This window comes from Tursiops truncatus, chromosome 5 (assembly GCF_011762595.2).
Source record: "Tursiops truncatus isolate mTurTru1 chromosome 5, mTurTru1.mat.Y, whole genome shotgun sequence".
NCBI lineage: Eukaryota > Metazoa > Chordata > Mammalia > Artiodactyla > Delphinidae > Tursiops > Tursiops truncatus.
In genome coordinates this window covers 46,862,449-47,327,716 of record NC_047038.1, presented here as the reverse complement: position 1 = coordinate 47,327,716, position 465,268 = coordinate 46,862,449, and the positions used below count along the sequence as shown (strand labels likewise).

Sequence of the window (465,268 nt, the reverse complement as noted above, 5' to 3'; positions counted from 1 at the left end):
TTTTTGAACGTGGGTTGCTCCTTTCTGTTTCTGTTCCTAACTCCAGGAATCTCACCTGGAGCTTACTGACAGCACCATGGTACCTGTCAAGGTAATTGTGGTGGAGGGTGACCTCATTCAGGTGTGTCTGGCCTCATTCAGGTGTGAATGAATCAGTGGCTTCACTGATTCATTCAACTATCCCGAATAAAGGCTTTTTCTTGGTCTCGACAACATAAAGTCAAATAAGAGAAATTCGGGATCTCAAGGTATTTACAGTGTAGGACGCAGAGTTAAGTTAGTAATTATAGAGAAGAGTGTAAATTTTGAGAAGAAGGCATGCACTAGGCGTTCAAGTACCAAAAAAGGGATTGATCTAAATTATTTTGGAGACATGGGGTTATGGAACACTTCTCAAAGGATGTGAACTCCTTATCCAGAACCTTCCATACTATGATCAGAACTTCCCTATATAAGAACCAATATTCTGGGGTGGAGGACCTTCAACATGGCGGAGGAGTAAGATGTGGAGATCACCTTCCTCCCCATAAATACATCTACACGTGGAACAACTCCTACAGAACACCTACTGAACTCTGGCAGAAGACCTCCAACTTCCCAAAGGCAAGAAACTCCCCATGCACCTGGGTAGGGCAAAAGAAAAAGGAAAAAACAGAGACAAAAGAATAGGGACGGGACCTGCACCAGTGGGAGGAGCTGTGGAGGAGGAAATGTTTCCACACACTAGAAATCCCCTTCTCTGGTGGAGACGGGGGGGTGGGCAGGGGGAAAGCTTCAGGGACACGGAGGAGAGCGCAGCAATAGGGGTGCAGAGGGCAAAGCGGAGAGATTCCCACACAGAGGATCGGTGCCAACCAGCACTCACCAGCCTGAGAGGCTTGTCTGCTCACCCACCAGGGTGGGTGGGGGCTGGGAGCTGAGGCTTGGGCTTCTGAGGTCAGATCCCAGGGAGAGGACTGGGGTTGGCTGCATGAACACAGCCTGAAGGGGGCTAGTGTGCCACAGCTAGCCGGAGAGAGTCCGGAAGAAAGTCTGGAACTGCCTAAGAGGCAAGAGACCATTGTTTCAGGATGCACAAGGAGAGGGGATTCAGAGCACCACCTAAATGAGCTCCAGAGATGGGTGCAAGCCGTGGCTATCAGTGCGGGCACGAGAGATGGTCATGAAACGCTAAGGCTGCTGCTGCAGCCACCAAGAAGCCTGTGTGCAAGCATAGGTCACTATCCACACCTCCCCTCCCGGGAGCCTTGCAGCCAGCCATTGCCAGGGTCCCGTGATCTAGGGACAACTTCCCTGGGAGAACACACGGTGCACCTCAGGCTGTTGCAATGTCACAACAGCCTCTGCCACCACAGGCTCACCCCGCGCATTCCATACCTTTACCTCTCCTCTGGCCTGAGTGAGCCAGAGCCCCCTAATCAGTCACTCCTTTAACCCCCTCCTGTCTGGGTGATGAAAAGACACCAGAGGGCAACCTACAAGCAGAGGTGGGGCCACATCCAAAGCTGAACCCCAGGAGCTGTGCGAACACAGAGGAGAAAGGGAAATTTCTCCCAGAAGCCTCAGGAGCAGCAGATTAAATTCCACAATCAACTCGATGTACACTGAATCTGTGGAATAACTGAATAGACAACAAAGCATCCCAAAATTGAGGTGGTGGGCTTTGGGAGCAACTGTAGACTTAGGGTTTGCTTTCTGCATCTTATTTATTTCTGGTGTTATGTTTATCTCAGTTTAGTATTTAGAGCTTATTATCATTGGTAGATTTGTTTATTGATTTGGTTGCTCTCTTCCTTTTATATATATATTTTTTTTTCCTTTTTCTCTTTTTGTGAGTGAATATGTGTATGTTTCTTTGTGTGATTTTTGTCTGTATAGGTTTGCTTTTACCATTTACTCAAGGGTTCTGTCTGTCTGTTTTTTGTTTTGTTTTGTTTTTTAGCACAGTTTTTAGTTCTGGTTATCATTGGTGGATTTGTTTTTTGGTTTGCTTTCTCTCTTCTTTCTTTTTCTTTATTACTTTTTAATTTTTTTTATTTTAATAATTTTTTATTTCAATAACATACTTTTCTTTTCTTTCTTTCTTTCTTTTTTAAAAAATTTCTCCCTTCTATTCTGAGCCACGTGGCTGACAGGACCTTGGTGCTCTGGCCAGGTGTCAGGCCTGAGCCTCTGAGGTGGGAGAGACAAATTCAGGACATTGGTCCACCAGAGACCTCCTGGCCCCACGTAACATCAATAGGCAAGAGTTCTCCCAGAGATCTCCATCTCAATGCTAAAACCCAGCTCCACTCAATGACCAGCAAGCTCCAGTGCTGGAACCCCATGCCAAACAACTAGCAAGACAGGAACACATGCCACCCATTAGCAGAGAGGTTGCCTAAAATCATAATGAGTTCACAGACACCCCGAAACATACCAATGGACATGGTCCTGCCAGGCAGAAAGACAAGATCCGGCCTTGTCCACCAGAACACAGGCATCAGTCCCCTCTACCAGGAAGCTTACACAACCCATTGAACCAACATTACCCACTGGGGGCAGACACCAAAAACAATGGGAATTATGAGCCTGCAGCCTGTGAAAAGGAGAACCCAAAAACAGCAAGTTAAGCAAAATGAGAAGACAGAGAAATACACAACAGATGAAGGAGCAAGGTAAAAACCCAAGAGATCAAACAAATGAAGAGGAAATAGGCAGTCTACCTGAAAAAGAATTCAGAGTAATGATAGTAAAGATGATTCAAAATCTTGGAAATAGAATGGAGAAAATACAAGAAACATTTAACAAGGAACTAGAAGAACTAAAGAGAAAACAAACAATGAGGAACAACACAATAAATAAAATTAAAAATTCTCTAGAAGGAATCAATAGCAGGATAACTGTGGCACAAGAACGGACAAGTGACCTGGAAGATAAAATAATGGAAATAACTATTGCAGAGCAGAATAAAGAAAATAGAATGAAAAGAATTGAGGACAGCATCAGAGACCTCTGGGACAACATTAAATGCACCAACATTGGAATTATAGGGGTCACAGGAAAATAAGAGGAAAAGAAAGGGACTGAGAAAATATTTGAAGAGATTATAGTTGAAAATTTCCCTAATATGGGAAAGGAAATAGTGAATCAAGTCCAGGAAACACAGAGAGTCCCATACAGGATAAATCCAAGAGAAACACACCAAGACATATATTAATCAAACTATCAAAAATTAAATACAAAGAAAAAATATTAAAAGCAGCAAGGGAAAAGCAACACATAGGATACAAGGGAATCCCCATAAGGTTAACAGCTGACCTTTCAGCAGAAACTCTGCAAGCCAGAAGGCTATGGCAGGACATATTTAGAGTGATGAAAAGGAAAAACCTACAACCATGATTACTCTACCCAGCAAGGATCTCATTCAGATTCGACACAGAAATTAAAACCTTTACAGACAAACAAAAGCTAAGAGAATTCAGCACCACAAAACCAGCTTTACAACAAATGCTAAAGGAACTTCTCTAGGCAGGAAACACAAGAGAAGGAAAAGCTGGTACAATAAAAAACCCCGAACAATTAAGAAAATGGTAATAGGAACATACATATCAATAACTACCTTAAATGTAAATGGATTAAATGCTCCAACCAAAAGACATAGACTGGCTGAATGGATACAAAAACAAGACCTGTATATATGCTATCTACAAGAGACCCACTTGAGACCTAGGGACACATACAGTCTGAAAGTGAGGGGATAGGAAAAGATATTCCATGCAAATGGAAATCAAAAGAAAGCTAGAGTAGCACCCCTCATATCAGACAAAATAGACTTTAAAAGAAAAACTATTACAAGAGACAATGAAGGACACTACATAACGATCAAGGGATCAATCCAGGAAGAAGATATAACAATTGTAAATATTTATGCACCCAACAGAGGAGCACATCAATACATAAGGCAAATACTAACAGCCATAAACGGGGAAATCGACAGTAACACATTCATAGTAGGGGACTTTAACACACCACTTTCACCAATGGACAGATCATCTAAAATGAAAATAAATAAGGAAACACAAACTTTAAATATTACAATAAACAAGATGGACTTAATTGATATTTATAAGACATTCCATCCACAAAGAACAGAATACACATTCTTCTCAAGTGCTCATGGAACATTCTCCAGGATAGATCATATCTTGGGTCACAAATCAAGCCTTGGTAAGTTTAAGAAAATTGAAATCATATCAAGTATCTTTTCTAACCACAACACTATGAGATTAGATATCAATTACAGAAAAAAATCTGTAAAAAATACAAACACATAGAGGCTAAACAATACACTACTAAATAACCAAGAGATCACTGAAGAAATCAAAGAGGAAATCAAAAAATACCTAGAAACAAATGACAATTAAAACAGGACGATGCAAAAACTTTGGGATGTAGCAAAAGTGGTTCTAAGAGGGAAGTTTACAGCAATAGACTCCTACCTCAAGAAACAAGAAAAATCTCAAATAAATAACCAAACCTTAAACCTAAAGCTATTAGAGAAAGAAGAACAAAAAACCCCCAAACTTAGCAGAAGGAAAGAAATCATAAAGATCAGATCAGAAATAAATGAAAAAGAAATGAAGGAGGGGCTTCCTTGGTGGCGCAGTGGTTGGGAGTCCGCCTGCCGATGCAGGGGACACAGGTTCGTGCCCCAGTCCGGGAGGATCCCATGTGCTGCGGAGCAGCTGGGCCCGTGAGTCATGGCTGCTGAGCCTGTGCGTCCGGAGCCTGCGCTCCGCAGTGGGAGAGGCCGCAGTGGTGAGAGGCCCATGTACCACAAAAAGAAAAAAAAAAAGAGAGAAACTGAGCTGGAGGAATCAGGGTCCCTGACTTCAGACTTTACTACAAAGCTACAGTAATCAAGACAGTATGGTACTGGCACAAAAACAGAAATATAAATCAATGGAACAGGATAGAAATACCAGAGATAAACCCACACATATATGGTCACCTTATCCTTGGTAAAGGAGGCAAGAATATACAATGGAGAAAAGACAGCCTCCTCAATAAGTGGTGCTGGGAAAACGGGACAGCTACATGTAAAAGAATGAAATTAGAACACTCCCTAACACCATACACAAAAAGAAACTCAAAATGGATTAAACACCCAAATATAAGTCCAGACACTGTAAAATTCTTAGAGGAAAACATAGGCAGAACACTCTATGACATAAATCAGAGCAAGGTCCTTATTGACCCGTCTCCTAGAGAAATGGAAATAAAAACAAAAATAAACAAATGGGACCTAATGAAACTTCAAAGCTTTTGCACAGCAAAGGAAACATAAACAAGACGAAAAGACAACCTTCAGAATGGGAGAAAATATTTGCAAACAAAGCAACTGACAAAGGATTAATCTCCAAAATATACAAGCAGCTCATGCAGCTCAATATCAAAAAAACAAACAACTCAATCCAAATCAACATTTCTCCAAAGAAGATATAAAGATTTCCAACAAACACATGAAAGGATGTTCAACATCAGTAATCATTAGAGAAATGAAAATGAAAACTACAATGAAGTATGACCTCACATCAGTCAGAATAGCTATCATCAAAAATTCTACAAACAGGGCTTCCCTGGTGGCGCAGTGGTTGAGAGTCCGCCTGCCGATGCAGGGGATGCGGGTTTGTGCCCCAGTCCGGGAGGATCCCACGTGCCGCGGAGCGGCTGGGCCCGTGAGCCATGGCCGCTGGGCCTGCGCGTCTGGAGCCTGTGCTCCGCAACGGGAGAGGCCACAACAGTGAGAGGCCCACGTACCGCAAAAAAATATATAAAAAAATTCTACAAACAATAAATACTGGAGAGGGTGTGGAGAAAAGGGTATCCTCTTACACTGTTGGTGGGAATCTAAATTGATACAGCCACTATGGAGAACAGTATGGACGTTCCTTAAAAAATTAAAAATAGAACTACCATATGATCCAGCAATCTCTCTACTGGGCATATACTCTGAGAAAAACATAATTCAAAAAAGTCATGTACCACAATGTTCACTGCAGCTCTATTTACAATAGCCAGGACATGGAAGCAACCTAAATGTCCATCGACAGATGAATGGATAAAGAAGATATGGCGCATATATACAATGGAGTATTACTCAGCCATGAAAGAAATGAAATTGAGTTATTTGTAGTGAGGTGGATGGACCTAGTGTTTGTCATAGAGTGAAGTAAGTCAGAAAGAGAAAAACAAATACTGTATGCTAACACATATATATGGAATGCAAAAAAAAAAAGTGGTTCTGAAGAACCTAGGGCAGGACAGGAATAAAGACGCAGACGTAGAGAATGGACTTGAGGACACGGGGGGAGGAAGGGTAGGCTGGGACGAAGTGAGAGGGTGGCATGGACATATATACACTACCAAACATAAGGTAGATAGCTAGTGGGAAGCAGCCACATAGCACATGGAGATCAGCTCGGTGCTCTGTGACCACCTAGAGGGGTGGGAGGGAGACGCCAAAGGGAGAGATATGAGGATATGTACATGTATTGCGGATTCACTTTGTTATACAGCAGAAACTAACACACCATTGTAAATCAATTATACTCCCATAAAGAGTTAAAAAAAAAGAACCAGTATTCTTTCAGCAGAAATTATACTCAAGTACCTTAAAAAGCAACTTTTTGATAAGTTCATTGTATGTGTCTCACACAGAGTAAGTTAGAGGGATGTGTCTCTAGCACCTGCGTCCCTGGGTTGTTCCTTTGGGAAATCAGACAAACTCTAGGAATATCTATTAATTTTCCAGACTGCCATAACAAAGTATCTCAGACTGGGTGGCTTAACCAACAGCAATGTATTTTTTCACAGTTCTACAGGAGGCTGAAAATCCAAGATCAAGGGGTCAACAGGGTCGGTTTCTTCTGAGGCCTCTCTCCTTGGCTTGAAGATGGCCATCTTCTCCTGGTGTCTTCACATGGTCTTCCCTCTGTAACAGTCTGTGTCCAAATTTCCCCTTTATATAAGGAAACCAGCCATATTCATTTAGTTCCCACCCAAATGAATTCATGTTAACTTATTGACCCCTTTAAAGGCCCTATCTCTTAGGACAGTCACATTCTGAGGCTAGGACTTCACCATGTGACTATCACGTGGTGGACACAATTCACCCCAACACAGGGTGATTGAGGAGGTGTGGACTTCAGAGCCAGATCAACATGGGTTCAAATCTCAGCTCAAACTGTGTGATCTCAGGGAGTCACCTCCACACTCTGGCCTCCACAATGTCCATTAGGAAGGAGGATGAAAGACTTTGCAAGGGGTGAGTTGCACTTTGAGCTGGTGCCTGGCAAAGAGCAGCTCCTTGATAAATGGTAGCTATTCCATTGTCAAGGCTCCATGTCACCCAAGATAGTTGATGATGCTTCTCTGGACAGCAGATCCTTCTTCCTCCCCTGCTAAGTTTCCTGTAACTGGAGGACCTTGAGAAAAATGTCTGCCCAGCAGATTCCCGCCCCTCCTACAAGGACAGTTGGGACAATGGGAAATTTTCTGGTTTCTCTTTTGTCTTAGGTCCAGAGACTGACCCTGGACTTTGTGAACCTCTCCTTGACTCTCACTGGAAATAAGAAAAAAAGCGAGAGAAGACTGTGGTCTTTTCCTTCCCGTAATATAATGGAGTCTGTTTCCTTGGGGTTTGGCAGAAAGAAGTGCTGGTGGCAACATGACAGGGTCATGCCCTCTTGCCTATGGTTGCTGTTCCAATGAAAGCCCCCCTTAAACACAGACTGGGGCCGTGGGGAGCCCACAATACAACCTGTCACCAGGCAGCCCTGGGAAACACAAATCACGTTTTAGAATAAAACAAACAAACACCAGCCTTTGAATACTTTCACGCCCAAGGTCATCTGTGTCACCCACATGGCCTGCGGGACCTCAGAGAAATATAAAACCAGACATCAGCCCTTTGATCTTGCACCTTCTATGGAACGTTTTAATCATTTAACCATGAAGTCCCTCCACTTCACTTATGCAGGCCTATATATAAAATGACTTTGGTCTGGCTGACACTTTACTGCATCCGAGATCAAAGATTGAAGCAAATACCAAATTCAGCCAGGATAATTCTTAGGCTTTTCCCCAGCACATTCCTCCTCCACCTCTTAGAAGCACTTTTCTCTCAAGGACAGAAAGGGGAGAATTGGGATGCTGGTGGACACAAAAAAAGGCTTCATGAGGCTTTAAGGAGCCCACTAGGATGAGAGGCAAAGTGGTGGCCAATGGAGGATGCCGGGATCGACATCTAGAACAGAATCCAATTTAAAAGTTAAAAATGTGGGTGGGAGGAAAAAAGAAAGAAATACGTTTTCAAAGGAATTTTGAGAGAGGCCTCCTGTTTAAGAAATCAGCACATAGCTGTGAGATTAATTAGATCTATGGGAGCCAGCACTGAATCTCCTAGACTCAGGCTTGCTGTCTAACCTAATCACCTGCTACTCGTATGACATACGAGGCTGTCATTCTCAGGAATAAATGCACACATTCCCAAGCATGTGTGCATTGGTGAGTGGATACGGGGATAAAACGGTGGTTCCCAGTGTTTTACCATAAAGGAAGAGTTGAAAATGATCATTTGTGGGGAGTCTACTGTGTCTCGGGCCAGTGCTAGGCATTTTACATATTATCTCAGTTTTCATCATCACTAACCCTGGGGAAGGCACAGTATATTATGAGCATTCTCAGAGGATGAACCCAAACCTCAGAGCCATTCAAAAGCTTGCTTATGGTCAGACAGAGACTCCAAAACCCCAGCTCTTTAATAGCACCCACTTGTCATGGCTCACTTGTGTAATTTTTCACCCTTGGGCTTCATTGCGTGAGAGGTTTGCTCCACTCTACACCCACAAATAATTTATTTTCCTGATTTCAAATACAGACGTTTATAACTGCTGATCATAGCTTTTGGTCAGCATGAGCTAACCAGTGTCAGGACACTGAGCTCATAAATTCCCAATCAAAAGGGAAGAAAGTGCAGACTCATTGCCAGAAAATAAATTGTACTGTCCTGAAAGATTGAAAATAATCATAACTCTTTATTAAGTACTTTTTATATGCCAGTCGTGGTGCTGGGCACCTTATTTATCTTATCATTAATTTTTTCCAGGTCCTGTGACATAGACATTTGTATCTCCATTCTGCAGATTCAGAACCAAAGACTCAAAAAGGGGAAAAAAAAACTTCCTCAGTCTTCCTCAGCTGGTAACCTGGATTTGAATCTCAAATCCCTTTCACACAGTTTCTGGATCTTTATTAATTATCTTGTTAGGATATTGGTGTTTGAGAATCCAGACTGGGAAGAGTTTGATGTAGGAAATACTATTAGAGCATTAAAGAAAAAGTCATATTTTTAAAAGGTTTTCCAAAACTTGCCAGATAAAGAGACCTCTCTGAATACTGTGGTCTTGACCTGAATGTGTACACCCAGTGGATTTCCGACTTGGGAGGCTCTAATGAAGCCAGCAGCAACACACTTAATGGGCTGTTAGGTTTAATTCTTATTTCATCTTGAGAGTATTTCCTAATGCTGGTCCCGATAGAAAAAGACAATGGGTTACTTAGAAGCTTTTAAAAATAACTGGCTCTAAATACTGTCAAACTAAGTGAAAGAAAAATTACAAAAGAGCAAAGTAAAATAGGCTTTCAATCCAATTCTGAGATGAGTCGAGAAACTGAAGATACACGTAGAGTCCAAATGGGCAGGGCTGAGCCACCATCATCATGTGAAGCAAAGTGGAAAGTTTGAGGTGAGGTCTGGAAAGGAAGAGACCGTGTCTGTGTGGCTTGGGGATTGTGGTCCAAAGAGCTGGAGAGAGGAAGAACACCCCCTGCACCATGTCATCCTTGATAGCACATGTGGCTGGCACTAGGATTAAAAGTACTGAATGGACTAAAAGATGATGTCTATGCGGTCAGTGGGACAACTTATTTGACCAGGAATTCTGAAAAATAGGATGATGGTTTAGGGTTATGATTCAGGAGGAAACCAGTGAGCAGAGGTGGTTCCAATACAGTAACCAAAGCATTAGGTGAGGATGCTCTCACATGTTCCGATTGGGTTTGGAATCTCCCTTCTGAGTAGCTATCTCCAAAAATATATCCGCTTTCAGCATAAACACCCTACAAGGGGAATGAGAGAGAATCACTGATAATAATAGTTAATATTTATTGAATGTTTAATAAGTGCTTACTTTAAGTACTCCATACAGTGTAAGTCATTTTACCCTTGAAACAATGCTTATAGGTGGGTGCTATTCACAAGTGAGGCACTAGGGGTTGATTTCACTTGCCCAAGGTCGCACAGTGGATGTACGCTGGGGTTCAAGGAGCTGGGGTTTTGAAAACCAGACACTGGACATCAGAGGTTACCCACCAACTGCCATATTACAATGGCTCCCACTGCATATTAAAGCAGTGATGTATTCAGATTGCTTCTGTTCAATTGCATTCCCTCCAACAGATGGGGGAATTTCACTCCAGGGTGAGGAAGGGAATTAAATATTCCCTTATCATAACGTTTAATTTTTCCCTGGTGTGGAGTCTCTTTTCTAAAACAAAAACTTCAGAGATATTAGCATAGTCCCGATATCATGACTATGTGATTGCCTTAAAGGAATAATGTTAGCTAAATTTGAGCAAACATTTGATCTCTCTGGCGAGAAGCTGCCCCAGGGATAAATAAACTGGAGGCCCAGCAGCCGGGACAAAGCAGTTGAGCCTTTAAGGAGAACCCTTAAGGAGAAGCAAGTAAACTTCTGAGAGCACCTACTGTGCATCAAGCACTCAGATTGGGCTACTACCCACATTAATAGAGATGCCATCTACTCCATCCATCCACCCCCTGAGGAAAACAGAACTGGGACGGCATCATCGTTCCCTATAACTCAGCTGTATTTGACCTTGGTGGTATTTGAACATGAACACTGTAATTTACTCAATTATTGGCATCCTTTCCACTTATCATAGTGCCTCCCAAAGGCAAGGGAAACTTGGAAAATGAAAACCTTACAGGCTCTGGTCAGAGTATATAACCTTGGTAGCCTGCCCTGCAATTCTCATCAAAAGATGAACTGTGACAAAAAATAAATTCAGTATTCATGGATGATCAACTAAAACAGAGGATTTTTTATCATTTAAGTTAAAAAACATTTTGAGCCTATTTGACCAATATAGGTATATTCATTTATTAATAGATGATATGCATGTAGTACTAGGAAAATATATACTTTGTGAAACAAATAAAAACAGAATAGGATGGGTAAAAATAAATGTAGATGAAAGTTGCAATATTTTCTTCCCTTGCCCCTTGGATTGTTTTTGCACACATCCTGGGGTGTTTGTACCCCCTTTGGGTGAACAAAGACATTAAGGATGTGTTCACTCATCCTGTGGATCTTTGAATGTTGTTCCCGGGTCAAGTTAAATAATTAGAATACTGCTTACTTGGATTTTATTTTGTTGATCCTGATGGAATTGGGTATTTTGGCTTTTTTCCCCCCAAATTTGGTTTTGGTAGTATGCCCCTGAGGGAAATTATGTCAATAAGAGATGGTTCTAGAATATTTGTTATTCATTTGAGGTCTTTGGTTGAGAATGTGACCCACTTCCTAAACCATTGTCCTCTCCCTAAAATATCTCTCAATCTTCAGTGTCAGGAAATTCTGGGTTTCTCCAGACAGCTGATTCATGTTCTGCACAGGGGCTGTTATTATGTTTCCCACTATTTTGGCCACTAATTTTCTCAGAATTTAATGTGCCAGCCTCTGATTACCATTTTTCAAAGCTTTAAGGCAGTCACGTATTAAATACTTTGACTTTCTCTTGTTAGCCAAACCTCATCTCACCGTACTCTCCTTTATTTTTCTTATTAGGAAAATCACATCAGACGAGCTACTATTCATTGAGCTCGTACTATTTACCAGGCATATTTGGGGCGGGGGAGGGGGCTTTATGTGCATTATGTATCTGTAATAATTACACAGTAAAGCAAATACTATTCTACACAGTTTACAGATAAGGAAAACCAGATTTATTTGCTCCAAAACTAGTATTCTCTTCCCACTTTTGTCCTAGGTATAATTAGGTAAACTTCCTCGAGTCCATTTTTGAAACAGGCTTATAAACCAACAAATCAATGAGGATAAGCTGAACAGCTCCCAAATGCTAAACGTATGTGTATAAACAGTCGTGTGGGATCTAGATAAACAAAAAAAATCTCGTTTCAAATCCCTCTTCTGATATTCTTAGATCAATTGCAATGACAGTTGCCTGATGTTGGAGAGACTGGCAACCTGTTTCACAAACTCATTTCTTCTTTTTTTCAGGAAACAGCGAGTCCTTTTCCCAGACCCATTGAAGTCAGGTGTGGCCACGATCTGTGTTCTGGTCAATGGGAGGCCATCAGAAGTGACAGGCAGTGCTTCCAAAGCAGGCACTTAAAACTCTCCCTGACAACGTTCGCTTCCCTCCTCCCAGGGAGATACAGATTATCACCACAGTCTCGTTGACCATGGCAGAGTCACAGGGTGGAAGGGATCTGGGTCCTTGACTGTCACTTGGAGGAGACCTCCATGCCCACGAAGAACACCCTTTTTCATTTTTTTTGAGTGAGAAATTAACTTCTATTTTTGAAAGCTTTTGAGATTTGGGGTTATTTGTTATAGTTGCCAATTTCCTTTTCTATAAATTGGGGTATCAATAATATTTATTCCGCAAGGTTATTGTGGGGACTAAATGAGACAATGCATGTAAACATGATACCTGGGATATAGCAGGTGTTCCATTAGTTACTGTAATTATTGGGATGATTATCATGTAACCCAAGTGATGTCAAGTTATGGAGGCTTCTGAATAGCCCTCCACTTTTCAAGAAGTCTAGCCTCCTCTCAAGATTGCTAAGTGTCCCTAGGAGAAATACAGTTTCCTGATAATTGTCTGTCCTAGATTTCTTCCTGATTACTTCCGGCCACACCCTTACTTCACTCTCTGGTGCCTTAGCCTCCTTAGTTTGCCTTGTTCCACTTTTAGTCAGAAGTCAGTGCTAACACGGAGCTGATGGGTACTGCTGGAAACGTGAGGATAGAGTAAGTAAAGGGATCACAACACAAGAAAGCAAATTTAAGTTGGCTGCTGGACTTCATTTATCTGAAAGTTTCTCAGCCAGGTTCCATCTCACAGGTTTCCTTTGAGCCATTTATATCTCTAGAACCCTGTGAGCAGCCCACTCAAATCAGAGTCACCTCTCCTTCCAGTTCCTTCCCAGACCTCCACAGCAAAGTCTAGAAGTATCTTAATAATAATCACAAATCTCTCAGAACAGGAAAGTCCACAACAACCAGAACCACGACTTCCCTGGTCCACCCTCCCAGCCTTTCAGATGATTCAATAATTAACACTGTCATTTGTAGTATTTGCATAACAGTTTATCATCAAAGTGCAGGGTTACGATTAAGTGAGACACTAGACCCCTGATGTACATGAGCATGACAGAAGGATTTGCCAAACTGACCCCTTCTAGGAAAAGAGGAAAGAAAAACTTGGCTTCTACTCTTAGAGTTATAAGCAAATTCCATGTACCTTCAGAATCTTCCTTTTGTCCTTCTGTCCAGCCTTCCTTGCATTCCTCCAGCTCTTCTGTTCTGCTTGACTCAGAGCTTTGGCACAAACTATCAGCCTAAACAGTTCATCAGATTTTAACAGAACTCTTTGTCTTTCAAACCAAAGGCTGCTTCCTCCCTTAAGAAACCCAAAACAGCTTTCTCAATCTGTCCAGGTTCTGGGAATCCTCTATAGTTACCAGCCTGTTATTCACAGAATTTACCATTACCTAGACCAGTGCTCTCCTATAGGATTTTCCATAATGGTGGGGATGTTCTTCATCTGCACTGTCCAATATGGTAGCCACAAGTCACATGTGGCTGTGAAGCACTTGAAACATGCAGTTTTTAATATCCTATATATTCCCTCATTAACTAATATGTTAAGTAAAATCTTTGTCACATGTTCATTTTATATTTATATGAAAGATTTGCATTTACCTTTTTGAAAATTATACTGTAGCTGTAATGAACGGTCTACAGTGAATTCATCAAAAATGCTCCTCCTTGGAAACTCATGTCACCCTTAAATCTGGACCATTGTAACAAATGCTTATAACATTCTGAAGTCAACACAGACAGCAATGGAGACTTGAAGTGAATCCCAGGTATCACATTTTCTAATTGAGCCAGCACTTGAATAGACATGGAGTGATAATTATCATTCTTTCTTTTTTCTTTTTAAGCAAAAGACTTCTATATGTATATGAAGCCCCAATAAAGGGATATAGAAGGAAACGAAAGTGAGACTTCCCTCACTAAAGTTTCAAGGGTGGGGTGGTGTGTTGGAGGCCTACTTTTTCAGCCTCTTTCACATTCCACCTCCACCCCCTTTGCCACCTTAAAGATTCTAACAGCCAATTCCATCGTGTGGGTATGGGCAGGGGCTGGGACAAAGAAGGGGGATGGTGGCGGGGAGAAGGATACCACACCACCAAGCAATTCTGCAACCTCAGCTGGGTGTCCAACAATTCAACTCAATTCTGACACTATCTTCGTAGAAATAGCATCAGACCCCACGGGCTAAGGGCTCAGTCTCACAAGACTGCCCCCACCCACCCACCCTGCTTCAGATGCCAGTTGCAAGTCCAGATTGTCACCGGTGCCAATGATCAAATGGCTGTGAATCAGAGGTTCCCATGAGCCCCTCCTTGAGTTTGATTAACTTGCTAGAATGGCTCACAGAACTCAGGAAACCTATTTATTCACCAGATTACTGGTTTATTACAAAGGATATTAAAGGATGCAATCAACAGTCAGATGAAGAGAAGCAAAGGAGAAGGAATGGGGAAAGGGCACGTGTCTTCTACTCCCTCTCCCAGTTTGCCATTCTCTCCAGTCTCCACATATTCACCAACCCAGAAACTCTCCAAATGCCACCCCTGTGGGTTTTATGGAGGCTGCATTACATAAGCATGATTGATTCAATCATTGGCCTTGGCAATTGATTCAACCTCCAGCCCCTCTCCCCTCCCTGGATATCAGGGGGTGGGATTGAAAGTTGGACTTTCAGATCACACGGTTGGTTTTCCTGGGAACCAGCCTCCATCCTTAGGTGGGGTTCTAAAATGACATCATTAACATAACAAAAGACACCTTTATGGCTCTCACCACTTAGGAAATTCCAAGGGTTTTAGGAGCTCTGTGCTAGGACCAAATATGTATACATATTCACAATCACAGGCTCACACACCGCCAGAGCCACAGTTTAAAAACTACTGACCTGTATCAACCTGTGGGTCCCTACTCAGTATCTCCTACCCACACTCCTAAACTTCTTTTACTTTTCCTTGTGTTCTCAAATCAGCCCAGATATTGTTATTGCCACTTCCCTCATTTATCACACACCTTTGAAAGTCTACCATACGTAAAGCACTGAGCTAAATATTTTTGGCAATATAAATAGAAATCAGATGTAAAACCTGGCTTTACTACATTGATCCTCTAGAATGGGGGATGACGTTGTACATTAATAAGAGCACAGGAAAGAAGAAAGTGGTTGAAGCTGCTGGGAAATGACACATTATCCTTGTATTTCTCTTCTATATTTTTGGTTTCAGTGGAAGCTTTCTAGGCTAGGAACAGAAGAGTGATGGCAAGGGCATGTTGGAGGCTCTGTGTCTCTGATCTGGGAAAGTACAAGCATCTTAAATATAATCATAAAATAAAAGCCAACACTTGAAGAAAACTTGCTTGGGTGCCAGGAACTGTTCTAAGCACTTCAGGTGTTTTAATCAATAATCTCACAATGACCCGCCGGGATGGCAGCTGATCTTTTTCTTCAGTTTACAAATGAGAAAACTGAAGTGCAGAGAGCTTGACAGGTGCCCAAGGTCACAATTTCAGCATGGGAAGGCCTGGGATTTGAACCCTGGCTGGGTAGCTTTTGACCTGCTTCACAGTTCCATTTCTTACTATGGAAATGATCCTCTGATTAAATTTCTATTTTTTATCAAATATGTTGATTATCACAATTGACATATTTTTATCACTTACCCCATGCCAGACATTGAGCATATCACAGAGGAAAAAAATACCCTTGGCTCTCACAGAACTGGTCTGAAAAGGAGAAAGACAAACTTTCAGCTCTAATTAACTAATGCAGTATTACAAGTACTACAGTAAGAGTACATGAGAATTATGAGAAATAGCTAATTTTTATATCCATAGTGATTAAGTAGTTTACAAAGTTCTTTCACATGCTAGATCCCTTTCAATATTTATATGGAAGAAAACAGCAATGAGGTAGGAAGGGCATGGATTAATATTCCTATATAATGAGATAAAGAATCATTTATTCAACAGAATTCATCTTTTGAAGGACATTGGATTTTGGGAAGGAAAGAGGCTGATTTAGAAGATGAGTCAAAGAAAGGGCCTGGATATGGGGGGAAACAGTTTTGCTTCAAAGAAGCATTTGCATTCTCTTCTGGGGATGGAGCAAGAGAGGGAGAGGGAGGTAGGGAGGAAGAGAAAATGGGTGGGAAATGCTGGGGCGAGTGGGGAGGGAGATCACTAAAGGCCAGTTCTGTAATGTAACCTTCTCTTTCGAGCCCTGGTATCCATGGCAAAGTGTCCTTCAAACAGAGTTTCCAACTACAGACTCCAGTTCATATACTATTAACCCTTATTTTGAATTATAAAACTATAAACAGTCAGTGAACAAAATATGGAAAATGCATGCTGGTATAAAATAGGCCCATTAGCCAAATGATCACTTTTTACATTTTACTGTTTTTTCTTCCTATGTTTATCTTCTCATGTTATAGTTCAAAATTAGGGTAATACTGCTTATGTTATTCTGTTGCCTGATTTTTTCACTTAAGATGTTGTGAACTTTTCCCTAAATGTCTCAATATCATCTGAATATTTGTTTTCCTCCATAGTAAATCTTCCCTTTGTATACCTTGGCCTTTCACAAAGCATCCTCACTTCGTTTCCTCACTGAGCTTCAGGACAACCTCTTTGATTTGGGAGGGGCAGCTATTCTCCCCTAGCCTAAATGATGAAGAAATCTAGACTGTGGCTGAGAGGTTAGCTCAGTACTCCACGGTATTGCTGTCTGGCCAAGCCAGCTTCGGGGGGCGTTAAGCTGACACTAGCCACCCCATGCAAGTGCACGCCCTAGATAGCAGCCCACAGGGTCACAAGCAAATCAAAGTTCCTGATGTGACTTCTCCAACAGCCCTTGTGAGCAACAGTCTTCCCCTTGTCCATCCCTTAGATGGAACCCCCCCCCCCCCCGTGGAGTTTAACAAAATTTGCTCTTTTTGGTTTGAATCAACCAATCTGGCCTTAGCCCTGGAACCCCAGTGCACTTTACACATGGACCCTAATAAAGGTATGTGCCCCAGGTCCTGCCCCTCTCTGCCTGCACCCTGCTTTGGCCATGTACCTTGTGGACACTTGTAGCATGCTGTATTCTTCCTCCTGGACCTGTGAGTAATAAATTTCTCTCTTTCAGTTTCTCTTGTGATCTGTTGTTGAATGCAGAAAACATCTGCCACCCTGTGCCCCACTTAGCAAATGTTAATTTAACAAAGTCATTACATCTGTTCAGGTTGAACACTTGCCTAAGGGTAATAGAAGGTCAATAAGAGAAAACAAGCAAGCTGGGGTATCTCCTCAAGTTGTTTGAAAACTTGTGTATGAGTGTGTCCATCTAGGATACATATCTAGATAGTTTATACAAAAGCCACAGCTCAGTATGGTGGCACACAGCACACAGAAATTTCCAGCCCTACTTGCTGGAAAAGGCTGTAAAAGAAAAGTTTTGCCTGGACATTTGTCAAAAATGGCAAGGAAGACTTTATTCAAGACTATTGCAATAGGGGAGAGAGATAGAATGCAACTCCATATATAACAGGAGCAAGTGGGGATTTATAGCCAATGGACAGAGTGAGGAATTGAATGGAAAATTACCAAGAGGAAATTTGTTAGTATTAGTGGAGGTGATGGTGGTGGTAAGAGGGACCTAATTAGAGATCAAGGATTTGGGAGGAGGAGCTTAACTGACTATTAAGGGTGGGGGATTCTTTTTTTTAGGATTTACGTTGGAATTTATTTATTAATATGTTAATATTTTATTTTTTATAATTTCTATTGGAGTGTAGTTGATTTACAATGCTGTGTTAGTTTCAGCAAAGTGAATCAGTTATACGTATACATATATCAACTCTTTTTAAGATTCTTTTTGCATATAGGCCATTACAGAGTACTGAGTAGAGTTCCCTTTGCTATACAGTAAGTCCTTATTCATTATCTATTTTATATATAGTAGTGTGTATATGTCAATCCCAATCTCCCAATTTATCCCTCCTCCATCCCTTTCCCACCTGGTGACCATAAGTTTGTTTTCTACATCTGTGATTCTATTTCTGTTTTGTGAATAAGTTCATTTGTACCATTTTTTAGATTCCACATATAAGTGATAGCATATGATATTTGTCTTTCTCTGTCTGACTTACTTCACTGAGTATGACAATCTCTAGGCCCATCCGTGTTGCTGCAAATGGCATTATTTCGTTCTTTTTTGTGGCTGAGTAATATCCCATTGTATATACGTGCCACATCTTCTTTATCCATTCATCTGTCGATGGACATTTAGGTTGCTTCCATGTGTTGGCTATTGTAAATAGTGCTTCAATGAACATTGGGGTGCATGTATTTTTTCAAATTATGTTTTTTTTCCAGATATTTGCCCAGGAGTGGGATTGCTGGTAGCTCTATTTTTAGATTTTTAAAGAACCTCCACAGTGTTCTCCATAGTGGCTGTACCAATTTACATTCCCACCAACAGTGTAGGAGGGTTCCCTTTTCTCCACACCCTCTCCATCATTTATTGTTTGTAGATTTTTTGATAATGGCCATTCTGACCAAGGGGGAGGTGGGGGTGGGACTCTTGATAAACTGGCTTTGCAGGATTCTTTGCTAAAACTGAGATCAGCTCAAAAAGGAAGGGACCTAGCTAAGGAGAAGACTCAGAGGAACCTGACTGAAGGTTGGCCAAAGAAGGAGTCTTTGTTATGGCCATTGCCATGAGGTCCTAATGGCTCCTGGACTCTCCTTGCTTTTCTCCACCTGAGATTGTGGCTTTTCTCCTTTTTCACATGCCTTTCTCTTGGAAACAGAGAAGTCTGCAACCTGGAATGATCACTTCCTTGCTAGCTGTTCCATTTGTCCTGGGCTGGTTGAAGGCCAGAGAAAAGAGGATTAGCAGAAGGAGAGTGGGGCAGCAGATGGTTGATGGTGGTCAGGGAGAGGGGAAGATTAACTGGAAATTTACTCATACGGTATAAATTTTTTCTGAGAAAATACTTCCTGAGTTCTAAATATCAGGGAATTTACTCCACAGAGTTCAGAGCTGCCTTCCTGCTCCCAGGATATCTCCTTAGTGAAAATGCAGAGTCTGTGCAGTGATTCTATGAACCTTTTTCCATGCAAAGTCCTATTATGTTTGCATGAATATTTATACAAAGTCATAGCCCAGGAGAGAAAACTGTTAATGTCCTGTAGGTCTAGACACTTTGTGTAGGTAATGGTAAGAATTAGTATTCTGGTCTCATTTGGGGACCATTATCATGACGTTAAAATTCAAGATATATCAATTTCCCAGAAGCCTGAGTGTAGACACAAAGTCTTTGGGTGATTAATGATTAGGATCCCTTAAGAGTGAGCTGTGAAGGCGCCAGACAAAATAGAATTAAAATGTTGCATTTTACCTAACCTTCCCTCAGGTGGCTCAGAAACTCCCTGAACACTTGTCATTTGTTGAATCCTCTTAAAAGTCCGTTGCATTTTCAAATATCTGAAGGCTTAGTGAGAATCTTGATTGAGGTAGAGTTTGTTTTATTTCTTTTTCCCAAATGATGATTGCCTTTTAGATGATGCTCCATTATTTCCATGGGTTTTTGTTTCCCAACAGGAAAATATGGGTACAAATACTTATACCATAAGAATGCTGTAAGAATGAATAAAATTATATGAACCTCCTAGTAAGGAGCCTAGCATATAGTAGACCCTCCATAATGGTAGACGTTGTAATCATTATTATGTGTGAGGGACATTTATTTTGGTCTATCCAGAATCTAGTTCCTATAATTGGATCCAGTTCCTGTAGTTCTTACAACATCTCTAATTTTCTTTGGGGTTCCATTCCTCCCCAACTCTGAGTTTAAGTGGTTCAGATCATGCCGAGAAGATCATACCTTAGCAAACAGAAATGATAATGACTATTCATTATTCACAAGAACTCTACTAGGTGCCAGTCACTGTTCTAAGCACTGTCATGGATTGTCTCATTTACTATCTGCAACCACCGCACGAAGGAATGCATGATGAAGACAAGGTGCTATTACCTAGGACCCCAGAATACTGTGGCTCAAAAGACACAGAAGCTGATTTTTCTCTCTCCTGTAATAGTTCTGATTAATGGGTCCAGGCTGGCTGGGTCAGCTCTGCTCTATGTGGCCATTCAGAGACCCAGTTCCTTCCATCTGTATTTCTCAGTCATTCTCAGTGCACTCTTCTCATCTGCGTGGTTAAAGCTGGATCTCTGCCATGTTTGTACTTCAGCTGTCTAGATGGGAATAAAGAGCATGGAGAGGATATGCCCAATACCTTAATTCCCAGGTCTGAAAGAGGCTCACATCCTCTCACTACATTCCGTTAGTCAGAACTTCTTCACATGGACACAGTTAAAACCAAGGGAAGCTGGGAAATGCAGTCTAGCTGGGAGCAAGTCTCTTCTATGAGTGAATAAAAGAGTTGACTTCCACAGGCACTAGGTACTATAAGCATTAGAGGAAATATAGATAATACAGGTAAATGGTTATTCACTCAGTTTTATGGGGTGGGACAGGCTAAGAGAGATTAAATCACCACAGGGCATTCTGTCTGTATATCCACAGACATAAATCTACTCGACAGTTCCTGTACCACTTTCCTGGAATCTCTGAGAGAGATTTCCAGCCATGGGAATAGAGTTGGATAGCTCGTAGAGTCAAAGGTCCCAGAGTGAGCATCAATCAATTAGGGGCAAGGGTTAGTGGTTACCCAATACTCTCTATCCCTCCATGGCACTGTTCTGAGATGTGGTCCACAGAGTCAGAGGGACTCCAGTGCAACTTTCAATTGTCCACAGCAGTAACCTGTGATGAACACATCGTTTATTATCTTTCTGGCATTCTTTCTCTCACTCCTCTCTTTTCTCATATGCTTCATGGGATTACCTCCTAAATAAACTGCTTGCATCTAAGTCTCTTCTCAACTTCTATGTTTGGGCACTGAAACTAAGAAATTCACACAGTTAATAAATGGGGAACCAGATGCGAACTTGGCTGGCTCTATCCAGACCTGCCCTCTTAACGACCTCTCAAAACTTTCCCAAAATCCTGAGCAGGAGACCTGTGTCTCACTCATCGTTTTATCTCCTGACAGTGGGTACAATGCCTGATATATACAGGGGCAGGGAAAGGAAGACAGATGGTTCAGCCCGGAATGTGAGCTTTCTGTGTGACAGGCATGGTGCTAGTTACTTTACCCACCTTATTTCATTTAATCTTTTTTTTATTATTATTATTTCATTTCATCTTGCTTTGTATCCACAGGTACATCTTTGGATCTCCAGAACTCAGCATAGTGCTTGGCCCAAAGTATATGCTCAGCAAATGAGCAGTGAAGGACTACATTGAATGGATTAATTAATTACTCCTAATGAAAAAAGTGCTATTATTACCTCAATTTTTTCAGATAAAGAAACTTACATTTAAAAAAATTAATAGCATTTCAAGATGACACCTAGAAAGGAGCACGTGGAGGAACAAATTGTGATGCTTTTTGTGTATTTGTTGTAAACTTGACTCTATGTTAAGAGTTTCACTTACACTAACCTAGTTAATCCTCACACTGATTCTATGATGGAGGATGTAAGTGTATTTTCCAGATGAGGAATTGCGGGTCAGAGAGCCTAAACAACAAACACAAGATCACTCAGCTAATAAGAGATAAAGCTTCAATTTGAAGCCAGATCTGTTCATCTCCAACTTCTCTGTCTTTTCCACTATAATAATCATAAGTAATAACTGCAAACATTTAATTACTTACTAATTAAATAATTATTTCACTGTGCTAAGTGTCTTCTTTTTTTTTCCCATACTCCTCCTAGTGGTCATGTGTTAAACCTCTAATGATTGTTAACTTTTTTTTTTTTTAACATCTTTATTGGAGTATAATTGCTTTGCAATGGTGTGTTAGTTTCTGCTTTGTAAAAAAGTGAATCAGTTATACATACACATATGTTCCCATATCTCTTCCCTCTTGCGTCTCCCTCCCTCCCACCCTCCCTATCCCACCCTTCTAGGTGGTCACAAAGCACCGAGCTGATCTCCCTGTGCTATGCGGCTGCTTCCCACTAGCTATCTATTTTACGTTTGGTAGTGTATATATGTCCATGCCTCTCACTTTGTCCCAGCTTGCCCTTCCTCCTCCCCATATCCTCAAGTCCATTCTCTAGTAGGTCTGTGTCTTTATTCCTGTCTTACCCCTAGGTTTTCATGACTTTTTTTTTTTCTTAGATTCCATATATATGTGTTAGCATACGGTATTTGTTTTTCTCTTTCTGACTTACTTCACTCTGTATGACAGACTCTAGGTCCATCCACCTCACTACAAATAACTCAATTTCGTTTCTTTTTATGGCTGAGTAATATTCCATTGTATATATGTGCCACATCTTCTTTATCCATTCATCTGTTGATGGACACTTAGGTTGCTTCCATGTCCTGGCTATTGTAAATAGAGCTGCAATGAACATTTTGGTACATGACTCTTTTTGAATTATGGTTTTCTCAGGGTATATGCCCAGTAGTGATATCATTGGGATGATATCTCATTGTAGTTTTGATTTGCATTTCTCTAGTGATTAATGATGTTGAGCATTCTTTCATGTGTTTGTTGGCAATCTGTATATCTTCTTTGGAGAAATGTCTATTTAGGTCTTCTGCCCATTTTTGGATTGGGTTGTTTGTTTTTTTGTTATTGAGCTGCATGAGCTGCTTGTAAATTTTGGAGATGAATCCTTTGTCAGTTGCTTCATTTGCAAATATTTTCTCCCATTCTGAGGGTTGTCTTTTCGTCTTGTTTATGTTTTCCTTTGCTGTGCAAAAGCTTTTAAGTTTCATTAAGTCCCATTTGTTTATTTTTGTTTTTATTTCCATTTCTCTAGCAGGTGGGTCAGAAAGGATCTTGCTGTGATTTATGTCATAGAGTGTTCTGCCTATGTTTTCCTCTAAGAGTTTGATAGTGTCTGGCCTTACATTTAGGTCTTTAATCCATTTTTAGTTTATTTTTGTGTATGGTGTTAGGGAGTATTCTAATTTCATACTTGTACAGGTACCTGTCCAGTTTTCCCAGCACCAGCTAAGTGCCCTTTTCATGCCTAACTCATTCAGTCCTTGTAACAATCCTACGAGGTAGGTACTATAATTACCCCCAATTTTCCATTGAGCCAACACACTACCTCTAGTTTACTAACATTGAACTGAACAATCTCACCCCTTGGAGGATTCATTACCACTGTCTTCTAACTTCCACTGCTGTCAATGAGAAGTATGCTCTCAATAAAACTGTGAATAATTAAGTACCTTGTAGATAATCTGTTTTCCTCTGGCCCACTGCTTTTAGGATCTTATTATCTTTGGTGTTCTGCAGTTTGGTTGTAATAATTAAGTTAATTTCTGTTTATTTATCTTGCCTCAGCTTTGCTGCATTTCCTGAATCAAAGGAATCATATTTTTGATCCATTCTGGAAAATCCTTAAACATTATCTCTTTTAATATTTGCTCTCATCAATTCATTCTATTTTATTTTTCCTGAAAACTTGAGTAGATATGTTAAACTTTCTCATACTATCATCATTTTATCATTACTTCCCCCCCCTTCCCCATATTTCCATCTCTTTGTCCCTTTATATTGCATTATAGGAATTTTCTTCAAATCTACTTTCTGGTTCATCGATTCTCTTTTCAATTGTATCTGTTATGTTGTTTAACTCATATTGGTGCTTAATTTCACCAGCTATATTTTTCATACTTCTTTGGTTCTTTCTAAAACCTACCTTGTCTTATTCCTGGCACATATTTTAATTTCTGATTATTTCTTTAAATATTTTAGATATGCTTTTCCTATATTTTATATATGATAATTCAAATATATGAATGCTAAGTGGATTTAATTCTCCTGATTCTTGTTCCTGTTAACCCTATCTATGGTGGCTTACTTTCTCTAGTGTTTTGTATTCTATCACTTTGGGTTTTCAGCTAATGTTTAAGTTGCTGGTATTCAACTTACAAAGATTAATTGTGTTTGTTTCTGTCAGGTCCCCTGAGAACTAGGAACTTTGTTATACAACAGTTGATAACTAAAACACCATTCCTTCTTGTGACTCTCTGGTTGGCCAGAGTGATAGGCATACAGTATCTTCTTCATTTCTTGCTCTACTTGTGGCCAACAAAAGCGATTGTAGGCTGCACCAGGCCAGAGAGAACTTGACTGACACCTAGATCTTGGACTTTGCAGCCTCCAGAAATAAATTTCTGTTCCTTAAGCCATCCAGTCTTTGGTATTTTGTTATAACAACCTGAGCTGACTAGGACACCAGATAATTCCGTTTTTGCTCCTGGAAGAGTGAAACATCCTGAGTTATAGGAGGCTTTTGCGTTGCCAAGGTCAAGACCTTTGAGGAGGTGAAGCTCTATTCTCCAATGAGGAGGTGGAAATCATTTTTTTTTATGTTTGAGAGGCTGAATGAGGAGACTGCATGATCTTGAAGGAAGGCCATGAAAGGGGAAGTATTGGGGTTCTGAGCCTGTAAGACAGCAACCTGGACCCTTTGTTGATGATTAAGTGTGAAACCTGTGGCAAAGGTACAGAACAGGTGAGAAGGAACTTTCTGCCAGTTTCTAGGGCACTAACCATGTGGGGGCTCAGACAGTAATGACTGGCTCACTCAAGGAGGCTGCCACTCTGCCATCGAATCTCATTTTAGAAATGTCACATGTTACCTCCCTGATTTCCCCGAGGTGGCAGTTTGCCACTTTCTGTACCTCAATGCTCATCTCGCTGCTGCACTGCATCTTCCTGTTCACCATCTGACTTGGAGACAGGTGTAGTCCAGGTTGCGTTCCCCAGGAAGCTGGCAGTGCACACATAAGGCTTATGAGGGAGTGTTTGTAGAATCACCACCCATTGAAAGGAAGGGAAGGAAGCAGGCTTGGGCAGAGGGAGAAGTGGTCTTGTGATGCAGTCTTAAAGGTTTTGGCTAATCCCATGGGGAGTTCTGAAGCTGGAGTGGCCCTTCATCAACATCTCACATTGAAGACAGGGTATTAGGCATTTATATGCTCTCATCCTCTAGTCACTGCATGTAGAAATGCACACACTCTGGAAAGAGTGTGGGACCCTGGAAAAGAGCTTTCTCTTAAGCTAAACAAGTCCAAAGTGGTCTGATAGCTAAAGGCTGTCCAATAGCAGTGAGTCCAGCAGCTGGCAGGGTAAGTGCTTTGGTCCTGAAGTATTTCTGGCAGATATGTCATGGTGTCCACATGAGATGGACAAAGGCATGCTGGTATATCCCGACAACAAGGGTTGGATACACACTTCCATTAACCTGGAATGTGAAAGGAGGAAGATCCAAGCTGAGGTGAGGAAAAGGAACTTGCAAAAGTAACCCCTTGATATTCTTAGGGCAAGGATGTCTTTCCAGATGTGCTTTTCTTACTATGAGCTCACCGGTCTGTTTCATATTGTACCATGACAGCCACAACTGAAATTGCTTCTTTGTGTATGGAGATTCTGCTCTTAAAAAGAATAGGATTCAGGTAAAGAAAATGTGAGTATGCAAAGCTGCAACTATTATTCTTTTAGATCTGGATCTCAGGCAATTCTGTGAGTAACTTAATTTTTTCCCATGTGAGGGAATATTAGATTTCTAGAATCCTGTTTATCTCTCTCAGCCGATGAGCTCACATGGTCTCTGAGTTGGGCGCTCCAAAATTTCTGTAAATGTAGGTCCTTTAGCTGGGGCTAAAAGCTCAGGTGACCAGATATCATGGGGTTTTCCTTAATTTATTCTGACTTTGGAATTAGTGAGTTTATAGGTGAAATTTTGTTCTAGGAAACCACATGGTGTGTGTGCGTGTGCGTGTGTGTGTGTGTGTGTGTGTGTGAGCATGTGTACCCACATATCAGGGCCAAGAAGGAGCCACTCTAGGTCTGAACAAATTGAACTGCCAGGACCTCTTCCCTCTTTGTACGCTTGGCCTTTCAGTGTGCAGCGTTGTGACCACAGCTGTGATGAGAATCACTACACTCCCACTCTTCATTCTCAGACTGTCCTTCCTAATGGTAAAGTCCTGTGTTAATGTTCTAAAATATGAAACCATTTAGAAGAAAGAGGGAAAAAGGAAAATCAGATTATATGAGACAGAATAGGGACTTCCACTTCATTCTCTGAGCTGTGAGACCACCATGCTTTTTTTGCCAAATGATAAGAGATTTATTTCCTAATCAAACGGAGTATTGTGCATGTCATTCAGAAATGTGTTCCTGTTCATTTCACAGCTCCAAAAAGGAGTGGACAGGCATCAGAAGGGAAGAATTGTAGCTAACATAGGAATAATAGGAATGAAAAAATCAATGTAGAGATGTAATTGAAAGTAAGAACTGGTGGTCGAGGCAATTGAATGGTGATATTGTGAGCAGAAACCAAACAGGATCAAGTAACTGCAAGATCAGGCAATTCAAAGATGTGCATCTTTCTCCTTTCTGGGATAATGCAGGTCTTTGAAATTGTGAACAGGGATGTTATCAGACATGCCTATTCAAAGAGAAGTTTCTCTCTAGTTCTTCTTCATGTCTTTTTTTTTCTTTTCTTACAGAGAATGCCTGAGGCCTGGAATGTGTCCAAGCCTGCAACTTTGTGGCTGATATAACTGGACTAGGGCATGTCCCATTCTGTCCTTGAGACTACCTTAGCAACAGAATTCAATTGCTCCCGGCTGGCTCCCTCAATCAAGGCACACCTGAGTGGAAGGATGACCAGGAATCCTTCAGTAGCCACATAAAACTCATTCCATCTCTCTGGGCTCAGTTTCTGAAAGAAAATTCCTGTAAAAAAGCAGTACTTATTTTTCTTTACCAAATGAGAGATATAAAGAAGATTTTAATGTGTTTTTATTGGGCAAGCGAGTGCTATTCCTGGACATTTTTTAACAAAAAAAAACCAAGATAATTCCCCTTGAGAAATACTCATTTCTCTGGTATTACCTTATGAGGACATTCACAGACTTTGCCCATCAATTCCAATAAAATCAATATCGCATTATGGTTGGAGTCAGGAAATCTGGACTGTGTGACCTTGGGCAAGTTACTTAATCTCTCTGCCACAATCTTATGAACAAACTGAAGATAATTCTAGCCATTTCAAGGAGGGAGAGTAAGATTAATGACAGCAAGTATTTTGGATGATTGTCTCTGTGGCTCTTTCTCCCACTCTCTCATTTTGTGTGTGTGCTTTTTTTACATTTGATTTTCTTTGGAATCCAAATTCAGCCACCTACATACTGACACAAAGGCAAAGGTAGTTTCAAATGCAAGATGGCAACGCCTCCACTGGGCTGAATTTTGTGTCTCTGGACACAGTTAGCACTTGCAATGTCCTCTATTTCCCTTCTGTGGGAGGAAGAGGCAACTGAGAAGTCCATTTGGAAAAGAACTGTTGCATATATATATATATATATATATGCAATATATATATATATTACTCTCTCGACTCTGTTTCAATAATTTTGTGGCTTCTTGCTTTCAGGAATCCTGTTTCTTCAGCCCCAGTAAAACCTTCCAATGTTCAACTCGCTCATGTAAGAGATGAGCTGGTGTGGCCTTGCTCCTTCAGCTTAGACCTCTGTATTCCCTCCAGTATCTACCTCAAGTGTTTGCCCCACACCTTCACAAGCTGTCACTGCAGGGGATAAACCAGTCCTTACTGACCCACTGAATGAGTGCCGCGTGACCTCACCAACTCTTCCAGTTGTCATCCTGACTCACCTCTTCTTTTGCTATCAGACTTATTGAGAGGGAAGTCTATTACTCATAACTTCTGTTCCTCTCCATGGCTATCCAGCTACTACTCCATCATTCTATTAAAACTGCTCTTTCTTCATCTCCATTCTGGGACCACTTCATTCTAGAAATGTGAGCATTATCTAAAGTTGGGTCCTATTCTTCTGGTCAAGTTCATTCTATTGAGTATCTAAATTAGCTCATCCATTTTCTTGGCTTCAGCGACCACTTCTATGTGGATGAATCTTATATCTATGGTTTTAGACATCTCAGCTCATAATCTGTTTTAAAATATCCTTTCCTACAATTTGGCAATCTAAGAGCATAAGTTACAGGCTTGGGGAGGTCACTTTGTGACGAACCTGGAATACCACACTAGAGTTTGGATGTTATCCTACAAAGGAGTTCAGTAAAGACATTTAATTAAAGGTAGTAAAGACATGATATAGAAAAATGCATTATGTTCATTCAGTGGAGTGGAAGACGGGTTGAGAGCATAAGGGTGGGGCTTCCCAGGTCAGCAACTCTGATCCTCAAGTTCTTTCCAGCCCTATGCAGTCACTATGCTGCAGCGAAACCCACATTTCAATTCTTGTGCTTTAAGGAAAAGCAGAAACAAACAGACAAGCTCAAAAGAAGTCACACCTGATTTCCCCTTCTTCCCTGCCAAACACCCAATTCATCATGAATTAGTAATTCTCCCACTGTAACAATACACTTTATAGAGTCTCTTCTAATTCATTTGCCATTTCCCCCCCTTTTTAATTCCTGGCTCTTACCTTTTTATATACTTAAGAAATAGCTACCTGATCAATTGATTTTACATTCTGCTACCCATCTAAAATTCCCATATTTCAGGTCTTGACAAATCATTCTCTTACTCAGACAATCTCAGTAAACTTCTATTGCCAACAAGAATTCTGAATATCTTAGCTCTCACCCCCATATATGGCCTGTAATTTCCACCACCATGCTTTTGCTCAAACCATATTACTTTGCTTAATAGTGAGCCATATAATGCAATTGTTCTGTGAACTGATGAAGTACTTCTCTCTCCCATCATTCTAAGCATGCATTGCTACCATGGCTCTTCTAGGCTCAATCCATATCTACAATGGTTTATTATAGAGACATCTCTCAAGATTCAGTGTAACACTGTATAGTAGTTTTTGTACTCTTTTGGTTTCTTTAATGAGAATTGGAGCATCCTAGCAGATGAAGAACAATTTTACCTCACTGGTTGGAGGAACAGCCCTTGGCATCCTCACAAAACGGTGCCCTTAATGCACAGGTATTTTTGTTTTTTCAGTTGACCCCTTTCCTGAGTCTCTGCCTTAGTGTCCAGAGCAAAGAATGCTCATGAGTTTCAAAGCATGGGTTGGCCAGCAGTTGTTTCTTTTAATCCAGCCTCATCAGCTTCTGAGTTCATGAAAATGCCTTTGAGATTCCAGAAATACTATTCTTAATCTTCAGTGCTATTGTAAGTGTTGATATTTTCTGTGTCTTCAGAGGTATTTCATTTGGAACTGCGTTAAACACTACTAACTAGTTGCTATTTTACAATGAAAATCCATTTTTGTTGGCACTTTAAAAGCTTACCGTAAACAGACGCTCAAAAAAATAGATGAAGCGAGTTAATAAAGCCAGAAAATAGTCATTGTTGTATTACACACATGAAATAAATATATGCCTCACTCTGACCACACTGACTTCTTTTGTTCCCTTGACTACGCAAGAGTCTTTCCCTCCTCAGGCCTATAAACAGGCTGTTCCCTCTGCATGGACTCCACCCCACTTGACCCTCACATACATTTCCATCTGTTTCCATTGCACATCCTACTTTATCCTTCACAACTTAGCTTCAGCGTCACTTCCTCACAGAGGCATTCCCTAACTCCCAATATGTATTTGATTGGATCCCTCTGCTCTACGTTTTTCTAGTACCTCATAATTTCTTTCAGGGAGATTATCACAATCTGAAATTATATATTAGTTCAGTCATTTGTATATTATCTATCACCCATTTTAACCTCAACTCCAAAGGCATGGAGTGTGTGCTCTAAAACGGCAGAAGCAATATCTGTTTCGTTTGAAACTATATATCAGAAGTTTGGCATAGCTCCTTGCACATAACAGGAGATAGGAAATAAAAATTTAAGTCACTTTTGAGTACCCAAGAGAGGATTAAGAATGAAAAATAGCTTATGTATTTCATATAGCTTTATATACTTTATATAAAGCTTCATATACTTTTATAGCTTAAATACTTTTACAGCTTATATACTTTTACAGCTTATATACCTTTACAAACATGACTTTTGAAATAATGGTCACTCTATGAGGCAGATGACACCATGACACTCAGGATCTTTAAGTCCTGAATCGATTTCCACAGTCTTTCAATCATTTCTCCAGAAAGAATTGCTGCTGACAAAGCAAGCCATCCAAAAAGAAAATGCTCAGAGCAATTCTAAACCCAGGGTTAGTCTATTAGTGCTTAGAAATAATTTCAGGAAATCTGTGGTGAACACAAATTCTGAAGAGGGAGAGAGTTATTATTCAATGAACACATCTTAAATTGAACACATGTCAAACCTCCATGGCATGTCCTTGACGGTACCGCCTCACTCATGTGAGACTTTAAACACATTAGGGATGTTTAATTACTTTATCTTTTCAGATTAAAACTATACATTACTGGGCTTCCCTGGTGGCACAGTGGTTGAGAGTCCGCCTGCCGATGCAGGGGACACGGGTTCATGCCCCGGTCCGGGAGGATCCCACATGCCATGGAGCGTCTGGGCCTGTGAGCCATGGCCACTGAGCCTGTGCGTCCGGAGCCTGTGCTCCGCAATGGGAGAGGCCACAACAGTGAGAGGCCCGCATACTGCAAAAAAAACCCCCAAAAAACTGTGCATTACTCTGTGAAGCAGCCTTGACTCTGAGATATGCAAAATGCTTTTTGTTTTAATATATTGAATCTGTTGGAAATACTCCAAAATAGTTTCCTATTAAAGAAATCCTATGGTCTAGGCTTTGTAAGTAGGCAGCCTTTTGTAACATGAATAATGTCCTTATCTCATTTACTAGTAATTATTTGACTATTGAATTTTCTCAAAGAAGGACTCTTGCAGAATGTAGCCCCATTACGAAGCAAATAATCCCCTAGGAAACTTGCTAAATCAGCCCAAATTCCAGGCAAACATAATTCTATTTTGTGTCTTTATAAGCAGGAAGGAGAAAGAATAACATTCTGTAAACTACTATATTTCACTTTTTTTCCCTTAAAAAACAAAAACAAAATAAAGTCTCTAATGAAGATTACTTAAATTGACATGATCAATAGAGAATAATTGTGCTGTGGAAATGAGTGCCAAGGCTTAAAAGTCCCTTAGTAGAGGGTAGTAATTACTGAGCTTCGGCCTTTACCTCTTGAACATAGACCACGTGATCTGAAGGGCCTGAGCTGGAATTCAGCTCCTCTGTTTTCGAGCTGTTTATGCCTGTGGAAAACAAGCAGCATAAAAATCCCACAGGTTTGTAGAGGGAGATGAATATTTCATATAAAGCCCATGGCATAGCACCTGCCATATAATAAGCCCTCGAAAAGCAATGACTATTAAGATAATGCAAACCCTTGAAGAAAAGAAGCAACCAGTGGGAATAAACAAATGGCTTACAATGACTGCATAATATTTATATTATTAAAATGTAGACATTTTAAACAAGAGTGAATAAATGATTGGACATTTGTGTCTGTGAAACAGCAGTATGTGTGTGCGCGTGCGCTTGCGCGGGTGTGCATGTGCACACGCGTGTCCACGTGAGTTCACGCACACATGATTTTCTTACAGGGAAATAAATGAAAAACTTTTAGCTGGTGGGTGAGGATTAATATCCCACCCAGTCAGTGTTATTTTCCTGTTCTGGATAGTATATCTAGATATTACCAACCCTTGCCTGACAGTACCTTTGGAGAAAAGTTCTCTTTTTCTTGTGTTATTTTCCATCTGGATCTAATTGAGGGGAAAAGAACAGCATAAAGGAAAATACCATTTTGGTTGAGTTAGATTTCATCTTATAATATTTTTTGGGGAAAAATTAATTGAATATGCACTGTTTTTCTTCGCCAAGAATATGTTCTTTTCTCCATCTCTTTCATGTGGCCATCCCAAAGTACCCAGATGTCACAGTATGCTGATCTCAAACCAATTTCTGGCAACAAAAAGGTATAGGTTTCCCTCCCTGTTCTTTTGGTATCACCTTGATTAAGAAATTCTTAAGGAGGAGACTCTAAATACTGTGCAGTTTCTAAGAAAACCAACAAGCTGTTAATGAAGTAAATATCTGTTTAATTTACAAACATCAGTAGTGTAACTGATATTAGTCTGGAGAAAGACAAAGCACACTGAATTATACATGTACGTCTAGTTTTCTTTGTAAAAATGTTTTTGGAAAGAAACATCTGCATCTTTACAGGGTACCCTGGGATTTTAATGAGGGAAGAGCACAGTCCACTATAAATCCTTATCAATTCTACATTGTAATTTAGCAGCAAACATGTTAACATGGGAACATTAAGGTAATAAAGGAGCTTTATTGTTTGGGGGAAAAAAAAATCACAGTTCTTGACATTACAGCCTTTTCTCTCCCTGCCCCACCCTCGGTAAAAGGGCAAAAAAAGTCGAGGAAATAATTAACTTGTAAAAGATCTACTTTTCTAGTGTCGATTGCTACACACCATTTCTGTTCTGTGAGGACACGCTGCAGAGGGGCGCTTCTTTCTGTACAATGACCGTCTCACGCATAGACTTTACATACCCTCTGCAGGTGTCCTGAATGAGGCCAGTAGGTCAGTGACACCAGTGGTCAGATGTCAAGGTAAACAAACAGATCAACACATATTTATCCCAAGATAACACCCTATGTTAGTACTATTGCCAAAAAAACCACAAAAGAATCCTGATTTTTAAGTTTGAAAATGTACAAAAATATCAGGACAATTATAAATTAATATATATTAAAGCATTGAGAAACAGCAAAAGGATGGCCTAGAATGTTAAGTACAATGTACTTTGATACAATAAATATTTCTCATTGAAACCGAATACTGTATAGGGCTGTTTAGAACTCATAGAAACAAAAATTCATATTATTACTAATTTATTTATCAATAATCTATTGGTTCTTTATCATCTCCTTTGTCATTTATATTACAAAAAATTAATACTGGAAAACGGTAGATAAACACTTTTGTGTGCTTCTCCTGCTAACATGCTGACGTTTAAAAAGAAGATAAAATTTATTTTAGCACTCTCGTCTCCTCTGATGAATGGAACCCAGGTCTTCAGGATACTTTATGTTCTGCACAAAATATTTCTCATCCGTTCATTCTGGCTGTGAATGCTGGAGTTCCATTCATCTGCCTTGCACCCTCACTCACACACATGTGCTTGGTCTGTCCTCATGAACTGCGTAGATGCAAACCAGGGCACAGGAGATTATGCTCTGGGCAACTTCACATCAGCAGAGAGAACCTCGTCTCTCCCCTGGGTATGTGCTTCTGCTGGTCTCCAGCAAGTTACGAAGATGAATCCAAGTTACCATGGTTTCCATCATTGCTCTAATGCCTTCAGGTGTATCATTCTTTATACTTCTCCAGTGTTGGGGAAGCTTTAGTTCAAGCATTTCTTTTTTTTTTTTCTAAATGCAGAAAAAAAGTCTTCATTCTCATAATAAAAATAAGTCTGTTCTGTATTTTACAATATATTTCAATTATTTCCACTATGAAGCATTCGTGAGTCCAACAGGGTCAAGAAGTATACAACATTTTCCAAAGACCAAAGCTGCCAGGGACGTGGTTTAGGAGGCGCAGTGGGTACAGCCACACTTCACCACCTTCTCAACCTCGTCCACAAACGATGACCCATCAGTGCATTCGAAAGTGTATTTCCGTCGCTTGCTCCTCAGAGGTCCGCAGCACTGCCCGCCTGCACACCCCCCTCTGCATTCCAACCGGGAGACCTTCTTAGTTGTTTGGCAAGCGGCATAGCCCTGCTGCTTTTGGTAATAATCTCTTATCCGTTCCCCTCGACAAGAGATTTCTAGAAAAGAACAAAAAGCACAAGCAGTATAAGGGCAGTCGCTGTCAGTCGTGCGAAGTGGCTGTGAATCTACCACTCAGTTCAGGAGACACTGCTTTCGCTTCCTGTTTGTAACGGCTATTTTCAGTGTTATGCTATTCCACATTACGGCCCGGTGGCACAGCCTTCAGTTCTTTGAAAAACACTTCTTTTCGGCCTTTATTTTGAGCAAAGTGAATACTTTATATGTGGACTGTAAATACTATGCTTTCGGGCTGACAAGAAAATTGGATTCCTAAATCTTTTCTTTTATAGCAAAAATATACATCTTCTGTTTTTACACTACTAACAGCTGGTTTTGTTTACCGAGGGCGCCGTTTCAGAGAGTACGCAATTTAATTTATTAGACCTGGAGTTTAATATCGTTCAATCTGTTACTTAATACAAGTAACATTCCACTAACTTCATAAATTACCCAAGTATGAACTAGTTCAAAAAGAGACATCTGCTAAAAGCCTCCATGGGCACGTTCCTCTCGTCTCATCCCTCCGATACACACAACAAAATCCCTGCCAGCTGGAGGCAAAGCACATTCTGATCACGCAGACACAGGAGAAGGAAATAGGTGGGCTGAGATGTCAGCCTGTTTCCATCCCTCTCACCTGCATAATTTACTGTGATAAATCAGTTGACTCTAAGGTCAAAGGCGATTTTGTCCTAAAACTAGAGCAGAATTATTAGTACCGTCTTCTCTGTGCCAGAAGATGAATCAGTAATCTGTACAGATGAGAACAGCAGGTAAAGGTAAGAAAGAAGGAAAGTAAATGTGCTCCCGCCTAAGGGAAAAGTAGTATTTCATAGCAAATCAAGTGTGAGAAAACTTGTGAAGGGTGTATAATATCTTGCAACGGAGGTTTAGGACATTTCACATCTGTGCCTTCCTGTAACACTGTTAAGTAAATCAACAGCAGCAACTACAAATACTGCAAAGACCTGGCGTTCCTCATATCACTCCCCTCTGTGTGTCTTCCTTTCTCTCTCTCTCTGTTCAAAGATGGGGGCCCCTCTTGCTTTGCCAAGATAGAGGTCGGTGCCCACCTGGGTTGGCTTACCTCGATCACAGCTGTCCCCAGTGTATCCACTGCTGCATTCACAGTAGGGCTGTCCCAGTCCTGAGAGCCTGCATTTCCCATGCTTACACTTGATCGCCTGGCAGGGGTTAAACAGATCCTCCTCTTCATCACAGAGGACGCCCCCATGGCCCTCCAGGCACTTGCAGCTGTAGGAGAAGGCGTTGATGGGCAGACAGGTGCCATGGACGCACCTACAGTGGAGGACCGCAGAGATGGAAATGGGTCAGGCAGAGAGGATAAGAATGGAGGAGGGAGGATGATGGATGGAATATAAGGGAGGCAATGCTAATGAACTGACTTCTTTCTCTCCCTTCCCCCTCCCGCTTTCCTTCTTTCCTCTCTGGGGTTTTGCTTTGAAGGTTGGAGTGTGTGGGTTTAACTACCAAGCAGCCCAGACTCACTTATTTCCAAGACAGGGGTCATTGGTCCTCTGGTCACAGAGGGGCCCCGTCCATCCTTCCTGGCACTCGCAGGTGAAGCCGGACTGGGTGCTAGGCTGGCACGTGCCGTGGGCACACACCTTCTTGTGGCACGGCTCACAGCCGGGCAGGATGCCGGTCTGCATGGGCACCTTCCGGAAGTCCTGCAGCTCGCTGTTGATGTAAAGGTTCCGGATGCAGCCGTGGAAGCTTGTGCCGTTCTGCCCGGGGGCCTGGCGCAGAGCTGCGGCCACGTTGTTCTTCCCTGGCATGCCTGCGGGGGAGCACCAAGTCAGAGGTCACGCCCTTCCGCGGCTCCCCAGCCAGTGGCCACCCGGACCCTCTTAGCTCTTCCAGCGGGGCAGGAGTCTGCGTGACTCTTCTTCAGGAGAACCAGGCAGCACAAGCATCCCGTCCTGCGCTTCTCAACGGGGCTGCACATCAGAATCACATTGGATCTTTGAAGCAATACTGATGCTTGGGACCTCAGCCCAGACGGATTGATCAGATTAACTGGGTGGAGTGGGGGAGGGAGAAGGGATGTGTGTTTCTTTGTTTTTGTTTTTTGGAAGATGCTCCAGGCAATTCTAATGCACAACTAGAATAAAGAACCTAGTTTATTGGCGGTCAATCTTTAGTTTCTAACATCTGTTTTGTTTTTTGTTTTTGTTTTTTTAAATAAAAAAACCCTTATATGGAGGCATGAATCTATAAAACCTAAAATCAGGGCCACTGTATTTAAAAGCAAGGTTGGGAATGGGGGAGGGATTCGTACTCCCTTCTACCTCCACACCCACCCCCTAACCTGGACACACAGCCCAGAAGCCTAGAGCCAGACTGATTCCTTGACCAATCCTGCCCTTTAAAGATGAAGGGGGCCCAGGGCCCAGGGCCCAGAGAGCTCGGCGACATGCTCGGTGTCACCAGTAAGACTGGGTTAGAATTAAGCCGATGACACAAACTTCCCCAATCTCAGGTCATGGTTCAGTCCCCTGATTTTCAGAGAGTGAGAGCAGAGCTGGGGTTCACAGGGACCATTCACCCCAGTCCTGCCAAATTCTAAGCTGGCAGCTACTCCAGCTCACCACTGGCAATGTCCCAAACTCAGCCGTGGATGTCAGTGTCTGAAAAACTCACCCTGCTTCCAATCAGGACAGCACTTCATTCACATCCTTTTTTTCCCCTTGCTAATTGAGAGTGAAACCTTCATATTCCAAGAAATCAGGACTATAAAAGAAATTCCTCCAAAATCAGAATTCGCAATCTTTGTGTGTGTGTATATATATATATATATATATATATATATATATATATATATATACATACACACACACACACACACATATATATATATATATTCCACCAGTGACGGTCATCTGGTAACCCTTATCTGGCAAAACTGAGGAATCTTTCCATGGCCTAAGCCAGACCCTGAAATAGCTCCTGGATGGGATCCTACACGAGGCAACCATCCAGGTTGCTGCGGGGGAGGGGAGGGAGCCAAGGCCTTTAGAGCAGCTGACCTTCCCCCCAGTGCTCACACCATCCCTACACCTGGACTCTGAGCTACTGGTTGGAGGGTCGAGGCTGGAAAAGACCAGGGCTGTCACTCTCTAGAGGGTTTGTTGGTTATAAAGACCACGAGCCACAGTACTCTCTGGGCGCTGCCTTGTGGCAGCATCTCCTTTCCCATTCGAAGGACCTCCATTCGAGGTCTAGCAGGCACCAAAGTCAGATAGCCGCTTATACAAAACCACTAGGCTAGAGGTCAAAGTCTGTATTTTTGGCCTGTGTGCACTTGGGCCAGTCATTTCCCCTCTCTGGTGCTTAGTTTTCTCATCTGTAACATGAGTGGATGGACCAGACCAGTTGTTTCCAAGCCCGTCATACATAAGAGCCACCAGAGGGGCGCTGTTGAGAAGGCAGCTTCCCAGGCCCCCATCTCTCCTCACCTGAGATTCTAACCCAGAATGACGGTGTGGGCATAGAAATCGCAATGTTAACATGCAAGCTCAGGTGACTCTGGTGCAGGTGGTCCTGGTCACATTTTGACAGGTACTGAATTAGTGTCTAGGATTTGAAGGTCATGAGTTCAAGTTTTTAGTCTGTGTGTGTCTGGCCTTGGGAACTGGGTTGCTTTGTAGAGTGGGGTCAAAAGGATGGAATGTTCCATTTCCAGGAGAGGACTAGTGACTGGGAATTCCTTGTTTGGGGGTAAGTTCTACATAGTCATATCCATCCATCCAAAACATGTGGACTTTTTTTTTGTGGCCTCTCCCGTTGCAGAGCACAGGCTCCGGATGCGCAAGCTCAGCGGCCATGGCTCACGGGCCCAGCCACTCCACGGCATGTGGGATCTTCTCAGACTGGGGCACGAACCCGTGTCCCCTGCATCGGCAGGCAGACTCTCAACCACTGCACTACCAAGGAAGCCCAAACATGTGGACTTTAATGTCCACACATTTATGGTCCTTTCTTCAGAGGTTAAAAAAGAACTTCTTCCAAGACTATTTTCAATTAGTCACGCAACACACATATGTGCACATGTCAAGACTAACTACAGACCCATGAAGTTCCACAGCAGGGAGAAGCAATTAGTAAATGTGTTCCTTCTATTCCCAAACTAACAATGATAAAGGTCTAGCTTTGATTGTAGTAATTTTTAAATGAAAATGTTGATACATCACACATATAGTTACTTTCAGTAGGATATCATGAAGTCAAGAACTATCTTAACTCAACCTTTTCAGGTGCTTGGTAGACTTCTGACCAGGGAACTAAGTCTTAACTGAAAAACAGAAGTAGATCCATGTTTGTTTTCCTTTAGCCTTTCCTCTATGCCATGGACCATAGCTGGAATTCAATCTATCAAACAATAGGTAACTTAGTGGACGGTTTTTAGCCTTAACAAGCTCTACATATTTCAAAATGACAATAAACAGACCAAGTGTCAACACTGATGTCTTCTGTACAATGGGGGCATTAGGAGAAGATTTGTGATGCACGGAGGGGTCTCTATGTGCAGGTCTTTACTTTTTTTAAAAAAAAACCCTTTAAGTAATGTATGTTCTGGTTGGACAATTATACCGAAAAACATAAAGATTACAGTGCTTTGCATCAAGTAAAGCCTATATCATGGGTAGTTGAAAACCCAAAGGTAGGGAAACCTGCCTCCCTGTTTTGCTAGAAAATACTCCTGCAAGGGCCTAAGGCATGGAATGCATCACCTTTGGGCCATCTTCCTTGGGGAGTGTTCCTGTTTGCAGACTTTGAGAAAAAAGAGAGCTTGTTTACCTTGCTCTCCTTTGCTAATTCAGGTTCTCCTGCTTTTACCATAAAGAATTCAGGGCTGCAGTCTTAGGACTGCATTGTATTTTTAAAATCCGAATTACCCTGAGTGGGAAGGAAATGAGCCCAGTGTGTTCTCTGGCAGTGAGGCTGGTTGGAAGTGGAAAGAGGCACCATCTGGATTCTTCCAGGCCCTCTACCCTTAGAAGGATTAGCACTTCTCAGTACTAATTTAAAACATTTTTTCCCCCTTTTTGTAAAAATGTTCTGGCCCAAGCACTCCCATTCTCTACTTATTATTTTCTCCACATTCTAAAGGGGTCTTAAAAGATTTAATGAAATGATTTCTAATGAAAACATAATAAAATCAAGTGAAGGACAAGTCCAGAAATAAATGAAAAGCCACAGAACTTAGACTGCTTCCTTTTCTGCTCCATGTTAAGAAGGTGAGTGGCAACGCAGGTGGCTTTGGGGTTAGACAGACCTGAACTCAAACGAGGTCTCTATCAACTTGGACATATTCCATGAAGTCCCTTAGGGATTATAAAACAAAAAATCATACCTACTTCCTAAAGTCTCTGAGGGTTAAGACTGTAAAAGCAGCATTGCATTGAGCACACAGCATGTGCTTAGTAAATATAATTTCTTTTCTCTCCAACCACAGGTAACATCTGTGACTTCACCCATGCCAAAGCAACTGCCGTTCATGGTAATGCAGGCAAGAATGGACGGCCTTTGCCTGTTAATGAGTCCCACAGTGTGATTCCCAGGAAGCAAACAGATCAGTCAACTTGCTGCACGGACTTAATATGAGATACTTTTATTACAAATGTATTATGGTTTCATGAAGATGTGACTGCCTTCCCCACTCCCCTGACACAGAAGGGATATTTCTTTTTCAGTTTTGTATTCTTCATGCACCTATTAATTTAATTCTCAGCTTATGGGAGGTGCTCAATAAATATTTACAGAAATGAACCAAAGACTTTTAACTGCTTTAAAAAAAATCAAAAGTCTATCAGTGTTCAGATTTTCTACTGCTGAAATTATTAAAAACAGAAGTGCTCTGGAATTTCAGGAAATTTCCCAAAATGCTTTCAGGGAAGGCTTTGAGGGGTTAAGAAACTTATGCAGCATCCCAAGGTCATTACTGTGAAAATAATGATGTGAAGTTCATGAAATACCTGTTATGGTGAAGAAATTGGTTACATTGACCTGTTCAGAAACTTTAGCTTATTTATCTGTAAAATGAGTTAATTTATTTAGTCAATTCAATGTAATTTAATTCAGTGCAACTCAATTCAAAATCATATGCTTTCTTGCCTGAAAGTTGAAATTCTGTCTCCAGTATATATTTACTCCTCCAGATAGAGGTAAAAGTACAAGCTCTCTCCATCACAGGTCTTCTCCTCGGAGCTCCTTCAGAAGTTTGCTCAGACTCTATCCCTCATCTATTTACTCATCTGCCTTCATGCAGCTTAAAAATAAAGTCGAGTCTTCACTCTGTCATTCCAGGCCCTAATCCACCTTTCTGACCGTCTCCCTTGTCCATTCACCATAAGGTCTTAGCTAAAGAGAAGTACTTCCTGCTGCCCCAATACAAGTTGTACGTTTAATTTGTTCATTCATTCATTTGATTTCATTAATAATTATCCTATCCTGTACATGAGTTCGCAGCTGACAGTAGAGGCATTCCAGCATAGTGACATTTAACTGAAGCTGGTAGTGTTCGCCTCCTTAACAGTGCTGGGGTGGGTCATGCGCTCCTCAGTTTGCATCACACTTGACTCCCCATCTTCTTCATTGTCTGTATTTGACCTCTAACCAGCTTTCTTTTTCCTATACACCAGAACAGTAAGATTAGATTTTATGATGTTTAAATCACCTAGTATGTGACAGACACAAAAGAAACATTCATGTCCTTCTCCACTCCAACCACACATTTTGTTAGACCCAGAGCCAGGGTTACAACATGGTCTCTTATCACGCATTTAGGGCTCTTTCTTTTCTATCCTTGTTGTCCATCTTTCAATGACTGATCAATGGCCATGGCACCAGGCATCAACAACTTCAGGATCAGTCTGTGATGAGCATCAAAGGGTTTGGGAATCCACGGAATTTGGAAAAGCGCTTACCTCCGACATAGAGTGGGGAGTCAAAATTCAAAGTGGACTGCTTTGACAAGTTGGTGATGATTTTGGGGCTCCCTCCATCCACAGAGAGGGAGAGACTTTGATCCAGGGCGAGTAGTTCCACAATGTGAAAATTTCCATCATTGATCGTCTCCACGCTATTAAAAAAAAAAGATAACTTAACTGATCCTCCAATTTTATATTTATTAAAGAAAAGGAGTTACAATTCAAACTCCAATAAGCTCTTTTTGGGAAAAGATACTCCTATTTAACATTAATAAAGATAAAGGCCAGTAGTTGATTTTAAAATAAAAGATATTTTCAAGGAGATATAATCATTTTTTATTTCTTGGGTAATACAAAATAAGTTTGTTCTCCCATTGGGAGAAGTGGAAATGAATACATTTTATCATTATCCAATCACATTCTCCCAGTATGTAGAAATTCCAAAGCATAATTTATGCATTTGATTTTAAATGTCACTAAAGTTTCATTTGTTCAGATACTGTTACTCCAAATTGCATTCAAAAGACAACTAACTGATACCTGTGCCAAATATACTTTTTAGACATTGATCTTAGGGGATCATTGGTCTCTGCACTCTTAAGCACTACACAGTAATACTTATTAGAATCAAACATACATATAAATGCAGGAAGAACCAACTTGGCAGGATCACTGCACTTTTTGAAATTTGTTAATTGATAATATACTCTCATTTTCTTTGCATTTTTCAGAAGGATGCCCATCAAATGATATTACTGTGAAGATGATTACGCTCAGTGGAGAGGTGGGAATAATGGATTAAATAGAATGCTTAACATAGTCATGTCTAGGGAGTCTAGTGATGACAATGGTTCTTCAATTTCTCTTCTATAACTTTCAAGGGACAGGTCCAACAATCATTACATCCGCCTTCTTAACAATTTGAGAGGGCTTATGGAAATTCATAAAATGGACAAAAACAAAGAGATTAAGAAACAGGTAAACGGAAAACGACAATTGAAAATGAAGTTGGGTGCAATTAGCAGGTAGGTGCTATAAGGTTTTAAAGGGTGTCTGTCAACCTAACACAAGTGTTACATCAGGCAAAGATGCAAACAGGACAAATTGAAACAGGAGCAACAAAGAAAACAGGATCAATAGTGAATATTAAAGAACTAATATACTGAGATGTTGACTCGAAAGATTGGAAAAAGGGCTCAAAAAGGGAAATATGGGAACATACTATAAGGAAGATAGTGAATACCTAATAGTCCCTATGCAAGAAGATTGCTTAAATTTCCAGGCACTGATATTTAAATTTGCAAATACGTCAAGCCTGGAAAATAACAGAAAAATGTATAGATATTTCTTCATGGTTCTCACCACAGGAGTCTAATCTTATTCCATTGTTTGCCGACATGGAATAAAATGTTTTTGTGATTTGACAACAATATAAACCATTCTGCAGAGCTGTGAAAACACCTGAAGTTCTCTGGTGTTAAGTAGTTAAAAGTGTCCACGTGTGCAGGAATTTTTAATAACCTGTTTCAGATATCATCTTTAAAAAAATAAATGTTAGATGTGCCAATCAATATTTTTGCGTTTTACACATTTAATTATCCCAACACTTGATACCACTAAAATCAACAGAGGAAACAATATACAAGGAAAATACTTTCTAAATAAAGTTGCCTACCAGATGTTAGTGGTCTTAAATAATACCAACTACTGGTTAAACATACATATTTTAGAATCAGATAAGCCTGGATTTGAATGCTGGTCTTGCATTTATTAAATGTTTGACCTTAGATAAGTAACTTAATTGCTAATAAACTTCAATCTTCTCTTCAGTAAATGCTAACAAATATTCCCCCCTCCTATGGTTAATTTGAGGTCTATCCCTATGAAATGATTTTTTTAAATGCAGAACAAAACATCTAGCCTATAGAAAGTGCAAAGTTAAACGCTAGATATTAGTATCATCACCGTCGTCATCATTACCACCACCACCACTGTCATCATATAAATAATCCAATACTACTTCAGAATCTTCTTCAAGAAGAAATTAGTCAGGCTTTATTTTTAATATTCATTGTAAGATAATGCTAAAGACTGGCAGAAATATAATAACTTCTTTGGGGACATATCCAAATTATTAGAAGTTTTAAGTAAAATATTAATATAAAGATATACATAGAGAAGGTGGTAGTCAATTGCTTTTTCCTTTGTCATCGTATACAACTCTTTAAGTGGTTTTATATGAATACTCTGTGAACAATGACCTTATTTAATTTATAACTATTAATAATGGGCCCCCCTTTTCCCTTTACAGTTGCAAAGAAAAAGACTCATTTGTACTAGGGAACTGGTTCTTGGTCACACATCAGTCTTAGGCAATTGATCTAAGTATGTCATTGTTGATGATGATGTTTGGTGCAGTGTAGCTGAAAGGTTTAATACCTTTAAAGTTCTGCACACTCTAAAGAAGTGTTTCAGCTGGGAAGCTGGAGGTAGGTAGCTTCATTATTAACTCATTTTACTTCCTACTCCTTTATTCCTTTCTTTACTTTTTTCTTTCTTTCTTTCTTCCTTTTTTTTTTTTTTTTGTTTCCTGAGTACATGTCTTTAACTCCCACTAATTGTAAGCTCCTTTAATTCAGGGGCCCTGTATTATTTATTTCTTCCTTAATGTATCCAGTAGTGTCTGATAAATAGTAGATGCTCAATAAATGTATGTTAAGTAAATTAAAGATAGGGGAGTTGTATTAAGAATAACATATAGGGCTTCCCTGGTGGCGCAGTGGTTGAGAGTCCGCCTGCCAATGCAGCGAACACGAGTTCGTGCCCCAGTCCGGGAAGATCCCACATGCCACAGAGCGGCTGGGCCCGTGAGCCATGGCCGCTGAGCCTGCGTATCCGGAGCCTGTGCTCCGCAACGGGCAACGGGAGAGGCCACAACAGTGAGAGGCCCGCGTACCGCAAAAAAAAAAAAAAAAAAAAAAAAAAAAAAAAAACATATAGAGTTTATTTAGTAATACTAGTTGGATTACAGTTATAGATAGTAAAGATCCTCCAGGCATACTTAGGACAGGACATCCAAAAGATGCATTTTATTAAAAAATTTGGAATTTTCAGTGGTGATATCCTGAAAGATAATGTTGGGAGGTAAGTCTTGCTCAGCTTATCCTAGCTCCTGTTAGATGTGTGACACTGAGTTACTGTGACTTCAGGTAATTTTTCTCTGCTTTCTTTTCCTCACTAGGGAAATGCAAGTAATAAGATCAAAGAATTGCACAGCACCTACTATGGGGCAACTTCACATGCATTAACTCATTTAAGACTCACAACTCTAAATTTGGGCACTTAGGGTACCCAAGATGGCACAGCCAGTGGCTAAACAGATTTGAAGCCAGGTTGTCTGGTTCTAGAGTACGTGCTTTTAACTATTACCATCACTTTTTTCTTTTTTTCTTTTTTTGCGGTACGCGGGCCTCTCACTGTTGTGGCCTCTCCTGTTACGGAGCACAGGCTCCGGACGCGCAGGCTCAGCGGCCATGGCTCACGGGCCCAGCTGCTCCGTGGCATGTGGGATCCTCCCGGACCGGGGCACAAACCCGTGTCTCCTGCATCGGCAGGCGGACTGTCAACCACTGCGCCACCAGGGAAGCCCTATCCATCACTTTTAAAATAAAAAACCTGAAGAGTATCTAGTACTGTACAAATGGCATGTGTTTGTTCTCACCAGTAGCCAGCCTTTAATAGATGATTTCTCTCCCAAACAGCCCAGGAATAAAGTTCTATGGAAAAAAATCTCATATGATGGTTGCACAACTTGGTACATTTACTAAAAATCATTGAACGCATATGAGATACACAGATTTGAAACTTGTTTTTGGCTTCTCTTTTCCCAATTATAAGTGAAGTTCAGACTGACTACACTTTTCTCCTCCCAAAAGCTTTCAATGTCTAATCTGATGATTCCAGAACTTGGTAAGAGTTACCACTGAGCTTAATTCGGTTTATATTTCTCAGAATTAAGTGAGGCTTTGCCCAGGCTTTTAACAGATAAGTATTGTGAAATTAATATTTTTAGAGTCTTTGGTTTTAAGATGGTATTGTGTGTATGGGGCCTGAAGAGAATATGGCAGAGCTAAGAGTATTCTAAATTGGTGTTTCATGCTGTCTCCTAAAGCCAGAGATCTGGGGGATGCCCAGGAGTCCTTTGTTTATATACCCTTTCAAAATAAAAGCAGTGATTGACGCACCAGTTGTTGCAGAATAAAACTAAGACATCATCGATTTTACAGTCTATCACGGTCATCTCCTACCTATCCACCTGCAATGTGTAACATCCTTCTGGGTCCTGACAAGTACTGACAAACACTCACTGCTCCCTAGGGAACTATATACTCCATGACTCACAAAAGTTGCAAGTGAACCACTTAACAGTGAGCCTTTCCACTAGGAAGATAAATTGCATTTACTACCTTTATTATGTAATTCAGTTTTACTACACTCATCTATTACCTGAGATTTTGTTTTCTTGGATTTCTAAATGGATGTGTGAAAACAAAGCCGTTACTCAATTGTCTCTTGGTTTGCTATAGAAAAAGAGTTTAAAAACTTGGGGCTTAAAAGAAGAGTGGCTCTAGATTGTATTTGATTGTCTTTATGTCTTCAGGACTCATTAACAATGATATTGTTACATTTCTATCTCAATTGTAAATCTTAAGGTATTTCAGTGGAGTAAAGATAAATAGTTCACTTTGCTTATGTGAACTCCTGCTTTTTTGCCAAGTATTTGTTGGCATATTCTGTGCAATAGAATAGGAATAAAAAACTAGACAAATTCAACTGGCCACCTCATTTTGATATGTCTGGTCTAAAGATGCTTCATTTGTGAAGTGTGGATGCTAATAAAAAATTTCCCTGCCCACTTCTTTGAGTGGAAGGAATGGGAAGCCTAGTGGGATTAAAGGTATTTATGTATTAGCATAAGAGTTTTCAGAAGAACGTTTTATAAAATAATTTATCAAGTAAAGTTGTATTTTGAAGCAAATTACAGATCTTCCTGAACTTACGATGGGCTTAAGTTCCAATTAACCCATTGTAAATTGAAAATACGGTAAGTCAAAAATGCACTTAAAAGAAATGCACTTAATACACTTAATCTACTGAACATAATAGCTTTGCCTAGCCTGCCTTAAGCATGCTCAGAACACTTACACTGGCTTACAGTTTGCCAAAATCATCTAACACAAAGCCTATTCTATAACAAAGTGTTGACTATCTCATGTAATTTATTGAATACTGGATGGAAAGTGAAAAGCAGAATGGTTGTCTGGGTGCAAAACGGTTGTAAGTGTATGGGGTGCTTACCCTTGTGATCGTGTGGCTGACTGGGACCTGAGGCTACTACTGTCCAGCATCATGAGAGAGCGTCCTACTGCATATAGCTAGCCCGGGAAAAAAATCAAAATTCAAAATTCTAAGTATAGTTTCTACTGAACGCATATTGTTTTTGTACCATCATAACGTTGAAAAATCGTAAGTGGAAACATCGTAAGCTGGGGACCTTATGTATGTAATTTAAATAAAAATGCACTAAAATAGAAAGAGACTTCACATTTGAACATATGGTAAGAGTCACATGTAGGGCAACAGTATTTGGAGTTGGGTATTTATTCTTCAGTATCTGGGTATCCAAGCATGAAGAGTCTCCTTAAACCCCAGCATTACCAATTATTATACTCTGTGCCTAGTACTCGACTAGGCACTTTACATTAGCTGCTTCCAAGTCTCCCCGTGAAATGGAAGCATAAAGGGTGAGGTAAATTGCTCAAAGTCGTGAAGCTGATAAAAAGTGGTGCCTTCTCATACAGCATAGTCAAGAATGGCTGAGTGTTTATCATGGAAACGGTCTGTCTTTCCAATGAGACTAATTATTATTTTTTTTTTTCCCTAACATAAGCTTGTAAGTTGCATAACCCAGAGACTGTGTAGCCAACCAACCTAACAGTCTGCGGGGGAAAGTCCCCTGAAGTTGTGCAGGTTCCCTGAATACTGAAACTGAGGAAGGCATGGTACAGTACTGTACCTTTGTAACGTGTGCACCTGATTTCTTAATTTTTAAATAGTAGTCGACTATGTTTCCAAAGAAACTATCTGGTTTGGAAAATGACATTAATTTGAACCTAAAGAAAGAAGCATACAATTGTCATTAACGATTTTTAAAAAAGTTTCTGCCCATCTAGATGAAAAGAAAGTCATTTTGAAGGGCAATCAATGAACAGCTTAATTGAGAAAATAATGTGTTACTCTATGCCTGTCTGAGGGACTACCGCTGATGTTGGCTTCAAGTTTGGGCTGTCATTCATTCATTCATGGCACTACCACCACGTCCCTCTTTATGCTATTCTCCAAGCACTGTAACAAGTAGGCATGTGTGCCGTATTCTACATTCATTCACTTGTTGGGCTGCTAACGTTGTCTTTGTCTGCTGATTAGATCTCTTAGCAGGGTTCAGGCAAATGTTTAACAACTGGCTCTCTGTAAAAAGAATGAGTCTGGATTTGTAGCATTTGCTGATTACTATGGCAGAAATTACTCTCAACAAGGCTGCATCAAACAGAGGTCTTAGAACTTGGATGTGAGAAGTGATGCACACCATTAGCTCTCAGAGCACAGCCCAAATATATTCCTTTTCCATAAATGGTTCTCATATTGTGGTCCCTGGATCAGAGCATCACCTGGAAACTTGTAGAAATGAACATTTGGGGCTTATCTGAGATCTGAATCACAAACTAGAGGTGCAGCCCGGTACTCTGTATTTTAACACACCTTTCAGGTGAATCTGGTGCTAGCTCTACACCACTGCCTGTACGCCTGGCCTTGTTAGCAGTATACATGGCTACAGGAAAGCACGATCTTCTCTCAAATGTAAGAAGTAAAATGAGACAATGTGCACGCCGCTTTAGTTCTACTGGAAAATAAACATTTACCACATTTGGGTTTTCTTAAACGCACATCTTTGTTAACTACTACCTCTAAACATAATTCCATGAAATAATAGTTCTCATATCAATTCGTTTGAGACAATAATTGACATCTAAGGTCAAACATTTTATTTTTTAATTTTTTTTTCCTTTTCTTTTTGGTTTTGAGGCTCTGAAATTTAGATGTGGTACAGTGGGAAAGAACATCCTTGTTCCCAGGGTCTAGGGGCTCAGCCAGGACCACTCAAATGGCTGGGACCTGGAACAGCTGGGAGCTGGTAGGGCATAAGATCAAACATTTTAAACCCCAAAATATACTACAATAGAAACAATAATAATGGATGACAGTTTCCCCTAATTTAACAGATTTCATTTTGCTAAAATAAACAAAATCCTGGACATATATACACTACCAAACGTAAGGTAGATAGCTAGTGGGAAGCAGCCGCATAGCACAGGGAGATCAGCTCGGTGCTTTGTGACCACCTGGAGGGGTGGGATAGGGAGGGTGGGAGGGAGGGAGATGCAAGAGGGAAGAGATATGGGAACATATGTATATGTATAACTGATTCACTTTGTTATAAAGCAGAAACTAACACACCATTGTAAAGCAATTATACTCCAATAAAGATGTAAAAAAAAAAAAAACCAAAAAACCCCACAAAATCCATTTCCATCAGTGTTGAAAATTAACCAGGCAATTGAAACGAGGCACCTGATATATGACATTACTCCCATATGTGATGCTCCAATAGCACATTAGATACTGCATAATTTGGGAAACAAAGTTTTACCAAGGTAAATCTTATATAACATAAAATCATGCAATTAACTGAACTCAAATTCTCTGATGTAAGGATATGTAAAAATATCCCCTTTTAAAAACATCAGTGTGATTTTTTTTGGCCACATCATGTGGCTTGTGGGATCTTAGTTCCCTGACCAGGGATTGAACCCAGGCCCTCGGCAGTGAAAGCACTGAGTCCTAACCACTGGACAACCAGGGAATTCCCTAGTGTGATGCGTTTTTAATAAAGTTATATAAAGTGGAAACACAACAAGATTTGAAAATTTAATTCAACCAAACAAAATATTTATTAAGCTACTTATGGGAAATCTGATGGCAACAATATTATTGATGGATTTTGTTGTAATGATGGAGAAGTAGTACTTTTCATTAGAGTACATATTCTAATAAGGCCTGAGCAAGGATAGAGGCATTTAGATGAATGCCAGAAAATTAGTAAGAGCAGAATTAAGACTTGGACAAACTTCAAATTGAAGGTGAAAGAAAAAGGTTAAGAGTAACTTCATTTCACCTAAGATGACCAAGAAGATGGTGATACCTCTCAATGAAATTAGGAATGCACCAGGGTGAAGCAAAGGAAATGAACTTAGTTTTGGACATTCTGAATTTATGATCCCAACAGCTAGTAGTACTGCTTACTATTTGGTATGCTTTATTCTAAATACTCCACATGCATCAAATCATAACATTCTTACCACGATCCTGCAAAGATGGAACTATGATTTATTATTTCCATTTACCAGGTGAGGACCAGAGAGCTTATGCAATCTGCCCAAGACACACAGTTAATAGATGGCAGAGCTGGGACTTGAATCAAGGCAGACTGTCTTTAGAGCACCTGCTCTTTTCTATTGCTTCAATTTTAGTACTGAGTTGTAATGACATTCAAATGGTTCAAAAATCAGAATGATATAAAATGGTATTTATACACAAGTTGTGCCTCAGCCCCACTCTTTCCTCTCTATCCCAAGTTTTTTCCTTATGCAAGTACATGGAAATAAAAACACATATACTTATTTACCCACCTTTGACACTGTTCTGCCTTACTTTTTTTTTTATATATACTGAGCAATAGACCTTGGAAATCTTTCAATATCATAGATAGAGAACTTTCTTGTTCCCTCTTTCCCTCTCTCACTCCCTCTTTCTTTTTAACAGCACATTCCATTGTGTGGCTGCCCCGGAGTTATTTAGTTAGAAACTTGGGTTGTTTCCTAACTTTTGTTTTTACAACCTCTGCCACAGTGAATTACCTTGTGCATATGTCATTTCTATGTCACAGGTATAACTTTAGGGTAAATTCCCAGTAGTGGGAAAGATGTTTCCAAATTGCTCTCCATAGAAATTGTAAACAACATGTACTTCCAGTGTCAATGTATGAGAAGAGAGGATTTACTTTCAACTCTTGCTACACTCCAGAAAGAGACACCAAAAAGATTTTCCTCTATTGCTAGAAGGGAGACGGGAATGAAGACAAAGTGAGTGAGGAGTGAGGACAGAGCTGAGTGTAGAATTAAATCCTTGTAATGAATTGATGGGGCAGGTGTTACATTATTATTTACAGATATGGATTCTGAAACACATAAAAATTAAAGACCTTGCTAAAGTTTATATATAGTAATTGCTAAGCCTAGATTTGCACATACATCTCAGCCACTATGATTATTACTTGTTAAAAACTAGATTCTCCTGGTGTGTTGAAATAATTTAATGTTCTCAGTAGCCTCTATTTCACAAAAGCATTTAAAAATGTCAATTGGGATACTACTATATTCATACATTATATATATACATATATATATATAGTATCCATATATTATATCCACATCAATCAATTAATCAATTATCTCTCTATCTGAATTCTCAGTGATTGTTGCTTCTTTTCTTTAACTTAAAAATAATGCACTGGGACTTCCCTGGTGGCACAGTGATTAAGAATCTGCCTGCCAATGCAGGGGACACGGGTTTGATCCCTGCTCTGGGAAGATCCCACATGCTGTGGAGCAACTAAGCCTGTGAGCCACAACTACTGAGCCTGCGAACCACAACTACTGAGCCCACATGCCACGACTACTGAAGCCCACGTGCCTAGAGCCCGTGCTCCGCAACAAGAGAAGCCACTACAATGAGAAGCCCGCGCACCGCAACGAAGAGTAGCCCCCACTCACCGCAACTAGAGAAAGCCCACGTGCAGTAACGACACAAAGCAGCCAAAAATAAATAAATTTCTTTAAAAAAATAAAAATAATACACTAACTTTTGTTGATTGTTGGCCATAAACTAAAAAGCAATAAATAAATAAAAGTTATGTTTGCTCTGGACCTTATAACAGATGTCTCCATTAGATGGTCTGCAAGCAGAAACATCTATATCTGGTTCATAACAAAAACTGTGTGATGTGATATTATCCTTTTTTATAGATGTTACAGGGTATACTCTATTAGTTAGGCAAAAATGGTGATGAACATAAACTCAAAATAAGCTCTTTAGAGTAAATCCTCATTTGGATATAATCACTTGGGTTTTTACAACTTATCTAGAAATATTTTAAGTACATTTTATGTGAACACTAGCTTTAGTAAGTCAACTCCAAGAACTTTCACTATGGTTCCTGACAGTTCTATGCTGTTTCATTGCATAAAACAAAACAAACACACAAAATACCAAAAATGAACCATAAGATCAATATTCTGAAATCTTTTCATGAGCTGAAACAAATTGAGGCTATAACATTTAAGGCCTAGCAACATTTAAAATATTGGCACTAATTCATCACCATTTAGAGATGAAGTAACTATTGTATTCTGCTTGGAAACCAATAATTATGTGTTTGTTTCCATGCTCTAAATATTCCCAAGTGGGTTAGCTTACCACCAAAAGGACTTACTGAATTCCATTCATGGCTACAATGGGCATCCAATTTCCCAGAACCGTTATGAAAGATTAAATAACATGTGAAGCACACTGAAAATATATAAGTATAATATCAAGATCATAAAGGCCAGTATTTCCATTTTATGTCTCCATCAATGGCCACAAACTTTTACCCAGCATGTTTGGGCTACAAATGTGTTTTGTTTGCCACGTATGGTATTTAAAAAAAATGTGAATCCATACTGAAGGGAAAACTTTATATTTAAAAAAGCCAGATTTCTGTCTTTTCTTGAAAAATCACAAGTTCTGGCAAAACCTGGGCCCACATTTTCACATGGCAGCATTCAGGGAGACCTGAGCAGATGTAGTCTAGTCCTGTTTTGACAAAGATTTGCTTTTAGTTCACTCCGGTCATAACCACTCCTATTATATTGCCAACACCAAGGCTATGTGTAACAGGGGAGTGCTTCTCTAAAAGCTTAAAATCTTTTCAAGAATAAAAGGATGAGAGAATATTCTTTTCCTGCAATTAGCCAGTTCAGTTCATTTAAGATATCTGCCTGGAAAAACGGACTGCCTATGACTTTGCGACCTTTCTCTAAATGGTAGCAGTTATTCGTACATGTGAAGAAATCAACTAGGTAACGTCTGCAGGGCGACTGGTGTTGAGATGCAACAGAGGGGCTCTGAAGGTTAGTCTTATGCAAAAAGCACACTTTCAGGAAAATCCCACCCCGTGAATCCCACCCCATTCATGTCTTCAATATATCATCAATACCATAATATTATTATAAAACTTCCAACAGAATGATCAGATAATACACATCTTGTAGCTGCCCATTGGCTTATTACTTGTAAGCTTCCTAAGGGCAGAAGCTCTGTTGCTGAAAGCTTAGAACAGTGCCTGGCGCATAGTAGGTGCTCGATAAATATGTGTTGCATGAATAGTAACTTTAAATTTGTCCCTGTGCTGGGTATCCTGCAGCTGTTTCTCTAGGGCTACTCTCCACCTGTCTTCAGCCTGTTCTGAGCCCTGGGAGGCTCATGTGTGAGCTATATTACTGAGATCAGTGGGTTCCTTGTTTTCTGGCATCTGATTTGGCCAGAGGGAAGCAGGGGTACAGGAGATTTTTGGGATCATGCATTTAAAACCCTGGTTCCTTCCCTGAGCTCCTGTCATGCAGTCCTCTCCACAATTCCTTTTCTGAGCATCGATTTCCATAACTGCTGCCTCCCCTCTCTCTTTCAAGCCCATGGACACTAGCAGTATACCTAGTTACTAGCTCCAGATTACTATACTGTCCCAACCAATCTTTGTACAGTCCTCTTATAAATCTCTCCTTAATTATCCAACTTGAGTATGCTGTCTGCTACTGCCAGGCCTCTAACACACCTATCATAAAGTCTGCTGTAGCCAAATTATTCCCTCCCTTCCCCATGACACAATAAGAGAGGAGAGGCAGTTCTGCATTAAGCAATTATTTTCACCTTTACCAGTAAGTGACAGATCTTCACCTGTAAATGGCAGAAGCTGGGTGGGAGCCGGTGTCATAGCTGGCACGAACACGTCCCCGGTAGAGCTCTACGGCGATATGGTCTTTGTCACCCTTATACAAGAGGATTCCACTATCTTCATCTGTGGCAATCTAGTGGGAAGTAACCTTGACATTAGTAGGACAAACAGTCATCCAGACATATTTCATTAAGAAGGAACAAGACTTCTTAGTAATGAGTTTTTTACTATGGTTTATTTCTTCTTTATGGCTCTGATAAAATACTAACGCACATTGAAATGATTACTTGAAAGATGACCTGTTCCTGGATTACTCTGTTGCAAATAAATTCATAAAGAACTTCAAAAAGCTCTTTTTACATTCATGAACTTATATATTTATTCTCTTTCTGCATATTGGCAATGATAAAGCTTAAAGATTCATGTCCTATGAAATATGCAAAAACAAGGACATCACATAATTTATACTTCAGCAAATTAAAATTGAAAGATATTTTCCATATCATTAGAGTCCACAGTGTTTAAAGTAAATCAAGCTTTCCCCCTTAGATATCAAACTATATTGTCTAAGCAGAGAACGATAAAATCTAATCAGGAACAAAATGGTCACATTTCCGTTCTGTTAAAAAGAACAATAAGAAGTACTTAAGTTAACATCACTGAACGTGCTTAGAATTTCCTTTGCTGGAGATTTTCACTTACCTGCTTTTTGCTCCTGTTATGGGCTTTATTTATGGCATATGTGAAATGTGACTGCATCGAGCAAGATGGATTTTCATATTACACGTTAAATTATGGTGTGACCAGGGAAAAATCTCTGTTTTTATCCTTCTTTCTGACTTTTCCGGGCTTTTGAAGGACCAGCTCAGTAAAAATCAGGACTTAAGCCTGAACACCACTGGGTACTTCTCATAACAAGACGGATGGCAAACGTTGGAAGTTAGGGGGCCAGGCTTTTCTAAAGAAGGCTGGTCTGCCTTCCAGGGTCCCATTCCTCACGACTTCTCAAGAAGCCCCTGCCCCTCACTGAAGTGCCAGGGTAAACCAAATATGGAACGGGTTTTATAGGAAATTGGTCACATTTCTTTGAATTCAAAACAGAACAAATATGCAGCCCCAATTTGCCCCAGGTACCCTAAATTTATCACCCTAACCTAGCGTAATCTTGTCTATAGGGGTTTGAATAACTTGCTCAAAGGTACACGGTGACTTGGTGGGAAGACTTATGATAATACTTGAGTTTGTTAATTTCACGTCGAAGTTAAAAGACACCTGCTGACACTTCTGCCAAGGTATGTTCTGTCTCACCTGTGCTGTTCTCAGCTGCAGGTTTCCTAACGAAAGCTCCCCCAGCGCCCGCCCCCCGCTACCGTGCAGAACCTGAACTGCAGAGCCATAAAAATAAATGAATAAAATGCCATTACCTGAGCGCAAAACAAAGAGAGAGATTTTGTTGCTTTGTCTCTGTGTGTGTGTTTTATATGATCAAGTAGTGAATAAAAATACCTAGTGCCCATTTAGTTTTGAAAGACACAAATGTTAGAGAGAAGAATAGAAGCTTTTCATACAAGTAGCATTTTCTATCATTGTGCTATGCAGTATGTAACTGTCTATTTAAGAAATAACATCACTCACAAACCACCACGTATGTTTATATTTGGCAGCTGAATTGTTTTAAAATGAGATTAGCTCTTGGTAGTGGGGGAATCTTACCTGAAGAGTGATGTTTGTTTGAGGCCGAACCTTGGCAGAAGGGATCTGAAGATAAGACTCTTTGTTTACAAAGTTCACACTGACCAATTTTTCACACTTCTCTCCCTGGTAGCCAGGCAAACACTGGCATATTGGCTCATTTATCCTGATGATGCACTGAGCTCCATTCTGACAATCAAAATTATCACAGGGGCTGGTACGAGGGAGAACCATGGGTGGAGAAAACTCACAAAACAAGCCACTGAAGAATAAACAGAGAAAATACTCAATTAGACGTTACTTAATTGCCAATATGAATTAAGCCCTGTTAGCACCTAGCTCTAAATACAAATGTGTACTTGCACTTTTACCTGTAACCTTCGGGGCAGATGCATGTATAACTGTTCACTGCATCAGTGCAGTGGGCTCCGTTTTTACACTTGTTATCTTGGCAGTCATCAAAGTCAATGTCACAGTGTTCGCCTATGTATCCCGGCGTGCAGTCACATCTGTTTGAACAAGCAGGTACATAGTTTCAAACCCAACTGAGCCAAAATAAGTAAAAGAGTTGCATTTCATCTAGGAAACAACTGGTGCTGTCTTTGCAAAAACATATTTAGAACAGGCTCATAAAGTTTAAAAATTAACAGATGCCTAGAAAATAGTACTGATCTGCAAAGTATGCCATGGTTTCTCACCGTGATCTCTCAGAGGAACAGCAATTTTCCCTCTCTGATGACAGTGAGCATCCACAATCCAAATAAGAATAGACTAATCACACCAGGGTGTGTCCCTCCCTTCTTCCCCCACTTTACCTGCCCGTGGTGTCCTCTATTTTCAGCTGTCTAATTCATTTGAGCTGCTGACACGGTAAAAGTGCTGTGTTGTAAAATTTATTAAGAATATTAAGCATATCTTAAGAACAATTAACACTTTAAATTTTCCAACAGAGACTGGGTGCATTACAGTAAAGGATAATTTTATGAAAAGCAAATATGTTAGCATTGGATACCCTAATTCACCATGAATCCAGATTATCGTTATGGCAGAATGGGGGCTGACCTAACTGGGTGGGGCAGGGGAACGGATACAAAATTCCTGGGGCCCATCCCCGGACAGCTTTTCAGCCTGTTCACTCTGGTGGTATGGGACAGAAGGGGTCTCGGCTGCACTGATGGTGAAGAACCAGGGATAATAATACAGCTGATGTTCTTTGAGCACTTTGTTTCAGGCCCTGTTCTAATCATTTTGCATCATGGACTCATTGAATTCTCTCCACAGCCCTGTGACATCCGTGATACCATGACTCCACTCTACAGGTGAGGAAACAAGGCACAGATTGGTTAAATGTCTTGCCCAAGGACATCTAGCTTGTACACAGCCAGGAACTGAACCCAAGCAATCTGACAAGAAAGCCTGAATATCTAACCACTGCTCTGTACCGTTAGATAATTGATTACTCAGGGTTCCCTTTAAAATCTCTTTCACCAGTGCTGACCATTGGAATGTCTAGCTCTGACACCAAGGATGCGGGATTTTAAGGGTGCCCAAGGAAAAGCAATATGGCACATGCAGTGGTTATTAAACTATGCTTTGTGGGGCAATAGGGGACCATGGAACCCCCAAAGATAATGGCCATAGCCGGGGAGGGGGCCTCTGTCAGCTTCCCTCTGCACTGCCCCCCCCAAACAATACTCTCCTGCTGTGATTCATTAGTTTTACACATTGGGCTTCCATAAGTGTTTCTGTTTGAGGTTTAAGAAAGGGTTCACTGACTTTAAAAAAAACAAATAAACCAGGAAATTATGTTTTAGCCTTATAGAATTTGCACTTTGCAATTAGGCAGAAGAACTGTGTTCATATTCTGGTTTCATCCTTAAGTGTATGTAATCTTGACTACATTACTTCATCTCTCTAAGTGTTCCTTTCCTCATCTATAATATGTATATAATAATTTCCATCTCACAGGTTTGTTAAAAGATTAAATAAAAACACTATCTGTAAAATAATTACTATAGTAGTTAATACATAATGCATGATCAATAAATGGTAGGTTTAAAAAATAATTCTATATAAGTTTTTATAATTCTAAAAAAGTATTTATGGTTTAGACTGTACTAATTATTCAGTTTTCTATTTCAAAGCCATTAGGATTTAAGTGAATGAGGATAATTAAAAACACCCTAGTGAATGTGGATATTATTGAATGCCAAGGGTTTTGCCTAAAAATGCAAAATCAGGATTTAAGAGTTACTGGACAAATGATGAATTAATAAGATAAATGGGAGTATATACCCTCTAAGGGTAACACAGACTTTTAGCTCTGTGTGTATGACTTAAGGAATAAAATGAGCTCACTGCATCAGCATGCTTGCTCTAGAGCCAGTGGTTTTCACGCTAAATCGTAACTAAGCAAACAAGTCTGAAGTTAAATGGATTCTAAGTGGCCATAGACATTCTCAAAAAGATGGACGGGGCCTGAGAAAAGGGCTTCCATCAATGTTAATTTGACCAGAGCTGCTCAAGTACAGAGCATTAAAAGAAAGAAGAAATGCTTTGAAACACTCTGAATTATTTACCTGAGAAAAGAAATCAAAGTAAAAGATAAGAGAACCACGTATTCACCATAGTGGCTGTTTAAGAGCTATTTTATATATTTTTTTCTCTACAGATACTGTTTTACGAGCCCATTAGGACTTGGAGTCACATTATGAGACCAACATTTTTGTCTTTCTTTGGCTCCTTAGACCGAGTTTCAAAACAGGAAGAAAATATTTAATTAAGAATTCCTTAAAGCTTGTATTATCAGTAAAAGGTATCATATTCCCCGAACTCTGGCAAGGAGTGAGGAAGAAAGCAAAGAATGTAAAATATACTGTTTAGAAGCCCCAAAGCTGACTAAGTAAGATGCATGCTTGAAAATACTGTTTATGGCATATCATGGTCTAAAAATATCTCAAAACAATTTAGGAGATTGATGAGGTATATAATAAAGCAAGAAAAGTAAAACCAGCTCTGTTAGCTTAGTAGTAAGAAAATGTAGCTGAAGTTAACAGTACATCTTGTCCAAACAATATTTGTCAGCAGAAATTTTCTTTAGCAGCTTCATATAGTCTTGGTTTTTAAGTCCATTTATTTTTTGCAACTCCCTTTGTCACAGTGTGTGATTATTTATAATATGGGAGTAATAGCAAATGCTATGACTTAACCTGTTTTCTGCTAAACTACGTAAAACTCACAAATTACTGCTGAAAACAATGGGTTTCCAAATCAGCTAATCCTTAATCCAGTAAGATGCGCTATAAAAAGTGTGCAATTTAGCTGATAGTAATAGAAAATACTGAATTAATCGTTAGTCTTTTTGAAGATGAACTACTCAGTTTTTAATGGTTTCCGGTAAGTGTTACTAATACTTTATCTTGTCATTACAATGCACAGAGCTTATCCAGCAGATAGGCAGTTCTGGAAAACCATCTGCTTTACTGGCCAATTTCTCTAAGAAATGATAACAGTTGTTACCTAAATGACTGACGTTCAATTTGCCAAATTCATTGTGTGCAGATCAAAGACAATATGAATTAAAATAATTTACATACAGTATTTGGATGAACAAAATGCAATACAGGATTTTGTATAAAATAAAGATTTCAATAAGACTTTTGTTTTTTCCACAGAGGAAACTATAAAATATAAAAAACTATAAAAAACTATAAAATATAATGAAAAATAGAATCAAATATATTCTTTTCTTTCCCAAAAAGGCATCAAATGGAATCAGCAGGTGCTGCAACTGAATCTGTATATTCTAAAATAATGAATTTTAAATCAAATTGAATCAAAAACTGTTCTCTAAATAAAACTTGAGAATAAATATTTTATTCTGATTGGTCTTTGAAATCCAGGTGTGGTCCGGTGATACTGACCCCACCTCCCATTCAAGTAAGAATGTCTGATAATCTGTTGACAAGTATTAATATGTTAGAGTCCCATGGGAAAAGAATTTGAAAAAGAATAGATACATCTATATGTATAACTGAATCACTTTGCTGTATACCTGAAACTAACAAAACATTGTTCATCAACTACACTCCAATATAAAATAAAATTTAAAAAAATGTTAGAGTCCCAGCTCTAATCCCATCTACTCTTAGAAAACTGTTCCTGACTGGAGTAATTTTTAATTCTCTGAATCCTATGGCAACTAAGCCTGAGTCATTTCACTGAGAAGATAAAGAATGGGAGAGTGAGTAGCTATAAAGTGCCACAAAAACGTAAGATGGTAACATTACTCATGCCCTGACCCATGGCAGGTGCTCAATAAATATTGGGTAAAGAAACCAGTAAAGCTATTTGCTAGTTGTCTCTTGTAGGCACAACTCAACCTGAACACTACAGTGTCATTTCTGAGAACCCAGCTCACCTTCTGTAACAAACCAACAGTAATGGTCATAAAGTATAAAGCTTCTTAGAGATAACCTGCACTAGAACAATCACCCAACTGGGAAGTATAAAACCCAGCTCCAGCTCTGCCAGTGAATAACACTGAGACCTCTGGACAGCCACCGACCTCTCTTGGTTGTGGTTTCCTCATGTTTAAAGTGAAGAATTTGGACCAGATGATTTCTAATCTACGGCCTAAGAAGAGAAGTTGCTGTTGATAGACCCTTAAAATATTTCAGAATTGTGGCAAAGGAATAATTTCATTTGATACCAAACGTACTTCAGGAAGATTGCTACCTGGTGTGACTGTGTGTTTTATCATCCCACACAACACACATGTGTGTGAAGGAGACACTATTAATAGCTACAGTGAGACAAGAGGCATAAACGGATATTGTACTGAGGCAACCTGGGACATATGGTCACTCTGTCTTCCTCCTCTTGGGTAAAGTATTGTTGCATAAGAAAACATTTTCAGTTACATTAAATGAAACTCCCTATTTTACCACAGACTTCCATTCAGATAATAAAGTTCCTAGTAGATATTATGAATTTATTTGGCCTCCAAATAAATTTAATTAAAAATAGCCAAAGGCTATTTTATTTCATACATGACTTCCCAGGAAAAGTCACAAAACAAAAGGAAACATTTTCTTTTCTTTGGTGTACTAAAAAAGGCCCATGCTGTAGATAAACATTTATAAAAATTCCATTGACACTGGAGAGTATGTCCTCTAAGTCCTGAGCAAAGGTGTGAAGCTAGGTCCTGAAAGAAGAGGGTTCCTTAAAGAAAGGCCCTCCTCCCCCATTTGTGAGCCCCAAAGCAGCCTCGGACTTACTTGAATCCCTTTGGCGTCAGGATGCACTTGGAGTCGTGTTGGCAGGGGTTCAGGTCCTGTGCACAGAAGTCCAGCTTCTCCTCACACAACTCACCTGTTAACATGGCAAACGGTGTTAGGTCATAGACAAAGGTTAACAGGTTTCCTGCCAGCAGGCTGTGTCATGGGTCTGAGAGGTAAGCATAGCTTGTGATTGGAAAAAATAAAAAATCACAAGACATGGAAGCAGAAGATCTGAAATGCTGGTTCTGCTGCTAAATAGTCTTATGACTTGGGACAACACAGCTATTGTTATCTGTAACTAATAGGAGTCCCTTTAGAATGTACTATTGGAGAAAGAAATCTGAATGCTTTACGTTTTTATTCTTTTATTATTATTATTTTAAAATTTTGGACTTTTTACTGAGGTATAACATATATCCATAAGATAAATGAATAGGTAATAAATAGTCACAAACTGAACTCACTCATGTAACCAGCATCCATATCCAAAAACACACCATTGACCATCACTCCAGAGGCCCAACCCCAAGGGTAAGTAACCACTACCCTGACAGGACCACAGATTATTTGCCCCTGTTTTTGAACTTGACATAAATAGAATCATTTGGTATGTACACCTTTATGTCTGGCTTATTCTGTTGTTTTATATTTGAAAAGATAATCCTCAAATCTTCACAGTCTCCAAGGTTCTACAAGTCTAGAGGAAAAAGACTTTGTTTCCCTTTTATGACTTATTGCAACAGCTCAACAGTATACTCCTCAGCTACATCCGTCACGACAGAAAAAAGCAAAAGGAGAATCAATCTAGATAAAGAGCGTACACTTCTTTCTATCAGCTAGCTTATGAAGAATAATTGTCATCCATAAATGAGAGCTACAAGCATAACCATGAAGATTTGAGACACACTTTGTTGAATTGCATGTCCAATTAACTGTTACGAAATTTCTTCATTTATAAATAACATGGTTATATTTTATTTTCAGGTACATTAGGCCAAATATGATTTTCGGTGAGAACACTTTCCCAATCATTGTGTGAGATTTTAAGGTGACTGGAAAGATGTAAAATTAAAAAGTTCTCTCCTTTTCTACCTTACCTTTAAATTAGTTTTTAATTATTTTATATGTAATAAATGAATGAATAAAGTGATACATCTATATGCAGCTGTTGTTAATTTCCAAGAAACTATTAGAACTTTGTTCAAAGTGTGTGGATTTAAAGCAACAGAGGTTAAAACATCAGGAGTCTGCAGCAAATCTCTTTGTTATAAGACTGTCCTTTTAAGGTAATACTTTGCTAACTGGTAGAAATAGTTGCTTAACAACTAAATGTGGCAAATCATTTACACTTCAAGGATCTTTTTCAGTGACTTACATATATAAATGTACTAAGCTAGGTATTACATCAATATAGTGTATGATAAGTTAGGGTTTTTTCTGTCTCTTAAAGAGAACTAATCGTACTAAAAGTCTCATATATTTCTTTTATAAGAAGCATTTCTGTGTCTGTAAATCTGTGATATAAAAAAGTTTTTATCAAGATATACCTATACCTAATGAGCTATTTTTAAACAGGGTTTACTTAAAGCATCTTACATTCAATTATTATTACTTTAAGTAATACATCTTGATAGAATGTATTCATTATAATTTCTCAGCCTATCATGATGAAATCACTTTCAGTTTTCTAATCAAATCTACCTGGTTGGATAAAGGCTGTTTATAGTAGTCTATATGCAAGGCAGTTTAAATATCATTCGATGTATTCTTCACTTTATACCCAACTAAGAAATCATTTTAAAAATGATATGAAAGGGGGGGGGATGCTTTACTTCTTATTCATTTTGATCTAATCCAATCCAATCCAATCCAATTAAGACAATCTAAACCATAGTTCATAAGGATTTACTATATGATGAGAGCAGTATGCTTAGAATATTTGTCTTTATATCTCTGTAGAGTATGGTATGGTGACATACTAAAATAATAGTCACTGAAAGAAAAATTTATGCTTTTTAAGGCAAGAACTCCATCTTGTTGACCTATATTCAACTTGTTTCATATTCGCCTCCTGAAATGATAAAGCGTATGATGTGACAGGATGGACGGAAATGTTCTTTATTCTATTACACATAGCGCTGTACTCTATTACCTTATAAGCAGGTATTTATATTTTTCATATGGCATCAGGAAAGGTAAGTCAGCCCATTGGAGTGGTTAAGGGCAATGTGGTTGAACACAGGTTAAACTTCAGCGCCCATGAGCCCCTCAAGAGATGGGAGTCTAGACAAACATTGGCTTCATAATTTGGCTCCAACCCACTCCACAAAATCACAGGAAATCCTACTCATTTGCTTTCAGCCTGGACCCTTAAAAGTCCCCAATGATAAAGCAATAGATTGGAACACAATGTTTGCCTGGCATTTGAGATTTCACTTTTGATCAGACAAGCAAATTAATTTTCCTTGTGCTTCTAGTTTTCAGCTTTTTTTGTTGATGAGAAGTTAAAGGTAGGGGTGTGTGTGTGTGTGTGTGTGTGTGTGTGTGTGTGTGTGTGTGTGTGTGTGTAGAGGGGTCAGCCAGGGAGCATACTGTTACCTCTTTAGGATAACAAGTTAGTGAATGATCGACTACAACTTGTGAAGAAAAAACACATGTCCTAAACAGAGGCATCTTTTTTTTTTTTTTTTTGTAAGGAAGTGATGTTTAGTTTTTAGATCACCTCTTCCTGATTGTGTCTGTCAGGTAAGTATGGCATAGAGTGGGATGGAAATGGACAAGTTCTACAGTTACACTAGTAAGAGCTGTGAGGGAGTAAGGCAGGAGTGATGCTCTCTTCCCTAAAAGGGCATGATTCCTCGGAGTCCAGAAGATGTAATTCATTGCTTACTGAACATCTGTAAATGTGGTCTTTCTGAAGAATCTGACGTAGTGGTAATATGACCATACATCCTGGCTGGCTCAGGTTTATACTTGCCATCCCAGGGTAATTTTCAATAGTGTCCCCACACACAGATGCCCTGATTTGGATGACAAATGCTAAGGTCACCTTGTGGGTGGGGCAGTAAAAGCTGGATCAACAGAGTTCATGCTCTCTTTGGAGTGAACCAGCATAAAGAGATCCTAGGGAGAAACTACTAATTGGGTGAAATGACATTTGGGTTGCTGAGTTATTGCTTGGGATGGCTTTCCGCAACTTATTCAATATAAAACAGTGGACTGGTTGCAGAAAAATGAACTATTTTATTGTTCTGGTTCCCAATTCTTCATGAGTAAAATGAGGTTCTGGAATTGAAGTTGTGCAAGGTCAACTGTGGCTATAAAAACCTTCTTTTTTTTTTAAAAAAAAGGCAAAATGCTTCTGAAGAGATGAATAATGCAGATAAGCAAGTTAGTAGAGAGAGCATTATGCTTTAACTGGACAGAACATCATTATTGTATTCAGTAAAACAGTGTCAGCATGTGCCCCAATCCCACTGAGGTACCAATACTGTGAATATTATTGCAATGGGGCAGAAATCTCAGTGCACTTGATGGTTCTTATGGGAAACAGTACCTGGAGTTGGCCTTGCTTCCTGCTTCATTTTAGATCCGTGCACCTAACTTTAATGTTCTTTCCTTATTATATTATATTATAAGGAAGGGGGCCTTCCTTAATCTTCATTTGTACTTCTGGTATCTAAAATTGTCTTTTTGTTTGCATTCCTTATTACTGCACTTACTGAAATCGTTTTAGAACTATTCCACAAGCTTCTTCCCTGATACCCATGGCGTGATCTGCCTATGGATGTTTTCAAATAATTCTGGTAGCAAACCACCAGATTTTTAACATTGCCATATATTTTGAGTGCAAACTGTGTAAAAGGACTTATGTTAACGCTAGGAGTATAATGGTGAATAACAAAAAACGATATCCCTGTTCTCATGGAGCTTATACATGAGGGGAGGAGGAGAAAGATATTGACCCATTAATTTCACAAGTAACTGTAAAATTGCCTGAGTGATGAATGCTAAAAAATGTCCTGATGCTCTAGAAGGAGCACTGATGGTGAGGGAATTTTTTTCTGAAGAAGTAGGACTTGGATTGCAGGTGAAGGGGGGCGATAAAGAGCATTGGCAGTGGCTCTGTGCAGGAGGTGACAGGGCAAATATGAGCTCTGAGAGACTGGGAGTGAGCCCAGGAGAGCGTGGTGACAGAGAAGGCCACAGAGGTTGGCAGGGGCCACATGGTGAATGTAGGCAGCAGCAGGTACCATTGAAGGGTTTTAGGATAGAGGATGGCCAGATGACATGCACACTTTGAAAAGAGCATTTGGGCTCTAGAGGAGGATGGATATCACCGAGACAAATACAAAGGGATATGAGCCATGACTTAGCTTGTACTCAGCTGGTGGTAGAGGAGATATGGATGGCCTGATGTTTAGAAGCAAAATAAATGGGAATTTGTCATGGATTGGGTTAGGGGAGGGGAGAGAGGAAGCTGTCTGGGACTTCTAGGTTTCTGGTATGAATATTTGGAAGTACCTTTCAGTGACATAAAGAACACTGAAAAGACCAGGTTTTCTGGGGCAAAAATCAAGAGTTTGTAAAATAAGGATGTGGTGTCATGGGTTGAACTGTGTCTCCCCACGCACCCCGCCCCCTTCAAAAAATATGTTGTAGCCCTCCAGTACCTCAGAATGTGACCTTATTTGGAGATAGGGTTTTTATAGAATTAATCAAGTTAAAAGTCCTTAGGGTGGGCCCTAATCTGGTATGGCTAATGTTCTCACAGGACGAGGAAATCTGGCATAGAGGGCAGCCCACGTGAAGAGACAGAGAGGGCAGATGGCCACCAACAGGCCAGCTAGAGAAGTCTGCAACAGGTCCTTCTCTCACAGTCCTCAAAAGGAGCTAACACCACTGACACCTTGATTTTGGACTTCTAACCTCCAGAACTGTGAGACGATACATTTCTGTTATTTAAGCCACCCTGTTTGTGGTACTGGGTTATAATAACACTAGCGAACCCATACAGGTGGTAAATTCTAAATTATTGGAGGTTTATAGTGGGGAATAAAACTTTCAAATTATGCTACTATTTCTTTTCTTCTCTTTTCTCTCTCTCTCTTTTTCTCCTTCCTTCTTTCCCTCCTTCCTTCCCTCTCTTCCTTCGGTCTCTTTCCTTTCCTACTTCATTCCACGCAGCTGTCCTCACCCATGCCTGAAATTTTCTTTAAGCTTCTCCAACAGAGTCTTTAATAAGCGATGCACGAGGAGAGGAAGTGGCCCCTAACCATGACCTTTGCACTTCAAAAGAGTCAAGGCTTGAACAGAGCGTATCAGCATAGTTTAGCCCTACATTTGCTGCCAGGGCTGGATGCCTCTCTGCAAAGCACTGTGAGTCTTGGTTGACTTGGACCAATCAGCCCTTGGCCCTCTCTCCAAGAGGCATTGGTGTTAACAGGTAAGGTTTGCAGGACAGGCTGCCCAAACAGTAACGAAGACCCTCCTCCTCTTATGGCATTGAAGGTGACAAAGGCAAGAGAATCACAAACTACTGTGTCTTGTAGAGGGGGAGAAAAGTGAGTCCAATGTCTGTTTCATCTACTTTACAATAAATCTGGAGACTGACTTGAACTTTGAATGATAGCTGCAAGTAAAAATAACTACCAACATCTCTATTATCACTAATTATAAAGTAATAATCTTGAAAGTGATTAATTTAAATTATGCCAAAGACATTCAAGCTCATGGTAAGTGGATGACACCTAAGTTGTCTTGTCACTAAAAATGATTTACATTTTCTACACAGACACTGAAATTTTTTAAACATGCTTTTCCTTAAAATATACTGGTTTAACTTATGGCGTTGTTGAAAATTCTTAGCTATAGTGATTCTTTGACAAATCAATGAATATATTATATAATCCACGAGCTAATATTAAATGTTTCCTGAAACTAATAAGAATAGTGTAAGAGGAAATTAACCACATATAGTAGGATTAATTTACATGTACTCTGGAGTGAGACTTTTTAATTTGACCAAAATTCAAACCTGCTTTAGTTTCATAATTTTCATTAAAAAATGTTGGGGGGAAGATATTTTGAGCTAGACGCAGCAAATGATAAAAGGATGTTCATGATGAAATCCTTACTCTGGAGAAGTTAAAATGTGGAAAAATTAGAGACATAAGATAGATGCTTAATTTTCCAGTATCCCTTAAGTTTCATTTAGTGACTGGAATATGGACAGCATCGTGGCCTACAAACTGGCTGAATGATATTTACCGTTATTTTATTTATTATTGAAAACTAGACTACACAGATGCAAAGTTCATTATTACCCTTAAAGAGACTTCTTCTCTTGGCAAGGTAAACTGTGCTATTTAGAGAGAAGACATTTTTGAAGAGTTATTGGATGGACAACTAGTTGTTTTCTATCTACCAAGAAATTTGGGCAACAGCATATCTTGCTGAGGCTTATTCAGTTCTCAAAGCCTGCTCAGCAGAGAAAAGGTTGGTCATCTTGTCCCTAGATCAGGATTTCAGGAATTTTCCAACTCAAACTACTCTGTTTAAAATATTCACTTTTTTCACTACTAGAGCAATAAGAAAGGGTGGGTTGGAATTAATAAGTATCTCATTTATATTTTCCCCAAAGTTAGCTCTGTAAATTCAGGTTGGCCATATTTACAAACACAAACAATTTTAGATATAGGTTCATGGCATTGTTGGAACACTTAACTCTCACTAGATTTTGCTAATGTAACCAGATTAGTTTCTTTTTTCTCTGAAACAGAAATAATCTCAGAGTCCATTCTGGGGACCACGGATGTATGAAGGAGGTGGGGAGGATTCCAGGGCTGACACTGCAGCCTGTTCTTGTTCCTATTCATAAACTGTTTGTTCCTGTTCATAAACTAGTTTCTTTTTTAATATGAAAGGATCATTACTATTGATAATAATGGAAAGGGAACTCATGACAGCAATCTGAATAACTGAACCAGCATTCTAGTGTTGTATTTAATCTGTTATGACATTTTCAAATATACTTATAACAAGGGAGGAAGTCTGGTTGAATTCCTGACAGCATCCCCAGGACACAGAGTTTTGGAGGGTCAAATGCATCATTCTTCAAATATTTGCATTTTGAGCTCTTGCTTCGCTCAAGAAAAACCTAGAAAAATGGTACTAATTTTACTCTATTTGAATTGGCACAGAGAGGGAAGGTACCAAAAAAAGCAACCTATTGGAAATAAATTGAGATTTAATTTCTTAAAAGTACACTACTTGAGGGCAAGGGATATATACCTTTATTTATAGTTTTGTATCTCTTCATTGCCCTTGCATTTGCTAGCAAATTATCTGGCACAAATTAGATACTGGATGGCTTTTGAAAAATGTGAAAACACTTATTTGATTGCTTTTCAAAGGAAAATACTTTACAAATTGTTAATGAAGGAGACCCAGATGGCATAAGGGGTAATTTAAGGGGGAAGAGAGAATAAGGAATACTGGTAGCAGATTTGTGTTTTGAGATCCCACCCTCACGTATGGCCTTGTAGGCTGAACTTGAGGGGTAGCCTATTGACTCAGATACCTTGACAATCTTGTCTGCCAAATGATGACTATCCCCATCAGAAACAGAGAGGATGAACTCGGGAATCAGGAGGAAGTGTGAGTGTAAATGGCTTGTCTGAGAAAGATTAAGATAAATGGACCTGAATGTTTCTCATTACATAATTTGAAAAATTCCATACATACAATTCCTAAAAAAAATTGTACATTTCCCATTTGTTCTTTATTCATGTAAAGAATAGCATCCTCTCTCCTCTCACAGACCTTGCAATGTAGCAGGGAGATGCATGAACTGTATTAGAGGGTGGACACAGCTGATGGGATTATGGGAGTCATTCCAGAACAGGTTAACTGAATTGGACCTGAAGGAAAAATATTTCTGTTTTCTCCTCTTTTGCTGAACCAGGCTAGCCCTATCTGTTGCCTACTCTGCTCAACATTATCATCCCAGGCACCAGAGCACATCAACGTGAGCAGAAGCCTATTCTCCAATCTGAATATTTAGTATCCTTATCAGTAGTGATAGTAATAGTTGAATTTATTTCATCAGTAAGTAAAGGATTACTTATGAACAGTGTGTTTCTGCTTCTTATTTTTATAAAAGAGCTAACTCTTCCTAAAGGCTCCTTTTAATAATAATCTGATGTTTTCTTATTTGTGTTTATTATCCTGAAACTTCTATCAATTAGCAATAGTTAATTGTTTCATAATATGATCAATAAACTATCCAGATAATACCCACTTCTCTAAGCTTAATTAAATCCAATTGTTAGTAGAGAAGTATTGGGACTTGATCTTGAGGAGCCATGAACTTTTGAAGATATATTAGCCACTGATAAATGTCCTCTGGTGCAAAGGGTGTGCAAAATGGGACACAAGCATAAGCGGACAAAGCCAAAGTATAACCTCATGAGATAAAGTTTAGCATAATTCAAAACAGGAAGGCTCAAGGAAATATGCTATAAATGTGGATATTGATGTTTCAGAAAAGAAAATCATTTTATAATCTCACTTTTGTTCTACATGACATGAAATGGGTTGCTCCATAATGCTTGTCTGCCTGAAAGTTTGATTAGTCTTTGTGTTCAGAAACAATTCTTTCTCTTTATTTAAAAACTAGTCAAGTAGCTATACTTTGCTGTTAACTTTCTTGGAATATGAGAAGTGATGGCTTTGTACTGGTGAAATAACTGACCTAATCTGAACTTGCAATGAAGAATCAAACCAAAGAGTCTGCCTGGTAGACAAGGGTAATGTTTTATGTATTTTCATATCACTTTCAATTCTGAGCATAGTATTCTGAATAAGGTATTTTCTCAATAAATATCTTTTGAATTTTTAAAATGGAAAAACTTACCTCTCCAAATAAATAAACAAAAAAGGAAGTGTTTTTCAGTACTTCCTCATAGGAACATTATGGCTAAATAATGTAGCCAATTCCAACAGCTACTGAAACTATAAAAATATTCAACTTCGTTTCAAAATAAATAAATCCAAATTAGATTGAATAAGCCTTGGTTAAGCTAAATGGTTGTTCTGAACTCAATGGGCCCTGCCTATTAACTAAAGAGCAAATAGGATCTTTAAAATGTTTTCTGAGATTCAAATGTATTTAAGAAGGCTTTGAGAGGTTGGAACATGAATGCAAACCACAAAATATAATTAGGCTGCCAAAGTCCTCTCTCTAGTTAAAAACGACTGCAAGTATGAGTGCAGCTATATTGACTTTGACAAAAAAGACCTTACACAGCTTGAGGCACAATTAATGAGAGAAGGAGTCACTGTTATTAAGAGATCATGACAATCCAAAAATATACAAAAAACCTAAAAAAATACAGCCAAATTCAAGAGTTCTTCAGTATTCAGTATTTCCTTACACTTCAATGTAGAATAAGAGGGTAAAGAGAACCAAAGACTTATTCTCAAATAAAGCCTTTCCATTGGAAGTGAGCATGGCAAATAAAATGACAAAATAATAATTTTTAAAAAGACAGTAAAACTCTCTTTTTACTGAAAAAAGACTGAAGACCATGAGGGGGAGGAATTTCCTTCACACATATAACTTACTTTAGGTAGAATTTTCTTTATCAAAATTCCGTAAGAATTCTTCCGTCATTAGGAATGACATAAAACCATCTATACCATGTCACTGTAGTGATGATGGTTGGAACTAAATGATCCAAAACTTAAATTTGTCCTCTCTGACAGCCCTTGATACTTCTGGAGTATAGACATCTACATTTTCAAGTGTTTTCTTATACATTCTTCCATGTTATTCTCAAACATCTAAAGGAGGTGGGACAGATGTCATTAGACTGTGACAGGCCCCACAGTTGATAAATTTTAGTGCCAAGAGAGAAATTTTAGCTTTTCCCGTTAGCTTCATAAATTCATCAGTATCCCACCTGCCCTATGTGATGGAAGGTAGGCTAGTCATCAGGGGAATTAGTTAATTAATTGTACAGACACCGATTAGGCACTTTCTTTTTTTCACGTGTAGATAAAGTAGACTGCCTGTCTGCACCTGAATTTTGTTTTCTTCACAAATACACCTAAGGGTCAATTACTTACAGCCAGCTGAAGAGACAGCAGAAGAAAAGCTTATTTGGCACAAAGGATTAGTCAGAGCCACTGTGGATGTGAAAAGATGCCAAGTCTGGAAGATGGCAGCAAATAAGAAGGGACTGGTTCCAGGGGAAGGTCTCCAAATTACAGTGCAGGCCTTGGGGTCAGTTAGACACTGGTTTGCATCTAGATCCCTACTTACAAGGTATGTATCCTTGGGTAAGTACTTTGTCACTGTTTTACACAAGGTATTGCTCAAGTCCTTATTGCTCATATCTACAGAGTTCTTTTTAAATTAACAATATGTCAGCTAATAACAGAGTTTCTTTTTATTTAAGAAAATTACGCTGGGTGCTGTAAAGAAGTTGAAATTTCATTTCTAGTTATGTTTTGGATTCAAATAATAGAAAATGGTTTGACTGCTTTTTAAAGCAAATTCAGTCAGCAGCAGATTATTGAAAATAAGAGACATCTTTTATAAAGATAAGCATGAGGTTTAGTCAACACATGAAACCATGTGGTGATGTAGAACAATATCATACTGCCAAGCTTGCTCCCGAGAGTATATATAACTATTTAAGGACACTTTCCCGTGACAGAATAATTGCCATCGTGTTTTCTGAGATAGAATCGGACTTTAGACATCTCTGCCCCAGACCACCAACTGTTTTAGTACTTGTAAAAGAGAAAAGATGACATTTTACCAAGGATGGTATTGGATGCATTAATCCACAGAGAATGCACAGGCTATATTTTTTACATTCCCAAATAGGAAACAACTTTTTTTTCATGTTTTTTAACTTAACTCTGCACATAGTAAGTGTGAGTGACTAAACACAGTAAATCATCTGAACAATGCAACAGAAAAAAAAAAAATGAAGTCCTTAGCAAGAGGAGACAGAGCTGCTATACAATATAGTCCATGTTAGCCCTATAATCATACTGCTAATGCCTTACATACAACTGCAACTGTCAAGACAAGCACCCTTTTAGGATGCTGTGCCTGTACTTGGCACTTAAAGACTCTTGGTAAGCTGAGTGAAAATACAATGTTATTAGGTATAATTCTGAATCTTTAAGATGAAAATTTAACAAAGATTTCATGATGATTCTCCAGACCTGCTGATCACCCTGAGCACTACAGGACTTCCTTTCCTGGGCCTTGACGTATTTGGAAAGCCAAGCAGACCGTAAAGTGTCAATGGTTAGATATGGCTCTTTTTATGCTTTAAAAACACTGCCTAGTACTCGTGACATTCTATGAGTTTGACAATGTCATTTTATAAATCAACCTCTTGGGCTTTGTAATTTTTATTTTATAAAATGTTTTAATAAATGTATATATCTTTTAACACTTTTCATGTTTCAAATTACTAAAGATATTAATTTAAAGTTATGGGAAAATTCTCACTATTTAAAATTTTTTCTAGCTACAGCCTATGTACTGTACTAGATGACATGTTTTTCATGATAAAAATAATACATGTTTGGGATACCTTTAAAAAAGGAAAAGCATACAGACAAGTAGAAACTAGAAAGCATTAGTCTTGATTTTTAGCCACTTCTTCTGACCACTCAGAGAATTTCTTTCACAGTCTTCCAGAAATTGGTAAAGTGCATTTCAGATACCCTCTTTATACTGTTTGGCATAGCTATCTACATATCAAGGATCTGAATGACTGATTTGACATATTGATCTCAGATTTCATTTTTGTCAACATTCCTTTTACCATGTCCACACCATGAAATCTATGTAGCTCTGAAAGAAAGAGGGAAACTAAAATAAAATAATAGACTTAAAAGGCAACTAACCTTTTTCCACCTCATTCAGATTAGCAGCTGGCAGCAACAAAGACAGAAGAGACAAAAGACGTTTTACATTGCAGTACACAGCGGAGCACAGGAAGCCAAAGCACAGCATTAACAACAGAGAAGCCCAGGGTGAGAGAGCAAACTGAAGCAAGGCTTAGATTTCTTACCTACAGCCGGGCCAAACGCACAAACAAGGAGAAAATGAGGTAAAAGGCAGATGCCATCACAGGCAGCAAGAGATCTGTGGCTAAACCGGTGATTTAACAACAGGCAACTTTACTTTGTAAGATGTGTACATAATGGTTTGTGTGTGGGCATTGGAGATTTGGAAAACAGAGAGATAATGGTACAAAATGGAAAAATTAAAATGTTCTGAAATTTTTTTCCACAAAATACATTCTAAGCCTTTACACACCCAACTTGTATGGAAACTTTCATTTACTGAATGTACGCCATCCCATTAAGCAATACCCCATGGTTGAAATGTTATCAATTTTGTATCATCTTTGAATGTGGTCCTGTGAGAAGAGGGTTAATTAAGAAACATAGTCTTGACACAGCAGATCCAGGGTTCTGGCTCTTAGGAAACATTCAAAACCACATTTTTCGATGCAATACCTGAATTCATACCAGAGCTTAAGAAAAGGTGTCAAGTTTTTCAACATCGCAGCGGGGCCACACTTACAACGTTCACTTTTGTAAGTTCTGGGCTAGTGCAATTTGAGGAAGTTTTTAAAACTTTACTTTCAAGAAATGCCTTATTTTTAGAAAGGATATAATATTGATTTTAAAAGAATGACCAACCGTCACCAAAAACACAATCTCTCAAGTTACTATTAAAACCCTGGAGTGAATTTTTAAATTATTTGTTTAGCAATTTCAGTGTCTTATTAATCCTTAGCACAGTGATTTTAATTTAGAATCATAGTGAGTTAAACTTCTCAAAAATTAATCTTGTCTGAAGAATACTAGCAATCAACAGTCATATGTTATACATAGGACAGACGATGGATTGAATTAGGTAGAAAATAACAGTTTGGATGCTTTCGGTGGGGAGGGGATAGTAACGGCTACATAACAGAAAAACAATACTGACCCTTAAAATTTATGTTGTCAATCCCTGCAGCAGGAAAGGACAGAGTTTTGTCCTATAATAAATCAATAACTATTTACTGTGAAGTTCTGGTTACATGGGCTTAAATAAATTTAATAAATTTCTCAACAGTGGTTCATTTTATTTTGAACACATGTAGCCATGCTTTACAGCCTGCCCGTCATATCATGACCTCTCTGTCAGACTGATTTCAGATCTTTGAATTTTCTCTATTAACATATCATATCCATTCTGATTCTTAACGTGGGTGCCAAATGTAAAAACTTTCACCATATTAATTTACAAGTTTTTCCTATGAAGTCTTATTTATTCCTACTAGAGAGTTCATTTTCTCACTGAATGCCTCAGAGATACAGAGTAAAAAAAAAATCTCCAAACAGAAAAGCAACTTATAACTTGAATGATTTTTAAGCAGTGACAACATTATTATATTCTCTGAGCACAGTAGGGGTTCTGTTCCAAGATCTCATGCTCATTAATCAGATTCCAAGCTTAAATCAAAAACAATACAGCCACGATATAAGAAAATGTCTCCCTGACTGCAGACTTGGATGAAGCAGGATATAAAGCTCTGGAGTACAATTTATAACCTCCTATAATTAAAGGCCATTTATGTGCCACTGATTTCAAAATCTGCAGATGGTTGTTTGATATTTTGTAAATGAGTTCATTTCACATATGGACAAAAATGCTACAGCTAATAGATGATTTACAAATATGTCTGATTTAGGTATCTGCTCTAATGTCAATTTGCAAAACTCTTCACTTCCCACAAAACCCAACCCAAAGTTATAGTGATAGTATCTTCCTGTTTTGTATGCTATGAACTTTCTATAGAGTGCAATGTTTATCCTTAGCCTGAATTAAGGCAAACTGATACCTGCAATAGATATGACTGAAAAAACCAGAGGAGTCTCCATTCTTGTTGAGCACCAAACGGCCCTTGACAAATAGTCATGGCAGGTTCCCACATGATAGCTTTTATAGATGTCACGTTTTGGCTCTAAAGTGGTTGTGCTAATAAGCTTTGGAGTTTTTTGGATGTGTTTCAAAGAAAGAGATCTGACACAGGGAAATGAAGCTTCGTAATACTTTTCAGAGGAAGTTGCACTGAACTGAATCATTTTAGGATGCAGAAAACGTGTTTAAGAAGATCAGGTGTAGGAAGGGATCTTGGAAAACAAAGGGAGAGAAGGTAAAACAAAGACTCAAAGAGATGGATAAGGAATGACGTAGAGCACATCTAAAGCCAAAGGCGGACCCAACCAAACCAACGCAGAAGAGACTGCCACTTTATGTAAATTATCATGGAAAAGGTATGAAGCATCTGAATACAGCAGTGCTGTCAGGTCTAGGTTTTCATTGGTAAGGGGATATAGAAAAATTCCTGGTTTCTGTGCTCAGGAACACATTGGCTAACCAAACTGTGCTGGAAATACTCGGATCCAATTTGTCCTGGTCAGAGTAGGTTAGTTTAAAGAGGTCTCTGACATTAAGTGAATTAAGTTCTTCCTATAATGATCAGAACAATGACAGGATAGAGAACTGTCTCTAAGAAGGTACTAGCTACAGATTTTGGTGCAAGCATTGGGCTGCTTGTGTAAGTCTAAATTAGCCCATCCAGAAAAACTCAGATTCTCGGGGTAGCTCCAAGGGCTCGAAAATCAGTGCACTCAGGCTAATGGCATGTATGTGAGGTGTGACACAAGTAAAACTCGTGTGAATGTCAAAGCTACGTAACACCTAAACTCTTCCTAGTTGTTAGAATGGGTGCATATTAGACATACTTGCTATCCTTAATTAATGCAAAATAACAAAGAATTCAAATTCTGGCCACTAAGGAGTCCAAGTGCTATATATATATATATATATATATATATATAAATATATATATATATAAATATAAATATATATATAAATATATATATATATATATATATATATATAAAATAGAGTAACTGGTGATACATGCTAAAATTTCTACTGGAAACTCAGTATATTACTTCGTATGGCATCAGGTACTTCACTGGTGTGAAAAAAAAAATCATACCATAGAAAAGGCAGCTGCAGAATCTCTCAAACAGACGCGGGATATCAGAACAAAAACTCATTATTCTATTTAGCATCTTCCCATCAAGAAAGTACCTCTTAAAATGCAAAGTTTGAGTATTCCATAAAAGCTTAAATTTCAGTGCTTTTCTAACAAATCCCTGGGAAAATTAATCATACAGATGTGCTTCCATTTTTCATGTCTAGAGATGTTAACCTCAGTCATCCAAGTAGCTATTTTACCCTCTGATATTCTTAACTATGTATATGGAAATAAATACAATTAATGAAAAATACCCAGCCAAATGAAAATGGTAACTTTGAATAGAGTGACAGACTGTACTTCTCCATTTTTTCTTACAAATAAAATATGTAACATTCTCCTTTTCTCTACCAATTTTAAAACTAAATGGTTTATTAAGAATGTAACTATGAAGTTTCTTATTCATAGCCACAAAAATTGATCAAAATAGATATTCTGACATAATAAGTAAGTTGTAAACTTGATGTTGACTTTATAGCAAATTGGTTTATCCAGGGCAGAAGTTTAGCAGTTTGGATAGTCTCATGAGAGTTACCACCTTTATTCCTGACATTTTGTATCAAGATAGAAAAAAAAAAAGGTGGGGTGGGGGGAGAATGTCTGATAAGATTACCCAAAGCGATCAGTATCTTCCTAATGCGATCTATTTTGAAGGACATGAGTTGCTACATGCAAACACTCACTGATGAATAAACAAGTATGGACACGAAGAATCTCAAATGCTTGGTTATTTTTTGCCTATGTAAAGAAATGCTCCCTTTTCACATATGTATCGGTGGGTTGGTCTGCATAGGAAAAGTGCTTTGCATGAAAATGTCATTCAGTTGTGGGACTAAAAGCTTCAGTATGATAACTTCCTTTGTGCTGGAAAGTATTACTTTATGATGGATGCTTATGTTCTAACTGAGCTCCCCAGGACTTTTATTTGGTTGGCTGAAACCATCTTTAACTCCGTCTATTATTACATTACAGCTAATTTCCAAAACACCTATCAGTTATTGAATAATACAATGGTCTACTAAACACATGCAGCATAGTGCCAGTGGTGCTTTCAAACAGATACACAGATTGATGGAATAGCATTTCCTAGTCTTCCTACCTGTGTACTCAGGTGGGCAAAGGCATGTGTAGTTATTAATTCCATCGACGCATGTAGAGTTATTTTCACAGTCATTATCTTCACAGTCATCAACATTGATTTCACAATTTTCTCCTTCAAATCCATCAGCACAAATACACCTGAACGCCAGGGGAAGAAAAGACAAAAGACACCTTCCTATATTTCCAAACCATATGGTCTAAATATTGAAAAAAACTAAATACACTCATCAATTACAGAGCTTTTAATGACAAGAAATTGATTTTTTAAATGCTTTTAAATGACACATTGTAAACATCAATTTAAGTTAATATCCCCCAAATCAGAAACAATTTGAGAAAGAAAATTTATGCTGGCTGCAAGATGGCAAATGGCCCCATGGTCCTATAAGTCAATAAATCCAATACATTTGCAGGTTTAAAAAAATGAGAAAAGTTTACTCTACAGCCCTAGATATCTTAATCTCTAGTTGTGTTCTAATAAAATAATTCATGCTTATTTGCTCATCAATGAGGAGGAATGATTCTGATTTTTTAAAAATTACACTTACTAACTTATGTGTAATGTTCTTGATGTGTCAAAGCAAAATAGAAATCTAAAAATAAAACTTTGTCTTCCTTGCAATTATAAAATATGAATATTCTCTTTAACTCTCAACAAATACAATTTTTCACTGGCATAATACATTGTACCTTTCATCTTGCTAGGCATCAGAATAATCTTTGAGTAAAGGCTTGATGAAAGAGACAACTTCATAACAGAAGGCAGAAATGAAGTATATGTATTATAAAAAGTGGTATTTCTAACAAGCTTTAGTAGTAGATTAGCATTCTTATGCGAAGTTATTAGTTTTCATTGTAAGAACTCTGTTTCATGATTCATGAAGTAGATCTGAAGTAACTGTACTGTATGATTAAATAACTCCTGATTAAAAATGTTCACAGCATGTTTGTCTACACATATTGTGGCTTGGAAATGAGTCATTACTTTTCTGTTTCAATGGGATCCACATCTTATCATTACACACAGTCTGTTAAAGCAACACACAAAACAACAGATGGATATATGCCTTGCAGTAGGGGACTATTTGACTATTAATTAGCTTAACAGAGCCACTAATTTGTCTTGACCTAATCTGACTTGATTAGTTCCAATGTACGCATGTGCGTGTTTTTAAATTGCTTGGCTTTGTAGCATCCTGAGCTGAGAATACTGTAATGTCTCAATTTGTTTTTATATCGAAGTATCTCTGCAAGGGACTAATACATACTTTCCTTATGAACAGAATTTCTGGTACTCTTTTCAAAACAAAGCCCTTGGATTTAAAAAGGAAAAATGAATCTTTGCTTATTCTTGCTCCAATACGTCAGACACAGAAAATCACAGACCAATGACCTACCAGAAGCCATCTTTTTCTCCTTCTTTTAAGTGGCAAGTTCCTCCATGTTTACATGGGTTACTGATGCATGCATGAATTGGAACATCACAGTCCTGCCCCTGGACAAGGAATGGTCAAGTTGAGTGTAAATAAAGTAGTTCTCAGCACATAGAGAAAGCACAACAGAATAATAAAGACCCACCAAGGAAAGCTACGTTTTCAGATCTTGGTTCCCACAACAGCTTCTACTTACCTTGAAACCATATGGACAGGTGCAGCGATAAAAGTCAACTGGATCATTGTTACAGGTGCCATCATTTTTACATGGATTTGATAAGCAGGGATTACATTTAGCTAGAATATTGACATCTACAGGACCTAAAAATTGATTGAAAAATATGAGAAGTGGATGCTTTCTGTTTTCAGTTCACTTAAAATTATTTCAATGCCTTAATGTAACAGTACATTTTGTATAAAATTATTATTGGTCACATATCCATATGTGTTTCTCTTCCATGACAAAACCAGAAATCAGCATCATCATAATTATCTTTAAGAACGCAACAGGAGGCCATCTCATTGGGAGTTAATAGTGAAACTCTCTCATGTCAGAGTAGGGCTCTGAGTTGTGAGCTTAGGTAGTTAAGATCTGACATTAGGGATGCCAGCATCAAAGGGTCAGTCCCCTCATTAGCTGACTAGCTAATGCGGATGCTTTCCATGGCCAGTGCCTGCAACTTAACTCAGGCGGCTGGTATGGAAAGCCATGGATCCCAAAGAGGACTGTGGGTGTGTGTGCTAGGGGATGGGTGGGCAAGGTTTTGAATAAGTACAAACTCAGGAGACCTTCAAGATGGTGGAGGAGTAAGACGTGGAGCTCACCTTCCTCCCCACAAATACATCAGAAATACATCTACATGTGGAACAACTCCTACAAAACCTACTGAATGCTGGCAGAAGACCTCAGACTTCCCAAAAGATATATATATATATTTTCTTCCTTTTTACTTTTTGTGAGTGTGTATGTGTATGCTTCTTTGTGTGATTAAGTTTGTATAGCTTTGCTTTTACCATTTGTCCTAGTGTTCTGTCTGTCCATTTTTTTTTTTTAGTATAGCTTATAGTGCTTGTTACCATTGGTGGATTTGTTATTTGGTTTGGTTGCTCTCTTCTTTCTTTCTTTCTTTTATTACTTTTAATTTTTTTAATTTTTAATAATTTTTCATTCTTTATTTTAATAACTATTTCCTTCCTTCCTTCCTTCCTTCCTTCCTTCCTTCCATCCATCCATCCATCCATCCATCCATCCATCCCTCTTTTTTTCTCCCTTATCTTCTGAGCCATGTGGCTGACAGGGTCTTGGTGCTCCAGGCAGGTGTCAGCCTTGTGCCTCTGAGGTGGGAGAGCCAAGTTCAGGACACTGGTCCACCAGAGACCTCCTGGCTCCATGTAATATCAAATGGTGAAAGCTCTCCCAGAGATGTCCATCTCAGTGGAAAGACCCAGTTCCACTCAATGACCAGCAAGCTACAGTGCTGGACACCCCATGCCAAACAACTAGCAAGACAGGGACACAGCCCCACCCATTACCAGAGAGGCTGCCTAAAATAATAATAAGGTCACAGACACCACAAAACACACCACTGGATGCAGTCCTGCCCACCAGAAAGACAAGATCCAGCCTCCTCCACCAGAACACAGGCACGAGTCCCCTCCACCAGGAAGCCTACACAACCCACTGAACCAACCTTAGCCACTGGGGGGCACACACCAAAAATAATGAGACTATGAATCTGCACCCTGCAAAAAGGAGACCCCAAACACAGTAAGTTAAGCAAAATAAGAAGATAGAGAAACACACAGCAGATGAAAGAGCAAGGTTAAAACCTACTAGTCCAAACAAATGAAGGGGAAATAGGCAGTCTATCTGAAAAAGAATTCAGAGTAATGATACTAAAGATAATCCAAAATCTTGGAAATAGAAGGAAAAAATACAAGAAACATTTAACAAGGACAGAGAAGAACTAGAGGGCAAAAAACAATGATGAACAACACAATAAATGAAATTAAAAATTCTCTAGAAGGAATCAATGGCAGAATAACTGAGGCAGAAGAACAGAAAACTGACCTGGAAGATAAAATAGGGGATATAACTACCACAGAGCAGAATAAAGAAAAAAGAATGAAAAGAATTGAGGACAGTCTCAGAGATATCTGGGGCAAAATTAAAAACACCAACATTCGAATTATAGGGGTCCCAGAAGAAGAAGAGAAAAAGAAAGGGACTGAGAAAATATTTGAAGAGATTATACTTAAAAACTTTCCTAATATGGGAAAGGAAATACTCAATCAAGTCCAGGAAGGGCAGAGAGTCTCACAGGATAAATCCAAGGAGAAACACACAAAGACACATATTAATCAAACAATTAAAAATTAAATACAAAGAAAAAATATTAAAAGCAGCAAGGGAAAAGCAACAAATAACATACAAGGGAATCCACATAAGGTTAACAGCTGAACTTTCAGCAGAAACTCCGCAAGCCAGAAGGGTATGGCAGGACATATTTAAAGCGATGAAAGGGAAAAACCCACAACCAAGATTACTCTATACCAGCAAGGCTGTCATTCAGATTCAATGGAGAAATTAAAACCTTTACAGACAAGCAAAAGGTAAGAGAATTCAGCACCACAAAACCAGCTTTACAACAAATGGAACTTCTCTAGACAGGAAAGAGAAGGGAAGGAAAAGACCTACAATAACAAACCCAAAACAATTAAGAAAATGATAATAGGAACATACATATCGATAACTACCTTAAATGTAAATGGATTAAATGCTCCACCCAAAAGACATAGACTGGCTCAATGGATACAAAAACAAGACCCATATACAGGCTGTCTACAAGACACCCACTTGAGACCTAGGAACACATACAGACTGAAAGTGAGGGGATAGAAAAAGATATTTCATGCAAATGGAAATCAAAAGAAGCTGGAGTAGCAATTCTCATATCAGACAAAGTAGACTTTAAAATAAAGACTATTACAAGAGACAATGAAGGACACTACATAGCGATCAAGGGATCAATCCAAGAAGAAAATATAACAATTGTAAATATACATGCACCCAACATAGGAACACCTCAATACTTAAGGCAAATGCTAACAGCTATAAAACAGGAAATCGACAGTAACACAATAATAGTGGGGGACTTTAACACCTCACTTACACCAAGGCACAGATCATCCAAAATGAAAATAAATAAGGAAACACAAGCTTTAAATAACACAATAGACCAGATAGATTTAATTGACATTTATAGGACATTCCATCCCAAAAAACAGAATACACTTTCTTCTCAAGTGCTCATGGAACATTCTCCAGGATAGATCATATCTTGGGTCACAAATCAAGCCTTGGTAAATTTAAGAAAATTGAAATTGTATCAAGTATCTGTTCTGACCACAACCCTATGAGACTAGATATCAATTACAGGAAAAAAAATCTGTAAAAAATACAAACACATGGAGGCTAAACAATACACTACTAAATAATCAAGAGATCATTGAAGAAATCAAAGAGGAAATCCAAAAATACCTAGAAACAAATGACAATGAAAACACGACGACCCAAAACCTGTGGGATGCAACAAAAGCAGTTCTATGAGGGAAGTTTATAGCAATGCAATCCTACCTCAAGAAACAAGAAACATCTCAAATAAACAACCTAACCTTACCCCTAAAGCAATTAGAGAAAGAAGAACAAAAAAACTCCAGAGTTAGCAGAAGGAAAGAAATCATAAAGATCAGATCAGAAATAAATGAAAAAGAAATGAAGGAAATGATAGTAAAGATCAATAGAACTAAAAGCTGGTTCTTTGAGAAGATAAACAAAATTGATAAACCATTAGCCACTTTCATCAAGAAAAAAAGGGAGAAAACTGAAATTAATAGAGTTACAAATGAAAAAGGAGAAGTAACAACTGACATTTCAGAAATACAAAGGATCATGAGAGAGTATTTCAAGCAACTATATGCCAATAAAATGGACAACCTAGAAGAAATGGACAAATTCTTAGAAAAACACAACCTTGTGAGACTGAACCAGGAAGAAATAGAAAATATAAACAGACCAATCACAAGCACTGAAATTGAGACTGGGATTAAAAATCTTTCAACAAACAAAAGCCCAGGACCAGATGGCTTCACAGGAGAATTCTATCAAACATTTAGAGAAGAGCTAACAGCTACCCTTCTCAAACTCTTCCAAAATATAGCAGAGGGAGGAAAACTCCAAAACTCATTCTACAAGGCCACCATCACCCTGATACCAAAACCAGACAAGGATGTCACAAAGAAAGAAAACTACAGGCCAATATCACTGATTAACAGTGATGCAAAAATCCTCAACAAAATACTAGCAAACAGAATTCAACAGCACATTAAAAGGCTCATACACCATGATCAAGTGGGGTTTATCACAGGAATGCAAGGATTCTTCAGTCTACGCAAATCAATCAACGTGATACACCATGTTAACAAATTGAAGGAGAAAAACCATATGATCATCTCAATAGATGCAGAAAAAGCTTTCGACATATTCAACACCCATTTATGATAAAAACCCTCCAGAAAGTAGGCATAGAGGGAACTTATCTCAACATAATAAAGGCCATATATGACAAACCCACAGCCAACATCATTCTCAAGGGTGAAAAACTGAAACCATTTCCTGTAAGATCAGGAACTCTTGTTCCACTCTCACCACTATTATTGGTTGTCCATGCTCACCACTATTATTCAACATAGTTTTGGAAGTTTTAGCCACAGCAATCAGAGAAGAAAAAGAAATAAAAGGAATCCAAATTGGAAAAGAAGAAGTAAAACTGTCACTTTGTAGATGACATGATACTATACATAGAGAATCCTAAAGATGCTACCAGAAAACTACTAGAGCTAATCAATGAATTTGATAAAGTAGCAGGATACAACATTAATGTACAGAAATCTCTTGCTTTCCTACACACTAATGATGAAAAATCTGAAAGAGAAATTAGGGGAACACTCCCAGTTACCATTGCCACGAAAAGAATAAGTTACCTAGGAATAAACATACCTAAGGAGACAAAAGACCTGTATGCAGAAAACTATAAGACACTGATAAAAGAAATTAAAGATGATAAAAACAGATGGAGAGATATACCATGCTCTTGGATTGGAAGAATCAACATTGTGAAAATGACTCTACTATCCAAAGCAATTTACATATTCAGTGCAATCCCTATCAAACTACCAATGGCATTTTTCACAGACCTAGAACAAAAAATTTCACAATGTACATGGAAACACAAAGACCCTAATAGCCAATGCAATCTTGAGAAAGAAAAATGGAGCTAGAGGAATAAGGCTCCCTGACTTCAGGCTATATTACAAAGCTACAGTAATCAAGACAGTATGGTATTGACACAAAAACAGAACTATAGATCAATGGAACAGGATAGAAAGCCCAGAGATAAACCCACACACCTATGGTCACCTTATCTTTGATAAAGGAGGTAAGAATATACAATGGAGAAAAGAATGCCTCTTCAGTAAGTGGTGCTGGGAAAACAGGACAGCTACATGTAAAAGAATGAAATTAGAACACTCCTAACACTATACACAAAAATAAACTCAAATGGATGAAATATCTAAATGTAAGGCCAGACACTATTAAACTCTTAGAGGAAAACATAGGCAGAACACTCTACGACATAAATCAGAGCAAGATCTTTTTTGATCCGTCTCCTAGAGAAATGGAAATAAAAACAAAAATAATCAAATGGGACCTAATGAAACTTAAAAGCTTTTGCACAGCAAAAGAAAAAATAAACAAGAGAAAAAGACAACCTTCAGAATGGGAGAAAATATTTGCAAATGAAGCAACTGACAAAGGATTAATCTCCAAAATTTACAAGCGGCACATGTAGCTCAATATCAAAAAAACAAACAACCCAATCCAAAAACAGGCAGAAGACCTAAACAGACATTTCTCTAAAGAAGATATACAGATTGCCAACAAACACATGAAAGAATGCTCAACATCACTAATCATTAGACAAATGCAAATCAAAACTACAATGAGGTATCACCTCATACCAGTCAGAATGGCCATCATCAAAAAATCTACAAACAATAAATGCTGGAGAGGGTATGGAGAAAAGGGAACCCTCTTGCATGGTTGGTTGGAATGTAAATTGATACAGGCACTATGGAGAACAGTATGGAGGTTCCTTAAAAAACTAAAAATAGAACTACCATATGATCCAGCAATCTCACTACTGGGCTTATACTCTGAGAAAACCATAATTCAAAAAGAGTCATGTACCACAATGTTCATTGCAGTTCTATTTACAGTAGCCAGGATATGGAAGCAACCTAAGTGTCCATCGACAGATGAATGGATAAAGAAGATGTGACACATATACACAATGGAATATCACTCAGCCATAAAAAGAAACGAAATTGATTTATTTGTAGTGAGGTGGATGGACATAGAGACTGTCATACAGAGTGAAGCAAGTTAGAAAGAGAAAAACAAATACCGTATGCTAACACATAGATGTGGAATCTTAAAAAAAAAAAAAAAAAAAAGGTTCTGAAGAACCTAGTGGCAGGACAGGAATAAAGACGCAGACGTAGAGAATGGACTTGAGGACACGGGAAGGGTAAGGGTAAGCCGGGACAAAGTGAGACAGTGGCATGGACATATATACACTACCAAATGTAAAACAGATAGCCAGTGGGAAGCAGCCACATAGCATAGGGAGATCAGCTCAGTGCTTTTTGACCACTTAGAGGGGTGGGATAGGGAGGGTGGGAGGGAGGGAGATGCAAGAGGGAGGAGATATGGGAATATATGTATATATATAGCTGATTCACTTTGATATAAAGCAGAAACTAACTCACCATTGTAAAGCAATTATACTCCAATAAAGATGTTAAAAAAATATAAAACAAATAAATAAAAAAAAGAAAAAAAATTTATCAGTGCAAATAAAAATGCAATAATGTGCACCTGCCCTGATAATATTAGTCCAGTACTGTTATTTTCATACATGAGATACAAAACACTGCCACTTTTATGCTTAGGACAAGAAACCGAAAATGAAATCTTCATTATATCCTCCCTCATGTCCCTTCAGTTCAATTTGTTAGCACATTAGCACAGGCACAAGATGAGTGAGATTTCTGTGTCTTCCTCGTCGAGAAGAAAATACTGCTGAAGCGGTCTCTACTTGCAATCTCACCTTTTGGGATACACATTAAAAAAATGTCATAATCCATGAAAGGTCTAGATTAAATGCAGATTCAGTTGAAGATACATTCCTTTGGCCACACATATCTGTTCCACAAGTGGCTGGAAATGTAGATATTGTACCATCCTCAATAAAATTATGTTTCATTGATGCTACTTTTTGCACTGTTTGTGAGAGTGCACTAGACTGCCTTTTGGCAACTGTTTGATGAGTACACTCTGTCAGAGTGACACTTTTATATTTAAAATACAAGTATTTTATAACATAAACATTAATTATATTTTTGCTTTCACCATCAATCTCTCTGTAGTTCTTTATCCTCACTGGAATTAGCAGTGATAATTCTAAGTGTATGTCTCACCACACATAATTTCTAGCAAGGTTATCTGAGGCAGCTGTATAGCATCCCTCCCCTGCCCCTACTCTTCTACCACTGCTCTAAGCTTCAAGGTACCTCCACCCAAAAAGCTGTATGACTTCTGCTAATATAAACTTTCTTTAATCAAAATTTTCTACAGATTAGAGACCAACAGTAAGCTGTTGGTCTACTTACAGAAACTCATATATGAAAGAAAATGTGAAGTAACATGGTGGCCATTAAAACTCTTCATACCTAAACATTCCCTTACCCTAGGAAATACATATTCATATAATGGTTTTGGAGTACAATCCAAAAAAGGACAGCGTTCTATACTGTTCAGTTTTCCTATTAACAAAAACCCTGAAATATGTTTACATAGAGATTCCTGTTTCTTTTTCAACTATTTGGAAATAAATGACAGTTCTGGGGATCACTATTAATGGGAAGGGTTGGTGTTTGCTCCCAGTGACACCTCAATCACTAGGGGAGGCCTTGCCTGTATCTCCTCTGCTTTTTCTTGGTACCAGAAAAACGAAGGCAGTTGTTGTATCAAATTACAGTTGGGAAATTGCTGGGATTAATACTGAAGTGAGCCATGTAGAAATTTAATTTCTCACCCTCCTCCAATGTATTTATCAAATAAATTTAGCTATTCAGTACATTGGGGAAGTAAATGTAGCAGTTAATTAGAGCAGTATGTTAAATTAATGTCATACCCCACAATAAATGGCTTTGTGTTTGCTAAAATGATCACACTTAGAATCAGCACTAGGAAAGGAAATATCTAAATGGTAATGGATTCCTGAGCTAGGCTAGAAGAAAGAAGACTCTTAGAACAAAGGCATAGGGTGAAGCAGCTAAGAATGTACGCCAGCAAAACAGCACGTCAGCAAATGCAAGGACTGTAAACATTCATCTGGCTACTTCCCAAGACCTTGAGGAAAATTGTCTTTTAGTCTAATTCTGTGCTTTCAACCTCCAAAGACTGTAGTTTGAATGGAGGGGTTCAGGGTTGGCAGTTTCTAAATTTATTCCGTGGAATGTGACATTTTTCAAAAATTATGTTTGATTATTTAGATGAGAAGCTCAAGATTGTTTTAGAAAAAAAACTGGGTATGTTTTGAAGAATTATTTTAATAGAGTATGCAGATAATGAAATTGCCAGGCTGAAGCAGCCTCTGTCCAGTTTTTAGCACAGTCGAGATTTATTGAATAAATATCCACTGAACCATATTTGATTAATAAGCACTATCTAATTTCTCCACTTTTTTTTCCAGGACCAAGTTTCATTTTTAATATAGCACGTCTGCTCAACTATTTTCAGTATCTGCAATTTCTTATGGGTATATGAAGGGAGATTGTTGCTCTCCCATACATATTCAGTTTAGCTACAAGAATCAAAATAACAAGATTTCTCATGTGCACAGGCTTCTGATAATTTCCTAAACCCACAAACTGTTCTGGCGGCATCAGGTTGAGGAATATATAAAATATTGAATTCTAATTTCTTCGGCTTGGTAAAGTTGACTACTAATAGCTACCATTCTATTTGCTTCTCCTTTTTTCAAATCCCTCTTTTAAAATCAATTTTTTCAAAGATAATTTATTATTTCTAGCACTTGAGTTTGAGTGAAAGGTAATTCAAAAGATGTTTCTGAATTATAGAAATTCCAAATAGCAGCGTCCTCCGATATGTCCAAATGTCTTAAAATGGTATGATTCCTTTTCCTATTTAGATTATAATTCCACCTAACTAAATGTTCTTCTTATAATGTGATTTTTACATCCACTTGGTTTATCTAAATCCATTTATTTTTACATTCTAACCCCTTGGAACTATATCCTTTGTATCTGGTTCTCTTCTCTCATTCATCTTCCCATCCATATTTTGCTTCTCTTCTAAGTCTACCTTCTATCTTGTCTTTGCCTTCAATCTGTGGTTCATTTTCCATCCGGGACAACTTCTCTGAGACCCTTTCTTGCAAAGTTCTTATTCAAGGGTAATCACATCTTTAATCTGTTTCTATAACAAGGAGATAATATCAGAGCCAAAGGGATATGCTAAAGTCAAAATAAAATGGTAGAAGGGTTAGCATAGTTCTCTAAGAGCAAACCAACACGTAGAATCTTGCACACTTGGTTGGTCCCAGATGAAAAGAAGATGTCCAGGAACAAGAAATAGACAAGCTCTTATCATAATGCGTAGTAATCTTAGGAAGAGAATCAGAAGTCAACCAGGCCAAGTTAGTGATCTAGATGTGTTACTTAACTGTATGGAATTAGGAGAGTAATGGCAGTCATCTCAATGGGTTGCTTTAAGCTTTAAATGAGATGCTAATGAATTCTGAGCACAGAATATAGTGAGAACAAGCACAGAAGCCACAGAAAGTTCTGACACTCTTTAAAGCCTAGACATCCAAAGAAGGCAGGGGCTGGGAGGGACATAAGTGGTTTACTTAAAAGGAGAAAAGAGAGTAAGTCTTCCTCTGTATGTTTGTTCAAATTTTAGCACAAAGGCAAATGAGAGCTTGCTGTTTATTCATTCATTGCAAGTTCACTGAGTACCTTCGGTCTATGCCAGGAGCTTTTGAAATCTGGAAAAACTGTAGGGGCTATTATTAACTAAAACAAGGGAGAGTGGAAATGGGCACCGAGAGATAATTTCCCATTGGGTAACGACACCTAGAGTTAATGATTTTATGTTTTTAAGGACTGCAACTGTGATTTGTAAATCTGGCGTGGACAACCACGAGGAATAACAGCACACAATTCAGAAGGAGAGGTTCTTTTTGTTCTTGCAGTGATGCTTGGCAAGGAACTAGAACTTGCTTGCTGATACAACTTCACCGATCTTCAAACTTTCTTTCTTCCAAAAGCCGGTTCCAAGAAGTGAAGTTATTGCCAAGACATTAGCCCTCAGAAGATGTGTGCCACAGAGGAGAAAGATGTCGCAGAGGAGAAAACAAGTCTAGCTTCCTGAATACAAATATTTACTAGTGTCACCGAAATGAAGGCCAGTCTAGGATATCTAGATTGATTTAAGATTAGGTCTTGACTTAAGAGAGTTCTCTAGCATCAGCTATATGGAGTGGAGTTGTGTTTAGCTTAATAATTCAAAGGGAAAACGAGCAGAAAGTTTGGTTAACAATTTGTCTTTGTCAGTTACTTTACCTTTGATGGAAGAACTGCTGGACTGCAAATCCATTAAAGCTTGTAGGCTGACTTGCTTACTTGACTCAAGTCACTAGCTAGGCACCTGACACTAATATTGCCACCCACTGAGAATTGTATCTCACTTTGACTTATGACTAAAAGCTCCAAACACAAATTTCTAACTATATCCCAGAGTCTGCCTTCATTCTGGTGTCCCTTGGACACATGAGTCAAATAGTAGAACCCTCTAGTACTGCCCTTGTATAAAGTCAGATGTACATCAAAGACAACTCAGAAAAAACAAAGGGGGATATTTGATATTGGGCATAACTAACTAATAGTTCAGTAATAGAGACATCTATGGATCAACTACAGGACAGTTGCAGGAGAATGTGGAAAATGGGAAAGCATATTTTGGAATATGTGTTTTAAGTTTATGCAAGCCAGCAAGGGGAGGAATTCACTAGGTGAATGGAAATATGAATCTGAAGTTCATAAGAAAAGTCATGGCTAGATACTTGAAGCCACAGGACCAAAATCAATTAAATTAACAGGGCTAAGGAGAGAACCCCACATATGTCAATATTAAAGAGTGGGTAAGAAAGAGATGTCAGCAAATGAATGAAGAGGCAATGGGAATGTACAAGAGGGAGCAGTGGCCACTACTGTCTAAGATGAAAAGAGGGCAAATAAAGAAGCTAAAAAGAAGCTATTGAAATGGGCAAGAGGGAAGTCACTGTATCCCTATAGTTTCAGTGGAGGGGTAGAGATGGTCCCTAGGTGATAGGGGGGTTAAAATCCTACAAATTTGCATTTTATAAATGGTTAAACAAAAACACGAAGATGGGTATTACACCTCTGGGATTCCCTGGCTTGGCCATTTGCTACACACACATATGATCTTAAGCCAGTAAATAAACTTCTTGAAGCACACTTAAAAGAAAAAAAGCAATAGTTACTTCATGGAATTATTGTACCAGAGATGATATAGATGTATGATATTTAAGAATGGAATACAAATCATTAATTCTCATCACCTATTAAAATAAATGTTAAAAATTGCCCAGTGTTTTAAGTTTTTTAAAAAGTATAATGAAGGGCTTCCGTGATGGCGCAGTGGTTAAGAATCCACCTGCCAATGCAGGAGACACGGGTTCGAGCCCTGGTCTGGGAAGATCCCACATGCCGCGGAGCAACGAAGCCCGTGCGCCACAACTACTGAGCCTGTGCTTTAGAGCCCACGAGCCACAACTACTGAGCCTGCGTGCCTAGAGCGTGTGCTCCACAACAAAAGAAGCCACTGCAATGAGAAGCCTGCGTACCACAACGAAGAGTAGCCCCAGTAGCCCCCACTCGCCACAACTAGAGAAAGCCAGCACGCAGCAAGGAAGACCTGACACAGCCAATACATACATACATACATATGTACATAAATAAATACAATTTATTTAAAAAAAAGTATAATGAAAAACAGCCCTTGTTTGTTTTTCAAAGATGGTGCTTTTGGCAAATAACTATGTAGAAACCTGGATATTTTCTTTAGTCAGCGAGCAAATCTTAATCCCCCAAAGCTAAGGTTATTTCAAATTTATAACTATGTTCTAGTGATAATAAATCTGAAAATGTAAAAAGGATTTGACCAAGTTTTAAATACTATTTCAAAACAGATCTAACTAGTAAATTTTTCATTTTTTTAGATTAAATTATTTAATCACCTTCATACTTTAATTAAATGATTAAGGAAAATATTAACTAATAATTTTGAGGAAAAAAAAAAACAAAAGACCTTGAACTTGTCAAGAACACGCTCCAAAAGGAAATGATCTCACTGGGAAAAAAAACTGACAATATTACAATGTTATTATTGAGAGATGTGGAATTTTTCCCAGAAATTCCAGAATTTAGAGGATTCTTCACCTATAAAAATAGCAGAAGAGATCAACCATGTGGTGGTGGAATGTTGATCATTCTGGGATATGAAAAGGTCCCAGGTTTCCCAACCCCTTAGCTGATCTTTACAGATAACTAATGAGGTATGTTGAGCACCATACCCCTGCCTCTTCACTGGGTTCCTGGCTACCAGACACCTGACCACTGGGGCTGCTTTCCCTGATTTGTGCTCCATTCTCAGTTCCACTTGACTCACTATAAGAGTCTCCTGATGCCCTGATGGACCTGGTGGTATTGGTTACAATTCCACAATTGTTTGGTTTGGATATACATTATTAATATTGTATATATATTTCTATCACCAAACTTCCATATCGTTTTGCAATTATCCATTTCAATGTTATCTATCAGTAGAATACAAGCTCCATAAAGGCAGGGGTTTTTCTGTCCTATTTATTATTGTATTCTTAATACCTTGGATCTGTGCCTGGTGCATAACAGGAACTCACATAATATTTGTTGAATGAAACAGGCAATATACCACTTGTTTCCTTTAGACTGTTCACTCCTTAGCACATTTAAGTGTTTAATAAATGTCTGTAAAATTAAAAGTGAACAATTTAGTAGCCTGCATAGCTAAAGCTTCCTGAACCAAGAGCAATAAAGGGAATATTAGAAATTAACAATATTCTACATTCCATGCTGACGTTTTCAATGAAAACCTGGAGAGGGAAAAACCCTTCATTTTCTACTTGAGCATTCTAATATCATCTGATATTTAAAAGATGAAGACAGGGCATTTGGGTTATAAGAACAAGTCATGACCATCTGCTTCCCATTCAAGAATGCCCTAATCTGGGTATTAATTAAATATGCTCTGATAATCTATTTCATTCAGTTCATTTATTTCTGTTGTGCGCTGAAACTATGAGATTATACTACAAAGAAAATACTCTGAAAAATGTAAGATAAAAATTGTATTGAAAGAATTAATTACTCAAAATAATATTGTCTTTTCTAGCAGAGAAAATATTTAAGTTATATTTAAATATAGGTACATAAACATGTTTTCAAATAAAGAATATTCATCTTCCTGCTGTAATTTGAAATTACATATTTACAAACTTTAATATTAGGAGTATGTACTTACATGATTTTCATGAATAAATAAAACACATTAAAACTGGTACAAAAGTTAAAATATAAAAACCTCAAATTATAAAATATTTAAAGAAGTGTAATTTTACTGCTTTCAAGCTCATAAAGTGTGTAAACTCACAAACACAGTACTCGGTAGATTTCCCAGAGTTAATTATTTTAATGAATGGATTAGAATACTTTGTCTTTACCAATCCATTTTTTATGAGTAAATATTTCTAGCAAAGAATATGAGAGTGGTTTACAATATTCTGACAAATATCGAGAAATGCTGGCAAAGAACATTATGAGTTTCAATGTTTGCTATCTCTCTAAAATTAGGTTAAGTTATAGAGGAACTGAGTAAATCTTAAAGTTTGCTAAGTGCACTTACACTAAATTTGTTGAGTTCTGAATGTCTACACTTCTTGTCAACTGGCCTACACCTATGCTGTCTGCTATGTAGTTTAGGATGTACCTTGAAATATGTGTGATTTGTTAATTCGATGAGTCAGTGAATATTAAATAAACTGTCACAGTTCCAGCATTTTCCTATATCACAGCTGGGCTCCTGCAGTTCCACCCGCCTGTAGCTCAAGTCCTCACACTTGCCTGCTTATCCAAACAACTGGCTTAGACACTCTTGTAAGAAACCTTTCACAGCCGCTCTCTGACAGGATTTCTTCATCTGAGTCCTGTAGCAACAGCACTATGCAATATGGTAGCCACTAGCTACATATGACTATTTAAGTTTAAATTTAAATACAATTTAAAAAATCATTTCCGCAGTTGCCTTAGCTACATTTCAACAACCACATGTGGCTAGTGGCTACCATATTGGATAGCACAGGTATGGAACATTTCTATCACTGTAGAAAGGTCTGTCAGGCTACACTGATCCAGACCAAAGCATATTTCCATTCATGCTATACTAAGAACAAAAGATACTATTAATGAAGAAAAGGTCAAATCAATTAGACAAATCTTGAGTTAAACAGACATTTATGCGTGTATGTATGTTTGTATTCACTGGCCTTCTGGGAACATTTAACAAATTAATGTGGGGACTTCCCTGGTAGCACAGTGGTTAAGAATCCACCTGCCAATTCAGGGGACATGGGTTCAAGCCCTGGTCCAGGGAGATCCCACATGCCGCAGAGCAACTAAGCTTGTGCGCCACAACTACTGAGCCTGTGCTCTAGAGCCCGCGAGCCACAACTACTGAGCCCACGTGCCACAACTACTGAAGCCTGTGCACCTAGAGTCCGTGCTCCACAACAAGAGAAGCCACCGCAGTGAGAAGCCCACGCACTGCACCTAAGAGTAGCCCCCGCTCGCCGCAACTAGAGAAAAGCCCGTTCTCAGCAACGAAGACCCAACACAGCCCAAAATAAATAAATAAATAAATAAATTTTAAAAAATTAAAAAAAAAAAGAAATATCTTCATGGAACTCTAAGATTTAAGAATTGAAGATAAACACCAGCATTTTTCAAAGTGGAGTGTGAGTATCCCTGGGTACAGAGAGTGTAACAGAATCAGTCTGCAGTTGCTCAACTTGTCTGTATACTCTTTCTAGAATCAATCTGCCCAATAATACGCCTACAAGTAAGTTTTTATGCCAGTTTCTCCTCCCCTATCTCCCCTTTGACAATCATCTCCACCTTACAAAAAAATGATATACTTCTCAGCCCACCAGAAATTTACCATGGGGCACTGCCCCAAGGAAGCATCTGTGTTACAAAAGAATAATTTAAAACACTGGTTATTTGCAAAGTCTCTTGCAATCAATGCACATAATCCCAGAGAGGCATTTCCAATAAAATTTTAATTTCAATTTTGAATATAAATATTAGCATATTGATAAATAATTATGCTGTTGCAATCAGTGTTGCATTAAGCATTATTGACAATTAATTCTAATAAAAATTTAAAAACTCATAGATCTTTAGTGGTAGGAAATTTTAAATATTCAAATTATATACATATTTTTGGCAGTGAAGAATGATACAATTCTCTGAGGTACTGGAAACAGAAATTCAAGGAGAAAAATCGAAGTTCGAGGAAAAAGAGCAACATAAAATATTGAGGATCTTGTTTTTGTTTCTTTTAAAAGTGGCTGTGATATTTAGATTCCACAAAATACATTTAAAAGAATAACAGAAGAGTGTTGTTTTAAGATATCAATATTTACAATGCACTGTGAATTACATCTCCTGTTACCATTTATAACTATGAAATAACATCAGATGACCACTTAAAAATGTTTGGAGGAGGGAATACAGTTTTTGAAAATTCCTTCTTTCACCAACAGAACATAGCATGCCATCCCGCATCATATTTTTGCTGGTGTTTTGAAATGTTATAATAATAAAAATGGCAGCTAACCTATACTGAGAGCTATTGTGCGTAAGGCAGTAAGCATGTTTTATATATATTAAATAAGTGAATCCTTTTCCCCTAACTTTATTGAAAAATATTTTACAAATATAATTGTATGTACTTAAAATGTATAACCTGATGATTTGATATACATATACACTGTGTAGTGATTAACAAGAGCAAGATAATATACATCCATCACCTCACATAGTTAACTTTTGTGTGTGTGTGGGGAGAATGCTTAAGATTTACTCTCAGAAACTTTTAAGCATCCAATACCATATTATTAACTATTGCCACCATGCTGTACATTAGATCCTCAGAACTTATTGTCCTTATAACTGAAAGTTTGTACCCTTTCACCAACATCTCCCCATTTTCCCTCTCCCCCGGCCCCTGGAAACTACCCTGCTATTCTCTGTTTCTGTGAAAACGACATTTTCTTTTCTTTTTTTTTTTTCTTTAAGATTCCACTTATAATATCTCATCTAATCTTAAAAAACCCTTTCTGGTATGTATTATCATCACCTCTGCCTACAGATGAGGAATCTGAGCCACAGGCTGGTTAAGCTAGTAAACTAAAGTTACATAGCTATTGAAAATTGAAGCTGGGATTTAGTCCAGGTGAAACCAGGCTGGTCTTCATTCTGTGATTCACTGCACACTATTACCTACTTAGATATGTTTTCCCACCTACATGATCAAGTGTTGAAAGCTTATCTTTTCAGGTAGGTCTGCAACTTTCTCTATGCTCCACAATACCCAAGGTTTAGTTTTACCAATAAAACAAGTTTAATAAGCATTTGCTGCTTACACATTTAGAATTTTTAAGAATTTCTCTCCTCCATCTAATAATTAAAAGTGGCCCTCTTGAAACATCGAAAATTAAGGATTATAGTGACCTTCTACCCTATTTTTGGTAAGAAATTTAAATCCATATATTTGACTAGAAAAAGTGGAAAGATATACAAAACAAGTTTAATAGTGATTATCTTTTGGTATTGTCATTAACTGTTAGATTTAGATCTTTAGTTTCTTATCGTTTACATTTTCCTATTCTTTAGATTTTCTATGTTGGGCATAGATTACTTTTGTAATAAGAGAAGAAAATATTTGTTACTAAGCCACTGTATAGAATTCACAAGTACATAAAACAAAGGGAAAAGAAAAGGATTCAAACAAGCAAGAAACAGCACCATCAACATAGGAAGAGTGAAGCACAGGAGGTGAGTCGGAAGGTCTGGCCTGAACACTGGGGAGGGCTCATTTCTCCTTACCTGGAATCAGGAAGCCACAGGGCCCTGGCAGCCCTAGGAGCAGGGTACACATTCAGACAAAGCAAAAGCAAAATATTTCACTTGTTAGAGGCTATGAGAGGAATTTCCAGAAATTGTGTACTCTTCATTTCTCCATACATTTTAAAGAAAACTTAGTCATTTCCAATGGGTTATTTCTGTGATTTATTTCAAAATAAATTCTTTCCTTGGGCTCCTCATATAACTGCTCTGTCTTCAACAAGTATGGGAAGAAACAGTAATTATTTATTGGAGTTTTTCAGCTATACCCATGAAATCTAGCAGCCCATGGTTTTCTTTTTTCTTTTAAATTAATACGATGAAGTTTTATTTACAGAAGTACAACTGGTTAAGAACTATACCTTGACATGTAAATTTTTTGGAGGGAGTTGTGAGTAATAGTTTATCTGCCATTTCTCCAGGACCAGCACAGCGAGCAATTCCTGGTTCTTTGTATTCCGACTTTACCCAGTCGGATAACCACTGCATGTTACAATCACAGTAAAGAGGGTTGGCCCCAATTGCTCTGTAAAACAACACAACAAAAGCACACACAAGTATGGAAGCACCGTTATTATTTCCTAAGGGACCATAATTTATGGTGATGCTCAGTAGAAAATCCCTATAGATTTATTGATAAAAATTTAGAAGAAAAATGGAGGCATTGGGGATTCCCCATTTTCCTGAATTATGTGCAACTGCGATTTAGTGAGTTGTCACCAGTGTTAACACTTACCTGGCTTTACAAAGTCTCCTTGTATTTGCAGACAGGTTTATACTGTGTGCAAGCACATGCCAAATGCACATTAACACTTCCTTCATTCACCAATGATTTACTTAGAACCCAATCATTATGCCAGGTTCTGGGGACCCAAATATGAATAATATATTATTTTTAACCCCAAAAAACTCCTTCTGCAAAGGAGATTAACATAGACTCATACATACAAGTAATTTTCATTAGAAGTGGTATAGCAGAAGAATTTACAAGATAACTATGAACAGAGGGTGACTCTTCTGGGAGACTGGTGGTTTAAGAAGCCTGAGCTTTTAGATATTTAGTTTCAAGTATGTGGAAAAGGTTGGAAAGGATGTTTCAGGGTAAAGGACCAGTAAAACGCAAGAAGATAAGGAAGGGCATAAAATAATAAAGATGCATAAAGCTAGTTCCCCAGAGCTTGGAATTCCATTGGACGTTTGTCCCTTTAAAGTTTTTCATTTTAGAACTTTGGTTCCTACTCACATAAGCAGTTGTAGTGATAGGAAGAGTAATCAAGATAATGCTTGATTATAAATGCTAGCTATTTATTGTATCATTATGATACACAGGAATTGTGCTAAGCCATTTATATGAATTACCTCATTTTATCCTAAATAGAAACTCCATGAGATCAACATTATTAACAACCCATTTTACAGATTAAAAAACTGAGGCCAGAGACGTTAACCAATGGATTCACAAATTTGCCAAGCTTGGGCACGAGTAGTGTGTACATAAAGTAGCATTTAAAAACTGATTAATGCTGATTTATAATTAACTTCAGATTAGTAATGTTTCTAGGTATATAGTCTAAGCAAAATTATTCTTCTATGAAGAGACTTTCAAAATATACTTACAAAACCGTAATACTTTATATTGCAGCTGTTTTAATGCCAAACTCTAGCCAAGAATTGAAGTAAATGTTATGCTCATATGTATGTCAGATTCAAACCTTTCTTTTAAATTGAAAATGAGGAAAATGATGTTTTTGAGTCATTTGATCTCATCTCTACTGACATTTGTTAAGTCCTTACTATGCCAGGAGAAACAGTAAAAACTGTGAATGGAGCATAGCTCTCTCTGGTCTGGGGTGTAAAAGACAATTGCATAAAATGAAATACATGCCAAATAGGATGCATGACAAAGAAGATTCAAATTGCTCTCCCTGTTGGGGAGGAGGGTCACATAGAGGACAATCCTACTTAGCTCAAGCAGCACCTTTCCCATAGCCTTTTCTGATTCATCACCCTAACACTAGCTGAACAGCCACTTCCTTCTCTAGGCGGCATTCCCTGCCGCAGTGCCGCAGTCCTGCACCCCTGAGCCAGGGGTCTCATTTACATGGGATCTCAGGCAAGTGACTTCCATGGAGTTTGCAGAGAAGTGGCCCTGATGTCAACTTTGAGGTCGGAGCAGGGGCTCACACATGAAAAAATGGAGGTCTTGCCTCCAGGGACCTAGTAGTTTAATGTAATGGAAGGGATATTGACAGCAGCAGTCCCATTGACAAAAACCTACACTGATAACACAGCCCCTATAAGGGAAATTCAGATGTAGCATGATTGACTAATGGTTCCTATTCTCTGCCCATCCCCTTCTCTCAATTTTCTAAACTTCTTATCTTCTTGGGGTTTGGTAGACTTTGAAGAGGAGGGCAAATCCAAGAAAAAATATGGCAAGTAACCTCTTCTGGAGAACCAAGGGCCAACTGATATTGATATTTAAGCTGAAGCAGATAACTGTCACCAGGTGATGCCAAACTCAGCCTGACCTAAGAAGGCTTTGGATTCTAGGGCTGTTCTCTGAACTTCCTTCCAATTTGCCAAGGCCTTAACACTACAGCTAAAAATAATGGAACAATGGAATTTAACCCAGTTGTGTGCTTTGGACCTCATTATTAAATTGTTTTATTGTACTTCCAAGAAATATGGAGGTACAAACAGCCTGCTATGAGAGAGAATGCAAAAGAAACATATTTCAGCCAATATGAGGATTTGGCTGTTTCCCTCTCCCACACCACAATGTCTTAAATTTTGTCTAATTTATTTCTGCATGGTGCCACAGTCAGTGCTGAGTAATATTTGCTAAATAAATGAATCCAGTTTGAGCAAATCAGGATAGGCTTCCTTGAGGAGGTGATATTTGGGATATGAGTTGGAAAAGCAGGGTTTGGGCAGACTGAATTGAAGGGGAGCTGATATTTAGAATCAGAGAACATTAAAGAAAAGGCATAGGCTAGGAAGTTGGGGAGCCATGTTTGTAAGAAGAGACATTTTTGAAAGCAAAGAGAGCTCAACTAATGGGGAGTTAGGGCCAAAAGGATAAATTAAGGGTATTTTGTAGAAGGCACCATATCTAGGTTGAAAATCTTTACATCTTCTTTAAAGATGGAATCAATCACATTATATGATGTGACAATAAAAATGGACCATTTGTTCCAAACTCACTTGCCAGGGAGAGTTTGACCCTAAACCCACATTCATGAACTAGATACTCACAGGTGTGATAATGCAGAAAGATCGTTGAAAGCACCTTCAGGCACAACTGAAATGTCATTTCCATGTAAAGAACTAAAAGCAAGAAAAAGCAAAATTAAATTTCCTATTATTTCAGGGAGTTCAGAAAAATCCCCATGCATATATGAGACTTTAGTTTATAACAAGCTTTTAAAATTAGTGTAGAAAAGATGGTATATTCAATAAATAGTCTTTACACAACTGGGTATCTATTTGGGGATGCAGAATGTTAGTTCCTTCTTCACATCATATGCATAAAGTAAATTCTAGATCGAAGAGTTAAATGTAAAAATAAAACTGAAAGTGTATTAAAATATAGACGAGCTCCTTTTTATAAACATGGGATATGGAAGGCTTTTTAAAGCCCTATATTCTAAAACTCAGAAATCATAATGGAAAAGAGTGATAAATTTTTGACAATGTAAAATATATCCATAATATAAAAGATTACAAAACAATAAGATCCTACTGCATAGCACAGGGAACTATATTCAATAGCTTGTAATAAACTATAAGGGAAAAGAGTATGAAAAAATATATACATCTATATGTGTGTGTGTACATATATATATACACACATACACACATATATAACCAAATCACTTTGCTGCAACCAGAAACTAACACAACATTGTAAATCAACTATATTTCAATTTAAAAAAAAGATTACATATAAAAAACAGAATGGGAAATATCTGCAACATATGTAAGCTATAAGGATTAATTCCTTTGTAAAAAGACCTGCAAACTTAAAGTCAAGTGCATAAAGGCAGGTATGTTAATAAGGAAAAGACAAAGTAACCACAGAAAATGGGAACTGATACAATCAGGCTCATAGAATAAGAAATACAAATGCTCAATAAACAAAATATACTCAAATGTTCTAGTAATTGGAATTGCAAATTAAAAGAGGAATGGAAAATAATGTTCCATCTGTCATATGACAAAAATGAAAGGATTAATAATACTCAATATTTACAAGAGTGCTTTGAAATAGGTACTCTGTTAAAATAGCATTGGTGGAAAATAAATTTGTAAATTGTTTGGGGGAAAACAAGGTGACTACTTTTGGTATTCTCCTAATATGCTTGACAGTAAGATGGATGTATAGGATGTTCATTCCAGCACTGTATAGAATAACAAAAATTTGGAATCAAACCAAATGATAGTAAAGATGAGGATGCTTAAATAATTTACGGTCCCTTCATTCTATGGAACCCTCTTTACCAGTTAAACAGTTGAGGAATATTACATATGATGGAATGGAAAGTCTAAAGTCTAAAGCATATTGTTAAATAAAAATAGTCAATGACAGGCTAAGAAAAACCCTATTTATGGTTTTTAAGTTATACAGCTGTAGGCATACATATATAAATACATAAAAACAAACATAAAAAAGGACCAGAAGAGAGCACTGAACTGTTTACGTGTCAATTCTGGGGAGAGGATTGGGATTGAGGACCACATTTTATTTCATGTACTTTAAGAGAAATTTTGTATAGTAAAAATATGTTGTATTGCATTATATAACTTTTAATGAAATTAAAATTTCCTATATTTCTTGCAAAATTAGTTAGATCTATATAAAACTACATCTTAATATCATATTTATCAAATAAGTCACCCCAGCAACAACATGTTACAAAAGAGAAAATTATGTTGTCCAAGTAAAAGCTGTTGAGAATTGATACCATAAGATAGAATTTTCCCATTTCCAAATTTTTAGTAAATCCAAATTTATATAACCCCAAATACCCCAAAATAAACAAAGCAGTTAAATCATTAAAAAGACAACCCAAAATCCAGATGCCTGAGAAAAGAAGCATTTTGTTAAACATAAGATGCTTACAGTAATCGAAGAGACTTCAATCCATCGAAGGTTCGAGGAGGAATGCATCTCAAACGGTTGTAACTAAGAATTCTGAAAGCACACGTAAGCCAATTTGTTTTACTCAAGTATCCCCAAATGGCCAAATGTCATTTTTAAAAATAAAGCAATTAAGAAAAGGGTTACTTTAGCATCTTATAAATTGAGAATATTGACGCATATCCTTTCAATCTTTGTGCTGTTTCGCCAATACAACATATTTATTTCTAAAATACAGTCTAGAATGCTTCCTACCACTGCTGTTGCTGTTGCCTCAACCATGTCCTTCCTAAGGTGACTTCCTCTGAAAGTCTGTCTTAAGTATCTCTCCCAAACCTGCCACAAATGCAAATTATTCTTTGTTTCTTTTATAGAACCCAACACTTTTTTTTTTTTTTTTGCGGTACGCGGGCCTCTCACTGTTGTGGCCTCTCCGGTGGCGGAGCACAGGCTCCGGACGCGCAGGTTCAGCGGCCATGGCTCACGGGCCCAGCCGCTCCGCGGCATGTGGGACCTTCCTGGACCGGGGCACGAACCTGCACCCCCTACATCGGCAGGCGGACTCTCAACCACTGCGCCACCAGGGAAGCCCCCCAACACTTTTTATACTATCTGTATTTGTTTACTGAGGTTTTTATTTGTCTGTTTCTCCCAACAGTATTAACATTCCTTGAGGGCAGAAACTGTCTTGTTTACCAGGAATGTCCAGTGAATTAAGGAATTAACTTAGTACCACACTTCCTACTCACAAGGTGAGGAGCTGGGTCATGTTGCTGAAGCTCTGATTAGAAAGGGTGCTTATTCGGTTGTTACTTAAGTCTCTAAAAGAGAAAAAGAAAGAAATGGAGTCTACTGTTACCATAGAAATTGACATATTAGTGATTCTTAGAAAGAAAAAGTTCTTCTTGCTCACAGTTATAGCAGCATTGTTAGGACTCAGCTTTTATCTGAAAGTAACAAAACATCGGGTAATCCTCTGGGGTAGACTGTAATGTTATTCATAATTATTCATGCCCAAGCCTGCTGAAATTAGAAGTGACTATGTGCCTTGCTTTGGCCAGTGAAGTGTGGGCACCAGCGCTGGTTTCACTTCAGAGCAGAAGCTTTAGAGCTGAGACTCTTCTCATATCCCTTTGCTCCCACCTCTGCAAGGCTCCTATGTTCCACAGAGAGGCTGTACCCATTGCCTGGTCCCAGGGCAAAGACACGTGGAGGCCATTCACAACAGACACATTTGATAGGTGAGAAATAAACCTTTGTTCTTGAAAGTTCCATCAGTTACACATACTTTATCTTCACTGTCACATACAAATATTCAAACTGGATAACTGGAAGAATCCCTCATTTAGTTACATTACAATGCCATCATTAAAAACAACACCATAATTAAAACTTTGCCTGGCAAAGTCACTGGCCCCTAGATGGTCCTTAGTAAATGTCTGTTTAATAAATGATAAGTAAATGAGAGAGATGTGGAGTTTTTATCAATGCTAAATGGGTATTTATAAGTGTAATTTGTACTGCAGGTTGTAATTTATATTCAGTGAACTTGATCTTATTTTTATTATATATAATATATACATGATATATATAATATAATGACATATAATACATATTATAAATATAATATTGTAATGTATAATGTATTTTAATATATAATAACATCTATATAATGACATATTATATATGTTTAGCATTTTGCTTTAGAAAAAATTAGTAAATATATACATACATTCACTCACATATATACGACAATGGGATACACATATTAGTGAATATTCACTAATTTTTATCTAAAGCAAAATGCCAAATATATGACTAAAGGAAGATTCATGAATAAATGGAAGATTATGGGTCATAATTTATGTTCATCTATGTCTCTGTGTGTATTTATGTTCACTATATTTTTCTGAAGCAAAATATGTGAAGAAATGCAAGGTTCAGAAAAGCTGCTGAAGATTATCCACATTCCCTTATTAAAATACCAAAGTATCAGTAAAATGGACCAATGAAATTGTGAAAATGGCAGGAATGTTATAGGAGCTTTATAATCCATCTTCTTAGTTGCTGAAGTACTATGGCTAAATTTAAAAAAATAAATAAATACATCGATACTAGCAGAAGTTACTTGCCTAGAGTTGTATAATGAGTCACTGGTAAAACCATTTCTGGATCTATAAATTCTCATTTTTCATTTCCAAACTGGTTTTAAATAATCGCATGCTGTCTCACAAATGACCCAATTCTGCTGAAGTGACCCTTTGGAAGTTGCAGCAATTTAATGGTTTATTTAACAGAACAAATGTATGTAATCAGTTCTTGCTGCTATTAAATAAATAACTAGAGGCAGAACAAGATATCTTAGAGGATGTTCTTTTTGCTTAATTTAATCATTTGTCATTTAAGCAGTTCTATACACTTCCTACGAAGTGTTTGGTTTTTACATACATTTAAGGAAAGCTGAAAAGGATCAACAGCCTCCACGTGCTTAGGGTAAACTTCACAATGAGAAACATGACATTTTCTGCTACCTAGGTTTCTAGAATTCACTAATTAGGAACAAACCCCGTTTTTTCTAGGAACACTGGAAATATAAGACAGCATATTTACTCTAAAATCAGATAGATGTAAAAAAGTATTTCCCTTTATATCCATTATTGTTGCTGATTTTTTTGTTTTGTGACAAGTTTTATCAATTACCAACAAGGCTACTCTAAGTGTGACATTATATATAGTAAGATTATATCTTTTTAAAAATATAGTGTGCATAACTAGATTGAAATGAAATGTTTGTATGTTTACATATAATCTTGTATTTACAACTTAAAGATTGTAAAAAATTGTTTACATAATGAAAGAGAGATGCTACTTTAGGAGGACATCAAACCAAACTGGTAAAAACAATTCAATGTTTGGACATTTATACTCAGAATGTCAGTATCTTTGTCAAGTTTACTTAAATACTATATGAGTAAATATGGATTTTATAAAATAAATTTTAATACTGGAAGCCCATATGTTAATTCATAGTGTATTAAATAAGAAAATCAAGCCTAATAAACTATATTTATAATATATTCTCAGTAAAGCTATTACTATCTACTCTGTTTTATTTAAAGTCGAGAATAAAAACATTGTTTTCCATTTTTCTCTCCTTGGATTGTCATAAAATAGCTCATATTCATCTTCAATAGAAGTATGCAACTTACTGCCTTTCTGTAATTCTCTGATACTTAGACTTCATTGTATTTGTACTTTGAATAGAGGAGGACCTTTTTCTAGGACGTACCATTGCCTGATTGATATTCAATGAAAGTGTGGCTAGTGATCCAGAACCACAGTGAGCAAGAAGGGAAGCATCTAACTGAAGATGATTTATATAATCTGAAAGGTTCACTAAATCTTCTGCCCCTTGCTATCCCCATTTTCATGAAATAAAATAAGAAGTCAAAGACAGCAAAATACATTACTCACATAAGTGTTAAATGCTTGTAGTTAGAGAGTTCCTTAGGAACCAGTGTAAACTGGTTTCCATCCAGATACCTGAAAACAAAGAAACAATATTATTTTTTTAAGAAGTAACAATAGTGAATCCTCAAATAGTTGAACAATATTTCACTCTCAGTTGAAGCAAGGAAACACTTGGAAATTTCAGCTTTAAGATGTCATGTTCCCAGCTAGGACTGCTATTTAAGAGAAGTAAAAAACCACAGTTGTCCAATCCAGCAGAATTCTTTTGTGGATTACTTAGGCTAAATTATAAAACCAAGGAGAGACTGGTGAGTCCGATTCCTTGTGGTTTATCTAAGAAGGAAAGGCATGTATCCAACCATTTGTGTGTCAGCACGAAGGGTCATTCAATCGCCTATATTTTAAGTCAGTCTTCAGTTCACTTGTGTTTATGTGGAAACAACACCATGAAATGCATTCACTACTGGCAGAAAGTTGCTACCACCAGCAAGACCAATCTTTGCTGCCTTACTTTGTATTAACACACTTAGGAAATAACAACGGATGATTCAAAGGATATATTTGGGAATTTGAATGTAATTAGATTTCAGTTAAAAAAAATCTTAGAAACAGTTCTACCCTTGTACATCTGCTTGGTGATATTAATTTTAGAAGGTTTCATAGAATATCACAACATTTATCAAGTGCACAAGTACAGCACAGTAACGATACAGTAATAAGAAAATAACCACATGTAAGTCAAATTTCCCTTTCTGATTAGAGTCAGAAGAATGATCAGAAAATAAACAGTCTTTGGGCTAACAGTCAAGACACAGAAGTAAATGAGTGCTTAAAGGTATATCCATGATGTCACAAAAAGAAAAATAATTTCATCTCCTCCCAAGGCTGTTCTTTCCCAGAATGTAGACAGTGATGGGTAAAAATGTCTTTCAGCAACTTGGGCCATCTGGTTATAGATGTGCCCACAAACTATTCTGCCACATTGGGCATGTTGCCCACCCTGCCCCAGGGCTGTGGCCTATCTCCAGATCCAAGGTTGAGGTTCGTATTTTTGCTGGATATAGAAGTAGCTGAGAAACTGCCTAAGATAGCTATCTATTTCAAATACTTAAAAATGAAAAAAGTTATATAAAAGGCACAAGTTATCAAAATATGTAATGAACATGTGATTAAGAGTCAGGCTTTTTATGACTTCTTATGCCTATTCAAATTTTCTGACTTCATGTTTCAACTTCTCTCCCCTTTCTTTTCTCTAGCTAAGCGTTTCTTGGTACCACTAGAGGGAAGCATAATCCCATGTACTTCAGCACTTTTCCTTTACTCTAAAAAGCATCCTAACACAAAGCTAAAAAGGTTCAGAATGTGCACTATGAATGCTTACAAGTAAAACAATCTAAGAGGGAAACTATATGGAACTGATTAAAAATAATGGATACCATTTGTTCAAAACTGTCCACCACTACATACTTATATTTGCCAAATTCTTTAATAATTTAATATAATATGCACATGGAAATTTTCTAATACATGCATATATGTTACTGGAGAGAGGGATCCTGCTGACTTGGTATGCTTCTAAGAATAAGCTCTTGGGGAGGTAAAGCTAGAATTCACAGGAGATGAGTTAATGTCTTCCTCATCTCTAAAACGTATTTTCTTTAAAAAAAGAATTACTTTTTAATAATTTGTAGAGGAATAGATTGAAGACTCAACTGTCTGACAGAAGAAACACATAGATGGCATAGACAAATGAATCAAGCAGGTTCTCAGAAGTAATTTAACAAGGAAATTAAAAGACATTTAAAATTATTTGATGGGAATCAGGTAAAAGGACAAAGGCATGGGTCAGTTAAAATGGTAGAAGGAGGGATTTAGCATCAAAGGTGATCTAAATGTTATGCTGGGTATTATGTCCTTGGCTGGGGTGTTGTTATAATCAGTATTTTGCATATAGAATACTCTATAGGCATGTATCTTCCCAACACTGGATGGAGGGTAATCTTCTGAAATAAATACATATCAAAATAAGAATTAAATCACACACACATAAAGCAGTGCTTACAGTTAACTAACAACTGTGACTGGTAACAAAAGAGAGAAACTGAGCCCTTTACAACAGTTCAGCTTCAAGAGGGAAGGTCACACACTTTTTCTCAAAGTATCAATTCAGGACCAAATCAGAATTCATAGAACTGCACATGATTTGAATATAAGTTCCTTGATAACTGAAGTGGCATCTTCTTGAACCTCATTGCCTATGTTCCAGGTTGCCCAAAGTTTATCAAATCTGCTCCTTTGCAATACTTGTACATTTGTGCATGAATTACAGGTAAACATCTGCCTGAATTACATTTTTGATACATGGTTTCACACAGAAAAAAATAAACTGAGGCAAAATGACTCAATCGCATATCAAGCATTTGTCCACGGTTCTTCGTGTACAGATAAAGGAATGAAATGGAGCCTGCATGCACCATTGTTAAGCAGCTAATGCTTAGGTTTATTCCATTCCACATACAAAGCATAAGGCAGCTAAGGAAGTGTGCACGGTGCTTAGCATCTTTACACGTCTATATTGGCTATGTAATTTGTAAATATCAGTTCTGAAAATATTAGGGATAATTGGCCCCATGCCCTTTATGATCTAAGGGACTCTGATTCAAGTCCAAAGGGCAGTATCTCCTTTTAAGGGTAAAGATTATGTCAACTCCTTCCACACCCCACGTATTTATGTATCCCTTGTGTGAGATATTCTCCAAGGGGACACACGGTAAAGAATAATCAATCATATGAAACATCCCAGCCACCATAGATAAACTAAATACATAGCATTTCTTAAGGTGCATTTGATGGAACATGAGCATTGCAAGATACTCCATGAGAAAAGGGCTATGGAGACAACAAGTATGGGAACTACCTTAGAGCTTACATCCTCTCTCGGAGCTCAGACTGCACACTAGCATAATAAAGGCTCTGAGAAATCCTACAGCGAGAAACAAAGAGAAACACACAACCAGCCTTTCCCAAGGGGACCTGAACTAGCTTTTATATTATTTGCTTAGGGTTTTCCATGATACTAATGAATGGCCCACAAAATGAATGTTATTTGCAAACAAGACTCAAAAGATTTTTGTTTGGTCTCCATTTCCCTTGGTGTGTGAAATATTAATCCTTCAGGAAAGGGAAAGACAAGCTCTACTTACAATTCAGTGACATCTCTTGGAATACCTTTGGGCAAGACCTTCAAGGCTTTGTTGCTACATCGGACCACCGTGTCCAAGCAGGTACACTCCGTAGGACAGCGAGAGAGTGGGGAACAACTATTGTCATCATTTCCTAAATTGCCAAAAGAAATACAGGAAAACCCAGATTTGTGGCTTTGAAGATGCTAGAAGGGATTTTATGCCTTTAGCTTAACAAACACAAGAGTCTTCAGCCATATGATGACTTATGTATAGGATATTAAGTATTTACAAATCGATACCATACATTCTGTGCAGGTCTCTTTTCAGACTGCCTAGGGCAGAATTCCAGAAAACAATTCACAGTTTGTATTATCAATACGATTATAATGTGTTCTTTGTTCAGTTGTTTATACAAATTATACTTTTAATCAGAATATGTAAACTGAATTATGGAGAGATTGAAAAGAGACAGACATGAAGAGACATAAAGGGACAGATTAGTTTTACATGGTTAGCAAAAAGTATATGGGCCTCTCATTTGAAACTATACGGCTCAAATGAGCTCTTCATTTATTGCCAACAATTATAGAACCTATGTTCTACCTACATTACAGGGCTATTATGAGAATTAAATGTGATGATATACAGAGAGTACTAAAAAGTGAAAACTATTATTCTTGTTAGGTTTACTAGAATTTCTATTTTATGAGTCAATTGCTTTTATCATTGGTAGTTAAATGGCTATTACTAAAAGAGATGCTTAGAATAGTAAAGAAAAACAAAAATGAAGCTATTTAAATAGTATCAACCACAAGCTGGAAATTAGAAAATCTTCTAAAACATTCAGAAACACAAACCAAGTAGAGCTAGATGTGAGAGTACAGTCTGAGCAAGTAAGTGCCCTGTTGCTAAAACAAAACAGCAAAAACAAAGCAAAAACTGCATAATAACTATTCATTGCCTGAACTATGATGTACTGTCTAATTATGCCCCACAGCATCAGAACAATCACCAGAGAGTGTCTGGTGGTCACAGACCTGGCCAGGTTTTCTTACCATCATCACAAGTGAAATCTTGAATGGCAACATCCTGGATGGGGATTTCTTTGAGGAAGTAGGGTTTCTGACATCGAGGATTTCCCGTTACAATTCTTTTCTTCCTGAGCCATTCTCCCAACCAAGCCAGGTAGCAGTTACAATTAAAAGGATTGGCCAAGAGGTTTCTAAGCGCCACAAGCAAACAATGCAGAGCTCAGTTTAGAGGTTCGCTTTCTGACTTCTCAAAACCCCATGCTACCATTTTCCCGTACTGTATCTGTTGGAATGATTCCTTCTTAGTCTTTGTATTCACCCCACCCCCAATTCATGCTCAATCACACACAACATATGGGATGCGTTCTTTGACTGAAATATCTATGTTTGGAACTTAAAAAATAAGAACAATATTTTCATATAAGAATTCTTCAAATCATTTCATATGAAAAATAAAGTGAAGGTGGCAATTCAGGGTTTAGGCAGTGAATCCTGATAGCTATCTCATTTAGAGACAATTTAGACTTGTCAGAGATCTGACTTACTGTCAAACTTCCCTACACTGATAATGCAGTAATTTAATATAAAGATGAAGGCTGATTACCTTATATTATTGAGTTTAACCTGACAACAGCTATTTCATTAATTTGTCATTTCAAGATTTCCATCTCTTATTTGCTCCAGAGAATAGGTTTCCCATCTGAACTGACAGCTGAGTTGATTAAATGCCAGTTATAAAAATGAACTTACTTCTACAAATCTCAATACTTTTGGCATCTCACCACTTCAGCACAAACCTATTGACAATCCCATTATTTATAAACATGCCATCTTTAATATGCACAAATTAGTCACTTGATGGAAAATGTCACATTTTATGTGGAAAGAGGATTAAGTACCTTACTGATGGATGGATGCTTCCCTCAAATTATTTCTTCAGGGACTTGAGCTACGTTGAACATGATTTTTTTCCTTCTAACTACCTTTTCAGTTAAATTAGTATTTTTAGATGCCACCATTACCAGGAAGCCATATCAGTTATAAGGTTTATCATTTCAAACACTGCTTTTTAAATACTGACATACAAGGGGCCTGAAACACTTGGAAAGTTTGTTTGTTTTCTGACACTTTCTGAGTTCTATCTGTAGACCTACAAATATTCTTTATTCTCCAACCGTCCACATAAAATGTGCTCTTGGATAGGCTCAGCCTATTTCTTTAATACCTTCTTAATATCACAGTAAATGCCCTCTGGTGAGCTTTTATTGTTGGTCTGGTCATCCTAATATAACTCCTGTCATTGTGAATGATCCTTTTGAGTACAGTTTGTTGGCAGTAACCCTATCAACTCTGTTTTTATAATACTTATATTGTGAAGACTCCAATGTGAGAGCACTGGGAAAAACAAATCTACATTTCTTTTATTTGTAAAAGAATAAAATAATTCTCAATCAAATTATAAGATTATCATTTATAAATTAAGCCACATCACATTGTTATAAAAACAAATGACTGAAAAATACCATGATTTTTGTTAAATTTTAATATAGGATACTAGGCAATGTTTTTAGAAAAATTAAAATAAGTTTAACATGAACAAATTTGTCCTTTTTAAGAAAAGTCTAAGTCTTTGATCTCATTTTTATGAAATGCTTAGTAATACATTAAAATCTTATCAATAAAAGTAACAAATATAATACACTGGCTCAATTAATACATAAATGAAGACTATTTTTCATACTTACAGAGTAGATAAAGAATGGAGAGTATCAAAAGCCCCTGGTGCGATTGTAGTAATTTGATTATCATATAAAGAAAGCAAACGCACAGAACTGAGTCCTGTGAAACTGTCGTTCCCTACGCAGCTTATACGATTACTTCTCAACATCCTGAGGGAAAAAAATACAACATCATTAAGGAGATAAACTATCAGGCAATCGATTTTGCCTATCTTAAGACCGAAACAACCCCTCTTTGCAAATGTGTAGCATTCATCCCTGCTTTCTGAATGTTCTCCTGTCACTAGGAATTGCTGTAGATATGTACAAGTCATCCACTGGTATCCCTGGGAGATTCATTTCAGGACCTCCCGCGGATACCAAAATCTGTGGCCCTCCATATCCACGGGTTCTGCATTAACCGCGGATGCTTGAATCTGCAGATGCAGAACACGTGGATATGGAGGGCCGACTGTACGAAGAACCTTGTGCTAGAATAAAGTGCTTAGAGTTGTCAGTGACAACATTCAGTTACAAAAACTCATGAGCCTCAGCCCCAGCTTACGACCCCATCTAGGGAGGGCAGAATGTTTTCCTTTAATGATACAATTATGTTTGCACTATTACCTAATGTCCTAATTCACCTACAGCTCTCTAAGCCCTTGAAGCCCCATGATTTATATATTCTAAGAAGCATTACATTTGCTGCTGAAGAGAAAGGAGGCAAAAAAGAAAAGAATCAATAGCCACAGAAAATGAAGAATTGAGGGCATCTCAGGGACTCACAGCCAAGTCAATGTCAACACGGGCTGGAGGAGGCAAACCTGACAGAGCTTCCACAAAGCCTGAACAAATTATTTGTTTTGAGTTTAGACTTAAAAGGAGGCAATACTTAAGAGATCCCAGTTGTTCACAATAAAATTCCTCTTGAAAAAAATTCTGACCATTTTTTCTTTAGTCATTGCCATTAACAGGATTAACACTTTTGTCATTTCTTCATCACTGCTAAAATTTTAGCTGTTTCTCGATTCTTTTCCCAAAATGTTTATTTGTGGGGCTTAGAAAAGGAATGAAAAGCTTCTTAAACTCCCATGTAAAGATGAACAGTTGCCATAAATTTTATTCAGAATTTCTGAAAAGTTAATATTTTCCTTAATGCTTCTAGACATGGGTTGATCACCCTGATAGAAGACTGCAAAAAGAACACCAAAGCATTCCTTTAAAATTCTAGATTGTCCTATAATAAATAAGAAATATCAGCTGTTGCATTCTGCTAAGTCGCAGACAACAAGAAAGGATAATGCCCTCCTTATCAAGGCATCGTTTTATGTTAGGAAACAAATGCACAACAGAAAAGTAGTCCTATCAGTACTATCCTTTGTCATAAATAGTAAAGAACATTTGGTCTTAATCTTGTTGGAGTCACGGACTCCTGGGAAAAGTCGAAAAAAGCTTTGCTTTCCGTCACTGGAAAAATCCACAAGCACACATATGTACCACATTTTGCCTGCAACGTCGGGGGTTCAAAGACCCACTGAAATATGTACATGTACGAACTAAGAGGTTTACTAGTCCTAAAGGGTTGAGAAGTCTACAGGCTGTGAGGAGGGTCTTGTCAAAATCTTTATAGCTCCAAGCTGAAAGAGACCACTTAAAGCAATAGCTATGTCCCAATAAACCCACAGAAGAACTGTTAATACTCCTAGCTTGGTCTAAATGATCTGTTTTGCTGCTTGAGGTACAGTGGGATTAAGTAGAGAGTCAGTGGGTGTCTGTCTCAGGTGCCAAAACACAAGAGGCACAAAAACATTGCTAGAAATATAACAAAGGAGAAGGCTGAATTTAGAGAATTGTCTCACAGAGAGTCCTGTGACTGGACGTAGCCAGAAAAGAATACTTTGATAAACTCTTTGGAGTGGTGCTATGGACAGAACTGTGTCCCCCTAAAATTCGTATCCTTAAGCCCTAACCCCCAGTATGACTGTATTTGGAGACAGGGCCTTTAGGGAGGTAGTTAAGGTGAAATGAGGCCCTAAGGGTGGGGCCCTAATCTGATAGGACTGGTGTCCTTAGAGGAAGGGGCACCAGAGCTCTCTTTTCCCACACAGAGAGGAAAGGCCACGCAAGGACACAGAGAGAAGGTAGCCATCTACAAGCCAAGAAAAGAGTCCTCACCAGAAACCAACCCTCTCAGCACCTTGATCTTGGACTTCCAGCCTCCAGAACAATGACAAAACAAATTCCTGTTGCTTAAGTCACTTATCTTGTTACAGCAGCCCAAGGCTATCTAATGTAGGTAGTTACAGGCTCACCCCTCATCCTCCCCTCCCCATCCCGACTCACACGGCCCCCTTAAGGAGAAGGTTCTAGTTACAACAGTCACTTGGCTACTATTTAAGAAGGGAGACTTTTGCCTGCTGCAGGATTTATGTTTTGCTGAGTTACCTGAGGCAGCTTGGGGGAGGGGAATAGGGGCAGGAGTAGATATAACCCCTACTTATAGTATATAAGTATATCTTCTCTGTCCGCGTTCTACACTCCCAGGATCTCCTCCATAAAAAGACCAAAGGGATATTTGCATTACATTTTGCATTTCGAAGGGACTCCTAGTTAGCCCATGGGAGCGGTCAGCAGGTGGCAGGTTGGCTGTGTTGGATGGTTCGGCTCCAGGCTACCCCAGGAAGCTCTCCTTTCATGGGCAGGGGCTTTTTTGAGTAGGATATGAATTGGGGATGCTGCTGGCTGGGGAAATGCCTTCTCCCTCTACATCTGATAAAGGGCAGGCAATGAACTTCCTTGGCTCTCAGTTACCCTGGGCACGAGGGCTCTTGGTGGCTGCATGGGGCAGGGTGAGGGTTTGGGGGAGACAGTAGAGCTTGCAATTCCCAAGGGCGTGTCTTGGTTACAAATAATTTCCTTCGTGTCTTCCAAAGGCTTCAGAGTTTCGTTGGTGTCTCTTCCAATGTTTAGGCCACCACTTTTGTCAAACATAATTTTATGCTTTATAGATTATGAAAAATACGCATACACACAGAAGAAAATTCAAGTAACTCAAAGTGTTGTCCTTACTCGTCAAGTCAAGCCCCATCTTCCTTGGCCAACAACCTTCTGGAAACACATAGGATTTCTTTTTCCCAACCTCCCTACCACTGAGTAAGTAGGCATACACTTAGCATATTTTCTTTGAAATAGACAGTAAAAGATATACCACCAGCCAGTTTCTCTCTTTTTCACTAAGACCTTGCAGGGGCAGATGAAGGCAGTCTCCAGCTAGGCTTATTCTGCTGCAGGTGTTGGAGTGGGTTCTGAAGCTAGCGACCTTGGGCCAAGAGAGAGTATTAGGTGGAGGTATTTGAGGAAAAGGAAAGAGAATGATTGTTCTAAGGAAGAACAGAGGAGCCAGATCTGTACAAGCACTGGAGCAAAGATAATCTTTTTTGTTGAAGATTCAACAGCCAGGAGAGGTTCTTTTGATCATTTGCAAGCGGCATACTGAAGTCAGAGGTATCAGAGTCAAGGACTGTTTTTTTTTTTAAATAAATTAATTTATTTTATTTATTTATTTTTGGCTGCGTTGGGTCTTTGTAGCTGCGTGGGCTTTCTCTGGCTGCAGTAAGCAGGGCCTACTCTTGGTTGCAGTGTGCAGTTTTCTCATTGCGGTGGCTTCCCTTGTTGCAGAGCTTGTGCTCTAGGCGTGTGGGCTTCTGCAGTTGTGGCACGCAGGCTCAGTAGTTGTGGCGCACGGGCTTAGTTGCTCCGTGCACGGCCTGTGCGATCTTCCCAGACCGGGGCTCGAACCCATGTCCCCTGCATTGGTAGGCGGATTCTTAACCACTGTGCCACAAGGGAAGCCCCAGGGACGTTTGCCTCTACAAAATGTGCATGTGCGTGTGTGTGTGTGTGTGTGTGTGTGTGTGTGATAGAGAGAAAGAGAGAGAGAGAGAGATACAGACAGAGAGAGAGACAGATACAGAGACAGATCTAGAGAGACAGAGACAGAGCAGACATCGGGGGGGATGAGGAAAAGCAGGAGCTATTCCCCCTCCCAGGAATATAATGACCTGGGAATTACAATCCTGTCGTAGAAGAATCACAATGCAAATAAGAATACTTACAAAGTTTTGAGGCTTTCCAATCCCTTGAACATCTTATGCTGAACATTTTCCAAACGATTACTCGTGAGAAGTATTTCGTTTACGCCAGCTGCGCCTTCAAATGCTCCCTCTTCAATGTCTGTGATCTTATTGTTGCTAAAATTTCTAAATAAAAATGGTTGAAACAAATATTTGAAACAATTTCTTTCTAACAACGAGGGCACTCGTTGATGTCTGATCATTTTCTTCTACTGAATGAACGTCTTCCACAAAAACTCTAAGCTCTTCACTGCCTGGCATTCCCAAGGCTCTGAAAAGTCACCACTTCCTGATTCCATCAAGCCAAAGTGATAATAATACAAAGGAGAAATATCTATGCTGAAAAGTACCAGCCTGATCAATGATCTGCCAGGGCCCCCAGGGATATAAAACTCTTGAGGTCAGGTACTAAGTTGTGTAAACTTTTATGTTTGCCGCCACACTTACTAAGAAACTTTTCAAAGAAGTGCCTGATTAAAACTGTTGAATGAATTAATGACTCAAAGAAGACAACTGGATAGAGAAAAGAAGGAAAGACTATGTTTGCATTTAGATAGCATCAGAAATGTATCTGAATCTGAGATTGTTCCCAGTTAAACTTCTCATGTAATAATATGTCAAAACAACCAACTTAACTGCCAGTATTTTGTATCATACAAAATACTAAGGCTTGCCCAGAGGGCAAGAACATCCAGTTGAGGTAACATCTTCCTATAGGTTCTCTCTCTTTCTCAAGGCTCACTCCAAGACCAGGGATGCCCACAGAACAAGGATCATTTTTAGGTACCATTTTATTCCTTTCAGAACACTGCACATAGCAGCTGCTGAATAAATATGTATTGAATTGAAAAGCATCTTAGAGCTAAAAAGAAAAAGCAGTTAACGTCAGTGAAAAAGGAGGACAGTTAAGAACTTAGAAACTCTTTGGGAGGCAGTGTAATATGTGGGTCAAGTGCACAGGAAGTGCTTTCAGTCTGCTCTGCCACTTATAGCCTATGTGACTGTGGACCAGTTACATATATGAAAGCACAAATATCACAGAACTATGCTTCTTTCCTTCTCCTGATGTTTCCTGTTGTGTGGAGGGTGCTCCATGGACCCTCATTCTTGGCCTCTGTCCTGTCCCTCTTTCCATCCACCTTGGGTGGGGGAGGGTTACTGTCAGAGTGTTGCTGAAACTGCTGAGCTTATAAACTTATTTTAAAATATGAGTTGCGGACATGTAGTAACACAAATGAGCTATCAAGTCAGTTTACCAATCATTAATTTTGACTTTCTTCTAATGTAAGTTTAATGAAGCAAAAAGTCAAACAGTTGACATGAATGTGCTGAAAGAGAAATAACAGCATGGTTTGGGGAACAGTAAAGGAAGTTACAAAACATTACTGAACTCATCTCTAATGCACTTAGTTTGCTGGATTCCTGCTGTGGCCACATAACAAACTAGCTGTCTGAGTTAAGGTAAGATGCTAGGGTTCTGCTACAGAAAACATGGTTGCCATCACTGGAATACATAGGAAAGAGCCAATTACTTAGGTTCCTCTCAGAGTTTACCCTAAATTCATGTCACAGGTAGTCACTGTATAGACATGTCTCTGAATCTTTTGTATTTTCCAATTTCCTACGAAATCTAAATAAAACTGCAAAGGTATAAGAAAACACAGCACTACAGATATTTAAAAAGATGGTTAATATATGGCTTACATTTTACGTAATTGAGGAAGTTTCTTGAAGATGCCTGTAGCTTCCAACACTGTAAATTCATTATTATTGAGGCGTCTAGGGAAAACAGAAACAGAAAAGTTTCATTCCCAACAGTCAAGAAGAGATTAAATTTTATTTCTCGTACAGAATTATAACATTATTTAATGAATATCCTAAAGCAAAATATAGGACACATATCACAGAAAATTTATGGGAAGTACAGATCTTTTCCAATTTATCCCATATTTTAATGACCAAAATAAAACATATTAAGAAGCACGTAGTGAAGAAAACCAATCATCGAAATTCAAAACCAACTCTCATTCAGTAATCTGTAGAACAAAGTTTCTCAAACTTTTTTTCCCACTATTACCCCTGCCTCCAAAAGCACTTTAGGATATTTTATTTCTAGTCACTTCTCCATAAATATGTATCAACAGCTTTACTGACATACAGTTTACACACCACACAACGTACCCTTTTAAAGTGTACAATTCGGTGGTTTTTAAAATATTCACCAGCTTGTGCAACCGTCTTTGCTTCCTAATTCCAGAACATACTCATCATCCAAAAAAGAAACCCCATATCCATTAGCAGTCATTCTCAGTCTGCTGCCCCCCACTGCCTCAATCCCTGGCAACCACTAATTTACCTGCTGTCTCTGTGGATTTGCCTATTCTGAATATTTCTTATAAATGGGATCACACAAAATGTGGCCTTTTGTGTCTGTTTTTCTCACGTGGCATAATATTTACAAGGTTCTTCCATGTTTAGCATAGGTTAGTACTTCATTCTGTTTTATGGCCAAATTACATTCCATTGTGTGGACATACCACATGTGTTTATCCATTCAACAGCTGATGGATATTTGAGTTGCTTTCACTTCTTAATCATTATAAATAATGCTGCTAGGACACCGGCATACAAGATTTTGTATGGCTGTATGTTTTCAATTCTCTTGGTTATGTCCATTGATGTGAAATTGCTGTGTCACGTGGTAAATCTATGTTTAACTCCTTGAGGAAGAGCCCAACTCAAAAGTTTCTCAAAAGTGCTGCATTGTTTTACCTTCCCACAAGCAATGTATGAGGGGCCCAATTTCTCTCACCTATTACTGTCTTTTTAAAAAGCCATTCCACTGGATGTGAAGTGCTTTCTCGTTATGTTTTTTTGTTTTTCCTCATTACGGTTTTGATTTGCGTTATCTTCATGCCTAATGATACTGAGTACTTTTTTTTTTTTTGTGGTACGCGGGCCTCTCACTGTTGTGGCCCCTCCCGCTGCGGAGCACAGGCTCTGGACGCACAGGCTCAGCGGCCATGGCTCACGGGACCAGCGTCTCCGCGGCGCAGCATGTGGGATCTTCCCGGACCGGGGCACGAACCCACATCCCCTGCATCGGCAGGCGGACTCTCAACCACTGTGCCGCCAGGGAAGCCCGATACTGGGTATTTTTTCATGTGCTTATTGCTCATTTGTATATCTCTTTGGAGAAATGTCCATACAAATAATTTGACCACTTTTTAACTGGGTAAGGTACATTTTAATTGTTGGGTTGTAAGAGCTCCTTATGTATTCTGGATATGAGTCCCTGAGCAGATATTTAGATATTTAGATATATTTAGATATCTATATATTTAGCCAATATTTAGATATATGTTTTACAAATATTTTCTTCCCAGTACTGAGTTTTAAAGGTATAATTAAAAAAAAAACTTAATTTCTTAAAACACACACAACTTTTGCTGAAAGATGAATTAGATATGAATTTCTAAATTCTTGAGTGACAAGTAAACTTATTTAAAGTGTTATCATGCTGGAAGATAAAATTTGAATTATTGTTTGTGGTATTATTGGAAATAAATGTAACTCCCTACATGATAGTAAATAGAGAGTTCATGGCTTTTACTGCATGGTCTCCATGCATTTCTAAAGTCCTGGACCTATGAAATAGCTTCATGAACTAACAGAAATTTTAAAAAGCATCATTATAACCACTAGGTAGTGAGTTTCTGCCATCTTTTTGAAAGCATTATATTATTTTTAATTATTCAAATTGCTTAAAATTCATTAAGTAACAGGCATGAGTATAGGCACTGTGGGAGATAAACTATAAAACACAATCTCTGTCATCAGGGGCTATAATCTAGTTGAAGACAAGAGAATTATACATGCACAAAAAGACAACCAACTTTGCAAAGCAGTTAATGAAAAATACCAGATGGTGCTAGACATAAACATTGCTAAGATGCTCTAAAAATGATGAGGTTTCACTAGGTTTTTTTTGGAGTTTTAGAAACACTAACATTAAATGTCATACTTTTATAAATAAAGTCAGTGAAGGCCAACATACATGGGCACAGAATCTATAAATGATTCAAACATATTTTAGACCCTCGTATGTGTTAGGCCCTATGTTAGTGTTATAAATACAGATCTGATTACACTCTGTCTTTTTAGCTTTTCCTGCTATGATATCCATTGTTCAGAAAAAAACCATCCTTTGTGCTTCATACTTGGTAAACATTGAATCCTTCCACTTGTGAGTCAGTGAAGTAGCACAGCTGATAAAAAATGACTCTGATTGAATTCATAATTAACACAGATTCAAAATGGTGACTCCAAACTATTTTATTTGGTTGCTGAAAAGACTACATTAAAAATCTATTAAGTGCTTAGAAATGGGTTTGGACATAAGTAATATCCAAGAAATAAATATCAAATGAATGTATTATTATTAGCACTACTAAGTGCTAACTGAATTTTTGAGAGGTGAGTTAATTTCTGTAGTTGTATCTTGGGCCAGAAAGATGAAGTAAGAAAACCTCTAATACATATACTTGTACAAAGAAGAGTTATGCCAATGTGTGTCAATTAAAATTAATGTAATTATTGAGAATGAAAGGGCAAGACAAAAATCCCAATGCTTTGATGCTTTCATTCCTTCCCTCCCAAATAGGATTTTGTTGGGAGATGAACTTACAGCTCTGCAGTGTACTGGGGAATGTGGTCTGGGATTTTGGCGAGTTTTTGATTGGAGCAATCTACTGTGGTCCCTTCACAGCGGCACTTTTCAGGGCAAGCCAGATCGGCAAAGCAGTCCCCACTTAATTTTGATCGATAATCTTCTGTACCTATTGAGGATTCAAGCCAGAAAAGAAGATACTGAGTCTGAAGGTTAGAATATTTGTTTATTTGTAGGAAGAAAAAAGTAAGATAACTATAGATTATGCAGCAGGGAGACAACTTGGGGAATTTTGGTCAATGGATGTCAGGAGAGGGTTAAAACAAGGGCTTGGAATTTGCTGGAAAAAAGAGTAACCAGATTCACAGGACAGGAAAACATTAACAGAGTTGAGCTTTTCACAGCTGTACTTTCTGCTGATCCAGTTATGAGCCATTCTAGACTATTTGACAGCTAATCACACAATGGCTACTAGTCGTGAAAAAGTTTATTTTTTCTCTGAGTCAAGAATTTAAAATGTATCCAGTAATAAACATATGCCTAGATATCATTTTCAATTAGGGCTTTCAAGGCAAATAGATGGACTCAGGTTTTAAAATTTTCTATGGTCTTTTATTATTCTCTCCCTCTCACATAATCTTCAGAAATGCTTAAAAAGCCCTCTTTTGTTCATTTTGATTTTATAAAAAGAAACAAGTAAATCCTGATTTAAGCCTCAGCAGCTTGTCATGCTGTAGAAAGCTGCGTGACGTTCCATGGTGCTTGACGGAACCATGTTTTACTCATACCTGGCAACCACATGGTTAGATCAAGCACAACAGAAAATCTCGCTACATAACCACTACACCATCCACTAGGCCAAAGGTAAGACCAAGAGGAAAGATGAAGGGAAGCAGGAGAAAAGCTACAGACGTTCTGGAAACGTAATACTGTTTACATGACATGCATTCTCCCCGCAGAATGTTTATGACCATAGTAAGAGTATTACTACCGAAGATTCCCTGGAAACACAAAGAAGGGGCTATACTGAAAGGTGCCTCCAACGTTCCTCAGAACTGCAGAATGGAAACAACAGCTTTCGGGAAAAAACATCCAGGAAGAAGTTGAAGGTGCGCTACAAGGACAACAGAGAGGCTCAAAAGATCTGTGGTTTCTTCTTGGAAAAAAAAAAAAGGTGCAAAAGAGTGAGACTAAAAGAAGATACATCAGGATTGAAAAGGGAGGATATCATGTTTCAGATCAGACACTTTTACTTACAGCCAAAATGGTGAATTCCTGCAAAAGTAAAGATCACCGAGAAGGAAAGAAAGACAGTAAACCCAGTTAAGATTCACATACACGTATATAAACTCACTCAGGTCTCTTCCTTCCTCCCTTACTGTGGCAATTATCGGGGAATGGCCTGGTGTGACAAGAATCGTCATGCTTTGTAAACTTTCATAATCATTTTTTGAAGCACAGCAGTACAGGAAAAGCAATGGCATACAAGATGCACAGCACAAATTAAGTTCTTGTCAATTCCTCTAAAAAAATGAAGTCTCCACAAGATAAATTTTCTTTGAGTGCTCACTGTAATCTCTAGATGCTATCCAGAATGGTGGTAGGCAAGTAGACATGTAAAATGAAGTGAAAAACTAATCGTGAGATCTTCAAGGACTATCACCGGAACACTTGGATTAAACCTTAGGTTGTAGCTTACATGCTTCATAATGATCTTTCCAACTTATAAATAATGTCACTTAATTGAAATGGAATCAGGATCTCGGAAGAAGTTTGCAAAGCTGAATATAACAGTTTCATTACATTTGCCAATTAATGTTGTGGCATTTATTGAGGATCTGTTGTATTGTAGTTTAAGCTTTCATTTAAAAAGTGAAATAAGGAAATACAGGGAACAAAGTCTAAGTGACAGATACACGAGGTATTTTACATTGAAAATAATCTGCATTCAATGCAATGGTAATGCTTATTTTATGGTTGCTCTTTAGGCAAGCTCATATTTTAATTAAAATCTGGAAAAAAAAAGGGAGAAGAGGCCCAAAGAATTCTTCTGAGTCCTGACTTCTATAATTATTTGTTTAAATCATGTAAATTGAATGACCAGAAATTGACAATTAAGCCATGATATCTGACATAAAAGTTTTGGGTTTTTTTTTTTTTCCCCAAACCTATTTTGGCTGCTGTTAATAAGAGGACAAAAATATATCAGAATTTATGAAAACAACCTGACTTTTGTTCCTTATTTGGTGAATTTGAAATATTAATTTCTAAATTATTGATAAAGCATATTTAAATGTGACAGATTGAATAATTTGATAATTATATTCACTTCTCTAATTTGGGGATTTAAGTAATATCGATGTTTTATCCTATAGGGGTTCTGTTTTTCAAAATGGCTTTTTCTGGGTAATAGCTATCAGATGACTTTCTACTTAATAATTGGGTAAAAACACTGAATTTTAAAGATTGCCAATGAAGGCCAATCAACTGTTCTTTTCAACATGTTACTTCTTATGCAGCCAGTGTAATATATATATTACTGATCATTCAAGTCAAAATGTGTAATGAAACAAAATCTGTTAGATGCATACAATTATTCATATTATAATTCAACAATGGCAAGCAACGCATATCTCCTTAAAATAGAGACCAAACCCAGAGTTCTTCTTCAGAAAATAAGTACGTTTTTTCATACTAACACCTTATAAATATTTTTTTAATTTATAACTATTAAGATATATTAGAGTCTAGAATATACCCAGGATATTGTAAATGTAGCCAATGAACTACTAACATGTATTTTTATATAATGGTTTAAAACAAACAAGTCAAGAGGCATTTTACACAATTGGCAGGCAAGGAAAAAATAAGTAAAGAAACATATTTCAAAGAGCTAGTTCTAGAATCATCAGCCTTGATAGTGTTAAGGTTGCAGTGGTAAAACATTTCAATTATTTTTCTAAGAAACATTCCATTCATCTGCCTAAGTTATCCAAGGCACTTGGTGCCCATGAACTTCTGATGCTTTCAGGATGGATGTCAATATTGTTTTCGTGGAGTTATACTGTGACTCCAGGGATGTAAGAATTTTAAATCACAAGCAAAGTCCAACTGCACATAAATCAGCAGGAAGTTGCTGCTTTGGTATAAAAAGTGAAGCAACAGCAAGCAAAGTAAAGCAAAAAGTAAGGGATACTTTTTTAGTATAAAAAATCTCTATAAAAAAGTAAATTTCATGATGGAAAACACAGTTGTGTGTTTGAGACTGATTTCATGTAGAACTAGTTCTTTGACAACAGAAAGGTCTCTGTCTTTAAAACCAGCTTAAGATGCTATATTTTAAAAACAGGTTGAAAGGGCAGATATACAACATAAGGAGAGAAAATTATTTAAGTAGAAAGCCATAGATTGAAACATTTTAGCTACTGTGAGAAATTTCAGATAATGTGCCAAAGTGAGAGAGAGAGAAAAAGGTGGGAGTTTAATAGTAATATGTTTAACATCAGAAGCTGCATGCAAAGGTCAGGTTTTCAGGAAACAGCTACAAGTGATCTATGCAGAAGGAAATATAGCTACAGAGTACCCACTGGATTTTCCAAAGCATGCATATCAAAGTTTTAGAAGCTACATTTTATAAGGTGAGGAAAAGGTGTCTGCAGTTAGTCCTACTACCGAGCAAAACCTACCTGGAATGAAATACTGTTCTTTAGCTAAATAAAAAAAGAGAAAAAAAATAGAAGATGCACCTGAATGTCAGCAAGCAGAGATATGAGTTATATTAGATTAAGAATGGACTAAAGTTACTATAGATAATTAAGTGAAAATGTATATTCACAGCAGTGGCTGAAGTATAATCATGTACAGTGAGTAGGAAATGCATCTGGAACCATGGACAATAAAGGGCTTTGTTTTGATATTAGCTTCTTAGTATAAATTAACTGCCGAATGTGAAATAACTCCTGGAATAGTTAGGTAGCATACTACCCAAAACATATAGAATGCACTTTATTATGAGAAAATAGAAAAGATTATACCTAAGCAAACAGTAAATTTCAACGAAGTAAGTTTTCCCTTTAATATTAATAAAATGCATCTATATTTCACTTTTTATAAGTAAATGTAATATTCCCAAAGTGTTAAAAGATGGCCTTTTGGAAAAAGAATGTATCCTCACAGTCCTATTCAAAATGTGAGAATGCAAAACAAGAAAACAGCATTCAGTGTGAGAAGCAAGGAATCCAGAGCTTTTTTTCCCCCTACTTCTGAGCCTGAGCAAATCAAGTAACCAAATCTCAGTTCACTTTCTTAAAGAAATGGAAACATGATTAATTACTTTACTCTTGCTCAGTGAAAAACAATACAACAAACTTGAGACTTACAGCCTTTTAAAGGCACTGAGTTAGATAAAAGGCCCCTGTTAAATTCAAACCCTGGGATTATAGTATGAAGTACCCAGGCGTCTTTTTTTCTTTATTTCTTCTGCTGGATATTGTGTTAAAAAGGTTACATGTAGGAGTGCTACATGAATTGTGACTACAGTTCTTTTCCTTCATGGGCAGAAGAAAAAGAAATACGATTCTGCAATGTTTGGTAATTCAGCTCAAGGCCAGCTGTCTGTACATCTCACTACTGTTTTGGGTAACGCTGCGGAAATGTTACACAGAGTAAGAACTTACCTGAACAACGGAATTTCTTGCTTTTGATCTGTCCGATTCTTTTATTTGCCAGACGCCGGGGGCTGGTGCAGCGGGCACCACTGGTCTCGATTGGGTTGGTATGAAGATAATCCGCCAGCCACTTGAGATGGCAGTCACAAATAAAGGGGTTCTGGGCCAAATGCCTTTCAGAAACACATACAGAACACTTTTACACATGACTTGCAATGAACTCAACTCTCCAATTCAGAGTGAATACAATGGTCATCAGGTTTGACCCAAATCCTATATACATACATGGTTTGAATGGCACGGAGAGGTGAAAAGGTCCCCTTGGCGATGGTCTGAAGCTTGTTGTCATATAAGGAGAGGAGGTTCAGGTTGTGCAGATCCTGAAAAGCATCTACCCGAAGGCAGTTTATCTTGTTGGCATTCAATAATCTGTTTGATTAAATAGTCGTAGGATTAAAGTGTAGTATCTCATTAACCCATCTTCAAGACTCTGTTGTTCTTGAGAAAACCCAATCAAGAAATCCATTTCTTTTACCCTTAACATTAAGTAATCATTGAGGTATCACAGGCTGAAGATTTGGGGTCATGGCAGATAAAGCATGGGTCATGTCTAATGATTGGATTGACTAAATCTAGTGGTACTTATACATTTATTCAACAAAGATTATTAAATATATTCTCTGGAATGTGTAGAAGTACAGCAATAGACAAAGGTGGGTGAGAGCCAGTTTCTCCTGTCAAGGGCACCATAAAGTTCTTATAAAACATTAGTCCCTGGAGCTGCTCTGTGAAAAAGAAGTTCAGTCCATTCTCAAAACGGTAGCCAGAGTGACTTCTAAACATAGACCAGAATACATCACTCCTCTCTCAAAACCATGCAACAACTCCCAGTTTGCTCTGAATAAAACCTAAGACTTGACAATAGCCCATAATGCCCAATGGGATCTTTGGTTCCTTTTTTGAACTTTACAACCTCCAAGTTTTCTATTCCTGGCTGTTTCAGCTCCAGCCACACAGGTCTCCTTGCCAGACTCTCTTCTCTGCTTGGAAGGCTCTTCTCCCAGATGTCTGCCTGGTTAACTATGTTGCTTCTTCGAGTCGGCTGCAATGTCACCTTTTCCATTCAGCCTCCCCCCGCCACTCCCTCCAATACCATCAGCCTGTCTTTGCCCCTCCCCTATCCTTAGCATCTCAATTCCTTTACTTTAATCTACTTTTTCTATTTTCTTAAATACACATTTCTTTCTGTTACGTGTGATTTGCTTATTTATTATGTTCTTGCTGACTGCCATCTGCATGAACCCTCTCCCAAGGGTATAAGGTCCAGACAACAGGGATATTAGTCTATTTTGTCCTCTGTTGTTTCCCACATGCCTGGCATGTGCTAAGTGCTCAATAAATATTTGTTGTTGAACGACTACTTTATAAGCCTCTTGGAGAGTGGCATTATCACACGAAGACCCTCATTCTGCATTATACATATCCATTTCACTTGGTTTAACATAATATCCCACAAACTTGTTTTTTCTCATGCATACCAGTGGTATTCTGCATCAATATTCTGTGGAACTGTGGTTTACAGATCACACTTGGGCAAACATCATTCTTGTAGGTTATATGTCCCTGTGTCTGCCCGACTCTCCACCTGCCTCAACCTTCTGGCCTATCAAGGTCTCACAGAAGGTCCACCTTCTCCAGAACAAGACTTTTCCAGAATACAACTGCCACCCAACTAATGTATTCCTTCCTCTAGGAAGTCAGTCAGTGCTACCTAGGCTTGTCAACTATTTTATAGAGGCCCTCATGTTTGCCCAAAGACAGTTTAGCCCTCCAGGGGCAGAGAATTTTCTTTGATACTTCTTTTTCTCTGTCACCATTCAGTTCAGAGCTTTGATACTTCGGACTTTAACAAATATTTAGTAGCTCAAAAAATATGTGCTATGTGGTTTGGGTATGATGCTTTCTTATCTAACACACTGAAAACTGTTTTCCCATTTGCCCACCAGAATCTCTGTAATTCAGGGTATTCCAGTTTTACTTGCTTTTTTAAGACCTCAATTCCCTGCACATGCAAAGCTAGGACTTTCTAGTGGTGGTTCTCCCTGCTGTACTCTTTTTTTATCTTCCTTCAGAAACTGCAGTTTTGGTTTTCTCTGTGATCTATATAATACTTTCTTAAGAGCTTAGAGGCATGGTTTGAGGTGTGGACTGATTAATCCTATACCTCCCCACTTGGGGCCACAACACACAGCCCACTGGCCATGTTCCCTAACTAGTGAGCTAAGAAAGGAGCTGGAAAGCACAATGCTAAGGACAAGGAAAAGATGCGGAGCCTGGAAGACACAACTAACCAAAGTGCCGTTCTGAGCACTTTGGACTTAGTTTACATTCAGGTGGTCCAGAAATTAGGGGGACAGTACTGAACACTACTTTCTTTTGTTCCTTCCATTTACCTACTTCTTCTCCTCAATATCTCATCTGTTCAAGCAGATCTAAGATGTTTAACCTAACCAAATTCTCAACTAACCATAAAGAGTCTATTGTGCCACATTAGCTCTGGCAGGCTTGGTCTAGAGATAGAACTTAGGGCAGAGGGAGAAAGCTGGCTTTTTTAGTAAGGTTTATCTACATACAGATTCCCAGTGTTTATCAACCCACTTGTTACAACAACTACCAATAAGTGTGTGTGGAAAGAAAAAGGTGCCATTTTTAGTGTTGGTACCAGGCAGGACAGTGGTAGCAAGAGAATGTAAGTGAATGGTGAGGAGAATAATGCTAAGAAGATGTGAAAGAATGACACAGAAGTAAATAACAAATAGGCAACACTTGGCTATAGTACCTAGCTATACCTATAATGTGTATAGAGTCATCCTATTCAAGATCAGAAACAATATTTGCTAACTTCACTGCAAATGAAAGGTTAAAAAATAATTTGATGCCCAAATAAAGTCACTAGGTGACAAAGGTCAGTATTTATCATGACGGATTGGTCTGTTGTAAAATCAATTTATTGAGTTATGTAGCATTAAGAAGAGAGAGAGAATGGAACAGAATTGACAGTACTATACATAGTGAGGTTAAACAGTTTTGTTAATGATTTGCTTCATTTGTGTGTCTGTATGAACAGACACATGTGTGTATATGTGTACACATGTATATGTGTACATATGTGTATATGTATATGACACACATATGTGTATATGTATGAACTGTGTTGTGATATAAAATATGTTTCTGCATAATAATGAAAGGTTTAAAATGTGGATAATAGGATGTAATTATAAACATACATTTATCAAGTAAGGAAAAAAATCAACCTTTGGGCTGTTTGTGAGACCAGGAATAAATTTTTACCAAGTAAGTGGTTCAAACCCCAACTCCAACAAATACACACATCCAAAAGAGAAAATAGCATTCTAAACTTAAGAATTTTAAAGTAGACTGACTGTGGGCTAGTTGAGAGAAAAAATTATATCATACTCATCTTTCTATCCACAGTAGCTAGGTCAGTGTGTACCCCAAATGAGATACCCTATAAGTGTTTGGTGATTTGAATAGACTTTGATGGTCCAAAACTAGCAATCTTAGTATTATCGTATTTTTTCAATCTCATTTTCATATGAGCATTAATTAAGACACCTGGGGTCAAGTCTTATTCTTATAAATATGTATCATAAATACTTCTTTCGAGACAAATAAGTTGTAGCTATTCTCTAAGCAGAGTGGTCTTTAAAGACAAAATCCAGGAAATTGACAGATAATTCTCTCACTAAAGATTAGTTTGAGTGTTACCACTCTGTCGTAGGCTACTAAACACCATCTTTGTGTTGGGGGATGTTATTCTAGTATTGTCACTGTTGCAGATTCTTTGGACAAAGGTGGATAAACATATTACCAGGTCTTTCTCCTTTCCAATTATTGGTAAATCAAACCAGAGAAATTTCATAAAGGGCAAGGATTCCACAAACTATAAATGACAGAACAGCCAGGATGCCCACATTTATGACAATGTGGAAAGAAAGGTTTGGGAACAATTTCAAAGTGTTGTGTCTTCAAATAAATAACCACCATCAATGTTAGCTTCACTAGACTAATCTTTTCCATTTCATTAAGCTATGTCATTTTGGGTCAAATTTTTCTGAAGCCTCCATGAAATACGAGATGGTACACTGGCTAAAATATATATTTGGGTTCAACAGATCAGAAACAATCAAATACTTACAGTAGCTGTAAGGAAAACAGTCCTTCAAATAAACTTTTTGGGAGTTCTGTGATTTTATTTCCATAGAGGACACTGGAAAAACATGATTTGAACAAACAAGAAAATTAGACATCAACCAGCAAAACAAATTCAGCCAAACATATGTATTCAGGCATATAGGAGGTTAGTAAGCTCCATACGTCATAAAAGCCATAGTTGAGTAAACAAACTTCAATTTGCAAATGTTTTTTCCCTGATTATAGATTAGACATAGCTTATGGTAGAAAGTTTGGAAAACATAGAAAAACAAAAAAATTAACATAATTTATAATTTTATTTCCCTTTCATAGAAATGTCCACTGTTAAATTGTCATGTGTTTCTACACACACACACACACGCACACACAGTTCATATGTAATGAGAGCACACAGTATATAACAAAGGAGAACAGCAAATGTGGAACCTACTGTTCTTTAAAGGGATGAGGTTTAGGATTATCATAATGGAAAACAGTGAAAGGAATCCACATAAGTGTAAAATTTTCGTTTTAAACATATAATGTATATGCATAAGAAATGTAAGATTTGTGAAGACAGTGATCATTAATATTGATACAGGAGAATTTTTAAAATGTATGTTCCCCAAAGAAATATGAATAGGAATGTATTATCATGTCCCTACCTCTGATTAGCCACTAAGTGTAGCCACAAAGTGCAGGGACCATGACTTAATTACTTCAGCATACCTGGTGCCTAGGTTTTGACACACAGTGATGTTCTAACATTGGATTGATGAGTGAATATTGTTTGAAGAGTAAAATGAGTAATAAATTAGCACAGGAACAAATTAAGGAATAAATTAATGTATTCACAGAAAGGGTGAAATGAGGGGATTTCAACAGCAAATAAATGAAAATGATTGACTCATCATGTTGGCTATTGACCACAGATCTGCAATGATGCCCCTCTATTCTCAGGCCTCAAAAGCGGAGGACCACAATTATGTGTAGGAAAGGACAGAAATTATATTTTTAGAGGAACAATTTGACAACATGTATCAAGAGTCATAAAGATGTTTATATAAATTTTAACTTAGTAGTTTCTCTCAAGAGTTTAAGAAAAAAATCGGAGACAAACACAATATTTTATCTGTCAAATGTTGTTCATGGAATAATTTATAACAGTGAAAAGTTAAATACAAATAAAGTGTATCCAAGTTCCAAAGAAGGGGATTGGCTAAATATATATTTCACATTGATAAAAATCATGTTCTGAAGAATATTTAGTGAAATGAAAGTATTCATGATACAACACTAAGTTTAAAAGAGCATAATACAAAAGAATATACTATAGTATAATTTTAACTTTGTTTAGAAGAATATATACATATATACATAGAAAAAAAAGTGGAAAATCTCTAGATGGTAAGTGACTTACTGTCCAGAGGTCATTTGAATTTGAATCTATATATACTGTCTTTATTTTTAAAATATTCTCTAGGATGGGCATAAATTACCTTAAAAAGTCAGAAGTATTCTTTTGGAAAAGAAATAAATGATGTCATAAAATGTGGAGGAGGGTGGGAGGGAGGGAGACGCAAGAGGGAAGAGATATGGGAACATATGTATATGTATAACTGATTCACTTTGTTATAAAGCAGAAACTAACACACCATTGTAAAGCAATTATACTCCAATAAAGATGTAAAAAAAAAATGTGGAGGAAAAAGCCAAAATGAGAATCAAAATAATTAATATGTTTGGCAGCTGTACATGATTTCTGTTTGAAAAGGAGGAAAATAATGCAAGAGAGATGAATCAGAGTGAGGAAAAAGCTATTGCCTTTTAAGATGTCAGTGAGATGTGGGATATATTACAAAATATGAAGAAAATTCTTAAGGGAACAAATAAAGCTGCGTGCTATGCTGTACAATGTGACATTTCATTTGTATAGATTCCAGTGGTATAGTTATACAGTATAACATAAAAATTCATTTGTGTAGAATATAGATCTTTTTAAAAACTTAACACAATTAGAGAAGAAACAATTTTAAAAATACAAGAACAAAAGAGAGAATTCTACATTGTCAGGCTCAAGGAGGTAAGGGCGTTAAGAAAGGGTAGAGCAATAATAATATATATCTTAAGGTCAAGAATAAGAAAAGAGAGGGCTTTAGGGAACAAATGATCAGATCAAGGTGGCACCAATTCGGGATATTCAACGGAATATCATTCAAGTAATGCACTCAGCAATAGGTATCGTACACTCATTATGTGCCAGGAACTTTGCCAGGTTCTAGGCTTCGTGCCCAATTAAACTGAATCCAGCTGTTACTTGTTCAATGTTCACCATTGGCCTGTGTGCCAGCCGCTGATACAACTGAGATGAATAAAAGGTATGGCTTCGAAGAGACACCCAAAAGGGCTATTTTGAATATTGAAGGAGTTTCACATTTTGAACCCATCGAGATCTAAAAAGGAAACAGGATGTGTAAGAACTGTGGGGAACCCACATTAGAATCAAAGGGTGAGTAATTTAGTAGGTTGTTCACTTGGGTCTTTTGTTTCAAAGGTTGGTTCAAATAGCACAAAAGGAGGATTAGCTAGACAGTGTGACATACTTACAGTGTGAACATTTTCTTTTCCAACAAATCATTCTGTTTTCTTTAAGATCATGATAAGAAAATAGATGTTTACTATTAATGAGACAATTTGGGTACAGGGGAGAAAAAGAAGAAAATCACAAAAGGATGTAGGAAATCTGTAAGTGTAGGTATAATTGGGTATATGGACTATCATAAAAATATTATAATAAATACTTGATATGATGGGGATGAGATTTCTCTACAAAACGGTATAGCAATACTAGGGCTGAATAGTTTTTTTACACACAGTGAGATCGAAATGGTAGGAAGGAAAAAGGGATTTAAAAATATCAAAAGTCCAAAGACCAGGACAGAACAATTGGATGGCAGCCAAGAAAATAGGGCCAAAGTCTATAAAAATGAGGGAAAGGAGTATCATCACATAAAGATACAAACTGCAAGAGGGTCAATGAGAATCTTGCTACACTCATAAGAGGGAAGGAAAATTTTTAAAAATCAAGATAAAAATAATTCAGGTGAAAAGAAAATAAATACATGAGTAATACGCACAATTTCCAAATACCAAGAATGACAAATTGGGTAGCTTTTCTACAGTTTTCTTATACATGGCTTATATTTGCCATTCTATATACAGTACAGTTATGCTGATAGAGAATTTTTTATAGTCGTTTGAAACAACAGGGAAATCTTATGGCAGCTTTTGTACCTGCTACAAGAAGGGAGGCTAAGAATACTAAACCGAGTTTCACTCTGGTGTTTCAATACTGGGACAATAAGACACAGCAACCACTGCTGGCCAGTCTTTGACTTCTCCTGCCCTTGCTGAAAGCAGAAGACAGAACTCCTACTAAAGAGAAAAAATGTCCAAAATAGAAACCTACATGATGGCTATCATGAAAAAGGTGCAATGGGCAGACTTACTATCCAAATAAATGTTAAAGAGCTATACTTACTTATAAATGAAAAACCACGTGTACTTGAGAATTAAAACACTAAGCAAATTTAAAGAGAGTACAGTAAAGAGAAAGCAGAGGTCGCTACATTTTCAATGAAAACCAGTGGTAAATGCAAGGTACTGTGCTGGACAGTTAACATCAGTCCAAGAAAAGCCTGTAGGAAATGCAAATACAGCAATCAAGCCTTACACTATAGACCCCTGTGGAATTTGTGAGCTGGTTAGTGAAGAGAGGAAATAAGAATTAGTGAACTACAATAGTTTGTAAAAGGTTAATGAAAAAGTAAGAAGAGGGGAAAATCATATTCTGAGGATCTTGGGCATAAAAATTCCCTGGGATAATTAAAATCCAAAATCATACACATTGATAAGAATCAGGAGAAGAATTTGCCATGGTCTTATTGTAATATCTCTTGAAAGTTTACTCTGTGTTTTTAACAAAGCCAGGAGAGGAATAATCTCATCCCCATCTTAGAGATGAGATAACTGAAGAACAGAGAAAATAGTAACTAGCTCTGTGTACCAGTGAGTTAGAGCCAGTATTCGAATACAAGCCATCCAGCATTCTAAAGGAGATATGCTTAGCCACTATGCTGCACTGCTATAACGCTTAATATTAAGTTATTTTGTTAATATAAATATATATAATTATAATATAATATAAATCCAACCAGTAAATGAAAAATAAAAAATGTTTAGAGGCAATGCTAAATGTACTTGTACGCCAAGTTCTTAAGAAATGATTATTAAATATTATAGAAATTTTGTTGATGTCACAGTGAAAGTAATAAAATGCCCTGAGGATAAAATGATTTCATAGATGCATGTATTTTGAATGATATTTTGTTAATAATACGTAATACACTGTTATATAATAAAATATGTTAATATATAATAGTAGTATATAATATATATAATAGTGATATATAATAATATGTAACAAAATAAATGTTAATAAAAATAAATGTTAATGAATTTAATAGGAGGGACCTTAAAAAACACTCAATAGATGAAATCCAGTTTTCTCTAACATATACTATTTTGGTAATTGAATAAAATATCAATTTATTAAATAAAATGCATTAGAGGTATTTGGCAACATACCACCTTTAAATATTTCGCTTCTTTAGCAAATGTAGTGATTAAATTAAGCCGGCTATATAATTGAGTACAGCTGCAGTAAGACATATAAAAGCAACTTGTACAAGTAAACACCTCATTTAAAGAAATAAATGTGGCCTATTTGCATCCCTCTTGCAGTTAATCTACATACACCTAAGTCACTTCACCCCTTTCTGGAAGACTTAAACTCCTGGCTCACTATTTCAGTCTCCAACATGACTCTTTTCCAGCAACCTGTCTTTCACCATATTTACCCCTCTATCCTCGTGGCTGTACCCGAGACCTTGCCATTACCAACAACTGCAACCTTTTCATTATTTTAATTTCAAGCATCTGCTCCCCTCAAGTCATACTGACTTTTTCTTGCTCTGTCTTGAAACACTCCGCACACTCCTACCTCAGAGCCTCAGTATTTAGCTGTTCCCTCTGTTTTTTTTAATAATTTTATTTAATTTATTTATTTATTTATGGCTGCATTGGGTCTTCGTTGCTGCATGCGGGGCTTTCTCTAGCTGCGGCGAGCGGGGGCTACTCTTTGTCGCGGTGCACGGGCTTCTCATTGCAGTGGCTTCTCTTGTTGCAGAGCACAGGCTCTAGGAGCACGGGCTTCAGTAGTTGTGGCATGTGGGCTCAGCAGTTGTGGCTCGCGGGCTCTAGAGCACAGGCTCAGCAGTTGTGGTGCACAGGCTTAGTTGCTCCACGGCATGTGGGATCTTCCCGTACCAGGGCTCGAACCCGGGTCCCCTGCATTGGCAGGCGGATTCTCAACCACTGCTTCACCAGGGAAGCCCTGTTCCCTCTGTCTTGAATGCTCTTTCTCCATATCTCTGCAGAGCTCACTCCTACAATCCCAATCTTCAGATCTTTGCCCAATATCACTTTCCTGGGGGGCCTTTGTTAATTGTTCTATTTAAAATTTTAGCTCTCCCCTCCTCTAGCATTCCTTATCCCCTTTCCTTTCTTAGTTTTCCTTCATAGCACCTGTATCATCAGATATACTATATTTTCTGTCCATAGTTTACTTTATCATTGGTCACCTCCATGAGGGAGGGATTTTGGTGTTTCGTTCACTCACGTGGGGACTAGTACACAAGAGGGGCCCAAATACATTTCTGTTGAATTTATGATTGTGTTTAAATGAAGAAAAGGGTGATTGCAAATCCGGGTAGTTATATATCTTATGGAGGGGGTAAATAATTTAATCTTTGGAAGGTCAATTCAGAACATGAACACAAAGAGGAAAATGATATTAGTTATAATATATGGACTTTCTCTGTGATATCACAGCTATTTGATTTTCTCCTAGCTTTTCTGTTTTATAATGTTATAAGGCATTATGTGGGTATTCCACTTCTGGAAAAAGGTTCCTACTTTTCCATGTACTGCTATGATTTGAACTAGAAATTCCTCAGTGACTTAGCGTCCTGACTGAAATGCAGTTCTACAAGGAAAGATAATGCTTTTCTATAGCTTTCCAAAAGAACTATGTACATGAGAGCTATGATCTTGAAGACTAAGATCCCAATTCAGCAAACAAGTTCTTTTACATGTGTTGTCATTTCTTTTCCAATTTGCCATTAGTTTATTATATATGTAGATTAGTACATAAGTTATAATCATTAATTATAATAAATATATATTTAATAAATATAATGTAATTTACTGTGATGAATGATTAATTAACAAAATTAAAATGATTACTCTTTTATTTATCTTATTATTTCTTTTTACCATTTAATTCTCACAACCACAAGTGTCAACATCATTAAGGCAGTAGAACTTAACAGTAAACTCTGCAAGCAAGCAGATATAAATCAGAATTCTCCATCCATTTCTCTCTTTTTTTGACATTTAATGGTTATCTTTGAGGCACAGATACTTGAAGGACCAAGACTTTGTACACTGACTTGACTTTTGTTCTGTCCTTTTGTATGGCTGGGAGGTTGGCTCTGTTTACTTTGGATAGTATTACTGTCCAGGATGGTATGTACTTTACGGACAATTTGGGTGATGTAATAGAGTTTTGCATTGCGCTTTGCGATTTTAGAATCTGACAGCCCACCCTGAGAACAGTGCATGACTGTACTTTACACTTTCTGCCAATAGTTGTTTCCCTGGTCTTGGACTTCATCTATTAAAATAAAAATCCAAAACAAAAACCAAACAGAAATGAACCTAGGCAGACATTGCAGGTGAAGTGATAGTTTTCCATTTTTTTCTTCAAAGAAAACTGCAGTTTTCTGCGCAGACCAGCATAGCAACTTGAACATCCATGTGCCCAGAAGAGCTGGTCCATCTCCTCCCCTTGGTATGAATGTAAACTGTTATATAAACCAAAGGTGTTTATCTGAGTATCACACATGTGTATCCTGAAATTCTCACTGGCTACCATTGACTTCTGAAGTTTCTAAGTGCCCTGCAGTAATTTACAACAATAAGAACCCTTCTCTAAGCATCACCCCTTAAAAAAATACCAGATTTCATTTCCAAACTTTAAAATTAAAATTTGAAATAAAAGCTAACTCTACTCGGTGGACTTCTGAAGACTTTGTACAAGTTTGAAGGAATAATGGCCTTTATAAATTCACTTCAGAACCACTTTAATTTACATAGCTATCTCCCTGGAAGTCCTTTTGACATTAAAAAGCTCTCATACCTTCTTATCTTTGCTCTTTGAGAGATTAAAGCTGGTCTGTCAGGGAAGTCTTTAGGTGATGAAGCAGGGGTTGGGGGGCCCTCTCAATGGTTGTCTTCTACTGTTCTCTGCAAGACTTCGCCCAACATCATTCTAAAGGGGACTGTAATTGTCCCCAGAGACAGCGGCTATGGGCTTAAGGATTATCAACACAACACTGACCAGAGCACCCCAAAATAAACATTTTCCCTTTACTTCAGAAAGAAAACAATGTCAAAAAAGGGGCTCATACTCTTGCTCTCTAAACAGCAGAACTGTCAAACCTTAAAATATATACCCCTAAAAATTGGCTAATTTTAGTGGCAGGTAGCAGTTCTCCATAAAAATGATGAAATTCACTAAAGATTCATACTAATTATTATTAATAATTCATAATAAAAAACTGTAAGAGTATATCCCTTAAATCCAAATTTAAAACTAGAGCCACTATTCCTTGTGCATGCTGCTTTCCTTCAGTGATGTGGTCAATACTTACAGTGAATTCAGAGAGCGTAGTCCTTGGAAAGCATCTGGTGCTAGCTCAGAGATCTGATTATTGCTCAGGTCGCTAAGATTAAAAATAGGTTAGGTTAAACTAAATAGAATATCAGTGAGATTTACTGCAGGAGAAAGCTATTTATTGCCTTTGCATGTCAGTTTTGCACCTATCAATACATATATAAAATTTGCAACATGAAACGTCTGAAGCATCCTAAATTTAAAAAAAAATCACACTTTTAAATCAATTATTGGCTATTTTCCTAAATTATTATTAAAGATGGCATGTGTTATTTTTGAAAATAGAATATTTAAGAATTTGATTGCATAATATATTGACCACGTACATTCACACTAGTGTGAATTAATATGCTAAATTACAGAGAACTTTAAAAATTAATAGTTTAGCTTTTAACATTACAATATTATAGAACTAGCAACAGATAGTCACATCATTTAATATTTAATCTGTCAAGTACTTATTCATACTTAAATGGATGTCTTCGCATGGTCATGACTTGTATAATTTTTAAAAATTACACTGATTTCAGAATATTATTCACTCACATTCTTCTAAGCTTTTTATATGGTGAGAAAGCTCCAGGAGGAATGACCTTGATTGAGTTCTGTTCCAAACGTCTGCAATGAAAAAAAAATTAAGTTTTAAATAGAAATGTGAGCTCCCAGATATGTTTAATTCAAGCCATGTCAAGAAGCAAAGGTGATATGCTTTATAAGTGATATTTTCTTTTTTTTCTCAAAAAAGACTACTAAAATTAATTGTGCTCTGCCCTAAATGTGGTACAAGATTGGGAATAAAAACAAAGCAACTCTAAAAACAATAAAAATAATCTGATTTTTTAGGCATTACAAGTTCATTAATATTTAAGTCTGGAGTTTGTATAAAAGAAAGAACACCTGTAAGAAGCTAAGTTGGGAGTACGTTTTGCTAACTTCAATATCAGGAAGAAATATGTTGTAACATTGAAAAGATGTAGAACATGTTTTACAGATAACTATAACTCTTCCACAAAAGACATTATGGTTGAACACTAAATTTTATAAACCATTTCCTCTACAGAAAGCATATTATAGCTTGAAAGAATTGTTATATGCAGAAAATTAATTTTGAAGCTTCTTCTGAGGCAAAAATCCTACATTCTAAATTTATAAGTGCTACAGATATTTTCAGTAAAACTGTCTGGACTCTGTCAAACCATTATGTGAATATTTCATGTGAAAACCACTGCAGCAAAGTGCATTTAAACACAACTGCCGTGGTTTTATGATGCACTAAAATCTGAGAGGTGAAAATAACCCTCTAACATTATCTATTCCATGGTTCTGCTATCAAAGGAAGACAAGATTTTACCCATCTAGTTATGAAAGACACAAAACAGTATATTTCACAGGGTGTTTTGGTAAATATTTTAGTCCATCAAAAAATGTTGTCTCTCAGCCTCATTTCTACCCATATAAATATGCTAATACACATTTCCCATCCCTTCTCCTCGCTTCTGCTCTGTATCCCAGAGAGCTGACTCCTGTGAACCATTTAGTCCAGGCTCAGTTGCTAACTGGCTTTTGTGAGACTTCATCAGTGAGAGGCACTGGTGGGAGACCCAAGGGGGGACGAAGGGAGAAGCCAGGGTATTCTCTCCTTTTCTGCCTCAGGATATGTCCTCAGCAGTGGTCTCATCTCTTCCTTAATTTTAGCTCCTGCTAAGGGCCAGATCCTAACTTTGTATATCATCAACTTCTTAGTTCTCTGTAGCCCTGGGGGTGGAAGCAGCTTTCTAATTTGTTTCACTTTCTAGAGCTGTTTAACTCATTTGTCATATTAAATCCCTCTGTTGAAATACCTGGCATGAGCTCCATTTTCTTGCCCAAATTAAAAATATATATATAAAAAATACACATATATGTATATACATTTATATTGGTATATTTATGTATAAATATTATATATAGAGAGAGGCCATATATAGGCTATATATGTGTCATATACAGTGATTCATTTTTATTGAATGTTGGCAATACTTTGACATTATATGTATTACAAGCATTTAATGGACATCAGATCAACATAAATAAAATATCACTAGGAGGTAAAGTCAAATTGCTTAAATTACGGTCCTTTCTGATTCAAAGGCCTTATATTACAATAACATGTTTTCTTCAACAGTCTCAGTGTTCACCCTCTGACCTCCTTGTCTCTAAAGGTAATGGGTTTCCCCAGTCTTCACTGCTCTTGAACTCACTGTAGCATATGATATTGTGAACAATCCTTCCTCCCTTGGATGTGACTCTATATGTTCCTGATTCTCGCTCTGCTTTTCTCTTTCTATTTATGGCTTCATTTTCTAGTCCTCCAAATTGAGTTATTCCCCAAGTTTCTGTACCTTGTTCTCTCACAAAAAGGTAAAATCTTTTCTGTAACTTGCAATATTAGTCCAGAAAGCAGAAGTTATTTTGTTCACATTAAAGAAAAACTTAAACTTAAGCTATTTATGAAATATGTTAAGGAAGCAAATTAAAATCACTCATATTACAGTACTCAGATCCGTGAATCTTACTTTAGTTTTTCTGCACGCATATTTACTTTATATAATTAAAATCTTACTGTACAGAGAATTTTGACTTGACTCCTTTACACTCAACATCATATCATCCATGTTTTCCTATATCATTAAAATTTTTGGAAGACATTATTTTTAATGTTTTCATGACAACTCAATTGTCAAAATGTGCCGTATTTCCTTAATCATTCCTTATTGTTAGCCGTTGAAGTTAATAATTTCACATCAATATTAATAATATTGTTTAGTTATTTTAAGATGACTAGAGCACAGCCTCCTTTTGAAGCTTTCCTTTACTTTCTTAGGTATGGTTAATTGTATATTTCTCTCTGCTCAAGGGCATTTTCTTCTAAACTCCTCTGCTCTTATCTGACTTCATTCTATTTATTTTTCACATATCCTTCCTCCACCGGATTATTGGCCCCTAAGGGGCAGATTTACCCTAGAAGACAAGAAATAAATCTCATGAAGCAAATACGAATTTCCTTCATATGGATTATTTATCTAGGTCTTAAGAAAGGGTTACTTTTTTCAAAAGCTCTAAGTATAGCAAAGGATATTTTAATCATTTCACTGTTACATTATTGATTAGAACATTATGAATTAATGGTTTAGAGACACACTTTTTTTGCTGTGATCCATTCTTGTAGTTGGATTTTAAGAAGTTTAAAATGTAATCGACGAAAATATAGTAAAAACAAGCTATAGATGGAATACTCTTGATTAAAGGACTTTCTTCAAATCCAGGCCAATGAAACATCATTTCATTTTGTTAAAGACTTTCTCAAAATAATATAATGCGATATGAGAAAAAATAAAAATTCTTAGTGTCTAGCAGGTTTCTTTCAACAGTCATGCAAAACTAGACCATACAATTACTTTTTGTAAATATAATTTCAGTTTCTTGAAAATAAGGAATCAGCAATTATTCATTCATTCATTCAATCTGCAAATATTTAATGCCGGCCCTGTGCAACATATTGTATTACATAATTGGAATTCAATGGTGATCAAAAGCAGATACATTTATACCCTCATGGACGTTTTATTGATAAAGTGTCCGGTTTTACAGTTACATTTCCAACTAATTTGTTCAATATAAGTTTTTTTAAAAATGAGATATTCAGTACTGAGACTTCTGAAATGTCAATAACATTAACTTACAAATGTGGTCAAACTAATTCCATCGCTTAATATAATTAAAAAACTTCTTTAGAAATTTTAAAATTCATTTATTTTAAAGTCTCAGAACCTAGAATACTTATAATGATCACTAATTGTTCTAATGGCTTTTAAATATATATATATATATATATATATATTTTTTATGGTACGCGGGCCTCCCACTGTTATGGCCTCTCCCATTGCGGAGCACAGGCTCCAGATGCGCAGGCTCAGCGGCCATGGCTCACGGGTCTAGCCGCTCCGCGGCATGTGGGATCTTCCCGGACCGGGGCACGAACCTGTGTCCCCTAGCATTGGCAGGCGGACTCTCAACCACTGCGCCACCAGGGAAGCCCTTAAATATATTTTATTGTAACTTAGTTTGTGCTGAATCTGCAGTTAATTTCATTGATAACTATTCCTGCTAAAGCAAACAAAACAAAAAGATATAAGTGGGCCATCTATTTTTTTTAGAAAATGCATGTTCAAAAAGTTACAAAACAAAGAGAATTCATGATGAAAACATATTTAATTTTATATGCAAAAATAACAAACATAATATAGCAATACTGCAGGTATTATTCCTTATTGCAATATCCCATGACTTAATCTACATATGGCAAACCATATCATTTACAACATATGCAACAGAAAGCTGAACAATGACATGTACAATGGATTTGCTTGCTTTTCTTTATTTATCTATTTACTTCCAACCTTGTTCCAAAAAAAGAATATTTCAAACGAAGCTTATATGGTTATTTACATTGACTCAGCAGCTAATTGGTTTTTATGGCACTGTCTAGCAGTCCATTAAGGCACAACATAATTGCCTCCTTCATTCACAGAGACAGATTCTCATGCAGGGAAATATTCTACCACTGATAGATGTCAAACCATAAGTTTTAAAACGTTTAAAAATGTCCATTTTCTTGTTTTCAGTGGACAAACAATAAACTAATGTGTAATTCCTGTAAACTTCTAGGTCTCTAGGATAAATAATTTCTGTGTTTCATTACAAGAACCTCATAATGTATTTGACAAACTACAAACAACACACATCACAAATGTTGCCCTTCCTCCTAAAACAAGAGAGGGGACTAGTAAAACCAGATTATAAAAAATACGGACGAAAAATATTAGAGTTTTCAGGTGAAGGTTAAAAAAAAAGGAAGGGTAAGCTGGGACAAAGTGAGAGAGTAGCATTGACATATATACACTGCCAAATGTAAAATAGATAGCAAATGGGAAGCAGCTGCATAGCACAGGGAGATCAGCTCGGTGCTTTGTGACCACCTAGAGGGGTGGGATAGGGAGGGTGGGAGGGAGATGCAAGAGGGAGGGGATATGGGGATATATGTATACGTATAGCTGATTCACTTTGTTATACAGCAGAAACTAACACACCATTGTAAAGCAATTATACTCCAATAAAGATGTTAAAAAAATTATATACCTAATAACACAGCTTCAAAATATAAGAAGCAAACATTGGAAAAAAGTATAAGAAACAGACATCCACAATCATAAAAAAAACAAAAACAAACAAACAAAAAATTCCAGGGTTACAAAAAGAGATAGTGTAATGGCTGAGATATATTTGCTTGCTGTAGATAAAATCCACCATAATTAAGAGCCTTCCAAATGCTAGCCCTTCATAAAAAAAAAAAAATTAATATTTTAAATTTCAAAGTAAAAATAGATTTAGAAAACTGAGTAAGAGAGGGAGAAAATTTTATAAACCCCATATGATAAAGGAAGACTTTTTCATATAAAAGGAGCCAGAACCTTTTTCTCCACGGAATGTATGTGAACAATTCCAAAACATTTCATCGCTGTATGTACGTATATCTCAAAGCAATCTGCTGCTACACTTCATCAAAACAAGAAGGAAACTTTAGTTAGAAGTTCAATTTTAGTTAGAAGACAGTTTTCTAACTGTTCCAATCAAAAAATTCACAAGTATGTTTAACCAATAAAAAGAACTTTTTCCTCCTGCTCCCATATATCTTTTTCTCTTGTTCTCTACTGCTTTTTTTTTTAAAGAAATATATGTCTTCACACTTTTAGAGTTCCTAAAGAATGAATAGCTATCAATATACGTCACTTTTCTGGTGCCTATTTCAAAGATGGTAGAAAACGGGAAATTATCAGTAAATCTCTCTGCTGTAATACTGTGGACACTTAAAACCTGGAAATTATGTGCAGGTATAGCTGGGCTCTGTGGCATATAAATACTTTACCATGGTTATCAATTAGCAGATCTTACATCAGGAAAGTATACAACATACAGTGTAATTGGGTAGTTAAATATTCCAACTAGTTCTGAAGACATTTACACTATATTAAACAACATTAGTTTATTTTAAATGACACTTTCGACTCACTAAGCTTTCAATACTCAGGCATTCGTTTCAATATTTTTCAAATTAAATTATCTTGATAAACTATAAAAAATAACATCCACATGCCAAAGCTGAAATAGCTCTCCCAAGAGGTATTTATGTTTTGTATATGTATCGACATAAAGATAAAAAGTGGAGTTTAGTGATTAAAAGTATGAGCTTTATACAGACTTGGATTAAATTCAGAATCTGCCACTGATTAGCTCTGTGGACCTTGCAAAAGTTACTGTTTGTTTCTCTGTGTCTCAGTTTCTCTTTCTGAAAAATGAGAAAATAAAACCTACTATAAATGTTTTGGTAAAAATTATGAGATGTAAAGAAACATATATGGTACGTTTTCTCCTGCTCAAAAAATAGTGGAAAAAATTAAAATGAGGATATATATGTGTATACATGTAACATATAATATATGGCATTATATAATATAATGTCTATAGCATGTATTAGTCACACATATACACACAGATTATAGAAAGGAATAAATCTGACACATGACTTGATCTCTAATGTGAAATAAACATTTATGGTTCCAAAACACATTTTAAAACAAATTAGCAAAACAGTTTTGCAGATAACTCCCAACTGTCTATTAAACACATACACTCAAGCATCATTCACATACATGGAGGCTGAAAAAAAAATACAAATGGTTGCTATTTCCATGATCAACATGATTAAAATAGAGCCCTTACTCTAATTTGAAAACTGAAAAACTCAAAAAAAGTTTTTACACCACCAGTAAAGTATGAGTTTGGATTGAGTGTTCCTGTAACATACAGCCCAGATGCTGATTATACATGGCAATAAAACTGACAGTTCTTTGCATTTTCCCCATCTGCTTTTAACGTAAATGGCAAAAACAGCTGCCAAAGAACAGAACAGATTTAATGGGGTGAAGGCTGGAGCTGCAGAATGACTTTAGTTTTTGAGTCATGGACTGCTGAGTGTAGCCAAATATTCTCATCATAGGTAACACCAGTCCTGCATTTGTAAAGGAGGAAGCAGCGATATTACTTTGACATCAGGGATCCTCTTGCCTATTACATAATAGTTCTAAAGTAAGTACTTTATATTTTTGGAATATTACTTCTAACTTGAGCAGTAAATGCATGCCATTGAAATCCTTCAGATGTCTCTACATAAAATGACCCAAGATTATCTTAGACTAGAATATTATTGCTGTTATGTAATTGCGATTTCCAGGACTTTTTAAGTTTAACAAATATTTTTAACAGCTGAGTGAATATTGGCCTCTAGAGAGACATACTTTGCATATAGCTAGCATTTTTGCCTTAAGACTCTGTCCATCCTAATTGATTATCAGCAATCCCTATGTTGGGATGACTTGTTCCTGAAAATTGTCCACTTCCTTTATCTTATTTTATTTCTTGTGATGTCATTCTGGGGACATTTCCCTCAGTGCAAATTCAATTGATGTTTTCATAATAAAAATAATTCTTTTTCCATTTGGTCTTTAAGCATTTAAAGCAAAACAAAAATGTGTGTGTGTGTGAGTTCCTATTGACCTCATATTTCAGGCAATGAACTTCTGAATGAGTGTTAAAATTTTTATGTATATATTTACATGGACACACTCAAATGCAAAAGAAAAGTACATTCAATACACAGAATCACATAATTTAGATTTAGAGGGAAAAATGGGCTAAGACACATGGCTCGCCGATTTCAGGGGCACAGAGTACAGATTCATAATGTCAGTAACACTCAGTTTTCATAATTTTTCTTTTGCAATCCAAGAAAGACAAATGCAAGTTTTGCTGCTTTGTTTTTCATTATAACTAAAACCTCTTGGACGCTTAATATGAGTTAGGCACTGAGCTAAGTCCCCCATTTGGTAATAATTTTAGTTTTAAAAACATTATGCAAATTACCTTTATACATCATTTGTTTAACAGTATTACTCAGTGAATAGATAGCAGCTAGCCTTCTCCCCGATGCCTGTACTGAGTTATTGTTCAAGTCATCCGTCATTTTCCCCCTAAAGTTCAGATAACACTGTGATCACTAGCAGAATTTGAACCAAACAAATTTTCAACTTACTCTTTCTGGCTGATTTTACAACCATAAATCAATAACTTAATTCTTTAAAAAAGTGACAATTTCATTCACCTGAGAATGAATACTACTTTGTGCCCCAGCTGTTTTCATTTCTATGTTAAAGTCTACATAGGTCTTATTTACATCTGATGGGTCTCCATTTCTTTCCTGTAGAAGTTTTTAGTGACTCAACCACAACAGCACTTGGGTCATTTCTTGGAATAACTTCTCACTAGTATCTGCTGCTAAGCCTGTCTTTATCATGCCTTATGTAACTGTTTGTATCACAAGTGGATTCTCTACTCCATGTTAGAGTGATTTTTCTAACTAACAAATCAAATCATACTACTACACTGCTCAAAATTCCCCCTTGTATCCTGTTAACATCAGGACAGTGATTCTTCAAGATTAGGCTTGTACTTTATGTTCTAACAACTAAAACTGTTTTAAGTTCTCAAAGACACATGACTCTTTCACTTTTCTCGGGCTTTGCACATGCTCTTTCCACTGTCTAGAAAGCCCACAATTTCTCTGCCTTCAAAACACATCCTCATACCCCAAGATTCTTTTAGTCTCCCAGGGAAATCAAGATATTCCCTTCTCTGTGCATATGTATTTCTCCATGCATATGTATTTTATTACTTATCATATAGCTTTTAAAATTTCTGTGTGTGTAAAGCTTCAATTCTCTGCATTGTAAACATTTTGAAAGCTGGAACTGTGACCTCTCATCCATAATGCCTGATGCAGAGTAGGCACTCAAAAATATTTGTTGACTATGTAGTACATGAAAAAAATGTTACTTTTCCACATGCCATTGTCTGCTGCAATAATGTTCCTCAGACTCCTTGGGATTTTTAAGAGAAGCCAGTTGGAGCATCTGCTTTGCCTTACCACTCTAGTCATTTTAAGATTTCTTTTTCACCAATTTATTTATAATTTTACCATACTTATTTTCACATCTTAACTAATATTACAAAAGTTTGATTCATTCTTCTATACGTTTCTCTTATGAAAGGCACTGTGGTTTCCTTCTGAAATGATCAAACAACAACAACAAAAGCATATAAAGAGTGTGTGTGTGTATACGTATATATAACATACACATTATACATATAAATTTTTGTGAAATTAGGTACAAATAAGAAAAATAATCAATATATTGAAAAGGCAACCAAGAGAATGGGAGAAAATATTTGCAAATCATATATCTGATAGAGGGTTAATAACCTAAATATGTAGAGAATTCATACAACTCAATAGCAAAAAAGCAAATAATCAAAATAATAAATGAAGAAAGGAACTAAATAGATATTTTCCCAAAGAAAACATACAAATCAGGAGTAGGTACATGAAGAGGTGCTCGACATCACTAATCATCGGAGAAATGCAAATGAAGAACACAATGAGATATCACACCAATCAGGATGGTTATTATCAAAAACATAAGAGATAAATGCTGGCAAATATGTGGAGAAAAGGGACTCTTTATACACTGTTGGCAGGAATGTAAATTGGTACAACCATTATGGAAAACAGTATGTGGTTCCAATAAAACTGATATTGAACTACCATATGCTCTAGCAATCCCACTCCTGGGTTTATACCTGAAGGAATTGAAATCACTATCTTGAAGAGATATTTGAATCTCTGTGTTTACTGCAGCTTTATTCACAATAGTCAAGATATGGAAACAACCTAGATGTCCTACAACAGATGAATGGATAAAGAAATTGTGGTATATATACAATGGAATATTACATAGCCATAAAAGTAAGGAAATCCTGTCATTTGTGACAACATGGATGAACCTGGAAGGCATATGCTAAGTGAAATAAGCCAAACAGGTAAATACAAATAATGTATGCTATCATTTACATGCAGAATTGAAAAAAAAAAATCTGATTTCATAAAAACAGAATAGAATAGTGGTCGCAGAGGTTGGTGGCTGGGAAGATGAAGGTCAAAAGGTATAAATTTTTAGTTATAAGAAGAATAAGTTCTGAGGGTCAAATGTATGGCACAGTGACTACAGTTAATAATATATTTCAAATATTATATACTTGAAAATTGTGGAGAGTAGAACTTAAGCATTCTTACCACACACAAAAAAAGAGTTAACTATTTGAGGTGATGAATGTGTTAATTATCTTGATCTTGGTAATCATTTCACAATGAGTAAGTATATCAAATCATCATGTTGTAGCCTTTAAATATATACAACTGTATTTGTCAATTATTCCTCAGTAAAATTGGAAAAAAGGAAGTAAATTGAGGGAAATAAGAGCAAATAATTTTCTTTTCATGAACCTACACTCTTAATAAAAATGAATTCTCTTTACAAAGATGATTATCCTACTATTTCATTCAATAGGAATTAAAGATTGTTCAAGATATGCATATAAAATTGAGAATTTTGTCAAAATAAAGATGAAAACGTTCCAATGATTATTAGTGAACTCAATAATGGTCTATGGAACTACAGGTTTAGTTTAGTTTTAAATGTATTTTACCTAATTTATCTTACACTATTTTGCTTTGGAACTATCAAAATTGCTGTAGGGATTACACTAAGCACGGCTACTAATGACTAAGAATTAAGTGAGATGTTTGTTGTGAGGAAACTCAGTGGTGATCTTAGTTTGTATACTGAACAATGAATTGGCTTTCTGCATTCTGTAAGAAGCTAAATTATTATGTCTTTTTCTAAGCTCCTAACTTATGATGAAATCATGATGTGAAAACTTCAGAGATATTTTATCGATATTGTCTAAATAGTAAAGTCAAGGTAATTTACATGTGCTATAAAAATTAGTCAAACTGTTATATTTATTTTTAAAATTTATTTTCAAAATGTGGGCATAATTAAAAGAAAATGAACCAATTACACAGCATGACAGCTGTGCTATTAGCTGAGATATTCCTGAGTGCATGTTAAATAGTCAAAAAGTCATGCTTGATATCATGAGTACCTGTAACTTTCCTAATAAGCTAGTATAGGTTATTTAACAACAAGTTGATCAAATCTAATTTACATATCCCTACCAACAGAAACTTTGAAATATGCAGATTCAAAATTTGGCAAGTATTATTTAATAGAAATAAGGATGCCCCTTTTGGAAGGGGCAAATGCAGAAATAGCATGCAAAAGGGTTAAACACAGGAAGAGTGCCTAAACAGAAATGGAGGGCAAAGATGTATTTTTAAAATTATATTCAGTATCATAAATGCAGTTTGTAATCAGAGCATTCAAGAATCATTCTCACTTTCATTTCTTTATAATTATGCATGCAAATGATCCAGAGTGAACAAAAGGGAAAAAAATGTACTCCTAACTTCATATCCAACCTCTAATACTGTGAATCTCTTTGAAATAGGCTTCTTTACTACTAGCAGAGTAAAAGCAGTCCAATAAATTTATACAACAAAGTGAGTTCCCTTTCCATTTTACCTATTTGAATAGTACATCCAAAACAAATACTATAACTTCTGAAAATTTGCAATACATCTTAGAAAACAGAGACAGCCCTCATAAGACCCGGCCTAAGAACTTTGCTACCATACTTTCCTTTCCCGAAATTTGAACGCTTCCTTATCTTCTCTCAGACAAATAAAAGGAAGAATTGTATGGCTCCCAGCTTTGGAGCCCTGAAAAATGCAACCAAGATTAAAAGCAGTAAGACCTAAGAGTGAACAAGACATACTAAATTGTTCAACCTATGTTTTTACTAACAGTTCTCCGCGATTTATGGAATTTCTGTATAATGGTTTGGACAGGTGCTATGCCACAGAAAATCTATAACTGGATTGAAGAGAACTAAATGTCTACTTTACAGCAATCTATCACATCACATTCAAAGTATTACACCTCAAGACAAGATTTAAGAAATTAATTCTGAGGATTTGATATATAGAGAATCAATTTGCTATTAATGATTTTGTTGCCATGGGTCAGGCCTTGTATAGACTTGCCTAAGGCATTCCATGTGTATGAAAACAAGGTACCCAACCAACAGTGTTCAAAGCAGCCAAGTGCTGGAAAGATTCCAGGGCAGCAACAACTTCTTTCTTCTAAACCTAATTTTACCTGATATTACACATTCTATTTCCCCCCATCTATCTTCATTAGTCCATACTCCTTTGTCACATTTTCTTTTACTAGGAAGAATGGAGGCTTGGAGGCTCTCCTGATTGTATGTCCCAGACCCCCCACCCCAGTACTGTTCTTCTCCCTGCCCACACTGTGCTAAGTTTTGGGACAAAAATGGTGAGGAAAAAAGACATGATCCTGCCCTCATTAAGCTTGCAGTCTAATAGGGTAGTTTGACATTAACCAGGATATCAAATTAAGCTGTGATAACTTCTATGTAGACAAAATCTAGGGAGATATGAAATTACTTAATAGAGACTAGGAAAGAAGACAACAGTTGTAGATATAAAGTCATACGAAACAGTTCTTAGTTTTGTAAACATTCCTATACCTTCATGCCTTGTCTTTCTCTATGCTCCTTCTATGTTCCCTTCACATGTAAGTTTCTTAAAGTGTCCTGTTTTTCTGATATCTACCTCTCTTCATTTTTTTCAATCATCCCTTTTATAATATCCCAATAAGCTAAGCCACATCTATCTTTCTTTTGCAGCTGGATGGAGGATGGAAAACAGGCTTTGGAGTCAAATAAATCTAAGACTGAGGCCAGTTTAGTCACTTCATAATTGAAGAGTTGTTTTTTTACAAGATTTCTTAACTTTTTTGAGCCTGGTCTTTTTTTAAATAGCAAAATGAAGTTGTCAACTTTTGAGGGATTTGAGGTAAACGTCTATAGGCTTTGTTACAGAGAAGATGTGACCTTAGAGAAAGATGTCTAAGATGTCTGTAAAAAGATTGAATTAATTATTACATCTAAAGAAGGAGGGTACCTATTAGATACTGCCTTGGTCAACCTAGAGCAGAAAAAAGTTGCTCTCAGATGCATGTAGAGAGTAGAATCCAAGCCAGGACAGGAAGCAGGGAATTTAACAAAGGAATTTTTAGTTAGCCCATTTTAGCTCATTTCATTAAGCATTCTATTCATAACTTTTTTTCATTAAAATTTCTCTTATTGATTTTATGCTTAAAAAGCATCATTTCATTTTTCTATGGGAAGAGAATGGACTGCTCCTTCAGATTTTTTTTAAAATCGTGCTTAATATAACTCCACCCTTTCAGAGATAAATCTGCTTTAAATGTTTAATTTTTACATTATCCATTCATTCAATAAATATTTATCTTATATTTATCAAGGGCCTACTATGTGCCAGGAACTAGATTTGTTGCTGGGTGTTCAGTGGTGATTAGAACAGAAACAGTTCCTGTCTTCATAGAGCTGCTTTAGTAGTGAAGACAAACACACAACACAAATATATTTTTTATATATATATATATATATATATATATATACACATATATGGATATATAGTTACAAAATGTAATAATTAAGTGCAGTCAAAATCAGATTCCTAGTCTGCAAATGGGAGGACAGATCCTGGACCATGGTAAAATCATCAGGATAATGAGGCCTCTTGGAGAGATAAAACCAACCTTTATCTAACACATGCCTCTGCATTAGTTTTCCTACTTTATTTAAATTGCACAAATACACCCATCAAAGGTCAATGAGAAGATCAAATGCTACAATATGTGCATAGTATCCAACACTGCAGGCATTAGATAAATGCTAGTCTCTTTTCTATTCCTTCTTCTCCAATTATTTCAATTCTGACTTTAAAGGAATAGTTCCCTTCTATATCTTAACAAATTTAAGCACATACCACAGTGTGAAGTTATAGTTGCAAGCACAAATCAGATAAAAGGAAAGGGTGAGGCAAGTTTTTCTACCCAGATTTACAGGCAGTTGATTACTGCTACATATCACACACACATACTTTCTTTTTGTCACAATATGAGATAGTTACAGGAATAAAGACACACTAGACAGTAGGAAGTCAACTCAACATTACTGAATGAAATGTCTGATAATTTTCAATAAAGAAATTCTATTAATAATTTACTGGTAAAATCCAATTTTAAAACATTATATGAAAAATATGAAGGGAGTTTATAATGTTCAGTTCATCATGTATTAAAAATATAGAATGTATAAAAATTTTTAAAGATGTTGCTAACTTTATTTCTACACTTTATGAATCTTACTGATTTTTTTTTTTTTTTTTTTCCGATATGCGGGCCTCTCACCGCTGTGGCCTCTCCTGTTGTAGAGCACAGGCTCCGGACGCGCAAGCCCAGAAGCCATGGCTCACGGGCCCAGCTGCTCCGCGGCATGTGGGATCCTCCCGGACCGGGGCACAAACCCATGTCCCCTGCATTGGCAGGCTGACTCTCAACCACTGCGCCACCAGGGAAGCCCCTTACTGATTCTTTAATAAAAAAGTAAAAGAGTAATAAAAGAAGTGAGTCACTAAGCTAGTAAGTTGTGCCACTATAATGAATGGTAATGGGTGTATTTTGTTGGAGTTGAAGATCAATATGATTTATTACCAGATGCTCTACTGATAAAGCTGATAATGTAATAATCAGAGAAGTAAAATTCACCTAGAGCTTCACATATGATTTCATCTCTACTTATGAATTTATTATAGCTTTGCCTGATGAACCACCACCTCAACACAGACAAACTCATTGGGACATATTAGTCAGTCTAACTTTTATGCTACTAAATTCCACCATCATACAGAATCTATAGAGCATACAAAATGTAAGAAAAGCTCTGTGACAAAAAATAAAACAGACTACATGAGATAAACCATTTGAAATGTTTCATATTCCTTTCAGTCTGTTATGTCTACAACTCACTCCTCTTTTGTCAACCAGCAACAGCATTTTTGTCTCCTTTTCTATCATCAGGATTTGATCAATCCCCTCCTGGGCCCAGAACAATCTTGCTTCCACATATATATTATCTAACTCTCACACTCTCATGTCTCTCTAAACCTATTCTTCCTCTCTGACTTTCTAATGACTGCAGGTTTCTGCACCTTAAAATAAACCCATCTGTCCTTTATCATTGCAATTGTCTTCTTTAAAAAATCCTCTCTCAGCTAAACTCTTCAAACTACTCCATGTCTGCTCTCTCCAATATTCATCACCTCTGACCTTTCTTAACACTCTGAAGAGCGGCTTACTTACCTATCACTCTATCTTGAATCCTTCAAGAACAATGTGCTGGTCAAATTGTAAGACCTGTTCTCAGATCTCCTCTTGGTTCATCGCCCGGAGTTATCTGACTTGGAGGATCATTTTTCCCAGAAGCTCCTTCCTCCCTTACCTATTGTGGCCCTCTGCTGTTTTTGTTTAGTTCCCTCGGGTTTCTCTTCTGTTTTTCTCCTTTCCATTGGCCATCTGATGGCGTTAACCATCTACTTGTTTTTTTTTTTTTTTTTTTATAATATTAATTACTCCAAAATCTTTGCCTCAAATCCTGTCTTGTTCCAAATTATCATAGTCTGTATTATTTTAGTGTCTCTAAATATCTTACTGGAATTTCAGTATCTCACAAATTTTGCTCACCATCATCTTCCTTCCTAGTTTTGGTCCTGTTCCTCAGCTTCTTATATACAACGCCATAAACACCATCTCCCCAGCCCTCATACTTGAAATTTTGGCATCATTTTTGAGTCCTTTTTCTCATCTCATCAAAGGCAAAATCCTATTAATTCTGCTTCTGTATTAGCTATCATAGCTGCTTCCACATCACCATTCCTACTATTACTTACTAGCTCCTGCTCTCATGACATCTCCCCTCGACCAACATAATAGTATCCTAAGAAGCCTTAAGCCTGGTTTTCTCTCCTTTTGCCAAACCACTGGTGCACAGCTGTCAGATTAATTCTTCTTAGAGATTCAAACTCCTGTGTTCAAATGCATTCCAAAGAAAGATTTAGATCCTTATACTCTCAAAGTCCTCCATGAATTAGCTCCAACCTACCTTTCCAACTTTGTTTCCTTAACTCTCTCAGGTACCAAATACCAATCAAATTGAGTTCCTGTGTGGCAGTATCTTGGATTTCCATTCTTATCGCCTATGCTGATAAGGTTCATTACTTCTGAAAGCTCTTTTCTCATCTTTGCAGTTCCATTCACTAATTATCCTTCAAGGCCTACCGCACACGTTACCTCCTACATGAAGGCTTGAGATCGAGGTATCATTCAATGAGTACTATCGTCTAAGCACATGAAGCTCTACATGTGTTAATTCTTTCACTACAAACTGACAACACTTAGTTCAGATGAGGAGATAATCCCATAGAGGATAAGTAACTTGCATACGGTCTCACAGCTAGTAAATGATAGGTAGACCTCGGGTTCTAACTAAAGCTTTCTGACTCTAGTTAGCCACTGTAACTTGTTCTCCACTTTACGCCCTCTGTAATAAATACCTTGAACTTACATTTAGGTCTTTAATCCATTTTGAGTTTATTTTTGTGTCTGGTGTTAAGGAGTGTTCTAATTTCATTCTTTACATGTAGCTGTCCAGTTCTCCCAGCACCACTTATTGAAGAGACTGTCTTTTCTCCATTGTATATTCTTGCTTTCTTTGTCACAGATTAGGAGACCATAGGTGCGTGGGTTTATCTCCGGGCTTTCTATCCTGTTCCATTGATTTATATTTCTGTTTTTGTGCCAGTACCATACTGTCTTGGTTACTGTAGCTTTGTAGTATAGTCTGAAGTCAGGGAGCCTGATTCCTCCAGCTCTGTTTTTCTTTCTCAAGACTGCTTTGGCTATTTGGGGTCCTTTGTGTTTCCATAAAAATTGTAAAATTTTTTGTTCTAAGTCTGTAAAAACTGCCATTGGTAATTTGATAGGCAAAGCAGAAATAGAGTCACCGATGCAGAGAACAAACTTACAGTTACCAAGGGGGGAAAGGGGGATGGGATGAATTGGGAGATTGGGATTGACATATATACACTACTATGTATAACTAATGAGAACCTACAGTTTAGCACAGGGAACCCTACTCAATGATCTGTGGTGACCTAAATGGGAAGGAAATCTAAAAAAGAGTGGATATATGGATATGTATTACTGATTCACTTTGCTGTACAGCAGAAACTAACACCACATTGTAAAGCAGCTATACTCCAATAAAAATTAATGAAAAAAATAAAAACCTTGAACTTTATTTTTTCCTCTCTTACGACATGTATTACTTTGTACCTCATTTTATAGCTTTTAACTTGCATGTCACTTGATGGAGATCTGTGGAGAATTCATGCTGCCTTTATGTAATAATAAGTGTTTACTTAATAAATGCTTGTGCCTGGAGAGATGGATATACTATTTCTCTGTGGGAACAGTTACTATGTCTTTCTACTATCTACTCCATCATATATTACATCTTCTAAGATGAGAGGCCTTATGTAATCTGTGGCTTTAGAATTAGATGGAGATGTCGTTTTTGAAGCATTATTTTCCATGATGCCTCAACATGCACCTCTTACTCTAATTAGACTCAACTGTGCAATCCCTAAAACAAAATGCTCACTGCCACCTCTGCCCTTTGTCCCCAATGTTTCTCTGTCGCAGAATGTCTCTTGCCTCTTTCCAAGCCATATATTGTTCTTCTTTCAAGGTTCAGCTAAAAAATACAAATGTCTTTTATGGCCAAGGTAGTGTTTCATCAATTAAAAATTTGATGAGAATAATATTATTATGTGCATACATATATTCTTTGTCTGTGTCAAGTATTGCATCTCTCTAAGTACCCTTTTAAGCACATATTAAATACTTTAAAATAATGTTAGTGGGTCTTATGAATTAAGATTATTCTCATATAAGATAAATTAGGGCAGTTAACAGTTGAAAAAAATAATGAATAGTTCTTGAAAATAACTTAATTTTTTTGGTGCCTACTATGAAGGCCTATCTAAAGAAGTTGATCCTACTTTATTATTTCAACCAAATATGTCCCAAAATATTTATTTAATTCAAATTTAGAATTAACTTCTAAAACAGTATATGGTAGGCTGGGTGGTTAAGAGGTGCTTTCTTAGTTAATAGATATTAAGGTAAAGATTTTTCCTAATGCTTACTTCCCAAGATGGTAAAAGTAGTCCTCTTTACATCTTATGTGACCTTGTTTTAGCCACATCACTTATATTTGGCTAGGACACAGAAATGAATCCAGCAGCTGCATACAAAATAGGTATGAAATATTTTGTTGAGAGAATTTAATTTTTGATGGAGGTAGCCATTGGCTCAAATAAGCTAAAATGCTCACTAATTTAAAAATCTTATACATTTTGACTTGATAATATTATCTTTTTTATCCTTTGTGGTGGACTATACAACGGTTCAAACAAAACAGTGAAACTGCATTTTAAAACGTGTTGTCTTGAGAAGGCAGACATCATCTAGTTATCTTGTTTCTACGATTTATTACCCCAGCTTGGTTTTTCTTTTATTTTTCACCACTCCAAGCTATAAATGGGCAGAAGCAGATCTCCAGAACCAATTGGATAAATGAGGTACTCATACTCTTATTTTTCCTAAAGCGCCTAATAACACCTTCTGAAGAAAACGGAAAGTATTATTTTTCCTTGAAATGCATTCCTTTTAATTCTACCTGTGTTGAAAAAAAAAGAAAGAAAAATCCTAGCCACTTCAATAAGATATTTAATTAAACAGAGTCAAGGTCAATACAATTCTGAAAGAAACATTTGTCTAAGCTAATGGATCAGTTTGGCCTTTGATAAACCCAGAATCTCCTAAAGAAAGTCATGGTTTGGGTTATTGGGGAGGTGGGGGGATATGAGGGAATTCAGGGAACATACATTTCCGTGATAGTCTCTGGCAGATTTGTGGGGATCTCAGTGAGACCTTTCCCACGGCAGTCTACGATATTGTTGCTACAGGTACAAGCAGCTGGACAATGCAAAACACTGCAAGACGGCGCCATAAATGATTGGTGACCTGAAAAAGAAACAAACGGAAGTTATAGTTTTTCCTCCTCAATCTCATCATTGTGAAACACACAAACTTAGCTAAAATAACAAAGCACGTTATTAAACAGAAATGCATTTCTCTAAATACCTGATTATAAAATGATACTATATTTCTACAATATATTTTAGGAAGCATGCATGTATGTTTTGGGGTCAGTACCGATAAAGCAAATGAGATTTTTAAAACTAATTACAAAAATGATAATTTTTAAAAGTTGAAAGATTTGTGAGAGAGGTTAAATTCTGATTTGAAACTAGAATTCTATTCAAATTTATTATGAGTTCCAAAAAAAGCAGCAACTTCAGACTAATCTATATTTCATTTCTAATAAGCTTAGATAGAGCATGGTCTTTATTGAACTTAAGTAGCTTAACTTACTTTAACTCAAAGAAGGAAAGGAAAACAGTAAAACTTCCCTCTTGGTAGACATAACTGTCTAAATAAGTAATCATGTGCCAATAAGTGTGGGGGAAATAGATGATGCTAAGTTTGATTTCTGGGTAGGTTCAAAATTACCGCTTTTTTTGAAGTTGTAATAATTTGTATCAGGTCATTCTGTTAGTTGTAATCTAGATGATTCCTTTTTTGACTTTGTATGGCTTAAGATTTTAGGCTAAGTAGTTACCCAGAGGTATATATTTTACTACTCAGTATTGAAATTTTACTGTTCAAATGGTGAACAACAGGCTGTCAGGCATTTTGTACCAAATAGGCATCTGCAAACGCTGGGTTTGTCCCTGCAGCAGGGTCAGACCTCTCTGCCCTGCAGAGAAAGGGCTCGAGTGGTGGTGATACCCGGGGAGGAAGCTACAGGCTAATTACTAACCAGGTCCCTCTCAACAAGTTCTCACACTTTACAAAAATAGTCTCAGTCTAAACAAGAAACGTGAACTTGCCTTCTTCCTCATCTAGAAAACAGGAAGGAAAAAAGTGAAAAGAGAAAAAAGTGGTTAGTAACGAATTGTTAGTCATTTCCTTACTTAATTTTTTATAAAGCAATCAGACCTACTGAGCACATTCCATGACATTATAAGAAAATTTTGTTTGGGTTACAAAAAGCATGAGAAAATACATAAAAAGGTCTAAAGGATAGTAATAAAATAGAATCCTGAACTAGTATGTCTTCTCACTCTTCCTTTAGGAAACTGCTATTTATGATGCATTACAAATATTTAAAATGTTTGTTTTATTGTTATTTTGAACAGACACTTCTGAAGCAGAAATAATTTATATGGATTGGGAATCAGACTGCCTAGGTTGAGATCCTTGGACTTAACTCTACAACCTTAGACAAGGTTACTTACCATTTCTTTTTCTCAGCATTTTAAACTTTAATGTAATGTTACATTTCTCGACAGATGTTATGAGGGAGGTAAAAATGAGGTAAATATTTGTGAAATACTTAGACTGATGCTTAAGCACATAGAAAGAACTAACTGAATATCACCTATTGATACTTTACATAACCGGTGTCTTATTTTTGTTTTCAGATTTTTGTTACTAAAGTTAGTCATTTATCTCTTAGGTAGGACTGCATCACATGAAAAGTATTTTGTCACTTTGCAACTACAGTTCTGTTACTTTTTCAATTTCCCAGCCGGGATCCAAGATTAGTTCATCATTTTTGCAATTGTTAACATCAAAATAGAAATAAATTCTTACTTAAAGGTAAAATCATGAGTAGCAAACAGAACTGTAATTTAGGAATTTCTTATCTTTCCCTTGGACTGAAAACCGAAAAATCCTTCATCATAACTTAGGTGAAAGTAATCAGTAATTGCCAACCATGCACGAATGTCTTAGAGCCTATGACATCATCCCTAACACAGAGGATTTCCACAGAGTGATTAGTGCATAACTGCACATTAGTGAGGAACAGTGAAACCTCTGAAGCATGCACCTTACACAGTTCCTTACATCATAGCATACGGGAATATGAAAACAGAAAGGTTCTTTCTCCCTTACCACTGCAGACAAATTCTCGCTTTTGAACCTCAGCTACGTTATGGCCCCTTAGGTGGGATGGCCCCATACACTGAGTGTAGAGGCCCACCCGAGGCCTTTGGCGTAGCCAGTCCGAGAGCCAGGCCAGGTGGCAGTCACAATACAGGTTGTTCGAATGGAGTCGACTAAATGAGAGCCAAGAAGTTTAAAGCAAGAAAACAGAAAAGAGTCATTTCAAAACTTGGAAAATTCATTCATAATAACATGTAACTTCGTCTCTACCTATAAATAGGTTAAAGCTTAATAAATGCCAATCTAATTATTTTCCTAAAAATTAAACTGGTTTATAACCACAGACTCAAGTCCTTCTTCATCTACCTCTGAGCTAAGCAAGTATACAGAAGCTTGAACATGACCATGAAAATCTTTTGCCTGCGTCTATTCAAAGGGACAAAGAGACACAAAGAAGTCCAAGGCAAATTGCTCTGCAGTCCCAACATACTGGCAGCCAGTGGGGGTGGGGTGGAGGAATGGGGAGGTCTGGGCTCAGGCAGGGGTAGGAGGCATGTTAAGAAAAGTTGTGGCTCCCAGTTTGAAATACCAGTTAGTCTTGTCATTATTAGTCTCTGTGGCAACTGCTGGCAAAACTTTTTTAGCAGGTCACTTTCATTTTTTGCTGAACCCGACAGAATAATAATTCAATATAAACCACTTCTTTTCACATCCCTATTCTGATTTCCTTCTTTTTGTTTAATCGCAGTAAAAGGGATTAGCTGCTTTTGGCTCTTGGGGACATAGCCTCAAAGAGCAGGAACTGAAATTAAAAGACATAAATGGCTGGGAGTGAAGTAATTATGCCAGCCCCCTCTACGCTGGCAGGGGTCCACACCAGATCATGGATCCCTTCCAAGTGGTAAATAGCACTTCTCCATTAATAAAATATCAGACAAATGTATCCACTAAATTAGGTAAATGACTTCAAACTGGCTTTTATGTTTTTTCAAACTAAAGAAAAGGACATCCAAAGCTATAAATCAAAGCATCATTCCCAGAATCATCTATGCCATGGTAATACCATTTTAGCCCTTTTTAGCTGATGTGCTCGATTATAACCCAATAACAGTAATGGATATTAAAATATGGAACCCAGTCCAGAAAGCTAATTGGACCATAAAAATGGAATTTTTAAGTAGCAATGATAATACAGAATAATGAAACAACCAAAGCAAGGGAATTTAAAGTCAGATGACTGTTTTACATTCTCCTTGAGCCTGGAGGTATGGAATAGACTGTCTTGCATCCAAACTAGACAGCATGCCACAGGACAGAAAGGCACATTTTGGGAACGCTGGGTGACCTCTGGTGAAGTTTGCTTGGAGGTCAAAGTGGCATCTTTTGGAAGCCACAAGGCACATTCCACATCATTGCTCTCTAAATATTTCCATTGAAACCAAGTACATTATGATGATTCAATTAGATGTGCACACATTTGAAATGAGAAAAGAATATAAAAATTTAAAAACCTGATTAGTAAGACAAACTGTAGTGGATTTCCACAAGAAAATAAGACTCACTGTACTCACTATACTATTTAATTTGTTTTTAAAAACTTAGCTAAAACTAATGAGAAACCAACTTCATTAAATATAGTTTGAGTGAACTGGGCTCTTCATTTTGCCAGTTAGTCTCAATCTGATAGCCCCAAGAAAACAAAACTTAGTTATGCCTGCTTACTTTTAGAATGATTTTATTTTGCTATATTATATTCCAAGGAAATTATATCCCATGAAGAGCTCAGTTTTAGTGAGGAAAAAATGACATTAGTATTGGTATTATCTAATTCATTAAAAAGTGGCAATTCAACTGATTTTTGATTAAAGAGAGAAAATAAATGTAATGTTTTCAGTTATAAATTATTGTAAAACAAAAATATTTTGAAAACCCTATCAAAATATATTTACTCTACTTAAAAACGCATATTTTTTCAAAAAGTCCAATGCTTGGTTTTGTTTCTCACCATTTCTCACATGTTGTATATAATATATATTTTTAGGTCAAGGTGATTCTGAAACCCAGTTCAAATGCTATTTATCACTGAAAATGCTTTAACTAAATACCCCACCCTGGGCTTTGAGGATTAATTTTTCTCTAAGAGAAAAAGATAGCTGTATCAAATACTTTTATTAGAGAATCATTTTTATCCATCTAAAATATTTTAATGTCCATCTGTACCTCCTGAAAAGATATTTTAAAATATAAATGCTGACACAACCTTGATTACAGAAGCACTAAAGGGTGATGCTGTAATTTTACGTCACAAAGAATGCTGGAGAGCCAGTTTAGCTTTATTAGGATTGCTTGCCATACAGTAATAAAATCATAGAGATTTACCATTTATCATTTCTGACAGCCAATCAAGGAGTCTTCCATTTCTTAATGAAATGTGATCTCCACAATAGCTCAAAGTAAATGTTTTTCTCCCTCCCCCAAACTTCCCATAACACACATCATTTAAAAGGAAGCTTTCAAGTTTTCAGAATAATAGTTCATTTATTCAAATATCATATCCAGAACTTTTTAAAAAGTGGTGTTTCCCTTGTCTACCCCATGATGATCTAGTGGTCATATTCTTTACTTACTAAAAACAGTACTTAAGGGGAATCATTGATTAAATTGACTTTATATATATATTGTGGCTACTTACAAAGTCCTAAGTTTAGGCATATGGTTGAAACTTGCCACAGAAAGTCTAGTAATGTTGTTATTGTTGAGAGTGCTGTAGAATAAAAAAAGGTTAGAAATTTTAGATATGAAAATTTATTGATCACTCCATATGTTAACACAGAAAAAACCTCTTGTGATTATGTTTACACAGAACGATTACCTGGTAAAGATGGCATCAAGAATGAACTGTATTATACACAAGGCGATAAATAAATTTCATACTTTAACATATTACTGTGCATTCATCAAATATTTATTACTAATTTGTGACTTGAGTCATAGTATCTTTGACCATGTAGCTTTATGCACTGTGTACCTACATGTCGATTTACGATACTGGTTAAGAAATGAACGTGAGATAGTCACAGTTGGAAAAATTAAACAGTTATATTTCCTTTAAGGGTATTATGTATAATTAGTGTCCACGAGTAAATGAACCCATTTGAATTCTCCAATTGAAATCTCATAGCAATGGCACAGAATCAGTACTTTCAGGTCCTGGAACAGAGTCCTGTTAATTGTTCTTTACTGTGGACAGCAGCCGCTGTTGAAATTTGAGTAGGAAGAACAATATCTATATTTGGTACTTGCATTGGGTAGGAAAGAAGTGACATGCTGTAGCAATATAGTAAAAGTTTAATATATTCTAGCGGTTTTTAGTTGCAGCCACATATCCTGTTCTTTGTTTAGTGCTGTGTAGTGATCATGGTTTCTTGAAGCTAGGGTCAAGAAGATGGGTGGTCAAGGGAGATACGGTGAAAATAAGTATACTTCTCACTTGGTTCAAATTTTTCCTAATTTCCCTCTAACACAAGCATTGTTAGTTGTATTATTACTACTATTTCTACTACAACTACTACTCATTCATTCATCAAATATGTCCTGAATTGCTCTTATTTTTATGGTAACATGGAATTTCTAAAAATAAGTCAGGCATAAATCTTGTCCTAAAATAGCATACAGCCCAACTGCAGAGATGAATTATACAAAAACTTAGAGTTAGTAAGATTTAGAAGAGAGATATCTTTTTGTCTCCATTTGGAGAAGTCTGATTGTGACAAAACAGTGAAAAAGACCGTTATCCCAGGAATGGGTGAGCAGAGTGTGGAGATGACAAATGATTCCAGTATACAGAAGATACAGTAGGGTGATGACTAAACAGGGCAGTTGCTGAAGAAGGCAGGAAAGATGGATCTTGGTACAGGTGGATGATGTTTGATATTCAAGAAGGGTTTGAATTAGAGGTTGCACATTCACTTGCCTACAGAGGCCATGCAGGAAACATACATGAGAGAAGCAGGCTGCTTGTAAAGAAATAGAATGGGGAAGAGAGATGGGGAAGAGCAGACCGATTCCTGGGGACAAAGAGGACCTTGGTGATAGTGATGATATTCTCTGTTGTAGTAACTAATATTCAGCTCTGATGGACTGCTGCTCTGCTGTAATGGAGAGCTGCCAAACAATCTGATTTTCTCAAGAGAAACTAAAAACGGAAGTTTTTAGATCAATCTTCCTAATTTTTAAATACTGGCAACTAACTCAAATATTTCAGAGTCCACGGGCCACGTCTGTTTGGGCTAAGCAAGATACATTGAGGCCACTTTAGGCCAGCCGGTGGCTATGGTTATCAATGGTGGGATATGGGGTGTTCAGGGGTAGAGGGATTTACTTAAACTTCTCAGTAAAGCAGGGCACGACAGCTACAGATCTAGAACATGCACTGACTCTCTTTACTATCCAGTTTAGCAATGTACTGAATGATATAAGAACTAATGCAAATGATCTGAACTAAGTCATATAGAAAAAACCCCACTGAATGAAGGATCTATAAAGCACTGAATTGGTCGGCTCATGTTATCTGAAAGCCTCTAGTATTTTCCTGTACTCGAGTGAAATGAGACTTTTTTTCAAGCACCATTAAAACATATCCTGATGTCTGAACTAAAAGGTTTCACTTCTCAAAGGGATTTGCTTTAAATGACCCCTTTTCCTACTCTCAAAATTTATGCTGATTTTATATGGCTTAAATCTTCAGAGTATACAGCATACTGAAATGTGATTTGGGGGACAACTTTTCTTTTAAGCAATTCACACTAGGCAGACATGCATTAATTTTGAACTATATTTTCTTATAATTCCACACAAAAGAGCTATCATTGCATGCCGAAGCCAGTGGCTATCAATTTGAAGACTTTTCTCAAAATGTTAATTTGTTTAACGCAACTAAAAAATAAATTATCTCATTATTTTTATTCAGTATTGATGCTGGCAAAGCAATATTGATATTAATACCTGGTAACTGAACAATATGTGGAACCAATGAAATTATTTTGAAATTAACAATAAATATAATTTTTGATTAGGTATGATGACATGTATGTGTTATGGCCATGATCAATTCCTATTATGAAACAATGTGAAGTTATATGCTGTACTTCTTTATTTGTGAACACTTTTTCCTGCATGGAAGTCTATTTCTATGTTCAACCTCAAGATTTTCTCTATGTAATGAGAATATATTCTTGTACAAAGGACATCCTGGTGTGTAAATAAGAAATGTTAGCCTTGGTAATCATGTAGGCCCTCTTGGACTTAGATCTTGATTTATTCTTTCTTATTCCCTAGTGCTAAGCATAGGATTTGGCAGAAAGTCTGATATTGAATGGATTTGAACCACTATGTTTCAATTCAATTCAATTATGTCCATTCTATAGAAAAGAAAAATAAACCATATAAAACTGGCAACTCAAGCAATGTATTTCATTTCTGAATCTAGTGTCCAAAGAAAAAGAAAATATTTATCTACATTTAGTTTCCAATGCTATTTTTGAGACATCATCTTCTTATTAAGAAAATAAAGTTAATTCTAAACCCTATCAATGAGAATTCCACAAAAAGTCAGTTCGTTTTACATGCAAGCGATAAACTGCCTCCTTGCTTTCATCTACCTTGGCTTTTCCTTCTTGAACTTTATTCATTCTCTCCCTTAATATATATTTTAATCTAACAAATTTCCATCAATGGTTCAGTATGATTACCCCCATCTTCTCCTGTTTGGCCTCAGTATACTCATATATTCACACATGATTCACAGAATCAAAATTTTAAAATATCTAAAACATTAGAAATCCAAAATTTAAGGTGATGTGCAAATTAATGCTCTTTCATTATTTCCTCATAATAAAAAGATATATCTTAAAGAGTCATGGATGATAAAAATAAGCAAAACAGGTAAATTTCTTTCTGCAACTCTATATAAAAAATGGTAACTCTATATTAAAAAAGCCCCAGACCAGACATTTATAATGGGTAAACCTTTGATCTACTTGACAAGAGATTATGGCTTAACAAAGTCAGTCTTTCCAGCGTTCTAGCCAATTTAGCCTTAAATTCTTCATTAATTAATTTCTCTAATGGCTGCATAAATTATGAGCATTAAAAGATTAATATATATTAAAAGAATGTCTGCTTGACTTTATATTTAATATAAAATATTAAAATTATTTGGAAAAAATTCACATTTTCTTGTATTGTGCTAATTTTAATTCTTTTCTTTAGCAAACAAACTCTGTCCATTAGATACTCTTTGAGACCTATCTATTAAGGTCCTCAAAAGAGTTCCCAACATTTTAGATTTTGATTTTAATTCCATGAACCACGAGATGTTTATCACACTTTGGTGTGTTTCGTGATAGTGGGTCTTGCAAAAGTCACCTTTTAGATACGTTGCTAACCTGACAAAATATAGGAGGTGACTGTTTTCTTGAACTTCCTGCTTCTAAAAACAATGATACTAGTTTAGAACTAAAAAAGCAAATGAATAGTTATTGTATTTGTGGGTAAAGTGTTTTCAATGCCTAGCACAGAGCTTGACACATAGCAGGAACTTTCTCTCTCTTCCTCTCTCTCTCTCTCTCAATATATATGGAGCACTCAATACCTCCTCAGTATATTAAACATATATTAGTTATTCTATAGCTAATAAGTATTTAAGTTCTTTTACTTAATAATAAAGTACTTTATGGGATTTAATTCATTCAAAACATTTAGCAAATTTTTCATTAAATGTTTGGTATCATTCATATTCTCAGTTAGGTGCACTGACTTAATAACAAATTCTTTGACTTATTCTGCTCTGTTCAACTAAGTAACACTTGTGGTAGTCTCCTCACATATAAAGTTTAGTGACATTGACTATGGTTTTGACGTCAGACCGCTATCATGAAATCATAGTTGTATCGCAATTATTCTCACTCTGAAATAGCATTAGTGAGCTTCCTATATTAAAAATGGCTCTGGAACACAATTTTAAAAGTGGCCTTACAACTACAATGTGTACAACAAGCACTTTGACTTTTTTTTCCTTTAGAATAAGTTAGATTGTTATCAACAGAAACAAAGGTGATCTCTCAAGTGGTTAGAGAACAGTATATACTCTCAGAGCTATTTACCTCAATCAACTCATTCTTACATAATTCTTTAAAAATAATTAATAACTTAGCAGCACATGACACACGGAGAAATTCGATTCATTTACTTGCAAATAAAACCAAAATCATATAGAAAATATTGGAAAAATAAGCCATTCTAGTTGAAACAATCAACTTTTTTCAGAATTACATTCTGCTCTTCAAACTCAATTTATAAAGCAATGGGATCTTTTTCTCAGGAGGATTTCTGGATAACATTTAACACATGGACTGAAAATTCAAAACCTCTTCACATTTAATTCAGTTTCATATTTCTGAACAAACTGAGTCAGGGGAGAATTATAGCGTAGAAATATATTTTATTGGGGGGAGAAATCTGTAAGTATACTTAAAAAGTTAGAAAGGTGAATCTTTGGGGAAATTTTTCAGAAACGTACAGGTGGCTTAAGCAGCTTGAGTAACTCTAGTTTTCATTAAAATTATTTTTCATTATAATTAACAATGCCATTAAAATTATTTTACAGTGTCAAAGGTCTGTAGAGATTACTCAGTTACCTCTAACCAATTTTGTCAGCCATGTCTGTCCAGCAAGGAAAGACAGAAAATGTCAATTATAATTCAAATCTGTGTGTAGTGCTTTACAAAGTCAGTAGTGAAGACTTTAAAATGGACCTAGTGGGCGGCTTATTAAATTTAGACAGTACATTTCAAAGTAACCTTACAGAGATGGTAAGTTATCTAGTTAAAATGACATTTTAAAATGAGAAAATGTCTTTCCATTGCACAGCAACTAAAACATACCAACATATCAGCTATTAAGGTTTATTTTTTGTTGTAATGTTTCCTATGCAACTGATGTTATCTTAATATATAGCAATTCTGGGAATTCTCACAAATCCTGTGTATGAGACTATTTTATCATAAGGAGAAACACTTAAAAGACAATACGTGTGAACATTTGAGTGTCGTTCCTAAATCAGACAATTTTACCTAAGCATATAGATATGCTATGCAAGGTTTTGCACACACACATTTCAACTCTTCTCTGTATTCGCTGTGAGTTATTTAAGGGCTCTCTTTGGGAAACCATTTTGACACAAGGTTTCAAGCTAACAGATAAGCATCCACCTTAGCACTCCCCAGACACAAAGCTCCCGTTAAAAGAGTAAGAAATAAGCGGTACTTACAGCACCTCCAGGTCCCGGAGAGCCCTAAATGCCCCATCTTCAATACAGCTGATCTGGTTGTAATCCAGTTGCCTGTTAAACAGATTAGAAGAATATATGTAAGAGATTGGACACTAGCAGGGTTAGGTGAAAGGGAGTCTCCTGAAGGGTCTCTGAAGCCTTGGCTGCACTAACTGAAATGCTCTCACAAATACACTCATCTGCTTAAGAATGTCACAAGCCATTCTGGCGTCGGTGCCGTCACTGAAACCTCTTTTTGTTCTGAACTGTGTGTGCAAATAGCAGCCCTTGGAAAGCTCCAGTAAATAATAACTGCACCTTATATTAAATGCCATAGGAATGCAATTTCATTACATCAAGAAAAGCTATCCATTAAGAGCTTTCAGCGTCATCTTGCTGAAACAATTTCATTAAGGTAAAGGACTGTAAATCACTTAATGTCACATGCACCCCCTCAGTGACCTAACAGAATCCATTTATCAGAGACACCCAGCTGCATGTTAATTTCACTATCCTTGGCAAGAAAGAGCAAGAATACTTTTAGGTTTTCTTCTTTTAAAAGCAGTTTTCTTTCAAGAACTCCAAATCAGGAAAGAGAAATGACGTCCCACCTATCTCCTTGCTATTCCCAACTAGACATACACCTTACAAAGCTACCAGTTGTTTTATATTAAGCTTCACTATATGCAAGCATTGTTATCATTAAATGCGACTTCTTGGCACTGTAAATATTAGACTTTTCAGTTAAGGAACTTCCCAAATTACACCACTCTCCAGAAAACAAGTTTTTTAAAAGTATTAAGAAATTTTTAAAAATTTGCTTTTCTCAAAGCTGCTAATTTCGGCCCCAAACACTATGAAACACATATAGCAGCAAGACTGTTAAAACATCACACATCTCTACAGTCAAACATTTAAAAGCTGTATCAGCTCATTCTAAATAATACAGAATTCAAATAAATGAATGTTCTCCAGAAGTTTAAGTACTCATTTGCTAAAATTCAAAGATTGAAAAAAATGGCTGCGCCAAACTTATTTGCTTTTTCCTGCCACTTGTCTGGGGAATTAAAATTTCCTTCTTCATACTAAGAAATTTACTTGGTTGAAATGGACAGCTAAGTACTAAATCCCACAGCACTCTCCTTTTTGTTTAACAAATAAGCAGTTTTTATTTAAATCTAGTAGCTTGATGCTTAGCAATATTATTATTCCTGTAAAGAAAAAATATTTTAATGCTTCACTTGAGATAGAAACAAAATGTTTAATGAAATAGTCAGGTGAGTTGTCAGCTCTGCATGCGTTGGGAAGGGAGGTACATGTACAGGGTAAGACTATGATCCTAATACAAATGAATCTTGTCCTTGTTTCAAGTGCAGAATTCACCAAAAGGGCTAATTCAAATCTGAGGTCGGTTTTTAAGGGAAATGTTGCAATAGCTGTTTCTCTCACAAGACGACTGAATAAAGGTGAAGTGATTTAAACCAGTGACTTTCAGAGGGGCCTTTTCAAAGTCCTTACTTTAGAAATTATTTACATAGAGAATGTCTCATGAAATATACATCTCATTTTTAAGAAGGTCTCTGGAGGACATAATCATATAAGAGGCTACCTTGATGCCGTGCAAATGGTGCGTACTAAGATGTGCAATATGAAAAACGTGAGCCCTTGAGAAGATACAATTTTATTGCTTGTATAAACTAAGGCTTTCCCCAAACAACAGCTACCACTCATGCTACTGTAACAGCTGAAAGCATTTCTGCTTATTAGGAAGTATGCAGAGGTATAATTTTATTTTCTAAGAAGACTTTTTAAAGACTCATGATGTAATATGGTTGCTGCAGTTCCAAGAAAACACTTAACATTCTTGAGCACTTTTGATTTTTACAGATTAAATTCATTTAACAATTAAGTTAATAGCCGTTTTTTATTTTTAAAGTGCTAAATATATATCTACACTACTATTCTCTAACCTCTTGAACAATTTATCAAAGCCATTTAAATTAGCACAATGGCATGAAGTGTTACCCTTGACACACTACAAAAGAGAAATTGTTTCCAGACAAATTGGCAAAATCATTTAATGCTATCAAATTTGCCTAATGCAGTCTCCAGGTTAATCTGTAAAAGGGTGAGCTGTATGTTTGCCCATATCTTATTATCCTTAGCTGTCAATGTATAAATCAGTGCTGACACAGCTTCTTTTAAATCATGCATACTATACACAAAGGGGAAGCCCTAGTTTGCCAGAAAGCACTCAAGCAAATCTTGTCTTACAAGTACTGAAAGACAGATTACTTTTTGTATACCACTAGAAGTTGAGACGCTGCTGGAAACTTTTCTAATTTTACCCCTCTTTAACGTTGCTCATGGTTATATGCTTCTTCTGATTCTTAACAGAAATCTAAGCCCTTACTGGCACTAAACCATTAAGAATATTCAGCTCTCATAGGACCAAAGTCGTCCCTAAAAGTTTCCTGAATGCCATCATATCTCAGTTCAAATATCTTCTGAGAAGGAAGGTATTTTGTGAAAACACTACTCATTTGAAAGGACAATGAAAATCGAAGTAAATAATATTTTCATCAGTGGGTAGATTTTGTAGTATTCAAAGGTATGTTTATGGAAAGTGTTGTACCCGCATGACTGCTCATGGGAAAATCTCTCTGCACAAACCTCTATTTGTTTGCATATGGTTCAAGATAAACAGTGTCAAAACTCCGCAAAAGTGTAATTTATTTCAGAGTTTCTGGACTAATTTTCTTCACCTTGTTTCCTCTCATGCTACTCACTTCCTTCTCTACCACCTCGCAAACCCTGGGCACTCCTGCTTTCTGTAAACAGGAAAGGATCTGTTCAGCCAAGAGTTTAGTGACATGTTTAGATGTGATTATAAATTGTGCCGTAAAATTGTTCCGAATTAAGGAATTAGTAAGAAGAGAATTTTTTTCACTTCTCCAAAAAGTAATGTTACAGCTCTTTACCCAGACATAAGGTAAATGTGTTGATCTTTAGATGATAAGAGCACTAGGTGCATCAGAGACGGCTTGGGGATCCTTTCCTGACACAGGAGCTACTTCCCAGGGGGAAGCAAGCCAGTGCTTTTCTTATTTTCCCAGGAGAAAGAACGGTATGGATAGTACCACTGGTGGTTTCTTTCAAACATCTAGCCTACATGTTCTTGCCCAGACTGCTGTGTCTTCTCCTCATTTCCTACCCCCAGCCCTCCTCTCTTGTTTCTGTTCAAATTCCGACCCATCCTCTCTGATCCTCCACTGTCCTAGTTTGTAAGAGTGTGACTTGAACCCACTGCTTTATCTTTAATTTCATGAAAATAATGTTGTTAAAAAATATATTCTCTTTAAGATTTCTTAAAGAAATCTTAGCATTAAGCTAATGCTTAATCTTAGCATTAACATTCTATGATTCTCTTTTCAGTGGCAGATGCTCCTCTTCTGATGCTCTAGAATAACTCTAGACTGCCTATTTTATTTTTTCCTAACACTGGTAAATTTAGTCTTAGAGAATGCAGTATGTTTTTATTAAGAGAGATCACTCTGCCTCACTCACATAAAATTTCGAAAGCTGATCTGATTGTCTTTAAGACTAAAAATAATTTAGCCTAGCTTCAGATTTTGATTAATTCTCAGAATGAGAGACAATATATAACATTGCTAGGTGTAAATTTTACAAAAGAGGTATATTAAATGACAAAAACGGTTGGACATTTGCTTACTTGGCATCCTGAAATATAACTGGACACACTGCACTCTGTTACTTTTTTTTTTAACATCTTTATTGGAGTATAATTGCTTTGCAATGTTGTTAGTTTCTGCTGTATAACAAAGTGAATCAGCTATCTGTATACATATATCCCCATATCCCCTCCCCATTCTGTTACTTTTAAGTAAGTCTTTTTCAGGATTTCCTGTTGTCATTTTTAAAAATCTAGATACCATACTGTTTGAATTACATACAAAACATACCTTCCTGCATTAACTTTAGTTGGTTTTGTCCTTACTCATAGAAAATTCATATTTCAGTGCAGTGTCCAAGTAATAAAGTCTTATTACTAATTTTCTTTTTATAAAAATTAGAACACCATAAAATATACTTAACTCTGAAACAATAGTGAACATAAAAATTCTTTAATAATTTCTAAGCCAGGCAGAGTTTCTCAATGTCTCAACAAAATTATTATCACTATGCTCCACTTTCCCAGGGTTTTTTAGGTATGAGAAACAGAAGTTTCGTTCATATTTATCTCACCACTGTAAGATGACAAACTCCAAGAATCTAGTTGACTTAAAACACATCAAAGTGACTACAGTCAATATGAGGGAAAAACAACATTTCACTATTTTATAAGCAACCTGATAAAACATAAATATAATGGGAGAAAAAGAAAAAAAAATGCTGGTAAGGATATGGGCAGGATCTGTTCTATTTCTTCCCTGTGTGTATAAAATTCAGGTGAATATGAGTGCCTAAATATACAAATCTTATGCTAATAATGAATGTTTAAGAAGCAGTTCAAGATTTAAATTATAATACATAGAGGGAATAAAAAAATTTAAATTAATCCATATAAATGAACATCCTAGAAGAGAAGTATCAGCAAACATTATTTACCTTGGCATGAAAGCTCATCTGTTAGCCTGGACATTAATGAAGGAAATAACCAAGGAAAGGACTCTTCTTAGGAACCCAAAATAATTTATGTTATTTGAGAATTTAACCCTTTTGCAATCTTTCAAGTAACATTATGTTTTTCTCATAGGAATAAAGAATCTCAGTTTTTATTGGAATAAGCTGTGGTATAAAGTTATATCCATTTGATAATTTATTAGAAGGAAGCTAAAGGTAGTTCTAACAGAGATGGTAATAGACACTGGAGGAAAGACAACTAAGTTGACCTTCACGTTCTGGTAAGTCTAAGTAGACTAATCAAGGGAGGTAGAAATTGAAACTGACAATGATAATTGCTAGCATTTATTGAATGCATAGCAAATGGCAGGGTCTGTAGATATACCCGTCTCATTATTTCTCACAATTACTTGAAAAGGTAGGTATTATCATTATTCTGATTTTATAGATAAGAAAACGAGGCTCACAGAAGTTCAATAAATTATGCAAAATAGGTAGTAAATATTTAGTGAAACCTTGATTCAAATTTAAATCTATGTATTGCTGAAGCCCTCACTAGATACACAGGTGGCTAGGAAAAGAGATTCAGGAGCTATTCATTCTGCGAATGGAGGTTTCTGCTGAATTTCTAATGGCCAAGTTTCAAGGAAGAAGCCAGTAGACGAAGAATGTTACAGAATTTCAGAAAAGGAAGAGATTACCCTAGGCGAAAATAATTGTGTGAGGAAGAGAAAAAAAATCCCCCGATCCCTAAAAGATGGATAGAATCCAGTAAGACAGAAATAAAAGTGAGCATTCCCTATGGAGGAGACTGGTTCAAACAACACTTGTGAGCAGAGGTTCTACACTGTTCACAGTAAATGTCTGCAAGAGAGGGCCCATTCTGATGTGAGCGAAGAACTTGTGTGCAGATTCGGGGGGAGAGAGGGCTGGGAGCCTGCATGGGTGTCAGAACATTGGGACTAGTCAGAATATCTAAAGAGACTAGATGGCATGCCATTTGATAAAAGTCTCTGCTCTCTCAGGGAAGAGCCTATATTCCTACAGACCCTGCAGAACTTCTGTAGACAATACTCTGCTAAATCCCCAAGGCTTTGCCATAATGCCTATAGCAAAATGTTTTTGTTTTTAATAAGCTGCATGATTTTGAACCAGGCGGTGATGGGATGAAAAACAATGCTTTATGAAAACAAATCTGGCTGCAATGTTACAACTATCTTAATGAGAATATAAATTGGAGATCAAAACTCAATTAGCAGGTTATTGTAATTGCTCAGAGGTAGAAAAGAGTGGCTCTCCAGGGTTGGGGAAGTAAGAAACCTAAAGATCTGTTCTGTCTCAAGGACAACACGCAGCCACAGAAAGATCATGACACTTACTATTTTATACTGATACATATGTGAATTAGATTCCTAACTATTCAATCAAAACATCTTGCGTTTTTTTTCTTTTTAGTTTTTGTGTTTTGGAAAATGTTGATGAAGATACGTTATTTAGACTCATTTTTACATGAGAGAAAGCTATCAGTAATAAAGAGTGCTAAGGCACCCAGAAGAAACAGCAAAATGAGATGCTGGAGAGGTTATTGGTAGCAAACTTGACCATAGTTGTTGCGGATTATCACAATTCAGTGTGGTTTTTTAGACTGAGTTTAAACCAGGCAAATTCTAGGACCATGGACAGTTCCCATGGTACTGACTGTGGCAACTGCTGAGTTCCTAATACATTTTACATCTAAGAACCCAAACAACTGCTGGTTGCTGGTTGTCCCCTATGTCCACAGGCAGCATTCTGGATGTTAAGAGACGCCCTGGTCCTTATACCATAAAACTCAACTTCATTTGCTATTTATCTAAATGAAGAGCCATTGTTACAGGTTTGTTCAGAAGGTTCTACCTCCCCCTAAAGACCTGTATGTGGTATTTAATCTAACGCTAAAGATAGCAAGCCCCTTGAGTGAGAAACCAACCTCCCCTTCGAAGTCTCTTCAGCCTCAGGCTTACTGAAAACACTTTTGGGAGGAGCTAGGGGCACTAAAAGTTACAATTTCAATTTGATATACATGGATTTTATTTTTATGATAATTATGTAAAAAGTATGTAATTAAGTATGACAAGAAATGTAGTAAACTAAACATGAAAAGTAGCTGATTACGGTAGTCATTCTGTAAATATGACTTAATTTATAGGACAAAGCTAAAGTAAGTCTTGCATTTGAATGGTTAAATATATAATACACTCTTCTGGTTGTTACATATTTATTCTATATTACGTGAGCAACCTTGTTCCCTTATCATCATGAAGAATGCAGATGATAGAGGAAAAGAAACCAGTAGATTGATATTTTAAAATAGAGAAGTGTGAAAAAATAGCAAAATATATGTCTTTCTGTGTACCTAGTATAGAACTGTGAATTTTCCTCCTATGGGTTTTAATTGATCCATTAATAAAATAAATTGAAGATGACAGAGTTCCAGAAAAAAATTAAATTTCTAAATAACATAAATAGCTGTGTAGCAACGTACAGATTAACCTTCTCTTTCCTATTTGCCAAATCTTATCACCAAGAATCGGTGCATCCCAAATTGGGTTATCTGTTTCCTAAAAAGTCATGGCCATGCATTCTTGTTTCCCAAATGATACCATGACTTACTCAAAGAGAACCAAGTTAAATCATCTTATAACTTAAATCATCTTATAACCCTTGTCTGTAAACTAATGTATGTTATAAAAGAATGAATATAAATATTTTCCTTAACCTATTTGTTAACAACAGGTAGTTTTATTGGAAAAGGAGGGTAAGATTCATAACAGATGAAAATTTAATGGAATTGGTATAATGCAAGCAAATAGAAAAGGAATGTATCTATTAATGAACAGTAAATAGTAAAGTTTGGAACATAGAGTACATTTTGAGGATATACTGCAACATGAAAGAAGAATAAAAACCAGGTATGACGTACTTTAAAAAGTCTACCTAAAATAATGCTTGTTGGAATTTAGTTATTTTAAGTATTCAGGTTCAACTCATTAAAGAAACTAATGTAAGGTATGTTAGAGTTTGCTTTTGTAGTGTGAGTAACTATTGGCAATCCATTTGATTTTTAAGTTCATATATTTGCACTTCTTTGCTTAAATCTTAAGATAACATGACTAGAAATGATTTCTCATAAAAACAAGAGACTCTTGGAAAAATTTTATATTCATAAAATACCTACTTAGAGAATAATCTTGCAAGTCTCAGCAATAAGGCAAGATTTATTATAATTTGAATATTCTCTTAAATTATTCAATTAAATGGAAATGCCTCATACATACTTGTAAACAAAACTGGCACAATGTAACATGTCTTTGTTCAGAAACTGATCAGGAGGCAGCCAAGCCTTTATTAGTCAGTGTTAAATATATTAAATATATATACAAAGTTCATCAAGGAAAATCATATAAACATTGATTATCATTTCGGTGAGGCATCATTTGGTAATGATATGGTATCAGTACTTGAATTCATACTTGGAGAGTTCAAACACACAGATGTAAATCCTATGTAAAAGTGCTGCCAGTGACTTTTATAAACACTATTATTTAGTTGATATTTTAATACGATCTTGTTATTCTCAGATCTCACTGTGTACAATGCCAGAAAAAAGAAACTGGTTTAAGTAGCAGGTGGAGAAAATTGGGTAACAAAATAAATATAAAGGTTTTAATCCAGTTTGGAAATTAATAGAGGTAAGCAAAAAAGTTATGGGAAGTTCTCCCTGGAGATGTTTAAGAGCAAGATAAATGTCCAGCTGTCTAGAATAGTTTTACTGTGGCTTGCCTGGAGGAAGAGGAATAAAATCTGCTAATTTGCAAAATTTCCACAGCATCAATTTCATATTGTCAGGATACTGCCTCAAGCATATTTAGCCAATCCACAAGATTAAAGCAAGTGCTTCCAGTGAAAATCTTCTGATAACTGGAATTTGTTCTGAATAAGGCCTGAATATGTGGTAAATCCAATAAACTCGGTACAGTGCATTAGACTAGTCTTTTAGACAGCGCTATACAAAATATCGGCTTGATGCAACTAAAGCACGTATTCCTTCTGTGCAGCCTTACTTCTTCTCTTTTAGTCCCTGAATGACTCGAAACACTAGCCATTATGGCACCATGCAGGGTTGTCCAAACTGTAAACGTACACACTGGAATAATAAATAAGACAAAGCACTATGCCTCTCCTTCCCACACTGAATGTTAATAATATTAATAATGTCAATATTTATGGACTTTTACTGAGTCATTACTTGATGACATACAGTTACAATTTTAACAATAATACAAATTAAAATTTACTCTCAGTTCTAACATATTTTACCAAATATCCTTCTTAATTTTTAATGGTAAAACTAAACTTCACACAAAGTCCCATGAAATGGAAACTTTTTTGAATAATGTAGTTTGAACTATTTTTTAATTATAGCAAAATGCTTTTTAAATGTGAAATTTTAGAAAATTGTAACTATGATCTTATTTAATTAAATAAACCTGTAAATGCATTGTGGTGTCTCAATGTTGTCATGGTCTTTCTCACTGTTACATGGAAGGCATTGAGAGGAGCAGGAATAAATTGTTCTTTTGATCATCACATCATCATTTAGCACTCACATAGTTTCTTAAGCCCCCTTTCCTCCATAAGAACAGAAACCTCCAAAGTTAAAATCATTTGGATGCCACTCTACTCGGCTTCCTCCATATGCAGATTGCTATGCTTCTTACCACTGCTGCTATTCCGAATTAGTATTGGTTCGCCTTGAAACAAAGGTAATATTCCTTACATCATACACACACACACACACACACACACACACACGCACACAATACACACACACACACACATTCCACTGCACTTTAATTTTAATCCTCCAAACCAATCGAAACCCAGAAATCTCACAGTATACATAATAACTGCCTTTAAAATGGTAGAGAGGGGGGATGATGTCGTGGGGAGAAATATTGCGAAAATCCTGCTAAATCAATATTGCTTTCTTCAAAGTACAAGGGCTAGCATTTTACTTTTCTTTTTATCTCTAAACTTTTAAAATCACATTTTTAAAGAATAAATGAAGAGGAGTTAAGGAAGAATCCCACCATGACCGGTATCTCACTCCCAAATGCATCCTTAAATATGGGAGAAGGATTACTTAATAGACTTGGATTCCCTAAATATCTTTGCTAAGATTAAAAGCCACCTGTTTTAAGGCTTTAGAAAAAATACTATTGTAAGATTGCAAGTGGCATTCTCAAAGGGTGGTCAACTTTGGCCATTACTGTCCTTTTACAGAGACATATAGGCAACTCGGGTAGGTGCTACATTGGGATCTTTATGTTGTTCTGATCAGACGTAATACACAGAGGCAGTTCTGAAGACCCTACATCTCTGAATCTATCTGAAGGCTTCCCTACGTCTTCATTAGAGATGAAAAACAAAGCAAATAAAATCTCTTTAACATGTAAACGCTCATAAAAACCTAGGGCCAGGGTTTTGGCGGCTCTACACATTTATACTAGAAGTCTATATTTTTCTGTCTTTACGTATACACTTAAAAAAAGTACAAATTAAAGTACAAATTTTAAAAAAGTACAAATTAAAAAAAAATTTACATTGAGGAGAGGATGTAGAGGCCATAAATTGTAGCTTTATAAACAGTCCTCTTTGACGAAGGAAAACATCTGTCTCACTTTTGCTACTGGGAGAAATATTGTTGGATCCCACCATGGAGAATTCGGAATATAAGTTAATTCTTAAAGTGCCTGCCCTGTTTATTACTAGCTAAGAAATACTGAATTCCTGATAGTTAATCTCAGCACACAGGGGCCTTTTCCCCCACATTCCAAACTAATGGAAAAGCTACAGAAAATGTTTTACGTTTTAGATTCACGGTGAGTCAAAAACCATCATTTTAAAAGGCTAACAAGGTATTTTTAAATTTATTAAGATATATATCAATGATATTAGGATTGCCACTGTGATCTTAAACCTGGTATGTAAAGAGCTATCCACACTTACAAAAAACACATCTACACAAGACACTAGATTAAAGATTTATCAAGGGATAATACAGAAACATAGTTTTCTTTTTCTTTCTTTTTTTTTTTTTGCTTTTTAAAGAAGGCTATACATATATTCTTTCATAAAGATATAAGAGGGAAAAGATGCAAGAAAAGTATTCACACAAAGGGAAAGACAATTTTCTCATTCTCACACTGTTGGCATTTAATGAAAATGGTGATCTAAAAGCTATTTTAAAAAGCTGTAGCTCTAGGCCACAGGTATCTCTAACAAGAAAATATTATCTACTCTTTCCAGAAAAAAAATATTCTGCATTTCCAATAAACACCGATAACAAGTGAAAAAGGAGCTATTGAAATTAGCTCACAGTAAGGGGAAGAAAATACATTGTAAATACCTTATAATCAAATAATTTCTTTAGATTTCACAAGATTAATCACAAGGTTTGAAGAATGAATTTGATAACAACTTCAGTTTCAAGACATCTTCTAAACAAGAATCTCTTCAGATAGCTTGTGAAAACAATTTAAAACTCATTGTTACAAGCTCTCCTAAGGAAGCATAAAGATGTATACAGGCTTTCACCATTTTTTTCTGACACTTTATTCAATATAAATTAAACTTGGAAAATGGGTAATTTAAAAAAAAACAGTATCAATTAGGAAAAATACTTACAGATTTTTAATATCAACTGCCCCACGGAAAGCTTTCCTTGGAACTGCCTGAATTTGGTTTTCACTGAGGTCACTAAAAATAACAAAAAAAGAAAAAAGATCAAGTTATAAATGTTATTTAAGAATTATTTTAATCAATGTGTTTGAAAAGTGATAGGACACTTCCAAAAAAAAAAAAGGAAAGCTAAAATAATACTAAAGGATCATAATTAAATCCATAGCATTAGATGCAATTTCTAATACAAATATTTTATATATCTAATGTAAATTAAAAAGTTGGACTAAATGGTTTCTTGAAGTAATTTTTCAGATATTTAATTCCATAATAAATTGTTAAATATGGTTCTCTTAAATTTAAGAGCTGATTCACTTCTGTGTAATAAAATATATTTTTTAAAACAAATAGTAAATTGTTCATAACTCAATTTCAAGGGGTTCTAAAGTTTTAGTACTTCATATTTCTCCAATATCACTAACATAACTTAAGACGTATATAGGAAAGCAGTCCCTTTTAACATCCTAGAGAAGACTGGGCAAAAACTGATAAAACCTGGGCAGTGTGATTAAGTTTTCATAGCACTTTAAGTAATCTTGAAAATGGAACACGGCAGTACTGGCCCAACAATAAAACCCACAGTTCTTGCATGAAATATTAGCAGCAGGTTGATTTAGAACCTTCTTTAAATAATTCTATTATAACCATAAACACAGACTGTCTATATTTGCATTTTAATTTAATCGAGAAATACATTTTAATCAAGGGAAAAAAAGCACTCTTTGAGTTGAAATGAGAGTTTGTAAAAATCATTCATCTCGTGAAATGGATCATTATTTTTCCTTCAGAGTTCAGATGCAATTCTATAAGCTCACATAGTATTACTAGCTTTAACAAGTAGGATATAAATACACATGCAAGAAATGTCACTGAAAAGAGGAAATTTTAAATAACGCTACCACATAGCAGAAAGCTGAAATATCAAATAAAGTATTAAAGTAACAATGAAGGTACTAAAATTATCTTTAAATTCAAGATAACTGACGCACACAAAGAAAGATGAAGCTACTGACCACGGGTACATGCCTGCCAAAACGGAGTCATTTTCCAATTTTGTGGAGGCATATTGGACGAATTCACCAGCATTCTCTCCCCCAATGCTTCTTATGACCAGAGCTGGTTGCTCACACACTTGTCGCCACACAATAGAGATAACTGGCAGATACAGAGATTTACGGTGTGGTTTTGACCTCATTAGCACTAAGTTTTAAACAAGTGAGATTTGCATTTATATCTCAATATCTGCAATGTTCAAATAAAAAAAAGTTTGCTAAGCAATTTGTAGAGAAATAATGTTAGTCTAAAGAGTAAAGGTCTTTAGCAAAAAAGCAAAGAAAAACACATACATATTTTATTCCAAACAGTAAGTTTGTAATATGTGCTTATGTAGGAGTTAAGGCAGCCATTCATGTCCTAAGTGAACTGTTATCAATAGCTTCAGTATATCCCTAAGAGTAAGAAAACTTCATTTCCTTAAAAATTGCTTATTTCTCCAGCTTGTCGTTGATCTCAGACTGACTTCCCTCCTTTGTTTAATTACATCGAGTTAAGAAATGTTTAATTGCATATATTTAAAAGCTTAATGTCAGAAACAGTGCTCAAAGGAGGCTACTGAGCTAGGTAGGAGAAGGTAAAGAGAGATACTGGAGAAAGAAAATTCAGAAAGTAGTAAGAAACGAGGAGGGAAAAAACTGGATTCAAGCAAATTTAATGCTAGAGCACTCCGTGAAAACATATAGTGTTTTAATTGTTGTGCCCCTGTCAGTTCAATGTTTTCTCACCACTTATTTTTTTTTCCCACTTCTCCTAGAACAAAGATTGCTTTAGAGACTGTGTAGGTGAATAAAAATGGCAGAGATGTTGGCTTCAGACCTTGCCTGCTTTCCAGGCTCTGCAGTCTTCCCCTCCCACCAGCTGGGGCCATTTCATGAGCCACCTCGGGCACAGTTTTTCTAGGGTCATGGTCTCAAAGAGGGTGAGGGTGTGGTGGGAGGCTAGTCAGGAGGATGACTTCAGGTGGCTCATAGAGACATGGCTGAAGAGCACTGAAACACAGTCAGAACACCATTCCTTCTGAATGTGATTTTAGTCCTTTTGACTGCCTCAGGCAGAAGTCTAGGGCATTAGAAGGGTTTTATTCTGCTAACACCTACCATCTTATCTTTTATAGAAGGGTGAGGGACAGTCAGGCTCAGAGCCTCCCTACGGTCAGTGGCTTATGTGTCGCTGCCCCCCTGAGTAGACTATTCTATGGGGCCTCTGCTCTTGTGCTCCGCTTACTCTGGCAGCCAAATTCAGTTGTGGATCTCAGGTCCCTTCAGTTAAGTGGGCAATAATATTCACCCATGACAGGAGGAAGAAACTTAACAAGGTTTCAGTACCTGCTATGTGCAATGCTTAAATTTTTAGAGATAATATAATATCAAATTTATGTTTTTTAACCTACATGGCCATCTTGTGAAGTAGATATTATTATCATTATTATTACTATTTGTTATGATTAAAGAAACCAAGCTTCAACGATATCAGGTGCTAAACAATGACAGAAAGTGTTGAAGTATCAAAAGATGTAGAGGAAATCCAGATAAATATTGAGTCAGGATGTGGGGATTTCTAAAGATGACACTGAGGGCTACTTAATCCATCTCAATATGTCCTTCCTGTGGCCTAAAACGTAGGAGACTTTTTCTTAACTCATCCTAGCCTCTGACTTATGTCATTTGCATTTTTGTGTGAAATACATAGCACAAGCAAGAGTATGGAGGTAGAAAAATAGAACTTCTATGGGAGTAGCTTTTGGTCTGGTTTGCTTGGAAGGTATAACATGCAGTGCAGTAATAGGAGATGAGGTTGGAAGGAAAAGTGAGGGGTGTGAGGAGTAGACATTCTGATACCGATTGAAGAGTGAGTTCTTATTTCAGCAGACAGTGGTAGCGAGGGAAGAGTGATGTATGGGAGCCGGACAGATACTCTTCCTTAGATTAAACTGGCAGTAGAATTTAGGAGAATACCAAGGGTCAAAGACTCAAATCTGGATAACCAGATACAAGATTTTTATGATAGTTAGGGAAAAAGTAATGAGAATTATGAAGCAACGTAATAACCATCAATACATTGCTTGTTTACCCTGGCCTTGTTAATGGATGGGCTCCCACCCTTTAGACAGAAAAGGTACAAGAGATTAAGAGTGGTATCAGGGATGCATGAAGAACCAAAACTTAGAAGTGAATTGTATGTGGATATGGATTAGGCAAAGAAGAGAGAGAAGATAGAAGTCATTTTGAACTTTGATAGAGGAACCATTAACAAAATTGGGAAATCAAAATTTACAGTGTCTATTATGAGTTTGGTTGTGGAAATTTTTCAGTCTCGTTGGAGAGATGTGATTTATATCTCACAGTTGGATGATAACAAGGTAGTATAGAATAAGTAAAGCATGAGTGGAATCTTAGAAAAGTGATCCAGGAGATCAGAGAAGTAACAGTCATTGGAGGCTTGGTTGATTCAGGCCACTTTCAAAATAGAAAGGGAATTTTTTGAAATTTGATGAAAATTACTGAGCTCAATATTTCTCATCTTCCAGTGTTGGTATGGGTGAGTAGGAGAAATCCAAGGAGAGAGGAGGTATGCCAGAGGAATTAAGAGCATAGGCTGCAGACTGAGAAGTGAAGTAGGTATTATTATTATCATTATTATTACTGTTTGTTACTATTAAAGAAACCAAGCTTCAGCGATATCAGGTATCAGGTATTAACCATGTGACCTTGCAAAAATTGCTTACATTTTCTGTATGTCAGTTTCTTCATCCGTAAAATGAAACAATAACAGTGTCTATATCACAGGACTGTTAAGTGGATTCAATGAAATACTCTTTAAAGTGCTCACAAAGTGATTGGCGCACAGTAACTACTGTAGAGGCATTGGTTACATATATATTACAATTATGCTACTAGGAGAATTTGCTCTGTGCCCCTAAGTATATCTGCTCTGTTCCTTGAAGACCATTGTAGGCAATGTGATACATTACTGATGGGAGTGCATTGTTCTGTGAACTATGTGTATGAGAAAAATGAGTCAGACCTACTGAGCTAGCAGGATAGTGCTGCCAAGGGAAGAGTCTGTAATTATATCACTAGGCAATAGAGTGTAAAAATGTGCTTCCGAGTAGGAAAATGGCTTGATTGGAGTTGATTTTTAGGAAGATTGATCTGGAAATTGAAATTCGGAGCAGGCAAGGACAATGGGCAGAGAGTGGCACTGGGCAGTAGTGTGGAGAAATGGTGGGTCTCCAGTGAACTAGGTAATTCTTTTTGGAGAGCATTAAATAATAAAGTTGAGAGTTGGAGTTAGGTCCAAATATAAGGTCTTTGATGCAAGTTAAGGTGCTTGTCATCTTGGGGAGAGTTTGGAACCACTCAATTTTTCTGAGGAATGGAATAAAAAAATGCAAAAAGCGTTTGGGGAAAACAAGTGTGATAATTGGGGAGCTGGGATGGAAGACAAGGAGACTAAATTAGCTTTGTAAACTTTTGGACACAAATAAATGGAAAGATATTACATGCTTATGGACCGGAAGAACTAATAACGTTAAAATGTTCAAAGTCATCTACAGATTCAGTGCAATCCTTATCAAAATTCCAATGGCATTTTTCACAGAAATAAACAAACAACCCTAAAATTTATTTGGTCCCACAAAAGAACCTGAAGAGCCAAAGCAATCTTAAGAAAGAATAACAAAGCTGGTGGTATCACATGTCTTGATTTCAAGCTATGCTACAAAGTATAGTAATAAAAACAGCATGGTATTGGCAGAAAAACAGAGAGATCAATGAAATAGAGTTGAGAGCCCAGAAATAAATCCACACATATATGGAAACTTAATTTATGACAAAGGAGTGAAGAATGTACAATGGAGAAAGGACAGTCTCTTCAGTAAATGGTTTTGGAAAAACTGGACTTCCACATGCAAAAGAGTGGAACTGAACCACTGTATAACATCATACATAGACACTCAAATTGAATTAAAGACTTTGACCTGACTTTGACCTTCAGGTCAAAGACTTTGACTTTGACCTGAACCATAAAACTCCTAGAAGAATATGTAGGCGGTAAGCACCTTGACACTGGTCTTAGCAATGACTGTTTTATACCTGTTACCAAAAGCAAAGGCAACAAAAGCAAAATTAAACAAGTGGGACTATCTCAAACTAAAAGCTCCTACATAGCAAAGAAAACCATCAAAAAATGAAAAGGCAGCCTATAGAACCGAGAAAATATTTGCAAAATATTTATCTGATAAGGGATTAATATCTATAATGTGCAAAGAACTCATGCAACTAAACATCAAAATTCAAACAACCCAATTAAATGGGCAGAGGATTTGAATAGATGTTTTCCAAAGAATACATATAGATGCATGAAAAGATTCTCAACATCACTAATCATTAGAAAAATGCAAATCAAAACCACAATGAGATATCACCTCACACCTGTCAGAATGGCCATCATCAAAAAGACAACACATAACAAGTGTTGGCAAGGATGTGGAGAAAAGGGAATACTTTTGCACTGTTGATGGGAATGTAAAATGGTGCAACCACTATGGAAAACAGTATAGCAGGTCTTCAAAAGATTAAAAATGGAACTACCATACGATCCAGCAATCCTACTCCTGAGTATATATGCAGAGAAACAAAATCACTCTCTTATAAGAATATCTACACCCCTATGCAGCATTATTTACAATAGCCAAGACATAGAAACAACCTAAGTCTCCATCAGCAGATGAATGGATAAAGAAGATGTTATATATATATATATATATATATATATATATATATATATATATATATATATATATATATATGCGTGTGTATATATACAAGCATATATATATATATATATACACACACATACATGCACAATGGAATATTATTCAGTCATGATAAAGAAGGAAATCTTACTATTTGCCACAACATGGATAGACCCTGAGGGCACATGCTAAGTGCAGTAAGTCAAGCACAGAAAGACAAATACTGCATGATCTCTCTTACATGTGGAATCAAATAAAAGTGGAACTCATAGAAAGAGAGAACAGATTGGTGGTTGCCGGAGAAGGAAGGTGGAGGATGGGAGAAATGGGTGAAGGTGGTCAAAAAGTACAAACTTCCAGTTGTAAGATTAATATGTTCTGGGGATGTAATGTACAGCAAGGTGACCGTACTTAACAATAATGCATTGTATATTTGAAGATGCTAAGATGGTAAATCTGAATAGTTCTTATCACAAAAGAACTTCTAACTATGTGAGGTAATGAATGTTAACAAAACTTATTGCAGTGATCATTTTGTAGTATAGCAAATATAATGTTATATGTCAATCAACCTGGAAAAATACAAACAAAAAAGTTACTGCAAATGCTCAGGCATAATTTGGAATTTTCCATATGAATTAAAATATTGAACATCTTAAATCTGAAAGCCTGGTTTATTCATTTTCTGAAATGACAAGGAAGTGAGAAGAGCTGGAAAGACTGTCCCATTCTGAAGCTAATCTTGATATGAAGGATATGAACGAGGGTGAATATAAGTGGTTTCAAACAGGAAAGGTTCTACGTTCTTGGTATTTGCACAACTGGAAAGATATAGGCCTCCCAGAGCTAGGCCTGAGAAGTGACCCTAGTGGTCATCACCCTGGAGTTTCCCATTTTAGATCCTTCTCCTTCTACTACATACAAGCCATTCACAAAACCACTTCAGCAGTGTCTTCAACCAAGCCTCTTCCTCCCATTCTCTATTGCCATGGTCCCTGTTAGAATATCATCACCATTTCACATACGACTGAGATTCCAAACCGATATAGTTGCCTCAACTTATGATCCCTTCCAAGGCATCCGCCACATTGGCACCACAGTTATATTTCCAAAATTGACATCATGTCAAATAACCGCCTCCTGAATTCTTCTCCATCTCAGTTAAGAGGACACCATTCTTACACTTGTTCAGACCAAAAACTCTGGAGTCCTCATTGACATCTCATATTCTTCCACACCCAACATCCAACCCACCAGCAAATTCCCCTGATTCTTCAAAATATATTCAGAATTTGATTTACCTACACCTCTGCTCCCCTGACAAAGCCACCATCCCCCCTTCTGTGGATTGTCTTAATAACTTCCCAACTCTCTCTCTGCTCCTCCCTTTGCCTTCCTATAATCATATCTTGCCACAACTCCGATCAAAATTCTTCATTGGACTTATAAATTCTACCAAATGTAAAACAGACAGCTAGTGGGAAGCATCCGCATAGCACAGGGAGATCAGCTCGGTGCTTTGTGATGACCTAGAGGGGTGGGATAGGGAGGGTGGGAGGGAGACACAAGAGGGAGGAGATATGGGGAGATATATATATATATATATATATATATATATATATATATATATATATATATATATATATAGCTGATTCACTCTGTTATACAGCAGAAACTAACACACCACTGTAAAGCAATTATACTCCAATAAAGATGTTAAAAAAAAATTCTTCGCTGATGTCCCATATCATAAGGAGGGAAAAACTCAAAGCATTACAAGGTCTACAAGTCCCCCAAATCAACTGATTGACACCTTTGACCTCATCTCTTTCTCCTCCCCACCTCGCACACTCTTCTCCAGTCACACTGGTTTTCTTGGCATTTCTTGAAACCTTCAGATTGTGTCTCACTTGTGGGCCTTCTTTGATACTTTCTGTGCTTCTATTTCCACCTCAGATACTTTCTGTGCCTTCTATTTCATTCATTAATTATATTCTCTTAATTCACCTTTTATAAAATTATTCTTCCAAATCTTCAGATTATCCACATTTTATTTTGTCTTAAGCACCTAGTTCCTATCGCCATGAAATGCAGGGTTAAATATTGTTCAAGACACAGAGCAAATAGTACCTCCTTCAGCATAGTTCTTCTCCAATCCCCCAGCTGAGCCACGTGCTAAGATCTCTGTAACCTATTAGTAGCTATGTTATGCTGTGCAAGTCACCTACCCTCTTTCTCCATTTGTTCATCTGTAAAACAGCTAAGATAAATGGCTCTTAGGGCCATTTTGCCTGGTCCAAACAACAATATTATTCGTAATGTAAATTAATATTCAAATAACTAAATATCAATAAAATTATTACATAATTACAAATTAATTATAAAACATTCTTATTGCTTATTGGGAAATCAGTTGTTCCCATTTTCTGTGCTCTTAAGGTGACCTGCACACATATTTACTGTAACACTCCAAAATTTTTAGTTGAGTTCTTTTCTTAGATAACTGTCTCTCCTGTTAGACAATATGATAAATGAAGTTAGAGATTTTAGTTTATTTTGTTTGTTTAGAATTCCTGGCATATGAAAGGCCTTTAATAAGCAAAGTTTTATGGAAAGGAGGTAGGGAAAGAAAAATAAATTCTGAAGAAAAATCTTACAAAACATGGGAACACGCTGGATGAGTGTGAATAAGGAAGAGAGGTGATAAATATAAGCTTGTGGTTGAAGCCCTGATAAGCAGCAAAATCTAGTGTGATAGACACAACAAGGCAACACAGGAGAGGTAAGTGTCACTGTTTCACAAAACCTTGGAGATATTAAACTAGAGCTCAATAAAGAGATTAGAGGGAGAAATACAGACTAATGAGTCTTTGTACCATAGTGAGAATCGAGCTATGCACGGTACATATAAATCTCCTTTCAGATGATATGCATTGATGAATTTCACATTTGCAGGTTAGTGTCCCCAAGAACCAAGATTTAGTGCACTCAAGATTTCAATCTCTGAAGGTGGGAAAGTCAGCTGTGTTCTTTTCTCTCTCTCACTTCTATTCTCTCATTCATGCATTCAAAAGCATTTATTAACAGCATAAAATCTGATGCAATCATTGCTTTGTGATAATTCTGTTTCTTTTATGATACATTTAACCAACAACTTGACCGCCGATTCTTCATAAATAGGGCTGTCTCTTCTACACATATCCTTTCTCTTCTACATCTTAAATATAATCTTATGTAGAGTAGTTTTCTTTTTAAATCATTCTTTGTCAGATGTATGAATGGTCTCTTTTTTAGGGATTGTCAGTGCTGTTCGTCCACTGAAAACTGTTTTGTCACTCAGGACCTCAGCAACTTCTCATACTCAGCAACCAAAGCTTTATTGAACATAGTAGTAATAATACACATCTATTTTTCTTCTAATCTCTAATATGCGTTGATAACAGTGCTTTCTTGCACTTAATAAAAAGTTTTAATCGAAGTTTTTACACAACTTACGACACTTGTAAGACCCCATAGATACTTAAATGTAAAAATGTGTTCATTTTAGAATTTATGAAATAAGACAATACTCAAAACTACCTTGTATTAGGCAATTAACTGTCAGGCAATACACTTGGATTTATTTAATTGTTTCTATAACCATATCAGAATGTACTCTTCTATTCCCATTTGGAGGCAAGGAACTGGCATTTACAGAGGTTTCATAATTTAGCTGCAGTCATGCAGTAAGTCCTGCAGTAAGCAGTGGGGCAGGGATTTGAACTTGGCTCTGTTGTTCTCCAAACCTCATATGCTTGACCACTGCTGCCCTGCCTCACACAGGAGGTGGCTTCTGTAGAGATATTGTAGTTCAATGACCCAGGAGCTGTGGTTTTAAAGTGCGGTTCTAGGATCAGCCATAAGAGTCCTCTGGGGAGGCCATTTAAAAAACAGACCTCTGGGGCTTCCCTGGTGGCGCAGTGGTTGAGAGTCCGCCTGCCGATGCAGAGGACATGGGTTCGTGCCCCGGTCCGGGAGGATCCCGCATGCCGCGGAGCGGCTGGGCCCGTGAGCCATGGCCGCTGAGCCTGCGCGTCTGGAGCCTGTGCTCCGCGACGGGAGGGGTCGCAGCGGTGAGAGGCCCGCGTACCGCAAAAACAGATCTCTGAGTTCCATCAGAGATGCCAGGCAGAATCTCTCGGGGAGGTCCAGGATACCTGTGTTTTTAACAAGTCTGCTAGGGAACTGTTATTCCCATTGTCTTTGAACCCCACATTAGTAGCCCATTGGTACATCTCCAATAAATGGTATCTTCTAGCTTTTGTTCGGTTTATAAGCCTGGCATTCATTTACATGCATCCAGTTGGAAGTTGTGAATGCCAATAGGAAATAAAAAATGGGAAGCACCAAAAAATATATACAGTTCTCTGACCAAAGAAAAAGGCTGGATAAGAGGCCAATTTTTTGCATTGTGGTGAAATATACATAGCATAACATTTACCACTTTATGTTTGTAGTTCATTGGCACTAAGTACATTCACACATGTTGTGTAACCATCACCACCATCTATCTCCAGAATGTTTTGAGAGGCCATTTTAAAGACTTTTTTGCATAATGTAAAATCTTACAACCAGGACACTAATCTTGAAATAATAAATGATTTACAGTGTAGATAATGTTTATCCTTTCTCTTTCTTCTCTTCAAAATAGTATCAGAACATCACCTCACATTAACACTGATCTTTCCAAGTAATATTTTAGTCACCATTTGGTTACCTATAAGCACTTCAATTAAGTGCATTCAAGGAAGACATACCTAATTGGGTAGAGCCGTCAGGTAATGAGAGATTCTAAAAATAGTGCATGACAACAAATTTTAAAAATAACCTTGTGTACATTTTATAAGGGCCACTGAGCTAATAACCCATGTTTTATGATAACCCATGTGAGGTTATTTTTTTGACACATCCAAACACAGAGATAATCACAACAGTCGGAAAACACCCCCAGATGCCTGCAGTGGTATCCTGGAGGGTTGTGTACTGAGACAGGACAGGAATCAGGTTTTGGATAGCAATACTTGGTTCCACTCCATAAAAATATGTGACCGTGTGACCTTGGTCAAGTTACTAATATTCATTGAATCATGCTCTATTTTCTTTAATTCTAGAAAAAATATCAAGCATTGCTATGTCAGAGTTACTGCAAAGATTGAACGATCTGATGCATTCTATGCAAACATGTGAAGTGCCTTGCCCAGTCTTAACACACAAAGGCACTCACACATGTTACCTTCCTGCACTTCAATTAGTCCAGTTCAGTTCACTTCAAGAGTCATATACTGAGGAAGTGTGTGCTGAATACACTGCTAGTTCTTAGAAATCAAATAGATAAGTAACATGGGTCTGCTCTCAAGAAGCTCAGTTTCCGAAAGAGAAAGCAAGCAGGTAAGGTGATCATTATACTGCTGAGCTGATAAAAATACCAGTTTCCTGAAGGAGGAAATACTTACTTTTGCTGTTGATTGGAAATACTTCATTTTGTCATTTTAATCATTGATTGGAGTGTTGGGGATGGTAGATAATAGTAAACAATCAAACAAAACAACAAAATAAAAAGAAAACTTTGCTATGGAGTTTCTTTTCTAATTTTTTATTGTGATATAATTGACATATAACATTATATTAGATGTAGGTATATGACAGTGATTCAATATGTGTGTATGTTGTGAAATGATGGAGTTTCTTAAGTTTACATATGGACTCATGGAATATACAGTTAACCCTTGAACAACATGGGTATGAACGGCACGGGTCCACTTACATTCAGATTTTTTTCAGTAAACAGTCAGCCCTCTATATCCATGGATGTGGAACCTGTGGATACAGAGGGCTGACTGTAACACACTCACAATGTAATATGCATGCATGTATTCCTGTCAAACCTTTGTATATCCATTTCCCTCTGCCTGGAATATTCACAAGTAGTCCTTCGCTTGGTTAATCCTCCCACTCAACCTTTGGAGCAGAGTTTAAATAGTCTCTCTTCTAAAAATTGTCTCAGAAATATCCTAATACTGGAGTAGGCTCTCTTCTTCATGCTCCTGTAACATGTCATACTTAACTGATATACTGGATTATAATTGCTAGTTTACTTGTTGACACATCCCACGAGAGCCAAAAGTTCCCGAGAACAGGTACTGAATAATTCATCATTGTGTCCCCAATGCCGAATACAGTGCCTGGCTGTGGTCAATAAAGTGTAAATAAAAATGTCCAGAACTGATTAGCAAATTGGTAGTGTACTTATTGACATTTAGGTTCTCAAGCAGATTACTGATTTAATAGGTACTCGACGTCTTTCTTAGGATATATTACATGAAAATGTCATCATCTACTCTGGTATATTAAGATCATGATATACTTATTATTTTCTTCCCAAAGATATGGTAAAAAATATTCTTTTTGTGATCCAAATATTTTTACTGAGATCAGTAAGATAAAGGTAACAGCAAAGTTAGAATGATGGTGTTAGTACAAATGTCACATATTTCAAGTGGAAAACCGTCATTGAAAACCATTATTCAGCCTAAACAACAGTATCAGTTTCAGCTGATGGAAATAAAAACTCTAATTTTCTCAATATTAGGCTCAGGGATATATGTGACTTTCATAATTTAGTCAATAAAACATGGATGCCAACCAAGAAATAACAGTTTCCTGAATATAACTCCATGTATTTGTGTCAGGAATTGCACTATTCATGTATCGAGACATATCAAAGATGTGATGCTATTTTTTCATCAAAAAATTGTAATATAGCCAGGAAGACCAGGCATATATATATGAATAAAGAGCAAACACACACTCATGGTAACATGCATGAGAAAATTAAATAGTGAGAGATAACAGAATGATGTGACATATAAATCAAGAGATGCTTTTGCAAGGGGAAGGCATTTGTGTCTTAGGAAAAGCAATGGGGATAGTTTGTTAAGAAGAAATGGGAAGTTGTTTCTAAAGAGACCAGTACGGGAAGACCAGAGACATACAGGTATATTAAGGGTGACATATTTGGGGAGTGAATGGTAAGACAGAATTTTGTTGCATTTAACAATTAATTAGAAGGAAAGAGAGTTTGTATTGGGATTCCAGAACATTCAAATAAGATGACTATGGAGTTTTCAGTTAATCTTATTAGCAGTAAGAAACAAGATGAGTGAGTAATAAAATAAGACAAAACAAAAGTTTCAGAAATCTTCATGCAAGAATGACTAGAGAACAACACTTCACTACTTCAGAACAGAAAGTTTTGTTGTTTTCTCTTCCTCAATTGTTCTTAAAGGTACACTTGTCAATGAAGAGCCTTCATCAATATGTATACTCAATTCTGACTTTATAAAAACTCCTGGTCTATAAAGATAGTCAACCATCAGGCTTTCCTTCCAGAATTTACAGATTTCAACTAAAAAGTGATTCTTGATAATTATGAAAACATTTTCAGTGGAAGACAAGCTTCAGTTGAAAAAAACTCTAAATCAATGATTAATAAATAAAATTGGCAAACATCAAATCTCAACAAATTATGACCCTCACCAACAGAAAACTTTTGCAAATAGACTTTACTGAGATAAAATTTACATACCTACAAGTCTATTAGTTTATATTACACAATTTAATGATTTTTAGATTATTTAGAGTTGTGTAACAATCATAACAATCTAAATTTAAAACATTTTCATTACTCCTGAAAGAAACTTTGGACGTATGAACAGTCACTTCCCTTTCCCTCCCCCATGTTGTAGTGTGTATCCACAGTTCATTTTTATTGTCAAATAATATTCCATTGTATGGATATAGCACACTTGTTTATCTACTCTTCAGTTGATACATGCAATAGGCTTTGTAAGGCAATTTAAAAATCAATAACTGGGCTTCCCTGGTGGCGCAGTGGTTGAGAGTCTGCCTGCCGATGCAGGGGACACGGGTTCGTGCCCCGGTCCGGGAGGATCCCACATGCCGCGGAGCAGCTGGGCCCGTGAGCCATGGCCGCTGAGCCTGCGCTTCTGGAGCCTGTGCTCTGCAATGGGAGAGGCCACAACAGTGAGAGGCCTGTGTATGGCAAAAAATTAAAAAAAAAAATCAATAACTACTTGTGCTGGGGACAAGTCTATTTGATATGCTTTTTGAATCCTTTGTGATAGTTTTGTACTGGTTTAATATTCTTTTTAATATAACAGAAGCCCAATTATTGAGCCATGGCCATCAAGGAGTGGTCACTACTTTAGACCAGCTTGAACCCATTTTACATACCATCCTCTCTTAAAGGTTTGTTTGTTTCTGTTCAACTCTGTACACTGAGCTATAGTCTTCTTCCCCTAATTTTACCTCCATATACCCACAACAGCTCTACAATATATGATATATTCTTTTGATCACGCTCACAGAATTTGTATAGGCTATAAAAACAGCTCTTGATGTGTTTCGTTTTGAATTTGGGATAAAACTGTATTCAAAAATGGGAATAGATGTATTTTCCTATCCCTGCTTTTTATCTACATATGCATATCCATACTGATATTGATCTGAATATTAAATTATATATATACATGTTTTGTCTAAATCTACGTACATGTGTGTACAGACAAAGACAGAGACACAAGAAAGAGAAAGAGAAATACTGGAGAAAAAAGAAAGATACAGAGAGATAAAAACTCACTGTGAAAATATGGGTATATGGAGAGATATATATTAGTTATGTAGATATCTTATTAATATATCTCACTATCTGTAATTTAGGTAGAAAAAATGTAAAACATTATGACATAAGGAAGTTTTTCTGTCCAGAGTTAAACAGATCTCAATCATTTTCAATTTTTTTGACAGTTTAAAAAAATTTTTTTTTTCATTTATTTTTGGCTGCATTGGTTCTTCATTGCTGCCTGCAGGCTTTCTCTAGTTGCAGCAAGCAGGGGCTACTCTTCGTTGTGGTGCGCGGGCTTCTCATTGCGGTGCCTTCTCTTGCTGTGGAGCATGGGCTCTAGGCACGCGGGCTTCAGTAGTTGTTGTACACAGGCTCAGTAGTTGTGGCTCACGGGCTCTAGAGCGCAGCCTCAGTAGTTGTGGTGCACGGGCTTAGCTGCTCCATGACATGTGGGATCTTCCCAGACCAGGGCTCGAACCCATGTCCCCTGCATTGGCAGGCGGATTCTTAACCTCTGCGCCACCAGGGATGTCCCTCATTTTCGATTTAAAACAATCCTTTATTATAACTCCTGATGATAATTTTAGAAACCTCACTTGAAGCATTCTCTGGAATATTCTCCAGAAAATTTATTTTCAATAGGAGGTAGAATGAAAACAACTGGCAAATAACATTTATCCTAAGCACTCTTTATAGATCCTCATTTAATCCTTCTGTTCCTAAAAAATAAAAGCAACTTACAAGAATATGTTCTTTTTAATCAGCATATCTCTCTTACATGTTCTAAAGATTTTTAAAAGGTAGAATGTAATCTAATTGTGCTGAAATACTGCATCAGCTTTTAACAAAAGAGCCAATACTGCAATGCTGCTATTTTATTGCTCACGACGTATGGTTTCCAGTTGGGTATCCCATTAACCTCAGAGTGCAATGATATCATTTTAATTATATAAATTGAAACAGCAGTGTATAATACTTATATCATGTGAAAATGGATCCGCTTTATGTGAAAGTGTCTAAACTATCTTTCACTATGAAGCCATAAATTTGCTTTAGATGGCAAACTTGCTGGTAAATTTAATTACTGGTAATTTTATTTTCCTCCACAGTTTAACCTCTCTTAGAGTCTGACCGGGAATATCATAAATTTGTACTTCCATGGACTACTTTGGAAACTACTGAGTAATGATAACTTAGTATTTGCTCAGATTTTAACTTAGAAAAGCAAATAAATATAAATGTAGGTAGAAAATAAGTATGCCAACCTGTAAAAGTCATCGCATCCTAAATTCCTAATTTGTTAAAAAGTACGGGTTATTTAGTGAAACTTTAAAGTTATAATATATAATCAAATAATACATTGCACAGAAGATGACTATTTTTATGCATCTGAAGATCTAAATAGCTGTGGGTGGATAAGAAAAAAAATGAGTTTCACGTAAGAGAGAGATGTTTGCATTAGTTGAAAAGAAAGACTATATGTAGTAAAGTCTCATATTACATACTCATAGAATTATCTGGTATCATTAGAGTATTTCAGGGGTCACATCTCAAGGAACTCTTGCAAGTTTGGGGAGAGGATGGGGGTGCAAGAGAAGTGTTCCCCGTCAATGTTTCTCTCCTTCCTCAGAATTCCCCACAGGGTAGCTATCCTAATGGGAGAAGAAAGGAAGCTTGGTTGCAATGGGCCAAAGTTAGTACATTTCAATCTTAATTAAACGTGACACACACCAGGTGAGAACAATCCTGTCTTCCTGTGAACAGAGAGAAGAGTACAGCACGTGTTCAAGAGCCCCATCACTCAAACCAGAGGGTCTGGACCCACATCTGGGCTCTGCCACTTACTGGCTTTGTTACATGGGCAAGCTATTCCACCTCTCTAAACCTTCACCCCCTCATCTGTAAAATGGGGAAAATAAAACCACCTACTTCATAAGGTTATTGTTTGGAAGAGCTGGGATAAAGCTTGTGCAATGCTTAGTGGGGTGCTCAGCACAGAGCGAGCACCGGATAATGGTAGATTTGCCACAGCTGCATACAAGTTTCTGTCTGTTCCCTCCCCTTCAGGGTGAACTTGAGGGCTTGGTCTCCACCTTAATCATCTGAAAGTTTCATCCTGGATGTGCCGGATATGCCCTTCATTAGCTCTATGACCTTGTGCCAGTTTTTTTTTTTAACTTCTCCAAGCTTTCATTTCCTAATCTTTACATTAAGACTAACATTTAGAACACATTTCATAGGGTTGTTGGGAAGATTATATGAAATATTTAACACAGGACCTCACAAATATTAACAATATTCAGTAAATGTTATATATGATCATTTTAACGTGGAAATATATACCAATAAACAGGATTTGGGAAGACGTCCTATAATTCAGGTAGAATTTTAGCTTACCAATTTTATCTATAAAAGTACAATTTAGCAGAAGACAGAAAAGCCTTTTTCACAGTTAAACATAGTATTGTATCTGTGAATTATATTGCTGTCATTATCAATAAATACTTAAAACAATCCCAGTAAGCTCTTAGCTATTCTAAGATACATTTTAAATTCAGGGAATTTAAATTTATCATATACAGTTGCTGGATTACAAGGAAGGATAAGAGTATACGGGTATGTTGTAATGTTCTGAACGTAACAAAGCCATTTTATAATTTTTAAAAGGCAATCTTAAACTAATGTTTCCGCTCCATGCACAATCCACTCTTGATTACGCAGCTAGCAGACATTTTAAGGAGATCCAAAGCCCACATTTTCTGATACCATGATTTCTGAACTATATCTAAAAAAGAACTAACTACAGATATAAAATCTGAAAAGCAACTTCTGGTTCTGAATTTAGTGGGCTACCCCGGGTGGGGCCTCCTAGGTGGAGGAAGTGGGGGTGAGCATCTCCATCACCAGGTATCTGGTCGCCTGCTCTGCCAGGAGAAAGGCTTCGATTCAGGAGCAGCAGGCAGGTGCTTCTCACTGTAAGCCGTCTGCTTTCCCAAGCGAACCATGTTGATGGGGCAGAAAGGAAACTGCCATAGTCCAGAGAATTAAACAAGATTTGGAAAATCAAAGAAACAACTCAGAGCTGTGTTGAAGTAAGAAAGAGGGAGAAAAGAAAGGGGCAGAGAGAGAGAAGGGGTGACGGGGGGGGGTGCAAAATAAGAGAGGATGAGATTAAGAGGAAAAAACGATGAATGGTGTTAAGGCGAAACAAATAGCAAGACAACAGCAATTAGTGCAAAAGAAAAATCAGGGCTGAATAGTTTAAACTGCACAGTTCATTCCTTTTATACGCTTCGTAGAAATGCATTTCTACTCAGCCATCATTCTATTGTTTTAAACATATCCGCATTTAATATCCACAAACCTAAGAAGCGGGTATTCATATCACCCACACATAGACGAGGAAACGGAGCCTGAGAAATTACAGGAACTTACCCTCAGCATTTAAGACGTATTGGGGGAATTTAGAAGTGAATAGAAAGTTCCTGCCCTCAGGAAGCTAAACCTAAAATGACCCAGGATGGATTTGTTCTGGGTTTGGAAATATGTCAGGAGAAAGTACAAAGGCATCCTCCACATATATCCACTTTGTAACGTTGTTTCTTTATCTTGTGGTGCAGGGTTTTGCAGTTAGAACAACTCAACAATTCTACTTTGACCATGTCAGATTATACCTTTACAAGGAGATAAATTAGATAAAATTTACTTTAAAATGTCTAATGCAACTCAAATATTTTGTTTTGTCGTTGCCAGCTGTCAATGGGTATTGTAACCCATGGTACTTTACTGACTCTCTTTTAATAACAAGTGTCACAGCATTTCACAGACTAAGTTGACAGAGAACTTACTCTATAGCACTACTGATCGTTCCATTTGCTTAAAACACTATTTAAACGCCAGAATCAATCCAGCCACAATTGTGCTGTATAAGTCAATCTAGCGGCCACAGAATCAATTCTGCCCAACAACTGTTCCAAAAGGGCACTTAAATCAATTTGCCACAAAAGTACTGCATAAAATGGTATATGCACAAACTCTACTTTGTTATTATACATAGAAAATTAGCTGCAGCAGATTCAGGGCTCACATTTAAGTGCAGTTCTTAGCCTCAGTATATCTGTGTGAGGAATATTCACTGATAAAATAATTCCAACACACATATCATTTGTGTGTGTATTAGTAGGAAATTAACCTACCAAGTAGGAGTAGTTTTCTATTTACAAGATCTTAGAAATTTTATACGTCTTAATAAAATTTGATATATCCTTTTCTAATTGTAGTATTTCTTTCTTTTTGCTGTTTAGGGAACAAAGGGACCATTTACAAAGGAAGCATTGTCTGCACTACCTAAGATTTTTTTTTTTACATCTTTATTGGAATATAATTGCTTTACAATGGTGTGTTAGTTTCTGCTTTATAACAAAGTTAATCAGTTATACATATACCTCCATATCTCTTCCCTCTTGCGTCTCCCTCACTCCCACCCCTCTAGGTGGTCACAAAGCACTGAGCTGATCTCCCTGTGCTATGTGGCTGCTTCCCACTAGCTACCTATTTTACATTTGGTAGTGTATATATGTCCATGCCACTCTCTCACTTTGTCCCAGCCTACTCTTCCCCCTCCCTGTGTCCTCAAGTCCATTCTCTAGTAGGTCTGCGTCTTTATTCCCATCCTGCCCCTGGGTTCTTCATGACCATTATTTTGTTTTGTTTTTTAGATTCCATATATATGTGTTAGCATACGGTATTTGTTTTTCTCTTTCTGACTTACTTCACTCTGTATAACGGACTCTAGGTCCATTCACCTCACTACAAATAACTCAGTTTCGTTTCTTTTTATGGCTGAGTAATACTCCATTGTATATATGTGCCACATCTTCTTTATCCATTCATCTGTTGATGGATACTTAGGTTGCTTCCACGTCCTGGCTATTGTAAATAGAGCTGCAATGAACATTATGGTACATGACTCTTTTTGAATTATGGTTTTCTCAGGGTATATGCCCAATAGTGGGATTGCTGGGTCGTATGACAGTTCTATTTTTAGTTTTTTAAGGAACCTCCATACTGTTCTCCATAGTAGCTGTATCAATTTACGTTCCTACCAATAGTGCAAGAGGGTTCCCTTTTGTCCACACCCTCTCCAGCATTTATGTTTGTAGACTTTTTGATGATGGCCATTCTGACTGGTGTGAGATGATATCTCATTGTAGTTTTGATTTGCATAAGATTTTTTTAATGGATTAATTCCAAAGAAATCATAATCTTAACATTGAGGGAGAAATGTGAGGTTTGTTTTATCCCACACAGAAAAAGTCATATCAGAAAGTGGGACTGAGTGACAGCTCCTGACAGCACATTGAACTTCAGGACTGTAAGGGAGGTGCAGGGCCTCCAGGACTGGTAAGTGAGCAGAAAACCTGGGAATGTGACCTATGGCGCACCAGTGACCTACGTCCAGGCTAAGGCTGCTAGGTGACTTAGAATTGAAGAAAAAAAACTTCTGTGGAGGTTTAAAAAATATGTGTATTTGTAAACACACCCACAAACTTGCATTCTTTTAATACTCTTTTCTTGGAAGTATAGTTGATTTACACTATATTAGTTTCAGGTGTACAGCATAATGATTCATTATTACTACAGATTATACTCCATTTAAAGTTATTACAAGATAATGGCTATAATTCCCTGTGCTATACAATATATCCTCCTTGCTAATCTATTTTATATATAGTAGTTTGCATCTCTTAATCCCACACTCCTAATTTTTTCCTCTCCCCTTCGGTAACCACTAGTTTCTTTTCTATGTCTGTGAGTCTGTTTCTGTTTTGCATATACACTCATTTGTATTAATTTTTAGATTCCACATATAAGTGATATTATACAGTATTTTTTTCTTTGTCTGACTTACTTCACTAAGCATAATATTCTCTAGGTCTATCCACATTGCTGTAAATGGCAGAATTCCATTCTTTTTTATGGCTGAGTAATATTTTAACATTTTAATATTCTTATTCTTCTGTTTTGGCTGAATTTGTATATTTTACTTTTTTGTAAGCATAGATTATTCTGACACAAATACTGGGGTCGCTCTTTTTCTTTGGTTACTCAAGTTACTTCACCCCAAATATGGATTCAGGTGCTGTAATTGCCTTGGTCATAATTTGTGAAATACACAACATAACTTTCACTGTTGTATAGGAAGGAGTATAATTCCAAATGAAATATTAGATTTAGAATATGGCTTTTCCAAATATACTTAATGAGCAAGTATCTTAGTAGAATTCTTCGTAACATTTTGATTCAGCAGAGGAGGTTGCTAAAATTGGAAGAGAGTAAAAAAAAATCCTATTTGTAGTATTTTCATAATTAATAAAATCATCAAACCTAGCTGGATCAAAGTTTTCCTTCTTCGGTAATATAGGTATATGTTTTTCTGTAGAGCAGATCTTTGAAAATAGGATATGGTCTCCTCTATCTGGAGTGATTTACATGTTCTCTGACAGTAAGTGAGGGGATGGGATGAAGTGACACTTCCAGATTCCTTCTATTGTAATACTTATCATTTGTTCTTTCTAATTAATTAGAGTGATGTACCATAAGGAATTCAGATAGGATAAAATGGAATAGAACTGTAAATATCTAAAATGTGGCTTAAAATATAAAATTCCAATATAAAATTAATAAAATTAATTTGTGATGCTGTTTTTAATATCCCTTTGAATGAAATGTAGCCCGACACTATAGAGGATCCACATGGCTCAGTCAATTTGATAGGATTTTATATTCATTCTTGTAGCATCACCTAGAGAAGGAAAGTCATATTGCTTTCATTTTATGTATGGAGAGACTGAAGTGGCATGATTCTCTAATGGTCTGCTAGAGTTAAAAGAAGTAGCATCAACATATGATGAAGATTCAGTTGCCCAATTCTAATTTGATCAAGTTCAGAATTTATCAAAAGTACTTTTCCTCAACCAAGGAAACTAAAGTTGATGACTCTGAAAAAAAGGTTACAGGTTCTCAGTTACTGACTATACTCTTGACAGGTTAGACATTTCAAATCATATTTTCAGGAATTCAGACACAAACACTGAGCTGTCAATCCTGAAATAAATCATAGCACTGGGTTCCAGATTGTATTTTAATTTTTTAGCATTCGTTATTAATTAAATAGCTTCAGTAATTTTATTTTTAAATTTAAATGTTCTGTCATACCTCTTTTGTTTTTCCTTATATTTCTAGTTTTTAATTATCAGTCATTTTTAATTCCTTATAGTCTAGCTAATACTAGCTAGCTAATATTATTGATGTTCTGTTTTCTTCTTTTTAAGCACATATAAATAAAAAAATAGGTTTCCTCTCTGTAAACTAGAAAACAGTGCAACAGAATGAAATTTATACATTGTCTCTACTTTTCAAATGATTTGACTGAATGAAAATATTTAACAATTCCCCATGGACGAAGTTTCCCCATAAGTAAAAAATAGTACGAATAAGTCAAAAACTAAGCTGTTTCCAAATGCTCCTACCTAGATTTCTTCCAGTCCCTGAGTATATAGACTATCACTATTTTCATAGATACTAATAATAACAATTAAAAACAATTGAAGTAATTTTCAAGAAAAGCAATGAATCTTTCACAGTTCCAACTGAAAGCCCTTCTAGGGATGACTGGAATATTCTTTTCCTGTTCCTCTCAAAGAAAAAGTAATTCTTAAAAATCATACTCTGGGTTGCTTAAACAACAATGGCCATTGGATCATATAAAAGTGCAGACTATTAGATACACAATCAGGATATTTAGCACTGTTAAACTAGTGCGTTACCAGCACATCGATATCAGTGAATATTCATGAAAGGTTAGGAAATACACAGATTTCTTAAGTCTCTCAGAAAGACAATAGATGTCAAGTTAGGTAGATAGACATAGATTTACTCATGTTACTTTCTGGGCTCCAAATGTGACTGTCTGGGTATAGGCTTGGTAAAATTCCAGCCTATCAAATTTCCATTGGCTTTTGACCAGTCATTTCTCTTTCTTCAAATTATTCTGAACATCTTTTCATTGAGAAAGATCTGTGGATTCTTCTAATACTATTTCCCATTCTCTTCTTTTATCTAGTGAGTCAAGTGGCCAAAAAATGCAATGATTCTCACTTTAGTGCTATTGTGAACTAGTTGCTTCTGAATTCACTCCCTGCTTTATTTATCGTGAGTATGTGAGAGAGAGAGAGAGTGTGTGCGTGTGTGAGAGACAGAGGTGTTTTTAGGTTTTACTCTTTTCTGAAGAACTGTTTCTTTCCAACTAGCCATGGCTTGGCAAACAAAGATGTTCATCCTTCCTCTGTATCCCCCTCCCACAGAAAGGGCACATACTTGTTGGCTTTCATAGCAGTTTGCAACCCACTTCTTTCCATGACACACAGGATATGGCATTCTCCCATGAGAATGTCTTACCAATTAGCTCCATCTTTTCTCCCCAAATCAAGAAAGGATGTTGGGATTCAAATGAGAGCCATGTTATAATATGGATAACCTTGAACAGACTTTAAAAATGGAATCATTTGAATTAAAGTTACTTCAGCTGCTTTAACTCATGTTATGCATGAGGCACCTCACAACTGGTCACCACAGCACCCAGCGCAAACCTCTGGCTCTTTCTTGGACAGTTGCACTGGCCTGGCCCCTTCTCCCTTGCTCACCAGATGCGCAGATCTCTCACTGTAGGCTCTGGCTCCTCATAGGAAGTGCCGCCTTTCCATCTGACAAGTCAAACTGCTGGGCTTAAAAGTTGTCGCCAAGAAACCTAAGGGTTTTTATTAATACGCATAGGAAGTCAGAATCTTACAGATAATGTGTGACTAACAGGAAAGGAGAATCAATATTGTGTGTCCAATGGATGGCCTTCTGAAGAATATCATTTCCTTCTGCAAAGCTACCTCCTTAAAACAAGCATTCATCAGGGCCACCTCTGTTTCTGTCCTGCTCCCAATTCCCATATATCAGGGACTCCTAGGTTCTGCCTCAAAGTTTTCTCCTGCTTTTGTTCTAGGAAAAATATTAGCAACAAATCAGACCAAAAACTAAAAACGTATAAGATATTTTCATCTTTCTTATTTGACACAATAAAGAGGAACTGGGTGTATATTGGATTTTCTGAACATCACTTATTTGATGGAGTTACCTATTCACTCTCTGTACATACAGTTTAAATAATATGAGTAGCTGGTCTTAAATTCAGGATTGTAATATTTTGCATCTAGAATTCAGTTAACTATTTGAATAGATAAACATGTCGAGGGGGCTTTTTGAGGCAGTGATTCATTTATATAATGCATATTTTCTTTTATATGGTCTTAATTTGAAATTTGAAATTGTAAAGTCCTTGCTTTTAAAAGCTGCCTGATTCATTTCTGACAGTAAGGAAAGAGATATTTGAACGGTTCGTTTTGCATACTGACTTTTGGCTTTTCTTGGCTCCAGACTGGCTGGAAATCCTGGAAACAATTTCAAACACTTTTTCCAGACTTCTCCCACTATTGCTGCTTCATTCTTTCTTCTTCATTACCCATCCCTTAAGAAGTAGCACTTCCTCACACTCACGTCCCATTTCTAGGCAGAAGTGGTGTTCAGGGCTGATGGGAACCATGTAACAACCTATTGGGTTGATCACTCCTTTACTGATAAACAGACACAATCAGGGCAGAAACACAAGAACCCAAGCCCACACTCGGCTCTGCTGTTAACAATACCTGCTTCCCCCTTCAAGCGCTCGCCTCCAGAGACATACTGCCTTAAGTGGGCAAACCACTGAGAAAATTCCCATCTGACAACTGGCTTCGAAGAAGGGTCAAAGGAATTAACCTGTGGTTAAGGAGGCAAGGGTTGGCTTAAGTACTTTAAGCACACAGACAGTTGTCGTGCACAAAGACTGGAGCAGCTGGATTCTATCTCTGATGATGAATGAATCAGAGCAACATTACAGTGGGAATGATGACTTTTAGACAAGAAGGACGAAGTCTCTATTGCATTTAGGAAGCAACCACTGTGGGCTAGGGCTTTGCATATTTTGTTTCATTTAGCCCACTTGACATCTTCAGGGAACTCTAAAGGAAACCAAGGTTAGAGAGTCGTTTATTTCCTTCAAGGCTGCAAAACAAGTTCAGTGGTAGAACTTGTGTTTGAAGCTAATTTTATAGAAGTGAGAAGTCCTTTCCACTATAGCAGTGATTCTTATATTTATGAGGGAAAAGGGAACTTAGAACTCTTGGAAACTCTCACAAAATCGGTGGACCTGACCCTGGAAAAATACACATGGACACACCCACAGGTCATACACATGTTTGTAGCTGGTGCATGAAATACAGACCCCAATAAATGCTCTGTGGTAAAGTGTGCTGCTGCTAACAGAATAACAGCAAAAACCGGGCCCAGTTACAGGATGAAAACAATAACCTGGAGAAGAAATGGCAATATCGAAAAGAAAGGAGATGGCATAAGCCCCTTTCAGTCTTCTGATTCTATGTAAATCCTTCTCAATATGTTCCTACAATTCTTACCTGTGGAAAATTCACTTAATTTTAAGACATTCTCTAAAATATCGTTTTTTAAAGGATCCAAATTAATGATAGAAATAAAGGATAAATTCTTGAAAATATGATGTTCAGGTAAGAAATATCACCTTTTAAAGTAACACAGTCATATAAAAGCAAGATTCTGGAAAGAGTAGTCTTCAAGCACATTGAATTACTGAAGCAGAAACCAATTTATCATTTTAATAGCAGATAATTTAATAACAGTGTTAGGTGCAGAGCTCTCTAACAGAGAGCTGGAGAAGGGCAAGGAGAATGGAGGAAACTGACACGGCACTTAGTAGGCTGGGGCTCACAGGTACGGCCAGCGCTCTACTGAATCACCCCTCCGCAGCTCCCTTTGATGTACTGGATACAGAGAGGACACTTATGTTGTGCCCATGTAACAGGGCTGACACTATTGCAACGGTAAAGAAAGTATGGGTTAAGATATCTGGACAGAATGCAATTAAATCTTAAAGAATGTTACAGAGACACAGGCATTAGGAAGCAAGTGCAGAGATGAGTGGCCCTACAGTATCAGAGAAAGCTTCACGGAAGAGGTGGACTTTACAATTAAAAAGGTTCGGTGCTTTGTGACCACCTAGAGGGGTGGGATAGGGAGGGCGGGAGGGAGACGCAAGAGGGAGGAGATATGGGGATATATGTATATGTATATGTATAGCTGATTCACTTTGTTATAAAGCAGAAACTAACACACCATTGTACAGCAATTATACTCCAATAAAGACGTTAAAAAAATGTTAATAAATAAATAAAAGGTGTTGAACGCAGTAGAAGGCAGACATAGAACTGAGAACCTGGCAGGCTATGAGACTTTAAAGAAGTTTTCTCTTAAAAAAGAAATTAATAAGCAAGTTCTATGTTATTAAAAGATAGTGATAAAAATGACAATGGCAATAGTAAACGTTTATCACACTCACTCTGTACTGGGCTATCCACTGTTACATTACTGCTAATTCTAAAAAAAAAATACACAGTGATTCTGTGTATAAAAATGTTCTCCATTTATAGCTGATGAAGGCTCCTGAGTTACAGCTTATGCCAGGATTCTAACATAGGTGTGTCTGATCCAGAGCCTAGAGACAAGGAACCCCACTATGAGAAAGGCTACCACAACTGCAGTAAAACCTACACGACAGTTACATTTAAATATCAGTTGAGTTGAATTTTTTTCTGAAGGCAACTTTTAGGGAAAACAGTAGAATAAAAATAAAACAAGATAATAATATTATTGCACATTTATGGTTCTCACTTTCAGTGGGCCCCCCACTGTCCTCCTGACTTGAGCCCATCTTGTTCTTTTCCATTTGCCACAATGGCAGCTGGTGAGAGCGGATCACTTGATCATTCTCTTCAAGTTTCCCACCCTAGGCTTAGCCTCCTGAGTCTAGGAAAATAAGTATGTCTTCTAATTTGCTGAGAACATGGAAGCCCTCTGGAGAATGTTCTTTTCCTTCCCTTTCTACACTGACCCAGGAACCTGTAACCATGGTGGCCCCTGCCCACTTTGAGGATAACATCCTGTGTCTCACATCAACACAGACCTCTCTCAGCAAGTGTTAAACTAGTATTCCTTTTATGCTCGAGAGTCAAATGGTGTTGTCACTGACAAACCAACAGATGCTTCAGCCCAGCATCTGCCACTTTTGACTTCTTTGTCTTCCTTTGTCTTTGTCTCCTGGTTCTTTTCTTGCCACACTGAGTACCCCATATCTCAATCTCACGTTTTATTCCTCTTCTCCAGGAAAACCATTACATAATGATGATCTGCATGGGTTATTAAGTCACCTACCTTCAAGGCTTCAGCTATCCTCAAATATTTCAGGATGACTTCTAGAATGAAATACTTCCACCACCAAGTCTGCCTAGTGCATAGCAAGTGTTCAACAGATACTTGGTAATCATGGTTATAAAGCCATTCATGGTCTAGTTCCAAAATACATTTTTAATTTCTTTTTTAGGCTATTCTACTCCAATAGCTGATATTTTAGCCATGGTTCAATCAACTTGTGAGGAATGAATGAGTGACTGATCCCTGCAAGCGCCTTGAGCTAAAAGTTGTCTGCTTGGGCCAAAATGCATTTAAACTTTATGAGAAAATGTATCATTTCCATGTCTTGTCCCCTGAGGCACTGGTCTCTTGAAACTTTAGTCTTCCAGGATCTGTCCTTGAGAAATATTTTAGGCCTTTTCCGAGAAGGCAGCTATGTCTCATGAGGAAAGAAATTAAATCCCAACTGTTTGTGTCTGCACACAGTAAAATGTAAGTCAAAATTTCAATAGTCCTTTTAAAAAGACCAAAGTGAATCCTCTGTGCCCTACTCGATACTTCCTCTTTTAATAAAAGACTTTCTAATCACTAAAGCTGTGTGTGCATGCACAAATAATGTGAACAGTATACAGGAAAAATGTCACTGCATTCCCTGATATATTGCTATAAAGAACTTGGAGATTTCCCAGGCACGATATGACCTACGAGAAATAGAATTCTATTCAATTCTAATACTCTTATTCATGTGACTTATTCTAGTCACTTCTAAACTACTGGAGCAAGGAAAAGTAGCCTTTTTCTAATTTTAAATACATTATTAGCAAAATTTTCATTTTCATTTATTTTCCTCAGTCTTCTTTCACATCTCAAAAAGTCTTCATCTGTAACCTGTTTAAGCATTCCCTAGAAAAGTATTAAGCAGACATGAAACTTTTAGCCATCATTTCAATTGAAGGGAAAATTCCATGGAGTTCTCTGGCAATACAGCAAAGCCTCCTAATATTTCTTCTTCACTCTCAAGATAAATCTCACAGTGAACATGAAGACCCTGTTTCCGGCCTATGCCCTCTCCCATTTAGCCTCCAGAGCTCTGAGGAACTTTTTAAAACACAAATATAGTCACCTCATCCTACCCTGCCGAGCTTTCGAAGTTTGTAAGGTGTGATTTTGCTGCTTTTCCAGTTTCACACTGTAGCCTCATCCGCGTTCCATACCTTTCACGAAACTGGTCCCCTTTCCTAACACACACCGCCTCCCCCGACTTGGCTGGGTGCTCTGTACAGACCACCTGTCTACCTGCCCCTCACCCCGCACGCACCTCCTTTCTCCACTGAGGAGCCTGAGCTCAGTAAGACCCCCATCTAAACCCAGTTTGCCTTTCCCCACACATTCTCCTCCCCACTCACAACTATCACGTCTGTATTTTTCTAAGTTCTCACACAGTGATGTGTGCACACCGCGATGGAACCATTTGCGTGGTTGTAAGATTATTATATTCTTACTTTATTAAAATGATCTTAAAAATATGAGTTGGGTTCTCTGACTAGGCTAAATTATGACTGGGACATAATAATTACACAGAAAATGTTTTTCTGGATAAAGTACTTTAAGGTCCTTACAGCATGGAAATAAAGGGGTTAACCAGTAAAGTTCTCGCCTGACGCACAGTAGGCAGAATGCTTGTAGATGCTCTACAGAGGAATGATCAGAGTCAGCAACACATGGGCAGGCAAGACACACTTTTAAGAAGCTTTTCTTGTACCTTGGAAATTATGCTCTTCTAAACAACCCTCAAGGGCGATAACATCTTTAACTCAGAAAGACATAAAGGACACAGATTATGGGTATGTGTGTGCATATTGTGTATTTGTGTGAGTGCCCGTTTGTGTGTGTGAGAGAGACAGGGGAAGAGAAAGAGAAGGAGAGAATGAATGAATGAATGAATGAATGAGTATGTGTGGATGAGGAAGTATGGTCCTCAGTTACCAGTACCTCTATTATTTTGCAGCAAATGCATATAGGAAGCAAGCAAAATAACCTAGACATACTGTTGACTGTATTAAAACTGCATTTGAGCCAAATTTAAATGAAAGATTGGAAATTTTTTGCAAGAATTATAAAGACCTGATGTAAAGAAATGGTCACCTGTGCATGGGGCACACAACATATCAGTGAAAAGGGCATCAGTGAATGATGTTAAATCTAGGTTGTAAAAGAAGAAGGTCGGGCTTCCCTTGTGGCACAGTGGTTGAGAATCTGCCTGCTAATGCAGAGGACACGGGTTCGAGCCCTGGTCTGGGAGGATCCCACATGCCACGGAGCAACTAAGCCCGCAAGCCACAACTACTGAGCCTGCGTGTCTGGAGCCTGTGCTCCGCGACAAGAGAGGCCGCGATAGTGAGAGGCCCACGCACCACGATGAAGACTGGCCCCCGCTTGCCACAACTAGAGAAAGCCCTCGCACAGAAACAACGACCAAACACAGCAAAAATAAATTAATAAACTCCTACCCCCAACATCTTCTTTAAAAAAAAACAAAACAGAAGACGGTCTACGCTGGACCAGAACACAGCCGCCCCCCTTTGCCACACTGACCACCATAGGTTTTCATCAGTTCCTCGTGGACAGGGGATTTAAAGTCCATATTAACATCACATTGTCTAAACATTTGTTGTTTAGGAAGAGAATATTTTTCCATATGGAAGCTTTGCCATTTCCAATTAATGCTGTTGTGGCCCTAGGTAAAAAGTCTTATTAACCCAAAGTTAGATATTTCAGTCAGGGGTAGAGTACAATTTTAATTCTACAGGGAAAAATCTGTACTCAGAAGTGCAGAGAAACTAAAATGCTTGGTAAGGGCCTGGTGTCACCGGGTCATTCTAACTCCTTCACTGGTGAATTTGCTAATAATTATGCCTACCCACTTTCCCAAACATTAGAGTACAATTAAATGCATTTTAGTTGGACTTTGAAGAAACTAAAGATATCTAAATATAGACGTACATTACTTTACAAATATATCCAATTCATTCCAAATAATAAGGGCCACAAAAAACTTCTGGAATTTAAAAGTCACAAAGATTCTGCATCAATCTGAGAAAACGGTAAGTTCAAGTTCAGTGGTAATGTTATTTAAAGGGCGTCGTTAAACAGATGAGATCATTTCAGTGAATTTTGTGCAGTCCCTGGTTTATTCTTCGTGTTGTTTTCTATTGCCCCATATTTCAGCGTTCTCTTAGGCTGTCCACATCAGCTGAAGTTCACAATATACTATGCTATTTACAAACCTGCAGCAGTCAACATCTGTAGAAAGGTCTCAGAAATTTATTTAAAGACTGCAACCTAAGCATATCCAATCCTAATAGTACACAAGACTATATATCTTCTTTGGGAGACTGACACATGGTTCGCACTCTAACTAGTGCTAATGCATCTTTGCCAAGCCCAGAAGTAGTTTCAACTCCAAGGAGATGCAACCTAATGATGGATCGGTATAAACCAATCATGCTAACACTTGTATTTGGAAACCCTACAGTGTAGTACTGACAATATCTTTTTTATTTCCCCTACCATGTTTCTTCAAGTATATCAAGATGTTCTGCCAGGATGACAAGCATATGATTGAATTTAATGGTATATAAAGATAGGCCAGACTGCTTTCCAAAGCGAAATTTCAGAGTTGGAACTTGTATCAATTAATTGCACTTCTGGCAACCCCGCTGAAAATTAAATTAAATGGTGGAACAATTTCATTAGAAGGCTTTGGCAAAATAAACCTAATAGATGGAAAGCTCTACATAATTAAAAATGGCAGGTGAGTTGCTTTCCGGATGCTTTTAAGTCATAGGTCTTAACTTTATGTCTTTCTTTCCTGCTTCGTAGTGAGTTCCTCAAGGGCAATGGCTGAACTATCTATAGTTTCCTAGCAGAGTCCATAGCACAAAGTAGGCACTTAATAAATATTACTAAATTCTCAAAGATGGATGCAAATATTAGTACACTGTGAGCTTTGTAATCCAAGTTTGAATCAAAGCCCCTCTACTAATGAAATGAATGGCTGTTATGGGTTGAATTGTGTTCCCCTCAAATTCATATCTGAATTCTTAACCCCCAGTACCTCATAATGTGACCTTATTTGGAGATAGGGTTTTTTTTAGAGGTGATCAACTTAAAATGAGGTCATTATGATGGGACCTAATCCAACATGGTTGGCATCCTTATAAAAAGGGTAAATTTGGACACCAAGATAGATGCACACGATGGGAGAATGTCACATGGAGAGGGCATGACTCTTCTATAAGCTAGAGAACATTAGGGATTGCCAGCACCGGAAACTAGGATGAGAGCCATGGAACTGATTCTCCTTCATGGCCCTCAGAAGGAACCAGCCATGGTGACACCTATGACTTCAGGCCTCCAGAACTGGAATACAATACATTTCTGTGGTTTAAGTCACCCAGTTTGTCACCCTTTGTCATAGCAGTTCTAGCAAACTAAAACACTGGCTTCAAAAAAGTCATTTTAGCCTCTGTGAGCCTCATTCATAAGATGGAAATAATACCTCAGCACTGTGCCTGACACGTGGTTAGTACACAGTAAACGGTAGGCTTGAAAATGATGAGGAAAATAATAATCCGTCCAACAAATACATAGTAGGCACCTTTTATGTGCAGAGACCTGATTTACTTTCTGGGTAATAGCTGTTAATAAGACTTAACGCTCACGGAGCTAACATCCTAATGAAAGAAGACAAATAGCAGATAAGTAAACAATACAGTATGTCAGATGATAAGAAACTCTAGAGAAAAACAGAGCAGGGAAGGAGAATATGAAGTAAAGGGTTGAAGGAATAAAATTTTATATAGTCTTGCCTGCATTGATAAAAATCTGAAAAAAAGATTTATAAAGGATATGAAGGAGATAACAAGCTGTGTGGTGAACTGGGGGAAGAACACACCAGGCAGAGAAAGCAGCAAATGCAAAGGCCCTGAGGTGGAAATATTCCTGACATACTGTGGTAACAAGGTGGCAAGCGTTGCTGAGCAGAGCAGAGCAGAGAGAGCAGGGTGAGAGCTGTCGGAGATGAGGTCTCAGAGGGAGTGTGGGAGTCAAGATAAGACTGGGACTAGTAGACCTAGGACAAAGCCACTAGGCTTCTTGGAGGCCACTGCAGCACTGACCACTGCAGAGGAGATGACACAGTCTAACTTATATTTTAACAAGATCACTCAGCCTGCTGTTTGGAGAATCATAGGAAAGGTGTTAAAGTGGAAGCTGAAAAACCAGTTAAGAGGTTATTCTGATAACTGACTGCGTGTTGTAGGCAGCTTGGACTGAGTAGTGGAGATGATGGGAAGTGGTAAGATGCTGGATTTTGAAGGCAGAGCTAACAGGATTTGCTTTAGGACTGAATGTGGAGTATGTGCTCAAGAGGGAAGTCAAGGATGACCCTAGTTGTTTGACTTGAGCAGGTAGAAGATGCCATTCATGAGAAGAGAAAATAGGCAGGAGAAGCTGGTTTGGGAAGCAGGACCAGGAACTCAGTTTTTGCACAAGATAAGATGGAGATTTTGCCGATCAGACATCCAAATGGAGATGGAGGATAGGCTGTGGGATACAAGTCTGGATTTTGCAGATCAGACACTGGCTAGAGATGTAAATTTGGGACTCCTTAGAGGATTTAAGTGCAAGAAACTGCATGAGATCACTAAGTAAATTCGACAAAAAACGCTAACGTTTATTAAGTGCTTACAGCATTCCTGACGATTTTCTAAATGTTTTACATATGTTATCTCATTAATCCTTGTAGCTAACCCTAAGGTGATTCAATAGCTTGCATTTTACATTCTAATTTTTCGACTTTGCCCACTTTTACAGAGAAAGCTGTTTTTCATCATTTTAAGTATTGCTGATCACAGCAACGGAGAGCAACACAATCATTTTGCATCTAAATCAAGGGTCAGCAAACTTCTTCCGTAAAGGGCCAGATAGTAAATATTTTAGGCTGCGCAAGCCATATGGTCCCTGTTACAATTCTATGATTGCAGTGAGAAAGCAGCCATAGACTATACATAACACGGTGGGCGTGGCTGTGGGCCAATGAAATTTTATTTATAAAACCTGGCAAAGGGCAGGATTTGTCTTGTAGGCTATAGTTTGCAGATCCCTGATCTAAACAAATGACTTGAATTAATTTGACTTCGTGTTGATAACATCAGAAAACAAATATTCAGAAAAGGAGGGCAAAATATCCCAGTGGGCAAGGCACTCTCAATATTAAATTAGACGCTTTCAGATTTCATATTATGTTGCTCTTAAGATTCGGAGTATTCCAGAATCCAGGAAATTCCATTAAAAAATGTGACTTGGTGGGCCTCACCTGAGAGGACTCCAGGGTTCTAGAGATGGAAATATGATGGAAGGAAGAAGGACAGGTACATGTATTGAGGTATCGATTGCCTTAGCAATCACACAGTTGTTACCTAGATTGTTTAAGAGGCGGTATGACTTTGTGGAAGCTAATGGACATTTCGTGCAGGGAGATCATTTTGTGTATTGGAGTACTTAATCCTTTACTCTGGAAAATGGTTGTTTCCTAGTAGGAAGTCTCACAACTTCAGAAGGACTTTTATAATTTGAATGCTTAATATGAGATGATATATATGACAGGATATATAAATTATAGCTCATACTATCAGACAATAATTAAAGTTAACAATTCCAAGGATAATTAATAATATAAAGATATGTTCATTTTGCTATGGTAAGTGAATATGTAGGAGACAATATTCCATATGCGATAAGTTCTCAATTTTTATAATTTAGGTAACTTCAAAATATTAATGCATATATGTGGAATCTAGAAAAATGGTACAGATGAACCTATTTGCAGGGCAGGAATAGAGACGCAGATGTAGAGAATGGACAAGTGGACATGGGCGGCGGGGGGAAGGGAAGGGTGGGATGAATTGGGAGATTAGGTTTGATATATATACACTAGCATGTGTAAAATAGCTAAGGCAACCTGCTGTATAGCACAGGGAGCTCAGCTCAGCGCTCTGTGATGACCTAGATGGGTAGGATTGGTGGGGGGCGGTGGGAAGGAGGTCCAAGCGGGAGGGGATATATGTATACATATAGATGATGCACTTCATTGTACAGCAGAAACTAACACAACATTGCAAAGCAATTATACTCCAATAAAACAAGATGTTCCTTGCATCTGTAATCTTCTTTCCATTTCTACACTCTTGGTCAGGCCTTATCATTTTTCACCTAAACTGTAATATTAGCTTCCTAAACAAGCTTTTACATACCAACTTACTCCTTTAAATCTCTAGCCCTCAGCCCCCCAATCAAAACGTCTAATAGATGTACCATCACTTTTTTTTTAACGTGCACCTCATAATAATCACTTCTTTCTCCAAATCTGTTAAATGGTTCTTTAATGCAAATAGAGTAACATCCTGATGATAAAGTTCCTGCTCTAACTATTCCATCCTACCTTTTCACTTACATCCGTGATCCAGTCCAACCATTTATTGAACACGCTTTCCCCCTTCCCACCCCTCAACATTTCCCAAGGTTCCTACTCATCCACCCTAAACTGCAAGTCTCTTTTCTTATTTTAGTGGTGAAGTCCAATGATCTGAAATCCCACCTCTTACAAGAACAATTCCTTCCCCCATTTTCCCACTCCACTGCCTCCCATCTCTCTACTTGCATCCCAGTCTGCTCCGTGCTATTCTTTTTGAGAGTCAGTATCTGCCTCTTCCAGATGGCCATCCTCTGGAGTTCAGGAACCCTGTTATTTTTCATATTGGTATCTCTCCAAGTCTAAAACACAGAGCAGTATACTACAAGAGAGTCTGTAACTCTTTTAATTTAATTTAAAATTTAGAAAGGTATTTGATATCCTTACTAAGCGATGTTTAAGAGAACTTTTGTCTGAAACTATCTGGTAATATAATGATTTTTGGTTAGAATTAGTTATTCAAGGAACTTTACCCTCAAAACATATGCATCACTCACAGAAATTAACGATGAGCACTAGGGCTTCCCTGGTAGCGCAGTGGTTGAGAGTCCGCCTGCCGATGCAGGGGACACAGGTTCGTGCCCCTGTCCGGGAAGATCCCACATGCCGCGGAGCGGCTGGGCCCGTGAGCCATGGCCACTGAGCCTGCGCGTCCGGAGCCTGTGCTCCGCAACGGGAGAGGCCACAACAATGAGAGGCCCGCGTACCGCAAAAAAAAAAAAAAAAAAAAAAAAGATGAGCACTAATCATTTAAAATCCATCATAGTGTACAAAGCATCTTTGAATAAATTAGAATGACGCAGCTAAATTATAAATTATCACGAAGGCACTCCTTCTTCCAGGAAAGCGGGAGTTAAAAACCCACTAGCCAGTTGGGTATCCTTGTTCAGAGAGAAACTTGCCCAACCATACAAAATGGCCCTGCATTACTACTCTCTTTTTCTAGGAGATTAATTTCACATTGCATCCTAAAACTAAACTAAGAACTGAGGATACAATGGCTAAAACAGTTTCATATACTGAGGCGGGGCGGGGGCGACATGACAGTTTTATTGTGACATGAAAAGAATATACAATGTATTTTATCTAAACAGGAGGAGAAAGGAACATAAACAAACCAGTCTCTGGGAATATAAAAACACACATTTGGGCTTCTTTATTTAAGTTAATTATGCCATATTTTAACAAGGTGTCATTAGGGGGATTTAATTGGTTTTCCTTGTCCAATAAGTTCTTTTGTCAATTAGCCTTCTTTCACCTCTGGATAGATAATGTAAGCTCCACTTCTATGGAGCCACTGGGCACTTCATTCAACAGAAATGCCTGCTGTTTCCTCTTCTGGTCTTAAGTCAAGGCTATGCCAAAGCCAGGCCAAAAGGCTTTCTAACAACTACTGATGGTTTTGACCTGGTTGGTGGTTGCTGTATGATTCAGAAGTTAACTTAATAAAGTACATGGTGTCCACATACATAGATACTCTGAAGACTTTTTTTCCTAGTATTATTTTGGAAGTATTCTTTAATTCACAGACAATAATAGTACAGTTGATAACAGGTTTTTTTTTTTTTTTTTTTTTTGCGGTACGTGGGCCTCTCACTGCTGTGGCCTCTCCCGTTGCAGAGCACAGGCTCCGGACGCGCAGGCTCAGCGGCCATGGCTCACGGGCCCAGCCGCTCTGCGACATGTGGGATCATCATCCCGGACCGGGGCACGAACCCATGTCCCCTGCATCGGCAGGCGGACTCTCAACCACTGCGCCACCAGGGAAGCCGGATAACAGGTTTTTAAGAGGATGGGGAGGAGATGAGAGGATACAATGTGGTTAAAAAGATAAAAATTTACTTTTTGTAATTTAAAAAGAAATTCAAATGGTTCTCTTCTTAAGTGTATTTTAATCACAGTGAAAACTGTCCATATTAAAGCACAAATACTTAAATAAGTACTTTAAGCATAGAACACGCCCCCTCACATTTCTGTTTGCAACATTTTTCTTTGCAATAATTAATCTATTCAAGAACATCAGGGATTTTTTTTAACGAGTTCTCCTAACTGCATAATTTTTTCCAGCTTGTAAAATGCCTGATAAGAGCTCTTCAGATTTTCCAAAACATACCCTTTATATCACGTTGTGAGAAATCCTTTGAAGGCAGCATTTATGCACTTACAACAGAATACTCTGGGTCCAGGAACAACAGCAGTTAACTCTAACATTGAGTAAGTCACTTTTCTTCACACCTCTGGTGGCCCAAGTTGAGAAAAAAAAAAAAAAAAGGCAAACAGTCTGCAGCAATGAATGAAGGCTCTGGAGTCCTTTCATAACATTCAAGTTGATCAGGGTCCTCGTTGAGGGTCTTACCTCATTTCCCACACATTTTTCTGACCTATTTTGTCTGCCTTTTCTCAGAAGGATTTTGCTTGTTCCACTGTCAACTAAGCGGTAAACTAATTATCTTGTTCAAATCCCTTTGTAACGCCCCTAATCCTATTAGTTATAAGAATGTCTGAATACTGATTGCAAACCTTTTTTTTCCCCCTTTCTTTTTAGAGAGAGCGAAAGGTCCATGGGTTTGGTCCTGGAGAATGGGAGTCTAGCCAGTTGATTGGACCGAGGCAAAGACAATTCTGGCCATCCAAAATCCCAGGCCACTGAAGCATACAGAAAAAATACTCTCCTGTACTCATTCATTCCTTCCTATTCTGTCTTTTACACACACACACACACACACACACACACACACACACACACACTGGATTTAGTAATCATCTTCTGAACACTCCTACTCACACAGTAGAGCATGGTGAACGCCGGGCCCAGCTAGGCGCTCAACTTCACTTTCCTTCTTTTAACTGGAACATTTTAATGAAGAGGGTGACGCTATTACAGGAAGTCAAAGCAGCCATACGAAACAGAGGAAATGAACAAATGTTACGACAGACCTCTACCAGCCCTGGGAGTCTTAACTTCTTTTCTTCAAAGCACTCTCACAAGTCTTGTTAAAGGACTCTCTCTGCCTCTGTAGAAGATGCCAAGACCACTGCCTCCTGCTATCTATTACTGAGGGAACTTTAATCACTTTTCCTTTTTTGTTCCCACTGGGGAAGGAGCCAGACTGCTGTGAAAGGCCTGCAGTCAGAAGCAATGTCAAGGAGCATGAAATTTATCTGACTTCCACAAAAGATGTGTTCTGCCCTTCCCATTCTGCTTTTGCCAGGCAGGCTGCTCTGGGTTGGCTACATTGTCTTAGAAAAAACAAACATTTGCTTTAAACACAGAGGCACGATGCTACCTGTGAGGATCCGGTCTTCCTAGGCCACCTCTTCTCTACCTACAAAGGATATCTCTGTCCTTGGCATAGAAAGTCAACTGTTTTACTTTAATAAAATAGCATCTCACCCCACGCGTTATTTTTTCTTGGTAGCACAGGAAAGGACTGTTTAAGAAATGACCTTGAAGACATTACGGTATGTGTTAGAGGAGAGTCCCCTCTTTAACATCTTTCTGGCGTCTGAGAAAAATATTACAAATAAGAGAAAAGTGCAGATTCCTCAGGTAAGAATACAAGACTGCCAACTTAACAAATTTCAAGTACTAAGCGCTTATATTTGATTTATCATCACCTTTAGTGGCCAACAGAGTCTGTTAACACACAGAAGGCTGGGTTTCTCCTGGACAGACTCCTGGCATACAAGAAAGAGTTAGTGTGTGTCGGTGTGTGTGCCCATGGTGGGTGTGTGTGGATGTCAGTGTACAGAGAAGGAGGTGCAGGCTGTGATGAAAGGCAGGGGCATACACTCCTAGCCATGGCCTGCTGCTCTAGGGAAATTCAAGCCCTAATGAAAGTGCTAAGTACCTGTTAGCAGCAGTTTGAAAATAGTGAGAATACAGGCCTGGGGGTGGTGGAGAGAGTGGTGAGCAATTTTATGGTATCTATGTATTCTATTATCTGATGCAGAAAGGAGTCTAGGCAGTTTACAGAAATGTGTTTGATGCAAGAAGATGCAGAAATAGATAAGTAACTTCTGATGAAGGGTAAGTTAAGAGTTGTTCACTCATGGAAACCCTTGTCCCAAGTAAGAAGCAGACTTAGTTCTGTGTTCCTGGCAAGAGCAAAGACACCCTATGTTTGAGATTAAAAGCATTCCAGCTCTCCAGGAAAAGCACATTTACTTTCCCTGATGCTGCAGCAGGGAGCACACCTACCTGAGAGGTCACATGATGAGATGGTGCATAATGTCCTTAAAAACATTTCTACATAAATACAAGAGTAAATATAGCAGCAGCTTCTCATAATATCCCTCAAGAAAGTCAGGGGCATAATAGCAAGTACGTGTGCTGGGACCAAATACAACTAAGCATAAGCATGTGAGCTGGCAGCAGTTTAGCTTGTGAGATACCATCTAAATCTCGAAAACTGAGTATGTGTCAGTAAATAAAAAGTGAAAGAAACAAGAAAAAAGAAAGAGCTTTGAGAAATTGGAAACTAATCTGAAAACAATAATTCTTACATTGTGTTTCCTCAGTTGTTTGGTTTGTGTCTGCTTCATTGTGATATAACCAACATCCTACATCCTATACAATTTTAAAAACTCATAAATCTCCCATTGATTTTAGTTTTTCTTAAAAAAAAATCTACATGCAAATGTAATTTGTTATCAACCATTTCCAGCGATGGCCACTGTCTACAGAATAAAATCCACACATGGCCCAAAGGGACTGGACCTGGCCCCTCTTCACTGCCCTACTTCATTCTTACTACTCTCTTCTTCTCTCACTGATCACCTTTCTGTTTCTCAGATGCATTGAGAAACATTTGTGCTGCTCGGATTCTGCATTTTTTGGTCTCTCTGTCTCAAATGCTGTCCAGTTCTTGATTCACTCTGCATTGACAGCTAAGCTCAAAGATCCTATTCTAAGAGAGGCGTTCCCTGACTCTTTCATCTAAAGTAACTCTTCTCTCTTCCAAGCATTCTCCAACCAAAGAACCTCTTTTCTTTTCTTCATATTTCTTGCTGTCATCTGAAATTACCTCATTTATTTTTTAAATTTATTCACTTATTTAATCATTCCTTCCAGTTCTTTGCTATAGAACATCTGTCATGAAAATAGGAACCTTTTCACCTTATTTATGCCAATAATTTTGGCATATACTTGTTCCCTCCATAAATATTGGCTTAATATGTGAATAAACCAAATGTTCCACTAGAAAAGACTGTCAAAATATAGATAGTGATTTAAATTAGTGTCCATTTTTTCAAGCTTTAGAAAATTTAGGGTTGCTTATGGGACTTCATGGAGAAACATGAAAAAAGAATTTCTGCCTTGATTATGAAACAGAGGAACCAATAAATTCCCACTAAGGTTAAGTCTTAAGAACATTCTTAACTTATCATCTTTTCTTTACTAAAAGTATCTCCCCACGCCCAGTAAATGCCCACAAATTCGTGTGTTCAGTTGCAGGCTGCTCCCCATGAAGCACCTTCGAAAGAGAGTAAAAATCAAAAGTCCACCTATGCCATTAAGCGACCTGACAGCTCAGAACAAAAACACAGGAAATGGACCTGTTTCTAAGTCATGAACGCCATGAACAGGAAGGAGAAGCGAGGCATATCTGAGCACCAGCAGGTCTGCGGTCACAGCTCCCACCTAGTCCCAAACTGATAGGACTGCAGTGATGAGGGCTAATGGGGAGTCCCAAGGGGGGAGCAGGACAGACGGCCACCTCCGCTGTCAGCGATTTCCCACTTAATATTAACGCTGCACAAATGCCCTCTGTAAGCAGTCAAATTAAAGTACCTGGAGCCCTCGTTTAACAAAAAGAGGACGAGTCTATAGCTGTTAGTTGGCAGGATAGTCTCTTGAGTTGTCAAATGCTGTATTTTCTGTTATGGCCACTTAGGGGCGCTGGAAGCCTGAGAAATGGCCGCCTGAGCCCAAATTTCAAGACTCCTGTGAGAAAGGCAAACAATGCAACAGAGGCATATTCCTGCTTACCTTCCTACTGCATAGCTGTGCTCCTCACCTGGATATGACTGTGTTTTCTTGGGTAATGATAACGAAAGAACTTCTGAAAAGGTTTCGAGGAAAAGAAAAGCAAGGAAGTGATTACCATGAATTAGAATAGTATTTTCTCTAGGTGGGCAAGAGGCAGGTGTGAGAGGAAAAGACAGGAGGGGACACGTGTGGTGTGATGGCAAGGTTTCTTCTCTGCTCTGAGTGGCAGGTATTTAGGCACTTGCTTTAAAGTTTTCTGTGTGTTTCTGTATGATCCTCTGTGTGTGCATGTGTGTGTGTGTGTTTCACAAGACACTGTCTGCTTCTGGTAACAGTCACCTTTCACAATAGAACTGCACAAATACATACTAAAAGTGAATTTGAATGCAAGAGTCTTTAAGGACAGAGATAAGAAGCACGGCATTAGGTGCCAAACATCGGTTTCGATCTCTCTCCCTTACTCCCTGTGAGACTCTGCACAATTCATTTCATTTTTCTAGCTTTGGTTTTATTTTCAGTGTAAGTAGGTATAAAAATACCAACTTCGCAGGGCTGTGGTGTGGACAGATGAGCGTGAAGGCAATTAGCACAGTAGGGACCATGAAAGGGCCTCAAAACGTTTTCTTCCCTTCTCCCCCCACCCACGCACTGCCTTCTTTAACCCCTTCAAGTTAGTAATTGCAGTCAGAAGCCTTAGAAATGAATGGAAACGAGGTTAAAAATGGTAGAGAACACGTGCTTCAGGGAAATGATTTTAGATAACATTCTACATTTAGATACATTCTACATGTGGCTGGGGGGTGGGGAAGACCTGGAGAGAAAAAGCAACAATAATCTGCTGATCATATCTAATCATTATTGGTAAATTTTTAGAGGCCACTGTTACTACCTGACCTTGTTGTAAGGCTTCATTTACAAAGAAGAATGCAGGCTTCCCTGGTGGTGCAGTGGTTGAGCGTCCGCCCACCGATACAGGGGACACAGGTTCGTGCCCCGGTCCGGGAAGATCCCACATGCGGCGGAGCGGCTGGGCCTGTGAGCCATGGCCGCTGAGCCTGCGCTTCTGGAGCCTGTGCTCCGCAGCGGGGGAGGCCACAGCAGTGAGAGGCCTGCATACCGCAAAAAAAAAAAAAAAAGAATGCAAACTCATAGTTTTCCCCACACAGCTTCGCTTCACTTGTTCAAAGACATCAGCAGTATTGAAACACACCAGCAGCTTGTAGAAGAACTCTGGCCTGCAGCTGTTATTAACTAACTCAGGACACAAATACCACACTCAAAAGTACCTTATGTAGACAAGTTTTTAAAATGCAGCCGTATGCTTTCAACCTTAACTTTATTTATTTATTTATTTATTTAATTTATTTTTAACATCTTTATTGGAGTATAACTGCTTTACAATGGTGTGTTAGTTTCTGCTTTATAACAAAGTGAATCAGCTGTACATATACATACATCCCCATATCTCTTGCGTCTCCCTCCCTCGCACCCTCCCTATCCCACCCCTCTAGGTGGTCACAAAGCACCGAGCCGATCTCCCTGTGCTATGCAGCTGCTTCCCACTAGCTATCTATTTTACATTTGGTAGGGTATATATGTCCATGCCACTCTCTCACTTTGTCCTTTAGAATCCACGATGATAAAGCGTTCACAAAATACCTTTTGCTTCTCTAAATGTAGACCCATTCTGTAAGAATACAGCTTTCCCTATGACCTTTGGCCTTGGTGAAATGGTATCCAACAGGTTCTAGCATAAGTACGTGTGCGTACAGACACAAGACACTTACTATATTATAATAAAAATATGAACTTGAAGACTCTTTCTCTAATGGAGCAACCCTCTGTGGAGGAAGAGTGGTTTAGTGGAAACTGTGGTGTTATTAGAACTAAAAGCTATTGGTTTAGGTTTGACCACTACTATTCACAGGCTGTACAGACCTGGGCACCTCTCTCAGCTTCCCTTTAAGCCTGTTTCTTTGCCTTTCAGTTGAGGATGGTAACACCTTCTTGCTTATCTTGTAGATTTTCCAAGGATCAAATGAGATAAAATAAACATAATTCTTAAACCCTGGACAGCTATATCACAACCGTTGCATAGAGTTTGGTTAAAACTTAGACTACAGCGTAGAAAGTAAAACGTTCTAAATGGGTTCCATTCCCAACTCTAAAGTTACTAGGTTTGGGGACCCTGGGCAAGTCACCTGCCTCTCAGTCACTATTGACTTCTTTGGGGATAACAATGAAATCTTCCCCAGATGGCTGTTCTGAGGTTTAAATGAAATAATGAAAGCCTGGCCCCTGCTACACACTATTTACAATTATATATATATAAATTAATATATAAATTATTATCATTGTTACACACCAGGTAATTTTTTTATTCTGCACCAGTGGCTTTTCAGCCAAGTCTCATGTCCTGCTTTCTAAGCTCAGTTCTTCTTTCTTAAGTTATGTTTTAAGGTTATCCCTTTTTTTTTCCTTTGCAATACATTTGCAAAAATTAAAGCTACGATATGTATCTATTCCTATCTATCACCAGCATACAAATAACCCTACCTGTCAAACTCTGGAGTCCTTCCCATTAATAAAATATTCCAAATGAATTTTCTCCATGTCATCTCTGATGAGATAATCCACTGTCAAATCAAGTGAAATATGATTATTTAGAAAACTATTTTTCTTCTACCACCTTTCCTTATGCTGAACTCCTTATACTCTGAAGAATTTGATTCCCTGTCTCCATGTTTCATTCTTTTCCTAGCTTCAACTTTCTGTCCATATATAGCATTCTACTAATTTTCCCCTTCTATTCAGCTTCCCACACAGTGAACGTTTTAGTTAATGAATGCTCATCTTTTAGTCAATGAATGCTGTGCTCCATCTGTCAACAGTTCTGGTGATGTCCTTTCTTCCGTATCACCTCCGCATTCCAGGCTCAGAGCTCCTTCATCCAATGCAGGTGTTGGTTGAGCGGCAGTCAGCTGGCATGAGTTAGTTACCACATTAGGCACTGAGAATGCAATGATGAAGCCGGCAGCATCCCTGCCCTCAAGAAGCTCACAGTCTGGAAAGGAGCACTGACCAAGAATACTCATTCACACATTAATGTGAGAGGGAAAAAATCGCAGCAACAAACGTGACATCAAAGCTCAACTGAGGGTTCGGGGATGTTACAGAAGAGTGCTGAAAAACACATGTTGGTGAAAAAGACTGAGGTCTGAGGGAACGGCAGGCAAAGGAAGCTATGTATGAAAAAGTGTGGAAGCCAGCTGGGGAATGCAAATAGCTTAATGAAGCTGGAAATCAACCCAAACTTGAGTTTTCTCCATGTACAACTTTAAGCTTTCCACTAAAGAGCTACCTTCCAACATGAAGTATCCATTATTATCTTTTCTGATTTTTTAAAGACTCTATGCATTTCCTAGGAACTTAAAATTGAACTTACTAAAGGAATTTCTACTGCTTGAAAGTGGCTTTTTTTTTTCCGCCAAACTGATTTATGTACAGGAAGATTTAGAAAACATATCTTTAGAAAACAAAACAATTTTTGGTAAGGTTTGATTGTAGCTAATTTTTAAATGGGAACTTAGTCTCTACAATAGATATATACCACACACACACACACACACACACACACACACACACACACACACACACATTTATGGACTTTTTTCCCCCCTGAGACTATTTCATTTATACAAATAAAAGCCATCAGAAGCTTGGGCAATATTTATTAAAAAAAAGAAAAGAAAAAAAACTTGAAAGTTCAGAAACAAATGAGCCACAGGTTTTAAAAAAATGACATTAAAGAAACCTCAAAGCAATAATAAAAAACCTTCAAAAATACAATAAAATGAACAAAGCACAAAACTTTGTGACAAAATAAAAAATCCTTTTCCATAAAAAGAAAAGCCATCTATTAAAAACAAAGTTTTCCCAAGTCATAAAGTCTGAAGGTCAAAAACAATCTAGAAATAACTAGAGCTAAAACAAAACTTCATGGAACACTTACAATGAACTTCAAACAGTGTTTAAAATGCACAGAAAATTCAGGGAAAATAAACAGTACAATTTCTTAGGAAATGGAAAAAGGTTTTCCTAAGTCAAATCACGCCTTATTGATCAACTAAAGTACTGCGCAAGAACAAAGAAGTATGCGAACAAAGGAAATACACAGACCTAATTTATTTGAACTCACAAATCTGATGTTAGTTAAGTCTCACTCACTGTTACTTTAAAATTGGAGTTACTGTGGAATTGGGAAAAATGAGGGCTGATGGATATGAAACTAACGACTAAGGGATCAGAGATGGGAAACAAAGAGCAATGCCCACCTGGTAAATCTCTCAAAGCAGGAGGGCATCTCACAGCATCCTAACCAATGTTTCTATGACTATTTATAAAAACATAAAAAATGCTCAGAAAGGGGATGTATACATTAACTTCAAATGTTCCTTAGTGACAAATACTGCATTAAAACCATGTCAACTAGAAAACTGAGTTCTACAGAATCGTATTGGGCTACTGTATTTTTGTTGCTAATTCTAAGTATTTTAATAAATTTAACCAATAACATGAAATGAAGTTTGAAATAGGAAACTGTTATAAAATATTAAACATTGTTATTTAAATTATTTGGATATTTTAAATACTGAAATACACTGTATGAAACTGCAATAATAAAACGTACAAATCTTTAAGTAGAACAAAGCATGCCACTGATAATTTTAAAATATCAATTTATAACATAACATACACGTGGATAGTAGCTAACTTTTCAAGCTTTATTTGTGAAAAATGGTCACTACAGTATTTGAAAAAATGCATATATGTGAAATTTTATTACATAAGATGCTATAATGTGGTTGGTATTTTTAAAGCTATGACAAATTTCATGGGCCTTTTGCATCTTTTTAACTTCATGACTTACTTTCTCAAATTATTTTTCAATATTTTTCTTTACTAGAATTATATTCTGGAATTCCATAGATATCATAATGGGTAAGTAATCCAATTCAAAAGCAAGAACTGTCAGAGAACAATGAGACTTTGTCATTTTCGTGAAGTTAAGGTGCTCTGAAATTGATAAGCAGATAAAAATGTTTCATGGATAGTTTTTGTACTTTCTTTTCTTTTTTTTTTTTTTTTGCGGTACGTGGGCCTCTCACTGTTGTGGCCTCTCCCGTTGCAGAGCACAGGCTCTGGACGCACAGGTTCAGCGGCCATGGCTCACGGGCCTAGCAGCTCCACGGCATGTGGGATCTTCCCGGACCGGGGCACGAACCCATGTCCCCTGCGTCGGCAGGCAGCCTCTCAACCACTGCGCCACCAGGGAAGACCCAGTTTGTACTTTCTTGATTCAATTTAACATTCCTGGAAAGTGTCAGTAGTCAATGGAAAAAGTGCCAATAAAAACATTAGTCTCATGCATCTTACTTCTATGTGAACTATGGGTAACTTGGCAATAAGCAAATTGTTTCATTTGTACATTTAATTTACAAACTCTATGAAACAATGCGAAATATTACCTTTGCCTGACAAATCAATCTAAAAAGGTAACCAATAAAGAGAGAGACAGATCCTTTAACCATACAAGGGGTATGATAAAATGATCACATGAGCCAAGATTACATTCCTTTAAGAAAAGACATGTAATGGAAAACTATACTTAAAACTCAAATATTTAAATGAACACATAATCGCTATTTGTTAGTGGTGTAAATAAATACATATCAGGCTTACCACTTTCCTTACTTATGAAAATAATGTTAACACATAGCATGATGACTAAACATTTATTTTGCATTATGTTTATACATTATATTTTCCCTATTTCATTCTTTTATTTAGTAAACACATGTCTACTGTATGTACGTTAAATGCCACAGTACTAAAGCCTTAAAAGAGACGTCCTCTGTGAAATTGTAAGCAGTGAGAATCAAATACAGACTCCTGGGCAAGTGAGAATTCTACCATTAACCATTTATAATCAGAAAAATGCTCTCTTTTTCTACCTTGAAATACAGTTTAAATTCCAAATCTGTATAAACATGTTAAACACTGTATTTATCAAATTCTGGTTTAGTCACACTAAAATAATAAATTTTAAAACATCTAGTTTGTAGGTTCTTTGCTTTGGCAAATAGTTGGGCATTGCAAAAAATGCAGAGAATGAGCACTTGTGGTATGTTCACTAAAGGTGTTTATAATCTTTCCATTGCCTCAAGCCTTTTTTCTTGGTTTTTAAATATCCCTCCTCCATCCCAATTAAGTTGGTTTTGGGGGAAATTTAACGAAATAAAGATCCCACCAATCTCAATGTGTCCTATTATGTCTACATGTGAATGTACTTTGGATGTACTTAAAAAATTTGGTTGTACCTATATGGGAAAAGAATCTAAAAAAGAGTGGATATATGTATATCTATAACAGATTCACTTTGCTGTACAGCAGAAACTGACACAACATTGTAAATCAACTATACTCCAATAAAAATTAATTTAAAAAATTTAAAAACATAAAAAATTTGGTTGTTTTATATGCAAATTGTGAGTCACTCCTATGATGGAGCCTGGGGGGTGGGAGAGACACAAAAGGAATACAGGGTAAACTAAATGGCTGAGCAGTGGTAAAGAATGGTTAATAATATCTCAGAAAGCATAAGGAAACTTAAGGGAAAGGAAACAAAAGCAAGGTGAGTAGGTTATATACACATTATCTAAAGTCCGCCAAATAATTTTAAACAGAATTGCTGGAGTTAATAGTTCCAAATGATAACAAAAAAAGGTATTGAATATTCTGTACACCCACTTTACTCTGAAGTTTCTTACAGCTGATTATTTGTAATTCACAATGGAAACAAAGCATCCAATTTGTGAGATCTTTGTGTGATATAGATATACTGATATATAAATTTAGGCCATCTCAGTAAAACGACAATTCAAAATGTACTAGGGGCTATGAAGTAGGATAAGGTAGATAAAAAATGAGCCAATGGACTTCCTTGGTGGTGCAGTGGTTAAGAATCCACCTGTCAATGCAGGGGACACGGGTTTGATCCCTGGTCCGGGAAGATCCCACATGTCATGGAAAAACTAAGCCCATGCACCACAACTACTGAGGCTGCACTCTAGAGCCCGTGAGCCACAACTACTAAGCCCATGTGCCACAACTACTGAAGCCCACGTGTAGAGCCCGTGCCCTGCAACAAGAGAAGCCACCGCAGTGAGAAGCACACGCACTGCAATGAAGGGTAGCCCCCGCTCGCCGCAACTAGAGAAAGCCCGCGCGCAACGACAAAGACCCAAAGCAGCCAAAAAAGAAAAAAGAAAGAAAAAAAACAGCTGGAAGAAGCCTTCAAAACAGAAGGATGAGCCAAGAAATGACCTTTGAAATATGACTATCTCCTCATGACAAAGTGCAGAGGCAGCAGAAACACATTGTGATGTTATTCCATCCATGTATCCATTAGTACCATTCTGAAACAATTTCTGTAGATCTCTGATAAGTGTAGGCTGAATAATCTAACAAAAATGAACGTGAAAGCAAAGCACAGATGTGCCAAATATCTTGCATGGGCGTGCGTTAAGTACTGTCAAATGGAGAACACGGAGGAGGAAGGCAAAGGAAACATTCCGTCAGGAATTATAAAATGCTTACAGCCTCTTGACATCGAGCTGGATTTGATAGGCTGTGTATTACTGAATCATAAGACTCTTATCAGCTTCTCACAGGATCCCCCTCCTCTCATTACATTGTAGAAGTAAATCTATTTACGATACTTTTCTTAGCCTTTTGGGGAAAAGGGAATATTGAGACTTCCAATACAATAAGCTTCTGCAAAATATGAACAAAATGGTTCACAATACATTTTAAATGGATTTATAAGAAAATGTGACCCATGCTTTTAAAAAGTTCATCATTAAATTCAAAGCATTCATGCTAACTCCTTAATACATGTTTCTCCTTTTAATGTCAACAGGAAATCAACACTAAGGAGGAGACATATGGTGAAGGGAAGGACAGAGGAACTCATCATGAATCAGCTTTCTTCACTGAAGGAGAAAATAAGATGTTTATATTTTTAAATGTTACTACAAAATGTTCCACCAGCAAGACTGGGAATTCTAAGTGGCATGTAACCATCAGACTTAACTCGCTTTCAAAACATACTCTGGATTTGAAAGTTATGCACGACTTCTTGGAAAAGGCAAAATGACTATTTCTGTATAATGGCATTCATCAGATTCTTTATCAAATTTAGGGAACTGATCTCCATTTTAATATCTGAACTAAGCTCTGGCGATGCTGATTAATATTTAATTTCCTCTATTCTAGTTCCAAGGACTAGTTCCAGAAGAGCAAAAATAGTGTCCTAATCTACTTGGACTGCCATAATAAAATACCATAGAATGGGTGGCTTAAAAACAGAAAAATTTCCTCTCTCACTTCTAGAGCTGAGAAGTCCAAGATCAAGGTGTCAGCATGGTTGGTTTCCAGTGAGAGCTCTATTTCTGACTTGCAAACAACCACCTTCTCACTGTGTCTTCACATGCCAGAGAGAGAAGGAAAGCTAGATTTCTGGTGTCTGTTCTAATCCCATCCTAAGGGTCTCACCCTTACGACCTTGTCTAAATCTAATTACCCTCAAGACCCCATCTCCAAATCTGTCACCTTGGGTGTTAGGGCTTCAATACATGAATTTAGGGGGAGGGGCACAATTCAGTCCATAGCAAATGTAGAAAGACTGAATGAAACAATGAAGATCATACATTTTAGGAAAGACAGAAGTGAAAAAAGGACAGTACAAAATAAAGATATGGTAAGGTTTGTGGAAAACACACTTTAAGTTCACTCCTGGTTCGTTGAGAAAAGTTACTGCTAAATCTAAGTGCTGACATTGCTACTGAGTGATTGGTTTCTAGCTGAATCTTGGCTTTTGTCAATTGCCTAATGGGGGTGGACCATCAGAGTCGAAGCTAAAAACTCTTAGTTAACATTCTCCTTCTCATCAACAATCAAAATATATAGATTTCTCTAGCAGGCTTGAACCTCCTGGGAAAACAAAATTTGTCTAGTACCTGAAGAGTTACATAAATGACACCAAATGTTTTGGGAGAGGGAATACTGGTAAAGAATCAGATCTTATCCCATTTACTATATATGCAACATAACAAACAGTATCTATTCTATGATCATTAATGTGTAATGCTGATAATCATAATTATTGTGACTAAGCATTTTCAAACTGTCTACACCTGTCTTTCATTTGTAAGTCTGTGTAAGTTGCTGGACAAGGAAGGACATTTTTCTGGGTTTAATTTGTGACTCAGATGTCATCCAGCAATATAAGTACTTTGTCTCAGGAATGAGGGTAAGGTTTCATGTTTTCTCCTACTTATAGAGTTGTTCAGGAAGGAAAGATGCATGCAAGTATTCTAGATACTATACATATCTAAAGGATCTCTATGATTCATATTTTTAGTTACTAATACAAAACCTTGGAATGACATACTTTAAGCACTGGAAGAATACATAATGAGGTAGGAATACAAACAGCATCACAAAAGTTGCCAAAGTCAGTTTTTAACAAGGTAAATGCAACAGCAATGGACTGCTTAGTACTTTCCAGCATTTCTTCTTCAACTTAGACATAAATTGCCACTCCTTCTGTAGCAGAAGCTATTAGTGCTCTGCCATGTCTCCTTGGATGGATTCCTTTCCTATTTTTGTTTATGCCAGTCCTCAGTATGATTTCACTCTCCATAACTGACAGGCTCCTTTCCAGCAGGGTACTCTTAAGAATGCCAGAACGTGTTTTACCTGTGCACACAGTGAACAGGGAGGACCTGGGAACTGGTTCCCCTGACCCCTAAACAGCCGGCCTTTAACCAACGACCGTCTTGGAGCTGCAACTCCCTAGTTCCTGATCAGAACAAGTCTTGGTTTGAACAATGATGTCCTCAGCACTTGCTCATCTTTGGAATTGAACTAATGTGATCCTCTGCTACACTTTGCTTGACATCTCATCCTTTCTGTTCCCAGTTCCTCCTCCCCTCTTAGAAACACTTCCTGCAAATTATTTCACATAAATCTTTGTGTCAGAGCCTGCTTCTGAGGAACCCAATCTAAAACGTCCCTGCGACCTTCATATCTCAACATGTAACCTCTAAGCTGGTCCTGGCATCTGGCCATTCTTTATAACAGCAAATGGTGATTCTTTGAAACAGTGACTCAGCAACAAATGGTGACCTGTTCAGCAGCTTTCTGCTTTAACTGACATTATCCTCAACCTCGAACAATGCTGCGTTATTTCCTTTTTGTCTTTGTCCAGTGAGTGGCCACCTTGCTCCTCCCTAGGGCTAAATAAAATCTTTATGCTAATGCTATTCTAGCCTGGAATCTCATTCAACTTGGTGTCTGTTGGTCAAGCATATTTTAAATATCTGGCTTGCACATATAGGAATTTAATTATAGCATTATATAATATATAAATGTATGATAACCAATACTTTGAAATGTCTGAATACATTTATGAATGACAAAGATTGTTACTGTGTTCCAGCAAGATTTTTTAAGAGAAGCAATAAAATAAACCACCGTTAGAAGATAAAAAAAGAAAATAATAATAATGGTTAACCTTCTTATAATACTAACCATGTGCTGTACTAAGCAAATTACTTTTTGCTCATCACAACCCTCAGAGATATATCCTATTATATTGCCTATATTCCAGATAAAGAAACTGAGGAATAGTGCCTTTCAGTAACTTGCTGAAGGTCACGTGGTTAGCAAATGCACAGCTGGGCTCCATACACAGGGAGTTTGGCATTAGACTCCATACTGTAAACCACTCTGCTATATAGACTCTGCAAAAAAGCAAAGAAAATAGCAACTCGTGCAAAACATTCAACTCAGGATGAAGAGGGAAAAGGGATCTTCTTAGATTTATGATTTTCAATGTTTGTTCAAGATATAATTACTCTTTGCACTGCTCTTAAAACTTTACTTAAGTGTTACCCCAATAGACAGACCTATTAATATGGTTAGGCTCTAAGAATTCAGATTTACAAGCAGTCCAGAGCATAAAGATAATGTGATGAAGGCATTCACTTTATAAATAACACCAACAAAAACACCAAGAACAAGAATGAAGCGGCTTCCGTCGGAGCTCAGGGAGAGGACTGGCGGGGTGAACACAGCCTGAAGGGGTTAGTGCGCCACGGCTAGCCGGGAGGGAGTCCGGGAAAAAGTCTGGAGCTGCCGAAGAGGCAAGAGACTTTTTCTTCCCTCTTTGTTTCCTGGTGCACGAGGAGAGGGGATTAAGAGCAGTGCTTAAAGGAGCTCCAGAGACGGGCGCGAGCCGTGGCTAACAGCACGGACCCCAGAGACGGGCATGAGACGCTAAGGCTGCTGCTGCCACCACCAAGAAGCCTGTGTGCGAGCACAGGTCACTCTCCACACCTCTCTTCCGGGGAGCCTGTGCAGCCCGCCACCGCCAGGGTCCCACGATAGAGGGACAACTTCCCCGGGAGAACGCACGGCACGCCTCAGGCTGGTGCAACGTCACGCCGGCCTCTGCTGCTGCAGGCCCGCCCTGCACTCCGTACCTCTCCCTCCCCAAGACCTGAGTGAGCCGGAGCTCCCGAATCAGTGGCTCCTTTAACCCTGTCCTGTCTAAGCGAAGAACAGACACCCTCCTGCGACCTACACGCAGAGGCGGGGCCAAATCCAAAGCTGAACCCCGGGAGCTGTGCGAGCAAAGAAGAGAAAGGGAAATCTCTCCCAGCAGCCTCAGGAGCAGCGGAATAAATCTCCATCATCTTGATGTACCCTGCATCTGTGGAATACATGAATAGACAACGAATCATCCCAATTTGAGGAGGTGGACTTTGAAAGCAAGATTTATTATTTTTTCCCCTTTTCCGCTTATTGTGAGTGTGTATGTGTATGCTTCTGTGTGAGATTCTGTCTGTATAGCTTTGCTTTCACCATTTGTCCCAGGGTTCTATCCATCCTTTTTTTTTTTTTTTTTTTTTTGCGGCACGTGGGCCTCTCACTGTTGTGGCCTCACCCACTGTGGAGCACAGGCTCCGGACACGCAGGCCCAGCGGCCATGGTTCACGGGCCCAGCCGCTTCACAGCACGTGGGATCCTCCTGGACCGGGGCAAGAACCCACGTCCCCTGCACCGGCAGGTGGACTCTGAACCACTGTGCCACCAGGGAAGCCCTTTTTTTTATTTTTTAAAAAATTTTATTTTAATAATTATTTTTTATTTTAATTATTTTATTTTACCTTTCTTTTCTTTTCTTTTTTCCTCTTTCTTTCTACTTTTTCTCCCTTTTATTCTGAGCCGTGTGGATGAAAGGCTCTTGGTGCTGCAGCCAGGAGTCAGTGCTGTGCCTCTGAGGTGGGAGAGCCAACTTCAGGACACTGGCCCGCAAGGGACCTCCCAGCTCCATGTAATATCAAATGGGGAAAATCTCCCAGAGATCTCCATCTCAACACCAACACCCAGCTTCACTCAACAACCAGCAGGCTACAGTGCTCGACACCCTATGCCAAACAACTAGCAAGACAGGAACACAAACCCACCCATTAGCAGAGAGGCTGCCTAAAATCATAATAAGTCAACAGATACCCCAAAACACACCACCCGATGTGGACCTGCCAATCAGAAAGACAAGATCCAGCCTCATCCACCAGAACACAGCCACTTCCACCAGGAAGCCTACACAACCCACTGAACCAACTTTAGCCACTGGGGACAGACACCAAAAACAATGGAAACTACGAACCTGCAGCCTGCAAAAAGGAGACCCCAAACACAGTAAGATAAGCAAAATGAGAAGACAGAAAAACACACAGCAGATAAAGGAGCAAGATAAAAACCCAGCAGACCTAACAAATGAAGAGGAAATAGGCAGTCTACCTGAAAAAGAATTCAGAATAATGATAGTAAAGATGATCCAAAATCTTGGAAATAGAATAGAGAAAATGCAAGAAAATTTTAACAAGGACCTAGAAGAACTAAAGATGAAACAAGCAACGATGAAGAACAAAATAAATGAAATTAAAAATACTCTAGAAGGGATCAATAGCAGAATAACTGAAGCAGAAGAACGGATAAGTGACCTGGAAGATAAAGTAGTGGAAATAACTAATGCAGAGCAGAATAAAGAGAAAAGAATGAAAAGAAGTGAGGACAGTCTCAGAGACTTCTGGGACAACATTAAATGCACCAACATTCGAATTATAGGGGTTCCAGAAGAAGAAGAGGAGAAGAAAGGGACTGAGAAAATATTTGAAGAGATTATAGTTGAAAACTTCCCTAATATGGGAAAGGAAATAGTTAATCAAGTCCAAGAAGCACAGAGAGTCCCATACAGGATAAATCCAAGGAGAAACACGCCAAGACACATATTAATCAAACTATCAAAACTTAAATACAAAGAAAACATATTAAAAGCAGCAAGGGAAAAACAACAAATAACACATAAGGGAATCCCCATAAGGTTAACTGCTGAGTTTTCAGCAGAAACTCGGCAAGCCAGAAGCGACGGCAGGACATATTTAAAGTGATGAAGGAGAAAAACCTACAACCAAGATTACTCTACCCATCAAGGATCTCATTCAGATTCGATGGATAAATTAAAACCTTCACAGACAAGCAAAAGCTGAGAGAATTCAGCACCACCAAACCAGCTTTACAACAACTGCTAAAGGATCTTCTCTAGCCAAGAAACACAAGAGAAGGAAAAGACCTATAATAACAAACCCAAAACAATTAAGAAAATGGGAGTAGGAACATACATATCGATAATTACCTTAAATGTAAATGGATTAAATGCTCCCACCAAAAGACACAGACTGGCTGAATGGATACAAAAACAAGACCCATATATATGCTGTCTACAAGAGACCCACTTCAGACCTAGAGACACATACAGACTGAAAGTGAGGGGGTGGAAAAAGATATTCCATGCAAATGGAAACCAAAAGAAAGCTGGAGTAGCAATTCTCATATCAGACAAAATAGACTTTAAAATAAAGACTATTAGAAAAGACAAAGAAGGACACTACAGACTTTAAAATAAAGACTATTAGAAGAGACAAAGAAGGACACTACATAATGATCAAGGAATCGATCCAGGAAGAAGATATAACAATTGTAAATATTTATACACCCAACATAGGAGCACCTCAATACATAAGGCAAATACTAACAGCCATAAAAGGGGAAATTGACAGTAACACATTCATAGTAGAGGACTTTAACACCTCACTTTCACCAATGGACAGATCATCCAAAATGAAAATAAATAAGGAAACACAAGCTTTAAATGATACATTAAACAAGATGGACTTAATTGATATTTATAGGACATTCCATCCAAAAACAACAGAATACACATTTTTCTCAAGTGCTCATGGAACATTCTCCAGGATAGATCATATCTTGGGTCACAAATCAAGCCTTGGTAAATTTAAGAAAATTGAAATTGTATCAAGTATCTTTTCCAACTGCAATGCTATGAGACTAGATATCAATTACAGGAAAAGATCTGTAAAAAATACAACACATGGAGCCTAAAAAATACATTACTTAATAACGAGGTGATCAGTGAAGAAATCAAAGAGGAAATCAAAAAATACCTAGAAACAAATGACAATGGAGACACGATGATCCAAAACCTATGGGATGCAGCAAAAGCACTTCTAAGAGGGAAGTTTATAGCAATACAATCCTACCTTAAGAAACAGGAAACATCTCGAATAAACAACCTAAACTTGCACCTAAAGCAATTAGAGAAAGAAGAACAAAAAAAACCCAAAGTTAGCAGAAGGAAATTATAAAGATCAGATCAGAAATAAATGAAAAAGAAATGAAGGAAACGATCACAAAGATCAATAAAACTAAAAGCTGGTTCTTTGAGAAGATAAAGAAAATTGATAAACCATTAGCCAGTCTCATCAAGAAAAAAAAGGAGAAGACTCAAATCAATAGAATTAGAAATGAGAAAGGAGAAGTAACAATTGACACTGCAGACATACAAAAGATCATGAGAGATTACTACAAGCAACTCTATGCCAACAAAACAGACAACCTAGAAGAAATGGACAAATTCTTAGAAATGTACAACCTGCCAAGACTGAATCAGGAAGAAATAGAAAATATGAACAGACAAATCACAAGCACTGAAATTGAAAGTGTGATTAAAAATCTTCCAACAAACAAAAGCCCAGGACCAGATGGCTTCACAGGTGAATTCTTTCAAACATTTAGAGAAGAGCTAACACCTATCCTTCTCAAACTCTTCCAAAATATAGCAGAGGGAGGAACACTCCCAAACCCATTCTACGAGACCACCATCAACTTGATACCAAAACCAGACAAGGATGTCACAAAGAAAGAAAACTACAGGCCAATATCACTGATAAATACAGATGCAAAAATCCTCAACAAAATACTAGCAAACAGAATCCAACAGCACATTAAAAGGATCATACACCATGATCAAGTGGGGTTTATTTCAGGAATGCAAGGATTTTCAATATACGCAAATCAATCAATGTGATACACCATATTAACAAATTGAAGGAGAAAAACCATATGGTCATCTCAATAGATGCAGAGAAAGCTTTCGACAAAATTCAACACCCATTTATGATAAAAACCCTCCATAAATTAGGCATAGAGGGAACTTTCCTCAACATAATAAAGGTCATAAATGACAAACCCACAGCCAACATTGTCCTCAATGGTGAAAAACTGAAACCATTTCCACTGAGATCAGGAACAACACAAGGTTGCCCACTCTCACCACTCTTATTCAACATAGTTTTGGAAGTTTTAGCCACAGCAATCAGAGAAAAAAAGGAAATAAAAGGAATCCAAATCGGGAAAGAAGAAGTAAAGCTGTCACTGTTTGCAGATGACATGATATTATATATAGAGAATCCTAAAGATGCTACCAGAAAACTACTAGAGTTAATCAATGAATTTGGTAAAGTAGCAGGATACAAAATTAATGCACAGAAATCTTTGGCATTCCTATACACTAATGATGAAAAATCTTACAGTGAAATCAAGAAAACACTCCCATTTACCACTGCAACAAAAAGAATAAAATATCTAGGAATAAACCTACCTAAGGAGACAAAAGACCTGTATGCAGAAAATTATGACACTGATGAAAGAAATCAAAGATGATACAAATAGATGGAGAGATATACCTTGTTCTTGGATTGGAAGAATCCACATTGTGAAAATAAATATACTACCCAAAGCAATCTACAGATTCAATGCAATCCCTATGACACTACCACTGGTATTTTTCACAGAACTAGAACAAAAAATTTCACAATTTGTATGGAAACACAAAAGACCCCGAATACCCAAAGCAATCTTGAGAATGAAAAATGGAGCTGGAGTAATCAGGCTACCTGACTTCAGACTATACTACAAAGCTACAGTAATCAAGACAGTATGGTACTGGCACAAAAACAGAAATATAGATCAATGGAACAGGATAGAAAGGCCAGAGATAAACCCACGTACATATGGTCACCTTATTTTTGATAAAGGAGACAAGAATATACAATGGAGAAAAGACAGTATCTTCAACAAGTTGTGCTGGGAAAACTGGACAGGTAAATGTAAAAGTATGAGATTAGATCACTCCCTAACACCATACACAAAATTAAGCTCAAAATGGAATAAAGACCTAAATGTAAGGCCAGAAACTATCAAACTCTTAGAGGAATATATAAGCAGAACACTCTATGATATAAATCACAGCAAGATCCATTTTGACCCACCTCCTAGAGAAATGGAAATAAAAACAAAAATAAACAAATGGGACCTAATGAAACTTCAAAGCTTCTGCACAGCAAAGGAAACCATAAACAAGACCAAAAGACAACCCTTAGAATGGGAGAAAATATTTTCAAATAAAGCAAGTGACAAAGGATTAATCTCCAAAATTTACAAGCAGCTCATGCAGCTCAATAAAAAAAAATTAAACAACCCAATCCAAAAATGGGCAGAAAACCTAAATAGACATTTCTCCAAAGAAGATATACAGACTTCCAAGAAACACATGAAAGAATGCTCAACATCATTAATCACTAGAGAAGTGCAAATCAAAACTACAATGATATCATCTCACACCAGTCTGAATGACCATCATCAAAAAATCTTGAAACAATAAATGCTGGAGAGGGTGTGGAGAAAAGGGAACACTCTTGTACTGCTGGTGGGAATGTGAATTGGTGCAGCCACTATGGAGAACAGTATGGAGGTTCCTTAAAAAACTACAAATGGAACTACCATATGACCCAGCAATCCCACTACTGGGCATATACGTTGAGAAAACCATAATTCAAAAAGAGTCATGTACCAAAATGTTCATTGCAGCTCTATTTACAATAGCCCGGAGATGGAAACAACCTAAGTGTCCATCATCGGATGAATGGATAAAGAAGATGTGGCACATATATACAATGGAATATTACTCAGCCATAAAAAGAAACGAAATTGAGCTATTTGTAGTGAGGTGGATGGACCTAGAGTGTGTCATACAGAATGAATCAAGTCAGAAAGAGAAAGACAAATACCGTATGCTAACACATATATATGGAATTTAAGGGGAAAAAATGTCAAGAAGAACCTAGGGGTAAGACAGGAATAAAGACACAGACCTACTAGAGAATGGACTTGAGGATACGGGGAGGGGGAAGGGTAAGCTGGGACAAAGTGAGAGACGGGCATGGACATATATACACTGCCAAATGTAAAAGAGATAGCCAGTGGGAAGCAGCCGCATAGCACAGGGAGATCAGCTCGGTGCTTTATGACCACCTAGAAGGATGGGATAGGGACGGTGGGAGGGAGGGAGATGCAAGAGGGAAGAGATATGGGAACATATGTATATGTATAACAGATTCACTTTGTTATAAAGCGGAAACTAACACACCATTGTAAAGCAATTATACTCCAATAAAGATGTAGAAAAAAAAAAGAACAATATAATTACTTTAGTGACTATACTATAAAAAAAAAAAGAGAAAAAAGAATGAAGCTATTTATGGAGCAATTACCATGAATCAAATATAGAACCAACAAAAACCTACTATATAGCACAGGGAACTCTGGTCAATATCCTGTAATAACCTAAACGGGAAAAGAGCTTGAAAAAGAATAGATACATGTATTTGTATAACTGAATAACTTTGCTCTACACCTGAAACTAACACAACATTTTTAATCAACTATACTTCAATATAAAGTAAAAATTAAAACAAAACAAACAAAAAAATTTACCATGATTCAGGTACTATGTTACAGCAGTACCTAGATTATTCTATGAAAACTTCACAGACATTCTGTGAAGTAAAACTTTTATTTACCCCATTGTACAGATGAGAAAACTGAGGCCCTGGGAGTTTAAGATTTGTTTGTAGTCAAATAAATAAAGTTAAATATATAATCTGATATATTATCCAGTAAGGAGTTGGGCAGTAATACTAGTAAATAAATGGCCTTCACATCTTTATAGGGTCATATTTTGTCAATGCTAAGTATTTACTTATTTTATGATTTACGATTGCCTGGTAAGTCTCATGGAGTAGCCACTAGATGGAAGCCATGCAGCGTGGTTAGAGGTCAGAATCAGAGCTCAGGTTTAGAATGTGCTGGTGAGATCTGCTAAGTGCCAAAGATGGACAGTAAATCAAGAAGTTTCACGGTAATTGTCTTTTATCACAGTTTTCTTGACCATCATTTCATAACTTCCCAAAAATGCCCTACTGAAATTCATAAATATATACATTAAAAATGACAACTATCTACAGATATGAAGTTTTTTCTTTTTCTTTCCTTAAAAGCTATTCAGAAATTTCTTTCTTCTTGAAATTCAGATTCATCAGAACAGTGAGAAGAGCCAACATATTTATTAAAGTAGTTATCTAATACAAGGACTCCAGCTAAGCAACAAACAAACAAAAAAACAAAAAAACCCTGAAAATTCACAGTTAACTTGAGCAATTCAGTGACTTTTCCAAATCTTATTTAATGCTGTCTCACCTTCAAGCCAAAAAACCTTAAACTTGAAATGTTGAGAATTATTTTGGCTGATTAAAAATGAGATACTCTCATTAGGTTACAACTTCCGACAGTTGTTTACAAATGTAACTGTAAAATAACTTGGCTGTCCTCCCTTCCTTCCTTCCTCCCTTCCTTCCTCCCTTCCTCCCTTCTTTCCTTCCTTCCTTCCTTCCTTCCCTCCCTCCCTCCGTCCCTCCCTTTTTTCTCTTGCTCTCTGTCTTTCTTTCTTTGTCTTTCTTTCTTTATGCATTTGCTCATTGATCCCTATTCACTACTTCATCCTAACCGCAAGGGGACAAAAATTACTTTCAAAACCTCTTGTAACTTTCCCAACCACATGCAAGCCTATATATTTAATAAACTTGGCTCAGTTATGCCTTTGTGGCTATCTATGTATGCACATAGTGTAACATATTGAATCATTATTTAATATAGCTTTATCCTTCCTACCTAACATTAGAAGGCCTCTCTTGCCAGCACCTGGCAGTGCACCCAAGCATGCAGGGCATTCAGCTTTGGAGTCAGAGGAGCCTCTACTGGAATGGTAGTTCTGCTACTTACTCTTTTGTATTTTACTTCCCCTTCCTCCTTCCCTCTCTCCCTCCCTCTCTTCCTTTCTCCTTTCTTCCTTCATTTTTTGGGTAACCTTCTTATCCTCTACATCTTAGTTTCCAATTCTGTAATCTATGACCCTTCGTTCACAGTGTTCTACAAGGATGAAATTAGGCAATGTTTGTAAAACACTTGACACCTAGGATGTGTTCAGTAAATGATGGACAATATTTTTAGACAAACTTGAAGGACCACAAGGGCAAACATAGTGCCTGATGTAGTAACTGGCATACTAAGTGCTCCATCAATATTTGTTGAATGAATTAATGAATAAAAGACTGGTCATTTGGAGAGAGGAATATACGAGAGCTTCCAGAAGCACAGTGTGGTTCCCAAAGGCCACTCAGAACTACATATCTGCCTTAACCCTATGGGGCCAAGTTAGAATTCAGGTTAGTCATCTGCCCACAGTTTTTGCAGCACATGGACAGAGAAACCCTCACCAAAGCCTGTTGCTAAACCGACATGAATGGGATGGGGAGAAGTGGGGTTTTGTCTTGGGTAATTATTTAGGGAGATGGTGCAATGAATTGTGAGCCTGGTGGAGAAAGATGGGCAGTAATGACTTGGATATTAGAGGCAGTGGTTATTGCTTATTGTTGGAATGATCTGTTCAGAGTGCCTGGGCTGGCTCTATTTTATTCAAAGGATCCATACAGACCCTTAACAGAACCTCCATGAGCCATGTTTATGTGCTATATTGAGTTACTTTAAAGCTTTGGAGTTTACCGGGACTAAAAATTTTAAAAAGCAGAGACACAGCCCAGAGGAAGTCCCTGAAAGCTTGTACTTATTCTAAGATGGAGAAAACTGTGTGAGGTCATAAAACATAATCAATCTCCTGCTTTTAGTACTTAACTTCAATACAGGTAGTATAGTAATGCAACTGCATGTATACATTGGTGGTATAGATACATATATGTGTGTGTATACACGCATGTATATACAAATATGTGTCTTATATTTATACACACATACACAAACACACACAACAAATCTTGTTTAATCCTTATCCTTACAGTAACACTGCCAGGTAGGGCCATCTTTCTCATTTTGAAGACAGGAAAACTGAGCCTCTAGAGGTTATGTTAACTGCTTTAGGTTATACAGGTAGAAAGGAGAAGAGCTGGGGTTGGTGACCAGTGACTTAGGATCTGGAATCACTATCCCCCATCCCTTTCTCATAGGAACAACTGAAGCCTATGGGAATTTCCAGTTTCTCTGAGTAACTCGCCAAAATATATCCAGATAGTAATAATTCGCAAGAGTAGGAAGTAAATAATATAAGTAAATAGGTACAAATAGTGAGTTAATAACTAACTGGGAAGGTACTGAAATCCACTGATGTTTATTTGACACCAGTCCTTTTCTTTAACCACTATGCTCTATCATCTCAAAGTCACAGAGAATTTACCAGATCACAGATTAAAATGTCATTATGGATTACCCAGACAACCTAACTATCATTAAAATACCGTTCCTAGGGCTTCCCTGGTGGCGCAGTGGTTGAGAATCTGCCTGCCAATGCAGGGGACACGGGTTTGAGCCCTGGTCTGGGAAGATCCCACATGCCGCGGAGCATCTGGGCCCGTGAGCCATAATTACTGAGCCTGCGTGTCTGGAGCCTGTGCTCTGCAACAACAGAGGCTGCAACAGTGAGAGGCCCGTGCACCGCGATGAAGAGTGGCCTGTGCTTGCCACAACTACAGAAAGCCCACATACAGAAACAAAGACCCAACACAGACATAAATAAATAAATAAATAAATAAATAAATAAATATTTTTTTAAAAAATACCGTTCCTAGAGAAAAATGCGTTCCCAATTTTACATAGGCAACTTGCACATAAATCTTCAAGACACAAATGTGGGAACTGCTTTTTAGTTACTAGCAAAGTTACATTGGCTATTACTCTGGGAATTGAGAGCATGGAAAACCAAATATAAATTCTTGTAGCTGTTAGAGATTCATAGATTTGTACATCTAGAAGCCTCCTTTAGCCTAGGTAATGCACACAGGTAGAAGTCCAGCTGTCTAGATATAAAGTGTTGCCTTTAGTGACCCTCATATTCTTGCCCCACTCATGGCTATAGTATGTGCAGAAAATGGGCAAGAATGTGAGGGGTTAACAGAAATCCTCGTGAAAGGTTTCAGAATTTATAAGAGGAGAGAGAGATTAAATATGCATATGTGTCTGTGTTTGTATTCACATTCTTTATAAAAATAATTTCAATAGTTTAAATTTAAAATTACAAAAATCATTAGATACGAAAAGTTATATATACACGGTGGGAGTTCTTGTGACATTTATTGGTTTCAACAGTTGACTTATTTTCTAGATATTGTAGGAGTATTTGTTTTCTAAGGCAACTGCAAGTGTTACTATATCCCACTATTTACAGATGCTTTGAAATTGCAAGTGTTTCATGACACTTCCTTATCAAGATGGAGCAACACTGAGTCTCAATGGTGCCATCTACTGGGAAGCTACTGAACTGTGAAAATAGACATAGTACCCTTGTATGCATTTAATGGAAACAGAAAGTAATCTGATATTCTTTTAATGAAGAAATGCCATGAATTAGTATTTTTTTTAAAAATTTTGGGGGGCATTAATGGGTATAGTTAGTGTCCTGGGAAGCAGGAAGTTCCCACCACAGTTCTCTCACACTTGTTTTCTCCCTTTTAATTTGATGTAATTCCTGTGTGTGTATGTGTATGTGTGTGTGTGTGTGTGTGTGAGAGAGAGAGAGAGAGAGAGGAGAGAGATCCAGAAACAAGAGAAAGTGACTTCTCAATTAATATTTAATTGCTAATGTTTAATAGTGAATAAATTAACAATTAAACATAAATTTCAGTATGTGACAAGTTAGAGGAGTTGTTCTTAAGGCTAATATGCAGTTACTTCTCCCAGGAATTTCACCGGTATTTAAAAAGTCTTTGATGTCTTCGTTTGTGCAACAGATAATATCAGGTTTGAGTCAGTGAAATCACCCTCAAGCTTTCACTACTGCTTGTCAAAGGATCATCTGACTCTTGTATCGAAAGGAAACTAAATATTCAATATATCCCATGGCAGATCTAATTGTTACCCTGAACCTATAACTAGACTTTTGGAAATGAAAATGACACCAATATGCTGCATTATCAAATTTTCAGCAAAACGTAACAGAGAAAAATATTTTGTTACACGAATATATCCATAAGGTGGCAGATAACAAGTCTTAACTAACCATGTGTGTTTTACATACATTGTAAATTTACAACAATACATCTTGATTCCTTGTCTCAGTTTCCATCATTACTTGGAACTTTTTTGGACCACTTTATCTACCATGTGTGACTTCAGAGAATTACATCTAATAACAACCCAAGGGATAAAATATGCTGCTAAGTCAGATAAAAGATGTTTAAATTGTTATTTACTTAGTTTTAATGTGTAGATTCTTCTATTCGTATATAATTCAATAGATATTTATTGTCAAACCCTCATATGCTCAGAATATTAAGACAGAAAATGTCTCTGTCCCTCCCAGTCATATATTCTAGTGTAGAAGACAGCCAGCAAACACTTAAGATCATTTCATATAGTGAAAAGTGCTGGAAACTTAACAAGGTGAAGGATAAAGAGTTAATATGTCTAGGGCTGGAGGTTGAAGGAAGGTATGTGTTCTTTTTTTTTTTAATTTTTATTTTATTTTTTTTTGGCTGCATTGGGTCTTCATTGCTGTGTGTGGGCTTTCTCTAGCTGTGGCGAGTGGGGGCTACTCTTCATTGTGGTGCACGGGCTTCTCATTGTTGTGGCTTCTCTTGTGGAGCACGGGCTCTAGGTACACAGGCTTCAGTAGTTGTGGCTCACGGGATCAGTAGCTGTGGCTCACGGGCTCTAGAGAGCAGGTTCAGTAGTTGTGGCACACGGGCTTAGTTGGTCCGTGGCATGTGGGATCTTCTCAGACCAGGGCTCGAACCCGGGTCCCCTGCATTGGCAGGTGGATTCTTAACCACTGCGCCACCAGGGAAGTTCATGTGTTCTTAGAACAAGTGAATCTGAGGCCACTAGAAGAGGTAGTTTTTGTGCAGGCCAAAGGGATAAGAAGGCCGCTCTGTAAAAAGCTGGAGCAACAAGAGTCAAGATAGAAGGAAAAGCACATACAGTCTTGAAGTGGGAGTGAGCTGGGCAGGAAAGAAGACAGCTCTCATGTTATTAACAGAGGATGAGAGTGATAGGAAATAAGTCAGAAGAGGAAGCGGGAGCCTAGCTCCAAAGCAGGAGGACAAAGATATAAATAGATCAACAAATAAGAACATAGTGAGTAGGTATGAAGGGAATTAGGATGAGTCCAGCAATGCAACAGGCTCTCATAAATGTCATCTTTTTTTAATCTCCACATTCACCACATGTGGTGGATATTACTATCTTGATTCCAAAGCCAAGGCAGTGAAGGACGAGATGAAGTAATTTGTTCAAGGTCTCACTGATCAGTATAAAGGAAAGCGCAGATTTGAACCCAAGGCTTCATTCTGTTTCCACTTGCTCATGTAGCTATATTCAAACTTATCACACTTGAGTGAAGAAAAGATTCTATAAAAGCTTAATGATAGGCAGGAGGAAGCTTCTGTGGCTGCAAGAACATTGAAGGCAAGTCAGATACATTTAAGATCAGACTTAACTTGTTTAACTGAACAAAGAAAGTTTTCCAAACAAGTCTTATGTAAACCAAATGAAGAGCTGAATCGAAAACATACTGAGCGGAAATCATATTTTTCTAATTGTTTTCAGAATAATTTGCTCATTCTAAAATTTCTCAGTTGCTTTAACGCTTGTGTTCAACTCAATTAATGGGATTTATAGTCTTTTAAAACACATGCCAGAATAAGCATTATTAAAACAAATAACACTTTAATATTAATTTTAACTTTAAAAGTTAAATGGGGAAGGGAGGTGATATGATTTTTTTCTCCATTTGTAGATATTTTCAAAAAACATTTTCCTCAGTATCTAGAATCATTATGTAAGAGAAAGTATTATACACTGAATTGTGCACCCCTCCATTCATATGTTGAAGCTCTAACTCTCATTTGACTATATTTGGTGATAAGGCCTTTAAGGAAGTAACTGAAGTTAAATGAAGTCATAGGGTGTGGCCCTAATCCTATAGGGCTGGTTTTTTATGAGAAGTGTCTTCCATGAGAGAGATGTCTCTCTCTCTCTCTCCCCTGCCCCCCATGGATGCATAGAGGAAAGGCTATATGAGGATACAGTGAGAAGGTGGCTGTCTGCAAGTCAAGGAGAGAGACCTTATAAGAAACCAACCGCTGCTGACATCGTTATCCTGGGCTTCCAGCCTCCAGAACAGTGAGAAAGTAAGTTTGTGTTTTTTCAGCCACCCCAGTCTGTGGTATTCTGTTATGGTAGCCTTAGCAGACTAATACAGAGAAATGACAACAATACATTCAAGACTTACATTTTTAATACATAAACCATCAGGTTTCTTTCTTTTTCTAATGATTTAGAAATATAAAGTGAGAACTCAGAGAACACATGCCTAAACAACAGGTCCTGGATAGAATAAAAAGTTGACTGATTTTAATACTATATCTTCATTAACTGAGTGTCTACTATGTTTCTATAATGGAAAAAAAGAATTGAATAAGTAAGACCACTGGTGACAAAGTATAATCAACCCTTCTTGAACTTAATTTCAACTATCTTTGATATATACAAATATAACAAAAGATAGTGTTGAGTAAAATGGTTAATCTCTTTGAGTTTCAGTTTGCTCATCTGTAAAATGGAAATAAAGAATCATTCTACATATGAACTACAGAGGTTCAAAATTTCCATACTTCATGGGAAGAGTGCATTGACCCTGCTCTCCACCAAGAGGTAGTGACAGCTGTAACTATAATAAAGTTAACTTGGAACTTTCAGATAAATAGGCTTAAATTGCTTTAGAGATTTTAACCTATTCTTAAAGCTTCTATAATTATATTATGTAAATTATTAAATGTGGTAATATTTGAAAAAGACTAAAGCTTAGTAAGTGATCAAAAAATGATACCTGCTACTATTATAATAGCTGAAACACTCCTAGAATCAAATACTTCTTCCAGTCAGTTTCACTTCCTAGCACTTTAAATATTTACAGACTTTTCATGTGCTCAAATGAGATATCTCGTTCTCTCACAGCATACTTGTAGACATTCCTTCCCTGAAAGTATCCAAACTTTATTTTATCTTTATTATCATAATTACACAAAATATGAGAATACTTAAATAGAATGTTACGTCTCATCTAGGTCATCAAGAAGAGATTCTTCAGATGACATAAATATGTTAGTTGTTCAAAGACAAAAACATCTAGTCAAAATTAATCAGTCTCTGCAACCTGTGGAATACCACTAATGTACTAAAATCTGCATTAAGGGATTACAATAGGTAGAGGAGAGAAAAATAGGGGGCAGAAAGAATATTTAAAGAAATAATGGCTGATAATTCCAAAATTTTATGAAAACATGATACACACACAAGAAGCTCCAACAAACTCCAAGTGAGATAAAATCAAAGAGGTCCAAAATACATGGGAAAAAAAGAAACAGACAAAATTGAAGGGAGAAAGACAATTCATAAATAATAGTTGAAGACTTCAATACCTAATTTTCAATTATGGATAGAAAACTTAAACAGAAGATCAGTAAAGAAATAAAGACTCAACAACACTATAAACTGACTAGATATTACAGACATGTATGGAATATTCCACCTAGCTATATAGTAGAGTACACATTCATTTTATATGCACCTGTAACATTCTCCAGGATAGACTATATGTTACTCCTTAAAACATGTCTCAGTACATTTAAAAGCACTGAAATCATACATAAGTATGTTCTCTTACCAAAAAAGAATGAGATTAGAAATAAATAACAAAAGAAAATTTGGGAAATTCCCAAATATGTGTTAATTAAACAACATACTCCTAAATAGCAATGGCTCAAAGGAAAAATACTAAGGGGAATTACAAAATATTTTAGGGTGAATGGAAATGAAATAACAACACAGTAAAGAAAACTTATTTGATGCAACTAAAGCAGCACTTAGAAGGAAATAAATAAATGAGAAAAATATCCCATGTCCATGGATTGGAAGATACTCTCCAAATTGACCTATAGTTTCAAAACAATTGCTATTGAAATACTAGCTGGATTTTTTTGTTTGTTTGTTTGTTTTGCAGCAATCGATAAGCTGCTACTAAAACTCATACATAAATTCAAGGGACGCAGAATTATAAAAAAAAAAATCTTGAAAATAAAGAACAAAATTGGAGGACTCACACTTCCCAATTTCAAAACTTACTACCAAACTACAGTAATCACTGTGTGTTATCGACATAGGTATAGACATAGATCAGAGGAGCATAAATAATAGAAATAAGCCCTTACATTCATTGTCAATTGGTTTTCAACAAGCTCTCAAGACAATTAAAAACTATAGTCTTTTCAACCAATGTTGCCAGGACAACTGAATATCCACATGCAAGAGAATGAAACTGCACCTCTACCTCACACCATATACATAAAAAAAATTAGCTCAAATGAAGTCAGACCTGAATGTAAGACCTAAAACTAAAGAAATCCTAGAATAAAAGACAGAAGTAAATCTTTGTGACCTTGCATTAGGCAGTGTGCTTTAGATATGACACCAAAAGCACAACTGACAAAAGCTAAACAAACTGGACTTCAACAGTATTAAAAATGTGTCATGCTTCAAAAGACACCTTCAAAAATGTGAAAAGGCAACTTATGGAATGGGAGAACATATTTGCTAATCAAATATCTAATAAGGAGCTTGTAGCAAGAGTATATAAAGAACTCTTACAACTCAGCAATTAAAAGACAAATAACCCAATTTAAAAGCTAAACATAGAGTTACCATATGACCCAGCAATTTCACTCTTGAGTATACAACCAAGAGAATTGAAAACATATCTCCACATAAAATTTGTTCATAAATCTTCATAGCAAGGTTATTAAAAAATAGCTAAAAACTGGAAACAACTCAAATGCCCATTAACTAAAAAATAAATAAAATGTGGTAAGTCCATATAATGGAATATTATTTGGACACAAAAAGAAATAAGTACTGATACATGCTACAACATGGCTAAACATTGAACATCATGCTCAGTGAAAGAAGGCAGACACAAAAGGCCACACTTTGTATGATTTCATTTATATGAAATGTCCAGAACACGCAAATTCATATGCAGAAAGTAGATTAGCAGTTGCTAGGGGCAAACACAACTAAGGTTAGGGAAGCAAGAATGGGGAGTGAGTGGTAATGGGTCCAAGGTTTCTTTCTGGGGTGATAAAACTGTTCTAAAGTTAGACAGTGGTGATGACTGCACAACTCTAAGAATAAACCAAAAAACATGGAATTGTATGCATTAAAAGCATGAATTTTACATTATGTGAATTCTGTCTCTAAAAAAGCATTTATTTAAAAAAAAAATCATTTGTAATAAAGCAACTTACCAGATCTCGTCTGTGAAATAAAATGATTCTTGCAAGCCAAAAAGTATTTATTTACTCTTATAGTTTACAGCATAAATGTAAAAGATTTCATCATAGCATGGGAAAAAATTAATTTGGATTTTCCTTCATATTAAGTTAATAGCTCTGATACAAGCTGAGGCTAATAATAACAATAATATGCAGGGAAATACTGTTAAAATTTTTTCTCTATATAAAATGATTAATTTATATTAAATTACATCTAATGGGCTAAGATCATAAATTAATCCTATATTAATTGTGTTTTATTCAGCTGTAGAAAAAATCTAACGTACAATAGAAGACTCAAAGTGAGTAAATTTGTTTTGCATAAACTTTTTTAAACATAAAATGTGCATTTATTAATTTTTATTAACCAAGGAATCTAAGTTGAATAATGATCACCTTTGAAGAGTTAAATATAAATGAATATATATGCATATATAAATACATACGTGTGTGTATACAAATATTTTACCATGAGAAAAATAATTGAACCTGAGTCAAAATAACTCTGAAAATATTATCTTCCCAAGCTCACATCCAAAATAATATAAAATGAGAGATCATTAATGACGGCTTTTCATAACTCTCATTTTGAAGTAGGGTAGCTCTGCCCTCTCAGGCTCTCCTCTTTGGCTCTGCCCTACCTTCCCAACTTTCTTGCACAAATTTACAAGTCCACATATTAAAGAACTTTCTAATTCTTTGTCTCAACACTATATGCAAAAACCAAACAGCTTAAAATACAGTGGCTCAAACAACCCTACAGTGGCTCAAACAACTCTACAGTGGCTCAAACAACCCTACATTGGCATTTTCCCATCTTTGTCCTTTCCCCTGAAAGGACCTACCATGTGCCAGATGCTTTGAAGTCAGGTGTCGTGTAAAGGCCATGGTTTTTGGAGTAAGATCCATCTGGGTTCATATGCAAGACCTACCACAAACTAATAGGTAAATGACCTAAAATAATTTATTCTACCATGCTGCACTTAAGTTTCTTGGACTATAAAATGGGTATAAGCATTCTTACTTCCTGGTAAGACGCTGAGATGATGTAATGCACCAAGATTCTAGAGAATCAAACCCATGGGATCCTAAGAATTATATACAAACATGTATGAGCACAGGTGCATTTGAAAGGTGGGAATGGAAGAGGGTCAACACATTTCATCTGATTTTTCCAATGCGACACAGACCAAATTTAAGAAGCCCCAGGAGCTCAAAGTTTAAAAGTGGATAATATTCTTTCTTCATTAGGTATTCTGTAGGACACAAAAGACTATATAAGAAAACTGTCACTTAGAACAATGCCATGAGCTACAGTGACACAAGCTGTTTCTTCCCCATGTTTCTGTGGTTCTACCAGGTAGATTGCATCACCATGTCCCCTAGGCTTCTCAGACTAAGGCTCACTTACTATTGACTCAAGGAGTATAAATTAAGTTCCAGAGTCAGAAGCTGGGTTTCCACACTGAATGAAATAGGAATGGCCTTGCTCCTAAAGGAATTTATAATCTGGTAGGAGTAGAAAGATGGTAAAAGTCAAGTGCAATATCATGAACAAAAGGGAGGTTGGCTGAGCACAGAGCAGGGTCAGCAAACTGAAATTTTACCCTGTAGGGGAAAAGGGAATCAGGGTCAGCTTTGGGGCAAAGTGATGCTTAAGCTACGATATGAGCATAAATAGTAGAGAAGGGAGCTGGTCTCACACATTCTGCCCTAGAATAAAAAACTGGATGTGTAAAAGTCCTGAAGTTCAAACAGAGGAAGTAATACAAAATTGAGGCCTGAAAAGGGTTTCTGTCATGCATGAGCTTGGAGTTGGAGATTACATTCTCCTGGTGGATTTACTCTATTTTTGTATATTTCTTTTTATTACATTATAGTGTAGTAACTTGTTTCTATCCAACTTATTTCTCCTATAATTTGTCTGTGAGCCCCTTGAGCTAGGTGCCATGTCATATGAATACTGCATCCCAAGCTAATCACTGAGATTGAAAAGCTGTTTAACAAGCCTTTGTTGAACAAATGAGTTTTAAAAAAAACGCTAACATCACAGACTGTTTTGATGCAGGTGGAGATAAGGAACAATTGCTGATCACCACCATTCTCAGATTTCCTCTGCTTTTCTTTATCTGTAGCCCCATCTCAGCATCTGTCTGAAAAGACTTGTCCATCATAAGCACTGCCAATCAAAGTGCTTTGTTTTGCTTTTGCTTCTGACCACAGAACAGGCCTTTCACAGTGCAGTAGATGTAATCTTTGGTGTTTGGCTCTTCTCCACTATGCTAATTTTCCATTAGATATGGAGGAGCTTGAACTTTGCAAAGAAATATTTAGTTTTTCCCAGCTATGTCCAGATACAGAACTCAGTCAAAAGCTTGAGGATAAGGGGCACCTCATATTCTGCTGAAATCATGCTCATTGAGCTTTGCTCAAATAAGGTGGACAAACAGAAGTTTCACGTGACATCACTTGGCCTTCTGAAGATACTTTCATGCTTCTGCCAACTGAGAGTCCTAATGTTTTGCTGGCTTGTTTGGGACTAAGCTGTTGAGACTGTGAAGTCAAGTTCTCCACTACTGCCTGCCAACTAGGAATGCTGAATTAGAATAGTTGAGGGGATGGCAGGGCCAGTGAAAGGGTAGACATTATTTGGTTAAAACTGAAAAGAAATAACAAGAGGCAGACATTTCTAGATAGTTTTTAGTCCAGTTTTGTTATTCACAACTTGAAAAACATATTTTGACCCAGATTACACTACTGGTGATTTTGTTACCATATTTAAGTATGTATGTCCATTGATTTTTTTCCATACCGGTCCCTTCATTTGTTTTCCCTAAAGGCAAAACTCTAACCTAAAATAACTATTAAAGGGGAAGAGCAGGCACTGGGGAATTAAATTTCAGTATCTGGAAGACAGTCTAACAGTCTGTGCTTAAAAATCCTTTCTCATCACAAAACAAGCTGCTAGCATTTTTGTAATACGTTGCATCCCTTTGAAAATCTCAGGGCAGCAATGCTATATGTTTAGAGACAGCGGCATCCTGGGAATATGAGCAGTGCACATGTGGACCAAAGTTAGACCGCACAAAAGTCTGACTTTAAAAGTAATAAGATTTGGCTGATTTGAAAGGAGAGGAGATGTTCCTAGTGTAATTATCAATGTAGCCTTTTTGTAATAAGTTGCTTACAGATTCAGTGTTGAATTTTTTAGCAGTATAACATATATAACTAAAAGTGCACAAGTCCTAAGAACACAGCTTGATGAAGTTTAACAAAATAAACACATCCATGTAAGAACAGCAAGGAAACAAAACACTACCAGTAAATCCCTTCCCCATGACTCAGAATTCTCATTTAGTTCCCTAAAGGAAAGCACAATTCTGATTCTTACTATAGCAGATTAGTTTTGTCTATTTTTAGACTTATTTATAAATAAGATTTATGGACAAGAAATCATGCAGTCTGGACCTTATTCACCTGGCATTTTTTTCTCAACATTATGTTTGTAAGAGTCTATGTTGTTGTATGTAGCCATAGTTTATTTTCATCGCATACTGTATTCATACCCAAAGTTTGAATATTCTCCAATTTATTTTTTATGTCCCATTGTTGATGAAAATTTAGGTTGTTTCCACTGGAGGTTTTAATAATACTGCTGTTATGAATATTCTGGGACACATCTTTTAAAGCACAAATCTACATATTTCTGTTGAGCATCTACCTAGAAATGGAATCGTTAGACCATAAGGATTGAGTAAGTAATTGTTGTACCATAAGGAATGAGTAAGTTCAGTTTTAGAGGATATTACAAAACAGTTTTCTAAACAGGTTATGCCAATTTACACCCCAAATGGCAATTTTTGAGAGTTTCAGTAGGTCTACAGTCCTTGTCAGCCCTCGGTGTTATCAGTTTTTTGGTTTTCGTTTCTAATGGTTGTATTAATGGGTAAGTAATGGTGTCTTACTGTGGCTTTAATTAGCATTGTCCTAAAAAATAATGATGCTGAACATCTTTCAATGTGTTTATTGTCCATTTGCATATTCTCATTTTGAAGCGCCTGTCCAAGACTTTTGTCCCCCTTTCTTTTTTTAAATTTTTATTTTCTATTGAAGTATAGTTGATTAACAATGTTGCATTAGTTTCAGGTGTACAGCAAAGTGATTCAGTTATACATATACATGTATATATTCTTTTTCCCATTAAGGTTATTAAAGAATTTTGAGCAGAGGTCCCTGTGCTATACAGTAGGTCCTTGTTGGTTATCTATTTAAAATATAGCAGTGTGTACGTGTCAATCCAAGCCTCTCAATCTATCCCTCCCTCCACCCTTCCCCCCTGGTAACCATAAAGTCGTTCTCTAAGTCTGTGAGTCTGTTTCTGTTTTGTAAGTAAGTTCACTTGTATTATTATTTTTTTTTTAGATTCTGCATATAAGCGATAATAATACGATATTTGTCTCTCTTTCATTTGTTTTCTTGGGCTATCTGCTCTTTCTTATTGATTTATAGAAGTTTAAAATATAATTATAATTTGTATAAGAATCCTTTTGTGGTTACATTTACATATATTACAAATACTCCTCTATTCTTATTTATGAAGTGGTGTCTCTGATAAAAGTTTTTAAAATTTTAATAGAGTTCAAATTCTCATTCTTTTCATTTAAGGTTTGTGCTTTATGTGTCTCATTTTTTTAAAATGTGCCTAACCAAAGATTTTGAGAATATTCTATGACATTTTCAAGAAATATTATTGTTGGGCATTTCCTATTTCAATCTTCAATCTACCTGAAATTAATGTTTGTGTATATCTGAGATAAGATGCAGTTGTTTTTCTTTGTAAATCCAGTTAACCTAGGACTATTTATTGAAAAGACTCATTTCCTTACGGAAAGTGAAGAAAGACTACACTATCACACAAGGGCTGAGTCAATCCAGAAGCGACACACATCACATGCTATTGTCCAGATCTAGTCACATGGCCCAACTAGCTGCAAGAGCACCAAGAACAGAAAATGAAATATCTGAATATTATTGTTGTTGTAATATTTGCCAAGATAATCACTCTTCTATCATATGAAAACATACTTTCTGAATTATTTTACTACTCATGCACTGGAGAGAGTAAACAATAACACATTCCTTTATAACAGAGAGCCCAAATGGAGACCAATTTTTAAGAATCAACAAAAGGCAGGAATTAACTTGCTAAATTGTTGTTTTCCAAATGGAAATCACATGGAAAGTTTGATTACGGCCACCACGTATTACTTAGTACATCAATACCATCTTCCATTTGTGCTGAATTTAGTAACGGTAGTCTCAATGTTTTCTTGTTGATAATCACAGATTAATTAAAAAAGAGTGAAGAAAGCCCAAACAGACAGATAGACAAGTACAATGAAAATAATATGCCAGGCATGCTGCTTTGCATTCCCACACATGGGAACAATCATGGGGGAGAAAAACCCTCCAACACTACCATAAATTACTGTGATGGCAAAATAAAAGTACATACATCATTAACAATGATGTCTCTATCTTACTCATATTTCTTAGTATAGTACAAAATAACTAACTCCCATAATGAAAATTTTATATTTTCACCTTTTTCCTAGACCAGAACTTTCTAAGAGTTCTAAAAAATGATTAAGATGATTCCCTTACTTCAGCAGTTCCCCATAAAGCTGTTTCAAAGGGAAGCAGAACATTCTTAGTAGTGGAAGGAAACTTCCTTATTTTCTTAAACTCCTAGGACACAGACTTGGAGTAATAATACTTTATTTAGAGCAATGATACTGTATTACTTTATTAGTAATAAAGTAATAATTACTTTATTAGTAATAATTACTTTATTACTAAGTACTTGAATTTACACGTATATATGTATGTGTGTATAATATATATATACTACCTATTACATATATCTTATGTATATAAAATAATAGTATATATACAAATATATATAATTCGATTTATCATGTGTTACAACTATCTACACAAGTAGATTACACCTTCCTTAGGAGTAGGAACAATGACTTAGTTATTTTTGTTTCGTTTTTGAATATTCATCATATCTGGCAAAGAACATGAGGAACTCAGTCCATGAAGTGACTCCCCCAGTCCCCTCCCCTTACCTGTTCAATTCAGACATCAGGGAACCGTATACAAACAAGTTCTTCTTCTTAAGGGTTATAAGGCATATTTTTAAAAAATCTTTGCAAGTTTTTCACAGTATTTTATTAAGATGAATTTTTAAATTCTATTTCTAGTCATCCAGACTCATAGAATGTTACAAATTAATGTTCAAAATTTTGAGAGACTATATATATAGTAATGGCTTAGGGATAATAAGGATCTATTATCTAAATATAGATTTTAAGTTCTTCTGAGCCTCTCCCACATTTGGCTGTAATTTTATAACTACAGAGAAATGTGCTGTTTTGTTTAAAAGTATAGGGCAGAGACGGATTTATAATGATTCTAAGTTTTATGGACAACACTTCCTCTTGTCCATTCACTCATTAAATAATGCATTTATGAATTCTTTATTGCACACATGACTGGCACCAGGTTTGTGCTGGATTATCAAGAAATATATAAAATAACTGCTAACACCCACTGAGCAATTCTTATGTGGTAGGCAGTCTGCCAAGAGCTCTTCGAAGAGCTCACCTTGTATTAACTCTCACTATCCCTATTAAGTTAACCTTATGCGATTCAGGGAATTCAGTTGTTTGCCCAGGGTCACAAAGCTAGTGAGCGACAGAGCAGTGACTGGGATCAAGGCTGTCTTGTTCTAGAGCCAGAGTATCTCTAATCATTACATTATTCTGCCTCTACTCTCAGGATAAGCAGTTATTAAACTGGTGTTCTAGAAAACATCTGAGGTTTTAATTTAGAGGATATTTAAATCACATCTTAGGAAATTTCCTTATTACACTTAAGAGTTTGATAAGGTACAGTAGAAACTAGTCCTCAATTCTAAAAGAAAAAGATGTAAAATATATTATCTGACTTTGTTCATCATGATGTTTAGGTCTCATAAACTCTGTTTTTGCCTGAGAGTGGATACAGCATTAAATAATGATGCAACTGACAAATTGTGAAGGTTTTAAAACTTAAGGATACACTGTTCAAGCCCACATTTGGACACTGTTATGGACCAACAATATTTATTGAAGAAAAATTAAAGTTTGTGTGGTCCAAAGAATAAATCTTCTAAACTTCACAACTGTGTTTTTTTTTTTTTTTTAAAGAACATCATTGACTTGTCTTCAACTTCTGCATTGGATGACTAACACTTACCAAAATGGCAAACAGCTCTAGCACTGCAAATTAAAATTTCACATAAGCTTTGTACCTGCAAAACACCCTGACTTTGAGAAGGCTCTGTGAATCAAACGCTTTGCTAACAGCACCTATCTGTATCAAAACCACAGCACTCTCTTACCTAATAAAGTCCTTCTTTCTTTGCTAATTAAGACAGTACCAAAGAAATAAATAGATACATAAAGTTACTTATTCAGTCAAGAGTACTGAATGTTCCCAGTAGGCAGTCTTTTCACAATTCAATTTCCCCAGTGGGACTAGAAGAGGAAATGAAACAACAAATTGTACTCCTGATGAACTAAGCAGAAGCCGCTATTCTAAAGGGAGTCCTGCTAGGCCAATTAGCTCATCATGTTAACAGAGGAGCAATCCAGAAACCAATGCCCCAACAGCAAAGGTTCAAAAACGCAAAGCTCAATGGCCTCTTGGAACACTGTCTCCAGTGGACACTCCTGGGAATTGTTGAGTGGTTTGCCAATGGTATTTTAATATATGATACAAAGCAAAGATTCATGTTAAGTCAAAATAGGAGCATTATTGCATCATTGCATATCTACATTAATATACTTAACCATTTATACATATTTTTCTTAAGTGGCACTTACTTGTATTTCCTGAGTCAACTTAAGCAAAAATGGCACAGAATAGCAATATTTTAAATTACTGTGGTTTCCCCAGTTTTCCAGGTGTATATTGTTTAACTCCCAAAGATAAAATATAGCTAGCCTTCAATTTAACAAGTTCACCTATCTAAAAAATGTATACGTGTACAAAAACATATTTTAGAATTAAATGGAATTTAGTGTGAACAATTATTAAATACATTATCATAATTAAAATAACATAGATACATCTCTTAAGAAATTTGGGAATTTTATATGAATGGTTTTGTAATATCAATATCATCTTACATTTATAGACTACAGCTTACAGAGTACTTCTACTTGTATTACTTTTTCAGTATCTCAATATTTTGTTGTTTTAAAACTAAAAAAAAGGACCTCTAAGTCAAATCCTTCACCACTTTATGTTCTCTTACAATTTTTCCACATTTAAATCTTTATTTAAAAAACATACTAACATCTTTTCATGCAGGCGTTTAATTTTTTTTTATCAAGACTGTGAAAATGGATCAGTGCTACTGTCCTTATTTTACCTAAAGAAACTGAGGAACTGTGATGAGAAATGGTATTTATTGACGATCGGCAAAGCCTGAGTAAACCTTCAACCTCTCAGTTCCAGAATCCTAATTGCACTTGAGGTATATTAACCCAGTAATGGATAAACCAGCATGTGCTGAATGGATGCTCAAGATGAAGTGTGTAGAGTAGAAAGTATGGAAGTATGAGGGGAAAGTAATCAGGTGGGAAATGAATTTGCTAAAACTAACAACCACATTATTAATTGTAAACAGTTTTTTCCTCAGTATAACAATAATGCTAACTTACTTTTATTTCTTTATTAGATATGTAGTACATACTCAGTGTATAAACTGAATACCAATAACTAAAAACGTACTATATAACAACAATAAAACCAATGAATAAATATGAAATATTTCAGTATGAGTTTTTAAATGAGAAACAGAATTAGTATTGTTTTCATATCTTTGGTCTTTATTTTATTTATTTATTTATTTATTTTTTGCGGTACGCGGGCCTCTCACTGTTGTGGCCTCTCCTGTTGTGGAGCACAGGCTCTGGACGCACAGGCTTAGCGGTCATGGCTCACGGGCCCAGCCGCTCTGCAGCACGTGGGATTTTCCCAGACCAGGGCACGAACCCGCATCCCCTGCATTGGCAAGCGGACTCTCAACCACTGCGCCACCAGGGAAGCCCCATACCTTTGCTCTTATTCCAACTAACAAATATAGCTAGTTATATTGTGATACATTACATATACAACAAATAATTCAAGTTTTACACAGATAATTTAACTCTAGTTTTCACTTCTGACTTAAGCAATAACTGTTACTCAGTTTTCTTAGGTGCAGTGCAAACAACTTGGTAATAGTGTTGAGGACAGATTTAAGCCTTGGGAGCCTTATGAGTCTCTGATTTGAATTTTAGGTTCCACATCTTCCCAGCCATGTGAGTCTAAGCATTTTATTTATTTATGGTACCCGTCCTTCAAGGCCCATCTTCCTGTTTCTCCCTTTTATCCTCTCAGTTACCTCCAGGAGCTCTGCTGTTTCTCTGTCGTTCAGGGCCCAGTGTTCCCCAGCTCCCCACTTCTCCCTCTTTCCCTCCAGAGTAAAAATGAGGTACATACTCTAAGATCACCAATCAAATGAGAAAAGAGTAAAACATTATAAAATAAAAAATTTTTTAAGTTAAAATAAATCTAAGCACATTCTGGACAGAGAGATACATATGTAACCAAGCAAGAAGTCATGTGCCCGTGGCGCAGAAAGCCAAACTCTGACAGCAGGCATTTGCGGCAAAGTAAGGATTTATTTGCAGGGCATCAAGCAAAGGAGTGGGAGACAAGTCTCAGATACACTTCATCTTGGTCTTTGAGTTAGGAATGTTTTAAGGGGGAAGAACAAAGGAACTAGAATTAATCATTGCCTCGTGACATTTCTTAATCATGGTTTCAGGAATCAGGATGTCTCCTTTTTATAATTCTCTGTCCAGGTAGTCCATGGCTTGGGGATCTGTGGGCTCATCTTGCCCTGGAGAAACACCTGAGTTTGTAAGTTAATGATGATGTAGTACAATGTAATGATGATGTAGCAATTTTAATACATTGATGATGTAATCAAGAATAGCCGACTCTGGTTGATAAGTGTTCAGTTAGCATAGGATTGAGGCCAGAGGGGACAAGAAAGGGATTGAGGTCAGAGGAGACAAGCAAGGGAATAAAGTTTTGGATAGAGAGATTAATCATAAACTCAGTAAGGGAACTCGGTTTTAGGGGAACTTGGTTTCACACATAAACAAACACATAAATAAATGACGTGTGACAGACCTGGGAGCAAGTGTGACCTTCCCGGGGAACAGGCCAGAAGTTAGAAATAGGGGTAGGACAGGCCCAGCAGAACCTGGACAGTGGGGAGTCGGGGGAGACTGTGCCCTGGAGGGCCCCTGCACTTGAGCTAATGGCAGGTTATAAGACCGACTTCATACCCATTCAACTGAGCAAGTGCAGGCCATGCAACAGGCACCAGGCCCTAGCGGGCCACATAGCTTCCAGTAATGGACCTGTGACTCCTTGGTCCTCATGCCAGAGAAACCCACATCCTCACCGAGGTCCAGGCCCAACACAGAGGTAGACTGGAAGTCCCCCTCCACTGGAAAAGAAAGATCCACGTCCAATCTCAGAATATGCTGTTGGCTCTACCCTCAAAATATATCCAGAACAACACCACTTCTCACCATCTTCACTGCTGTCACTCTGACTCAGTTCACCATCATCTCTTGCCTGGATTTTTGCAGTAGCCTCCAGTGGTAGTCAGAATATTGGCCCTTCAAAGATGTCCACATTCTATAGAATGTCACCTTAAGTGGCAAAATGGGCTTTGCAAAAGAATTAAATTAAGAATCTTGAGATGGGGAGATTATCCTGGTGGGCCCAATGTAATCACAAGAAGAAAGCAGGAGAGTCAGAGTCAGAGAGAGACTGGAAGATGCTACCGTTCTGGGTTTGAAGCCAGAAAGGGGCCACAAGCCAAGGAATGCAGGTGGCTTCTAGAAACTGGAAAAGGCGTGGGAATGGATTCTCCCCAAGAGCCTCCAAAAGGAACATACCCTGCCAACAACTTGATCTCAGTCCATTGAGAACCATACCAGACCCCTGACCTCCAACACTGAAAGGTAATAAACTTGTGTTGTTTTAATACAAAAAAAAAAAAAACCCAAAACTAATCACCTTCTAAAATAACATTAAGAGCCCACTGGTAACTTAATAATTCATTTTTAAAAACTAATATTTATTAAATATGATACTTTAGGTATTGGATGAGTGTTTTACATGCATTAACTTGTTCGGTCTTCATTACCAACCTGTGAGATGGGTATTATTAGTGTTCCACTTTTAGATGAAAAATCGGGAGCTTAAATAACCTGGTCAAAGACCCACAGTTAGAGATCAAATGCAGACAACAAAACTCCATTCATAACCTCTCCATTATACCAGATGGGAGAACAAAGTTTAGGCTTGAGGCTAAAAGGGATCTTTTGCCTTCCACTCTAATCTAGATCTTGGAACAGCACCCCCAGGTACGCCTGCAGAGATATCACAGAGCTGGCTGTGAAGGGAACCCACACCTCCAGCTGCATGGATGAGGGCGCAGGTCTGCTGGATGGAATGGGTTAGAGTCAGCAGGCAGAGAGAAGGTCTTCCTAGCTGACGTGCTTTCCCCTTCAGCTCTGCCCTTCCCCCAGAAACATGATGTGTGAGAGCGTTCACCCAACAGGAGGGCAAGCAAATGGAGGAGAAAGCCAGAAAGCGGGCGGTCACAAAGGAATCAGCCAGATTGGCTCTGGCTTTTGAGGTACAAAGTTCTGGCTTGCCAGCAAAACTTGTTCCAACAAATGTCTAGCTCTGACCACCACGATTAACTAGAGTTCTTCCCAAGAATTGGATGGAGAGACGATGTTCTTTCAACACAGTGTCTTTGTGGTGATAGAGGCATGATGAGAAGGGAGAATCCTTCATCCGTTACCAACCACTCTGTCTACTTTCTTCCTTTTTTTCAGGCATTTCTGACTTCAATTCCATCCTTATTCAGAAGATGGATAATGGATGAAGTTAAGGATGACAAAGATGAAGCCCATCCAGCTTGGATTCAGTGGTTCATCTTTGCAGCCATATCCTCACCAATAACCTAAGCTCACTTGTGTTTTGGGGCTTTTATTGCACCTGCCCTAAAATCCCCAACCCTGAATGGATCCAACTGCCCATCTTCTCTGTACATGCATCTTAGTTGCTGAGTGCTCATGGAACAATCTCAGAGTTGGCTAACATCCATATAAAATATATGGTCACCACCTTTGAGAAGAATTTACCAGCACATGGCAATCCACGTGTTTGGTCAGCTCTCATTCTCTCATGCTCCTGTTCTGAAAATCTCAACTGTTCTCCAACCCCTGGTCCCCACTCTACTGGCCTTCCTCACACTTTATGGAAGCTACTGCCTTCTATTCACCAAGGAAATGGAGAGGTGTTAAACAGAAACTCCCTTGATGTCCAACATCTGAATGTATGAACCAACCTGCTTCTGCATGGCACCTTTTCCTTTCCTTCTGTGTTCTGCATCCCTCTTACCTTCCCAGGACCCTGGAGATGTCTATTACAAACTTTCTTCCCCATCTTTAGTCATTCTCTCCATACTGACTCCTGCCCTAAGTGGGCTAATCTTACTTCCCTTCCTACAACAAAAACAAAAACAAATAAATGCTCTCTCAATTCCATTTCCTCTTCTGGACAATCACATTTGCTCTTTTTTTCCAAACTCAAATATCCAACAAGACATTTACCCTTTATTTCCTCACTTCCTGCTTATTCTAATATTTCTTCCACTCTCACTACTGTACCTAATGTGTTCTCACTACAATTGTTTTGGCCTCAATATCCACTTTACTAAACCTAATGAAACACTCTTAGCTCTCATTTTATTTAACCTAACATTATTCTACCCTGTGGGCCCATTCCCTCCTTTTTCAAAACTCTCTTTCCTAGATATCTAATGTACCACATTCCCATTTTTTTCTCTAGCTGCCTTTCATAAGTAGTTCCTCCTTCTTTAACTGATCATTAAATGCTGGCTTTTTTTCAGGCTCTAGTTGCTCCAAGGTGCTCCTCTTTGTTATTCTATATTCTTTCCTCCATTATTACATGATTTACTTCCATAGCTTCAATTTCCATCTCTATGTCTATGACTTGTAGATTTATATTGCAATTGAGAGCTTTCTTCTACACTCCAGACCATATACTCATCTCAACATTGCATTTGCTCCACAGTAGTCCAGACCTAATTCGAAAAGAAAAAAATACTACTTTAATGCTAAACTTATAAACTTCCCCATATCCAAACCTGTACCTCGTCCTATATTCCACACCTCATACACTCAAACCAGAAATATGGGAACCATAGTACACTCATCTCTTTTCCTATCCATCAACTGCCAAGTTTTACAAATTGTCTCTTCTAAAGATTCTAAAATTATCCACTTTTCTTCATTCCAAGAGCCATCCTTCCAGGCCGAGATGCAATAATCTCTCTCCTGCATTACTAAATTGCCTCCTATCTGCTCTCTCCACACCTTCCATTCAATTAATCTTCCCATAGTAGTCAGAGTCATCATCAAAATAAGATTTATAGGATTTATAGGTATGCTTATTAAATCAAATGCATACAGTTCAAAGGTACAGAACATTAAAGTGAACCCCTTCATTAAAGATATAACCTTAGTAATTTCACGTTCATGCTAGTAAGGAAACAAAAACACAAACAAAAAGACTTAGGGTCCATCAAGTCACTATCTTTTTTCTTTTTTTCTAGGTCCCAGGCTTCTTTATTTAAGAACAAAGTGATGAGTGATGCAGGGATTAAAATCAAGAGCATCACTGAACTTCACCTTCCCTCCAACCAGTTCCCCCAAACTCCCTGCCCCCACACCCTGTGTACTCCCAATTCCTTTCTAAGTGAATGAAGAACCTAATCCCAAAGCCCTGGTACGAATCCCAGGGTTTTCTCTCTAGCTGTCCCCCTTCCTCTGTCCCCATTCCTGGGAAGGGCTGACACCTCCGTTGGAATGCATGGGGGAGCCCCAGAGTGGTGACAGACACCGAGGGAAAGGCCTCAGCTTCAGGAAATGGGACCGAGGAGTACAGCGTAGTGAAATGAGGACCCCCATAGCCTGGGATACCAAAATGGGGCCCTGGCACCAGAGGAAAGGATACTGGTCCCCCTGAGAAAGGAGATCCAGCAGCCTCAAAATCCTCTCGCTGCGAAAAGTCACTGCTTGATCGTTTGCCCTTCTGGCGACGGTTGCAGAATCACACTCGGACCACATCCTTCTCAAGCCCGAGCTGCTGAGCCATGTGGCTAATCTGCTGCAGGATGGGCTTTGGGCACTGCAGGAACATGCTCTCCAGGTCGCCTCTCACTCCGTTCTCAATACTGGTCTGCTTTCTCTTCCGGGCCTGCATGACGGCCTCTGCCTTGCATATCCGCTGCAGATTCTCGGTGTTGTCAGCTTCCTCCACCCACTTCTGCAGCAGGGTCTGCAGCTTACACATGTTCTTGAAACTGAGCTGCAAAGCCTCAAAACGGCAGAGGGTTGCTTGGCTGAACACCTTCCCAAAGAGAACCCCCAGGGTGAGCCCCACATCGGCCTGGGTATATCCCAGGGGGATCCTCTTCTGCTTTAGGAGCTTGGCAAATTGTTCGAGGTCTTTCTGAAGAGCTTTGATGGCCTGGGACTCCTCGGGGGTCGGCCAAGTCACTATTTTTTTTTTTCTTTTTTTTGCGGTACGTGGGCCTCTCACTGTTGTGGCCTCTCCCGTTGCAGAGCACAGGCTCCGGACGCACAGGCTCAGCGTCCATGGCTCACGGGCCCAGCCGCTCCGCAGCATGTGGGATCTTCCCAGACCGGGGAACGAACCCGTGTCCCCTGCATCGGCAGGCGGACTCTCAACCACTGCGCCACCAGGGAAGCCCCAAGTCACTATCTTTAACAGGAACTCTTAGTTCTAGGAGTTCTGGCTTCTCTTTCAGTCCCCTGAAAGAGAATACATCACACCTGTATTTCTCTACACTCAGTACACATGTCATGTAAACTCCCATACCCCATGCTTTCTACTTGGTACTTTTCCTCCTCAGGTAGCTAAAGTTTTCATTCTTTGATCTCAGGTTATTATAGCACTTCAGTTAGGGTGGCTTTTGCACCCAGCACCAGGAGAGATGCCCTCTTTTAGTATATTACTATAACTTTTTCTTTGTAGTACCAATACTTATTTGTTTGATGTAACTCTTGCCCTCCAGTGTATAAGCTGCCTCAAGGCAATAACTGCACCTGTCTTAAGCATTATAATCATAGTATAGGAACTTCCCTGGTGGTGCAGTGGTTAAGAATCTGCCTGCCAATGCAGGGGACATGGGTTCGATCCCCGGTCCAGGAAGACCCCACATGCTGCCGAGCAACTAAGTCCATGTGCCACAACTACTGAGCCTGCGCTCTAGAGCCCACGAGCCACAACTACTGAGCCCGTGTGCCACAACTACTGAAGGCCGTGTGCCTAGAGCCCATGCTCCATAACAAGAGAAGCCAACGCAATGAGATGTCCGTGCACCGCAACGAAGAGTAGCCCCAGCTCGCCGCAACTAAGAGAAAGCCTGAGCCCAGCAACAAAGACCCAACGCAGGGAAGAATAAATTAATTAACTAATTATTTTTAAAAATCATAGTATAATATTTGATACATATTAGATACTCAAGGAACACTGATTAACTGAGTCCCCAGAAAGAAGAGTAGGGAAAAGATTAAATTCAAGTAATGGTAACTGTCAACATACTGTGTGAGACACATTTCGTATAGGTTTTAAATAGGATCTAATCTACCCTTAACTCTATCATCAATTTAACTATTTCATTTGGTAGAACAGTTCTATCATCTACACCTAAGTCTGAGCTACCTATCATGAGAATAGTACTATGTAAGGATAAAATGTCATTCCCAGTGATATTCATATAATTGCATGCACACTGAAAAGAGCTGTATATAGATGCAAATGAATTATGATGCTAGCAAACAATTGCAGGACACTTGATATGTTCAATTACTGTTCTGATCATTTTACATATATTAATCTAATCAAAACTCACAACTTCCTGTGATGTACATACCACTATTAACCCCTTTTATAGATGCAAAAATTGAGGGTCAGAGAGTTTAGTAATTTGCCTAGGGTCACTCAGTTCTTGCAAAACCAGGATTTAAACTCAGACTGTCCTATCAGGCTTCAGATTTAAAGACTATGGTGTGGGCACCCTCATTATAATATTAAAAGATTAATTTTACTCTATAATTTGAAGAGAATATTTTTCTTAAACCAAATAGTATAGTATTGAAAACTTATATTCTGCTACTGACTTCTGTACTTTTAAAATTCAGCCACAGTAGAAAAAGAATAAAGTTTAACTTCCCCATTAATGAAACACTGGATATAGAGAACACATTTCTTTTAATTTTTTACCATGCTGAATATTTTTCATGCTAGTCAGCTTAACATTAAGCTGCTTATTATTTTTTACAAGATTGTACATATGCCAGAAAGTATATTTGTGTTATCCCAAAATTAATCTTTAATTTAATAGTATATATTTTGATTCAATGATAATCTTATGTATTTACCACGGGTAAAATTTTCAATTAATTTAAAATATAGCTAAATCAATTTATAATAACATTAGCCAAAGGATGGATATTACTGATTGAGCTAAATATAAATAGAATTGAAATATACCCCAGATGTTATACTGAATATAATGAAATATACTTGGTTTCAGGATTTCTGGAAATAATAACTGATAATTGACAAAGGAATCCACAGACTACCAGAATGGAATATATGTATCAACAGCAAAACTGAAATCTAAAATCAATATACAAATGAATAGCATGTTATTTATATTAGGAACTGAAAAACAAAGAAACAGTACATGCTTGGATAAAACAAAATCAGAGAATATTGTATGGCAACAACATAATAGAGTCTCCTGCGGAACAGATGATAAAAGATGGCCCAACTTAAAGTACACTAAGCACCTCCAAAAATTCTGGCCATAATGCTACTTCTACCTCCTTGATTCTCCATGGTATTTTCAAATACTGAATTCTCTGTTCTCCTTTTCAAACTCCAAATTCTGGAACCATTTGTACATACCATCTGCCTCTCCTTCTTTACGTCCCATAACTCTTTTTTTTTTAACATCTTTATTGGGGTATAATTGCTTTACAATGTTATGTTAGTTTCTGCTATATAACAAAGTGAATCAGCTATACGTATACATATATCCCCATATCCCCTCCCCTTTGCATCTCCCTCCCATCCTCCCTATCCCACCCCTCTAGGTGGTCACAAAGCACCAAGCTGATCTCCCTGTGCTATGCAGCTGATTCCCACTAGCTATCTATTTTACATTTGGTAGTGTATATATGTCCATGCCACTCTCCTACTTCATCCAAGCTTACCCCTCCCCCTCCTTGTGTGCTCAAGTCCATTCTCTACGTCTGCGTTTTTATTCCTCTCCTGCCCCTAGATTCTTCAGAACCATTTATATATATTTTTAAGATTCCATATATGCGTTAGCATACGGTATTTGTTTTTTTTCTTTCTGACATACTTCACTCTTGTATGACAGACTCTAGGTTCAACCCCCTCACTACAAAAAACTCAATTCTGTTTCTTTATATGGCTGAGTAATATGCCATTGTATATATGTGCCATGTCTTCTTTATCCATTCATCTGTCGATGGACACTTATGTTGCTTCCATGTCCTGGCTACTGTAAATAGTGCTGCAATGAACATTGTGGTACATGTACCTTTTTGAATTACGGTTTTCTCAGGGTATATGCCCAGTAGTGCGATTGCTTGGTCATATGGTAGTTCTATTTCTAGTTTTTTAAGGAACCTCCATACTCTTCTCCATAGTGGCTGTACCAAATTACATTCCCACCAATAGTGCAAGAGGGTTCCCTTTGCTCCAAACACTCTCTAGCATTTATTGTTTGTAGATTTTTTTAATGTTATATGATTTTTTATATTAATACAACTGTACTACATTTATGTTTAATAACTGTTTATCTCAGTTATTTAATACAGTTTTTAAACAACTTTATTGGAGTATAATTGCTTTACAATGGTGTGTTACTTTCTGCTTTATAACAAAGTGAATAAGCCATACATACACATATATCCCCATATCTACACCCTCTCGCGTCTCCCTCTCACCCTCTCTATCCCACCCCTCTAGGTGGTCACAAAGCACTGAGCTGATCTCTCTGTGCTATGCGGCTGCTTCCCACTAGCTATCTATTTTACATTTGGTACTGTACATAAGTCCATGACACTCTCTCACTTTGTCCCAGCTTACCCTTCCCCCTCCCCATGTCAAGTCCATTCTCTACACCTGCGTCTTTACTCCTGTCCTGCCCTTAGGTTCTTCAGACCTTTTTTTTTTTTTCAGATTCCATATATATGTGTTAGCATACAGCATCTCTTTCTGACTTACTTCACTCTGTATGACAGACTCTAGGTCCATCCACCTCACTACAAATAGCTCAATTTCATTTATTTTTATGGCTGAGTAATATTCCATTGTATATATGTGCCACATCTTCTTTATCCATTCTTCTGTTGATGAACACTTAGATTGATTCCATGTTCTGGCTATTGTAAATACAGCTGCAATGAACATTGTTGTTCATGACTTTTTTGAATTATGGTTTTCTCAGGATATATCCCAGTAGTGGGATTGCTGGGTCACATGGTAGTTCTATTTGTAGTTTTTTAAGGAACGTCCATACTGTTCTTCATAGTGGCTGTATCAATTTACATTCCCACCAACAGTGCAAGAGGGTTCCCTTTTCTCCACACCCTCTCCAGCATTTATTGTTTCTAGATTTTTTGATGATGGCCATTCTGACTGGTGTGAGGTGATACCTCATTGTAGTTATGATTTGCATTTGTCTAATGATTAGTGATGTTGAGCATTCTTTCATGTGTTTGTTGGCAACCTATATATCTTTGGAGGAATGTCGCTTTAGGTCTTCTGCCCATTTTTGGATTCGGTTTTTTCTTTTTTTGATACTGAGCTGCATGAGCTGCTTGTAAATTTTGGAGATAAATTCTTTGTCAGTTGCTTCATTTGCAAATATTTTCTCCCATTCTAAGGGTTGTCTTTACATCTTGTTTATGGATTCCTTTGCTGCGCAAAAGCTTTGAAGTTTCATTAGGTCCCATTTGTTTATTATTGTTTTTATTTCCATTTCTCTAGGAGGTGGGTCAAAATGGATCTTGCTGTGATTTATGTCATAGAGGGTTCTGCCTATGTTTTCCTCTAAGTGTTTTATAGTGTCTGGCCGTATATTTAGGTCTTTAATTCATTTTTAGTTTATTTTTGTGTATGGTGTTAGGGAGTGTTCTAATTTAATTCTTTTATATGTAGTTGTCTAGTTTTCCCAGCACAACTTTTTGAAGATGCTGTCTTTTCTCCATTGTATATTCTTGTCTCCTTTATCAAAAATAAGGTGACCATGTGTGCGTGGGTTTATCTCTGGCCTTTCTATCCTGTTCCATTGATCTATATTTCTGTTTCTGTGCCAGTACCATACTGTCTTGATTACTGTAGCTTTGTAGCTTTGTAGTATAGTCTGAAGTCAGGAAGTCTGATTCCTCCAGTTCTGCTTTTCTTTCTCAAGACTGCTTTGGCTCTTCAGAGTCTTTTGTACTTCCATACAAATTGTGAAATTTTTTGTTCTAGTTCTGTGAAAAATGCCATTGATAGTTTGCTAGGGATTGCATTGAATCTGGAAATTGCTCTGGGTAGTATATTCATTTTCACAATGTTAATTCTTCCAGTCCAAGATCATGGTAGATCTCTCCATCTGTTTGTATCATCTTTAATTTCTTTCATCAGTGTCTTACAGTTTTCTGCATACAGGCCTTTTGTCTCCTTAGGTAGGTTTATTCCTAGGTATTTTATTCTTTTTTTGCAATGCTGAATGGGAGTGTTTCCTTAATTTCTCTTTCAGATTTTTCATCATTAGTGTATAGGAATGCAAGAGATTTCTATGCATTAATTTTGTATCCTGCTACTTTACCAAATTCACTGATTAGCTCCAGTAGTTTTCTGGTAGCATCTTTAGGATTCTCTATGTATACTATCATGTCATCTGCAAACAATGACAGCTTTACTTCTTTTCCAATTTGGATTATTTTTATCTCTTTTACTTCTCTGACTGCTGTGGCTAAAACTTCAAAAACTATGTTGAATAATAGTGGTGAGAGTGGGCAATCTTGTCTCTTTCCTGATCTTAGTGGAAATGGTTTCAGTTTTTCATCATTGAGGACGATGTTGGCTGTGGGTTTGTCATATATGGCCTTTATTCTGTTGAGATAATCCCCTCTATGCCTATTTTCTGGAGGGTTTTTATCATAAATGGGTGTTGAATTTTGTCGAAAGCTTTTTCTGCATCTATTAAGATGATCATATACTTTTTCTCCTTCAATTTGTTAATATGGTGTATCACATTGATCGATTTGCTTAGATTGAAGAATCCTTGCATTCCTGGAATAAACCCCACTTGATCACGGTGTATGATCCTTTTAATGTGCTGTTGGATTCTGTTTGCTAGTATTTTGTTGAGGAGTTTTGCATCTATGTTCATCAGTGATATTGGCCTGGAGTTTTCTTTCTTTGTGACATCTTTGTCTGGTTTTGTTATCAGAGTAACGGTGGCCTCGTAGAATGAGTTTGGGAGTATTCCTCCCTCTGCTATATTTTGGAAGAGTTTGAGAAGGATAGGCGTTAGCTCTTCTCTAAATGTTTGATATAATTCGTGTGTGAAGCCATATGGTCCTGGGCTTTTGTTTGTTGGAAGATGTTTAATCACAGTTTCAATTTCAGTGCTTGTGATTGATCTGTTCATATTTTCTATTTCTTCCTGGTTCAGTCTCGGAAGGTTGTGCATTTCTAAGAATTTGTCCACTTCTTCCAGTTTGTCCATTTTATTGGCATGTAGTTGCTTGTAGCAATCTCTCATGATCCTTTGTATTTCTGCAGTGTCAGTTCTTACTTCCACTTTCTCATTTCTAATTCTATTGATTTGAGTCTTCTCCCTTTTTTTCTTGATGAGTCTGGCTAATGGTTTATTAATTTTGTTTATCTTCACAAAGAACCAGCTTTTGATTTTATTGATCTTTGCTATTGCTTCCTTCATTTCTTTTTCGTTTATTTCTGATCTGATCTTATGATTTCTTTCCTTCTGATAATTTTGGGGGTTTTCTGTTCTTCTTTCTCTAATTGCTTTAGGTGTAAGGTTAGGCTGTTTATTTGAGCTGTTTTCTTGAGGTAGGATTGTATTGCTATACCCTTCTCTCGTAGAACTGCTTTTGCTGCATTCCATAGGTTTTGGGTTGTAGGGCTTTCATTGTCATTTGTTTCTAGGTAATTTTTGATTTCCTCTTTGATTTCTTCAGTGATCTCTTGGTTATTTAGTAGGGAATTGTTTAGCCTCCATGTGTTTGTATGTTTTACAGATTTTTTCCTGTAATTGATATCTAGTCTAGGCATTGTGGTCAAAAAAGATACTTGATATGATTTCAATTTTCTTAAATTTACCAAGGCTCGATTTGTGACCCAAGATATGATCTACCCTGGAGAATGAATGTTCCATGAGCTATTGAGAAGAAAGTGTATTCTGTTGTTTTTGGATGGAATGTGCTTTAAATATCAATTAATTCCATCTTCTTTTATGTATCAATGAAAGCTTGTGTTTCCTTATTTATTTTCATTTTGGATGATCTGTCCATTGGTGAAAGTGGGGTGTTAAAGTCCCCTACTATGATTGTGTTAATGTTGAATTCCCCTTTTATGGCTGTTAGCATTTGCCTTATGTATTGAGGTGCTCCTATGTTGGGTGCATAAATATTTACAATTGCTATATCTTCTTCTTAGATTGATCCCTTGATCATCATGAGGTGTCCTTCTTTTTCTCTTGTAATAGTCTTTATTTTAAAGTCTATTTTGTCTGATATGAGAATTGCTACTCCAGCTTTCTTTTGATTTCCATTTGAATGGAATATCCTTTTCCATCCCCTCACTTTCAGTCTGCATGTGTCCCTAGGTCTGACGTAGGTCTCTTGTAGACAGCATATATATGGGTCTTTTTTTTTTTTTTATCCATTTAGCCAGTCTGTGTCTTTTGGTTGGAGCATTTAATCCATTTAGATTTAAGGTAATTATTGATATGTATGTTCCTATTACCATTTTCTTAACTGTTTTGGGTTTGTTATTGTAGGTCTCTTGTGTTTCCTGCTTGGAGAAGTTCCTTTAGTATTTGTTGTAAACCTGATTTGGTGGTGCTGAATTCTCTTAACTTTTGCTTGTCTGTAAATGTTTTAATTTCTCCATCGAATCTGAATGAGATCCTTGCTTGGTAGAGTAATCTCGGGTGTAGGTTTTTCCCTTTCATCACTTTAAATAAGTCCTGCCACTCCCTTCTGGCTTGCAGAGTTTCTGCTGAATGATCAGCTGTTAACCTTATGGGGATTCCCTTGTATGTTATTTGTTGCTTTTCCCTTGCTGCTTTTAATATTTTTTCTTTGTATTTAATATTTGATAGTTTGATTTATATGTGTCTTGATGTGTTTCTCCTTGGATTTATCCTGTATGGGACGCTCTGTACTTTCTGGACTTGCTTGAGTATTTCCTTTCCCACATTCGGGAAGTTTTCAACTATAATCTCTTCAAATATTTTCTCAGTCCCTTTCTTTTTCTTTTCTTCTTCTGGGACCCCTATAATTCGAATGTTGGTCTATTTAATGCTGTCCAAGAAGTCTCTGAGACTGTCCTCAATTCTTTTCATTCTCTTTTCTTTATTCTGCTCTGAGGTAGTTATTTCCACTATTTTATCTTCCAGGTCACTTATCTGTTCTTCTGCCTCAGTTATTCTGCTATTGATTCCTTCTAGAGAATTTTTAATTCCATTTAAAATTGGAATTAAATGGAATTTAATGTTCATCAATTTAATGTTCATCATTAAATTGTTCATCATTGTTGTTTGCTCTTTAGTTCTTCTTGGTCCTTGTTAAACATTTCTGGTATTTTCTCCATTTTATTTCTAGGATTTTGGATCATCTTTACTATGACTACTCTTAATTCTTTTTCAGGTAGACTTCCTATTTTCTCTTCATTTGTTTGGTCTTGTGGGTTTTTATCTTGCTCCTTCATCTGCTGTGTGTTTCTCTGTCTTTTCATTTTCCTTAACTTACTGTGTTTGGGGTCTCCTTTTTGCAGGTTGCAGGTTCATAGTTCCCATTGTTTTTGGTGTCTGCCACCAGTGGCTACGGTTGGTACAGTGGGTTGTGTAGGCTTCCTGGTGGAGGGGACTAGTGCCTGTGTTCTGGTGGAGGAGGCTGGATCTTTCTGGTGGGCAGGACCACATCCAGTGGTGTGTTTTGGGGTGTCTGTGACCTTATTATGATTTTAGGCAGCCTCTCTACTAATGGGTGGGGTTGTGTTCCTGCCTTGCTAGTTGTTTGGCATAGGGTGTCCAGCACTGTACCTTGCTGGTCGTTTAGTTGAGCTCGGTCTTAGTGTTGAGATGGAGATCTCTGGGAGTGCTTTTGCCATTTGATGTTATGCGGAGCCGGGAGGTCTCTGGTGGACCAATGTCCTGAAGGTGGCTCTCCCACCTCAGAGGCACAGGCCAGACACCCAAGTGGACCACTAAGACACTATCAGCCAAACGGCTCAGAAGAAAAGGAACAAAAAAGAAAAAGGAAAGAAAAGAGTAAAATAAAATAAACTTATTAAAATAAAAAATAATTATTAAAAATAAAAAATTAAAAAGTAGTAAAAAATCGAAGAAAATAAAAAGGAGAGGAACCAAACCAAAAAACATATCTACCAATGATAACAAGAGCTAAAAACTGTACTAAAAAATACCCAACAAAAACAAACAAAAGAAAACGGACAGACAGAACCCTAGCACAAATGATAAAAGCAAAGCTTTATGGAGAAGATCACACAAAGAAGCATACACCTACACACTCAGAAAAAGGAAAAAAATATATATATCATTGCTCCCAATGTCCACCACCTCAATTTTGGGACGATTCATTGTCTATTCAGGTATTCCAGAGATGCAGGGTACATGACGTTGATTGTGGAGATTTAATCCACTGCTCCTGAGGCTGCTGGGAGAAATTTCCCTTTCTCTTCTTTGTTCGCACAGCTCCTGGGGTTCAGCTTTGGATTTGACCCCGTCTCTGTGTGTAGGTCTCCTGAGGATATCTCCTCTTCACTCAGACAGGATGGCGTTAAAGTAGCAGTTGATTAGGGGGCTCTGGCTCACTCAGGCCAGGGGGAGGGAGGGGTATGGAATGCGGGGCGAGCCTCCGGCAACAGGCAAGTGTAACGTTGCAACAGGCTGAGGTGCACCATGTGTTCTCCAGGGTTATTTGTCCCTGGATCACGGGGCCCTGGCAGTGGCGGGCTGCACAGGCTCCCAGTAGGGGAGCTGTGGATAGTGACCTGTGCTCGCACACAGGATTCTTGGTGGTTGCAGCAGCAGCCTTAGCATCTCATGCCCGTCTCTGGTGTCTACACTGATAGACGCAGCTCGCGCACATCTCTGGAGCTTGTTTAGGTGGCGCTCTGAATCCCCTCTCCTGGCACACCCCGAAACATTTGTCTCTTGCCTCTTAGGCAGGTCCAGACTTTTCCCCGGACTACCTCCTGGCTAGCTGTGGCGCACTAGCCCCCTTCAGGCTGTGTTCACGCAGCCAACACCAGTCCTCTCCCTGGGATCTGAACTCCGAAGCCCAAGCCTCAGCTCCCAGCCCCCACCGGCCCCAGTGAGTGAGCACACAAGCCTCTCAGGCTGGTGAGTGCTGGTCAGCACCGATCCCCTGTGCAGAAATCTCTCCGCTTTGCCCTCTGCACCCCTGTTGCTGTGCTCTCCTCCGTGGCTCCGAAGCTTCCCCCTCACCACCCCTAGTCTCTGCCCACAAAGGGGCTTCCTAGTGTGTGGAAACTTTTCCGCTTTCACAGCTCCCTCCCCACGGTGCAGGTCCCGTCCCTATTCTTTTGCATCTGTTTTATTTTTCTTTTGCCCTACCCAGGTATGTGGGGACTTTTTTTTTGCCTTTTGGAAGTCTGAGGTCTTCTGCCAGTGTTCAGTAGGTGTTCTGTAGGAGTTGTTCCACATGTAGATGTATTTCTGATGTATTTGTGGGGAGGAAGTTGACCTTCATGTCTTACTCTTCCATCATCTTGAAGGTCTCTCTGTAGATTTTTTGATGATGGCCATTCTGACCAGTGTAAGGTGATACCTCATTGTAGTTTTGATTTGCATTTCTCTAATGATTAGTGACGTTAAGCATCTTTTCATGTGTTTGTTGGCAATCTGTACCTCTGCGTTGGAGAAATGTCTATTCAGGTGTTCTGCCCATCTTTGGATTGGGGTGTTTGTTTTTTTGATATTGAGCTGCATGAGCTGCTTGTAAATTTTGGAGATTAATCCTTTATCAGTGCTTCGTTGGCAAATATTTTCTCCCATTCTGAGGGTTGTCTTTTTGTCTTGTTTATGGTTTCCTTTGCTGTGCAAAAGCTTTTAAGTTTCATTAGGTCCCATTTGTTTATTTTTGTTTTTATTTCCATCTTGGAAAAGGAGAAAAAGGACCTTGCTGTGATTTATGTCATAGAGTGTTCTGCCTACGTTTTCCTCTAAGTTTTATAGTGTCTGGCCTTACCTTTAGATCTTTAATCCAATTTGAGTTTATTTTTGTGTATGGTGTTAGAGAGTGTTCTAATTTCATTATTTTACATGTAGCTCTCCAGTTTTCCCAGCACCACTTATTAAAGAGGCTGTCTTTTCTCCATTGTATATTCTTGCTTCCTTTATCAAAGTTAAGGTGACCACATGTGCATGGGTTTATCTCTGGGCTTTTTATCCTGTTCCATTGATCTATATCTCTATTTTTGTGCCAGTACCATACTCTCTTGATTCCTATAGCTTTGTAGTATATGTCCTGTAACTTTTTTTTTTTTTTTTTTTTTTTTTTGCGCGGTACGTGGGCCTCTCACTGTTGTGGCCTCTCCCGTTGCTGAGCACAGGCTCCGGTCGCACAGGCTCAGCAGCCATGGCTCATAGGCCTAGCCGCTCCTCAGAATGTGGGATCTTCCCGGACTGGGGCACGAACCCGTGTCCCTTGCATCGGCAGGCAGTCTCTCAACCACTGTGCCACCAGGGAAGCCCTCCTGTAACTCTTGAATCCACTTTTGACTGAGCTGTGAAAGCTCAGCTGAATCTACTGAAGCCAACACAGCCAAACCAAACGCAAAAACCCTTTAACTCATGTGACTTCTCTGCAAGAAAACAACAAAAGCAACAAAAATCTGGTTTTTCTTGAAACATTCACCTCCTCAATTGTTCTTTCAGTCTTTCCTAGGTCGTCTACTAGCTCCTCTTTTTTCTCCCTCTTCATCACATTCATTCAGGGGTGTAAGCTAGTTTCATGCTGTCCCTTTTCACAACAGCTTTTCCCCCAGAGCTCCATCATCTAACCCAGGTGTCTCATGGAAATGTCTACATGGGTATTTTAGAGATGCCCCCAACATAATATGTCAAAAACTGAAATCATCCTGTACCGTCTCAACTCTGCTCTTTTTTCCCCAGAGATCTGTATGAGTAATGATTGCATCACCCATTCAATTATACAAGTCAGAAATTTGGGTGCCACATTTGAGTCCTCTCCCTCCCTAGACTCCATGTAAACTGAAGTTCTTGATCACATCTGGAATAATGTGTCCAATTTTGACAACCGCATAGGATAGAAAAATCAAACTTAAAACTGTGTAAGGGAGGAGAGTGTATATATGGAAACTCTCTGAATTTTCTACTCAATGTCTTAAACACCTAAAATTACTCTGAAAAATTAAAATCTACTAATTAAAAAAAAACACTTGGCGGTATATAGAGGAGCATGGCAATGGCAAGAGATTTAAAACTGTTTCATATAAAAATTTTAAAAGATATGCACACTTGAAATATTCATCTTCACGAAGAAAATTAAGAAAAGTCATGATAGCTATCTTACAAAATTGTAGAGGAAAAAGGAAGATATGTTCATTTGACTCCTTGAAAACAAAGGTATATTCTCTAGGAGAAACTATAGAGAAGTGGTTTTCAGATTCTTACAAAAGAACAAACTATTTAGTAAACAAAACACTTTGAGAAGCAGTGAGCTACTAAATCATTTGTTCAACACAGTGCTTTTGGATTTAGGAAGTGCTTTTTATTATCTGTTACCCTATTTAATTACCATCCCAACTCTGTTTCTAGGTAGGAGGACAAATATTATTATCCTCATTTTATCAGTAGAAAATGAAGACAAAGAGCCTTAGATTATTGGCGTGATTTGGCCAAAGTTAGTGAAGTAGATCCTTGCATATAGCACTTAAATATTTATTACTACACAGTGGGGTCTTACCTAATAGATTCTCTATTCCTGGGGTCACTCACCAGCATACAAAAAGTGTTCAGAAAATATGATTTGAAAAAAGAAATTAATTGATCATTTAATGAATAAATCAATCCAAAGTTTAACCCTAGGCCTTTTAAGTCTTAACAGGGATTGAAGTATAATTAAATGACTAGTAATATGGAAAACAAACAACAGAAATATATATAAAGGGTTTAGAAGAGAGAGATAACAAGGGGTAATTTGGCCAGATATATGATATTAAAATCAGCCTTATAGGATGTGTAGAATACAGAGAGGAGAAAAAAGCAAAATCTATTTTGGAAGCAGTCTGATAAAGAGCACCTTTAGAGGGCCTAAACTGGTCTTCTTTGGCCCTGTCTTTCCCCTGGATAGAAGAAATGTAAAAGGAATAAAGAAGACAAAAACAGATGGGAAGATAACTCATGTTTGTGTTATCAGAAGATTTAATATTATTAAAATGTTCATACCCAAAGTAATCTACAGGTTCAATGTAATCCTTATCAAAATCCTAACAGCAATTTTATAGACATAAAAAAATTCAATAATTCATATGGAACCACAGAAGACCATGAATAGCCAAATAATCTTGAGAAAGAAAAACAAAGCAGGAGATATCACAACTCCTGACTTCAAAATATATTACAAAGCTACAGTAATCAAAACAGTATTGTACTGGCAAAAAGAAAGACATATAGACCAATAGAACAGATAGCCCAGAAATAAAACTATTATGTGTATAGTCAATCGTGCTAAAAATACAAAATCAATAAAGGATAGTCTCTTCAACAAATGGTGTTGGGAAAACTAGATATTCACATGCAAAAGAATAAAATTGAACTTCTATCTTATACCATATATAAAATCAATTCAAAATGGATTTTTGAACATAAGACCTGAAACCATAAAACTCCTAGAAGAAAACATAGGAGAAAGGCTTCGTGACACTGGTTTTGGCAACAATTTTATGAATGTGACACCAAAAACACAGGCAACAAGAACAACAACAACAACTAAAGTGGGACTACATCAAACTAAAAAGCTTCTACCCAGCAAAGGAAACAATCATCATAATGAAAAGGCAACTTATGGAATGGGAGAAAACATTTGCAAACCATATATGTGACAAGAGGTTAATCCCCAAATACATGAAGAACTCCTACAAATCAATAGCAAAACCACTAAAAACCCTATTAAAATAACTATAATCCAATGGGCTAAGGAATCGAACAGACATTTCTCAAACAAAAGACATACAAAAGGCAAACAAGTATATGAAAAAATGATCATCATCACTAATCAGCAAGTTAAATGCAAATCAAAACCACATTGACATATCACATTACACCTGTCAGGATGGCTATTATCAAAAAACAAAGATAAGTTTTGGGGAGGATGTGGAGAAATCAGAACCCTTGTACACTGTTGCTGAGAATACAAAATGGTGCAGTTGCTATGGAAAACATTAGGGACGTTCCTCAAAATATTAGAAACAGAACTACTTTATGATCCAGCAATCAATTTCACTCTGGGTATTTATTCAAAAGAACTGAAATCAGGATCTCAAAGGACCATTAGCCCTCCCAAGTTCACTTTAGCATTATTCATAATAGCCAAGATGTAGAAACAACCTGAGTGTCAATTGACAGGTGAATGGATAAAGAAAATGTGATATATATATATATATATATATATATAATGGAATATAATATAATATAATATATAAAATGTAATATTATTAAGCCTTAAAAAGAAGGAAATCCTGACTTTTGTAGCAACATGGATGAACCCTGAAGACATTATGCTAAGTGAAATACATCAGCTACAGAAAGATGAATACTACATGATTCTACTTATATGAGGTACGTAAAATAGTCAAATTCATAGAATCAAAGAGTGGAATGGTGTTTGCCAGGGGCTAGGAGGAGGAGGACATGGGGAGTTACTAATCAACAGGCATAAAGTTTCAGTTCAGCAAGAGTTAAGTTCTAGAGATCTGCTGTACAACATTGCATCTATTATTAACAATACAGTATTGGATAATTAAAAATTTGTTAAAGGGTAGATCTTATGTTGTGCTCTTACCACAATAAAAATTTAAAATAAGAAAGATAAAAAGATTAGGTTTCAGAAGAAAAAGTTCCTTCTCTTATCTCTGCTTCTTTTATATTTACCTCTCTGGTAATAACATCAGGCCCAGGATTGTTATGAAGATCACATGATATGCATGTGAAAAGAACCAAATGTAAAACACTTTGCCCACTTTTATAACTAGGTGAGGAGTCCATACACAGTATGGCAATAAGAGTGCTCAATCTCTCAAGAATGGGGAAAAATATTTGAGCTTTGATATCTTCTTAATTTTTAGTCATCCATTAATTTATTTTTTAATTAAATTAGTTAACAACTTTAAAACTGCTGGGAACAGTATCTTGCACATAATTAGACCTACATGGTATTTGTTAATATATACATAAAATAGACATTTATTAAATACCTACTATATTCAAGGTCAGGGATCTAAAGACAAAACAAAGTCATGATCCACTTTTGTTTTTATTATTATATGCTCTAGGCCAGATTATTTAAAAGGTGTGCAGGTGGATAAGAATAATAAAATGCAGTTTGGGAGTACTTTTAAATATTTACTACAGATAGTTCATTGCTAGGATTCATCTTTCAAAAATATTATTTTACTTATGTTAATTAATTATATCATGATGGATAATATTAAAAAATCAAAACAATTCTTGTCTAGTCTGTTTTGAAAATTCCAGCATCATAAAATAAATTGCTTTAAAATGTATGGGGTTTTGCTGTGACTAGCTTTCTTCTAAAAAGTTTTTATAATTGGGTTTTAAGGAAGGTATAAGACCAGGGTTTAACTTCCATATTTTCAACAAAGTTTGGTCTGTATGAGAGGAGTCAACTGGTTAAAATTTTTAAAATGTAATGCTCTATGCCAAGAGCTAGCATGCAGCTATTTACAAAGGGAACATATGCATTTTTATGTGCAATCTGACCAATGAGGCTATGGTTATTTAAACCAGCCAAGCAACAGAATAAAATAATGGCTCAACTTTATATTGTTACTGTAATGCTCTGCCTAATAGGCAAATTTGGATCACATCACTTATCTCCTGAAAAAAATCCCCCAAAGGCCCCTAATCCCTGCAAAATAAAATCTAAAATTTTTTGGTCCAGGCCCTTTGTCAGGTCCCTGCTTACGTATCTTTACCTTCAGAAACACTGCCCACTACAGGCACCTGCCAAAATAGCCCATCTGAAATATTGATATGTTGCATTTCCCCATGTTCTGCCCATCCTCCAAATCTGTGTGTGTGTGTGTGTGTGTGTGTGTGTGTGTGTATGTGTGTGTCTCCTTATGCTGGGATGGGCCAACAAATTTCTATTCGTACTTCAAGTCTCAGCTCAGGAATTACATTCTAATTATGTTATCTAGCAAAATACCCACTCATAAATGTTTAATGTTTACAGAATATAGAGAAATTGTAATTATGTAATGTAAATGACAGCATGGTTATAAATTTAAGGTAAATAGATTTCCATATTGTTTATCTTAGACTAAAAAATGTTCGGGACAGTTAGACAGGTGGTTATGGAAATAATAAACAACAGTTTTTACCAGAAAGTCTCTGAGCCATTATGGTTTTACTGTACAAATATCCAGCTGCTACCAACAGTAACGAAGCCTTAAGATCATTATTTCAAGACCGGCTGTGAACTATTAAGATATATAAAGAAAAAGAAATTGCTCTGTCCAAGATTATTGCCATCAGCTACTACAGTTTAGACCTCAGTGCTTTATTTACAGAACTCCCTATTGACAAATGACAGAATTGCATAATGAGTATACAAATGCCTTTTCAAGAATAGATCTTGAAGGCTGTTTTTATAAAAATGCCTTCTGGCTGAATTATCAAAATGCAGTGTGCTGACAGGAGGGACAGCAATACACATGGGCTTTGTTGGCTTCTAATGGATTCCATTTCTAGAGCATGAAAAAGATGGAAACTAAAGTACTTTAGTAGGATTTGGATCTCTCTCTCCATGTGCTCCTACAATTTGAAGAATAGCAGGATATGGACAGTAGTTTTCTGTTTAAAAGCGAACACAGTTCTTTAAAAAATTCCCATCTAATAGACAAGATTAGTAGGTTGCTTGGAGAGATGTAATGCTACAGAACATAGCCATGGGGGTAAAACCTTGTTATTTTGAAATAGTAACCCAACAAAGACTCTAAACAGGGAGTTTTTAGAATTTCAAATTTCTTTAGGGAAATTTTTAAATAAAGTTGCGCTATTTCTAAGGGAAGACGGAGAGACATACTTAAAAAAATAAAATAAGATGTTTTCTTAAAATGGGGTTTATCCTGTAAAAATAGTCAACGTTTTATCTCCCTCAATAGTTACGTATTTTCAAATTTATTTTTATTGAAAACCCTTTACACCTGCCTGACTTTAAACCATCGGAAGGAGTCAAATGATGGCAGGTCTCACACTTTCTATGCAGTTGCCAAGAATTATTTTATTGTGCAGTTGAGGCTGATGCTAATGCAACCAAAAAAAATCATCATAGTTATAATAAAATAATACCACGACGACCGACCATTTTTCACTAAGTCATGCTGTGCAAAGGCAAGCTGCATACAGATGCAAGCACAACAGGATGTGATTGATTCGCTCCTGCTGGCTGTCCCAAGAAAGAGTGCTGCCCTCAGTCCCTGTGATCACCAGTACAGCCAACCAATGTTAATGCACGGGGCTTGCAAGGCAAACAGCTAACACTGGTTCATCTTGGCAAGCCATGAATCGTCAGTAATGAGCATAAGCCGTCAAAGCATAAAAAATGATGACAGCTTCATCCTCTTACGAAGAAACCTCTTGCAGAAAGAAAAGTATTAAAGGAGGAGCAGCACAATGAAAGCACTCAAGCCTAAACTGTAGTGTCTGGAAACCTCGTAACTCAAATGGTTCAGTCATTTACTTCACATTCCTGGGGACACATGCACACATGCCAGTTACCTGGAGTAGATTCAGGGGGCTTCTCTCAATCAACCAAGAAGGTACAGATGTAATTAAAAATCAAATAGTCAAGGTTTTAAAGATTTTCAAGATACCAGAGCAGAAAAATAACCTATGGGAAGACACTTGCTAACTGCAGGTAATACAGTAAGTCCCCTACATATGAACCTTCAAGTTTCGAACTTTCAAAGATGCAAACATGCATCTGGTTCCAGAAAGGAACCAGAACCTGTGCCATCACGTCAGGCGTGAGTGAAATTGCCGCTTGCCCTCCGTCTCCTATTGCTGACGATCCTTCAGCTCTACCATCTCCCACCTCCTCTCCCTCCTCCAGTCAGTAACTCTTCTTGCCTGTTCACTCGATGCCAGCCCTGTACGCCAGCTGTTGTCCTGTACTACTGTACTTTTCAAGGTACTGTGCTGTAAGATTAAAAATGTTGGGCTTCCCTGGTGGAGCAGTGGTTGAGAATCTGCCTGCCAATGCAGGGGACATGGGTTCGAGCCCAGGTCTGGGAAGGTCCCACATGCCGCGGAGCAACTAGGCCCGTGAGCCACACTACTGAGCCTGTGCGTCTGGAGCTTGTGCTCTGCAACAAGAGAGGCCGCGACAGTGAGAGGCCCGCGCACTGCGACGAAGAGTGGCCCCCACTCGCCGCAACTAGAGAAAGCTCTCGCACAGAAACGAAGACCCAACACAGCCAAAAATTAATTAATTAATTAAATTTTTAAAAAAAGTTTTCTTTATTTTTTGTGTTTGTTTGTTTTTATGTATTGTTTGTGCAAAAAGTATTATAAACCTATTATAATACAATACTATATAGCCAATTGTTAGTCGGGCACCTAGGCTAACTTCGTTGTACTTACGAACAAAACTGGACTTACGAATGCACTCTCAGAACGGAACTCGTTCATATGTAAGGGACTTACTGTAATGCCAACACTCTGCTTGCCAGAAGATGACTATACCCATATATCTGCTTAATGTTTCTCACTCAGAACTCATTCCCAAGGGTCAGGATACTGAGGGGACCAGAAGGCAAGAAATCTAATCAGGCTTCTATCTCCTCAGTAGACTCTCAAAATGGAAGAAATCAGAAGAAATTCAAATAGTATGAACAAGGAATCACTTATGTATGTTTCTTAAATATTAGATATAAACATCTCTCATGCTGACAATTGGCATACTGTCAATTGCACCTGAAGAACACAGGTTTATAATCACCATTGGACTGATTGGTGATAGCTGGTATCCATTATAACAGGGGTCCCCAACCCCCGGGGGTTGCCTGTTAGGAACCGGGCCGCACAGCAAGAGGTGAGTGGTGGGCAAGCAAAGCGTCATCTGCCGCTCCCCATCGCTCACATTACCGCCTGAACCATCCCCCCACCACCACCCCTGGCCATGGAAAAACTGTCTTCCATGAAACCAGTCCCTGGCACCAAAAAGGTTGGGGACCGCTGCCTTACAGATCTTGCCTTCCTATCTTAATTCAGTACCCTATTTCTTCCTGTAGGGGTCAGCACGCTAGGGCTGTCAATGATAACCTGTTTCGAAAATATTTTTATAAGTAGAATTAAGTTGTCTTCAAATAGAAAGAAAAGGAGTACAAAGGTGCCAAGAAATCTTTACTGAGTCTACCTTTTAAAATAACCACATCCATGGGCTTCCCTGGTGGCGCAGTGGTTGAGAGTCAGCCTGCCGATGCAGGGTACGTGGGTTCGTGCCCCGGTCCGGGAAGATCCCACATGCCGCGGAGCGGCTGGGCCCGTGAGCCGTGGCCGCTGAGCCTGTGCGTCCGGAGCCTGTGCTCCGCAACGGGAGAGGCCAGAACAGTGAGAGGCCCGCGTACCGCAAAAAAAACCAAAACCAAAAACAAAACAAAACAAAAAAACACACCCAGAAACCTCTCCTGACAACAGGAGTCAGTTTAGGAGTTAGCAAAACCCACAATTCAAAAAGATAACCAACTCACTAATCATTGATTCAAATATTCTGTCATCAGTACTATGCAGTTGATAAATCAGATGTCACATTGAAACATATTTTTAACCATGTACTTTAAAGTATTGAGATTTTTCAACAATATAGTTTCAATAAATGAATTGTTTCATAAAAATTCCAGCTTCAGTCTAATGCATCAGCCATAAAAGCAATATATCTGCTGAACAATGTGGTCAGCTTCTCTAAAGAATGTACTTTCTATGCCAAATAAGGTTTTTTCCACAGTTAAACAAACACTTGGTGCAATGAAATTACTAGCAGTTCTCTTAGTGGCCTCTGATCATGTGTATTTTCCTGCCTGTTACATCTCCATCTGACACACTTTGCCTATTGTTCAAAAGAGTCATTTCACGCATCAGGAATACTATGATGCTTCTGAGATGGGTTATGTGCATTCTGGCTGATGCACTTTAGAAAACTACCAGATCATCACCAACAAGAGAAGCCTGGAGAATCACATGCGTGCTTTTATAACAAGTTCTGTGGTTTAATTTATATAGAAAAAAAAAATTGCACCAACAACTCAAACTCATAGTTTTTACAAAAAAAGCTTTTTGGCTTTTAGAACCAAACAGATATTTGTGATAAAAGCAACTTGTCTGGATACTCCCTGAGGCACAGTGTATTTTCCATCCTTAAATGGATTACTTATGGGTACTGTAAAATTACAATTCTGGAAACAAAATTATGGAAGATTATGTATTCTGGGAATGTGGGGTTTTGTTTCAATTCACTTGAAAATTAGCTTGAAAGCAATCAGGTACTGTTGTAAGCATATACTTAAGTAATGAGTTTCAGTAATTTTCAATGAAATAGCAAAAACAAAAGCACAGTTTTAAGGTGTTTTAGGAATAGTCTAATTAACTCAGCAATTTCTAAAAGCATAAAAGATCTTTTTCAAAATGTTCAAGAATTATGAGTTTGAAAATAAGCTGATATTTTCAAAGTTGTTTTAATTATGCTTCATTTTAATAAATTTTAATTTTAAAATGTCAATTCAAGGGGCACAACTTCTAGATGGAGAATAGGACAAAAACCTACACTAGTTCATTCTTCAATGCAGAAGTAGGCCTGCAGTGCCATAGTAAGTTTGTGATGGTTTTTTTTTTTTTTTTTTGGCAGTACGCGGGCCTCTCACCGCTGTGGCCTCTCCCATTGCGGAGCACAGGCTCCGGACGCACAGGCTCAGCGGCCATGGCTCACGGGCCCAGCCGCTCTGCGGCATGTGGGATCTTCCCGGGCCGGGGCACGAACCCATGTCCCCTGCATCGGCAGGCGGACTCTCAACCACTGCACCACCAGGGAAGCCCTGTGATGTATTTTTCAAAATACTTTTCAACTCAACCTGCTAGGTGGTTTTAAGAAGTCAATCCGTGCCCTGGAACCCCTCTGTTAGAAGATATCAAAGCCTGTACAGCTTGCACCTTAATACTATCTCTATATGATTTTTCCTATAGTCCACGGCAAACCATCAGCCTGGAAAACTCTGTGATAGTATTTTCCAACACCACGTTAGTATTTTATATTTAAAGGTGCTTATTGGTGAATATAAGATCAATAGGGCCAATTATTCAATGAATTGCTGCTTTCCTCTTCAAATATTACTTACCTAGAAAATTTTGCATTTCAATAAGACAGCTGACTTTGTATTTAATTAGAATAGTGAGGTTAAATTTTGGAATAATGAATTCTGATCAAGCAAGATTTACCTGGTCTATAAAAGTGATCTAAGTTTCTGGCAGGGAGATATATTGGGGTTATAGGCTCACATTTTTTCCTGATGTGGAATATGATCAAAGAAGTTTGGAGACACCCCTAAAGAGCAAAACCTCACTTACCTGACTGTGCAAAGCTAGATGGTGTTCTTATAGGCAAAGAATAGAGCTCTGGGTAATTTAAGCAGGGAGGAAAGTTACCGGAAGACTGGAGAACCAAGTTCATAAGCAGGGAAGAAGATATTCAGTTCTGTCAAACAAAGTCAGACACCCATTTGTCTGTCAATAGCTGAACAATGAGGAGTGAACAAGGCTGCAGGTACCAGCGGTTTTGCTGCTATTGGTCTCTGCCAGCTTCTCACTGGAATAAACTCTTATCTGTACCTCTTCCTTAACATCTGTTCTAGACTCAAAATACCAGATAGGAATATTGAATAGGCTGCAAATAAGGTTTGTGCTCACTCCTCTGGTTGCTAGAGCTTCAACAAAGTGAGTATCTGGACCTTTCCACTTCAGTTTGGAAAAGTGTAATAATTAGGATGAGCTATATTGTGCTATAGCAACAAAACCTCAAAATCTCAGTGGCTAAAAGAAAAACCACTTTATTTCTCACATTCTTTACAATCCCCAGTGTTCATCAGCTGAGGACACTGCTACATGCTGTATTCACCCAAATGAAGACAGTCACTTGATCTAGTCGCCATGTCTGAGAAAAGGAGTCATAGAATGATGATTATCAAGTGGAGTCCAGGGATTCCTGGGAATCTGCAAGTTCAAAACGATTTTCATAATAATATTAAGATGTTATCTGCCTATTTTTTGTTTCCTTTTGATGATATATAGCAACTCATCTTTAATAATAATAATTATAATAATATATTGACAATACCCCATAATAATAATTAAAATATATTACTGATGGTAATAACCCCTCTTATGGCAATTTACAGTTACAAATTACACTCACAGAAATGATCTCATTTGATTATCATATTCTTTAAAGATAAGTAATAATAGCTACCCACCACACACATACATGTACACATAAACTTTAAAGATAAGGTGAACAAGAAAAGATATTTTAAAGCTCAAGCTATAATAAACGAACATTACTTAAAACTCATTTTGTTCAGATCTCCACAATATTTTTTAAAATTCTTTATTAATTTTTATTGGAGTATAGTTGCTTTACAATGTTGTGTTAGTTTCTGCTGTACAGCAAAGTGAATCAGCTATACATATACATATCTCCTCTCTTTTTTGGATTTCCTTCCCATTTAGGTCACACAGAGCACTGAGCAGAGCTCCCTGTGCTATACAGTAGGTTCTCATTAGTTATCTATTTTATACATAGTAGTGTATATATGTCAATCCCAATCTCCCAATTCATCCCATCCCCCCAACCTGGTATCCATATGTCCGTTCTCTACGTCTGTGTCTCTATTTCTGCTTTGCAAATAAGTACATCTGTATCATTTTTCTAGATTCCACATATAAGCAATATTATATTGATAAGATTTGTTTTTCTCTTTTTGACTTACTTCACTCTGTATGATAGTTTCTAGGTCCATCCACATCTCTGCAAATTGAGCAATTTTGTTCCTTTTTATGGCTGAGTAATATTCCATTGTATATATGTACCACATCTTCTTTATCCATTCTTCTGTTGATGGACATTTAGGTTACTTCCATGTCCTGGCTATTGTAAATAGTGCTGCAATGAACACCGGGGTGCATGTATCTTTTTGAATTATGGTTTTCTCTGGGTATATTCCCAGGAGTGGGATTGCTGGGTCATATGGTAGTTCTATTTTTAGCTTTTATATATTTTTTTTATTTTTGCGGTACGCGGGCCTCTCACTGTTGTGGCCTCTCCTGTTGCGGAGCACAGGCTCCGGATGCGCAGGCTCAGTGGCCATGGCTCACGGGCCTAGCCGCTCCGCAGCATGTGGGATCTTCCCGGACCGGGGCACAAACCCGTGTCCCCTGCATCGGCAGGCGGACTCTCAACCACTGAGCCACCAGGGAAGCCCCCTATATTTAGCTTTTTAAGGAACCTCCATATTGTTCTCCATAGTGGCTGTATCATTTATAATCCCACCAACAGCGTAAGAGGGTTCCCTTTTCTTCACACCCTCTCCAGCATTTATTGCTTGATGATGGCCATTCTGACTGGTGTGAGGTGATACCTCATTGCAGTCTTGATTTGCATTTCTCTAATAATTAGTGATGTTGAGCATCTTTTCATGTGCCTCTTGGTCATCTGTATGTCTTCTTTGGACAAATGTCTATTTAGGTCTTCTGCCTAAATAGAAGTCTTTATGGGTGTAAATGGGTCTTCTTCCCATTTTTTGATTAGGTTATTTGTTTTTTTGATATTGAGCTGCATGAGCTGTTTGTATATTTTGGAGATTAATCCCTTGTCAGTTGCTTCATTTGCAAATATCTTCTCCCATTCTGAGGGTTGTCATTTCATCTTGTTTATGGATTCCTTCGACGTGCAAAAACTTTTAAGTTTCATTAGGTCCCATTTGTTTATTTTTGTTTTTATTTCCATTACTCTAGGAGGTGGGTCAAAAAAGATCTTGCTGTGATTTATATCAAAGAGTGTTCCGCCTATGTTTTTCTCTAAGAGTTTTACAGTGTCAGGTCTTACATTTCGGTCTTTAATCCATTTCGAGTTTATATTTGTGTATGGTGTTAGGGAGTGTTCTAATTTCATTCTTTTACATGTAGCTGTCGAGTTTTCCCAGCACCACTTATTGAAGAGACTGTCTTTTCTCCATTGTATATTCTTGCCTCCTTTGTCATAAATTAGGTGACCATAGGTATGTCTCCATAATATTTTTAATGCTGCTCCTCTGTCTAGGAATTCACTTCTCTCTTTTCAGCCTGTTTTTTCTGTCTATGACCTAAATGTATTTTAAATTGCCTTTTATTGGGTAATTTGTTTTCTTAGTTTTGAGTTTTGTGAATTCTTCATACATTCTGGATACAATTTTATTATCAGATATAAGATTTGCAAGTATGTTCTCCTAGTTTGTGGCTTGTCTTTTCATTCTCTAACAGTGCCATTCAAAGACCAGAAGTTTTACATTTTAATAAAGTCTAATGTTTCAATTTGGTCTTTCAGGACTGTGCTTTTGGTATCATATCTGAGAAATGTTTGTGTTCAGTCTTTGGGCAGGAAGTATGATGCTCTACACGGATTTTTCATAGGTTCCATGTATCAGCTTGAGGAAATTCCCGTTACTTCTTAGTTTCATGAAGAATTTTATCAGGAAAGGATTTTAGATTTTGTCAAGTGCTTTTTCTATGAGTATAGAGATGAACACATGGTCTTTCTTTTTTTAGTTTGTTACTATGATGAATTACATTCTTTGATTTGCGGGGCGATGGTGACTTAAAACAACAGAAGCTTTCAAGTCCAGTGAACTGCAAGTCTCTCAGGGTCAAAATCAAGGTGTCAGCAGAGCTGAATTCCATTCTGTTGGCACAAAGGGAGAATGCACTTGCAGGCTTATTCAGGTTGCTGGCAGAACTCACTTACGTGTGGTGCTAGGACTGAGGTTTCACTTCCTTGCTGTGTCAGCTGGGGGTCATCCTTGGCTCCTAGAGGGCTCTCTCTGGACCTTGCAGATGGGGCCCTAAATCTCAGAACCAGCAATGGCACATGGATTCCTTCTCATGCTGCCACATTTCATCTGCCTTCTCTTTGTCTGCTGTGCCTAGCATTTTCCTTTTGCACTCTTATTTTCTTACTAATTAACATACAGTGGAATTTTCCAGAGGCTACATGATACTGTGATATTTCAACAGGTTGAATACAGAAGCTGATATGAGCATCTAGGCTGTCTTCTTTTGAGACAGAAAAATAAGATTTGCAAAAATGTAAAACAATGCTACTCTTTCCACTTTTTAGTGTGTATATATATACTATATGTACTATATATAGACATATATATACTGTGTATATTATATACACTATCTGTACACATAATATATACTGTGACAATATGTAATGGGTTTGTTTTGCTATTTTAAATGATTTAATACACGTTTTAAAAATTTCTGTTTCAAGTTCTAATACAGTAAATATAGATATATAGGTATAAAAATAACACATAGATAATGCATAGCTATATAACCAACATAAACCAAATCTTTTACAAGCCTCAAAAATTTCTAAGACTGTAAAGGGGCCTTGAAACAAACAAAAAAATTAAAGCTTAAGACTGGCTCCAGCGAGTCTCACACCAGCAATGAGATGATCTGACTCAGAAGACCCCCTCACTGTTGCTCACACCTGACTGGCCAGAAGTAGAAATGGACCCATCCTACAGGAAGGCAGCCAGGAAATTCTATCCTGTAGGGCAGAGAGCTGGAAATAAGGAGAAAACGCTGATGACTACCAAAAAAGGCACACCCTACCTCCACTAAGACACTTCTTTCCCCCAAAGGAAAAGCATACAAGAGGCTGGGAAGCTAAAACTATAACAAAAGCCCACCATGTACTCTGTGGGTTTATCTAAATGGGCTTCAATGTTCAGAACATGCTACTTTTCAGTATCTCCAATTGGAACAAAGGACTTAAATCTGTCTACATACAAGAGATGTCACGACGTATCATTTGCACAGTCTGATATCTCACTGTTATTTTGGCCCTTGTTGGTGATAAGTCCCAGATTATCCTCTTAAACATTTATATTTTTACATTTCCAGATTATGCCTGGTGTCAAACTATCCCAATATCTGTTAAGGAGAGAGATGATTGTCTGATACATATAAATAGTTCTCGCTAAATCAGTGTCTGAGAACTCAAGAACAGATTTTTGATATTATGTTTAAAAATGGAAAAATGCGGTTTGCACACTCTACTTCTAGTTTTTTTCTATTGCAGGCTCATCATTATCCATATTTCAGTAAGTTTAATTCAATTTGTAAAACTTCAACTGTTGCTTAATGAAGAAATGCTTTCTGAGTTATTTATGTTTGGGATGTTTTGTAAAGATACATGTTTCTTAACACAAACACAACCCTTTATCAAAGAAATAGGTTTAGCATAAATGATATTTACATCTCAGATGAAGCCACATACCTTGTATTATTGAGATTAATGAAGAGTACAGCCTGTGAAAAATTAATTCCTACTGTTGTCAGTTTTCTTGCCTTCTTTTAATTGGCTAGATTCAATCAGCTCTGGGTGGGAAAATCCGAAAATTCATCTTAAGAGAATTATATTCAAAAAGGGTCAATGAGCTGTGAGTACATTTCAAATTATTCTCCTATGAGTCAAATGTGTGAGCTTTTATACACGTATACATACTTCATACATATTATGGCATTTATTTGGAGGAAGGTCAAAGTACTCTATGGTTAGCTCCTGTTTTTTTTTTTTAAATTCCTCGATTTTGGCCATGTTATAAAGAGCTGAAATTAAGTGAAGAGTAGTTTCCAGATAAATTAGATTCTACTAAATTTGAGAAGATATGTTATCTAATTGGGACCAAAAACTCACAAAAGGACACGCAAAAAGATACACAGTAATAAGCAGAACTTGCAGAAGGAAGATAAAGAAACGACACGGATTTATTTCTACTAAGATGAAAACTGTGTTCCTTTTGTTCCTTTATTCTACAAAAAGAACGTTTATTTCACAAGGATGATGGAATGACAAGAATCAAAGAAATTATGATCAGAGATCCTGAATTTTAATTGGTAGTTCCTAAGTGCCTGGCATGTGCTGTCGCATCTGCAAACATTTTCCTACTTGATGCTTCTTAAGACCCGGAAAAGGTAAGTGCAATCGTTACCTTGATTTCACACATGAAAAAGTTGAGGCTAAGCAGGTTAAGGTCCAGATCTGAGTGCAAAGCCTGCAAAATTAACTGTGCACTGTATTCTACTGCTTTCCTTTAATGTGTGCCAGGCCCTGTGCCCTTGGCCAAGATATATAACTTCTATGAACATCACTGATTTATTCATCTCTGCATCAATCCATTTCTTAATTTCTTCACAATATCCTTCAACAAATATTTACTTAGTGCCTACTAAGAGCTGCTCACTGGACAAGGAACTGAAAAGACTCATCTGTAAAATGAAGAGTTTAAAATGACTGTCATAGGGATCTGATGAAATGATATACTAAAGAGGTTTTATATTTTAAAATACCAGTCAGGCCACAACTACTTCTGATAAAAATTGCCATGGGTATAGTGCCGTAATTGTGCTGGTGCCATATGATTTCATCATACCCATCCAGACCAGGGCTAACTGCTGTCCTCAAAACAACCCCTTACCCTGGGCAGTGAGTTGATCTGATACAAAAAAGTCTTCTCGGTGGGCATCCACCATCTTGGAAAATGACTCAGTCAAATCAAATCCTATCTCAGAGAGTTGGAATGTGGGATGTCCAAAATGAGATCCTCAGAAAGTAAGAACAGCAGAGGCAGACAGATGAGCAGAATGGCTGTAAAGACTTGGGAAGTTATTTTGCATTCTGAACAGCATTCTAATTTTTGGTGATGCCTATTTATACCCATGAACATATTTTCTTGCTCTCATGGCCAGAACATGTCTCAGGCTTAAGATCTTTCAGGTAATACAGCAATGGATTCTAAGTTGCTTTCAAAACTGCAAAGCATATACATATGAAATTTGCCACCACCATTATAATTACTAACAAGTGCCACAGCTTGGTCCAAGTTCATTAAATAATGGAAGATTTGAACTTTTGGCTAGGATTTACTGATCTCCTTACGTGGCTATATTCCAGCATTAACTTCCAATGGTTGCTTTCTAAAATACTATTAAGCTCTTTTTGGGGGGTTTGCTTTCATCCATTTATCAGCCCACAACTCTGAACCAATTACTGAAAAATATCCTTGGTGACACTCTGTCAGTATAACTATTAAGAGCTATCTGAAGATAGAGTCTTATGTCTTATTTTAAGTCAGCTTTACAGAAGTGTAATTTATGAGAAATAAAATTGATTTTAAATATACAATTCAAACAGTTTTAACAAATGTATGCAGTCCTGTAACCATTAAACCCATCATCATACAGAATTATTCCGTCACTCCAAAAAGTTCCTTCATGACCCTTTGCTGTCAATCCCTCCCTGGGCCCTTGACCACTGGCAACCACTGTTCTATTTCTATTTACTATAATTTTGCCTCTCCTAGAATATCATATAAATTATATCGCAGCGTAGAGTCTTTTAGGTCTAGCTTCTTTCACTTGGCATAAGGCTTTTGAGAGTTGTTATAGGTACCAATAGCTCAGTCCTTTTTTATTGCTGAGTAGTAGTATTCCATTGTGTATGGATACCACTATGTTTGTTAAACCACAGTAATAGCTGATAAACAATGAGTTCTTTTCTGCTGTTTGACTATTATTTCAAAAGCTACACTGAATATTTGCATGGGTGGGTTTTTTGATGAATCCTCAAGATGTTCTACAAAATACCGTGATGTTAGAGAGTTCCGCTTCTTCCTTATGAAGCTGTATAAGTTTTCTTTAGATTTCTTGGACTGGCTAGGATATTCTATACAATGTCAAGTAGGATTGGTCAGAGTGGACATACTTGCTTTGCTTCTGAACTGAGAGGAAAAGTATTTTACCATACTTGGAGGATGTTAACTATACGGTTTTTCAATGATGCCCTTTATCAGTTTGTAGATGTTCCCTTCTATTTCTAGTTTGCCAAGAGTTTTCATCATGAATGAGTGCTAAATGTTGCTGTTTTCTCTTTTTAAAAAATCTGTTAATATGTCAAATTGTAATGGCTGATTTTTCAAAATTTAAAGCAATGTTGTATTCCTGGGATAAAACCCACTTGGTCATAATGTATTACTTTTTATTTATCACTATATTAATTAAATTTTTTGAAAAGGAATTTTGCATATATGTTCATGAGTGATATTGGATTGCAGTTTTTTTTTTTAATGGAATTGTCTGATTTTATTATCATATGATGTTTCAGGAAAAAGTCTCTCCTTTACTATTTTCTGGAAAGGTCTATGTAGACTTGACATTATTTCTCCAATAAAAGTTGGTAGAATTTGCCAGTGAAGACATCTGGCTTTGGAGTTTTTTCTCTGATTTTGTCTGGTGGAGAGCTTTTCTTTTTTTCTTTTAATAGACTTTAGAACAGTTTTAGGTTCACAGCAAAACTGGACAGAAAGTACAGAGATTTCCCATATACTCCTTGCCTCACACACACAAGCACAGCCTTTAGTGTCACCTCATTCTATAAAACTCAAAAAAACATGAAAATCACACACTGATTTCATTTGTCTGACACACTCTTTTCCTTTGCTCTCAATCTAAGGTTCACCTCGAGGGCCTTAGTGGCCATGGATTGGTTTCTGCTCCCAATTCATTTATTCTCTGATGCAGAATACAGATACCTTGGCTTTTGTTCTCAAAGGGGAGAAATGGTGTCTACAGACATTGAAGCAATCAAGCTTGCATGGATCCCTACATGCTGTCAGCAATGTGTTGGAGATCTGGTCTTCCTTCTTGGACTTAAAACCCTCGGTAGTGAGGAACTCACTACCTCACAAGCAGCTGTTACATTTAAAGTGTTCCCACTGTTAGATCATTCTTCCGTGGGAGGACATGTAAGTTCAGAGAGGCTGAATAAGCAGTTTATGATCAGACTGCTATGTGCAATCAGCACCAAGATCCAGGTGATCTGATTCCAAGTGGCATGAGAGTTCTTTTATGGATCTCTTTTTATGGATCCCTTATTACAACTCTGCCTGATAGGAGAATAGGGCTCATGATTAGTTTATAATACTACAAACACCTCTTGCTTAATACATATAGCAGTAAATATTTCCAACCTTTTAGGCAAGTACATAACACTTGTAAATTGTTAGAGGTTTTCTTCACTCCATTTAAAATTTCTGAATAGACACATTCACTTTCAGCGGACTTCTTCATATTTTATCTGAGAAACTATAAAGTATTCATATACTCACTGTATATTAAATTTTGATCACTTTTTTTTTTCCATTTGGGAATGATCTAGACATTTGAAGAACTAATTTCCTCAAGCAAAGACTTGGCATTTTATTCAAGGTTTGTTAATATGTTCTTTTGTTCCTTCCTATCTTTTTTTCTTTATTCAGGTATTTAATGTATATTTTTTGAGCAAGCGAGTACATCAGACACAGTATTGAATACTCCCTCCCCTTATGGAGCTTATGGTCAAGTGAAGAATAAAAATTTGTAAACATATAAGATCTCTTAAATTGGCTAAAAGGGAAGAAAATTATTTGGAGAGCATCTCACTCATGTTTTTAACTGTCATAAACACAGGCAGTAGAAAAACCTGATGCACAGGCAAGAGATTTTCAACGTTAAAAATCAAATGAAAATTTTGAAAATTGAATGATACACAAAAACTCCAAATTTTGGAGTCACACTTCCTACAACAAAATTATCTCACATTAAAAATTTGTAGACTAGTTGTTCTCAAAGAGCATTCCAGGGACCTCTGGAGGTCACTGAGATACTTCTCAGTGGGTCTCTTGAGGTCAAAACTATTGTCATAAAAATACTAAGAATTCTTGGCTTTTTCATTCTCAATCTTTCATGAGTGTACAGTGGAGTTTCCGCAAGGCTACCTGTTGTCTGATATCACAACAGTTTGAATACAGAAGTAGATAGAAGAAACCAGGTGTCTTCTAACAAGCCAGGCACTAAAGAGATTTACAAAAATTGAAAACAATGATGTTCTTCTCACTATTTTTTGTTTTGAAAAATACGTTCTTTTATAAATAAATGTTATTTATGTTAATACATAATGGTTTTATTATTTTTAAAAAATTTACAAAATAAACCTCTTAACATTTTCCATATTAATTTATATTATATGTATGTGTGTGTGTGTGTGTGTATATATATATATAAATATATATTCCATGTGATCATAAGCTCTTTGTGGTCCTCAATAAGTTCTAACAGTTTATAGGGACCCTGAGACCTTGAAGTTGGAAACAGTGATAGAGAATACAAAAAAAAACCAACATATCTGACCTTTTAATCCTTGTCAATTTCATATTTCTTCCTCAGAAATCTACAAAGTATAAAATGAAACTCTAAAATTAGACCCTTTTCAGGGTTAATATGCAGATGTTATTGTAATGACCAGGTCATTAAGAATATGAAAAATAAACTAAATCAACATATTAAAATATTTTTAAAGTATAAATATATTTTCAGGTCTCTATATACCAGGAAAAAGAAAACTGTTAAAAAATTTTAGGCAAAGCTGTTGTACACGTTGATTGTCATAGAATCTGCCTAGTTTAATTGTTCATCAATCTTTGGACGTTCTCTACCATCACATACAATGTGAGGCACCAGAACTTGAAGAACAAATCTCTTCTAAAGAACTGATGATGCCACTCTTGCTTCAACAATTATACAATGCCTGGATGTGTGTTCTACTATTAATCCACCTAAAATCTGAATGGAAAAAACATGATAAGCAACATAAAAATGCCACTTCTGACAGGGTCTTCCTTGGTTTCATGCCTCCTGAGCTAGTATGGTTAAGCAGAAGCAATCGAATACAAAGGTTAAAGTAAAAGAAACTGATCCAGTATGGAGTCAGATTTGTTCTTCCCGATTACACACTGAGTTTCTACAGTGGACTGGGCATTGTAATAGGCACTAGAGAAACAAGGATATGCCCTGTCCTCAAGGATCTTCCCTTGCGGTTTGCGAGGAAATGCCGTGTGACTGACAGAATCGTGGTGATCCGGCCAGGTGTCAGGCCTGAGCCTCTGAGGTGGGAGAGCTGAGTTCAGGACATTGGACCCCCAGAGACCTCCTGGCCCCACGTGATATCAACTGGCGAGAGCTCTCCCAGAGATCTCCGACTCAACACTAAGACCCAGCTCCACTCAAGGACCAGCAGCCTCCACTGCTAGAAACCCCATGCCAAACAACTAGCCACACAGGAACACAACCCCACCCACTAGCAGAAAGGATGCCTAAAATCATAATAAGGTCACAGACACTCCAAAACACACCACCAAACACGGTCCTGTCCACCAGAAAGACAAGATCCAGCCTCATCCACCAGAACACAGGCACCAGTCCCCTCCACCAGGAAGCCTACAAAACCCACTGAATCAACCTTACCCACTGGGGTCAGACACCAAAAATAACAGGAACTACGAAGCTGAAGCTTGTGAAAAGGAGACCCAAAACACAGTAAGTTAAGCAAAGTGAGAAGACAGAGAAATACACAGCAGATGAAGGAGCAAGGTAAAAACCCAACAGACCAAACAAATGAAGAGGAAATAGGCAGTCTATCTGAAAAAGAGTTCAAAGTAATGATAGTAAAGATGATCCAAAATCTTGGAAATAGAATGGAGAAAATACAAGAAATGTTTAAGAAGATGCTATGAGGTTAGATATCAATTACAGGAAAAAAACTGTAAAAAATACAAACACATGGAGGGTAAACAATATGCTACTAAATAACCAAGAGATCACTGAAGAATTCAACGAGGGAATCAAAAAATACCTAGAAACAAATGACAATGAACACACCATGACCCAAAGCCTATGGGATGCAGCAAAAGCAGTTCTAAGTGGGAAGTATATAGCAATACAATACTACCTCAAGAAACAAGAAACATCTCAAATAAACAACCTAACCTTACACCTAAATCAATTAGAGAAAGAACAAAAAATAAAACCCAAAGCTGGCAGAAGGAAAGAAATCATAAAGATCGGATCAGAAATAAATGAAAAAGAAATGAAAACAACAGCAAATATCAATGAAACTCAAAGCTGGTTCTTTGAGAAGATAAACAGAATTGAAAAACCATTAGCCAGACTCATCAAGAAAAAAGGGAGAAGACTCAAATCAACAGAATTAGAAATTCAAAAGAAGTAACAACTGACACTGCAGAAATAGAAAGGATCATGAGAGAGTACTACAAGCAACTGTATGCCAATAAAATGGACAACCTGGAAGAAATGGACAAATTTTTACAGAAGCATAACCTTCCAAGACTGAACCAGAAAGAAATAGAAAATTTAAACAGACCAATCACAAACACTGATATTGAGACTGTGATTAAAAATCTTCCAACAAACAAAAGCCCAGGATCAGATGGCTTCACAGGCAAATTCCAGCAAACATTTAGAGAAGAGCTAACACCTATCCTTCTCAAACTCTTCCAAAATATAGCAGAGGGAGGAACACTCCCAAACTCATTCTACAAGGCCACCATCACCTGGATACCAAAACTAGAAAAAGATGTCACAAAAAAAGAAAACTACAGGTCAATACCACTGATTAACATAGATGCAAAAATCCTCAACAAAATACAAGCAAACAGAATCTAACAGCACATTAAATGGATCACACACCATGACCAAGTGGGGTTTAATCCCAGGAATGCAAGGATTCTTCAATATACACAAATCAATAAATGTGATACAGCATACGCATATTAACAAACTGGAGGAGAAAAACCATATGATAATCTCAACAGATGCAGAAAAAGCTTTTGACAAAATTCAACGCCCATTTATGATAAAAACCCTCCAGAAAGTAGGCATAGAAGGAACTTACCTCATCATAAAAAAGGCCATATATGACAAACCCACAGCCAACATCGTCCTCAATGGTGAAAAACTGAAACCATTTTCACTAAGATCAGGAACGAGACAAGGTTGTGCACTCTTACCACTATTATTCAACATAGTTTTGGAGGTTTTAGCCACAGCAATCAGAGAAGAAAAAGAAATAAAAGGAATACAAATGGGAAAAGAAGGAAAGCTGTCACTGTTTTCAGATGACATGATACTATACATACAGAATCCTAAACATGCTACCAGAAAACTAGAGCTAATCAATGAATTTGGTAAAGTAGCAGGACACAAAATTAATGCACAGAAGTCTCTTGCATTCCTATACACTAATGATGAAAAATCCAAAAGAGAAATTAAAGAAACACTCCCATTTACCATTGCAACTAAAAATAACTAGGAATAAACCTACCTAAGGGGACAAAAGACCTGTATGCAGAAAACTATAAGACACTGATGAAAGAAATTAAAGATAATACAAACACATGGAGAGATATACCATGTTCTTGGATTGGAAGAATCAACATTGTGAAAATGATTATCCTACCCAAAGCAATCTACAGATTCAGTGCAATCCATATCAAATTACCAATCGCATTTTTCAAAGAACTAGAACAAAAAATTTTACAATTTGTACTGAAACACAAAAGACCCCGAATAGCCAAAGCAATCTTGCGAAAGAAAAACGGAGCTGGAGGAATCAGGCTCCTGGACTTCAGACTATACTACAAAGCTGAAGTAATCAAGCCAGTATGGTAGTGGCACAACAGAAATATAGATCAATGGAACAGGACAGAAAGCCAGAGATAAACCCACACACATATGGTCACCTTACCTTTGATAAAGGAGGCAAGAATATACAATGGAGGAAAGACAGCATCTTCAATAAGTGGTGCTGGGAAAACTGGACAGCTACATGTAAAAGAATGAAATTAGAACACTCCCTAACACCATACACAAAAATAAACTCAAAATGGTTTAAAGACCTAAATGTAAGGCCAGACACTGTAAAACTCTTAAGATGAAAACACAGGCAGTACACTCTATGACATAAATCACAGCAAGATCCTTTCTGAAATGGAAATAAAAACAAAAGTAAACAAATGGGACCTAATGAAACGTAAAAGCTTTTACACAGCAAAGGAAACCATAAACAAGATGAAAAGACAACTCTCAGAATGGGGGAAAATATTTTCAAATGAAGCAAGTGACAAAGGATTAATCTCTAAAATTTACAAGCAGCTCATGCAGCTCAATATCAAAAAAACAAACAACCCAATGCAAAAATGGGCAGAAGACCTAAATAGACATTTCTCCAAAGAAGATATACAGATTGCCAGCAAACACATGAAAGGATGCTCAACATCATTAATCATTAGAGAAATGCAAATCAAAACTACAATGAGATATCATCTCACACAGGTCAGAATGGCCAGGATCAAAAAATCTAGAAACAATAAATGCTGGAGAGGGTGTGGAGAAAAGGGAACATTCTTGCACTGTTGGTGGGAATGTAAATTGATACAGCCACTATGGAGAGCAGTATGGAGGTTCCTTAAAAACCTAAAAATAGAACTACCATATGACCCAGCAATCCCACTACTGGGCATATACCCTGAGAAAACAATAATTCAGAAAGAGTCATGTACCAAAATGTTCACTGTAGCTCTATTTACAATAGCCAGGACATGGAAACAACCTAAGTGTCCATCGACAGATGAATGGATAAAGAAGATGTGGCACATATATACAATGGAATATTACTCAGCCATAAAAAGAAATGAAATTCAGTTATTTTTAGTGAGGTGGATGGACCTAGAGTCTGTTATACAAAGTGAAGTAAGTCAGAAAGAGAAAAACAAATACCGCATGCTAACACATATATATGGAATCTAAGAAAGAAAAAAAAAAAAAGAAAGGTCATGAAGAACCTAGGGGTAAGATGGGAATAAAGACACAGACCTACTAGAGAATGGACTTGAGGATATGGGGAGGGGGGAGGGTAAGCTGTGACAAAGTGAGAGAGTGGCATGGACATATATACACTACCAAACGTAAAATAGATAGCAAGTGGGAAACAGCCGCATAGCACAGGGAGATCAGCTCAGTGGTTTGTGACCACCTAGAGGGGTGGGATAGGGAGGGTGGGAGGGAGGGAGACACAAGAGGGAAGAGATTATGGGAACATATGTATATGTATAACTGATTCACTTTGTTATAAAGCAGAAAGTAACACACCATTGTAAAGCAATTATACTCTAATAAAGATGTTAAAAAAAAAATGCCAGCTGCCCAAGCTAAAATTTTTAGAAATCACACTAATTTTATATAATTGTTTAATACCCACTCATACACGTACACATTAGCCCTGTAATGACTGTTTCTCCATGTTTCATCACTCCATTCTCCCTAACTAGAACATCAATGATGCTGTAAGAAAAAAAGAAAGAGCAATAGAAAAAAATGCTAAATCTCACATTTGACAACACCATATTGATGTCTGAAGTGTTAGCAGATTTCAACTCCGTGGCTTACTGACACTTAGGATATTTAGAGTTGGCAGAAAAGTCATCAATGTAGGGAGTAAACATAAACTCTGAGTTTATACTGTCACAGCTAGGAAACCATAAACAGTATCTTCCAAGGTACTAATATATGAAGATTCGGTAACAATTGAAGTTATGTTTCCTATTTACTGTCTGTAGAAGGAACAGGAAAATAAGGGATGGAGATGCAAAGGACAAGGGGGAGGGGAAGAAAGGGAAGGAAAGGGAGAGAGGAGAGAGGGGGAAAGAGTAAAGAATGAAACAGTGGAAGGCAGGGCAGGAAGGGAGCCATAGGGATGGAAGAGGAGTCCTCAGTTAGCAAAAGACTCCATTTATCAGCTGGAGGGGCAGCAGGAAATGACTGACTCTTAGGTAAGAAAAAGGACTGAACTGCCTAAGAAGAGGCTACTTCAGTGCTAAAGAACAGAGAAATGGCAACGCAGATAAAAAGTCCAATTACAATGAGTAGTTAGGGTAAAATTGAAAGCAACAGATTAAAGCACAATTTTACCCATTTCTTCTGTAAGCAATTTTTCTCTTCACACAGATTATAAGCAAGTTAGGAAAGTAAATGTTGCTGAAGGCAACTGCGTGCCTGTGAGGCACAAGTAAGGTATGCGTCACTGATGTCCTCTTACCTCAAGGGGCTTAGTGGCCAGAGGGGAAGATAGTCAGGGCCATGAGGGTGGTAATAAAGGCTTCTTGAGCCACTTTCCTGTACCTCTCCTCTCCAAGTGAGATGGCTGGAATTGTTGATCTCTAAGTTCTATCATAGCTCAGAAATATATAACTATGATTTTCAGTAAGAGGCAACCAAAAGTAGAACTTTAGCTTCAATTTAAGAAGTGAAAACATTAACTAGCACAGAATGAAAACATGGACTTTGGCATTTTTCTCATAAGTATCAAAAGTATGCCAGAACAGACCTTTGCAGTGCTGGGCAATGACTGTTACCTTCCAAAGGGGCAGCTGCTTCCATTCAAATTTCCTCCTTCTTCTCACCTGTCTTGTCCAAACCTTTACCTTTTTTGCAAGAAAACATGAGCACTTTTTAAAAACTGGGCACTGTTATGAGTTGAATTGTGCCCTACTCCAATTCATTTGTTGAAGTCTAACGCTCAGTACTTCAGAATGTGACCTTATTTGGAAATAGGGTTGTCATAGATGTAATTAGTAAGATGAGGTCATTAGGGTGGGCCCTAATCCAACATGACTAGTGTCCTTGTACAAAGGGGAAATTTGGACACATAGACATGCATAGAGGGAAGACAATACACGAAGAGATTCAGGGAGAAAACTGGCCATCTGTAAGCCAAGGAGAGAGGCCAGGAACAGATCCTTCTCTCACAGTACCCAGAAAGAACCAACTCTGCAGGCACCTTGGTCTCGGACTTCTGGTCTCCAGAACTGTGAGGTAATAAATTTCTCTTGTTTAATCCACTCAGTTTGTGGTACTCTGATACTCAGCCCTAACAAACCAACAGAAGTACTTTCAAAGTACTTGCTGCCCATTATTCTAAGCACCCTGTCTATATCACTATATATAATCCCCACTGTACCTTCACAAGGTACACATTTTAAAACCCACTTTTAAAATGAGGAAGCTGAGACACACAGAAGTGATGCTAATAACTCACATTCCATAAGTGTCAGAGCCAAGATCCAGACTGAGGCAGCTTGCCTCGGGGTGCACAAGCTTAACCACTGTATCTACTGTTTCTCATAGAGGGGAGCAGTTCCTAGGAGTCAAACTCTGCCAGGTTTTGCTAATACTTCTTTCTTCTACTCGCTGCTCACTGTTTCCCCTGCCAAAAACCCTCTTGCCCCAGATGGTTCTAGCAGATCATTCCTTATCTCATAACCTTTCCTGGAATGGGCTGTGCATCTTCTATGTGTTACTCCAGAGAAACATTTACTATACGGTTTTATAAATTGCTATTCAAATGCTTGTTTCTCCCAGTAGATTTTGAGCCCCTGGAGGAACTGAATGCGGTCACCCTTGGCTAGTTTCATATCTGTGGCTCTTAGAATCAAACCTAGCACATCGAAAGAATTCAATACATATTTGTCAAATGAGTGAATTACCGTTAAAGGAAGCCCTAAGGAATTCTGTCAGAGCTAACTTTATTATACTCACACACATATACCCATGTGTATTACACATACATACATATTAGCTATTTTAAAGGATAGACAAGATTTTAGAATGAATGACACCAAGACTTTAATACTGGTTATTATTAAACTTATATTTGAAAAGGCAAGCACTTTAAAACTTTCCTTCAAAGAAATGGAACAGACTATTTATGAAACACTGCATACATTAATGAGTTAGGCATTTCAGACATGGGGGTTCATGTTACACATATTGGTAAAATGAAATCCAGGAGAGCTGATCCAATAGAAGTCAACAACAGAGTTAAACTCAATGGCAAAAAGTTTCTTGAGTGTGATAATAAAGGCAGAATAAGTTGATGTTTTTCTTCCAGCAAGGAACATTTGTTTCTATCTTTCAGAAAGCTGTCAAACTAATTTTTTTTGCGGTATGCAGGCCTCTCACTGTTGTGGCCTCTCCCATTGCGGAGCACAGGCTCTGAACGCGCAGGTTCAGCGGCCATGGCTCATGGGCCCAGCCGCTCCGCGGTATGTGGGATCTTCCCAGACCAGGGCACGAACCCGTGTCCCCTGCATTGTCAGACGGACTCTCAACCACTGCGCCACCAGGGAAGCCCTGTCAAACTAATTTTGATTATAAATTCCCTAGCAACTCTAAAATGCCACAGGGAGAGAGGTCAAAGACAGATGTGTTAGTTGAAAGAACTGACTTGAGATTAGAAATGCTGCTTAACATATAAATATAATGACATTTAGCATCCAACACCTATTACTTACAAGGAACTGAGTAGGAAATGGGGGAAAATAATATTTGTATATGTAAACACACTCCTACAATACATCCATCCATCTCTGGTGGTTTCTTTAAAGGCCACTTGTCCTCTCTTTTAGGTTTATAAAATATTTATCCCATTGTAGACACATTTAAAACAAAATGGTGTTTCATAATAAAAGAGATATAATCTAATAGATCTTTTCAAACTCTAGAGATAAATATTACTCAACATCAATATGCTTGCCTTCAATTTTGGTATTATAATGCTTGAATCTGTGAATGGCCTTAAATGTCTCCTTGTCTATGGTTTGTTTTATCCTATCCAGTATTTGCAGATGTGTAAAATTGAGAGAGCAAATATACCAGCAAGGATCATAAAAGTGGAAAGTATTTTTCCCCAGTGTGAAAGTCAAAATTTAGCAGGATCCATGCTATAGGACAGAGTAAAATATAAAAATTAGCAAAGACCGTTTACACTTACCAATAGAACAATGTTAACTTTGCAAGTTAGAGAATTCATATACAAATACAAATATATTTGTATATTTTATAGGTAATAAAAATAATTTCTTTAGGAGTCTAAAAAATGGTTATATTAAACTGTATTTCACCCTTTCCTCTTTGGGTTCCTTTTCCACTCTAATTTTTACAAAAGTTAATGAGGTCTAAAAAGGATGTCCAGTAATCATTATAAAAATCACAAACTCTGAAAGCAGATAAACCCGAGTTTGAGGCCAAGTTCTGCCCTTTATGCGCCCTTTGACATCAAGGAAATTCCTCTCAAAATGTATTTCCCCTGTGTGTAGAATGGGAATAAGAATCACCTCATCCCCAGAACTGGTTTGAAGACTAAATGAAATTAGGCTTCAAAAGTATCTTGCATAGTGGGTGGTACATATGAACAGTTCCCCAAGGGTGTTAGATATTAAAAGACTCTAAATGTGGCTTAAGACCAAGACAGCCAGAACGCTTTAGCCCACTCAAAGGGACAGAGTGATGAGAACAGTGATTGAGAACTGGAATTTCTGTTTTTGCTAAAAATGTATGACACAGGATAGTTATTAATGAAACCTAAGAAGTGGTTAGGTATGTTTTATCAAGTTCTTCCTCATAATTAAAATAAGGAAATATGTAATCACCAGGCAATTTAAGAAAAAGACGGGCAAGTTAAGAAACCCTTACAATATTTCTGTGACTGAATCCATATATACGGAAAGTGGCCCCCAAACAACATTCACTGCCCATTGGTGGATGAAAAATGAAAAAATAATTTACTACACATCTCCTTTTGGTCAGGCACAAGGTTGGGTACCAATGAGAGTCTCACAGGATTTTGCAACCTCAGGTGAGTGTCAGGACAATAAACAACGATGCATGTCTGAGAAGGCATAAAGTGCCGTGGGAGACGGTCCAGGGAACCTGAAGGGGTTGGGGGCATCTTACAGAATCATTCTGGAAGCTCTTGAAGAAAATATGAGAGAGGACAGCAGAGATTCCCTTATGACACCTCCATGTGGATTACAGAAAAGTGTTACTTTCTCAATACAGTCACAGAAATGTATATTCTGCTGAAAAAAATGCTTTGCTCTTTTTTCGTAAGTATACAAATGTGCGTGTGAATGTGAATGAGTGTGAGTGGGTGTGTGTGGCAGGTGATCTCTGAGTTCATGTGTGTACGTGTGTGTGTTTGAATGTCTACGTCAGTGTGTGTGGTGTGCGTGTGGCTATGTGATAGTGTGTATGTGGGTGAGTATGAGTATGTGTGAAAGGGAGGTCTCACTGACCTTGGAATGGTCCCCCTTAGATGGGTGCCTTGTGTGTTCTAGACCCCGCAAAACCATAAGTGGCAGCTCCAAGAGGTGAGCCAAAGAGAGGTGGGAAGAACAAACAAGAAACCATGTCATCACCAAAATAACTGAAGATGGTCTTTGCTAGCGGTAGTGATTTGTTGAAAGGAAAGCAATATTACTTGAAAGGTATTTATGGAAGTGCTGCCTAGTGACTTGGTCACTAAGAGGATATTAAGGAGGTGGCGAGTTTAGGATAATAAATACCATTTATCAGGCATATGTTTTCACCAAATCTCCGAAATTTACCCGTGGGAATTGGGACTTCCTCCATGTTACAGGAAAATGTAGAAAGGTCGGTTGTCCAAGGTCACAACACTAATCAAACAAATGCTCGCAGTCACTGTCCCAGAGCTATTCACCAAGCTGAGAATTCAGGAAATGGAGGGTAGTTTGAGGGGAAAGAAAAGGAATGACCTCTCACTCCTGCCAAGTCTGAAATGCCCATGGCAGGTCTAAATGAAATTCTCTGGGTAAGCTGAAGATTTCAATCTTGGAGCCATCATCACACTCAGAGCCTAGAGTTAAAACTCCTGACTCAGCAAATCATGTTGCTGGTCCCAGGTATGTACACTATCATATAGATAAATTTGTGTCATGAATGCATAGAAGAGAAGCATTCAGGAAAACTGTACCCTAATAAGATGCTTATTTCTTCCCGTGTGTGTAACCTTCTTTAATTAGAGTCATTGAGTACCTCAGGAATAATGAGAATTATTCGACCAGAAATGCAAGGAGAAAAAGGAATCTGTTTTAATTTTCAAAACAGAATTTTTGAGTCTACTCCAGCCTATTTTTGTGGAAAGAGAAAGGAGTTTTCTACATTTTGAAAGCTCTCTGTCACATACCAAGGATGAAACCTGGTCAACACAGATCATCTAGTTTTAGTTGCAGTTATGATATAAAGCCGTGGTTCTCAAACTTTGGCAAACATCACAATCACCGGGAGGGCTTGCTAAAACACAGCTTGCCGGGTCCCTCCCCTACATGTTCTGATTCAGGTTGGGGTCGGGGCTGGAGAATTTTCATTCCTAGCAATTTGTCATATGATGTGGTATTGCTAGTACACAGTACTCTGAGAATCATTCATGTAAGGAAAGTCCTCTCCCTCCCGGCCCCAGCCAATACACAGCAGAAAGCCTTTCTTGGAAAGAAGAAGAACAGAGGTTTGGAAGGGACATAACAAAGTTGAAAATGATACATGAGTCTGTAAGAAAATACCAAAGTTCTTCAGCCAAGAGAGTGGAATCTTAAAATACAGTCACTTCCAATAGCCCCAGTTATGATGAGCAATAGGGACAGGCTGAGATTGGACTGGTGCTTTGCTTCCTTTTTACATCCAGCGTGATACAAAAGCAGTGAAGCAGGAGAGGGAGAGGGACAGGGAGGTCTCTACACAGATGCATCTGACATAGCTCCCTGATCTGGGTTTGCTGTGCATGAAACCCAATCATTCCTGTGTGCCTGGAAAAGATGAAATATGTCAAGAAGAAGGACAGGCAAAGAAGTGGTCAACCCCAAAATTCTAGAAATCAGGGGTTGGCACTTTTTTTAAATTGAGGTAAGTTTGGTTTATAACATTACACGTTTCATGTGTACAACATTATATTTCAACTTCTGTATACCCTGCAGTGTGCTCACCATCAAAGGTTTAATTTCCATCTGTCACCGTATAGTGGACCTCCTTCACCGATATCACCCTCCCCCTCAAGCCTGTTTCTCCTTTGGTAACCACTAATCTTTTCTCTGTATCTATGTGTTTGTTTTTGTTTTGTGTTGGTTGTTTTATTTTATAGTCCACATGAGTAAAATCATATGGTATTTGTCTTTCTCATCTGAGTCATTTCACTTAATACCCACAAGATCCATCCATGTTGTCACAAATGGCAGGATTTATCTTTTTTATGACTGAGTAGTATTCCATTGTGTGTATATGTATATATACATATACCACATCTTCTTTATCTATTCTTCTGTAGATACACATTTAGGTTGTTTCCATATCTTGGCTATTGTAAATAATGTTGGAAAGAACATAAACATAGAGGTGCATGTATCTTTTTGAATTAGTGATTTCATATTTTTCAAATAAATACCCAGAAGTGGAATATCTGGATCATATGGTAGTTCTATTCTTAATTTCTTTTTGAGAAATTGCCATACTGTTTTCCATAATGGTTACACCAATGTCCATTACCACCAGCAGTGTATAAGGGTTCTTTTTCTTCCACACCTTCTCCAACACTTCTTCTTGCCTTTTTGATAATAGTCATTATAAAGGGCATGAGGTGATAGATATCTCATTGTCATTTTGATTTGCATTTCCCCAATAATTACTGATGTTGAACATCCTTCCATGTGCCACACTGGCCATCTGATGCCTTCTTTGGAAAATGTCTATTCAAGTTCCAAGCCAATTTTTCAATTGAGTTGTTTGCTTTGTCATTGTTGAGTTGTATGAGTTCTTTATATTTTTTGGATATTAACCCCTTATTGGATATATGACTTGCAAATATCTTCACTGATTTGGTAGGCTGGCTTTTCATTTTGTTTTTCTGGGAAAGGCCTTATTTTTTCTTAGTACCTGAAGGATAACTTTGCTGGGTAGAGCTTTCTTGGCTGATAGCTTTTATCTTTCAGTATTTTGAGTATGTCATTCCACCCTCTCTTGGCCTATAGAGTTTCTGTTGAAAAATATGCGATAGCTTGATGGGGGCTCCTTGATAGGTCACTGTTTTTATTTCCTGTTTGCCTTTAAAATTCTTTCTTTGTCATTGACTTTTGACAATTTTAATATTATGTGTCTTGGAGAAGGTCTTTTTGCACTGAGGTAATTAGGTGCTCTCTTAGCTTCATGGACTTGTATAATCCAGTTCCTTCCTCAGGTTTGGGAAGTTCTCAGCTGTTATTTCTTTAAACAAACTCTCTGCTTCCTTCTCCCTCTCTTCTCATGCTGGGATACCCGTTATCCTTATGTTGCCTTTCCTGAGGGAGTCACATAGTTCTCATAAAATTTCTTCATTTAAAAAAAAAACTCAGTTCTCTCTCCTCTTCTACCTGAATCATTTCCATATTCCTATCTTCGAGCTCATTAATTCTCTCTTCCATATGATCTGCTCTATTTACAATGCTTTCTAATGCATTCTTCATCTCATTTATTGAACTCTTCAGCTCCAAACTTCTGTTTTGTTCTTTTTTAGAGTTCCAATCTTTTTGGTAGAATATTACTTCTGTTCATCAATTTTATTCCTGCACTCACTGAACTTCCTCTTTGTTTTCTTGTAGCTTGTTGAGTTTCTTCATGACAGCTGGTTTGAATTCTCTATCAGACTGCAATATTCCATGACTTTAAATGAGTTTGGTTCCTGGAGAATTGTCCTTATCACTTTGTGATACCATGTTATTGTGGTTTTTCATGAAGCTCGATGAGTTGGTCCTCTGCCGGCATATTTCAAGTAGCAAACAACTTTCTTATTTAGGTAAAGCTTTTACTTTGATTCTAACTATTCAACAGGTGGTTACTTTGAGGCCCTTCTTTTGTTTTTCAGTAGGTGGCACTATAGCACAAGTTTCTGAGCAGCCTCTGGTATATTTGAGAATCAGCATTTTCCACCCTCTACTACCTCTTACAGACATGCTGACAGTGCCTGCCTTGTCACTACTCATGCCTTTAGGGTCACAAGTGCCTTGCTGTTGCCTACTGCCAATGTCACCACCGTCACTGGCATTGATGCTGGGCCCACTGGGTGCCTCCCCCACAACAGCGGGTGGGGTAGGACGTGGGGAGCATCAGGATTGCAGGTGCTTCGTGGTTGCTGGGTTTGTGGTGCTGTTGCCCCAGGCAGGGGGACCAGTGTTATGGATGTTGCTGCAGCTGGAGGAACTGGGGTCACAGGCCCCGCCATCACTGATGTCTAGTTCCTTTATGCCATTGATGCTGCTGAGGCTGGGAAGTCAGAATCGTGTGCACTGGCTCCCCTGCTACTACTGGATTCTCTGGGGTTGCAGGTCAACCAGGGCTGGAGGGTCAGAACCATAGGCCCCATCTCAGCTGTTCCCTCAGTTCTGCCTCCTCTCAGTGTTCCAGTCTACCCACCTTCAGATGTACAGATGCGAGGATCTCTCCAGCATTCTGGTGTATTGAGCAGAGGAGGCTTGGTTGAGATACGGATGTTTTATTAGTTGTAGACTGAGAGGGAGAGACAAAGAGAGCATCTCCTACTGGCATGATGCTGACCTTTCTCTAGGCAAACTTCTTCTGAAAAGGGCCAGTTAGTAAATGTTTTAGGCTTTGTGGGCCATGCAGTCTTTGTAGAAGCTACTAACCTACGCTGTTGTAGAACTAAAACAGACATAGACAATGCATAAATGGATCGGCGTGGCTGGATTTGGCCCTCAGGCAGCTGGATTTTGTCTGCCTGCCATAGTTTGCCAACCCTTGCTATAAACTACGGGGCTCTCAAAACCCAATAGCAACAGAACCTCCTTTCACAGCCTATATAAGCATTAACAACCCCAAATGGCTGGCCCTTGGTGGACAAGAACACAAGATATTTGGGGACAATACAAGGCATTGTATCTAGACAATACCAGACAATACCTCTGACCCCAGAGGAAATCAATGACAACAAAGACAGCACACAGATCAGAAGCATCTTGCTCTCTTATTATGGGACATGGGGATTTAGCCCTTCTCTCAGCGCCATTTTGGGAAGAATACAGAAGGAGTGTGGACTCACTGAGAGAAGACACCTTCCTGACATGGAATAGGAACTTCAAATTGACTGAGGATTTAGTCAATTGCAATTGAATTCATCTGAAAGAGACCAATATAAACCAAAGATGGCTAAAATAACTTTGTTTAGCAAAGTTACTTTCTCTCTCCATCATTGTGGGCAGGATGTATTTATTGACAAATAAAATAGAACACCGGTTTTGTATATCTGAGTGTGATGTGTAAATATCCACTCCATTATAGAAGGAAAAAAGTCATTTCTGCCATCCTATAGGTTCACAGGGGACCTCCTAAAACTGGAGTCAGGATATAAAGTACTTCCTTAGAGCATATGATGTCAAAAGTAATTCCTTATATTTACTGCTCTCAAAGCCCCTGTCAAATTTTATCATGAGCATTTTTCACTTTTTTATATTCCTATCACTAGATCAAATGCATCAATTATAAGAATTACTTAAAAGGAGTTTTCCAGATCCCCAAAAAGACTCTGGGTACAGAGTAGGTGATTAAATTTTATGTTGAATTTATTTGAATTGATTTTTACTTGACTAGAATTGCTGTGAAACATCCTCATTAACTTGTTCTAGTGGCATATTTTGAGCACGACACTACAGAGAGATTGCTGTGGTTTACCACAAACACATATAATTATTTTCAATTAACTTTAAAAAAGCCAAAAATTGTGTTTAGAAATTTCTCTTTCCAGAAGGCTATTGAGAACTTTAATCTTAGTCTGTTAAGACTAGTTTTAGAAATTCTCTTGCATCTCTCCCTTCACACCACCCGTTGCCCCCTCTATCTTCTTCTATCTCATCATGCCATTTCAAAAATCAGAAAAATTGCCCTACAGAGCTGGATTATATAAGTGATTTCAGCTTAGCTAGAGTCCCATTAAAAGTTCCTCAGCTCCAAGAATCAGGTTTAGAGAACTACATAAAGCATGGACACAAAATCTATCAAGTAAGACTTCTTATTGCATACAACTATCAAGCTTTCAAGAATGGAAAAAAAGAGAAAAAGTGAGAAAAAAGAGTAGCACTTTCAGTCTTTCTTTGTAAACCAATCAGTCTTCAAAAGAAAACCAAGAGGAATGCTGTTCCAGGGCAGGCCCACTGAAATAATTTCCAAGCCTTATTACCCCTGTAAGAATGGGCTGAAAGGATCCAGCCTTAGGAAGCTTTGCCTGACAGATTCAGCCTGCTTTCTGGAGAGATAATGACCAGGTGCAGCAGTGACAAAGAGGCAACCATGCTTCAAGTTCATCCTTTCCTCATCCCAAACACTGATGGCAAAAGATAGGGGGCAATGGCAATGAACTTCTCAGAAGTCTTTCATGAACTGAGTTATTCGAGGCAAATAGAAAAAAATCAGGAGAAATAAATGCTACAATCTTTCACCCCAGAACAACTCTGAATCAAGTAACAGAGAAATAAAATGTGTAAATATAAACTTATTTTATTTGGAGTTATATGCTTATGTTTAGGATGTTTTTTGAGAGACCTAAAAATGTATCAAATGCCTCTTTGTTTGGTTTAAAATAAATAGGGCTAAATATCTGAATTCATTTCCTTAAGTTTCTTATTTCCATAAACTAGAGTTGAATACACCACTATACCATTTTATAAGAAGCTTTAAGGAAGTAAATGGTTCCCTGAATATATTTTACTTGCTACCTATGTCATCACCTGTTATTTTCTCTATCAGATTAACATTTTCATTAAGTATAGAGGAAAAACATTTCAATTACCTTCACCAAAAGAATAAAACACTTTCCACTTTGTGCCTTAGCATAGAGTAGGCACTCAATAAATATTTGCTGAAAGAGCAGTTGGTAAGATAACATATTTTTGGATGTGATTTTGGGTTAAAATTTCTTGTTTTTAAAAAAATTTGAATGACTTATCTACTAGGAATTCATCTGAATTCAAAATGTAAAATGGCATTGCATGATCTAAATACAGCTTGTGAAACGCTACCTGGTTTTCTCCTCTTGCGTACAGGTCAGCTCAGTTCTTCTCTTATCCTATTTTTCCATTCTCTTCTTCAAATACTTACTGAGCTCCTATTTACTTTGTCAGGCGCATATACATGGAGTGGAAAATGATAGGAAAATTAACAGATATTATTTTGCTTGCACAGCATTTTCCCCCCAACTTCACATATGGCTGTGGTAGGACCATCAATTATAGTCCTCTCCACCCCTGGGCCACCAGAATGGTCACATGACCTAGACTTAACCGATCTTAACATTCTATTCTCCGCTGCATCTATGGGTTAAAGGGTAGAAATGTGGCCAAACAAGGCTAATCACATTTCTTCCAGGAACATTTGATAAGTGCATGTGGGAGCAGGAGAGGCTCCCTGACTCTGTCATAATGAAAAATCAAGTAAGAGCCACAAATAGCTATCTTTTACACAATGTGTTGAGAACCTAGTTCAGAATGGAGCAAAACAGAGGAAAGTAGAATAAAGAATGAGAGAAAGACAGGAGAGGGAAGAAGAACAGAAGAGGAGAGAGGGGAAGGGAGGGAGGATGGACAAGTCTGCGAGTGAGACTAGATACAGAGGATAACAATACGCGCATCATTTCAGCCTTTGTATCCAGACATGCCTGAAGCCAGCAAATCCCTGGACTTCCATGTTAAATGAATCAATGAATTATGGAATAAACTAGTTTAAATAATTTTCTGACACTTAAAACTCAGTGATACAGTCTTCAACCTCAAGATTAAGACACAGCTGCACATAGCTAGTTACAGGTATTTTGCCTTGTATTATAAAGGTTAAAATGTGATATTCCACAGGAAAATATAACCAACAGCTGATAGGCCCTCAGTCTGAAATGGGACAAAAGCTGCGGATGAAAGGCACAGGAGAGATGACAGAAAGAGCATTCCAAGTGGAGGGATAAATGTGAGCAAAAGGCATTGTGGTAGAGTGCTCATTCAATGACCCAATCCTCACTTGCATTTCCTCCTCCTTAGCCATCTTCCAGGAAGAGGCAGCCACGACACAGTGTTGTCTGATGAAATGTGAGTCAAGGACTACTGGGTAGGGTTTCTACTTTACTTAAAAAAACAAAACAAAATGAAACAAAACAAAACAAAACACCATGAACCGGCACAGCCCTTTAACTATTGCTCCTTTACACTTAACGATTTTCCTTGCTGGAATATGGATGAAAAGTTGGAGGTACAGCAGCCACATTATGCATATGAGGTGATAATCATAAGGACAAAAGCCAACATACTAAAGATGGTGCAGCAAAGAGGCAGAAAGAGCCTGGGTTCCTTAGTCACTGCTGAGGATTTACACTAGCCCTGAACTGCCTACCTCTAGACTTTTCTTATATAAATACCAACAGTTGAAGACTCAGCAGTTGTATGCTGTGTTACATGAATCATTCTTAACTGAACTAGGGATGTCAGAAATTACAGAACATATATGAGAAAAAATTAGAGCTGATATCCAGCAGTTAAACACTTATAGGATGTACAAATGTATGTTCTGAATAGTTGGTAACTATGCTGAACCTGTTGTTAAATAATTTGAGAATCACCACTCAGAATAACAAAAAGTTTAGTCAACTGAGGGGTATGAAGCAGTGAGAATTCAAGCTGGAAACTTCACTAGGACTAGGACTTCACTTGGAGTAGATTGTGGAGAATGTGAAATATAATGCTAAGGAGGACAATTTTATTTAGTAGAGAACACATAAAATTATATATATATATATGTAAATGAAACATGCTATATTGATGAGTTAAATTAAGTGCAATATTGAGAACACCTCTCAGAAATTCTCTAAAGTTAGCATGTAAACCTGGAGGAATGTCACAATATACTGCAATTAACAGTTTGATATCATGACCTCGTAGTACCTCAATTCACTGCCTGAAAGTTTATTTTAAAACTTTAGAGTATTTGGGTTATAAAATTCATAGTCTGGAATTAATTATTAAATCACTGAAAACACCTGGGTTCTCATAGAAGCTATTTGCTTACACTGGCTAATTTACATATGAGTGAGAGAAAATGAAGTTCTAGCTTTTCTCAAAATAACCTTCAGAACAGGAAAATGCCTTACATGAAACAATTTTAATATAATTACATAAAGTGGCAGTTATGATATTAAGCATAAAATTTTTGCACTTAAAGAAAAATGGAAATGAAGTCAAATTTTAATAAGATGGATACTGTCTGAATTTTAGATTTTCTTATTCTTAATTATCTGCTAACATCATAAACTAGGCAGTTAAGCTTTCTTTTCCTCTTTGTAGTGGAAAGCTAGTGGGTGAGTAGTCCAGCTATCCTGAAATGCAGCCCCTTTATGTTCCAATTATTTGAATCATTATTGAAAACGAACACTTAAGCTTGCGTAAGTGCAGGCAGGGAGGATACATGAAGCTGGCTTCCCTGATGCATTACTGCATTTGCAAACACTCCATGGGGCACTAATACTCCATTCTGGATTTCTCTAAGTGTAAAGTCTGCTTTTCAGAATAAATCATTTGCGTACAAACTGACTGGCATAACACTCTGATGGAGGAGAGCAAAGACCAACTTTCCCTTCCCTGTCCCTTTCAAGTTGAAAAATCGATGGAAGATGGCCTTTCTGGTCTGATTTTTTTTGACACATACATAAATCTGATCTTTTTCCCTATTGCTAACTTAAAATATAAATGGGGAAATACAAACTCAAAATACTTTTGCAAATTTTCAAGCAAAAACAGTTTTCCCTCTGCCTTCTCCAATTCACAGCAATCTTTCCAAAGACAGAAATATTTCCAACTTCTTAAAAACATTACTCTATAATAATCTGTTCTCTTATAATTTGTCGTAGGAAAATACATGCTACCTAGATTCTATCTATCAGGATTTACGTTTAAGTATTCCCTTCCTGGATCCTTATGGACGTGAGCTGATTTCCTTATTCATAAAGCTTTTAAGTCGGCACAGGAAGTTTGTGTCTGTTCATAGATATCTTTTTTTTTTCTTTTGAGGGGTGCAGTCTTTCTGGAAGACCTATCATTTTATTGACTTCAGCTTTATATTATTATTATTGTTCTCATTAACTTACCTCAGATTTCCAGAAGAACTCTGATTAGGAATATACTTCTGTGCTCTATTTACCCAAACTGAAAGCCCAGTGGAAAACAGGTGGTCCTACTTTTACATATTACCATGGGACAGAAGTGAAACCCAAGGACAGAAACAAAATTAAGCAAAAGTAAATGCAAATTCTCTCCAAGTTATTCTTCTTGTCTACAGAAATAATTATAGTAAGGAAGACAAAGTACTATCGTTTAAATTATTATTGCAGATTAATGGAATATATCTTTGTTTTGTTTTCAAAATGGCATTCAAAATGGCTTAATTGTATTTTTATTTTTTGCTGTATATGTTAAAGATCATACACATGCTTCAAATTAAGAAAATGACATTAATACCAAATATTTCTATTCTCTTGTTTTAATGTCATGATTATTCACTCTATTTTTTCTTGCGACTCATTGTAATTTACTCATTTAACATATTTTTAATTAGACATCTGAACCAGAATCTAGTTCTAGTATTTATTTTTATTTTATTGATTTTATTATCAGGGTTTAATCAACCATAAGTACTATTATTTTTTCAGTATTTGAAGGTGTACTTAACCTACAGACCAAGTCCGAAAGCAATCTGTAAACATTAAAACCTCTCTTTTGAATATTTTCATTCCTCTTGGACAATGAATTTTTAAAGGAAACATTTTAATATTTAAGTTCTGTAACAGAAGTGTGTGGTTAAAATAAATTAATTTATAAAAATTAAGCAGAAAAGCCAAACCTTCAGGATTAAGTTTCAGGAAAAATATGTTTGTGCATATGTATTCGAGAGATAGTTTTAGATATAAAAGTACCTATTTTTAAGAGAATGTATGCATTGCTGGGGACTTAAAAAATATACAAAAGTTTACAAAACAAAATACAAAGATTTAAAACATAGCATTCTCAGAATATAAAAATTAATTTAACTGAAATGTATATAAGCCACATCAAAATTAGGACAATCTGTAAATCTGCTGAGAAAATTAAACCATGAAAAACAAGCTGTTCCTCTTTTTACCCCCAAATCCTCAGAATCCAGTAAAAGTATCCAATCAGCCCGCCATTTCTCAAGCACTCAATACCCTTATTTCATCCCCTTGAGATTTTGTAAGTGTCCTTGTTACTCTCCCCTCTGCCTTCACCCGCCCGCCAAGCCTGAACTTCAGGCCCCAACACAAGTTTTAAGTCAGGTGAATAGAACCAACTTTAATAAGATGGTTTAAATCTTCAATAGAAATGAAGATTCTATTTCTGGCTTTATAATCTCTCTGAGTGTAGTTCCAGGCTCTCTCACCTACCTCAGGGAAGCTGTCCTCTAGTATGGGAGAGGAGACAGGGAGAGACAGAGGGGGAAGCATATTTTAATTAGGCTGCCCCTGGGAAAGCATTTTTAATCAGGAGAAACCAGCCTTTTAGTCAATATTTCTTTCTTAATGTAGTATGGCAGAACTGGAAAGGAAAAGAGACAAAAAAGAAAACACAAAAAAATCACGATGGTGTATTTTGAGTCAAGATTGAAAATCACTTTAAAGTTTCTGAATACACTTATTAAGAAAAAAGATTTAGAGATAATCTAACATTTCATAATCAAAAATGTTTTTCTGCTGTCCAATCTTTAAAGGTACATATGATCTACTTTAAAATTAAGTATTGCATTTTAATATGCTATACATTTAATCAGGAAAGACCAAAGTTTTTAATGCACTGATACTTAGTAGCTAACATATTTGCTCATAAATTTGGATTTAATAATATTGCTGACATTAATGAAGTGATTTGCACAAGCTCTAGAAAGATCCTGAAATCTAAAATTTTAAATGCCCTGTTCTCCAATTGGAGTTTTATTGTTTTTAATACTACATACTTTAAATATTTAAGGGGAAAAATATAGTTAATTGATTTTATTTTCCTTTCCAGAAACAATCTGTTTTTCCATTCTGAACAATGGCCTACTACCACATGTCAATTCAGATAGATTAGCGTGAGCTCAGATCATGTCAATCAAACCATCAAGGCCGGATGTTTGTAAAAACGTCACCCTTCTTGGCTTGAAGTTCATAAAAAATTAAAAAGGGAAATAATCATTTCCTATACAGGAAACTGCATCTGCATTCCCATAGCCACGGTCTACATAACTCCTCAAAGCTGGACACAACTTCCATCTCTCCCTCTTAAGAGAGAACATCTTTGATTCTAATAAAAAGGATAACATATAATATATAAATAATATTTTTCCAAAATATTTAATATGTGAAATTAAACAAAATTGTGTTTTAAATTCACTCTCTGTGATAAATATTGATTGGTTGGTTGGTCGGTTGGTTGACTGGTTGGTTGATTGGATGTTTGTATAGATAGATAAATGGAGGGAGGAAGGGAAGGAGGGAGGGAGGGAGGGAGGGATGGATGGATGGATGGATAAATGGATGGATAAAAAGAAGGAGGGTGGGAGGAAAAAATGGAGGGATAAAGGAAGGAAGGAAAGAAGGAAGGGGAGGGCTCTAATAATGAAACCTAATATATAAAAGAGATATACCTGGAGTGAGTATAAATGAAAAGGATGTGATGTTCTTCATGAAATTCCTGGGGATCCTTGGGGCACAGTTTGAAAACTACTCACCTAAGAAGGCTTTATATTAATGATTCTATCATAGGTTAAAATAAATAATAATCTGTAAAAATTAAGAACAGCCTCCTAAAGTAAATAAAATGTCAAATATTGAACATGTTGATCGTCATTTGTTAATCAGCTCTGGTTAGCAATTATTCAGATCTTTGGTTGATACAAAATGAGAATATAGATTCAGTTTTACATAATAAGTAACAGCTGTTTAATGTTGGGCAAGTTTCTTAAACTCTCTATCCCTCAATTTCTTTGTTTATAAAATGGGGATAATAGCTCACAGGGTGACGGTAAAAATGAGAATTCATACATGTAATATGTTTACAACAGTGACTAAGACCTAGTAAGCACTCAATAAATGGTACCTATTAAAAAAAAAAAAAAGACATCATCCCTTACAACTATGATTGCTTCTAAGGGCATAGTATATACCAGGCACAGTTCTTAGTAAATTGTATGAAAAAATCTAACTTATCTATTCTACAAATCCTGACTTTAACTTATCACATATACTTTTATCTAATTTACACAATTTTTACCACTTCGTTGACTTCTACTACTTTGAGACACTATGTTTCTTATAAAGTAGATGACAAAGAAGTATAAGTTATTGCCCTTAAGGATTCACTGTATAAAGAAAACCCATTTTCTAAGAACATTAAAATTTACAAAGTATTTTCACACTGAACACTTCACACGGAGTAGAAAAAGCCTATTTCACAACATAGGAATAAAATCAGTATCCCTATGTTATAAAAAAGAGGACCCTGAGGTACTGAGAGTTTAAACAAGCTACCGAAGGTCATAGAACATTCAAAATTCTGGGATCTACTTTCATTGAGAGTACATTAACTAAAAAAAGAAATTTTATGCCATTCAATTATTCCTTTTTTGTTTCCTTCATTCTTTCTTTCTTTCTCTTCTTTCCTCTCTCTTTCCTTTTCAAAAAATAACTTGTCAAAAGGAAGGCTTATATCCATAATTTGGAGTCCTGAGGCTCTCCTGCTCTCCTCTCCTGGCTATTAAAGCCCTCCTGCATTTGTCTGGGATGAAATGAGGTGATGAAACCGTTTAGAAGTTCCAAGGGGGAAGATAGAGCCCAAATGTGAAATGTCTTCTCTCCCACTTTCAGACACATCTAATACTCTCACTAATGTGTGATGGGTCCTCTGTTCAGCTCAATGGAGGAGGACTACAATAACAGCTATTTAATTAATATCTGTTGTTTTTCTTTTTAGTAGAAGACCTTAATGCAGAGAGAAAGCGAGGAGTTAATACAATTTTCCTTTCAGTGGAGCTTCACTTAAGTGAAGATAGGGAATGAGCAGAGCACTGTCTGAGGACCAGAGCTAGAGGAGAAAATGAAGAATCTTTCATTCCTTTTCATGCCTAAGTATCACACCTTTCCTCCACTATGTCGCTCACTGAATACTCTCTTCTCTCACAGATTACCTCATCTTCACATCCTCTCTAAAGCGCAGTCCCACTCTTGGGAAGAGCCATCCCATTTCACTTACTCATTCTATCAAGCCATCTCCATCCTACCATGTTAAATCTACTTCCTGCTTGAAGTCTTTGTAGGTCTGTTACACATGAGGATAGCTAACTGCCAGGCATGTCACAGCTGACTTTTCCTTACTGTCTCCACCAATGCATTCATTCATTAAAAAACAAAATAAAATAAAATAAAAGCTGAATGCCTTATGTAGTAAATACAGGGTTCCCAAGATTTTTTTTTTTTTTGAGAGAAACGTGTGTATTTTATTAGTGCCAGAAAGTCCCCTCTCATTTCCTCATTATGAAAGTTAATGAGTTTGGACTTTTGTCAAAGTGTTAAACGCAGAGTTACCATATGATCCATCAATTCCATTCCTAGGTACATATCCAAAAGAATTAAAAGCAAGGCATGGAGATGAGTTTTAAATACTGAAATGATGTTGATTCAAGGTTTCTGAGTCTCTCTTCTTTGGTCTTATTCATATTCTTGGTTCAAGCCCTGAGCATTGGTTCCCCAGAGCCTAAGATCTTTAGACTGAACGTAATATCCTTACTGATGTTACTGTAATCCCTTTTCCTTTACCATATCCTCTTGAGTACCACAAATGCAATCTTTCCAACGTATGAATCTGCACATTTTTGCCTATAATTAATAAATGATTTATAGATCTCCTCTTTACCCAATAAGGTGGCATGTAAATTCCTTAGCATGTCATTTAAGGGACTTTGTGATACTGGCTCCATGGACTTAACCAGAAGCTTCTCCTGACTCAACAAAACACATTCTTTTTTTGTTTTTTTTTTTTTTGCGGTACGTGGGCCTCTCACTGTTGTGGCCTCTCCCGTCGTGGAGCACAGGCTCCGGATGCGCAGGCTCAGCGGCCATGGCTCACGGGTCCTGCCGCTCCGCGGCATGTGGGATCTTCCCGGACCCGGGCACGAACCCGTGTCCCCTGCATCGGCAGGCGGACTCTCAACCACTGCGCCACCAGGGGAGCCCAAAACACATTCTTTATGGGTCACGTGGAGCTGCTCACCAAGCCATCCTCACCTCTGCGCCAGCATGAAATCTCCCTCCCTTCCTCCCTCCTCCATGAACACGTCCTTCCAGACCCTGAATGTCACTCCTCAGCGACACCTTCCATTTGCCCATAGCACATTATACTATGCCTTCACAATCACCACAGTTGATTATAATGACTTTCTATAGTTGTGATTTTCATGGGTAGGAGTTCCATGGGGGCAGAGACCATTTCTTAACTTATTTTTACATCTCTTACTGTGGGCTTGGCACATAATGGTCCTCAAAGGTCCAGAGTATTTTTCCTGGTTTCTATGGAAATATCAGAATACCTATTAATCCTTATCTATTTCTGTCAAAAGCTCAAAATGCATGGCCCAATTTTACAGAAACTTTAATGGTGCTCTACTTGTGGTGATGGCTGTTTTTCACATAGTGAATACATGATTCTTTAGTACACTATTGATGTGAACAACCCAAATCCCTGGCAGTTATGCTTCTCTATCCTTAAGGTGATTACTTTTTATGCCACCAGAGATATCATCTGTTCCCACATTAGTGAGGAAGTTAGAGGTGTAGTAGGAAAGTATATCTACCGGAATTAAAAATGACTGGAAGAAATCAGATTTTAATTAACCTCAAAAAGCTTGAGTTTCTCAATTTGTAAAATGGGAATAAAACTATGCAAGTCATAGGGTCTTTCCCAGGATGGAGAGAGGTAAGATATGTAAAGCACCTTGGAGACAGATTGTCTCACACAGAGTAAATACTTGAACACTTTCTCTCATCTTTTCCTTGATAATTATTTCAGAATCACCATGATAAGCTTGTTTTGATATTCTACCTGCCTTAACAATTTAAATTCACATGAAAATCAGACTCCCGCCCTGATGGCAATGAGAACACCAGACTTCTAAGTCACTGCAGCAAACTGTGGCCCACAACTAAGTGTTCTGCATTAATGATAGAGTGGATACATGCTTAAACAGGTAGCAATATGCCTCTGCTTCATTCTTCTGCCTTGCTCCCAGTACTCTATGTAAATCAAACCAATCTCATCACTTTGTGGTATCTGAGATATAACATAACATAACTAAACAATTTCATTAGCAATTGACAAGCAGATCCAACACTTTATCCTAAGAGACACTTTGGCTTATGAGACAGAAGGAAAGAGGATGGGAAGGAATGTATTTGATTTTCTTGACCAATGATTTAAATTCTTAACTTCATAACTTCTTAACAACATAATGAGTGAATCTAAATCAGTAAAACAACCAAGGGTCATATAGGCATTTAAAACTAATTAACACTATGAGTAACCTTAAAATGAATTTCTGCAGCAACTACAGTTCAGGCATCAGTAGAAACAATTAAATTAAAAAGATAGAGAAAAGTATTCAAAGAAATTTGAATACATGATATGATAGAGAAGTTTTAATATTTAGTAACCAATTTAACCTACGTAATCTACCAATAGGGAGTTGTTGGCAATATTTATATCATACAATTAGAATCTGAGTTTGAAACTAAACTGGGAAAAAAGAAAACTGTTAGGAGAGCAAAGTCTAACAAACTTTAAATGTAGGTGAGACACATCTGATGACTGTATACCTTTCAAACACCAAAGAGCACATATTTACTTTCTTGTCCTATATCACAAACCAATAATTCTTCCTACTTAAAACAAAAGGACCAAAACCCACCTGGTGCTACTTTTAAAAAGAATCTAAATCGTAATGGTATATGGATATTATGGAGTGGCATATATTTAACTCATGCATGATGATATAATACTCCCCCTTGACACTTCAAAATTAGGAATTTCTGCTAATGGTGGAAAAATTATATCAAAGATATTTTCAATTCTTAATTTGCAGCTAAAGTGACTGACTTATACTTTAAAGAGAAAATGACTTAATAGCAAACTCAAGTAAGACCAGTTGAATCAGTATTATTAAACATCACACCAATTTTATATTCCAAAAAACCTCTCAAGGTTAACTCAAACCAAGGAAAAAAGCAAATAATGATCACAACCTGCTACCTAATAACGTTACTTATTTTAAAATGTAATAAAAGCATAAAAATTCCAAATCAAGGTGTCTGACTTTCAAAGTTTTCCAATTTAAAGGGGTCATGGGAATACGATGCAACCTTGATGGGAAAAGAGCCAAATTTGTAGACTGAGAAACTGTGGTAGATGTTAATTTTAAATATTTCCAAATAATATTACACGTGACAAAATACTGGTTTAACAAAACTTTATATCAAGTTCACTTAGAAGAAAATTTTCAATTTGTTTTAACTTGTAGCAATTTTAAAATTTTTTGAAAGTTTTTTGTTTTGTTTTAAACATGCATGCCCCATAGGCTGTGAAGCTGTTTTCCTATTTTCTACATTTACAAGATGATTATTTTACTAAGGAGATTTTGAAAAGAAACACCAGTGGCTGGATTTCCTGAATCTTTAAGCCCTGGACTGGGAGGTATGGAAAGTAGCTGGAGAGCTTTGCACTGAAGAAGGAGCGTTTCCAGGCAACCTTGCACAATCGAGCAGCCACAAGCAACTGAAACAATGGCTAACACAGGCAGAGATCCATTGAAGGGGAGTCTACAGAAATACACTGAGCGTGTGTGTGTTTACCCGTTCTTTAAAAAAAAAATTAACACAGCTTAAATATGAGCTAGAGTAAATAATAAAGAGAGAAATAGTGGAGAAACCAATCTAGAGAAAACCAGTATATTCTCCACGTTCTTGTAACAGTTTTCAATGCCATGGACACTACTTCGGGAATGTTAACCTATTTGTGTGAATAAAGGATTCACCTTTTTCTTAGTTTCAGTTCATATTATGAATACAGCCTGTTAGGCTATATTTTACGATGCACCAACACATAAGTAGGAGATCTGATCTTATACCACTGGTAACCTCAACTTTAGTTTGAAATGAAAACACACAAATTAAAATTGATGATACTTAAATGATATGTATTGTGGGATATTTGGCTGGGGATGGAGAGGGAGAAATAGAGTAGACATATATAGCCTTTCTCTAATCTTTTGGAGAATCATCTGTCTGGGAAATCCAAGTGTCTAGAAGTTTTAAATATATCTTCTCAGGCTAGCTTTTGTTCTAACACAGATTAACTCATGTTTGTTTCATTTAATGATCTCAAGTTACCAATTGTCAATCCAGAATAAAATGTCCATTAAAACAAAGAATGAATATTGAAAAGATCCATATAACTTTGTAATCATTTAGCTGGATTCCCATTTAACAATATTATTTACGGCATGACCTAATCTGTGTATTTTAAACAAAGATAGATTTCTTATAACGCTAGTTCCTAAAAAGCCTCACTTCCATCAGTCAAATATGTATATTGGGTCTATAAATTAAATGATAATGGATGATCAAAAAATAATAATAGTAATAATAATAAAAATAAATTGTTATCTCTTTCATGAGATATTTAAGGAAGATTTGGGGTTTTATAACAATCAGAGATATACAAAAGATAATATTTGATAGATAATTATTCACTCTCTTGCCTATTTACAGGTGGGAGTCAGTCTGAAAGGATCACCTAGAATATTAGAAACAATGTAAAATTGAGACTTCACTAAATATCATGCATTATATTGTCTTCTTAGAGTTGATTTGTATTAGAGGATGATATTTATGTTTTAATTCAAAGGTTTCATTTCATATGTGCTTCATACAAAGACCACCTGAATTTGTTAGGAACAGCGGCACTTAAAACACAAGGTGTCTTAAGAAAATGAATTTTTTTAAAAAAATGTCATCTGTCATGAACACGCACCTTGCAACCAAAAACTATAGCAGTGTATTCTTTTTGGAGAGAATTCTATGAAAGAAAATGTGAGTAGTAATTAAACACGTCACTTTTTTTTTCGTTAAATGAAATGAAACTAGCTTTCTGTCAAGCTCTAACAAATTCAGAAAACCCTGAAAGGCACAAATTACCCCATTCAATGGCTTTGTAGTAAAAGAAATCTATAGAAGCAGGATCGATTTACAGGCCATGGCCGCAGCTTTATCTGTTTACTAGCAGAGAAGGTGTTAGGCAGTATGATTTAATATTCATTCAGCCAGAAAAAAATGCGTTACACATTGAAGCTATGTGCAATGCTGATAATTGCACACCTGTTGCCATGGTAATTTTGGAAGCTGCCATGGATATAATTAAAATTCCAAACTATAAAATCACCTTACCAAAACCTGATAACCTGATTTGAGTTAATCAACTCAAAAATTAGGAAAAAGTCTTTCCAATTATTTTAAACAATAATTGACAAAATGAGGAAAGTAAAAAAGAACATACAAGATGCTATTCTTTCTTGCTCTTGCTATTCTCTATCTTTCTCTCTCTCTCTCTCTCTCTCTCTCTCTCTCTCACACACACACACACACACACACACACACACACACACAAACGCTACACGTGCGATTTTTTTCAAAAGTTTTTTTCTTTGAAATTCTGACAGTAATTGTATTAATTCTGTTATCATATTTCAGCAGATGGTGACAATATATAATTAGATTTGGTAGGCTGCTCACCGAGATCAATTTCTATAGTTTCCTCTACCATTTAACCATTTAGATTGTTTGCAAACCCTACTTAATAAAGAGTAAAGACATTTATAGCATGCTGTGCTCATTCACGCAAAAATATCCCCAGGTTTTTTTTTAAGCTATACAAGGCACCTCCATGAGCCTTTCCAAGCGTAGGCCAGGAAGAAAAGGTTTATATATTTTTGTTTAAAACAGTCATCAAAACTTTGGAATAATTTTAGTGCCCTTAAAAATGTGCATGGTGATTGCACAGTTGGATGAGAATTTTGTGCCCTTGGTCATCCAATCAGTTCGGGACCCAGATTAGGACTGTCAAGTTGTGTCAGGACTTTGAGTGCTCACTGGAGTGCCTTTAATCCTCCAAGGTTTTCTCAAATGTCACAGCCATCTGGAGGAAAAGGAGCTTCCCTGCTGGGCTCCACTGACCACAAATTACTTTCTAAAGAGAAAGACAACAATAGAAAGCAGTTAATAAATATTTGATTTTTTTTCCAGAAAGGGAAGGTAAAACACTACCTTGCCATCTTAATTTAGCATTAAATGCTTTTACACAATATACAAAAATGAGAAAATAATGCTTTCCTGGTATTTAATTTGAAGACAAATGCAAAAATTCATTATAAAATTAAAGAAACATTTGAGAGGATATTTGAGTAACTGCTAATGTAGTGCTCATTTTTCTTTGCAGTTTCTTCTGGTTTTAGAACCATTTAATCCTATGCAAGGAACAGGATTATTTTTAAGTTACGAAAAGTACACATTATTCTGTGGTCCCATCTACTTCCAAAGTTGAATGTGCAGAGTTACCAAAATTTTAGTAACTCAAGTTCAGAATAAACTAAAATTCAGTGCAATGTTTCTTCAGAATCCCCACTGCAAGTTCTAAAAAGAAATCTGGCTCTAGTTTCCTTGTTTGAGGATATGACTGTAATCCTCTTCTCTAAGGAAAGTCACTTCCTTGTCTGGCACGAAAAAGACTGGGAAACCAGCTGCACTCTCTTTTAAGGGACACTATTTGCAGCTGCATTCAGGATCCATAAGGTTCTGATGGCCTTACCTGTGCTGCTCTCCAAGCACAAGAAAAAATGTCAATAATAAAGGGTTGTAAAATATTTTGTATACAGCGTAGTAAATGATGTACGTGTCTGCTCTCAGTAAAAATGCTTTTTGTTATTGTTAAATGTTATGCGTTATTTGCATTGGCTCCTGCCTTTGTGGTTTACGCAATTTGTGAAACAAATTACAATATGTCTATATATATTAAAAGCCTTATTATATCACAAGCTTAATTGTATTGTCATTATACTTGGTTTTTTAAGATGCCTTTTGAAAGTATCATCTTTAAGTTCAAAATAAAACAACTGAGTTACGCATTAATTCCACAATTTCATCATGTTTTAAAACAAAGAGGCTTTTTCTATAAAGTTAAAACTTTAATTTTCACGAAGGCCTAAAGTTTTACCTTGGCCAGGTGTTAATTCTCTGTCAGAAGGCATATAAATTTACACCTGTTACGCACCTCAAATCTGAGTCAATAAAAACCTATTTTTCCTTCTATAACACCTCTAGTCAAAAACAGGCTCTAATTTAGAACAAAGGCAAGATGTGAGAGAACTCATCTGATGCTTCTCCCTGCTCCACTTCTACATTCAAATGGCATCTCCTGATTATACAACAGCAAATTTCATAAAGGTATTTATGACATAATATTTTTTCTGTATTACTGTAAATTTATTTATCTAATCAGATATTTCTTAAAAGGCAAAACTCGGATAGTCTGCTCTGAAATTAACATGCTTTGAGACTCAGTAAATTTGAAGATCCAAAATAATTTTTCCCTTCCAACAGCCAAAATATTAAGTAATGTTTACCCAGTCTGACATGCTTATAAGACTGAAATCTCTAGCCCTGGTGATTAATATTTAATATGCATTAACAAAGTATTCAACTTTTTAGCTTGTATTGATATTAATCTGGGTCAGGAAATATCTTAACTCCTAATAACAAATACCAGAGATATACAAAATGCCAGTCAAAATATGAGCATAACATATAAGAAAAAATAAAAGGCGAGAAGTGGCTTCTATTCTGCACAATCAGCAGGAGTGACAGGATGGCCCGACTGAGAGTAGAGTTATGCAGTGAGCTATGGTGATGATTTCAAGTTCAGCAAGTGACAGGTTAAGTACTGCTATCACACAGTCGTTCAAACAATCATTGGAATACTAAGAGAAAAATGACTGTACGAAAGAAAAATCACATACATTGAGACATACGGCACTGACATTTTGCAAGCCTAGAGCAAGAGTCTATTCAACAAGCAACAGATGCACTGTCATTCTCCTTCTGTAAAAGACATTTGAATATCTGCATGATAAAAAAAAAACACAAATGAAACCCAGGAATGTGACTGTCACATGTCAATCATGAATAAATAAGTACTGAGACAAGAACTAAGAAAAGCTATTAAGGGCCCCCACTGGGAAGACAATCCTCACAACACAAACTGCATTATCATTTAGGGAACTCTGTTGATATTTAGGATCACAAACAAACTCAGATGCCTAGGCAGAAGTACTGTTCCAACACCTCATCCAAGCACTCTTCTTTATGTGATGTGATAAGGACTTGCAGATGCTCACTACTAACACGTTTCCTAAAATATCCTGGAGTCAAAAATGCATGTCATAGCAAAGCAATGTTTATGCCATTTAAGAAACAAACTACACCAAACCTCAAAAAATAAACATGTACAAGGATGTTGTGTTTCAAAGTCTACTGCTATAAATAAACAATTACAATGCTGTGCTAATACTTTTCAAGTATTTCATTTGCAGTATGAAAAGATATTAAAAGGAGAACCTATACAACATTGTAAATCAACTACACTTCAATTAAAAAAATGTAAAAGTAAAGGCAAAATAAAAAGTAAAAGGAGAATCTAACAGAGAAAAAAATAAGTAGTCTAACATTATGTTGTTTTTATAAATAAAAGTCAAGATTATTTGGATATTCAAAGAGAAAAAACTTAACACAGTATTTCTGTAGAAACTGAATACCTGTTAGTAGCTTTTGCTTTTTAATTTAAAAAATTAAATATTCACATAACAGTGGTGTACCTGATATTTTAAATACATTTTATTTTCTGGACTATGGGACGAGATTGAAATAGAAGTTATTCTACACAATCAGTAGGAGTGACAGTTTCATGAGAAAGAGAGTAATGTTATAAGATGAGCTGCAGTGATGTAATGACAATAGAATGATGACCCATTATATCTCATACATGAACTAGGGACATACAAAGATTACTGACTCTAGCAAAATAAAACTTGCATATACTTTGGGAAACCTACTGCTCCAGATTACATTTAAGTTATTTAAAAAATCAGCTCAGCTTGGTGCTCTGTGACGACCTGGATGGGTGGGATGGGGGTGGGGGGAGGTGGGAGGGAGGTCCAAGAGGGAGGGGATATATGTATACATATAACTGATTCACTTCGTTGTACAGCAGAAACTAACACAGCATGGTAAAGCAATTATACTCCAGTAAAAAAAAAAATTAAAAAAATAGAAAATCAGTTTGTAAGATATAGACTCTACACCATTAAAACAACAAACAAGCTAGGAGAAAAGCCTAATCAATGAGAAAATACTCTATCAACTACTCTAAGGAAAAAAAATCAGTTCAAGATCAAAAGCATGCTCTGCTCATTCCTTATTAATTAAGCCACGTTACACATGATTAAGTTTAAAGGAACAAAGTCAAAAACTTCAGAGGGTTTACAACCTGAATAAAAAATACATGCTGCCCACCTCCAGTTATTTAAGCCAATATGTGAACAATCCAGAGCTTAGAAGACAAAAGCATTATTAATGGTGCAGTTTATTTTAAATACAAATGTAAGATAAAAATGCAAATACTGAGATGAGCTACTCCATGGAAGACATCAATTAGATTCAGGACTCATAAGATCAAAGAATAACATAATGTACCGTGAAGCTGTGTGGTAGCTGAGTAGACATATGTCATTTTACTCTTGAGGAGAAGGGAGAGATGTGCAGCACCATCTTAGAGCTCTTTGGGTCAAAATGCAGAAGGAATCGGATCTCTATGCTGAGAGTGTCCACCAGTCCAGACTTCTTACCTAAACTCAACCCAAACAGTCAACATTTGATTCTCCATCTCTACACAGATGTCTAATAGGAAATTCAAATATAAAATTTCTAAGACCATGGTTCCCAAACTGTGCACCAAGGCAACTTGGGGAATTCACAGGGGTTGTTACTATATTTTATTTCTAGAGTAACACAGTGATACTTAACATCTTTGGCAATCACACCAAAAATTAGCTTAAGATAGTTCACAGTTCCAAGAAATATGTGTTCATAATACATTCCTTTAGATGACATCATCTATTTGTAAAGCAGAGATTTAGGACCTGCTATTAGAAAAAAAGGGATTTATTGCACAAAAATCATTGTAGAACAGGAAATGAGGGGGCAGTATCCAGTCATAACCTGAGGTCAAGAAATTGTGGGGATATAGCACAGGAAGATCAGCTCAGTGCTTTGTGACCACCTAGAGGGGTGGGATAGGGAGGGTGAGAGGGAGACGCAAGAGGGAGGAGATATGGGGATATATGTATATGTATATCTGATTCACTTTGTTATAAAGCAGAAACTAACACACCATTGTAAAGCAGTTATACTCCAATAAAGATGTTAAAAAAAAAAAAAGAAATTGTGTGGAGCCCAACAGGTGCACACATCCCCTTAGAAAGGGATTGAGGTCACTTAAGAATGAAACAAAAATATCATTTTTCTTTTAATTATACGCAATATTTTATCAAGCAGCTACTTAATGGTTAGGACAAAAATCTTATTAAGTTATTTGGACTTAACTACTTAATAAACATAACTCTAGTGAGTTGTTAGAATATAAATCCTTATTAAGTTATTACGACCTAACTACCAAATAAATTGTTAGGTATTTCTTTTGGACTCGAGCTCCAGGAAAAAATTCCTAAAAAAATCAAGAACATTTGGAAACCCCTGGTATACATTCACTCACCATATATAGGAGAAATCTAATCACCTTTTCAGTTCAGTATCCTGATTTTTCCTTGGGAATGACACACTTTCCCCATTATCAGTCCAAGCACTTCAGATGGAGTTGACTCTACTACTGATTCCAGGAATGGACAAACTCAGGCCAGGCTAATTGGAACATCACAATCCTCCTGACCCAGTGTTTGTTCAGAAGTAGACATACGACTTAACTGGAGCCAATGCAATACCATGAAACTTTTCACTGGGGCTGCTGGCAAATAGGTGAGTAATTTATTTCTACCAAACTTGAACCTGGGAGGATGAGCTCCCAGAGCTGCAGAAGGATACTACGGGAAGCCAGAAAGTGAACCCAACATAGTAAGGTCAAAGCTGGAGGGGAAGGCAAACCGACTCCTAATAACAAAGTTGAGCCACCTATATTGCAGTCACCTGGGACCGCATGCTCAACACTACCTGCCATTACTTTATTCTTCCAGTATCCAGCACAGAGGATGTTATTTAGAACCTCACTACCCACAACACTGCCTATGAACTAGAAGCACTGGCACCACCTGGAAGCTTATAACGAATGTAGAATCTTAGGCTTCATCTAAACCTAATGCATGAGAATCTACATTTACCAGATGATTTGGATGCACATTAAAGTTTGAGAAGTTGTGAATTAGAAAAAAAAATTTTAGTAAATGAATAAATAAAAGTCACCACTGGCACTATTTTAGTGCAGGACCTCAATTTTATTGATTGGATTATACCAACAGCATCTTTTTTTTCTTTTAATTTTATTATTTTTTAATACAGCAGTTCTTATTAGTTACCTATTTTATACATATTAGTGTATACATGTCAATCCCAATCTCCCAATTCATCCCACCACCACCACTGCCCCCCTCTCCCCCTATTTTCCCCCCTTGGTGTCCATATGTTTGTTCTCTACATCTGTGACTCTATTTCTGCCTTGCAAACTGGTTCATCTGTACCATTTTTCTAGATTCCACATATATGCATTAATATACGATATTTATTTTTCTCCTTCTGACTTACTTCACTTTGTATGACAGTCTCTAGGTCCATCCACATCTCTACAAATGACCCAATTTCGTTCCTTTTTTATGGCTGCGTAATATTCCATTGTATATATGTACCACATCTTCTTTATCCATTCGTCTGTCGATGAGCTAAATGCTTCCATGACCTGGCTATTGTAAATAGTGCTGCAATGAACATTGTGGTGCATGACTCTTTCTGAATTATGGTTTTCTCTGGGTATATGCCCAGTAGTGGGATTGCTGGGTCATATGGTAATTCAATTTTCAGTTTTTTAAGGAACTTCCATTCTGTTCTCCATAGTGGCTGTATCGATTTACATTCCCATCAACAGTGCAAGTGGGTTCTCTTTTCTTCCCACCCTCTCCAGCATTTGTTGTTCGTATATTTTCTGATGATGCACATTCTAACCGGTGTGAGGTGATACCTCATTGTTGTTTTGATTTGCATTTCTCTAGTAATTAGTGATGTTGAGCAGCTTTTCACGTGCTTCTTGGCCATCTGTATGTCTTCTTTGGAGAAATGTCTATTTAGATCTTCTGTCCATTTTTTGATTGGGTTGTTTGTTTTTTTTAATATTGAGCTGCATGAGCTGTTTATATACTTTGGAGATTAATCCATTTTCTGTTGATTCATTTGCAAATATTTTCTCCCATCTGAGGGTTGTCTTTTCGTCTTGTTTATAGTCTCCTTTGCTGTGCAAAAGCTTTTAAGTTTCATTAGGTCCCATTTGTTTACTTTTGTTTTTATTTCCATTACTTTAGGAGGTGGGTCAAAAAAGATCTTGCTGTGATTTATGTCAAAGAGTGTTCTTCCTATGTCTTCTTCTAAGAGTTTTATAGTGTCCGGTCTTACATTTAGGTCTTTAATCCGTTTGGGGTTTATTTTTGTGTATGGTGTTAGGGAGTGTTCTAATTTCATTCTTTTACACTGTAGCTGTCCAGTTTTCCCAGCACCACTTATTGAAGAGACTGTCTTTTCTCCACTGTATATCCTTGCCTCCTTTGTCATAGTTTAGTTGACCATAGGTGCGTGGCTTTATCTCTGAGCTTTTTATCCTGTTCCATTGATCTATATTTCTGTTTTTGTGCCAGTACCATATTGTAGCTTTGTAGTATAGTCTGAAGTCAGGAAGTCTGATTACTCCAGCTCTGTTTTTTCCCCTCAAGACTGCTTTGGCTATGCCGGGTCTTTTGTGTCTCCATACAAATTTTAAGATTTTTTGTTCTAGTTCTGTAAAAAATGCCATTGGTAGTTTGATAGGGATTGCACTGAATCTGTACATTGCTTTGGGTAGTATAGTCATTTTCACAATATTGATTCTTCCAATTCAAGAACACGGTGTATCTCTTCATCGGTTTGTGTCATCTTTGATTTCTTTCATCAGTGACTTATAAATTTCTAAGTATAGGTCTTTTACCTCCTTAGGTAGGTTTATTCCCAGGTATTTTATTCTTTTTACCAACAGCATCTTAACTCTTTTCTTTCAGAGACTTTTCCCCACTCAAATCCAATGTTCATATTATAACAGCAATAGTGTTTTTTTTCCCCCGAAACACAGATCTGTTCATGAAATGCTACTGCTTGAAATTCTTCAATGGCTCCCTAATGGCTTAAAGAATAAATTCAGAGGAGCATAAAAAGACCTCACCACAAATACCCAACTATCTACAGATTCATTCCCCTTCATTCATACTTTGCATTTGCTGCATCTGCCTTATTACAAACTTGCAGTTAAAACACTGCTTCATCTTTATATGCGCTTCTTCCTCTTTAGAAGTTCTCCACTCCCACCTTTGCTCACTCAATTCTCTCACATTCTATTTAGTTGCCTTACTTGTCCTAAAAGAACCAGAGTCTAGCAAAATAGTAAACAGCATGGGCTTTGAGTTAATCATGATGTTTCTTCTGCAGACAGTCTACAAAAGTCATAACCTTTAAGAACTCTAGATATGTCTGCTACTCAAATTTGAATGAGCTGATGGGCATTTCACATTTTGACTCATTTTTTGGTGAAATATGTTTATACCTGTAATCTAGTGCCCAATACAAAATGGCACATTACAAAGTAAAGCGAAGAATGCAGTCTTCTTAAGTATGCATTAAAATATTTGGCAAAGTAAACAGCATAGCTGGATTAGTATATGGTATCATGAAAAGTACTTGAAATCTGAGGTTGGATGGATGTGGGCTTGAAACCTGCCTCTTCTGCCTGATAAATAAGCAGTCCTGAGATACAGTTTCTTAGTGTTCAGTAAAATGTGAATAACATCTTGCTGACACATAAGTGCCATTCCCCTTCCTTTTTCATTATCGTCCCCCACTTGGCTACTAATCCAACTAATTTTCTCATTTTTTCTAAAGGAGAATTAATATCTCCTGACTATATATTTGTGACTGTATAATTTATATAGAGTTTTTCATATCTCAGTAAGTTTGAATTATAACAGTGACTCATAATCAAAGGTGATTTTGTCTCCCCAGGGGATATTTGGCAGTGTGTGGAGATGTTTTTGACTGTCACAAGTGGGAGATGCTTCTGGCATCTGTTTGGTAGAGGCCAGCGATGCTAAACCTCCTACAGTAATCAGAACAGCCACTCACAGCAAAGAATTATCTGGTCCAAAATGTCAATAGTGTTGAGGTTGAGAAACCTCAGTTACAGGAGCAAATGCAAAATTTGCAGACTTCTTGCTACTAGGTTTGTCTTTTTCCAGGAAGCTGGTTCCACCAAGCTAGGAGAAACAGGATAAAGAGAAGCCACATAGGAAGAAGAATTTATTCCAGATGAGGAAAGGGCCAAAGGTCCTTAAAGCACCCATAGGGAGTAGCAGGACCTCTGCAGGGAAAAGGTCCAAGTATGTAAAAGGATGCTGGCCCAGGGCACTCAAGATCTCAGCGTTGGCGAAAATTCCTGTGCCTAATTAAGGCACAGAGCCAAAGAGTCACAGGTTTTCAAGGACCCATGGAGATTTTGGAAGAAAATATATCAGCACTGACCAAGATGAACTAAAGAGAGAGGTTCTGTCATTATTTGCTGGGTAGTACCTAATACCCTCAATTCTTATAGGATCCTGAAGGATGCCATTCATGACTGAGATTTAAGTTCCCACCCGCCTTGTGGACTATGGATTTAAAATCAAATTTAATTTGATTTAAAAGATATTGTTAATTCTTACAAAGATTAGTGAAATAATATCTACATCCGTCACGCATTCCACAAGTAATAACTAATGGTGGGTACCACCAATATAAATCCTCCCCAAAAGAATCTGCATGTATTTATAGAGCATCTATTATATTCTTGGCAAGGTAGGCATTACAGGAAGTAAAATTAACCATGTTTCCTTGCCTTCCAAAAATGTATTATAGCAGAGAAGAAAAATAGCTCTTGTGTTTAAAGAAAAGAAAAGATATATGAAAGATACTGTCCTAAGAGAGAAAAGGATTTTAGGAAGCTAGGGGTTATCAGTAGTGCTTCCTACCCCACAGGTTAACCAGGATTAGTAAGATTAAACATTCTTCTCTTTGGTTAGATGGAGGTCAAGGGCGACCATTCAGAAAATGGGTCACTAGAATGAATGGAATTAAAACCCCCAGGGTGTCAAGGAGGGAGACAAGGGAAGGATACAAACCATGTGCAGGGAGTTTGGCAGGAAAAGGAAAAGAAAGAGGAAATGGATCCACTCTGCCTGAAACAGAGGATTATTCTATTCATTTAAGCCCTCATATGCCCAGGTAAAGTCAAATTTTTTACTAGTAATATTGCAATGTAGGAGTGTGGGAAGGAGAATATTATCAAAATATTGAAGACAAGGAAAAGGTGGATAATATTTAAGAAAATTTCTCTAAGAATTCTTCCCAGATCATCCCAATGAGAATGAATTTTCTGTCCCTCCAATCCCATAGCAGGTTGTTTATTTTCCCTGTATAGCACTTATATCACTGTCACCTTGATCAGAGGGGTGTCCCTGTGTGTCTGTCTACTCTGCCTGCTAGACTGTAAGCTATGACGGCAAAAAGACCGTATGTTTCTACCTTTGTGGTTTTGACTGTATTTTTAAAAAGATATTTTACACAGACTAGGTTCTAAACAAACAAAAGAAGATTACCGAATGAATGGCCATGAAAAATTGTAGAAAAAGCTTTATGGTTCTGAAGGTCAAGATCATTATCAGAAATAGAGGGTTGATTGGTATCCTAACAGAAACATTTAAGCTTCTAATCATTAATCACTCTTTCTATAGCTAGACGGGCATGTGGTTGATAGTGCCTGTATATCCAGCACCTGGAACAGTGACTACTACTCAATAAAGGTTCAAAAAGAAACAGATAAATTAAATCAATGGTTTCATTTTAAAGCAGCGTATTTAAATTTAGATTCTGGTCCTAGGTTTATTAGGCTTGTGCTAAGTGTTCTAGTCTTGGTAAAACTTTGTTATGAAATATAGCTCAGATTTAGATATAGCATAGGTCAAACTCCACCCCCCCTTAATTCTAAAGCCATACAGAGAATCTCTGAAGGGAAAATGATGTGGTACATCCCTGTTAACATGTGTGATGGGTCTTGATTATTCCTGATACCAACACTGAAGTAAACAGCACTGTAACTCTTCATTTTGTTGTGTTAGCATGCGTTGTGGATTTTGAAATACTGTAAAATTTACCTTAATTTCCATTGTTTTTAATACATTTCTACTAATCAGAAAAAGGTGCTTATGCAATCTACATTATTAACCATAGACTTTGGCACACAGTGTTAAGCAGATGTTCATATGATTTAAAAGCATCGTGGGATGAAAACTTAAGGGAAAATACTAATTTCCTAAATGTGATTAATCATTAGTAATCACAAATTGTACACATTTCTAAAAATCATGTTCCAATCTGTCCATTTATACAAAGAAATCTAGCAACTGAATTCAACCCATTGAACACAAAATATGTTCTATGGCCTTTCTAACCTAATATAATTACTAATAAATTTATCTTTGATTACGACTCCCAAAAACAAGTTCTATGAAGTAAACCATCTGGACAAAAATGCAATTTTACACAAAAAATTTACAACAACCTATTTGACAAATATTAGGCAAAATACAATCTAAAATCAGTATCTTCAAAGAAGATTTAAAAATTCGGAGTAAAGGCGCACATTAGAGAATCTACTTTACACCAAAGGAAGCTACAACTATTTCAAATCCTTAGTGTGGGCATGCACTATAATTACTGAATAGTAATTAATCTCTTAGAAATGTATCTGTCAATAAAAGAGTTAATTACTGACTGGAGTGAATTTTTTGTTGATGTTGTTATTTTTCCAACTCACACAATTTTAAAAGGGCACGGTGTTTACGGTAAAGGGAAGGCCTGAGCACGTTCCCTTGCTCTAATTACTTCTGTCAAATGAGCGTGCTCAGTGGTGTTCCACTAGATTAACTTGCAGATGGATTTATCCACTCACTCCTGCACCACTGCTCCAGGTTCGTGTGGAATAAGGAATGACAAATGCCTCAAGGAAAGTTTCTTTCCCTCTATTTGAAAACAAGTTGAATAAAATGCACATGAAATTGTGGTTATGAAACACTGAAAGTTACAGTAAACAAAACAAGAGGTGGAGCTGTGTAAGCAGCTCTAGCAGCTAGTTTACTGTCAGCGTGAGGGAATGGAAATTGTTGAGGTTCAAACACAGACTCGGTATAATGTCTCATCCAATTCTTTTGTACCCAACAGAGGACACATTCTCTATGGGCGTCCAAGGGGAAAGCAATTTCTTTACTTTCCCTTTGCTAAACTCTATGCCTCTGAGAAGGGCAATGTCGTCCTTGCTCTTTATTTCAATACCCTGCGAACACATCTTCAAGGTGCAAGACCTTCACCACCTGGGGTCCTATGGGTGACCCTCCATAAGGCCTCTGCACTGGCTGGCTTCTTTGTTCACCCTCAGGTATCTATACAGTAACCTCCCTCTACACCTTAAAGTGTCTGTCCTTATCTCACCTTCTAAGTAGGGGTATCCAGCCACTCTATTTGAAATTGAAAACAACCATTCCAATCCTCCTTATCCTTTCTTTCTTTCCATAGAACTTAAGTTCTAATATATTATACAACTTACTTATTAATTATGTATTGTTTATTTTCTATCTTCTCTGGCCAGAAAGTATGTTCTATGAGTTTGGGCATTTTTTTGTTCTTCTGTTCATTATTATACCCTAAGCACCCAGAAGAGAAGCAGCACTGGAAATTTTTCAGTAAATATTTAATGAACAAGACACAGATACTCCCTCGGCTTAAGAGAGATAACAGATGAATGAATAACTATGAGACACAACTGAATGTGTCAAGGGATTTTGGGTTTTGTGGTTATTCTTTCCTCCCATTCTCTCAGGATTGGAGGACTATGAAAGAAAGAAAGTAGCAAGAAAGGGACAAACTTAGATTAAGAGAGAGAGGATAAAGAAGAAAAGTTTTTGGAGGAGACAAGATTGGAGGGTATTCAGAAAACAGGTATAATTATAATGAGCTTAGATTCATTTGACAATGTGTTAGCAATCACTGGGGCCCTAGAAGGATACATAAACAGGATCCTAGAAAGATATTGGGGCCCTAGAAAGACACATAACGATGATATACATTGTGGTAAGAACCAGAATGGTATTTCTGAATCTCAATTAGGTATTTTTACACTGACTGCTAAGTTTTCCAATGACTGAGGACCCTTCAGGATAAAAACCCAAGACCCTGGCGGCGCATACAAGCCATTTTAGGATAGTGCCCTGGTCTGTCATTAGACTAGTGGTGCAGATCACGTCACTGACTTCAAAACAATCTGTGCTCCAGCCACACCTAATCCCTTACGGTACCGAAAAAGGATGATGACATTTCATGCCTCTTTAATTATGTACTTGTTGTGGCTCCTTCTTAGAATGTCCTTTGCCCCAGAGTCCATATGAAAAATGCATATAAATTCACTTGCTAAGACTCTTTTAAACAACCTTTTCTCTGAAGATTCCTTCAAACAGTCCAAGGATAATTAGGAACATCCATCCCCCTTTTCCTCCTGAAATCCTTGTTTGTGTGCCTGTCTCGATATTAAATTTTAAATTCTGAGCCACTAGAAAGCAGGGAGTGTGTTCAATTATTATTTACAGCCCTGGTACTAAGATTCTTTCTAGCATACAATGGCTTTTAACAAATATTTCTTGAATAAGTAAGCAAGTAGACTTCTGAGAAAAAAATCCTTAACTGCCTTTTCAGAAAACACCTTCCCCCACCAAAATAAAAAAAAAAGTAAATCAGGTTCAGTTGCATTATCATGTTAAAGAGTTGGTTATTATTTTTTTCAGTATTATAAACATTTGCAATCCATATGGAATATATAATGTATGTCACTTTGTCAAAATATTCAATTAACCACAACAGTCCATTTATTGATCAAGGGAACAAAAGATTATTGGTTATTTGTTTTCATAGAAAGGGATTATATAAATAACAGAGGACCCCCTCCCCGATGTCTTCTAATAATACATTCTTTTTTTTTTTTTCTGGAAAATGTTCAGACAGTGGGCTCATGAGCCCAATCTTCCTGAACATATGTAGCCATTATCCCAAAATAAGCTTCACTGTGTGTGTCAGGAAATAATGTGAATTTGCCTTGATGCAGGGCTCCTTGCCCAATTCTATTATTTACCACAAGACTCCACAGGAGTGAGATATGTAAATCACATTAACATATACCCTCCATATTTCTGACTAAATGTGATGCTGGGACTATCTTGCCCCAAAGCTGCCATCAAAGGATCATGTTCTGAATCTTTTAGGGACAGATTGCAGCACCACCTTAATTCGCTCTGATAATATGCAAGTAATTTTTGCCATCAGAAAGGGAGTCACTGGGACCAACAATGTATTGATGGGAGTAAAATGGACCATTGTAGGCTGGATAGCACCTGCCCCTCTTGAGCAATAGATACTTAAAAATACTTTCATCCTCTGTAAGTTTAACAGAAAGGAAGAAAAATTCTTAGAAGCAACCCTGTCAAGCTGTGACAATGTGAATGAGAAAATTTTTTTAATTTATAAGAGACAAAAGACGAATCATTTAAATACAAATAATCCTTACTTGTGAGTGATATCCTTGAAAAATTACCTAATTATTTATCCAAAATGAGTAACCCTTTTCAAACGAGTGGCATTTGGAAGGTTTTCTTGTATTTCCCTTGGATTAACAACTATTTATTAAGCAAGCTTTCAAGAAATTACTCTGAACTTAAAGTTTTTGATCCACTGAAAAACCTGGCATATTAAGTGGCATCATTTTTTTCTTTTAAAATATAATTGACTGGTACCTTTACAGTTTTTAGTTCTTTTTAACCTAGGAGAAGCAAAGAGGAAAAGATCAAAGTTTGATCAGTTGAGAAAAGAATATGGAAGCCACTTGTTGCCTGAGGAGATCAGCCTCTTTGCTTCTTATCCACTCATGTATAGATTAGCCTAAAAATACTTGTACAGCAGTCCAATTCTGACTTGTTTAGGTGAGGTATCATTATCATCTTTTAACATTAAGCTCTAGAGAAATAACTGAAATTAATGTCAAGTTGTCTTAAGTTTCAGTCCTGACTCCACAACTACCCAGTTGATCTAGTGGCTATTACTTAAAAGCTTTGCTAGCTAACCTGCCCTTTGTTTAAAAGTGATAATAATACCTATACATCCTATTGTAGCAGCTTATTGAAAGAACTGTAATAAAACACTTCGAAACTCTTATGAGAGAATTAGGGAAGCAATTAGACCCCTGAAAAAAATTGTGCATAATTCTAAACTGCTTTACCAGGAGCCAACCACAAACAAATATTTATAAAGCACTAAATTTTTTAAGAAGAAAATAACGTGGAAGCCCTATATGATAGCAACATCTCTGATGGTGTGGATGTTGATCAAATAACTGCAGTAATCTGTGGGGAGGGGCAGCAAGTAGTTGAAAGGTTAATGAGATGCAGGTAGCCCTTTTCCAACTCTGTGAAAACTGTTCTTCAACTGTGCTTATAACTGCTACAGATAAGTCCACATCTTCACATTTTAAAGGAGAAATGAATTTCAGCTCGTTGGCAGAGGGAACTGCGGGCTAAAGAGACAATAAAAAAAACTGCATTATGCTGGTGAACGTGCCTGAGCTAAGTGCAAACTTCGACATGCCTAAATGTCACCATGGGATGAGATGTTATACACTATCACCCTATGCACTTGCATTATAACTGGATGGACCTCTGACATGATAATCTCCATCGTAGATATATCACAAAGGACATGCTGTTAGCTAACCTCAGTCTTCTATCTCTTTCTCCATCTGTCAGTTATTAGGGGCATGACGTCTACGTAGCAGAACAGTTCTGGCCCTATCTTGAAGGATGAGCAGAGAAAGTAAGCAAACCCTACATTAAGTAAGGCCTTTGCATTTTCTGTTCACCCTCACTCAAACGTTCTTTCCCCTGACAGTCACACTTTCTCTTCTCAAATATTACTTCTTGAGAAGGTGATTGCCTGCCTAGAAAAGCATCGATCCGTCTAAAACAGCATCTCCAATGAGTCTGTCTTCTTCCCTGTTTTTTTTTCTTAATAGCACATACCAAACCCTGACATTGTTTTATATTTGTTTACTTTTTACTGTCTGACCCCTCTACATAACAGCAAGAAATTTTCTGCTTGGGACATCCTGTATCTAATGTGCCCAGAGCTTCAGTCCTTAGCGCATACTAGGGGATGAATCAATACTGGGATTAATTAATGAATGCCAAAATCTAATCATAGGCAACACAGTTTCTCAAGATTACAAACACAATCTAGCATATCAGTTACAGCATGACCACCTACAATGGATCAGTAACTGTAGGGGTGTTAAGTTGACAAGTAGGATTTGACACTAAAAGTGAAATAAGTCAACAGGGAAAAGAGGAAGCTGATAGCTCCCTGGACTGCAAGAGGTGGAAGGAGGTACAGCACATCTGGGAGAACATGGGAGAACACAATATACAAAGATGAAGCACAATAGCCTTATCAACATCCATTTATTAACTGTATGGTTGTGGAGAAGTTACTTAACTATTCGGAGCCTCAGATTCCTAATCTATGAAATGGGGGGAAATGATATAGTTTCTTTTCCAGATTGGATAGACAACTGGATCGAAAATTACATAACTAAATTATACAGTATCTAGCATCATGGCTGGTATGTTGTGAGCCCTCCATAAATGATAGTTATTACTAATTTTGTTACCATACTACTACTACTACTACCAAGTAGTCCTGAGACAATAACATTTTTTGATTTTCCCATCTGCTGATTTATCTCAGTCTACAGGTCCAAATCAATTTTGCCTTGAGACTAGAAGTTTTTAAGCAGTTTCGAGGTCCCTCTCTGGTATACTTAGCCACAAATAATCTGTACTCTTCTTCTAACCTGAAATTTGGTGAGCCAACGCTGATTCTTGGACTCCTGAATTTTGTTTTAACTCGCAGTTTTTCTTCCTTGTGCTCCAACTTGAGAACATTTTGGCGGGATGGGGCACAGCAAATGCACTAATATGTCAACTCATATTTATTTCTTTACTCACTCTGTTTCAAAAGAAAATCTCAATAACCACTACAATATCCTTTTATACACGACATCAAAAAGGTAATCCATGATATAGTATTGTCACATTTCACACATTCATTAAACAATAAACCATGTCATTTTATCTTTATACTGATTCAACTTCTGCTATTAAAATAAAGAGTATGGGCACTGTCTATGCACGCTGGTGATACTTTCTGTCCTCTTCCCTCAGCTCCATTCTCCTAATTTGTGCACTATGGGTCTGACTCTTGAGAAGAATCACTCAAGCTCCCAAATCATTTCTTTTCCTGTTTGGTCCATCCAATGGGAGGTACTGCTAGGTCTTGGCTGTGTCTTTGCCTAGGTTCCATCCTGACAGTAGTGCTGCCTCTCCTACAGCACTGACTCTCCCTGGGTTTTGGTAACACTGTTCTCTCTCAGTCCTTTGAGCCGAGCCCTCTAGTCCTTTGGCTTTTGGCTGTTGCTAGTCCCTAAGTATGTCACTGTTCCCTGCTGTTTCTTATCGCTGCCCAATTAAACATTTCAATCTTCCATCTCATGACTGTTGGGAACTTGATTAATATAATGTCATTATACATATTATACAGAACATATATTTCAAACATAATTAAGGTAGGATCACTTATTCATATATTCAACCTGGTACATAATAGATATACAATAAATGCTTTGATTATTTCATAGTCCCTCATTTTGATTTCTTTGACTCCAGACTCCTAAAAATGTTCTTAAAGCATTCTAACATCTCTAATTGCTAAAAATAGAACACAGTGTATATGTAATTTGATTAGGTATGATTGGTTAATTGTCACCAAATTCAATGGTACTTTTCCAGTGTTTACCCTCCCTAACTCTGTTTTCTGGAACACACTGTTCCTGGATCCTCTCTTTTTTCCTTCTTGCTATGGATTTCCCTGTTTTTTTTTTATTCTCCAAATATAGGTAGTCCCTGAAAACATGCCTTAAGCTTGTTCTCATTAGTCATTGAACTGGAACTTTCATGCAAGTTAATGGCTTGATAGTAATATTTCCTCTATATGAATATACCTACTGGGGGTGTACCTTCAGCCTTGGCCTCTCTCTGCATTTTCAGCACAACTCTTTTTTGTTTGTTTCAGAACCACTCTTAGATATCCAGAAATGAATGCTAAAGCATTTTTAATGGCTTCAGATTAAAAACTGAACTTAACATTTCCCATCCTAAATATGCTTCTCTTATTTCCATTAATGGAAACTGAATCTTCCTGGATACTGAGAATCAAACCTCATGGTCATCACCAGTGACTGAACTCTCTCTCCCTTTCCCCACCCAAAATTAGCAGCCACCTCCATGGGCCTTTATCCATTTCACTTTCTGGTTCCATTCCTTCTTCTCTATTTTCACTGCCACTGGCCTAAACTAGGACTCTCACCTGAACTATTATAATAACCTAAAATGGTTCTCCCAGATTTTACCTCTTTGATCCATTTCACACATTACTACCAGGTATATCTTCCTAAATAACTAACTAAACATGTTACTTTCCCAGTTAAAAACTTTCAGTGTTTCCCATTTGCCATATAATAATGCATAAATCCTTTAACTTGATATTCAAGGAATTTCATTAAATTATCTCAACAAAATAGTCCATTCTTAATACCAGTGATTTTGTTTTATGATTCTAAGTTAATATACACTAGTCAAGTCAAAATAGTCAACATAAACCAGTACTTCATACACATTCATTCTTCTCCTAACTCTATGCTTTTGTTCCATCTTTAACTTCTGCTTGAAGCCCTACCCACCCCATCCCCCCATCTTCACATGTCTAAATTCTATCCATCTTAAGGGGGCCACCTCAAAAGCCAGCTTCTTTATAAATTCTTCCCTTTACCCACAATTCTTTTCAAGTCCTATGTTCCTGTATTTAAACCTCTCTAGATAAACTTTTAGCTGTCTACATAGAAATACAGAAAACTTCTAGATTCTATGTGGCCTTTCCGAAGGCTGGACACCATTTTAATGGATTTCATCTGCACCTTTCAAAACATATACGAAATGAAATCAAAATTATATTTTGTAATCATCTACCAAAATGGTTAAATTTCCTACATTTGCATATATAGTGGACCCTTGAACAACACATTGGTCAGGGGCCCTGATTCTTTACACAGTTGAAAATCCAAGTATAACTTACAGCTGGCCCACTGTATCCATGGTTCCTCCATATCAGAAGATTCAACCAACCAACCATGGATCATGTAGTACTATAGTATTTGCTATTGAAAAAAATGTGCATATAAATGAACCCATGTACTTTTTTTTTTCCTGTATGAGCTGTTTTAGAACACCTATGTCTTTTGCAGACTTTTTGGTAAATGTAAACCTACCAATCCAGACTCTCCCATTTCTGTCAACACCTGGAGAGAAAGGAATCCCAGGACCCTGTGAGATTAGTCTCTTGTGTGCTCATTCTAACTGGTCATATTAATTCTACTAGGATCAGAAACAGAGAAGTCTCCTAGGCCCTTTGATACTGGCTCTTTCTTTCTTCCTTGTTTGCCGTAGTGATTAATCTGAAGAGAATGGAGGCTGTTATTGTCTGGATATTGCGGGAACAAGAGAACATAAACCACTTTTTTTTTTTTTTCATAAACCACTTTTGATATTTCGTGGCTTAATTCCTTCTTCTCACCCTTCTATCTCAAAAGGTACTTTGGAAGGGCAGCAATAAAGAATAAAATAAAACTAAATTTAAAATTGTTTAGGAGAGATATCTGACCTTAACTTAGTTGTTCCTGTTCTAATTGGCACAAGCTCTGAGTTAAGAGAAAGTACATAATCCTTCCCTAGGCACTAAATCACTTCCGCTTTATCCACCAAATGTCATCTTCCTTGAATTCACTGAAAATCCTTGAGGAAAAGGTCTATGTCGAATTCATCTTTGTGGTCCTGTTCACTCTTCTTCTTTGTATGAGTTGTATCCAGTGAATGAGACTGCCTGGGTTTGAATCCTGAAAAATGTAGTAAGTCAATTAAATCTCTAGGAGCCTCAGTTTCCTCATGTGTAAAATTCGGATAATAAAACCTCACAGGGTGGTTGGGAAGATTAAATGAACTAATATATGTGATGTATTGGCATAAAGTCTAGCACACTGAAGCAACACTTTTTTAAACAAAGTAGTAAGTGTCTTTTAGGAAATGAATAAAAAAATTCAGAATCCTCTGATGGAACCATTAGTTATACAAATTGAATGTTAAGTTAGCAATTTTCAGCTGAGATATATGCTATGGTTTTTCTCCTGTCAGCTCCTGATCTTTCTTGCAAAACTATTTTAAAATAATCACTTTTGCCAAGATATTTTTCCTGATTCTCTTTGTCTCAAAATGAGCTTCACTTCGGTGACTGCGTGTGTCAGTTGCACTGTAATGGGTAAGTTTTTGAGGGAAGGGGGTCATGTTTTACTCCATTTTCTCTCTCATGCTTAGAACATGTCTGGTACTGGTAAGCTTTTGATAAACTGAAGATTATATTAAAATGGCTGACTGCTTTTGCTTGTGATTATGTACTTATAAATGTAACTAGATACCAGATGTGAATATACCATCAATGGTTATCCAGGGTTGCTGTATGATAGTGATGCACTAGGTACAACCATTCTCATCGGCAACATCCTAAGTCTAATATAGAGGCGCCCATGTCATACTAGTTGAATACCAAGTTGCTTTTTCTTTTTATTTGAAAATATCCAATAGATACTCTGATTCTGAGAATTCAGAACATCTATTTTTTTGTATACAAATTTCCTAATCATTGCTGATTCTATTGTATTTTATATAAAAGCTAAGCATTTTTTGCTTCTTGTATTATCAAACAAGAATTAAAAAAAATTAAAAACCTAACAAATTTCTCACACAATCTTTTTAAGGTACCAATATTTTGATAGCACTATAAAATAAAATAAATGGAATATAATTGGGGACAGGTAAAATCAGGAAGAGGACTGGCAGTTTCTTAAGATTAATTTCAATAACCATTATAAAATTTTGCACAAAATACATCTTTTTTTTTTTTTTTTTGCGGTACTCAGGCCTCTCACTGTTGTGGCCTCTCCTGTCGCGGAGCACAGGCTCCGGACGCGCAGGCTCAGCGGCCATGGCTCACGGGCCCAGCCGCTCCGCGGCATGTGGGATCTTCCCAGACTGGGGTACGAACCCGTGTCCCCTGCCTCAGCAGGCGGACTCTCAACCACTGCGCCACCAGGGAAGGGAAGCCCTGCACAAAATACATCTTTAATTGAACTTGGCAACTCTGGGTACAGGAGAGCTTCTCAACGTGTGTTTGTATGTACACATACAGACACACACACAAATGATATTACCTCTATTCTAACTCTGGAATATTTGTGAATTTAAAAAAAAAAGCGTCAGTAGAAGTGACATAAACAAACTTTAGAATTCAGGTAAAGTCTGGATGAGGTTAAATAAAAAAGTTTTATAGATGGTTTTACATAAAGATAATATAGGGCATGCACACTCAATGGGGGTAATGTCACCCACAAGGGGGCAATAATTGAGTTTGGGGGGCTGAAGAAGTCTTGGATACTACAAAGCTTTGTGCCTCTCCTAAGCTCAATGCAAATGCAATGAAATATTTTACCTTAGTATGTAATTTCTCTAGCAAGGTAGAATTATATTTAATATAATTTTTCTCCCTGGTCAGAGGTGATAATGAAAAACTATAGATGTGTAGAAAACGTTATCATTATAACACCTAAGCATAAGGAGTTTTGCCTATTTTCCAGTGAAATGAAATAAACTGCTTTTAATCTTAAAGCACTTTAGCAACAGTCTTTGACTATAAACAATTAACTCACTAATTACAAATAATGCTTGCCAAATCATTAAAAGACAGAAGAAAAACAAGTATTAAATGTTCCTTCCAGTCTTAAATGTTGTAAATAACAGCACTAAAGCTACATTTACTCATTTTTTAAATAAATTTTTTCAAAAGTGTTGTTTATTTACTTATAGGAATTTACTCAACCTAGCTATTGATATTATATGACCAAAATCATTTATACTGAGTTATGAGGTTTCATTTTATAACCAAACTAAATTAGTTTCCTGGAAAATAAATAAGCAGTTAAAGGAAAAGGTATCATTCCCAATTAGTTAGATTTCTGCTGGTCCATGTTTAATGTCATAATACAATAAAATAATCTGGCAAATGTTGCTGTTTAGGAACTAGCTTCATTATGAAAGTCAGGAAAAAGCTGTAGCTCTGCATGTCCTTAGCATATACTTGATAATTAAAGCCATATGCCTCCATCAGTCTGGAAGGAATATGAATAAAGGGGGAGAAACAAAGAAACTAGCTTAGGAACCTGTTTGAAATGGATGAATGTACAACTATGTCAAAAACTGTGCTGCACTTCTCTAAGTTTAAATTTAAATTTCCTGGAAATGATTATCATCTTAACTACTGATAAAATGTTTGTTAAGACAAACATCATCAATATTGTGTGTTTTAACCTGAGCGACTAAGAGCCAACATCATTTAATGAACATTCCTTCATCCCATAGAACATTGAACTATGTGATTCAGGGATAATATAAAAAAGGGAAAGAAGATACAGTCTGAGAAACAATTAGCAAATTTTCTAAGTGGAGAGCCAGAACTCATTCTTGTACTTTAAAAAGGGCTTCAGAACACTTTCAACATGTCATACAAATAAGGGCAAATTAACAGAGTAAAAACTGAGTAGATAATCCCAAGGAGACATGGAAAAAGAGTCACTTGGAGTTCATTAAGTAAATCTTACCAAAAGAGGTTATACCTAAGCCAGGTTTTGAAAGACAAGACAAGTGGAACGGTTGAAAAGCAAACAGAAAAAAAAAAAAAAAAGAAAAAAAGAAAAGCAAAGAAAAAGAGAGAACAAAAGTTTACGAATGTAAATAAGCAAGATGGGCAGCTATGCTTTCTGGGGGAGAGAAATCCATAGTGGGATTGGTACAATTAAGAAAATTAGGGCCTATGAGAGGACTCAAGAGAGTCAAATGCCCTTCAACACATCAGTTTGATAAAATTAGCCAAACTGAGTCATTGTGCATTTTGGGGTAGAGAGAGAAATGTTTTGATGGGAAGAAAAACAACAAAACAAGAAACATTAGCATCTTAGAAAAGTTTTGTGATGATCAAAATGATTCTAAAATATATTTAGACATATATCCAATAACTTTACTTGCAGACTGAATCATCCTTAACATGGAATTATCCTTACAACTGTAAATGTCAGAATATGCAGTTTATTTTTTTATGCTATTTATACGCCAGCTACTTCCAAAACAGATTTTTGAAGGGCACAGAGTAAAATCATAAAGGAACATTAAAATAGTAAATGAGGGTGAGCAAGAATATAGCAGGAACACTTAACTAAGAAAAGCTACAGCCATTAAACACAAAACTGAGCACTAAATTCCTGGTAGCCAAAGCAAAAGCTAAATAAGATGAATTCTCTCATTCCTTTATTTATTTCATCATGAAGCAAATATTTATTGATAACATAACATGTATAAAATTATGGTCAAATATTTTAAAGAAACCCAGTTCATCAGCAGCTAATTTTTTTCTAGTTTTTAATTCAAAAAGGAATTTTTTGTTTTGACAATTAAATGAGAGATACCAATTAGAATAAGGAAGGAATGGTGTTCCCTTTTGTCAAAATTACAAAAACTGCAAATGTTCTACTTAGGTCTATTTCTTAAAACAAACGCTGATGAAACTGAGGGCAAAATACCTGTAAATATTATGTAAAGGCAAGGCTTTAAACAATGCCGATATACTCCATTTTAGTAATCTGATATAGGAATTAGGAAGAATGAATGGTGCCCTTTCTAGCAAAATTACAACAGTAAATGTTCTTCTACCTAGGGGTAATAACAAACCCTGATCAAGCTGTGGACAAAATATTTGGTTATATATACATAAAGGCAAATAATGTAGGTAAGCTCTGTTTTGGCAATTTGACGTACTAATTTGGAAGAATGACTGGTGTAGCAGATACTTTTCAGGATATTTGCTGAGCCAAAATTGATGTTTCCTTCTCTTTTTTCTTCTTTTCCTTCCCCTTCTTCTCCTTTTTTTTAATGTCTCACCTTACCCCTACCTTCTCCAACATATAGGGGTGGGTTTGGACTTCATGACCGTGTGCCATTGGCCACAGTTAATTGGATCAGAGTTGGAAAGCAGACTAAAGATGTCTTGTAAGATTCTTTTTTACCACAACATTGTTCTGAAATACTTTTACAGAGTTTAAGCCATTCCTCTAAACAGAAGGGAGATAAACCAGAGAGCAGTTAAAAGCCATCTTCTACTACTGCTTCTCTTTGGATTTGGTGAAAGATAAGGTGGAGGAAGAGGGGAAGAAAGGGAAGAAAGGGGCAGAGGAGTGAGGGGAAGTAGGAGGGAAAAAGAGCTTAGGAAGAGGAGAAGGAAAGGAGGAGAGAGAGAGGAGGAAGAAACACTAGAGAGAGAGAGACAGACACAGAGACAGAGGTGGGCTGCCTGCTTTCCTTCCAATGGGTTTTCATTACTTGATTCTATTTTCAGAGCTTATTGAGGACTTTTTTTTTTTTTTGCCCTTTTTATGTCTTTCACTATTTTAAAGGAGCTTTTAAAAAGAATATCTTCATAATCACTGCCTCTGCTTTAACACCACTGGAAGAAGAGCAGGGAATGCCTGATCAGGGTAAGCAGCATTTCACCAACACAGTATTCTAGTTCATCCAAATTGCTGCGATCCACTGGGAACATGAAGATGGCAAAACCAGCACTGTCATGCCTAGATGGTGTCCTGGTCTTCTACTCCAGGGGTCTCAAATGCCACATGGTTTGGCCTCAGATTGCTTTGCTTGTGCCGTGATGACTGGCCAACCTTAGATATTTTTAGCAATCTCTATTTTGCTACCCTTGTGCTTCTGACTTGCTTTCCGTTTTTTTCTCACTACTGCTCACATCTTATTATTTCTTCCCCTCTCTTTCAAAATTTAGTTATCATTAACCCAAAGTTGTCCAAAGTGCCTAAGGGTCATGGTATGAACTTACAAATTAAATATATTGTTTAAGGTATATAGTAAACGATTCAGTAGATACAAATTGAATACACGCTATATACAATATAATGTACAAAACACATGGGAAGAATTAAAGAGGAAACATCAACAACACACTGTTTATGGTAATTCTTCAAGTGACACAATAACTGAATTTAGCTTATAGCAGTTTCTGTCTACCTGCTTTTCCTAGGACAATTTTGACTCTGCCCAACCAGGTATTTTTTCTAGAACCGGCAGGGTTCTAGAGCTAACGGAATTGGAATATTCCTTTTCCATGGAATATTAAGGGCAAGTTCCAGTTTGGCTAACTCTAGTATCTACATATATACTGGATTATTTCCCTCTTCTGCTTCTGTTGCAGAAAAATTCAGAATAAAAACTAAGACTTAGATGTATCTCTGTTGCGTATTTGCCATAATGTACAAAAAATGTTTTTAATCTTGTTTATTCAGTGTATACAGCTAAAGCTCTTACTCTATGTTAATTTTAAACATGAATGTGTGTACATATAAACATTTATTCTGAAAATTGTTTCTAATCCTTTAAATGTTAATGTCTTCATTCAAAGACAGAATCCATTCTCTTCTCCATCTACGCTACTCTCTTCAACTACATTTGACTGAAAAGGTTAGGTTACTCTTGCCTGGAAAGCAAGACATCAGAGTCTTGATATGAGTAAATACTCTAGAAATCCAAGGTCACAATATATTTTTCAGCTGAAATCTTCTACAGAGAAAATTAAATTATTAGTATCTTTGCCTGTGTGAGAGATTCCCGCTCTGATCTCCAGAGTCTTTCACGTGGAGAGTACTACTCTCAAACACAAAGATATTTAGTCCTTTTATCTGCAAAATGGAGATAATAAAAGTACTTATATCACAGAATTTTTATGAGGATCTAGTGACATGTTTCTATGAAAGTACTCTTCAAGCTCTGAAGCATATTTTAAATGGTACTTATTTACCTAATGCAGTGATGTAGAAGATCTGTCTAACACAGTGTTCCTAAGAGAAGTGGTTAGAAGGTGACATCATACTGATGAGGGGTAATAAAGTGCTCAGAGTGTTCAATAACATTAGTGTGTGTAGTCCTGAAAGTTCATCATCAAAGACTATAAGGAAGCCCCAAGCTAAACACTATGGGGAATTAAAATGGGTCTTGGGCATTGACTTTATTTTCCTAGAGCTTATTTTCGGGCATAAGGCATGAAATACAATGATTAAAGAGAATAATGCATGATCACTCTTAAAGAAATAGCATCACTACTGAAATAAACACCTCAAGATTTCATTTCAGAGGAGTTTCATGGAAGTGAGACATAAACCTAGACTGTGAGGAAATGGTTGGCTTAAACAAACAGAAAAAAATGTGATGAACAATATGAAAGGCACAGAGGGCCCTGTAATCATAAAGGGCTAAGCTGTGAAGGAGAGGTTTGCGGGGAGAAGAAAGCAGAAAACATAAAGCTGGAATCTGATTGGCCTGTACAGAGGAGGATGCTCCTGGGTACTTCATGCTTTGTGACTCCTCCCTCATGATTCCAACCCAGCAAATGGACAAGTGTTAAACAGTATTTTTCGTGGATTCTCTCAGAAAAGTATCTCATCTCTTGCAGCCTAATTGGGCCCTAGAGTGAGGAAAAAATCTCTATGTGTTAAGGTCTCTTGGCCACTGGATCAGAAGCCAGTCATTGAGAGCCAATACCTTGAATGACTTCTGAAGGCATTTGGATTTTGTGGCTTCTCATTTTCTACAAAGGCTAGAAATGGTATGGCCAGGGAGGAATTTCCTGCTACTAGCAGAGGTAAGAGGTAGTAAAAGCCAGGCACAGAGAAGGCAAGGGATGTGGCAGGTCTGAAGGACAGAGATGGAGGAAAAATCAGTAGAATTCTGGCAAGTGATTGGTTATCAAATGTCTCAGTGATTTGTAGCCTGGGCATCTAAGGAGAATTGGGGGATCATTAACAGAAAGAGGAAAAACACAAGGAGAGGCTAGTTTAGAGGAAAGGTGATAAGTTGGGTTTTTAGCTGGCTGATTGGAGTTGCCTGGGAGTGTCTAGCCAGCAGTCAGAGATAATAAAAGGCCTATGAGATATAGGCTGAAGTGGAATATACAGATCTATACATCATGTACAGAATGTAATATCTAACATAAGGCCTACATGTTAGTGGAAGGGTGGGGAGTGATAAGAAGCTCAAACAGAAGGAGAAAATGCTTTCATTAGCTTTCAAAAACAGGGATGAGGAAAAGGGAGCAGGGAGAGAGAAGAAAGGTAAGTGATTAAAGAGACCATCAGATTTAGTGATAAGAACACACAACAAGTGAATTTTCAGAACACAGTCTCAGACAGGAAGCAGGGAGGAGAGTGAGTGTGTGTTGAGTGAATGGAAGACAAGTATATCAAGGGAATCTTGAGGGCAAAAGAGAGAAAACAGCAAAAAGGAGAAAAAAGATGGAGACTATGCAAAGATTGGAGGAGCAACTGACAGAAGATGGAGGGTAAGATGCAGTCACTGATCTCAAATGTTATAGAAACTCTTTGTGTTCTGAAACAGGAGGGGAGGAGAAAGGTCGAGAGGAAAACAGAAGAAAGTTTGAGGAAAACAGAAGAAATGTTTCAGGAAATTAAGTCAGATGCTCACCAAAGTAGAAAGTAAGACCATTGCTGAGGGGTAAGAAGTCAAGGCTTAAGTGGAAAATCATTAGGGTTCATCTGGCTCAGAAGGGTAGGAATGAACTAGAACAGGAAGAACAGGCAGAAGAGACAGAGTCATAACAAGCGTAAGGAACAGGTGAGTGAGCACGAGGAATCGGGCAGGGTGGATGCTGCAGTCCAAACTGGGCCAACTCCCTACTTCCTAAGCTTTACATTTACACTGCTGGCAGATCAGAATGATAACTGCTTATAAAATTGCCTTGAAATATCAATAGTTTGTATTTTAAATTAAAATAATGTGTATATGTGCAACTGACTTTTTGATATGTGTACTTGACAATGACACTATATGGTAAATAGATTATTATCCATAATAATGGTAATAGTATTAATAATAACAAAGTAGTACGCTCAAAGTACATAGCTTAGACTAATTTTCAGCCAAATTCTAAGAGCTCAGTGCCATTATTACCCCCATTTTACATCTAAAGAGCCCAGAGCTTAGAAAAGTTGACTTGATTTAGATTATACGGAGAGTAAATGGCAGGCCAGAGATGCAAACCCAGGGCCAGATGATCCCACTGTGATATCAAGGACCCTCATTTCTGCTCACTGAGAGAATAGATACATCTTGCAATTGAGAATTGATGTGTACTATGCGAACTCAGGAGGGAGCTGAGTGAAGGTGCTGGAGCTGGGGATGCAGCAGTTGGTGTGAAACAGTCATAATATACAGGATAAATACATAAACAGGCCAACTTATATATTCTTCTCTATGTTTATCTGTACATTTTTCCTAATACCAGCCTGACTCACAATAGACTTAAGAGAAACTGTGTGTGTCCACAAAACAGATCAATAAGCCGACCGCTGTATATGGTAACTACCTCCCTTGAAACCAGACATCCGGTGTGAAAGGGTCCTTTGATCACTGGTGGGGATCGCAACAGCCCTGAGGACTCTCACAGCCCTGGACGATCTGCTGGATCGTCATGCCTGAGCCTTGCTGAGAGACAAGAAACATCTTTATCAATCAGAGGAAGTCATTCCAAACCAGGGCTCTTTAAAGAGATTTGCAGAAAATTATTTCAGATTTTGTTGTTGTTGTTGTTTGTTTGCTTTTGTTTTTTTTTTTTAGTGCCTGGCCCAAAGCCAGTACAGCACCGACTCCTCAGTCTCTAAAATCAGAAAAGAGAGTCATGAGAAAATGATGGCTTACGTGCAATTCCATTTGCAAACCCATTTTATTCATCCCTTCAACAATTTTTAGTGAGTGGCTAATACTTGCAAAGCCCTGGGCTAGACAGTGTGATGCTGGCTGTCATGGAATTTCAGACTGCAATTAGCTAAAAATCACACACAAAAAATTAATTATTAATTAAATTTAAAATAAATATAAAAAGCACACAAATAAATGTAACTCCAAACTTAGTTACGTAAATCAGTGGCGTTATTACTCTTAAATAGCATTTTTTTTCCAAAGTAAAAATCAAAAGGATACATCCCTCCTTTTCTAGATGTAATACCTCTCTCCTGCTTCCCATTTCAAGTTAGATCTAATAATGATTGTTAAAAGAAAAGACCTGAAAAAAACGTGCGATTTTATAGTCTAAGAATCACATCTCATTTTACCACCTGTCTTTGACAGCCTTCATAGTTTTAAATAACAATTGCAAGTACAGTTATATTTCTGCACTGGTACAATGGACTGTGTAACAAATTTGAAAACACAGGAACTACTTAAGAGAAATATTTAGATTGTGTCTAATTTAAATAGATAGTCCATTGGGCAAGGACTGTGTCTAATTCTATATTAGGTTCAGCACATTGCAAAATGTTGGCACTCAATAAACGTAAAATAATAACAGTCTTTTCCCCTTTAAAGTATATAATTACATCTACCCCCTACCGTGCACCGAGCTCACTGACAGATCTTTTGTTTATTAAATCCACAGCCCTGAAGGCATACAGTACTGCAGCTTCAATACGAATTGCAGTAAAGTCCTCTTTCCTTTAGGTAAAACTTTAAATATCTACAAATCCCTGAAGAACATCTTAATTTAGCCGTCCACCAACTATTTTACTTAACCAAGTGCAGGAAACCTTTTCAAAGTCCCCAAAGTGGAATCCAAACACTAAGTGGAAATGTGTTCTCAAAGTTAGTTTGGAAATATGTCATGGAATAAAATTACTTTTAGCTAATTTGCCATTTCTCTCTCCTAAAGAAACATGTCAAGCTGCTGAGCCAAGCTCTAAGCTTTATGCAGGAAACATTCAATAGGTTCCCATGCTTGTGTTCAAAGTGTGCTATTATCCAAGTAGCCTGAACTGAGGAGAAAAAAAAAAAAATGACTCATGTACAGCTTTATTCGAGACATTTGCACTACAATGAACTAAGCAAAGCAACAGGTCAAGTTAAAAAATATTGCAAAAAGCAACAGCGGCCGAAGCCCCTTCAAGGGGAATTTTGGACTGGAAAGCCCTTTTGCTTCATTTCATCATTATTTTCTTCTAGTTTCCCGTGTTTGTATTTGAATGCTTGCACTTGAACATTAGTTTCACAATCACCTATTCTACATTTGGTATTGATGAAGTTCAACATATGCTCAGCAATTCACTGCTACTAAAATAAGAAATGCAAATTCAGCTAAGTGCGCTCCAAGTCTAATGTTAAGCTGGGCCCGGGTTCCTTTGTAGTTTTTGTAGAGTATTATCATTAGTAGAGAAGGGTTAATGGCAAAGGCGAATGATTGTTTAAAAATTCACATTACCAAAGTGGATTACATTGCATCTACTGAGGGGATCAACAATGTAAGCCTACACTAAGCCATTATTGCAGAAACAAAGCTTTCATTTTAAGCCTTTGGAAACAAGCATAAAATGGACAAAAGAAAAAATTCTTCTGATGTAAGAACAAGGCAAGCACTACATGCTTTTCATCCTTACTCACTTTTAGAGCCATGATGAATGTGCAAAAAAGTGGACCATCTCCCCAAAGAACACATCATTAAATTATAACATATCGGCATTTCAGAAAATGCTTCTTCTCTATAGTTAGAAATCCAACAGAAATCCTTTATGTAAACGTCTTTTTCCTTTTGTTGAGAATCAGTCACAACATGGAGAAGTACATTTTTTAGGACTGTCTCACCATTTGTTCTTTTATCTTCTAATGAGAAGGAAAAGAATGATTCTGAAAAATACATTCCCACAGCCAGTGTCATGGTTTACTCTTTGCAGTAGTAATTCATTACAAACAATATTGGTATGTGGTAACTGAATGCTAAAGCACCAGTTACTAACAGGAACAGGGGTCTGGTTGGAGGCTACGTGTACTTGATAAGTATTATTTTCCACAACAAATTCAGAAGTGCATTACTGATATCACCTTACAGATGTAGAAACTGAGGCTCAGAGTGTAATAATGCTACCCAAAAATATTCACAAGAATTAAAAATGCATGGATACCAATAGGTAAAAAATATGCATAGTAGTTCTAGTAGATTTACTAGAATATATAACAAGATACACATGTAAACATAAAAATAATATATCTTATTGTTATATTAAATAAATATTTTATGTTATGTAATAATATATATGTGTATATTTTGTTAAAGATATATTATATATATTTGATTATATATTAAATAATATATTAAAGATAAACACATGAAAACATGACTATAATAAAAGTCAATGTTTTCACAACGAGAATCCTAGGAATAAAAGTATCCACTAGAACACTTTTTTCTGCTTAGAATTCTGGGCTTAAAGAATGGAAGTTTTATTAGATGGAAGTTTTTTTAGTAGGTAAGTGTAACTGAGCCTAGTTAAACTAGAATGTTTAGTCCAGCAAGTATAATGCCCATGGTAGCCATTTTTATAGTATGTCTAAACTGTCCTCTATAGCTTACTGTTTTTTTATACATAAGAAACATCATGCATAAACATATTTAAAAAAACACCTTCAGGGCTTCCCTGGTGGCGCAGTGGTTGAGAGTCCGCCTGCCGATGCAGGGGACACGGGTTCGTGCCCCGGTCTGGGAAGATCCCACATGCCGCAGAGCGGCTAGGCCCGTGAGCCATGGCCGCTGAGCCTGCGCGTCCGGAGCCTGTGCTCCGCAACGGGAGAGGCCACAACAGTGAGAGGCCCGCGGACCGCAAAAAAAAAAAACAACAAAAAAAAACAACAAAAAAAACCACCTTCATTGGTCCTTCTGTAAAATCACACCCTTGCTTCACCTCCTTACACTAAGTATATATTTAAGGGTTAGGAACGGAGGGGTTTTGATTTGGGGGTAAAAGTTGATAATAAGTATGTAATAAAACCATAATCTATGCTGAAAAGATAAAAATCAAGTGACATGGAATTGATGACATGTTTATAACCTGCAGAACGGTAAACTCCTTATAGGCAAAAGACCCATGAATAAATCGTTGTTTCCCCCATAAGGCTTAACAAGCAATAAACCTTGGAATAACTGAGTGAATGAATGCATAAAGTTCATTATGCCTTGCCCAGCTCACATTTTTGGAGACTGGGAGGAAGCTAGAGGGAGGTGACTTTATTATGGGCTCTGTTACTATCTACGCTTGGTTCATTCCCACTACCAAAAAAACAGAAGTCCACGCTAAGCAGGAAGGTCATTTCAAGACAAAAGTACCTTCTATGCAAGAGCTCTCAAACGTATTTTTATGTATAAATGTATCATAAATAATAAGTAAATATTGTATATACATATGGAGAGAGAGAAAGAGGGAGACACACATACATATAGGTAGGTGTTAAAAGTCCTCAGTACATTTTACTTAATGAATTATTGAAATATTTACTAAACACCTACTATAATGCAAAGCATTGCAGTAGATTCTGTAACTAACCTCCACACTGATAAGGGATATACCAATTAAACCCTAAATAGACCATTTCTAATAGCTTGAAATTCTAATTTTTCTATTTTGTTTCTTTATTACAACATTATACATGATAATTGTAACAAGTCAAACAATCAGAGAGAAGAAAGTCAAGTGCTGTGACTTTCCATCTCCCATCAACAACCCTCACAGAGGTAAGTTTCATATACATTCTTCCCTATCTTTCTCTATGTTCACAAAACATCTTCAAATTTGAAATAACCATGTATATAGAAGTATTAAAACAAAAATGTGATCATAAGTTCATTACAAGCCTCTTGCTTTTCTCACTTAATAATATATCATAGACACCCACCGAGGTCAATGCTGATAGCTCCTATTCATCGTTTTGAATATCTACATAATGCTGCATACTTTGGGTTCACCACACTTCATTGAACTACTCCATTATTAATGAAAATTCATGATTTTTTCCAGATTTTTGTTCTCACAAACATTGATGAATAGTTTTGAAGACATATTTCAAATATTAGTATATTAGTGTTGAAATGTCCCTTTATTGAGAGACTTGATTTTTTTCTTAGCTTTTTGTTTTTACACATAGTAATGTAGTACAGTGTTGAAAACAGTTTTACATATTTGTACCTTTACTTCTCCAAGACAGATTACTAAAAGTGAAACAGCTGAATCAGGGGTAACAGCTGAATCAGGGGTAAATGATCACATTCGTTTTTATTTTATTAGGTAATACAGATCGCTTTCCAAAAAAAAAAATTACAATTCACATCCCTTTGTAGAAATTTGCTTGTTTTCCCCATACCTTCACATACCAACACTGGATAATATCAATATTTCTCCCTTTTGCCACTTTTGTGAACAAAATACCAGATATGCTTTTATTTGCATTTCCCATGTTACTGGGGAGTTTGAGCAGCTTTCCATGAATTTATTAGCCATCTGCATTTCTTCTTTTGTGAATTACCTACTAATATCATTTACTCACTTTCCCATATATCCTTTGTCTTTTCGAATCAATTCATAAGACCTCTTCTCACATGAGAAATTTTCTTCTCTCCATTATTTCATGGAAATATGAATATAGTGAGAACCAAGAAAACACATAGCCCAAATCGCTGGACTGGTTTAAAATAAACATTAGTGACACTGAAAGAAAGTTTGCAATATTCACTTTCTAAATTATTACGCTGCACAAGGACTGGGGCCTTTGTTTTGTTAAATCACGTATCTCAAGAATCTAGAACAGAGCCTGGCAAAAAGTAGAAACTCATATACATATCTACATATACATGTATTTAATATACAATTTTTAAAATAAATGTGCATGTACATGTACTAACCTCTAAAACTGTAAAATATTTGTGGGAAGGAAGGTTGTTTGTACTTTGTCATTATGTAGTGTTTCTAATCCTTAGCACATCTTAACATTCATTTAATCCTCAGAGGCACATATTGTTACTTCTGTATTAAGGATGAAAGACTGAGAAAGTTGTCCAAGATAACACAGCCGATAAATAGAGAGCTGGAATATAAATCCAGGCTTTTCTGACGTGGGAGGTGGATATTTTCCACTATGTCATCCTGCCCATCAGAATGTAATCTGACCTGGGGTTGGCAGAAATATGCTTATCATCTAATTTTCAGCTTTAACTGCCCCAGGACTGAGAAACAACCTAACTAAGATCTACAAACCAAGAACAACATTCTACTTGCAGTCATAATACATAAAATATTTATTTTTGTGACACTAAAAATAGCTGTAAAAACATGGACTCTAAGATACTTAAGCAGTGATGTGGATAAGCTTAAAAAGAAAAAAATAGGAGGCAGAAAGCAATAAGAAGGCTACTTTCTACAAAAAGCCAAATATTGTGCCAAGAAACTACAGGAGAATGTGATTAAAGCAGTGCGGTTTACAAACAGTATCTTACAAGTAGGTCTAGAAGCACCTATACCAATCATAGAACTGAAGAAGCTCTTAATTATGTCAAATTCTAACACAATCACACAGAGATTGTCAAAGACATATGTTTAACAATAAAAGCATAAAAGTATTTCAGGCTACAAAATAAATTTATAATAACTTGAAATAAGAAAGATGTGAACTTTATTAACCAAGTTTGTGTGTGTGTTTGCACATGAGCATGAGTATGTAAATTAAATCTCATTTCTTTGAAGGAACAACTGTAGAGATATATATATATAGAGAGAGAGAGAGAGAGAGAGAGAGAGAGAGAGAGAGAGGGAGAGAGAGATACATATATATAAAGCTCCAAGCTGTTAAATGACAATTGAGTAACCTGTACTGAATAACATATGATTATCATTGACTGGACTATTTTCTGTAACTCCAGAATGTTCTTTTTCATGCAGTGGCATCATTACATTTTTTTCTTCTTTTATTTTTTTAAATGCTATTTCTCATAATGATTGCCAGGGATTATCAGTAATTGGTTACCACAAGTTCACCTAGCAGATATGATTTAAAAAAATTCCTCAGGCAAAAATGTTGGCTTTTTTTTTTTACATTCAGACTCAGCACAGTCTGTTTTTACTGTAAGTGAGATGAAAACAAATCTCTCAGCTAAGAATTTGATAAAGGCGAGCAAACACACAAACAATAAACTATTAGCTAAAATACCAATGATTACCATGTTTGGGGTCTGACAGATACAATCACTGCTAGAATGTAATATGCCATGGAATCACTTGGCTAATAGTATTGAATGAAAACCCTCCTACCGAAAAGCCACACAGTTTGCTATGGCAATCCAAAACCTTTGGTATTATTATTCTTTGTTAGGGTTAGAGTTCTCTCCTTTTCTGTCAATTTTCTATGTGAAAGAACATTCTTAGAAAACAAGAAAGCTTATATTAAAGGTTAACATTGACCCAATACATTTTATTTTATTTTATTTTTGCGGTACGCGGGCCTCTCACTGCCGCGGCCCCTCCCGTTGCGGAGCACAGGCTCCGGACGTGCAGGCTCAGGGGCCATGGCTCACGGGCCTAGCCGCTCCGCGGCACGTGGGATCCTCCCGGACCGGGGCACGAACCCGTGTCCCCTGCATCGGCAGGCGGACTCTCAACCACTGCGCCACCAGGGAAGTCCCGACCCAATACATTTTTAATAGCTAAATAATAACAACCCCTCTACTGAAAATTAAACATCAAAAATTATAGCCAATTTATAATCAATTTCAGAGTCCCATGAAAATTATGAGAATGACAGTTAATTATTAAAACAAAAAAAAACTTTGTAAATTTGTCATTTGAAGAGAGATGAAAATATTAATTATAAGTTCTACTCTAAATAATATTTTGGAATTTTTTTCCTTCAATATGTATTTTAATTTTATCTAAAACTATAGCATATAATTTCTATAACATTCTATAAATCTAATCACTCATAAAAATGTTTGGAGAATGTTAATTTAAAATGAAAATCTAAAACAATTTGTATTTCTCTGAGATATACACATTTCTATTTTTCAAAAGATATAACATATATCCACAAAATTTATATAACTTTCAATGTAAATTTATGAAGTCTATAGGAGACAAGGAAAAGGCAATTGACCTTTTGTTCGATGCGGTACTCATAATATGATTTAATCATGAAAAGAAATGCTTACCTGGTACTATAAAATAAACAATTCCTTATAAATTCATTCCAATGTTTTACCACAATGACAGTTATTTAATTTTCATGAAATAGTATCAATCCAATAAGCCACCAAAATGACTTAGATCTTAGTTAGTTCTTAGTTACTAGAACTGTAACATTCTTTCCTAGGAGATGTTTCTAGGAGTTTTAAGAATGTTTTTTATACAAGTTCTTTGTGTCTTTCTCTGTATTCTTAAAAGATCTTCACAACAACAAAGACATTTATTTGACAGACTTCAAGAATTTAAATGGAGCCAAAGATGCCATGTCTAAAATCCAATCATGATAGGAAACATCAAACTTTGCTCCCGTGGACCTTAGTTTTCTTTTTGCTGCTGAAGTCCTGTTGCCTCAGAGAAGAGAAGGTCCCAGTCTTGCCTCTGGTCCAGCCACCCCAGAACGGCCCCCCCTCCTCTCCCATCCCCCTCCAACCTTCTGACCCTGCTGCCCACATAGCAAACTGTGTGTGGTGAGGGCAGAAGGGAAAGGCGTGAGGATGGCAAGAAACAAAAGCCCCTAGGACGCTCCGACAGAGATGAAATAATAAAATTCTTAGTATTCTGCTAAAGAATAAATTTGCCATCCCACCATCCTATCTGTATGACAGTTTTCAATTATAATTATTAAACTCTTCTTGGTTCACATTAAAATGCCTAAATAAGTGAGTAACCTAAATTTTCCATACTGTAACTTAAAACCAGATATTTAACACAGTTAGTGGAAACCCAATATCTGATCCTATAAGAAAGAGTTTCATTTTCTTTAAAATAACACGCTGAAAAACTGTTCTGAAAATACAAACTTCTCGTGTTGCACACCTATACTGTCATGGTTATAAAATGAGACTAAATTCTTTAGCTAATCTTATTCGTGAAATATTTCACGTGCTTTTAGAAAATACCACATTGCGGTTAAACACCATTATTCCATTATGCCTGAAAATAACCAGTGGCTTACAGCAGTAAACAATTCAAATTGCATTCCTTGTACTGGAAAGCTAAAATGCTTACAGAAATAGAACTGATATTAAAAGCCCTAAGAAACTCAATATGTTTTCATCTGAATACTAATTCATTGAATAACTTACTGGATACACATTTATAGTGGCTTAACAAAGTGTATTTCAAATAAGATTACATTAATTTTGCAAGCAATCAAGCCTAAATATTCTGTATAATTTACTAAATATTCCACAAAAAATAGTCCATTTCAATTATAATAGTAAAACACAACAAAGAAAACCTTCCAGTCAAACTAGTACTGTTCACTGCCAGTAACAGCATGTAATATAAGTTGGAGAAAAATTTAGTAAAAATGTTTTAATTTTATAAATTGGTTTCCATATTAACTTATATTTAAAATACAATCAGAATGCCCATCTACAATGCACCAAGTCCTACCTCATTTTTATTTTATAACACTGCCATCTTAATACAATATAAAGATATTCAAAATTATTTCATCACATTTTAAAAAAGTTAATGTTATATTTACCTGAAAACATAAACATCTGAGGGATATCTTGTTATAACAACATGGTATTAAAACGGAATGTAGAGTTTAAACTTAAAAAATGTTTTCTAATTTCCCAATTTTCCTATACATTATTTTTTTAATTAAAATTATTTTAGTATAAAATATTGAGTTCAGTTCATAGGGATTTATGGACTACCTTTCCTGTGATAGGTTCTTGAGAATACAGATAATAATAAACACATTCCCTTCTTTTGAGGATTTATAAATGAAAGCTATTTGAAATTAAGTTAGAGAAGGGGTCCCAGTAGCATTAAAGAGATTTCAGTATAATTACATGGGGAGACTTAGGTTTGGGACAGAGTACCCTGCAGTAATTGGGGCAAGTTCATTGATGGGAAGAAGCAGGTCTCCAGCCAGCAAGACCATTTTAGACTAATGTAATAATCTAGGGTAATAGTAAACAGGATAGGAAAGGAAGAGAAAGATTCAAGAAATACTTAGGAGTCAAAATCGTCAGGGATTAAGGTTTACGGGATGTGAGATGAGAGGAACATCTGAGTCTGACACCAGGTTTGTGTCCTAGGTGACTCAGGGAAGGATGGTGCTGGGGACTGCAAAAGAAAACAGAGGGAACGGAACACATTCTTGACTGGGGTGAAGGAGGAGGAGATCAGCACAGAGAGAGAAAGAGACATTTTTGTGCTGGGTAAGTCTGAGTTACTAGTTTTTCACCCAAGTTTATATGGGCAGCAAATATTTTCTTGTGTGAATCTGAAGTTCTGGGATGAAGATCTAGATCTTAGGGATGTTAGTGGTGGTATAGTTTAAAACTGGAAATTGGTGAGCTTGTCCAGGAAACATGTATAGAATAAGAACAAAAAAAGAATGGGAAAGATATTTGAGGAAATGTTCATGCGTGAAGAGAGAGGATGGTGCCAAATTCTGTCCAATGTAGCAGATGAAGATTAAGACTGGATCACTGGATTTGGGAAGAGGAGATTCAGAGGATTAACAATTTTAGTAAAAGGAGCTTTAGAGGTGTGGCAAAGGGTAGAGGTTATCACAGTGGATTGAGGAATTAATGACAAATTAGGTAGCAAATAGATAACTATACCAAGATGTCTAGCTGTTTAGAGGAAAGCGATAGAATTTTAACAAGTAGAGAAACACTGAACAAGAGGAGATTTATTTGTTGCTTCCTTTTTTTGCTAAGGACATCAGAATCTTGACCATATTTAAAGGCAGAGGAAAAGAGCTAACAGAAAGCAATAAGCTAAAAATATAGGAGAAATGGAAATGACTGGTGAAAAGTAAACCAGAGGGGATCAAGAAAAAAATTAAAAGATTAATTAATAGACAAAAAGAGGGTTCAGTGCCTTATTCAAAGACTGAAAGTAGGGATGTGAATGGGTCAAGAAGTTTCTAGCCCAGGGAATTCAACTTGACGTCCTTCATACTTTGCTTGCTGTTCTTACTGAAAAACTTTTCATTGTTGTTTCTGAAATACTTGAAAGTAACTTTATTGTAAATAGAATACTTACTCTTTTAACTTAAAAATACCTAGAATAGGACTTCTGGCAAACATAATTTCCATTAAAAGTAGAGCACTAGGGCTTCCCTGGTGGCACAGTGGTTGGGAGTCCGCCTGCCGATGCAGGGGACGCGGGTTTGTGCCCCGGTCTGGGAGGATCCCGCGTGCCGCGGAGCGGCTGGGCCCGTGAGCCATGGCCTCTGGGCCTGCGCGTCCGGAGCCTGTGCTCTGCAACGGGAGAGGCCGCAGCAGTGAGAGGCCGGCGTACCGGAAAAAAAAAAAAAAAAAAAAGTACAGCACTATTGTTAACTGCCCATACTTGAAAATCAAGGAAACTGGTTTATAAACCAGAAGACGCATATAACTTATAATTCTGAATTAATAATGATGTTAGGAGCCTAAAATGTCATAGGAATGGCACAAAATTAGACTTATTCTCAAAACTCCCCAAAATAAGACTCAAGGACGAATGACAAAATCATTTTTATTTCATGCTAGTAAATGCAAGAAAATGGAAAGCATGCCCTCATAGCATCAGGATTTCTCTATATTACATAAATACATGTTTGTATTTATGTACTTATGTATGCGTGCCTTTATGTATATAATTAGAATCCTGAATCTACTTCATACAATATATAAAAATACATAGTCTTAGAAACTGTGCTTTATCAACATTTTTATAAGTATACCCATATGCAGAGAAGTGAAGCCTATAGACAAGCTTGTGTTTACTAAATACCACTACTGTCTATTAGGTGCTGTATCCGTTCTCTAATCTGCACCACTAGTCCTTGAGGGAGTTAATATCCCCATTTTACAGAGGCAATGACCAAAGCTCAAAGAAGTCAGGTCAATATCACATAGCTAAAAAGTGTCAGAGCTGGGACTACAAGCTTCTTCTATTTGACTTCAAAGTCCATGTTGCTTTACCATGCTGCTTCTTCTCATATATTTCCTATCTGACCTTATAGATTCAGTAAAACCACTGCTTTCCTATCCAATCCATAAACCTCTATCTACTCTATCATATCTAGTCTATAAACCTCTATCTACTCTATCATATCTAGTCTATAAACCTCTGCATTCTTGTGGTTTAACACATCAGGTTACCTCTTGGTACCTTGGAGGGCTACAGAGGCCCTACAATGAGATGACAGCATCCTCCATTCTCTTCTGGCCTCTTACACAAAGTTCGAAGTCCACTCCCTCCCAATGAAGTGACATATTTGGATTCTGCCTTCCTGTTTCTTGACCTTACACTCCTTCCTCTGCCCGAGGAGCCTATCTTCTCCACCTGGTGAATTGCTAATCCTCCAAGGCCCCGTCACCTCTCAAATTTGATCTGCAACTTTCCACGAGGTGCAACTCTTTCTAGGCAGCTAATGGTCCCCTCCCCGCAGGCCCATAGGACATGTTTCAAGCACTTATCACTCAGAATCATAATAATAACTTTAATCTCTCCCCTGCTGGAATGTGAGCCTTTCAGAGACAGGGATAGTGTTTTATTCAATGTAGAATCAATAGTCCATAAAGCAGTATGTGGCAGATAGTAGATACTAAATAAATATTTGCTGTGTGGTAAAAACACCGTGGGCTTTGAGGGTTGTGTGGGGAGATGAGCAGCGTCTCAAATCCCACTTCTGTCTCACACCATCTATGTGAGCTTGGGCAAGTCACAGCCTGTGAGCTCATGTTCACATCTGCATGGACATATTACCCACCTTAAAGAGTGAGAACTGACACTGACAAAATTAGAGTCCCTGGCACACATTTAAGCACTTAATAAATGTTAGTTTCCTGTCTTTTCACCCCTACCTCCTGAATGCCTGAATGCAGTATAGGTAAGATTTAACAAGGATAAGTGCATTTATTGACTGAACAAATACTGCTCAAATGTGTAACAAGAGTAAGAAACTATTGTAGGTGCTGTGTGTATGTCAGAGAGCGAAATTTTTGCACTCAAAGAGTTGATCTCATGAGGAAAACACAAATTTTATGCAAATGATGATTTTTTTTAATAAGGTAGAAAACCACGTACTATTAGTGCATGAATACCGCTGAGAAAATGCATGGAGGGTGCAGCTATTTTGGTTGGGAAATACTGGAAGTGGTCACCAATAATCTGGAATCTAAAATAAGTTTTGAAGATTGATTGTAAGCTGGAGTCATGAATATACAGGAAACCTAAGTAAAAAGTTCAGTATGAGCAAAGGAACAGAGGCAGGAGAGCAAAGAATTTCTCTAGGAATAAAGACTGGTTTGCTTGACTTGCTAGAATACAAGAAGCATGAGAAAGTATAGTGGGATAAAGACCTCAAACTCCAGCAAAAAGAACGCTGCATAACTACTGAAAAATTAAACACAATTCATCATCTGGTTTATAATTCTCATGCTTCCTAATTTGAGTCCCTTTACTTATTAGGACTTTTAAAAGTTATACACAAGAGGAAAAGGGAATTAAAACACAAATTGGTATTACATATTGTACATAGAAGCAAATTCTGTTGACTGATTTAGTTGAGAAAGGAGCAAAAGTTATTTTTTTCTAAAGTAGTGGTTTCATTTACTATTAATGTTGGACTATATCTGACTATTCATCCCCATCTTGCAGGATGGTGAGAACAGGAAATATGAGTAATGATTAAAAAGAGTCTTGGGTATAAAATTTTTAAAAATAAAAAATAACACTTCCTGAGAGACACCAATGTCCTTCTCCACTGACCAGTCCTCCTTTCCCTCTGTTCCATACTCAAATGTTCTACTGCCCCCTGCTGCTTTAAGCTTCAGAAGCAAAACAAAAAAAAATTATTGTCATCATCTTCCACTGATTTAACTGATTCCACCATTTTTCTTTTCTTCCAGGATAACCAAAATTCTAGGGCTTATTTCTTGGCCAAATGAAATTTTGATAGCAATGAAGGTATAAGAATTATGCAAAACTCTGTAGAAGGAAATCACAGCTTTGAAAATCTACACACTCAAGCAATCCTATTAGACCTCACAGCTCATTTAGGATTTCTAAACTGTACATTTTCATCAGGAAGTAGTAACCAATCCCTAAACACATCATTTGCCTCTCATTCAGATGGAACCCCAAACTTTCAAACCCAAGTATACAAACGTGTGTATAATTAGAGGTTTACCATGCAAGGTATTCTTCATATATTAGATTAAATGTAATACAACAGATAAGCCTGGCTTATCCTATGTTACTGAAATTTTTTCATTAACTTCAGTTTCTTTTTTAAATTTTATTTATTTCTGGCTGTGTTGGGTCTTTGTTGCTGTGCTCGGGCTTTCTCTAGTTGCAGAGAGCAGGGGATACTCTTCCTTGCGGTGCACAGGCTTCTTATTGCGGGGGCTTCTCTTTTTGCGGAGCACAGGCTCTAGGTGCACGGGCTTCAGTAGTTGTAGCAAGCGAGCTCGGTAGTTGTGGCTCGCAGGCTCTAGAGCACAGGCTCAGTAGTTGTGGCGCACGGGCTTAGCTGCTCCACGGCATGTGGGATCTTCCCAGACCAAGGCTTGAACCTGTGTCCCCTGCATTGGCAGGAGGATTCTTAACCACTGAGCCACCAGAGAAGCCCGACTTCAGTTTTTTTAACATATGTTGTAGACCTTAAATTTATTTCCCATGTGTTTTGATCTAAGCTGTTCCAGTTGAAAGAATATTGTGCCTTCCTTTTTGATGTGTGTGTTTGTGTGTGTGTGTGTGTGTCTGTGTGTGTTTCCACCTCCTATTACCATTCAGAATGTTAGGTCACAGGGTTCTATGATAACCAAAAGCAACAATAAAAAAGAAAGCTATTTGGAAAGTTCTCTATCTAACATTGATCAAATGTCACATCGATATCCTAAGTATGACTTTCTTTCAATATTGCATTCAGCAAACAGTTTTGAGTAGCTTTTATGAGCTAAAATGCAGTAAAAAAAATATTTAATCCTCTTTTCAGGAGTTCAGTCTAGTGTGCTCGCAAGGGGCTACTCTGCTTGCATTTCTGATCTTAGCTAAATGAAGGTATCACAATCCACCAACTAATTCAGCCCAGATATATGAAAGTTATTCTTGATTCCCATTTGAGTTATACACTGCTATGTAACAAAGCACCCTCAAACTTAGTCACTTAAGAGGACAATCAATGATTATCTCAAAATGCTGTGGTTTAAGCAGGCAGTTTTTATCCTTCATATGGTAAATAAAGCCAGGGTGCTGAGAGGGCTAGAAGCTGCAAAATGCCCTGACAGTTGGGATTGGCTGGGAGCAAAGATGGGACTGTTGGCTGGGGTCTCAGTTTCACTCCACATGGACCTTTCTACATCACTTCTTGGGCTTCCTCATGGCATGGTAGCTGTTCTAAGAAGGTGCACTCTAACTGCAAGCATTCCAAGAGGACAATCCCCAATGTGCCAACATTTATCAAACCTCTGCTTGCATCTCACTAATGTCTCATTAACCAATGCCAGTCACAAGGCCAAACCCGTACTCAACCAAAGGGGCTATAGAAGACCATGAGTACTGGGAGGTGTTTCTCAGTGGGCAATGTAATATAGTCTGCCACAATTCCTCTTCTTCCTTCACAAACAAGTACCTTTGAAATGTTCCCCAAATACATTTATATTATCCATTTTCATTGCCTTAATTCAATTTTTAGTTCTCTTTCACTTTCTTTCTTTTTTTTTTTTTTTGGTAAATATCTAGCTGGGCTTTTTAATTAAGGGTAAGGGGAATAATAGTGACATTCATTCAGTGAATAAACACGTATTGAGTAGTAGTAAGGAATACACTGCAGTTAGAACTGTGTGTGACACATGACTGAACAAGGTACTTCCTCTGCTTTCATAGCTAAAACTCTGCAGGGGAAAATAAATAAAAATATGCCCCTAGTCCCTCAAACCCGCACTCCTAATTGTAATGATTTTTCTAACATACAGATTTCAATATGTCACAACTCTACTTAAACAATTTCAGTGTTTGCCCCAAACAACTAGATGAGATCCAAACTCTGTAGCACCTCATTAAAGGGAACTCAAACCAGCCTTTCCATATTCATCTCCTACGGCTTCCCCTCAACTTAACTCTCATTCTCTTTCATAGGTCTGTGTCTTTATTCCTGCCATTGCATCTAGCTGGAATGCTCTTTCAGCTCCAGGAACATGTAATTTTCTTTTTAGAGCCACACTCAAAATACTTTTTTATAAGACCTCCAGAAAGACAGAAAGAATGAATCACACATATGCCTCCACAGACTGCAATGATCGCTCTAGCTCAGTATTGATGCTGTTCCACTGCTCTTCGCATGTTTGTCCTTTCAATGGACGCTAGGCTCCCAGTGGGCACCTTGTTCACGGTTATACAACTTGGCATTTTCAACACCTAATACAGCTTGGTACATAGGAGGAAATAGAGGAGGCGGCATCCCATATAATTTCTTTCATTTCTATGAAATGTGCTGCCTTGCATGCACTACGTCTGAAATAAAAATATCATCACAGTTGTAATTAAATATTGAATTTATGACGTCAGAGCTTCTCCAAGATAAAATGTGCTCTAATGAGAAATGAGGGCTAATAAAGAAATTTCTTTTCTGTGAAAAATAAGTGAAATGTAAATATAAAGAGCCAGTACACTTTGGTTCAAGCCTTGTTTCAATGCCTTGGAATAAGCAAAATGTCTGCCTTCCAAGGGTGCTGATAAGATAAGGCTATATCTTGCAAATCAGGCCACTGAATGTCTTTGAATGAAATTCTGCATTCTTATGAATACAAGCCAAAGAGTGAAACTGTATTAAAAGTAAGTCTTACACAATATAAAATTAAAGTATTCCATATAACACTACCTCCATTTAAAATTCATCATGAGGATATATCCACTGAATTTTTCGCAAGTATAATATTTGAATTAATGATAAAATATCCTCACGTTAAACTTTAATTGTAGTTATAAGACTTCCAAAAGTGAATGGATTTTTAACATAGTCATATAGATCATGACAGGATGTAAATTTATATCATGCAAACTCCGATCACATGCAGTCAGATACGAACAGTTGTGTAATTCAATAAGCCATTGAATTCACGGTAATAGACATTATTGGATGATAAATGTTTGCTTTCAAAACTCAAGGCCTTCTAGAGTCAGGCCCCATTTAACATTCCACCTTATACCGCATCACTTATTCTTCTCTCTTGCTCTCTCATCACACTGGATTACACAAGTCATTTCCTTTAGTGGATGTTGTACCCCCAACTTAACCTCCCTCCACAAAATGGGCCCCTTCTGGAAGTGAACATGGTATGCATGACATCACGCAGCAGTTTTGATTTCAATACTCTGAAGGTTGGCCACTGCTTTGTATAGATGTGCCCTTCCATCCCTCCAACAGGGACTGTGTTCTACTGAACTTGAACATTCCACATTGCCTAGCATGTAGTAGGCACTGGATAAATATCTGATGACTGATACAACAAATGAATGCACAAAATGAAATTTGAATCATGTCTTTTAATGCGAATAGTCATTTACTTCAATCTTGAACACTCTATAAAAAGACTGACATTTGTATTGGATATTTTCATTTGAGCTAAGTCTTCATTCATGAACTTCAGAATAAAATATTTCAAATTGAAAAGATACGAATTCTAGGATATAAAAAAATAGATTACAACCTGAGTAAAAGCACAATTCTGAAATGTGCCATGTGCTTCTGCACCCTTTAGCAAAACGATGAAAAGAAAAAAACTATTCCACATTTCTTTAGTTCTAATTTTGCCACTTATTAGACATGAAATCTTCTTAAGGTCAATAATATCTCCTTTTCTTACCTCACAGAATACTAATATAAATATGCATATGAAAAACTTCTCCTTAAGCTGAACTGTAAAGCTTTAGTATTGTTGAGCCCAAAAGTTGATATCCAGTGTATTTTTTTGCGCTAGAAATCATTGAGCCTGATGAACATTTAGCCCAATCACTGTCATGCATACTGAGGGAGAATTTTCCTTTGAGAAATAAAATATTCATCACTTCTAATTATAAATGGTACTGTTGTCAAGACAACTTTTCTCAAGAGGGATAGGAGTATTCTAAAATAGGTTTCTTTAACAATTTTTTAAATCTCAGCACTTATTTACAAATGAAAATACGTCACCCCTACTAATATCTCATTAATCAAAATACTCTCATCAATTAAAAAAATGTTATTTGGGAAATGTTTCAATAGAATCCTCTTCCTTAGCTCTACTAGGGAATTAGAATTCATGACATGAGAATTTAACTACGTAGCACTTCAGTTAAAAGCAGGGAGTCTGGAACTAATGTTACGTAAGTAGCAGGCACAATAGAGTTAGCATGCCCCATTAATGTCTTGCTATTGGGGCAAAATGACGTTCTGAGGCATGAAGAACAAAAGGGTAATTGGATATAACAGGAATCTCATTTTGACAAACATGAATCTACTTGGCCATTCCTATAAGCATGATTCACTGCAACACTGCAAAATAAGAGACATTCTTATATTGAAACTTTCTTAAGATTATAATAAGGATATATCCCAGATAGTCAATATTATAAATTATAAAAGTGTAGTGTTAATTATTATTCATAAGTTCATAATTATAAAATGTTTATAATTTTTAAGGTTCTTCCATACCTCATCTGATTCTCTCAACAACCTTGTGAAAAAACAGGGCAGTAAGCATGTAATTTTATACATGAGAAAGCAGATATATACACTCTTCAAGGTCTTATAGCCAGTAAGAATTCACCCCCTCATTCATTCATTCATTTAGCCACATTTTTACAAAGTCCCCACCATGTATCTTTTACAAAGATACAAAGTATCTACCCTGTTGAAAACACTGTACTGTATGTTAGGGAATACAAAGACTGAGATTAATCTTTAATTAGAAAATTATATATAGCAGGTCCAATTTTTGTTTAAACTGCAAATTCACTAAATGCTATTACATTTTAGGCTCCTACTAGCATATCGATATTCCAATGAAGCGCTAGGTATCACAGAAGCTAAGTTCAAAGAAAAAATAAAAGAAGAGTTTCACAGAAGAAAAATATATGTAAATTTTCTCTTTTGCTAAAATCAATCAATAAGCTGGAGATTTATCTCTCCTGAAATTTAAGATAAGCAATTAATCATTAATTAGTTATTTAGTACATAATATACATCCATCACTATGTTAGTCACTGAATATATAGGAAAATGAAGACCAAAGTTTTGTTATAATTGAGAACACAAAGGATGTATATTTGTGTGTTGTGTGTGTGTGTTTTCTTGCAGGTGCCTAAATGTGAGACAACCCAAATACATTCATCATATATTATAACCTAGGAGATACATGTATATATATATATTTGCAGCTAGCTAATGAATGAAGATTTCAAAATAAAATTATTGCAGAGAATCTTATGAAATAATATGTATTCTAAACTGTGAAAACAATGTCCTTGCACAATATAATTCCATGCCTTTTGTCAAGATAGATGTAAATATCAGACTGAAAAGTTTTCTAATCTTTGAGAATGTCTTATGACAAAGTATAGCCTACAGCAATATAAATAAGTAAAACCATTCCACTTTCTTCCTTGAGAGTAGAACACAGAACGAAACAATTATGAAAATTCAATACCACCCTAAATGATTCATTGTGGTAGACCCTGAACTTAGTCAAAAATCTTTATTTTAAGGAAAGCAAGGTATGCGGTTTTAAAAAAATCCGTATAATAGAGTCATATGATTTTAATTATTTTATAAATTTGATTAGTTTAAAAAGCAGAAAATATATTTTCCATCTTTATTAACTTAATCGTAATATACTATATCTAAATGATTTTTATGAGCATTAAAATGTTCTATATTTTCCATGTTGATTTTTATTGTGAAAAGATTATAAGATTACCTTTACCTTGACTAAAAATATACACTTGAAAATAATGAGCTTTATTTCAGACTTTTCTAGGCATGACCATAATAGATTAATAAATTTAGTATTACAGACTAAAAGATAATTAGTATAAAGCACTGCATCATTTTTTAATGATTACCTGTTATGGGGCCCTGTAAATGGCCAAGGTGAGACAAAGAAAGTATTTTTTTGGCTTTGACAAATAGATAACAAATTACAGCAGTAATGCCAAGCAACCTCAATAGAATATGGAATTGGCTCCCCCTGTTGGGCCTGAAAAGTCCACATTTTTGAAAATCACATAACAAATCTTAAAAAAAAAAAAAAAAAGCAAAGGAATGAAAAAGCCAAGATTTACACAGGTATATAATTTTTGTCTGTTTTTATAAACAAAACTGAAGACCTACAAGCACATTGGAAATCTATGTTTTTTAATAGATTTTATTTTATTTTTATATATTTTTTTTCTGGATAAAAAGAAGTCATGAAAATCAGCATATATTCAATAGTTACTTAAGAAAACTGGAATTCATTTTCAATTTAATGAAATAGACAAAACGGCCAAATGAAGTGTATAATGTCTAAAAAGCATGTCATCCTTTGAACTAAACACAGAAAATAAAACATTTACTCCTCACTAAAAATATTATCTCAAATAATATTTTGGTAATAAAATTTGTTTTTACCCTTGTTGGTATGTAAATGCATTAGAAAGAATAGTTTTTTAAGTGTGCATGTTCTTATTATTCAGAGCAATGCAGAGGTTTATATCTCTTAGGAAACACCTACATCTCTTGAATGGCTCTTATGATTCAGCCGTTGGGTGGGTTGTCTTTAACCTGCTTGCCCCAGGAGGTCTGTCTGAGAACATTTCAAATCGAGTGGCAAGAGTGGGAATTAGTACAGAGCAAAGAAAACAAAAAAGCAATAAAATCCCTACTCACTTAGAATGTAGGACAGTGGGGAAAGCACAGTCCACAAAGCCAATGAAATAAATGTAAAATTACAACTATGAATAATAGCAAGTTTACATAATTGAAAAATAATGCAATAAATTACAATCCCCTATTTGCACACTAAGAATTCATTATCAACCTCCCCATGACACTGCCTCACCTCAACAAAGGCTCTGAGGGTTACTGTAAAAAATTACAAAGTTTTGGGCTTCCCTGGTGGCGCAGTGGTTGAGAGTCCGCCTGCCAATGCAGGGGACACGGGTTCGTGCCCCGGTCCGGGAAGATCCCACATGCCGTGAAGTGGCTGGGCCCGTGAGCCATGGCCGCTGAGCCTGTGCGTCCGGAGCCTGTGCTCCGCAACGGGAGAGGCCACAACAGTGAGAGGCCCACGTACCGCAGGAAAAAAAAAAAAAAAAAACTACAAAGTTTTGATAGAAATGAGACATTTGAAGGGGGACAAAGTGGAAAGCAATTAAAAATCACAACTAAGCCCTAAAGACTTTAAATATCTAGCAACACATCAAGATGTTTCTGTCAAACCCTAATTGTCTTTTTTCATACTTCATATTTTTTTAACTTTATCTTGTTATTTTTCTTAAGATTTGGTTATTTAGAAAGTTGAGGTTAATGAGCCTTCTCAAAAAGTCCAGAACAATAAAAGGGTCAAAATGCCATTACCTACAGTGAATATGTTAAAGATGATTGCTTTCCTTTACAAGGTCAGGTGAGATAACAACCTGTGGTCCCTGCCTTGACTGTAAGTTCATAGGAGGCCTCTGGGACACGAATAAGCAGAGCAAAAGGAACAAGTATCAAAAATAGTTCCTTCGGAAAATTCCTATGGGACCATTTTCTTTCCGGAAAATTGAGAGAAAATACTCAGCAATGCACTCTTTCCTGCACGTATGCTTTTAGGACCCAGAACTCAGGCAAACATTGGTACTGTATCTTAGATACATATGGATTAAATAGGCTATATGTACTGGCCTGGGAACTGAACCAATATTTACAACATTGTTTCTATGGGAAACATGTTCCAAGTTCTAAATAACTTACAAACGTTTGGAATATACTGACATAAAACGTTTTTGTTATGAGATATATTAGGAAGACAGGATATAGATTACAGTTGACTTGGAGTCAATTCATGTTGACCTCCTTTTCCTTTTTTTTTTTTTTACGTCCCACTTTTCCTTCAGTCTGGCAAAGAAATGAAAATGCCAAGATTTACAGAGGTATATAATTTTTGTTTGCAAAAACCCTACGCGACTTTTAAAATTAGCAACAAGAATACACACTAAATCTCTAGCAACCTTAAAATTCTACCATATTCACCCTACCCTATTTCAGTTAGTCCTATTGACATTTATTAGATTGACAATTTTGCCTGAGGAATCTCAAAAATGCGATTTTCCAGATTTTGTTGGTTAGCAAACACAGATCATACTATACTTCTTTTCTCTTTTATCTGGAATGAATTGTCATCTGCTGGCAAATAGCTCATTTAAAACTTCCAAGTTCTTAGCATTCAAGTTTAAGAGGAAAAAAAATTACGAATATTTTGTCTCCAAACTCTGAGACAATCATTTGAACATTTTAGAAATACAAAATGGTAAGAAACAGAAGAATTTCTTTCAAACTTTAAAAATCAGGAAAACAAAGTTTTACTTCAGATCAATCCTTTACTTTTGAATTTACTAGAAAAAAAATGTGGTTATGATTTAAAAGATCATAACTTATAGCAGCACTCATCTATTTTTATTACCTATTTCAAAATATTTTATCAAAGCAGGCTGTAATAAAGACTTTTTAGAAAGAAATGAGACCTAAGAAGTACAGTAAGAAATGCATATGAATTAAGAAAACTACATGTAAAGAAGCAGGAAAAGCAAGTCTTGGTCCAAGAGAGAAAAAAATGACACTCTGAAAATCAAGATATATTAACAGTAGACTACTTTCAAGGACAATTACAAGAGCTTCTGATTGCACATAACATAATGCTGTGTGTACATGCTGAGCTGTCACCTTTGCATTATCAGAGAAGAAAAGCGCAATTTCACTCAGACTCTGGTAAGTCATAAACTGAAAATTTCAAGTTGGAAATGCTGTCCCTTTCATTCACATTTACATGGTTTCGATCTGTTTGATGAAATCTGCACTTTGCTTTCCTTTCCAGAGTTTAAATTCAGTTAAACATACTAAAGGAAAGTTTCCATTTGTTCACGTAGCAAAAGGAAAGTTTCCGTTTGTTCACTGTTGCATCTATCCCACCACACTGAGGAAGGATGGTACAGCAGCTCCAAAGAAAGCGGCTTATTTAGGCAGCTAATGAACAATATTGTTTACATCCATGAAGCCAAGCATTTAATAAAAATTGGATGGTGGTAACTTCCTGAGGCTTACTTAGTATCTATAGTCTAGCATCACAGAATGGAATATAAGGGCACAGTGAGGTTGTTTACATGTCAATCACTTGTCAGTTTCATGAGTCCTCTACAAATACCCCTTGTACTTGGAAATTTCTTTACCAATGTTGTAACTAGAATTTTTAAACACAGCAATAGACACTTTTTTTCTAAAACTACTAAATTAAATCACCAGCAGACACAAAAGGAAAGGTAATGCCATGGTAACTTCTGTGTAACTGAAAAATTACATTTTTTAACTTGTTTCCAGCTTGGGTCACTCGTTTATTTTTGGTTTTATTCTCTTTGTTCCACACAAAATTCCACTCTCCACATCTTTTTTTGACATTTGATATTATTATAAGTAGGTGGAGTAATAAAATAAGCAATAAGTTAACTAATATATCTGCATTCAAAGCGAGAGAATATGAATTGTTTTACCAGTCTGCTCTCATAAAGATAACAAGAGGTAATTAATGAACAGTTGTTTGCTTTGCTAGTATTTCTAGCATGTCTACAGTATGCAAAAGGTCAGTGGACAACAATCAGTAGAAAACTTGTTTGAACATACTACTGTTTCCTAGACATTTTCTTGGATGAAATAGATTTCAAGTATGACACAGATCATCATATAAATAAAATGAAAACGTAGTTTACACAAGAGCTTTCTGTATCAAAGAACATAATAATCTGAGCATGTAACTCTACTATTTAATAATATCTGTCCTTCCTTATTCTCCATTCTTTGTTTCTAAAAGTGGTCTGTTAAGAAAAAATCAAGCCTATAAATTTAAGCAGATTTACTTATAATTATGCTTTCTCAATTGCGCATAGATTTTTAGAAGAAAAAGATCACTGTGTTCAGAAAAAAATGTCTGAAGATACCTCCTTAAAATCCTGAAAATAATATAAGATTTTTTTTTGTCTACTTCATTTCATTGGGTTAAATAGCTTCTCAGGCAGCTCAAATACCTTTCAAGAGGGCTTGGGGGAGGACTGGATTTAATTGGCAATAAATTAATTGAGTTGGATCTTCTGGCTATGAAGATACTGATATGTCTTCGGCCCAAGTACAAACCTGCGTGAGAATCTTCCCCAACACTCATGTACAAATCAGGAGTCAGATGCACAAACTGACCTTGCTCTAAATTGAAGTTAAATTAACATCTTTCCATTGAAATGGAAATTGGAAATTATTTACCGAAGGGATTTTCAAATTAAGATTACTGCATACACAGTGTTTCAGAGAGGGCCCTCAGGGAGCTTCCCAGAGTAGGGGACGCCTTATCATCCTTGATTCAGAGAAATTACGGTTAACAATATATATGTCATTTTGTATCAGATTCACTTTTAAATGGAATTCAGCGACAGAAAAATTAGAAACATTTAAGACACATTCTTGTGCAATCTTCCAACTATGGGTTAGTACCAAATATCTGGCCCCAAGCCCTCTGCAAAGACTTTTGAGGCAAACAGTTCCATTGCCAAATTACTCTGGTTCCTTTGAGCTATCTAGTGTTTAAAACTTCTTTGAGAGGATAATACCTCAGATGTTTTAGAAAGTCTGATTAAGTAGCACCCAGATTAGCTATCTCTTTCTTCTAAACCTCTCAAGTTTCTTCAACTGATTCTCATATGATATTCCATTCAGGCCTTTTAACATCCTTAGCGTTTTTCTCTGAGTGTCTTTCAGTTTGCCAATGTCAATATTAGGATGTCACTTCTCAATAGGTCTATTTTATGGACCTAAGAAGATATGAATTCCAATCATGGCTTTACCTTTTATAAGCGAGTCTAGCCAATTTTCAGCTTTTTCATCTGTAAACTAATGTAAGGTATATAAACTAATAGCTCTTCTAGAAAGAACGTTAACATGTATAAATTAAAACTACACCTATAGATTCTTGCAAAAGAAAAGCAGCATGTGAATTTCCTTTCCATCTTCCTTAGAACCAAAACTATTAGCCAGAATTAAAAACAAAACAAAGCAAAAAACCATCTAAGTAAGAATGGAGAATTTAGGAGAAAACTGCTGCTTAAACATTTACTCATACACTGGGATATAAACCCCAGTGTATGAAATATGAGACACAGTGGGAGCTAAGGCCTTTGTATATCTATCTGGCTTTAAACAGAGCCTAGCATAGCACCCTTAACATGTGGGTACTTTCTAAAGACAGTAATAATAATAAACATCATGTATATTCTATGAATTTCAGGGAAGTGCCTTTAAATAACAACAAATGCAAACAGTGCGAAATGGTAATAAAAAGAAGGAAAAAGGACCTGGGTTCCTGGAGCAGGTATAGACTGGGCAGCACAGAGTCTTATGAGAATCTGTACGTGAGGAGCCTGGTTCCCTGAGCCACAGTGAAGGCTCCTCCACAGGCTGGGCAACGTTGGGCAGGTCACATAACATCTCTGGCACCTAGTTCTTCACCTAAGTTTCTAAGGTCCTTTCCAGCATGGGAGTATACATCCTTCTATTCTAATACGAAAACTGAAGGTCACATCAATACAGCTAAGCCTCTACTTCTTCAAACAACAGAAAAAGGGAACCTGGGCATATGTGTCAGGAAAAAAGAAGTGATTCCAAACCCTGAAATAAAAGTAGTGCCTTTCCTTGCAGGATCCTATTTCACACTACTATAGTTTAAGAACTTCACTTGATAATCATTAGTACCTTAATTAATCAAAACGCTTTCAGAATTGGCTTTCTTTGTTGTTTATACAGGCTTTGCTTACAATTTTAAAATCCTGTTCTCTACCTAAACCCATCATGCTACACAACACCTATGCAATTTCACCGCAAATATCGTCCTCCTCTTTTCCTAACAGTATCACCCTGAATTTAGGACTCTGGACCATGGCATTATTTCTGTGACTGATCTCTAGGCTTCAAGTCTTTCTTCACTTCAATTTACAGTCATTATCTTCCCAGAGAACTACCTTGATCAGATGACCCCTGCCTGCCAAATAAAATCTGAATGAAGTCCTTAGCCTAGCATTTCCAAGCCTTTAAAATGGTCTCAGTTTACATTTCTTGACTATTTCTCCTTAATCCAATACCACAAACATGACATTTTTCTTTGTCAATAAACGTACTTTTTAACCATTTCAAATAATGTTATTCTCTCTGTATGGATGCTTTTATTTTTCCCTCTCTTATGGTTTTGGAGATTACAGAAATCCACTTAACATGGATTTTTTGTGTTGCCTTTAGATACTGCAGTGAGAAGTGACTTTTACTCCTCTAGAGCCCTGTAGCACCTATATGACTCAACAATATTCAGGGCACTGATGGAAGCTCCATCACTGTCTCATTACTCAGCCCTGTAGTATGGCTGCTTAGAGTAGACAAAAAAAAAAAAAAAAAAAAAAAAAGGCTAGGAGATTGTCATTTCCTCAGAAAACAGATTAATCCATAAGCCAATTATCTAACCATACAGTCACATTTTAACTAGTTTAATACAGAGAAGGAGCAAACTTTTATCTTAAAGCAACCATCACATCAGACCTCACAGGCAAGAAACTGTGATTTTAGTGCTACTAATAAATATGAAAAAGGATTCTGCAGTTAGCATGCTCAGAACTCAAAAATTCTATAAACTGTCTATTTCATACTATGCCAGCCACTTTCACATACGCTTATTTACTTCTTTCAACAAATCTGTGAATTAATTATTATTTTCATCTTACAGAAAAAGAAACAGAAGCTCAGAGAGGTTAATTACTTGTCCAAATCACACATTTGGAAAGTGGCTGGGCCATGATTTCAGGTAAGATATTCTGAATCCAAGCATATTTGTCTATTTTGTGATCAGAAACCTACCATTCATTCATTAGTATCATAACCCAGAGGCAGAGAAGAAATGAAATATTTGCTTTATACCTAAAGATTAAGAGTAAGCCAATAATGGGGAAACAAGGCTCATCATATACTGCTCATCTGCAAGGGGAACTCGCTCAAGAATCTTGCAATGAGGGTATATGCTTTCCCAAAAAGGAAGGCATTGGGATGGATCTGAACAAAGGCTACAGACAACCTTAGCCACAGTTCATCCATTCTCTTCTTCAGCACAAGCACAAGAACCACAGGCAGACATAAAATTCACATGTACACACATGCTGTGGTACACGGGTTGTCCAGGATGTCACTACCCTAACACACCTTTCTTAACACATCTGAAAACGACATCAATAAGAAGCTGTAAATCAACTTGGAAACTCCCATGACGTTGGAATTATATGTTAAATCAAAGTTCTCCGTGACTGTTTTCATCGTGTATCATCATTACTACAGTTTTTTGAGCATATGTCCCCACCATTTATAATTTATTCACGGATTTATACATTAATATTACAGTACCACTATACCATGGAGAATTCTAAACATAGACAAAAGTAGAGAGTTTTCAAAGTTGAGAGAAAAATTTAAATAGAAATTTAAATAGAAAATTCTAACATTTTCTTCCTATATCTAGGGCCATTCTATCACACACAGCATCTCTGTGAAAAAATTTTAAAGGCAGCCTCTCAGTGGCAGAAATAGCCTAATAAGCAAAGGCCAAGCTGGATTTCCTTTCCCATCCTCTTCCCCAGCCAGGCACTTGTATGCAGCATCCAACATGCACTGCAATTTTTAAGACCACTAAAAAGTAGATTATTGTAAGCAATCTTTGAAGGATGCATATGCCACACTGAAGACACTGAATTAAATTATAATGGTTTACTGAATGTTTTTTCTAGGAATGATTGTCATACCTGGGGAATATCATACAAGTGCAGGACATGCATTCAGTCATTGGGGAAAATATCTCTGGTGTGTACCATGCCAGGTATTGTGCTGAGCGAAGGGCAAATATCTTAGACTAGATTCAGTCTACTTTTTAGCTCAAAAGAGAGACAGATGAGAAGAACAGATACATGATAACTACATTAATGGGGGGGAGGGGTGATCAGGTCACCCAGACAAGGGACACACCATCTAGCCTTGAGTGAAGTGAAGCCCAGTGAAGGTAAATTCTAAGCTGAGCCCTAAAATAAGAGAAGGAAATAAAGATACAGATTTGAGGCAGGGAAGCAGTGGCTGACCCGAAGACTTTACAATTTTCCAGTATTTAGGTTATTGTGAGAAAAGATACATTAAAAAAAATGAGGGACTAGGGGGCTTCCCTGGTGGCGCAGTGGTTGAGAGTCCGCCTGCCGATGCAGGGGACACAGGTTCGTGCCCCGGTCCGGGAAGATCCCACATGCCGCGGAGCGGCTGGGCGCGTGAGCCATGGCCGCTGAGCCTGCGCGTGCGGAGCCTGCGCTCCGCAACAGGAGAGGCCACAACAGTGAGAGGCCCGCGTATCGCAAAAAAAAAAAAAGAGGAACTAATACAAAACACTAACCTTTCTTCTGCAAACTGTAAATATAATTTATGACTAACACATGAAAATAGGCTGACAAGACAAAGTTTGGTGACATTCACTTAACACATGTTTATTGAGCACCTAGGATATGTCAGATACTCGTCAGCTTTAGGGAACCAATAATGAGTAAAAACCCATGCTGTTTTCAGAAGCTCTAGTGAAGAAAGCATTCATAAAAATAACCATACAAATACACAAGCATTTAAAAACTATATCCTGGGGCTTCCCTGGCGGTACAGTGGTTAAGAATCCATCTGCCAGTGCAGGGGACACAGGTTCGAGCCCTGGTCTGGGAAGATCCCACATGCCACGGAGCAACTAAGCCTGTGCGCCACAGCTACTGAGCCTGTGCTCTAGAGCCCGCGAGCCATAACTACTGAGTCCACGTGCCACAACTACTGAAGCCCGCGTGCCTAAAGCCAGTGTTCCGCAACAAGAGAAGCCAACTCAATGAGAAGCCCACGCACCGCAATGAAGAGTAGCCCCCACTCGCCACAACTAGAGAAAGCCCACACGCAGCAGCGAAGACCCAACACAGCCAAAAATAAATAAATAAAATAAATTTAAAAGTATATCCTTATAGTGTGGGGATGTGTAAAGAGAAGGTGAGTTAATCTGAAGGAGCAAGGAAGGCTTTTCCAGAGGAAGTCGTGTTTGAACTGGAACATGAAGGCTCTAGAGTAAACTAGGGATATTACGGGACAATGACCGGGTATAGGAAGGCAGCAGGGGGCTGAGTAGGTAGAGCCACTGGCCTGGGAATCTGTATACGCGAAGGCCCTATGGAAGTGAAAAGCATGGATTATCTTGGGAACCACATGTGCTCATGCAGCTGAGCACAGAGAGAAAAAAAGAGGGTGAAGAAAGCAGGATGAAGCTAAAGAGTGAGGGGTGGGTGTACAGGTCTCAGACCCACAAAGAATGGGGATTCATATCTTCAGGGCAAAGTCATGAACTGAGAGAGTCCTTTACTCTCAGTAGCTCACATTGAACTCCTCCCTGCCTCACTCCCTCCTTTTCTTCAACAAACACTGATTGAGCATCTACCAGTCTGCCATCGTGATGTGCTACTTTGGATGCTAAGGATACCACCATGGAGAAAACAGACTGAGTCTCTGTCCTCGGGAAACTCACATTTTCGAGGAGGAGGCAAGTAAAGAGATCTGCAAAATAGCATACATGATATCTACATCACAGGCTGCTGTGAGGATCACAGGAGATTGCATGATTACACAGTTTATAAAAGGTCAACTGTTTTGTTAAAGAAAGAACTTGATGAGTTTTCTTCTTGGGTGTATAAACTTAGATGTGACAATCAGGCACCCGTGAGGATTCATAATGTAAATATTTGGAATGGAAAACTGGAATACAGATGAGACAAAGATGAAATAAAGAAATTCTGACCAAGAAAATACAAGTGCAACTACTTAAAGCAAGTCTGTATCATGTGCTGGGCCTTACACACACTTCATTTTTAATCATCTCAAAAACCTGAAAGGTAAGTTTTATTATCCCTACATGTGAAAATGAAGCACAAATAAATCAACAAATCTAAGAGGTTCAGTTTTATGCGCCGAAACTAAAAGTTGCTATGATAGCAACTTTTCTAAATTCCTACAGTAAAATCAAATGAACAATTGAAAAATTTAAGTTCTTAACTGTAGCAGACACTGTTGATTATTTCCTCACATCAGTCAGCGCCCCTTCCTCTTTCCTGATAGAATCCTAATCTGATTCACTTACCCATCCATCCAAAAGTCCAGAGAGATACCTTAACTAGTCTAAATCAATCACTACCTGCCATTTCTTTGGCAACCTTTGTTCTAAAGTTATACATTTTACCTAAATTGTTTCGGTGGATTGAAAGAAGGGATTCAGAATCCACTGGGCAGGAGGAAATATCGCCTCCCGTCTCTCTGTCTTTCCTTTTCTTCTTTTTCTCTCTCGCTTCTTTTTTCCTCTTTCTCCCACTGCAATATGAACCAGTGGGATTCCAACATGAAGGCCTAAACGATGGCCATTTTGAGACCAGGAGCAAAGCCTTAGGATAAGCTGCCCTCGAGGATGGAAAAGTGAAGAGAGAGAAACAAATGAAACGCTACCTCTAAGTTTCTTGCTCTGCATGATCATAATTTTCCTTATTATTGAAGCCAGATTCAGACAGGTGTCATTCATTTGCAACTGAACCCATATAACTAATCCACCAACCACAACCACCTATTTTACATCTTACTGAGGAATTCAACAAGACTTTAAAATGGAAGAGCTTTTCCAAAAGCAACCACAATAAGCTGGCTGACCTGAAATATTATCCTGGGTAGAGAGCATTTCAGAAAATAAAGTGAAATATTCTCATTTTCAAGCACATGTGTAGAGTACGTGAATTCAGTGAAGTGTCAGTGTTTCTAATAACTAGTGATATTTATGGAGAATTTATTAAGTGCAAGCACTTTGCTGACACCACAAACTAAATCTTCACAGCGACCCAGTAACATATGTAGTATATTATCTTCACCTAACAGGTAAGGAAACCAGGTCAGAGACTGTTTCCCACCCAGCACACTGCTAAAACTAGAGTTTGAACTCCATCCCACAAAATCTTGGCTCTCTCTACCATAGCATGCTGACTCACTTGCCATTTTTTAAATTCTAAAATAAATTAACAACATAACGTTCCCATAATAAACACGATGGAATACAACAACTGCAGGGCTTTTTGTCTGGACACTGATTTAGCAATCTGCATAAACATGCTCTGGTTCTGTCAAATATGAACTGTTTAAAAATCAGATACAATATTACTGATTAAAAAAATTTTTTTTTTCAGACACAAGTTTTCTGTTTCAACGATAGAAATGTGACTTGGAGGAAAAGAATGTAAAGTCCTTACTAAATGTATTTAAGAAGCATTTATCAAGCCTCTACTACATGCTCAGTGATATGGTAGGTGCTTTGGAAGGCATATAAGTGAAAAAGACTTAGAACCTGCCACCAGAAGCTTGGATTCTAGAAGGAGAGAGAGAAGAAAAAATTAACTATGATAAAAGGAAACTGTTACATAAAACTAACAGAGGCCTAAGAAAAACTATGAGGCAGGGCTGCAAAGGGAGCAGGCTCAGATTAAGCGCTCCAAAAAAAGCCTCAGAGAAGAATTCATTTGAATTCATTATCAAAGTCTTCATGTAAGCTCATTTAGTCAACAAAGTAGTCCCAACTTTGGGCCAGGACCTAAGGTGACTGAGATAACTAACGTATGACCTCTGCTGTAACAGCCTCTTGAGACATAAGGCATACTGTTATCAAAAAAGGGGGTGAGCAGTATTCTGTCAGGTAGTAAAGGAGAAGGAAGAGGGATAATCTGTGTGAGGCTGCTGTGACCTCTAAATGGAGAGTACTGTTTGCCTGAGGCATTGAGTTAATGGGGTCACATTTTCCTGGGTGAAATCAAGGAGGCCTTCACTGTGGAAGAGGCATGATCTGGATCTCGGAGGGTGAATAGAAGCTTGCCTGATGAAGAAGGCAGAGGAAATACCAGAGGCAAAAGTCCACAGGCTCAACAGTAGCTGACTTAACATGTGTAACTCTTCAAGTACATGGTATAATAAGAGAACATCAGGAAACAAGAATGATAAATTGGGACCACTGAGGAAACCTGAAAGCCAAGGTAGGAGTTTAGACTACAGACCCTGGTGTTAGTAAAGGTTTAGAGAAAAGTAACTGTTCTATTATTTACCAGCCTTATTACAGTGGGCTAGTAATTCAGTTAACCACTGTAGGCTACAGTTATTTCATCTGTACAATTGAAGCAATGATATGTATTTATCTGAGTTCCTGTGACTGTCATGGGACAATGTTTTGCTAAATCTAAACTGCTATGCTTATAGACTAAATGATTTTGACTGGGGAAAGGACCTAATCCAAGCTGTACTTTAAGAAGATACCTCTGGCAGCTTCCCTGGTGGCACAGTGGTTGAGAGTCCGCCTGCCGATGCAGGGGACACGGGTTCGTGCCCTGGTCCGGGAAGATCCCACATGCCGCGGAGCACCTGGGCCCGTGAGCCCTGGCCGCTGAGCCTGCGCGTCTGGAGCCTGTGCTCCGCAACGGGAGAGGCCACAACAGTGAGAGGACCGCGTACCGCAAAAAAAAAAAAAAAAGAAGATACCTCTGGATGAAGAAATCCTGGAGCAGGGGACCCTAGTTAGGAAGTAAAAAGACAGGGAAAGGAGAGGATGGATGGGTGTGGTTGTCAGGAGCTAGAATCAACAGAACTTGAGAGTCTGGATAAAGGAAGAGGAAATGAGTCAAGGTGACACGAAGCTTCAGGTTTGGATCTGTGATGGGACGAGTAGAAGACAGAGGAGAACAAGCTCTCTATAAGCACCTATGAAGAGTTAACAATTCATCAAACACCGTGAAGATTTTAAATAGATTATAAGGATCATGGCTTTTGTAGCATTTTTACCTAATTAACGGAAACTCTTGACCCCCGTCCAGTCAAAACATGTGGTAACGAGCACTGCACTGTAATCAAATGCCAGCCTGCCACTTGGGCAAATTACATGATCTCTTTGGGTCTCAGTTTTCCCATCTGTAATTTGGATCCCCTTCATATTGCTGAAGATCCAGTGAGTAACTATTAATACGAATAAACCTCTGAGAAGAGCTCCTGGGTCATGTGCTGAATCCATGAGAGTGACACAGCTGACCTCAACATTTCCACCCTCTCACCACCACTTCCTTCAATCAGAAAATATTTGTGGAATGAAGGCTGTATTAGAGTAAAGCACCAAAGTTTCTACAGACTTGTTCTACAGCCTGCCTCTGGCCATACACACGAAATATCAGTGTGTTTATCCCATGAAAAGAAAAAAAGGTGCTCTGATTTGGGGCAAGAAGAATAACAGTGTAATATGGTCTCCTGAGTTGTTTGTACAAGCTACAACTAAATCAAGACTATAGGCAGAGAACACTCCCTGGGGGCAAACTTCAGTCTGTCTGCTAAACGGTCTATCAGGCCAAGATCGGCAGAGGGATGCTAACCTTTGCTGCTGCTGATGGACTCACCACCACCCCAGTCATAGGCTTCATCAGTGACTCACACTCAGTATCTCACCCTCCTTGGTACACTTCCCTTCCCAGCTTCCCAGCTGAGCTGTCATGATGCACTGTCTCTATAGGGCTGGATTTGCTAAGATAAGATAATGGCCTTTTATGTGCAGGCGCTGTGAATTCCTCTCCATCCCTTGTACAGGGAAGACAATTTAAGTGGAAAGGAATAAATTGCTCAATTTAATACAGTGACCAAACACAAAAGCCTAATCAAAATGTCAGAAGTACTTGCTCTAGAATGGCAAAGAATTGTGGAAGCACACTAAATGTGTGAGCTGTGCCTTAGCAACCCAAGCAAGGATACAAAATGATGAGATGAAACTAGCCGCCTCAATTGCTTCCTATTATTTTAGCAATTTCAATTTTGTAGTTAATTCGGTAGCACTATTGCTTTATTTGCAAATTACACAAAATCACACACACACACACACACACACACACACAAATATGTAAAATATTAGGAAAGAATTTATAAATGCTATCAAAGATGCTGTAGAATAGCCTTTTCTAGACACTCAATATCACAGTGAGGAAACTGGTACAAAAAGCCACCTATGTTTAAGTGCATATCTTACATTGACATAAGATATGTTGATTGAACAAGTTTACTAATTGCTACTCTTTTTAAATTTAAACACTATCAAGGGAGAATAAATGCAAAGATACTAAAAAGTTAAAACGTCAGATGCTTTTGGTAGCTCATTTGGCATGCAAGATGACTGTGGATCCTTGTACTGCCTGCACTTTTATTTCAGCTTACAAATATTTACATGTCCACTATCTGTGAAAACTGCTCTATGGTGATAGAGATGAAAGTGCCCAAACCCTGGAGGGGTGTACAACCTACAGAGGGGATTTTGTTAACAAACTAATAAGGATAATATAAAAATTAAACTATTTCTATAATATACTAGACTTAGTCAAATATCTTTAACTCCCTAGGCTAGAGGTGGATCGATCATGGTAAAAAGTCAGTAAAAACACCTGCATATTGGCAGGTATCTACTGTTTGGTATTGCACAGCCACACAAAGGAAGGGCCCCTCTCCCCAGGTGGGTGGTGGCACCCTCTGAATGGCAGCAGTCTCTGTAGACAGGAAGTAAAGCAGTGCCTGGTTAGTAGCAAAGCCAGGCGGGACTTTCAACATTCCAGAAGCAGGACTGCGAAGGTAGAGAACGCCATGAAAATGGAGAACTCATGAAACAGATGAGAAGAAAGAAGGAAAGAACAAGCAGCTTGTGATGTGTCTCTGAACAGTTAGGCTTCCCATTCTAGTACAGAGGGGCTTGGGGGGAAGGGCAGACTCAGTCAAAAATCAAAAAGCAATAACAAATAATTTTAATAGATAATGGTAAATGTTTGGTTATTTGCCCTTAACCCATTCAAGAGTTGTTTTTGTGAAAAATATTTAACGTCAATTAAACTCTGGCAGATAGGTTACATATTTTAATCCTCTCAGTGACTCGGTGACATTGATGCTGTAATTATTTCCGCCTAAGGAAGAGGATGTTGAGGTGGAGAGGTTAAGTAACGTCCAAGTCACACAGTTAGGAAGCTTGGAAGCTAGGCTTCAAATCCTGGCAGTCTGCTGCAAAACCTGTATTCATTCATTCAACTGTTATTTCTTGCGCACCTACTACTATGCTCTGCCTTCATGAAACTTGCGTTTTAATTGGGAGGGAAAGACAACCAGATAAGTAAAACACACAATATGATAGATGGCGATGGAGCATAAAAGAAAAACAGGGAAGTGGGAAGACAGGGTTGGGGTACTCGGTTTCCTCACACAGAAGGAACCCAAACTATGACGCAATGGATTATTTTGATGCTTATAATAAAATCTGAAGAATGTGCTTGTAAATGCTGAATAATTTGAAGTGATTATTTCGATTAAACCCATTTCATCAGGCTCTGAAGTAGTTATGTTTTAGCCATAACCTGGTGTTTTCTTTGATATCTTTTCCCTATTTAATATAAATAAGAATTGGCATTCAAGCAACATGCTAGGTGAACTAACAGAAAGGACAACAATTTTCTGTAATGACCAGTATAAGTATCCTGTTGAGAGGTACCTATGAGGTACAAAACTGTCTTAGGAGATTTCAATACTATTAATTTTTTTTCTTTTTTCTTTCTTTCCTGTCTTTAACCTAATCTAATCTAAATTATTTTGTCCTTTAGTCCTTGGAGACATGGGTTTTGGTCGAAAATACTGAACATATGAAACTCTATGTTGATTTCAAAGTCCCTTAACCAACTACAAATTGTATATAAAATACTTTTAGCTTCAACACTCTGTGGAGTGAGAAAGACTCCTGCAGCTTCACACCCAGCTGAGAGGATGCAGACTTCCCTGTGTTGCTAAAGAATGCTGTGCACAGCGGGCTTCAGGTGTTACAATGACAAAATCAGGGAAAAGAGAAAGAGTTAAGTGATAAAATGTTCTCAGTCATTAAAACAGAGTTCAGTGGCGCTGTGTGTGTGATAGAGAAATTTAGATCCTTGCATAAGAATTTCAATACCTTAGCACTGGTATCTGCTTATACGTGTGTGTGTGTGTGTGTGTGTGTATACATATAACAAATGGTTTTATATATCACACACACACACACACACACACACACACACACACATAAGCAAATACCAGTGCTAAGATATCAAAATTCTTACCCAAGAATCTAAGTTTCTCCATCCCTAGAGTTAACAAACGAATACCAAATTTACTTTCAAAGGTGGGCTGAAAAGAACAGATTTATTAGACCAATGCACTATAAAGAGTTGTTTACCTGACCATGTTGGTACAAGAAAAATAATATTAAATTTCAACAACCCATGACTAAAAGTTTTTATTTTTAAAAACTCTCAATGAGAATGAATGAAAAGTAGTTATTTTTTGGAACAGCTAAAGGCTGCTCTTGCTATTTGGATTAACTGGTATTAGTGGGGGAAGCAGGGAAAAGGGGGGCCTGTATAGTCAAATAACTTTGAGAAACAAATTTTTTAAGTTAAACAGATTTCTTCATTGCAAGAGGCCTTGGAGATTAACACACAAGTGTCCACTGCAGTCACCACAGGGGATACGACTTTCATTATTTCCCAAAACATCTGACCACAGAATACTTTGCTCTTGGATCATTGGAGAGCACATTTTAGGAATCACTGCTTTGAAATATAATACATATAAAATAATCAGCATAGCAACAAATACAAGGCACTAAAATAACATATGCTTGAGAACTGGGGAGAAGACCTATACCTAAAATAAAAATCTAAATCTGAATCATCTTATAAAAATACAACGAAAGTAAGTACACCTTGTAAGTACACATGACACTGATGATGTGAATATAACATTTATTTGGAAATAGCTAAACCTCTAGCAAAACATGTTTACCTATACTTTAATAGTGTTATTCAACTTGGTCACTTAATTTAGAAAATAAAGCAATATCTGGACTGTATTATTGTTGATTTATATCATTCTTCTCTCTTTAAATTAGCATATGGTTTTTGAATGGGAGTTAAAAGAATAACATTTGTCCATTTTAATAACATTCCTTTATAAGTATGATTCTTTTTTGCCCCTCTGTCATATTGAGGTCAAGTTCTTCATCTGATTTTGATGTAGTATCCCATCTTAGGCAACAGAATGATATCTGATAACTCAGAAAAGAACAAAAAAAAAATGTTGATAACAGTGGTACTGCCCATTGTGTAATTCTTTGCTATAAGATTAACAAGAATAGAAGAAAAATTATTTCAAGACCCCCTCAGGTGAAAACTCTTGCCCTGAAATACTCTGAGTAATACACTTTGTGATTTTTAATGTAATTACTGTAGCTACAAGTGTTATTCTTGTTTGTCCAACTTAGCTTTTCCAAACAGGCTATTTGCTGCAGTAATTTCTCACACTGCAGTAATTTCCCGAGTCAACTAAATTCCAGAGGATTACATGGTGGGTGGGGATAGGAAAAAAGGTATTTCCTTTTATCAAATGTAACTATGTTGCCTTCTCATTCCATCAGTTCCTCTGTAATAAAAGAATCCAGGGTGGCCACTTGGACTACCTGATTAACAACTTTTCTTGAAACTACTCATTATGTGCGGAATTCATTCTCCTTAAAGAGAGGGAAAGAAAACCACACCAACTCTGAGAGCGAGCCTGTCTTTTAGAAACAGACTACAGATTTCAGTTGCCTTCAGAGTATTTGGGTTCTATACATTCTATTATCCTCAAAAAGTCAGGAAAATTAATTGTCCAGGGTGCACAGTCCATTTAGTAGGGTGAATTACAGAAAATGAAGGCCCCTGCTCACAAACCTGTTAAAAGATAACACAAGTATGAACATAAACACCTGCGTCAACCATTATTCTCCCTTGATTTGCCTTGTTTGATTTTTAACTCATTTCTTCATGCTACCATTAGTGATGTTTGAGAGGCAGGTGATTATTGAAATTACTTCAATTACACACCACTTATCTCATATTGAGGGATTATCAAGTATCAGGATAACCACTTAATACTTCATAACCATCAAATCTCCCAAATCTCCTTCAATTGTTTTTTTTTTTAACCTAAGTCTTCAAACAATTTACATTTAATAGCAAAGCCATGCAAAATGTAAGCAGGTTATATTTATCTCATACAGAAACTGCTTTTATTTTTTAAACTGCGAATAGGAAAGAGAACAAAATCATTCATTCACAATCTCATCATCTTATTCCTGGTTTATCACCATGAATAATTCCACCATTATAGTTCTTGTAAGTCCCGTGAAGAGTTCCCTATACATTTTTGAAAAAGAGCTAGAGCAGATCTTTGATACATTTTTATTTCCTCTTCTTCCCTCAGTTATGTTTGCACATTCCCTAAAGACCAGGAGACGTTATGCTGAATTCTTGTCTCTCTCTTATATGAACTACCAAATACTTTTATAAGCCAAGAAACTGGTCCTCAAATCAAGTACCTTTACTTAGCATCTGCAGCTAGTGACCAGCAGAGTTAGGAATACAACTAGTATGTCTTTTGACTTCTGATCCACATGACATATATTTCATTCCTAATTCAAACTATTGTTAGTGTCTTTTTCAGGCGGAGTTCCATCAAGCATTCAGTTGGAAAGTATTTATTAATCAGCCTGCACTAGGCTAGATGCTGTATGTAAAACAAAGACAAATGTAAGACAGGAGTCTTGGCAAAGTTAACACATGTTTTGAATAGAAAATAATACCGAACAGCACATTGTATGAGACAGATAATAATCATGGTAGCCCATATAATAAAAAACAAAAAATACTTAGCACTTACTATTGTCAAGCATCATACTAAGCTTTGTTCATTTAGTGAATAATTTATTCTACACAACACCTCCATGAGGTAAGTTCTAACTATCATCCTCGTTTTACAAGAAGGAAAACTGGGGCACAGGGCAGGAAATTGAGTGACATTCCCAAGTTTACCCATTAAGTGATTCAAATTTTGGCAGTCTGAGTCAACAGTCTGTACTCAGAACCACTACATTATAATTAATGATCATTTGGAGGTAACGAAAGCAGTTGAGAAAGGTTTGATAGAGGAGGTGAGGCTTACATGAGGATGGCAGACTAGGCTACTCCAAATTGGAAGCAAGGAAGGAGTCCAGAAATGTGCTGGGAATTTCCAATCAGTAACAGGAAAATGTGCTCGCCTGGAACATAGCATATATGCTGTGACAGCCATGAGAAAGTTAAAGTCTAAAGCAGAACTAGATTGTCGTGGGGATTGAAAGTCAGGCAAAAGAGTTTTACGCAAAAGGGAAGTTAATTTTAACTACCTAATCCCCGCAGAGTGGACTAGAGTATTTCTAGATATTGTATCTCCCAATCTCTTATAAGCAGTGGTTTTAATAGAATAACTATCAAACATATTTGTTACAGTGTAATTGTTTGTATTTAGAATAGTTATTACTATTCTTAAGAGGCAAACCTGGAGACTTTATCTAAAATAAATCCTGAAATCTTTCCCCTTGGTTTCTACTTAGAGATTCCAAATAATTAATGCATAAAGGTTTAACACTGACTTTTTCTCATATAAGAGCATATCGTTGCTTTCTTAGTGTAAAAGCAACAATTTGTTAAATGAAATTTCCTATAATTTCCCTACCTATTTATTCTTCAAACATTTTTGAACATTCACAAAATATTTGTTTCCCTAGCTCTCAGTATCCCCATCTCCAACTATACACACACACGTGCACGTGCGCGTGTACACACACACATACACACCTGCACACAGCACCTAGTTGGCTTGGAATTTCAATTGGTATAAAGAACTACATCGTTTAGAATATACTAGTTATCCAGTATCTTAAGTAACCAGATATCGTCACTCCTCTCTCTCTTTCATACCTTTTAACTTTTGAGCATTTTGTGTCTTATAACTACCTCAATCAAAATGTGGGTATGTGTGTAAAGGAGATAACATTTAAAGCAATATTCCTACTTGGGGGTTTTGTTACTAGACTCTGGATGGAGAAACAGCTTTGGGAAGAAAAAAAATCACGTGGGTTAAGAAAAAAAGAGAAAAGTTTTAGAGAAATGCTGAAACTTGATAGAAGTAAGGAGAGCATATAACGTTGTACAAAGTGGCTATGTAATGCTGAGTAGTATTTTGTGAATGAGAATATAATTCTTGGTTCAAAGCAGGGCAAGAGATTTTTTTTTTAACATCTTAATTGGAGTATAATTGCTTTACAATGGTGTGTTAGTTTCTGCTGTATAACAAAGTGAATCAGCTATACATATACATATGTTCCCATATCTCCTCCCTCTTGCGTCTCCCTCCCACCCTCCCTATCCCACCCCTATAGGTGGACACAAAGCACCGAGCTGATCTCCCTGTGCTATGTGGCTGTTTCCCACTAGCTATCTATTTTACATTTGGTAGTGTTCTATTAAGAGATTTTAATAACATTCAAGCCTCCTTGCACTCTTTTACCATGAATAATACAGAAGGCAGGTTTTATCCTGAGGCATTTGAATTTAAACTTAAAAAAAAATGGGAATAAACATGTTTAGTTGCAATATGAATAAAAATAGTGTACTTACAAAAACTACACTATAATGGTATAATCATTTCTGGAAAAATTAAGAAAGTTTTTACTTTAACAGCAAGTAACAACAAATATTTTTTAATATTTCATATATTAAAATACGAAGTGGCATACCTAGATAAAATGAGAAGAGTAACAGATATAAATTTTTTAATAATTCTTTTAGAAAAAGACAGTGTTACTGAGTATGCGGCTACCCTTGGCAGTAAATATTATATTTTCCAAATATTATCAATTTGTCTCAAGACCACTCTATCTTAGGGAATTGTTTTTATAAAAGATCAGGAATAAGTGAAGGCATTTGACAGCATCAAATCTTTTAGCAATTAATGAAGTAAATCTGAATTTTCATATTAATGGCATCATTCTTCCTATTGTCTATGTATAAACTTCTTGCATCATATGAGAATAATGATCTCTAATTACATAATGATGATGATAATATAATAACAATGTACCTCAACCCCCGACCCCCACCCCTAGAATCATTTGACAATGTTTACCTATTTTGACCCTTATTCTTAAAACAATGTAACTATAGTGGTAGTTTAAAAGATGTAAAATTCATATAGTTAATACTGTCAATATATTACACCTAAGGTAAATTAATTGGCAATTTCAAATGTTTTACAGCAGAAAGTTTAGAATGTAAATTAAATAACATTTAAATGCCAGATGTTTACATAGAAATAGTGTTTAATTAAGACATACTTTTGAGATACGAATCTAGAAACCTTTTAAATAAGCACACCAGATTTAAAATGTAATTTAAATTAATATTTTAGGAAAAAAAGGGTCAAGGTTAAACTGTTTGTCTTCCTTAAAAAGTGTATAATGTCTTTTGTGTCTCTACTAACAAAAAGAAATCTCAATGAAACTCGGATATTAAAACCTCCCAGGAAACCAACAGTAAAAGCTGCTAAGAATTTCACAACTTTTTTTTTCCTTAGGTGTTAATTAAATGATCATTTAACACTGCAATGTAAACACAACATTTTCATCTCCTGACAGCACAGCCTATTATAAATCCTGGGTAATAAAAGTCTTGGTGTTAATGCTCTGAACCAAGTTCCCACCACACTCTAAGATGCCTTGTCGTGTCTAAGGTTAAGCATCTAGACACAAAACAAAGCTTGCGCCTACTCTACTTCCAGTGCAATTTTCCCATCGCCCAGTGACCTAGGTAACACTTTGAGCAATAAAGAATAAATTTAATTTCTCCAGCATTTTGTGAGGATTAGGAACAATTGTTGGCTTGCAATGACTTTTTATCCTTGGATTCTTTTCCTCCAGAGCATTCCTCTGGTCCTAAAAGAGAATTCTGATGGTTTAAGACATAGAACAAACAAAACTTTAGGCTTTTTTCAATCAGTTGGAACTGTTGGAGGGGAAGCAATCAACCTTTCTCTGTGCTATTCTCAGCTATTCACATACTTCAAGCTTTAATCTTTCACTAGTAGAAGAAACCTATCATGAGGGGGCAAAGCTATCTTTTTCCATTCTGTTTCCAGACTTATTTATTTCTCTTTTCTTTACATCTTTTTTATAAAACACTTAAATCAAGTTGCCATACTTAGCTGTTCACATTCATTTGGGGGACATTTCAAGAGGCACAGATGTTCTCTTAATAACATTTCACACAGCCATGTTGTACCCTAGACCATGGGTATTGCCAAAGACTGGACTTTTTACTCTTCATTGTTTCCTTCTCTAGAGTTTAGGCTTTCTTAAACTCTTGCCCTAAGTTTCTTATATCACAATTTATCAAATGTTTTAAGGTTAACCCTCTATAAATAATTCCTTGATAGCAAATAACTTGGTTGTGGGTAACAGGTAATGAAGAGGACATATACACATTCATCTGACTGCAAAGCTTATGTACATATAAAAAGTATTGGAGTTATGATAAAAACAGACAAAATAAAAATAACTTCAGGCTCAAAGCTATCTCATTATCAATCATTGTTTAAATCCAAAGTGCTAAACAGTTTGCAATTTGAACTGCATTTTGACAAAATGTTTAGTCTAAAAATGCACTGAAAACCACACATGCAGCTTATGTAAAGGTGGCAGGATGTTCCACAGATCAAATCATATTTGTATATTATAAGTTCAATGAACTAATTCTTTTATATTGTTTTTAAAACTGAAATCTTAGTAATAAAAATGTTCTTTAGCAACACAACGTAAATCTTCTGAATAACTTTCAATATAGTTTACCTATACCTTAAGGAGTTTACTCAGCATTTTCTAACTAATTCATATTTTTCCTTCATTTTGTTATTCAAGACAACACATCATTAAAACGACAATTTAATATGTGGACTAACATAAATAGTTCCTGAATCACAGCCTCTTTTTCTATCCTTGATTCATTTTATATAAGAGTTTTAAAATTATATGAATCATCAACTGGGAGTGGGTAAGAGATCTCATTAAAAACATTCTGGCCTTAATGTAACTTGTGTTGCCAAGTAAGGAGAATTGGAATGATGCAAATGCACATTTTATGCTAATTTGCAGTGTTAAAAAATTAATGTGGTTATGCTTATGTATGTGTTATTACACTGAGAATAAATGTAAGAGAGACGTGAAAGAGAACTGGGAGATTTGCTGACTGTGGGCAACTTGCAAGGACATCTGTGACTATTATTTCATGCTATTTTGCAATGAGAGGATGATAATCCTACAAGCATCATTTCTATCATACTGGAAAGTTGACAATGTTCTTTTGAATACAGAATTTATCTTGTGAATTGAAATATTCCCAGGAGGTAAATATCATCCCCATTTTACAGATAAGGAACCTTATCTCCAGAGGTATCCATTGATTGACAAAGATAGCAAAGCTACTAATACCTGAGTAGGCATTTAAACACTAGTATTTTATGCAACCTCTCATAAAATAAATTGATTTCAGTGTCTTAAAACATAATGTAAACACATTAAAATTAGTTCATTAGAACTAACACACTATGGACACTTGTTCCTAGAATTAATATTTATATAAACTTCAGTCCCCAAATTGTAATCTTGAGATGGCAGTGGCAATTTTATGATTTATAGTCAAATTTTAAAATATTCCCTGATGATGTGTATTGAATAATATCTTTTTGACATGAGAACCATATACTTAAACTCATCTTTCAAAAAAAACACAGTCTCCATGAACATTGTAGGCTTTAATTTACATATTACAGGTCAGATGTTAGCAATGGTTGAGGTCAACAAATGTCCCATATTACAGAGGGCCACACACCATGCCAGTTTTTCTCCCCTGCACCTATCACAGGATTCGCCAAATTCAAGTTGGCTAACCATGAATATTTGCTGGTGGAAACAGAAACATTTACATTTGGGAAAGCAACTATTTAAACTAGTACACTTGAGTGGGAAAGACCTTTCTGCACTTGACTTTCCTCTGCCAGGAACTATGCTGTGGATTTCACACTCAAAAAGTCTAGTTGGTGGCTTGGCAATAGTAGAAACTTGCCGATTTCTGACGTTCTCCAGTAACAAGTCTTTTATTAGTGATCCCTTTAAAGTAAAAACTACCCACAGGAGGCCTGGCAAAAATCTCAAATACAGTCTTAATCTTCACTGCTTTTATAACTTCTAAATCATACGATTGCATGTTGATTTATAAACAAAAGTCCTATTCAATGGCTTGGCTAATTTTTTTTCGTGGCAAGTGGTAATGGCTACTCTGAAGTGTGTCCAGATATCAGTCTATGAAGTGTTTTGTCTACCTATTTAAAAACAAACCTTCGGTTATATAACAGTAATCTCTTTCAATGAAATACTCCTCATATATCTGTTTTTTTAAGTGGCAAGATCAGAGTCCCTTGGGCTCAGTAATAATAAGTAATTAATAAGTTACTTAATAAATAATAAGGGACTTGAGGTTTTAATCACTGACAGTTAACACCTTCCTAAGTGTTATCTCTCATATGAAGTCTTTGTTTTCAAAGATAAAGAGTCAATCTGTTCCCCTTAGCAAGGTATCAGTATTAACAATACAAATAGTGTATCCTTGCATCAAATGATGACACAGACAAACCACCTCCGAACAACTTTTCTTCTCCGCACCTGAAGCTCTCTAGCAGTCTCGGCAACAGAGATCAGCGGCAGCTATCATGGCAGCTCCCTGGATGATTAATGATGTCGATCTGGTGGGACCACAGTAACCTTGGCAACTATAACCTGCAATTCCTGCACTACCACTGTCGGATTTACTGTGGCAGGGGCCAAACAGACCAAGAGTAAAATGAAGCAGGAAACTACACACCTGACACCTCTAAGGAGCCCACACTTTAATCAGAGCTGGCAGAAATTAATTCAAGAGGAATTCTGACACAGGCACCATGGCTCTCTTCTGCTTTTATCCTTGAATCCAAGAATCCTGACACTTAATTGGCATCAGAGAACTGGGGGAGGGGGGAGGTTAGTTTTATATAAGTGCAGTATTAAGGTATATTTTGCTTAGGTGGAAAATGGATCATTTTGATTTTTCAGTGTCTACCGATACGCTTCAATGTTTAGAAAACCTAAGGGGACAAACGTTTAATTAGCCAAGGTACCCTTTAAATTTAATTTGGTTCCCCATTATTCATACTACCTTCCCAGTGTTACTATTTGCTCATTCAAGTTACAAACCCTGAGCCCAATGGAGATTTAATTCAATACATCAAACACTGAGAGCTTTCTAAAGGTCAAGCCTTATACTAAACCCTGGGGATACTAAAAAAAATGTTTTTGTAATGCATGTATACCAGCATTTATAGCATAATTAAAAGAAAAAGAAAACTAATCTACTAATAATTGTCAAGTATACTAGCGGTTATATCTGAATGGTGAGATCATGAATAATTTCTATCCCCACTTACTTTTCTCTTTTTCTGAACTGTCTAAACCTTTTTTTTTTTTTCTTGGCCACGAGGCATGTGGGATCTTAGTTCACCAACCAGGGATCGAACCTGAGTCCCCTGCAGTGGAAGTGCAGAGGCTTAACCACTGGACTGCCAGGGAAGTCCCCTAAACCTTTTTAATATAAGCATGTGTTACCCTTGTAACTATTAAAAAGCAAAATCAAAAGCTAAGGCTCCTTCTATGAGAAACGGAAATAAGGACAGCTTCACTATATATTTGTTATGTTTCACAAATCAATTTTTACCATAATAGAAATTAAGTTTTCCTCTTAAATATTCCCAATAATTATTATCAAAGAGTATCTGGAGAATCTGAGATCCTATCCAACAGCAAAGGAATTGTGATCTGACCAATTGAATTAAGCGCTCAAAATTTATTTGTCTCAGGTAAGGAGTCACTAGGCCATAAAAAGAGTCCCTGGCTTTAAAAATACTACTTATAATGTTAGATAATTTAGTGGCTCCAAAGGTCTCTAGGGAAACACCACTTGTTAACCAGAAATAAAGACTTTTTATTTAAAGAAGTAAAAAAATGAATCACTGGGACCTATGTATTTGTTTTTGTTTGTTAGTTTTGCTTTGTTTCAGTAGATACAAGTGAAAAATGAGTTTCTGCAACGTGGTTTGGCTACTTAAGCTTATGTTAGAAGTCTGGGTAAATATATAATACTCAAAGAAATAAACTGAAAACCACAAAACAAATATTTGTAACGGAATGCTTAACCACAGTACTAGCAATGAAATTCCTCTCTAATGAGCCCAGATGAGTGGCTGCAAACTCTAGCTGGTAAGTCACCTTTAAGGTTATGTTTTTCAGGAACATCTGTATAAGCTACTCATAAATTTCAATCATAATCGACCATTTCAAAAGTCACTGAAATTTCTGTCCGTTAACCAGCTCCTAATTGTTCTGAAAATCATGTTCTCCACTCTTAAACTGATAATAAAAGTGCAACCTCAGTTTTGGAGGAGGAGCAAAGGGGGAGGACAGAGTATCTACATAAGCTAAGAAAACTATGTGCTGTCTCTTAACCTCCAACCTATGGCCCTTTACTTTTCTTTTTTCTTTACTTACACTTTCCATCTGTCAACAAGCGCTTGTAATTTTATTACACTGTCCTGTAGTTTATGCAGAGTTGGTATTATTTTACAGAGTTCTGTTAATGGACTGGATAAATGGTAATGCTATTTAAACTAGTCTCCTGCTCCAACAAACACAGCTGCAACTGTACTACTATTTCTGAGCAAACATCTTGACCTGAACATGGAGTGCTCTCTCAACCCGTCCAAAGAGAAATTGGAGCAGACAGCAAAGGAAAAGCATATTTGGCCGCTAGCAGCAACCAACCGTGTCGAATCATAATTCATATACAGTGTACCCTCTTTTTCTTTTATACTGCATTTAGAGTTTTTTTTAAAAAGCATGTGTGCTTCTTCACCTGGCATCTCATTTTCAGCCAAGAGTCAAATGGCGATTATTCATTACAGAGGCACAAAGAAAATCTGTATAATGTCCAGTTTGCTTAGATTTAATCTAAGCAAACAATGATAAAAGTCAAACATCAGTGTATGAACTATATAGTAAAACAAGTAAACTTTTTCATTGATTATGTATCAGGAAACAATAGTATTAAGAAAGGGTAAAAGATAAAATAAGTTAGGAAAAGAACCAGAGGTACGAATTAGCATTATGCATCAATTTATAAAGAGAAAATAAATCTAAATTTGTTTCTTTCATGAATTCTAGATGTGTATGGCTCTACTGAATTATACAGTAGGGCAACTGTAGATCATTTGATATGCAAATACAGCTACCAGTCGACTTTTCCCTGTCACAACATATTGTCCTGTTGTTTGTCCAAAATTCTGTATCTTTTGTTTGGTCACTTATCCTTCTTGTGAAAGAAAAGTTCATTTTTAAATGAACATTTTAAAGGACATTTTTGTACGTAGATTTGTGCATATTTTTCCATCTGTTAGAACAGTTGTTTCCAGTTAGCTAGTAGGCACCTGTATCATATGAAGAATACTTGAACTTGCATCCTTCCTCTTGGAAATTAAACTAGACAGGCAGCTAGTTTCACAAGCTTTTGTTCCTTTATTTATTAAATACTCTTAATGGTGGTTGTTTAATCAGTTAGTGATCACCATCATAAAAAACTGGTTACATGTAGCTTATAACTTTCCTCTTAAGAGAAAGATCATTGCTAACAATCCACTAGGTCTAATTCAGGTGAGAGAACAGTGCCTCAACTCAAAAGAAGATTCCTTTTTCCTGACGCAGAAAAAAATTACACCTCTATGTTTCCATGTGTATCCAGTGTCTATGTCAGGTGTCAAGTCACAATCAGTACTGAACACTAAGCCATCAAGCTGTAACTTCAGGAAATCAAAGCTTTCAAGTCCCTCTTGCAACTAGTCCCACATCAGAAACAAAATTTTATCTTCCATTACTCCCCAGGGGAAATCCTTTGAGCCAAACAGGCACAACATGACTCTGAACACATTTTCTAGCTGCCTATGGCCCCACTTGTTAACATGCTTTTAATTAACTAGAAAATGTTGCCTTATAGTTTTATGGGTTCTGTTTCTTTAACTCACATAAGGATTCCGAGTCATCTTCTTTCATACAGCAGCTTCATAAAGTTATAAAATCATAACAAAACATAATGGAAAATCCCTTGGTCCATTATATGACATTGTAAAAGGGGGCAAAATATTGAACAGAATATAATTTGCTGATAAGTGATTCTGCACTAGATTATACCACCTGAATCCCTCTAAGAAAATTAATCCAAGTACTTCCAGACTAAAAATCAAACATTCTAGTTTCTCAGAGACAGTGTTAAAGTTACTTCCTATATTTTCCTCTCTTCAGCTTAATAATTTTAATTCTAGCTATAACAGTCATTCCATTTAAATTATATTTTCACAGCTACATAGGAAACAGAAAATTTTCTAGACAACGTGGATTGTTTTTATATGCACATTGTGAGCAAAGTAGTAATTTAATAGCACTCAATGTATACTAGCTTTGAAATCAATTCTACAAAATCCCCTCAATCAAAAAAGTTAAAGCAGAAAGTAGAATCTATTAAAACCATCTCTGTAGCCCTTCTTGCAAACTAAGCACAAATAATTAAATACAAGTATCAATTTATATTCATACATATAATTTTCATAACAGCCTACATCTAGTTTCCTTGGTAAAAATAGTCCTTAGAGAATTCTTGTTAAAAAGGCGGTCTCAAGGTTTCTTTATTTGATTCTTTTAAATTTACTTAAATTGGGTCAATTAACCAGCAGGGAACACAATGCAGAGGAGAAATACTGCTAGGTGACTTTGGCTATCCTTAGACGAACAGAATCAGGAAAGTCAAACTCTAGAGAGAAGACCTGGTATGTAGCTGGCTCCACCTTCACCTGCTGAGAAAATTCTCTCTATAGTCAGCTAAGGTGTCAGGAGGACCTAACACAGAGCCTAACTGAGATACAATGTCGGGGGAGGGCTGTGGGAAGAGGGCCTTCCTACTTCTGGAATTCATAACAACAATATTGAACTAGTAGGCTACCACGAAGCCGTGGCTACAAAGTCAAGTTCAGAAAAAGCAATCCCTTCACTTACCCCACAAGCATGACCATATGGGACTTTCCCCACCATCCAGGTGGGAGCCAGGCTGAGCAATTTATTCTATATATCCCAACGATTTTTCACAACATCCTCAAACATCAATAATCATTGTTATTATTTTTTCCAACACTTTGTAACTTATCTCCCATCTGTACAAAATCATTCATGTGGCTGAAAATCTAATTTTAAAAGCTTTCAAAAGTATATTTTCACTATGCACATTAGGTCAGTGAACAAGCATTCCAGGGAAGAAAAACCGATTCTGCCTAAAACTCACATTACGCTCCTTCCAAAGTACTTCTGTTAACAGTCAATGACGTATTTGATATGAAACCCTTACAGTCGTTCATATTGCACAGTGTGGAATTCTGGCTTTAAAAGGAACATTTAAGAGGAAATTTACAGTCCTCTTTAAATACCTTATAATAATATTTCCAGACTAATAAACACTATGTGAATACAGAAACAATATCAAAAAAGCTGACATTAAAAACCTCAACTTTACAAGAGAACACTGCCAACTTCCTCTGAAGAGGAAGTGCAGTGGCAATCTTTCCCTTCAGAACTTAATCAAAAGTTTCCATAAAGAAGTTAGGTAAATCTCCCCATCAGGACCAAAAAAGAATAATACAATTACAATAACATATACACGAATCAGTAAATGCTAACCAAATAAAAGAACTGGAACTACTGGAAAACCAATCATAAATTTCCAAAAAAACAAAAAAGAAAAGAGAGAGAAAAGAAGAAAAGAAAGAAAGGCAAACTTTTAATCCATTAATCTACGGATGAATAGATGAATAGATTCCAGGAAAGCACAAGGAAACAGATCCAAAATACATTTAATAAAACGCGAGGTACCACCCAAAGCAACAATAACTATTTCTGTCTACTTACAGTCTGTATAGCTTCGAAGTCCCAAGAAACAGCAACTCAGGAAACAGCTGAAGGTGATTTCTGTTTAAACGCCTTTTGAGAAAAACAAAAACAAAGCATATGTTACATAGAAAGTACCCAACAATGAGACTGTGATTGGGTAGTGTCATGCCTCATCCTGTATTTCAGGAAAGAATGAAACGACATTCAAGAGAATTCAAGCATTGAAAATCAGAAGTTGGTTACACCTTTTGTTACATGACTCTTTAAAGCAATTTTCCATTGTGCTTACTCAGATGATGATTACTGGGGCCTAAACTCTAAATTCACATCCCCTGCAACATCAGTCAACCAGCACAGATGCAATGAAACAGGATTTCTGGACTCAGACTCTGGTGTCTAGGTTAGGCAAGTTCAACATACAGCAGAAATACCATATTAAATGGTGCCCTAAAATAATTCATACGCTGTCCCAAATGACCTAAATTTTCAGCCAAGGTACTGAGGAGAGGTGGAAATTTCATTTTTTTTAGCTTTTCATTTAGTTTCAGAAAAATGTATAAGAAAGTGTCAGCATGGTTTCTACCTCTAGGCAAAATCACAAGAAAACCTCAATCCACAGTTCTTGACTCTTAACTGAATGAGGCTGAGTTATAACTAACAATGAGGGCAAAAATGTTTAAGTAATGTTTTCTTAATGTTTAACTGATATTGGGATGTTTTAAATATTTTAGAAAAGAACTTGATTGCAACTCTAACTCAATTTAAGCCCCGGTACTACATAACTAAGCTCTTTTGGACTATGCACACTAACTAAAGAGTGGCAAAATCTGGCCTTCATGTACTCATATCCCAATCTCATTCGTTTTAAGTGTACAATTTAACATTTCAGTAAAAATAAATATCTATCCTCTCTACTTTTCCCAAATTTAAATAAAATGATGACAAGCTAATGTAAAATGCACACTTAAATGATTTATAAGCTGCTATAGCTCTAGAGGAGAGTAAGGACGTCCAGAAACTAACATCACACTGAAGAAACTTGAGGTGTTTCTTGTGGTAAAGATAAATGTTAAGGTGGCAGGAAAAGAGGGCATATCAATCTTGCCCCCTTTTAAATATGATGAGATATTTAAACGGTCATCAGATGGGAGCAGAATTACAGTTATTTAGTCTCTAGAGGGCAGGAATAGCACTAGTAATTATAACTCAAGAAAGCAGATCATAAGGAAGACCTTTCTAAGTATAAAAGATATTAAGAAATGGGATGATCGGCTTTAGGAAGCTCTCAACTCCTTACTCCACATATATTCAAGCAGAGGCTATGCATTTTTTCCCCTGCAACGGATGTAATAAAAAGAAATTCTGCATTAAGTGAAAAGTTGGACAAGGTGAACTTCAGAACTTCTTCCAACTCTAAAACGCCATGAGGCAATGATAGCTACGCTTACCATCTTTTGCTACATAACTCATATTATTAAGAAGTTGGTCATCTATAGAAATACTCTCAGCACTTAATAAAATGTTTGCTCATAAAAACGTATGCTGAGACAATCAGAGGGAAAATAGTAAAATCAGTAGTGAAAGGGTGGACTTACTTTTCACCTACACTAATTTTGATGAATAAAGCACTTAACAAGGTTAACTGTAAAGTGAAACCAAAAGCTTTTTTTTTTTTCTTTGCCAGGCATGGATCTGAGGAAAGAGTACTTCCAGAGTCTACTATTAAACATTTTCAATAAAATATAACTTAATGATGACCTTGTTATATTTTGTCTGAAAAAATAGATTACAAGTATTCACAACAGGGCTAATAAGAATTTGTCTAGGGAAGACTCCCCATTGTCCAAATAGGCAATTGCAATTTTTGAAATGACAGAGATGTGCTTTCATAATCTGATCCAAACCACTGGACTAACAAACATCGTCCATGATTCTCCAGCCAAAACAAGCACGCTCCTTCAGGTCCCCAGCCCCTGCACAGGCAACTCTCTGTACAGAGCTTTCCCTTTTCTCCAAATGGTACTTTCTTACATCCTCTGTGTAATTCCCCTGATTCTCCTAAAGTTGATTCCTCCCTTGCCTGTGTCTCCATATGCCCATAGTATTTGATAAATAAGAGTCCCTCACACTATATTATATTTATTCACACACTGGTCTGATTCCCACTACACTGTAAACTCTTCAAGTGTAAAGGCCATATCTGTGTATTTCCTTCCTTCTTCCCGGGCACTTATTAGGTCCTTAGGAAAAACTGCTCTTTGCATTTTGATATAGTTCAGCAAAATCCTAGCATGTGCATTTTATGTTCAGGCAACTTTCTCCAGGCATGTTCCCTAAGGTACCCGCCTTAGGTTTTATGCCACCCTCCAGATAACCTAAGACCCGCCACCAAACCTGCTTTCATGTGCTCTATACAGCAATTGCCTCCTTTCCCTTCCTTCAACCTCCCCCAGCCATGCCATTCTCAACATCATCTAGAAATTGGAAGGAATTCAATATGGTGAAACAAATTCAGATACCCAAGTGACTGAGGGCTGCTACTAGATTTCTTGTTAATGGGTCTACATTGGTCTCATTTCAGATATTGTAAGAAAGTAGATAATTCAGATACGGTGCAAGCAGTGTCTTTTCTCAATTTTTTTTCAAATTCTTAGTGGTTCTTAATTCATTCCCAAAGTAATAGCTAACATATATTAAGCTTACTAGGTGAGAGTCGCTGTTCTGAGAAGTTTACATGAATTATCACATTCATTCTACCCCATGAGTAGGTCCTACTGTCACTGCTGTTTTGGATGAAGGTACACAGCTCATAGAAAGTAGAGCTAGAACCTGAATTCAGGTGGGCTGACTCCAGAACATACCCTCTGAATCACTCCTTTCAAAGAGTCAGTCTAAACATTCCTCAAAATAATGTAATCCTCAACTTTCCTTTTCACCAATCTTTTTTTGGGAAAAATGTAGTTTTACATAGCCCACTTCCTAAATATCTATGAATGAATCACCTAAAAATAAAACACCAAGTTTTATTAAAAAAAAAAAAACTAGCTGTATAGGCAGTTCACTATTTTAATGATCTATTTAAAATACCTAAAGTTGAGAGCAAAACAAAAATACGTATAAAATATTTTTCTCAGAATTCAAGTAATTTATCACTATTCCATGAAAATTATTATGAATGATCTTAATGTGTCTAAGCCTACCATGTGTATAAGACACAGTAGTATACAAAAAAAGGCAGATAATAGGTGACATGGTAACATGCATAGAAAAATAGTATGATTCCATTTTTTTTCTTTAAAAGAGTATCAATACACTTTTGCTTCCTGTTCTGTTTCCTCTTCCATTAGAACTAAGAATAAATTAAAATACAAACATTAAAATAAAAAGTGAAACTCTTCCAAAATATCCAATAAAGGAAAACAATTTAAGCAGAATTTCTAATACAATGACCAGAAATTAAGTTTTTAAACTAAAGAGGATTTTTTAAAATCCAGAATTAAGTTAGACTATCAAGGTGCACAACAATTTCTAAACACAGCTCGAGAGAAAATAACCTAGCTTCTTCTAATACCACAGAATACTTCTTGGTAGCTCGAAGATGAGTGTTTCATAATAATAACTCTAATGTAAATGTGTTAAAGAAGTTAAAATCTGATAGTCCAAGAACAGATAAACAGCATGTAGTGAATTAAGGGCATCTCAGAGGAGGATTTATGGGAATCAACATGAATTTGCTGCATTAAGCAGACCAGGTGGGTCAATTACCAATTGTTCCCAGCAAGGATACTCAATTGTGTCAAAGGACAGATAAGAGATTCAGTGATATTCAGCTCCTGTGTCATCACCAGCTAGATGGAATCTGCCCACAAGATCTCAGGAGACTGACTGAAAATTCGCTGGATAGAAATTCATGGTTTCAGAAAGGTGTGTAATGTGTGTCTCTGAGACACATATTTTTAGGGTAAAGATAAGAAAGCTCTCAGCAACTGTTTCCTCTGTGCTATGGGCTATTTTTTCAGTGTGACCTTCAGCAGGGTGAATGATCTTTCTGGGTCACACTAAAGATCACTGGCCTCTGAAATGCAGGTTCTTAACAACCTCAACTTGAAGGGCAGCATAAGCATTACTGACAAGCATTGTTTGAAATTATTATCTGCCAGCTGCTCCTGTGACTTGTCCATTACTAGAGGTTGGAGGTCTCTTATTGTTTCAACTTTCACCTCAATTCAATTAACATTTGCAAAGTTCACCCCCATCCAAAATGTAAAATGAAAACGATTTTACCAAAGCTAGTAAAAAATGCAAGTCTCATATTTACCTGTCATTGTAAATGTAAGGTATTACAATGTGCCATTTGATAAATGCTGCCTTAAAAAGTCTATCTTTTACAATCTTCTATTTCTCAAACATAAATGCCTTCTTCTCAGGTAAATTACCATTCGCCTTTTATGCTAACATTTTTAAAGCAAAGATTTTTAACATTTAGCTAGTATTAGATAAAGTTTATACTTTCAGCAGTGATATCAGTATTTTCACCCTTTATATTCTGTGGTAGGGAGATCAAAACTTATTAATAAAAATGTTGCTTCCTATTCATTCCCGTTACTTCTCGACATTCTCTATACATTCAGAGATTTTGATAAATACTCTGAAAAAAATTTGGAGAAGGTTTTGTACTTTCTTCACATCTTGTCTATTGATTATATGCTATAAGAAAATCAGAAGGAAAATGATGGTAAATATGGATATTTAAAAGTCAAATTTATTATAGACACATTTTATTAGCTCAATAAGATAAAATAATTCAGAAACTCAGTTTCTGAAAAACAGGAAGGGAGATGTTGAAATGTATAATAATAATAGTTCCTTACGTGCTAACTCTGTGTCAAGCATTTTGTGAAACTCTGTGCATTATCTTACTAAAATCGTGTACCAATACTATGAGATATGATAATTGTTTCTGTTTTAATGATGATAAAACTGCAGTTTTAAAAGACGAAGCAATTTGATCAAGATCTCACAGTGGAATTGAAACCAAGGGTTTTTTGATGCCACTCCTATCTAATGCTTTAAAAGCAGGTAGAAGGGTTTGTATCTGTTTAGAAAGATAATCAACAGCACAACCAATGAGTGTCTGCCAATATTCATAGGACACCAGGCAATAGCATATAAAATTACAAGCTGCCTACACTGAGGGGAGTCTAGGTTATCTACACTGAGTAGGGCAGCAGCAGAGAGATGAAGCCCCACCTTCATCCAGGGCGGACAGACACTGCCAAGATGACAATCAAACAAATTTTTGTTAATATTATCTTAAAGCAAGATTCCAATTGCATTAAAACCAAATCAGTGCTATTGTTACCAAACTTTCATTCTGAAAGTGTTTTCACCAATATTCCTCCCAGTCCAGCAGATATAAATTGCTTTGAAAACAGATAAGAGCAATATATACAAAGTCCACACAGAAAAGTCTCTCCTTCCATGTAAAGTTGTGGAATTCGGGCTAGAAGGCATAATTCAGGCAGAAAGGTATCCAACAGGAATGAAAGACAGAGTTCAATGTAAAATATTTGACATTCGTTGCTTCCACAAATACATTGTAACAGTGCAAACTAAACTACTCATTTCAGGGGAGGTATAAAGGACACAGCATCCAGCAAACACTATCACAAAGGATGAGCCCAAAACAGATGTGGGAAAAATAAACAGCCTTGCTGTTTCAGAATTTATAAAACGGTCCACAAAGAGCAAACAGGCCTTCTCACCACCGTTCAACTTCAAGGCCCATAAAAAAAAAACGCTGCATGAGAAACCCTCTCAGACAGATTGAATGTTCTGCAAAACTTCTAATAGTGCACTTGCATTAAAGCCTTCTAAGACCATAGTCAGTAAATGTAATTTAAAATCGTTCAATATTGCTTACAAACAGGTGAAAATAATTTGATATTTGGCTATCACAGATAGTGATACACTCTTGAACATCTAGGTGCATGATTTATCTCATACAATGTACATACTGAGCCTCTTTGCTGAGTTTGAGATGTTCTTTAAAGAGCCTTTCCCGAGAAAATAACTGCCGTGATTTTAAACTTGGGTATAAAGGTGCCAGAGAACAATTCTTTTAAGATGAGCTTGCATTCTTTTCCAGGGAGATTAGCACTGTTAGTTTGCCCTTACTTCAAGAAAAAGGACGTTATGTGTTGCCTATAAACTTGCAGGATGAGTCAGAAGAGGGATTCTCCACCTTCATGAACAGGGGATAAGGGGAGCCTTCCTTCAGACCTGTTCCACAACATATTCTCTATCTGAACTCATGTATAGCGACCTACAACAAAAATTCTAGAGTGCCGTAGTTCCTCAGCCTCACATTGGCTGTCTCATGCCTACGCATGGTGTGCACACCCAGGGAGAAATAACTCAGCATCACCTTCAAAAAATACATGTGCCTTTTAGATATCGTTTAAGGAGAGGATAGTGTCTAGTCAAATTTAGGCTCTATTGTAAAGACATTTCTAAATTAAAATGAGTATTTTCTTTGTATTTACTTGATAGAAACTTTAAAATAGCTAAGTGAACAGGCTTTGCATGGCTTCATTATAATAATATTTTCAGGACTCTTTTTTCCAAGTAAAAATGAGTATCAAATGACAACGTTAGTAGAAAAAAGGTAATCTCAAATCCAAAGATACCAGAATTTGGAATGTTTAAAGCAATATTGTCTTATAGGAATGGCTTTACAACGTATTGGTAGGAAAAAAAGTGCAGTCCAAGCCTTTGCCTTTATCACTTCTGCAGTTTCCTTATTGCAAGGGTATGACTGTGAAGTTAATGAAATATCTAATATCCAAGGTTTTCAATGGTATGCTATTGGTTCTCATTAATGTAACCTAGGCATATACACATTTTATTTTGCATTGAGTGTTTCGTTGTATTTCAGACAAAATACCCTAATTTCTTTTGGACAACCTTTTAAAAATTTCAAAACCTTTCTCATACTCTTGCATTTGTATTATCCAGCAACTTACAAAAGCAGATGATTTGCAGTAGTGAAATACTGAAGTGGCCATAAAATAGAACTTTAATGACTGCAGCATAATCCCATAAGACATAAGTGAACAACATAACTTTACACCAGCATAGAAAAGTCAGGGGTCCCAATGTGATTTTTTTTAGCCTTCTAACACATTATACACTAACCAAGAAATACCTTGAATTAATAATTTTGCCTGGAGACTTTATTGCAAGTATACACAGGCATCTTCTGTGAAATATAAAGAAGTATAATTCTTAAATGTTTCTTTACTGTAGCTTATTTGTAGTTTGTTTTTCCTTAATTAATTTCCATTGACTATCTAGTCACTTAACTATATTAGATTTCATTTGAACATTTGATTAAACAATGAGACCTGTTAATGCAATCTACATGAGGCACATTCTCAAGGCTTCATTCTCATCTCAGATAAGCAGGTACTACCGGCAACACAGAGCATCCATGGGAATCCACCAGTGCACATGTTAGGTCTGGGCATAAAGTAGGAAACTGACAAAACAGGAAGTACTGTGTGCTCATAGTGTGTAGGCATGATTAAAACTTATTCCTTTTACAATGATTCATAACCACATCCTGATCATCATATCATCTGCTGTTGTTCTCTATACAATACAAAGAAGGAAGTGAAGGGAAAGGAGGCAGTGAGACAGAAAAGGGAAGAAGGGAGGGAGGATTTCAATACCCATCTACTACTTGACATTTTGACTGATAACCTTGTATTTCATCAATTCTTTGAAGTGGAAAAAATGTGTTTCTTTTGTAGCTATAATGCTTTGATTTGCCAATAATGATTTTCTCATCCTATACTAAAATTAAATCCAACCTAATCACATGACCCTGTTTCTTAGAGATTAAAAGTTGGATTTCTAAAAGGCACAGCTCTTATCTTCTGTTCTCAGATGTCTTCTTTCTGATCAAGTTAAAACTCTAGCAACATAAAGTAAAAAGAAAAAAACTTATAATTTTGAAATACTCATAAAATATTTGGAATTGTTCTGATTTTATCATTTTAAAATGAAAAAATAACTTAGAACCATAAATTGCATATGAATAAAGTTAATGTTTTTATTTTTTGTTCTTCACACAAAGAAAGAAAATTAACTTGCTATATTATATATACAGTATAAATGGCATTCACAAGATAAACCTGCATTTATACACCTTTTCATAATTTGGAGTTTGAATTTAAAACTCACATTTAAATTGCTAAAAAAACATATAAACTCACACAAGGTATAATTATTTATAAGTTAATTCACTGATTACTTCCTGTTTATTACACTGTCTCTTGCAACTTTCGGGGGAAAAAAAGGTAATTTGTGTGATGTTAATGACATCACCTACTACAATAAGAATATATACCATAATAATATTATTATAAGGCCACAGTAATTTGATTATAGAACTCTCTGGGTAGCTTTTTAAAATTTTTTTTAATTAATATACTGAAAAAAATTTAAAGTAGTTTGTTCCACAATAACCTGAATGCATTCTTTAGCAAAACTGCTTGCCATTTAATGTATTTAAAGAAATAAATATTTGAAAAGTGTATCCACAATGCTCCTAAGAAATGGTTTTGAATTCCAGAGTCCCAAGGAGATGAATTGGCTGTCAGATAACAATGTGCTTCCATCAGATGGACTTGGCAGTTGTAAACAAAAGGAATTTTCTCAGCTTTTCCTCACAAATATGAAATATTTGCTCTCGGCCAACAGCTGGGGTGATTTAAAGAAGTCCTGCATATATATTAGTTTTCATTCAAAATTACAAATCCTCCTCCCACTCTGCAACATCTGACTGCATCTCCGTAGAACAGAAAATTGTTCTGAGATGAAGTGACATTCCCGGGGAAGTAAAAGTCAAAAAATAGTACCTACTTACAACTTTAATCGAATTTCAGATCATAAGGTATCTGGTTAATAATTTTTAGGAAAAGTTCATTTATTCAAGATGAAAGTTCAAATGGTACTCCAAAGTGGCTTGAAAAATAATGAGAAAGTTTGTTTTATTCCAGTGTTTCTGAAAATATTTAAAATTACAATATAAACAAAATACAGACTTCATGAAAAGCCACTGAGAATCCTTCAATGATATCAAAGTTGTTTAAGAAAAAAATATACATACATATATCTCTCTCTCTCTCTCACATGGAAAAATGTATATATGTGACTACTAAACTCATATATATGAATAAATAAAAGTTACTCATGGAAAAAACTGTTAATGCTTAAATGATAATTTTAAATTATCTATTCATCTTACTAAACATTTAAATTATATTAATGCTTAGTTTTTAATGGATGAATTAAAAATACTTTTGCCAAGTTCTCACTAGAGATTAGCTATTCATAAAAGATATCAAAGAATAAATACTTTCAGAGTATTTTTATATGTTAAGAAACAGCTTACGAACTTATAAACTTTGTTATAAACTTAACCCAATATTTAACTTATTTTTATTTCCTCCCCAAAACTAACTCTAAGTAGTGGTTTTAAATTTATTTTGAATTCCACAATTATATCGCTATATTGTAATATTATTCATGAACAAAATTTTATAGCAAAATAAATTAGATATCTCTGTTTAATTTTACTCTAGGTTATAAAAGTGTAGCCTATATTTACAAATACCTTAGAAATTGACAAGCCACTTTTATATTTACAGTTACACAGAATTAACTTTTGCCCTTGGGCCCAGTGAATCTGAGCACGTGCTATGCCCTAAATGAACTTCATATTTCACTATTTTAAATAAATAAATTTATTTAAATAAATAAATTTTATTTTAAATAAAATGTTTATTTTTACCTAAAGTGCCTCTTAAAGCAGGCATGGAAACATTAAAATAATTGTTGCTACTTTTAAGAGAGCTGATATTTGCCCTTAGAAATGCAAAGCTACTAAACTTGAATTATCAAGACATATGGAGATATGTTATTCATATTTCAAATGACAAACTGTGTATTTTATCTAATTATTTCAGCAGAGGTTTTTGTCTTTTGTATATATACACTATAGGCATTAAATAATAATGGTCCTCCAGTAATATATAACAATCCATAAAATTTTGTGTCTGAAAAAATAAAAATGTATTTTAAATCCTGAAGTTCACATTTGATCTTCTTGGAAAAAAACAATGTTAAATGATGTGCTTTGATAACATAACTCTTACTTCCATTTCTACTAAATTCTTTTTCCAGCAAAAAAAAATTTAGAAAGCTACTATAAAATAATGAAATAAAACTGTGAATAGCAGTTATTAATAATATTCACCACAAGTGTTAAATATCAGAAAGTAAATCTTTATCACTAAGAACTTTAAATATTTCCTCAAATGTCACTAATGACACACATAGCAATAGCATGGGAACTAAAATAACTATCAGCAAAACTCTTCTTTTCCATAATGTACCATAAATGCAAATAAAATTACCACCTTTCTTCCTACATAAGCAAATAAAACAAACTAGATGAAAAATAAGAAAAAATGTACATCTCTAAGTACCAAAGCAATGGTTACCAAGGAAGTAAATGTCTCAGGAAAGTAAGTCTGTATTTTTGAACTTGTACAAGTTAGTACTATTTATGCAAAAATTCTATTATTTCTAATTGTAAATTAGTTTGAAAATCACTTTATCAACTTCTTTTTTCCGTAAACTTACAAAGACTAAGACATGAAATTGAAGACATGGTCCTTGAAATGCAACTATTTTAAAATATAGTTATGTCGTCATAAGTTTGGAATTGAAAATACTTACAGTCTCTCCAGTTCTTTAAGATCCTGGAATGCTCCTCTTTCAATGGTGCTAATCTTATTCTCCATAAGCTGACTGAAATGCAAAGTATAACAGGAGTCTTAATGTTACCACTCACCATCTGAAAAAGTGTCAGTTCAGCAACTGAAAACTTGTCCCTTTATGAAGTTAAATACTGCTCTGGTTTGAGATTCAATATCAAATCTAACAATGTTGTATCTGAGAAAAATCAGGGAAGGAAAATAGCATCCTCATCACGAAACTTTCATAAAAAATGCTAATTCAGTTTCTCACAAAATTTTGTCAGAATCCTGAACCTTAAACTATAGTATATCCTGAAAAGTAACCCATGACACTACAACTCTGATGGCTGTTTTTCAAGTGAATTCTTAACTGAAAGAAACAACATACAATAATTCATCATACACATACTTCAATTCACTGATGGATATATGTCAGAAATTGGAAGAATTCATAAAGGCCAAAAATGTGTTTTTCAAAAGTGAACAATGAACACGCATGATCAAAAGTATATGTGCACTGCAATGTAAACATTTATAAATCTATAGGTAAAAACAATTTTACATTACACTGAATCTCAAATGATTGTTTATTCACAACTAACTTAACACATTAATTAAAAAAGTAATCATACTGCAACAATTTTATGAGTTGCAAAGCTTTAAAATACAAGAAATGATTCAAAATATGACCAACATATTTTTATAGAGAAACAGTTCCCACTAAAAACTCTGCGAAAACCTGGATTGTTTGATTTTAATGTTACAAAATATAGGTACATGTTGCTTGCTAGAAGAGTCTGAACATTTTTATATTAGCAATAATAAAATGCAGGCCCACTTAAATTCTTTATAGTTAATCTCAAATCCTAAAAATATATCAAATGTCTCACATTACTCATTCATATTGTAAAAGCAACTATTCTACATTTTTATATGCATAAGGCACTTACGGTATGGTATAGCAAACATTTGAAGTCATTTCCATTATACTGTTTCTATGGCTTGCATCCAACCTTAAAATAAAGGCCTACATTTTTATTAAAATTGAAGTACACTGATAAACAAAAAAAAAAAAAGGAAACTAAGGCCTTTTAAAATTTTATGTTTCTGTCATTGAGGCAGTTATTAAAACTGAGATCAGTAACAATTCAAAATACACAACCTTAAAAAACAAAAGAGAATTCTCCAAAACACAGAAGAACATACTTACAGAACTCTTAGGTGTCGAAGACCAGCAAAATCTGTCTTAGTAATCCGTGTGATGTTATTTCCATTCAAATCCCTAAGAGAAAACAAGTAAGAAAATGAAAGTTCTGTTTAATTTCTACCACTATCTAGTTAAACAAAGACAAATATAAACAAAATAAGAGCTTTGAGATAAAGGATCAGTTCCAATTACTAAAGTAGTTTGCAAAGTAAAAGACAGAGAAAGAAAAGGAAGTCATCTCTGAAAGAAAATTTTTAAAATGATTAAGTTTACAGAGTCCATGCTTGCTGTCATATGACAAGAAAATGAAGTGATTCTGTTATCAAGAGATGTTTTCTTTTGTGTGTATATGGGATGCTTTCAATTTTTGCTTTTATAAGGAGGTGTATATTAATTTCACAGGTATTCTGATATTCACTATTATTGTTAGTAATGTTCCCAAAAAGTTACCTTCAGGAAGTTAAAGGAACACTTTTCTAATACTATTCAGGAAGAAAATTTTAAAAATTCAGAACCCTATCCTTAGGTGGCACCATGGCTAAACTTCCTAAGGCAAAGAATAAAGTTTGAGTGCCATCAAAAGAACTGCACTTCAAAGACTCGCATTTATAAGCATTTACCTTCCAACAATTCTATGTTTGTATGAAAACGAAACTCTTCGTTTGCAGCTCGGGGACACCCGCTGTGACTGTAAAGTGAAAACTACTAGCAAGGGCAATAGTGGAAATAGTATTCAGGCCCTGACATTTTTGTTCAGATTTCAGCACCACGTTTCCCTCAAGAGTCACAAACCCCTTTTCTGGCATCTTAGGTCAAGATCTAAACTTGCCCTGGTTCCAATCATTTCAAATAAAACCAGGCTTTGCTGCGGTTTGAATGTTCTCCTTCACGGAAGTAAACCCCACCTTGACTTTGAAAACATCATGTGTATTTAATGTGTTTATGTTGTCAATGACATAATTTTATAAGCCAGCACTGAGTAAACTATTTTCTGAAACTTCTTTATAGATCCCTCATAGGGGTAAATTTTTTTTCAAGGACCTTAAAACTCAATTGCTATTTTTTCCCCGAACCGTTCCCTTTTTGCTGAATAAGACATGTTAGTGCTTAAACTTTAAACTGTTCTGAATAGCATGAAATGACAAGGGCTAAAAGAGAGTTCTGCACTGCTTTCTCCCCAACCCATTTTCCGTGCTGAGCAAAGTACCATCGAATTGTTCCTACAGTGGTTGGGGTCTTTCTTTATCCGGGCTACTTGCCATAAGCTGAGTCCCAACCGCCACCGCCAGCCCCCCAGTCCCAGACAAACTTGGGAGATCATATTCTGACAAGATACCCTGGGTAGGGACTCAACCTGCCCAGCGCTGCGGGCCAGGGAAGGAGGGCAGAGACGGAGTAGCGGGCGGCCCAGTGGGGCTCGGGATGGGGCAGCCACTGGCAAGGGAAGGAATGGCTCAACTCTGGCCTTTAAACTGAGGGCGAGGAAAATGGGTTGGATAAGAAGATCGACTCGCCGCGCTGCGGGCCGAGCTGGTGGAAACCTGCGAATCCAAGGCGTCCCCTCCGCCGTCCGCCCCCCTCGCAGCCTGGGGACGCAGGAGCCCGGGGAGCGCAGCCTGAGAGCGCTGCCCCGGCCGCCCTCGCCCCGCCGGGCCCAAGCTCAGCGGTGAGGGGAGCGCGCCCCGGGCGCCCGGGAAGCGCGGGGCGGCGGCCTCTGCGTTCACAAAGAGAACGGCCTCCACGCTCCACTTCCCTGAACTCGGAAAGCGCCCCACAAGCGGCGCGTGGGCCGTCAACACCCGCGTTGCGATTACTTCTTCATTAGAGGCTCACAGAGACAGGGAGGCGGGGATGTCTGCGGGCAGCAGAGCGCGAAGAGAGGAAGGAAGGGGAGAGGCTGCCACAAGCAGGGACGCAGAAACTGCCAGAAAGGTGGAAAGGGGGCACTAGGGCTCAGCAGGAAGGGCCGAAGGGGGCAGCCGAGGGCCGCGGGGTCACCAAATTGGTCAGACGCGACTTGGCCGGCTCCGCTTGGAGAACCAGCCCTAACTTCGCCTAGCCGACGGGACGTGGTCCGCCTCCGGAACCTTCCCCCTCGGACAGGTCATTGGGGCTCGCCGCCGCCGCCGCCTCCTCCCAGGGGAAATGAAAGGCGGGGGAAGAGTCGCGGGGGGCTGCGCGCGGCCACCGCGAAAGCTGCTGCCGTCCTGGGGCATCCTTCCTTCCGCGGCCTGTAGAAGCGCCCCTGGGCGGGCTCAGCCGCCCCACGACCCCGTCTCCTCTCCCTCAGTCCCCAGGAGGGCGACACAAAGCCGGGGAGCGGAGGTTTCTCTCTTTTGAGTACCCCCCCTCCCGCGTCAACCCCCCTTCTTCGCGCCACCCCGCGATGACAAGAGCCGGGACTCGGCCCTGAACCGACCCGCGACAGTTCCCAACCGCAAGGTGACTCCGTTTGCAGAGTCCGAGGAACAAAGTCGCGTCTCCCTTGCCCCAGGCACCCGCGACTATTCGTCCCCCATCTCCCCGTCTCCCCAACCTCACAGAACTCGCCCGCAAAGGGCTGCGAGTGGCGGGACTGGAGCCGGAGGAAGGGACCAAGCGCAGCAGCCAGCGGGCCCGCCCCTCCTTGGGCAGTGGCCCCTCCCCGGGCAGCGCCCTCCCAGAGAGTTCAAGACCAGGATGCGCCTTCGGGAAAGCTAGTGAGGACTGACCCAGGCACAGTTCTCTGTGCCGCTCAGTCCCTCCAGTCTCGACGCAGGGGCTGCGCAACCCCGATGGTGGGGAGGAAGGGGGAGGAAGAGCCCATACTCACAGTCTCTCAGTGCTGCGGGGGATGTTCCTGGGCACACTGCGCAGCGCCAGCCCGTGACAGTCCACTGTGCTCCCGGAGCAGGAGCACTGCGCCGGACACGCTTGCGGCGCCACCTTGTTCAGGATCGCCAGCACTAACCCCAGCGACAGGGACAGCGTCTGCCAGCCCACGCCGCGCATCTTCCCCCGCCGCCTCCTAGCTCGCCGGCGCCAGGGGTTTTCTCTTTAGCTTGCTGCTCTGTTGGAACTGCGCTGTGCCTGAGGCCCAGTGCCTGGCGCGAGTCTAGCAACCCAGAGTGTCCGGATAACGTGCACAAGATAATATAGAAGTAACAGTAATATTCAAGGCAGTAAAGCTAACACAGATACACGCCTCTCAGCTCCCCTCACCCTCCTCCTGCAAGGCAGGCGCTCCTTGGGCAACTTTAGGTCCTGAAGATCAGTTGGCCCGGCCAAGGCTACAGGGAGACCCCAAAGCAGCGGGGAGGAGATCACGCGTCGTCTGCCTCACAAATATCAACTTGGAGGTAAAACACCTGGAGCTCCCAACCGCGGTGAAGATCGTGAAGATGCAGGGGCCAGTTGCGCGTGGAACAGGGGTGATCCGGTTCCACCGACCCCCTCCGCAAATCCAATTCCAGTGAGGACGGTAGGAGACAGAAGAAGGAGGCTCAGTAGGAATGGTGGCCTCGGTCAAAGTGGGCTCTCCGAAACTAGAAGGCGCAGGAGCCCCGCGGGCCGGGAGCGGAGCGCGCTGAACGACCGGACATGGCGCGCGGGGGCGCACCGGGCTGACGCGCAGCCTAGGGGGCGCGGGACCGCGCTGCGGGGCTCCTGGCGAGGCTCACTCACGCGGCCTGCCCCACCGGCCTGCTGCTCCTCCGCAGCCCGGGCCGGTCCTCGTCGTCTACCGACAGCGGAGGACGATTTGCAAACACACATGCACTTCGCTGAAGGATGTCTGGGCAATTCCGCCTCCCGCCCCGGCGTCCTTGGAGACGCTCCGCACGAGGGCCTTCCACGGGGTCACGCAGAAAAGACAAAAGGGCAATCGAGCCGCCCAGCAAGCAGGAATATCCACTAGTCACGACCCCGGGAGAGGAAATCCAAGAGGCCAAGTTGAGGATGAGAGCTCCTGCTAAGGCTGACTAGGGAATGGCTGACCGGCCGGCCAGAAAGAGTGCAAAGGCCAAGACCCGCTTCCCGGGTCCTCCCGGGGCGTTCCGGACGGTGGAGAGATGGCAGCTGGGTCTGTGGTATCTGCTAATCCGAGGAGACCCCAGGAGGCAGCTGAACGGCAGTCCTATGTGCGTGCGTGTGTCAGCCCCTCTCGTCTCCCGGATACGCCGCAGCTCCGCAGCAGACACCTGATGGCAAAGGTGGAAGAAATAAAAGCAGGCTCCTGGGCCGGGGCAGCCCCTCGGTCTCCCCCCGACAGCCCACAAGTGGGTTCTCCTTCTCAAAGTGCAGGAACTTTTCCCAGGGTTTGAATCCAGTCCCCACAGCCACGGTGGGAGTCGTACCGCCGACGTCGCGACGCCGCCCGACTCTGGGCGCTGCACCTGACTCGGCGGCCGCAGTCCGGAGCAGCTTGTCTCCTTCCAGGCTCTTCCCCCTCTCCAAGTGGCTTTCTGCGCCCCTTTCTTGGGGGAGGGAAGTGGGGAAGAGAGAAAGCGGCGACAGGGAGCGGGGACTCGGTGGCTCTGCTGACTCCCGAGCTCCTGGCAAGTGTCTAAACAATAGGACGGACGCAGCAGCCCTAGTCTCGCTCGGCTGCGGGAAGGTGGGTTGTTGTTGTAACTGGAGTTGTTGGCTCGGGCTGCCTGGCGCTCAGCGCAGCCGAACAAAAACCCAGCCCGCGCCTGTGGAGCCGGGCGCGAGACCCCGGACGCTCCCCTTTCTCCTCAGCGCTCCCGCCTTGCCCGGAAAGCTCGGTAGCTCCCGCCTGCGCCCGGGAGCCACGGCGCTCCCATCACTCGCCGCCGCCGCCTTTTTTTAACCACCGTCTGCGGCAGCCACCACCGCCGCCGCCTCCAGCCTCCGCCAGTCTCCGCCGTCCGCGAACTCCCCAAATAAATAACCCCAAGTCAGAAGTTAAGCCGGCGCCGGCTTTATATACCCGGCGGAGCCCCCACCCCCTCGGCTCCGCCCCGCGCGGGCCGGCACCGCCCACTGGCTGAGCGCTGGGAGCCCGCACCTCGCAGCTGAGAGGTGAGGCCCCCGGCTGCCAGCGCCCGGCGGAGGCGGCGGTCGGCGGCGCGTTCCCGCGCACCGCGGCTCGCGCCCTCGCTCCCACGCCCGGGCAAAGTTTGGCGGAGGAAGGAGGTTCCCGGGCCCCGCCCCCAACTCCAGGGCCCCAGAGGTGACCCAGACTCGAAGACGGTAGTTCGCAGCGGGGGAAGGACGAGAGGGTGGCTTTGAGCGCGGCTCGTAAATAGCGCTGCCGGTGCCTCTGCTGCAGCTTTTGCCAAGCGATCCTAAGGGGGCTGCTCGGTGTTTGAAGCACAGAGAGAGAGAGATTACGATTTTAATTTTTTTTTTAATTCTACCGAAATAGATCTGCCTGAGCTCACAGACACACACATGTGTATTTTTGGGTGCTTAAAAGTTCAGAGTTTTTGCAAGTTGGAAAATGGTGTTTTTGAACCTTCTCGCCAGCCTTCCCATCTCCGACCCACCCCCTTCCGTTTAACCCTTTCTTTATAGTCACGCACTTAACACCATGCTCAGTTGACGTCCTGAATACACAATATGCTCGCAAAACTCTAAGGGCTTGAATGTGTCTGCGTGATTTTACTCTCTTAGGAAAGGAGGAAAAAAATAAATCCCTAGCAACGCACGTTGTAGCCAGAAGGCTTCCTTTATTTCAGGGAAGTTCTGGATATTTTTTCCTCACTGTTTTGGAAGAGAATTTCCTTGTTTCTTCTTGTCTTTTTAGTGTGATGTGTGTCCGACAACTGCTACCACTCTCCTGCCTCCCACCCCACGCCCCGCCGCCCCCAGCAAAAACCAAAGTCACTATTGTTTGAAATGGCATCTAAATGAGTCAACAATTTAGCTTGAATTTAAAACGTCTCACCTCGTTCTTCCTGCTTCCATTCCACCTTTCACCGCTTTCACAGGAATTTGTGCAAGTCCCCAGCTTAATACCAGTCTCACAGTGTGATAATTATTTGTGTAATTATCTGTCACCCCCTTGAAGGCAAGAGGACCCATCCAATTCATTTTTCTATTCCCAGCATCTAACAATACGCCCGACACACAGGAGGTGCTCTGAAAATTGACCGATTTCTTTACCACAAGAATATCCTCAATCTGAAATTTCTCCCACATCCCCAATAACTTTTTTCCTACTTACATTTTCCGAAATATCTTTGCAAAATGGCTACCTCTACCTATGTCATTTTGCCTGCCCTGGAAAACTTAAAGCCACTGTGAGGGCATCTCCAAAGACGGGGTACCCATTAGGTAAATGAATTGGAACTCTGAGGAGTACTCATTTTAATGCCACAGATTTAATAGTCCTCTGTTCTTTTAAATACTTCAAAAGCATTTAACATTCATTAACTCATTTGTCCTTCTAGATTTTAGCTTAAAGGTCTATTACATAACTTCCTTAAGAAAGAAAAAGTGGAAGCCAGAGTCACATTTTTCCTGTAAGGAAAATGAGACGAAGAACAAGTACCTATCACTGATGAAGGATTCTTCCATCACTCCCCACCGCACACACCCCTAGGGAATTTTCTTTAGTCTGTACTAGTGAATTATGTGGTTGAAATATGTTTACCCCTACACTAATTAACCTAATTCCACAACTTTGATACCCTGTCAGCAACAAGATATGAGTATTTATGTTCAACTTCATCCACCACATAGAATCATGATTCTGTATTTTACTTGCAAAAACATATCTTGCATTCCAAATATTCACAAGTCATGCTATTTATAGCATTGCACAATGCAAGTCATAGACGTGAGTTCAAGTTTGATTCCTTCTCTGGCTCCCTTTCCGTTCTGTGTAAAACCAAGAAAAGAGCCAAAAATAACATTCACAGCCTACAGAAACATATTTTTTAATTTGATACAAAGTTGAATGAGAAGATATGTCCAGTGGATTTCATTAAGAAAGGAAAACTACAACTAATTCCTGAGAGACATGACGTATTAATTTCTTTGTGTCATCAACTTTTCAGTTAATAAAGGGAAATTTATACATGAGTGACCAGATTTCTCATTCAAAAAAATATATTATTCCTTCAGTATTATTTCAGGATGTTTTTGGAGGCTTCACATGCTTCAGGACCATTAACTTCTAGGTCTTAGTTCTTTCTAGATTATGTTGTTCCCAAATGAGTTCTGAATTTCTCTTTGACTCTGTTACACCCATCCTGAAGAAAGTCTTCTGTGGTCCCTTTTGTCACCACATGAGCTCTCCATAAATCCCGACCTAGATTAAACAGAAGTAGAATCCACTAGAGTCAACATTCAAGTCCCCTATTACCTTGAGAAAATAAATCCAGTTGCTAGAATGATTGAGAAAACAATTTAAACGTTTAAACACTCATACAGTAAAAAAACAAACTGAAACAAAAATGAGAAGGCATTCTCTCAATTTGCATTTTCTATGGAGGAAAATTTGGTGAAATTGGGATACATGGGGAAAAGGAATAAGAAAGGAGAATTGATGAAAAGTAGGTAAATATGAGTAAAAACAGAGTTAGATAACAGTAATAGCATTGATTGAATTCATGAAACTTACAGAATAATTCTGTGGATTTTACTTTCATGTTACCATTTACCATTGTTTCAAAATGTTTTCATGTTAATTACATATTTTTTCTTATAATATTTTTATATTGGAAATGTAAATATGGAACCATAACATCATGGAGATGAAGATTTAATTAAAATTTGTTTCATGCCTCCTAGGTTCCAAGCTATTTGATAGAGTTAAAACCACAGTGTAGTTCTAGATGGTGGCTACTTTATTTGTGTTCAGGTGAGGAGGTTGGTCTTCAGCCAGGTCTGATTACATGACACAGCTGAAACCAGAACCTGAGTTCTCTGACCTCATACCTCAACTGGTTCTCCTACACCCACCCTATAGAGTCTCTGGAATTCCCAGAGATCAAGGAATCTATAGTTCATCAGGAAGTGTCACCCTCATACAGTTGTCCACATCTCTCTGCACACACTGTTTACATCATCTAAAGGGAGCAGGGGAGAACTAGTATTGACAGTAGCTGTGCCCAATTACTGAAACCGGACCAGCTTCTGGAGCTAGCTTAAACTTTGAGATGATTCTCTAGGGCAGTGGTTTTCAGAGTGTGGTCCCTGGACCAGCAGCATCAGAAACACCAGGGATTATAGTTAGAAATGCACATTTTCAGGCCCCACCTCAGCACACTCAGTCAGAAACTCTGGGGCTGGAGTCCATAAACCTGAGTTCTAATAAGCTGCCAGGTGGTTTTGATACTCACTGAAGCTGGAGAATCACAACTCTCTAGAGTTCCTCTGTGGTTGTATCTAAGTTTGGAGACTCAGGCAGCAATGAATGATAGGTAGCACCTGCTGAATTGACTTCAGCTTCCCATTTCCTGGCATTTGACAAGTGTACATTCCTGATAACCTCTAGGGGGCACCAAAATGTTTTCATGGGCAGCCCCACAGAGGTAACAAGAATTTAGACTCATTTTCCAAAGAAATGGCCTTGAGAAATGGAAGGAGCTTCCATCTCAGCAAGCTGTTCTAATTGTTATGTCTCAGCCAGGTACCAAATTCATTACACAAGTTTTTTCCAGTTTAGTATTTCATATGTATGGGAATAAAAATGCCTACTTTTCATGATTATCAGGAAGATTAAGATCATATCTGTCAAACTAACAGCACAATACCTCTATGCTAGTATAGAGGTATTGTGCTGTTAGGTATTTATTTATTAAATAAAGGGCAGTATAATTATTTTCATCATTACTACTACTACTCAGAGGTGAACATTTCTAAAATATTTTATTTGTATTGTGAGAACAGATTAGATATTTCAATTAACTATTACAATGATCAAGTAGCTCCTGTGCTGAGCCCTGGGAAACCCTGGGAAAGGTATTTTAAGAGTAGAGGAAAGATCAAGAACAAAAGAGGGAAGATGGATACAATTAGTTTCAAGATAATTATGTCCCATAATATTCTTTTGAAGAGGTGGAGTTGGTTTTCCAGTGACATAATAAAATATCCTGTTGATGGTTTAGTGAAATGAAAATGAAAATCTGAAATTTGGATATGCTGCTAAGTGCGAATGCTTGGGAAGCTTTGGATATATCATTTAGATTCTCTGGACTTAGTTTTTCTCAATTATATAATGTTGGGATTAGACCAGTTGAACTATAGATCCTTCCCAGTCCTCAGTAATAATGTAACCATATTTATTAAGTAATATCTGGTTCCAGACCCTGAGCTCCTCACCATGTATGTCTCAGCTCCTTTAATTCTGAGACATTAAAGATGCCTCAGTGATGCAGGTTAAAAAACACATTAACATTTAAAAGCCCAAGGGAAAATAAACAGCAAAAATGTTAATAGTTTTATGAGGTTAAAATAAATTTACAAGAAATTAACCTTTGAGGAAAAGGAAATTCAGTTGTAAAAGTAGTTTTAAATTGCCTAATCTTTTGACTTACTAAATTTAAAATGCCTCCTGGATTTTCACAGAAGAAAAATATCTTTCCGTGTTATTTGGGGAAGAGGGGGCAGGAACCCCTCACAACATCTGCAGGCTCCTTCTGCTAATTTCAAAAAGGTTGACTGTTCTCATACAGGGTCACAACATCATGCTAAAATTACAAAGAAATTTGCTGTCATCTAACATAAACTCAAAATAAATATTTTCAAATCCCAAGGCTAAATATTATATAATTTAGATAAAAATCAAATCTGATTAACAGAGGCAATTCATAACCACTATTGGAAAAATATAGTTCAAAGTGTATACCTGCCTGATGGTCAAAAAGCCATTTACTCATGCAAAATAGTCACATTAATGTCTTAGACCAAGAGTTAGCAAACTTTTTCTGTTAAGAACCAGAGAGTACTTTAGGTCTTGAAGGCCAATAGGCAAAATCAGGGATATTATGAAGACACTTAACATAATAAAGAAAGCAAACAAATTTCCACAACTGTTTTGCTGGTGTAATTAAAAATGTAACTATTGATTACAAATTTTTGTAATACAGATCTACTAATAAGAATTATGGAATTCTTTTGGGAGGGATAACATTCATTTAATTGGGGTCCAAAATAAGTGTTTTCTATCAGCAAATCACTTGCTAAGTTTATTATATAAAAATCGGCTTTAGCTCACTGGTGATATAAAAAAGGGTGGCAGGTCCAGTTTGGCCTTAGTCCAAAGAGGTGGTTGTTCAATGGAGGAGGTCATAGTTTCCTCAAGGGTTATGTTAGAATTCAGAGGGAAGTTGTAAAGATAAGAGCTCTGAGCTCCAAAGTGACTGCTCTGTGACAAGCAGTAAATGTCTTTCTCTGTTTTATCTATGCTCTACTTCTTGAGCTCTGAAATGCAACTCCGCAAAAGCATTTAAAGAAAATTTAAATTCATCTCATTTTAATGTAAAATAAATTAGTATAAGATATGCTGCATATCCATTTCTTGCAGGTGCTTATCTGTTGAACCAGATGGTCCTCATGTATAAAATGGAGATAACAATAAGTAACATTTATTAAGTATTTACTATGTGCAGGCATTATTCCAAGTGTTTTACTTCATTTCCTCATTTAATCCTCCTGGAAAACTGTATCATCTTAGAGATGAGGAAGTTAAGGGACAAAATGGTTGAGTAATTTGCTCATGTTACCTTAGGGATGAGGAAAATGAAGCCAAGAAAGGTTAAGTAACCTGTCCAAGGTCATTCAGCTAGAAAAGGGTAGAGCTAGGACTTTAACCCCAGCAGCCAGGGTCCAAAGCTCTAGGCCTCTCACTAATTCATGAATCATAGGAAATTCATGTTAATGAAATGCAAATTATGAATCTGAAAGAACTATATACACTGTAAAATAATGTATTATTGTTCTTATTCGCATTATGGCTATTATTTTTAATGGAAGATGGTAAATGCAAAAACAACATACAAACATTTAGTAGAGAATCACTGGGGTGAATATAATCTGACTTGAGCCAGCCCTTTTTATCTCCTTCTTTTCATATTAATAGGATTATTTCATTTCTCTTTCATGACTTGGGCTACACTCTCCTTAGTTACATAAGACAAAAGGAATATTTTTCCCACCAAAACAACATGGAAATTCTACAGCAGATGAGACATGAATGATAAACAAGTCTGTGTAAATTTAGGAAAAACCATAATACAAGAAGAATCTCTAAGTATAAACAAATAAGTTTATTCAATAAATACAATGTTGTGTCTGAAAACCCAGAAACGTTACTTTAGTACTTTCTGGCTACTTGTATCTTGTTGTGTAAGAAATATCAACTCAGGGACTCGCCTGGTGGCGCAGTGGTTGAGAACCTGCCTGCCAATGCAGGGGACACGGGTTCGAGCCCTGGTCCGGGAAGATCCCACATGCCACGGAGCAACTAAGCCCATGTGCCACAACTACTGAGCCCACATGCCACAACTACTGAAGCCTGCGCACCTAGAGCCCGTGCTCCGCAAAAAGAGAAGCCACTGCAATGAGAAGCCCGTACGCCTCCACAAAGAGTAGTCCCCCGCTCACCGCAACTAGAGAAAGCCTCCACAAAGAGTAGTCCCCCGCTCGCCGCAACTAGAGAAAACAAAGACCCAATGCAGCCAAAAATAAATAAATAAATTTATATATACAAAAAAGAAATATCAACTCATAAAGCTGTGTGCTGTTCATTGTAATTATGAGATAACACAACAGAAAAATATCTCCATGTATGGTTTCCCAAACAATGTAATGAAACATTATGAAAAATAAAATGTGAATCATAATGCTGTTCAAAATAGTATATAAAAATAACTTCTAAAAACTTGTTCATGCATTCTAAGTTGCTTTATTTTGTGATTAAAGTAGGCACTATAGCTTTAAATCTATTCAAGATCATAGCTATAACTCTGTGTGCGCATGTGTGCATGCATGAGTACACAAAAATATATGTGTATATATTTCACTTATATATTCTTCTTCCTTGGTGTCTTTGGCAGATCTTATTAATTTTCATTTTTCTTCCTTAACCTATCATATGTGGAAAATAAGAGATTATATACTACCCTACTTCAAAGAAGTTGTGAAGATTAAATAAGTTAATACATAAAAGCACTTAGAGACTTCCAGTTCTGGAACAAGATACTATAGGCTAATGTATACCCACTCCTTCCTCTAAGTACAACTAAATGCCCTTGAAATAATTCAACAGACGATGATAAAAGGATTTAAAGAGGTGGAAAGAAAAAGGTGGACTGGCAAGGGGACTCAGGACCTGAGGAATGACAACACTGTGAGTTTCCTAGGTTTTCCTTCTATCACACATGGTGCCGAGAAAGGGCAAGTCCAAGACCTGGCTTCCCGAGGGGAAGCCCCAGCACCTGCTCCATAGTTAGGGCACCAGCTGGCTGAACCCTACCTGAAGCAGCAGCTTCAAAGCCCCCAAAGGCCAACCCACCACTGCTGCACAAAGGCACCCTAGCAGATAAGCTGACGCACAGCTTATCTCGAGGCAGTGTCATTGGAGCCCAGCTTTTCCTGCCCTCCACACAGTGGCATAAGAAACCCAGGCCCAGCATCTTCTGGCTCTCATCCACCCCCTGGCAGAAGATGAGCCAAGATATTACTTCAGCACCAGTAGGAATTGAGCAGGAGACCCAGCAGCACCAGGATAGCAAAACAGGCCAGAATTGCATTGCAAATCTTACGAAAACTAAACTGTCATTAGAGCTAAAACCCACAGAAGTAGGCCAGAAACTATATGCTAAATCTGAACAGGGTGACTACAAGCTAAAATAGAGGATTTAAATAGCATCAAGAGTCTCCTAACAAACAAAATGTCCAGGATACAATAGGAAACTCACTCATACCAAAACCCAGGAAAACCACAATTTGAATGAGAAAGGCAATCAGTTGGTATCAATCAGATGGCAGAGGAGGACATCAAGACATCCCAGATGAAAGAATACTAGGAGAGTTTGTCTTGCCAGTTGACCTACCCTAAACGAATAGCTAAAGGAAGTTCTCTAAGACAAAAGGAAATGATGAAAGAAGGAAACTTGTAACATCGGGAAGGAAGAAAAAACAAAGGAGGGAGAAAAATATGGATAAAGACAATACATTTTCCTTCTCTTGTGCTTTCTAAATCCTGTTTGATTGTAGAAGCAAAATCACAGCACTGTGTTATGTGATTTTCAATGTATGTAGATGAAATATTGAAGACAATTCTATTATAAATAAGTGAGAGAATTACCATTTCCACATTTGACTTAGCTCAGAAAAAAATGTGTATTGGGCCTTTTAAACTGCTTGATACTGATCTAGATGCCAGAGAAATAAAGATAGAAAAGACATAAATCTTTCTGTTGGGGAGCTTGTTGGTTAGCAGGTAGATGATGTAAAAATAAGACTAACAATCACTCTGATGCATGTGATGAGAAATATATATATATATATAGCAGTGTAACAAAAGCTAGAAGGATAATGCTGTCCTATGATACCAGGAAAAACCCAAGGAAGACAGGACAATAACTAGAGTTTGAAGAAATGAAAGGAGCTTTCTTGGTGCACAATTTGAATGATTACAGATGCGAACACACAAAAAACATGATCCAAATGCTTTAGTCTGTAAGAAAATATATTATCTCACATCACAATAAACCCAGAGGCAGAATGGCCCCAGAGTTTATAGACTGGGTAGTGTATGTATGTGTTAACAGAAGGCTGAAAAACTCTTACAGAAAACCCATGATAATAATGTTTATATCTCATTCATGCTTCATGTCTATACTAGGTCTGTTGTGCTCCATTTCATGTCATCGGCACTGTTTTTCCACATCATCTTCATTCCAAGAACCAGACTCACTGAGCATCCTGTCCTTAAAACATTTGTGATCACCATAGGAGAGGAAAGACAATAGGAAGCTTCACCCTTTGGCTTTTGCATGATATACACATGACATACATAACTTCTCACCTTTTCTTGGCCACATAAAGTCACATGACTATATATATATATATATATATGCACACAAAATAAATGTACATATGATGTACATATGTACCTATAAAGATATATTTAAAAATCTTTATAAATACATGAGTAAAATTATATATGTGTATATACATATATTTTATAAGGTATTTACTATAAGGAATTGGCTTGTACAATTATGGAAGCTGCCACATCCCAAGATCTGCAGTCAGCAAGCTGAATACCCAGGAGATCTGATGGTATAAATTCCAATCTGAAGGTCAGAAGATTCAAGATCAGGGACGAACAAATGTTTCAGTTCAAGTCTGAAGGCAGGTAAAAACAAACAAAGAAACAATGTTCCAACTCAAAGCGGTCAGGCAGGAGGAATTCCCACTTGTGCAGGGGAGGGTAAGCCTTTTTATTCTATTCAGGCCTTCAGCTGATTGGGTAAGACCCATTCACATTAGGGAGGACAGTATGCTTTACTCAGTCTATCAATTTACATGCTAACCTCACTTAAAAACACCCTCACAGAAACACCCAGAATAATGCTTGATCAAATATCTGGGCAGCTCATGTCCCAGTTAAATTGACACATGAAATTAATTCTCACACTCTCCAAAGTATTTACTCTTGCTGGATTCAGGGTGTGCTTGGGCATCAGAATTTTTTAAGGCTCCCACATGATCTAAGGTGCAGAGTTTAAGAACCACTATGCAAGAGGGTGATGTGCCTTATAGGAGACTGGGGAGTGTGGGATTAACCATCCCTACTCAGGTAAGTAATGTGGAAAAGTATTCACAGTGTTTAAAAACCTTAAACATAAAAAATACCCATAAAACTCCACGTTAATCACATACGAGATGGATTCATAAATTGAAACCTGCTTAACTGGCAATTAAAAGCTGTAGGACAATGTTGTCTTTCTGTATTTTCAGAATTAAGTTCCAGCTGTTTTGAGAAAGCAACCAGAAGATTGAGAGAAACTGCCAAGTACCCTGGGGAGAAGCTGGGAGTAAAGAGCCACATTAAGTTCTGTTATTCTAAAGTCATTGTACCACAAGCAGTGACTGTTAATACTGGAAGTGGAATAAAAGATACCAAATTCAGAACTTCACCTGCTTTTCACAGGGAAAAGCATTGTACTTTTCTGGGCCTGAACTTCATAGCAGGACCAACAAATTTCAAAAACAAATTTGAGACAATATGCATGATTCATAAGGTTTCCTCACCAGTTTAACCATTAAATGTTTAACTATTTAATTTGGAGAAGACTTCATTTTCATTAAAGAAGCCCGTGTGTTTAATGTCACTATAGCCATCGGGAGAGTCTACCTTATAATGTAGTAAACAACTCCCGTCTCTGTATGACTCATAACAACACAAGTTATTTCTCACTCATGCACCTGACTGTTGGGTATTGGCTGTGAGCTTTGTTTCATGGTTTACCCTCGCCGGACTCAGGTTGATGGAGCAGCTACTATCTCAAACATTGCTGGTCTCACATCCCACTTCCAGGGTAACCCACTGACCTGATTTGGTCACATGCTCTACTCAACAACAAATGGGACAGGATGTATAATCCTCTACATGCCCAGGAGACCGCAAGCTGGACATATATGGTGAACAGCATTACGGATTATCACTTTCTGCCCTTCGGGTCACCAAAATATTCAACTCACTCTACTTCTCACAGGCAAAATATACTCAGTCCTTCCCAGAGAAGTCAACCCCAAAGTCCCATTTTGCCATGATATCAAATTCAAAGCCTAGGCTCCTTGGGAATGATGCAGGAGATTCCACATCAAATCTGAGTGTGATTTCTCCTGCTCTGGACACTCACGAATAAAAAGATAAGTTACTTTTCCATGCTCTCCAAATATACAATAGTAGAACACGGACAGAGTAACTGTATTAAACACTTCCCTTTGGAAAGAAGAATAGAAAATCCATGGCAGACACTAATCTGATATACAACTATTCTGAAATCTTACCAGGCAGAGGTGGTGAGGACCTTCTACTTTAGAAAGCGAGTATGGGATGGAAATGTTCCTGGATTAGACCCTGATTTTGCTTCCCACCAGAGAAGTCTCAAGCCCATTACTTTTCTCCGTGATCTTTGGCTGTGCCCTATTTGTCCCACCTGTGGTGGGCATTCGTTAGGAATATGTTTTCCTTATATTCTGAGTGGCTTTCTCCCTCTGCTGCATGCCTACCAAAGGAAGGGAACCAAGGGTCATTTTAAGTCTCTTACAGTCTCAGATATTTATATTTTGGGTTTATATTTTCTCTGTACAATTTTCTTAATAATGTTCTAGGGCTTTTAATCTATTTGGTTCAGTTGGCAGTATTTGGTGATAGCTGCCCACACTTCTTTTCCAGATAGGCTTTTTAGATTGGTGGTAATTTTTTGAAAAATTTTGCTCTGCTGAGGCAGTAGTAACTGAAATTGCCAACAAATTTTGTAAAGCAATATTTAAATTCAGAAACAAACTATGGATTTTTTTTAACATATCATGTTCAAACAATATAAGGGGGTCCATAGGTAAATTATCAAATCATAGAAAATACTTATAATATTTTGATTTTATGTATTGAATTGTTATCATATCTCTTTTCACCATCTTTTTAAAGTGATATTTAGATCCATCTAAATGGATCTGTAATACAGATCTATCTGTATTACATATTTTGTTCTTTCAAATTTTTTAAAGTTGCATGTTATAGGCAAACCAAAAAGAGCAGTATTTTTTCAATTTTATCAAATTTCTATTCTATCAGGACTATAATTTAATTGCTGTAGTTTAAGGGTACAAACTTTCAATGAGTAGTAAATACAAGATAAAGATCTAATGCACACGGGCTTCTCTGGTGGCGTAGTGGTTGAGAGTCCGCCTGCCGATGCAGAGGACACAGGTTCGTGCCCCGGTCCGGGAGGATCCCACGTGCCGCGGAGCGGCTGGCCCATGAACCACGGCCGCTGAGCCTGTGCAGCCGGAGCCTGTGCTCTGCAACGGAAGAGGCCACAACAGTGAGAGGCCTGCATACAGCAAAAAAAAAAAAAAAAAAAAAAAAAAAAAAAATCTAATGCACAGTATAATGAATATAGACAACAATACTGTAATTACATAGTGGGATAAATATTGCTACAAATGCAATCATATTACAATATGTAAATGTATCAATGTAACACATTGTACACCTTAAATTTATACAGCTTATATGTCAAATTTATTCAATAAAAATATGACTATATTTTAATCTTAAAGTGACAAGAAATACAAATCAACAATACAAAGATTTTAAAAAGTCTAATTATGAAGTGGCATAGGATTTGAATAAACATTTCTCCTGAGAAGCTCTACTAATTGCCAATAAGCACATGAAAAGATGCTCAACATCATTAGTCATTAAGGAAATGCAAATCTAAACCACTATGTCATACCACTCGGCACACACTAAGATGGCTATAATCAAAAAGACAGATAATAGCAAGTGTTAACAAGGATATGGAGAAATTAGAACCCTCATGTATTGTTTGTGGGGATGTAAAATGGTGCCACTAATTTAAAAACTAGTTTGGCAGTTCCCCAGAAAGTTAAAATAGAGTTATCACGACTCAGTAATCCACTCCTAGGTGTATATCCAAGACAACTGAAAACATATACCCACACAAAAACATGTACACAAGTGTTCATAAGAGCATTACTTATAATAGCTGAAACGTGGAAACAACTCAAATGTCCATCAACTGTTAAATGGTTAAATAAAATGTGGTACATCTATACATGTGAATATTATTGGGTCATAAAAAGGAATGAAGTTCTGATATATGCTACAAGGTGGATGTAACTTGAAAACATTATGTTTAGTGAAGGAAGACAGACATAAAAGGCCATATTTCTATTTATATGAGATATCCAGAAAAGATATATACACAGAGGCAGAAGGTAGATTAGTGTTTTTCAGGAGTGGAGAAAAGTTGCTTTTGGGCAGGGGAGAAAGGAGAAATGACTAGTGGCTGGTGACTAGTGACCAGCGATTGGTAAGGGGTTTCTTTGCAGAATATGGAAATGTCCTGGAATTAGATGGTGGTCATGGTTACACAACTCTGAATATACTAAAAACTACTGAATTGTTCACTTTAAAAAGGTGAATATTACTGTATGTGAATTATGTCAATAAATTTGTGATTAAAAAATATGACAAAATTAGATTATGGTGATGGTTGCACAACTCTGTGAATATACTAAAAACCATTGAACTGATCACTTTAAATGGGTGAATTTTATGGTATGTGAAATTATCTCAATAAGTCTGCAAAAAAAAAAAAAAAAAAAAGACCAGGAAACAGTTTCTGTAGAAATTGGTGATTATTGCAATATTCTTTCTCCTTTATAGGCTTAAAACATTTTTGTTTCCTTATTCTAAACTCTTATATTTTGTTGCAATGTCATTTTTGCTGCATATTTCATGTGTAGTTTCTATTGATTTAAAAACACATATAAACAGTTTTTTTTTCTATAAGCAGTTTTTAATACGTATTTTTTTAACTTTTAAAAAGTGTCACAGCCAAATTTAGATTTTTTTTTTTTTTGGTACACTTCTGCTAACCTTTTTACTAACAAGCAACAGTTCGTAGTATATAACTTAATAGCACATATTCACTATTAATTTAACTCTTCACCTAAGGTCACGTTTCACTCTTTAAGAGTCTTCTGTTAGTTTATCTCTAGTCTTCTAAAACATCTCATATCTTGCCTAATCAAATCCAATTGCTTTAATAATATTTAGTTAACATTATCATCATGTTTCCATGTGTATTTATGAGGTCAATATTTTATATTTGTTTTATCAAGTTATTTGTTCCATCTTTGGACAGATAAAAAAACTGTATGTAATCTCTAAATTTTTCTAAGGAATGTCATTGCTATTAGTAAGTCATGGCCATGTCTCCTAGCAACAAAATCTAACTATATACTGTACATGTTCCTGGGTTTTTGGCCCAGATTCTAATTTGTATACATTTTAAATTATTAATTATGCTAACACTGTTATCATAGCTATAGAAAATCTTTTAAACCAATGCTGAAAATTGTTTCTTAGTTCTTAAGTCAGAATGCATACTTGATACATTAGGTGTAAAACCAATGAATTCAACTCTATTATTTTCTTTTGGGAATTCAAAAATAATTATAATAAATACTAGTTGTTCAACATAACTTTTGTCCTTGCTACAATCAAATTGAATTGAGTAGTATTTACTTTTTATTTATTTATAATTACTTATTTTATTACTCATTAAACTAGTAATCTAATATTTATTTCTCCATCCCAGATAGTAAAACTCATTATTTTTAATTTTAACTCTATTTTACATGATCAGTTTTGCTTGCAACAAATTTGGAAATAATTTCTAATAAACTGAGCTTTTTCCTTTCCTTTCTGTAAGTATTGTTCTTTTTGTGCCATAAAAAGCATTCTATGCTCAGCTAATATTAAACATGTGATATTATTATTTTCTATACTGGCAGTAATATGTTGGCATTTACTTACCTTTGTTGAATGTTATTTATTTATATTTACTCAGACTTTTGAATACTAGTAATTGCATTTTTGAATTATTTTTATTTTTTCAATTGGAAAGTGGTATTTTGCGTTTCTCTAATAAGAAACTTGTGTATCCAGTTATGGAGATCTTCATTAGTCAAGGCTGGACTTGAAGATTAGTTGGGAAACATATAATTATAGTAGCAATTCTTTGCCATTGATTTAGAATACAAATGCCAATGTCTACAATTTTTCTCCATTTAAAATAATTTTTATGTAAAATTAAATACTAAATGTTCATCCGTGTGTATCCAGTAAAATTATATAATCATTAATTTGAGTGAGATTGTGTTTTACTAAAAACACTCTCATGCTGTCAGAAGGATGTGACAGCCATTTTCTAGGATCATAATCTGAAAAACACAGTAATTTTTGTCTTTTTCTTTCAATTTACCTATTTTATAAATGTAGTTTTCTTCATCCTTTAATAGGGAGACCATTAAAGAGTGTACTTGTTTCTTCTGAGCTGTGAATTTGATGTCGATAATTCTCTTTTTCATTCTCATTGTTTTGGGTTGATATTTACCTTTTCAGTTATTAAAGAAAATGAGGTTGCTGGGATTTCATCTGACCTGTTGTTTATTTTTATGTTTTAACTGGTAAATCTTCATTAAATAAAGAAAATATAGTTCCTTACTTGTAAATTTTACACAGAGCATATTAAAGAAAAGTACGCTCACTTCCATTGTTTCTAGATTTTAAAAATTTTAAGCAAACAGCTCTTTTGAAGATTTTCCATTTCTTTCCTGATCTGCACTTTTCTGTTATCTATTCCTATCATAATCTCAAATTGTACATTCTAAAGGACTAAAAATCACACATCACTTGTTATTCAAAATGCACAAAATGTTATATTTCATCCAAAAGCATAACTAAAAGAAAATGAAAAACATTGAAAGTTACAATTGTTTTCAAGAAGTTACTTTTCTAAAACATTCAAACTTATGTATTAAGTTAAAAAGAAAGATACACTATTTTTCTACAAATATGATATACATTTTAAAATAAAAATTTTAAGTCAAAATTATTTAAAGCAAAATTAAATGTAATTCTAGCATCAGTGCCCATCTGGTGGCCAGCATAAAAATATCAGTACCATGTTTTCCATGTTAGGTATGTATGTTTGTATATAACAGTACCCAAACATACATACATAATACATCTCTCTCTATATATATATAAATCTGTATTTTTAAATTAATATGAAATTTTTAATATTGGGAAGTGTTACGCTATGAGCAACTCAGACATATATACTTATGCATGGTTTATTCACTGTTATCCTTTATGCCCCTATACCAATATATAGATTTGTACTAGAATTGTATATCTGGTATTTTTTGTAGTATCTTTTGTAGTACATTAGTTGCATAAATCTCTGAATGAAGATTTCAGGAAATTCCAAACTTATGGTTGCTATTTGCTATGTATAGTGACATTGGTTTATTGCTTCTTTGCATCTGTTCTTCTTGCACCCTTCGTAAATATACTCAGATATTCATTTGGTTGTTTTCTTCCCCTATGCAGTGTATAGGAGTAGAGAAAAGATGACTATTATCACCAGCAATAAGTACAGTCTTTACCTCCTATAAATCACCATCTTCTAATTCTATGGTCTCACAACCATTCAGAATTAATTTCAGACTCATGCCTAGAATGGTAGGATAAAAGTATTCTCTCTCTCATTAGCTATAAACAGCTGAGATCTAATTACCTACATAACTCCTAACAAAGCTGACAGTCCTACAAACTCCAGTGTCACCCTCCTTAAAATGAAGCTGACACTCCATCTTGGATGGCAGATAGGAAAGACAAAATAAAAATGAGTCACTGTTTGCATCACCACTTCCTGATGGCCAAGCAAAGGAGCAGGTACATGAACCAACCACGGCTCAACAGATGTGTTCTTCTTGGAATTTTAAACTTGATTGGAGTGACACAAAGAGTAAAAATGGTTGGTGTTCATCCACCTGGGGAACAGTACCTACAGAGACTATCTTTTGGTTCCTCCTACATAGACCCCTGGATCCATTCTCTTTCCTTTACAAGCCTGATTCTTCAGGTCTTCATTTGCTCCTTTGAGCTATGCTGTATCTTTGCAATAAATTGATCTTTGGCTTAAGTTAGTCAGAGTCTTTCAAGTTTAGATTATTGTTTAGCAAATATCCTCTTTATTTTTCCTTCCACTTGGGCACAATATATTTCCTCATTCTATTGATATTGAGCTTGGCTATGTGGCTTGCTTTGGCCAATGGAACTAAGCCTTGTCAAGGCCCCTATAGGTCAGCCAGTGCTCTGCTGATCTATAGTTGTGTGAGCATGGATGAATAATGGTTGTTTTAAGCTACAAATTTTGGGATGATTTGATAAAATTTATTATTGTAGTAATATATGACTGTTACAGTTTGTTACTTGCAAATATCTGACGTTACTTTCTTTTGCAAAACCAACATTGCAGAGGGATGAAGGAAAAGTAAAGTTAAAAGTCTCACTGGCAGATTCAGCTCCAGCTCCTGCTGTGAGACAGGGCTATATCCAAATCATACTTTCTGTGTGACCAAGACAGCTAGCTAAAATCCAGTAAATCAGTTATCTGGTACTTCTTCTTGAGCAACAGCTTCATATAACATATCTCTCAAGAAGTATTGTTACTATAACATGAAAAAGTAATAGGAATGTAAGAGTAATGCCACTCTTAGAGAGTTCTTCACTAAAAGCACATTTAGACCTGTCTGTTTAAGTAGAACATGATACTCTACGGTACCTTTAAAATAGTCAACTTGGCAAAAGCAGCTAGAAAAAAACTTCAAAAATGTTTTTAAAACATGTTTATAGAAGCATTTGGAGGAGGTAATCAGATGCTGTTTTTACCACTACACACTTAGTGGATTGATAGTTAAGCTATTTGCAGTGTTTAGATATTTCTCAACCTCTAAACTATTAAAATTTCAAACCAAAGCAGTAGTCCATATTTAAGGAATGAAGTTTGGTGATTTATTAAAGATATCTATAGATTTGCATAGATAGAGCAATGCTAGGGCTGTCCAAGAGGAAATTCATCCCTCCACCTGATATTTACTCCATCACTGTTACCAAGATTATGCCCGATAACTTTAGAGAGAGTGTAGCATTTTATGATCTTCTACTGGAATAAGTTAACAATATTCCACTTCCACTTCTTGTTTATGAACTATAAGGGAAATGTATTATAATAACTCTATTATTCCATTTGAGGAGGTACTAAAAGGCATGGGTAAAGCAATTCAATTAATAATTGTTTGTGTTTGGCTTTAGAATTCATGTAGTTGGACAAACGTGTTCAGGAACGGATACGGATGTGGGCTCTCAACACTGCTGTTTCAGTCCATATGTATTGAAGGCAGCAGTTCTGAGTAACCAGAGATGATTCAATAAATGTTTATTAACTCACAATGCCATATTTCTCTACTTATGTGTTTACCACAGTTGAAGAATCAAAGTATAAAATTAGATCTGATAGTCTCTCCCAGAGCTTCCCATGCAAAGCGGATCATTTCTGAACTCAGAGGTGGGTTCAGAGTGGCCTTCAAATGGTTCTCTGTGTCCAGTAGGTCCAAAGAAGATGCTCACTGCTGGCTATTTTCATATATGCCTGTCATGACTGTTCTCAATTTTTTAACGATTGCAGTACCCTAAGTAGGACTTAAGTATTAGTTTCCTGTTGCTGTTGTAACAAGTCACCATAAACTTGGTCACTTAAAAGAACACAGATGATTATCTTATGATTCTGGAGGTCAGAAGTCCTACAACCAAATTGTAGGTAGGGCTGCATTTTTTCTGCAGGCTCTAGGAGAATATTTCCTTGGCTTTTCCGGCTTCTAGAAGCCACTTGAATTCAGTGGCTTGTGATTTCTCCAAGCAAGCAGTGTAGCAGCGGCTTCAAATCTCTCGCTGACTTTTTTTCTCATTGTCACATCTCCTTCTCTGACTTTAGTTCTCCTTCCTCCTTTTTCCACTTATAAGGTTTTTGTGGTTACACTGGACACACCCAGATAATCCAGGATAATAACTCCATATCAAAACCCTTATTTTAATCACATTTGCAAAGTCCCTTTTGACATGGAAGGTACGACGGTCACATGTTCTGATGATTAGGATGTGTACATCTTTGGGGGGACATTATTCTGTCTATCATAAGGACCAAGACTCCAAGGATTATAAAACCCCATTATATTCCAACTGTTAACTGAGAAAAAAATTTTTGGAGAGGAAATACTTGTCTCTGCAGAAAACTTGCTGCTAGCAACACATAACTAGCTTATTATTTACTTGAGAGAAAATAATTGAAATAGTATACATAATTCCTATATTATTAATAATATGCTCTAAATTTAAAAATTGCCCACTGTTTTAACCACTACTTATCTTGATAATATGTTGCAGGATTTTTCGAGTAGTATTCAGTGTGAGGTAGCATATTACCAAGAAAAAGTCAAGTTACAAGGAATTTATGGGAGAATCTACATCAGTGACAAAAAATATGAATAATTTATATTTAAATTTCAGTGCATACAATTCTGAAGGTTTAGTTATTGGAAAAGTATAATCCCCAAACATAAATATGTGTTGCTATATACTATAGAACTGGTTCAACATTTGCAACAAAACTGATATTGATAAAGCCAAATCAACATAAATTTTTGCAAGAACAGCTGAGGAAAACCACCACCAAATCCAGTAACACTATGGTGCACTGATAGAAAAGCATCTTTTCTGAATGTTTTAGAAATATTCTATCAATGTAAACATGAAATAGAAGCTCAAGCATTTCCTGGAGCCAGATTTCTTAGTAAAATGCTCAATTAGAGTATTTCAGTATTTAGCTCTTTCAGTATTTCAGTAATTAGCTCTTTGAAATGAGCTAATTCTAATACAAGACTCCAAAATACATTGACACTTAATAACTCACTCAGTAGATTACTAGTAAGTAGCCCTTAGTTGTATGTAAATCAGGACAGTTCTGAAATATGTTCCATTCACACTTTGAAAGCCCAGAATTTTTTGCCTTTTTCAGAACAGGCTCATGAGGATTCTTGTGCCTTCCAGGGTTGTTATTTTAAGAATCCTTACTTTAGATATCACCCTTCTCTTCTGGAATCCCCTTCCTACTCCCATCAAACATCCTACATTTTGCTAATTCCTTCTCATCCATAAGAAAGCAGCCTCAGGCACTGTTAGGTTATTAGGTGTATATTTCCACATGATCTCAGAGCACCTTATTCAGTTTCCTCTCTTAGTATTTGCATATTGTGAGTTTATTGGAACCTGTGTTATTCATCTTTGTAACCCAGTATATCTCATAGTACACCAGAACATGGTCAAAGTGTGGCAAACATTTAAAGAAGGAAAGGTGTTAAGAAAGGATTATAATAGTTTTAATAGACAACCTTTGTAGAAGATGTACTAGATGCTAAGCATTCTTCCAAGTATACTTTACATATACCTTACAATCAAAATACAAAAACAGTTTATCTTTACAACAATATAATGAGGTGTGTTCTACTTAAAAGTTAAGGAAATTGAGGCACAGAGAGATTAAGTAATTTGTTCAAGGCCATTTAGAAGTGAAACAAAAAAAGAAGGCAATAAATAAATAAAGGAGGCAGGAAAAGGGGAAGGGAAAGGGAGATTTCAGCAATATTTTGATCCCACTGGAACCTTCATCGGTTCTATGTATGAGCTGTTCACTGTTTTTCGCCTTCCTCATGCCATCATCTTTCTTGTTACTTACACTGAGTTCAGGAACATGATTTAATCACTCACTCACAACTTTCTCATTGTATCCTACTTGCTAAGCAAGGTCCAACATTGATCAAATACAGTGCTTTGCTTATTGCACATCTGTGTCTGTAGTTGGAGAAAAAAAGTGAACATAGCTGAAGATGGCTAAGGAAAAAAACAACAACAAAAAACCCTGTGTTTACTGACACATCACTTTGAATTCATGATCACTAACTTCAAGTGACCCTATACATGCCCTTACTCTAGTCTCTCACGCTTCTAGATGATTCTTTCACAGCTTCTATTCTCTCTTCAACCCCCAACAATTCTTCCCCTTTTCTCACTCTAAGATGACAATCTTGTTCCAATCACACTGAAAAAATAACAGCACTCAGAAAGAACTGCCACGCAACCCTCAAAACACATCCACCCAACTTCCAGCACTATGTATATAATCTGCCTTCCCTGTTTTCACTATGAAAGAGCTACTTTCAAGTAAAACCAAACCCTCCACTTATACTCCAGATACCATCTCCTCTCACCTGCTCAAGAATAATGCTCCAGTAATCCCTCTCTCTTCCCAGCACTGTCAATTTTTTCCCTTTTACCACCAGCGTACAAACAGGTGGTAATTTCTCTCATCTAAACAAACAAAAAAGACTAAAAAAAATCGATTTGACCTCACATTGCCTTCCAGCTGTACCCCGCTAAAGCAAATCTCCTTGAAAGTTTAGTCCATGCTTACTGCACTAAGTTCCTCTCCCCCATTTTCTCTTGAACACACTTCAGTTAGGCTTTTGGCCCACAACTCTCCCAGCCAAGGTCACCTATGACCACTAACTGGCAAATCCAGTGGTGAATTCTCTGTCCTCATTTTAGCTAAACTTTCAGCAGTGTTGTATTGGTCAGAGCTGATCCTGTCTCCCTGGTAGAAACATTATTTCCAGAGACCATTGCTCTCCTAGTTTTCCTTTTGTTCTCTTGGCAGTTCAACCTCAGGATACTTTGCTGTATTTCCTTACACCCCTGACCTCTAAACCAGTGGTCTTCAAACTTTTTTATTCGTGCATCTCCTGGACCATTCCTTTTTTTATTTGACGTCTAAATATTTTCATCTTAAGTTTACATAGTTGCAAAAGTTATGTGCCCACATGTTTTAAACAGGGCCATTTTGCATAGAACTATGACACCACGCTTACAAATGTAGCCAGTGAAATAATAATACTATAGCAATTTGATATACACCTTTATCTATTTTAAAGCACATGAACATGGCTTTCTTTAGCAGTAGGAAATTAGAAACCATTCTCTTTTCTCCTCAGACTATTATTTCCATTGCGGTCCCATCACAGAATTTTATCCTAGTGTAATTTTAAGCCATTTTCTTGTGAATTACACCTTTAGAAGAATTCACAAAATGAAGATGTACAGCTCAATAATTTATCACAATGCAGACTCATGTAACCACCATCCACGAGATAAATAGAGCATTTACACAACGTAGAAGCACCCTCCCTTCCCAATCATGACTTTTTCCTCCCTCTCCGATATAATCACTTGCATTTCTTAATGCTTTGTATGGAGCTTTCTCTTTTATTAGCTCATGTATGTGTCAGTGAATATTACTCTGCTCCACATCTATTCCTCTTTTTCATTGTTGCATGTGTGCTCCCTGAGGAACACAGTTCAGATAGATGGAGATAAGAGAGGTCTCCTTATAAAAATATCACTTAGTTCTTCAACTACCTTTCAAACTCTATGCTCCCAAATTAAATGATCCATTGTCACAAATTACTTTTAATAATATTTTAGGTAATATTTGTATTAGAGCCCCTCCAATTTCATGGCAATAGAAAAACTGGAAACAACCTGACGTATATAAAAATGTGTTGTCAGTCATTAGAGTCTGATTAGACACTAATACGTTCAAATTTCCCCCCGTTTGGAGTCCAAAGGTATTAACACCTGGGGCAATGCAACATAGGAAGATTCATAATCTGTGAAAAGTATATCATACGTAAAGAGCATAAAGGTAAAAAATATATATATATTTTGGCCATGCTGTGTGGCTTGCGGGATCTTAGTTCCCTGACCAGGGATTGAACCTGGGCCATAGCAGTGAAAGCGCCGAGTCCTAACCACTGGATTGCCAGGGAACTCCCAGGGTAAAATATTTTGAAAAGAAAGATGGGAAATAAAAACATACAGGTTACTCAACTGAAGCATCTCAGGTCAATCAATTCTAGTCATGATTACTTATCTCAATGTTGAGGGCAAGGAAAATGATTTCCCCCAAAGTATCCCAGCCTGAATATTCCTTTGAAAACCTTATGTGTATTCCGAGGATACACATAATCCAGTTAGAAATCCCCAATTTACACATGAGAATTTTCAGGATTTTTTCCTTGGATCATTTCTCTTTCTTATATACTCACGTATTCAATCTCATGGTATGACTTTAAATATCACACACACACACACACACACACACACACACACACACACACACACACACACACACACTGTGGTCTCCAAAATCTATAGCTACAGCCCAGACATCTCCCATAGCCTCACATGGATATACACAACTTGATATTTGATATCTCCATTTGGATGTCTACTTCACATCTCAAAATGGGTACTTCCAAACCTGAAATTCTGATGCCCATCCCCCCCCCCAACCCTGCCCTCCTTTAGTCTTGCCTCTCTTAGTAAATCAAAAATTCATCCTTCAAGTTACTCAGACTAAATATGTCTTGCTGTTCTTGCTTCTGATTCTTTGTATTTGTTTCGTGGGTATAGAACATTCTTCCCCCAGAGGCCTCCATGCCCTGTTTCTTCACTTCTTTCCAGCCTTTGCTCAAATATCACCATATTTCTGATGCTTTCTCTAATCATTCTCAATACTACAAGCCTCGTCTCACCTACCTACTGCACACTCTTTCCCTTCCTGGCTTTATTTTTCTCTAGAGTGCTTATCATCTGACCTCCTATAAATTTTACTTAATTGTTTATTGTATATCTCTTCCCACTAGAATGTAAGATTCATGACTGCTGGACCTCTGTGGGTTTGGTTTTTTTTTTCATTTTATTCTGTATTCCTAAAACCTAGAAGAGTGCCTTGAATATGGTAGCCACTTAATAACTATTTACTGAGTTGAAGAATGAATAAATTAATCATGGGGTAGAAGTCAACAAAATAACTCAAGCTCTCTGCCACAAGCTTATGGGATGATTTGAAGGTCAAGCCAAGCATGATGCTGATGAAAAGAATATGAGTAGTGAAACAGAAACGGAACTTATCTTACAAGAACTACCTGTCAAAAAGAAAGACTGATATATAGCAGCATTGAAAGAAATGAACGTCTAATCCATTTGAGTTACTACTGACTGAGAAAATGTAAATATTCATTGAACAGTGGCAGCAGAATTTTCACAGCTGACTACTTCCAAGGGAACCACAGTGGGTCCACAATACTGAAGGTATAAATTCTTACACAATGACTTTTAAAACTCCCATCATTTTTAATAACATCTCATATATGAGCAATCAAATCAGAAAAAGTTCACTGGTAGCAATGTTGAAAAATAAATGTCTCTCTCTCTATTTGTTTTTCAAATTTCATGATCAATTCTGGTTTACTGAATATGACCAACAATGCAAACTTTTGTAGGAAAAAAAGGAGTACTGGAGATGAAATATCAATCCTTCTATCGGAAAAAGAACTGGCATCATAAATTTATTCTGAATGTGGAAATTAGACTGTCTGAACTTTTAGAGTAAAAGCCCTTTCAGATAAATTACCTTATTGCATTGCAAACTTTTGCTTCATTCCTCATGTCAACTAAGTTGGCATTTGAATATTTGATCAGTAAGAGAACTTGGTACATTTTGGAATCAAGCATTTTCTTCAACTTATGTAGTTTCTTGGTGCAGGGTTTGAAGCACTGGAATTTTTCTTTGTGTGTGTTTGGATCATTGTGACAACCTTCTTTTATCTAGTTTCAGTGGTGCATTACAGGGCTTTGACTTAAAGTCTGAATTCTCCTCCCATCAGGATACAGGCATAAAATCAATGTGTAAATGGTGACTCACTCCCATTAGTGGGGCAGGATTTCATAATTTTACAAAGATTTCTCTAGAAAATCACTCATGCTTTATTGTGTATATATCCAATTGCTATGAAATTGGCACAGCACATCCATCCCTCCCCCTGGCTGCCTGGTACTGTATATCTGAATTCTGGAAGTGCTCCATGCTGTTAAACATGAAAGTAATTTGTAGCATGTTCTTCATGCTACTACCTATCTAAAAGGTTAATAAGTAGATTCACCTACTTAAAACTGATTATCACAGTGCTCTGCATGCAATGGGTCCTCAAAACACATTGGTTCACTTTCTGTAAATATGGGAGCTAGACATTTATTAACATTTTCAGAAAGCAGAATTTCCTAATTTTTTGTTTAAGGTCAGAATTTCAGATTCTATGCAGACAGATAGAGTAGATAATTTTAGTGCCATGATCCATTTATGGACGAAGTCAATCCTATATATTAGGAGGAATGATTTTTTGCAGCACCAAAAAAAAAATCATTGAAAACATTATTGTATAATGTCTCTCAAAGTTTTCTGCTGAAAAATTTACTCTTGCAAAATATGTTCTCACCTCTATTTAAAGGTAGGTATTCTGATGATCTAACTTAGAAAATCTACAGTTTTCTTCTTCACATAAAGATTCTTTTTGGAAAATAACATTATAAATGAAGTGAGATATAAATAATACTTGCTTAAAATTGTGTTTACTAAGCCAAAATGGCTTTGGTAAATTATGTTTAATTTAAGTTTAGGGAAAACTTACATAATATCCATGAAATTGGTTTAGCTTTTTTTGTTGAGATTTGCTTATCTCGATTATGAAAAAATTTAAAAATAACTCTTCCACCTATCATTAAACAAATAAATCTCTGCCACTACTGACCATTCAAACAAGAGAAATAGTTCGTTTGATAATCACCTTTTCAATTGAGGTCTTGTTACTTTTTAAGAGTTCCCTGGAAATTACTGTTTTTTGTATCTTCACGGTCCTACTTTTAATTAGCACAACCTATTTCAACAAATTGGATGAAAATTCATCTAGCCTTTTTGTAGGTGTGTATGCACTAGCAGTATCAAATATAAAACAAAACAATTTTTTCAAATGTATAGATATCTATCTTTACTTTAAAATATTTTTATTAATTAATTGGTTAGTTAAAAATCTACTGTCATACTGAGATATTCATTGGGTTGAATTCTCCTAGAATTTAAATTAATTTTTGAAATTAAGCATCAAGGTCTTCCCTGGTGGCGCAGTGGTTGAGAGTCCGCCTGCCGATGCAGGGGACACGGGTTCGTGCCCTGGTCCGGGAAGATCCCACATGCCACGGAGCGGGTGGGCTCGTGAGCCATGGCCGCTGAGCCTGCGCGTCCGGAGCCTGTGCTCCTCAATGGGAGAGACCACAACGGTGAGAGGTCCGCATACCGCCAAAAAAAAAAAAAAAAGCATCAAATTCTCATCCTAGCAATATAGTAAGTGAAATGTTTTAAATTCTCCTCCAAATACAAAACACTTAACGATACACTGTTTAAAGAAGAAACATTTAAAGATGCATGGATAATCTATTAAGAAAGTAATGGAAAATCTGGAAAGGAGGGAAGGATATAACATAAGAAAACAAAAGCAAACTAAAAACTGGTCCAGTAATCCAGATCAGTGAGTATTTGAGTGTTGAAACAAGCAGGATTTCTAAAACCTCAGTAAAAGAGTTATTTGGCTGGGATTGATGGGAAGGCATTCTTCAAAGATGAAAAACTGACAACTGAAGTGTCTCTGGGTTGGCAGGGTAGGAGTATCCCTTGAGACTCTCCCTCGAGACATCCCTCTCTAGCCAGTTTAAGGGCCATATCTCCACTACCCAAGATGAGAACTGAATTTAAAGAGCTTTGGGTTTCATTCATGGGGAAATGCATCTCCAAGCGTGTACTCAAGAAATTATCACATACAATGTTCCTCAGAAGTGAGTTTAAGACATAAACACAAAACACATAAGCACATAAGGAAATAAGATACCATGAATGAGAGTCAACAGAAACAATAAAAGGCACAATCAGATTCAGAAAAACCTATGCTGTTAGAATTATTATATACAGAATTCATTGAATGGGTTAAAAAATCTGATGGAGCTGACATTAAGATGAATGTGAAGAATTACTCAGAGAAGATCAAGGAGGCAAAAAGAAGAACTATTAAAAAGAGCTTTAGGGATTTGAACTATAGAGCTACACATTCTAAGAAATGACTGATCAGATTTTCAGAAAGTGAAAATAAACAGAATAGTAATAAAAATAATACTTATTATATTATAAATGACATGTTATAAATACATTTATTATAGCCCAGGGAGTATTCTAACCCTATCAGGTGGGTATTAATCATTGTCATCATCATCATCATATAATTATTATTATTAATACTTTTTATAGGTAAGGAAAGTGAGGCAGAAATTGACTAAATAACTTCACCAAGATACCGTAACTGTTAAGTGGCAGAGCCAAGAGTCAAATTTAGGCAGTCCAGCAACAGAGACTGTGCTTTTAATTATTAACATTTAAAAGACAATAAGTACAGACCAGTCCCTCCCATCAGGAAACTTCCACAAGCCTCTTAGATAGCCTCATCCACCAGAGGGCAGACAGCAGAAGCAAGAAGAACTACAATCCTGCAGCCTGTGGAACAAAATCCACATTCACAGAAAGATAGACAAGATGAAAGGGCAGAGGGCTATGTACCAGATGAAGGAACAAGATAAAATCCCAGAAAAACAACTAAATGAAGTGGAGATAGTCAACCTTCCAGAAAAAGAATTCAGAATAATGATAGTGAAGATGATCCAGGACCTCAGAAAAAGAATGGAGGCAAAGATAGAGAAGATGCAAGAAATGTTTAACAAACACCTAGAAGAATTAAAGAACAAACAAACAAGGATGAAAAATACAATAACTGAAATGAAAAACACACTAGAAGGAATCAATAACAGAATAACTGAGGCAGAAGAACGGATAAGTGACCTGGAAGACAGAATGGTGGAATTCACTGCCACAGAACAGAATAAAGAAAAAAGAATGAAAAGAAATGAAGACAGCATAAGAGACCTCTGGGACAACATTAAATGCAACAACATTCACATTATAGGTGTCCCAGAAGGAGAAGAAAGAGAGAAAGGACCCGAGAAAAAATTTGAAGAGATTATAATTGAGAACTCCCCTAACATGGGACAGGAAATAGTCACCCAAGTCCAGGAAGTGCAGAGAGTCCCATACAGGATAAACCCAAGGAGAAACATGCTGAGACACATAATAATTAAATTGGCAAAAATTAAAGACAAAGAAAAATTATTAAAAGCAGCAAGGGAAAAATGACAAATAACATACAAGGGAACTCTCATAAGGTTAACAGCTGATCTCTCAGCAGAAACTCTACAAGCCAGAAGGGAGTGGCATGACATATTTAAAGTGATGAAAGGGAAGAACCTACAACCAAGATTACTCTACCTGGCAAGGATCTCATTCAGATTCGATGGAGAAATCAAAAGCTTTGCAGACAATCAAAAGCTAAGAGAATTCAGCACCAGCAAACCAGCTCTACAAGAAATGCTAAAGGAACTTCTCTAGGCAGGAAATGCAAGAGAAGGAAAAGAACAAGAACAAACCCAAAACAATTAAGAAAATGGTACTAGGAACATACATATCGATAACTATCTTAAATGTAAAATGGATTAAATGCTCCCACCAAGAGACGTATACTGGCTGAATGGATACAAAAACAGCACCAGTATATATGCTGTCTACAAGAGACCCACTTCAGACTTAGGGACACACACAGACAAAGTGAGGGGATGGAAAAAGATATTCCATGCAAATGGAAATCCAAAGAAAGCTGGAGTAGCAATTCTCATATCAGACAAAATAAACTTTAAAATAAAGACTATTACATGAGACAAAGAAGGACACTATATAATGACCAAGGGATCAAACCAAGAAGAAGGTATAACAATTGTAAATATTTATGCACCCAACATAGGAGCACCTCAATACATAAGGCAACTGCTAACAGCTATAGAAGAGGAAATTGACAGTAACACAATAATAGTGGGAGACTTTAACACCTACTTACACCAATGGGCAGATCATCCAAACAGAAAATTAATAAGGAAACACAAGCTTTAAATGACACAATAGACCATATAGATTTAATTGATATTTATAGGAAGTCCATCCAAAAACAGCAGATGACACTTTCTTCTCAAATGTGTATGGAACATTCTCCAGGATACATCACATCTTGGGTCGCAAATCAAGCCTCAGTAAATTTAAGAAAATTGAAATCATATCAAGCATCTTTTCTGACCACAACACTATGAGATTAGAAATCAATTACAGGGAGGAAAACATAAAAAACACAAACACGTGGAGGCTAAATAATACGTTATTAAATAACCAAGAGATCACTGAAGAAATCAAAGAGGAAATTAAAAAATACCTAGAGACAAATGACAGTGCAAACATGAGGATCCAAAACCTATGGGATTCAGCAAAAGCAGTTCTAAGAGGGAAGTTTATAGCAATACAAGTCTACCTCAAGAAACAAGAAAAATCTCAAATAAACAATCTAACCTTACACTAAAGGAACTAGAGAACGAAGAACAAACAAAACCCAAAGTTAGCAGAAGGAAAGAAATCATAAAGATCAGAGCAGAAATAAATGAAATAGAAACAAAACAATAGCAAAGATCAATAAAACTAAAAGCTGGTTCTTTGAGAAGATAAACAAAATTGATAAACCATTAGCCAGATTCATCAAGAAAAAGAGAGAGAGGATTCAAATCAGTAAAATGAGAAATGAAAAAGGAGAAGTTACAACAGATACAGCAGAAATACAAAGCATCCTAAGAGACTACTACAAGCAACTCTATGCCAAAAAAGTGGACAACCTGGAAGAAATGGACAAATTCTTAGAAAGTTATAACCCTCCAAGACTGAACCAGGAAGAAATAAAAAATATGAACAGACCAATCACAAGTAATGAAATTGAAACTGTAATTAAAAATCTTCCAACAAACACAAGTCCAGGACCAGATGGCTTCACAGGCGAATTCTATCAAACATTTAGAGAAGAGCTAACACCCATCCTTCTCAAATTCTTCCAAAAAATTGTGGAGGAAAGAACAGTCCCAATGTCATGCTATGAGGCCACCATCACCCTAATACCAAAACCAGACAAAGATACTACAAAAAAAGAAAATTAGAGACCAATATCACTGATGAATATAGATGCAAAAATCCTCAACAAAATACTAGCAAACAGAATCCAACAACACAGTAAAAGGATCACACACCATGATCAAGTGGGATTTATTCCAGGGATGCAAGGATTCTTCAATATACGCAAATCAATCAATGTGATACACCATATTAACAAATTGAAGAAGAAAAACCATGTGATCATCTCAATAAATGCAGAAAAAGCTTTTGACAAAATTCAACACCCATTTATGATAAAAACTCTCCAGAAAGTGGGCATAGAGGGAACCTACCTCAACATAATGAAGGCCATATAAAACAAACCCACAGCAAACATCATTCTCAATGGTGAAAAACTGAAAGCATTTCGTCTAAGATCAGGAACAAGACAAGGATGTCCACTCTCACCACTATTATTCAACATAGCTTTGGAAGTCCTAGCCACAGCAATCAGAGAAGAAAAGGAAATAAAAGGAATCCAAATTGGAAAAGAAGAAGTAAAACTGTCATTGTTTGCAGATGACATGATAGTATACATAGAGAATCCTAAAGATGCCACCAGAAAACTACTAGAGATAATCAATTAATTTGGTAAAGTTGCAGGATACAAAATTAATGCACAGAAATCTCTTGCATTACTATACACTAATGATGCAAAATCTGAAAGAGAAATTAAGGAAGCACTCCCATTTACCACTGCAACAAAAAGAGTGAAATACCTAGGAATAAACCTACCTAAGGAGACAAAAGACCTGTATGGAGAAAACTATAAGACACTGATGAAAGAAATTAAAGATGATGCAAACAGATAGGGAGATAGACCATGTTCTTGGATTGGAAGAATCAATATTGTGAAAATGACTATCCTACTCAAAGCAATCTACAGATTCAATGCAATCTCTATCAAATTACCAATGGCATTTTTTACAGAACTAGAACAAAAAATCTTACAATTTTTATGGAGACACAAAAGACCCCGAATAGCCAAAGCAGTTTTTAGGGAAAAGAAAGGAGCTGCAGGAATCAGACTCCCTGACTTCAGACTATACTACAAAGCTACAGTAATCAAGAAAATATTGTACTGGCACAAAAACAGAAATATAGATCAATGGAACAGGATAGAAATCCCAGAGATAAACCCATGCACCTATGCTCAACTAATCTATGACAAAGGAGGCAAGGATATACAGTGGAGAAAAGACAGTCTCTTCAATAAGTGGTGCTGGGAAAACTGGACAGCTACAATGTAAAAGAATGAAATTAGAACACTCCCTAACACCATACACAAAAATAAACCCAAAACGGGTTAAAGACCTAAATATAAGACTGGGCACTATAAAACTCTTAGAGGAAAACATAGGAAGAACACTCTTTGACATAAATCACAGCAAGATCTTTTTTGACCCACCTCCTAAAGTAATGGAAATAAAAACAAAAGTAAACAAATGGGACCTAATGAAACTTAAAAGCTTTTGCACAGCAAAGGAGACTATAAACAAGATGAAAAGACAACCCTCAGATGGGAGAAAATATTTGCAAATGAATCAACAGAAAATGGATTAATCTCCAAAGTCTATAAACAGCTCATGCAGCTCAATATTAAAAAAAAAAAAAACCTAATCAAAAATGGACAGAAGACCTAAATAGACATTTCTCCAAAAAAGACATAACAGATGGCCAAGAGGCATATGAAAAGCTGCTCAACATCACTAATTACTAGAGAAATGCAAATCAAAACTACAATGAAGTATCGCCTCACACCGGTTAGAATGCGCATCATCAGAAAATATACGAACAACAAATGCTGGAGAAGTTGTGGAGGAAAGGGAACCCTCTTGTACTGTTGGTGGGAGTGTAAATTGCTACAGCCACTATGGAGAACAGTATGGAAGTTCCTTAAAAAACTGAAAATAGAATTACCATATGACCCAGCAATCCCACTACTGGACATATACCCAGAGAAAACCATAATTCAGAAACAGTCATGCACCACAATGTTCATTGCAGCACTATTTACAATAGCCAGGTTATGGAAGCAACCTAAATGCTCATCGACAGACGAATGGATAAAGAAGATGTGGTACATATATACAATGGAATATTATGCAGCCCTAAAAAGGAACGAAATTGGGTCATTTGTAGAGATGTGGATGGACCTAGAGACTGTCATACAGAGTGAAGTAAGTCAGAAAGAGAAAAACAAATATTGTATATTAATGCATATATGTGGAACCTAGAAAAATGGTACAGATGAACCCATTTGCAGGGCAGAAATAGAGACACAGATGTAGAGAACAAACCTATGGACACCAATTGGGGAAAGTGGTGGGGGAGGGGTGGTGGTGGTGGGATGAATTGGGAGATAGGAATTGACATGTATACACTAATATGTATAAAATGGATAAGTAATAAGAACCTGCTGTATAAAAACATAAATAAAATAAAATTCCAAAAAAAAAAGATAATGAGTACAAATTTTCTAAAAACTGACAAAAGGCAAAAAACATGAATCTTTAGATTTGGAAAGTTCAATATATCCAAGAAGGATAAAAAAAAAAAAAAATCACAGTGAAACTACTAAACACCAAAGACGGAAATACAGAAATTTGCCAAAAGAGTGTGAAGAAACAATATATTTAAAATATTGAGGAATAATAATCATTTACCTAGGACTATATAGCCTAGCCTACAAAAAATATTTCAAGAGCAAGGGCCACAGAAGACATTTTCAGACAAATAAAAGTAAATTATTAAAGAAATGGAGACATTTCAGGAAGAAGAAAAATGATTCCAAAAGAAAGGCATGATTTTCTTAAAAAGTTGGTGAGCAAAGGAAATTGTAAGCATGTTATAATAACATTTACATTGACGAGATTAGAAAAAACAAGATGGGGATTTTGTGTGCATGCACATGTGTACATGTATGTGTGTGACTGATTAGAGTTTGAACACTAATGCCTTTGAACTGCTTTTAAAAAGAGTAAATACATTGATTTATTTAGTCTTTGTTAAGTAAAATATGAAAGTTAAAAAATGTAACCATTTAAAGATGAGAAGAGTTTGGAGTGTATAACTTCCAAACTGCTAACAGAAAAAAGACAGAAAAAGAAAAATTAATAAATGCAAGAGAAGAAAAGAAAGGAGAAGAACAAAAAGGAGCACAGCAAACAAGGAACAGAACAGAAACTAAGATGATAAAAATAAATCCATTTATATCAGTAATTACAAAAAATGTAACAGATAAATACCACTCTTGCCAGAGGTGGAAAAATTTTATCAAACTTTCAACAGAATTACCATTTAGCTTTGTTGACCTTCTTCAACGTTTCTCATGCAACATGATACTGTTTACAATGTGTGCATCTTTAATCATAGGTATAAGAATAGCTGTAAGAGAAAGGGTACAAATGATATATTAAATAAATTTTAATCAGATAAAGCTTGTGTGGCTAGATAATGATTAAAGGATCAAATCACCAGAAAAATACAATAATTCTAAACTTATATACACTGGACATCATAGATTCAAAATTCATTAGAGCAAACTTTTCCACAATTACAAGAAGAAACAGATGGTACAGATGGTACAACAACAAAATTGGATATTTAAATATACTATTATTAGTATTGGATAGCTCAAGTAGATAAAACAAGCAATAGATAAGCTTAGATGTACGGAGGATACAATAAATAAGTTTGATCCAATACAGAACAATAGAAAGTATTTATTCTTTTCAAGCTCACATGAACTTTTATGAATTTAATCAATGTCATAAAGCCATAGACCATAGAGCAAGACTTAACAAATTTCAGAGAACTGGTATCATTTAGACCACATTCTCTGTTCATAATGGATAGATAGATAGATAATATACATATAAACTATATATAAACTATATGTATATAAACTAAAAGAAGGCATACATTTCCTACACAGTTGGAAGTTAAAAACTCACTCTTGAAACAAAGGTACAAACAGTCATTTCACAAAATATGAGAATTTCAATAAACATAAGAAAGACTCAGCATCATTAAAACTATGAAATGCAAATGAAATCGTCAGTGAGATGCATTTTTAGTCCCAACAGATTGACGTATTTTTAAAAGTCTGACAATACCAAGTGTTGAGGGGAAAGTAAACCTTTCCACACACACTGTAGGTGGGAATATATATTGCTACAAGCATTTTGGAAACAAGTTGGCATTATGTGGTCAAGTTGAGGATTTGCAAACTTTTCAACCCTGTGATTGAACTCCTGAATATATACCCTTCAGAATTTCTTGCACATATGCACCAGGAGATATGCATAAGAAAGTCCTCAACCACACTGTTTGTAATACCAAAATAGCTGGATACAACCCATGTGTCCATTAACAAGACATGGATAAATTATAGTATCAGTATGAATGAATCGCACATTATTTTGAGCAAATAAAACAGTAATAAAAAATACTTGGAGTCTTTGTTTGCTTTCCTATTGGAGTGGTTGACTTTTTACTGATTTGCATGTTTCCTTTGGTCATATCTGGAGGCAAGAATTCATTCCTTTCCTTCTGGCTACTTTGTACCAGGGGACTCATTAATGTGAGGGTTTAAAACCTAGCTGTGTGGACACCTACCCAGCTCTGGGGGTTTTCAGCTTCTCCAGGCTCTAGCTAGGGAGCACAGCAAGGTCTCCTTTTCTTTGAGTTCCCAACCTTACGTGAAGTTCTCCTCTGACTGCAGGGTGGGCAAACCCCCGCTTCCCAGAACCCGCCAGTGGCAGCATTCTCATCACACTGTGAACATTACAGCACCTCTCCCCCTGCCCAGGCCCCTGCCCAGCCCAAGGGAATCTTTCTTATTTTAAGGAGAAGGAAGAAATCTCTCTTCTGAGAGTCCTCTCTGGTTTCCTAAAGACATTAGCTTTTGAATAACAAGCAAAGAACAAGTCCTCTTTTCTCTGTTTTAACCTGCTATATCCCATTGTTTTCTTTACCCAGGTGTTGTGAAAATGCACCTGTAAAAACAGAGTCTGGAGGCCAGAAGTCAGTTCCAAAGTTTGGGCTTGCCTCTGTGTGTGTTTGTATGTGTGTGGGGGTCAGGTATGTGTGTTCCTTTTCTTCCTATGAAGCTGTTGTCACTTTTGTATTAGGGTCCAGCTCTGGGCATCTGATTTTCAGTTTTCTGTATTTCTGTTACAGGAAAGCAGGAAACTAGGCCTCTACTCCTTTCTGTAGTTTTTGCATTTTGAGTTTGAGTAAGCCTCTTTGAAATATATTTAAAAGACTATCGTGTTGGGGATGAAAAATCAGGCTAACAAAAGCATCCCTCCAGCCTGTAGATCTCCTTTTTGGCATGGTCATGAGTATCTTCCTTGGATTCTTGGTCTGTAGTGGCTAAAGGTTCCAAGCATCTTCTGTAATGGCTGCTTTGGGGACCAGCCAGGGCTCCTGTTAGGATTGAAGGGACTTGTGTCCCAGCTGGTGGATGCATTGCTTGTTGCCGGCTCACTGCAGAGGCCTCCCCTAGGAATTGCCCTGCCCCAAAGTAGCTACTTCTCCCATAGGTAGGCTCCTCTCCAAGGACAGCCACTAACCAGTGTCTGGTCTGTGATTTCTGAAGGATAATCCCAGTATCAAATCTTCACATGGCATAGGCTGAAACCTTTGTCACAGCTGCATTGAATTTCCACTGCTTCTTCTACCCAGTCCTACTGGTCTCATTTCCATACAGGATAATCCCTAATGTAGGCAAATTTCCGTATCAGAGTCTGTTTCCTGAAGTGCCCTACCTAAGACGCTATCTCTCTAATGGACCACCACACCTTCAAAATTCACCCTTCCAGATTTTTAGTTATGCTTGTAATAATCTTCAAGACCTAGTGAGATATTCCTGTGTTTGAGTTTACTTAGCATTACCTTATTTTGTTTTCACAACTCAGTGAGGTAGGCACTATTATTCTTCCCACTTTACAGATGAGTAAATGGAGACTTACAGAGAATGAATAACTTGTCCATTTTCACATACTACATCCAGGCTAGTCTTCTATTAAGAGATGAGTAAAGAGACAAGAAATGCACCCCCAGGCATTCTTTCCTCAAATATCTCAAAAGGGCCATAAGATGCTGCATCTGATTATGTTTCATCTAAATAAAAGAACCCCAAGTAGAGATCCGCATTACCCATGCAGGCAACTCTTGACTATAAACCTTGCCTCTGAATAAGGATGACTCTGATGTTATGCCAGAAGTTTTTAATACTTCCTGCCATTCTGCATTATTTTCTTGGACAGAATAGTATGAGTCTGTCTTTCAATCTGTCTCCATCTGTAATATACTAGTCAAATTCCTTGACATTTGTGTCTGATGCTGTTCCTTCATTTCACTGCTGATTAAAATGTCCTACACTTTTACATTCTTTGGTCCTTTTGTTTGGTCTCTTGAGAGGGCAACATAGGATTTGAAGCTGGCATTTGAGCTTTCATATTTTATAAGTTTCCTGGCCTTTATTGTGCAATGATATTTTGCATTTTCCCCTGTCATTAGCTGTTGTTTAAAAATCAAATCACTAGACTAACTAATTAATCTCCCTCTATTGATGGACCAAGTGCTGTGACTTTTTTTTTTTTACTATTTTAATGATATGTTGTACATACTTAGATATACTTAATTGGCATCTCTTTAATTTTTAATTAGGTTAGGTTCCTAGAAATGGGATTAGTACATCAAAAGTTAAGAATCTTTTAACATTCTTTACAAATAGTGTTACATTTCTTTTCATAGTTTGTTTTTCCTTTTTGCCAATTTAAATTTATTTCTACCATCAATATATGCAAACAGCTTTGCTAGGAAAAATATGTCAAGTTGATGTATTCAAATGTTATGTTTTAGAATTTCTAGTCAGTGTTTGATTTTTCTTATTGTCATTTTAGGGCTTTTTATGTATTAAGAATATTTACCTTTTATGTGTCATTCTTGTATCCAGTGTCTTTCCTGCTTTGCAGTTTGCCTTTGGTGTGGATTTTGATGAGCATCTCTATGTCTGTTTTCTTTCACTGATCCAGATTCAGTTCTTGTGCAGTGCTATACTTTTTGGACCACTATAACTTTAGAGGGCGTTTTAATATCTGGGAGATAAATTGCTACTCATCTTCCTCATCAAATTATTCACAATAATTCTCCACAGTTTAAACTTCCAGATATGCTTCAAATTATTATTACTATTTTTCAAATTATAAAACCACCAAGTTGGGATTTAAATGCTAATATAAGTATGTGCACCATATCATTAATATAATAAAAATAGAATGGGCACAATCCTGTGTTCATTCATAAGAAAAAATTAACTCAATGGGAGGTTATTAATTAATGCATGAAGGAATTTTTAAAAGAGGTTCACTAAAAGTAATGAGTATAAGGTGTTTTAAGTCAGTGAAGAGACAATGTTATTAGGGCAGTTGACTTATATTCGAAGAGGATAAGGGATTAGACTGGGAGGGTAAGAATTGATTATGGCCTCCTCTGAAAGACAGAAAAGAAGTTTAGTTTGATTTGAAGATTATGGGACACCATGAAAGACTTTGAACAAGTGACTAATTTGTTGAAATTAACATTTAATAATGATAAGAACTAACATTGATTGTGTCCTTGTTATATGCCAGGAACTCTTCCAACTACTTTATAATCCATTCAACCCTTGTGAAAACTCCGTGCACTTGCTATTACTCTCATCCCACTCTACATATGGTGAAAAGGAAACACAGTGGAATCAAGTAACTTTTTCAAGGTTGCACAGCTGAAAAGTGGCAATATGGCTTCAGACTTCACACTTTTCACTGTTCATTTATATTTGCAAGAGTGCAGACTCATTCTCTTCTTTTCTATCTCTCCCTACCAACACCAAATAAGAAAAACAAAAACCCAACAAACAAATCTGCTGTAAGATTTTTTTCAATACCATTTTCCCCTCCAAGAATTTCCACAGAGTAAAGCCTAAAATACTAAGGTTCATTGGAGAAATCATCAAAATCATAGCTATGCATAAAGGAAAAACAGAAAAAAACAAAACCCAACCCATGTTGTCTGATTATGCATGATGCAGAGAGAGGGATTTCTGAAACTGTACCCAGTGCTCAAGTAAACTCATTTCATGTGTCTCTAAGTGGTTATTCTTGTTTCTTAGAAAATATGTGTGTACTTATAAATAAAGCTCTAAGAACATACTTCATAGAATCTTTTTAAGTGGTGCTGAAAAGTTTAGCTTTGTCAAGACTGTTTCTTAGAAAGGCTCTATTTTTAATATTCTATATAATTTATACTATTATTTAAACATGCTGATGGTTTGTCTTAGTGAAATCTCCCAAAAAACAAATAATGCTTTGAAAATGTGTTGACTAAAAGAAATTCCCAGGAAAATAGTTGTTACCGTCAAAAGCATCATAAAACTGCTAATAATTGGTGGGCGGGGGCAAGTTTAACATTACAGCAATTGACTTCTAAATCTGTATTCTGCATAACTAGTGCCCCAAGTTTTGTTTCAAGTAGAAATCAGTAATAAAAGGAAATTGCTGAAATTTCAATGATCAGTAAAAAGCTAGCTGTCATAATATAGCACAAATGAGGTCTACTCAAGACAGCCATACTATACTATGCATCAGTCCAATAATAAGGTGTAAAAAATAGTATGTTTCAGAGGGATTTACAAATTAGGGTAGGTATTTCTATTCGTGGAAGGGGATGAGGTGAGAAAACTTTGTGGAACTCATCTGGAGAATATAATGGACAAAATATTTGAAATTGAGGGGTCCCACAGCATTTACAAAAGGATCTCAGCATTACTCTCCCAATTCCATAGGTCATGCTCTTAGAATGGCTGTCAACTTCTCTTTCAATTCTGACCTTGACACATCAGCCATCACCTGTCTCGTTTTCTCACTGTCTTGAAGATGCACTCCTCAGATCTTCTTCCATTACCAATCTCACCCATGAGCAAAACACCTGATTGCCACTGCAACTCTATGGGTAGCCATTTTTCCTACTCTTTCTTCTTTCAAGTACTCAAAAAACAACTGCTTACATCAGCTCATTTGCCTATTCAGGTATCTGTCCATCCATCCATTTGACAAGTATATAAAGGCAGCTATTACATCCAGAACACAGGCTTGGAAGTCAGGTTGCTTAGGACTGTCTCCTTTTTCTATCACTTTTTATTCTTATAAGCTTGAAGAATCTATTTAACCTCTTTCTTCAGTGTCCTCGTCAATAGAATGTAAAAATAATTAAACCACTTTCACGGAGTTTTGATAATTAAAGGGGATAATTTGTAGCAATGGCGTTAAGTGCTTCAAAGGAGAGGTAAATGGTGCCATGAGAGCTTAAAACAGGAATTTGACCTAGTCAGGGAAGTCAGGGGAGGATGCCATGGGATGTGCTATTTAAGAACAAAGCCAAAGAATGAGTTCATATGAACTTGGTCAAAAAGGAGAGAACATTGAAAACACAGGTCATGTGTCTGAGAGAAATCAAGATGAGTACAAATAGAGATGGAAGGTCAGTGAGTCTGGTACAAAGAGAACAAGTTGAGGCTGGAGAGATAGATGGAGGACAGTTGATAAAGGGCTTCACAGGGCAATTTGTGGAAGTTGTGAGCAGCTGGCTACGTTATCAGTTTTAATGCGATGAGATACTGGATTGCAGAGGGACCTGACTGGCTGACAGTAGACACATTAGGCTATTTTAATAAAATAATTCAGAAGAAAGACAATGGGAGCTTGTGTTAGGATGGTGGTGATAGAGATGGAGAGAAGCAAATGAATTTAAGAGATGTCTAGGAAGTAAAGTTGCCAGAACTTGGAATAAATTGTATTGGGAGAGGGAGGGTGAGGAAGAGAGGAAGTTAAGGATGACTCAAGTCCCAGGTTTGTGAAACTTGTGACTTAAAAGATAGAAGGTCAAGTGTTTGGGACATTTTGCATTTCAGGCACCCAAAAGGCGAAACTCCTAAGGAGTCTTTTCATTCATTAACTATTTTTGACTACTTCATGATCAAATTTAGACGTTGAACTCTAGAATTCAATGATTTTTACCAGTTCCAAATGTTTCCACTCTTTCCCTCTCTAAGCTGTCCCCCACAAGCTAAGCACATCACTGTCCTTGAACATTTAACCTACCCCCTCTCCTTTTCTCTCCACACATTCTTATTTTCTGTCTTTTTTTAAAAAATAAATTTATTTACTTTTGGCTGCGGTGGGCCTTTGCTGCTGTGCGCGGGCTTTCTCTAGTTGCGGCTACTCTTTGTCACAGAGCACGGGCTCTAGGCGCGGGCTCAGTAGTTGTGGCACATGGGCTTAGTTGTCCCTCAGCCTGTGGGATCTTCCCAGATCAGGGCTTGTACCTGTGTCCCCTGAATTGGCAGGTGGATTCTTAACAACTGCGCCACCAGGGAAGTCCTTTATCTTTTGAAATTTGTTAAAAGTAACCTCCTTCAGGTAGCCTTTCATAAATAGTCTGTCTGATTATGAGAAAAGTTGGCTTCCACTTCCATCTCTATGCCCAGCACTGTAGTGTCTATTTGCATGTTAATTTGCACTTACTAATCCATGGCTTTATAAAGATCATTCTTTCCTTATTTTATGTGTGTAGTTTCTTCCTATGTATATTGTATATTGCCTCAGATCAGGAATCAAATGTTCTATTTCTTTTCTATTTGTCCTTTTTTCCTAGGACAATCTGCAGAATTACTGGAACAAACAAAAAATAAATTTTTTCTCTGACCAAATTTTCCAAGATGGGTGGGAGGGTGTAGGAAAATGAGTGACTAATGCATGGTTTGTTCATTGCCTCCAAGCCACAGAAATCTTTCATAATGTTCCATTTCCAATTTTTTTCCCTCATACCCCTCTCAGTGGATTGAATTCTTTCAGAAATGTCAAAAAATAACAAATCCATGTGGGGTAGTAGAACAAGCATGATTGTTGGGCCCAGACAGCAGGTTAACTGTGTGACCTTGGACATATCACTTAATCTCTCTGAGTCTGAATCTCCTTATTTTAAAAATGGAAATATTAATATCTAACCTACATACTCATTCGGAGTCCCATTTGTCGCTTCAGATCCTAGCCTCATTATATTTCCATTTATAAGGTAGTAACCTGCATAAATACATTCACAATCTAAATATGTACTTCCATTTGAACTTGATGCTGTCTCCTTGTATTAGTATTTGCAGAAAGCAAAATTCTAAACCAAATTTACATTGAAGATATTGAAAAATAACATTAAAACACAATAACTCTTTCAAAAACTTCTATAATGGTCAAATAGACACTCTCAATGCCAAAATATTCTGGAACTGGAAAGTGACAAATATATTAGAACACCCATAGAGAAACCTGTTTTCACTTTGGAGTAAATATTTTTTTTTCTCATGAAAAGATTGCTGCACTGAATGGTAGAAAACTGCCAAAATTTAGAGGAAGTTAAGCAATGTTAGTATGCAATTAAAAATAAATTAGTCATAGCTGTGATCAAGGGGATTTCCAAAATGCATTTGCGATCACAAAAATTAACATTAAACTGTCATTGAAAAGCAAAATATTACTTAAATCATTTTAAGTAAGAACTTAAAAATTCAGTGAAGATATGGGGTGATGCTCACTATTTTTTAATCTGTTTCTTCAACCTATACCAAACTAACCAATTTGGACTTTTCTCTAATAACCAGTGAAGCAGTTTCTGTCTTTATTATGGAGACAGAAGTTGATGAAAAGTTGGCAGGCACCCTAATCCCATAGTTATCAGGAATGCTGGCTAAGCTTGCGCTTCTTGGCTGCCAGACTCCTCCAAAGCCACATCACCTCGGGGTGTGTTCTGGGAAGGTAAATCCTTGCATTTCTAGTGCTGCCCCAGCCCTTCAAGGCAGTGCTCACTGGTGGATTTGACTGCCAGATTCAGCTCATTCTGAATCCAATATAGTTGATTTACTACGTTGTAAATGTGTTAGTTGCTGCATGTGGAATCTAAAAAAGAATACAAATGAGTCTATATACAAAACAGAAACAGACTGACAGACATAGAAACAAATTTATGGTTACTGAAGGGGAAAGGGAGGGATAGGAATAAATTAGGAGTTTGGGATTAACAGATACAAACTACTCTACATAAAACAGAGAAGCAATAAGGATGTACTGTATAACACAGGGAATAATATTCAACATCTTGTAATAACCTATAATGGAAAATAATCTGTAAAAAAAATGTATCTATAGCTGAATCAGCTCAATTTTTCTCCAAACCTCTCAACCGTGTAGTGCTGCCTGTGCTCTTCCCAGGAAGGAGCTGTCTATTGGCTGCTGTTGGAGACACTGGGGTCGCTGTCAAGAACTAAGGGTTGGGCTTCCCTGGTGGCGCAGTGGTTGAGAATCTGTCTGCTAATGCAGCGGACACGGGTTCGAGCCCTGGTCTGGGAGGATCCCACATGCTGCGGAGCAACTAGGCCCGTGAGCCAAAACTACTGAGCCTGCGTGTCTGGAGCCTGTGCTCCGCAACAAGAGAGGCCGCAATAGTGAGAGGCCCACGCACCATGATGAAGAGTGGTCTCCGCTTGCCACAACTAGAGAGAGCCCTCGCACAGAAATGAAGACCCAACACAGCAAAAATAAATAAATTCATTAATAAACTCCTACCCCCAACAACTTCTTTAAAAAAAAAAAAAAGAACTAAGGGTTGATGTATGATTTTGCACTTATGTGGAATATTAAAAAACTAATAAACACACAAAGTAAAAGAACAAAACAAACAAAAACAAACACAGCTACAGCATAGTGTTTACCATAGCGGGAGGAGCAGGGCAAGAGGGTGAATGGGTAAAATAGATCAACTGTGGTGACGGATGAAAACTAAATTTTCAGTGGTGAGCACATTGTAGCATATACAGAAGTAGAAATAATGTACACGTGATAACATAGTGTTATAAACAAATGTTATCTCAGTAAAAAATAAATTATAATAAAGTACTGCAAGGTGGTCTTAATTTCTTGTTGTCTTGCTGTGTATCTGAAAATAGAGGATGAATGCCTTTCGTTATTATGCCGGATGTGGAGAGTCGTGTCATAGTTATGAGGAGTATTTGAAGAAGGAAAGAAGAGAGAAGAGCTGAAAGCTGGAGAAATCATTGAAAGAGGAGGGCTGCCTCCTCCTCCTCTTCCATCCTTAATGGGAATCACTGAGTGTCCTTTTCATGCTGACAGATAATCCAGCAGAGACAGAGAACTTAAAAATACAAGAAGTAAGGGGAAAGGGACTTCCCTGGTGGTACAGTGGTTAAGAATCCAACTGTCAATGCAGGGGACACAGGTTCGAGCCCTGGTCCGGGAAGATCCCACATGCCGTGGAGCAACTTTAAGCCCCTGCGCTACAACTACTGAGCCTGCGTTCTAGAGCCCACGAGCCACAACTATTGAAGCTCTCATGCCTAGAGCCTGTGCTCAGCAACAAGAGAAGCCACCACAATGAGAAGCCCGGGCACCACAATGAAGAGTAGCCCCCGCTTGCCACATCTAGAGAAAGCCCACGCGCAGCAATGAAGACCCTATGCAGCCAAAAATAAATAAATAAATTAAAAAAATATATTTATTAAAAAAAGAAAAAAATGATGCAAGGGGATAACCAAAGAGATTAAAACCTTGGAGGAGACAACAGAAAACTTGATGGGAACCTAAGCATTTGATAGATTAATTTTTGAAAGATGGGACATTTTCTTCATTGAAATCAGAGGAAGAAGGAAAAGTGGGAGTGGAGAAAGTCAAGGAGGGTTTAGATGATCCTTGGGAGGACTTTCCTTCTCATTGCTTCTGTTTTCACAAAAGGTATGAGAGGAAGTTTTCAGCTTCAGGAGGGGTACTGAGAAGATGAGGTGGGAGATTCTAAGGGAAAGAAAAAGATATGAAATATTGTGAGTAACTGGAGAAAACGAGTACCAGAGGAATGTAATGGGCTGCAGGGCAGATTTGAGGACTCCATTTAAACATTGGTGAATTTCTTAGCATTAGATTCACATACCTAGAAAAGTTAAAGTTGGTTGTTCTCTAATTTCACTGGTAATTATATCTATTTAAGCATAAATCTCAAGCTTTTTACTGAAACCCGCAATCCATATTTTAGCAGATCAAGTCAATGGGAAAAGAGAAAGAAAGGAGTATATTAACATCACTTTTATAGAGATTTCAGGTCTCATCCAGGGTAAGAGTTTCTTGGTATTTGTAAGATGTCTGAACATTTTTGAGTTAAAATATTAAACTTTTCAATGTTTAAAACAAACAAACAAAAAATTGGGAATATGAATTTAAAATGAACTTATCTCTCTGGCCTGGAAGAAGCTGGAATCATGTACAAAACTTTTTCCATGGCTATAGATGCAGGTCAAGAAGAGGAAATCTTTATCCCAGAATTAAGTTATTCACTAGCAACTACTGTGGGTATTTTGCAGTGATCCAAGACAGTTGCACCTATAGGGCAAACACAATAAGAACAGCTAAGGCCATATCCACTGATCTCTCTCTCTCTCTCTCTCTCTCTCTCTCTTTCAGCCCTACCCTAGTTCAGGATCACAAGATCTTTCACCCACATTATTACATAGGTTTTCTGATTTCAAAGCTAAATGTTTACAACCCAGCCTACTTCACAGGTTTCAATGGCTTTCCATTGCACTCAAAATAAAATGAACATCCATGCCACTGCCTTAAGGTCCTGAATATCTAGCTCCTGCTGTCCTCTCCAGGCTCAACCACTCACACTTCACTCTACCACAGTACCCTTTTCTCAGAGCCTAGAACAAGCTGTGCTCTCTGGTGGTCCTGGGGCCTTTGCCCAGTTGTATTAGCCAGAGTTCTCCCCAGAGGACAGACCAATAGGAGAGATGTAGATATATCTATATATATATAGTAAGTCTATAATCTGCAGGGCATGACAGCAGGCTCCAGACCTAGGCAAGAGTTGATATTACAGCCTCCAGGCCTTTTGGAGGCCGAAATTCTTCCCCAAGGAGACCTCAGTCTTTTCTCTCAAGCCTTTAAAGCACTAAATGAGGCTCATTTACATTATGAAAGATAATCTATTTTACTCAAAGTCCACTGACTTAAATGTTAGTGTCATCTAAAAAATACCTTCACAACAACATCTAGACTGGTGTTTGACCCAAAACCAAGGACCATGACCTAGCCAAGCTAACACATGCAATTAACTACCACACCTATGCTGTCACCTCTGCCCACAAAGCTCTCTTTCTCTCTTCTTCCTCTTGACTAAAGTGTTACTTCTCTGACCTTCTTGATAATCTCCTACCAAGACTAGGTCATATCCTTCCTTTATGTTCCCAGGCAGCCCTGTATTTCTCCATCAAAATCATGATTTAATTCAGAATCACGTGTTTGTCTCTTTCTTCTCATGAGGACAGAAGCCATATCTAATTGTTCACTACTGTGATCACTAGTCCCAGGCACTGTCTTGCACAAGGTGGATGGTCAATCGAAACCAATGAATTAATGAACATCCTTAATTATAATTAATGACTACATAATTAATGAATACAAGAAATCTCCATATATCTACTGTGCTATTTGTAATGTATTTATAACCATCAAGCCCCTGTTTCAAATGTTTCATCTGTAATAATTGTAAATAATAGACGAATAACATTTGCTGGTGATTCCAATATGACAAACATGTTTCTAAGAAGGCACTCAATATTAACTTACTCTATCAGACACCTCTTTTATACCATTTCAGATCCTCTCAACCTCATCGTGTCCAAGGCTCTTGGTCACACCTTCTGCTCCATTCGTGGTACCTGCAAAACCAATTTCTCTGGAACACACTGAGCTACCCCTTGTCTCAAGCCTCCCTGTTACATCTCCCCCTTCCAGCCCCTTGACGCTGGATGTGGCAATGAGAAAGCAGGCACACCTATTGCCCATGGAAGCTCATACCCCTGTGGAAGAGACAGAGAAGCTACACATAAAAACCTGCTGTATTATATAATGGCGGATGTGAGGAAACTTAGGCAGGTGAAAGCAGGGTGGGGTTATGGAGGTGACAGAAAGTGCTTCTTTGGAAGAGTGTCATGTGGCGCTTATCTGGAGAGTTGATATTTGAGCAGAGACCTGACGACAGTGAAGGAGGGAGTAATGAGAGCAGCTTGGGGGTGAGGATGGGAGTCATTCCAGGCAGAGGTAACAGAAAATGCAGGGGTCTGAGTGAGAATTTCTTTGGCCTCTTTAAAGCAAATCAGGAGCTGCAGAGGAGTAAGCAAGGGAGAACGAACCGAGAGGCCCAGGGGTAGGAATGGCTTTAGCAAAGACTTGGTTCAGGGTTTAAGTTCAAATTTGGTGTTGCTCAAACTTGTTTTCTCTTCCTCTGTCTCTTGGCTCTACTTCCCCTCTTCTGGTTCTATGCTCATGCAAGCTTCCTCCTCATGGTGTCCAGATATTTCCACAGCTCCAGGCGTCTTGGATTCATTGGAGAGAGAGTCACCCTTTTCCTGGTCACTCTCGCAAACCCCCTAGATTCTCTGTAATTTGACCAACATATATCCATACTCATCCCTACAAAATCACAGGACCAACAATTGGTTCTGTGACCTGGTCTTTGGCCATGCAACTTGTTCTATCAGGGACTAGGAAGTAGAGTAAGAACAAGAAAGGGGGGCTTCCCTGGTGGCGCAGTGGTTGAGAGTCCGCCTGCCGATGCAGGGGACACGGGTTCGTGCCCCAGTCTGGGAAGATCCCACATGCCGTGGAGTGGCTGGGCCCGTGAGCCATGGCCGCTGAGCCTGTGCGTCCAGAGCCTGTGCTCCGCAACGGGAGAGGCCCCAACAGTGAGAGGCCCGCGTACCGCAAAAAAAAAAAAAAAAAAGAACAAGAAAGAGGTGCCCAAGAATATTAGGGCAGTGTTACTCAAAGAAAAAAATCCAGAGCCGTTAATGGATATAGGGTGATGAATGCTGGATGGGACAAAAGTCTACCACACAGGGGGGACCATAATAACTTCTATCATCATCACCATCATCACCACTAATGCTATTACCAATGTTGGGAAAAAGGCATTGTAATGAAGATCGTAGATCACCTCCTTTTGTGTTTAATTTTACTTTAGGTTAACAATTTAGTTAACTTTATCTATGCAGTTCTTTTAAAATATGAGTTCAGTTCTTCACAATGAATCTTTCCTTAAAAAATAATTCTTAATCTTTTTAAAGTTCCTGATTAAAGAATCCTATCCTTTATTGCTCACTAGAACCGGATGGATCCATCCAAGAGCAGATAGGATTCTGATGACCAAATTTGGGAGATTTCAGTAGCTCTTACCGACTATAATGGGGACAGCCAGGCTGACCTTACCTCTGTAAGCACGTGTGACTTAATATAGTGGCCTGTGATAGAAGATTGTGAGCATGGAATGAATATATTTCTGTGTGTGTGAAAGAAGGGAAAAACATTATGATATGGTCAATAAAGTTAATGAGATAAAAGTAGTTTTAATCTGTCGAGTAGGTATTACCAACATTTAATTAAAGATCACAATTGGCCTCACAGGTCTTAAAGTTTGGCAGAACATTGACAATTTTAGTTGCCTATTTAGGTACACTACGGGAAAAATACCAACCACACAATTCTGTTATGTACAACCTGAAATATTAGACTTGTGTCCTGTTTATCAATTTAGTACTTAAAATGCACTAGGCCTGGTTTTTAGATAGTTAAAATATTTTCAGCTTTATAATATTCCTGTATGTATAGGTTTACCAACATTAAAAAATAAAACAAGTTTATTTCTCTGAAAATAATTAAAATGTTTTACCCCACACAGCACATACTGTAAGCAGTGGAAACATTTTAAACCATATTTGTAGTTTGGAAAATTGTCCTTTATGTTGTGGTTTGGCTCAAAAACCAGATTTTCAGATTTCAGTTTCAAAATAAATATTTGTGCCCATGCATTTACTTCTTCTCCCTCCTCCCAAATTATTGAAATTACGCAAGGGGTCTAAAGATAAAAATATATCTATGTGGCATTGGAAACACAGGATTTCCATCAAGGATCAAGAATCTTTGAGAAATTTTTGGAAAATATGAAGCAGATGGAGTCAAAGGAGCTGTCCTGCCTATTAGGTAGGTGGGTAGCTTTTGTCCCTACAAGACTGAGAAAATAGAAAGCTAAGCTTGGAATAATAAGGACCGGAGGTGAGAGTTAGCTAGCTAGACAATTTGGATGTGAGTACTGTATGTTAACGTTCTTTGTACTTAAGTGACCAGCCACAGCAGATTTCCTCAACCTCTCCTGATACACAACAAACCTGGGGAAAAAAACCCACCAGTTGCAATAGTAAGAGATTTTCCTTAAGCCTTAGCTTTACAGTAACTTTTACCTTTCCATTTGAAAATGCAATTCAGAATTAATTCTTGGCCACCTTACAGGCTAGAATGGGCCAGAAATCAGTCACCTGCTTTAGCGATTGGACAGAACCTGCTAGAAAAGATGAAACACATCCTTCCCTATGTCTTGTGGCCATCTGGATCCCCAGGCCAGCAGAATCAAACCACAGAAAATGTAAACATTCTCTTCCTCTTTCATAGGGGACGAAAATTTAAACACAACCTCTGAAAAATAAACCACAAATCACATTACCAGGCAAATATAGACCTCTTGTTTAAGAATATGCAGACAGAGAAAAATTACCAGGTGGATGAAAAGACTCAGTAGTCCAAAAGATGGTAGTGCTGAAGAATCAGTACAGATGCATTCCTGTGAAATGGTCTTACTACATGAAACAGGGAAGAAGAGAAATCAAAAGTTCCTCTATTTTTTATTCACAACAAAATTTGAGAAACAAGATTAGGAACTGTTATTCCTAAGGAAAAACATTACTAAATTTTTAACAGTAAACTTCAGACAAATAAGGAAATGTACGATAAGTCAATTAGTGACTTAGAAAATAAGGTAAAGAAATTCTCCAGAAGTAAATAAAAATATAAGGGAGGGATGATAATTTACTGAGGATAGAGCTCTAAGAAAGCCAATGTATTTATAGTACAAATGCCA

At 37.2% G+C, this 465,268-nt stretch overlaps 1 protein-coding gene, 1 long non-coding RNA gene and 1 pseudogene across 6 annotated transcripts; 1 reads left to right on the top strand and 2 right to left on the bottom strand.

Moving 5' to 3' along the window:
- Positions 1 to 32,590: 32,590 nt before the first annotated feature.
- Positions 32,591 to 416,390, bottom strand: SLIT2 (slit guidance ligand 2). 5 transcript variants are annotated; one of them, XM_019928425.3, is made up of 37 exons: positions 414,310 to 416,389; positions 411,501 to 411,572; positions 410,271 to 410,342; positions 399,480 to 399,551; positions 176,536 to 176,607; positions 165,163 to 165,234; positions 159,526 to 159,597; positions 156,843 to 157,006; positions 154,706 to 154,844; positions 136,237 to 136,308; positions 135,668 to 135,739; positions 127,837 to 127,908; positions 123,900 to 124,043; positions 123,624 to 123,787; positions 122,634 to 122,657; positions 118,966 to 119,116; positions 115,983 to 116,057; positions 114,261 to 114,404; positions 110,173 to 110,316; positions 108,452 to 108,618; positions 107,415 to 107,547; positions 104,215 to 104,283; positions 101,490 to 101,561; positions 100,723 to 100,794; positions 98,856 to 98,927; positions 95,960 to 96,123; positions 78,337 to 78,461; positions 78,105 to 78,202; positions 76,706 to 76,845; positions 60,461 to 60,554; positions 55,553 to 55,690; positions 55,203 to 55,443; positions 53,492 to 53,622; positions 41,318 to 41,472; positions 35,877 to 36,168; positions 35,455 to 35,666; positions 32,591 to 34,363 (listed from the first exon to the last, which is right to left on the bottom strand). In XM_019928425.3, the coding sequence occupies exons 1-37, from the start codon at positions 414,486 to 414,488 to the stop codon at positions 34,122 to 34,124; spliced, it is 4,593 nt and encodes a 1,530-aa protein (XP_019783984.1). In that variant the 5' UTR covers positions 414,489 to 416,389; the 3' UTR covers positions 32,591 to 34,121. The 5 variants fall into 5 exon arrangements, with proteins under 5 accessions (XP_019783984.1, XP_019783986.1, XP_033712784.1 ...); XM_019928427.3 differs by lacking the exon at positions 122,634 to 122,657; XM_033856893.2 differs by lacking the exons at positions 154,706 to 154,844; positions 156,843 to 157,006 and having other exon boundaries at positions 414,310 to 416,390.
- On the bottom strand, positions 259,223 to 287,947 carry LOC141278724 (POU domain, class 5, transcription factor 1 pseudogene; annotated as a pseudogene).
- On the top strand, positions 298,036 to 382,120 carry LOC141278764 (uncharacterized). The gene is made up of 4 exons (XR_012331951.1): positions 298,036 to 298,177; positions 359,178 to 359,300; positions 376,107 to 376,184; positions 380,650 to 382,120. It is a non-coding gene; the product is annotated as an uncharacterized lncRNA (long non-coding RNA).
- Positions 416,391 to 465,268: the final 48,878 nt, after the last annotated feature.

Coding starts and splice junctions, on each gene's coding strand:
- SLIT2 (XM_019928425.3), bottom strand. CDS start 414,488: ATGCGCGGCGTGGGCTGGCAGACGCTGTCCCTGTCGCTGGGGTTAGTG. Junction 411,573..414,309: donor CCCCGCAGCACTGAGAGACT/GTGAGTATGGGC, acceptor GTTTTCTCTTAG/GGATTTGAATGGAAATAACA. Junction 119,117..122,633: donor AGAACAGTATTTCATTCCAG/GTAGGTTTTGCT, acceptor AATCCTCAATAG/GTACAGAAGATTATCGATCA.